Source organism: Eubalaena glacialis, chromosome 18, assembly GCF_028564815.1.
Source record: "Eubalaena glacialis isolate mEubGla1 chromosome 18, mEubGla1.1.hap2.+ XY, whole genome shotgun sequence".
Lineage (NCBI taxonomy): Eukaryota > Metazoa > Chordata > Mammalia > Artiodactyla > Balaenidae > Eubalaena > Eubalaena glacialis.
This window is the reverse complement of record NC_083733.1, coordinates 19,080,408-19,594,007: the sequence shown is the minus strand read 5'-3', so window position 1 is coordinate 19,594,007 and position 513,600 is coordinate 19,080,408. Positions and strand designations below refer to the sequence as shown.

Genomic DNA, 513,600 nt, shown 5'->3' with positions numbered 1-513,600 from the left:
GTCGTGACGGCCCCCTGTTGAGAGGCTTGAAGGGAGAGATGTGAAGTTGGGTATGCTTTGTGCTGAAGGGCAAACTCAAGATTCCAAAAGATGTCCCCCAGGCCAGTGGGAGGATGTAGGCTGATTCTGACAAGAGGGAATTTAGTGCAGGAAGCCTGCATTCTGATTAAAACCCAACTGCAGCAGCATGGGTGGGGTGGGGGCCACAGACAGGCCAGCTGGAGGTGAAGCTCGGAGGCTATGGTCATAGACCCCAAGCCTCTGAGGCAAAGAGGAGCACACCCACTCACAGGACCCACGGGCAGGCTGGAAGCTGCCAGCCACCACCCTCTGACCTCCTCCATGCCTCTCACTACCTCTCTTTCCCAGTGCCTCCTCAAAATATCTTTTTTAAGTGTTAACCATCACCATGTTACCTAAAAACTGATGATATGGCACCTCCTTTGAAGAATGTTCTGGGGGAGTACTTGTTCCCCCTCTCTAGCTATGCTTCTGACTTGGGCATTCAGGGCCCCACGTGCCCACTCCTGCATTCAGACTTCCCACCGCACTTAGAATAGTCCCTGTTGAGTTCAGGGTGCAAATGGGGAGCCCAAATGCAGTTAAGTCTCCTAATACCATCAATTCTTCCTTCTCAGTGTCTCCAGTCCCTTGTTACAGGCCACCATCATCTTGGCAAGAACCTCCTGACTTCCTGCCTCCTGTCTCGCCCTTACAATCTTCTCAATACCAACTACCCCACTGCTTTCTCAAACAGGAAGCCGATCTGATTACACACTCACACACACACCGTCTCCCCTGTATTCTTCGGTGTCTCCCTATTGACCATGGATAATGGTCACAGTACCATGATTGAACAGAGTTGAGATGGGTTGCAGACACGTTGTGGTTTAACCCGTTCAACAGAGTGCCTGTGGCTTACAGAGTCACAAGCATGTGGACCAAGGATGCTCGGTCCAAGCTGGCATCCTCCCTGCCCGCCATGGGACTGGGACTACCCCTAGACCCAGCGCCAGCTCTGGCCTGCCCATGTGCACCTCCCTGGTCCCTTCTGCCTAATTGTCTCCTTCCCTCCCTCCTCTTTTTTCACTGACTTGAGTCTTCCCTTGACCTTCCAGGGTAAGCTTATAGCTTCTTTCTCTGTTTAGGAGGTTGGACTAGACCTTTAATGAGCCTTCCTACCCAGAGATGCTGTCCTCTTTAGTGTCTTGTGTGTGTGTGTGTGTGTGCTGAAAACAGCCTGATTGACTCAAGCAGCCTTAATCACTGTGCTCCTGGGATCTGGCTGGGATGAGGGTACACAGACATGCCTTTGCTGCAGGACATGTCCTGGGGCTTGTGCTGGGGAGAGGCCTCTGGAGTCTCCCACCATGTGGGGAAGAAGCTAGGACCTGCTGGGGGCACATGTAGGGCTTTGGGCCAGGTGTGAGGAAGAAACTGTCTGTCCCTCTGGCGTTTCCTACACATTGTCCCTGGACTGGGCTGCTTCATCCGAGGTGGGGAGGCAAGGGGCCCTTTGGTCTGAGAACTTCAGACAAGGAGGTGAGATCTGGAATTTTTAATCTTGTTGGGTATACAACAAAGACTGTGGCTTGGCTGCTAAAGCTCAGTGCTGGTAGGGGGCTGGGAGGGCTGTGGGGAACAGTACAGGCCTTAGTGTGAGAAGGGGCAGGGCCAGAGGCACAGGGTCTGTTCCTCCCAGCACCAGACCCAGCCCACCTGTGGGCCTGGCCTCTGGACCCAGGCCTGGACAGGAGAGCAGGAGCTGGGATTTCCAGGGGCCTGTGGCAGCGACATGTAGCTGGAAAAGGTTCCTGCTGGGCTGTGGGGCAGACTGGGGCAGGAAGCCCCTTGGGCTGCCCTGATATAGTCCCACCCTTAGTCCTAGAAAAGGGGTTTTTAGCTTGGGGAAGGGGCTCTGGGGCATGTAGCAGAGGGAGGTGGGAGGCACTGAGTCAAACTCCAGGTCAAGAGGCCAGGGCTGGAGCCTCTGGAGGTGACAGAGGCTGAGCCACAGGGCTGGTTACTGACCTGGCCTCAGAGTGTTAGGGTCAGGTCAGCCCCTCCCACGAAGCGGGACTGGACGCAAGTCACCTCAGGCAGTTGGGCTTGGAAGTGCCTGATGGAAGCCATGCTGATGCCAGGACACATGGCCACATCTACCATCCGGAGCTGCTTGCATGCCTGCCCGGTGGAACCCAGCGTTCCGCAGGGAGGCCACCGGGTGAGCGCCTGACCCTGCACGGGGCCCCAGCCCAGCCCCTACACTGTGCAGCACCGGACACACTCACTGCTCCGCGAGCTGACTGCACCTGGACAGGTGGAGGTGCTGCAGCCTCGGCCGGGAGCCGGCTGCCTGGGCCCAGCCCTCGTCGCTGAGGCGGCTGCAGTGACTCAGCACCAAGCGCTCCACGCTGGGGCAGCCTCTGGCCGCAGCCAGCAAGCCCTTGTCTGTGAGTGCTGGCAACAGGCTCAGTGACAGTCGCCTCAGCTGGGGGACCTGGAGCACCTGCGAGGATGGCGGGGGTCGGGTGATGTGGCACTGGAGCCCTTCCAGCTTCCCCCACCCCCAGCCAGAGGAATGGCTACGGGCAGCAGAAGCCAACGAGAAAGGACTTTTTCCAAGCAAAAAGTGGGTTGGCCCCGACCGCTGGCTCCAGCCCCAGGGCCCTCAGCCTATCCACGTCCCCAGCCCCACACCTTGGTCAAACTGGCATCAGTCAGCTTGCTGCAGGCTGTGAGGTCCAAGTCCCGTAGGGTCTGCAGCGTGAGCGGGGCGGGACCTGTGGCCAGGGAGAAGGGTCCTTTTGGGGCTGGAGGCCCGATGCCCAGCTCTCGGGGAGGCTGTGAGAGGAAGCCCCTGCTTCCCAGATTCCTCCTGAGTTTGGCCCTCAGCTGTTCCCAGAGACAGGCACAGGAGGGGCAGGAGGGCAGCTGAGCCCAGGGACCGCCCCACCCACCATGACCTCGAGGGTCCCGCACCTGCAGCCCCTGCAGAGTCTCCTCACTTGGTTGCCCCAAGCCCAGAAGCCCCCGGTCACGGAGCTCCTTGCACCAGGCCAGGCGCGGGACTGACAGGTGGGTGAGGTAGGTGCAGATGGCCTGCACGGTCCGGTTGGTGAGGGGCCATGCAGGAGGATAAGTCTAGCACCCTGAGGCTTGGGCTTAGCGCTGACATCAGGGAGAGCACTGAGGCATCCTAGGAGGGAAGTGGAAGAGGGAGAGGGCAATGGAGAGGTGGCTTGTGCCTGTGTCACCGGGCTTGGCGGGGGTCACTAGGAAGGTCCTGCCCAAGGTTCCAGCCCCACAGGCAACAGGAAGCTGCCACAGGGTCCACGGAAGGAAGCAACAATATTCCTGTGCTGGTGGGTGTTGGAGTGGACCTGGTGGGCTGCAGTGGTGGGACACCAGGAGAAAAGCAAATGCCTAGATTGGCTGGGGCAGGAAGGATGCAGGTGAAAGTTTCTAAGGTGTTCACCCTGCCTGTGCTCCCAGCACCAGTGGTGGACATGTGATTCTCGCTGAGCCAATCAAATATGCTCCCTCTAGGACTGTGAGGTCACAGAGCGGGTAGGGCTGCCACCTGCCAGGAGCAGGAACTAAGGGCAGAAGAGAGGAAGCTGCTTTGTAGAGGGATGCAGAGACATGGGAAGGTGGGGCCCCAGAGAGAGCAGCTGAGAGACGCACAGTGGTGAAGCGGTGAGGATGGAGTAGGGCAGGGGAAGAGAGGCACTCGGAGGAAAAGGCTGAGATGCTTTTCAGGTGGGGAATGCTCTGGGCACAGTGCTAGATTGAAGTAATAATCTGCTAAAGAGAAAGAGACTGACACTGCAGGAAGACAGGGACGCCACCCAGAGGGACAGGGCTGAGCCCTATTGAAGGAACTGGCTTCAGTCAAGAAATGACCCTTCTGCTCCCACGTCACAATGCCTCCCTCGGGCCCTGCCTGAACCATGACTGCTGTGTAACCTTGGTACCCTTCCCCACAGGGCTCGGTTCTGTCACTGCTTTCACCAGCCTTCCTGGCCCCCAGAACACCCACTCTCACTCCCCTCCCCAGACTGCAGTGGTCACCAATCACTTGGCTCATGAGGTATGTGCCACCCTGTGGGCTGGGCCCCCTGGTCTCCTGGACCTCCCTCTACCTGGACCTGCCGTGGGGCTGCGGGGAGGAGTGCTGGCAGCAGCCCTGTCTGTCTAGGCTCCTTTCCTCTTCCCGACTGTGTCCCCAGTTCAGCTCTAACTGCTCCTTGGACACAAACACCGGGCGCCTCTCTGGCGCCACACTCCCAGTTCCCCCAATCCCTGGTCCTGGTGAGGAAGGAAGGAAGGAAGGGGATGGGACGCTCACCTTGAGTGAGGAGCAGTAGGCCAGGCTGAGGGAGGCCAGTGGGTGTGGAGCTCCGCACACCAAGCCCAGGGCCTGGGCCAATTCCCGCCCTCTCACCAGGCAGCACTCGCCCATGTCGAGGCTCTGCAGCTCCCGCAGGCCCCCTAGGGCTGAGCATCTCGCATCCGTCAGCCGCTGCAGCTTCCTCAGGCTCAGGTGCCACAGGCACCGCAGGCCCTGGCTCACAGCCAAGAGTGCCCCATCAGCCAGTTCTGAGCAGCCGCGGAGGTCCAGGGAGGTAAGGCCTGGTTGCTGGTGGCAAAGGGCGGCCACAGCCTCTGTGGAGAGGTCCCGGCAGCTGTGCAGGCTCAGCTCCTGCAGCTGCAGCCCGGCCACCTGGCCCAGGGCCTGCAGGGCCTCGGGTGGCAAGCCAGTGCCACTCAGGCCCAGGGCGTGCAGCCTACCAGCCTGCTCCTTCACGAATTGCAGCAGGTTGCGGAAGGAGAGTTGGGAAGGGGAGGAATCCTGGGGGCCGATGGAGCCCCGGGCTGGGTCTGGCTCGAAGGTGAGGTGGCAGTAGGCCAAGGCGAGGCGCTCCAGGCTGGGGACACAACTGCTGAGCCGGTTGAAGCTGAGATCGGTCAGGTCCTGCAGGCTAGCCAGATTGAGCTCACGGAGGCCGCTCAGTGCCTGCTGGACCCGCTGTGCTGTCTTGGGCTGAGCTAGCAGCATGCCTGATGTGAAGAGGCTGTTGCAGCCACTGAGGTCAAGGAAACGCAGGGCCGGGCAGCCCAGGATCAGGGCCACGAAGGAGGCCTCTGTGGGGCTGCCCCCACCAAGGCACAAGCTCTGCAGGTACAGGCCCAGGTGGTGGGCAACAGACTGCAGCACCTGGTGTGAAGCCGGTGAGCCATCCAGGTTGGTCAGGCTGATGCAGCAGATGCCCCTGAGACCCAGGCTCTTGATGGTCGGAAGGGAGGCAGAGGACACGGGGATGTTGTACCTCACGTTGGCCTACGGGGCAGCAGCGGGCCTGGGGTTAGCCCTCTGGTCTCAAGAGTGTGCTGGCCATCGGGTCTGGGGGCAATTCGCTGGCCAGAATTTGAGAGCAGGTCAGGGAAGGGGTTTTCTACAATGGGGACCCACTGTGGTGTGTGGTGTCATGTGTGCTTGAGGGGGTGCTGATGGGAAGTGGAAGCTGGGAGGATGGGTCACACTGGGGCTCCAAGGGGATGACTACGAGGGGAGGACAGGAAGGTTAGTTACGGATGGGACTGAATGCCTATGGAGGGCCTGGGCCAGAGTGGGGACTTAGCATGCTGAGTACAGGAGGGCTGGGGGGTGACCTGGAGGAGAGCCAGAGAAGCCCCCAGGGAGCAGGAGGACAAAGTATGCTGAACCCCAACTTTTGGGACTTTCAGAAGGTGGCCCTGAGACCCATGGACTCGGCTCCAAATCCAGGGCCTCAGCTTGGCCTTAGCTAAGCAGTCAGCCTCCCCCACTTTCGCGAGAGCATATAAATAGCCCTCAGAACAGCTGAGGGCGGGAAGAAGGTACACAGGTGTCGCTCAGCACAATCCCCCGTGGCCCAGATGCCAGAGATCTGGGGCAGGCAGTGAGGCCGAGGTCCCCTGGTGGCCATATACATTCAGTGTCTCAGCCACATGAATGTTTGCAAAAATGGGTTTTGTGTGTGAGTGAAAACGTGCACACGCACTGGGTGTGGTGTGCGCATGCGTGGGGGCGTGGGTGCGCTCACAAGTGTAGGCCCTTCAGGCTCGAGAGTTCAAGACGTGCTTGTGAGCCCTGGGGTTCATCTTTAGAGGGTCTGTCTTATCTGTCCAGGTAAGGAGGGAGAAGCGTCCCGTTTCTGTGGGCAGGAGCTCATAGGGTGAATTTCAGAGGCAGGGAGGAAGCTGAGTTGGCCCTGCCGTAGAGGAACAGGGGAGCGAGCGCGGGGAGCACACAGTCGGAGTTGGGTGGGGCCGGGAGGCAAGCTCAGGGCTAAGTTGTTGTGGGAAAAAGCTGGCTTGTTTACGAGTTTGGGGAGCCCCCAGTGAGGGAGATGTTTTCGGAGAACCTTCCCTGATCTTGTGCCAGAAGAAGCCAACGGACAGTAGCTACAGGAATGTGTGGAACTGGTCTGTGGGGGGAGGGAGAAGAGGACTTGGCTTCTAAAATCCTAGCCCCATTTCTCTACCCCTGACCAATGCCCAGGTTGCAGGCGAGTGGTACTCAAAGGGTCTTGTTTCACCCCAAAAAACCTGTCCTGTGAGTAACAGCAAGAACAAGCTGACATCCCCTGCTTGTTCCCCACAGAACATCATCAAAAGGGAACCAGAAAGGTAGAAATGACGCCTAATACGCACTCCCCGCAAGATACTTATCAACAGGATTCTCCCAGGAAGACGCGTGGAACTCATTCCCAGGTGTGGAGAATCAGCCTGGCTTCTGCCCCAGAGAGAAGCAGCTGACTATGGCTGTCCTCACGGGAAGGAGGAGTGTACGGTAAGAGGGAGACCAGCGCCCGGCGAATTTCACGGGAATCAGGGTGTCAAACCAGGTTCCCATTTCAGACCCTGTGGTCAGTATGGATGAGAGGAGCTCTCCCCACAGATTCCCCCCGTGGACACTGGGAGACAGTGGGGTAGTGGGGACTCCCGAGGACCTGGGTCCCTCTCTCAGATTTAAGGAGAGCTGGGGAAGATCTCAGTGTGTGAGGTTCGGGAGGGTACCGAAAAGATCAGGGAGAAAAGGTTCTAGAAAGGAAAGGTAAAGCGTGCCTCCAGCCCTTTCAAAGCCCTGCAGTGACGACAGATGAGCCAATCTGATGATGAGTAGAATGAACTGTGGCTGGGGGAGTGCAGAGCGGTGCTGGTTGCCAGGCAGCACCTGCCCCCAAGAGTCACATGCCACCCCCGCAGGCCCCAGCTCCAGCAGCCTCCAGTCTTCCTTTTTTCCCTGTCTTCCTGAGCCCTGGCTGCCAGGAAAGTTCTTCCCTCTCCCAACTGCCTTCCTGTGAACAAGGTAGATGAACAGCCCAGCGTCCAAGTACAGGGCTGGCAGGTGGCAGCAAAAGGTGCCCAATAAAGGGGCGGGGCCTGGCCTAAAGGACTTCCAGCTATGGGGCCAGGGTGAGATTTGAGACTGCCTCCTTGCTCCCCACTGTTTTTCTTGGTGGGGAGGAGGAAGCCTCTAAGCCATCACCGAGGTGGTCTACCTGGGACTCAAATACAGGAGCCCAGGAGCAGCCTGTTAGGGATATTTATCATCTGTGGGGGCAGAGCAGCAGGCTTCTGGGTTCTGGTCCTTGGCCCCAGTGTAGGAAAGTCCCCCTTCCCAGGCCCTAGGAAGATGCTTCTAAAGGCCTAAGGGAGGACTACACAGGTACCTGCTCCAGCTTCAGCCACCCCATCACAGAGGGGCCAACTAGCCCCCTGGGCTCCTCCCTTCCCAATGCCGGCATCTTAAGAGTAAATGCGAAATCATTTGGAAAATGCCCTAAACTTGCTAAAAGCAATACATGTCCCTTGACTGTGAGAGGCCAGGACTCTGTCATAACTACTGAAGTCCTGAGCTGAGATGGCAGGCCTGTGTGCAGACTTGAAAAGCCACCTGACGGAGACGTGGCCCTCCTGTCTGCTGGCACAGGAATCCAAAGTTAACACGCCTGTTTTCCAGAAGGCCTTTGAGAAAATATATGCCCTGCCGCCCAGGGGCTTTGGTCTCCAGAGAGGAGTCAGACCTTGGGGGTCATTTCCAGAGACGTTATAGACGCCTCAGGCAGGAGAAGGCCGCAGGGGGTGGGAGCCGTCCTGAGTTCTTCACAGTGACCAGCCCAGTGGCAGGCAAATAGCACCCCCGCCCCGGTACGGACAGAGCCTGGGTGTATTGTCGGGGTGCTGCCTTTGTCTACCTTCTTATTTGAAAAAAAATGGAATTAAGTGGGGGCAGGTCACGGAGAATAAGAAGTCACCAAATCTAGTATCCTAGCCTGGCCTGGAGCCATATAGGCCCCAGCTTGGCCTTGGTCAGCCAGAATCTTCTGTAGCACCTACTAGCTGGGGCTCTACCTCCTTATCAAGCTGCTGAGCCCTGGGAGACGGTTCCTGCCAACAGGGTTCCACAGATTGGTCTCTGGGACATGGTGTCGGCAGGTTGTCTAGGTATCTGTGGCCTGGCTTCCCAGCACTCCCAGCCCTGGGGGTGGAGTGGGGGACTGAGTTTTGCAGAGGCACCAAACGGGTCTTTGTCAATGTTCTATCTGGAGCTCAGAGTTAGCTGGAGCAGCCCCAGTGCTAAAATGGTAGACTCTACAATCCCAAACTCTGACCCTGGTCTCCTCCTTTTCCTCCCTCCCTTACTCCTATACCAATCTCAGCTTTATCCCCGGGGCCTGATTGCCCACTTGGCTTCTTCTATGCTCTCCTTTGCTGGACTCCAAGAGGCCTCCCCGGGATTACCTCTCCGCAGGGTCCTTGTGGCCCTGCCCGTCATGCTGCTGTCTGTGCCCATTCTCCTTGCCCCCTGCCTGGCCAGGGATGATGAGACCGCTGCCTCCTCTGGGTGTGTGCTGGGGATGCAGAATTCTGCCTGAGGAAGCCATGGCCTCCCCTTGCGCCTGCACTGCCAGCACTGGCCTGCCCGCTCCCACCTCCTCACTGCCTCCCCCTCTCTTCTCACTCCCCTCAGACTTCTCTCCAAGCCCACCATCTTCTCCAGCCCCTGACGCTACTGTAGCTCCCTCCCCTCACTCCAGCCTTCTCAGAGATGACCTGACCATTTCAAAAAGAAACCAAAGCCCCTTAGGTGGGAAGGCCCTCCCTTTTCCCTGTTCATATCCACCAGCCCACCCCTGGCAGGACCCATCCTAACCTCCTTCCCTCTCCTGCTCTTTGGTTCAGGGTGACCCCCTTCTCCCGGCCTACTGAGCCTGTCCCCCACCCTCTCCTCTGAGAACCCTGCCTTTCCACTGCTCCTTCCCCAGAGTCCACAAACACCCCGGAGTCTTAGCAAAGGCCTCCCTTGATTCTGCACCCCCTCTTCTCACCTTTCACCCCCTCCCCTCCACTATCAAGCTTCTTGGAAGCACATGGGCGCCCACACCCACTGTGGCCACCTCTTTACCATGGCTTTGCCCACTTACCCCTCCACCACTGTCCCCACAGAGTCACTCATTCCCAGCAACAGCTCCTCTCTGGCAAGGTTGCCAGCATCTGGGGGCTCCCCTGAAAACTTCCCACAAGTGTCCTCTCTGCCATGCCATGCTGCCTGCTATGGATGGCCAGTCTCCCCCGATGCTCTCTCCCACTTGGGGTTCTGAGACTCTGCCCTCTTGGCTCTCCTACCTTCTAGCCTGCTTTCCATTCAGGGTCACCAAAGAAGAGAAAGACCCAGTCCATAGACCAGTGGGTTCTCCATCATGGGTTCCATTCTAACACGCACGCACGCACGCACGCGCGCGTGCGCTGTTTCCCTCCACGTGCACCCCAGCAGACTTCATCCCATTCCAACTACTTTGTTTTCCACACCTTCCTCCTGAGCACCAGATACTGAGAGCCATGATCTGATGGACCTCTCTCCGGATACAAGGATGCAATATGCCCAAATCTGAGTTTACTGTCTTATTGCCGGTCTCTGGCCCTTCTCCTAAACTCTCAGTGCCCTCTACCAAACCACCTAAGTCAGAAATCTGGGAGTCATCCTAGATGGCTCCCTCACATCCACAAGGATGAAAGTCCTTTCCATTCCATCTCTTTGATACATTGTAATATGTCCCTCTGCTCCCCGCTCATTGCTCTGCCTTAGTTCAGGTGTCCTTATTGTCTGTCAGAAATATATTAAGCAGTTTCCTCCTGATCAGGGTCCAGGCCTCCAGTCTCCCTGGCTCCAGTCTATCCTTGGTGTTGTCACCAGGGTGATCCTTACAAAAGGCAATTGACAACGCTCTTCAGGCCCTTTGATGGTTCCCACTGCACAGCAGGAGACTGAGCTTCCTGACTGGCACTCAAGCCCTTCTATTGTCTCATGCTCCCCTGCCTGGGTTCAGCTGTTTTCTGTTTATATTTGGCAGGGGTGGGGTGGGGTGGGGTGGGGTGGGGTGGGGTGGGGTGGGTGGGTCTGACCCCTCACCTACTCCTACTTGTCTATTTAGCAAGCATTTATTCCTCTCTGGAGATTTAGCCCAAGCATCCCCTTCTCCATGAAGTCTTTTGTGAATCTTCTCTCTGCATCCTTGGTGTGCCTCATAAGATTTTGAGTGCAGCACCCTGCCCCCTCCTTTTGGCTTGTGCTGTCTCCCTCTCACTATCAACTCTGGGTGCTGTGTCAGCCCCAGCCCTGCACGCCTAGGGCCCAGCAGAGTGCTGGGCACAGACAGGCAGCATCACCACCTGAGTGAGTGAGGCCCCTCCCTGTGTCTCTGGTAACTTCCCATCTTCCTCCTGCCATGTGAATATTCCAAACCTCTCTGCTGAGGCCCTGGCCTCCACCTCCTACTTACTCCCCTAAGACAACCTGGCCTCCACAGTCACCACGCAAAGAACCCACCAGCCTTTAAGGAACTGCCTCAACAAACAGCTTCACATTGCCACCCCCCACCCCTTCGCTTCCTCAGGAGAGGTGACATCCTCTCCATCCTACCCAAGACCAAGCCTTGTACTATCCTGAAGCCTGTCTGGCTGCCACCTCAGGTGGTGGCTGCCATTCCTGACCTCTCTCCTCCCTACACTCACCCTCTTCTAGTGACTCCTTCAGCACATAAACACATTAGAGATTTCTCCCAGTTAAAATCCTTTGTTTAGCCCACCTCAACCTCTCATTACAATTCTATTTATTTTCTTCTTTTCATGGGGAAATTTCTTGCAAATGAGGTCATCCTCTACATATCCTTTCTTCTCTCATTCACTCCTCAACCTACCTGGCTTTCTTCCCCAGATGCCAAATGTTACTGAAGCCACTGGTGACCTCCCTGTATGTCAAACATCATGGACACTATCTGTTCTTTATTTCCTGGACTCTTTGTGGGATTTGACACTGTTACTCATCCACTCAACACTTTAGATGCTCTTCACCTTTGACTTGTGTGTCCTCCTCTCGCTGGGATCTCCTCAGCGCCCTCTGTAGGCCCCCCACTCCTCTCCACGCCTTTGGACTGGTGTCCTCTCGGGGGCATTCTCTGTGGCCTGCTCTTCAGGACTCCTCATGCTCTCCCCAGGGGAAGTGACTCAGATCCGTGGCTTAAACGTCCACCTGTTCTTTAATGACACCCACATATATATTTATTACCTAGGCCCTTCTCTTGAATTCCTCTCTCAGAAACCCAGCTGCCAACTGGATCTCACCATTTAGATGTCTTATACTTCAAATTTTCAACAAGTTCAAATCAAATTCCTTTAGACACTAAGCTCAATGACACTGGAGAGATAACTCAACAACAGACCCTACTTAAACACACACATTTAATATGGGACAGAGGAGGCTTCCAACTCATTATACATAAATGGTATTTGGGCTATTTGAAAACTAATCAGTTTAGCTCCTTACCTTAGAGCATAAATCAAAATAAATTACACCAATAAAAAATATAATTAATATAAAAATTCAAACCATAAAACACAAGAAACAATTTTGCTGTGAGCCTAAAACTGATCTAAAAAGTAAGACACAAAATATGAGTATATATTTATCAGATCTCTGAAGAGAGGCAAAGGATCTCTAAAGCAATGGAAGAAATAAGAAAGAAAAGATGTTCAGAATCAACAACCTAGAAATTTAACCTCATAAACACATATCTACAAATCAAATTAAAAGGCAAATATATTAGGAATGTATTTCCATAAATATGTAAAAGGTTAATCTCTTTAATTATAAAAAGTTCATACAAATGGATAAGAAAAACACTAAGACCCCAATAGTTAAATGGACAAGGAACACAAATACACAAAAGAGGGAAATGTAAATGGTCAGCTAATGGGAAAACTGTTCAACCTCAGTGATAATCAAAGAAGTCCAAATTGAAACAAAGAGCTATCATTGCTTGCCCTTCAAGCGAGCACAGATGCCTGCATTCACCTCCTAGTGGGCTGTCTCCCTGCACTCCGACTCGCCCTCTCAGTCCACTCTGCACTGCAGATGTCTGAGACACAAATCACCACATGTCACTCCCCTGCCTAATATTTCTTTAAAGGCCCCACAGTGATAACCAGGAGAAAGTCCCAGCAATGCCACCTGGCACCTCTGTCTTGCTGTCTGACCCCTTTCTAGCCTCATCTCCCACCACTTCTCACACACACACCTAAGTTCCAGTCATAGGGAACCTGTGTGGCCCTTTCCAGACCTATTTCACACTTTGGTGCCTTCACCTGTGCTGATATGAGTTCTGGAAGACCAACCTTCATCCTCATCCTATTCCTTCAGGAAGCCTTCCCTGATGCTGCCAGTCTCCTTCGATGTCCTTCTTCATGTCCCCATGGCACCCTTCATTCCAGTGTCACAGCACCGAGCACACGACATCATGATCACTCACATATTTGTCTTTCTCCTTCACTGGACTATGAGCTTCTCAGGGGAGTTTCATTCATCTGTAGAGCCCCAGCGCTGTACCCAGAGCCAAGTGTGTATGAATAAGTATGCAGGAATGAACGGATGAATGATAAATGAGCAGGGCCATGAGCAAGCTGAAGTGAGACAACTGAGAATGGGCCAGCTGAGGGTGGGTACCTTACCTCCCGAAGGGCATTCTGGGCTGCACAGCACCAAGCCCGACTCACGAGGGAGGCCTCTTTCTGATCTGACAGAGGCAGGAAGCTCAGAATATATGTGAGCATCTGAGGGAAAAAGAATGGGCATTGGGGGCTGTTAGTGCTGGTGGGGGCCTTTGGAACCTTCTCCAGCTGATAGCACAGTAGGTCAGAGGGGACTAGAGCACTGGCTTCTAGTTCATCTTGGATCCTAAGCTTCATGGAGTCTTCACTTCCCCTGTCCAGCTGCCAGGTATCTTTACTGGGAACAAACCTCTCCTGAGCACCACCTGGATGCAGGTTTGCTCTGACTGATAAAAGTCAAACTTCCTGCTCAAGTTGGTAAAAAGAACCTGGGCATTGGGACCAGATAAACCTAGTTTAGATCCTTATTCTCTCAACTGACCTCTCCGAGCCTTATTTTCCTTATCTATAGAAAGACAATTGTAGTGAGATTTAAATGGGTTGTTGTGACAATTAAATAACATGGTAAAGTGTCTTGCATAGGATGTAGAACACAGCAAGTCAGGTGCTCCTTCTCTGATCTTCAGGAAGTTACACTGGGACCGCACTCTTTTCCCATCTTCTTCACTGCCAACTAGGCTACTCAGCTGACTGTTAAGATTCTCAGCAAGAAAATCTTAACAGCCTGGTAGGCTCAGACTCTCACTCCACCTACGCTCTGTGAGGCGGGGGGTGCGTGGGAGTGGAGGCCCTATTAGGGACTGGGGAAGGGAGTTGCCTGTGAGACCAGGAATTATCTGATATTAACTATTCTTTTCTTCTGGAATCTTCCCTCCATGACTTCTGTGACACTGTGTTTTCTAGGGCTCCACTCACCACTCCAACTCCCGTTTCTGGATTCTTCTGTGGCTCCCAGGGTTCAGACCTGGGCCTTTCAATCTGTTTACTTTCTAGGATAATAAATTCATTTGCATGGCTTTAACAGTTACCTCTATAGGAATAACCAGCAATTCAATGTGGACATATTGTTTTATCATTCATGTGCTAGTTTAGTATTGCCAACTCTCCAAAGGATTCTTCATCCAAATGTTTTACCATCACCTTCATCTCAACCTCAGTCCAAAGCAGCCCCTCCTCCCAACTTTCCAGCCCCTGAGCTTCAATGCCAACAGTGCATCTCACCTGATGATCCTGCTAATACTCTGTACTCTTCATGCTCTTCTGTCCCTTGCTCTCAGATATAGGTGTAAAGCACAGGCTTTAGGCCAGGCTAACTTAGACTCATTCAAATCCCAGCTCCACAGATTCCTAGCTGTGTAACCTCAGGCAAGGTACTTGACCTCTCTGAGCCTCAGTTTCCACACCTGTAAAATGGGGATATTAAAAATCTAGATCATAGTCTTATGATGGGGATTAAATTATATATACATAATTTATATATATATATTTAATAGATGTAATATGCTTCACATCTAGTAGGTTGTCCATAAATGGTTCCTGGATTGCTGTTACTAATATTTCTGCCTTTGAAAACTTACCACCTTAGTAGCCCAGATCTTCATCACCCCAGACCTTCATTCCTTCCACAATCTCCCACCTGATCTCCCTGCATCCAGGCTCATCCTTGCTAATCATTCCTCACAATGCAACAAGGTTAATTTTCCTAAAAGACAGCTTTCAGTCTCAGTGCACTCCTGATGAAAACCTTCAGGGTTTCCCAGTCCCCTCAAGAAAAAATCTCTTCTCCTGGCTCAGCACTGCCATGCCTGACTGGACCCCTGATTCCAGAGCTTCCACAATCCAGTCTCCTCACTGTCCTACAAACACAGCATGTCTATTTCCTTATTTCCTTTTGCCTATGTGGACCTTTCCCCCAGCCCACTCTGATCTCTTCTTCCCTTCTCTGATCCCTAGTACACAGAAGGTACTCAGTCAATACTTACTGGATTGCATTAAGTAAGGATGGACAGTCTTTTACCTCTATTTTCACCAAAGGTTTGCTCAAGGAAGGGGTGGGAAGATAAAGCAGATCATTGCTGAGAGGAGAATGACTGGGGAGAACAGCCTCTGGGCCAGGGAGGCTAGGCATGGGGAAGAGAACACTGATGGGGACTGGGACTGATCAAGCCCCTATCCCCAAGGGGAGGCAGGAAAACCTGACTGAGCCGAGGTAAGATAGTGGCCATCCTGTCTTCTGAGGCTCAGCAGTCAATCCAAGGAGCAAAGAGAGGGCAACAAACCTGTCCTCCCTGAGGGGAGGAAGCATGATTCTTTGAGCTGAGAAGCGGGGAGGCCTTTCTAGAGAGACCAGAAGAAGCAGTGATAAGGGTGGAGCGGCCACCCAACGAACCCCATCCCAAGGAGCTACTAGAGATATGATTGGTCATCTCTGAGATCTATGGGGATGGAACAGATATCCTCCGGGGCCAAAGGGGGAAAGGACGCCATCGCAGGGGGCTCACTGGGGTTGGAGCAGTCCTATTTTTGCTAAGGGAAAGGAGCACCATTCCAAGGGCTGATGGGGAAAGGGTGGCCTGTCTCCCTTGGGCTGAGGGAGGGGGTTGCCAGCTCTCAGGGGAAAAGGGATGAAGAGGCCATCCCAAGAGGCCACTGGGGACAAAACTTATCATCTCTCTCTGGATAACAGCGGCAGAGTGGTCTTGCTCCAGGCTAAGAAGAGGGAGCAAACATCCCATGGGGTGAAGGAAGCAGGGACAGCCATCACTAGGGGCCGAGGGAGTGGGGAGCAGGCCTGTCCCCGGTGAGGGAACTCAGAGACCATGCCCGAAGTTGATGGGAGGGGGCAGTCTGTTTTCCAGGGGAAAGGGGCAGCCGTCTCTCGGGGAGGGGAAGGGGCAGCCGTCTCTCGGGGAGGAGGGAATAGAGCGACCATTCCAAGGGGCCAATGGGGATAAGATCGGTTACCCTTCGGGGATGATGGGATGGAGCGGACATCTTCCAGAGCTAAGGGGGAGGGGCGGCCATCTCAAGAGATGCAGGGTAGGCAGAGGCCCTCTCCTCGCTGAGGTGACAGAGCGGCCATCTCTTGGGGCCGATGGGGAAGGAGAGGATGGTCGCCCAAGGTAAGGGGACGGGGTGGCCCAAAGGCGGGGCCGTTACCCATAGCCAGCAGGTCCTTGGATCTCCCGGGCTGGTTGTTTCCGCCAGACGGGCGGGGCCAAGGCGAGCTGTCTGACAGCCGCTCCCCACAGCCTGGGACCCCGAGGGCGGGGCCTGTCCCGAGCGAGGCCTGAGGGCGGCGGCCTCCTCTCACCTCCAGAGGCAGACATTCAGCCATCGCATCCCTGCCGCCTCCGCCCCCGCGCAAGGCTTTCTGGGAAGTGAAGTCCCACCGACTCTGGCGGGCGGAGCTTGGGAAGGAAGTGGATCTCCCACTTCCGTCCCAGTTGCTGACGATTTGGGTCTGCACCGGAAGTGCCTGTGCAGCAGATGTGGTACCTACTGAGTGTTGTTTCGGTCGCTCTTCCATCTTTCCCCGGCTGGGTATTTGCGTCGCACCATGGCGGTAAGGAGGGCGAGTAGGGCGGCGTCCGCAAGGCAAAGCACTCTCGGGACCGGGAGACTGAAAACAGAGGAAGGACATCGAGGGCAGTGGGTCGGCCAGAGGGAGGTGCCATCCGGTGGCTGGACCGTACTAGAGTAAGGTGGGGAGTGGAGAGGCGCAGGAACGTACCAGAGCTGGTGCCGGAGAGGGGTGGGCGTCAGTACCAGACAGTGTCAGGACTAGCTGGAGATCTGAGGGGCTTGAGGCGGGGTAGGCGTTAGCCCAGATCTGGTTTACTCTAGCAGAGGCCGGAGAGAGGCGCCATTCAAGCCCACTCAGGGATCCCCCGTGAAGGGTTTGTCAGCCCCAAACTGGACCTTATCAGAGGATTCAGGAGATACCAGCCTAGTGTTGGATTGTTCCCAGCCCGAGCAGGAGGCGGTCATTGCTGGGTGTGCTGCAAAGATGCTGTCAGCCCTAAGCAGGATGGTTTGGAGGAGGGGTGGACATCCCAAGGATTGTGTTAGGTTTGAGCACCACGGAGACTCGGCTGAGGTGCAGATGGAACTCTGTAGCTAATCGGAATGGTGGGGAGGATAAGGAAGACCCTGGCTGATGAGGGTTCTGACAGCATCTCGTCATCTCTCTGCAGCCCAAGGGCAAAGTGGGCACGAGAGGGAAGAAGCAGATATTTGAGGAGAACAAAGAGACCTTGAAGTTCTACCTGCGAATCATACTGGGGGCCAATGTAAGTGCCTCCCTCCTTGCTTCTGTGCCCACCCAAGGTTCCATAGTCCTCAGCTCTGTTTGGTGGGGTGGAGTGGTGGCAGTGTATGACAGCTAAAGCTCCAGAAGAAAACTCCAACTAAAAATAAATGAGAAAGGATCCTGGCACAGAGAAAGTGCTGAATAGTCAAAACAGAAAACCAAAAACAAAATGAGGGTGTGAGTCTCAGATTGACTGGAGAGCCCTTCCCATCCTAAATACACAGGGGCTTCTTTCCTGGGCTGAAGTGTCGGAGGGGAGTCTGGGTATTCAGGAAGCAGACCTCTTCCCCCAACCGTATAAGAAGCGACTTGTCTTCTTTCATCACCTGGCCTAATATCTTGGTCAGAGTTGAGGGAGGTCCATGGTTTAGTAAGCTTTTTAGATTTTTTTTCCATTAAAAATTTAAAAATTTTTATTATTTATTTATTTTTTAATTTATGGCTGCATTGGGTCCTTGTTGCTGTGCGTGGGCTTTCTCTAGTTGCGGCGAGCGGGGGCTACTCTTCGTTGCGGTGTGCGGACTTCTCATTGCGGTGGCTCCTCTTGTGGAGCACGGGCTCTAGGCTCATGGGCTTCAGTAGTTGTGGTGCATGGGCCTAGTTGCTCCGCAGCATGTGGGATCCTCCCGGACCAGGGATCGAACCAGTGTCACCTGCATTGGCAGGCGGATTCCTAACCACTGCGCCACCAGGGAAGTCCCTAGTAAGCTTTCGATCCCAGCCTGATCCTGTGTCTGCTTACAGGCCATTTACTGTCTTGTCACCCTGGTCTTCTTCTACTCATCTGCTTCATTTTGGGCCTGGGTAAGTGTCCCGCATCCTGGGAAGTGGGTAAGCACATAGGGTCAGTGGCTGGCCTTTGATAACCCCATTCTTGTTCGGCAGATGGCCCTGGGCTTTAGTCTGGCAGTATATGGGGCCAGCTACCACTCTATGAGCTCGATGGCAAGGGCAGCCTTCTCTGAGGATGGGGCCCTGATGGATGGTGGAATGGATCTCAACATGGAGCAGGGCATGGCAGAGTGAGTGTCCCCCGCTGTCAGCCCAGGTGAGCGGTGCCAGGGCTGGGGTGCTGGGGCCCAAGACCCACAGCTACCTGCAACTTGAAGAGGGTGGAAGGGAGTTGAACTAGGGCCCATCTATTGTTTTTGTTCTTATTTTTTATTTAAAAAAAATTTTTTTTTTTTGGCCGTTCTGTGCGGCTTGTGGGATCTTAGTTCCCCGACCAGGGATCGATCCCGGGCCCTCAGCAGTGAAAGCACGGAGGCCTAACCACTGGACCGCCAGGGAATTCCCCGTCTACTATTTTTGGCCCTTGCAGCCTCCCTTCTATCCACAGGCACCTTAAAGATGTGATCCTGCTGACAGCTATTGTGCAGGTGCTCAGCTGCTTCTCCCTCTACATCTGGTCCTTCTGGCTTCTGGTACGTGGGTCGTGGGGCTCCCAGCGAGGAGCTGGGGCATCTACCCCTTCTCTTCTTTCATTTCCTGCACCTGGCTTCAAGCTCCCTTTTCTCTCCTAGGCGCCGGGCAGAGCCCTTTACCTCCTGTGGGTCAATGTACTGGGCCCTTGGTTCACAGCAGACAGTGGCGCCCCAGCGCCAGAGCACAACGAGAAACGGCAGCGCCGACAGGAGCGGCGGCAGATGAAGCGGTTATAGCCACTGACATTGTGGCTACAGGTTTCTGGGCCCTGGGTGGCTCTATCAGGCTGCATGGCCCCCATGCCAGGAGCAATGAGGGCCTAGTCCAAGGGCCAAAGGCAGTCTAAGGTATAGGACTAGTGAATAAATGGCTTACAATGTGGCTAATAGCTGTGTGGGTGATAAAGAGAGAGAAGGCAGGAACAGCCAGTCCTTTGGTATTTTCCTTCTGCTACAGGCTCAGTGTGGTGGGTACTTTGAAAGAAGAAAAAGGCTCTTGGATTGGCTAGGAAAACTTTATTATGTTCCACGTGTCCAGGGAGCTCATACATGCACACGCACACTCACACAGGCACACACAGCTAATACTGCTCACGGCACTGGCCACGGGCACAGAGTGGCCCTCGAGTTGAGAAGAGGCCCAGAATTGTGCTCTGGTCCCTCCTCACCATAGTCTCTTGCACTGCAGACTGGGGCCCAGATAGATAGGTATCGTGGAGGCAGCACCTTCACACTTCCAGGCCAGGACCCTTGCTCAGTCCTAGTGCCTGTACCAGGTCCTCTCCGAGCCCGCTCTTCAACGTCCGTCTCACTGCAAGGACAGAGCAGGGTTGGAGGGGGTTGATGGGGTTAAGGTGGGCAGTGGGTGTGTGGGGAATACTCACAAGACTTGCGGTTGCCACGGGAACGCTTGCGTTCCCGAGCAGCTAAGGCACGAGGACTGCTCTTGGTCACTGACTGCACCAGCAGGTCCATGATCTCATCTGAAGTGTCACTGGGTAAACTGGAGCCTGGAGGTTCTTCTGGGGGTACAGTGCAGGGCCCCACTGCTGTGGGCATGACTGGGGAGCTGCTCTGGACCATGCCTGAGGGAGCCAGATAGATAGGGAGGTGAGGCCAAAGCGGCCCCAGAGCCCACTGCGCCCAGCGGCCGTAGGTCCCACCTCTGCTGCGGCGGCCATGTGTGGTGTCCTCGGGCTTGCTGGCCAGCAGACTCTTCATGCTGGCGTGACTGTCGGCATCACCCTCTCCTGGCCCACTGCTCACAGCCACTGGGATAGATGGGTTGCTGGGGGTTTCCCCAGCCGCCACACCTGAGAACTTCTCTGTCTGGAGAGAGGAAAGGGGTGGGTTGGGAGTAGAGGAAGAAAACCATGGGGGTGGCAGTCAAGACCCGGAAGGGACAACCACCTCGGTGATCATGCGTCCCCGGGTCTTGTTGCGCTCACGGTACGTGGCCCGCTTCTGCTGCTGCTGCAGCACCCGGTCCCGGCAAGTCCGATACTCCAGTGCGAACTCCCGCAGTGTGTGGCAGAACTGCATGACGCGCGCCTCACGGGCTGCCTGCGCTGTGTACCCCAGGTACAGCAGGAAGGCGTGGAACCTAGCCAGGTTGGGGTGGGGAGGAGTGGTGAGTCCTGCTTGGGGTTTGAGGGATGGTGGTGGCGGTCCTGCCTCTCTCTGGCCCACGCCCCCACCTGTTGCAGACGCGGCGGTGCACGACCCTCAGCATGGCAACGCGGCAGGTACAATGGGACAGGAAGTGGGTGAGGCGGGCACGCAGGGCTGGAGCCAGCTCGTGCTTGGACAAGCTCCGCAGGCTCTCTTCGGCTGCCCGGCTTCGGCGCTCCAGCTGCCCCAGGTTCTCAGTCAGCTGCTCAAAGTCCACCTGGAAAAGCAGGGAGTACACATGCTGTCCCCCCACAGAAAGACACCGCCTGAGCTGCCTCTGTGCTGGGCTGACTAGCCTGGGCCCTGAGGACACAGCCGAGATCCGGCCCCTGCCCTCCAAAAGCTCACAGTCTGATGCAAGAGACAGACAAGTCCATTTGATGCAGTGGAGAACGGAGAAGGTTTCTTGGGATAAGTGGCAGCTAAACAGACCTAAAGACAGAGTAGGTGCAGCCATGCCAATAGAAGAAAGAGTTTCTGGCAGAGGACACAGCCCACGTGCATGCCTGTAGCCTAAGCAAGCCCTGGCCCAGCGGCCCACTTAGGGAGAGGGAGAGAAGCAGTGCTCCCTCATGCCACGGCCAGTCTTAGTCAAGCCTCTGGCAGGTGCTGACCTTGGCACAGCGGATCAGGGCAGGAATTTCTGAGTAGAGGTCAGAGGAATCAGGCCGGGTCTGGAGCACCAGGGAGCAGAGATGATGCAGCAGTGACTGTCGGCGCACCGTGTCTTTCACCTCTGACACCTTCTCCAGGTAGCTCAGCTCAAAGCCGCTGCTCTGAAAGGACCCCGTCTGAGCCTGAGCCTGAGCCTGAGCCTGAGCCTGAGCCTGAGCCTGAGCCTGGCTGGCTCCAGAGCCCCGGCCCCCGCCCTCATGTGCTCTCAGCTCACCTGGGAGCCGTTGAGGAAGTTGCCCACAGCCAGCAGGGTGGCCAGGATGCAGTGGAAGGTGGCATTTTGCACCAGCTGTTGCATGCCCACTTTCAGGTCAAACAGTGGCTCTGCAATTTCCTGGTGTGGGAGACCAGGGACTCAGACTACGTGGTCATCATGCTCACCTGTCCCCACTGCCTGTCCCATCCCATGACCCAGGTACCCGCTCCATGCTGTCATAATCCAGCTTGAAGGCCCAGAGTTGTAGGCGGGCAGCCAGGCCCCTGATGGAAGCGAGAGTCATCAGGAAGTTCTCGGCTGGGCCCAGGGGTATGTCAGGATTGGCCAGCTGGGCCTCCTCGATCTTCTGCCGCTCCTCCTCTGTGGGCATCATGGTCAGTAGCTTCTGAGAATGCACCCACCGGCCCACATAGGCCACTCAGTGCTGGCCTGAGGCCTCACGTATTGGTCTTGACTCCTCCCTAGGTCATCTGGGGCAGCCCCAGAGTCTGGGGAAATGCCAAGCCCATGCCCACCACTGGAGGGACAGGAAATGCCCACTGACCAAAGGAGAGGGCCGGACTTGCTGCACCCTTAGCTGGGTATCCCTACCTCAATGCCATCCTTGCTGACAGCAAACTCATCAAAGTTGAGCAGGGCAGCCTTAATGACGTGCACAGGTGGCAGCGTGGTTAGGCCGATGTTGATGGCGTTGCTGCGCTTGGGGTCCAGCACGGTGGTCACTGTGCGGCGGCCCTCACCAGCTTTCTTTGAAATTGGGCGAAGGGCAGTGTAAGATTGGGAAAGGGTCTAACTGGGGCAACAATCTAAGAGGGCACACCAAGGCCCCACTCTGAATGGCTAAATGGTGGGATTACCCCACAGCCAGGGATCTGGGATGTGTAAGGCCTTGGGATGGGCTTAGACACTAGTTAGGGTTGGGCTGAATTCTTATTGAAGGACCTCAGACAAGTCGCTATTCCTTTCTTTGCCTTGGTTTCCCCATGTGGGAAATGAGTGGCAGCCCCAGCAGTTCAGACGCTTGAGCTCTGATTGCCTCCCCTCTCCCCTGGGGTTACCTTGCAGACGAGGGCACGTTTACCTTGGAAGGCAGCACATCCTTGGCACGGGACTCGAACAGGTGTTCTAGCCGGGCTGTATCCACCGAGACAGGCTCTAGTGAGGCCCACAGGGTGGGGCAGGGCCCAAAGTGGCTGCCAGAGCCTCCATGGACCCCAGCCAGCTTTAGCTCCCGCCAGAAGAGTTTTACTGTCTTCCTCTTGGTGGGGAGGGCTAGGCCATCAGGTGCTGAGGGGGGAAGAGCGGCAGCTGGGGGTGGTGGTGGGAAGGGGCTTTTGATGGGTGGGGGGGGTGGGGGCGGAGGAGGTGGGGGGCCTCCTGGGAGCGGGGGCGGCGGGGGCGGGACCCCTTTCCCCGCCTCCACAGACTCCGTGTTCAGCACGTCCTGGTCTTCATCCTCCCCCAGATCTGAGAAGTCCAGGTCCCCAATGCAGAGGCTGGGTATGCTGGTAGGGAGCTCCCGGACGGGCTCAGCCTTGGGGCTTGGTGGGGCCAATGGCTCCTTGGGCTCTGGCTCGAGGCTGTGCTGAGTACGGAGCAGGATTTGAGGGGCAGCGCTCTGGGGTGTTCCAGGTGCAGGGGCTGGTTCTGGGGAGCCCCGTAATTCTTGGGTGTCTAGAAAAAGGGAAACAGCCGTCAGTGTCACGTCCTCTGTGGAGCAACAGGGCAACATGGGTGGATTCTGCCCACCCACCTGCTCACCTGGGTGTCCATCGACATCATCGGGCATGGCTCCAGCCAACGTCTCTGCCTGGCCCTGGGCCAGCACAGCCTGCTTTTCTGTTTCTGCTGCTGCTACATTCTCCAGGAACCGGGCTCTGGGGGGAGGGACTTGTCAGTGAGGGTGTCTGACACACCCCAGCCCAGGGTGGTGCACATGCCTTGCTGGGCCCCTGGGCACTGCCCCTAATTGCAGGCACACACACAGACACACAGGGAACAGTCCATGCGCTGAGCAGACCCAGGACCTGCCCCCCCCCCCCCACAAAGGCCAGCCCCTGTTCAGTCTTCCACATCTGGGGAGGGTCACTACCAACCCAGTATTCCCAGGTCAACATACGGGGGAAAGTTCTACTTAACATCTAACTTGCAACCTTGCTGCTGTTCATGTTCACTGTTCTGATTCTAGACAAGGATCCTTAGAGCAGGGGGAGGGGATAGCTGTCCCAGTGGGCACACCAGGCTGTCCCTCCCTTGGCATGTCTAGCAGCTTCTGAGAGCTATGGCCTATGCCCAGAAAAGGGCCTGGTAAACGAAAGGCACTCAGTTTATGTTGAAGTAATAAAGGTGATCCCATCTCTTTTTTGGCCCCTCCAGCCTCTGTTGGCACTCAGTCTCTGTCCTTCCCTTAGACGGAGGTTGCTCCTCCACCTCCGCACCACACAGCACCCTAGATCCCCTCCCAGCCTTAATCCTGGGCTGAGGACACAGGAGAATCGGCTCCAGGTTGGGAGTCCACATCCTCATCACTGATCAAAGCTGTTAAGGTGTCACTGTTAAAGCACTGGGACCTCTATGACCCCGGTGAACTGTTTCCCAGTGCTTAGTCCTTGGGTAACCGAGGACACATAAGTCTGGGAGAGTCCCCCAGCTCTGGCTGCATCAGGCACATGGAACCCCTGCTGGGGGAAGCAATGCTGAAGCCCTGAGCACATGGCAGGCCTGGCAGGCTGGCCTCTGTACTTACTCCAGCCTGGCCTGCCCAGTAGGGAACTGGGGGACAGATGGGCTCTCACGGGCCCTGGGTAGGGGGGAATGAGAGGAAGAAATGGTAATTGTGGTATGTGCTCCACCCCAAAGCCCAGTTGCTCACACCCACACAGAGCTGGGCAGTGATATCAGGGGTTCCTTCCCAGCCACAGTGGGAAGAGGAGGGAGTGGGGGAGGCATGATGTGAGGAAACTGGAAGTGGAGGGGAGAGACCGACATGACGCAGGACAGGGTGCAGTAAAAGACAAAGACAGAGCAAAACAGGAGAGTCAGAGACAGTGACAGAGAAACAAAGACAGAAGGGGGTAGAGAGACAGATGACATTGACAAAACACGCAGAATGCCAGAAAGAAGAAGAGAAGCCGCAGGAGGAGGAGGTCCAGGCAGAGCCGAACCCCACCCCCCAGCAGTCACTTACCAAACAGGAGCAGTTTGGTGAAGTCTGGAAAGAAAGAAAGAAAGCACGCATTTGGGCAGAGAAGTTTGGGCAGAGGAGGCGGAGGGCCCGTGGAGGGGCGCAGAGTGGAGGGACAGTTGGAGAAAAGACTCCCGGGACAGCTTCTATCTCCCTACTTACTTGTAGATGCTCCTCTCGCAGGAGCTGTCGGGTGAGGGCGTCACGGAGATGGTAGGAAAGAGGCTCAAGGTGGTATGGAGGCCAGAGACAGGGCCCACGGCGCTGGAGGCGGGGCCTGTAGGTGGGGCGGGGCCTATGGCGCTGTAGGTGGGGCCGGTCGGCAAGGCAGGGCTGGCGGAGGAGGAGGTGGAGACTACTGGTGAGGCGGGGCCTGTGGAGCTGGAGGTGTGGCCTGTCAGGAGGCAGGGCTCCTCCTGGCGGATCTACCCCTCCGCCTCCGCCAAGGCAGTTCGTTCTTACCCAGGCTCCGGGGAGCGCACTTCTAGAGATCGGCGGATCCTCTTGCCCTCCTCTGAGGAAGGCTTTCGGCGGGTGATGCGCCGCCCACCTGCGATGGCTTCTTCGATGTCCCCATCCTCCAACCGCAGGGCGCTCTAGGAGAGTTGAGCCCAGATGGGAGCGACTGAGGCCCAAGTAGGTGGGGTGGGGCACTGGAGAACGGCCTCCCTCCCTCCCCTCCTCTCTCCTGCCTTCGGGCCCTGACAGCCCAGCCCGCCAAGCCCACCTCATAGAGCATAAGCTGGGCGCGCAGGTCGACGTCAGTGCCCGCGGTGCCCAAGTGGCGCTGGACCAGTGCCTCCATGCCCTGCTGCTCCAGTGCATCCGTCACGTCATAGAAGGAGTCCTGATCCGGGAGCGCTGCCAGAGTCTGGAGGGTGGGGATAGGACGGCAAGGCTAAAGCTGATGGAGACCAGAAGTCAAGAGCCTGAGGGGCCCAGAATGGCACATGGTTCCCCCTTTGCTCCCCCTATCCCACCTTGTTGATGAGGGTGACAGTGTACACCAGCAACTCGGGGTCAGCGCCATTCTTCTCCTCCAGGATGGACACCAAATTGGCCCATGGAAGAGCACCTGTCACCCAGATAGGGAGCAGTCATATGGGAACAAGTAGGAGAGAGGGCTCTGAGCAATGGAGGAGGGAGGGACAGTTTCTGACCCGTGGTGCTGGCCACAGAGTTGACTGCACGGATGAACAGTGGTGCGTTGCTCTCAGAGTATTCCACAAACACCAGCAGCAGCTTCAGGGCTGTCTTCACCACCAAGCGGGACTGGGGGGAAGGGGTCACCATATATGAGTGGGGCTTGGGCCAGACCTGTGCTGGCTCCTGGTGGGGAGGGGGAAGGGCTCCTGGGGCTGGACCCAGAGAGGAGAGTCTAGGCAGAAAGAGCCATCTCTAGGCCCAGGTACTGAAGTGCCTTTGAGGCTTAGAGGGGCCACAGACCCCCTCCATTCCAGACCACTTTGCAGAAGAGGAAACTGAGGCCCAGAGAGAGGCAGTGGGAAAAGGGTGCATGGCTGGGTGGAGGGCCACTTACCAGGCTGGCACACAGTGTGTACAGCCACTGCACGGTCTCACTATGGGCCACCACCCCCAGCATCCCATCCACAAAAAGCATCAGCTGGCCTAGTGCTGGGGACACAGGGACAAGAAGAGGTCAGTAAGGGGTCACTGAAGGCAGGGGTCATGGGGGAGGGGGTGAGGCTGACCTCGGAGGATATAGCTCTGGTAGTTGTGGTCGGCAGCAGCGCCCACATGGATTAGGCAACTCAGCCCCTCCGAGTGCACGAATTCAGGCACCAGGTCCTTGTCCTCCTGCGGGCACCATGGGGGAGTTTAGTGGGGGGAGGCTCAGCCTGGATGCCCACCCCCAGCCCACCTCCGGGCCTCACCTGGAAGATCTGCTTTAGTGAGAAGAGAGAGCGGCGGAGCTCAGGGCCACTGGAGCCATACAACTTTTCTGCAAGAGGTAGGTGGGCATGGAAACCTCAAGGGGACACACCACAAGCCCCCCACCCCCTTCTACTGGGACGCAACCACAACCCCCCATCAAAGAATCTTCTAGTACTCTTGAACCCCCCACCTCCTCCTCCACTCCCTGACTCTGGGCAAGCCCGACCACAGTCTAGCAGCTGCCCTGGAAGAAGAGGTCAGGATAGGAATGGGAGGAGTCGCACATCCCGTCTCCCATCTGCTCTGTCTGCTGTCCAGCACAGGCCTGAAACAAACTGAGACAACCGGGGCGGGGGTGGGGGAGGAGGGGAGGCGCTGGACGCTGATATCCTCACACACTCACCTAAGATGGCATTGACTCTCAGAGAGAGCTGGGTCCGCAGGATCAGAGTAGGCTTCCGCCCTTTGCTGGAATCAAGTAGCCCAGTCAGCAGCTCCCAGCCCATTCCTCAGGGTCCCTCCACCCACACCAAGGCAGCCAAAACCTGGCCACAGCTCCTTTCTCCCCAGCTGCTTCTCCAAGCCAAAGGGTTGTCCAGATAGGAGGGTTTGAAGAACACAGGCATCTCAGGTATGTAGGAGAGCCCCCACCCCCAACCCAGGCAGCAGGTAACACTGGCCAGGCCTTGGGATTCCCCTGGCACAGTTCCCTGGGGTGGTAGGAGGAGACCCACAGCCCTGGCTAGAGATCAAGTGTCTTGGCTGCTGACACCTGAGCCAGCCCCTCCAGCATGGGGGCAAGGGTGGGAGCCAGCCTAGCGTTCCTGGCCCCATCAGCTCTGACCTGATCTCTTCAAAGAAGCCCTCCAGCATCTCCCGCTGCTCTTCTAGGGACAGCTCAGGGTCCAGGTAGTATCCAGACGGAGACACTTGCAGGGCACAGTCCTCTAGCTGGGGGCAAAGGGAACAGCTGTCAGGGCTGGGGAAGAGGTGGCAGGAGTACATATGGAGACCCCATGACCTCCTACCTCCCACTCAGGGTGCTGGCAGAGGCACACCACAAGGGCCTGCAATGCAGCCATGCATTCCTTCAGCAGTCATTTCTCATGGGCCTACTATGTGCAAAGCCCATGTGGCTCAAAGAGCTTTCTCCTGGCTCATACCTACCCATTCTTTAGGTTTCAGATTAGATAAGGCTTTTTTTTTTTTTGCCACGCCACGCGGCTTGTGGGATCTTAGTTCCCTGACCAGGGATAGAACCCGCACCCTTGGCAGTGAAAGCGTGGAGTCCTAACCACTGGACCGCCAGGGAATTCCCAGATAATGCTTTTTTGGAAAGCCTTCTTGGACTCCTCTAGCCAATGCTATGCAAATCCCTCCAGCCCTTGTGTGTACCCTCCTCTGAGGCCTTACACACAGCATTATCACGTCCTAGACACTAGTCTCCTTCCCCACTAACCGTGTGTTCTCTGGGTTCAGGCACCATGTCTGTCTTGTCCATGCAATATCTGCAGAGCCTATCACAGCACTTAGCACACAGCAAGTGCTCCCTAAATGGTTGTTGAGCTACTGAACATGAATGAGGAAGGGGAATGGAGAGAAAATAGGAGGAAGTTCCTGCTTTCAAGGAAGTTCGCAGCTGTGAACATTCAACACCCAGGGAAAAGTGTTAAGAATGCTGGGAGGTGCAAACCCAGCTGAGAGGGGGACGTGTGTCTCCCCGAGTTAAGATAGTGAGGAGAAGGGCTCCCAGTCCCTCCAAGCCTGAGGGTCTTTGCCCTGCCCCAAGTGGGCTACAGTCACCATGGTCCTAGCTGGACCTCAGAGACCTCCAAGAGGCCTATTAAACACCAGGTTTTAGGGTCTGACTCAGTCAGCCTACAGTGGGTCCCTGGAACCTGCACTGTAACAAGTCAGGTGCTCCACCCATGAGTCTGCTGCCCATGTCTCCCACCCCCCTGAGCTGGCTCCCCACCACCACCACCACCACCACCACCACCAGGATGACTCTTGGCCCCTTGAGAAGTGCCTGTAGAGAAGCCTAGTGAGGTGACTCTGGAGAGTCTGAGGGCAGCACCGTGCCACTCCCTGATGCCTCCACCATGTAGCACAGTGCCAGTGTGCACCGCTCAGCAAAGTTCCCTTGACTTGAGTGGTGGTGCTTCTTGAGAGGCCCAGGGAAAGCCCACCTCTGGAGAGGCAGAGTGTCTTCTGGTCTCCATCTTACTGGGAAAGTCAACCCCAACATTTGTCCTGATGTTCTGTCAGCCTTGCCCTGCTCTGGACCCAGCCCAAGGACTTCCAGCTGCCCTTGGTCCCCTGGCATTAAGGGAGTCCAGCTCCTGCCCCTACCCCTCCTCTGCTTAGTACCCCTGCTCATGCCTGAGAGCCTGAGTTCAGCCTGTAAGGCCCTTTGGTGACACCCACACCTCCCACTCCTTCCCACCCCCCAGGCTCCTGCGTGGGACGTGGAACATAGGACAAACACTCCAGCCTGTTTTCTGTCCCACTTCCTGCTTGGCTGCCTGCCCTCCCTTGGGCAGGCCTGGCCTCTCTCCCCTCCCTGGGAGCAGAGTCATCCTCTCCAGGGCCTACTGGGAATGGGCCCTGAGATAGGGCAGCAAGGCCCCAGGGCTGGGGTCCTTTGTCCAGGGCCAGCTCAGCTGAGGGCAGCCCCACATTCCTCCTGATTCCTCTTCCCACATGGTGACTCAGCAGCCAACCCACCCCACCCCCAGCCAGGCACAGCTACATCTCCTTCTGCCTTGGACTGGAGGACTCTGGGACCCTAGAGAAACATATTTCCCCCGAAGTTACAAACACCCTCAGAGACCCCCCAAATCACACACACATAGAATAGCTCATTCATTCAAATAGTCACGAACCAGGCTGGTTTTAGGTGCTGAGGACATAGCAGGGAACAAGATACTGCCTCTGCCTTCCCTGTCTTCCAACCCCGCTGGGGAGGCAGGCAGGTCTGACTCAGAAAAAGGCCACAAATAAATGTAGAAGCACAACTGCCACGGGTGCTAAGAAAGGGGAGGGGTGGGGTGCTGTAAAGGTAAACACTGGAGGAGTGAGCAGATTCCACCTGGGAGTGGCTTACACATCCAAGAGTACAGTCAGGCAGGGTATATATGTGCTACTGGCCACGCACACGTGAGAAGCACACCCACAGAAAGCTCAGGTCCAGCAAGCTCTCTTCCCCTCCTGCACGCACACTTGCAGGCTCTAATTCCAAGTGAGCTGAGCATGGCCCTCGCCTTCCAGAATACCTGCCTCCATTTGGGGCAGGGTCCTGAAGACTGAATGCTCTACCACCCCCAGCCTCCTCAGATGAGCCCCTTTCCCTCTGTGGTGGTAGCAGTGGCTCCCTAGCCACTTCACCTGTCTTATCCTGCCAGGGCCCCATTTCTGGGGAGGAGGTCCAGAGGTAACAGCCAGCCCAAAGCCTCCAGGACAATGCCCCCCACCCTTAACTGTCTGTCCCGGGTGGAGATGGAGCGGGCAGCAGGGTCAGGCAAGCTCCAAGGAGCGGAGACTTCCTGCCAGCTGGGCGTTGCTTGTCCCTCACACCCCTGGCCCCTTCCTGGAGTCACCCTTCTTTTTTGTTTTAATTTTTAAATTTTATTTATTTTTTATACAGCAGGTTCATATTAGTTACCTATTTTATACATATTAGTGTATATATGTCAATCCCAATCTCCCAATTCATCCCATCACCACCACCCCCTGCCACTTTCCCCCCTTGGTGTCCATACGTTTGTTCTCTACATCTGTGTCTCTATTTCTGCCCTGCAAACCGGTTCATCTGTACCATTTTTCTAGGTTCCACATGTATGCGTTAATATACGATATTTGTTTTTCTCTTTCTGACTTACTTGACTCTGTATGACAGTCTCTAGATCCATCCTGGGTCACCCTTCTGAGCGCCAAACCTCTGGGCTTTGTTTCTCACACCCGGGGGCTGGGCCAGGCTGGCGTAAGCCCAAACACTAGTCCCTGAGGACAGTGCTTGGGGTCAGCACAGGGTCAGTGTAGGCCCACATGTTGGACTCCCTCCTGGCTCTTGTCTTCCACACTTCTCTGATGTTTGTCTTGGGGTGGAGTCTCTCCCTCATTCTTCCCAGGCTCAGCCCCTCGCTTCAGCCTCCAGCCCACTTTTCTCTATTTATTTATTTATATTTATTGAGGTATAGTTGATTTACAATATTGTATAAGTTTCAGTCGTACAACATAGTGATCCACAATTTTTAAAGATTATACTTGGGAATTCCCTGGCGGTCCAGTGGTTAGGACTCCGCGCTTTCACCGCCTGGGCCCGAGTTCTATCCCTGGTCGTCAGGGAACTAGGATCCCACAAGCTGCGCAGCATGGCCAAAAGAAAAAAAAAAAGTTATACTCCATTTAAAAGTGTTATAAAATATTGGCTATATTCCTTGTGCTGGACAATATATCCTTGTAGCTTATTTATTTTATATATAGTAGCTTGTACCTCTTAATCTCCTACCCCTATCTTGCCCCAGCCCACTTTTCTCTTGATTCCTTGGGCTAGGCTTTTCTGGCAGCCCAAACCAACTTGTTACATATGGTTTTACAAGCTTAGGACACCATGGTGCCTACTACCCAATATATACTGCCTACTACCCAAAATATACTGTTATTTTTCATAACAGTATAATTGAGTGAGAATGCCAGGGGCAAGGAAGTTGGAGAAAAGTGCAGAATTACATGCTGAAGGACTCTTATTTTAGGAAATAATTTGTTAACTACCTTTTTCTTCTCCTTTCCTAAAAATGTAAGACCCTGTGTTCTGATGACCCTCCTTCCCTTTTATCTTGGGTCTCCAACTGGACCTTGGCTTCCTGAATGAGATGACATGAATGGGTCTTGAGGAGGGAAGCCCACATTTGTTATGCCTCCTCTGTGTCACACACTGGGCTGCCTGGTTCCTTTGATTCTCCTGATAATCCTTTTACAGGTGAGGAAACCAAGGCTCAGAAATTCTGTGAATTTGCCCCAGGCTGAATGGAACCAGGGCTAACTGACCTAGATCCTGGGCCAATGGACTTTGGAAGTGCTCCAGGGAACCCTGCAGGGGAGGTGGAGTGAGGGCTGGAGACCGCCCCTCAGCTTTCTGAACTGCAAATACCCCAAACTGGTCCTCTTAGTTCCAGCAAGGGAACACAAATGAGCACACACACATCATACACATTGCGGTAACAGTGCGTACTTCTGCCAGGACTAAGTTCGGGTCCCTTACTAGGCTGCAACCCAGAATGAACAGACTGGACATGCTGGCCCCAGGGAAAGATGGGAGGAGACCATGACTCATGCCCACATCACAATCTTCTATAGGCTCCCAAAGAGACCTCCACAACACAAAAGGAAAGGGCTCAGTTCATCACCAGAGCACCCCATCTTACCCTTAAGAATCTTCTGGGACCCCTCCAGTTGGTCCCTGTCCCAGAAGGTCAGGTTCACACTTTAGCCCCTTTGTCACAACTGCTCCTGAGGGATAAACTGAGGCTGGAGTAGGGATGGGCAAGGTCAGGAAACAAGTACCACCCCTGTTCCACTCTAATGTTTAGCAGCAGTTGGGGAAACAAAGTTGCTGGTAATGAACAGATTTCTAGGGCTATCTCTGCTGCTGGGAATAGGGGGCTCATCTGGCCTTTGCATCAGGGTCAGAGCAGTACCCAGGTCCCTCTGCCCAGAGCCAAGGGAGAAAGGAGTCTGTGCTATCCCAGACGTGGCAGGGCCTTTGGATATCAGGGAGGGGCTCGTGAGGCAGGCCCAGAAGGGCAAAGGGTAGCACGGAGAGTGGGACAGGGTAGCAGGGAGGGTGGGACTGGGCAGCTCTGGGTAAAAAAATGAGGCAGGGCCAGAGGGCCAGGTTCTCCCCTGGGGCAGGGGCAGGTCCCTGGGCTCTGGCACAGAGGGGAGACAGATAGTCCTGAGTTTCCCTGGGGACACCACACATGACCCAAGGCACTGCCAGGACACCCCCTATCCCACCCCCAGGGCCAGGAGATGAGTCAGAGGCTGTGGCCAGGAGCTTCCTCCTAGACTGGGAGGAAATGAGCAAGGCCTTTTCAGACCTGAGAGCTCTAAAACATTTAAAAAGGAAGCCCCCAGGGGACTCTACAGGCAAGCCACAGCCCAATGGGGTGTGTGTAGGTGGAGCCACAGAGGGAAAGTGGGCTGGGCCTCTGTACATTCCCAGGGAAGGGGCAGGGTATGGGGGGATGATGGGCGTCAGTGGCCAGAGTGGGAGGCAGAGGTCATTTGGCTGTGAACTGTTCTCCTGCTGGATAACTGTGCAGAGGATGAAACAGTGAGCACAGAACCCCTCCCTCTTATTTTGCTCTACAGCCTGGGATGGGGATGCCTGGGTTTCTGGGCCACCTCTCCCCTCTAGAGGGCTGTGGAGCAGGCCTGAGTCATGTCTGTGCCCCTGGGCCACCCACTTATAGGACTAGGGGAGGGACCAGCTGTTGACATTTCCTACAAGGAGGAGCCCTGCTCCCCCTCCCTCAGCTCTCTGATGTCCCTGCCCCTGCCCTATTCTCAGCCCTTCTTCCTCTGGCCTTCTATTCTGGGGCTGTGGTCACAGTTTATATTTGGGATGAGCACATCACAGTGCATCTGACCATTCCTGGCAGAGCTGCCAGCCCCAGGGAGTCCTGGCTCCAAGCACAGTGGCAACCCAGTGTGCAGGCCCCCATAGTCTGCCTGTGGGGGATATGGCAGTCCCCAGGCACACCAGGTGGGAGTTCTGAAAGTGGCGAGACCAGGAAGGACCGAGTTGGGGGGTACTTAACGCATTATCGTAGCTCTCAGCTAGGGAGCAGAGAACAGAGGGCAGAGCACCTGGTTGAAGGGGTGGTGGTGATGGGTCCCTAAATGAGGGGGAGAGGCAAGGGGTAATTTTGATCCTTTTTCCTGTAGCTGACCTCCCAAACTTGCCCCTAATTGGGAAGAGGGGTGTTAGGGCTAAGTTCTGTCCTCGAGTCGGGGGTGGGAGGAATACTATGTTCTCTGTAGTGCTCCAGGCTTATTTCAGTACTAGGAGTTCCAGGAGCCTGGAGGCAGGAACCTGGCCTCAGTTCAGCACCACTCTCTCCCCAGAGCCCATTGTGAATGGGCGGTGGCCTCTGGCTAGAGGTGCTTCTTTTAGGTCCACTTCAGTTTGTCCCTTTGAACAGGGCAGGACAAGGAGGGGTCGCATCAAAACTCTGGAGAGGGCAATGTGCTGCTATCTTCAATCCTTGTCCTTGAAGCCTGGGCTCTGCTCAGACACGCGCCACTCCCCAGGCCAATAGTCTCAGCACTTCTCCCGCCCGCGCTCGGAGGCGGGGCAGGCCCGCAGCGCTAGGAATGTAAGCTGGGGGCCTGGCGCCTGGGGCACATTCCAGGGGAGACCCCAGGCCCGGGGGGCAAGTTTGCGCAACTCGGCGCCCAGCTAAGCCTGGGATCAGGGGAGGGCACCTCCACCAACTCTCTCTTCTCTTCCTCACCACTTGGCGGGGCACCCCGGGAGGTGATTGTGTGCCTCCCAGAGTTCTGGCCCGGAAACCGGGTGCCTGCGAGTGCGCCGGAAAAGGCTGCCTGCGGGGGGCTGAGCGCAGGGAGCAGGAGGGGAGGTAGGGCGGGCCATCTGGAAAAGGGCCTCTCCCGGCACTGTGCACGAGTCGGTTCTGGGGTGCAGGCAAACGAGGGCAGGCCGGCGGTTTAAAATTAGCCCGGCCCGCTCCCTCCCTTCCAGCTTCACGGCCGGCGGCGGCAGCTGTACGAGACGGTGGGGGCGGTGACTCAAAGGGCTCTTCCACCAGTGCAGCCTCCCGCGCTCGGGGTGTCACGGGCCAGGCCGCTTCCCGGGAACTCCCCTCAGCCCGTGAAGACTCTTCTCCACCGGCACTCCCCAGCCGGGCCTCACCAGGCAGGGACAACACTCCGTCCGGCTGGACCCAATCCAGCCTCCAGACACCTCCAGTGGCCCGCCCCGGGTCCGCCCTCCTCGTGGTCCCGCCCCCACCTGACCTGAAGCAGGTGAAAGCTGGTCTATCCCCAGCTCCGTCTCCTAAGTCCGCTACCGCCCAAACACCCACGCCACCCTATCCAGAGCAGTTAACCAGGCAGACTGGCAGCGAGCGGACCCCGAGCGCCTCCCCAGGTGGGCCTCATTTCGAGGGCCAGCCTGGGTGCCGCAGAGTACAAGCTCCCCCATCCTCCCTTCTTCAGCTTCCCTCAACTTGAGAGGCGTTCCCCACAAGCCGGGCAACGTGTACCTTGGGTCCCCAGCCCAAAACTTTCCCGAGGAGCGCACCCGCTCCAGCCTCTCCTCGAGGGGCTCCCAAAGGCTTTCATGGCGCTGACCCTGAACCCTCGGTCGCCCCCAACCTTTCTCCGGCTCCCCTCACCTTGAGCGGCGCCCCCAGCAGGTGGTGCAGCGCGGGTATCTGCGCGCCCAGGGGCAGCGCCCCGTCCAGGCTGCAGGTGGGGGCCCGGCGCGGCTCCGGGAAGTTGGCACATGCGAAAGGGTCGGTGTCCTCTAGGTACTGCACCCGCACGGTCACCACTGATACCGGCTCCCCGTCCCCGCGGTCTTCCTCGCCGGCCATGGCTCCGCCAGTGGCTCGCTCAGTGCGCCTCCGGGCGGGTCCCGGCCGCGCCGCGGCGTCTACTCAACTAGCTCGCAGTCTGGGCGGGACCGGGCCGGACGCCGAGGAAGAGGGGCGGAGCCAGGCGGAGGCGGGGCGGAGGAAGGGGGTGGAGCTAATAGTAGTCTCCGGAGGCTAGGAGTGGGCAACCGCTGCCGGTGGCGGAGACTGCAGCCAGCCACTCAGAGGGCGTGATCATGGTCCTGTTAGTTCACTGGCTAGTCCGGGGGAAAACCCGAGCTCGCGCGCCCCTCACCCACTTCGAGAGCGCGCGGAGCACGGGGAGGCTTTCTCTGGGCTTGGGGGCGGTGAGGATGCGCTCTCTTTAGGGCAAGGTGGGGTGGAAGTTTCTTCGGATCGTGGCCCGCCAGGTCCCCCTCGGTTTAGGGGCGAGAAGGTCCTGATTCCTTCAGCTGAGGGATGAAGTGGATGGGCTTCCCTCATTTGGAGAAAGCAGGTAGATGGGTCCCTTTCAGTTTAGAGCAAGAAGTGAAAATAGATTACACTCAATTCGAAGGAAGAGGTGGGATCATTTACCTTTAGTTGGAGGAAAAAGAGGGACGGGTGCCCCTAATTCTGGGAAAAGGATGGGATGACTCAGTTTGGCGGCGAGGTAGAACGTTACCCTCAATTTTGGGGAAGAACGGAGATGGGTTGCCCTTCAGCTTGAATGAAAAGTGGAAACGGTCCTTTTCAGTTTGGGGCGAGATAAGCCGAATGTCCCCTCAGGTTTGGGGAAGAGGTTGGGTGGATCCCTCTTAGTTTGAAGGGAATCGATAGACTGGGGTTTCCATAGTTTAGGGAAGAAGATACGTTTCCTTCATTGTCTCATGGAAAAGGTGAGAAGCGTTCACTGTAGTTTAAGGGAAAGGGAGGCTGGCTGTTCCTCGGTTTGGTAAATGAAGAGGAACAGCCTCCTATTCAGCCTGGAATGAGCTGGGCCCCATCTGGGCCTTGGGATTTCTGGGGACGATGGGGACAGTTGTCCCTCACGGCTTTCTAAAAAGGGCCCAGTGCGCGTGCGCAGCTCTGGTCTGGGCGGGGACCCGAAGGGGGCCCCTCCAGTCTGCACCGGGCAGCGCCGGAGCCCGTGGCCTCGGTATCGGGGGCCGGCTGCTGGCCGCGGGCAGCACTCTCGGTGGCGGGGCTGCGCTCCTCCCGCCTGGACCCCGCCTCCCGGCAGACCCCAGTCACTCCAGCGGCTGGCCGTCGCCACCGTCGCCACCGGCTGGTGGAATGCAGAGGTGCCCCTGGAGGGCTGTGGCCGCTCACAGCTCTGAATCCGGGTCGGGGGAGGTTTTGGGAGAGTTTGGGGGAGCGGGCTTGAAGGAATAGGTTGCAGGACTTGGGGAAGGGCTGCACTGGGGAATTTCCAGAGTCGGGACTGGTTTAGAGCGGAGAGGCAGGCGTCCGCACTACGGACGCCCGGGGCAGGGTCTCGGAGTCCGGACCTGGCTTGGGGGTATCGGAGCCGGGATTGGGGGGAGCGGGCCCCACGTGCCTGTGACGCGGGGGCGGCCGGTAGGCGGCGGCGGCGACGGCGACGCGGGGCCGGCGGCCGTGCGGTGCCGGGAGGGCTGCTAGGCAGGCGGCAGGATGCTGCGCGCCGCACTGCTGCTGCTCGGGCTGCCCCTGGCGGGGGCGGGAGCAACCGAAGAGCCCACCCAGGAGCCGGGGTCGCCGGGTGAGCCTCCCCCAGGGTTGGCGCTCTTCCGCTGGCAGTGGCACGAGGTGGAGGCGCCCTACCTGGTAGCCCTCTGGATCCTGGTGGCCAGCCTGGCTAAAATCGGTGAGTGCGTGTGTGCGTGCGCCAGGGCCGGCGGCCGTCATTGGACCCGTCCCCAACCCCTAGTCCCCAGATCCGGGCCGGCTTCTTGCAGAGTGCCCCGACCTAGCTTCCGATTCCACAAATCCAGGCTCTCACATTGTTTCTGCGCCTCCTCTTGTGGATCTCCCTCCTCCCCTTCTCCTCGAGTGGGAGCCCTGAGGATTTGCCTTCTCAAAGGGCTGCCCCAGCTCTCTCCAGCCCCATCCCTAGACTCCTTTGCCCTTTCCTCTCTTCTCCTTGAAGTAAGCTCTTTGATCTGGGCTCTCCTCCACCAATCCCCAGCCTCCTAAAAGCTTCTGTCAGCAGTGAAGACGTGTGGGGACATTGAGGGGATGGTGTTCTCCTGCAAACCCAGGCATCCTGGTCCTGAGGAAGCAGCCTTCCCTGGAGGCCACCGCCAAGTGTCCATTCTCTTGGGATACTAAACTGCCACTTTTCCTCTATTCCCCCTCTGCTCCCCTAAAGGTGCCCCCTTCTTGTGCTTAGCTGCGCCCGCCCCCCCCCCCCCATTCAGGTCTACCTTCTTCCCACCTCAGGATATAAGAAACTTCCATTTATTGGGGCCTTACTCTGTACCGCCTGCACTAGATGCTTTCATACATCCAGTCTCCTTCAGTCTGCACAGTAAAGGTTGTGCTTCAGACTCCTTTCCTTGAATAGAGCTGCTTTTCCTTGCCTCTGCCCCTTCCTCCCCACTTCTGAGCAGCCAGTGGTCCCTCCTCCCACCACAGACCCTCCTCCCTCTCCCTGTTGTGCAGGCTCTGCTGTGGGGGTGACTAATTATAGCTGAGCCGTTGCTACTCACTCCCCATCTATGCAGGCACAGCCTGTACTCCAGTCTCACCAATACAGTCTTCATGTAGGAATCACACAGTCTAGGATTTGCCCCCTTCTCCCCCCAGGGACACAGCTGGGGGTGGGGGCTGGGCAGGAACAGAATAACTCTCCACTCTGCTGTGGCAGCCCATTAATAATGGAAAATGGGGCTTGAAATGCCCTCAGGGAGCCTAGTGCTGTCAGAGAACAGGCTTTTGTGAAGGGTTTTTGCTGGGATTAATACATGCTCTGGAGATAAGGATGGAATAAAGTCCCTGAAGGAGAGGAAAGGGGGACCAAAGGTAGGGATGAGTGTGGGAAGAGCTATGGCTGAGCTCACCTTAGGGCCTGGCAGCAATGAGAGCAAGGTGGGAGGAGCCTCAGATTTTGGAGCCCAGAATTGGGTTTGCTGAGAAGTCTGCCAGTTGGAGTTCCTGTCTTATTTAGGGTTTACAGCAATGACTGTAGTTTCCCCCATAAATCATAGTGCTTTTTCTAGCTTGGATGACATGCCCTATGGAGGTAGAAGAGAGCCTTTTTCTCATCAAACAAAACAAACAAACAAAAAATCCTTGGGATTAGGGGCAGGGGAGATGGGTAGAATGTTCAGAGATACCTTTCCCCAGCTTCATTACCAGGAGATTTTTTTTTTCCTTTTATTCACCAAATATTTATGTAGATCCCACCATGTGCCAGGCACTGTCCTAGGCTCTCTGGGTACAGCTTCCAAAGGGCACTGTCTTAGCATTGGGTCTCACACAGCCTAACACAGAGGCTTCCCTCACTACTCACCGCACTAGGGATTGTCTGGGGAGAGGTGCTCATCTGGTCTCAGGTCCCAAGGGAAAGCCATAACAGTTTATATTAGGAGGCAAAGGTAGGAGTGGCAATAGTGCTAGAAAACCTCCTCTTCTTTCCTAGGGACAGATCTGTTATTATTTTCTCCCAGAGTCATAATGAATTAACACTTGTTGAGATCCTATTATGTGTCTGACATTCTGCTAGGAAAATTCACACTATATCATTTTATCCTCACCCTGTGTGAGCGGTATTTTTCCCCATATTACAGGAGAAGAAATTGAAATTCAGGTAAATTAAATAATTTGCCTGAGATCACACAATTAGGAAGGGATGGAGCCAGAAGAAGAACTGGATCTCTGACTGCTAAACTTAATGCTTTTCAAACTACTGAGTCCTTAGTGAGCCTATATAATGAAAAGCACATTGGGCTAGGAGGTCTACAGTGCTCCTAGGAGGTATGATATGCATTATGGTCTAGCTCGAGAGGCAGGGCACAATAAGATAATAATAGGTAACATTTATAGAGTGCTTATTGTAAACCACTGGGCTAAATGCTTTTGAGTAGACTGTCTTACTTAAACCTCACAACAATCCTATGAGATCATTACTGTTTTTATCCCCATTTTACTGATGAGAAAACTCAAAGTCAAAGAGGTGAAGTTATTTGCTCCAAGGTCACAGAACTAGTAAATGGAAGAGCTAGGCTTTAAACCCAGGCAGCCTGACTCCAGAGGTCCTGATTTTTACAGCTGTGTTATGCATAAAAATATACCTAGTATTTGCTGAGATTCAAATAATGGCAATGGATAAGGGAGATCAGAGAAAGGTGAGGCCCTTCGAGGATTAGAGAGGAGGGGGCATTTCCAGAAGGGGAAAAAGTAAGCAAAGGTCTAGGTTACCATGACAGGAGCACCAAGAAACAGACAACTTTGGCTGCAGTGGGGGATTTGAAGCCCTGGAGGCTGGAGATTCTAGCAGTCCTGGATTTTTCTTCTTCCTTGGTCCCAGTGTCAGGGGTCCCGACCTTGAATAAACTTCTAAGACTGGGAGGTTATAGGCCAGTGTGTGTGTGTGTGTGTGTGTGTGTGTGTGTACATCCCATAAGCTGATAGCTCCTGCCCTCTTCTTGCATTGTAGTGTTTCACTTGTCTCGGAAGGTGACGTCTCTGGTCCCTGAGAGCTGCCTGCTGATTTTGCTGGGACTGGTGCTGGGGGGCATTGTCTTGGCTGTGGCCAAGAAAGCTGAATACCAGCTGGAGCCAGGCACCTTCTTCCTCTTCCTGTTGCCTCCTATCGTGCTGGACTCGGGCTATTTCATGCCTAGCCGGCTGTTCTTTGACAACCTGGGTGCCATCCTCACCTACGCTGTGGTGGGCACACTCTGGAATGCCTTCACGACAGGTGCTGCCCTCTGGGGCCTGCAGCAGGCTGGACTTGTGGGTGAGTGACCTTAAGACCTGGACTGATAGCGGGAGGCTTTGCCAGACTCATCACCCAGCTCCCTTTTCTTCCAGCTCTGAAGATCCTGTGTTGATGAGAGCCATGCCCTGAGAGCTCCATCTTAGGTCCCTCCCAACTGGAGTGTGAGGCAATGCTCCAGATGGGCCTTCAGCCTTCATTTAGGTCCCTGCCAGATGAGTCTGGGCTTCTGCAGATGACAGCTGAGTAGGGGCCTGGCTCCCAGCTGTGTGTGGGCTGCCAAGGCTGGGACTCTGCCGCCTCCTGCCCTGACACCATACTGCCACTTGCCAGCCTGGCTCCCCTGAGGCACAGCTCACCTTTCCTGTGAGGGCTCTGCCCAGGCCACATCAGGGTGGTTTTCTGTTTTTATTATTATTTTTAATAAATACATATTATACATCCACAGAATGCAAGACACTACACTGGGTGTTCTCTCTTTACTCATCCCACTGGCTCTTCATAGCAACCTTGCTGGGGGTATAATTTGTCCCACTTTAATGGATGAGGAAATAGAGGCCCTTAAACTCATTCGATATCAGGTCCAAAGTTAGCAGGAGAGGTCTGTTTTACTGAGGCTCTTTGTCCTGTCCTGCTCCCTTCTTCCTCATTTCCTGGCCCCCAAATCCATTCAACCCTGAATGATGACTCAGACTTCTTCACAGATGCAAGGGGAGGTTTGCAATTTCCACTTGGGGACTCCAACCTGGTTTTGCTAATGGGTCACTGAACTATTTGGGGGCAGGAAGGGAAGGGAGGACATCAGACCATAGTAACAGTAATCCTAATAATAGATAATATCTATTGGTTGCTTACTATGTATTAGGCACTGGCTAAATAAGGAACTTTTTGAGTTTCTTATTGTTCTATTATTATTCTCAATATATACATGTGGAAACTGAGGTTCACAGAGATTACATGGCATGTTCAAGTCCCACCTGTGGTGGGTGCTTCCCATACTATATTCAGCCCTCATGGATGGATAGTCCCTCCCCCTCCTGCTGAGAACTGTGTCGAATTCCTTAGGCTGAGAACCACCGGGGTGGGAGAAAGCACTCTCTTTCGTTCTTCTCCCGAATAAAGCCAGCCAGCAGCCAATTTCCACCTGCTGGTGGTTATTATTACTGTTGCTGCAGTTCTTATTGTCAGTGCCACCTTAGCTTTCCAGGTTACATAGAGCTACCGTAGCCATCTCCTGGGTTGATTTTTGCAGCAGTACTGTTAGGCAGGCATATGAGGAGGCATGGCTTATGAGAAGTCATGTGACAATGACAGTGCCAACATCACAGAGCTGGTAAGTGGCAAAGGCAGGCCTTAGGCTCAAGACCTAAGGTCTCCTGACCTGCAGGCTGATGCTCTCTTCACCATCCCAGGTCCTCTCGGGGCATACTTGTTTTAATAGTGGGGCTGGAGTCTGGGCTTGTCACAGGGACTGCTGTAGGCAATTCAGTACCTCACCATTTGCTGTCCCTCGAAAGCCCCTAGAGTGCAGGCTGGCTTGCTGGACTTCCTGCTGTTCGGGAGCCTCATCTCAGCAGTGGACCCCGTGGCCGTGCTGGCTGTCTTTGAGGAGGTGCACGTCAACGAGACCCTCTTTATCATCGTCTTCGGCGAGTCCCTGCTCAATGATGCAGTTACTGTGGTGAGAGTGCTCGGCTGGCTGCCGTTCCTTGACCCCAGGCTGCCATGCTCTGACCAGGCTCGACTCTTCCCCGGGCCCCCTGGGGAAGAAATATGGTCTCTGCTTTCCCCCTCTCCAAGCAGTCCAAATTGCTGCCTTCCCCCGGCGCTCCTGATGCTCCTCTTCTCGCTTAGGTGCTGTACAAGGTCTGCAACTCTTTTGTGGAGATGGGCTCTGCCAACGTGCAGGCCACTGACTACCTGAAGGGAGTCGGTCAGTATTTCCCCCCTCTTGGCGGGCACTGGAGTTCTGCCTCCCCTGGGTTGCTGAGCCACTGCCCCCCACTGCGTCAGGACAGAGGACGCTGCTCGGGTTGCCTCATTCCCTTCCCTCCTGTATGGAGAAATAGGGCCCTGAGAACCTGAGAAGGAGGGCCTTTCCTGGAATCCTAGCTCTGGGACCCTGACCCCTGGGAAGCACAGTGGGCATCATCCTCCACTCTCTGCCAGGCAGCAGTCTTGTCAGCCCTGGTGGGGTCCGGGCCAGGGGTCATGCTGACAACCCACTCCTCCCCCAGCCTCCTTGTTTGTGGTCAGTCTGGGCGGGGCAGCCGTGGGCTTAGTCTTTGCCTTCCTCCTGGCCCTGACCACACGCTTCACCAAGCGGGTCCGCATCATCGAGCCTCTGCTGGTCTTCCTCCTCGCCTACGCAGCCTACCTTACTGCTGAAATGGCCTCGCTCTCCGCCATTCTTGCGTGAGTCCTGGGGGCCTTGCAGGCAGGCAGCTGGGAGGGGGCACTGGAGATGGTCGCCCCTCACATGGACAGAAGCAGGACCCGGAGGAGTCCATAGGTCTCCCTGAGCCCTTGTGGGAGTGGGAGCTTCAAACTCCCCTGGGGAGATACTAAGCCTCAGGTAACATTCCAGGACCTGCCTCTAGGGCTGTTCTGGGCACCCCAGAACCCAAACTTCCTCTGCTTAAAGTGCTCTCTGGGGTGTAGGCTGAGCTGGAAGTGGACTTTGAGGCCTGGTGCTACTGGCTCTGGTGGCCACAGAACTCTAAAAGGTGCCTCAGACAGTGTGCTAGTCAGAGCATGTTTCTCCCACCTTCCCCCTCCAGAAGGCACCGAGAGGGAAGCCTGGAGATTTGGACCCTTTTATCCCAGGACCACCACTACCTATCCTTGGATGGTCTCCATGCCTCCCTGGGCTTCGGCTCTGAGAATCTGACATCCTGTGATGGGCAACACCCTCTCCTGCGCATGCTCAAACCCCAAAGGCTGTGCTTCCTGTGGCCCCTCCTCACTCGCCCTGACTCTCCATTCCTCTCCCAGGGTGACTATGTGTGGCCTGGGCTGTAAGAAGTACGTGGAGGCCAACATCTCCCATAAGTCCCGCACAGCTGTCAAGTACACAATGAAGACTCTAGCCAGCTGCGCTGAGACCATCATCTTCATGCTGCTTGGCATCTCGGCCGTGGACTCTTCCAAGTGGGCCTGGGACTCTGGGCTGGTGCTGGGCACCCTCTTCTTCATCCTGTTCTTCCGAGCCCTCGGTATTGCCCTCTGCTTTCCCACCCTCCTTCCTGCCCACCCTCCCAGCTCATCTCCCAGTCTGAGTCCACATCCTTGTCAACAATTTCTAAGCCTCCCCTTATTGCTCACCCCTCCCAGCCTGTCAGACCTTAGCCCAGATACTTGGTGCCATCCATGCCCAGTGCCCTCCACTCCTGCTGTACGCGTGCCCTCCAACACCCTGCTCCCACTGGCCTCCCTCCTGCTGTAGGCGTAGTCCTGCAGACGTGGGTGCTGAATCAGTTCCGGCTGGTCCCTCTGGACAAGATTGACCAGGTGGTGATGTCCTATGGGGGCCTGCGGGGGGCTGTGGCCTTCGCTCTCGTCATCCTCCTGGACAGGACCAAGATCCCTGCCAAGGACTACTTTGTAGCCACCACTATTGTGGTGGTCTTCTTCACAGTCATCGTGCAGGTGGGAGCGCCCATGAGGCTGGATGGGGAGAGGGTCTGGCAGGCCCTGGGGGAGGCTTGGAGCCTATGGGAGAGGGGCTCCTCTTCCTCTTGTGGGAGGCAGGGGGGCTTGACTTCCCAGACCTTGAGTGCAGTGAGGTGGGGATACAGAAGCTGAAGCCTAACTATGGGGAGGGAAAGGCAGCAGGGAACTGGACAGGGCTGCGCTCACTGGCTGCCTGTCCGTAGGGCCTGACCATCAAGCCACTGGTCAAGTGGCTGAAGGTGAAGAGGAGTGAGCATCACAAACCCACCCTGAACCAGGAGCTGCATGAGCACGTGGGTACCAGAACCCCATCCCTCCACCTGTCCCTCTCTCCCTTCTCCTATTTTGAGCAGAGTCCTGATCCGGTCCCCCTACCCACCCCCCTTCTAGACTTTTGACCACATTCTGGCTGCAGTGGAGGACGTTGTGGGGCACCATGGCTATCACTACTGGAGGGACAGGTGAGGGAGCTGCCCCGAGGCTCCTTCAGCAGCGGCAGCCTCACCAGCCAGGGCAGCACGGGGGATGTGCACACTTCTGAGGAGGGACACAGTCAGGCTCAGGCTGGGCGACCTCTTCCTGAAGCCCTTCAGGCAGTACTGGTGTCCCAGTACTCTCAGGATAAGACAAGGCTCCCCAGTGAGGCCTGCGCAGCTCTGCCCTGCATGGTCTGGCACCTCCAGACACCAGCCGCATTGTGCTCAGCTGTGTCTTTGACTCTCTGTCTGCCAATGAAATGAACCCTGCTTTAGAAACTCAGAACCCACCATGCTCCCCCGGCCCTGGCCACTGGGACCTGTGCACATGTTGTTCTTTCTACTAGAACATTCCTTTGCCTCCCTCTCACCTACTTGACCTCTATTCATCCTTCAGATCTTACCACAGGCATCAAGTCCTTAGGGAGGTTTCCCTGGCCTCCCTGACTAGGACAAATCCCTATCATACTGTATAATTATCCTTTATAGTTCTTACCATGGTTGTAATTTTACAGTTATATATAATAACTTCATTAACGTCAGGCTTTCCTACAACACTGTCAGTTCCATAAGGGCAGGGACCAGCTTCGAGATTCTCCCTGACTGATGCCCACACCAAGAGACATAGGCCCAGCGCTGGCTGTGCCCCTGCCCTGTCTGAGGAAGGGCCAGCCGCCCAGGCCTTGGGGATGGCACTCAGGACCGGGCCTGGCATCCTCTGTAGGTGGGAGCAGTTTGATAAGAAGTACCTGAGTCAGCTGTTGATGCGGCGGTCAGCCTACCGCATCCGGGACCAGATTTGGGATGTGTACTACAGACTCAACATCCGGGATGCCATCAGCTTCGTGGACCAGGTGGGCCGGCAGACAATGGTGGGTGGGCAGGTGGCCAGCAGGGCAAGGCAGGAAGTGGTGACAAGCAGGCAGGCCCTGAGCAGGCAGTTGGGAATTCCCAGCAGACGCCATAGTCTTGTGAAGTGGCAGCTACAGGAACGAGCCTGGCCTGATGCTGACATGTAGAGTCTAGCAGGCAGTACAGAAAGGTAGGAAACAGCTGGACTCTGGAGTCAGCAGATGTGGTTCAGTTCTTATCATCTCACGCTTGTGACCTTGGGTAAGTCACTTATCCTCTCGGAGCCTCAGTTTCAACTGTAAGAAAGCGCGAGTAAGAGTACCTCTGTCAGAGTTTTGTAGATTCAGTATAAAAAGTGCCTAGCACAGTCCCTGGAACTTCAAAAGAGCAAAGTGTGTTAACCATTGTTATTCTTTTTATTACCCTCTGATTGTCTGGGCCACCTTTCATCTGATTGCCATTTTGACCTCTGACTTGGCCCCTGCAGGGAGGCCACGTCTTGTCCTCCACCGGGCTCACTCTGCCCTCTATGCCCAGCCGCAATTCTGTGGCAGAGACCTCTGTCACCAACCTGCTGTAAGTCCTTGAGCCCCCTTCCCCTTCTTCAAGCTCCTCTCTATTGCGCCCTCTCTCTGAATCCCTTCTGGGGAAGATTTGTGAGCACCTTTGCTTCTGCCCTTCCCCTGGCCTGTGCCTCCTGGCCCGTCCCTAGCACATGTGTCTCCTCCCTCCTGCAGGAGGGAGAGTGGCAGTGGAGCATGTCTGGATCTGCAGGTGATTGACACAGTACGCAGCGGCCGGGACCGTGAGGATGCTGTGATGCACCACCTGCTCTGTGGAGGCCTCTACAAACCTCGCTACAGGGTGAGAGCAGCCAGGGCAGAGTTCTGAGGGGGAGCACTGTCTGGGGAGGCCACGATGGAAGCCTCAAGAGGCAGCTGGCACCAGCTTGTGGAGAGCTATGGATGCCCAGTTGAAAAGTGTGGGCTTCATCTTGTTGGTTATAACCTTTAGTTTTTTAGTTTTTTTTTTTTTTTTTTTTGAGAAAGGTTGGCCTGTTACAAGAACTGTTTAAGAATGTCTTCTCTGGTAGCAGAGGGCAGATCAAACTGGAGGGGGTGAGTTGAGAGGCTGGGAGAGCCAGTTGGGAAGCTGGAGTGAACCACTGCGGATTAGACCTGCGTGGTCAGAAGGGAGAGGAGCACAAAGAACTGTGTGATCAGCCAGGAAGGGGAGAGCAGGAGATACAGAGGGCTTGATGGGGTCACAGACAGAAGCAGGAGTGCTGAGGAAGCCGCCTGCAGGACCACCCTAACCTGGGGGAGGCAGACATCTGTTTTAGGTAATGTGAGTTAGTCCAATGCAGGTCATGAAGCTTTGGGGTCGGAAAGGCCCAACCCATACAGGAAGGAATCTGTTGCAACCCCACAAGGGGGCAGCAAGCCATTACCTTGAACCTTTTTGAAATGAGAAGCCAGCTGTTACCATTCCTGGCAGCTTTAACAGTCAAGGCTGTTTCTACTGCTGAGACAGATTGGTTTCCTTTAATTTTCTCCCACTGCTCCTGATTTGACTCTGCAGCTCTGCAGAGTTAAGTCTGCAAAGGTTTCAAAACAGCTTCCTTCCACACAGGCCTCCTTGCCCTCAGGCCAGCAGCTCCTGTCCTTGGTGTGTCTTCTTTAGTCATTAGAAATGAGGCCCCTTGGAGTTCTCTGGTAGCCTAGTGGTTAGGATTCTGGGCTTTCACTGCCGTGGCCTGGGTTTGGCACAGGGGCTCTTTCACCTTTCTAGTTCTGGAACTTGCCATTCTCTTCCCACAGCCCAGAATCCCTCCAGCTTTGGCTCACCACCCTGAGGCCCCATATTGTTCTTACAGTCAGGCAACCCACCATGTCTTCCTCAGTTAATGACTATTAAACCCTGTCGCAGCCTACCTGTGGGGTTTTTTGTTTGTTTTTTGGTTTTGTTTACTTTTTTCTTATGGAAAATTTCTGTCGTTCACAAAACTAGAGAGAATAACTCATTTAACCACCACTCACCTCCAATAATTTTCAATGCATGGTCAATTCTGTTACATTCTGTCCCCCCCTACGCCCCATCTACACTTTATTATCTTAAAGCAAACTCCAGACATCATATCATCTCTAAATATTTCCACATGTATCTCTAGGTGGCAAGATTCTTTAAAAAAAAAAAAGCCTTAGTACCCTTATCACTTACAACAAATAACAGTGATTCCTTCTCACCTCAAATATCCAGCCAGTGGTCAATAAATACCTTTTTCCAGCTGGTTTGTTCAAGTCAGGATCCAAATAAAGTCCACAGTTTGCATTTAGTAAACATGTCTCTTTATTTTTAAAAAATCTGTGATAGTTTTGTCTTCCTTTTTTTCTCCTTATTATTTACTTACTGAAGAAACTGGATACATTATCTCAGAGAATGTTCCATTTTACAGATTTTGCTGATTGTATTCCAGTGGTGGTGTTTAACATGTTCCTCTACATACTGTATTTCTTGGTAGTTAAATCTGGAGGCCTGGTTGTATTCAGGAACATTCGATAGGTGTGCTATGTATTTCTTATTGTATTACATCAGGAAGTACATAATGACCGACTGTCTGTGGATGTGTGTGTGTAAGATTGGTCAATGGTTCAGTCCAACCAGTTGTGAAGTCAATTAAAAAAACTGGATTAAGATTGTGCTTATCCCTGTTAAATGTCATCTTATTTGATTTAGCCCATCATTCCATTGTTTGGATCCCATGTCTGCCACCAAACATCTCAGATTCACATCATATGAAAATTTGCTAAGTCTGTTAACTTTGTATTCATCAAAATCAACATAAAAATGTTGAAGAGGATAGAGCTGAGGACAGAGCCCTGTGGCATGCTACTAAAGACTTTCCTCCAGACTGACCTTGATCAAGAATTTTTGGGGTATGGTTACTCAACCAGTTCTAAATCCACTTAGTTATGCCAGAACACAATCCATAATTCCTCATGTTCTTCACAGAAATATCATTAGAGAGAGACAGAAGTGTCTAGTATGCAGTTAGAAACATAAGATTATAGTTTAGGAGAGAGACACGGGCTGGAGATAAAGATTTGGAAGCAATCTATATCAGAGGTTTCCTGGCCTGGCTACATCAGAATCTCCCAGGGACCTTGCTAGAATACATATTCCTGGCTTCACCTCCTGGAGAGTCTGATCCTGTAGTGTGCAATGGGATGAGGAATCTGCTCTTAATAAGTCCCCTGAGGGGATTCAAATGTAGCTGGTCTGATGGCTGATGTTTGGGAAACACAGATGTATCCCTGGGCTAGCTGGCGCTGAGAGTGGACACTTTCACTGGAGAGGGCATTTAGAGGGGAGAGGGGGTGCCAAGGACAACACTGAGGAATGCACATGTAAGAAAAGGAAGGGGAGCCAGCGGAGGAGAGAGAAGGAGCCCTTGGAGGGGCAGTAGCAGATGGTGTCTCGGGGGCCTGGGGCAGGAGGGCTGGACATTGCACAGATGTTGCCTAACCAGAGGCCATGGCACTGCTGACCAGGGACAAAGCAGCACACTGAAGCTGCAGGCAAACCCCACTGGAGCTGTATTTTTTTTTTTTTTAGTTTGCATTTCTTTTTTTTTTTTTTTTCTTTTTTTTTCAACATCTTTATTGGAGTATAATTGCTTTATAATGGTGTGTTAGTTTCCACTTTGTAACAAAGTGAATCAGCTATACATATACATGGAGCTGTATTTCTGATAGTCAAGGAATTAATGGGTACTAGGGAAAGTGTCAGAATGTAAGTGTAAAAGTCTGGCAGCAAAAGCGATGCAATGGTATCAATGGAAAGGCCTTTTTCAAGGAGGTAAGGGCAGGAGCACGCTTAAAAGCAGAGGGAGGGGGGCCAGTGTCGAGGGAAGGATTGAAGATGCAGGAAAGTGGAGGACCGGGAGGGAGGAGGGAGCAGAGCAGGGAACTGATGGAGGCAGGGAGTGAGCTAAGCAAAGCGGAGGCCTGGGTTGGGGAGTGATGAGCCCTGTGAAGGAGGTGGGCCCCTGCACGCCCAGGAGAGAAGGGCACCTCTGTGTGAGTGTGTAGAAGAGGGCAGCTGGGAGGAGACTTAAAGGGGGCTCTTAGATCCAGCTCAGGGAAGCAGAAAATATGAGGCAAAGGAAAGGGACCAGACTGGGGATGTGAGGCAGGACAAATGATTGGGAACATGCGGGCAGCACTTTGGAGGGTTACCACTAGGTAATGAAAAGGCCGCTCAGCAGTCAAGGGCAGAGGTGGAGACAGTCTAAGTGAGTGTGTAGTGGGCTTGGTCTTTATGAGAAAGAGTTGGAAAGAGGAGAGATGGGGGTCGTCCTGAATTGGACACCAATTCAGGTATTGTTGGACTGAGAGGGTCGAAGGTATCAAGAGAGATAGTCATGGAAGTTCAAAGTGCAGCCTGAGGAGTCATGGTGGTGGCTGTAGAACTGGCTAGCTGGAGAGTTCCAGCTGGACAGAGTCCTGTGTAGTTAAAAAGAGGCAAATGGGCCAAGCATGTGGACCAGGCTCAGATAAACAGAGGTGCAAAGAAGGAAATGCCCCCCTTGGCCTCACAGGACTGAGGGGACAAGACACAGGGTCCCCTGCCTCTTGTCGCTTCAGATCAGAGAGAACTGAGAGAGGGCAGTAGGGAATACGGAAAGCCAAATTTGAGGGAACAGGTTCTGGGATAAAGGAAAGTTTTTCCCCAGTGAACTGAGCATATAGAGAGTATAGAGTCTGGCTGGGTCCCTACTGTATTTTTTGTTTTGTTTTGTTTTTTCAATCCATGGCTAGTTCTGGCAACAGTGGGCCGGCAGGAGCTATGGTGAACATGGGGCTGTGGCCTGGGGTCCCTGTGGGAGGCCAGGACACCCAGCCTCACGGCAGGGCGGGGCTGTCATTGTCAGTACAAAGCCAGCTGCAGCCGCCACTTCATCTCTGAGGATGCGCAGGAGCGCCAGGACAAGGAGGTCTTCCAGCAGAACATGAAGCGGCGGCTGGAGTCCTTTAAGTCCACCAAGCACAACATCTGCTTCACCAAGAGCAAGCCACGACCCCGCAAGGCCGGCCGCAAGAAGGCATGTGCTTTCTCTGGGACTCCTGTTTGCAGCTGCAGGCTGATGGCACACAGTTTTGAGCTTCCAAGTATTGGAATCCAGCCTAGGGGGACCCCCTAGATGGATAATCCTCAGGGACTTGGGGGCTGCAGCAGCTTGGGTTCCCTTTTGCATCTTCCTGGAGCCCCAGAAGGGGAAGGCAAGGGCTTCAGAAGGAGATCAGCCTCTTGTCCATGTGGTCACCTGCTGGGAGGCAGCAGGACCACCTACCAGAGGTGAAATGGGCAGGAGAAAGGCAGATTCCTTGTTGGGGGGACTCCATGAGCTCCTTATTCAGCCCAGGCTGATGTACTGAGTGTCCTTGCTGGGGCACATCAGACTCCACAACACTTGCCGGGGTTGGTGGGGGGCGGTCAAGGGATGGTAGAACCATTGGGACTGACAGATTCCCTTCCCTGCTGCATCAGGAAGACCTGTCCTCCTGTTGACCCCACCAGACGACAGGGTTGGGGTTTGGGGCCAGGGCCAGAGGCTTAGGGTTTTTTGTTTTTTTGTCCTTAGAAGGATGGCATGGCTAACACGGAGGCTACAAATGGGAAACCTCCTCGAGACCTGGGCTTCCAGGACACAGGCAAGCAAGGAGTGGGGTGGAGTTGAGGATGGGATAGGGAGGGAAAGGGCAGGGGCCCATCAGCCAGAAGCCTGAAGGACCTCCTCTGTACAGCATTCAATACCATAAACTGGGGCTCTTCCCCTCAGGGACTAGACGGGCACACTTGATTTCAAAGCTGAACATGTCTAAGCAGTTATTAGACATCTGTGACATCAGATAGCTAACTACAGGTTACAGGCCCTGAGGACTTGGAGAAGGTGTCATAAAGGGGGAGCTTGGTCTGGGCCTTGAAGGATGGGTGAACCCTGGTGTCCCCGTCTGTAAAACCAGGAGTTTGGATGAGCTGCACACTGATGGGCCTTCCAGCCCTCCAGATGTTTATGCTGCCAGTTGACGATGGGATCTGGGGCTGAGAGATGATGGGGGAGCTGGAAAGTGTGACTTCCCTTATGGCTTCCTCTGAGGACCTGGCTTTCCCTGTTGCCTCCTTCAGCTCTGCAGCCCCACCTCCCTTCCTCTCAAACACACAACTCCGTAGGCCAGTGCTGTAACAGCCACAGGACAAAGCAGGTGTCCCTGCCAACTGTGGGCTCTACCTGGGTGGACAGGGGGTCTGGCTTGGGGTTGTGTGGTACCAAGAGGCAGCTGCTGGTGGCCAACCCCACTCGGCTCTTGTCCCTCTCCAGCTGCTGTGATATTAGCCGTAGAGTCTGAGGAGGAGGAGGACAGTGACAGTTCGGAGACAGAGAAGGAGGACGATGAAGGGATCATCTTTGTGGCTCGGGCTACCAGTGAGGTTCTCCAAGAGGGCAAAGTTTCAGGTAATGGCTTCCTCCCGCCTACCTCCCTCTGGAGCTGTGCAGCTGGCTTCCTCCCCCTTCACTGATGGCCTCTACTCCAGACAATCCCTCTTCCTATTCGCTCATTTATTCACCAACCAGCATTTACTGAGCATCTCCTTTATGTCAGACACCTGACATACATGATCTGATTCAATCCTCACAACAACCAAGATGGGGAAACTGAGCTCAAAGGAATTCTGGACTTGTCCAGAACCAACCAGAATTTGAACCTGACCCACCCGATTCAAAGTCCAAAGCCTTTTTACTGCCGTGCCGCCTCCCTTTACTCTCTGGCGAGAAACACGAGGTGACAAGCAAACCTAACACCAGACTCTGTTGTGACCCGTGAGAGCTCAGCACACCAGCCCTCAGGTACAGACCCGGTGAGGGTGGCAGCCTGACCTGAGAGAGGAGCCTGACTTGGCTCAAGCACCCTAGGTGTCTTTTAAAAAACATATTACAGAAAATTTCAAAATATACAATAGACAGAATAGTAAAATAAACTTCCCATCTATCCACCAGACAGCTTCAATAATTATCTACTCCTAACCAATCTTATTTCATCTATACCCTCACTATGCCCCTCTCTTCACTGGATTCTTTTGAAGCAAATCTCAAATATCATTATCACTTTATCAAAAAATACTTCAGCATGTATCTCTAAAAGATAAGGATTCTTCTTAAAAATATAACCACAATACCATTATCATATCCAAAATCTTTGTTATCAGATATCCAGTTGGTGTTCAAGTTTCCCTGATTGTCTTAATATTTTTTTACAGTAGGTTTGTTCAAATAAAAATCCAGACAAGACCCACCGATGAAATTTGGTTGATAAGTCTCTTTTAATCTACAGCAGTGATTCTTAAGAGGGTAGTGGTGGAGTGATTTTGCCCTCTAGGGGATTGTCTGGAGACATCTTGGGTTGTCACAGCCGGAGGGGGTACCTCTGCAATGAGTGGGTAGAGGCCAGGGATGCTGGTAAACATCCTACAATGCACACGACAGCCCCCCTACAACAAAGTATCTCTTCCAACCTGTCAATAATGTCAAGTTTGAAAAACCCTGATTTATAGGTTCCCCCCACCAATCCTTTTTTTCTTGCATTGTATTTATTGAAATAACCTGGTTATTTGTCCCACAGTCTTTCCTTGTCTGGATTTTGCTGATTGCATCCCCAAAGCATCATTTAATATGTTTCACTGACCCTTATATTTCCCTTAAACCAATAATTAAATCCAGATCAGATTTGGTAAGCATACTTCATAGGTGGTGATGCTGTACCTCCTATTGCATTCATCACACCAGGAAGCATATACCATGTGGTTGTCTCTCTTTTTGTGAAGTTAACATTGATAACAGGCTTTAGCTATTGTTGGCTTGATCCATCCATTATCAAGTTCCCTGTCAACTTTTCATCAGACGGTCTTGGCAGCCATTGGTGATCACTGCCAGATCCAACATTTCATTAGGGGTTGCACAATGGTGATATTCTATGTCTCTTTTTTCATCTGCATTGATTAACAGTAATTCTTCTACCAAAAAAACTTCCCTTCATCAATTACTTAGTTACTTTGAGGTACAGTTCATATAGGGAAGAATAGATAAATGCTTGAATTTTTCATTTTATTTATCAGTTTTCATACCAACAGTTAGTTCCCCAGCATCCTCTAAAGGTGAACACTGAAGTTTTTTGTTTAGTTTTGGTTGTTGTTAAAATTCAATCCAGCATCCCAGGTCTTTCAAGAGAGGTAGTTTTACTTTCAATCGCAGAATTAATACATTTCATAACATACTCAGTCAAGATTTTTGGAGTGCTCAGGACTTTATCAATGAGCAGACACATACTGAGCACCTATCATACGCAAGGCATTGAGCTTGACTTTGGAGAACAAGGGGTGGTAGGTGGCCAGAGGGCTGCTCTTTCCCAGGTTTCCTCTTTCAGAACCTCAGACTTCCCGTAATGCAGCGGCCGGGCCTTCCATGCTGGCTGCCAGCAGTTCTGGGATTCTCAGGTCCCCTGTGCTCTGGCATCCCCCTCGCCGGCACAGCTTTAGCCTGTTGTTAGGTTCGCATGAGCTCACACTCCTGGACTCTGTCCCACCAAAGGGCTGTGGTGGGAACTCAGGCAAGGAGCCCAGTGGCCAAGCCTCAAGATCTTCCTCACCCTGCTGCTGTCTCACCCTGGGATGGGGCTTGGCAGGATGTGGTTTAAGACTAGCACTGCAAGTTGGGTGAGGGCTGATCGTAGATGGGTTTTTTCTTGCCTTGATCCCGCTTTCTCTTGCTTTAGTTATTTTCATTTGTTCAATAGGTATTTGTTGAGCAACTGCTATGTGCCCAGCCCTGTGCTAGGTGCTGGGTATACTATGGGGAGCAAAACCAGCTGTGGTGCTTCCACTCGGCAAGGCATGCATCAAATAATTGCACACATGGATGCTATGTGGCAACTGTGGAATGAACTTATTTACTGAAAGTGTGCTTATACTTGAGAAAGATTCCACTGGATTGGTAATGAGTGCATGTGTACTCTGTCCCCAGGGAGCCTTGAGGTGTGCCCAAGCCCACGCATCATCCCCCCCTCCCCAACCTGTGCAGAGAAGGAGCTGCCCTGGAAGAGTGGGCAGGGGGACCTGGCAGTCTACGTGTCCTCAGAGACCACCAAGATTGTGCCCGTGGACATGCAGACAGGCTGGAACCAGAGCATCTCGTCCCTGGAGAGCCTGGCATCCCCGCCCTGTACCCAGGCCCCAGCTATGACCCGCCTGCCTCCCCGCTCACTGGTCACTGAAGAGCCCCAGGCCCCTCTCAACCTGCCTTCTGATCTACGCCCTAGCTTTGCCTTTCCCCCGAGCCTGGCCAAGGCTGGCCGCTCTCACAGCGAGAGCAGCGCTGACATCCCCCAGCAGCAGGAGCTGCAGCCCCTCATGGGACACGAGGACCACACTCATCTCAGCCCAGGCACCGCCAACTCCCACTGGTGCATCCAGTTCAACAGAGGTGGCCGGCTGTAGCCCAGGGACTCGAGGAGGAGCAGGGGGCCGGAGCCCCTGTGGAAACCTTCCCTGCACAATGGGCAGAGGAGCCCACTCAACCTGATATGGGGTTAGAGGGGCCTGGACTGAAGTAGCAACTGGGCTCCCGTGGGGCAGGTCAGACGGGTTTCCTGGGCTGGTCCTCACAGGGACCTTTTTCACCACCCTCCCTGCTTCTAACTCCTGCCACTTTCCCTTTCAGTAAGGCCCTTACCCTGGCTCAAGACCCAGTCCAGAGCTTCTAGGGGCAAGGTCCAGAGATGCGGGTAGTTGATGCCCCTTCCCCAGAGGGTCCTCATGGGGTGACTCTACGCAGATGTTCTTGCCCCCAAAGCAAGGGCATCATTCCTCAGCTGACACTGGCCTTTCCTGCCCTCCATCTCCTCCCTAGCACCAGCGCAAGGACAGTACCCTGGCAGAAGGCTCCGCGAGGGGCTGGTCCTCAGAGGGTATGGGGTAGGAAGTGCAGCAGGCTTTGCTGCCCTGTTGGGTCAGCTACCCATAATCGATCTGTTTAGGGCAGTGGGAATCTGTCTCCACTCCTTGCTTTATCTCCTTCCCTTTGCTGCCAGTCACTGGGGCAATAGTTCCTCCTTTTCCAGGACTTAGGCCACAGGGCTGGGCCAGGCTTCACAACAGGGCTGCTTCTTAGCCAGGGTTACTCTGGGGGATCTGCTGCTCTGTGTCCAAGTTTGGACCTTTCAGATCCTTGGGTCTGGGTTTTATGAGGAGGGGAGACGATGGCCTCTGGGCTCCCACCCACATTGTCACCTTGTTATTCCTCAAACAGGAAAGGAGCCAGGTATCCCAGGGCCACTGCTCCACTGCTCTGGGGCTGGGATGCCTGGCTGCAGTGGTAAGGGGCTGACTGGGTGGCAGGTGACTTTCCTGGGGTTAGCGCCTGCCCTGTATTTTGTACTTTGAACCTAAGATACATTAAACATCTCTCGGATGGATGTGTGTCCTGTGTCCATGTGTCTGGGGGTTCTGGGGTGTGGGCAGGGGGCAAGAGGGCAGGTGGTGAGGGAGATGGAAAATGCCAATTCCCTGCCCCAGGGCTTCCTGGATAGAGAATGGGGAGGGGGGTCCTGGGGTCCTGGGAAGGACTGTTAGGCCCTATGGCCCTCCCTCCCTCCTCTCCCATTCCTTCCCAATACATCACCTTACAGGATGTCTGCAGTCCGGGGGATTGCTGTATGGGCACAGGGTCACAGAACTGGGAGTCCACAAAATGGGAACAACCTGTAGGAAAAGAGACCCCAGAGGTCAGGTGCCAAGGTGCCCAAAGATGCAGCCACCACACACTGGGACTGGATAAGCCTTCCTTAAACACCTGGAGGGAGGTGTAGGACAAATGAACAGAAGTGTTCTGCACCTGGCGGGTGGGAGGACAATCTCAAGGGAGCTGGTTACCTTGAGTGTTTCCGACACAAATTGGATAGTGTGGGGTCCAGAAACATTTAGGGACAGAAATCCCTGATAACAGCAGACCCAGATTCAATTTCCACTGTGCTGGAGGATTTACAAAAAAAAAAAAATTATCTATCTTTATTGACACCTAACACACACACCATAAAATTCACCCATTTAAAATGTACAGTTCAGTGGTTTTTAACATAGTCACCGAGTTGTGCAACCCTCACCACAGCCTTAGTTTAGAACGTTTTCATCGTCCCCAAAAGAAACTGTACCATCAGCCGTCACTCCTCACCCTCCGCCTAGCCCTAGGTAATCACCATCCTGTTCTTCATCTGTACAGATCTGAAGGACCCAACACACTGCAAAGGTTACAAATTTAGTCAACATTTTTTCTGTGTTATGCCTGGGGAAGGTGTGAAGAGAAGGAAGAGTGACTTTTAGGCTTTGCCCTCACACTGCTTACAGTTGGCAGTGTTAAGGCCTAGCGGTTAGTCCCAGCTCTCACTCACTGGCTATGTTATCTTAGGTATGTCACGTATTCTCTCTGAGCCCCAGTGTCTTCATCTCTAAAATGAGGTAACAATCATACTTACTTCATAAGGTTGCTGTCTGGATTAGATGATGAAATGTAAAAACCTAGTATACAGCCTGGCCCATGGTAAGGGATTATAATGTTTGTCCTCATTGGTGTTACATTACAAGCCAAAGAACATGTGAGGCCTTGAGGAAATCTGGGAGGGCTTTGGGAGGAGCATGAGTGTGTGTGTGTGGAGGGGCTCTGACAACATGGGCAAAATTGCATGGGTGCATTCCAGGTGGGAAGAGCAGCATGAATAAAAGATATCTGGAGCACATGTGGTGAAAAGCAAGGAGCAGCGGGTGATGTGCTGGGGAGAGACCAGCCAGGGACACAAAGGCTTGGGTGGGGTGACCCTGCTGAGTTTTGGAGGTGGCAGAAAGCCAGCCTGGAGAATTATGATCTGGGGAGTGTGGGCAGTGATGCGCATTAGGGAGCTCAAACGTAGCTGGTGCCAGGTGGAGGATGTGTGAAACCCCACGTGGAGGAAGGGTTGGTAGGAGGAAAGGCTAGAAATGGAAGACCTGTTGGGAGGCTCCTCCAGCAGCCCAGGGATGTGAAGGTGCTTGTGCTGAAGAGGGCAGGCAGCCATTCTCAGACCGCAGTATCAGAATCACTGGGAGCTTGTCAAACACAGATTCCTGGGCCTACCCCAAAGGTTCTGACTCAGCAGGTCTATGGGAGCCCAGCAATTTATAATCTTAACCAGGTCTCCAGAGGAAGGTGGCCCAGACACCACATCCTTCAAAAATTACGAGATTAGAAAGGTTTAGAAATAAAATCCCCATCATCAGACAACTGGTGGTGTAGGGGAGGGGGGTGCAGAGGGGCTCCTGGGCCTGGAGCTGGGTAAAAGGAGGGACTTCCAGGCAAATAGGGTTGGTCAGAGATGAGCAGACTGAGGGTAAGAAAGCAGGTGAGCACAGCCGGGAGGAGGCAGGCATCTGGGATGCAGGAGAGCAAGCAAGTCACCACCTGACTAGGCAGGATGGCAGAAGTGGCCTCCAGTGCCTTGAAGGAGGAAGGATTTTGACCTGGGGAGATGGACATGGGCATTCCAGGTATAGGAGACAGTTTGAGACATGACTTGTGATCAGATGAGTTTTCCAGGCCTGTATAAGAGCTGGTAAGGAAGGCTCTAGATGGTCTTGAAGGCCACACTAAGGAGTCTGGAGTTTATTTAGGCCAGAGGTGAGAGAGATCTGAAGGGTTTAGGGTATTTGTCAACTTAACTGTCTGGGGCAGTACTAAAAAGGGTATGCAAGGTTTGGGATGGAATGAGGGCAATGATTGTGGATCTCTTATCACTAGGCCCCTTGAGGCACAGAGCTCCCACTTCATTTTTGGTTGAGTCATGTTGGTAAGAAATGCAAAGCTGAGGGAAGGTTGGGGAAGGGGCAGGGGAGGGAGGCCCATCCCCATTTTATGATCTCAGTGGAAAAGGCTGCTGTGAGTAGATTTTGCTGCCAGGAGAGCCACAGAGATAGGCCCCATGAGTCACTGTTCAGTCCTGCAAGCTCAGCCCACAAAGCCTGCTGTGGTCATTGGCACAGGCTGGCTCCAGGCCCAGCCCCCAGTGTTCCCCACTAGACTCAGTTTGTCCCCGTTTCTATCTGTATCTTTGCCATCCTGGGGCTGTGCATCCTGCAGCTCTTTGCCTCTTCTGTGTCCCTTTCAGACCGAGCCTCTGAACTGTCTCCATTTGTGACTCTGGTTTACATCTGGCTCATAAATGGGGAACCTCAGGAGGACAGGGGTAGTGCGACCAGTCTCAGGCACCCCTCAACATTTATTCCAGGCCCTGTGCTAGGTGCTGGAAGTATAGAAGTGGATAAAACACAGTCTGTCTTCGCAAAGCTTACAGCATACATTCTGTGTGGAGTGAATAAACCAAGGCCTGGTCCTGCCGCTGAATCAGTCTGTCTGCCTGTGCCCGGGGGTGCTGGGGTCAGTTATGGCCTGTGGCTTGAGGTCTCTCTTAGCACTGGAGGGGTACATGTGCCTGCCAGCAGGTCCAACCAGCTCTTAGGGCTCACAGGGGGCCTGGCTGGTGGGTGGGGGTGGGCAGACAGTGGGCAGCACAAGGGGAGGGAGGGAGCTGGAGGCAGTGACTCAGTGGGGCGGCTCTAGGACAGCTGGGGAGGGAGCCAAGGTTGGTCCTGATGCTCGCTGTAGCTAGAGGAGGGTAGGAATGAGAGGGCCTGCTGGGGGTTGGGGATGGAGCAGGACAACTCCAAGGCTCCTCACTCACAGCCAGATCCCCTCATGAAGAAGGCTCCCGGGCAGCTGCTCCGAGAATCTGGACTTGGTGCTGACGTGGCAGCTGCGATGGTGGGGAGGGGAGGATTGCTATTGTTCCCTCTGTGCCTGCTTCTGATGCCCAGGTTCCCTCCTCTGGCAGCCTCCCTGGGCTCATGAAGGAGGTGACTACCTTAGAGCCAGGGAAGCCACTGCACCCACTGCCCTCTCCCCACAAGGAACCAAGGGCCTGAGCATGTTATGGGGCACAGTGTCTTTTTCTGGCCACATAACCTACCTTCTTACAATCTTCCCACAAATTTGGGGGAGTGTCAGGCCAGGCCCACGTGCCCCAAAGGGACTTCACACCTCAGAGCTGGGAGAGACCTCACAGGTCAACTGTCCAAGTGACTTTCACCAGTTCAGGGTCCCCCAGCTGAGGATGAAATGAGGGGCAGGACACGAACACAGCCCAAGAGCTGGCAGCAAGTGGACCTTCAACATACAGGGTCTTTCCTAGTTCTCGGGGCAATCCCAGGAGGAAAGAATGACTTTCTTTTCTTTTTTCTTTCCTTTTTTTTTTTCACAGGTGAGTAAGATGAGGCTCAAAGAGAACCGAGTTGCTGGAGTTCAGTCAGCAGGTAAGTGGAAGAGCAGAGCTGGCCCTCTAGTTCTAGAATCCTGACCTCAGTCTCAGCCTCCTCGGTGGGATTTTGTGGGAGGGGTGTGGGGTTGGGGAGGGAGCGTATATGAAGGAAGTGCAGGAACGCAAGCGCAAGCGAGTGGTGGGTCTGGGACTGGCGGATTGGTGGATTCCGGCAGGTCTGGGTCAGCTCCCACCACAGAGCCCCCTCCCTGCCTCCTCTTTCCCTCTAACCCAAACAGCAGCCCATCATGGGATAATACAACCTGGCTCTTGGTGCCTGGGACTGAGGACTGGAAGGAAGATGGGGTCTGCAACGGAAGGGCCCCTCCCTCCCACCCTCCGTGAAGATACCCCTACTGGCTGCCAGCAGCACCAAGCAGCTGGTCTGGGCTTAGGGAGTCTCTCTTCCTAGGGGCCTCCTGGGCCCCTGGGCCCACACTTTTCTTCTCCCGGCTGACAGGAACGAGTGCTCCTTGTCTTGCTGAGGGAGGCTGTGGTAGGGCTCCCCGCATCCTGCGTGCATTCAAGAGCAGAAGCTCCCCTCTCCCCTCCGCCGCCACCCTGCAAGCCCCTTTCCTCAGCCCCAGGCGGACCCCTTGCTCACTCACCCTCGCGCACCTACGCCGCCTTCCCCAGCGCGGGAGCGCTTCCGGAGCGCTGAGCAGGCGCGGTGGGAAGGCCGTTGGTCGCTGCCCCAACCGGCGAACTGAGAAGCCAAGTCAAAGTCAGCGGGGGCTTGGGCGGCGGCGGGGGGTAGGGCGGTGAAGCTGAGGCGTCCGGGCCCGCGGGGGACGAGGAGGCGGATGGGCCGGAGGCGCTGCGAGAGCCCGCGTTTTCGCGCTTTCCGGCCGGCTCTGGCGGCTGCCGTCGGGCCTGGCGGGGTGGGCTGTGGCTGCGTCCTCCGGCCCCCAGGGGGCGGTGCGGCGCGGCGCCCGGTCCTCTGCCGCGCTCTTTCCCGCCCCCGCGGCCAGGAGGCGGCGCCCGTCAACGCCAGGCGCCGCGCTGTACCCGCCGTCGAGGCGGCGGTGTGGTACGTTCGAGGGCTCTGGCTGCCTGGCCTTCCGGGTTCGGGGTTCCCCTCGGCGCGTACCCCGGGCGTGAGCGCGGCGGGCGGGCGAGCGAGGGAGCGGGAGCGCGAGTGCCCCGGGGCGGGGGATGAGGCCAGGGTCGGCTGGGCCCACGGGAGCGCGAGCACCAGACAGCGCCCCGCCCACCCCGTGAGCGTCCCACCTGCGCAGGCCCGCCTAGCGTGGCGGCAAGTGAGCGTTCGAGCTTGGGGCCTCCCGGCGAAGGCCCACGTGAGCGTGGACCCGCGAGCCGTGAGCTGGAGGGAGAGACACCGGCTCTTCTCCCCGCTTCTCAGGCCTGAACTGCGGCACTGACTGCGCTCCTTGAGCCGGGCACCAAGACTGGCACCAACTACGGCCTAGTGCCTTCTACCTGCATCACCCGCGCAGCCCTACCCGACCATCTTCAACTGTTTCCTGGATGAGCTGAGGCCTCAGTTCACACCGAGGGCTTAGCCCCTCTGCCACTTGCCGGGAGCAGGCCCACCCTTAAGGAAGGGGTGATGGAAGGGCCCCTGGAGGATGGGGATGAGTCCTTAGCCTCCCAGGGCCACGCCACCGACTGGAGGTTTGCTGTGTGCAGTTTCAGAGATGCCTGGGATGAGGGGGAACCTGCTCCCCAGATGCAGAACCCCAATCCTCCGAGCCCACCAGCAGGGGCAGCCCAGGGGGAAGGGCTACAGGGCAGCCCTCTGCCTGGTGAGCTTCAGTCACCTCCAGGACAGAAGGTTGCAGATGGGTCGGGGGATGGCCAGAGGGGCGTATTAGGAGGTTCCTCAGTCCAGTGGGAGGAACCAGCCTCCTCTGGAATGGAGATCCTCCTATGCCCAATGTCCTCCCACCTTAGTCTGGCACAGGATGAGAATGACAGCCAAGGAGGAGGCTTGGCAGGGGACTCAGTTTCAGGCAGGGCAATGCCAATCCGCTTGGACCCTGAAGGGTTGGACAGTGACCCTGTGAACCTCGGAGGTCTTTTATCTGAGACATCGTCAGAGCTACTGGAGGCAGGTAAGGAAGGAAAGTCTTGGAAGGGAGTGAGGGTACCTGGAGGTGGGGAGGCCTCTGACTCTACTCAGGCTAAAGCCCAAGTTCACTTAGGGCTCTCTGGGTAAATGGCCCAATGTAGACCCAAGCCATTTTCCTTCCCAAGACCCCAACGGATCCAGGCTCCTTAAGTCCACTGACTGCGTCCTGGCCCAAGACCTTGCCTGGGAGCTGCTTGCCAGTGGCCTGGCTGCCCTGCCAGGTAACTGGGAGACACTAGAGGCAGAAGAGATGGGGTGACTTGATTGTGCAGGTGTTCACTGCCTTCTCTGCACAGGGACTCGGGATGTAGAAGGCCGGGCAGTGCTGCTTCTGAGTGCCCATAACCCGGCCTGGCTTAACCCCAAGTGCAGCAGCCATGAACTCATCCGCCTCCTGCTCTACCTGCGAAGCATCCCCAGGTTGGGGGGAGGAGGTTGTGGGACAGAACCTGAGCAAGGGGATGGCAGGGTTGTGGAAATAGATACTGAACCAAAGCCTGCTCCTTTAGGCCCAAAGTACAGGCCCTGGGACTGACCGTGTTAGTGGACGCCCGAATTTGTTCCCCAATCTCTTCCCTCTTCTGGGGGCTCAGCCAGCTGCAAGTGAGTACAGGATTATAGCTCTTCTCTTCCCCCCCAACCCTTTTTATAGGGTTGGGAGCAGGGCTGAGCTCAGATTCCTTGCAGGAAGCAGCCCCAGGGTCGGTGCACCAGGTGCTGCTAGTGGGAAAGATGCCTCAGGAGGTGCCTTCAGGGCTGCAGGTAGGGACTGAGCCATTTTGGCCAGGGTGGAGGTGGGGTGCTTCCCCACCAGGCCTGAGTCCACTACACCTTCTTTTTTTGCAGTTAGAGCAGCTGTCCTCTCATCAGAGGCTGCTGACCCACATCTCCACCTCGGGGTTGCCCACTTCACTAGGAGGAGGCCTGCCTTACTGCCACCAGGCCTGGCTGGGCTTCCGGATGGTCAGTGCACTGGGTGGGGCATAGGGTGGGTAGGCAGGCAGTCTGGCCAGCAGAGGAGGCTCCCCTGGGCTGGCTTGAGCAGCGCAGTGGCCTGGGATCCAAGATGCCTGGGACTGGCACTGTGCACTGCCCTGGTCATGCCTGCCTCTGCTCACAGCGTCTGGAAACCCTACTGCAGAGCTGCCAGGTGGTTTGTGCCCTGCTCCAGGGGGCCATTGAGAGCATGAAGGCTGTGCCCCAGCCCATGGAGTCTGGGGTGAGTGTCTCCTTTCAACACCTCCCCGAATGCTCCCTATCTTCTTCCTCTTCTCCCACGCACACCTCCACTGCCTGTTGCCCTTAATCACAGGAAGTCGGTCGGCTGCTGCGGCAGGCACGGGTCCTGATGCAGCATGTGCTAGACTCACCTCGGTTGGCATGGCTACAGTGCCAGGGAGCCTTGGAGCTGGCATGGCTGAAGCAGGAGGTTCCAGAGGTGACCCTGAGCCCAGACTACAGGTAGGTGGAAGCCCAGATCTTTCCCCAGCCCACCATATCCCATGCCAAGGACTCAGTGGCTGGCTCAGAACCAGCCAGGATTGTGGTCCTAGGACAGGGTGGAGCGGAGCTAGGCACTCAGCAGGGGCGCTAAGACATGTACCATGCACCAGGCCTGCAGTGGACGAGGTTGAGGAGCTGTATGGTCGTGTGGATGGATTGCTGCACCAACTGACCCTGCAGAGTAACCAGCGAGTACAAGCACTGGAGTTGGTCCAGATGCTGGAGGCCCAGGAGAGCGAGCTGCACCAGGTGAGAACTATCCGCCCAGGTGGGCGTCACCTCTAATCTCAAGCATCACCCCCACCCCACAGCAGTTCTCCTTTCTTTGTTTGTACTCCTCCAGATTGAAGTGTGGCTACAGCAGGTGGGTTGGCCAGCACTTGAGGAGCCAAGGGAACCCTCATTGGACATGCTGCTTCAGGCCCAAGGCCCTTTTTGGGACCTGGACCAAATTGCCCAGGTGAGTTTAGTTACTTGTTCATTGAGCACGGAGAGAGAGGGGAACGGGTTGGGGGTGGAGGGAAGGTCTTCGCAGAAATGACTGATACGAACATGTAGACATCTATGGAAAAGACCTGGGCTCGCGGGCTGCACTACCAGGCCCCGGCTTGCTGAGCCCAGTCTCTGTCTCCAGGAGCAGGTCAGGCGAGGGGAGAAACTTCTGCAGCCACTGGTTGGCTGGGATGCGGCTGAACTAGGCCCCTCTGGGGCCCGCTTTCTGACCCTGCAAGCCCAGTTGACCGACTTCTGTAGGGCTTTAGCCCAGCGGCGGCAGCGGCTGGCAGATGCTGAGAGGCTGTTGCAGTTCTTCAAGCAGGTGGGTGAGGGGTCCCATCCCTGGCTCCAGGTGGTCAGTGAAGCCAGAGGGGTGGCTGCTCCGCTCTACGACAGCTTGAGCTTTGTTGTATACCTTGCCTGTTTTCTCTTCTTGTTTTCAGTCTGACCCCAAAATCCTACCACTGAGGATGCAGCCTGGGGCCAACATTCTGTGGGGATGGGGGGAGGTAGAGGAGAAGGCTCAGCAGTCTTGGTGGGATCCTTCCTCAATGCCTATCTGGCCTTGGTGTTGCAGGCCTTGACGTGGGCTGAGGAGGGGCAGCGAGTGTTGGCAGAGCTGGAACAGGAACGCCCAGGGGTTGTGCTGCAACGGCTGCAGCTGCATTGGACCAAGCATCCTGACTTGCCTCCTGCCCACTTCCGAAGGATGTGGGCTCTAGCCACAGGGCTGGGATCTGAGGGTATCCGCCAGGAGTGCCGCTGGGCCTGGGCGCGGTGCCAGGACACCTGGCTGGCCCTGGACCAGAAGTTGGAAGCTGCTCTGAAGCCACCACTGACAGGTAGCACAGCTAGCTTGTGTGTCAGCCGGGTGCTGGCTGTACCTGCTACCCCTCCCCTGAGGAAGGCATACAGCCTTGATCGGAATCTGGGACTGAGTCTCAGAGAATCTGCCCACCACTGCCACCATGAGGCCGTTGTGGCTGCCTGCCACAGACCAGAGGCTGGAGTTGGTGCCCAGTCAGGGTCATGCCCCACCATGCCTCCGCCAGGTAGCTCTGAACCCAGGAGTCCCAACAGGTAGGCAGTGAGCAGGGCGGGGAGGGCAGTGTGGCAGGGCAGATGTCTTGGGTCCTGATTCCACCTACCTGGTAGACTCCAGCTGGTGCTGGCGGAGATGGTGGCTACAGAGCGGGAGTATGTCCACGCTCTTGACTACACCATGGAGAACTACTTCCCTGAGCTGGATCGCGCTGATGTGCCCCAGGGCCTCCGTGGCCAGCGCGCCCACCTCTTTGGCAACCTGGAGAAGCTGCGGGACTTCCACCGTCATTTCTTCTTGCGTGAGCTGGAGGCCTGTACCCAGCACCCACCCCGGGTGGCCTATGCCTTCCTGCGCCATGTAAGTCCCACAGGCCGCACAGGCCCTGGCTGATTCTGCCACGTTCAACAGAGAGCTATTGGGCATGTGCTTGGGGTCAGGCCCTATGATGGGTACAGCTATGAGCAGGACCAACTGGTCCCTGTTTTTCAGGGTGCTTTTAGTTTAGCAGAGGAGACATAAAAGTAAAAAAGATAATTCCATATTATAGTTGAGGTTAGGAGGGAAAAAACGGGATAGATAGGTGATTGTGAGTTAGCAGCAAGGCAGAGGTATCCCCTTTAGAGAGAGCAGTTAGAGAGGCCGCTTAGAGGAGCTGATGTTTGAGCTAAGGCCAGAGGGAGGGGCTGCAGTCAGAGCATTCCATCCAGAGGAAAGATCAAGTGCAAAGCCCTGGGCAGGAAAGAGGCCCAGTGGTCAAGGAAGAGAGAAGTCAGTGTAGCATAGCGTAGTGAGCAAGGGAAGGTGTAGTCCGAGGTGAGGTGAGATTAGAGCACTGCCCTCAGAGCTGTGGGAGCAGCAGAGCTGTGGGAGCAGCAGAGCTGTACGCAGGACTTCTTCCCCAGAGGGCCTGAGGGCAAGCCCCTCTCCGCACAGTGCCTCTTGCCAGATCACCCATCATTCAAAGCAGGGCACATTGGCTCTGTGTGGGGAGGCCTCCTTGGGACCTTTAGGCATTTTGGTCCTCCCAAACTGAGAGTGGTTTGGCCCCCTTGGATGCTGGCCCATTTGCACCAGGCCAAGCAGTGTATCTTTGCAGAGGGTGCAGTTTGGGATGTACGCACTCTACAGCAAGAATAAACCATGCTCCGATGCCCTGATGACCAGCTATGGTCACATCTTTTTCAGGGTAGGTGAGCCTGAGACTGTAGTGGGACGGGGGGATGGAGCAAATAACCTGAAGCTCCCTGACGGTCTCTTACGCACCTGGCAGGACAAGCAGCAAGCACTGGGGGACCACTTGGACTTGGCCTCCTATCTGCTGAAGCCCATCCAGCGCATGAGCAAGTACGCACTGCTGCTGCAGGAGCTGGCACGGGCCTGCGGGGGCACCGTGCCAGAGCTGAGTGCCCTGCGGGCTGCCCAGAGCCTCGTGCGCTTCCAGCTGCGACACGGCAATGACTTGCTAGCCATGGATGCCATCCAGGGCTGTGACGTGAGTCATCACAGGCTGTGGTGGGCAGGGGCAGTGGGTGTGAAGGGAGGGGGCAGAAGAGGCTGGGCACCCACTGGGCCCCAACTTGGCAGGTCAACCTCAAGGAACAGGGGCAGTTGGTCCGACAGGATGAGTTCACGGTGCGCTCTGGGCGCCACAAGTCCCTGCGTCGTGTTTTCCTCTTTGAGGAGCTGTTGCTTTTCAGCAAGCCTCGCCGAGGACCCAAAGGCATCGACACATTTGCCTACAAGCGCTCCTTCAAGGTAGGCCCACCCAACCCCTCCCTCTGCCCCCTGCACCCCCAGTGCCTCACTAAGCTCCTTTCCTGGCCACACAGATGGCAGACCTTGGCCTCACTGAGTGCTGTGGGGATAGCAACCTGCGCTTTGAGATCTGGTTTCGCCGTCGCAAGGCCAGGGACACCTTTGTGCTACAAGCTGCCAGCTTGGCCACGAAGCAGGCTTGGACAGCTGACATCTCCCGCCTGCTCTGGAGGCAGGCTGTCCACAACAGGGGTGGGTCCCTGCCCCATTTCACCCCACGCTCCCCTCCTTGGAGAGCTTACATTGTCCCAGAGGGGCCCCAAGGAGGGCCTAGGGACCTGGAAATACTTGGGAGGATGGAAAAGGTCCCTTAGCAGCAGCCAGCGCAGGGGAAAGAACTCCAAAGTCAGGCAGTCCTGCAATCAGTCTCAGACTGTGCACACAGTATTAACGTCTGAGCGTCAGAGGCCTCATCTTTAAAAGGAGAATTATGACACCTCATGGGATTGTTGGGAAAGGCTCAGCGCACAGGACAATCTGCAGGCTATAGGTGTACAGGAGAGACTAATATAAGGGGGAAGAGTGATAAAGGGCTGGGCTCATGTCCAGATGTCCACTCTCCACCCAGAGGTGCGCATGGCTGAGATGGTGTCGTTGGGTGTGGGGAACAAGGCCTTCCAGGACATCGCCCCTAGCAAAGAAGCTATCAACGACCGCACCGTCAACTATATCCTGAAGTGCCAAGGTAGCAGGCAGGCTGCAGGGGGTTGGGGTGAGGAGAGCTGCACAGGCAGCAACATGGACCTCTGTCAGCCCTAGCCTGCGCTCCCCTCAGGACCTTGGCCCAGCTGGGCTCTGGCCTGTCCCAACCTGACCCTCTTTCTCATACAGAAGTTCGCTCTCGGGCCTCCATTGCTGTGGCCCCATTTGACTATGACAGCCCTTACCTGGGGGCCTCAAGCTCCCTTTCTGGAGACCCTGCTTCTTGCTCTGTACTGGGGTCCCTCAACCTGCATCTGTACAGAGACCCAGCTGTTCTGGGCTTCCGCTGGCCCCTGTATTCCACCAGCTTCCCAGAGGAAGCAGTACTGGAGACTGAAGCTGAGCTGGGCAGCCAGCCATCTTTGAGTAGGTCTGGGCTTGGCCAGAGGCAGGAGGGCATGGCTTGGGGTCTGGGCCTCCTCTGCTGACAGCTCACCCAGTCTCCCTTCTTAGCTCCTGAGGACTCAGAGGTCTCCTCCCAGTGCCCGTCAGCCAGTGGCTCCAGTGGCTCAGACAGCAGCTGTGTGTCAGGGCAGGCCCTGGGCAGGGGCCTGGAGGACTTGTCCTATGTGAGTGCTATTTAGCCTTATACCCACCAGCCCTTTCTCAGCCCTGCCTGGGCCTATGGCTGCCTTGCTTTTAGGTGGAAATGGGGGTGGTAGGTCAGAGCCATTCCTCAAAGACCCCACCTGGACCCCGAGCCAGGGAAATACATGTTCATGCCTAGCTTTGCACCACAGGTCTGAGCCTGGGCTTGAAGGTGGGCAGTGGATCCAGGAGTTGCTAGATCCAAGGAACATCACCTCTCTCGGGATCTGCTATGACCAGGCCATGGGTGGCACCTGGGTCGCCTCCAGCCTACATGCACAGCCCTGTCGACTACCCTTTCTGATGTCTGTGTCATTGGAGAGATCAGCAGGGACCTCTCCAGGGGATGCTGGTTGCAGAGCCTAAATGAGCACCCTGATTCTGGGCCCCTGGTCTCATGTCCCCTTTTTCTGTCCCCATCTCCAGCTCCCACCCCAGTTGTTCCCACCCAGAACAGAGGGTGGGTGTTTGTTTCTATGCTGTAGGGTGGTGGGACATCTAGTGACTGGGCTGCCCCACCCCTCAGTAGGAATACAGGTGGGTTCCTAGCCACTGCTTCCCAACCCCTGGTCTCAAAGCCAAGCTCATCCCTGTTGGACTCTTACTCTTGCCTGCCCTGGCTCCCCAGGCCCAGCCCCTTCTTTCCTGGGTCAGTTTGGTTATATTGATTCAAAGCTTTTTGAATAGCTTTCAGTTTAAGATTATTTCACTGGTTGTAAGGTCTTTGGTGTCTCAGAGATGGAGTCCAGACCCTTGACTTGTGATTTATTCTCTGTTTATAATAAAAAATAAACTAACAAACACACCCTTGGATGGGCACACACATTCTGGGGACATCCCCGGTTAAAATGAACCTTGGCGATGGGATGGGGTGTTTGTGGGGCAGCTTCTCTGGGCACCTTAGCCATCTTGTAAATACTTGCTCAGGAGAGAGTAAGAGACAGACCTCGACAGGCCCCTCTGGATGAGCAGGTCCACACAGTGGCCATATTTCCTGGCGAAAGGCAGTGTGAGCTGGAAGGAAAAGGCTGGTCTTATTCCTGACTTCCTGGCTGGGTGCTTACTCTGGCTGTGTGGATGGGGTCCTCCTATCTGGGTGGGGGCAGGGTCAAGGCAAGGCCACCTGATGCTGTTGAGCTCGCTTCTGCCTAAAGGCGTCTCACAGACCTGTGGTTTGGAGTGGCTACCAGGGAACACAACAGAATGAATAGAGGGCCAAAAGTGCATGTTTCCTGCCACTGGTTTTCCACTTTCTAGTCGTAGATGCTGACTTCACTTTCCACTCAATAGACTAGGCATAGGATAGTAACTTGGCACTTTTGTGTTTATAGTGAAAGGTGTTATAGTAATGTACTTGATTACAGAAATGCCAGATTAATGAAAAATTAGCTAAATCTTTTTCACCTACAATGTTAAAATAAAAATGTGAATCCTAAAATTATTTTAAGGAATCAAAAAACAAAAAACCTGAGTCATTCCTTTGCCCTTATTGAACATTTTCCTTTTCTTTGTAAAAACTGCTTTAAAGCAGCTTAAGTGTAAAAGGAATGTACAAAAGTATTGACATCATGGCTGAGTAGGTGAAGTTGGTATCAGTCATTGAAAACATCTATCTGACTCCCAGTAGTTTCTCTGATTTCAGCACCCCAAAACCTTGAGCTCATATGATGTGCTTCCCTGAGTATAGTCAGGGTTGTTAGTGATGAAGGCTAAATTGGTAACATGGGAGGAAAACTACAAAAACCAGCGGCCTGCATACTGCTTTTTGACTACTCTAGACAGGTTAATTTCATCCATTGTTCCTCCCTCCCTGGGACCAGGGACTAGAGGTCTAGTTGCCTGTCTTGCCTTCTGGGCAGCACTGGCCTGGCCCTCATGCAGCAAGACAGTGTCCATCTGAGGCATCTGGAGGGTTGCCATTCCCAGTGGGGTGCAGGTGGCCCTCACCTCCACCCAGCTGTACAGATGTTCCTGGGTGTACCGGTCATCCTTGAAGCCAGTGACGGCCAGCAAGTCCACCACAAACTGCTTGGGGCTGATGTTCAGGGTCTGCCAGAAGAGCCCACAGTCAGGCAGGGCTGGGGGCAGCAGTGTGACACACATTTGCTCCCAGCCCCTCAGAGTGGGATGCAGAGCAGGGGCTTCCCTGGGCCTGCAGGAGCCGCAGAGGTCAGAGGATACTGTCACTTCAAACTGCCTCTTGGCCAAGGCTTGGCCCAGATGCTGCTGCCCTGTCTCCCTGTCCCTGCCCTTCTGTCCCTGACCTCTTCCCCTTACTCCCCTGACCCCATCTTGGCTTGCTTCCTCTTGCCTTGCCTACTTACTGTGGAGGCAAGGGGACAGTGGAGAAGGAACAGGGCCTGAGGCCTATCTCACGTACCCACAGCCGGTTGGCCAGGGAGACCACCTTGGCTGTGATGGCTTTGGGGTCCTTTTGCCTGATGGAATCCAGAATGATGTCAGTCAGGAAGCGGTGACATTTCTGTGCATAAAACATCTCTTCCCAGGACAGAGAGAAACTCAGGAAAGTCACCTCTGTGGAGGAGAGAGCGGATGTGGCCACATCTGCCACGGCTAGAGCCTTAGAGCCAGCCCGGAGTAAGGGAGAGGTGTAGGGCTTCCAAGGGAGACTGTATCCCTGAAGTACCCTGGGTGGGGGCTCAGGCATCTCCGCGAGGAAGTGCAGGGCCAGGCATGACTCCAGAGCCTTACCTCGGGGCTGGGGGCTGGCTGTGGGTAGCATGTGCCTGAGGTTGTCCATCTGTGTGGTATAGATGATGCTGTCCTCAAAGAACATGCAGGAGCCATCACTACCCACCACGGGGGGGTGGGTCACTTTGAGGATGACCCCTGTGCTGTCCACCTCACTGGCCTCAGGCAGAGACTGCTCAGGGGCAGGACTTTCTGTGAAAACAACATGGGGGGAGGGCTCTCCTTAAGCCACCTCAGAGCCCAAGCAGGGAGGAGACCTCTGGCAACAGACCAGTACAGTCAGTCACGAGCCTTTGCCTCCAGCTTCTCAGAAGTGGTACCCTGGGCTGGCAGGGGCATGTTCTGGCTGTCCTCTCTCCATTGCCCTTGAATCACTGCAAGCCAAATCCTGAATTTCAGAACTCCAAGGAACTTTCCAAATCCTCTGTTGAACTAGGACTGGTAGTAAATAGAGCTGATAACAACCCAGCTGGGGACTGGAAATCTTTGTAAAATTATGAGAGGAGCTTTTGTGGGGAGTTGCTGATGCATGCCCACTCTGAAGAATATGCTTGAGGGACTTCCCTGGTGGCACAGTGGTTAAGAATCCGCCTGCCAATGCAGGGGACACAGGTTTGATCCCTGCTCCGGGAAGATCCCACGTGCCGCAGAGCAACTAAGCCCACGTGCCACAACTACTGTGCCTGCGCTCTAGAGCCCTCGAGCCACAACTACTGAAGCCCACGTGCCTAGAGCTCGTGCGCCGCAACAAGAGAGGCCACTGCAATGAGAAGCCCACGCACTGCAACGAAGAGTAGCCCCTGCTCACCACAACTAGAGAAAGCCCGTGCACAGCAACGAAGACCCAACGCAGCCAAAAATAAATAAATAAATAATAAATAAATTTATTAAAAAAAAAAAAGAATCCGCCTGCGCATGCAGGGGACATGGGTTCGATCCCTGTTCGGGAAGATCCCACATGCCGCGGAGCAGCTAAGCCCGTGCGCTACAACTACTGAGCCTGTGCTCTAGAGCCCTCAAGCCACAACTACTGAGCCCGCGTGCTGCAACTCCTGAAGCCCACAGGCCTAGAGCCCATGCTCCGCAACAAGAGAAGCCACCGCAATGAGAAGCCTGCGCACTGCAATTAAGAGTAGCCCCTGGGGCTTCCCTGGTGGCGCAGTGGTTGAGAGTCTGCCTGCCAATGCAGGGGACACGGGTTCGAGCCCTGGTCTGGGAAGATCCCACATGCCGCGGAGCAACTGGGCCCGTGAGCCACAATTACTGAGCCTGCGCTCCGCAACAAGAGAGGCTGCGATAATGAGAGGCCCGCGCACCGCGATGAAGAGTGGCCCCCGCTTGGCGCAACTAGAGAAAGCCCTTGCATAGAAACGAAGACCCAACACAGCCAAAAATAAATAAAATTAAAAAAAAAAAAGAGTAGCCCCTGCTTGCCGCAGCTAGAGAAAGCCTGTGTGCAGCAACGAAGACCAGCACAGCCAAAAATAAAACAAATTAATTAAAAAAAAAAAAAAGAATATGCTTGAGAAACCAACTTGGGGCTCACAGGTGGGCCCAAGAAGACCCCTCCAAGCAGGGCCCAAGCCACTAAAAGGGAAAAAGACAGAATACTGTAGGAAGGACTTTGAAGGAGCAGAGGAAACAGTCCGTCATAGCAGTTCTCAGCTCACTTCCCTGGGCTGCTCCACACTTCCCCACTACACACACACCTGTCTATTCAGCCCGGTCCCCATATACCCTCCTGTCTTCTGGACTTCTCCCCTTGGATGTCCATCAGTACCTCACATGCAATGTGTCCTCTTCCCCAAGTCCTACTCCTTCTCTTGTCCTTCCTACCTCAGTAACCATCCACCCCCTTGCAATCACCCAAACCAGAAACCTGCCCCCTCCTTGGCCTGATACTTTCCTGCTTCTTCCAACTGCCTAACTTGTTTCATCTAGAATGATCTTGGCATTTCTAACACATATCCTCCTGCTGCTGCATTTCCTCTGCCCTGGAACGAACTTTCTAAATGCACACCTGACTGCTTGCTTCCTTGTTTAGAATGCTTCAGTGGCTGTCCACTCCCCTTAGGATCAGAACAAACTGCTAGGTCCTGAACCTGACCCACAAGACCTGTCCTGATTTCCTTATGTCTTCAGCCTTATCTCTTTATCACTTCATGTGAAGCCTGGTCTCCAGCTGCTAGACCCATGACTTGTGTTTCCTCAAGCACCCAAGGCTTCTCCTTCTTTCCCCTGCTGACTCCTCAGCCCCCAACCCTTCTCTGTGCTCCTATCACTTTATAGGCACTTCCTCCCATATGCCTCAAGTAGTTTCTCAAGCCCCCAAGTCATGTCAGTGTGCCTGTCATTTCTGGGCCTTCTGCTTGGCATCAGTGAGTGCAGAGCTCTAGTCCCCCTTAATCACTGACTCGCTCTGTGGTCTTGGCCAAGGTTTGCCTTCTCTGTTGTAAATGAGAATTAGGTCAAGGATGGGACAGGACTCACCTCTCTCCTTTGGCCTCTGCTTGCCCCAGTCCTTCAAGGTGACAGTTCTTTTCATGGGGAAGTATGGCTTAAAGGTTGGCTCTGGCCCCTTGTCTTTGGTTCCAGCTCCAGCCCCTGCCTGTGGGCCTGGGTCCTTCTCTGAGGCTGTGTAATGGCCTTTCCAGGAAGCTGAGGTGCTGGGCTGGGAAACAGCCTCACTTCCTGAGGGGAGCTGCAGGGTGGCTTCCTCCAAGGAGCTGCTCCGGGAGGCTGGCAGTGGCTGGAATTCCCATTGTTTGCAATTGACCATGTCCCATTCCCTTACCAGGGAGATGAGTTTTTGCATGGGGGTGACAGGAGGGTCTTTGCTTTCAGATTTCTGTGTGAGGTTGACTGTGGTGCACTTCTTCTTGGGAGGACTCTCAGGGTGGGCCCCCCAGTGTCTAGGGTTGGCACATAGGCCAGGACAGTGTGAGTATGTGCTGGGATTACCCGCCCTCTTGGCACCTCGGCATAGGGACACCTGGATTGTCCGGAAGTACTGCTCAGCCTCCTCTATCTGGCTGGACCTGGCCAGGGACCCCTTGGCCTTGTTCCGTGGAGTCCTGTCATTGCAGTCTTGGAACTCCATAGGCATGCAAGCTGTGGTCTGGAGAGGGAGGGCACAGCAGCTCTGGGCATGTTGTGCTTCCACATCGAAGCCTTACCCAAGATCTCATAAGCTGGGTCTCTAAGACTTCACTTGCTTACCCAGAACAATCCCATCCCCCACATGGGTCTTACATTTGAGATTTGCTCAGTCTGAGTGGGGGTGGTACCAGCCCAGGGTCCTTTCACACGCCAAAGGGACATATCAGCATCCCAGGCCACAGGCAGCCAGCATTTCCTTGTGTCTCCCTCAAGGTTCAGAAACCAGTCACTGTGCCAGGAGCCACGTAGGCCCGGCTCTTTCATTTTGCCACGCCCCTCAGTAGCGGTCTGCCCTCTGAGCCCTGTGCTGGTGTTCTTTCAGGACAACACCAAACCAAAAAATGCTGGGACTTACTTCTTTGGCATCTCTACTGAACTCCACCAGTGACCCTGGCCCTTCTGTCACCACGTGCAGCCTTCTGATGGGAAAAACTTCTTCATTTCCAGATTCTTTCTCCTGGATCCATGACCTGCAGACTCCAAGAGGGTTTGGTTAGTAAGCAGAAGCTTCCACTAGTCCATCGACCACGTCTGCCCTTTGGCTGGGAGTTAACTCTAGGCAGCAGGGGAGAAGGGGCTTAAAAGGGTTTTGCTTAGGTCCCTGCCCAATCCTGGGCCTGCTCCACCCCCTTAACCCTAAGGAGAACAGGTCCTACTGGGAGGTGAGACTTAGGACAGGATTCCCAAGAGGAATATAAAGGTTCAAACTTTAGAACATGGTGTCAGGAGCAGTTTCCTTACTTGTATGCCTCACATTGGATAAGGGCTTCTGAGAGGGATGGGATGTGGTATTCCTCCACCTCCTGGCAGAGGAGGGGCCATTCCCTGCAAATGACAAGGAGATGTCACACTGGGCATCTGGGGTGGGAGTGTGGGTGGGGTTATAAGCCTCCAGAGCTGCTGCCTTGAACAGCAGTTCACATGTTGGAAATAATATAATCTCCCTGAAGGCTACAAACTCAAATTTCCTTCTTGAAGAGGGATGGGGTTTCATTATATGATTTCCTTCCTTCACTCACTTAAATTCAGATGGTAAAAATAGTTTTCCAAGTCTCAGGAAGTTGAGAATGTGTCGAAACATTTGGCCATCCCCGTGGATCAGGAGGGTCTGTCCATATGTGATCCAGTACACTCTCTGAGGGTTGGACAGCAGTTCTGGATACTGCAAAGGGTTGGACACCAGACTCTTTTTAGTCTGTTAGTCAAAGGGCTACATCCTTATTAAGGGGCAGGTCAGCCTTCTCTTCGTTTTCCTAACCATTCTAGAGCAGTGGCTTTGGGATTTCCATCTCCCTATCTTGTTGGCCATAAGGAGCCATAATGAGGAGCAGAGCATCTAGGGAGAAGCACATCATCTCTGCTTCAAGTTTTGCTGGCTCCTAGACCACTCTCTTGAGGCATCTGGAACCTCACCCTATGTCCTGCTCAGTCCAGGCCCCTCAGACTGGCCTCATCCCTACCCAAACTCCTAAAGGCCTTCCCAGAATGCTGCTCATACAATAAAAGCACTTTGGGCCATGGAGCAGAGGGAAGGTCCTTGTTTTAATCAGGTGCTGAAGGCTGTGTGAGGGTCAGGTGACAGATTCTTCTCAGCCGCAGAAGCCAAAAGGAGAGGAGGGCAGCCTCAGGCCAGCAGTACCTTCAGCAGGGTCTGCAGGGTGGTTGCATACCAGTGGCTTCCAACATAAACTTTGACGATCTGTTGGGGGGAATACACAGTGATTTCTGCCATCCACTCCTCATCTAAGGAAACCAATGAGAGGGAACACATCATGTGGCCAGAAGGGAAATTAGGTAGGGCATTTTGTCTATTACATGTTAAGACACAATATCTTCATCAGTCATATTCTGTTGCCTAGTCTGAGAAGCAGCAGAAATCCCTGACATCAACCTTTTCTGCTCCTCAGGCCTTCCCTGTGGCTCACCATATGGTTTCCTGGGTGTCAAGGTGGGTTTAGAACAGCAGCTTGGAGGGTCAGCTGGTGACTCTGGGTTGGGGGAGGGCCACCAACCCCAAGGGCACTGCTGTTCTTCCCCTGGCCCACCTCTCCCAAGAAAGCTTGGCTGATGTACCTTTCTACCTACCTTGCTAACTGCTTCTGGTTTCTGGCTGGGTGTGAAATTTTCCACATGGCCACTCAGACCGGAGCTAGGAGTCCCTCTGTATGTTTCTGCTTATGGTTTGGCAAATATCATAGAGCCAGCCTCTCATCAAATCACTGTCACTTCTACAGAGACCAAGCCTCGAGGTATGTCTGGAGAATGGGGCTTTATTCTGGGAAGATGAACTCATGACCCTTTTCCTGGGGTGACTAGATTTAGGCTTTGTTCTGTATTAAGAACCAGTTTCTAATGAGCTTTGTAATGAATGAAGGGTATATAAATAGATGATATAACCAAGAGGTATATAATTAGATTGTGAACCTCATGAAGATAGAAACTGGGTCTGTTTTGCTCTCTTCTGTACCTCTAGTGTTATCTACTGTCCTGGTATATGGTGGGTGCTCAAATACGTACTGAATGTTGCTGAATGATAGTAATATAGCATAAATTGATCTAAAACACTTTTTGTTAGGAAACAGTTACAGGCAGCTGGTGAAACAACATTGGCTTTAGACTCAGATTTAAATCCCAGCTTGACCACGATTTAGTAATATAAGCAAGTTACCTCCCTGAGCCTCTGCTTCTTTTGTTAAATGGACCCAGGGATCATTCTTCCCTGGATGGCTGCGAGGACCAAATGGGCATAGCATCGGCTCCCAGAGCCAGAGCAGGCATGCCCTTGGGGTCCCATGTGGCCCCCCAACTGGGTCAGTCTGCACTGCTCAGCCTGGACTACTTGAGGCTACCTGTGGGCTTGGAATGGGGAGGGGTCACCTAACATGAAAGTTTCCTTTTAGGCGAAACCCACAGATGTTAGTCTAGCTTTCCTTTTCTGTTCCATCTACAGTTCCTGGTTCTAGCCAGCCTTATCTTTCCTCTGTGATCCCCTAGACCCTCCTCTGATGTTGAATTCAAACTGAGAAGCTTCTTTATTTACTGAGCACATCCATGGGTGCCAGAGTCCTTGGCTCCAGATGAGTCTTCAGAGCCACTTTCATTGGCTCATAGGTGATGTCCCTCTTGTCCAGGAAGGCACAGAGCTCGTACACTTCAGAAATGGTCTCAGTCAGGGGCAGCCGGCAAGTCCCCAGCCAGTTCCTGCCCAGAGGAAAGGCCTGTCACAGAGAGCCTCAGCACTGCACCCCAAGGGAGTCCAGCCTGTCAACCTTCCATGTCTAGAATGTCTTGCCCTAACACTAACTCAAGCCTGTGGCCACTAACGTCATTTCCTTAACTGGTTTCTGGTGATGTCTCATAGTGGGGTATACTTGGACACATAGGCTCACCCTTTTGGAGCTGAGCTTGACCTATTTCAGCAAAGCCCTCTAAATTGACTAATTGCAAGCCTCCAAGCCCTGTCTCAGGTTCCAGAATCCAGGCCAGGGCCCAGTCACTCCACTTTTGCCCCCATAAATATCTGCCCAAGACATCTCAGTCACTATGTGGCAGCCTGTCACAGTTTGGGAGATTACTGATACCTTGTATGCCCAGGAAACCCCCCACCTCCAAAGGCACTTGTCTTTGCCCTCTGTGCCCTGTGACATCAGGGGTGGGACATCTCTGGGAGAGATGGATGGTGTGGGCCACAAATGACAGTTTTGGGGTAAGACAGTGTTTGGGGTTGGCTGACCCTCTCCCCAGGTGCTCAGGAAAACCCATTTCTATCTTTAGTTTTGGTACCAGTGTATTTTGTGAGCCTAAGAGAGTTGCTCTACTCTGAACCTGTTTACCTTTCTATAAAACAGGATTAGGGGCTTCCCTGGTGGTGCAGTGGTTAAGAATCCACCTGCCAATGCAGGAGACACAGGTTCGAGCCCTGGTCCAGGAAGATCCCACATGCCGCGGAGCAACTAAGCCCATGCATCACAACTACTGAGCCTGTGCTCTAGAGCCCGCGAGCCACAACTACTGAAGCCCGTGCACCACAACTACTGAAGCCAGTGTGCATAGAGCAGGTGCTCTACAACAAGAGAAGCCACCGCAATGAGAAGCCCATGTACTGCAACGAAGAGTAGCCCCCTCTCGCCACAACTAGAGAAAGCCCGTGCACAGCAACGAAGACCCAACACAGCCATAAATAAATAAATAAATAAATTAATTAATTAAATTAATTTAAAAAACAGGATTAGAATCCATGCCCCTGCACTAATGGGAACATTCTGAGCTCATCCCGCAAGGCAGAGGCCAGGTATCACCTCCTCCAGGAAGCCTGCCTTGCCTTGCTTCTTGGGGGGGGGCTCACCCCTGGCTCTGACTTTCTGTGTGTCAGAGAGCCTCCCAAGGGTTGTGGGGAGGACCTTTGAAGGAGGGGGACTATCCAGCACCCTAAGTGTTGTGACTGGCCTGGTCACCTCAGACCTAGCACAGGGCAAGAACCAGAGCAATGGATTACAGAGGATGGAAATATGAAACGGTGTGAGACCTTTGAACCTTGGGAACCTTATACCTTGGCACCAGGCCTCTCCTCTGAGGCCCAAATTTGGTGGTGCTGGTGTGGGTAGTAGGAGTGGCTAAAATGATCAGTTTGTCCCCAAGGACACTACTTTCTCTGGCTCATGGGCAGGGCCCCAGGTTGGTTCCTCGAGAAAGGTAAAGCTCAGCCTGAGTGGGACCAAGCTGTGCTCTGAGGAGGGCCTTACTTAACGTGCTGGAAGAGGACCCCGTTCCCAGTGATGTACAGTCTACTTCCATCCAGAGTGCTCTCGATGCGGAGCTGTCCCAGTGCGGAGTCTGGGTACTTGACAAGCAGACCCAGGGCCATCACGTACAGTGGCTTCACAGACTCTAGGCCTGCTGCACGGCTCCCCTTCCCAGGGCTTGGAGGAGGACAGGAGGTCCGGGAACAGCCACCTGTGCCAGAGAGAAAGGGGTGACTCCTAGATCCCTCATGGTCATAACTGTATTGGAAGCTTTGGGTCTTGCTTCCTACTGCTGCCTTAAATCAGTAACTAAAGAGACTTTGAGGGAGCTTATTTCCTTGCACAGCCAAATCTGGATCTGCTCGAAATCAGTATAGTTCTTCTTATATTCAGTCAGGTTTAGAGGTCAAAACTATTTGTTAAGAGGCGGGGTGGGTATGGGGGTAGATTAATTAGCTGTATCACTAACATTTGAATTTCAGAATACCAGCCATCTGGCCCCAGCCTCTGCAGGAATTTCCCTTAGTTCCAAGCTCTGCTCTAATTATCCATGGGTAAAGAATGACAACCATAGCATAGAACCTAATGTGCATTACAGGCTTCCCGGATTCACAGTCCCTATCACTCTTGGGCAGAATTTTCCCCGGAGACACACTGTGTAGTGTTACTTTCAGGTTGGATATTTGTATTGCGGGCTCATGGGTGAAACCTTGTTCTCCTGCAGTGGGCACAATGCACAGTCTACAGGACCCTGTTCCAGTGGCAACTGTGGGCCAGTCGCAAGCTGCCAGGTGATTTTCATGGGTCATCTCCAACCCTACAAGAGGGGTAGTACTCTCCTCTTATCACAGATGAGAAAACTGTCCTGAGAGGCCAGTTAAGAACCTTGCCCCAAATAGCAAAGCTAGGTGGGGCACAGCTGAGATTTGAGAGCACCTCTACCTCCAAGGCTACGAGAGCTGTTTCCCTCAGTTATGGTGCTTTATAAAAGACAAAAAACATGCTTTGTGTTTGGGGGCTGCTTTATGGCTTACAGAGCCCGTCCACAGGCACGCTTCCCTTCCAACTTCACATAGCTCTTGTGCAGCATGCACCACTCTACTCATCTCTCTGACCCATGTTCTCTGAAGGAACAGAAGTCTTTGGGGGAGAGGTTTGAACTTACACCCTTTGAAGTGGGTTGTAAGATCCCAAGACAGGCTCCTGAGGCCTGCAGCAGGATGCCACTACCCCCAAATAGGATAGGACACCACTTGCCTGGGGAGGAGTCTGGGAGAGCTGGCCTAAAAGTAGGGAAAGCCTGATTCCCATGGAATAAATATCTGGTGACACGCAGGCCAAACTTCACATGTGCAAGACAGTTCTATATATTCTCAGAATGCCAGCTGAGGCCACACTAAGGTAGCTAGCTCCTGCAACATGCACAGTAGCTTCCATAGACATGCAGGATTTGGGAAATGGGATGGTTAAAGGCAAATAAAAAATATGAGGAGCAAATTGGAATGAGGTTGGGCTGGGAACTTGAAGGCCTGGACCAGGGTCAGGAAGTGTCAGGAGCAGGCAGAAACAGGCACAGCAGCCAGGGATTTGAAGTAGGGGGGACAAAGGAACTGGGGGGGTGTGTGGGATAACTGAAGTCCTATGGGGAATTTCCCATGCCCTCCAGCTATGCCTGGAAGAGGAAGGATGGGAGTGGCAGGTAGGGGTTAGTTACAAGTTCCCAGTTGCTTGACACATCCACAAGGAGGGCAGACCTCCCCTGACCTTGGGAAGCCGGGCCTCAGGCCCAACTTCCCTCCCCTGGACACTCTGGCCCGGTTTCCCCACCCAGGCTGGGCTGAGCTGCCTACAGGTCAGTGGCAAGACTGAGCAGACAGAGGGCACACTGGGTTTCAGACTGAAATTTCTCTTCTCAGATTCTAAGTCAGCCAAAACACCCACTTCTCTCACCACCATCCAAAGCCCAAAGTGGTTGTAGGAGGAAAGATGTTTGTTTTTGGCTTTTCTGGCTAAAGCCCAGACTGCCCCAGGATGTCAAGGGGAGGGCAAGGTTCCCCTGGTGACATACCCGTGTTCATTCGGTACAACCTCACAGCTTCACTGAGCTCAGGGATTTCCAGAATTTCCACTTCTGCTTCTAACACATCTATGTTGGAGAAATTATCTGGTAGTAAAATCTTCTGTGAGCGGAGAAAATTCACTTGAAAAACAAAGGGAAACAAAATGGGTTAACAAGGTTATTTCTGATCTAATTGTAGGTCCAGGTTTTGGCAGGTTTTTGGTGCTACAACTTATCCTAGGCGCTCCTTATTCCAAAACAATTTCTAAACATACCTGGTTAGATTAGCTTTCAGTCTGTGGTTTTCAAGGTGAAAAACCCCAAATTACTTTGTTTTCCTGTGTCTGAGTCCGTGGGTGTGGCTTCCCATGGCCTGGCCTGGGGCTCCCAAGCCAGGCCTTCCTGGTGAGCACACTGGCCCTGAGACTTACCCTGTGAGTCTTGACCCAAGAGCAGGTCATTCCAAAAGAGGGAGTTGTCTTGCCGCTTAGAGAGGAAGGGCCTGGCCGAGCCTGGGTTGGCAGGTGGCTCTTGCAGTTTGTCCCTGCCTGGACTGCAGTGTGGGAGGCAGAGATGGAGCCAACGCTACTGTCCTGTGTGAATCAACTTGGAGATTCAGAAGCACATTATAGACAACTTTCCAGGTGACTGTGACTATGAAAGGCTGGGGTTCCAGGCATTTGGTCCCCAGTACAATTTGGGTGTTTCCTGCCCTATTCATATAGGCAGCAGCAGCATCTTGGAATCAGTTCAGTTCACACCCCACCGGAGCCTGTCCTGGTGGAGGAGGGAGGCTCTCTTCTGTCCAGGCTTGAAGATCTCATCCCTCCTTAGGCCACTAGCTCAGGTGGACAATTCTACAATGATTCTGGGGAACCTTTCACCATCCACCCTTTTTCCCTTTTATCCTGAGTTTAGTGGAAGTGAGAGGAGGAAGGGACCATCCTTTGAAACAACCCTATTCCCTCATTTTATGGTGAGAGGAACTGAGGTCTAGAGCCCAGCTGGATACATAAAGGCAGAGAGATAAGTAGTTTGGAGTCCAGCTCAGGGCCTTGCCCTTTACACCGACTCTTGTGGCCCGTGACACCACTGCAGCTAGTTTCCAGTGCCCCTTTACACCCAGGCCATTCCAAAATGAACAGGGAATAAAATAGCCCTGAGGCTAGTGGGAGTCTAATGCTGGGAATCCATTTGCTTCCAGGAAGACTCTGTCATGCTTCCACCAGCTCTGCCCAGGGAAGCTCCTGAGGCCCTAAGCCCCAAGCTGGGCCTCCAAGGGGTGTGGGGTTAGGAGGGGTGGATGGGTCCTATCAGCCTGCCGCCACCTCCCACCCCCCCTCCCCCCACTACCCCTCCCCCAACCCCCCCGGATAGAGCAATCACCAATGAAGCGGAACTCGCTGCACTCGCACTCGATGAGGGCCACGGTCTTAGCCAGCCACAGCAGATTGTCTTCAGTTACCAGGCTTGGATACTTGGCCACTAGGTCTAGGGGCAGGAAGCAGTAGTGCACTTCCTCTTCTGTGTCTAACAGTGGTGTATCCATAAGTCCCAAAGGTGCCTTATCATGTAGGCCTGGAGGAGAACGTGCAGAGGGGCGTCACCACCTCCCAGAGGCCAGGGCTCTCAGAAGTGGGCAGGGCTCTCATTGACCCAGGGGCCCCAGAGGAAGCTGAAGAGATCACCCCAGACATGGTCCCTGCCAGATACCTCCTTCTTCTCACTCACGCTTTTCAGATGTAACCCTAGGTTTGGCAGAAGTGTGGTGGGGAGCAGGGCATGGAAATCTAGTTTTTCTGCAGTGAAGGGCAGTGGGACATGTGAAATTTTGGCTTATATACTCAGTCATTAAATTCATACTGGTTACCTATTTGTTTCTTTTTAATTGATCAAACCAACCACAGATAAAATAGATGACCTACAGATAAAATAGATCCTTTTGACTCTCCCGAAATCTCAAAACCCATCAATAATCATGAATGGCTATTCTGGTGTCCCAGGTAGGTCGATCTATGCTGCAAGGCGCCCACCAGACAGTGATCATTTGGAGACATTCCTTGTGTGGTGGTTAGAGGTGACTTGAAAGTATGGTGGAGTGCCCTGACCAATAGGACGGGGTGGAATGCAGCCCAGCCTTGCCCAAGTGAAACCAGCAGGCAGGGGAATGAACATGGAGAAGGATGTTTAGTTCCAGTGAGTAAGAAGTCATGGAGAGGGCATGTGGCAGGTACAAGCTCAAAGGAGATGACAGGAAGGTAGAGAAATCATCCAGAACTAGTTCAGAAATCAGGGCACTCTCTGGATTGAAGCCACTTCTGTTAGAGTGAGAAGGGAAGCTGGTCTGGGCTTCAGAAAAGGTCAGCCTGTGGTTATACCTGTGAAGGCTGGGCTTTTTATAGGAAATTCTGAGGGTTTGCTGATACACTTCCACGTTCGCCAGTAGTTCAAAGATGCTCTCTCGGCAACAGGTATGTCTGCAGGCCTCACACGTAGATGGTGTTTCCCTTCCTTCAGATTATCTAGAGTCTGTGAGATAAAGAAGATTATTGCTATGAAAATTTTAAACCAAGTAACTATCTACCAATTCTAGGGTAAAATACCATGAAAAATAGCTTGTGACTTACTTTGGTAAACTGTTTTGAAATAGTCACTCACAAAAATGTAAAAATGTAGGTCTATAAGATGATATGCTGATATTCAAAATATCAATGACTATTTCTTTTCTGATTTTGAAACAATTTTTTCTGGATTATAATTTTATGTTGATTGATAGAAATTTATCTTATGCAATCTTAAGAGTAATTTATATTTAATAATTAAAAACTTAAGATTTTATGCTATCATTTCTCCTCAAGAGTTCAGAAACCCTTTTGACCTGTTATAATTGTGATCTGCTTATTGTTTGTGCTCATCCTAATCCTGGAATGTGATTTAAGTAGGGAAATGGAAGTGGCACTGAGCATCACACTTTTCAAAGCACTTTTACCTACATTTGCTCATTTACCCTGACACAGCTCTGTGAGATAGATGTGGTGTTTGCATTCCCACTTTGCTGATGAGACAGTTGCAGTCAAAGGATCTGTGAGTTGCCCAAGCAGTCTTCCAAGTCCAGAGCTTCTCCACTTGAAGGAGCAGGTGACCAGGGGTGGGCAGAGGCTGGAATGGAGCACCCCAGCTAGGTTGGGCTGAAGCCCAGGGTAGAGTCTTCATGCTGCTCACATTCAGGGATCTACCCTTCCTAAAAAGTCCTGCACAGGGCGCAGATTACCATAACATTAAGCCCATTTTTTCTGTCCCTTCCTTAGAAGAAAATAGTATTTTCCCAAGAAATTTTTGGAAATAGCTGGAAAAGTAGTCCTCTAAAGGCACCACATGACCAGTTCTTTCTCTAAGAGCCTCAAAATGGACAGAACACCTCAGATGCAGTATGAAACTAATAAAAGAACCTGCTTAGCTACACAGGTGAAGCTCTTGTGAAGCTGCTCAAGGGAATCCTGAGCTTTGAGAAGAGCCCTCTGGTGGCCATGGCTATAAACTGCACCCTCATAACTGCTTAAGGTCTGTAAAAGGAGAGGACCGGAGCGGGTAATCTTCCCCACTTTGGGTGGCTGATGTATTTGTGGAAGGACTGGACAATGGCAGGGTCATGGGGAGTGCTTTCCTGGAGGCACTGACAATGGAGGAGAACAGTGCATGCGTGAAACAGCAGAAGTGAGTCTGTCATTCATTCATTTGAGAAATACTTGTACAACATCAGGGCCACAGTCAGATACTGTGCCTGGATCCAACAGTTTACATATACTGAGATAAGAGGCAGCATCAGTTATGAAGTTTCAGGACCTCCAGGAACTCTGGGATTTCTTTCGACAGCATTAGAAGGGGACCCAAGCTTTCTTTCTTTTTTTTTTTTTTTTTTGACCCAAGCTTTCTTGTCCCTCTTTGCTCAAGACTGCACACGACTTTAGCTTCTATGTCAAAGTGTAGCCGTTCTCAGGAGGAAAATCAGTGAGAGGTGGATTTCCGTATGAGGGAGTAGTTGGTCTTGGGCAAAGAGGAATAAAAATGAGGTGCCAGGAAGGTTACTGAGAGGCTGGAACAGATTCTGTATCAGTGGGTAGGCAGGATTATTGAGTTAAGGTGAGGGATAATAGCCTGGCAGTATTTGTGCTGTGAAGCAAATAAAGGAAAATGGTGACTGTGCACAGACGGGACAGGACAGGGTCGGGGGGACAGTAGGTAGGGATATATGCTCAGCCACCTGCTTCTCTGCCTTGAATGTGGCTTTGTTTAAGGTGTATGGAGGTTGAGGGAGTGTGTGAGGTGAATTTAGAGCAGTAAACAAGAGCCAGAGAGTGAAGAGCTCTGTCAGCTGGGCTGAGGAGTATATCCCCTGGTTAAGAGAAGCCATTGAAGGATTCAAAGCAGGGACTGTGATTTGAATGATATTCACACCATCTCCACCCAGTCAGCCAGCAAGTCCTAGGACTCCATCTTCTGCTCTTGGCACCACCCCTTCTCTCCTCTCCCTTCCCCCAGTCCTGGTCTCCTTGTCCCCAGGCCCTCTCCACTCAGTGATCTTTCAAACAGGAAAATGAGTCCAAACCACTCCCCATCCTAAAAATCTTCAGTGCTCCCCATTACCTATGGGATCAAGTCCAAATTCTCCTTAGCAGTGCATGTAAGCTCCTTCACAATCAAGGACCAGGAGCAGGGTATACACGAGCAATACAAGGGCCTTGAACTCAGACAGACTGGGGTTTTAATCTTGACTCTGTCACTTAAGAGCTAACATTTACTGCTCAGGCGCTTTTAAACTGAATCCTCCTAATGTCCCCCAACTCACAAAGTAGGCTCTAGTACTATCACTCTCTTTTAGCAAATAGGAAACAAGATCCAGGAAGAGAAAGAGTACTCAGTGCCCCAAGTAAGTGGAGATGCTAGGACTGGAACCCAGGATGATAGAGCCTGTGCTCTTAACCACTTTTCTTAACCAGCTGCCTCCCATTTGTCACTTAACCTCTGCAAGCCTCAGGCTCCTCACATGCAAAGTGGAGACAGTAAAATCTGGAAGATGTTGTAAGGATTAAAGGAAATATTATGTTAATTTCCTTCTTTTTAGTGGTCAAATCTCAAACTACCTTTCCAGCTTCATCTGCCACCATTCTTTCTGTCTCCACCCCAACATCTGTGACATTAACTGCATACAACTCCAAAGACACACCATGTTCAGTGATACCTCCTCAACTTTATGTATGCTGTTCCCTCTTCCCAGAATACCTCTCTCCTCCCTTCCCTGCCTGAAGGGCCTGGAGCCTCCCCCAGCCAGAGTGGTTCATCCTCCCCCTCTGTTCCCACAGACCCCTGCAAACTTTTCTATCTCAGCCTCTTGCTTGGTTTCAGGCCTGTCCGTCCCCCTCTACCGAGGCTCCTGGAAAAAGGACTGGATTGATGCATCCCCAGCTTCTAGTCTAGAGCCTAGTATGTAGTAAGTGCTCAGAACCGCTGTGTTGAATGAAAGAATGCATAAAAATGGAGGGCTGGAGGGCTGAGTCCTCTGGAATGAAAAGCAAAATGAGACATGGGGGAGCCAAAAGGAGCTGGCAGAGAAGCAGACTGCACTCATAAAAACTGAGAAAGATGGTGAGAATCCAAAACCATAGGAAAAGCCAGCACAGGATTACAATGGGCAGAGACCAGAGAGATCAGAGGACAGTGGAGGCAGCAATTCCAACTTGGGAGCTGGAGTCCAGAGGGAAGATCTAATGGGGTGAAGGACAGGGATGAAGGAGGAGATGGAGACAGGATGACAGGAAGAAAGGGCTCAGCTTGGGTCTGATTGGTAATGGATTGAAAGACATTGGGTGAAGTAGCATGAAAAGGAAGTGAAACTAGGGAGAGCTTGCAAGAGACAGCATATCATTCCAAGCCTATCCTAAGCTAACCGAATCACAGGAACCTGAACCTGCCATTTACTTTATCTGCAGATTCAAATCCCGAGATTCTCAGTGGAAGAAATAGTGGTGCCCTTGAACAACTCTAAATCAGCCACTGGGGAGGCGACATGTTGGGGGAGGGAATCCCTACCTGGGAGAACAACCTGTTTGAGGATGGACCTAGAAGCACTATTTGGAGGTGCTCTTTGGTACGCAGGTGTGTCCTTTGGGGCGGGTCAGTAATGAGAGTCCAACTAGCTTGAGAGATGTACTAGTTGAGGGAAGAATGATCTAATTTATAGAAATGAAATATCCATTTCCTGCTACTTCCACTAATGTAAAGTGTAAGCAGTACCATTTTCCCCCAAAAAAGGTGTGTTTGACAAATCTTGAAAAGGAAAAAAAAAAAAACAAACACAAACAAGTAAATCTACGAAGATCGCAATTCCTGCCACTCAAGACATGCTGGAAGCATTAGGCCCAGGAGCCTCAACTAGGTTTTTTTCTAAACTTTCTCAGCCAATCCTTGCTCTGACTTCTAGAAATACAAGGCCTTCTTCTCATGGGGAGCCATTTGGGTGCTGTAAGAATCCATGGGAAGCATCCCTTAACCCCTTCAACATGCTTTGTTGGTCTCAATAACACCTACTTATTTATTTACTGTCTGCCAGTCTCCCCTAATAGATATAACCTCCAAGACCATGAGGACCCTGCCTGTTTTGTTCTCTGCTGTATTTGCAGCACCCACAATAGTGTCTGTGGGATCTCAATATATTTTTGTGGAATGAATGAATGAATGAGTGAAGAGCACTTCAGAGAGCCCATGCTTCCAGCTGTCCTTTGGCTTTGCTGACTGAAGTTGCCACAGAGCATGTGGCTGGTCTTCTGTGGACTTCAATTCCCTTTTTTTCTGCCTGAATATTACTTCTGGTACTTTTACTCTTCATATATTATGACCCAGAAAGTTATTAGAGGGAGGGTTTCTTTAGGGAAATACAGACCTGAATTCAAATGGCTACTTGCTAGCACAAGGATAACTGATGTTGCTTTTGGCCTAGATAATAGTGAAAAAATATGTCAATCAGAGGCAACATAAGACTGATGGCACAGGGGCGAGTGTGTGTGTGTGTGTGTGTGTGTGTGTGTGTGTGTGTGTGTGTACGGTTGCCAAAAGATGGCTGACAAATGCCCTACTGGCAGAGCCTTGGGACTTAACGGAGGTTTTCCAAAGCAGCAGCAGTGCTCAGAGATGCCTTATGCTCTGATGTGGGCTGTTGGAAGGAATGTGATGGTAAGAGAGCTTGGGGAAGATTGCAAATCTCCAACTGCTTTGTAAAGACAAGGAGGGCCAGCACCACTTGGAAGCTCAAAGGAAGCAAGGCCGGTAGAACAAAAGGATATTCAGAACAGCTGCTATCAGCCAAACAAGCTAAATAAGACACACCTATCAGCGTCTCAAACCTGCCCCTCCACTGCCAGCTCCAGCCCCCTCACCCTGAAGTAGATTCAGCCTTCACAGATCATCTTGGGTATATCATTCAATGTTCTCTCAGCAGATATTTATTAAACACCTGTTACACAGGCCCAGTACTGTGAGAGATGCTGGGAATGTGAACATGAAAAGAATACAAGCTAGCGCGGGAGAAAGACATATGAATACATGGTCTCAACAGAATTAGCACTGATCTGAGAGCAGAGAGGCAAAACTCTACCTGGAAATGTCAGGCTAGTCTTCCAGTGGGCCTCATTTAGGCTAAATCTTGAAGGGGAAGCATTCTAGAAAGAGGGAACAGCAAGTGAAAAGGTGCGGAGAGAAAGCATTTAGGGTGCTCAGTGACATGCCTGAACACTGAGGGGTGTGTGTGTGTGTGTGTGTGCGCATATGTGCATGCGTATGTGCCCATGCATGCATGTAGGTGTGTATATGTGTTGGGATATGAGTCAGGACAAGCAGATGGGCTGTCCTGTGAGGAGCCCTGATGCCATGTCAAGGCATTTACACTTGAGCTGTCCACTTACCCATATCAACAGATGAGCTACACTGTTGGGATAAATATCTGCTGTTTACATAATCTTCCTTTACAAGATCACAGTGGTAATCTGTCTTCACATCATGAGTAATAGGAAATGTGAGACTCGTCAGTGGTCTGTTTTCTTAAAAGCATCATTTGTGTGATCAACATAAAAACTCTCTGGCTCCCTTGAGCACAAGGAATGCAGGCGTTTTTGGGTTGCTTGCTGGTAGCCGAACACTCACAGGTGGAACGATTTAAGTTTCCAAACTTAGAAGTCCTCAGAAGGCAGTGAAAAAGGAAACACAAGTAGCATATACTGTCAACATACTAAGTCCTCGGTGGACTTCAAGGGGGCAAGTAAAAGGGAATCAACAGTCTGCCATGAACCTTGAACCCTTGTGAATTACCCTGAAGAAAAATTTCACACTCTGCAGTAGCAGCTATGACTCACAACCAAGCTGATAGCATATGAGAGGCTTGGAGCAGCTTACATTTACACAAAGGGGACTTCCCAAATTACACAGAAGGTCCTAGGAAGCACTGTGACATTAATGTACAGACCTGTAATGACTAGTTTATATCTCCCCTGTGAACAAGATATGACATTCCTAAGCATCCAGGCTCATGGATTTACATACCAACTTTGGTGACTCCAAATTTATGTCTCTAGACCTGACTGCTTCCATGAATTCCACATCTATACATCTGGCTGCCTCCTCCCCATCACCACTTGGATGTTTGACAAGCACCATTTTCTTGCCTCTCAAACTTAATACATTCAAATCCGAACTCCTGATTTTTCCCTCTGAGCCTGCACCTCAGAATCCATCTTTCACCTGATTGCCCAGGATACAAACAGAGGAGTTATCCATTCTCTCTCACTCTACCTCCAATTCATCAGCAAACCCTATCAGTCCTGTCATCAAGACATATCCAGAATTTGAACACTTCTAAATCCACCATTACCACCTTAGGCCAAACCATCACTATCTTTCATTTGAATGCTTCAGGAGCCTCCTAACTTGTCTTCCTGCTCCTCCCATGTCCCAGTAGAGTCTAGGCCAGGGGTCAACAAAATTTTTTCTGTAAAAGGCCAGATAGTAAATATTTTAGGCTTTGAGAATATAGTTCCTGTTGCAACTATTCAACTCTGTATTGTAGCTTGAGAACAGCTATAGACAATATATAAACAAATAAGCTTGGCGTGTTCCAATAAAAGTTTGTTAATGAACACTGAAATTTGAATTTCATATAATTTTTATGTGCCACAAAATATTTTTCTTTTGATTTTTTTCAACCATCTAAAACTGTAAAAGCAATTCTTAGCTCACAGGTTGTACAAAAAAGGTAGTGGGCTGGATTTGGTCCATGGGATGTAAATAGTTTGCTGACTCCAGGTCTAATGTTAAGCCAGAAGTTAATGATGTTTTTATAGCTCTATTGAAATATATTTCATATTATATCTAATGTGAATAAATTTTATATTATATATAAATGATAAAATTTACTCACTTATACAATTCAATGATTTTAAGTATGTTCACAGAGTTGTGCAACCATCATCACAATCTATTTTAACATCATAAAAAGAAACCCTGTACCCATTTACAGTCCACTGCCTATTTTTGCTCACCCTATCCTTCTCACCCCATACCTTGGCCTTAGGCAACCACTAATCTACTTTCTGTCCCTATTAACTTTGTGTATTCTGCACATTTTATATAAATGGAATCATACAGTATATGGTCTTTTGTGTCTGACTTCTTTCACTTAGCATAACATTTCAAAGTTCATCTTTGTTGTTATGTGTATCAGTACTTCATTCCTTTTTATTGACAAATAATAATCCATTGTATGGATATATCATTTTGTTTGTCTATTTATCAGCTGATGAACTTACAGGTTGTTTCCACTTTTTGGCTATTATGAATAATGCTGCTATGAACATTTGTCTACAAGTGTTTGTGTGGACATCCTGTAGGTTTTAATTTCTCTTGGGTATATATGTGGGAGTGGAACTTCTGGGTCATAATGATATGTTTAATTTTTTGAGGACCTGCCAGACTGTTTTCCAAAGAGGTTGCACAAATTTACATTCCAACAGCAGTGTATGAGGGTTCCAGTTTCTCCATATCTTTGCCAACACCTGTTACTGTCTTTTTGATGAGAGGCATTCTAGTGGGTGTGAAGTGGTAACTCATCACGGTTTTGATTTGCATTTCTCTGATGGCTAATGATATTGAGCATTTTTCATGTGCTTATTGCCCATTTGTATATCTTCTTTGGAGAAATGTCTACTCAAATCCTTTGCTCATTTTAAAATTTGATTGTCTTTTTGTTGTTTAGTTGTAAGTGTTCTTTATATATTCTGGATACATGTCCCTTATCAGATGTGTGATTTGCAAATATTTTGTTCCATTCTGTGTGTGGTCTTTTTACTTTCTTTTTTTTTTTAAATAAATTTATTTATTTATATTTTTGGCTGTGTTGGGTCTTCGCTGCTGCGCGCGGGCTTTCTCCAGCTGCAGCGAGCAGGGCCTACTCTTCATTGCAGTGCACGGGCCTCTCATCGCGATGGCTTCTCTTGTTGCGGAGCACGGGCTCCAGGCACGTGGGCTTCAGTAGTCGTGGCACATGGGCTCAGTAGTTGTGGCTCACGGGCTTAGCTGCTCCGCGGCATGTGGGATCTTCCCGGACCAGGGCTCGAACCCGTGTCCCCTGCACTGGCAGGCGGATTCACAACCACTGCGCCACCAGGGAAGCCCTCTTTTTACTTTCTTGATGGTGTCCTTTGAAGCACAAAATTTTTAAATTTTGATGAAATTCAAAATTCATCTATTTTTTCTTTTGTTGCTTGTGCTTTTGATGTTGTACCTGAGAAAACACTGCTTAACCCAAGGTCTAATGATCTTTTAAAATGTTAAATTTGATAATTTTACTTCTTTCTTTAAACATCTCCAAAAGGTACCTATAACATTTAGAATAGATCCTGTGTCTTCAGTGTCACCTGTGAGACTCTGCAAGATCTGGTCCATAGCCTCCTCTGACCTCATCTGTTTTTGGCATCTCCCTACTTTTTTTTTTTTTTTTCCACACCGAATGGCATGTGGAATCTTAGTTCCCCGGCCAGGGATTGAACCCACACCCCCTGCACTGGAAGCGCGGAGTCTTAATCACTAGACCACCAGGGAAGTCCCGGCATCTCCTTACTTCTCATTGCACCTGACAATGGCTGCTGAGTCTGCCTCTTCCAAGTCACTCTAACCTCAGGGCATTTGTGTTTGTTTGTTTGTTTGTTTTTTAAATAAATTAATTTATTTATTTATGGCTGCACTGGGTCTTCGTTGCTGCGCGCAGGCTTTCTTTAGTTGCGTCGAGCGGGGGCTACTCTTCGTTGCGGTGCGCGGGCTTCTCATTGCAGTGGCTTCTCTTGTTGCGGAGCACAGGCTCTAGGTGTGCGGGCTTCAGTAGTTGCAGCACGCAGGCTCAGTATTTGTGGCGCATGGGCTTAGTTGCTCCATGGCATGTGGGATCTTCCTGGACCAGGGCTCGAACCCGTGTCCCCTGCATTGGCAGGCGGATTCTTAACCGCTGCGCCACCAGGGAAGCCGCCATTTGTCTTTGTTGTTCCTTATGCCTCAAAGCTCTTTCCCAGACGTCTGCATGACTTGTCCCTTTTTCATTCGGTCTTCTGCTCAAATGTTGCCTTGTCAATGAGGCCAGCCCTGACCACTCTTTCTAAAGGAGTAGCTGGCCTCAGTCACTTGCTATCTCCTTACCACATACTACACATCAGTACATTACAAAACAAGCAGATTAGATGTAAATGCTTTATTCTTTCAACTAAATTCCAGTACTATGAGGGCAGTGACTGATAGAATAAATAAAAACTATACATACAAAAAGAAAATCATATAAACACATTCTGAAACCCCAAGAAGTTCTAGAATACAGAAATGCCATCCTCCTTCACTATTACACAGGAAACACTGCTCTATTCTTCATAGCACACACCTCTATCTGACCTTGTATGGCTGTATGGTTTATTCCTACATCTCCAGTGCTTGGCCTGTGATTGGTGCTCAATACACAATAAGTGTTACACTTAGAATCAAGACAATAATAGGTATTGAGTGTGTCCTTTGAAGGCCAAAGCTACAGGCCAGGGGGAGGTGGGGTGGGCAGGTGGATGGGGCTGGGGGACGGGAGAGATAAAGGGTAGGGATGTGAGGGGATGAGGAAGGGTAGAGAGCAGAGCAGCAGTGTGAGCTCAGGCACCTGTCCTCCAGAAGATTCCCATCTCATTCTACTTGTTGGCTCCTATATGGCTTTCCAACAAAGTTTACTATATTATAGATAATCCTGTGTAGGATATGCCACCTGTTGCGTGCATGGGAACTTTAGTTAGTGGGAGGCAAAGTCCCATTTTTATTGCTAGGGGCTAAATCTGAAGGACTCTACAGTGAGCAGCACCAACAGGGTAGAACAATTTAGATATGTGTTGTCCAATATGGTAGCCATTAGCCATATATGGCTATTGAGTACTTGAAATGTGATAGTCTGAATCTGAGATGTGCTTTAAGTGTAAAATACACATCAGATTTTGAAGACTTAGTACATATAAAGAATGTAAAATATATTAATTTAAAAATATTGATTACATATTGAAATGACAGTATTTAAATATACTGGGTTAAATAAAATATAATATTAAAATTAATTTCACTTGGTTTTTTTTGATGTGGCTACTAGAAAAATTTAAATTACACACGTGGCTCACATATGTGGTTTATATTATATTTTTATTGGATCATCCTATGTTTTCCTTAAAGCCCATAGGAATAATGCCTGGTAACCACAGTGCTTTCAATAAATACTGGCTGAATGCATTAAGGTGGGCTGCCTGAGAAGGGTCTTTAGACTAGAACTGGCAAACTCCATTTTCTCCAAGCAAAATGTTTGTACACTTAGGTAAGAACCTGAGTATGTGGACAGGCCTTAGGAGTGGGGAAAATGATGGAAACGAGTGAGGCTGTTGATTTGCTTGAGATTGCTGTTGATTCTCCAGCTATATTTACACTCTGCTTCAATGAATAAATACCACTTCAGCTGGGCCAGCCTAAATGTTTATTTAGAGCACCATTTCCAAAACATAAGCACTTGTTTTTTGGTCTGTTTTAGGGAGGCAGATCCATATGATTCCTCAAATACTTCTACTGCTCACACAACTTGGAACTTTGGAATTGGACCAATTCATTGGCTTCTGAGTTGTTACCTCCCATTTAGAAGTTGCTTCCCAAATATATTTTGTTTCAATTTGGGAAGTAAGGACATCAAAGGAATTAAAGGGCTGATAAACTGTAGAATAGGCTTGTGCTCTTTAAAATGGTTCTTCAAAAAATTGCCTTGATCTCTCTGATTTTCTGCAAGTGACTCCCTCCTTTTCCCCACAATATGGTGCTTTGGTATAGAATCATTAGCAATCTTGGGAATTCCCTGGCAGTCCAGTGGTAAGGACTCTGCATTTCCACTGCCAGGGGCCCAGGTTTGATCCCTGGTCGGGGAACAAGCCGCGTGGTGCAACCCCCCCCTAAAAAAAAAAATCAGCAGCCATCTTGACATTCCAGGCTGTTTAAGTGATTTGGAAGCCAATTGTAAGCAATTCTAGTACTCAGTTCCTGGGATAGTTGAACAAATTTTTATTTCGGGTGGGTAACTTTAAAAAAAATAAAAAGAAAAGAATATACAACAACTTGCACTGGAGTATGTTAAGGATTTTGATTTCCAAATGTATAATACCTTTTAAGAGAAAACACTGATTTCGTAAACAGTGTCCATGAAAACATGCATTATGAAATGTTCTCATTCCCATATGACCCAGATATGCATGGTCTACCTCAATTCTCTTCTTTGAGGTGTTGGAGAGGCATAGTTCGTAGTGCACTGAGCTGCACTGTGGCTTGTCAGTCAGTGCTCGTGAAGACAGAATAAACAACATCTTGTCCAGACAGTAGGATTAACAGGGAGCATGGCCAATGGTCCTTCCCAGTCATAATATTTAGTTCTTCCAGGTTAAAAAAAATCATTGTTCAAAAACTAAGAATAAACTAATTAAGATAAACCACAGAAATGATTTCTGTAGTCTGGAGAAAAATTAGGAAAGAAGGTAATGTTCTTCAGTGATACTACGATGGTTTAAAAGTAAAGGTATTTAAAGCTCTTACACCGGGAAAAGAAGTCTTGAAAAACAGAGAAGTGAAGACGAATGAAAGATTCTGCAGTTTGGAGGACATTTTACTTTGCTGTAAGTGAACATTGTGTACCTAACAGGCACAGTGAGAAGTGATGTCCTTTTTTTTTTTTTTTTTTAAATTAATTAATTAATTAATTTTTGGCTGCATTGGGTCTTCGTTGCTGCGCACGGGCTTCCTCTAGTTGCGGCAAGTGGGCTTCTCATTGTGGTGGCTTCTCTTGTTCTGAAGCACGGGCTCTAGGCGCATGGGCTTCAGTAGTTGTGGCACATGGGCTCAGTAGTTGTGGCGCACGGGCTTAGTTGCTCCGCGGCATGTGGGATCTTCCCGGAACAGGGATCGAACCCATGTCCCCTGCATTGGCAGGAGGATTCTTAACCACTGGGCCACCAGGGAAGTCCTGAGAAGTAATGTTCTTGACAAATCTTTTAGATTTTAAATCTCAGACACAGTGTATGTAGCAAATCCTACAATTTCTAGTGTTTCCACCTTTTAAAATTCAACAACAAAAGAAAGAAGAAGCTTAAGCTAGGATTTCCAAGAGTCAAGAACACCCTTTCAGGCCATGGAAAGTCCTATCCTGGGTCTGTGGTGGCTGCTGGCATAGATAAGGCAGAGTCAGGATGAAATCCTTTATTCAGAACATGCATTTCTAGTGTACCGTTTATTACCTTATCTCACTCATCACACTTCCTCATTAAGAGGATCATCTCAGCAACGAATATATAAAAGGACACAACATTTTAGTGATGTAAGGCCTATGTTACTGATCACCACTCCTGGAAGACAAGAGTATCTTACCTGCAGCAAAGGCATCAGCTGCAAACCCAGTGCTTGCTCATAGAGCAAGTTCAGTTCTGCACAACTGGAGAAGGAGAGTTTGGAGGTGTAGAGGTAATAGTGCACATGCCTGAATGTGGAACCATCTCTGTCAATGAACAGCCTCTGGCTTTCCAAAGAGGTCAACGCTGAAGCCTCCTTCCATAACAGGGAGTCTGGGAACTGAGCGAGTTTGCTTCTGGGAACCGAGAAATGCCAGCCCCCGACGTTGAAATGAAACAAATCCTCTGCTGACTCATGAGGCATACCAGGCTCCTCCTAAAGGGGAAATGAAAAGAGATCTATGCAATAAAAGGAAATAAAAAGCATCCATACTGGAAAGGAAGAAGTAAAATTATTTCTATTTGTAGATGATGTGATCTTGCATAAAGAAAATCCTGAGGAATTCACTATTAAGTTATTAGAAATGAGTTCAAGAAGGTTGAAGGGTACAGATCAATATAAAAAATCAACTGTATTTTCATACACTAGCAATGAACAACACAAAAATGAAATTAAGAAAACAATTCCATTCACAATAGTATCAAAAAGAACAAAGTAATTAGGAATAAATTTAACAAAAGAAGTGAAATACTTGTACTCTGAAAACGTCAAAACATAGTTGAAAGAAAATTTAAAACACCTAAATAAATGGAAAAACATCCCATGTTCACGGATCAGAAGACAATATTGTTATGGTAGCAATACTCTTCAAATTGATCTATTGTACAATTGAACACAATCCCTATGAAAATTCCAACTGCTTTTTTTTCTTTTGCAAAAATTGACAAGCTGATGTTAAAATTCATGTGGAAATACAAGGGACCCAGAATAATCAAAACAATCTTGAAAAAGCAGAACGAAATTTGAGGATTCACACTTCACACTTTCAAAACATACTACAAAAACAAACAAAAAAAACAAAACAAAAGCGTACTACAGTAATCTACAGTAATCAAGATGGTGTGCTACTGCATAAGGACAGACATTTGAATAACTGAAACGGAATTAAGAGTCCAGAAATAAACCATTACATTTATGGTTAATTAATTTTGACAAGAGAGCCAAGAAAAGACAATGGGTAAAGAATAGCCTTTTCGGCTTCCCTGGTGGCGCAGCAGTTGAGAATCTGCCTGCCAATGCAGGGGACACGGGTTCGTGCCCCGGTCTGGGAAGATCCCATATGCCACGGAGCAACTAGGCCCGTAAGCCACAACTACTGAGCCTGCGCGTCTGGAGCCTGTGCTCCGCAACAAGAGAGGCCGCGATAGTGAGAGGCCCGCGCACCGCGATGAAGAGAAGAGTGGCCCCCACTTGCTGCAAATGGAGAAAGCCCTCGCACAGAAATGAAGACCCAACACAGCCAAAAATAAATAAGTAAAAAAAAAAAAAAAAAGAATAGCCTTTTCAAAAAATGGTGCTGACTGGACATCCACATGCAGAAAAAAAAAAAAAAAGTTGGATTCCTACCTCACACCATACAAAAAATTAACACCAAATGGATCATAAACCTAAAAATAAGAGCTAAAGATATAAAACCCTTAGAAGAAAACAAAATCTTCATGACCTTGGATTATGCAATGCCTTCTTAGATAAGATACAAAAAGCAAAAGTGAAATAAATAGATAAATAAACAAACCAATAAATAAATAAAACTTCATCAAAAGTAAAAACATTTGTGCTTCAAAAGACATCATCGAGAAAGTAAAAAGACAACCCATATAACGGAACAAATCATCTATCTGATAAAGAATCTGTACTTAGACTATGTAAAAAGAACATTTACTACTCAATAATAGAAAGACAAATAACCAAATTTAAAAGTGGGTTAGGGGCTTCCCTGGTGGCACAGTGGTTGAGAGTCTGCCTGCCAATTCAGGGAACACGGGTTCGAGCCCTGGTCTGGGAAGATCCCACATGCCGCGGAGCAGCTAGGCCCGTGAGCCACAGTTGCTGAGCCTGCGCGTCTGGAGCCTGTGCTCCGCAACGGGAGAGGCCGCGATAGTGAGAGGCCCGCGCGCCGCAATGAAGAGTGGCCCCCGCTCGCCGCAACCAGAGAAAGCCCTCACACAGAAACAAAGACCCAGCACAGCCAAAATAAGTAAATAAATAAATTAATTTATTAAAAAAAAAAAAAGTGCGTTAAGAATCTAAATAGACATTTCTTCAAAGAAGATTCACAAATGGCCAATAGCACATGAAAACATACTTAGCGTCATTAGTCATTAGGGAAATGCAAAGCAAAACTCACAATGAGATACCATTTAACACCCACTAGGATGACCTGAATCAAAATAATAGATAATAACAAGTGTTGACAAAGATTGGAGAAATTAGGAATCTCATACACTGCTGATGGGAGTGTAAAATTGTGCAGTTGCTCTGCAAAACAGTTCAGTGGTTCCTCAAAACATTAAACACAGAGTTCTTACATGGTTCGCAATTCCACTTCCAGATATAAGCGCAAGAGGAATGAAATCCTATGACCAAGCAAAATTTGCAGGCATTCATAGAAGAATTATTTATAATAGCCCAAAAGTAGAAACAACCAAAATGTCCATCAGCTGATGAACTAGTAAACAAACTGTAGTGTATTCATACAATGCAATGCTATTTGTCAATAAAAAGGAATGAAGTACTGATACATGCTAGAACATAGACGAAACCTTGAAACATTATGCAAAGTGAAAGAAGCCAGACGCTAAAGACCACATATTATTCCATCTATATGTAATGTGCAGAATAGGCAAATTTATAGAGAGAGAGAGAATAGATTAGTGGTTGCCTAGGGCTGGGGAGATTGGAGGGGAAATGGAAAATGACTTGTAATACATATGGAATTTCTCTTTGGGATGATGGAAATGTTCTAAAATTGATTGTGGTGATGGCTGCACAGCTCTGTGACCATACTAAAAACCACTGAATAGTACACTTTAAAATAGTAAATTGTACGGTATGTGAATTATATCTTAATAAAGCTCTTTTTGAAAGAGTTATGATGAGGTGCTCCCCACCCCACTGAATATGTCAGGGCTCTCTTGGAATCATACCTGCAGAGACATTACATTATTAAGGCCATGGCAGGATGGCTGAATGCTGTGGGTTCCTTTTTATATATACAAAAGCAGCAAAGATCATTAACCTTCCCCAGTTCATTGTTAAAAGTTGAAGGTTATCTATTCATAAACAAATTGTCCATTTTGCTTCAAGATGACCTAAATTATCAACACTATAGAAAAGCAGAAAGCCATCAAACATACAATCTGTATCAGACTTTAAAAAAAACACTCAAGGAGCACTACTCTTATAAAAAAAATTTAGAGTCGTAAATAGTATGTAACACTTTACCTAAAAAAGAACCATAAAACAATACTGAATTTGTGAAAATAAAGGGAAGCCTCACTAAAATGGAGTCAGGAGGCCAGAAGAGGGAGCTCTCACACACATGCCACTCAAGGTCAATAAAAGATCCAACCAAAGAGACATAACTCAAAGCTCCAGCAGGAGGTGATACTACCTTACTATTGGCCAGCAGGAGGAAGATTTTCTTCTTGCCTGGCACAGCTCAGCCAGTGAGAGACTGTCACAACTCAGCCAATGAAAAGTCACTATACTTCAAACTCCCAGTTTCCTCCAATGGATTTTTTGTTTATAACAGCCCCTCCCAACTTCCCCTTCTCCCTATAAAAGAGTTTCATCTTTTGCTTTACCAGACTTGCATGTGGTTCACCCTGGTTGCATGTCCTGAGTTGCAGTTCTTTACTGCTCCCAAATAAACCTGTTTTGCTGGTAAAAAATAACTGATTGTTTTAGGTTAACAAATTCTAGGTAAACATTATGCATGCTGAAGTGATTGGGGTGCAACGTACCAATATTTGTAACTTATTTTAAAATTTATCTAAAGATAAGATGAATCGATAGAAGGATGGATAGAGGATATGTGATTAAACAATTACAGCAAAATGTTCATTGTAGAATCTAGGTGGTAGGTATATAGTTTCACCGTAAAATTCTTTCAAACTAAATGTTTCAAAATTTGTATTAAAATGTTGGTGGGGGGAAAGAATGTTAAAATAAGAGGTGGTTTCTCAAGGCAGGAAAAGCCCACTTCTCCAACGGAAGTCTGCATCTATTTTGACAGCTGAGTTAGGAAAATAAATGCATGCAACAAAGAAGGGGGTGGGGTTCTCTTCTTATAACAAGCCTTGTTGAAATATTCAGATATAAAGAACAACAATTATACATGGCCCGTTTGAGGCTAGAAGAATTAAAAGGGACATGAAGAGAAAGATTACAAACTGTAATGGTGTCACGACTCACAGAAGCAGAGCTGGAAAAGCCAATCTAGTGAGCTAATCTAAGCTTTTGAGTCCTGGCCTTTCTAAACATAGGTAAGGCTGAACATGACAAGCTGAGGGTAACTAAGGACCCCACCTAGACCAGAAAGCATAAATATGCAAGGACTCTTGATTTTGCTTTCTATTCTCCTTAAAGGTGACAGGCTGGTTGAGAGCTCAGTGAAAGTGTCCCAAGTGTGCATATTTTGGGTGCCAAATAAAACCTGCTCCTTGAACGTGAGCCACAGTTCTGGTCTCAGTTCCTCTTTTCTTATTAAAGATAGGGTATGACAAGAGGTTTTGCCACAGAGTTTGCCTCCTTCTTACAGGTACATGGCCCATCCACAGGTGGGCTCTCAAGAGAAGCCTGCTGGAGGGAGGGTTGGGGTTAAGGATGTGGTTATGCTTTCCAGAGTTTTCTTCCCAAAGACTGCTCAGGAGCTGGTTAGTGCAGAACTACCCCAGCCTGGGAAGAGCCCTCAGTCACAGGCTGGGGGCCTGTAGTACTTGAAGGACAAAAGGCTTCTTGCCAGATTGACTGCACGAAATGGGGCAGCCCCAGCATAGTCATCCCCATCCCATCCCAAAGGGTATCTCTCTTTTCCACACTGAGCCCTCTCTCCCAGAGGAGCTCCTTCCAAATCAGTTTCTAGAACTAGAACTGCCTCATGCTCTAAAGACAGGACCTCAACTCCTCAGAGACAACGTTTCATATCTGGAGCTTCCCATCATGCCTCAGAGAGCTGCCCGCCAACCCAATCCTTCAGATCCCCCCACACCCACCACGGTCACCCTCCCGCCCACCGCCTTGCCTCAGAGACAACATCCCCAAGCACTAGAGATATGAAGACCACTCCGTCAGAAGCACACTCCCACCCTTCAGACCTGGCGTCCCCCACACCCTCAGAGCTATGACACTTCAACTCTCAAAGCAGGTACATTCTTCTGACTCCTCAGAACTAGCCCCCAAACCCTTCAAAGCTGGGGCTATATCCACCCCCTGTGTCCCAGAGTCAGGTTCCTAACCCCACAGCCCTAATCCTCCGCCACATCGCACCCATTCGCTGTTTTAGCGGTTTTGGGGTCCCCGCCAGGGCGGGCTCCATACCATGGTCTAAGGTCCTGAGGCGGGTGGCCAGGAGCGTGACCCGGGCAATAACGGCCCCCGGAAGCGCGGCAACGCGCGGGGCGGGGCCTGGAGGCGTGGGGCGGGGCTTGGAGCGCGCCGGGCGGCCTCGCGGGCGGTGACAGGTGAGCGGCGGAGTGGGGCAGGTGGGCGGGAATGGCGGAGCAGTGGGAGCTGGACGAGGAGGGCATCTGCCGCCTGGGGGCGCTGACCCTGGAGCAACCCGGTAGGGCCAGGCCGGGAGGGCCTGGATCGGGAGCTTGGGGTTAGAGGCTGAGGGGAGAAAACTGAGGGGGAGGCAGAGGAACCTGAGGTAGATGGCGGGGAACGGCGGCGGAGGAGCGGTCTCTGAGGCGGAGGAGGGGTTACTGAAGCGGAAGGGTTACAGTGAAGTAGAGGTGAAGGAACTGAAGTAACCGGGGAGTTTGGGGCGGAGGGCGAGAAATTGAGGGAGAGAAGCCCGAGTCTAAAATGGAGAAGGAGAAACAAGGTTAAGCGGACCCTGAGGCCAGGAACACAGAACTGGACAGTCTGAACTAGTGGAAGGAAAATGAGCCCCAAGAGGGGCATTGGCGGGAGAAGGGAAGCGCTGTGAGAAGGGCTTTTGAGGTCGGGGTGCTATTGAGGAGCCATAAAGGGCGTTAAAGGGCGTTAATTTTGGCAGTTTCGGAAACTAACGACCCGGGAGGGCTTTTCCTGGTTGGGGTGAAATGGGAAAGGATGTTCCTTGATCAGCCCCTCTCTTCGTCCAGTCTTCACCTCAAGAACTTGGCGATTTCTTTGATCCATCTGGATGCGTAGCCTCCTTTTGAGACTCAGAAAGGGGTCTGATGTAAAAGGAATGAATAGCAGCTGATCTCTCGAGGCGTTTAGATCAGTACCTTGACTTCGTCCTAGAGGTAAAACGGGCGGAGTGACTGCTGACCCCACCTCTGACCTGGGGTCTGACTCACACAGCTTGCTTTTTAAGTTTTTAAGGAGTAGAAATGTGGGAAAAGTTATTAGCGTTCCTGATTCAACTTTTAGCCTTCCTAAATTCACTGCATCGTAATGGCAGGCCCTGTGTTAAATGCTTTCACTGCATTATTTAATCCCCATAACAAACCTGTGAAGCAGATGCTGTTACTGTTCCTATTTTACAGTTGAGGAAAATTGGGTTTAGACTCTTGCCCGAAGCCGCACAGCCGTAAGTAATGCAGCCAGGGTTTATTAACCCAGGACTCTGATTCCAGAGCCTGCGCTCTAACCGTAACAAAGTTACCTTTCTTGCTTCCTCTAGTACTTTTTATTTGTGGGATATGCAATAGCTTGGTTTTATTTTATTTAAATTATTTGTGATTTAAAATTTATCAAAATTAATACATGCTGGTAACAGTCAAACACTACATGAGTGAGCAAAGAGGGTATTAATCGGTCCTTCTTCTGGAAATCCCCCACCCCACCCCAAAGATAATGGTTTGGTGTGCATATAGATAGATTGATGTAGATATTTCAGGTTTTTCTTTTCCAAACTATTAATACTTTGAGCTCCCCTAATTTACAAGTTACCTAAGAAAAGCTTCATTGGCTTGACATACTGGTGTACCTTTCTTTTCTTTTTTCCTTTCCTTCTTTCTTTTTTAAAAATTTATTCAACTTGATTTGGGGAGGCACATACCCCTTCCATTTTCCAGCTAGAATAATATGTGGCAGGATTTTTTTTTTTTTTTTTTTTTTGCTTGTTAGCTTGTTTTTATTACATGTGAATAACAAAATTGTGCTCATTGTGACAATTCAAACTATACAAAAGTATCTAAAGTAAAAGAATATTCTTCCCTCTCCTTTTCTGTTGCTTATACAAATATACACACATAGGTATCCTTTTTTATCTTTTTAAGGAATAGAGCATATATACTATTCGGCAATTTGATTTTTTTACTTACCAATAAAACAAGGATACTTTTCTTTCCTCCCTTCCGTCCTCCCTTCCTTCCTTCTTTCTTTCTTTCTTTCTTTCTTTCTATCCTTCCGCCACATGGCTTGCACATCTTCGTTCCCCAACGAGAGATTGAACCCAGGCCCTGGGCAGTGAGAGCGGAGTCCTAACCCCTGGATGGCCAGGGAATTCCCAAAACATGGATACTTTTCAGTTAAATGAATGTGCTGGTATATGCATTCTAAAATTCTTCTGTATAAAATCACAGTGGTCACCTTGGGGGAGAGAGGCTTTTACTTTTATTCTGTACTTTTCTGTACTGTTAGAATTTTCTGGCTGTGTTATAAGCATTACTTTCTTTTTAATATCCAAAGGGATAATCTTGGTGGTACAATTATAGACCTTTTCTATATGTTTCTTTTCTTTGTTATATTTCTCTGTACTAAAAATTTCTAATAAATATTTATCCTTTGTCATGCAGAAAATTTTCATCTTAAGGTAGTCAAGTTTATTTTTCCTTATGATGTGTGATTTTTGTGTTTTATTTATGAAGTTTTCCCCTACACTGATGCAATAGGGTCCTGCGTTTTTTTTTTTCTAAAAATTCTGCAGCTTTGCTTTTCACATTATGTCTAATCTATCCAGGGGCTTCCCTGGTGGCTCAGTGGTTAAGAATCCGCCTGCTCATGCAGGGGACACGGGCCCGAGCCCTGGTCGGGGAAGATCCCACATGCCGCGGAGCAGCTAAGCCCGTGCACCTAGAGCCCGTGCTCCACAACAAGAGAAGCCACCACAATGAGAAGCCCGCGCACCGCAATGAAGGGTAGCCCCCGCTCCCCGCAACTAGAGAAAGCCTGAGCGCAGCAATGAGGACCCAACGCAGCCAAAAAATTAATTAATTAATTAATTAATTAATTATGATCTATTTCGTTTGATATCTGGAAACAATGGATTCCAAATTTTAAAAAAATCTAATCTATTTGGAGTTTATTTTTATATATGATATGTGATATAATATAATTGTATTTTTCTATGCTAATAGCCAGTTTTCCCGGAACCTATTTGTAGTGTTATCTCTGCTATATTCCAAGTCACTTTATAAATGTGGGTCTGTTTCTGGGTTTTCTATTCTGTTCCATTGTTCTGTTTATCTACTCCTGCACCAATATCAGACTTTTGTAATTACCATGGCTTAACAGTAAATCTTTTTTTAAAAATTAATTAATTAATTTACTTATTTTTGGCTGCGTTGGGTCTTCGTTGCTGCGCGCGGGCTTTCTCTAGTTATGGCAAGTGGGGGCTACTCTTCACTGAGGTGGCTTCTCTTGTTGCAGAGCAGGGGCTCCAGAGCACAGGCTCAGTAGCTCTGCGGCATGTGGGATCTTCCCCCACCAGGGCTCGATCCTGTGTACCCTGCATTGCCAGGCAGATTCTTAACCACTGCACCACCAGGGAAGTCCCTAAAATCTTTTTTCAAGATCACATATAAAACCTAAAAATACTTAACAGTAATTTCTTAATATCAAATATCCAATTAGTTTTCTAATTTCCCCACTGTCCTATACATTTTTTCTTTTTTTTTAATTTTTGGAATCAGGATCTATATAAGGTCTATTGCAACTGGTTGATATTTACCTTAAATCTTATTTGATCTACAGGTTCTTCCCATTATTTTTCTTGTATTTTCTATTGTTTTTGAAGAAACTAGTCATGTCCTGAATAATTTCTTACAATCTGGATTTTGCTCACTACATTCCTAAGATGTTTAACATTTACCTCTGTTCCTTGTATTTCCTATGAATTGGTAGTTAGATAAGGCTTGATCACATTCAGGTTTGATTTTTTTTTTTTATTTATTTTTGGCTGCGTTGGGTCTTCGTTGCTGTGCACGGGCTTTCTCTAGTTGTGGTGAGGGGAGGCTACTCTTCATTGAGGTGTGCGGGCTTCTCACTGCAGTGGCCTCTCTTGTTGCGGAGCATGGGCTCTAGGCACGTGGGCTTCAGTAGTTGCAGCACGCGGGCTCAGTTAGTTGTGGCTCGTGGGCTCTAGAGCGCAGGCTCAGTAGTTGTGGTGAACGGGCTTAGTTGCTCCTCGGCATGTGGGATCTTCCAGGACCAGGGATCGAACCCGTGTCCCCTGCACTGGCAGGAGGATTCTTCACCACTGCGCAACCAGGGAAGTCCCTGTTTTTTTGGGTTTTTTTGCAAGACCACTTCATAAGTGATGGTGTATACTTCCATCAGTATATAACATCTGGTGTTCTTTTTGTGATATTATCAGTCATTGAATATGATTGCCTAGGGTCCATTAATTCATTCGGGATTGCAAAATGATAATTTTAAAATTCTTTAATATTTGTTAGTTGTAATACTTATATAAAAAGACATTTCCTCATGCCAACTATTTGGTTATCCTGAGGCACAGTTTGTATAGGAAAGAAAGGATAAATGCTTGATATTTTTCACCTTATTTACCAGTTTTTAGAAAAATGAGTTGTTTTCTTAGCATCCTCCAAAGGTGACCAACGAGGGTTGTTTTGTTTTCTTTTTTTTTTTTAAACCCCACATGTGTTTATTTATTTATTTATTTTTCGCTGTGTTGGGTCTTCGTTTCTGTGCGCAGGCTTTCTCCAGTTGTGGCAAGCGGGGGCCACTGTTCATCGCGGTGCGCGGGCCTCTCACTATCGCGGCCTCTCTTGTTGCGGAGCACAGGCTCCAGCCGCGCAGGCTCAGTAGGTGTGGCTCACGGGCCTAGTTGCTCCGCGGCATGTGGGATCTTCCCAGACCAGGGCTCGAACCCGTGTCGCCTGCATTAGCAGGCAGATTCTCAACCACTGCGCCACCAGGGAAGCCTATGTTTTCTTCATATAATTATAAACTTATTGATTTAAGAACTTGTCCCAAATTTGGTAGTGGGAGATCTTTCATGTTGATTCCTGAGGCCTTTTTTATTTAAGTTTTATTTATTTGAAACTCTTTCATCATTATTATAAATAGGCTTTATTAAAGATTATGAATTCAGTTTCCAAGTGAACTATAAATGGTTTTCTATAAGGGGATTACTTGATGTTTTCATGATTAAAGCATGTTTCTGCCCATTGTGGTTATTGTGGCCCTTATAGTAAAATTGGAAGATTATTCTGTTGTTCTTGACATCTATGATGTGCAGTGTTTGATTTGTTCTCTGATCTATTTGTATTCACTCTCTTTATAACCATTGAAACTGAGTGCATAATCTCTTAAGACCGGTACTTCATATGAATCATAAAAAAAAAATCTGTCCCAATGGCAGTTTATCATTTGATTGATAATTCTAGTTCCCTTTAAAAATGTTAAAATGTCTGCTCTTCAAAATAGACTGCAGTGAAAGGCATGTGAAATGCAGCAGGGCACTGAATGAAGTCATAACTGACCTTAGCTTTTGTCCCATTATAACAAGATTCTCAGTGTATTAGATCATTGCATAGTACAGAGCTACCAATATGGTGCCCTCAAAGTAGGGAAATTTTTTTTTTGCTTTTTTTTTTGAGATATAATTCACATCCTATAACACTTAAAGTATACAATTCAGTGTCACTTAGTACATTGTACAACCATCACCACTGTCTAGTTCCAGAACATTTTCATCAACCCAAAAGGAAACCCCATACCCATTAGGCAGTCAGTCCTCATTTCCAGCTCCACCCGGCCCCTGGCAACCACTAATCTGCTTTCTGTCTCCATGGATTTGCTTGTTCTAGATATTTCATGTAAATGGAATCATACAATATGTGGCCTTTTGTGTCTGGCTTCTTTCTCTTAGCATGATATTATTAAGGTTGATCCATATTTTAGCATAAAGGGTACTTCATCCCTTTTTAAAAATATTTATCATTAACAGACTTTGTTTTTAAAAGCAGTTTTAGGTTTACAGAAAAACTGAGCAGAAGGTGCAAAGAGTTCCCATATACTCTTCCCCGTATAACACCTCCCCCATATCCCCTCCCAGTTTTCCTATTATTAATATCTTGCATTCACGTGGTACATTTGTTATGGTTGTTGAACCAATAATAATACATTATTATTAACTAAAGTCTATAGTTTACATTAGGGTTCACTCTTTGTGTTGTACAGTTCTGTGGGTTTTGACAAATGTATATAGTCATGTGTCCACCATTACAGTATCAACAGAATAGTTTCACTGACCTAAAAATCCCCAGTGCTCCACCTATTCATCCGTCGCTCACCACTGAACCCCTGGAAACCACTGACCTTTTTCCTGTTGCCTTTTTCAGAATGTCATATAGTTGTAATCATACAGTATATAACCCCTGGCAACCACTGATTCTGTAAAAAATTTTTTTTAATCTTTTAATTGAGGTATGATTGACATATAACATTAACTTAGTTTCAGGCGTACAGTATAATGGTTTGATGTTTATATACATTGCAAAATGATCACTGCAATAAGTCTAGGTAACATTTGTCATCTTACATAGTAACAAAATTTTTTTTCTTGCAATGACAACTTTTGAGATCTACTCTTAGCAACTTTCAAATATGTAATACAGTGTTAGTAACTAGTCATCATACTGTACATCACTGATCTTTTTAGTGTTGCCTTTTTCAGAATGTTATACAGTTGGAATTATATGTGTATAACCTTTTCAAACTGACTTCTTTCATTTAGTAATGTGTATTTAAGGCTGCTCCATGTCGTTCCACGGCTTGATCCATAGCTCATTTTATTGCTGAGTAATATTCCACTATGTAAATGTACCATAGTTTGTTTATCCATTTACTTATTGAAGGACATCTTGGTTGCTTCTAAGTTGTGGCAATTAGGGATAAAGCTGCCATAAACATTCACATACAGGTTTCTGTGTGGACATAAACTTTCAACTCACTTGAGCATAATTGCTAGGTCTTATGGTAAAAGCCATGTTTAGCTTTGTAAGAAACTGCCAAACTATCTTCCAAAGTGGAAGATACCTTTGCATTCCACTAACAGTGAATGAGAGTTCCTGTTGCCCCCATGCTATGGTCTGAATATTTGTGTCCTCCCCTCCCAATTCATACATTGAAATTCTAATGCCTAATGTGATGGTACTAAGCGGTAGAGCCTCTGGGAGGTGATTAGGTCATGAACGCCCTCATAAAAGAGATTAATGACCTTATAAAAGAGACCAGAAAATTCCCTTGCCCCCTTCCACCATGTGAGGACACATTGAGAAGTAGGTAGTCTGCAACCTGGAAGAAGGCTTGCACCAGAACCTGACTATGCTGGCACCCTGATCTTGGACTTCCAGTCTCCAGAATTGTGACAAATAAATGTTTGTTGTTTATAAGCCACCCAGTCTGTAGTATTTTGTTATAGCAACCCAAACAGACAAAGACACCCCACATCTTCACCAATATTTGGAGTTGTCAGCGTTTTGGATTTTAACCACTCTAATAAGTGTAGAGTGGTATCTTGTAATTTGCAATTTCCTAATGATTTATGATGTTGAGCATCTTTTCATATGTTTGTTTGCCATCTGTATATCTTCTTTGGTGAGGTGTCTGATCAAATCTTTTGACTAATTTTTTTTAAAAATAGTAATACATTTTTTTTTTTTCTTTTTGGTCTTCGTTGCTGCGTTTGGGCTTTCTCTAGTTGTGGCGAGCGGGGGCTACTCTTCGTTGCGGTGCACGGGCTTCTCATTGCGGTGGGTTCTCTTGTGCGGAGCATGGGCTCTAGGCACATGGACTTCAGTAGTTGTGGCGCATGGGCTTAGCTGCTCCCTGGCATGTGGGATCTTCCCGGACCAGGGCTTGAACCCGTGTCCCCTGCATTGGCAGGCGGATTCTTAACCACTGCGCCAGCAGGGAAGTCCTTGACTAAATTTTTATTATTTTTTAAAATTAATTTATTTTATTTTTGGCTGTGTTGGGTCTTCATTGCTGTGCACGGTCTTTCTCTAGTTGTGGAGAGCGGGAGCTACTCTTCATTGCCGTGCACAGGCTTCTCATTGCGGTGGTTTCTCTTGTTGTGGAGCACAGGCTCTAGGCACGCGGGCTTCAGTAGTTGTGGCACTTGGGCTCAGTAGTTGTGGCTCGCAGGCTCTAGAGCACAGGCTCAGTAGTTGTGGCGCACGGGCTTAGTTGCTCCGCGGCATGTGGAATCTTCCGGACCAGGGCTCGAACTCGTGTCCCCTGCATTGGCAGGAGGATTCTTAACCACTGCGCCACCAGTGAAGTCCTTGACTAAATTTTTAATTGGGTTTTCTTATTTTTGAGCTTTAAGAGTTCTCTGTATATTTTGGATACTAGTCTTTTTTCAGATTTGTGTTTTGCATATATTTTTTCCCACTCTGTGTCTTGTCTTTTCAGTCTCTTAACAGTTTCCCAGTGTCTTTTGCAGAGCAGAAGTTTTAAATTTTAGTAAGTCCCACTTCTCAAGTTTTTCTTTCATGGATCATGCTTTTAGTGTTGTATTAAAAATTTATTGCCAGGACTTCCCTGGCAGTCCAGTGGTTAAGACTCTGTGCTCCCAATGCAGGGGGGGCATGGGTTTGATCCCTGGTCGGGGAACTAAGATCCTGCATGCTGCGCAGCACGGCCAAAAAATAATAATAATAAAAAATAAAAATTTACTGCCAAACCCAAAGTCACCTGGATTTTCTCCTTTGTTATCTTTGAGAAGTCTTACAGTTTTGTGTTTTACATTTAGATCCATTTTGAATTAATTTTTATGAAAGTTATAAGGTCTGTATCTAGATTTCTTTTATTTTCTTTTTGTATGTGGATGTCCAGTTGTTCTAGCACCATTTGTTGAAAGGCTATCCTTTTTCCACTGAATTGACTTTGTCAAAGAGCAATGGACTATACTTGTGTAGGTCTATTTCTGGGCTCTCTATTCTATCTGTTAATCTTTTTTTCTCTTCCAACACCACACTGTCTTGATTATTATAGTTCTAAAGTAAGATTTGAAGTCCAGTAGTATTAGTCCTCTGACTTTGTTTTTCTTCTTCAATGTTGTGTTGGCTCTTCTGGGTCTTTTGCCTTTTACATATAAACTTTAGAATCAGTTTGTTGATATCTACAAAATAACTTGCTGGGACATCATTCCTTTTTATGGGCTGAGTAATATTTTGTTGTATGGATATATACCACATTTTGTTTATCCATTCATCTATTGGTGGCCATTTGAGTTGTTTCTACCATTTGACTATTTTGAATAAAGCTGCTATGAACATGGATGTAGACATATCTGTTAGAGTCCTTGATTTCAATTTTTTTGAATACACATTCAGAAATGGAATTGTTCTACTGTTTATTTGGTTTTTGGATTTTGGGTTTTTTTGCTCTGATCTTCATTTCTGAAATGACCTTTCATTTTATTTTTATTATTTCTTGAATTCTGTCTTCTCCATTTTCAAATCTTCCTTATCTTTCCAGTAATCTTTCTGAATTTTTCTAATTCTAATTTACATTTTTCAGCAATTCTCAAACTTTTTGGTATCAGGATTCCATTACACTCGTAAATATTATTTAGAACTTCAAAGAGCTTTTATTAATGTGGATTATATCTACTTATATTTACCATATTTGAAATTGAAACAGAAAATTTAAAAATGTTTATTTAATTCATTAAAAGGTAACATAACATACCCGTTACATGTTAATGTATATAATGTTTTTTTAATGTCTTAATTGAAGACATCCAGATTCTCATATCTTCTTCTGTGTTAAATATGTTATGATATGTTGTTTTTGTTGAAATATAGATATATTTCATATATATATATACACAGTCATACAGATATATAGTTGGAAAAGGTGGGAGTATTTAAATAGCCTTTTCAGTGAATTTTCTTCTTTGATATGACATGAAAACTGAGCAAATGGTAGTTTCTCAAAGTTTAGTTGTATGTGGAATCTGAAACCATATCAATGAACTTTTTGTACTCTGTTACATTAAAATCCATTGGTAATCTTGCATTTATTTATTTTTATTTTTAATTATTTTAATTTTTGGCTGCGTCGGGTCTTAGTTGCAGCACATGGGATCTTTCCTTGTGGCGCACAGGCTTCTCTCTAATTGCGATGCACAGGCTGCAGAGCGTTTGGCCTCTTAGTTTGCGGCACACGGGCTCTCTAGTTGAGGCACGCGTGCTCAGTAGTTGTCGTGAGGGCTTAGTTGCCCCGTGGCACGTGGGATCCTAGTTCCCCGACCAGGTATCGAACCCGCGTCCCCTGAATTGGAAGGTGGACTCTTAATCACTGGACCACCAGGGAATTCCCCAGGTAATTTTGCATTTAAACAGATCTTTTACCCATGTATGATTTTGTAATAACATCAGGCATCCGTCATTTGAAAAATATTAACTCACTGAGTTATGTCTGTCTTCCAAATACTGACAAATTTCATTTTGTAACATTAAAAAATCATGTTTGTTAGTATCATCACAAATCTCATCAGAGAGATCTTTAGGTTTTGGAATCTATCAAGTTCATGGTGGCAAATACAAGTTTATCAAAATTCTAATTTCAGCTTGGAAGCTCATATGTTATAATTGACAACAGTTGCTGTCACTTGTCTTCCTGAAGTGACAGCCTCACTTTCTTTATTTTCAAGGAAATGTCTGCCAACTATTCAAGTCTGAATAACCATAGTATGTCAGATTTTTCGGGTAAAAATGGTGTTCTAAAAAAAAAAGGGGGGTTAGTTAAGCTGGCATCTCAAAATCCACACAAGTGTTTTCCCTCAAGGCATCCACCATACTTCAGTATTAAGCAGAAGTACTTCATGCGTACTTCCCGTTTAGTCACACAATATAAAAAAGACGTACTCAAGCGTCAAGATTTACTAAAATTAACCATTTTTATTGCTTTTTTGAGGGCATTCTTAAGAGAAAGTGGCTTTTTTTTTTAACTGCAAGCATACAAGGGTGACGAATACAATGACTAAGAATGAAGTTTGATGCCACTGCCCTGACTCATCCTAAGGCCTCAGTAGTTTTTGCTTTTACACAGTATGTGCAAATATCAACACAGCAAAAAGAGCTATTAATGTTCTAATATTATTATGAAAATAATTTTTTAAAATAGTTTTGATTTTGTGGACCCCCTGTACATGTCTCAGGGACCTCCAGGGGTGTAGGGACCATGTTTTGAGAGCTGTTACATTTTGTTATGACGTCTTTTAGCTTTTGAAATTTGTTTTGAAATACTAAGTTAAAATTTTCATTTGTTTTGTGGATGTATCTTTTTGGAGTGCTTTCATTCTTTAAGGATGCTATTCTGCTCTTTTTTCTTTTTTGTTTTAATAACCTCATATAAAATTTAACTGTAAACCTTTTCTGTCTCTTTGTTAAAGTGCATTACGTTTTCTATACTTTTAGATGGGAAGAGTGGGCCAGAATAGCTTTTCTAGTTTCAAGGTTTTGGAGCTCCCTCTTCTGTTGTGTTCACAAAGTACTAAAAACAGGGCTTTAAACTTCTGGAGAACTGCCATCTCTGCTTCCCTCCCTGACTTGTATCTGGACCTTCTCTTTCTTTTGAACCTATTGTCTCTATCCCCTTCAATGTGGATTCTACTCCCACTGATTTCTCTCAGGGATGAGTCTTGCCTTGAAAGGGATCTTCAGTTTCATACTTTTTATAGTTTATAGGTCCTAGACTCCTTCAGTCTGCTCCAGCACCTTAAGAGCTTATTTCAGTGCAATCCCCTGGCAGTCACCTGCAAATGGGATTCTGCAGACACTCCTTCCAGTTTTGGTTGCTGTTCTCATTTTGGCCCACCACACTTGCCAGTGAGCTCCTATTGGCAGTTTTGAGATTCTCCTCTTTTCAGTGCTGTTAGAAGTCTAGTTGACATATATGTATGTATGTACATATGTATGTGTATATATATATTTATATATATATAGTATATATACACATATACCCACATATGTACATACACACACACATATATATTCTTTAAAACACAGTCACACACACACAGACACAGAGTCATACTTTTCCCTCACTTAATGTCTTGGAGATCTTTCCATATGAGCATCTACAAATCTACCTCATTCTTTTTAATGACTGCATAACAATAATTAACATGTATATAGCACCATGTGTCAGGCACTATTCTAAGTTTTGTATACACACACATATATATGTATATATCTTTATATACACACATATATATATTCATTTAATCCCTACAACATCTTGTGAGGTAAGTACTGTTATTATCTCCATTTTACAGATAAGGAAACCGATGCACAGAGAAGTTAAGTGACTTGTACAAGGTCACAGATCTAGTACATTGTCCATCGTATCAATGAACTGCTGCTTAAGCCATCTAGTTCTACTCTTCTCCTGATGGGCTCTTTGACAATTTTCTTTTTCTCCTTTTCCTCCCTCCCTCCCTCCCTCCCTCCCTTCCTTCCTCCTAAAACTTTCCTGTGATTGACATCCTTCTGGTCTACGTTATATATCCTGGCAAAATGTTGTGAATATCATCTATAGGGCTAAATCCTCGCAGTGGGATTGCTGAATTTGTTTGTTTGTTTTGAGAACTTTTGGAGACTTTTACTACATCCTTCAGGGTAATTAGAGAACTCAAGGGTTCTGTAAAACCAAGGCTTGGCGTCACTGCGTAAGACCATATTGATGCTTTTAAAAGTATGATCTGATCTTCTTATGAGCCTTGAATGTAGGATCTTTCACAGATGAGATACGGGAGGAAGGAAGGCCTGTTTTCAGTGACTCTGCTCTTTATCCAAGCAGAGATCATAATATATCTACTGATGATCTCTTTTCAGAACTGGTGGAGTCTCTTTCATTGCAGGGATCTTACGCTGGAAAAATCCATTCCATTGGTGATGCCTTCAGAAATTTTAAAAGTCTCCGATCCTTAGATTTATCAAGAAATTTGATCACTAGCCTGAAGGTAAGTTCTATATTCTATGACCAGTCTGTTTATTTTTTTGATGAGAAGAAATAAAAGATAGATAAATCAGCCTGGGGAATATAGCATCTTCCTTTTAAATGTTTCCAAACTAAATTTTACTATTCACTGTAAAATTCTTTTATGTTTGACATTTTTTTATTATAAAATATTGGGAAAAAATTCCTTTTATACTGAGAGAAAACTATATTAAACTATCACTGCCTAGGGCAATAGTACAATTTTTTTAAAAATTTTTTTAAAAAATTTATTTATGGCTGTGTTGGGTCAATAGTACAATTTTTAATGTGTGTTAAAAAATTATGAGGAGCACTCTTAAAAGTACAGATTCTTGGGAATTCCCTGGTGGTCCAGTAATTAGGACTCTGTGCTTTCATTGCTGAGGGCACGGGTTCAATCCCTGGTCAGGGAACTAAGATTCTACAAGCTATGCGGCATGGCCAAAAAAAAAATAATAATAATAAATAAATATATAATAATAATAATAATAATAAGAGTACAGAGTCTTAGTCCCTATTCCGAGAGAGACTCTAAGTTAATAAATCTGTGGTGGGTCCAGGACATTCCCAGGGGATTCTGATGATGTTGGTGCATGGCCTAAGTTGCTACTGTGAGTTTTTTCTAGGAGGGGGAGGAAATGATGGTCTTGAAAACAAAAATTTCCAGGCCAGGAGATGGTGGAGCAGAGGGCAGTTTAGGAAAGTAGGTGGGAGCATGCTTAAGCAGAAAGTGTGAGGATTAGCAAACACACAGAAAGAGCTCTACAAATATAAACGCCCGCACACACAGAGATGGAAGTTTTATTTTCTTTGCATAGACCCCCAAATGGTATTTCTTCCACTGTTCCCTTTTTGCCCAGCTATGGGGCTGTCTTGATAAAGCCCTTCTGTGCAAGACTGAAGGTGAAAGACTTACAGATTCTATCCAGGATTGGTTAATGATCTGGATTATTCCTCCAGTTTTGCATTTCTTAGGGGAAACTTGTTCAACAACACAAACTAGACCCAATCTCAAGGTCTAAGACTAAGGGCCCCGAAAGAAGAAATCCAAGCTAGATCAAATTTCCAACTAGGATTCTAAAAGCAGAAATTCCAAGTTGAACTAGGTCTTTAGACTCTTTGATAACAGCCCTTTGTATTTGGCCCACAAATTTCAGAAAGTATTAGTACAGAGTTATTTAGGTCTCCTCTTCTCATATGTATTTTTATCTGATTGTTCTTTTCAGACTAAAAAAAAATTGAGTGAACATTGCTGTCATTTGCTTTTGTACTCTCTTTTGTTCCATTTCTGTAAATTGGCTGAAAACTGTTGTGAAGATTAATCAAATTAGCACGTGTAATCAAATATTACATATATAAGACTCCTGTAGTGTTTGGCATATAGGAAGCACTTAATAAATGTTAGTTTTACAAATTTTTTTGCATCTATGATTTATCTGCATGTATTCATCTCTAGCAGCTCTGAATCATTTTGCTTAATTTTCCCAGGGGAGAGATGTTTTGTGTTTAGTTCTAGTGTAGCGTTGGGGAATACATGAATTTATGCCAACTGGGAAACATGAGAGGAGGATAAGAATTGTTCCCTTGACTTTTACAATGAGACATTAAAAGATTACTTGAGCTGGGACATCAGACACATTTAAAGACAGTCCTAATGGTGTACTGCCCTGAGAGTGAGGCCAAAAGCACTGATAAATATTCCCAACCATTGACCTTTTCACAATGTAGAAGTTAGTGGAACTGAAAAAAGCCAGAAAGAAATGCATCCAACTGTAAACAGTGTTCTATTCAGAAATGTTTTGAATATATCTTTGAGTTTTCTAAACTTCCTGCAATTATAAAAAGGTTAATTTTAAATGAGAGGAGAATAAAAACATTATTTTATAAATACATGATGGAAAATAATTTTACCTTTCTGAAATAACTCTCAATGACAGAGTTCCTTTTATGGTAACCATTTTTACTACTAACAGTATGTGATTATACATATATGTACATGTTTTGAAATATTGTCCTGAAATTTAGTGTTGGGCACAAGCACCTAACTAGCCAAATACATGAAAATTAAACAATTATTTTCGATAGTAGGTTTTAGCAAAGGAGAAAAATTGTGGCTTTTCCTCTCCAGTGTCCCAGTTCTGATTGTACTGTTGCTAGAGAAGTGGGGGGAGGGGGCGGGGTTGCTAAGTCCACAGAAATAGAACAGAAGAAGGCAGAACATTTCTACCAAGGAGAACTGACTGATTGGAGGATGGGGAGCTTGTGGGGTGGCAGTAACTCTGAAGGGGGAAACAAGGACAAAAGGGTCTCCAGACTGGTCCAGCAGGGAAGACTTGGAGATCGCATTGTTTTGTTTTGCCATATAGTCCATTCACCCTAAAAGTGAGGTCTTGAGATATAAGAACATATACATACACACTTAATTTTTTTCCCTGCCGTTCTCCCCAGAACCATCTCTCTTTTGCCTCTCTCCCTCCCTCTTTTAAATTGAGGTGCTCCTGGGGTCAGGAGAGTGGTTATAGCAAGGGTGAGAGAAGTGCAAAAGTGACTTGGCTTGGCTACCACTGAGAAGGATTGGATTGGGAGAGTGATGGGGGGCAACAGAAGTAGAGAACTGACAGCAGTTATTTGGATGTCAGAGCTTATAAAGGAGGAAATGTATGATATCTATGAATTATTTAATGTATAGCACATCCAGTACCCATGGGCTGCAGCATTCTTATTCTCAGGCAACTAAATGGGAATTTCAACCCTGCCTTTCTCATAGGTGTCTCAGGTAACTGTTTAAGGATGGAAAGTAATAGTTGTATTTCCATCTTTATCTGTGAGATTCCTAGTGCTTCCCAATGTGCAGTTTCACAATGTAGTCTTTTCCTTGCAGGGCATCCAGTATTTATGTTCACTCCAAGACCTGAATTTATATTATAACAACATTCCTTCATTAGTGGAGGTGTCCCGCCTACAGCCTTTACCCTTCCTCAAAGAACTAGATTTGAGACTCAATCCTGTTGTCAGGAAAGATACAGATTATAGGCTCTTTGCTGTGTACACGCTACAAACTCTGGAGAAACTGGGTGAGACCCTCCTCCCCTGTTCTTTGCCCCAGAATCTTACTTTAAACCAGCTGCCTCCTAACCTTTTGGATGTTGGCCCAGAGTGTGCACTGGCAGGATATATTTGTTTATTAGTCAATATTTATGTAACTCTTTTGTTTTGGCAGGATGTAGGACAAGTCCTTTTATTGTTTATTGAATGACAGTCTATGATTTTATCAGTTACTTCCAGCTTTAGTTTTCTTCAGTTGATGGTTTCACCACCACTTCCTCCCCAACAAAAAGTTTCCAGGTTGAGATTTATTTTTCCAGGTGCCCCAACTTTGTAACTGAATTAGCAACAGAAAATGAATACAACAACTCTTTGGGGCTTAGTTGTCAAGGAACAATAAATATTCCTTTAAATGAGTTAGTCTGTATTTCTTTATAATTTTATTGTTGAGTATACATTTCTTGTTGATATAAACTTCTATGTTACATGCCCCTGGGAAAGTTATTATAGAGGGACTAAGAAAAGTCTTTCAGAAATGGTGTAACTTTCAGCCTTAAGATTAGGCCATTTGGATTGTTTGCTGACCAAGCTGTACTTTGCTGCAGAGGTAGTTACACTTATGTGGCAGTTGTTGCTATGGTGTCCCTGTAGTCTCCCTGAGTTACTAGTGCTCCAGTGACAACATAATAGCATTATTCTGTGACCCATCTCTAACAAAAGATGAGACTGATCTTTAGTTTTTACTCTGTGAATATGCTTTGCTGACCTATTACTGTTTACTCCAAAAAGAAACATGCTCAGACCACGGTTTTTGCCTCTAGATGACCGAGCTGTACGAGAAAGTGAGAGAAAGGCTGCCAAGCTGCATTTTAGTCAGTTGGGTAACAATGAAAATTTTCTTTTAGAGGTGGAAAAAAGGTAAGAAGATTTTTTACAAAAATTTTTTTTAGTTTGGTTCTGGACAGAGAATAGTGAATTCCTGCTTAACTTTCTTCATTTTGCAGCAGAAATCTCTACAAGTTGTAAGAATCCTCAGATCAGAAATGAAAGTATCTATGCAACATTTTGAGATTTGTCTGGGGTGAGAATCTGGCCCTCAGTGGTACATTTCTGCTTTCTTGAACTATTGGGTCTTCTTTGGATATAATCGTTGTACATTCTCTAAAGTTGTTGTTCAAAGTTTATAGATAGGGATATTATGGGATTACTTATCATCCCCATAAATGTATACCAACCCTTTCTTGGTAGAGTTATAAATCAGTACATGGTCTTTTCCCATTGAATTAGGAGGATTACGTTACCATGGGCAGGGTTGTTAGAGATAAATTTGTTGAAGAATGATAAGGGAAGCATTTCTGTACAAAACCAAAAGTAAATGGACCTTTAAGCTCTAAAGTATCTGAATGGTAGATTTTTTTCTATTTCTTATTACCAAAATTCTATCAAAGTAAGGTACCATATCTTCTACCCCAAAACTCATGCTTTTAAAAAAAAGTTGCTTTATTATTTTTGAAAAATAGAAGTTTATTATAAACAATTTAAATAATACCGAAGTACAGGGAAAAAAAGTCAAAATCACCCCATATTTTGCTACCGAGTTAACTACTAGTAATGTTTGGTATACATCCTTCCAGACATCTGTGTACCTCTATACACATGTAGATGTATCTATTAGTACTTTTTTCTGATGGTAAAAGTAATGTGGGTTTATTGTTGAGAATATGGAAAGTAGAGAAAAAAACAAGGAATAAGCCACTCATAATCCCACTACCCAGAAATAAATACTAATTATATTATGGTAAATATCCTCTTAGTCTTAGGTGTATGTATGTGTGTGTGTGTGTGTGTGTGTGTGTGTGTTTTGTGTGTGCATGTTTATATATTATAACAATATATAACATTATATATTATATAATCAATATGTAAGTATAAAATAATAAATATATTACATTTATTTTATAGTAATTTTCTTCCTATACATACCATTTTTAATTTGATAAAATATGAAAATATCCACACAACATTAAATATTCTTCCCCAGAATGTTTTTTATTTGTTTACTTCTTTATTGTCTTTCCCCTCCACTAGACCATAGCTCCATGAGAACAAAGACCTTGCTTGTCTTGTTTACTGCAGTATCCCTAGTGCCTAGAACAATGTCTGGCCCATATAAGGTGCTAAGGAGTAATTTGTTGAATGATGAATGAATGAAGTCAGTGCCTGTTGGCCTGGGATCTTGCTCTTTTCCACTGACTTTGCCTGTCTCTGCTCTGATCCATTATATATTTTATAATGTAATCCTCAGAGAGCAGCCTTAGTTCCCTATTTTTTTAAGCTCCCTTTTTTTTAAAGTCAAGTTTATTGAGGTTAATTTACACAGACTAAAATTCACCCTGCTGTAGAAAGAAATGGAATGTGTCTTAAAAATTATTTGTGTATGTACTTTGTAAATTAATTCCTATTTTATATGCATTGGGGTACCTTGTTTACTATAGAAATCCAAAGATGAGTTAATGTATAACTGAATAAACTTACTAGTGAGGCAAATAATTTTCACCACTATATTTCTGTTTAGTTACCTTATAGTGACTGCAAAAACAGAGGTAAAATGTTGCTCAAGTGCCCGGTATTAACATTAATACTTTATAAGCTCTCCAACCTTGGGTGGAGGTTTTTTTTTAAAGCCTTTCTGAGTCCCAGGTCCCCCAACCTATAAAATGGTGATAATATATTAATAGGAGAGCTTTTATGATTAAATGAAATGGTGGGTGTAAAGTGCCTGGCTTATAGTCTAGGCTGTCTGTACTTACTGTATTTTCCAATCTGTACTTCCCAATCTTACTATACTGCATCAACCAACTGCAAACACTTGCCTTTCTTGTCTCTTTTTCAAACTAATAGCTATAGTTGTCTCCATTATAATTCTTGGTAAAAGAACCTTCTTTTCTGTGTCCTAACTATGAGTTTTTTAATACAAAAGAAAATATTATTATTTTATAATATGAAATACTATTCCCTCAATCACCCAGACCTAAGTTTGTGTCAAGAAAACAGAGTAAGTTCTGAACTTTCTGGCTTTCATGCTTTAAAAGCTGAACTATAGTGTCTTTCTCTCTCATTATTCCCAATGAAAATATGACTTTTTAAAAAATAGCTTTAACTGAAATATTTGTGAAAATAATATGTTCTAGAGCATTTGAAAAAAAAAAATCTGATCACCCTGAAATAATGTTTTCTAAATAGCCTTTACTGGTGCTCTCAGAAGCTTCTTTTGAGTTTTAAATAAATTATTCGATGTGATAGCTCTAGGGAGAAGACAGTGAAAAACTGTGTAGCAAATGAGAGCACTGCATCAAAAGTCAGCACTGATGTTGATAACAGGATTGAAACTGGTAAGTTTTTCCTTTCTGATCACAAAACGATTAAAACATTAGTTGTTTCTGTTTTCATGGCCAATCTTGAGTAGGATGAAGACAAAATAGTTGAGAGATAACACACATTTGAAGAAAGCACAAGATTTACTGGCTTGTATTTTTCCTCTTTTCTTTCACTGCCAGAAGGGCCCTGTTTACTGAGCAGGCCTAAGCCAAAACCCATCAAAGTGCACAAGCTGTACTCAGAGAGTTCAATTTCACTTACATCACTTTATATCATTAGGACATCCTAAAAATTGCATTGCCGATCTCCACAGGATTCACTAACCAGAGACTCAGGACTCATCTGCATCAATGCAGCTCACACCCTTAGCCTTCTGGGCTTCTCCACCTTGAACCTTTGCAGCTACAGAATCTCTTGTGTTTGTGCTATATTCTTGGGGATTGTTGCCCGTACACACTATTGGTAATCCAATGTAAATAAGGTGGTTATGCCACATTAATGGTCATGCCACAGGCTAGGAGAAAGCTTTCCACTGGAGAAATTGCATTCAGTGTGCCCTTATAGATTAATTTGGTACTCATCAGATGACCTTTTAATTGAGAAAACTTTCTTTTATATCAAGGCCTATGTCCCTTTGAAGGGTCTATTGAATTATATACAAACTCTAAAAATTAATCCTTAAAATCTCAACAATAACTAATAGATTGACTATGTAGCTTAGACATTAAGGGTTTTCAGTTTGTAACATACAGTATTTTATTTCCTGACTTCTTATCTATCCATGTAGACTTTAATTGACAAGTTATTTTCACAGTATTTCATGGTAAAATAAACCATAGTGAGGTATGATTTTTATTTTCCTTTCTTGGAAGTCTCAGCACATGTAAGTCATGGACCATGGATTGCTCTACTTCCTCTTAAATAACATTTTTTATATTTCAAAATTGATGAAATTCTATTGTAATAATTTTGGAAAATACTGAAAAGCATGAAGAACAATATTTTAATCACTCAGAACCCTGTCCCCTAAAGAGAATCCCAGTTAATTTGGTATATAGCTTTCCTGGTTTTTTTCTAGGTACAAGCATTTATATATCCATTTCCAGAAAGACAAAGATACACTAAAGCATAGTTTGACTGCCTTTTTTTGTATGAGCTGAGTTAAACTTCATTTATATCATATTACATCATTAGCACACACAGAGTCACTCCATGAATTAAAACGTTTTAAAGTGCACAGTCTTTACTGAGAACAAACTGCTTTACTAGACACAGGGCCCATTTCTAAAGGTTCTTGGAAGCTCCAGCTGTTGCTGGAATTTTTTTTAATGTAAAATTTATTTTGCCATGTTGAAACGTTAAAGAGCTTTGCTTTCCCCTGAAAATTATGTTTGTGCCAGATCCCTGGGGAGTGTTGCCTGTAAGCACTGTTGGTAATCCAATATGACTAAAGTAGTTATACATTAATGGTCGTGCCACAGGCTAGGAGAAAACTTTCTGAAAAATATTTCCCACTAGCTCAATTGTTCAAAACAGTGCTTTCTACCAATCATTTAGGATGGCAGGGAAACTCACTGTCATGGATCCTCATCCTAGTCTCCTAACCACATAATCTTTGACTCTTTCAAAGTTCCCTGTCTCTTTTCCCATACCCCTAAAATAAGCATACCTAGGCTATGCCTTCAGACTCTCTTCTTTCTCTACTCTTTGCCCTATTGATCTCATCTATTTCCACAGCTTGCTTTATTTCCTCCCTGTAGATGACTCTTAAATATGTTGGTCTAGCTTTGACAACTTGTACCAGTGTCTCTGCACCAGTCCCCCATTTCTGTTGACCAACTATTAATGTACACTTGGAATCACCACTGAATAATTTTCCAGCCCCTCAAGCTAAACATGTTTAAAAACCAAATGAACCCCTTTCCTCCAGCCCTAAACAGCTCTTAGGGTTTCATTAGTGTTACCACCACTTTCCCATTACTGAGGCTCAGAACCAGAGCAGGGTTTGATGCTGCCCCTCCCCTAAAGTCCAGCTGAATGTTCATACCTTAGACTATGATTCACAATTAACAAGCCTTCTTTTCCCTTTCCTAATAGTCTCTTAACAGGCATGCCTATCATTTACTGAGTATAGACTCTGGGCCAGGCCCTGTGTATTATCTCATTTAATCCTCACAACAATCTTGAAGGTGGTTATAATTATCCTTGTTTTACACATGAGGAAACTGAGGCCCAAAGAGGTGAAATAACTTGCTCTAATTATGCAGTAAGTGGTAGAGCTGGGATGCAAACTCTAGTCCATCTGTCATCAAAGTCCTCTTAAACATTACACCATGCTGCCTCCCAGTCTCTCCTTTCATTCTCTTAAAACTCAGCTATGATTATTATACTTGCCTGCTCAAAAACTTGCATGACTCCCACTCATCTACTGAATTAAGAGTCCTTAATCTGACCCAAAGGGCTTCTCTAAATGGTGGCTGCAGGTTATCTCTTCAACCTACCCTGAAACCTTATCTCCTGTTTCTCAACTACAATATCCAATGCTTCAATCAAACCAAACCACTCCCTCCTCCTCACATAGTTCTTCCTTTTTCTCTCTTCTGCCCGTGAACTAATGCTGTCCCTTCTGCTTGGAATGCTTGAATCAAAATCCTGGTCTTTCTTTATGACCCAACTCAAAGTCCATTCTTTTTAGTGAAATTTTTTGATTCCTCGACCAAAATTCTTTTCCTTTTTTTGTAAACTCACATAATTTATCTTCTAGAACATATATTCTGGAAGTAGAAAATGCAGCCATTCCCTGAATCACTTGCAACATAATTAGGATAATGAGACAAACATGAAAGAGCTAAGTAACACAATTTCAGGCAGTGCATATGAAAACATCAAATGAATGATACAGATCAGTATTCCTCAAACTCAGGGTTGTGGACTCCTAGTCCAGGGATATATCTTAGAGGTCCATAGGCAGTGTGAGACCCTTTAATTTTGTGCTTTTGTTTGATGCAGTTTTGAAAAATATTTAAAAGATGTAAAAGCAAAAATACTCTTTTGCAGTATTAGTCTGCTATTTAAAAAATAGAATATTTTTTAGAACAGCTTTAGATTCACAGCAAAATTGAACAGAAGTACAGAATTCCCATATACCTCCTGCCTCCACACATGCAAGTCCTCCCCCATTACCAACGTCGGCATCAGAGTGGTGCTTTTGTTAGAACTGATGAATCTACAGTGACACATCATCACCCAAAGTCCTTAGTTTACTTTAGGGTTCATTCTTGGTGTTGTACATTCTATGGATTTGGCAAATGTATAATGACATGTATCTGCCATTTTAGTATCACACAGAATAGTTTCACTGCCCTATACTCTGTGCTCACCTAGCCATCCCTTTCTCGCCTTCTAACCCCTGGCAACCACTGATCTTTTTACCATCTCCATATTTTTTTTAATAGATTTATTTATTTTTATTTATTTATTTTTGGCAGCATTGGGTCTTCGTTTCTGCTCACAGGCTTTCTCTAGTTGTGGCGAGTGGGGGCTACTCTTCATTGCGGTGCGTGGGTTTCTTGTTGTGGTGGCTTCTCTTGTTGCAGAGCACGGGCTCTAGAGTGCAGGCTCGGTTAGTTGTGGCACGTTTTGTTTATCCATTTATTTGTTGATGGACACTTGGGTTGCTCCCATGTTTTAGCTATTGTGAATAATGCTGCTATGAACATGGGTATACAAATATCTCTCAAGACCCTGCTTTCGCTTCTTTGGGGTTTGCACCCAAAAGTGAAATTACTGGATCATATAGTAATTTTATTTTTAATTTTTTTAAGGAACTGCCATACTGTTGTCCATAGCAGCTGTACCATTTTATATTCCCACCAACAGTGCGCAAGAGTTCTGATTTCTCTACATCCTTACCGTTTGTTATTTTCTGTTTTTTTTATAGTAGCCATCCTAATGGGTGTGAGGTGGTATCTTGTATTTTTAATTTGTATTTCCCTAATGATCAGTGATGTTGAGTATTTTTTTGTGTGCTATTTGCCATTTGTATATCTTCGTTTGGAGAAATGTCTATTCAGGTCCTTTGTTATTGAATCAGGTTGTTTGTTTTTTTTTGTTGAGTGTTAGCAGTTCTCTATATATTCTAGCTATTAATCCCTTATCAGATATATGATTTGCGAATATTTTCTCCCATTCTGTGGGTTGCCTTGTTACTCTGTGGATATTGTTTTTAGAGGCACAAAATTTTTAATTTTTTAAAATAAATTTATTTATTTTATTTATTTTTGGCTGCGTTGGGTCTTTGTTGCTGTGTGCGGGCTTTCTCTAGTTGCTGCGAGCAGGGGCTACTCTTCGTAGCAGTGCACGGGCTTCTCGTTGCGGTGGCTTCTCTTGTTGCGGAGCACGGGCTCTAGGCATGCGGGCTTCAGTAGTTGTGGCATGTGGGCTCAGTAGTTGTGGCACGTGGGCTCAGTAGTTGTGGCTCGCGGGCTCTAGAGCGCAGGCTCAGCAGTTGTGGCGCACGGCCTTAGTTGCTCCACGGCATGTGGGATCTTCCTGGACCAGGGCTTGAACCCGTGTGCCCTGCATTGGCAGGCGGATTCTTAACCACTGTGCCACCAGGGAAGCCCCTTAATTTTTCATGATGTTCAATTTGTCTATTTTTTCTTTCGTTGCTTTGCTTTTGGTGTCACATTGCCAAATCCAGTGTCATGAAGCATTTTCCCTATGTTTTCTTCTAAGAGTTTTATAGTTTAAGGTGTTACATTTAGGTCTTTGGTCCATTCTGAGTTAATTTTTGTGTATGTGTTAGGTAAGGGTCCAGCTTCATTCTTTTGCAAGAGGAATGAGGGATGGGTAGCTGCTACTTTGCTAAGAACTGAAATTAAGCAAAATTAACCCTAATTTACCTTCCACATCTTCCCCCAGAAGTTGCAAGTCTTCAATAGACTTCAGAATTCCAAAATAGTTACGACAGAATTCTGCCAGTGCAGTTGTTGCCTAGGTGGGAGACAGATGCAAGATGCTTCTTACTCTGCCATCTTCCCCTGTCTCCACAGTTTTGCCTTTTCCAGAATGTCATATAGTTGGAATCGTACAGTATGTAGCCTTTTCAGATTGGCTTCATCTACTTAGTAATATGCATTGAAGTTTCCTCCATATTTTTTCATGGCTTGGTAGCTACTTTCTTTTTAGTGCTTAATAATATTCCATTATTATTATCTGGAATATTTGTTCATCCATTCACCTACTGAAGAACATCTTGATTGTTCCTAGGTTTTGGCAATTATGAAAAAAGCTGCTATAGACATCTATTTGCAGGTGTTTGTAGGGACATAAGCTTTCAACTCCTTTGGGTAAATACCAAGTGTTTAGTTTTGTAAGAAATTGCCAAACTGTCACCCAATATAATCTGCTTTTTAAAATATCTTTTTATACACTGAGTTTCTTAAATTGAAGTTTCTCAGACTGGATTCATATTCTCAGAGTTTATGAGGATGTTGAGTTTGAGAAACAGTAATGTAGATGGGCATATGTTATAGAGGCTCAGGGTGTGCTAGGAGCAAATGAGGAAAGGTTTTGTGGCAGGTAGAAGTTCATTTCTCCCTCATATAGAGATCCAGATGTTGGCAGTCTAGGGATGTTATTGGGGGTTCTAAGAGGTGAATAAAGGATATAGTGGAGGGCAACTGGCAATCTCTGACACAATGGATGTGAGAGCAATTCAGCGAACAAGTGTATATCTACTGGAAAATCCTGTGTTAGAGGCTAGGCGCATTAGGAAATGACACAACAGTGTCAGATCTTCAGATACTCCCACACCAGAGAGATTTATCATAGCTATTAGGTTACAAGTCAGGCTGAGACATGAGTTCGACTGTGATAGAGATAAAGAACTATGGGGGAGAGGCACTAGCAGTTAGTACTGACTGGGGACCTGGGAAAAGACTTCACAAAAAGGAGACATTTAGGTTGGGCAGTCAAATAGAATTCATTGGACATAGTTGGGCGTTCAGTGCATAGAGAAGTAGAAAAAACAGGTGTGACAGATTAGGAAATTGACTCAGCTTGTGACTGGAGCTAAGGTGCTTGACTAAAGCCAAGTTGCAAAGGGCCTCTTTACTAAACATTTTCATTTTATTCTCTTGAAAATGGGTAGCAAAGGTGTTTTAGATGGTAAGCATGATTAAGTGTGTGACTTAGAGAGATAACTCTAAATTGGAACAGTAGTCCCAATGGGAGATAATAAGGACATGTCCTGACATAGGGCAATAATAGCAGTGTGAATGCAAATGAGGAGGTACAGATTGATTAAATCCTTGAGGATATGAAAAGAAAACTTGGAGATAAAACATTAAGTGTTTTTACCTGCAATGTTTTGCTAGGGAGTCCAAACTCCAAAGAGTTGAATTTTGAATGAAATACATATCAGATATTTAAGGGGGAAAAACACAAGGTTACTTAGGCAGTCTGTTCGTGGTGGGAAAAAACTATAATTTCCTTTCATTATTATCATATCTACAATGGCTATCATATATTAATATATATTATATAGACTATAATATATATTATAATTTATATATACTAATAATATATGATAATATATATCATATATATTATTTCAAAAGTCGGGGATTAAGTTGTCCTCATTGGGGATAAGCAATTTAAGGGAAATGGCAAATCTTTATTTATTTTGGGTTTTTTTGTTTTGTTTTGTTTTAAATATTTATCTATTTATTTATTTGGCTGCGCTGGGTCTTAGTTGCAGCACGCAGGATCTTCATTGCCACGTGCGGGATCTTTAGTTGTGGCATGCGGACTCTTAGTTGCAGCATGGGAATCTAGTTCCCTGACCTGGGATCGAACCTGGGCCCCCTGCATTGGGAGTGTGGAGTCTTAACCACTGGACCACCAGGGAAGTCCCCTTCATTTATTTTGGAGGCTAGTGCTAGACCCATTATTTCTGCTCTCAAAATTTTATCTCAGTGGAATCTAGGGTACAAGATGTTTATTAGAGATCAATATCGAAAGGAAGGGGAGGAAGGAGAGTTGAGCAGAGGGACAGCTCTAGAGCAAGGACTGCCCCTGGGCCCCATTTGGTCACTGCATATGGACTGCCTCTGGAAGGGCATGACATCAGGAGGTAGTTCTCTGTAGCTGAGACACACTCTGAAGAGCAAATCAAGTCCTCCTTGAAAGGGATCTGGGTAGTGCATCTCTGTTTCTACCTCAGATGGGTTGCAAGGTTTTTGGCCAAATGTGTGAAGCAGGGCCTCATCCATCTAAGATTACTGGTAATTGAAGTAGCCAACTATTAGTTCTTTGCCACCAGCATCAGCATTATAAAGCCATTTCTCTGTCATTAAAAATATAAAACAATTTTCAGTGGTAAAATGATAATGAATTATGGTCCTATCACATTGGTTATATGGGTATAAAAACCTGGGCTGGACAACAATGTCATAAATACATTTGCTTTTGGAATTAAGTGTTGGATATATTTTACAGCTGAAGAAAAAGAAGAAAATAAATTGAAGTATAAGACAAGAAAAAAATTATCTCGGAATGCAAATTGTTTCTTTTTCCTGATTTTTCCTGACTGTGGTACATGACATGCTTAGTCATAATGTAGCAGAGCAAGGTGTCAGTTTATCTTTTTCAGGAGTGAGCGTATATCTTGAATATGACACCAAAAGTGTAACAACCAAAGAAAAAATAGTTGAGTCACACTTTATAAAAATTTAAAACTTTTGTGCTTCAAAGGACACTATCAAGAAAGTAAAAAAAGCTGGGGAATTCCCTGGCAGTCCAGTGGTTAGGACTTCGTGCTTCCACTGGAGGGAGCATGGGTTCCAACCCTGGTTGGGGAACTTACAAGATCCCTCATGCCACGCGGTGTGGCCAAAATAATAATAATAATAATTAATTAATTAAAAAAACAAAGAAAGTAAAAAAGCAACCCACAGAATGGGAGACAATATTTGCAAACCATATATCTGACAAGGGTCTAGTATCCATTCTATACAAAAAAACTCTTACAAATCAATAACAAAAAGACAAACAACCCAATTAGAAAATGGGCAAAAGATTGAATAGACATTTCTCTAAAGAAGTTACGCAACTAGCCAACAAGCACATGAAAGATGTTCAACATCACTAGCCATCAGGGAAATGCAAATCAAAACCACAAGGAAGATACCATTTCACACCCACTAGGATGGCTAGAATCAAACGGACAGATAACAAGTGACAGCAAAGATGTGGAGAAATTGGAACCCTCATACATTTCTGGTGGGAAAAGAAAATGGTATATCTTCTTTGGAAAACAATTTAGAAGTTCCTCAAAAAGTTAGAGTTACCATTTGACCCAGCAATTCCGCTCCTAGATATATACCCAAGAGAAATGAAAACATATATCCACACAAAGACTTGTACAGGAATGAAATCAGCATTATCCATAATAGCCAAAAAGTCTATCAACTGATGAATGGAGAAACAAAATAATGGCATATCCATATAAGGCATATTTTTCAGCCTAAAAAGTATTGAAGTACTGATACATGCTACAATGTTTATCTTGAAAGCATCATGCTACTTGACAGAAACCAGATACAAAAGGTCAAACATATTATTCCATCTACATGAAATGTCCAGAATAAGCAAATCCTATTTGATGTTTGCTAGGGGCTGGTGGGGAGGAGAGAATTGAGAGTGACAGTTAATTTGGTTTGTTTTGGGGTGAGGAAAGTGAAGGTGGTGATGGTTGTACAACTTTGTGAATACAGTAAAAATCACTGAATTGTATACTGTAAAAGGGTGACTTATATGGCATGTGCATTATATCTCAATTAAAATAAAGATTCCCCCCACCAAAAAAAGTGATTCTATAGAATTTGATAATTGATTGACATTTGAGATGAGTGAGAGAACATCAAAGAACAAGTTTCTATCTTCAGGGATTGGGTCAATAGTAATGCCAGTATTAAGACCAGGGTTAGGGATGGAGGTGGGGACCATCAGCAGAAGTAGGCCTGGAAGTGAAGATTATGAGTTCGATTTAGAAAATACTTGTGAATTCTCTGGTGGTCCAGTGGTTAGGACTCAGCACTTTCACTGCTGGGCCCGGATTCAATCCGTGGTCGGGGAATTAAGATCCCACAAGACGTGCGGTGTGGCCAAAAAAGAAAAAAAAAAAAAGAAAATACTGACTTTTTAGTTGTCTATAGGGCACTCTTTGGGGGGCAGTTCAAAAAGCTTAAGTCTGGACATGAAACGACAGATCAGAGTTAAGAGATTTAAATTTAGGGTCATCCAGATTTGGGAGATAGCTGACACCAAAGAGAAGGTATGATAGCATTCAGCAAAGAGTTGGACCTTGGGGGATTTGTTTGAACCAAGAGGTAGGTTGAAAGAAAAAGAACCTGTGAATCTAAAAAAGAGCATTAGCAGGGTAGGAGAAAAACCAGGATGGAGCAGGGTCTTGGACACCTGGGAATTTTGTGTTGTTCTGTAGGAAAGGGGTAAGAGGAGCCTTGAACCCAAAGTCACAGCTTACTAACCATTCTAATTTTCTACTAAGAATCAGGTTAAAATCAGCAATTTCTGCTTCACCTAGTTTTGTTTTGTTTTGTTTTGTTTTCCTGTGTTGCTACTGCAAAGGAACCACAGAACATAAACTTTGACAGCTTATATCACTTTGAGAAATACAGTTCTGTCAAGTACAAGGGTGGAAGAACATCTTGTATTGAAGTAGTAGGACATTTCATTCCCAAAAGGCAACTCAGAAATAAGAAGCATTTTAGAGCTCCAAATGGACTGAAGGGCTGGATTTTCAAAAGGCTGGCTTTATTCTCACTCTGTATTCTCAGTTGCCCTGCCTTATAGTAGCTTTCTGTTGCCAGAGCCTGAACATGGGAACTAGCAGAAGAGCACATTGTTTGACTAAGGCCCAGATTTTGGAAACTATCTTAATTCTTATACAATCCTACTAGAGAAAAAAACCTCCCTAAACAAAAACCTCTTATCTTCATCCATGGGTCCCCCAGAAGACCCCAAATCCCAGAATTCTGCAATTAATAAGTATCGATCAAGGATATGCAAAAACTTTTGTACAAGTGTTACAATCTAATAGAAATCCTAACTAACTCTTTTTGAGGTGGCCAGGATAGGATACAGTTTTTGTTTGTTTTTCCTTTCTATTTTTAAAGTTGTTTCTCTAATGATAGGCAAAAAATACTGGGAAACCTAAGGATTTGGCATTCGTTTCTATGAAATAGGTCCTGATTAGTCTTTTTCTTTGAACAAATGAGGAAATCAAGGCAGAAAGAAGCTGGTTTGAAATGATGAAGCTGATTTAAAATGATGAATCACTGCAGACTGTTGATTAAAGCCCTGGAGATGCCTGATGTCAGGAGTCTATTGCCAGCCATCTCCCCCTATAGCTGGAGATTGTTGAATTGGTGTCAGAGTTTATTATATATTCACTTCAGAAGTATGCAAAATATTTGCCTTCTTCTTAATTTCTCTTGAGCATTTCATAATTTATGAAGCCATTTCATATCCATTGTCTTGTTTTAACCTCACCTCAACTCTAAGAGATAGGAAATTTAGATTTTATCATCACTGTTTTACAAGTGGAGAGATTGAGAGAGGTTAAGCAGTTTGTCCAAGTTCACATGGTCTCCAAGTAGTGGCACCAGAACTAACTCTCAATCTTGTGACTTCTCTTCTAGTATCTTTCCATATGACATGTTGCCTTTAAAGTCTGGTCAGTGCTTCATTGTATGCCTTTTCTTTTGACACAGGCTCAAACAAAGGACTTTTTATTCCCTTCCCTAACTGGGAAGTAAAGGATTCCCCAACAAGTACTTCTGTAACCCAGGGCAATGGTATACCAGATCAGAAATTAGACACTTTGCCACTGGGGACACAGGTAATGTACTCACTTTCCTGCTGATCTGTTGACTAGTCAATGATTAATGCTAATAATCCAGTGGACTCTCAATTATTGTGAAGGTCTAAGAGGACTTTTTAAATTTAATTTTTATTGGAGTGTAGTTGATTTACAATGTTGTGTTAGTTTCTGCTGTACAACAAAGTGAATCAGTTATACATATACATATATCCACTCTTTTTTAGGTTCTTTTCCTGTATAGGTCATTACAGAGTATTGAGTAGAGTTCCCTGTGCTATACAGCAGGTTCTTATTAGTTATCTGTTTTATGTATAGTAGTGTGTATATGTCAATCCCAATCTCCCAATTTATCCCTCTCCCCTTCCCCCTTGGTAACCATTAAGTTTGTTTTCTACATCTGTGACTCTAGTTCTGTTTTGTAAATAAGTTCATTTGTATCATTTTTTAAGACTCCACATATAAGCTATATATGATATTGTCTTTCTCTGTCTGACTTAAGAGGACTTTTTTGATGAAGGCATGTTAGACACTTTAAAAGGAAAGCACAAGACAGGATGCAAAGGGCCTTCTCCATTAATTTCAATCTCCCCTTTCCCTCTCCCCCAGTACCTGATCAAATGTAGTATATTTATACATATAACTTCAGCACATTTTATGCCAGGCATTTTGGCACTCAAACAGGGATACAACTGTTACAGGTTTTGTCTGGTTTTCAGTTTTCTCCTCTCTACCTAATGTCTCCATTTCCTGTTACCTGGCTTCTTTACATTTTCTAACTTTGCCTTTTAATTACTGGATCTTAACATCTCAGGGGTAGCTCTCCCAACACTCCCTCTTCAATGAAACATAAAAAAAGAAAAGTTAAGGGGTAAAGATGGCATAGAAGTTGTGGGCAATGAAGAGGTAGAGATCATGCAAGATGAGGGAAGAATGAAAAATAAGTTTTTAAAGAAAAAAATTGGTGGGAGTCCATTACTTATTTATATGAATGAATGTGATGCAGGAAGCAGAATTGACTACTTCATATTCAACTTCTCCTTTTGTCTGCATTTTTATTGATAAATTATGAGCAATAAGTTTGCTGAAAATAGCCAGAAGGAGAAAGAAGAGAAGGAAAGACTGATTAATCCACAATTTGGATAATCAACACTGTACAAAGAAAAAGATAGTAAGATTTCAGGTTGAATTTATAATACCTTCATTTTATAAAAAGACAGATTAACATTTAGTTGGTTTCTTTGTTTTTGGAGATTCTACTTGGGTAATTTAGAAACTATTTCAATTACCATTTTTAAAAAAATTGGTATTCTTTTAAAGGAAATGGAGACAAAGTATACTGTAATCTACAGTTAACATTAAATAGCACTTTTTAGATTAAAAAAACTTTGAAATTACTTCTTGAAGTGTGAGAGAAAAGGAAATTGAATAGCCTGCTATATGTCCTCTTAGTTTAAGAAATAGGAAGTAGGATTTCTTTCTCTGCATAACTACCAAAAAGATGCTGAATACTTGAAGATGATTTTGTAAAAAGCAAACTCTAGAAAGCTTTCTACTTTGTATCAATCCTTGCTTAATTATGCCTTAGATTAATTTTCAGCCTATTAAAAAGTCTCAGTAGCTCCTATGGTTGATACTCAGCTTTACTAGAGGTAAAATAAGTATGGGAGTTCTTTAAGCAGAAATAAGTTGGAAAAGGTGGTACCATCTAACTTCTATGCTGAGTTATCTAAAGCAGGGAAAATACAATATTTCACTGCTTGGTATGTCCTTTACCATCTAAGGATATTTTGTCTTTTCAAGTCATCCCCTTATCCGCTCCAAAGCAACTCTAGAATCGCTTTGTATTGTGACTATTTTAAAACAAGCTTAAATCTTGACCTTTGCTTGAAGATCTTTTTCCCTAGTTTGCAAGGATGGACTTGCTTACTAATAGGAAAGTATTCTGAACCTCCCTGTTCTAGTTAAACTCATGTCTGAATGCCCATTGACTCCCTTCTCCTAAACTTTGAAACTTTTTTTTAGATGCAGGAAGTGGCAAGAAGGGAGATGCCAAGTGAGAATCACCAGGAAGATGGTAAATATTTTGCTTACAGTATTTTTCTCCACACTAGTCAGAGAAATCTAGGTGTGATGGGATTTGGGAGAAGATGGAGATGTCTCAGTCCTTGAATTATTTTCTGCTTTCATAAGGGGCTGCCCTGGATGCTTAGTGACCTGTGAGGTCTTTCAGGTTGAAGAGTGGATATTCTGACTTCCTTTGTTCTTGACTTTTTGTATTGGCTGACTATTGCTTGTTTCTTTTACCTTTCTTGCCTTCTTTTGGATTTATTATGTTTTTATTCATCCATTTTTTTCTTTCTGCTAGTTTACAAGTTATACACTGTTTCTATACTTTTGGTATTATTCCCAAAACTATAATATGTGTCCTTAACTTATTCAACTTTAAAATTAATCCATACCTTAACTCTTCTCTTGGATAATTCAAAGACCTTAAAGTAATTTACTCCTTTTAATCCCTCCTGATTTATGTATTATTATTATGGATTTTAATTCTCTATATTTTTAAAACTCACAAGATACTATTTTTATAAAGTCATTGTTCATTTAAATTTATCCATGTATTTACCACTTTGTTTGTTCTTTTTTTTAATTTTTATTTTCTGGCCGCACCACGTGGCCTGTGGGATCTTAGTTCCCTGACCAGGGATCGAACCTGCACCCCCTGTATTGGAAGCATGGATTCTAAACCACTGGACCGCCAGGGCAGTCCCTTTACTTCTCTTTTTTTTAATCCCAGACTTCCCTTCTGAGATAATTTTCCTCTAGCTTATAGTACATCTTTTAGAATTTTCTTTAGTGTGTGTCTACTGGTGATGAATTCTTTCAGTTTTTGTCTGAAAATGCCCCAATTTCACTATCATTCTTAAAGGGTATTTTGGCTGGGTATAAATTTCTATGTTGGCAGTTATTTCTTTCAAAATATTGAAGGTATTCCACTGTATTCTATCTTTTGTGGTTGCTTTTGAGAAGTCACCTAGAACAGGGGTCCCCCCCACCCCCCATCCCTGGGCCTGCACAGCAGGAGGTGAGCGGCGGGTGAGCGAGCGAAGCTTGATCTACCGCTCCCCATCACTCCCCATCGCTTGCATTACCAGCTGAACCATCGCTCGCATCACTGGCTGAACCATCACTCGCATCACCACCTGAACCATCTCCACACCCCTGACCAGGTCCGTGGAAAAATTGTCTCCCACAAAAACCGGTCCCTGGTGCCAAAAAGGTTGGGGACCACTGAGCTAGAAATTTGTCACTCCTGCAAGAATAATCTGTCTTATTTTTCCTCTGGCTGCTTTTAAGATTTTCCAATTGTCTTTGATTTTCTGCAATTTCACTATGGTGTGTGGACTTCTTTTTGTTTATCTTGTTTGGTATTTATTACACTTGAATTTGTGAATTCTGTCTCATTATTTCTGTAAAGTGCTTCAAAAATTATTTATGTCCCATTTTTTCTATCTTGTCCTTCTGAGACTCTTGATTAAGTAAATGTATGTCCTCTTTCACTTTGTCCTCTTTGTCTCTTATTCTTTTATATTTTTCATCTTTCTTTGGTTTGATCTGCATTCTGGATAACTCCTTCTGACCCATATTTAAATTCACTAACATTCTTTTCAGCTGTGTCTAATCTGTTGTTAAGCTTGTCTTCTGAATTCTTAATCTCCGTAGTTTATTTTCAGTTTTATAAATTCGATTTGCTTCTTTTTCAAATCTGCTGGGTCACTTTTTATAAGCAGAAATTTCCCAGCTGTTTTATATATCTTTAAACATAGTAAAAATAGCCATCTTATAGGCTGCATCTATTAATTCCAATTTTTGTGCATGTTGTCTGGTTTTTCTACTCATTCTCACTTGTGTTGTCTTATTTCCTTTTTTGTTTGTTTGTTTTGGCTACTTGCTGGCTATTGTATTTTAAAAACTATTTGTAGGAATGATTTAAAGTCTTACATGAAGATATTTTTTCCAGATCAGATTTTCATTTGCTTCTACCAGTTGCCTGGGACACTATCAGCCTGGGATCACCTTAATCCAAGCTCAAGGCTTGAGGTTCCCTGGACCACCCAGATGATGCAAACCTGGATTACCAGTGTACAAGGGCTGGTTTATTTCCAGTTTACCTTTACTTTGAAGATTGTATCCTGATTAGGATTCCATCTTAATGTGGGGAGTGGGTGAGGGGGTGGTTTCTCGTACTCCTTACCTTGGCTGGATCCTGAACTTGGACTTCTATACCTTTCACCCTAAAGCTCCTTAGGGTAAAAGTCACTTTAAGTGCTAGACTCACCTATATGAGTTCTTGCTGTTTTGTAGATTTTGGCCTAGAAATTCCTCACTAGCTTATTAGCTCTTTGATGCTTTTAAGAACATATATCATCCCACTTTTTAAATATCTTCAACAGGAGGGATAGTCTGAATTATCTAATCTCATTACTTGTTCTTAGATTCTTTTTCTTACATAAAGATATTGTTCTATAACCTTTCCCCTACTGTATAGACTGGCACTTGGTAAAAATGTTGATAATCTTAAAGGTTCTGTAGAGATAGAAGGTACTTGGTTCCACTTTTTAAAAGTTAATGTGACTAACTCAGGAAGGCCTTCAAGCGTATGAATTTCTGAAAGCCCCAAGGAGCACAAAGACTTCTCTTTTTGTCTGATGCTCTACTTGCCCTACTCTGAGGCTTTTTGGAGATGACAGATACACCTGTTTGAGAGAAATACTTTATAGCTGGATTAGGGATTTTCATAGGTTTTGCATTTCCTGCCATTTAATTGGCTTAGGATAGTGGTTCCCTATGTGTGAACCTAGATCCTCTGGGTAGAGGTTGGGGGTAGGAGTGAGTTTAGCTTTATTGCGAGGAGTCTATGAAATCATAGACCTACCAACTATTGTCTGAATACCTAAGATCACAACTTCTGTCATGTGGGGGTGCACCAAAATAGTAGAAATCGTATATAGAAAACTCTGACACTACAGTTTTAGAAGGAAATTCCTACAGGATTATGTTGACATGAAATTTATCTCCAGAATGTTACAGATTCTTTACTGTCTACACAATGTCCAACATGTTTTGTTTTTCCATGTAGGAATCCTTTTATCACTTTATGCTACCATTTATAAAAATTATAAACCATCTCTTCCTGAGAACTTTTTTTTGGTAGACAGAGGTATATCCAGTGAACAGGGATACCCTAAGAAGAATTCTCATTGTCTTTTGTTTTTTTTCCCCCTTGGTGATGGTTAGAATTCAGACGCTACTCGCCTCATCAATCCACAGTTCGAACCCCAGAGAAGATGGCTAGAGAAGGGTACCGAATATCTTTTTTGGACAACAAGTCTTCAGGTTCTTCTCCAGAAAAGGACTTGATACTAAAACCTGATACTTATCAGCTTACCCATGACGCCTCATTGGGTAAACGCCTGGATGTGGGTGATTCTAGACAGATTCATCCCTATCAGTTACCTTCAGATGCTGGTCTAGAAAATTATGGTAGTCATTATTCTCAAAATCCATCCCTGCATGGAAGTCTTGGTAAAAGGCCTCAGAGAAGCAGGAACTACCGAGAATATAGCACAAAACCTTCAAATAACATGAAGGCCACCACATCCCATTCCTGCGGAGACTTACTGACCTCTCTGTCAAACCCTGACTCCAGCACCGGAAGGCTTTTGAAGCTTAGTTCAGGTAATAGCTTCCTGTTAGTTTATAGACCTCTTTCATAGGCTTGAAGATTGAGGTATAACTGGAAATTTTGGAATTAATATTTCTTAGATTGGGGAATTCCCTGGCGGTCCAGTGGTTAGGACTCTGCGCTTTCACTGCCTAGGGCGCGGGTTCAATCCCTGGTTGGGGAACTAAGATCCTGCAAGCTGAAAATAAATAAATAAATAAATAAAGTCACCAGTGGTCCATAGAGCCTTGAGAAATCTGCAGGGTATGAGTTTAACATGATAGATATATTAGAGAAAATTTATAGAAAATTTATAGAAATGCAGACTTCATAACTATATGTTATTTTAGTTAAATATTGATAGCATCCTGGGACATATTTCTAGTTACATCTAGTCTTCTCTGGCCACAATCACTTCTATTCTGAGTTACTTTTTCAGAAAAAGCTAGTTTAAGGGTAAGAGACCACTCTTCAGTTATTTATTTATTCAACAAAATGTATTGAATACCTACTATGTGCCAGATACTATTCTATCTGCAGATAAAGTAGCAAACAAAAATAAAATTCCATGTATTTTTTTTATTTTGACATAATATAAAAGGTCCCTACTTTCATGGAATTTCTATTTTAAAGAGGGTAAGACAGATGATAAACAAGTTATAAATATATGTCAGGTTATGATAAGTGTTGTGAAGAAAAGTAACATAAGGGTATTAGAGAGTAATATGGAGGAGGTGATGTTTTAGATAGAATGGTCAGGGTAAGCTTCTCAGGTGAGATATCATAAAAGTAGAGACTTGAATGAAGTAAGAGTGTGAGCCATGTGGATAACTGGGGGGAGAAATTTTAGACAGTGGAAATAGTAAGTGCAAAGTTCCTGAGGCTGGAACATGCTTGGCATGTTCCAGGAACAATGAGGAGGCCAGGGCTGCTGCTGCAAATTGAGCTAGGTAAAGAGTATAGATGAAGTCAGATAGCCAGACATTTATTCTGGGTGAGATCAGAAGCTGTTGGAGAGTTTGTAGCAGATGAGTGACATGATCTAACTTAAGAATTACTCTGGCTGCTGAGTTGAGAATAGACAATGGGGAGCAAGGATAGAAGTTTTAAAAATTAACAGATTAGAATCTGGATAAGAGATGTTGGTAGCTTGAACTAGAGAGATAGCAGTGTAGGTGGTGAGAAATAGATTCTGAATATGTTCTGAAGATAACACTCCATGATTTGTTGGTGGATTGAGGATGAAGTGTGAGAGAAAGAAGGTCAAGGATAACTCCCAGGTTTCAAGTCTGAATAACTGGAAGAATGAAGTTACCATTTTACTCAGATGGAAAAGAGTGTGAGGAACAGGTTTTAGGATAGATACCAAGAGTTGGTCTTAGTCAGCTTAAGTTTGAGGTGCCTATTAAAACTTCTCAGAGATGCCAATTTGATAAGTAGACATATTAGTCTGGAGTTCAGGGAAGAAGGTGGGGCTGGGAATTAAGTGTGTGGATGGCATTAAAACAGACTAGATGAGATCTCCCCAAGGGAGTGAATATAGATAGAAAAGATATCTGAAAAGATATCTGAGGACTAATCTGAGTCCTCCAACAATTAGAAATCTCGTAGATGAAGAGAAACCATCATGGAGAGCAAGAAAGAGGCAGCTACTAAGGTAGGAGAAAAACAAAAAGCCAAGAGAGAGTGGTATCCTGGAAGCCAAGTGAAGAATATGTTCCAAGAAGGAGGGAGTGATAAATACAGTGTCAGATGTCCTTAATAGATGTCTTTAACACTTCTGGGACTGAGAAATGATCATGGTATTTGGCAACGCATTAGTGAGCAGCTTCAGGAGATGCGTTGTTAATAAAAGCCTTGTTGAGGTGAGTTCAAGAAAGAATCAAAGGAGAAGCGGTAGAGTTACCAAATATATATGACCCCTTCAAGGAGTTTTGCAGTGAAGGGGAGCAAAGACATGGAAATGTAGCTGGAAGGGGGATGGAATCAAGGAGATCATGGTGGAAATGATCCAGTAGAGGGAAAATTGATGATGCAGGAGAGAAAAGCGACAATTACAAGAAAAAAAATTGGGGAGTGGTCAAGAGGAGATGGAATCCAGTCCACCAGTGGAGAGGTTGGCCTTGGATAGAAGCACAGACAGTTCATCTATTACAAGAAGGAAGGGAGGGAATTTATAGACACAAATACAGGTAGAATTGGTAGATTTAGTGGTTAGATCACATAGATGTTTTCTTAGATTGCCTCTCTTTTGCTCAGAGAAGTAAAGAGATCAGCAACTGAGAGTAAGGAGGGGGGAGAAGGTATTGGAAGTTTGAGGAGAAGAGAGATGTGAAATAGTGATCTCAAAGAATAGAAGAGTAGGACTTCCCTGGTGGTACAGTGGCTAAGACTCCTCGCTCCCAATGCACGGGGCCCAGGTTCGATCCCTGGTCAGGGAACTAGATCCCACATGCCACAACTAAAGATCCTGCATGCTGCAACTAAGACCCAGCACAGCCAAATAAATAAATAAACATTTTAAAAAATGGGAAAAGAATTTGAAAAAGAGTAGATACATGTATATGTAAAACTGAATCATTTTGCTGTACACCTGAAACCAATACAACATTGTTAATCAACTATACTCCAATATAAAATAAAAATTTAAAAAAAAGAATAGAAGAGTAAATTGATTAGAGTAATGTATTAGGGTAGCTGGGCCCAGTTAAGATAGTGGTTATGAATTTAAAGTGAAGATGTTGGAAAGAGATATATGTTGTTTTCCAGTCACTTCCCACTGCTCTGCTGTAGGCTTGGAGTATGTGCACAGTTGGATTTAACCAGAGTTGGGGTTTTGTCAGGTGGAGGGAGAGAGAAAGGGCCCAGAGAGTTGAGGGTATATACTAGGGAGAGATCATTATGACCCTTGGACTCCAGACAGGGTAAGGATGGAAGTAAGACATGAGAGAGTTGAAGAGTAGGTTCATCTCCTGGCCTGTTTCCTTGACAGATCTGTATGCCACAACCCATTTCAACAGCGACCCTGCTCTGCTGGTGAATGTAGAGCAAAAATTATCCACCAGCCTCGGCGATTTAACACCAGCACATGGTTCTTTCCCAAACAACACCATCCTGGGAGACTCTCTGCGGACACTGCTGTTGCCTACTGGGACTTCAGAAAACAGAGAGAGTTTGACCAAGGGGTCATTAAGCCCATTGAGAAGAGGATTCAAACGGAAAGAAAATATCCTTGACACCCTGAATCCAAAACATGGTTTCAGAGATGCTACAGGCAGCGAGGCAAGTGTTGGCTTGTTTGTGCTCGTGCAAAAGCACATCAGGTCCAAGAGCAGAATGGGATTCTGTTTTGGTGGTGGTGGTTCGGATGAAAAGTGGTAGAAATTCAAAGGGATTTTCAGAGGCCAGTGGGTAATACTGCCAGGCCAAAGCCTGTGATCCTTTTGCCCTTGGGAAAGTCATTCCCCTTCTGCAGCATTTCCTCATTTCTGTCACAGGGAGCAGGGTCCCTAATCTACTTCCAGAGCATAAACATGGTGGAGAAGTACTCTGATAATAAGAAGTGGTGGACAGAGTTTACCACAGGAAGGAATGCAGAAGTTGCCAGGGGCTCAGGGTTGGCTGAAGAGTGATCTCTGTAGCATTGATGTTTATAATCTTATCATGTTTACACATTTGCTTTGGCCACAAATCACTAACTTGCTTGGGATCTTTCTTCTAAAAGCATTGCTTTCCTGTCCAGAAATTTAAATTATTCCAATTTTTTTCCAAGATGAATTAGATTATCCAAGGGATTTTTAGCTGAGAGTTGGTTCAGAGAATGAACAACAAATCAAGAACCATTCCCACATATACAATATAATTCATTCCATAAAATTGTAGTATGATAGTTAGTGTTGTTCTTACTTAGTAACTAAGTTTTGTTGCTGCCGTTGCATACATCCCTCCATGGAGAATGCCTTCTTCTCTCCTCTCATCTGTTTGAATATTAATTTTTCTCCAGGCCTTACTTCCATCATGAAGCTTTCTTCTCATTAGTTAAAAGAATTATAGCTCTTGGGGCATTCTCTTCCCTTGAACCCATAATCTTTGTCATACGAATCATTTGTCATTTAATCATTTACTGCCTTGTGAGAAAGCAGGGGATTTGGTCAAAAACAACTATTTCTAGTCACTTATTTTTCAGTTGATGGAAATCTTTTTGCACATTGACATGGGTTTATAAGGGGGTTTTGTTGTTGTTTCGTTGGTTGGTTTTTTTACCCTTCAAATACTTTCTATTCAGTTTTCAAAACTTTGGAGGTGGTTGTAATTTTTGTGCACCAAAGAGGGCAGTCTTGTAATACTTTTTTGACTTTCTGGTCCTTTTTTGTTTTCCATTTTCAGCCACTGATGCCTATTTTTCCAGACAAGAGCACTGGTGTTAATGTATTTAGGGCGAAGGTACAGCAACACTTAGGATATTTGGGTGCTATATTAATAAGACGTATTCTAGGAGATTTTTTCACCTCTATTTCATGTGATAGGATTGTTAAAACAGCAATTAAAATCTCAATGCACTTTTCTGGACTATCTTAAAAAATTCCCATTTCTTTTTTCCTGTTAGATACTATATTTCTTTATATGAAAAGTTATAAAAGAGCTGTTTGAATATAAATATAAAAGAAATACACTGTTCAGTTTCTAGAAAGGTATAAATCAGAAGAGCATTTAAAAAGTTATAAAAAGTAATCCCATATAAAAAAACACACAAAATTAAACCAAACATGAATTTGTGAAAATTTATTTTTGACCAGCTGACTTTAGAATCATAGACAAATTATAAAAATTAATTTTTAAAAAAGCCATGAGGCATGGCTTTTCAGCTTTTAATTTGCTGAAAATTAAAAGTAACAAAATTATTCCAAAGTTCATAAAAAAAATTATCCCCCGCTCTCACCACATTGTGATAAATGAAAGAAAATACATAAAGGCATGTACGTGTTTCTAAGTTGTTCCATGATGCGCACACAGAATTACCAATACATGAAAAACCAATGACAGTAAATATCCATTTTTGACAAGATCCTCTAAAGTGGGCTTGTAGTGTAACCAGTTTTTCTCTGACTTTTCTTCCTAATCAGGCTGTTAACTTCTTAAGGACCTCATCTTTTACTTCTTCATATGTTCACAGTCCTTATGTAGAACTCTCCATGCACGTGATCAGTGTTCAGTACAGATCTGTTGAATAAATGTTTATCCCATTTGTAATGCTTTTCCTTATTAATCATAGGCCACCTGTGTGACTCAAGTCATAGGTATCACTGTCTGGTGTTCTGCTTCACAGTTGTCATATATGACAGCATTATCTAATTAATCATCTATAGTTTTAATATCAAAAGAGCCAAAGATTGAGAAATAATTTGGCTGTTTTTAATATATAACAGCTTTCTTGAATTCCCTTGAGACCCTACAGAAAAGATTTGTAGATTGATCTGTCCAGTAAAATTCCCAATTGTTTTTTATTCATTCAGACATGACTAAATAAATAGACATATACATCATATCTGAATGAATAAACAATTGGGAGTTTCATTGGAGAGCTCTACCTATACATCTATATACATAAGATTCTTACTGAATAAAAAGTATCTTTAGTACTGGGTCCAACAATAACATTTAACATAACATTTAAAATGTTATAAGATATTTATGTTTATTATATATTAATATACTAAATATAAGCTTATGAGTTATAACTTTTATTAAATTACTCCCCATTTTATTTTATGATATATAATACCTTAAAAGATGTTCTGCAGTTTAATCTTTCCATATTACATAACATAATACATTGAGCCATAGACATAGGTGTTAAAACATTTTTTGTTTTCTTCTGAAAATCTCTACAGAAAATTATGATAGAAGATACTGTTACCTTTGAAATTATCCTTGTATATATTATTGTATTTGCCTTGGACATTAATATTCTATTCAAATCCAAACTGAAAGATGAAACCAACTTTCTTTTTTTCTTTTTTCTTTTTTTAATGTTAACACTTTAAATGTCTGGATTTTTACTTCCCTTATTGTGTTAGAATGACAAATGGTTGGGTTTTTTGGTTTTTTTCTTGAGCCTCTCTCTAGTGACCTGGGCAGTTTGCATGGTTTGCCAGGAAACCACAGTCCCCCGATCTCTGCCAGAACATCCCATGTGGCCACTGTCCTCAGACAGCTCCTGGAGCTTGTGGATAAGCACTGGAACGGTTCCGGCTCCCTCCTCCTCAACAAGAAGTTTCTGGGTAAGTGAGTGCATTCTCAGTTCCTGGAGAAAGGCTCAGACCTTGCTTCTGCTTTGTGTTTCTGCTCTATGTTCTGATAAAAGCCACTCAGTCCCCTTAACTTGCAGGGAAAATTGTTCTCATGATCACTTACCAAAATTTCTCAGCCACACAGTGATTGACAAACCTGCATTTTTCTTATAATCTTCTTCTAACCTGTTGTTTGTTTGTTTGTTTGCTTGTTTGTTTGTTTTTGGCTGCACAGAGCAGCTTGCAGGATCTTAGTTCCCCGACCAGGGATTGAACCCCGGGCCCACAGCAGTGAAAGCACCGAGTCCTAACCACTGGACCTCTAGGGAATTCCCTTCCCTGTTTGTATTTATCAGCACTCTTCCCTCGTGTACCAATTGTCTTGTTCCTCCTGTAACTTTTTCTTGACAGTCTTTGAGTGATGAGATATAAAATAGAGCATGGTCATGTTAATGATTACAAAAGGATTTTATGATCCTTGGGAAAGTGCCAACAATAAATACAACAGAAATTGGGTTTGATCATTAGAGTTCTGAGATGCCTGTTGAAATATTCGATTCGAAAAATATGATTCAAAAAACTCCAATGACTAGATGACGTGGACTCTTTTTTAGGGCTTCTTTTTTAGGAAATTGGGGGAAAACGGTTTTGCAAATATTGTCCCCATGTGTTTATTTGTTGTTTAATGGAAGAAGAATTCAAGGAGCTGTTGGTGGTGGTAAAAGTTTAAGTAAGAACTAGAAACTTTAAAGTTGTTTGGGTTTAACTTTTCTTTTTTTCTTTTTTTTTTTTAAATGTCTTTTATTTATTTATTTTTGGCTGCGCTGGGTCTTCGTTGCTGTGCGCAGGCTTTCTCTAGTTGCGGTGAGCGGGTGCTACTCTTCGTTGCGGTGCATGGGCTTCTCATTGCGGTGGCTTCTCTTGTTGCAGAGCACGGGCTCTAGGCACGTGAGCTTCAGTAGTTGTGGCTCGCGGGCTCTAGAGCGCAGGCTCAATAGTTGTGGCGCACGGGCTTCGCTGCTCCGCGGCATGTGGGAACTTCCCGGACCAAGGCTTGAACCCTTGTCCCCTGCATTGGCAGGCGGATTCTTAACCACTGTGCCACCAGGGAAGCCCATAATTTTTTATCTCCATCATGAAACATCTCTTACAGCCACTTACTAAATTCTTGAAAAAAGGAGATATTAGATTACCCTATTTGTCCTACAGAGCTGGTAGTTATTGACTAGGAATTCTGTGCTTTAGCTTTTAAGATTGGCCCGTGTGCCCAACCTGAATTTTTGGCAGGTCCTGCCCGAGATCTGCTTCTGACTTTGGTAGTCCCTGCTCCTTCTCAGCAGTGGTGTCGCTCACATCCTGAAGATACATCAAAAGCCTTCCACAAGAGGGAGATGGAACTGAAGGAGACGGGGCAGCTGGTCCCTAATGACATGGTATGCTGCTCTCGTCTTCTTTTCCTACTCCTCCTTTACTAGAAAAGGATGGGGCAGCAAGACTAGAACATGTCTGTGCCATAAAGAACATCATCACCATGAGCACCTAGATGTTTCTGAACTGAAATATAGAAAAGTCAGTCTGTGCAAATCTGGAACACAAAACTTGCAGGGACAGCTTGGAGATTTTGCAGGGATGACTCCCTAATCCTAGCCCTAATCCAAAAATTCTAAGGAAAGACTTGAAATGGAAAAAGAAAAAAAAAAAAAGGCCCTAGAGTAAAAACATTTAGGACCATGTTCTTGAAGGTTATGGTTTGATTCAGATGAGGGAAGTTAGATGTCTCTGGGATTATCTTTCCTCCCTTCTGATGGAGAGCCCTAAACCAGGGGCCATTCCTAGAGTGTTAGGCTGCTGGCTCTGGAAGGGAAAGAAGGGACTCATATTCTTAGGCTTTTTTTCCCCCCTTTTCTTAACATTAGAGGATTTTCAGGCATCAAGTTTAGTTTCTAGAAACTTTAGATAGGTGACTCAGATGCTGGCCACTTGTCAAAACAACCACTTGTTCTGCAAGAGTAGTGGATAACTCACAGGAAAGATTGCAATTGCATGTGATAAATTTGTTTGCTGCACTTGAGCTATGTTTACCAATGAATTAAAATTCTAGTGAGAAAGAGAGATGCTGACCTCCATTCAGTTTATCACTAAACAGAGGAAAGATTGTTTCAGTTTTCTAAAAGCACTCCTCAGAATTTCAGATTCTTAATGTGTTTGTATTTTGTTTTCTAATCTAAAGGAAAGTTTGAAGCAAAAACTGGTCAGAGTGCTGGAGGAAAACCTCATTTTGTCAGAAAAAATCCAGCAATTGGAGGAAGGTGCTACCACCTCAATTGTGAGTGGGCACCAGTCCCACACTTATGGTAAGTTCAGGAAAGCAATGTGTGGTGCATCCCAAGACAACCGTTTGTTTATAGATGGCCCGTTTAATAAGCTTCGTCATCCAGAGCTCACATGGCTTCCTAAATGGAAACAACCATCTAGCCTCAGAGTTGTAATGCAGGTGACTTGAGTTACCAGAGTAAAAGAGTTTACTCTTTTATCAGTGTAAAGCATTTACAAATGTGTTATTATTGTCATTATTTTTTTCTGATTATAGCAGAAGATCTTGTTCTTTACAGAAAGTTTGAAAAATATAAGGAAAATATAATCTCACTACCCAGAAATAACTACAATTAGTGTTTTTGGTATATTTTCTTTCACCATATGCCTATACATATATTTAACTCAGAATTAAAATTTGTGTCTTGATTTTTAAAAACTAATTTATGTACAACAAAATACACACATTTTAAGTTTGATGAGTTTTGACAGATATATATATTCATTTAACTCCATCCCCATCAAAATACAGAACACTTCTGTACTCTAGAAAGTTTGACCCTTGTGCACTCAGTTCCCGCTACTCTCTACCCTAGGCAATCTGATTTCTACAACCTAATGTTATTAATTTAATAGCACAGGCATTTCCTATAATGTTACATGAATATACCATATTTCTCTATTCAGTCCTCTATATAGTTGTTTTTAATGTTAGCTATTATAAATAAAGCTGCCATTTTTATATTATAAATAATTCTAATTCTAAGAATTTCCAAACATTCGAAAGACCTGAAATAGAAGAAAAGATCCTAGAGTGAAAATGCTTCTCTAAGATTCTCTTTCTTCTCTTCTGATGGAGCTGAGAGTCCTAATATTTATGCTGTGATAAATAATGCAGCTATTAATATCTGTGTATATAAATCTTTGTTTACATGTTAGACTATTTTCCTAGCAGACATTCCCAGAAGTAGAATTAGTGGGTCAAAAGATGTGGACATTTTTGAGGTTTTTGTTACACATTGCCAAATCATTCCCAAGAAAGATGGTTTCAGTTTACACTCATATCGGCAGTAAGTATGTATTTGAATGCCTTTTCATTTCACCCTTGCCAGCACTGGGTATTATATTTTTTTGCCATTATGATAAGTGAATAATAATATCCCATTGAATTCTTGATTTGTACTACTTTATTATTAGTATAGTTTAGGTAGATAAAGTCTACCTCGACTTTAAGCTTCTAGCTAAGCACCCACAAACAAACATTATGGGTATTTGGATTTGAATGAGGAATTTGATTTGGAAATCAGCATTGAATTTCCAGAGTTGAATCTCATCACTATCTGATATTCATAAGCCTGAATAATCAAGACATCATTCTCCACTTACCTGCACTGAAAATAAATAGGTGTTTATTCACTAGATACCTATTTTCTTTTTTTTAAATAAATTTATTTATTTTATTTATTTTTGGCTGCATTGGGTGTCCGTTGCTGCGCGCGGGCTTTTCTCTAGTTGCGGCGAACAGGGGCTACTCTTCATTGCGGTGTGCAGACTTCTCATTGCATTGGCTTCTCATGTTGCGGAGCACGGGCTCTAGGCACGTGGGCTTCAGTAGTTGTGGCTCGCAGGCTCTAGAGCACAGGCTCAGTAGTTGTGGCGCACGGGCTTAGTTGCTCCACGGCATGTGGGATCTTCCCAGACCAGGGCTCGAACCCGTGTCCCCTGCATTGACAGGCGGATTCTTAACCACTGCGCCACCAGGGAAGCCCTAGATACCTATTTTCAATCAGCCATGAGACCCAGTTCTCTATTTTGGATTACTGGTGATAAATACAGCTGTTGCAGCCCTGATTTCCACCTTCCAGAACCTTGCTACTCAAAATGTGAGTCACACATCACAACATTAGCATCACCTGGGAGCTTGTTAGACATATAGAAAATCTGGCCTCACCTCAGACCTACTGAATCAGGATCTGTTTTCTAAAAAGATCCCCAGGTGATCTGTAAGCATATTAAAGTTTAAGTACTGTTCTAGAAGACTGACTTGCTTAGGACCAGAGTTCCTGTGCTTTTACCTACCTTATTATTGCAGGCAGTGGCAACATATTTGGAAAGCTAGATATGAATGCCTTGGCCACAAAGCCAGTTTCTGAAAGCACTCATTGAGCTATTGTCATGTGCCTGACACAGTTCTAGATGTTTTCACATATTCCGTACGGAGTGAAGGACATACATTCCATGAACTAAAATGGATAATACAAGGAGACCAAATATTTGTTGACTGCCTATGCTATGTGAGCACAGATGTCTCACTGACTCCTCATAACAGTGCTACCCGGCAGGGTTACTAGCTGTAGTGAAACTCACAAAAATGAACTAACGTGCAAGATTAAGTGGTTGAATTTTAATTCAGATATGTCTGTTGTGAAACCCTATATTCTTGCCACTATATCTGCTGTCTCCAAGGGAGGGAATGGTGAATTGAGTGTGGAGGTAGGTGCAGTGGGGCCCCCAACTCTTCAAGATGTCTCCCTGATCACTCAAGCTCTGCTCAAAGACTAGCCGCTTGGAATCCTCTCACCCCTGGCTACTGTAACCTTTGTAGATGATCTTCTGCGCAAAAACCAACAGCTGAACATGCAGGTGGCTTGCCTGAACCAGGAGCTTGCCCAGCTGAAAAAGCTGGAGGAGACAGTGGCCCTTCTCCACGAAAGTCAGAGGTAGGACTGGGTCCATCTAGCTGACTTCTGGAAGCAGATATTTACTTTCCTTTATCTCCTTTGTTTTACTTGGCAAGTTAATATCTATATACTTTTCAAATTAACTCTATTCTGTGTGCAAACCACCTGTATCCAGGCCAGTTTGCTCAGGGATCAAAATACTGCTTTCCAGAACATACCAGTTTCTGATTCAGCAGATCTGGGTTGGGAACTGAGAATTTGCATTTCTAGTAAGTTTCCAGGTGATGCTCTTGCTTCTGGCCTGGGGACCACACTTTGAGAACATTAAGATATATATCTTTAGTGATGCTATATTTTAGAGTAACTTGAAATAATTCTTCTGTGTGTTGTTAAACCATCAATTCAATAAATAGGTTCAATTCATTTCATTTTGTTTGATTCATAGGGAATATTTTTATTATTTTGATTTAATCTTGTGTATAATTAATGTAAAACTTACATGGTCCCAAAGTCAGATCCACAAAATCAGATAAATTCAGACAAATCTAGCTTCCTTATCTGTCTCCTCTATCCTTTCCTTCCTTCCCACCAGCCTTCCATTGCAGGTGTGGGTGTGTATTTGTATTCCCCCTCTATTATATAAAAAGAGGCATAATGTTGCTTTAACATTTTATCTAGAAATCATTTCACAGTGGTGTATAGAGTTAGTTCTCACTCCTTTTGATACATGCATAGGACTCCACTGTGTGTGTATTTAATTAGTCCTCTGCTGATGGACATTACAGTATCTTGTTGTTGCAGATAGTGCTGCAGTGAATAACATTGTGCATGCATCTTTTTTGGCGGGGAGGGGCAGTCTCTGATAGCTTCCAACATTACATGGTAATACAGAGTCCAAGAATACAGTCATGACTAGCACCATTAGTTTAATTGCAGAGGCAGGACAGATTAGAAGAAGTAGAAATTAAGATTTGGGGATAGAAATTGGAGGCCTGGTCAGGTGCCAGTCTCCCAGTGCGTCTACTTACTTCATCATGAAAGTGCTTTGGAAAGAACAGAACAATCACTATATAAAATGTGAACTATGTTATTGCTACAGTCAGTCTGGAACATAAACAGAACTGCAATGAATAAATAAACTGTCCGCCTGCTTTTAAAATAACCAAGTCATAAATCAGACAGTTCTTTCTATTTAAAGATGTTACTTCATTTTACATTTATTTTTTTATTTTTATTTATTTATTTTTTACATTTATCTTTAGCAAACATTTCAGGTCAGAATGGCAACTACTTTGCTTTTATGACTTCATGACTGTCTTTTTTCCCCATGCCTCAGATCCCTGGTGGTAACTAATGAGTATCTGCTGCAGCAGCTGACTAAAGAGCAAAAAGGTTATTCTGGGAAAGCACTCCTGCCTCCTGAGAAGAGTCATCATTTGGGGAGATCATCGCCCTTTGGGAAAAGCACGCTGTCTTCCTCCTCACCAGTGGCACATGATACGGGTCAGTATCTAATACAGAGTGTTTCAGACTCTGTCCCAGAGCCTAGTCTATGGAGCTAGCACTGCACACCTTCTTTGCAGCTTCCCTCTCAGCCCCAGGGGGCTCTCAGTGTTATTGCCACTAGTATGGTGGTATTCACTCTCAAGATTAAGAAAAAAATCTTACTTTAATTATACTGTATTGGTCCTTTTTATTTCTTTTTATCTCCTCCCATCAAGTCGTTCTTTCCTTCTGACCACATAAATAGTTGGCACTTAGTCCTAGGCATCATATCACATAGAAACGTTTGGCTGAAAATGTCAAAAAGAAAATAACACTAGACATTTTTCCCAAGTGTCAGTTGAAACTGTGTAGTAGGAAGTTTAAAAAGAACATCCATGGCCAGGTATGTTTTGTGTTAGCAGAAATTTTGGAGAACCTCTATTGATCAGTTCATCAAACGTGTTTTGGGTTTTCTCCCACCATAGTGAAAAGGTGACAAGGTCCGGTGTCTTCCTGGAGCAGCCAACAGTTTGTGTGATGGAGCTCAAAGCTTGCCATTGGTACCAAACAGGCCTAAATAAAAGCCTAGAGAGATCCTGGAAAGACAGACAGAGAGTAGGTAATTCCTACTCTGGAGAATTGGAGAAGGCATCAGTGAGGACTTGTTTGAGTGGAAGCTTGGCAGAATGAGTACAATGGTACCAGGTAGAGGGGGTGCAGAGCCTCCTAGGGCAAGAGTACAGAGTAGGAGAGTCTGGGGCCCCCAGAGGGATCACTGGGCAGGGAAGATGTAGGTCATGGTGCCATGACAGTATATAACTGGGGGACCTGTCCTAGCCTGGGAGGGAGGTGTGATATCAGGAAAATGTCCCCTAAAGAAATGATCTTTCAACCAAGACCTGAAGAATTGAATAGGAGGTCACCAGGCAAAGCATAGGACTGAGGGCAGAGGCAGTGGGGAGAGCTGCAGAGAGAAATAGCATAAGCAAAGGCCATGAAATGGGAAGGAACATGGTTCATTCAGAGAATGGAGGGCCTGAGAGGAGATACACAGGAGCTAGGTTGCATGGCTCCCTAAAGATTTTAGATTGGGAAGGCAGATGGGTAGTATTCAATAGATTTGTGTTTGAGAAGCTTTCTCTATAAGAAGAGTGGATTGACCTCCGGCCATGTGGAGTGGACCAGAGAGGAGCTAGAGAGATGAGAGAGAAGGCTGGTGCAGTCTAGACCAGAGGTGTGGCTTCTGAAAGTTAGCTTTGGGCTCAGCATCTACTTTACATGTCAGTACCTTGTATTTCAGACTGAGGATCAATCTTTTCTTTAATCCTGATTGATTAGGCATCAATGGGAAAAGATAATGCAAGTGGCTCTAGGTATGTCTCTACTTCAAGGTTGCACAAGTAGCTAATGTTGCCAGAGAGCTGTAGAGGGCAAAGGACTGTCAACCTAATGTCATATTGTACTTCTCTTCATCTTCAGGGTCATGTCAGAGAGAGAGACAGGTGGAAAGATTAGACACTTATTTGCTGCCCTGACCTAGGTGCTGTGCAGGGAAGGAGAGCTATTGCTGTAATAATGAGACATGAAGATCACAACTAAGATCACACATCTCTAAGTTATAAATAAAATCTACAGATCTCTCAATTTTACGTAGGTTCCCAAAAGGAGCATGCACAGAGGAGCCATAAGTTTCTTTGAGCTGCATGGCTCTGAGGGAGCTAGAGTCAGCTCGTTTTCTCTGGAAGTGTCAGTAAGAAGAGCCCCCCTCCCCGCTTTCCTGGGCCTGTCTTGGCCCCATTGAGAGGCCTCCAAAGAGCCTAAGCCTTGCCCAGGTAGGGTAGCCTTAGCTAGTAGCCTTACAGCCCTGTGTTGTCATATTTCACCATCCCAGCCCAGTGCACAGGCCAACTTACTGGACAGCCGATGGGGGCTAGGGGAGGTGGGGGCAGGGATAACGGACCTCTTTCTACAACCCAGCCCTCCCTTCCTTCTCCTATGAACATCTGAGAATGCTAGCCCAGAACCTATTCAGGGTACCTCTAAGGAGGAGCAAAGAGCCTGACCCAGACTAAGTCACCTTCCACTCTATTTTCTATTGTCACTGAAAGTGGCTGGTCCTACCCTAGGCCAGGCCCCTCTCTAGGGTTGCTGGCCACTCGTGCAGAGGTCAACTGTGTTTCTGATTTTCGCTGTGTGGCCCTTGGTCAATCCCTTGGGATTGGTGGCATCAAGGGAAGGGCCAAAGAGTTGTTGCCCTATGGGGCTAAGTGGGCTCAACATGGAGTGGGGGAAGACCCCTGAAGCAAGTAGAAAATAAGTGGACAAGAATTCCTCACCCTGGGCCTGGCACTATTAGGAGAAAGAAGGAAACAAGGCTGGGATGGAAAACAGGTCCTCAGGGAAGTTCTCCAAAAGGAGAGGCAGGGCCCCTCTGAGGTTTGGCCTTCCCGCCAGCTATACATAGAGGGTTTTAATGGCTCCATCCCACAGATCCTAACTTCTCTTCCTTGCCCAACTGGCTTTGCTAGCGAGGGTACCCAAAGCTTTCCACCATGAGGAGGCTATGCGGAGATGGAGCAGTGATAACTGAAGGGCTGAAGTGGCATTGTTTGGTCAGTTCCTGCCATGAACCAGATTCGGCTAGACTAAGGGTATTCCTGGCTCCGGGTGGGCCTTGATTTCCCACAGGCTCCATAACCACTTTTAAAGAAGAGGGGGCTTTACCCCTACAAGGTGGAGTTTCGGGACTCGGCCAGTTCTCTCTCTGGGCTCCACTAAGCCACACTGCCAATCATAGGAGGGGCCAAACTGCTGCTCCCATACGCACTGGATGGTAATCTCACCTGCAGCTTAATAGCTTAATAACCTGGACCAGGCCAATTTGCAGGATTTGGGTTTCTCTCCTATTATGCTAATTTAAGTAAGCTTGCAATTTAAACCAATTCCCCAGGGCTGGAGGAAGTATTCCTCTTACTGTATGCTGGTGGGAGAGGTAGAGCTGTCTGAAACTCTTCCCTGAGCAATGCAAGGTCAGCGGAGTCAGGAGGATCCCACAACAGTCAGCCATTAGGCAAGGCTCTGCTGTGACCAGGTGATGATCTCTGCTCTCTAATTCTCACCTCACCCCCCAGCGTCTCTGTTCCAAGCCACACTATCACTCTTTACCCTCGCTCCAAGTGACTTTGGGCTCAAGGGACTCTGGGGCCACCTGGGGCAAGAACATCCTAGAACAGCCCGAGGGAGAGGGAATAAACAGTTGTGCTGCTTTGCTTTGTTATCTGGGTGAAGAAAAAATATTTGTGAATGTGTGCCTTTTAAGCCTTTTCTAGCACTCTTAGGGACTCTGGGCAGTCCCTAAGTTCCATCCAGCCCACTTGTCAGCAGGAGGGAAGGAGAGTTGGCCCCAAAGCCTTAGACTTGGGAATAACTCTGGCCTAACATTGAGAACCTCAGAGGGGAGAAAAGGTTGATCTGAAAGCTCCCAGGAGTTCTCAGGATCAGAGAGAGACCCCCCCCCCGCCCTGCAACCTGGGATGATGAACAGATGGGAGGGAATCAGCAAGAAGAGGCCCCTTCACTGTTGGACACCCTGCTCACCTGTCAAAGGCTGATGTTGGGTGCCAAGTTCTATCGCTGGCCATCCAGCCTCATTTTTGGAAATCAGTGTTGGGGCTTGCTGTGTTAGAAAGAGCCTCGCCAGGGAGGCAAGAGGCATGGTTCTGGCCTCTATTCTGCGGAAGCCCCTTCACTCTCTGGGCCTGAGTTTCCTCAGCTATAAAATTGGGAGTTGAACTGTCTACTGTCTGCTGTCTTGCATTTTCTGATATTCTGAGATGCAGCCCAGCATGACTCACCTTGGTAGCCCTCTGGAGTGGAGGCCTGTCAGCAAGCTTAGAGCTGAGGCCTGGCACTGGGCCCCACCAATGCTTAGCCTAGTCTGAGTTTGCTGTCTCATCGCCCCCCTGCTGTGAAAGCAGAGAGGCCAAGACTGAGGCCCTAATTGCGGGAAGGTAGCCATGATGTCAGAACTCTAGGTCAGGGCTGAGGTAAAAGGCTTTTGATTTCCCTATAGAGCATCCTCATTCAGCCTGGCTCTGTGCTAATGGAAGGGGCCTGGTGTGTGTCTTTTTCTGGGCAGGGCTGCCAGTGGAAGAATCAGCAGAGTGCAACTTGGAAGGGGTTGATGACACTGAGGGGTCGTGGGGTGTGAATGTCATTACCCTTGTTGTCATATACCTGACCAGGCCATATTGGTACAAAAGGTGGCTTTATTGAGGTCCAGGTAAGAATTAGCACTTGGCCAGAGCAGCAGCTTAAATATGAGGCAAGCAGGCAGGGGTTAGCCATGCCCGGGGCTAGGTTGGGGTGGTGAGGCTATAGGCACAGACTCTCCCCAGACAGACAGAAGTCGAGGAGGAAAGAAAAAGGGGAAGGGGATGCAGAGCAGTCTGGGTCAGAGGTCTGGTGGGCTGGCCCCATAGGGCTGGGCAGGAAGCGCTGGGCGGCAGATCCAGCAAGGAGGGGACCGGGCTCTCTTGCTCCACATGCCCCTTAGGCCCAGGCCTGAGCCTCTGGCAGGGGCAGCCGTGCTAGGGGGGGCCTTCCCAGGCCTCACTTCTTCACCTTGGCATCATAGGTACCTGCATTCTTGTAGGCACTCACATAGCCACTGTCATCCAGGATGTCCTGCCGCCCAGCAATGCCCTTGCCCTTGCCGCTCTCATCGAAGCGTTCCTTGTGGGAGCCCGTGTACTTGCTGGTGTCAGTCAGCCGTTCCACAGCACCCCCTGTTTTTGCTTTCTGTTTGGACAGAGTTCCCCCAGGGGTACCTGGTTAGGGAGCCCAGCCCTTCCAACCCCAGCCAAGATTCCCCATACCCCCCTCAGTGGCCAGCCGAGACCATCAGGGCACTTACAGTAACACCCACGTTGGCTGGTTCCTTGCCTGCCACCAGCTGGCAGATGGCATCAAAGGCCTCCTCCTTGCTCTTCCCCTTGAATCGTTTGGGTGCCAGCTCTTCTAGGGCCTTCTTGAACTCCTCATAGTTGATGACCCGGGCAGACTTCCCCCTGCCAGGTATGTGGACACCATGAGTTTTCCCCCTTCTCCACATCCTCCCTGGTTCCAGCCCCCCAATTCCCCTTCTAGGAACATCAGAAGCAGGGAATGCCTGGGGCTCACTTGACTTTGGAGAAGACGATGTCGACATCGGTCCCTGTCACAGCCTTTCCATCAGCCACCTTGCAGTCCTTGCACAGCTTGGCCCAGTTCTTGCCATTCATCTCGTGCCCACTGGCCTTGGGATCACCATGGATGGCAAACTTGCGGAAGCTTTCCTCCAGCCCAGCCACGTCTGTGCTCGCTGCCATGCCACCCTGTTAGGGACCCACCTTGGTCACCTCCTAGCCAAGCTCTCCCCCCCACCCCCCAAGGCACAGAGCATCACTGCCTCTACCTCAAAACCTGCAAGGTTGAAGTTGCAGGCACTTCTGCCACATACCCTCAGAGCTGGAGATGGAGCTGCCTGCAGAAAGGGGCCAGCACTCAATGTCTGACTGGGCCCCAGAGCCGTGAGGAAGAGCCCCGAGAGGAAAGGTCCTGTCACTTAATGCCAGCCTGGCTCAGAGTGGAGTTCAGAAGATGAAATCATGATGCTCGCACCAGGCTGGGAACAGAGTAGCACTGTCCAGAAAAACTGTGAGAGCAGCAGCTGGGGCCGTGGCTTTGTCTGGCCCTGGCACAAGGCCTGCTTGGGTGGAAGTGAGGGTGGCAGAGCGGGCCCCCTCCCTGGGAGTTCCATGCCAGGCTGGGTCAGTACCAGGCCAGGCTGCTGGTTGGGCAGGTATTTAGTGAGGACAGTGTCTCTCTCAGGGTCATGAGGACCCAGCAAGACCCAGCCCAGGCTGAGAAGGGAGCCAGAGCACAGGCAGGGGTGCAGCTGGCCCAGCTGGGACCTTGTTACTATTTGCTGTTAAACAAAAACATGAGGGAAGGGGAACTTGGGGCTGGCCTGGCCACAGTTTGTGAAGCCTGGAGACAGTTGCTAAGGGAGGGTGGTACTGCTTGGAGAATGTTGCTAAGGGCAGGATGGTGTCAGGGCAGCTCAGGGAGAAGCTCCCAGTGCTGCTGGGCTGGGCTGGAGAATGGGCTCACGGGTGGGGCATATCAGCACTCCCAGCACCTGGGGCACAACCGTGGCTTCCTGGCCCCTTTCCAGCCATTGGGGCTGTAACGTCCCAATTTGTGGAGTTTAGGAGGAGCAGGAGATTGAGGGGCTAGCCTGAGTGGGGGTTGTAGAGTTATGAGCCCCTAGAGGCATGATGGCAAGTGAGACTGTGGCCTTGGCCCTGTAATCCTCACACCTACGCTCTGCTCTGCGCTGAAGCACACTTCCCCAATGTCTACACCTTCAGCCCTCTATGGAGGCCTCCTGGCCACACCCTGAGCACCACCACACTAGTCCACACTCTCACAGCTGTGTGCACTTAGCCCTGGCCCTCCATACCCTCGGCCTTAGTCCCACTGACCACAACCCTTAACCTGGTACTCAGACCTCCCTGACCACACCAGCCCTGCAATGAAGTGCCCCTCACACCCCTTACTGCAGTCCCCTGACCACACCCACAGCCCTGGGACTAAGGGCCCAGGCCATTCCCTCAGCATGCACGCCCCACACATATACTAACAGCCCTGTACTGAGGCCCCCCAATAATACCCTCAGCCCTGCACTAAAGGGTCTTCCCCACACTTGCCCACAGCACCCACTGCAGTGCCCGACCACACCCTCAGCTCTGCACTGAAACTCCCTCCATGTAACACAGCCTGGTACTGAGGCCTCCCTGACCACACCCTCAGCCCTGCACTGCAGCCACTTCCATCCATACACGGGAAGCCCTGGGACTGGGTCCCCCGTCCACACACCCACAGGCCTTACTGAGACCCCTAACCAGAGCCTCACAACTCACCCTCTCTCCATACATATGCAGCCCCTGACCACACCCTCAGTTGTGTCCTCAGCAACTATCTTCCACCTCTCCCTTTTATAATAGAGCCTCCAGTGACCACAGCCTGGAGCCTGCCTGCCTGCCTACCCCCCTTCCACTACCACTGGCCTTAACACTGAAAACCCTCCCCGGGTCACCACACTCACCCATCCCTAAATTGCAGTTTCTGGAACTGGGCTCACCCACAGCTCCTACATTGCAGCAACTCGGTGGGTCCAGAATCCCTTTCAAACAGCACTCCCCTTCCCTCTCCCTACACTGCAATCTCCCACCAGCAATCTGAAGGAGACCCGCACTTTGTTCACCAAGGGTAAAGTCTGGGGGAGCTTGAGTGCCACAGGATGCTTGTTCCAGGGGCCTAGCAGGACCCTGCACCTGTGCTCACTCCTGTCTGTGAGAAGATGGATTCTTGGTAATTTCAGGCTGATCAGGTGGTGCCAAGTCACAGGCCCCGGTCCCAGGGGTCTGCAGGCCACGCTCGCTCCCGCTGGGACAGCTGGAGTAATCAATCAGCAAGGAGTTGGGGGTGGGGGTGGAACGTTTGGGCCCAGCGCAGGACCGCTCAGCTCGTGTCCTCAACTCGGTACCATCCAGGGTTGAGACCCCTCCCAGGCCGCTCCCACCCCACCCCCTTCTTATCGTGCAGGATATTGATTAGAGTGGTCGGCGCCGGGGTCTCCTACCGGCTTCTACCTCGTGGCTGCTCCTGCAGTGCACGTTCGATGGACAGAAAGAAGGACGCAAGAATGGACCGATGGACGCAGGAGACTAGGCGGCTCCGCAGCTCTGCTCCCTGCCGGCTCTGGGGCGGGACTGCAGGCCGGGCGGTTCCGCCGTATTATTCCCTTGTTTCTCGGTCTCCATAGAGACGGCGAGTCCCACCCCCGGGGCTGTCTCGGCGGGAGAGTGACCAAGGTCACGCTGGCTCCACCTACCCGACCCCGCCCGCTCCGCGCTCCGCGGGGGCGGAGCTGCTGCGATAGTCTCATCCCGCTGCACCCGGGGCAGCTCTGTGGCTGGGGTGACCAGACCTTTGTATTCTGGACGTCCTCGGATGGCCCGCATCCTGGGCTCCGCCCGAAGTTCAAAGCAGATGCCCGCCTCCAGGGGAGATCCAACTTCCCAGAGCAGCAACCGAAGGCCTTTGGCGGGGGGCGGGGTGGGGGCGTGCAGAGGAGTGGGAAGGTCCCTTCCCTTAGTGACAGTGGGGTCTAGAGCTGGCTCAAGACCACAGCTCTCCAATGAACGTGTGGCATCCCAGGTCACAACTCCGGGTCACTGGGGGCGGGAGGGGACAGTGAACGAATCACGAGTGCCAGCCCCAAAATCCTGGTACACCGACCTCTCTCCCGCGGCCAGGGAAAAGCTCCTGGACTTCCTGGGTCCGCGTCCTCATTTATTCCCACCCCAACCCGGTGTTAGCCTCGCAGTCTCTGCTTCCGCTGCTGCCTCCCGAGCCCAAAGCCTGCTTCCCCTCCTCTCTCCAAGTGCAAACCCTATCTTCAAGAAAAATAACCTCCTCCAGGCAGCTTCCAGGACCTTTCCCAACCAGGAGCCCCGTACCTGAGCTTCTCCATATGACAATCTGGGTGGCCACCCAGCGTACGGGGGGGGGGGGGACCCACCTCACCCTTTGCCCCTAGGCTGACTGGCAATGGTCCGGCTCCAGGAGGGCCCGTGGCCCTTGCCATTAAGAAGGTATGCACAGATGAAATTTTGAAAAAAAAAAAAAAAAAAAAAAGGTATGCACTAACTACGCAAAAGCATAAAAAAGTTTATTGGAGCATCACGGCTGGTGGGGGCTGTTATTGCTGAGTCATGGGGGAGGGGGCCGATCCCGCCGGCCCTTAGGGGCCCCTAAAGTGCACTCAGTGCGGCGGGGGTGGGGGTGTTGCATAGAGAGTCTGTCCCGCCGCTCCTCCGCCATCCCTGCTTCTTGTCCCAGCTAAGCGAGACCGGCTTCCGGGCCGCCCCGAGCACCGGGCTCGCCGCTACTCGGGCTTACGAAAACGGCCGGCGCACGCGCCTGCAGCGCCAGCCGGGGCTTTCTGCCCCTGCCCACGGGGGAGGCCAGACCGGCGCTGCCTAGGCGCGTCTGAGCCACTGGAATCTCATCCATGGACTCGGCTGACGCCGAGTGGTAGGCGCCTGCAGGGCTGGCGTCAGCGGAATCCGACGACGAGCTGGAGCGGCGGCCGGGGGTCCGCGGCCCTATGGGGTCGGAAGGGAACGTGAGACTAGGAGCTGCTACTCACTTAGGGCCCTACCTTTCCCTCCCTCGTAGCTCCCCGAGCAGGATCCGGTCAGGAAGGGGCGCTCACCCGGCAGCCTGGGCAACGGGGGCTCCCGGTCCAAGGTTCTGGAGGTCGGTACCTTATACATGCGCCGCTTCCTTTTTTTCTGCAGAGACAGTGGGAAGCCTGAATACCCCTTCCCCAGACCTCACATCGCCAAAAGACGCGCAGGAGTAGAGAAGGGTAGAGGCTTCTTTCCCATCCCCTTCCACCGGGCAGGGGGCCCAGCACAGTCCCCCCCTACCTGGGGTCGGATCCGGGGGGTCAGAGCGAGAGTCTCTGGGGAGGAGGGCGGTGGAGGCTCCACGTGGCCGCGGGTGGCAAGGAACCGGGAGGGGCTGAAGGGGAAGTGGGAGGATAAATGCTGGATGCTGTTGTTCCTTCAAATCCCACCCTGTTGGAGGTCCTAAAATAAGCCTCCCTTCCTAGCTGGAAAGGGGCATTGATCTGTCCAAGGCCATGATAGCCTGGACCAAGACCTGTGCCTTGGCTTTGGCCTAACCCCTTTCTCCCACCTCAGATGGCCCTGCCATGCCAATGGGAGATGTGAGGTGGCACTTGCCCAGGTTGCACTCACTTGGCATTCACTGAGGCAGGCCTGGCCTGGCCAGGGGGCTCTGGGCGCACATGGCTGAAGGTCCGCATGTAGAACTCCATCTCCTGGGGAAGATGGAGGTGAGGGAGGCTGGGAGGCCAGGTGTGGGTCCAGGGCCTTCTGGGTCCTGGGCCCACTCTGTCTTGGATGCAACACCCCCTTACTGGTTTCTGTGGGAGGTCTGGGCACAGAGGTCTAGGGCTGTCCTCCAGGCTTCCCAGGTATGCTGGGAAAACCCCAATGCAGAATGAGGCTTAAAACACCTGTTTTTGTACCTTACCCCACCCCCACCATTTTCCTCACTTCATTTAGTCAAACTCCACCTCCTCCAGGAAGCCTCCAGCCTCATGTGTCCAATGTACCCAGTCTAGAGCTGTTCTGGCCAAGTTGGGTTGGGGAGAAGAGGGACTCAGAGAGGCCCTCTCCTGCTCCTGGCTCCTCCCAGGGCTCCAGTCTCTGAACCGATTTTTTTCCCTAGTTGGGAGACTGGGCAGTTCACACACCCGGGTGTGCACCCGAGGCTGCGAGGCTACCTGCAGGAATCCATGGTTCCCTCGGAGCTGAGTCCTCAGAGTACCAGACACAATCTCAGCTGCTGGCGGGGAGTGGGGGGGATGAGCGGTCTCCCCAACTTCTACCGGTAAAGGGAAGGCAGTAGGTGGTGGAAAAAACAGCGCCACAGCCCCACCTGGGACCAGGCTTATGGGTGTTCTCTGTCTTGTTTAGTCGCTGATCCTCACAGTGACCATGGGAGTAGCAGACCCAACCCCTGAAAGTGAAGGGGTCTGAAGCCGGGAGGTAGCAGGAGTGGCCTAGGCTCGCACCCCAGCACACAGCAAGCGCCGGGCCACGCCCAAGAGGACTGCAGGTGAGGAAACAAAAGCCAGGAAAAACAGCCTGAGAAGGGAGCCTGGCGGAGGATGTGGGGTGGCTGGGGGTAGGGCACTGGACAGCTGTCGCCGACTAGGCAGTCGTTTCCATGGAGACCCGGGCGTCCTGACTAATGCAGAGACGACACTGTAACAGCAACACCGTCTCTAAAACAAGCCTATGTTTGGGGGCAACGGCTCCAGAGTGGGGCCCCTCCCGCATTCCTGCTCAGGGTGGGGGTGGGGAGGCCGCCTGCAGGACGGCCCTAGCAGATCTGGGGGACAAGCCCAGCCAGTCACCGGCTGGCTACACAGAGGCAGAGAATGAACCCTGGGCAAGCCCTGTGCCCAACACCTGCCCAGGCTGGCCCTTTGGGGAGGAATGTGGAGGTGCCAGCCTGAGCAGAGGAGCCCTGGGAAAGAGGAAGGAGTCAAAGGCCAGTCACAAGGGCTGGGACGCCAAGGGAATCCTTCCCCCACACATTTCCTCTTCACCAGTGTGCACCTAGCACCCCTCCAGGGCCCAGGAGAGAGGGGGCAAAGCCTACCCTGGTGCCCCTGGGTTCTAGAAGTGTAGGGCAGAGGGCAGGGCAGCAGTAGAGGATGGTCTCAGAAGCCTGATGGGCCAGAATGGGACAGGAGCCAGGCCCTAGCCAGCTGGGGAAGTTTGAGGGTGCCACCAGGGTGTCCCCATTCAAATTCCCCTCCCCTCATCAAAGCTGTCCGTACAATCCTCCCTCAGAGACATTCAAAACTTGCACATTCCTGAATGGTACATGGCACCTCTCAGCCTCAGCTCTCCTCTGTACGATGGGACAAACACACCCCTTCTCCCTCTGCCGACGTCTCCCTCAGGTCATTTTCAGATGATATTAAATGCCCTTGCTGCTGGCACATCTGGCCCCAAAGCCTAAGCAGGCAGTAACTACAGAGCAGGGGTCCCGAGCATTCGAGTCTGGGGATCCCAGGGCCAGCCCTGCCTCAGTGGGCACTGGCTGTGAAGCTTAAGAAAGTCTCCTGCCTACCTCTCTGAGCCTCAGTCTCCTCTGTGAAGTGGGGATAGGGATGGTGCCCACTCCCAGGATGGCTGCCACTGTGCTTACATGGGTTCTGTGCCCAGCACCAGGGCAGGTACACAACGGTGTGGCAGTTGCGGGGGGGAGGGGGTCTCTACCAACAGCCATCACTCCCCCAGGCCTACCCAGGCCTGGCAGCCTGGCCCACCCCTGGCGATGAGAACAGGAGAGGTGAGGTCCCAAGCACTCCCCCAATCCACCCACCAGCCTGTGTTTGTGTCCAGTTGCCATGAGGACTTCGGATCCAGAGCTCAGCCTTCCCAACAAGGCCTGCCTGGGCCCCCTGCCTTCCCAGTCCCTGGGGGCTCCAAGGACTGGACCACCCCACCCCCAGCTGCTGACCTCAGGAAGCCAAGGGGCATGGGAATGGGGATAGGCTGATCAACAGCTGGGCTGGCCAGGCCCCGAGCCTGGGCTGGAGGATTCCTGCTTCAGAGTGCAGAGACCTTAACTCTTCCTAGACCCAGCTTGCTTAATCTTTCTTGGCCTCAATATGTTCATCTGCAACATGGGTACGGTAGCATTACCTGCCTCATGGGCTGTTTCAAGATTTAAATGGAGTAATGGGTATAAGGGCTCAGGGTCACAGGTGGAGAGAACTGATGGCTCTATCCTGGTGACCCAGTCCTTGATCCATCCCTCTCTCTTCTCCTGCGGCCACAACCTGCCTGCTTCCAGGCTCCCACATTCTGTGCCCTCCAGCACATGCTTAGAGCCTTTCCCCTGGGGTCAGGGAAACACAGGGCTTCCTCTGGCTGTGGCCACACTTGAGCAAGCAGGCACATGCTTAGTACAGGCTTGCCCTCGCCTCTGCTGCCTCCAGCACCCCCTACCCCAGCTGCTCTTCCAGGCCTGCTTCCCTTTGCCCTGTCTTGTCACTGGCTACTCGCTGCACAGCCCACCACCCCTCCCACACCCCTTCTCCCACTCCCTCAGCCCTCTGGGCCACTTCTATACCTGAATGGGCCGCATCCTGGGGGGACATGACTCAAGCTCCCTGTGGGCCCCCTTCGCCTCCTGGGGCGGACGATGCTGCACGATGTATTCATAGGTGGTGAGCTTGTGCCACACTGAGGGGGTGAAGAGAGGGCTCAGTGCAATGGAAAAGGAACCCTGGAGTTCAGAAGGTGAGGGAGGGTACCCAACCACAGGCTAAAACCATTGTCCCCATATACACTAAGCCATGGAGTGAGACCAGGTCACCATTAGAGAGCCAGCACTAGGAAGGGGCATAGTTTCAAGGCTCTACAGCCCAAACTGGGTAACTTCCAGCTTAGGGACTCCCATCCCATGAAAGGCAGGTGTGGGTGTATATGTGGGGGTAGGGGCAGGGGGCACTTACTGAGATAAATGTGGGGCACTTACTGAGATAAATGTGGAAGCAGAGCAGGTGGCCGAGCAGGGCTGTGGAGAGCAGGCCCAGAAGGATGAGAAGGGCAGCCAGAGCCAGGATGGCAGGAGCCTGGGTCTCCACAGGGGCAGCAGGCAGGAACACGAACCACACATCTGTGTGATTCTTCAAGACTGCAAGGCACAGGCAGACTGTGCTCAGCCAGGGATGTAACCAGTGACCAGAACAGGCCCAGGGTTGGGGGATGGGAGTGAGCCTGGAGCCCACACTGACCTTCAAAGTGGCGGTTGGTACGCAGCCGCATGGGGTTGACAAAGAACTCCACAAAGACATAAGTGGCCACCAGCACGAGGAGCAGGACGCCCAGTAAGGCAGATGCCACACTGTGTAGAAAGAGCCTGGGCCCAGCCGTGGGCAGCTGTCAGCACCCAGGTGCTCCAGCTGGGCAAGGGCCCAGAGCTCAGAAGGGCCGGTGGTTAGGATGGGGAGCTGGGCCTCCGACCCCACAGCCCTGACTCCTCACGAAGCCAAAGCCTTAGGGCAAAGGTGAATATAGGTGGCCACCCCCAACAGGCTCCCCACCTTTCCCTGGGCCAGCAGGAGAAAAGACTCCAAACCTACCCTCATCGCTCTCAGGCGGAAGCCATCGGGAGCATCACCCTCAGACCAGCACACACACTAACGCACACCAGCGCACACGTCCCGCAAGTACCCCTATCATCGCCCCGCCCCATACGCAGGTTCAAGGCCCCTGGCTCGCACAGACACAGGCATCGCCAGGCACCCCTGTGGCCCAGGCCTGGCTCTCACCGGTAGTTCCTCTCGCCCACGCAGTTGTTGAGCCACTTGCAGTGGTGGTCAAAGCCGCACACGCATTTGTTGCAGGCGCTGCAGTGCTTGGAACGAGCACTCCTGCGGTGGGGAGGGGGCACAGCGCGGTTGCGGGATTCTCCCTCCTTTTGCTGCCCGGCCTGGCTGGGGGGTTGCCAGTTCCGCGCCTGGAGCGGGTCACCCACCCGCGCCTAAGCGGAGAGCGGAGCGCGTAAAAGGGGAGCATGCGCGCCCTCTGGCGGGGGACACTGTGGGGCGGGGCACCCGGAGGAAGCAGCGCTTCTGAAGAGGCGGGGTGGGGGCGGGGACGGGAGGTGTACCCAGCGGCGGGAGGAGGAGTAGGCGGCGTTATACTGTCCCGCTCTGGGACAGTGCACCCGGGTGATGGTGGCGTGAAACGAAAACGGAGTTTTCCAAGCAAGGACCCCCTTTGCCCAGCCAGGAGGCAATGCAGGTATGGGGCCAGGGAGCAGACGAGAGCAAGGCTGCTGGACCCAGGGCCTGCGGTGCTCTTCCTGACATCGCCATTTTTTGAGTCCCTGTTTCTCTGCCACACTATGGGAAATTTCCTGGCATTCTTCCAGAAAACCCCAGTCTATCTGGGCTAATCCAAAGGGAGACAAAGGAAGAGGGGTAAGCAGACATCTGGGTGAGCAGTAAGCAGTTCACCGCAGTGGGTCAGGTGAGGTGAGGCTACATTAGGAATGCAAGAGAGTCTCCCTGCCCCAGGGAGGAACCAGGAAAGGCCAAAGGAGAGTGGAAGAATAAATTTCGACCCCCTCCCCCAGAACAGAATGGAGCCCTGGAATATGCAGCAACTGCCAGAGCATCCACTGAGGAACAACGCGCTGACTGGTGTCTAGTGAAAGAAAGGATGGTCTGATGCCGAAGTCCTCAGCATCTTAATGCCGTTGGCTCTTTCTCTGTCCTATGGACAGAACCCCTTCAACAGGCTGCTTGGGGCTTAATATTAAAAGTGTGGAGCTAGCCTTGAACCATACCCCCATCCCTGATCCCCTACCTAAGGCTGGGAGACTGGGATGCTCCAGAGAGGGGCTTAGGGAGGCAGTCTGGACCAGCCAAGGGGGTATGGGCTCTGTACATTCTGACCCCTCAATGTGACCTGGAGTAAGTCACTTGGCCTCTCTGGGCCTCAGATTCCTCGTGCATAAACAAGGATAACAGTATTGGCTTCGGGGCCAGGCAGGCTGGGTTGTGAATCTGGCTGCCCAGTAGCCATATGACCAACCTCAGGCCACTCAGCCTTTCTGAGCATTGGACTCTTCCTCCTCTGTGAAGTGAGAAAGATGTTGCCCACTCTGCAGGGTGGTTGTTCATAAGCACTTAGCACATGGTAAGTAGTCAAGTGTTGCTCCCCTCTCTGCCCATACCTGGGAATGCTGGTGAGAGAAGGGGGGTGGTTACTGGTAGAGTTAGTCATCAGAAGTGTTTGTGGCAGTGCCAATTGTTTCCTACTTTGTTGGAAATGCTATTCCTCATCTTCTGTTTCCAATCACCTTCTCCCTCACCCAGTTCTCTGTCACTCCACTAAGATTCTTGACTGTGTGAAATAAGAGGGTTCTGAGGCTTCAGAATGACTGTAAAGCCTGGGCATGCCCCTGTCTGCCTTCAGCTCCCACTGGCAGTTCCCCGGGCACACTCATCGGCCACACACACCCAGTCCACACACACTCACACATCTACGTCGCACAAGTTGCAGTGCAGGTCTTCAATGACGTGTGCATGTTGGCTGCGGTTGAAGATGGGCAGGGGCCCAGCATAGCTCTTGTCCCGCACATTGGCATCTGCTGGATCGATGGAAACAGCAGTCAGGTGCACCACGAGGTGGCCAGCAAAGATGGCGCCCATGCACTGACCCAGCAGGTTAAAGACTCACTCCACACTGCCGGCTGAGAGCCCCACTTCTGCTTCCTGTGGCCAGAGAACTGCTCTCTACCTCCATGTGACTCCCCAGTGCAGAGACTCTCTGCCTGTGCCACCTCCTACTTGTGCCGCCTCCTACCTGTGCCCCATATGGAAGAGCAGAGGGGCTATCTGGTAATGGAGCTCACAAGCCAGCACTGCCTGCTGCTGCTGAGGAGACCAACTATAGGGCCCTGGCCTCACTAATCCAGGCCTGGCGTAGGCCCTGGCTGATCTTACCTCAGAATCTGACCTGGTTTCTGATTCTAAATGGTGAAATGAGACTGAAAGAGACCATCCTCTAAAGGTTGAAGGACCCAAAATATAAGTTCTAAGCTTGTTTATCTTGCTTTCACAGGAGGTCAGCTCTGAGAAGAAGACATCCTCTCCCAGCAGCCAGGCCAGTTGGAGAATCACTTGCAGACAGGGCCTCATATATCCACTGCCTCCCCAATCTAGAGTCCAGGTACTTGGAGCCCTGGGGCTGAATGTCTGGGACGGCCTAACATGTTCAGGGGCTGGCCAGGGGGCAGCATGGCTAATTCCTGAAACACAGATCTTCCAGGATCTATCTGCTCAGCAGTTGGACCAAATGCTGGACACAGTATGCTGACAACTTACTGCAAAGTAAATGTGTAAAACTTCACTAATAGATTCCACCCAGGCAGCCATCCACCCTCCATCTAGCTATCTATCAATCCATCCATCTATCCTCTTGCTAGCCAAGTAGACATCATCTCTCCATCACTTATCCTCCATCCATCAGCTGTCCAACCTCCTTTTTTTCTTCCTCTTCACAGCAGCCAAATTTTCCTACATGTCTGCAGGAGCCAGGCTCCACCCTAATGTGCTATACCAGAGCTGAAAGAGACAATCCTGTGGCCCATCACAACCTCTCTATCCCTACGGCCCTGGCTGTGCGTCAGGCCGTCACCTCTTGCCTGGGTTATTCCATAGTCTCCTGACTCTGCTTCTCATGTCTGCGTCCCCTTGAGTACCCTTTACTTGGGTAGTGAGCTCTGAAAAGCTTAAACCTAAAGCCTTGACTGCTTAAACTCCTGCAGTGGCTCTCAAGCTAAAGTTTACTCTTCAGCTCAGTGTTCACGGCCCCTTTTCCTCTGGATCCTCTCAAACCTCTCTGGTATCACCAACCACTACTCCTTACCATTCCAGGCTCTCTTCAGACACACTGAATATAGGCAAACATTTAGTTTCCTGCCTGCTCCAACACTTCTTCCCTCCCCCCCCCCACCCCCCTGGTTCATTCATTCAGCTATTTACTGAGGTCTTTCTCTATGCCAGGCACTGAGGGATATGGCAGGAGCAAGACAGACTTGGCCCCTAGCCCCAAGGAGCCTACAGTCTGGCAGGAAACACAGAGGTTAATCAAAGAGTAGGTTGATTGCAATAACGAAAGTTCAGGGGACTATGTGAGTTTGTAACTGGGTGACCTCATCTAGTCTGAAGGGACCTGGAAAGTTTCCCTGAGGAAGTATCATCTCAGCTGAGACTTAGAGAGAAACAGATGACAGGAACGTGGCAGGTAATATAAAGAGGAAAGGGGGCCTGGCTGGGTACTGGGAACAAGCAGAGTCCCAACTAGATGTGTGGTCCCAGCTCAGCTTATTGGTGCCATGCAAGAAAGAGAGCCCATGTCACCAAATTCTGGCTTTTCAGAAGGAACCAGAAATCTGGATTTGTGTCTGGATATATGAGGCATCTCATTTTTAAAATGTTGACAAGGAAATAAATAATTTTTTAAATGTACCTGCCAAAGAAACACTTAAGATATGTCCATTTTGTGTGTTCGTTATCCCTCAATTAAAAAAAAAATCTGTAGGCCAAACTGGCCCATGGGCTGCTAGGTCTTGACTTCTAACTTAGCTGGGTATTGGGGTGGAGAGACAGGCTAGGAGCTTCCAGGCAGAGACCAGTGTTGTTGCAACAGAGAACAACAGAGGAAATAAAATAAGAAGATGCTGGGGAGAGAAGCAGAGTCCAGAATGTGGAGAGCCATGATGATCTTGAACCTTAAGGCAGGAAGAAGCTATTAGAGGGTGTTAAGCTGGGGAGTAACTTTATCATATTTGTTTTTTGAAAGGGCACTCTGGCTGCAGGGATAGAGATGGACTGGCCGTGGTGAGAGCATGTGTGGGGAGACCTGTTTGGAAACGAATGGTCATCTAGGTAAGAGAGGCAGATGGCAGTGGGGAGAAAAGAGGGCAAATACAATAGCTTTTTAGGAGGCAAAATCAACAGGACTTGATGACTGACTGGATATAGGTGATGAAGGAAAGGGGCGGAGCCAAGAGTACCTAGAGAGGCCAGGAAGAGGGAAGGAGGGGAGCTGAGAGCAACAGGTATGCATCTGGGTGGTGATGTTGGTCTACATGGCCCTCCTCCTGCACCCACAGTCTGCTGTATGAATCCCTACCCCCATACTTACCATGTGATGATCTCCAATCTACAAGGCTTTCCTCCAGTTGGAAGCGGAACACCTAGAGCTGGGGCCCTGTTTTACCCATCTTTGCAACCCTAGGGCCCAGGCAAGTTCTAGGTGCAAGGTGAGTGCTTGGTACACACCATTACCCTACCTCATTCTGCAGGGGCCCCTGAGGGAACCTGCAGAAGGAAGGTGGCTTTGATGGGAGGACAGAGAACCATTCAGGCCTGGAAATGGGAGTGCCAAACCAGGTGGTTCTTTGAGCCTCCAGCATTGCCCAAAGCAATAAATATGGGGAGGACAAAACCCTCAAACCATCCCACTGCCTCAGAGTCAGACTGCCTGAGCAGTCCTTCTGGCCTCACAGGGTAGCAATTGTGTGACCTCAGGAAGTCATTTAATCTCTCTGAGCCCCAATTTCTTTTATGAAAGTGGAGAGAACACCTTCCTTACAGATTATTATGAGAGTTGAACAAGATCATCCATGTATAGGGGTTGGCACAGTGCCTGCCACATATAAGTGCTCGATAAATGCTAGTTACTCTTGGTTACTGTTATTTGCTCTGATTCTGCTCACTCCAAACTATGTGGTTATTAACCTGGCTTCCCAGGTACCCTGATGGCAGAAAGCCAGGGAGTCCTGAGTGAGTGGTGTACCCATTCCGGATCATGGGAGGAATGTTCCATGAAGCATTCTACTTAATAGCACTGACTAAGCCCTGTTGGTCACCTCAGAGAAAGTCTAGTTTTCATGTACAAAGTTGATGACTAGGCCCCGGGCCCTAGTGAAGCAGGAAGCCCCTCAGTGACACTGCTGGCATCGGAGACCAACAACCTTCTCTAGAGTCCTTCTCCACCCACCTGCCCTGGCTACCCACCAGCCAAGGGCTCTATGGTTTCCCAAGAGAGCATGCTCACATTCATGGCTCATACGTTCTGGTGCTCACACACACACATCCTTGTGTGCTCCTTGTCCCCTGCCTGGGAAGCAGGCAGGACTCCTCCTGTCAGATAGAGGAGAAGGCTAAGATGCGGAGAGCTGGCAGAAGCTGCTCAGCCTTGTGCAGCTCTGAAAGGGCTGAGTTGAAGGGTGCTGACTCTACGCCTGAGACTTTCAAATTCATCCCTGCTCACTCCTTTAGCTCACCCTAGGCCGCCTTCTCCCAGAGGCCCAAGGAATCATCTCCATGAAGCACACACACCAAGGCACACTCTCATGGGCACCCTCTGGACTGGGGCACGTGGCCACATGCTGCCCCTCAACCGCCCAGACTTGCAGCCACATCCTCTGCTCCTGGGGCCTGTGGTCAGGGCTGGGGCAGTCACATCACTAAGTTCAGGCAAGCTCATGTTTGTCACAATTCCCAGGAGCTTCCAGGGCATATTTATCCCTCCTCTTGTCAATTCAACCTTACCCTAAAAGAGTCTGATTTATAAAATCGATGAGCTCCTAAACAGTCCTGGGTACAGCATAATAATCTCTGTAAATAAAACCATATTTTAAATGTACCAGGAAACTTACCATGTAAAGGAATTCTACCATTATTCTTATTCTTTCCAAAAAGTGAAAAATTATTTCATAAATGGAATAAGGTACTCTCTTTTATCCCTTGTTGAGCTCTGGACACAATTAGCTTAAAGAGAGCTTTAAGGTTCTCTTCTGTAATTGCTCTTGTGGTACCTCAGTTGATGAGGTTCCCATCTGTGTGGGGCTTTCAACGCTCCAAGGTTCGTTAGGCCTGTTCCCTCACCCAATCAGGCAGAGGGGTCAGATGGGGGTTGGAGGCCAGGCAGGTAGGCAACTGGTCCCCCCAGGCAGAGACAGGGCCCATCTGCGCTCTCTGAGGCTCTGGAACCCAGCTTCAGGCCTCGCCCATGTCCCTCCATCCATTGTCCCCACTCTTCTATGTACCAGTCCCACACTTTCCCAAGGATACAGCATAGCCAGCAGGCACCCAGTGGTGAGGCAGGAGGGGAACAAGGACCCCAAAGCCAATCACAGCAAAGAAGAGGTACAGCAGCCAGGCCACAATCTGGAGCGGGTGAGGGGGCCAGCTCCACCCATTCCGGCGGGACCGCTGGCCCTGCAGCTCCGGGGAGTGTCCGCTGGCCTGTGCAGGTGCTGTCCATACATTCTTCTCAGGGGCTGTCTTGTTAGAGGGCTTGTTGCAGATGTTCATCTCCAGAGGGAGAAAAGGTAGAAAGATCATTAGCCTGAGGAGGCCCAGGCTGGAGCCCAGAGCCCCATGCCTGCAGTCAGGTTTCAGCAGGAGGGGCAGGCTAGTATGTGAAGGCATCTCCCAGCTACTTTGCAGGGGAATCCGGGGCCCTAGCATGAGTAGCCTGGCAGTGAGGAAGGATGGCAGTAGAGTGCTAGTCTCAAAGCCCCAGAGCAAGTTCTGGCCCCAGTCCTAGCCAGGACAAGGTAGGAAGGTCCAGGGTTTATTCAGCTCACAGTGTGACTGCCTGTTATTCTGCTCTGTCTCCACAGCCATCAGAGTTAAACCCAATAAGACATGTTCTCATCTGGTAACAATATCAGGCTGAGGCCAGAGCGATGAGAACACATGCTGATTCTGTTAGGATTAGTCACCTCTGTCTTGAGGCCCAAATGCAAGTGTCAGAGAGGGCCCCGTTACACTTTGCTAAGGGAAACAGGGAGTGGAGGTGTTCAAAAGAGGGATCTGGCCTCTGCCCCTCAGCAAGCATGTAATCCCTTTAAGGACTGGGGGGCCCTGAACCATCTCCCCTGTGCCTCAGATAAGCTACCTGGGGCTTCTTGGCTGGAGAGAAGCCAGCACACAAGAGAGGGGAGGAATCCTCATTGGTTCCCTCCAGCAGTGGAAATGACCATGTTTCTCTAAGTAAATGTGGGCCTGGTACAGTGAGAACAAAAAGGTGAGCTGATGCCTTTGACTCACTTGAGGGAGTTCAGGGAAAGACAGGCCTTGGCCAGAGCCAAACCACCAGATGGCAGCACTCTTTACCCCCATCCCACCATCGCTCAGCCCAAGAGCTGACTCGGTGGTCAAAGATACATGCAGGGCAGACGGGTAGGCCTGTCATGACAGGAGAAAGAGCCCAACCCCAGTATCTTCTGGGCCTGAGGTGGGACCAGAGCCTGGGCAGGCAGTGCCTCACTTGGGTAGACAGGCCAATTCGGAGCTCTTGGTGGGAAGGTCAAGAGCTGCAGAAAAAACCCTGGCAGCTGGACTCTCCTTTCAGGAGTCCATGCCTGTTGGCCAGGGAGTCTGACTAAGCCCAAGGGTATGGCAGACCCTGCTCAGCACATCTGCCTTGAACACCTTCCTCACTTCTAAACCCAACAAAATGTGACTTGACCTTCAGAGCCCACTGCAAGCATCACCTCATCCAGGAAGCTTTCCCTGATGCCCCAAGTTAGTCAGGGGGCCCTCACACTCAGTCTTTATTGGGCAAGTCACTTTGCTGTTTGGAACACTTTGCCATCTCCATGTCTGCCCCCCTGTTATGCCAGCTTCCCCTAAGGGCAGCAAAGGTACTGTGATTCATTCACCTATGTTCCCCACATCCCCTCCCCCAAGCACCCAGAACATACCTTGTACATAGTAGGTGCTCAGTAAATGTTTTCTGACTTGAAAACATCTGAAATAAAAGGAAATGTGGGCACGGTAAATGATGAGGAATCCTGACTCAACCAAAGCCATCTAGCCCGTTCTGCCCTGCCTTCAATCTGCACAGTCGCCAGGCACCCGTACCCACCCCACTCACGCCAGCCCCATGGCTGTTACCCTAGCTGCCAGACACTCACGCTCAGCCACTCTGCCCTTCATCCCACCTGAGGCCCAGAGCCTCCTGTAAACCAAACTTGGAGAGTCTGAGTAGCCTCATCCCAAAGCTAAATGGAGTGACCCTAGCTTTCTCCCAGGGACTCCACTGGAATTCTTTGGTCATTTGCTTTGTCTTCAGTAAAAAGCAATGAAAGGTGAAAAAAGAGCCCCAGCTTCGGAGGAAACAGATCTAGGTTCAAGTCCTGGTTCTTCACTTACTAGCTGAGTGGCTTGAGTTTCTTCATCTGAAAAACAGGGGTAGGGATGCCTACCTAGGGCTGTATATAGATCAGCAACACTGTAGGTAAAGCATTGACACATAAATGTTCCCTAAATGATAGACATTATGATTACCCTTAAAATAGCCCTCTGGGGTGTCCTCATCTCTCCAGACTGAGGAGGCTACCGCATCTGATATTCTGTGAGGTTTTATGAGGTTATGCCCAAAGTGATGGGGTTGGTTGAAGTTGCTTTCTTAAGTCAGTAGTCCCAAGGAACACATTGTCATAAGAGCTGGGCCACTGGATTGTCATTCTAAACTTCTCAGCTTTGATCAAAGATGACAAAGGTGATCAAAAAGCTGGCATCACTTTATTTGGAATGTCCCCAGAGGTGCAAATCTTTGTCCTTGATTTTTGGAAACAAAGGTCATCAGGTCAAGCCCAGTGTATACAGTTGAGCTGGGCAGTTCTGCTCAGGAGGACAAATCCCTGTGGCTTCCACATAGGTTCTCCAGTGATATCATCACCAGGGCAACTTCTTTGAAGGGAACCCATTAATTGGGATTCCTAAGTCCTGACTTTCTCTTTGCCATCCTCACACCTGAATAACCCAACACCTTGAGGTAGTTTATAAAGAAAGAAGCAGAGGCACATGGCTGGCTGACAGGCCCCCGCTGCCGGAGTGGGCTGGCAGTGGCCACAGGCACCCCCAGTGCTGCTGCATCCCTGACACCTGAGGCAGGAGGAGTCACCACCTGAGGCCAGGGGCCTACCACAAACAGCCTTAGGGGTTTCTCTGATACCAAACCCCAGTACCCTTGGCCCAGACAGGTACCACTTGTATGAGACCATGGATGAGGGGATGGTGCTGTCGGGTGTAAGTCCCTTGCAGCAGTGGCAGCCTGGTACCATGCCACCTGCAACAACCAACTCTTAACTGATGATATTTTCCCTTGTGGAGTTGGTGGCCACAAATTCTTTTGGCCCAAAAAATTTTGATTAAAAGGGCTTGGAGGTAGGAGAGAATCCAAGATGAGGCTTCAAGCATGGATGGGACCAGGCACTGTCACCAGACCCAGGGACTTCTCTGGCTGTCCTACCCCTCTCAGCACTTCCCTAGGAGACCAGATTAAAAGATGCGTGGTTCTGCTACCAGACAACATGGCCAGCTTGTGCACTCATGCCTTGGCCCAGTCAGTGCTTATTGCGGTCCAGCCCCCTTGTGCATTAAAGACGTAAACACAGATGAGACCATGTTCCTGCCCTCAGGGGCCCAGACAGATTTCAGGGAAGTGGGTGAATGGGTATTCTGGCAGCCCTGCAGGGGCCAGCCATTCAGTATGATAAAACACGGAGTGGGTGGGTTTGGGGTCAGAGAGCAAGATCCACAGAGAGAGAGAGAGAGAGACAGAGACAGAGACAGATGAGCCCTGGGAAGTTGCAGGGTCAGATCCTAGGTTGAAACCAAGTGCCCCTAAAACCAAGTTCCCTTACCAAGATTATGATTAATCTCTCTCTCCAAAACTTTATTCCCTTTCAAGTCACCTCTGACCTCAATCCTGTGCTAACTGAACACTAAACAACCAGAGTCGCATGACTAAAACTGCTGTTGTCGATGACATCATTAATGTACTAAAATTGCTACTATAGATGTCATCATTAATGTACAAACTCAGGTTGTTTCTCCAGGGCAAGATGAGCTAACAGATCCCTGAGCCATGGACCACCTGGCCAAAGAATCATAAACCAGAGACATTCTGACTCCTGAAACTACAATTAAGAAATGTCACAAAAATGTCACAGGACAATGATTAATCCCAGCCTCTTTGTTCTCCTCCCTCCCCCCACCAAAAAAAAAAAAGAAAACTCTAACTCAAAGACCAAGTTGGAGTGGACCTGAGGCATGTCTCCCACTCCCTTTGCTTGGCACCCTGCAATAAACACTGTATTTGCCTTCACCACAGCCTGGTGTCAGCAGATTGGCTTTGCTACGTGTTGGGCAAGCAGATCCGACTTTGGTTCAGTAACAAGGTGATCACAGGAGGCCAGGTGAGTAAGTTTAGGCACTGTTGAAAGAGCCACAGGGAATCACAGAAAGTTTAAACAGGGGAGTTGACATAAAGGTGATGGGTGTTTTAGAAAGCTTTCTAGTCACACTGGGAAGGAGGGCATGAGCAAGAAGCAAAAGGGCATGGGGGTAGGTGACACCACAGCAGGCTGGCCTAGGGAGGGCAGCAGCCTATTGTATTGGGAGGAGTTGGGTGGGAAGTGGGGGTCAAGCCCACAAGCTCCCTGATGCCCTGCTGCATCTTTGGTGGGCTGAGAGGTATGTGGACCTTGACAAAAGATTCTCAAGTACCTTCTGCTGCCACAGAACAAACCACAGAGTTAAGCTGGTGGAGACAGAAAGAAGACAAGAGCAAAGAGGCCCCGTGGAGTGTTAGGCCAAAGGTAGCCACTGCCCTGGTGAGCCAAGGGCCCACCTGGCTTCTGACGCAGGCTGGAGGGCCTGTGCAGGTCCCTCCCTGTCCCAACAAGGGGAAGGCCATTGCTAGGATGACAATAATCTATGTTAACATTGACTTGCTTAAAGTCTAAAATAGCATTTTCCAAATAAGGTTAGGCTACCTTAATTTATATGCCTATTTTTTTTTTTTTAATAATTCTTTATTTATTTATTTTTGGCTGTGTTGGGTCTTCGTTTCTGTGTGAGGGCTTTCTCCAGTTGCGGCAAGTGGGGGCCACTCTTCATTGCGGTGCGCGGGCCTCTCACTATCGCGGCCTCTCTTGTTGCGGAACACAGGCTCCAGACGCGCAGACTCAGTAGTTGTGGCTCACGGGCCTAGTTGCTCCGCGGCATGTGGGATCTTCCCAGACCTGGGCTCGAACCCGTGTCCCCTGCATTGGCAGGCAGATTCTCAACCACTGCGCCACCAGGAAAGCCCTATATGCCTAATTTAAGTGAGGAAAATCTTACCATTTCAGGTTCTCATTATGAACTACAGAATAGTTACCTGACTGGTCCACTTCCCTCTTGCCCACCTCTGCTCTCACCAAAAAAAAATATTTAGGAATGTTGTTCTGAGATTCATGAATAGCATTGTAAAAGAACCAGACTGAGGTGAAAAGTACCAGCCCTGGAGAGGCTGTAGGCATCCCTGCATTTCTGCAAGATGTCTGAGAATTTCAGGAAAGAATCTACTTAAGTACCAGAGGGTTTGTTGGTAGAGGCCACAGAACTGGGAAGGTACAGTGATGGGGTCAGAAGAGAGGTGACAGGGCTGATGTGGGGGCTTGGAGGGCCTGGAGATCTGAGTTACCAACAGGGAGAAACAGGTTGGAGCCAGGGAAGAGGGCTAGGCCTGGAGACATAGCCTGGTTCTGGTCCCTGCGTTGCCACTCACAGATTGAGGAACCTGGTGGGCAAATTTCACAAAGCCATCTCTTTGGATCTCTCCTTTATTTATTTTTCAAAAAGGTTAACTGGAAAGCAATTTGGTAATGTCTACCAAACTTGAGAACACATATACCCTTGAGCCAAGACATTCCATTTCTAGGTATTTATCTTACACATATGCTCATAAAGTGCACAAAGATTCATTGCAGTCTTGTTTGTAATAATAAAGGACAAAAAACAATACAAACAAATATATGGCACATCCACACAGTGGAATGCTATATAACATCAAAAATAATGAGGGATGAAATGACTTTTGATACACAGTTAAGCAGAAAAGCAAGATGTGGGACAGTTGTAGAGTGTGCTACGAGTGAGTGAAAACCAAGGTGGATGGATAGACATCTACGTTCCTATATGCACAGATTCTCTCTGGAAAGAAATGCAAGAAAGCAAACATAGGGATAGCCTGTGAGAAGGTGATCCAGTGGCTGGGGATGAGAGATTTGCTTCTACTATGTACTCCTTGGTGCTGTTTGGATTTTTTTTTTTTTTTTTTTTTTTTTACCATGTGCATGTACTACTTTTGAAAAAAAAAAAGTCAAATAAATAATTGAAGGGTGTCATCTCTTACCCTCCTGGCCCCAGTGGGCTGCCATGTGGACCAAATGTGCTCGTGTGATCTAGAGCCCAGTACTGCACCAGGCAAACAAGGAAATCTTGCCTAACAACCATGCAACAAAAGAGCACTCAGTTTTAGTTCAATGCTTTCTCACTCTCGAAACAAGTTCTGAGTTGTTCAGCTGAAGAGCTCCCTGTGAGCTGTTAGGGCTTTTGTTAAAGCCGGAATCAGACAAGCAGGCAGCACAACAGAGGAGCAGCTGGGCAGGACCTTGTTCCAAATCTCAGCTGAAGGTCAGCTCAGCTCCCCGTGACTCCAGAACCCAAAGGGAAGGTGCATGCCACAGGAAGGTTTCATTCCCAACCATCTTTTCTTTTTGCTAGAGGATTTATGGTTGCTGTGTGTGTGATTTTCTATGGATACTTCAAAACAAGTTTTCTGGTTTTTTCCCAGGATCTACTTTTAAACCCATTTTCACTGAGATTTAACAGATGCCCAATTTAACCATCTAAAGGAGGGGCTGGAAAGAAAATGCTGCATGGTGCACACTGTTTTACAGCACAAAATGTTATTTATAAAAGAACTTTCAAGGGGCAAGTACTTTGTTTATTAGAATTACCCACAGGTGCCAAAGTAGTCTCTGGACTTAAGATTCTGGGAAGTGGCTAGTTTGACTAAGAGATACACATCACAGCAACTCCCAGAAAATAAATTGGAACCTCAAGCCTTTCTCATAGACCTCTCTAGTCATTGGTCTCAGATGTGGCTGGGCTCCTCACATCAACAACACACAGAAGTCTGATGCTAGGGCAGGAAAAGCTTGAAACCTCAGTCATTCCTGAGCTGACATGGTCTGCAGACATTTCCTGTGCCATTCTCTTCCTGAAGCAACCACTGCAAACTATTTGGGATTCAAGTTAAGCCAAGGAAAGAGGACAAGAAGAAGGGAGCAACATGGAGCTGAAACAAGGCCAGTGAGCAGAGGCAAGCATTGTTGATTTTAACCAGGAAATCAACTCCCATGATGGTAGAAGCAAGCCTTGAGGAACACCCACCAAGAAACTGTCATTAAGAACAACTTTGTAAGAAAAAAAAGTAAGAAAAGTAAGAAAAACAAAAGAAAAAAACCTGTCTAATTAAGTACCAATGTTGCCTTTATTGAATCTCATGGTGATTATCTGTTTACAAACCCGTCTCCCACTGTGAACCACCAGTTCCACAAAAAGAGGGACCACCCCTCACCCATCTCTAAATCCAGTTCTCCTTCAAGAAGGGAAGTTAAGCCACTTCTTACCATTTCTGCTGCCATCACCCTAATCCAAGCCCCAGTCATTGCTCCCCTACGGTATTTCAACAGTAACAATAACCATCGCTAGCATTTAGAGGGCATTTATTCTTTGCTAGGCACTGCTTTAAGTGTTTTGATGGAATTCACTTATTAAACCCTCACAACTCTCTGAGGTAGGTCCTATCATTTCAAATTGTTCTCATAGGCCTCTCTAGTCATTGGTCTCAGATGTGGCTGGCCCCTCACTTTCTCTCTCATAAACAACATGCAGAACAATATGCCCCTTTCACAGATGAGGACACTGAGTCTCAGAGAGACTAAGTAAATTCTAGGAGGCACAGCTAGACTGGCAGAACTAGGATGGCCCTCAGCTGACTTCCTGGTGTGCCCTGTCACAATCACACTGCTCACCTCACCAGAGTGAGGTGAGCTTTTCAAAACTTGAAATTCATCAAAACTCCTCAATGGTTTCCTCCTCCTGCTAGGATAAAGTTGAAACCGCCACCGCATCCTTCAAGGCTCCCCTCACGCTTGCTGTTCCTCTGTACCTGCTGCCTCCAGATCTTTGCATTTGCTTTTGCCTCTTCCAGAAACACCGTTTCCCTGATCACAATGCTGGCTCCTTTTCAACCCTCAGCTCTTGGCTTAAAAGTCACATGATAGAGCGGAGCCTCCCTGACCACCTCCCTTCATTTCAGCACCAGAGCATTTAACCCAGCCTGAAATCACTTCAGTTGTGTATCTGGCTCCTGCTCCCCGCAACCCCGCCCCGCCCCTTCTTAACACTGCGGGTTCTGGAGAACCGCGGTGTCCTCTCTGGAGCCCTCCGTGGCCCCGCGCCTGGCAAAAAGCAGACGCTCAATGCAGATCTGTGAACCGGATGAATGCTAGAAGGAAGCCGGGCGCTCTGCCCGGTACCTGGAGCCCAGGCCGCGGGATCCAGGCGCAGAGCTCGGCCGGGCGGCAGCAGCTCTGGCCCCGTGGCTGAGGCCAGGCTTCGAGGAGGGAACTGCAGCGGGGGCTCCTCACCTGCGCGTCGTCGACCGAGCCGATCGGCCTTGCCAAGGTCACTCAGCGGCTCAGCCCCCGCGCCTGGCCGTCCACCCACCCCAGGGCGGCGGCGCTTCAGACTCTCGCAGCGGAGACGGTTCCCGGGACCCGGAGGCGGTGCGCCCCGGATCGGGGCCCCATCCCGGGCCGCGCGGGGGAGGTTAGGCCCGCAAGTCCTCCGGCTCCGGCTCGAGCGGGCTGGCTGTACCGCGGGGCGAGGCTGACACGGGCTGGGCCTCGTCCGGCGCGGGCCCGTTCCCCTGGCAACGGCGCGGGCTACGGCGCCCCACAGCGGCCAAACCGCGCTGCGTCACGTCGCTCCGGCACCCTGGCTCCGGGCGGGGCTCACCAGGGACCCCCTGGCGTCCTAGCCCAACCATTCTCCATTCCTTTCCAACATTTCTTCTCAAAAACCCACTTTCCCCACGCCCAATCCACAGCTTGTCTTCTCGAAATCCTAACTTGTCCCAGAGGTGTTCCCCTCCAGTTTCCCCCCTGAGCCCACCACTCTCAGGGAGACCCCCAGTCAGCCTGCCCACTTTTTAATGCGTATGTGCTGGGCACTGGACATACCATGGGGAACACCCACGAGATCCCTGTCTTTCAGGGAGATTACAGGCTAAGGGGAAGACAGATCTAGAGACAAATAAATACAGTATACATATTGTGGCCCATAATATAAAGTGTGAAGTATAAGAGCTCAAAATATCTCCTTTCTGGGACTTCCCTGGCAGTCCAGTGGTTAGGACTCTGCGCTCTCACTGTCAATGGCCTGGGGTCAATTCCTAGTCGGGTTCAATCCCTGGTCCTGTTCAATCTCTGGTCGGGGAACTAAGGTCCCACAAGACCCGTGGTGCAGCCAAATAATAGTAGTAGTGGTGGTAATAATAATAACATCTTCTTTCTTTATTTCCTTTATTTATAAATTTATTTATTTATTTTTTTGGCTGTGTTGGGTCTTCGTTGCTGTGCGCAGGCTTTCTCTAGTTGCGGTGAGCGGGGGCTACTCTTCGTTGGGGTGTGCGAGCTTCTCATTGTCGTGGCTTCTCTTGTTGTGGAGCATGGGCTCTAGCCGCGTGGGCTTCAGTAGTTGTGGCACGTGGGCTCAGTAGTTGTGGCTTGCGGGCTCTAGAGCGCAGGCTCAGTAGTTGTGGCGCACGGGCTTAGTTGCTCCGCAGCATGTGGGATCTTCCCGGACCAGGGATCGAACCTGTGTCCCCTGCATTGGCAGGTGGATTTTTAACCACTGCGCCACCAAGGAAGCCCTCTTTATTTCCTTGAAATCAAGCATAAATCCTACTGGGAGCTCCCATATTCCAGGCTGATGGGAAATTCAGTCTTGGTCTCTACTAGGCTCCTCTTTACCCAGGTTATTCCAAGGACTCAGGATCTCCTGCAGGAGCAAACACTGTGAGAAGCACTGTCTGGTCATGGGTCCTCTCTGGTACTAAGGCCACAGCCATTGTCCCACCCACAGGACTTTTAGATTTGGGCCTTGTGGGGCCATGCCTGCTGCACCGGGGCTGCCAGGGGACAGGCACTTGCTTCCTCTGTTCCAGGGCCTGCAGACTGTCTTCCCTTTCCCTGCCTGAGGGACCTCCCTGCTGAACTTGGTTTCCCTGAATGCTCCCTCTCCCCTCCACTTGGGGACACTCAGAATGAACCCTCCTATGAGCTCAGGCTTTCTCAAAAGACAGGAAGAGACTTTGTCTTCCACCAGGTGTCCTATCCATATCTCCAAGGCCCTAAAAAGGTGAGCAGCTGGCTGGCTACCTGCTCAGAATGGGCTGGACAGAAAACATCCCTATCACTAAAATTATCAGCCACAAGCATACAACAAAAGCAACATAGCAACTCCTGCTCTGTCATATGCCAATTGTGGGTCCTGTGCAAGTGTCTTTATCTCTCTACCATACAAATTCTTGTTTCCAGGACTGATAAACTCAAACTTGATATGGAATAAATATCAGTGCTACTCTGGCCTCAGAAATACAAGATGACTCCTCAACTCTTATCTGGAATTGTAGAACTTAGGGTCGAAAAGAGATGGTGACCCAGAAATCAAGGTGGAGGGTGAGCCCTTCTATGCCCACAGGGAAGGGAGGGACTGGAGAGTCAAGCCTTCTGGACCCTGGGTCCATCTGCCTCCCAGGCACTTCTAGATGTCCCGTGGGTATCTAAATGCAGCATACCCCTCTATGCCCTCTTCGTCCTTCCCACAACCTGCTCCTCCCTTCAGGCCCTCTGAAGGGCACCACTACCTACCCAGTCTCCTCCTAGTCCTTGCCCAGCTAACCCATACAGTCCCCAAGACCAGGCAGTCTTCCCTCTGAAATACGTCCTGTGTTCATTCTTCCCACCCCACTGTAGCCCAGACCACCAGCATCTTTCTTGCTGACTCTGCAGCAGCGTTCTGTCTGTCTCCCTAACATCAGCCTGCCTGCTTCCAGTGCATTCTCCTCCCAGCTGCCAGGCTTATCATTCCTTCTCTTTATTTGTTAAAGTGGGTGGTAGTCTGAATAACGGCTTCCCAAAGATGTCCATATCCTAATTTCTGGAACCTATGAATATGTTACCTCACATGGCAAAGTGTACTTTGCAGATATGATAAGGATCTTGAGATGGGAGAGATTATCCTGGATTATCCAGGTGAGCTCAGTATAATCACAAGGGCCCTTATAAGAGAGAGTCATGGGAGGGTCAGAGTGGGAGGAGATGTGATGATGAAAGCAGAGGTCAGAGAGATTTGAAGACAGTATACTTCTGGCTTTGAAGATAGAGGAAGAAGCCATGAGCCAACGAATACAGGTGTCCTCTAGAATCTGGAAAAGGTAAGGGAACAGATCCTCCCCTAGAGCCTCCAGAAGGAACCAGTCAGCTGACCCCTTGACATTAGCCCAGTGAGACCCATTTCAAACTTCTGACCTCCAGAACTGCAAGATAATAAATTCATGTTGTTTTAAGCCACTGAATTTGTGGCACTTTGTTGTATCAGCAATAGGAAACTAATACAGTGGGTTTCAAATAGGGTTAAGTATATACATGCATTTATCCAATTAAAGCTATTTCATTTGAAACAAAAATGACTGCCCAGATTCCCTGGATGTCTATCTGAGTGACTTCAGGCCAAGCTCTCTGAAAAGAAGACTCCCTCTGGCCAAATTTGCTTCTTAAAGGCACAGGCAATTTGATGGTGTTCTGAGTCTGTCATCCTGGTGTGGTAACCAATCCAGAACCTGACACGGCCCAGGGCATCACCTACTGAGGAAGGCCACACATTGCTAACACCACCTAATCAGTCTTCTGTTTAAGATACTTCCAGGGCTTCCTTTTGCCTTTAGGATCCATTGAAATGCCAAAGCATGGCTTCCAAAGCCCAGCCCAGCGAGCTCCCGTCCACCTCCTCATCCCCGTCCCCTGATTGGTGCAATTCCTGGAACCCAAGTCTTTCGCTCCCACCCCAGGCTCTTTCCCACAGGGTTCCCTTTACTTTGAGTGTAGTTTCAGCTCCTACTGCCCCCTCTAGCCAGTTTCTATGAAAACATGAGACACATTTTTCTGGGACAGAAGTCATCTCTTAGGGCAGGACTTGTTCCTGCTCAGAGCAGCTGCCCCTGACCAGCAAGGCAGGTCTGCCCAGGGTGAACAGCCCAGGCTGTAGGGACAAAAAAACCCAACTGTGGTTTAAAGAACTTGTGCACATGTGTGTGACAAGGTTCCAAGCTAGCTTACCTGACTCCTAGAGTTGCCAGAAGAGACTCCTAGGCAGCTCCTCCCACCCTGGGCTGGATCCAGCAGCCCATTCTTAATTAGAGCCAATGTATGCCCAGGCTTCCTGGGACTTGTCACTTGTCCCAGGGCATGTCAGTGGTTACCTGTTTCAATCCGAGCTCTGCCAGTCACCAGCTGGGCAAATTCCTTAACCTCTCTAAATCTCAGTTTGCTCCTATGTGAAACAGGGATAACAATAGCTACAGCATAGAGCCATGATGAGGCCTAAAAATGTGGTCCTGCCTATGAAGCACACAGAATGTCCCATTGGTAGTGGACATTGATACGTATAATCTAGACCCTACTTGTCTTTCAATCAGGAAATGATCCTCTCCATTTCATTAACAAATGGAGTTAAATTTTAATTATCAAATTCACCTGGTGGGATACGGTTAGCCACAGCTCTTGCTCTCTGGGTCCATTTTGTCTGGGTCACAGTACACTTTCCAGTGGGCCTTGGATGAGTCAGCCCATCCACTTGGCTTGTCCCCATGGCCACCAGCATCTCTTGCCCTGGCAAACATAGCGCCCTCATGACTGGTCTTTCGCTTCCACTGCAGGCTCCCCATCCCCATCAGTCCGTTCTCCTCACAGCCTGTGGCTGTCTTTAAAAAAAAAAAAAAGGAAAGAAAAAAAGGCAAACTGATTATTTTACTTCTTGCTACAACTCTCAATGACTCTCCCTGCTCCCCGGGGAGCAGTATTTCGATATACCATGAAATTAGAATAAAAACCTCCTCCAAAACCTCCCTTGCCCCCTGGCTCCAGCTGACCTCTGCAGCCTCCTGGCCTCCCTTTCCTTGAAGGACGAGACTCCCTCTTATACTAGGGGCCTTTGCATGTGATGCTTTTGCTACCTGGAACATCACTTCCTCCAGGAAAACTTTCTCTGACCCTCAGAATAGAAGAGGTCACAAGACTCTGCTGTCTAGTTCCTTCTGTCAGTAGTGGCTCCTTGATTGTATAGTGATCTGATTAGGGGCTGTCCTCCAGCCAGACACAGAGACCACAAGGGGAGGAATATTTATCTAACTCACCATGGCTTCCCTAAGCATGGAGCCTGGAACACAGTAAGCACTCAATAGTTGTTTGTTGAATGAACGAAGGAGGGAACAAACAAATGAAAGGATAGAGCTACTTATAGGAATTCTTTTGTGAAGCCTTTTGTAAGATAAATAATACTTGTTGAATCATTTTTGGTGTAAAAATTGACTTTCCTATATTACCGTCCCTTCATCATAGTAAATCTATTATTTCCATGTCCCCTGTAAAGATTTTTTTTATTTGCTACATTCAAGACATTTTCCTTCCATTAATTTTTCCTTGTTAAGTAGTTTTTGTGACCATTTTATGCTTTAAGAAAGAAGTGCCATTTGGTATTTACAATATTCTCTCAGCTTCCTTGGTGAGAAGACTCTGGCAGCTTTCTCACTGTTGACTCTGACCAGTGCAGCTTGGAACGCGATGTCATCCCTCCAGAACTCTCTCAGACCTAGATAAAACTTATTCTGTGTCTCCAGTTAGGAACAAGGTGTTTGGAAACAGCACCTTATGCAACAGAGATGATGCAGGGCCATCCCTCGGAGGCAAATGAAATAAAGATCACGGCGTGTGGAGAATGTATTCACAGTGTCCTAGGAACCAAAGATTTTAAAGCTTCTCTGCCAGTAATTCAGTTTTTATTTTATGTTTCTTGGAAAATGGAAGGCCTGTATTTACCACATGTGTTATCTCAGATGCAGACAGGGGAAAAAAAAAAAAGGTATCCTGCGCTGATAAGGATTTCCATGGCAGCCCGGTCAAAGCTGCCCTCTTTGCAACTGGCCTCCACCTGGCCCTGCACGTGCTCCCCTGGGAGGGGTTTCTCTATTCAGCATGATATCTGTCTTTTTGCTTCCTCATTTCTATGGGGAATGGTACATGCATACAAAGTCATTGACTATTCTTACTTTATTTCAGAAATGTGCAGGGCTGAGGCACCTGAATTTTTCCTCAAATACTTTAAAGCAAACTATGTGGCAGAACCCCTCATGCCTGCTCCCAGAGGAATTTCCTTTGAGTGTTCATATCTCGAAAGCTTATGTAACCTGACACAATTATCTAAAAAGCCTTGGAATCCGAAAGAACAGAGATATGAGCTAGGAATGAAGGTTGGAGCTGGGAAAGAAGTGTTCTCCCAGCCTGGGGACTGGGTCATACTTCACTATGACAATGCACAATTCAACTTCCAAAGAAAAATGTTAACCCCTGGCACTGTGACCAGTGGGTACCCTCGCTTATCTCTCTGAACAAGGAATCTCTTGATGAGGTGCTCGAGGGGCATTACAAAGCCTTAGACCTGGCTGGCGATTAAAAATATTTCTATAACCATCTTGAGCAACTGGTCTTCCCAGGATGAAAGCAAGAGTGGCTTGGGCCCCTTCTAGAAGATAACCCTCTCCACTGACTCAAAGATCAACCCATCCTGAGAGTTGGGGTCTCATGCCAGTTGCTAGCGCTGCAAAGGAGGTATGGAGTGAGCTCTGAAATCCATATTTTCACCAAGTGATTGGTCCAGGTGATTTTGACTCAAGCCCAGCTCAATCCCCAACTCAGGGGAGAGGGAAGGAGATGAGGACAGAAACTGTAAGTGCAGACCTAAAATCAGGACTCCACAGGGAGATGATTTCGGGCCATGTGCCTGAAAGCCCTTGCGCCAAGAAGCTTCTTTCTCCTCTCTTTGTTTTCACTTTTAGAAATCCCAGCCCCACTTGCCATTTGCATACCAGCGGTGAGGGACCTCCAAGGAGAATAGGCACCACTCATAGGTGGTTGGCTTTTCAAGGAATTTGCTGGAGAAAATTGGAGGCAGGGCAGTGAACAAAACCCCCTCCATCTGGTTTCAGTTTATTTGAAAAAACAACACACACAGGCCTCCCCACCAGCAATCAGAAAACAGCCACAGCTCCCCAAGGAGGGTGTTAGCCACAAGGGGTGGGACTGAATTATGTATATGCAAATAAATTAAACCAGCCAGCCAACAGCAACTAATTTTTGTATCTTTTGCAGTTGTTCTGCCAAGAAAAGGCCTGAATCAGGGTGATGGAAGTTGTAAGGAAGCAAGTTTTGGAATTAGTTTTAACAACTTGCCTTAATTCTACCATTGGGAGACATGTTTCTAATCCAGAAGCAAATTTTATTTTATTTTATTTTATTTTTTAAAATTTTTTGGAGCAGAAAAAGTCTTATCACAGGGCCAAGCAAGAAAAATGGGTGGCTCATGCTCAAAAACCCTAAAGTCCCAGAAGCAAATTTTAAAAGGTTGATAGTCTTTCACCTGGGTGTTGCCCACTGAATAATGCCAACCTCCTAGGCTGAAGGCCAGGGGGCAGTGCTGCCTGATGGTTGGGAGCAGGGTGTCTGGACGGCTGAGTGACCTAGGGCATGTCACTGAATCTCTCTGAGTCTGTTTTCTTATGTATAGAATGGTTGTACCTGCTTCATAGGGATAATGTGAGGATAGTAAATAAAATTAAGTATGAGGAAGTCAAACACAAGGACTGGCACACAGCAAGCACATAGTAAATGTGGCAGAGGATTATGAATAACTCAGAGCCTCACTGCAGGACCCAAGAAGACCAGTTTCACCTGGAGTCAGCCAAGCTGTCCCAGCAAGTGTTCTCAGCTGGGGCTTGCCTTTCCCCTGGGGCTGGTCCAGAAAACCCTTTAGAGCAAATTCTCTTAGTGTTTTCCAAACTCGAGGGCCCTAATCCCCAAATACCTGCCTTCAATCCTGGAAGCAAAAGAAAAGTTCAGAGAAGGGTGCTGGACACGGTTTGAAAATGCAAGTGATACTCCTGGCTTCCTGCATTTCCCCATCCCTTCTCCCCAGTAAGCGAAGGGCCTGACTTCCAGGTGCACAGCCTAGAGGAGAGGGATGGGGGACTCAGTTCATGCCCAGTGAGTTGGCAGTCTCCCAGGCTCTTGTGCCACGTGAGCGATGTGCTGGGGACCATGGGCACCCAGCTACCTCTGGGCTCAGCCCTCATATGTCCACAAGCACTTTCGGCTGTTTATCCAAAACAGACCTTTGCTTCTGTCCCTCGTAGGGATGCACCAACAGGACTCCCTGCCTCCCCTCTTTCCTTGTCCCCAAACCCATTTCCTGGCCAACTGGGACAGGGGCCTTATTTGCTCAAGACCATTCCCAGCTCTCCTTTGCCCTCAGAATGAAGTCTAAGAGGGCACATGTGGCAAACTTAGCTCTGCATTAACAGAGCCAGACTTCGGGCTCTGGTACACTTGATTTTGAATCTTGGGGCTGGTCCAAGATTCAAACTTAAGTGAACCTGAGTTTGAGACCTTGAACAATTTTCCTAGCCTCCGGAAGCCTCAGTTTCCTTGAATGTAAAATAGTAATGATGATACCCACTACAAAGGGCTATTGTGAGGCTTCTGCACCCCAACACAGGGCTTGGGACAGAGCAAGAGGTTTGGAGGCCAGTGCATGGAATGAAGATTGAGGATGAGGTAGGAGGGGTCGGCTGCCAGAACTAGGGAAGATGATTAGACCAGTTTTGGACATGCTGAGTGTAAGGGGCCTATAGGTGTCCACGGGAGGCATCTGGGGGCAGCTGGACATGTGGGCCTGGAGTTAAGAGCAAGGCCTTGGCTGGAAAGAAGCGTGGGAGTCGCCAGTATGTGAGTAGGAAGATGAGCTCATGGTGGGGGAGGGACTGAGTATGAGGCTTCCACAGCCAGAGGTTCACCCACAGGGAAGAGAAGCTTGTGAAGGAGGCTGAGAGGGAGAGCCAGAGAGGTAGGAGGAAACCCAGCAGCAGTGGCTTTGCAGGTGCCAAAGGGAGAAAGGGCCTGGGGTACTGAGGAGTTAACTGAAAGCAGAGGTGTATCCATGGTATGTGAGGACTAGGATGTCATTCACTGGTGACCCTGGCGTGGTCAGGAGTGGGAGCTGACTCAGAGCTAGAGTGGGGAGAGGAGAGTGGAGATGGTGACTATAGACAGTTTTTGAGAAATACGGCTGAGAATGGTGGGGGGGAGCATGAGAACAATGCTTGGGGAAAGGGATATAGGATTGAGTGAGAGAAGTTCTTTATTGCGATTACCAGAGGGAGAGGCCAGAGCCGAGCCAGCATGCATGCTGCTGGGAGGGAGCCAGTGGTTAGTTATTACAGCCACGGTGCCCAGCACAGGGCCCGGCATGAAGTAGGAACTCAATAAAAGTACTCCCTGTGAGGACGGGAAGGGACGGGGTCTGGAACTTGGGTGGAGAGATTGGCCATTGGCAGGAAGAGGCTCCCCTCTGCCATTGTGCCAGGAGGGAGGAGTGATGGGGTGCCAGGGGGTAAGCAGAATACAAGGCAGGGCCTCCTTGGGACTCTGCTGCCTCTGAACCTGAAGATGAGCTCGTGGTGGGGGAGGGACTGAGCGTGAGGCTTCCACAGCCTGACCACAGAGGAAGGAAGAGGAGGTGATAAGTGAGTGCTTGGCTCCAGAAACCTGGTGTGGTCAGGGAACAGAACATGAGCTCTTAGAGCCTGCCACTTGGCACGCCCCATCCTGGATTTCTGTTCCTACCATCCTCAGGTCCAGCGGTCACCTTCCCTGTACCCCTTTCAGAGCCATGCCCTCCCCCAAAGGCCAGCAGATGGGGCCAGTGAGCTGCCGGGCTCGGCGGGAACAGACCGGAGCCAGCCTGCCAGCCCCCCACCCCACCCCACCCCCGCCGCCACCTCACGGCCCTCCAGAGCCTGGGGCACGGGGGGTGGGGGGTTTGGCTCACCAGGTTTCTGACTCAGGGGGTGGCGAGGGGTGAGACTAAGGACGAAGGAAAACTATGGGTTGAGGGCTTAGGGGTGGGGTGGCTCAGGGGCTTCGCTCCTTCCGCTTGCCCTTCATTCCTCTGCCCCTGCCAGGCCCTGCCTTATCTGCTGGGGCTCCTACCGTCTGCCCCCACCCCCTTCCCTTCTCTTCCCTGGAGGACCCTGCCAGCCCAGACTCTTGGTTCTGGCAGAGGCTGGTTCTCTGCCCTTGGGCAGGCACAGCCTGGCACCAGGCCTCAGACAGGGCTGGGCCAGCCCCTCCCAGTCATGACTGCCTGAACCACCTTCTTTCCACTTCCAGAATGTCTCCACCTGATGAGAGGAAAGGGGTCAGCTGCTGAGGAGGTCACAGGGTGCTGGTGCATAGATCCTGGGAAGGAGGCCTGACCGCCTAGCCTCCTGGCCGCCTGGCCTAGGAAGTAGGATGAATTTCTGGAGGGGTGGGTTAAATAAAAATGTGACAGATCATCCAGTCCCACGAGACCCAAACCATGCAAGACTAATATTTCTGTCTAAGGTGGCACAGTGTCCCAGAAGCTGAACAGGCAACACCTCCAGCCCATCCTAGCCATCCTATACTCCACAACCAAAGACAATTCCCTACATCCCCTCTCAGCAAGTCTCTCTCCCCATCGTGGGCTTCCCAATGAGTCAGGATCCTTCATGTTTCCTCCCCAGAACAGCGTAAGATCTTGTTTCTCAGACTCTGTTTTCACCTTGCTTTCCCACTTCCACCTCCCTACCCTTTGACTCCTGCTCTGGCAAGCACTGGCACTACCTGTGTGGCCTTGACCTTGAAAGCTGCCTGGGACCCCTCTTCCTCTCCTCTACATCCCCTCTGCAGTCCCAGGGGGAAGCCCTTAATGGTCGGAAGCTGGAGAAACCACAGCCAGACTCTCAGTAGGATAACTAGAGCTGGGAGGGGGGCGTCCCACCAACCCAGGGTCTACAGCTCAGATCAGGAGACCAGGTCAAGGGTGCTGTGTCCACCTCTGAGACTGGGACACAGATTCAGGACAACAGGAGTCAGCAGGTTTTGGAGAGTGAATGTTTCCCTGAGTGTCCAGAGAATGGACCCAAGGGAGTCACTGAAAACACACACAACACACACACACGTACTTACACGCACATACAGGATTATGGCACAGGGAGAGACATGTCATTTGTGTATGGACAAGCTATGGAGCCCACGGACATGAGTGTACACAAATACAGGCATACACAGGCACACAAGGTCATGTACCCAAAGTCAGGCACACACACCCTCCCCAGGCAAGTGCTGCCTCCCTGGGCCAGGGCTAGCTTGTAATCTGTACTTACAGGAGGAGAAATAGGTGGAAGCACAGAAGTGGCTCTGGGAAGGACATGGGTCCTTCACCTTCCCCTTAAGTGGGTCTGACTCCCAGCCCATCCCTGAGACTCCCCCGGCTCATCAGGGGGCCATGCCTGTATGGCAGAGAAGGCTTTGGAGGAAGCATTGCCTTGAAGCCCTGGCACAGAGGCTGAGCATCTAAGATAGAGAATGGGCAACAGGATTGGGAGGGGTCCATGACCTCCGAGGACCTAGTGTGGGCATGGATGAAGCACTGGGCAAGGGTCCATAAGAAGCAGAGACCCCTCTGCCATGGGCTGACCTACTGACCTCACCACAGGACCTGGCAGCAAGGTACTGGCACCAACTCCTAGTGCCTGCAGAGTCTGGCATGGATGCCAAGCACAGGGTGCCAGACACTGGGGTGGGCAAGGTGGGGGGCCATTGGGCCCCGCATCAACACAGAACTTCATACACACAGGCAGGGAAATGCACCCACATGCACTTATTTTATACCCTGGGGAATCCTAAGAGCAGGGCAGGGATCACCCTGTCCTAGAGGCTGCCCTCACTGACTCCCCAGGTGTCCCCATTGGCCTGGCTCTTGGAGTCCCTGGGGTTGGAGGGTGGGCTGGAGTTAATGGGAGGCCTAGATGCTTCCTCAGAACCGCGCCTCCACACACCCGCGCCCACACATATACACTTTTGTGGCAGGAGGAGGTGGGGTTGCTGCATCCCCAGGGCTGGAAAGTGGAAGGAAGGGGGAAGGCGGGGCAGAGACCTTCGCGAACCGGGTCGGTCACCCTCCTCCCCCCAGCCCCCTGCCCCAAATCGGTCGGTGGCCACCGGCAGCTTAGGTGTGAGAGCACGTCAGGGCCTGTGTGCTAGGCACCTGCAGCGGCGCAGGGCGTCGGAGTACGTTACGTGTGCCGGCGTTGGCCGCGGCTGCCTGGTGAGGGCGAGCTGGTTGCCCGCGGTGTTCCGGCAGGCCCGGCGACCGCGGCGGTGCTGTCAGTGTGGGGAACTTGGATGGAGGTTGCGCGTGTCCTCAGGCGTCCCGAGCAAGTGTGACCTGTGGATGTGCTCACCTGGGAGCCGCGGCTCAGCCGCCCAGGGCGCGCGTGTCGGGGCGCAGGAGTGAGCGGATGCGGGGCACTAGGGCTAGACCGACCGGACCTCTCCCGGGCGCGGCGGGTGGCGAAGCTGCTGCTCCTCGAGCAGCAACTTTGGGACTCGGTTCCGGCTTCTTCGAAAGCGGATCTGGCCTCGGGGGCGGGGCAGAGGGCGGGAGGTAGAGGTGGGGGCACCTGCCGGGCACCGGGTGCGAGGAGAGAAGTAAAGGAAAGCCCCGCCCCTTCCCCGCCTCCGCTCCGCCCTCGCCCCCGCCCCCGGGGCTCTTTATAAACTCGGCCCGAGGGCTAACAGAGAAAGCGAGTATCCCTCCCGCCCCTGGCTGGTGTTCTGCACCACCCCGCGCCCCGGCCCCGAGTCCCAATCCCTGCTCTCCAGCCCGGCCCCTGCCCCGCCCCGGCCCAGCCCGGCCCGGCCGCCATGGAGAGCTGGCCCTGGCCGTCGGGCGGCGCCTGGCTGCTTGTGGCGGCCCGTGCGCTGCTGCAGCTGCTGCGCGCGGACCTGCGTCTGGGCCGCCCGCTGCTGGCGGCGCTGGCGCTGCTGGCCGCGCTCGACTGGCTGTGCCAGCGCCTGCTGCCCCCGCTGGCCGCGCTTGCCGTGTTGGCCGCCACCGGCTGGATCGTGTTGTCCCGCCTGGCGCGCCCGCAGCGCCTGCCCGTGGCGACTCGCGCGGTGCTCATCACCGGTGAGTGCGCGGGGCGCGGAGCGCGGGGATTCCAGGTTCGAGGGCGGGACCGGACACTCAGAGGGCTCCCCGTGGGCATGCCAAGGCAAGGCGGGACCCCTAGTCCAGGAGTGGGGGAGTCCCTCTCCCCTGGGTGCAGGGAATCAGCCAAGTAGGAAGAGCAGGGCACCTCCCCAAGTCCGGGTTAACTACCTGTGGCTTCGGGGAGTGTTGGAGGGAAAATGAGGCAGGGAGCGGGCAGGTGCGCAGGGGAAACTTGTAGCTAAGAAAGAAGAAGCCTTCTGGAGTTTGGGGTTTATGCTATGTCCCTGTCCAAGAGAGCAGTCTTCGGACAGAGGACACTGCTCTGAGGGACTTCAGAGGATGGTCACCCTTTGAACTCTGCCTAACATCCCCACATGGGAGGTCCCATCTCCTCTTCCCTGGGATTAGAGGAATAGGCTTAGATGAAGAGTTGGGACCCACAATTGGCTGGGCTCCTTGGAGTCCAGAAAAGCTTGAGGTCATCATGAGGGACAGCTGGGCATTCAGCTGCCTCTCAGATCCCACCATCCAAACCTAAATTGCTGAAGTAGCTGTCCAGAGTCTGCACCCAGCACGCCACCACCATTCCTCCTGGTTCTCTGTGCCCAGGAAGGAGGTGAGGTCTTGGAGAGCTGGGCTCAGGTGCCTCTGGCCACCTGGCTGAGCTCTCTTTGTGTGGAGCAAGGAATAAATCTGTCATCAGAAGGAGGGAAGGAGGAGCTGAGGCCCAGCCTGAAGTGGGGAGGGGGACAAAGGCCAGTGGGCACTGGCTCCATTGTATGGGGGAGGGGCAGCCTGGTCTCTCCCCTAACCCCCATGGCTTTGGACAGGCGCTCAGGGCTCTGCCCTTGCAATGGGCCTGGGCTGGGGGCAGCCACTAGCTGACTGGCTTCTCAGAGACCTCAGTCTAGCAGGGGGCCCTGCGTGATCAGATGGAGCTGGAAGAACTTCCCAGAGGAGGCCATCCTTGAGCTGGGCCTCAGAGGATGGGTGGAGATAGGTGGAGTGTGGAAGGTGTTTTGGATCAGACAAAGGGTGTGGGATAGAAGCTTGAGGCAGGAATGAGCATGGCCTGGGCAGGGGACAGTCAGTAACCAGTCTGGCTGCTGAGATGTGGTGGGATATGAGGTTGTTTCCTTGGAAGGGGCCTTGAATGCCTGGCAAGAAGCCAGAATGTACTGAGGCAGGGTGAAGGTGGCATGAGGGTTTGGGCTTCAGTTAAGATGGTGGAGACAGAGCAGGGCTCAGGCTGGATGGGAGAGACCTTAGTTCAGGGTGGAGTGTGAAGTTTCAAGGGACCCCAGTTTTAGTGGTTTAAGGAAGGAGAGATGACAGACCTCCTGGTATCAAGCAGGGAGCTTCTTCCCCCAGGGATGAGGCAGCTCCCCTCCTGCCCTCTAATTAATGAGTTATCTCAACAGGACCCAGGCCATCTGCAGATACTAGTGACCCAGGCAGTCTTTCCTGGGATCTCACCCCAGGCCTTTGTGCTGCCGCTGTTACATCTCCTAGCCTCGAGCCTGGGAGTGAGGTGAGAGGAGGGATGCCTTTTGTGACTTGGGCTTCCCTCAGCTCTGGTTGCAAAGCCCCGTGAGGGAGGAGGGCAAGAAGACTGCCCAGCCCACCCATGTAAGCATCAAGAGTAGGCCTCCAAGCTTCCCAATGCCCCCAAACTCTGGGGTTTCCTCTCTCACCACTGACTGCAAGACAAGTAGGTGACCAGGCCCTGCCTCACCTGCTAGGAACGCTGTGTCTTGAGGCTGCCAGAGCTGCCACCCACCCCTCCCTGAGAATGCTCCTGAGAACCGCTGGCCAAGGCTACTTGGGGAGCTCAGCCCTGGGGTCAGGGTTTGGGTTGAGTGGCTGGGTGCCTTGTGTGCACAGCTGTGCACTGCTGGGGTCTCATGGGAGTGAGCCCATTGTTGTTCACGGCTCACTGCACGTAGGTTGGAGTTATGTGCAGGTATCCAAATGTGTGTGCAGGTGAGCAAGAGGGTGTGAAAGGCTTGGGTGACTGTGTTGGGACCGCAGAGCTGAGGTTCTGGAAGGCCTCAGTTTCCCTGTGAAGGGCCTGTCTGCTCTGGAAGGGAGCTTAGGCAAGTGGGGACACACACACACACACACACACACACACACACACACACACACACACACACACACACACAAGGGCGCTCACTCCCCTCCCCCAACCAGACTTGCCCAGGAAATACCCCTCAGCTGGGGCTGGCTGATGGGTCCCCAGCCACACAAAGCCCAGCTTGCAGCCCCCTGCCTAGCTTTGTTCTCTGCCTTAACAGAGGGGACGGAGCTGAAATGGGGGGAACTGGTTGTGCAGAACCACTTTGCAGCTTCTGCTCAGCAAGACCACCATGGGGGCAGGCTCCAGAGAGCCTCCTCCTTCACTGCTCCCAGCCCTGGTTGGCCACCCGTGGAGCCGGATTGGAATGGGAACAATCAAGGAAGCAGGGGTTTATCAGACCCACTTGCTGGCTCTACCTGGTGGTTCATCTCTCTACATACCAAAGACGGAAATTAGGCCTCCAAGAGTGGTAACTGACCTCAGGTCACACTTGGTGGGCGTGGGAAGGGATTCTAACGCAGATCTGTTCTTATCTTCATCCATTGTGCCCCTGTCCTGGGGGCAAGCGGTCTGGGGCTCAGAGAATGCTCCAGTGTTGCCACTGATTGGAATTCCAAGGGTGGTGGTCAGGGGTGAAGTGCAGATGGGCCTCCAACTTGCCTAGAGCCAGGAATAATAGTAGAGGGTGTTGAGGCTGGAAAGGAAGGTGGATCTCAGGTTGTACAGGGTCTGGATGATGGGAATAGAGGACTTCGGCTTCATCCTAAGGGCTGTGGGGAACCTTGGAGAGGTTTTCAGCAGCAGAGGGATATTGTCATTTTTGGAAGGATCCCTCTGGCTGCTTCGGTAGAGAATGGATTCAAGGGGGCAAGGTGGGACAGCACTACAAAAGGGGGCTGCTTCAGTGTCCAGGTAAGAGGAAGACGCCTGGGCAAAGGCAGTGAGAAAGGAAGGGAGGCTGTGCAGTAATACTGTGCATGCGAGCTGAGGCCTGATATCGACCAGACAGAAGGACATCAGAGCTGGGACTGGGTCTCAGCTGGGACTGGCTGACCTGCAGTAGAGTCCTGACCTTAATATATGCTGGCTGAGTGACTTTGGGAAGCAACTTAGCATTACTAGGACTCAGTTTCCTCATCTGTAAAGTGGGGATCATAAGCCACGTTTGATGGGGTAGCTATGAGTCGTCAGGGAGATGACAGTTGTGAAAGAGTTGGTACTCAGGTGCTCAGCCAGAGGGGCAAAGCCTGCCAGAGATGGGCTTAGGAAAAGAAGGGAGGGCTGCTGACTGCTGGTACATTGGGTGTCAGAGGCCTGGATCCCATCCAGACCGTGGTGACCCTGGGGTTGTCTCAGGCCGGACTGGGCCACAGTGGGAGTTCACTGGCTTCCCTTCCCTGGCCAGGCTGTGACTCTGGTTTTGGCAAGGCAACGGCCAAGAAGCTGGACACGCTGGGCTTCACAGTGCTGGCCACCGTGTTGGATTTGAATAGCCCTGGTGCCCTAGAGCTGCGCGCCTGCTGTTCTCCTCGTTTAAAGCTGCTACAGATGGACCTGACCAAGCCAGCGGATATTAGCCGCGTGCTGGAGTTCACCAAGGCCCACACCGCCAGCACTGGTCAGTAGGCTCAGCTCCGCCAGGAAAGGGCGCGGCTGGGCAGGTGTGAGGGGGCAGGGATCGGAGGTCTGCTGCCGAGCTGATCCTCAGCTTCCCTCCTGGCTCCATGCCTTCAGGTCTGTGGGGCTTGGTCAACAATGCGGGTCAGAACATCCTCGTGGCAGATGCGGAGCTGTCTCCAGTGTCCACATTCCGCAGCTGCATGGAGGTGAACTTCTTCGGTACACTCGAGATGACCAAGGGCCTCTTGCCACTGCTGCGCCATTCGAGCGGTCGCATTGTGACTGTGAGCAGCCCGGCAGGTGAGGGTCCTCCCACACCGGAGCAGAAAAGGTGCCTCTGCAGGGCGGGGAGAGATGCTGGAGCCCCTGGCCCAGGCTGAGCTGCCCACTCCCAATCCATCCCCAGGAGACATGCCATTTCCGTGCTTGGCTGCCTATGGGACCTCCAAAGCGGCTGTTGCGTTGCTCATGGACACGTTCAGTTGTGAACTTCTGCCCTGGGGTGTCAAGGTCAGCGTCATCCAGCCTGCCTGCTTCAAGACAGGTGAGGTTCAGGGATTTGGGGCTGGGGCCTGTGTGGTGTACTGGGGGAGAGGGGGAAGGTGGGGTGGGTGTGGTCTTGTCTGAAGTGGGGTTGGGTCTGAGGAATGGGCGTGGCTTTGGCTGGGGGCGGGTCTCAGGTTGTGAGTTAGAGAGACCTGGGTCTGGCTTTGGCTTCCCTAACAGACCCCACTCTGACCTTGCCACTCATTCCCCAGAGGCAGTGAAAGACATGGACCAGTGGGAAGAGCGCAAGCGGCAGCTGCTTGCCAACCTGCCCCGAGAGCTGCTGCAGGCCTACGGTGAGGACTACATCGAGCACTTGAACGGACAGTTCCTGCATTGTCTGAGCCAAGCACTGCCAGACCTCAGCCCGGTTGTAGATGCCATCACCGATGCGCTGCTGGCAGCTCAACCACGCCGCCGCTATTACCCAGGCCACGGCCTGGGACTCATGTACTTCATCCACTACTACCTGCCTGAGGGCCTGCGGCGCCGTTTCCTGCAGTCCTTCTTCATCAGTCCCTATGTGCCAAGAGCACTGCGGCCTGGCCAGCCCGGCCTTACCTCTGCCCGGGATGTAGCCCAGGACCCAGGCCCTAAACCGGGCCCTTCCCCCACTGCCCAATGAGCAGTACGTGCATAGAACTGCTCCAGCAGAGGAGATCCCTTATGCTCTTGGTCCTCCCCTGGGCATTCTGACCCCCAGGTCTGCCCCAAAGCCTGGCCTAAAGGACCCCAAACCCACCCACTGCCAATGTCACAGGCCAGGCCTGGTGAGGCTAAGGCTTCCCAGTGAACCTCCGGGCCTCTCAGGCTTCATGAGCCCGAACAGACCCTCCTGGGCACAAGGCTCCACCATGCACCTTGGAGAACCCAGCTGGATGGGGAATTTAGTGCAAGACTCAGCTGTAGCCTTTGACAGGATCCTGCAGACAGTGCCTCTGCAAACTAAGGAGTGACTGGGAAGGTTGGGGACCCCCTCAGGATTACTTCTTGGCACCAGTGCCTCAGTGCTGCGATTTGAAGGGTGAATCCCACTGTTTCTTGACTGGCTCAAGAATTAGGGCCCTGACCACCCACCCCAAGCCCCCCAAGCCACAGGGAGGCTGCATATTCTACTTGCCTGATTGCCACTTTTTGAATAAAGACAAATTTTTATTTCTCCTAGAATGGGGGAGATGCTATGTTCGCCTAGGTGACAGGCTGTGGCTGTGAAACAGACTGGGCACTGCCTGGGGGCCGAGGCTCTGGGCACAGACTCTGGTTTATACCTAACCCCCTTCAACAACCTTGGGCAGATCATTTATCCATAGGTTTCCTCATAGTGAAACGGGGGTAATGACCCCAGCCCAGGGAGTTCTGGGGCTCAACGAAGCAAAGAGGGAGGCCTGGGCGCCCTCTAGAGTCAGGAGCCAGTGCCACGGGCCTGTCAGAGCCTCCAGCAGAGGAAGGGGCTAATCCTCCACTGACTTTCCCCACCCTGAGGAATCTGGCTGCACAGTTGTCAGGGCCAGCCTAGGGCTGCCTGCCACCCGAGGAAGGAAGGTAGAAGGCTTAGGTGGGGGTGGGCTCAGCGAGGGTGGGGCCTGAGGGGAGTTGGGGATCTGGGAGAGGGACTAGGGCCCAAAGGAGACAGAAGACAGCTGGGCTTAGAGAGGGCAGTTTTTATTGTCTCAGAGGGGCAGCGCTACTTCCCCTATTCCCCAAGGACACGCACGCTCTATCCTGCCCCTGCGCCATGGCTCTGGGGGACCCACTGAGGGAAGAGGAGGTTCACGCTGCCCCCAGGGGTTCTCAGGTTAGGGAGGAACACAAAAGTGACCACATGCTTCTCAGACACGTCAGCGGCTGTAAACATAGGGCTGAGGGGGCCTCCTTGCTCTGGAGGTGGGGGGCTTGGTCCATCCTTGGTGGGGGGAGCAGGTGCCCAGCCCCTTTTCAGGCCCAAGAGCAGTCTCAGAGAGGGTCAGGGAAGCTGGGCAGCCACTAGGACAGTGTGCTATCCCCCAGGGCACGTAGGTGAGCCGTGAGCTTTGTCACAGCACACGCAGACACACAGGCGCACACACACACTTGTGGGGAGCCTTGGGCCAGGGTGCTAGAAGATGGGGATGTAGTTGTCGATCTTCGCCCGGTGGCGCTGGGCGATGCACTCCGCAATCCATACAATGTTGCGACACTCCTGCTCCTTGAGCTTCACAAAGGCGTAGAAAACACCAAAGTGGAACTGGTTCAGGAAGGCCAACTTGTTCAGTTTCACCTGCAGACACAGGCAGGAGTGGTGTGCAGGTGGCCATGACCAGAGTCAGGCCTAAGCCACCAACCCCTCCCTACGATGGGCAGGGCCAGCACTCACCTCGTGCTCGAAGAATCGGTCCTCCAGGGTCTTGTCTCCAGGGTTGCTGCCCGCACCCTCGAAGAGCAGCTTGTACTCCTGGCCCAGGGGAGCAGGGGGAAGCATGAGCATGAGGGTGCTGTTGGGTATGGTGTGGGGACGTGGGTGCCAACATGCCCGCCCACCGTTCAATAGCCAGGGCACTCACCGGGTAGTAGTCGGCCACGTTCTTGACCTGCTCGTAGTCGTCAGCCCGAGCCAGCTGGGCCAGGCCCTCAGGGTAGAGCCGCCCGCAGTGCGGAAAGAGCTTGGCACGGTCCTCCTTGGAAAGCTCTGTGCCGAAGGAGTTGATGGTGATGATGAATGCGCGGCGGTCTGCTTCAAACTGTGGGGCCGAAGCACAGGCGAGGAGAGAGGGACGGGGAGGGAGGCAGCAGCCAGTCAGTTGGCAGGGCTTCCCCCAGGCCAGGGATGGGGGACCAGCAGGTGGGAGGGTGGGCAGGCACTCACCTCCAGGATAGGACACATGGCATCGGCTGTGGTCCCACCCAGCAGGGTGCAGAACTTGTAGAAGGACTCCAGGTAGGCCTGTGCAGAGCATGGGGCTTCCTCAGCCCAGGCAGGGAGACTTGAGGGGGTCTGCCAGGCCTCCTCCTCACAGTTCCCTCCTTCCCTCCCCGACCCCTTTCATGCTGAATCCAAACATCATACCCGTGGCCAGGGCAGCCCCCGTGTCAGAGCCCCTGAAACATCCACAGATTTCCGACTGTTAATCAGCCGAGTAGCAGTAGCCTGCTGCCTCTCCCCACCCAGTAGTGACAGAACAACTTCTGGCCCACTGTCTGCTTCATGGTGCGGTGCCCCTCACACCCTCATCCCACGGAGTGCCAGGCTCAGAGAAGGGCTCTGTCTTCCCCCTGCTGCTCTGCCTGCCCTTCCCCCAAATCTCCCCTCCTCCCCTCTCTCCTCAGAAAACCACGTGTCAATGGGCCAGTGAAGGATGGTGACCTCTGAGAGTTCACGGGGATGGCCTGGACTGGGTGCCTTGGCCCCCCTCAGCACCCCACCTTAAAGAGCATCTCCTCCCTCTTCCCATCCCCTAGGTAGTTCCCAGGCATCACGCAGCAGGAACCAAACTGTACTGTCAGCCCAGCTCCTCCTCAGGGATGGTTATTGCCGGCACAGATGTCAGCCCTGCGATGTGATGGCTGGACACACAGGCTGCCGGTGGGAGCAAGCACTTCCTGCCCAGGCAAATTGGATCTGCTGGGCATGAGGAGAAGCCAGGTCAGCCCAGGCCTCAGGTCCCTCCCACGCCTAACTCCTGAAACTAGCTAGGCCCAGGCAGGCTTCCTTCCCTGAACCTCTCCATGTCAAGGAAAGGGGGACAGTCTCATGGCCCCCTGGGGAGCTCCCTCTACTCAGGTGCTCCGGGGTCCCACTTGGTGGCATGGCCACAAGAACTCCAGCTCTACAGGCTAGAGACTATTCTTCTGAGCTGGGGGGTGAGGGCTGGGAGGCAGGGAAAGCTTTCTGTGCCGAGGTCTGCCCTCTAAGGAGCAGAGAACATTCCACCCACCACTTGCTGATGTGGGCCACAGGTTCTACTGACCCAAGAGAGGAGGTGAGATGACACCCAGGAGTCCACGAGCCCAGGCTGAGCCTGGCCAGCAGCACTGGGCAAGCTGGGCTCAGGGGAAGGCCTGAGGTGACCACTGGGGTCACAGGAAACAAAAGTCTAGAACAGGTCAGGGGGAAAGAAGCCTGGAAAGGGAGAGTGGACCCCAGCATAGCAGAGGGCTCGCGTGGTAGCTGCCAATCCTACCATGGATTAGTGGCACTGTTTAGTACCTCTGGGACTGTCCCCAGCCACCTCTTTCCCCGTGGCCAGCCAAGCTGGGTGTGTCCAAATCTCCAGGCCTGCCCCAGTGGGGCCTGCAGTTCCTATCTGTGGGGGAAGCCACCAGCCTTTGCCGAGCTGGACTGATCCTGGAGACGCTGACCCCAGGGTGGTGGAGACAGGTGGCATAGGCCCAGACTCTCTTCAGGAGGCTCAGGAGCTGAAGAAACTGGCAAGACCCCAGAGTCCCAGGTACCAAGGTCACCTTCCCACCCCCGTCCTGCCCCCTGGAGTCTGCCAGCCCATGTCTGCTGCACCAGCTGCCTACAGTTCCCACCTGCTACTGGGGGTCCGCCTAATCTCCCATCTGTGGCCACTGGGCTGGGACATCGCCTGACAGGCGGTCCTGGCACGGCGCCTGCATCATTGGGTCGGTGTTTACAAGCTGGTGCCCGGGCAGCCCTCACCAGTGACTCCAGCTAGAACCAGTCAGGCCCGGTGACGGTGTGGGTGAGGCTGGGGGGACAGCCGCACCCCTCACCCTGCCTCAGGGCAAGGAAGCCGGCAGTGGGCCAGCTGGGCGGGCAACAGCACTGTGGGGGCGGGCGGGGGCTGCGGGCAGCGTGAGCACTGGCACACCTGAGCCGGCTCTCACTGCCTACCCGACCCCCATGGCCCCCCTCACCCCGCCCTCCCCATCTCCCTCTTTCTCTCCCTACTGGCAGGCAAATGAGAGCACTCACTTTGCAGACAAGCTGAGCCGTGCTGCCAGTGTCTAGCAAGTGGCTTCAGGCAACCCACTCTCCTTCTCTAAGTCCTCAGTTTCCTCATCTTACAAATGGGGATACTGATGCCTACCTAGCTCCTAGGGCAGTCCCGAGGAGTAAAGAAGCCAATAATCTTCCTACCTCTAGTCTTGTCCCCTCTAGTCTGTCCTCACATTCTGATGATACTCTGCCCTGTTGGAAACCTTCATTGGCCGACCCTGCCCACAGAATAAAATTCAAACTTCTGGCCTGGCATTCAAGACCCTGGATGACTTGATCCTGTGCCTGCCTTTTTTTCCAGACCTGTCTCCCACTGTCCATCTGGAACCTGCACTTCCACAGCAAACTGCCTGCCGCTTGGCCCATGTTCCACACTTGCTTCTGCATGTGCTGTCCCTCTGCCTACACTACTACAACCTCCAGGTAAGCTCTTCACCTACCTCCAGACCCTCCCTGCACCCTGGCCCAGACCCCCGCAGGGAGACTGGAGGGCCTGCGCTCCGGCTGCCACTGTGTTGGCTACCTAGCTCCAACTAGGACAGGAGAAGAGCCTCACCATGAAGATCCAAGAGACAGATGTTCTCAGGGTTAGGTCAGCAGGGCTGTTGGCCAGTGCTATCTTCAGGCCCCCTTCAGGGCCTGCCCACTACTGACCCATCAGAGGTCCTGGCTTCAGAGGTCCTCACCATGGCCAGGGCCCAGTCTGCCCCAAAAAGCCCTCACTGGTCCCTGGCCGGCCCCCTTCCTTGGCTCTCAGCCCTGCTCCTAACCTCTTTGGGCCAGGGCAGGGCTGACCCAGGAATCCCAAGTCCACTCTATTTCCAGGGGTCACCAGCTTGTCCCACAGCCTGGTGGGAAGCAGAAGGTGGGTGGGGTTGAAGATGATGGGCCACGGCACTGGTTCTAGACCTGGGAACCTGGGGACACAGGGACCTGGCTATGCCTGGCTGGGCTGCTCCCCACACCGTGCTCAGGTGCCTGTCCTTGCTGGTGACAGTCCAGGTGGGGTGAGCCTGAGAGCTATGGCCTGGGTGGTGGCCAGTAACCCCTCCTGGATGCAGGGGGAGTGGCCATTCAGGAGCCCGCTCTGACAGGCCAAGCTGCGGAGCACCAGCCGCTCCTGCTGATTTGATCTGGGTCCAAGGGATGGAGAACCTGTTTCATGAAGTCTTGCACCAGTCACGGGAGCCAGAGAGTGAGCAGATAAGCCCCTGGGAGAGGAGCCTGGAGCAGCTGTGTCCTGTCCCAGCACCCCACATAAATCATCAGCCCACCGTGCCCATGGCCCCGTCCACCTACTTCACCACCACTGGGCCCAGGGGCACTACCTTGTAGAGCGTGTTTCGGATGATCTCGATGTTCATCTCATCAAGGTCCTGCTCTGAGATGCAGTCCTGGAAAAAAGCCGCTGGGGAGGAAAGACGTGGGTATGAGGGGCGGGCGAGTGGACTCGGCCGAAGCAAGAATCGTGCTGATGTTCAACTGCCCCTGCAGGGCACAGAGGACCCCTGCCACAAGGCCCATCTGGCTGGTAATTGGGGGGCACTCAACCTGGTCTGGACTACTGCCTTAGAAGTGGCCGAAGCAATACTCCAGGCCATGTGTACTGACCTGAGCTTCTCCTGCCTTCTTGCTCCTAAAACTGATTTATAAAGGAGGCGGCCAGCCATAACATGATCTAATCGCCTCTGGGGCAGACCCAAGCTCAGATCATGCCAAAGAAAGACTTGCATAAGAGGCTGTGACATCCTCCCTTCTCGAGGGGCAGCTGTGGATTCTGGGCCTGACGCCCACTTCTCTGCATCTCCCAGGAGAGCCTGGGGCCCACATTTGGAAAACCGTCCTTCTCCTTAGAACAAGGAATGAGCATGACAGCTGGGTGAGCATGGAGCAGTGACCCAGGGGGCCACTGGAGGGCTGGGAATTAGAGGCCAAAGCAGGATAGAGCCCCTCGATCCCCAGGGACCCACGGACTCACTGGTCTGTTTCTTCTTTAAAGATGGAGAAACTGAAGAAACCACCAACAGCCCAGAAGTAGCTCAGAGTTATTGTGAGAGATAAGATCTTGTGCAGGTAAGGCCAGCAAGTAGGGCTTAGGCCTCTTAGTGCAGGACCAAGTGCAGCTTAGGGCCCAGTTGTTCAACCCTGGCGGCTTCCTGGAGGTGGTGCCCTGGGGACTAGGACTCTGGCTGTGAGGGCACTAGCTGGCGACAGCCTTAGTGCCTTCTCCCCAGCCGCCCTCCAAGGCAGGCAGGAGCCAGTGCTGCCTAGGCGGGGCCCTGCAGGAAGCCCCCAGTTCCCCTTCCTTCCTTGGCCTCTGACATGAACTCTGCATCCTGCCGGACACTGCCTGACTTGGCCCCTGGGACCTGCTTTGTGGAGGTAAGTGAAGCTCTTTGCTTCCCTCCTCTGCCTCACAGGCAGCAAGCCACTCCAGCCCAGCTTACGGCCATGGTCTGTCAGAGCTCCCAAGACTCCAAGGGACCCGAAACCCTCTCTCCACTCTGCGTGAGCTCAGCCCTCCTCTGCATTCGGAGAAATCAGACAGATTCACAAAGTGAGATGGTCTGAGTCAGGCCCTGGGGCTAGTCGGCCTGGCCCAGCAAAAGCAACAGGAAGGGAGCAAAAGGCAGGGTGAGGAGGAGAGAATGGGAGGCGAAGTGGAAGGGAAGAGAAAGGTAAGCAGCAGTGGCGCGGACCTCGCTTTCTGGCTCAGGGCCGCCCCTGGGGGTCCGAAAACCCCACACGGCGGCACTGACACTGATGCCGCTGCCCGCCACCTCCCTCCTCCGCCAGGGTAGCTCACCCAAGGGCGTGTCCACCAGAATGGCATTGTAGAGCTCGGCGGGCGTCTGCGCGATGTTCACGGCCTCCATCTGCTCAAAGCTGCCTAGTGGGTGGCACTTGGGCACAAGCTCGGCGATAGAGCGCTGGTGCAGTGTGCCCGTGATGAGCAGGATTACGTTGTCAATCATGTAGCTGTAACTGCGGGAGGCACACAGCAGCGCGGCAGCCCTTGAAGTCCTGGCACAGCACCACGCCCCTGCCCCCACCCGGCGCAGGCCACCAGCCCCTCAACGGCAAGCACCACCTCAGGCTCCTCTCCCTGTCCAAGGGTGCCCCCTCCTCCGGCACCAGAAGCACAGGACAGACATGGCCCCTCCCTGGGGTGGGGGGAGAACTCATGCCCCACGAGTGATCAGGAAGCAGGTAGTAACTACCCCCCAGGTGTGAACAGTGTTCTGGCAGGACACGGGAAGCACGCGCACGGAGGTGAGGCGCACGGGCCAGCCTGGGGGATGAAAGAACTGGGAGATGAAAGCATGTTCTGGGAAGAGGGAACAGTGTGTGCAAAGGCCTGGAAGCAATCGCTGAGTGGCGGACGCCTCAAGGAACTGAGCACGGTCAGGGTTGGCAGAAGGAAGGGAACCGGTGCAATGCTGCCAGCAGGCTGGAGCCTAGAGGCGGGTCCTGTGGGCCCGGCTGAGGGTCCTGACTTCGTTTTGAGCACGAGGGACCCATGAGCAGGATATAAGCAAGGAGTACCACAGGCACTCTGGCTGCTGGTGGGGACAGAGGGGGAGATGGCAAGAGGAGGAGAGGCTGAGGAGTGGAGTGGGGAGAAGCTTCTCTAGGGAAAACCAGAGAAAACTCAGAGGGAGGGTCCCTGGAGTAAGGCCCCTGGTCAGTCAGGCTGAGACAAGCAGGCAGACAGCTGCCCTGTGCAGCCCACTCCAAAGACAGGGCACTGCCTCCTCCTTTAGGGCCTGAGGATCCACCCAGGATGGCCTGGAGGAGACCCAGAGACCTGGAAGGAGCCTGGGCTCAGGTCAGTCCCCTCCGGCACAGAAGGCCCGCTCTGGACAGTGCACGGGCAGCAGAGGGGGCTGGAGAGCTGGGGAGGGGTGGGGCTACCCAGCTCAGACTTGGCAACGGGCAAGCTCTGCCTCCACCCTTTGAGACAATGCCACAAAGGGGCTGTGGCCAAGAGTTCTGTGTAGTCACCTGTGTGAGCAATGGGGTGAAGAGGGCGAGAGGGCCCCAGTCAGGCTGCAGGAGCCACAACATTCCTCCAGCTTGTCACCAGTGATGATCTCAGGGCATGAGGCAGCTGGATGAGGCCTGGGGGTTCAGCTCCAAGGCCAGAGTGGGGCTCCCACTGAAGGGTGGGAGCTGGGCTGGAGGCTGCTGCCCTGAATTGGGCACTGAGCACACCCTGGCTGTTGGGTGGGCCAACAGCTGTCCTGTGACAGTATCTTGAGGCTGTCCAAGGTAGGAAGTGGCCCCCAATTCCAAGGGAAGAAAAGTAAGGAGGTGGTGGCCTAGGCCTCAGCTCAGAGGGCTGGCTACTGGGGGAACTCCCACAGGGCCTGCCAGGAAGGCGGCAGGAGGAAGAAACCACAGCTCCTGTCCCCGCCTGACCCCCACCCCCCTGCTTGCTACACACTCCCGCAACTCCCACCCAGCCCAGTGCCCTGCTATGACCTCTGCTCTCTCGGGCCTGGGGCCAGGCAGCTGCCCTCTCTCTGCCCCCAATCCGACTGGGTCAGCCACAGGATGTGTGCTGAGAAGAGACAGGCCTGCCTTCTCAAACTGAGGGCTTCAGGCAGGGCCCGTTCACAGCCGCGAGCCGAGGGGCCCGAACGGCCAGCCTTTTGCCCCCACCTGACAGAGCTGGCAGAGTCGAGGGACCTCAGAGAGATCCCGCCAGAGCTTTGTGCCTTGGTCTCCAGCCCCAGCCTGCATTGTCCCTAACCTGGACAGCACATCCCTCTTGCCCCTGATGCCTCCAGAATCTCACGCACCGCAGGACCCACTATACATCATCTCCCGCAACACTCCACCTGTGTCCCATCCAGCCCCACTCTAGCCATCGTGTTCCCTGAGACAGCCACAAAGTCCCCACCCCCGAACCCGAAGATGCTCGTTCACGCTCTCACCAGACTTTGGGCAGGGACGGGGAGAACGCTGTACCTCTTCGAGCTGTTCTATCCAACTGATCCCACAACCACCAGCATCACCAGCCCCACTGTCAGAGGATATGAGACACAGAGGCTGCAGGCCCCAGGCCCTGTCACATCATAAAGCAGAGGAGCACCGTGTCTCTTGGTCAGTGTCCATGCACCTCCACCCACGTCCAGGTTGCCATGCCTTGACTCTACACTCCCCATCTAGCCTTGCCTTCTCAGAGGAATCTCCACAAGTCAGTTTCCTTTCTCTAAACCTCTCCGCTCCTTGCACCACAGGGTATTCATTTATGTTGGGGACGGGGCTGGTGTCAGGGCCCAAGGAAGGTGCCTTGGCAATCGTCAGGGTCCTGACCCGGCTCGGAGGTGAGCCCTGTGGGAAGACTCCACTGTCTGGCTTTGCTGCTGTCCCTCCAGTGATGTGGAACAGGATGGCTATGATTCACTTTTCAGCCCTGACAGCAGATGTGAGGGCTGGTGATAGCACCCCCTGGCTGCCCCCAGACTCTCCTGCTATAAGTCCTGGCTGGGCACCAAGGGAAATGCTAAGCCAAGTAAAGCTCCCCAGCCCCTTCCAAGGCCCCCTTCTAATCCAGGCTAGGCCAGCTTTGGATGACCCTATGCCAGGCCCAGCGGCTCCCTCCCCCGGGTCAACTGCAAGGTTACTATGGCAGTAGCCCCTGTTTCTCTCCCCTGCCCAGTGAGAGCCAGAATCTCCTTTCCTGGGATGAAAGGAGGCAGGGCATGGCAGAGATGATGCCGGCCCAGCTGTCTGCTTTTCCCCCAAGGTGAAGGCCTTCAGCAGGCAGGGAAATCCTCCTCCTCGTCTGGCTTGAGCTGCTCCCTCCCTGCCCCCAGAAAGCCACTCCACCAGTCCTCCCTTCATTTGGCCTTAATAGGAGAGTGTGAGGTTCCAGCTGGTCAGCATCTCCCTCCAGAGGAAGACAGTTGGGGAGTGGACAGGCATCTGCCCGCCAGGCCAAAGAGGCCCTCTTGGGGTGGGAGTAGGGCAGTCTGTATTGCTCTGCCCTGAGGCCCTCCCTCACCCTGTGCCTTCAAGAGTCAGCTTGGGGGCTTCCCTGGTGGCGCAGTGGTTGGGAGTCTGCCTGCCAATGCAGGGGACACAGGTTCGAGCCCTGGTCTGGGAAGATCCCACATGCCGCGGAGCAACTAAGCCCGTGAGCCACAACTACTGAGCCTGCGCGTCTGGAGCCTGTGCTCCGCAACGGGAGAGGCTGCGATAATGAGAGGCCCGCGCACCGCGATGAAGAGTGGCCCCCGTTCGCCGCAACTGGAGAAAGCCCTCGCACAGAAACGAAGACCCAACACAGCCAAAAATAAATTAATAAATTAATAAATTTAAAAAAAAAAAAAAAGAGTCAGCTTGGGCCGAAAGAAGTCTTGGGATGGGGTTTAGAAAGCCACTTCCTCCAAGAAGTCTTCCCAGCCCCTAGCCAAGTCCTGTCCCTCTGCTGTTCCCTTTGGCGCCACCTGCTGGAGCATGATGGCTTGCTCCCATGGTCTCATCATTTGGCCCCGGGGGCCAGGCTTGGCGCTGGATAGGCCATGATGACTACCCGGCCAGTTGGCCCATCTACAGCTCCCAGCAGAAGCTGCTAGTAACCGTACCTGTGCTCAATCACATCTGGCTCCTACAGAGCACTGTCCAGGTGGAAAGTGAACAGAGATATCAAGCTGTGGCTTCAGCACATTACCTGTCAAGCCTCAGTTTCCCCTCTGCAATTAGGATGACTGAAGTACAGCCCCCAGCAGAGCCAGTGACGCCCTGACCTTCTCCTTATTAAAATCCTGCCCCTCTCCTGAGGTCCAGTTGGGTCCTCCCTGACCCAACCTGAGACCTGAGACCTCTGAGCATCAAAGGGCGCCTGCATGCTCTCCCTCAGGCTCAGGAGAACAGTGTCAGTGCTGGCTCTCCCTCAGGGCCGGAGCCGGGTCGAGCCCAGGACCCAGAAACCACAGCAGGCCTAGCGCCCCAGCCTACAGAGACCCTGCTATCAACTCAGAAACGGTGGTTGTGGACAGTGAAGGCTGGGGGGCCAAAATAGGGAGGCCTAAGGACACCTGACACCTGCTGTGACCCAGCAGAGCCCAAGGTTTGGAAAATGTGACCTGGGGAGAGTGGCAGGTGTGCTGACAGGCCCACTGGGCACTTGAGGCCATTGTCCCAGGACAAAGCTTCTTTCCAGCTGCCCACTCCAGGCTGGTGGCACTGAGGCCCCTGGCACAGTAGAATATGAGACCTCACCTCCCCCAGATGGTGCAGGTCACCGTGCCCGGGCTCTGCCAATGGGTACCTGGGCTTCAGGCAGGTGCTACACACTGGAGACGGCCCCTCCAGGGAGGCTCACTCATCTAAGGACAAGGCCTTTGGGGCCCACCTGGGAATCCCCAGAGACCAAACTCACTTCTCCACAGGCCATTCTCTCCCAGCTTCCCTTCTGGGGCCTAGTCTCTCATAGGACGCCATATGGGATGGCCCAGATCAAAGTCTCCTCTGAAGCTCAGAAAACCCAACAGAGGCTCTACCCCATGTCAGACAGCAAGTGAATGGCTGAGTCTGGAAGGAGCCCTTGGTACAGTGATGTATTACATGTTATCACCATGAAATTGAGCTGAATCATCTCAAAACCACATGACTGATGACAGTCTACTTCAGAGGGACCTCTCTCACTCAGGGCCTGTCTACCACACATGAGGCAGCTGCCTCCACTCTGGCCACCCACTCTGAGTGGCCTCTCGAACCCCATCTGACCCTCGAGTCCTCTCAATGCTGAAGCCCCTGGTTCCATTTGTGGCAGCTGCCCACAGGCCTCCCCAGAAGCTATCTGCACCACCACTGGCACCCATCCTATTGCATCCATAAGTCTCCCTCCCTCCTGGCACTGCGCCTGGCCCAGAGCTGAATACTGGTCATGTGTGTTGGCTCAAGGCTGGCTGGGATCTACAAAAGCACTGGACACTGTTTCTCACACAGGAGGGCAGAGGAGACCTTGCCCAGCTTCTGCTTGCCCACCTGCAATGACAAGGAACTCACTGCCTCCTGCAGAAACCAGTTCCAGCCATCCTGGGGCAGCTCCGAAGGCGACTAAGAGATTCTGAAGTCTGGAGCTAAGATGACCTCTGTGGTGGTCCCAACCTCCGCCCCAGCTGGGCCAGCTCTGTCTGTGGGCAGCACTGGCATTGTTCCCTCAAGTCCCCACACCCAGGATGGGGTATCTAGCTGACGCGTCCATCACCTGGGGATGGCACTCTCCTTTCCGGTAACATCCCTCTGGACATCTCTAGGGTATCTGCCTCCTTCCCCGAGGGTCACAGAGCCAGGGGCTCCGTGCTCCACCTGCTCGGGACATGTATGGTTCCCCCTGCCTTCCCCCAATTCTTCTTTCAAATGCCCTTCCCCTCAGCCAAACAGCCACCTCCTCAGGGAAGCCAGTGGTGAGTCCCTGGCCTGGGGAGGTCCCCTGGACAGGCCCCTGTGGAAGCCTTCACCCCTTTCTGCAACACTCCTTACTCCTGGGATGAGCCAGGGTGGAGGCGGTTACGGAGGTGGCGTGGAGGAGGAAGAGGAGGAGCAGCCGGGGAGGTAGGAGTTAAATCGAAGAGACACCATGAGAGGAAGGAGACTGCTGGAAGGAGGTAAGACGGGTGTGGCTCCTATGTCTGGCTCCTATGCTCCAGGGTCTGGAGACCCTGGCCACATGAAGGTCAGCGGTGACCTTAGCCAGGGCCTTTGGTGGAGTGATGGGATGGCTGGAAGCGGACTGGAGGCTCAGGATGCAGGAGGTGAGAGAACACAGATGGAATGTAGAAGTGCAGGCCGCACAAGATGGGTTTTTAATGGTGTGAGAGATTTGAACTTGTTTAGATGCTGTTGGGAAGAATCTGGAAGGGAAGGGGCTGCACAGACAGGAGTGCAGATGAGTGGCCCTCAGGGTTCAGGGAGTGGGGTGAGGGGACTCAGGACATCGGCAGAAGGACCCAAGAGAAGAGGAGGGTACCTCTGCCATTGGAACGGGGTTGAGGGGCACAGACACAGTGCTGGGAGGTGTACTGGCTTCTACTGTCTCTGTGGAGGAAAAGGTGGGCCATCTACCCAGAGAGAAGGCTGGGGGCAGGCGATGAACGGTGTTTAAGATGGGGAGGTGGTCTTCCCACCCTCGGTGGGGAGCTGCAGGGTGCTGAGTAGGGAGAGCGAGTGGCCAGCTGGGCAGGGACAGGCCAGGCCAGCTGAACTGGTAAGTGTGCATGTCTGGCAGCAGGGAAAATCCACCCAACACTGGCTTCCCCGGCTCTGCTCCCGGCAGCGGAGGTGGGGGAGGGCGCCTCGAGGCTGGAGGCTGCTGGGCTTCCTCCAGGGCTGGGGAGCTGCCAGCCGGGTGGGACCATGAGATGGGCGGCCAAGAGCGCTGCGGATGCTGGCAGAAGAGTGCTTGAATGATGGACCAGGGAACCTCAGCTGGGGAGGGAGGAAAATGAAGACAGAAGGGGTGGCGGGGGAGGAAGCAAGGTCCAGAGCCCTGCTGAGTCCGGAACCCATGTCCCACAAGGGGCTGAGAGTGGGCTGGAAGGCCTGAAGGCTGTGGGTAGAGACGGGGTGCCTGACTCAGCGATTTCAGGGCCGGAGCAGTTCCAGGTGGTGACATGTTCTTGGGCAGCCATCGTGGGGGTGGCTGAAGTGGAGAGCAGAGGAGCAGGTCACTGGAGATGACGAGGTCATGAACGAGCAGCCACAGGCTCAGACAGGCTGACACGTGGCTGCCGAGCTCTTCCTGAGACAGAGCAGGACTGAGGGGATGGGAAGACTGTGAGCCACAATCACCCATGAATGGAAGGGGCGGGGAAGTGACAGCCTGCCACAGGATAGTGCTTGGCTGCTTTAAGCATGCTTGGTGCTTGCAGCCAACCTCCAGCAAACAGCTGGCGGCCATGCAGCCTCAGTCACGCTCAGAGCCCTCTCCAGTTTCATGGCCTGGCAGGCTAAGACCAAGCCTCTGAGGGCACCAAGACAGGCCAGGGGCTGGCAGCACAGGCAGGTGGCCAAGCAGGCAGCAGGATGGATGACATGTGCCCTCTGACCACTGGCATGGGGTCAGTCTCCTCTGGCCAGCCTAGCTAGCAAGGCCAGAACATTCACCAGGAAGCTGAAGGAGCCCTGTGCAAACAAGGTGAAGGCTTGGCTCTGGCAATAAACGCACTGCTTCCTGGTATGTCCTTCAGTTCTGGCCTTGGGGTAAAGGACACCCAGGCCCAGGCTAGGGGTTGACTGACAGATGGGCACTGCAGTATGACCTCCAATGTGGCAGCACGAGACACATGCCATCTCTGGCCTCCTGCCCAGAAGGACCATGTCGGCTGTACCCTGACGGGGGCCAGGGCAGTATGATATGGATCCAGCCAGGACAGCAGGGAGGTCCCCCGGAAGGAGGCTTGTGGCCAGGAGACAGCCTGCTTCCCAGCCTGTGCCCTTCAAGTGTCCCAGCCTGTGGCCTCAACCCAAGGATAGAGCCCTTCTGGTTGCAGCCCCTACTTGAGCAAGTGGATCTCGAGTAAATGGCTGCTCCTGGCTGGGGGTGGGAAGCAGGCCAAGCAGCAGGCATCCAGCCCTGTCGCTGCAAGTATAAGTGTAGGAGGTATGCCAGGTCCCACGGATCTGGGGGTCCCGCCAGCAGGGAAGGGTTAAAGCTAGACAGTACCCAGAAGAGCACCTGGAAAGGCTTCCCCACAACACACACTCACACTCCAGCAGTGCAGAGCATGCTCATGTAAGCCAGCCACCGATGTCTCTGTCCACCACCTGCGCTGGGCAGCCCCCTGGGCCGGGGCCAACTCTTTGTCCACCAGGCCCTGGCTCATGGCTCCTGGGCCATCCTGGCAGAAGGGGCCTCTCTATCTCCGTTTCCACAGGCACACCTGGCGAGCAGAGGCTGTCTCATCCAAGTGCCCTCCCCAGCCTGTAGGTCTCAGGGTCCTTTCCTCTTCTCCAGGAGCTTAGTGGAGGCAGGGTTGCACCCAAGGATTAGACAGTAAGAACGCTGGGCAGCCAAGGGTTGTTAGCATGGGGGCCTGGGCCAGAACTGGGAAAGGCGGCCAGGTGTTCAGCACCCTCTCTGCCTTGCCCCGCTTCTCCCTGAGACCCAGGGCCATGGTCAGAGACGACAGAGGACAGCCTCAGCCCACACAGGGTCACAGGGCCTGAATGGTCCATCCCAAAACCTGACTCTTCAAAGCTCTACCCATCCCCCGACCCCATCATGGGCAGTGGGGGCCTGGTGAGTGTTCAGGGTGAGTGTTATAGGGTGAACGAGGGAAAGGGCTCCTGTCATCCCTGATCCCTGTTGACACCAGGGACGCAGGGAAAGCAGCTTCATCCAGCACTACAGCGTGGGACACTCGGGCCTGCCCACCAGATTCCCAGACAGCAGTGAAGTGGCTGGTGACCCCATTTTATAGGTGGTGGCCTGGGCCCAGCATTGTTGAATGAGCAGCCCAGCCACCCAACCCGGGAGGACCCTGCTGACAGAGGAGCTGCCCCATCCAGTGGGGGGAAAAGGCACTATAGAGAACACTCACGTAATGAAGTCCAGGAAGCTGGCGAGCGGCTCATAGGCATGGTTCCTCATGTGGCGGAACTCCACCACCATCTTCTCCTTGAGCCGGTCATCGATGACGGACACTGTCAGCGGTGATGCCTCATTGGCCAGGAAGTTGCCGTAGTCGGTGCTCTGCAGGTGCAGCTTCAGGTCTGAAACCCAAGGGTGGGGGGTGAGAGCTGGCCGTGCTGAGCCTCCCCAGGACCCCAAGTCCCTGTCCCCACCCCGACTCTGGGTCCCAGACCCTCTCCTGCAGTTGTGCCCTGCTGCTACCCTGACCTCCTGTCCCTGCCTCCACCTCCCTGTTGGCTCAGAGCCTACTCCAGGGCAGTCAGGCCAAAGCCAGGACACTGGGCCCCAGAGTCCAAGTACAAGTAGAACCATTGTTCCCCCAAACGACAAGAAAACCTGGGAAACCCCAACCCAAGGTGCCATTCACAACCCACAGCCTTTGAGGCTCTCCTGCATGGTGGGCTCCAGGATGGCCCTACCTTAAAGCAGAATAAGACATGGGCCCTACCCTCCAGAGCCTCAGGGTTAAAGGAGCAAGCCAACGTACCCCCAGGCAGAAACAATGCATATGAAATGAAGGACATGCCCCAGGCCAAGGGTAAAGTGGAGAGGGCACCAAGATAGGGCTGAGAGGACACTCCAGGCTGGGCCAGGCAAAACGCAGGGACAGGAAAATGCAAAGGAAGCAGCTAGCAGGATGGCATGAGTGAGGAGTGGCCTAAAGGGCAAATGAGCGGTGTGAGGGGGAGATGAGGCTGGGGAGAAAGATGGGCCTTGCCCAAGGAGTGGCTGGAGGCAGGCAAGCCAGGCCCACGGGCTCTCCTGAGCTCTTCAGAGCAGGGGTGAGGGAAAAGGGAGGAGAGGACAGAGCGGAAGGGCCCTGGGGAGGCAGGACAGGTGAGTCCCAGGGGAATCGTGGCAACAACCTGTCTCGCAGCTGTTGCCCGTGCATCCCATCCCCCAGTCTCTTCTCCACCCAGCAGCCAGAGCGATCTTAAAACACCAGGCAGACCCCATCACACATCTGCACATCCTCACCTCAGGGCCTTTCCCTGTCCCCTTGCTTGGAAAGTGATAAGCTCTCCTCAAATGCCCGTCTTCAGAGGCTTCTCCTATAGCCCCACCACTCTGTCCCTTCATTTGTGCCATTTTTCTTTGTAACACATCACATCCCACCTGGCACGGGGCACATAAACCACGATAGCAGGGACTCTGGGTCACTGCAGTATGCTAGAGCCTAGAACACAGTATGTTCTGGTGCATTTTCATGTTCAGTAAGTAACCGTGGAATAAATGGAAGACTGGGAAGAGGGTTGGTGAAGACAGCAGGAGGGTTTGCTCCTGGGCTTTGAAATGGGGGACACTGCGGTAGTGATGGCAGTACCAAGGACAGTGGCTGAGGAGGGACCCATGTGTGCATATGCATGCGAGTGTGGATTAAGGCCCAACAGCGGAGGCTGGCTTCTGCTGACTGAGGAATGCATGCTTTCTGTGCCCTGGAAGGTTGCCCAGAGGATGACAGGAAGGGTGACACCTATGAACATTTCCACAAGCACCGCCCCCCTTGCCCCGGCTTAAGGCCTCCCCGTGTGTCTGTGGACCTGGAGGGCCATGCTATACCGGGCTGCTTAGAGAGGAAGGGCGAGTGGGGCACATCATCGCTCTACAGACTTAGGGGACCCCTGTGGTGCCCCTCCTCCTGTACCCCATCAGGAGGAGAATGCTCCCAGCCCAGAGTCAGGTGTGCCAAAGAAGAGACGGAAGAGTATATGGGAGGGAGGCGTGGAGGGAGGGAGGAAGGGAGGGAGGGGTGCGTGCCATCGGAGTGGCCACTTTCTACCTGCACCCGGGTGGCAGTCAGCACTCCTGTCCTCTGTGGCTCCTGGGCACTCAGAGTGGACTTGAACCTCGTGAGGCCTGCAGGAGGCCTTCATCATCCTCTGCCTTTGCCATCGCTCTACCAGTCACACCTTTTTTCTGGTGGCCACCCAAAAGGGGGACAGAGCTGAGGGCAAGGTGGAGCAGGGAGAAGCCACCAGCCCCCTGCTCTGCCCCGTGGACCCCACTGCCATTTTGCCCGGGAGGTGTGCACACTCCTCCATCCTCACCCCCGGCCGTCTGCTGTGAGCCCTGCCCTGGGTCCATTCTTCCCCCTCCTCACCAGTGTGGCCAAGGCCCACCTACACCTGGAATAAGGCATGGGTAAGAAGGTACTTTGCTCAGTAATGCTCGAGTCGTTGCAGTATTTGATTAACCATTTGGTTGTTACAGAAAAATTCTTAACTCTAATTGAGGGATTTCGCTGTATTAGCATAAGCCTGTATTTCCACCTCTAGTGATGGGTTTTACAAGCTAGCTTTTAATAACCCTGACTCTAGATAAGTGCACAAGTATTTTGTGTTTTTTTTTTAAAGAAACATGGGGGGCTTCCCTGGTGGTGCAGTGGTTAAGAATCCGCCTGCCAATGCAGGGGACACGGGTTCGAGCCCTGGTCTGCGAAGATCCCACATGCCGCGGAGCAACTCGGCCCGTGAGCCACAATTACTGAGCCTGCGCGTCTGGAGCCTGTGCTCGGCAACGAGAGGCCGCGATAGTGAGAGGCCCGCGCACGGCGATGAAGAGTGGCCCCCGCTTGCCACAACTAGCGAAAGCCCTCGCACAGAAACGAAGACCCAACACAGCCATACATACATACATACATAAAAAGAATGTAAGCAGACAAGAATAGCATTAAAACCATAAAAAAATAAAAAAAAATAAAAAAATAAAAATAAAAAAAAAAGAATCCGCCTGCCAATGCAGGGGACACGGGTTCGAGCCCTGGTCCAGGAAGATCCCACATGCTGGGGAGCAACTAAGCCTGTGAGCCACAACTACTGAAGCCCATGCGCCTAGAGCCCGTGCTCCACAACAAGAGAAGCTGCCGCAATGAGAAGCCCACACACTGCAACGAACTGTAGCTCCTGCTCGCCACAACTAGAGAAAACCCGCACGCAGCAACAAAGACCCAATGTAGCCAAAAATTAAAAATAAATAAGTTTATTAAAAAAAGAAACATGGTTTACTTGCACAAAACTGATAAGTTTTGAGAGATCATTAATGCCCTCGAAGTGGTTTTTGTGGGTATGAAACAAATGGTGAGAATATGAATTGGTCCCTCTTATTTTCATACTGAAATTAACTCTACTTAATTTATCAAGTCATATGTCATATGCCCTGCTTTTACATCTTTTATCTATCAGTAAACATTGTGATACTTGAAAAAACTAGTGGGCAGGGAGTTCTGGCCCGGGCAAAGTAGGTGCTCCAATCCCCACTAGGGGAAGCCACAGCGCGGACAGCAGCTGGAAGCCCAGGCCGGGATGTGGTGTTCTGGGTCAGACGGTCTGGCGCAGCAGCTGCCAGCTCAAGCCTGTCCGTTTATCCATCCAGCCACTGCAGCCAGCAAAGAGCCCTTCTCAGGCGGTGACAGGCCACAGCCAGGGCTTGGAAGCCATACCAGATGCACAAGGCAAAAAGCAGGGCAAAACCCAGTCCTCTTGGCAGGGCCCCTCATGCCAGTGGTCCCACTATTCTCTGGGACAGTGAGTTTGGGCCCTGGACCCCAGCCCGGCCTCCTGATTCCTATCCTCCAAAGCATCCAGGGGCCAGGCCTCCCGACACCCCCTCGCCTGGCATCCTTGCACTTGCTGCTGGAAGGCTTCCCCAAGTGCCGTGCCACACCTCCACTAGAGTCGCCCGAGCTCTCCAGTCGCGTGAAACCTCTGTGCCCCAGCCTCACCTGCTCCACGGGGCTGCCCTCCCTGGGCAGGCTCGCTCCCCAAGTCCCCCACCACCAAGCACCCTCTCTCCTCTCCAGCCCCCACCAACTCCATTCAACACCTGGCACTGATGAGGTGGGAGGCAGCATCCCAACACAAGGCGGGAACCAAGACCAACTCTAACTGGAAACAGATGGGCCCTGCTGAATACTTAGCGCCATACCAGGAGCAACCTATGTGCTGGACCCACCAGCCATGCCCATTTCACAGACTCAAAAAAGGGAAATCAGAGGAAACATGAAACGTGTCCAGAGTCCCACAGTCAAGTATAGAGAGGCTGGGGATATAGATCAGACCTGGTGGATTCTCTCCATCCCCAACTCTGGTCTCCTCTCCTCCCCACCCCTTACATTTTTGACCATTCTCCCATGGCCCTTGGCCCAGGATGGGCCTTTCAGATATGGACCCAGCTGCCCAGGCAGACTTTAGTTCCAGAAGAGCTGGCAGGTGGCAGAGAGGTAAGAGGGGCCACGGCAGGCCCCTCCACAGCCTCGGAGGCAACCTGGACGCTCACTGCCCACCTGACAGGGGCCCTAGACTGTCATGATTCACGGATAACCGCTCTGGCATCACTTGTGGTGCCAGCCATTCCTTCAGAAGCTAGTACGTGCGAATAAGAGGGGCAAAGCTGATGGGTGGACTCTCCTTTGCATGCCCCCCACCCCTGGGTCTTAGCATGGGCCTTAAAGCAAACATCCCTGTGTCTTGGCTACTGCGTTCTGCTGACGCTGCATCTGGGGACTTGGCTGCTGGAACACAGATGACCGGGTGGTTTCTGCTAGTGTTTGTCGAATCAGAGCAAACCCGGGAGATTCTACCGAGAATCCTGCCCGAGGCCTGAGGAGTTTTCCTTACCAGGAAACTCATTTTTAAAAGCCCCCAGTGATGACATCAGAGGGCCATTCCAGACCACTTCCCCTGGCCAAGACCCACTTCTCCCTGTGACCCAGGGTGAGGGGACAGCCCACCAGCCAAGAAGGCAACTTGGAGGCAGGCAGGCTAGCCGATCCTTTGGCTCAGACCACACAGGGCTTCTGAACCAGCTCTGACCCTGTTCAAGAAATCTGGCGACCAGGCCCAGTGGCTGGCAGCCCCAAGCCCTTTACACAGTCCTCAGGGCTGGGACAGGCCCATTAGAAACCAGCCCCCTCCCCTCCAGCTTCCTGCTCTCTCCGAGGGATGTGGAGGAGGTGTGACTGGGGATGGGATCAGAGCATAGCAGAAGAGGCCTGGAACTTGTTGAGAGCTTTGTGGGAGACTCGGTCGCCCAGCCCTGGCCCAGCCCCCGAGGGCAGACGAGGACGCCAGGGGCTCTGGGAAGGCAGGGGCTAATTCTGCTCTGTGCCCTGAGCTGGGAAGCCTGAAAGCCTCGGTGACAGCCCGAGAGCCCCAGACGTGACTGGGCTGAGGCGTGAGCAGTGTTCTGGTTAGCACAGATGTGGGGGACTGCTCTGGTCTACCCACAAGCCCAGCTGTCTACCCCAGATCCTCCCATCCATGGCCCAGCATCAGGAATGTCTGGCCAGTCTGGGATCTCTCACAGCAAAAGACTTCCTCAGAGGCTGAGTTCTCATGTCCAAGAAGATGCTGCTGCTGTCAGGAAGTTCTCTCTGCAGTACGACCTAAAGCCCTCCTCAGAGGAAGCCAATCAGCTCAGTTTCCCGTTGCCTGCAGCCTCCCCTGAGGGCCTTGGGCCAGCTCCTCAGGGCCCCTCAACCCCGCCCAGGACCCTCCCAGGCCTCCTCTGCTTCCCAGTGTTGCCTGTCCCAATGTTCTGGTGACTATCCCCCCAACTTCACTTCCCAGGGCCGCTCAGGCCTCCTCACCGCCACGGTGCCCTTTTGCTGGTCTCCTGCCCCACAGCTTGGCTCCCAGCTCCCAAGTCCACTCTCCATACCATCACCAGAGTGTTGTCTTCCAACTCCAACGTGTCGCTGTCACCTTTACCCAGCAGCCCCTGTGGCCCCAGAGCCTGGCCTCCTCCCCCCAGCCTGTGAGGCCCCACACCCTCAGCCCTAGCACTGCCTCGGCCTTAGCCCTTGACTCTCTGCTCTACCGGTGCTATTCTCCGGTTAGGGCGACCTGCCTGTGATCTCTGGCCCAAGCAAGTGCTCCAGGCAAGTCCACAGGGTGCCCGCGAGAGAAGCCCTTGAAGTCCAGGAAACAGGGCTGCTTCCTCAGGCCCAGCCAGAGAGGCTGGTTTGGGAGGGCACACCCCAGCCTGGCAAGTGAGAGCCCTGCCCTCCCTCCTCCACAGGGCACCCCTGTCCACCTTGAGACAGCCTGTGTCGAAGACCATTGCCCTGCTCCAGCAGGATCCAGCTGAGCTCTTCGAAGGCGCCTGGGCAGGTTGTAGTCCAACACCCACCTGGCATGACTGTTCCTCCCAGGGCCATGCCAGACTCAAGGAGGCCCCATAGCTGCCACCTGTCCCTCCACTGCCTGCCAACCCCCTACCCAGGTCTTCTGGGCCAGGACCCCTCACCAGCAAAGCCCAGGCCCCAGCTAGCACCTCTGATTACCACTCTCGCCCCTGATTAGCAGGAGGGCATGAGGACCCCTAGCCTGTCCAACACTCTCTGCTCTCTGAGGGACCAGGCGTGGGCTTGGCAGCCAGCTCCAGCCAGACCTTGAGAGGTGGCAGCTGGGCAACCCTGTCTCCCATCCACTTCCTGAAACCTTTCCCAGATCCTGCCAGCCCTGAAAGTGATCTTTCAGCCCCACCAGGGCTCCCAGGGGCAGGCAGCACACGGCGTCTCCAGTCCCCAAGCCTCTGCAGCAAGGGCCCCAGGGAGGCAGGGAGGGAGGGTCTTGGCCCAGGCCAGGGATTGGTCTTACGCTGCCCCATGGGCCCAGCAGGCACAGGGGCAGCCCTGGCACAGTACACTAGGCGGGGCGGCCCCCTGCTCTAGACTCACCCATAGCCTCATGGCCCACGGAGGGGCCTTGCTGGCCAGCTGGCCACGGCACAGTGTGAGAGGACAGTGTGTTCCCAGACTTCACTTCTGCTTTTCCAGAGGTCACTCAACGATGCTCTCCTGGGGAGCTCAGGGGTTTTCAGGAATTGAGGCCCGCTGAGTGAAACCAGATGTGCAAATATGCTCCCTAGAGCCTAGCGTGCCCATCCTGCCACTCCCTGCGAGGGTGGTGGAGCCCTGGAGCCTGTTCTACCACTTCGCTGGGCCCAGGTGAAGGGACTGCTTTGAAGGGACTGGACCTGGGCTCTACCTCCAGTGCTTGTTCTGCCCTAAGGGCTCCCTAATGCTGCAACTTCCAGGGGCTCAAAGCAGGGAAACTCAGACAAATGGACAGATGTGGACAGACGGCCAGGCTGGTGGCCCAATGGAGCCATAACCACCCCCCTCAGCAAATGGACTGTGTTTGAGTCTCCTCCCCAGGCTCTGGGGGTGGGGAGACCTCTTTTCTTCAGATCAGCTCCAAAGCAGATGTGTGCACTGGCTGGCTGGCTCTACAGGGTCAGAGCACCACATCTGGAACTCCCAGCGTGGGAGCCACAGCATGGAAACCATTAACCCTGGGTTTACCTGGGGGCTGCAGCACAGACTAAGCATCCTCCTCACCCCCAGGCCTCTACCAGGGCCCATCACAGGCTCCCTGTAGACCTCATATAACTGACTAGCCCTGGGTTCCAACTCTTCCTATCAAATACCAGCTCTTCCTCCCCTCCCTCAGGTGTCGCCTGGCATTCCCCATCCAGAGCCTTGGCATTGCCCCCACCCCAAATTGAGGTGTCCATGGCCTCTTGCTAGCCCAGGACAAGGTCCATGCACAGCCACAGCCCCTCTCTGAAGCCCCATTTTGCCAGGTCACTGGTTTCAGGACACAGCTCCTTAGGTGGTTTAGTGGGACAAGGAAGAGAGACCCTGGGCTTTGGGACCACAGTGACCTGAGTTCAAATCTTGTCCCACAGCTTGGCCCTGAGCAGCTGGTGGAATCTCTTGGACCCAGGCTCCTGGCCAGTCACCTGGTGAAAGGCCCTGCAGTGCCAGCCTCCGAGGGTAGACACTGAACAGAGACAGTGCTATACAGAGAAAACTGAGCATGGCACAGCACACCCAGAGCTCCACAGAGAGGATCCCACCCAGAGCTCCCCAACGGAGAGGCTCAGTCCCAGTCAGGTGGTCTGTGTTCTGACTCCAGGCTGTTGCTCAGGCCGTCCCACTCAGCGCTCCACAGGGTGCCCCTGCCCTTCCTTCCCATGGTCCCGACCCTTCCCCAGGGCTCTGGTGTGTCCTCTCCCCAGGGGCCCTTGTGCAGCACGGGCACACACACGCACAGGCCACACTCTGCTATCTCCTGGGGAAGGACAAACAAAGTGGGCTCAAAATCTGGGACCCCTGTCCCTAAGCCCATGTCTCACCTCACCTATGAGCAGGATCATACAGAGCTTTGGGCAGCCCGACCCCAAGGACCCGGACAGAGGCTAGGACCCAACTCTGCACCACCCACCACATGGTGAGCTATTGCCCTGCCGTCCTCGGGAGCAGGCGGGAGCTGGTGCAGCCAAGGGCAGCTGTTGCTCCGTGGGAAGCCCCCAGGCTGGCGGGCCAGCAGTCTCGGGAAGAACCTGGAGGCTACTGCTGGCACGGCCACATGCAAGTTACTGGGTTTCAGTTGGCATGAGGCAGAGATCCTGAAGGAAAAGGACAGCGAGTTCTCCTTCCTAGGTCCCTAGGCTGGCATTTTGTTTCATACCGGAGGCCTTTCAGTGAGGTGCGGCATTTGCAGAAGGGGGATGGGGCCGATTTGTAGAAGTGGCCCGGATGACACCAGGTCAGTGACACCAGCCACCAGCATATCAGAATCAGAGATTTGATAAGCGGGAGTGTCACTCCCCTTGTCTAGGAGGCAGCAGGATGTCTGCTGTCTAGGTGGCAGCAAGGTTCACCACCCTTCTCCTTGCTCCGAGACAGGTGGCAGGTGGTGACAGAGCACATGTAATTACCCTCAGGAACACCTCGTCCCTGCAGCTGGGAGAATGAAAGCATCACTCACAGCCCACGAGGAAGACAACCCATCCGACAGTCAGGAGGGTGCCAGGCAGGTGACAGTCCCACGTGCCAAAGGGAGGGGCAGAACTGGTTACTGCTGCACCCAGGGCAAGTTCCAAGAAGCTCTCCTCTGACTGAGTGGAGATCCGCCTGGATAGCCCCTCACCAGGACGTCCGCACCCAGGTCTCCATGGAACTGGCATGTCCCAGGAGACACGGGGCTTGCAGGGCAGCTTCCCTTGTTGCCCTCCACAGCCCAGACTGAGAATCAAGCGAGCCAGCCTCGCCCTGGGAGGCAGGGCCCACACCTCTGCTGCTGCCCTGTACTTTGACCCTGAACAAGCTCTCTCTTCTCCAGGCTTACCACCACAGTTACAGTGCATGCAGGCTGGAGTGGACCTGGGGCTGCGAGCGAAGAGCTTCTTTTCACTTTCCCAAAGATGTATGTTTGCCTGGGTGTTGAATGAGAAGAGGTGAAGTGGCCCTGCGCGGCTAGGTGCCAGGCAGCCCAGGAAAGGCCAGCTGTGGCAGGGAGCTTCTCAAAAGCTGGCTCATGCCCATGTCTGGCTCCTGGGTCCACTGGCCCACACCGCCTGAGCAATCCTCTCTGCCCTTGATGCTTGGCTTCTGTTCTACATGCATAGTCCTTTGGAGGAAGGACCCTAAGATAAGATGGAGCTCACTTCAACTAGGGGAAAGCAGTTTTAGGGTCCCAGGGGCTGCTGTTCCTGTGAAATTAAGCCAGGTCAGGCTGGATCCTGGTTGCAGCATCTTGCCGGCTCCACGGTACCTAGAGTCCAAGCTATGGAAATACTCACTGTGCTCAGACCTAGGCCCTATGGATGGGCTCTCAGGATCAGGCCTCATTTGGGGCTGCGAGCCATGCTGTTCTCAGCACGAAGCCTCCTTCCCTGCAGCTCACAGAAACAAGACCAAGCAACCCGGGCCAGGAGCAGAGTTGATCCTTTCCATACTCATGCCCAGCAGACCCAAGAGGCCTGGGCCAGGCAGGAAGTGGCAGGAACAGCAGCATCCAAGCTGGTCCTGTCCAGGACCCCTGACCCCCTCACCCACCCTGCTCAAGGGGCTGACAGGAAACACACAGGGGAAGCAGTGACACACCAGACTGAGTGTGATCAGCACTCAGGCTGGCCCTGGGAGAGAGGTGGTCGCCTTCTCCGGGAATCTCATAGCACTCCACTTTCCCCAGGCCTTGCCACACGGCATCTCGCTTGGAGTCTAAAGTGTTGAAGGTGGGGGAAATGGGTGAGCTACGACCCATGACTGGCATCCTCGGGCCCTGTGTGCCAGGTCATGGGTCGCAGCTCACCTGTATTCCTCAGCTCCCAACCCTTAATTCCCACGCTAGATACCATGTGGCAAGCCCTGGGGGAATGGCAAGGGCCCCAGAATCAGGGTCTCTTTCACCTGAGCACCCCATCCCGAGTTGGGGGCCGGGCACAAAGAGGCATAGTCCAGGCAGCCTTCAGTGAACAAATGAAGGAAAGAATCAAAAAATGTACAGTGACTGGACAGGAGGAGCAAGACAGGTGTCAGGAGACCATAAGCAAGGCCTTGGGCCTCACCTGGACCCAATTTCCCAGGTAAAATAAGAGGGTTGGATAAGGTTACTTCCAGGGGCCTGGCCAACTCTGACACTCTCTACCCTGATCAGGCCTGGATCTCACTGACTCTGTGCGACCCCAGCCCCTGAGGGCCACGCAGGGGCTCAGGGTGAGGCCAGAGGCCTGGGTATCCAGGAAGCAGCCCTGGCAGAGCTCAGAGCAGGTGCCGGGGAGGCCCGGGGCTGTGGAGCAGTGGCAAGCAGGAAAAGCTGAGTTGCAGCAGCAAAGACACCACAGATGACTCCTTGGAGGGGAAAGCCCCATCCGCCAGCCAAACACGAAGCCTCGGCTGAGGTCAAAGCCTGAAAATCACTGCCTGAGTGGCCAAGGGGGGACAAGGTCTGGCCCAGGGCCAGGCCAGAGTTGGCCAGGAAAGCAGTGCCCGGCACCCAGTCAGGGCTGTTCCTCCACGCATCCCTTTCCCCGCCACAGGTCTCCCTGCCACCCCTCAGGACCACCCACACTCACACGGGGGCAGCCCCACCCCAGCCCCTTGAGCTGCAGGGTGCTGAGTGCAGATGGGCAGAGCAGGTGTCAGGCCCAGCCTACTAAATGGCCCTTCAGGGCCTTGATTTTCCTGCCTCTAAAAGAAGAGGAAGGCCAATATTCCCACACAGGATAGTTTTTTGTTTATTTTTTTTTAATCAACTAAGGAGTTGGTGTTGGATGAGGCAGGGAGGCCAATGGAAAGACCCCTCCAAATCGGGGTGCAGGGTGGAGAGTTGTCAATTACCTGATAACATGACTGTATGTACCTATACTCTAGAGAGTCTGGGGTGCCTGATTTGGGCCTCTCCCAGAGTCACCCTACACAAATGTACCTGTATGTGCCACATGCACCCCTACATGTCCCCCAAAGTGCTGAAGAAGGCTGGAGGAGAGGAGTCCATCCTGAGGATGAATTTCCCGTCTCCTGGAGGGACCAGAGTAGCAGGACCAAAGTGGAGGCCACCTGGGGAAGGATGGTGCTTCTGGGAGCCTAGGAAGCGTGGCCCTGACTCCTGGGCAGCCTCAAGCTCCTACTTGGAGCCCCCAAGACCCTTGGTTCATAGCTAGCACACTGTGCTGAAGCTGAAGCTGCCGCTCCGACTCTGAGGACTGCCAGCATGACCCAGGTGGAAGTAAACAAGGACAGCTTGGTGGTCAAGGCTGGAGCAGCCTACACTGGGCACAAGGTGGACAGCATCGGGGAATTCTCCCTGGCCTTCCCCTTCCTAACCCAGGAAGCTGGGGCACAGGGAGGTGAGGGTGGGAAGAGATGGACAGACAGGAGACACTGAGCCACGAGCCCTACTTAATCTGGTAAGGCCAACTGGGGCTTGGGTAAAGGAAGTAGGGCCCAGGGCAGAGTCCCAAGGGACAGCAGCTAAAGGCAGGTGCTGCACAGAGAAGCACAAGAGATGCACCAGTGGGTCCAGCCACACCCCCTTCCCTGGCTCTCAGGCAGCGGAATGGTCCTGTTCCACCACCTTGTGGCCAAAGGGAGGATGGCACTGTCAACAGCCAGAGGCTCTGCTCTGGCTCCGCGCGATTTAATAACAGCCTCAGACTCCTGGTCCGCATCTCCCGCAGCCGTTGATCCCTGAGGGAATAGGCTGCAGGCACCTGCAGAGCCATGGAGAAATGTGTCACAAAGAACAAGAATAGGACTGAGGTGGACGTGAGTCGGGAAAGCCAGAATGGAGACAAGGCGAGCATGAGTCTGATCATGAGGGACTGGTCTGTCTTGCATCAGTGAAGCAAGGGGCCTTCTGAGGGCAAAACTGAAGAGGTTACAGAGGAAGCCTGGTCATCCTCAGCTCTCTACACCCTTGTCCTCCAATTCGGCCAGACGCTCCCAAATCTCCAAATCCCTTTATCCAGCTCTCTAACCCCTGTCTCTAATGCTTAATGCTGTATCAAAAAAAAAAAAAAAAAAAGTGCTTAATAACCTAGAAACAGGACAATCTACAACATGGTGCACCCCTCCAGGACGGGGGCCTCAGCTTCCCCTCCCCCATACCCCACACCCTAGCCCCCTGCCAGTACCAATAAAGACCTGCCGCTCATCCAATCATACAAATATCCATTGAGCATTCACTCTGGCTAGGCATGTGCTGTTGAGTCCTAACAACGTGCAAGTGATTTCTGTTTCATTTTACAGGTGGGCAAACTAGCTTCAAGGCATTAAATCACATGCATAGTGTCACACAGTTGGCCAGAAAGGGAGCCACGGTCTGCCTGATGCCTGGCCTCACACACAACTCAAGAAAGGTCCTGGTGACCCAGAGAGGCCCTAGGGTCCTGACTCTGAGCAGGCAGAGGTGATTTACAAGAGAGACCATTACATCACGTCCTCACACCTGTTCATCCTTAACGCTGACCCTTCCAACAAGCTGGAGTGCATCTAACAGCTGAACCCAAAGCACAAGAACAGCTACAAGTAAGAAAAGGGTTCTAGGGTGCTGTAGCAGGCGCTCTGACCACAGGGGGCCAGGGACAAACTACTGGAGGCAGACCTGGGCCCTCAGGGACAGTGGTTTGGTGTCATCTCGTTTCAAGTCTAACAGCACTAATTCGGGAGAAAGTCTGCTATGTTTAGTGTGTGCCACTGTAAAAGCAAGAAAGTGAGACTAATACATTCCAGAACGGGTTTATGCAAAATGTTTAAAATTTGGATCTTTCCCTCTTTTCCATCCAGAAACCCTGGGCACCCAGAAAGCCTCATCTTCAAGGGTCCTGGATGGCTGACATTTGCCTGTGCTGAGGTCACCTCAAAAGGTCCTAAGCACAGGTTCAGACACTGGCTCCACCTCAGAAACCAGGCCCAAGAAATCAGGGAGTAAATCCAAGGACAAGTGTGTTAACACCCACCAGAGCAACTTCTGACATGAACTCTGGGGCAGGGCTTATGAAACGGGGGTTATCAGTTCCTGTATGGACTATCTTGACCATAAACAGCTTCCCAGATAAAACCAGGCCAAAGTATATACTAGTGCAAGATGTAATCAGTGAAGGGAAAGCAAGAAGTAGGGGTGGGGAAGAGGCGACAAGGGAAAGAGAGAAAAATAGGCAGGTGAGAGGTGAGCTGCACGTGGACAGGGGCTTTGGGGCTCTAGTCTGAGTGACATGAAGTGTCTGGCCCTGGCCCTCATGCATCCCCTGGACACTGAGTCTTCTGGTGTAAAGAGAAGGGGCTTGATGGGGGCTCCCTAAGGCTCAGACCAGCCCTACAATGCTGTGAACGAAAATCTGGAAGAACACCCCAGGGTCACCAGCAGGGGTCTTGCCTTGGATGGCAGATGGGTGTAAGTACCTTCTCTTTGCTCGCCTGTATGTTCAAATTTCCTTTATTTTACATATCTTTAGCGGATGTTTTAAGTTATAAAACATTTGTTCACTACGACACATTTGAACAATGGAAGGTACATAAAATTTAAAACTGACATATTCCCCCTCCCAGCCTTTCCAATCCCTCTCTGCAGAGGCTGCCACTCTAGACTTGTTGTCTATGCTTCCAAACATGTTTCCATGTGCACGTTACCTGGCATTCTACTAAAATGGGACTATATTACACGCAACACTTTGCAATTTCTCACCTAGCAAGATATTTCTAAATCAGTCTTCATGGAACGTCACACTTTTGAGCACTGGAATAGTATTCCACTGTTAAGCACAGACCATGATTTATTTAACCAAAACCTGTCAATGGCTACTCCGCTGGTTCTAACAGGTTGCAGTTACCAACAGGGCTGGTGTGAACACCTCTGTATGCGCCATCCTGTGCTAATTTAGGGGATATGATCCTGTAAGTGGGTATATAGGGCCACACAGCACATATACATGCAATGTTTAAACAAGGCAGTAAAAACTTGTCCCCCAAGGATCTACACCAAGTCACCCTTCCACCAACTCTATTTTTGGAATTTTTTTTCAAGTTTTGTTTAGTTAAAAAGGAGACCAAAAAAGAAAAAAAGAAAAGAAACCACCATGCCCAGTCACGCAGGAGGCACAGCAGGGATCTGGAGGGGAATCCCTGGCTGTGGCTCTCCCTGCTCTGCTCGCCAAATTAGGCTCCATGCCAGGTATCCTCCTCAGGCCACGCTTATGTCCACTTGGCCTGCCATTAAGGCTGCTCTCCAGCCTCCTGGCAGGACCTGTGGGCAGGACTAGGCTTCCAAGGGAGGCTTGCCCTGGTTGCAAGCCAACAGACGGCCGGGCCGGGCGTGGGCTGAGCTGCCGGCCACCAGTGTGCTGATGACTTCCAGATTGGTATCTTTAGTGCTACTTCCCCTGAGCACCAGATCCGCACAGCCGCCTCCCTCAGACACTCTGACCCAGCACTTCTGAGACACAACACCTCGTCCTCCACCACCCTGTCCATGCCCCAAACCTTCTCCTCCTCCGGTGGTCCCCATCTCAGAAGCAGTTCCAGCACCCACCCAGACATTTGAGGTCAAAATCCTAACTTCTAACCCCTCTCACCACCATACGTAAGGCAGACTGGCCCAATCTTATCAGTCTCATGCCCTAAGCTGGTCTCTGACCCAGTCCCTCTTCTGCCCACGTGCCACTCCTGCCCCAGCTGAGCCCCGTTCTCTCACTCGGAGAGCTGGAATAGCACCTGCCTCTAGCCTGGTTCCTCCTAAACCCAACCTCCTGAGCCCCACATCAAGTTTCATATCACACCACCAACACTCGTCCCCTTCACAATTCCCCCCTCCTTCATCTACTGACAGATCAAATCCAAGCTGGCTCATGGCAGCAAGACCTCCTTCCTGCCTACCCCTCGCCTCCACCCCTGCTCTGGGGCCTCATCCTCTTGCAGCAGCAGCCAGCTGGAGAGGAACAGTCAAGTCACCACCAGCGATCCATGCCAGCGCATCAATCATTGGGTGCTGGGGGTAGGGGGGAGATGTCTCTTCACACAGCAATGCCACTGCCCAGGGCAGTCGGGACAACATGGGCCATCAAACACTGAGGGGAAAACTTCAGGTGTGTGTGGGCCAAGGCTCTCACAGCTCAGAGACTCAATGTAGTCGTTCCCTTCGGTCCAAGTGCAAACCCTCTCCATGTGTACACCCTTCCCCCAATGCCTCCCAAGCGCCTCTCTCGTGTTTGTGGTCACTGGATTGTCAGAACCCTGTCCTCTCTTCCTCTGGATCACATCTGACTCTGAGGAATTCTGGACCAAGCTAAGCTTGTCTTGCTGTCTAAGCTGTGGTCACGCAGTTTCACCAAATCGATATATTCTCCTCTGACAAACAAAATGGAACAAAGTGTTTCCAGGCAAGAACATAAACTCTTAAGCAAGACATTTCCCACACACAGACCTTGACCTAACTGAAGAATCTCTCTCTCTCTCTCTTTTTTTAAACACAACTCTCATCCCTCCTAAGCCATGTATCTTTCCAAGGCACCCAAGGCCTTCGATGAACCAGCCCAATGCGCCTATCCACCCTCAGCCCTGCACACCGCTGACACATGCTCTACTCTCTCTTCCCAGTTCCCAAAGCTCTCCTGATATTCTATGCAGTTTCACATTTCTGAGACTGCTAATGCCATTCCTTCTTCCCCCCTCCTTGACCTGGCTAATTTTTTGTGTGTGACAATTTCACTGAGATATAATTCATGTATCATACAATTTTCCCATTTAAAATGTACAATTCAATGGTTTTTAGTATATTCAGAGTTGTGCAACCATCATCACAATTTTAGAACATTTTCATTACCCCAAAAAGAAGCCCTGTACCCTTTAACTGCTACTCCTCACATGCTCCCACTGCCCCAAAGTGTACCCTGTGACTACTGGACATTCAATGCTGTTTTGATGTCCACCAGTCTGCCCATTAGGCACACCTGCCCCCAAGCAAGGCCTGTGTGACATGTTTTCATTACCCACTCGAGGCCCAGCATGGGTGCCTGCCTCCCAGGAGTGACAGGAAGGAATGACCACAGTGGGAGCAGCTGGCTTCCCTGACTGCTCTCTCGGCTCCAGGCCCTGTGCTTACACGTCACTAACATTTCAGAGTGATCTTATTAATACTCTCATTGTGGGTTTCCCTGGTGGCATAGTGGTTGAGAATCCGCCTACCAATGCAGGGGACACAGGTTCGAGCCCTGGTCCGGGAGGATCCCACATGCCGCAGAGCAACAAAGCCCTCGTGCCACAACTACTGCGCCTGCACTCTAGAGCCCATGAGCCCCAACTACTGAAGCCTGTGCGTCTGGAGCCTGTGCTCCGCAACAAGAGAAGCCCCCACAATGAGAAGCCCGCGCACCTCAACGAAGAGTAGCCCCTGCTCGCTGCAACTAGAGAAAGCCCGCACGCAGCAATGAAGACCCAACGCAGCCATAAATTAATTAATTAATTAATTTTTAAAAATACTCTCATTGTGCAGTTGAGGATAAACCACTTGCCCAGGGTCACAAAGCCAGTAACAGGCTGAGCAGGGATTCATCAGTGAGTTGAGTTCATTGGTGAGCTCCACTCTGTCTGTATGTTGTCTCTGCCCATCCACTCCATGCACTGCCGTCAGCTTCTAGCCCTGCTCTCCTCTGTTCTCATTAAGGTCACCAATGACCTCTGAAGGGCAAAACCAAATGGAGAGCTGTCTGACTTTATTTCAATCTCTTGGTCATGTTTGTCAGTCACCACCCCCTTCTTTTTCTCTCTTGGGGCTACCAACCTCTCAGGGGATGCCTTTGGTCTTTCTGGCAGGACCATCTTTTGCCCCATCCTTGCTTAATGGAAGCCCTATTGGGGGGAGGGTCTCATCTAGGGCCTCTACTCTTCTGATTCTATGCTCTCTCTTGGGGTCAGTGGCCACACTTCTACCCTGATTCCCCAAGCTCAGACCTCACACCTGAGCAGCAAAAACAGTCTCCACATCTTCACTCAGATGGCTCACAGATCCCTCAATCCCATCTTCTCACTCTTTCTCCAACCTGTTCCTTCCACAGTCCACTATCATTTCACTCGCCACCTACACAGTTGCCTAAGCCAGAGAGGAGACATCAGCCTTGACTCTTCCTTCTTCCTCAGCCTCCTTATCCAACCCTCAAATCCTATCAACTCCTCTTCCTATAATTCCCCCTCACAATGCTCCCTACCAATGCCTGAAGACAGGCTGCCATCATCTTCTCTGCCTTGGATTACTTATAAGACTCTGCAGACTGTTCTTCCCACCTTCAGTGTGGCCCCGACCCCCAAAACACTTTTCAAACTGCAGGTACATTCTGAAGTACAAGTCCAGTAGTTTTACCCTCCCATCCCCTGCATTCAGGACAAAGCCCTTCCTGTGGTTTTTGCAATCCTTCAAAGCTGATCTCTTTCCAGCCACATTCCTGGTCACACTACAATTAGTGCTGAATAACAAACTGTGCCACTAATAACTAATTAGTGCCACTCCTGGAGACACCATCTATGTTTGCATCTGCAGTTTGATGTGACTGGTGATTTCGCCAAGGCCAGCCTGGAGTCTCACTTTCCTCTTCCTATATGAGACTGTGTCTTGTGAAATAGTGTTGAAATGCAGAAGGAAATGTTGTAATGAACAAAAGACAAGTGATTCAGGACAGAGAGGGATACAGTGTTCTGAAAGACAACCAGCATATCACACATGTGAGCTCTTCAACCATGGTCCCTGAGCATCTAACTCACTGGCTGAGGAAAACAATCACTCGGGACCACCTAACTCACATGGAAGTTGAGAAGATCACAGGGTTCCTCCTCCTGAATGCTAAGCATACTTCTTTACAAGAGGAAGGATATGTACTGAATGGTCCAAGTGTCAGGGAGAGCCCCCATTCCAAATTAGGAACAGGCATCTGGTACCCATCAGCTGAGTTACAGCTGCATAATCCAGCAAGCCATAGGCTTCTCTGTATTTTCCAAGTTGCTAAGTAAGAAGGGAGCTAATTCATAGAAAAATCCTAGAAATAATGACCAACTCAGCAACAGTGAGAAACCCCTGGACTCAGATTATGGTCTCTAAATATCATTTTCCTATAAAAAGAATCAGGTCCCCTAAGAGAAACGATGACTCTAGGTCTGGGTCAACAAATGTACAAGATAACATTAGAATACACTGTCATCTCAGTAGTAAGGAAGGCTACAGGGTTATGTCAAAAAACTTATACAACAGGCAGCCTATTGTACAAGCTCCCAGTGGCCAAAGGACAATTTGAGCACTGATAAAGTTAAAAGACTGAAGCACAACAAATATATTAAAATCCATAAGTGTGTTATGATACCAAACAAACAAAAAGAACAAACAAACCTCATTCGTCATCTTTGGAGGATGTTGGAAAACGAACTCATTATTTTGGAAGCTAGTAAATATGGGAAAGAATTAAGCATTTATCCTGCCTCTCCTATACAGACTGTATTTCAGGGTAACCAAGTAGTTGATTACTGGCAATTTCCAGGTATAGAAGTATTCAAGCTAGCAATTGCAGAAGGAAACATAAAATTAAAATATCACCATTTTGCAACCCCTAATGAAATAATGGTTCTAGGCAATAAATATCAATGGTTCCTATGTCATAAAAAGGGAAATAACTAAAGAGAAACAATTCTCAATAGAAGTACAAATGACATCTATTAAATATTCTTTTAAAAAAAAATGGAACCAGAATCTAATTAGGTCTTTAGATCTAACTATCAATTTACAGGAAAAACAAGGGACAGAGGAACACGTTAAAACTATACAGGAGGGATATAATCAGCAAAGTTGAGATGGAAGGAAAATCTATAAATTAAATGACCCAGCTTCTTCAGTAAATAAAAGGAAAAGTGAGACAGAAAACCTATATACTAAAAGACTTCTGATAGCATCAATCAATTGAAATATATGGATCATAATTGGACCCCGCTTGAAACAAATTGTATCAAAAAATCATTTGAGACAATCAGACAAATCTAAACACGAAATGGATATTTGATGACATCAAAAACTATTGTTTCTTTTAAAGGAGAACTAATCGGATTGTGGTTATGTTAAAAAAAAAAAAAATCATGATCTTTTTTAGGAACACCAAAATATTTACAGCTGAAGTGATACGCTGTCTGGGATTTACTTCAAAATAATTTGAGAGTGGGGGGATAAATGCAGCTATTATTGAAACAAGATTGATAACAACAAAAGTTGATCATTGTTGTAATTAGGTGATTATTATTTATAGGTTCGTTATACTATTCCCTCTAATTTGTATATGTTTAATGATTTCCATAATAAATAGTTTTTAAGAGAAAAGAAGAAAGGGGAAATTCTGCAGGGCAGGGCCAGAGTCTCACTCATACCTGTATTCCCAACAGCCAGTCAGACAAATTAATAATAATGCTTTTAGGCTGAAGCCAAGGTCAAAGCTAAGGGTTCAAGCTCAGAACTATGGTAATACCTGAAATACCTGCCTGGCTCTCTTATGAGGCACAGAAGCTGGCATACAGTAGGCCTTCAGGAAGTGTTTTTTGAATGAGCAAATGAAGACTTGAACATCGAATTAGCACGACATATGTTCCTCATGATCTGAAATACATTCACTTAGTCACATCCGACCACCTCAAATTCAGCAGGCCTCCATGGAAGGTGATGCTCCCTGCCACCACTCTCTCTGCCTCCACACCCAGTGCTGAGGGGCCAGGGGCTTCCTCCCCTGGGCTCAGCCTGATGTTTTTAAACCAAGGGTCTGGGTTCCGAGCAGATGTGTGCTCTTGTCCCCCGCACCCTACCACCCAGGACTCCTTTTGGTCCCTCTGATTGGCCCAACTATTTCTCCTTGGCATGCTGGTCGCTCTGCCCGAAATGCACCCCACCCCACCCCACCCCATCCCTGGCCTAGCTCTCTGCACAGCTGGCTCCTCATTGTCCACACCTCAGCTCGAATATCCTTCCTCAGCAAGGCCTGAACCAGCCACACTCTCTACAGAAAGTTCCCCTCTGATTCTCTATCATTTCTCCACTGTCCCTTTCACAGGCAACACCCTTAATATGCAATTATATATTTCCTTTGCTTTAAAATAACAGTAACTGCAGCTAGCACACTGACTCAGTACTTACCATGTGCCAAGTTCATGCTAAGTGTTTTACAGGGATTATCTTGTTTAGCTTTCACAACCACCCCATCAGTAAAGATACGTATCATTTTATTTATTATTTCCATTTTACAGATGATGAAACTCAGGACAGAGCAGTTACATGGCCACAGAGCCGTGCAGTAGTAAGCCCACATTTGTAACTGCTATGCTACACTGATCTCTTAATGTCTTCTGGCCCCACTGACCTCCACCCCCAGACTATGAGGGTCAAGGGAACATCATTCAACAAAGTACCTCAGACCCTACTGCTGTGCCTGGCATAAAAGAGGTGCTTTACAAGTATATGTGGAATGAATGAAAACATTCAAAGTAATCCTGTATGATTTCTCTTTGTGTATCTCTGACCCACCTCCTCTTCCCCACAAGTCCCTAGCACAGGACCCAGCTTCCAGAAGGTACTCAACACATCCAGAAACACTCAGAGCTGAAAAGAGCTTTTGTGGCCACCTAGCTCTGTCCCCTCAGTTCACCAAGGGGTAGGACCTTCTCCTACCTCTGAGAAGAGACAATCAAGCAAGATGGACAATGGAGGATACATGGACTTCAGCGGTCCTAAGAGGCTGAGTTCTAGCAAAAGAGGTCAGCAGCAGATGCCCTGATGGAGTAGAAGCCAAGGAGGAAGGCTAGGGTGTGGTGGAGGGTCTATATGTACTTGCTGTACCTTGCAGAACAAATAAACACCCTCCAGCCAATGTCCTGAGCCTTCTGGAAACTGTCCCACTTCTAAAACATGTTCTTTGGAAACCTCATCATCTCAGGACACACCTACAGATTTCATAGGGACCACAGGCTTCCTTGGTCTCTCCTTCCCACCTCCCTCCCCTCGCCCCTCTCTCTTTCCCTTTTCCCTGGAGATAAAGAGGCAAAAACACCCAGCAACAAAGGGCTGGAGATCAGGCCTCTGGGGTGACCTTCAGGAGCAGAGAAGGCCTTTCTGTAGAGGACAAGTGGAGTTTCTGGTCACTCCTTCCTGCCTCTGGTTATCTCCAGCCCCTGAAAGTCCAGAGCATCTCCAGCCTAGAGTCCCAAGAATCTCAAACTCTGTGTTGACAGACTTCTAGGAAATCAGCACAAACAAACACAAGAGCTGCAACTGGATGGAGGGAGACAACATTCTAGCCTAGCATGGCCACAAAGGGATTCTAAGATGGGATGGTACTGGGTCTGGGCCTTAAAGGGTGGGAATCACTGGGTTTCACGGGAGTAAGAAGGAAGCAGAGGAAATGGCTAGTGCAAATAATACTGAAACGAGCTAACATTTACCTAGCGCTTATTCTGTGCTTGGTGCTGAGCTAAGTGTTTTACACATAATAACTTGTTGACATCTCTCAACCTTGTGAGATAGGTGCTGTTAATGTGTCAGATGAAGAACCCAAGACCCAGAGGCGTTAAATAACTTGTCTAAGGTGATTCAGTAATTGGTGCAGCTGGGATTCAAAGTCAGATTTGAAAGTTCAAAGTCCACCACACAATGTGCACCAAAAGCTGGGGGATGGCTTGCATGAGGGAAAGGAATATGTGTGAAAGAGCGAGGGACTCCCACTAAAGGGCTGGATGGTGATCCACAAGGGGACCATGTGTGAGCAGTGCTGTAGGAAGAATGGCTTAACATGTTTATGGGGGATGATGGAGGGTCTGCTGGGAAGATGGGAACCCCATGCCCCCAGAAGCTCTACAGGGGTGGGGTAGGAGGGCAGGAGTGAGGAAAGCCTAGAAGAGAAACAAGTTTACCAAATGCCAGTTGGTAATCAATGGTGTCCACACTCAGATTTAAGCAAATAAAGATCTCCCTCCAGTCCCAATCAGTCCACAAAACTCCCATTAAATACCACTGTGTGCCAAGCCCTGCCCTGTGCAGCCTCCCTCTGTTTCTCCTCTGTTTGCCACAGTGAGGACAATGAGGTTGCTGGCAAGTTCCTACAACCCAGCACCCTAAAGTGCTCTCCTCTCCTTCCCCACCTCCACTCTCATAAGGGAGGTGAAAGACTTTTCTTGCACATTTATGTTAAAACCATCATGTCCACAATTGTATTTGAACTGCAGTAAGTTTTAAAAGTTAAAAGTATTTATTTTCACATTACGGGTCCAATTTGCAAGGTACATAACTGTTTTTTTAACTGAGCTCACTTTTAACCTCAGGAAGTTTATGATGAGAAAATTTTCTCCAGAAGGTAAATCATCTGGCCATCTTCCCCCTCCAGCTACCAACCAGGAGGCTAGCAGTACCTCTGTTCGAGGATATCACCTGGAGGTCAGGGATGGGAACTCACAGCCCAGCCACTGTGCCCTTCACTACCACCTGGGGGGCGGGGGTGGGTAGGGGGAGGAGGAAGAGAAGACTGGAATCAGGGAAGTCTCTAATTCCGTAAATCTGATGCTGTGCCTCACGGAGTCAATTCCACTTTGGAGCTGTGTGTCCTGAGAAGAAAGTGGAACTCAGCTTCTCACCATTCTTGTGCTAGAAAACCCTGTCTGAACAGGCACCCTGTTCAGAAGGTGGGAATTATTGTCAAATACAGGTGTATGAACTTCCCGACTTTCAGGGCTCTCCCAAACACTGCCTTCAGAAGACCGCTCAGCCAGTGGATCGGCGATGGGAGGAAACTCTCGCTAAGCTGGCTCAGCAATTCCCCAGAAAGGCTCACTCCGCAGGCCAACGTGAAGACACAATGAGCCCAAAGCCCTTGGTGTATGTGCTGGGAGGGAAAGCCGGGGACTTTTCCGCTTAGCTTCCCTAAGCGTTGCCACGAGACAGCTCTCTGGCTACGTCAGGGTAAAGAGACTTGTATGAGAACATCTCACACCAGCTAACCACTCCCGAGAGATCCTCTCTTCCAAACTACATGGCGAGCAGAACGGGGAAGAAGTGGCCCCCAGCAGAGGCGAACCACTGCGGTTCTTAAAGCCTTGTTTGCGTTTGGGCCCCCACGGAGCCGCAAATGGAGGTATATTTCCTTCCGGCGCACCCGCCATTAGCCCCCGGATTCCCAGCAGGCCTCTCAGGCCCGGATCCGGTTCCCCGACCTCTCAGGCCCTTCGAGAACCCCCAGCTTCCGCTCCCAGACCTCAGAACCTTCAGGCCCGCGCCGGCCTCCCTGCCGGCCTTTCGAGGCCCCGCAGCCCGGCCCCGCGGCTCACCCTCGAGCGTCTCGCACTGCACCAGGTTGAGGTAGTCCGCCTGGCTGAGCACCCCGGCCTTCAGGCCGCGCACCAGTCCCTCCAAGTAGCCATTGTCCACGTTGAAGTAAAGCTCCGGGAAGAACGACATGGTTACGGCGGGGGCGGCTGGACCGGAGGACCCGGACCTGCCGGCACGCAGCACAACTCCAAGATCAGCTGACGCGGCGCCCACAGCGGGCTGTCAAGCGCATCAGGTGACGCGCAAGCGGCCCACGTGACCACAACGGGGCGGGGTTCTGAGCGGCGCCCGGCTTCCGGGTGGTTTCTCGCGGAACGGTTGCGCAGGTGTGGGCTGGGGACCGCCCACTGGCGCCTGCGCGCTGAGGAGAGGAGGGCCTCCTGCTCCCTGGCGGGAGCGGCTTGGAGTGTCCAAGGCCGACCGCGTGGTGGCGCCCGTGGCCGCAGGGATTCGATTGGGCCTTCACTCTAGATTTCCCGAGTCTGGTGCACGTGGTGCTGTGGCGGCCAGAGGAGTAAAGATGGGAGTGGGCGGCGCTTCTTATGCTTGGAAATATTCCAGACTGTTGAGTCAGCCTTCCCCTGAGAGGAACTGAGGTCCGGTGAGGGGCAGGCTTCGCTGCGGGTCACGCGTCGAGTTAACCGCAAGCAGGCCCTGAAGCCTAATGTTTTGTTAGCCTGCTGGGAGCTGCAACTCCTATGCTGCATTGCGCCCTCCCTTCCCCGCATTTATTATATTATATAAGATTCTCAAGGGTAGGAGCGCGGCCCTCCTCTGCTTCTCCCAACGGCGCCTGGCACTCTAAGAGCACGCATGTAAGTGACTCATGATGGGATAGCGCAGGCCCTGGGGTAGGGATGTGTGTGTGGTGTCTTGGCTTGAGGCACCTTCGCCCCTGCCATGACCTCCCCCCTCCGACGGTCACGTTCGAAATAACGCCACAACCCTGGGGTTGGTCCCATCCTTTATTGTCGCTCCCCTGCCCAAGCCCCGACCCCGACGTCGGCCGACTAGGTGCGGCTGCAGGGGTTCGTGGCAGTACCCAGCTTGCGGCAGTAGCAGAAGGCGTTGAAGAAACGGCAGTAGCACGTGGCACATGGGTCGCAGCATGGTACCTGGTGTCCCAGACAGGACTCGTGCAGCCTTACGCAGCGACGCGGGGAGCGCGGCTTGCGTCCTTCCGGATGTAGCACCTGCAGGGGTTGGGGAACATGGGCCTTCAGCGGCAGCTTCAGGGACCTGCCCCAATCAAGGCGGGACGGCAGTGGAGCATGGGGAGGGATGGTCTGCAGTGTCACCCCAAGTGAGAGGGTCACCGAAGTGGAGCTAGAGGTTGATGCCTGATCCCCCCACCCAGAGATTGTGGCCTCAGCCCTTTTCCTGAGCAGTTACCTCTGCCAAGGCCTTGGCCTCTGCCTCCTGCAGCAGAGCCTCTTCCACCTGTTCTGCCGTTGTCCTCTTCAGCGGGGGCTGCAGGCCCAGGCCTGGGACAGATGATGTGAGGGCAGAAACCCCCCATGCACAAGACACCCACCTCCCAGGCCTGGGATTGGGAAGGGGGAAAGAGGGCTCATACCAGGCAGAATAGTTTGTGGCCAGAGAGTGTCCAGGCCCCACCCATCCCCACCCCTGCCCACACTGACCTTGGAGCTCTGGGAACAAGGCTTGGTCGGGCCTTCCAATGCCCTCCAGGGGAGCCAAGCCCATCTGGGCCCCCTGCATGGCGGGCATTGCCAGCAGCAGGGCACAACTCAGCAGCACTGCGGTCAGCATGGCCTGGCTCAGCAGGAAGACCCACCACTTAGTCCCTCTTCATCCTTAGAACACCCTCTAGGTGCCCTATCCCAGATAGAAGACCCCTAGAGAGTAGGAGTCTCTGCCCAATCTGAGGACTTACCTCTGCTTGCTGGATCCTTGCCCCAAGAGTTCCTGGCCACCCCATGCCCTCGGTTTATATGGCAGGGTCTAATGAAGGGCCCACACGTGACTGCTCCCTGCAGCCAGGGCATGAGGGGCCCCCGCAGAGGGTGGGGGCACAATTCAGGCCTCTCTCACTGGAACCTGGGCTCTATTAGAGAGGTACCCATCTCCAATTTGGAGTGAGGTCTCCAGGAGCCAATCAAAGTTTGGGAACAAGATAGGGTGCCCAGGGCCCCCACATTTCTGCAGGACAGGGACCTGGGGAATGGGGATGGGTAGGCTGGAGCCATTAGCAATAACAAGGAAGGCGGCCCTGAACACTTAATTTAATTTGTGGCCCCGGAGATGCTCATTCAGACCCTACGCATGGCATGTTCCCTTTGCTTCCAGGAACCTGGGTCAAGGGCATTGGAGGGGGTGATGGGCCAGTGACCAGAGCGGGGTGGAGTTGGGGTGCAGACCTAGACCCTGGGTTTTTGAGGGGAGAGAGGGGAGGGGAGAAGCCCACTTAGCCAAAAGCAGGCCCTCTGCCTCCATCTCTGGCCCTACCTCTCCTCTCCCTTCTTCCTCCAGGCTTCTCCAAGACCCCAGCCCTGCTCCTGCCCCCGCACCCTTTTCTGCCTGGGGTTCCTGGAAGCCAAGGTGGCCGAACGGACTGTTCCCTGGGTGGGCGAGGAGCTTCAGAGTAAAAAGCTTTCAGGCCGCCTGCCTCATTAGTGCTAATGGCTGCTCCTTTCCGCCCTGCGTTGTCAGGCCTGTGCCCACGCCTGGTCTCATCAGCACGGGGCAGATGTGAGGACTGCCCTTTCATAGAGATGGTGGGACACACAGGACCCCACCTGCCCCAGCCTTCCCTCACCGGCCCCCCCAAGGGCACTTTATTACACACTTGCCACTTGGGGAAGGGAATGCAGGCTGAGTCAGCTTCCAGGACTCAATATACAAACAGCTGGCCCAAGACAGCAGGAGGAGGATGTAGAGGCTGTTTGGGCTATTCTGACCAGGGCGAGGCCTGAGGAAGTCCTTCCAGAAAGCAGTTGGAAACCATAGGTTATCATCTGGCAGCTTCTGGCCTGACATCAACACAGCAATTGGTCTTGGAGAGAGAGTTGCCTGGAGAGGGGCGCTCTGCAGAGGGTGAGCCTGTGGCAGTCGTCTTCCACAGATGGGCATTGATGTCTGTTCTGGGATCAGACTGGCATTGGACTCGCTTGTGGTTGGCCCAGGGTAACAGTCCTAGGAGCTCAGAGGGTCACCTACTATGGCCCAGGGGAGGAGCAGGGGAGTGAGGGAAAGCCCCTCTGGGGAGGTGGTCCATGGATAATCCAGCAAAGGGCCAGTCCCCATTTCTCCCCCTGGAATGGTGCTGGCTGTTTTGGTGACTCTGTCACAAAGCAGACCTGGTGTCAAGGCCTCCCTGGCAACTGACATTAACCATTCTTTCCCAGAAGCCATAGCTGGGCTCAGTGGCCCACCCCAGGGGTTTCTTTTCTTATAGTGGTGCAGGGTGAAGGTATCAGGCACCCAGGTGTGCCCCCATCTTGGTTGGGCCACATGGAGTTCAGGAAGGGTAATACATCAAATGTACCCGAGACATTTTCCCCAAATCTTTATGCCCTGGCCCCATCCTTGGAGGTTTGGCTGAAGAGACGGTGGTGAGGAGCAGGGACTGCGTGAGTATTTTGGCAGGGTACCCCAGGTGAGGTGAGGCAGGGGCTCTGAGCACCTGGCTGAGCCTGGTCAGCACTCATGCTAAGAACAGCTCTTCATCTTGGAGCGGGGGTGCTCCTGCCAGCTAGGCCCTTGGTGTCTTTGCTCACCTACAGATCAGTGGCTGTCTTCACTTGGGTGTGTGGACACAGGTGTATTGGCCCCATCCATGGACAGCAGGGGCTGCCAAGGTCCCTGGTCGGATCCAGTGGGGAAGACAGTCAAGAAAACCAACAATCAAAACACAGTGGAACAGTGGGACTTCCCTGGTGGTCCAGGGAAGGCTCTGCGCTTCCACTGCAGGGGGCATGGGTTCCATCCCTGGTCAGGGAACTAAGATCCCGCATCCTGCGCATCGTGGCCAAAAAAACAAAAAGAAAAAAAACACAGTGGAATGACCAAAGAAATATTGGCTATTTGATGACATTAAGGAATAACTGTTAACTTTTTTAGTTGTGATAATGCTATTGTAGTCATGATTTTTTTTTTAAAAAGGATTCTTTTAGAGAAAAATGATATATTTACTGATAAAATTGTATGAAGTATGGTATTTGCCTCAAAATAATCTGAAGTAGGGGGGATAGCAGGAGGTGATATAGATGAAACAAAATTTTTCATGAGCTGGTAATTGTTGAAGCTGGGTGGTGGGTACATGGGCTTCGTTATCCTAATACTGCTACTTTTGTATATGTTTGAAATTTTCCATGATAAAATATTTGTTTATGCCCTTTCCCACCCCACCCTCCATCGGCCCTCAGCTCAGTTTCACCCAGCCGCCCTCCCATCACCACTGAATTGGCCCAAAACACAGCCTATGGGTTTCTTGTTATAACTCTGTATCTCTATCTATATGTCTATCTATGAATTGATCTGTAGATCAATTTTAAATCTGTATTTAAAGTTAATTTTCCATTGGTTTATCAGATTTTATTAATCTTTGCCAATAATCAGTCTTTGGCTTGATTTACCAAATTTTGTTACAATTAAGTTTCTGCCTTCCCATCATTTTCTGTTTTCCTAGCATTTGTTGATCCTTATGTTTATCTTTCTTCCCTTTTTTTTAAAATAAATTTATTTATTTATTTTTGGCTGCGTTGGGTCTTCATTGCTGCCTGCGGGCTTTCTCTAGTTGAGGTGAGCGGGGGCTACTTCTTGTTGCGGTGCGTGGGCTTCTCATTGTGGTGGCTTCTCTTGTTGCGGAGCACGGGCTTCGTAGTTGTGGCTCGCAGGCTCTAGAGCACAGGCTCAGTAGTTGTGGCGCACGGGCTTAGTTGCTCCACGGCATGTGGGATCTTCCTGGACTAGGGATTGAACCCGTGTCCCCTGCATTGGCAGGCGGATTCTTAACCACTGCACCACCAGAGAAGTCCCTATCTTTCTTCCTGATGAACACAGTTGCCTACACCTAGTAGTCTATAAAAGGCTCCTCAGGAGCCCTTTCCATTTGCTGAGTACAAACACTGCGTGAGTGATTTTTCGGGTCTGGAACTGGCCTGATGTTCGCAGGACAATGCTTTTTGGCAGAAAGACTTTCAGAAATCTGTGACATGTTCTGGGTGGAGGATTTGGCAGACCTGGGAGGATGCAAAGCCTACTTCGTGAGGCTGAGGATGGACCCCAAACATAGGGACCCTGACTTCAAGGAGGAGAAGGGGGAGAGTGTGGATGCTCTGTGCCAAAGATCAAGTGTGGGGACAAGGAGGGATGCTTGATCCCTACCCCTCCTCCTCTTTTTCCTCCAGCAAGGTAGTTCTCACCCAAGGGTGCTGTTCCTGCTTTGTCCCACAGGGGGCAGCAGAGCACCCACTGGCTCTCCTAATCCAGCTTCATTCTTATTTTAAAAAAACATATTTTTATTTAAATTTATTTATTTATTTTTGGCAGCATTGGGTCTTCGTTGCTGCGCGCGGGCTTTTCTCTAGTTGCAGCGAGCGGGGGCTGCTCTTCATTGCGGTGCTCAGGCTTCTCATTGCAGTGGCTTCTCTTGTTGCGGAGCATGGGCTCTAGGCACGTGGGCTTCAGTAGTTGTGGCACGCGGGCTCAGTAGCTGTGGCTTGAGGGCTCTAGAGCGCAGGCTCAGTAGTTGTGGTGCACGGGCTTAGCTGCTCCGCGGCATGTGGGATCTTCCCGGACCAGGGCTCGAACCTGTGTCTCCTGCATTGGCAGGTGGATTCTTAACCACTGTGCCACGAGGGAAGCCCCAGCTTCATTCTGATAGGTGGATCCCCACCCAGCACGCTGTCCCTGGCCCCATGGTTCATCTGTAGGACTTCCAAAAGCCAGAGGTTGCTTGGAGAGGTGCGGCCCCCTCATTCATCCAGGGAGGGGAGCAGGATGGAAAGGGGTTATTCCAGGCTGGTGTATATATACATATATATATATATTTTTGACTGAATATAGTTGACTCAAAATGTTGTGTTAGCTTCTGGTGTACAGCAAAGTGATTCAGTTATACATATATATGTTCTTTTTCATATTATTTTCCATTATGGTTCATTACAGGATATTGAATATAGTTCCCTGTGCTATACAATAGGACCTTGTTGTTTATCCATTCTATGTATAGTAGTTTGCATCTGCTAGTCCCAACCTCCCAATCAACCCTCCCCCCCCCCCCCCCGCCTTGGCAACTACAAGTCTGTTCTCTATGTCTGGGAGTCTGTTTTTGTTTCATAGATAAGTTCATTTGTGTCATATTTTAGATTCCACATATAAGCGATATCATATAGTATTTGTCTTTCTCTTTCTGACTTACTTTGCTTAGTATGATAATCTCTGGGTCCATCCATGTAGCTGCAAATGGCATTACTTCATTCTTTTCATGGCTGAGTAATATTCCATTGTGTATATAGGTAGATAGATAGATAGATAGATAGATATAGATATAGATATAGATATACACACCACATCTTTATCCATTCATCTGTCAATGGACATTTAGGTTGTTTCCATGTCTTGATTATTGTGAATAGTGCTGCTATGAACATAGGGGCGCTTATATCTTTTCGAATTATAGTTTTGTCCAGATATATGCCCAGGAGTGGGATTGCCGGATCACATGGCAACTCTATTTTTAGTTTTTTGAGGAACCTCCATACTGTTCTCCATAGTAGCTACACCAATTTACTTTCCCACCAACAGTGTAGGAGGGTTCCCTTTTCTCCACACCCTCTCCAGCATTTGTTATTTGCAGACTTTTTTTTTTTAATATATTTATTTATTTTATTTATTTATTTTTGGCTGTGTTGGGTCTTCGTTGCTGTGCGCGGGCTTTCTCTAGTTGCAGCGAGCGGGGGCTACTCTTCGTTGTGGTGCACGGGCTTCAGTAGTTGTGGCACGCAGGCTCAGTAGTTGTGGCCCACGGGATCTAGAGCGCAGGCTCAGTAGTTGTGGCACACGGGCTTAGTTGCTCCGCGGCATGTGGGATCTTCCCGGACCAGGACTTGAACCTGTGTCCCCTGCATTGGCAGGAGGATTCTTAACCACTGCGCCGCCAGGGAAGTCCCTGCAGACTTTTTAATGATGGCCATTCTGACCAGTGTGACCTTTACCTGCTACAAGTTTACCCAATGCCCCAGTGGGTAAACTTGGGTACCTCATTGTAGTTTTGATTTGCATTTCTCTAATTATTAGCAATGTTGAGCATCTTTTCATGTGCATATTGGCCACCTGTATGTCTTCTTGGGAGAAAAGTCTAGTTAGGTCTTCCAGGCTGGTGTCTCTTAAGCCCTCAGCTGGAGGGGGTCCCACTGTGATCAGGACCCCCTAGGTGGGAGAGTCATGTTTGTTGCATGAATGCCAGTGCTTGCCGTTCTCCCATTCATTCGAGAACTATTTGAGCACATGCTGCATGACCAGCACTATGCAAAGGGGTCTATACTTCAAGGCTTGGTCAGAGGCCGTGGTGACCTGAAGCTCCTGATTTCTGGGGTCAGCCAGGCTTCATGGGCTTGCCTGTTGCCAATGAAAGTGTAGGCTGGGGTCAAGCCAGGGAGAGCAGAGCATGGTGCAGGGCCAGCTGGTGGATGGAACAGCCCTTCCCCTGACTGTAAGGGGGCTCATGCCCAGAGACACTCCTTCCCCCTTGGGCCTTGCTCTAACTCCCTCTTCCTCTCCCCCCACAGGCCTCCCCTTCAGTGCTGGTAATGGGCCCTTTATTGGGGTCCCCAGAACATTTGAGCTGTGGCTGGAGTGCTCAGATGAAATTTCACAAAAAGGACAGGGAAAACAAATAGGCCCAGCCAATCTGGCTCATAGGATGTGACTTGCAGTTTGGATGCATGGGCCCCTCCAAGATGGCAAAGGCCATCCTAAACACCAACTTCAACCCATTCTAAAGACATCTACAACCCCCAGTGTCCAAATCTTCAGACATCCAGAGAGGTAACCAGTCCCTCCTCCTGCCTGCCAGGTCCTACTTTTCTAGGTGAAATCTTCAGTTTCTGGAGGTGTTGCAGGATCCTACCTTCTGCCACAGGTTATCCGTGCCCTTAATATGTCCAAAGCACGACATCAGCACCCACACTCACAGGAAACCCACCAAAGTGGTGCAGAGCTTGTTCCGTTCCAAGTGATAAGAGGACTCTTGAGTATAACAGAATTTCTGGGGAGTGAAATTGAGTCCCCAGCAACCCTCCACAGAGGCATGGCACTGTTGGGCCAGGGAGAGGCACTCGGGATGTCCCCTAAATTGTTTCTAATCCATCCCCATAGAATGGAGCAACCTGACTCCGTGAGGACGTTCAGTGGCTCAGCTGGGGCCCCAGGAACAAAGGTGTTTGCACAACAAGAACCACTGGACTGTCTGGAAATGATTCTCAACCTAGAAACTGCTCTTCCTGCTAAAGACCCAGGAGTTCTCAACCTGCTCATCCCTGCCACTCATGTTCTGTGCAAGTAAGAAGAGAGGCTACAGGAACTCTGGACATAGGCAAAAAGGTACAGCCTAGGACTTCCCTGGTGGCACAGTGGTTAAGAATCCGCCTGCCAATGCAGGGGACACGGGTTCGAGCCCTGGTCCGGGAAGATCCCACATGCCGTGGAGCAACTAAACCCATGCACCACAACTACTGAGCCTGCGCTCTAGAGCCCACGAGCCACAACTACTGAGACCACGTGCCACAACTACTGAAGCCCATGCGCCTAGAGCCCGTGCTCTGCAACAAGAGAAGCCACCGCAATGAGAAGCCCGCACACTACAGCGAAGAGTAGCCCCCGCTCACCGCAACTAGAGAAAGCCCGCGCACAGCAACGAAGACCCAACGCAGCCAAATAAATAAATAAAAAGATACAGCCTAGGGTAATGGGCACAGAGGTGAGACAAGACGGTACCTGGCTTGACAGGTTCAAGGTGAGCTTAAGGTCAGCTCAAGAAAGGAGAGAGAGCTGCAGCTGCTCCCAGAGTTCTCTGGACTCACTCCTTTCTGTTTTTACCCCTCCTCATCTCCTATGCCTCCAGCTACAAAGAAGGTCTAGGAGGTGGAGGTATGGGAGCTGGGAGGGGAATGAGTCCTGTGGGGGAGCCGTCATCTGGGGGTGTTGGATGGAAAGGATAACCTTCCAGCTTAAACCAGTCCCCCTGGGCACAGTTGTCACCCAAGCACCAAGCCTTTGCCCAGTATGGGAGAAAGAGCTCATAGGGTGGCCCCTGCCAGCAACCCCACTTTTGCCCCTGTAGGCCCTGCATAAACTATCTCCACAAAGCCCTGGGTAGCAGTCCTCCTCCCCAACTCTAACCAAAGCCAGACTTTGTGTCAGGATCTGTCATAGAGGCAAGTTTTCCTCCCTGCCTCATCCCTTTACCTGCTACAAGTTTACCTAATACCCCATAGCAAGACTCCCAGTCCACATGTTTAACTCTCAGTAGAACATGGAACTAAACATTATCATCCCTGTTTTACAGATCAGAAAGCTTTAAGTGACTTAGCTTTGGTTACTCAGCTAAAAAGGTGTTGGCCTGCTTTCCCTCCTTCCTCGCACGGCCCAGGGTATGTTTTAGAGCTGGAGAAGAGGCGTGGTTGTTGTGTGTGTGGGGGGGCACGTGTGCGTGCGCCTCTGGGACAGGGCTCAGCCCTAAAGTGTCTCCCCACACACACCTCCTGCCTGTGGGAATCTTTCACCCACCCACAGAGCTCCCAGGGGTACAAAGGCAAAAGTAAGCAGCTGCTCCAGTGGGCTCAGTTGGCTGGTAGAGCTGTGCTGAGTGTCTTTATGCTCGTGGCCGTATTTCTAAGTAGCCCATGAATCAAAGGAGAAGTCACAAAGGAAACTAGAAATGTTTCAAACTGAATGATAATGAAATACATCAAAACTTATGGGATGCAGCTAAAGCAATGCATGTTTAAGTGGATATATTAGAAAAGAAAAATGTTTGAAAATTAATTACATAAGATTCTTCAAGTGGGGTGAAAACATTTTCAATAAACAGGGTGGGAGCAAGTGCCTATCTATTTTACCTGTACTTTGCAGCCTTCACAAAAATTAATTTGAGGTGGCTCATCAACATAATTGTGAAGGCAAAACAAAGATTCTAGAAAAAAAAATATCTTCATAACCTTGGAGTAGGTAAAGATTTCTTAAATAAGACAAAGTGCTATCAAAGATTGATAAATTAGACTTCATTAAAACTAAGAACTTGGACTTCCCTGGTGGCGCAGTGGTTAAGAATCCACCTGCCAATGCAGGGGACACGGGTTCGACCCCTGGTCCGGAAAGATCCCGCATGCAGCGGAGCAGCTAAGCCCGTGCGCTACAACTACTGAAGCCCATGCTACCTAGAGCCTGTGCGCCGCAACTACTGAGCCTGCACACCTAGAGCCCGTGCTCCGCAACAAGAGAAGCCACCGCAATGAGAAGCCTGCGCACCACAACGAAGAGTAGCCCCTGCTCGCCGCAACTAGAGAAAGCCTGCACGCAGCAACGAAGACCCAATGCAGCCAAATAAATAAATAAATAAATAAAATTTTAAAAAAAACAAAACTAAGAACTTCTGGGAATTCCCTGGCGGTCCAGTGGTTAGGACTCAGTGCTCTCACTGCTGGGGCCCCAGGTTCCATCCCTTGGTGGGGGAACTAAGATCCTACAAGCTGCAGGGCCAAAAAAACCCAAAACAAACAACTTCTAGTCATTAATTAAAGATAATTAAAGTGAAAAGATAAGCCACAAACTGGGAAAAGAACATTACAATGTATAGACAAAAAATGACTCATGCAGAATTCCACAGTCATTAAGGAAAAAGGACTTGAACAGACCCTTCACAAAAAAGGATTTCCCAATGGCCAATAAACGTGTGGAAAGGTGCTCAACATCACTAGAGAAATTTAATTCATAGAGAAATGTGAGTTAAAACCACAATGAGATACTACTATACACTGACTAGAATGACTAAAAGATTGACAATACCAAGTGTTGGCGAGGATATGAAGTAACTAGAACCGGTAAGAGGTAAAAAGAAAACTGTGGGGACTTACCTGGTGGCGCAATGGCTAAGAATCCGCCTGCCAATGCAGGGGACACAGGTTCAAGCCCTGGTCCGGGAAGATCCCACATGCTGTGGAGCAGCTAAGCCCGTGCGCCACAACTACTGAGCTTGCGCTCTAGAGCCCGTGCTCTGCAACAAGAGAAGCCACCACAATGAGAAGCCTGCCTGCCGCAACGAAGAGTAGCCCCCGTTCACCGCAACTAGAGAAAGCCCGTGCGCAGCGATGAAGACCCAACGTAGCCAAAAATAAATAAATTTATATATTAAAAAAAAAACCGTGGTACAGCACAGGGAATATAGCCAATATTTTATAATAACTTTATTTTTTTTAATATTTATTTATTTTTTGGCTGTGTCATGTCTTAGTTGCGGCATGTTGACTCTTAGCTGCGGCATGTGAGATCTAGTTCCCCAACCAGGGATCGAACCCGGGCCCCCTGCATTGGGAGCGTGTAGTCCTTCTCACTGGACCACTAGAGAAGTCCCTATAATAACTTTAAATGGAGTATATTCTGTAAAAGTATTGAATCACCATGTTGTATACATGAAACTAATACAACATTGTAAATCAACTATACTTTAATTTTTAAAAATGTCCTATAAGCCACTCCCGACCTGTGGGAATATAAACCTCCTGTGACAAGTACTAAACTCTTGATAAATATGTTATTATAGGTTGCAAGTTGAGTTTTCTGAGCATGCAGATAGCTACTGGGAAGGCTTAGTAGGGCATGCGTGGATACTAATTCCCCTAGCCAGTGTTGCTGGTCTGTGTTGTATAGTATTATCTATCAATACATGTATACGTTTACAGGATACCATTAGAATTCACTGTATCTCCAACCTTTCAATTAATGTACTTTGGTTAGTAGTGATCTTAATACCTTAATTCAAAAGGAATCAGCAGAATCACTGTTGGGTAACTATAACTCCAACACCAAACTTTCTCAAGCATTCTGTTAAAAAATCTCAGAGGGAGAGGATGCTGTACATGCTTTTGCTTTTATTTAATCAGGATTGAGGAAATTATACCTTTTAATTAAGCTAAATTGGTAGTTTAAAATTCTGTATTAAATTTATTTGTTAACCATAAACTATATTATGAAATAGAGTCAATATTTTGTTTCATATTTAATGGCATTTGTTAGGATTTAATATTTATAAAATCTCACCTGATACAAATTATTTTTCTGCCTGCACTCTTCAGAAAAAATTGTGAAAGCTACAATATCAGTAATCTCTTCTTGTTAAGATTATCTTCACTTAATTCTGCATTAAAATGTGTTTACTAAGGGCAGAGAGCATGAAAAAATAAAACTGTGGTGTTTACTATAACTACTACGCCTGACCTTCCACCCAGCAAGTTTACTCTTTGGTACAAACCCAAGAGGAGTGGGTGCAATGCCTAATAAAAGATATGTGTATAGAATGTTCTTAGCAACTTTATTCATGACAGCTAAAAACTAGAAACAATCCAAATATCCATCAACAGGAAAATGGATAAATAATGGTGTATTCATACAGCTGGAAACTGCACAGCTATAAAAAGTTAATGAACTGCTATACACAACAACACGGACGAATCTCACAGACGTAAAGTTGAACAAAAGGTACAAGCCACAGAAGAGTGAATATGGTATGATTCCATTTACATGACGTTCAAAACCAGACAAAACTGTAATAAATGGTGATGGAGCTCTGAATAGTGGTTAACTCTGGGGGCATTATTGACTGAGTGAGGGGAATTGGGAAGACTTCTGCAGTGCTGGAAATGTTTTTTTATTTTATTTTATTTTATTTTTAAAGATTTTTTTTGATGTGGCCCATTTTTAAAGTCTTTATTGAACTTGTTACAATATTGATTCTGTTTTTTTTTATGTTTTGGTTTTTTGGCTGTGAGGCATGTGGGATCTTAGCTCCCTGACCAGGGATCGAACCCGCACCCCCTGCATTGGAAGGCGAAGTCTTAACCACTGCACTGCCAGGGAAGTCCCTGGAAATGTTTTTTTTTTTTTAGAGATTCGAGTTTTTAATTTTTATTTATTTATTTATTTTTGGCTGTGTTGGGTCTTCGTTTCTGTGCGAAGGCTTTCTCTAGTTGCGGCAAGCAGGGGCCACTCTTCATCGCGGTGCGCGGGCCTCTCACTATCGTGGCCTCTCTTGTTGCGGAGCACAGGCTCCAGACGCGCAGGCTCAGTAATTGTGGCACACGGGCTCAGCTGCTCCGTGGCACGTGGGATCTTCCCAGACCAGGGCTCGAACCCGTGTCCCCTGCATTAGCAGGCAGATTCTCAACCACTGCGCCACCAGGGAAGCCCCTGGAAATGTTTTATATCTTGAATGTTTTATATCTGGGTGGTGGTCACACGAGTTTCCTTTTCACTGTGGGTTCTTCCCTGACTTTGGACTTTGACATGATTCTTATTCGTACTTGAACCTCTCTCATTGCACCTCTCCTCAAATCAACTCATGTCGTTTGAAGAGTTCTTCAGACCACAGACCAAAAATCACCCCTTGGAGATGGTGGCAGTGGGTGCCAGGAGAAGAAGGGTACCTATTGTCTGGGTCAGTGGCATTGAAAATGGTCGTTTCCCCAGCTTGCTATCATTATATGTGTTTGTCTTGTCTCTTGTGACACTTGTTTTCTTCCCTGTCCTTGGGGGGGTGTCTTCAAGCTGTTGACTTCTGGGATTTGCAGATTTCACAATGTGATCCTACTTATTTTTTTGTCTGTAGGTTATTTCTCCAGGGGAAAAGACAGTAATTTCCTAAAATCCATATGAATGTAAAGAAAAGCAGTTTGTTACTGGTTGTTGGTGGGTTTTTTTTATAGGGCAAAATAAAAATAGTAAAAAGAAAAAAATGGTATCAATGAGATGACAGCAGTTGTAATGAACAGAAAGCTTGATTCAAACTGTCTTAAATTATAAACATAATTTATTGGCTCATCTAATTGAACAGTCCAGAAATAGCGCTGGTTTCAGATGAAGTTTGATACAATGCCTTTTGATTTTATAAGGAGTTGATGTGGCAGACACAGCCGGTTGCCTTCCTAATACCTATTCCCCCGTCCTCCAAAAAAGAAGGCCACTTTTGTTTGGGGAAGTGCCTAGTTAAACAGAGTAACTTTCTCAGATTCCCTAAGAGTTCATGGTGTCCCTGGGATACATTGTGACCCACAAGACTTACGTTGAGGGCTTCTGGGAAAGTTGCTTCTCTGGCAGAGGTGTCTCCCTTTTCTGCTTCTTTTCCCTTCAACTTCCTGCTGAGAATGTGAGTATAATGCTTAGAGCTGTAGCAGCCAACTTGTGACCTTAAGGCAATGAGGCAACAACCTTGAGAATGGACTAGCTTGCTAAAGATGGTAGACAAGGGAAGCAGAGCATGCCTCCGTGACATTGTAAAGCAGTTGCACCAACCCTGGTCTGCCCACCTCCTGATATCTTATTGCATGAGACAAACATGAAACAAATATTTGTTTAAGCTACTGTTAGGTTTTTCTCTTACTTGAGACTAACCACATTCCCAACTGATATCTTCAATTTCTTTACATCTCTTGTGTACATCTTTTGTGGTAAATGCTTCATTCTAAGGCTTGTTTCCCTTTGTAGACACAAACTGGCTTCCAGCAGCCTCAGAAGCCTCCTGCTTCCTCGCTTGCATCCTACAGGAGAGAGTCATCTTTATCCTAGAATTCCCTGGTCCTGGTTCTGAAAATCCTGCTGGCATCTACTGCTGGCGTCTGTGGCTGGAGAACTCACGGTGAGTTCCTCTGATCTGGGCAGGGCCTGATGGTCCTCCCTTGACCCTAGCTGAGCCCTTACAGACCCTGAGCATCCCTAAGATCAGCCTGTGAGTGACAAATGTCCTGACCTCCAGAGGCCTTGCCTCATCTGTGGCTGGAGGTAGAGTATCACATGGGACAGCACCTTCTGCCAAGGTCAGGGCCAAAAATCTGCCCTTGTGAGCCAGGTTTGGCTTTTGGCTTGGGCAGGTGTTGACTCTGGGCAAATTGCCAGCCCAGAAAAGAATGATTTTGGGTGTGAGATCTCATTCTTCCTCAGCACAGCCTTGAAAGCATGTGCTCAGGGTGTTTTGTTGCTAAGATAGCAGTTGGGCTGTGTTCGAGTGGTCCAGAGAAAGCTTAAACTGCAGAGGGTCTGGGTATCATAACAGTCTTGTCTGAGGTCACAAAGTTTGTAAGTGGTGGAGCTGAGAGTCAAACTGAGAAGTGTGACACTCCACCGAAACCCCTCGCAATCAACCATGATGCTAAGACACAATGACACTTAGGGTCATATATATATATATATATATATATTTTTTTTTTTTAAACTCGACTTTTTTAAAAAATATTTATTTATTTATTTTGGCTGTGCCAGGTCTTAGTTGCGGCACGTGGGATCTTCTTTTTTTTTCTTAGTTGTGGCATGCGGACTTCTTAGTTGCAGCATGCGAACTCTTAGTTGTGACAAGCAGGATCTAGTTCTCCAACCAGGGATCAAACCCAGGCCCCCTACATTGGGAGCGTGGAGACTTACCCACTGGACCACCTGGGAAGTCCCTATATGTATTTTCAACACAGACCTCCTTTGATTGTATTATAAGTACACAGGAATATTCTGCAGTTCCACAAAGAAATGTGCTTTCTCCCATTTTCCCTGAAGCGCATGACTCTTTGACCTCTCTTTTATTGTTATACTTATTTTGGAGATATGAGTACAGAGAAGTAGTTCTAAACTTCAGCATTGGCAATGGTTCAGGAGTAAGACTAAAAGCCACACGCAGACTCAATACTGGGGAGGTGTGGGGTGTGCTTGGCCTGAAAGGGGAAGCCATTGACACCAGGTGGAGATGCAGCGCCAGTGTTGCCAGAGCTTCAGATGTTTCAAGAAAAGCCAGAAAACTGAATTTTTATATGTTGCTTCAATGCTGGCTCAAAAAAGCATTGTGCAGGTTCTCAAGTTCTCACTTCCAGTGTAATGGGAGAGAATTTCTGTCCTGGCAGTGGTTCTAGCCTGAAGTGCTGTGAGAACAGCAGTCAAGATTTCCTTCTTCCTGCACTACTGGTAGGAGGAAGGAAATACCACCTGGAGGAGGTGGTATTGGTATTTAAAGAGGGTTCCTAAAGGTGGATGGAGCGTTCTGAAAGGAAGAAGGTAGGGAGTGACCTCAGTACAGCTTTTGCCCAGTTGTTCATCACAGGAATGCTACTGGGCCCTGCAGTTTCCAGCATCACAACCCCCTGTCCCCCACTTGTCCACACCCTCAGCTTCTTGGTTCCAGCCTCGAGGGGTTCAGCCCACGTCTGCCCTTCACTTTTCTTCTTCCTGGGAACCAAGGAACAGCTGACGAGGCCCAAGGTGTCCTCCCATGGCTTCCCAGCAAACTGGGCTGGGGCCTGCTCCCTGGGGTTGGCAAAGGGAACCACTAGCTCTTGGGGCCTTCCCCTTGAACTCAGAAGGTAAGGCAGCAGAAAGAAGGGAGGAGGGCCTGAGGATTCCCCACTGGGTGAGAGTCACCCTCCCCAGGCCATGCCTACTTTTCAGAAAGGGTAAGCCAACTAGGCTGGCTGCCTGGACCCCATACTTAGGTGGGCGAGGTGTGGGGGGCAGCTACCTTCTATCTTGTGAACTACATCATCATCCAATTTCAGCATCATAAATAGCACAGCAACCTCATCTTATGGGCCCCCTGATGTGATGCAATAATCACCAATATAATATTCTTACCAAAATTGTTTAACGTGAATCTAATCTTGAGGAAGCAGTCAGGTAAATCCAGAATATGGTGCTAACAGGGAACTATATCCAATCTCCTGGGATAAACCATAATGGAAAAGAATATTAAAAAAAAGAATGTGTATATGTATGTAAAACTGAGTCACTTTGCTGTACAGCAGAGATTGGCACAGCACTGTAAATCAACTACACTTCAATAAAAAAGATAATAATAAAATATGGAAACAGAATGAGGTGCTAAAACTGGCCTGAACTCTTACAAAAAGTAATCAGACAAAAAGGCTGAGTATGGGGTAGAGAATACTCTTCTATATTAAAAGAGACTAAAAAGACCTAACAACCAAACATGTGAACCTTGCCTCCTGAACTGAAATAAAAACGCTGTAAAGGCATTCTTGAGACCAGTAGGGATGACACGACTGAATGGCTGCTTATTTCCTTGGATGTCATGTGGCGCTCTAATGGTGTAGAGTTGGGTCTCTCAGCGTGAACACTTTGGAGACAGATAATTCTCTTTTCTGGGACTTTAGCAGCATTTCTGGCCCCTGCCCGCTAGGTGTCAGGAGCACCGCACCCGTTCAGGTGCAACAAGCTGAAAAGTCAGAGATGGTTTAGAATTAGCAATGAAGGTTGCATCACATCATGAATTTACTAAAGAAGCACCTTAAAATGGTTAAATGGTGAATTTTATGATACGTGAATTTTTTCTCACGTGAATTTTTTCTCAATAAAAAATGTCTCCGTTTGACATTGTCAAATAATCCCTGGGGGACAAAATCACCCCAGCTGAAACCACCGGTGCAGAGTACACTGCTGGGTGGGAAGGTTGGTGGGAGGGAGCGGGGCAGGAGAGGGAATGCAGGCCGAAGGATTGGGGAGGGAAATGTCTTGTTTGTAACTTACTTTCAAAGAGCAATTGTGGTAAAATGTTAACCATTAGTGACACTAGGTGACAGGTGTGTGGGTTGTTCATTTGACTATTCTGTCAGCTTTCTATAGACTAATTTTTTTTCAAAACCAAAAGAAAAGAATTCAATTTGAAATTTTCTGTTTACAACATCCCAGCGGACCCATGACAGGTGCCAACTGTGCAGCCTCCCTTCAGGTACCGTTACCGTAAGTGCCTACATTGGTTGAGTTGCTCACATTCTTCTTGCTCCGAGGGAAGACTCTTTCCTTATCTCGCACACCTCTCTCTCCTCTCTCTCTCTGTCTCGCTCCCTTGCTCCCTTTCTCTGTCCCTCCTGCCCTATGTCACTCTAAGACTCCCTGAATATTTTGGCCTGTGCTGCACACTATGGAGAGAAAAGCATCCTATGAACCGTCATACACTCAGACTGGTGCTGATGATACGCTCTGTCAGTTCCTTTGTGGGGAGTATTCTCTCCTGTGGTAGCTTTAAAACACGGTCACAAAACTCTTTAGCGCTTGTTCATTTAGAGACAGGTGTCTATGACCCCTCTCCTTGAATATGGACTCTGCAACTACTTAACCAATAAAATATGGTGGAAGTGACACTGTACTAGTTTCCAGATCCAGGCCTTAGAAAACTAGCATCTGCCATTTTCTGTCTCCTTTGAGATACTGCTCTTGGAACTCAGCTGTCACGCTGTGAGGAAGCCCAAGCCACCCTGTGGAGAGGCACATGTGGAGAGAAGCAGCATACAGCACCAACTTGAAAGCCATGTGAGTGAGTTATCTTGGAAGTGGATTCTCCTGGCCCAGCTGTGTGTGTTAGGGGTTAGGGGTGCGGGGTGCAGAGCTGAGCTGTGCCTGCTGAGCTCTGCTCATTTTGTAGATTCGTGAGCAAACTTCATGGTTGCTGTGTTTCTAAGTCACTAATCTTTGGAGTGGTTTGTTTGCAGTGATAGATAACTGATGCATCCCCTACTGGGGGGAAGGGCTTGAAAGGCAGGAAGTGGGCCAGCCCTCTAGCCCCATAGCTAGGACCTAGGTCAGCACTTGTTCCTTCAACAAGTATTTATTGAGTAGTCACCAAGTGCTAGACACTATACCAGGGATTGAGGAGTTAGCAGTGAATGAGGTGGACCTACGCTGCCTGGGGGGCACAGCTCAGGCACAGTAATGAGACAACTATAGCCTCAGCTTGAGAAAGGGGGAGGGAGAACTGTCTTCCTGTGGGGGAGTATTTCTAAGCTGAGACCTGACTCAGGAAAAGGAGTCACCCATGCAGAGAAGCAGAGAAAGGGCAGATGGAACACCATGTGCCAGTTCTGGGTAAGGTTGCCAGATTTGGCAAATAAAAAAAAAAAAAATTAACACCCAGTTAAATTTGAACTTCAGTTAAACAATGAATACTTTTTTAGTATATACATATACCCCGTGCAATATTGAGGACATTCTTTTTTTTTTTTCCCCCTAGCTTATGTATTTATTTATTTATTTTTATATTTATTTTTGACTGTGTTGGGTCTTCGTTTCTGTGCGAGGGCTTTCTCTAGTTGTGGCAAGCGGGGGCCACTCTTCATCGCAGTGCGTGGGCCTCTCACTATCGTGACCTCTCTTGTTGCGGAGCACAGGCTCCAGACGCGCAGGCTCAGTAGTTGTGGCTCACGGGCCTAGTTGCTCCGCGGCATGTGGGATCTTCCCAGACCAGGGCTCGAACCCGAGTCTCCTGCATTAGCAGGCAGATTCTCAACCACTACACCACCAGGGAAGCCCCGGGGACATTCTTATACTAAAAAGTTATTCATTATTTATTTGAAATTCAAGTTTAATTGGGAGTCCTGTATTTTATCTGGCAACCCTAGTTCTAGGGCAAAAAAAAGAGAGAGGAGAAAAAAAACCTCTTGATTTCAAGGGACCGTTCAGGAAGCTGGATGTAGCACACAGACAAACAAGGCCTGGCATGAGGGGTAAAGCTGAGCAGGAACAAGGTCAGAAAAGGTCAGCTTGGGACTTCCCTGGTGGCGCAATGGTTAAGAATCCACCTGCCAATGCAGGGGACACAGGTTCAAGCCCTGGTCCGGGAAGATCCCACATGCCATGGAGCAACTAAACCCGTGCGCCACAACTACTGAGCCTGCGCTCTAGAGCCTGCGAGCTACAACTACTGAGCCCGCCTGCCACAACTACTGAAGCCCGCGTGCCTAGAGCCCATGCTCTGCAACAAAGAGAAGCCAACACAATGAGAAGCCCGCGCACCGCATCGAAGAGTAGCCCCCGCTCGCCGCAACTAGAGAAAGCCTCTGTGCAGCAATGAAAACCCAACACAGGGCTTCCCTGGTGGCGCAGTGGTTGAGAATCTGCCTGCCAATGCAGGGGACACGGGTTCGAGCCCTGGTCTGGGAAGATCCCACATGCCGCGGAGCAACTAGGCCCGTGAGCCACAACTACTGAGCCTGCGCCTCTGGAGCCTGTGCTCCGCAACAAGAGAGGCCGCGACAGTGAGAGGCCCGCGCACTGCGATGAAGAGTGGCCCCTGCTCGCCGCAACTAGAGAAAGCCCTCGCACAGAAACGGAGACCCAACACAGCCAAAAATAAATAGATAAATAAGTAAATAAAATTAAATTTAAAAAATTTTAAAAAAGAAAGAAAACCCAATGCAGCCATAAATAAATAAATAATTTTTAAAAATAAAGAAAAGGTCAGCTTGCCAAGGTCCATTTTGAGTTTCACCCTGAAGCAGTGGGGAGCCATGGGAGGGTTTGGAGCAGGGGAGTGACAGTTAGTTTTGTGTTTTAGATATTCCGGGCTCCCATGTGAGAGGGATGGGAGCCTCTAGGCAGGGAAACCAGGAGGAGTCTCTTGCCCTGCAGTGCTCATACTCTGCATTGTTACCACAAAGCCATGAGAATGTTGCTGGACTAATCCCCCACTTTATATTTTTCTTTTCTACAATGTAAGTGTTTTAAGCTATAAATTTCTCCCTAATCACTGCCTCAGTATATCCCACAAGTTTTGATATGTTTAGTTTTTATTATCACTTCATTCAGAATATTTTCTAATTTCCCTTGAAATGTCTCCTCTGACCTATGGATTCTTTACGTGTGTTGTATGATTTCCAAATATTTGAGATTTTTCTGTGAATCTCATCGTTATTCATTTTCATTTCCTTCCACTGTGGTCATAGAACATACTTGGCACATTCTTTGAATTTTATGAATATCGTTTGATGGGTGAACATATGGTCTATCATGGTGAAGGTAGCACGTTTGCTGGAAAAGAAAGTGAACGCTGCAGCTGTTGAGTTTAGTGTTCATAAATGTCCATTACAGTCAGGGTAGTTGACAATGTTCTTCTGTTCTTCTATGTATTTCCTTATTATTTAGTCGAGTTATTTTATTCTTTGATGTGTGGGGTATAAAAGTCTTCAGTGATTATTATAGATTCGTCTAGTTCTTCCCTTTTCTGTCAGTTTTTTTCTTCAAATATTTTGAAGCTCTGTTACTACATATACACACATGTATGATTATTATGACTTTCCAGTGAATGATTTTATCCATATGGATTTCCCTGTTTAGCTTGGATAACACCCATTCTCTTGAAGTCCACCACGTCTGATATGACTATTGCCACTGCAGCTTTCCTAGGCTCACTGTCAGCTTGGCATATCTTTATCCATTCTTTACTTTCACCTTATTTATGTCTTTATATTTAAAGTGAGCATAATTATAGACAGCATATAGTTGGGTCTTACTTTTCTGTTCATCGGAGAATCTCTGCCCTTGACTTGGCATTGTAGTACATTTACATCTAATTATTACTCATATTATTGATATGGTTGATTTAGTTCCATGATTTTACTATTCACTTTCTGTTTTTCCACTGTTTTTGTGCCTCTGTTCCTGTTTGGGTTTTGGAGGTAGAATACAAAATTCTCTTGTATTCTCACTGTTCCATTTATCAGGTGATGTGTAAGGTTGCTAATTTCTAGTGATTTCTAGAACAAGAGTGGACTCTGCAGCAGGTCCAGGCTACAGTATGAGCAGTCCTGCCGCTTATGTCAAACAATCAGATAGATTCCAGAGAAAGATGCTGTGGGGAGCCTTGGGCAAGCCCCAACAGGAGAGTCACAGGGACTCTCTTCTACAACATTAGAAGAGAAATTGCTGACCTTGGTTATTGACTGAGTTCATGACTGTGGGTCATCATGTGACCATGTGGCTAGACCTGCTCGTCATGAACTGGGTGCTGGCCAACGCACAAAATCATTAGGTTGGCCAGGCCAAGCAGCGAGTCCATCATTAATTAGATGCTGTATATCCCAGATCAAGCTTAGGCAGATCCAAATAGTATAAGTAATCTCTATCAACAGGTGGCTCAAACACCAATGTCGCCTAACACTGTTGCACTGATGCCTCTCGCTCATCTCACACCCACGCATCAGGTGGGATACCCAGCAAACGGCTAATAGAGGGAGAAAGCCCAAGCTTGGTTCAAGGACGTGTTGTTTTGGTGTGAAAGAAACAAACTGAAAATTAACTGCTCTTGCATTGCACCCCCAGCTGTGGGGGGAAATCTTCCCAGTGGAGAAAAGTTTGAGCAGTGCACCTAGACAGAGGTGAAAGCAGGACCTGCTTCACAGGCCTGAGAGCTGTTTAGTCACACAGGGCAACCTGCACGAAAGGGTCCCACACTTGTTTAATGCCCTGCTGTCGCCACCTTGAAATTCATAATCTTTCTGAACAAGGTGCTCTACATGTTTATTTTGCACTGAATCCCATAAAATATGTCCTGAGTAAAAGGTTCCAAGACCAGTGTAGAATAGCAGAATAGGGGACCCACAGTAGATAAGACTACCTTGACTGGTATGTGCCATGATATCCAAGTGTGTGTGTGTGTGTGTGTGTGTGTATGTGCATACAGCCGTATGGTACTTATTAGGTCCTCAAAAATGATGACTATTGTTACTCTATGTTATTGATGATGACTATGAGGATGATAAGAGTTATTGGACTCTTCCAGCATCGTTTTTCAAACTTTGTTTAACCCTGGTTAATTCACTGTCCACAAGCCATCCTTCTGTTTTGTTGCACTGAAAGGAAAACAATGAAAAAATGCAAAGCATTTTTTATTCAAGCAGTGCCTTTGATAACTCTCAGGAATTTAACACAAATACATACCTAGCCTTTCAAACACCCACTAAGATTTTTGGACACCCTCATTCAACCCCCATCCAACCAGTTGCATCAGCGGTCCCTAAAATTCCACCCCACACCCCTCCCAGCTGCCACAGATTCTCTCAGAATTCACATGGACCGGCACCCACACTCACCCAGGTCATCTGGGTGAGTGTGGGTGATGTCTGTACAATTCCCCACCAGTTCAATGTGAAAACTCCTGCCAGGGACAGCTGATGTGCAAGCTGCAAACCCTATCATTTTCACTTGAAAATTTTTATCACAAATTAGAAATTATGCATGTGTGTGATTTCTAGTGCCTATGAAGGATGAGAAGGCTTGGCATCTTGAAAGGGCATTAGATACATTCCTATAGTGTTCTAGATTTCCAGGGAGAGCCAGAGGTTGTGATTATGTGGAAGCTTAGCAAGGAAACAAAGGTGATTCTCTGCCGTTGTGGAGTCTGGAGGTTGGGGATCTGAAAACTCTGAAAGCTCTGAAAACGCCTTAAGGTGAGGCCCTGGGGATACAAGCGCCCTGGTTTAAGGAGGGCTGCCTATGTCAAGGGGAAAACCAGCAATTCCACCGCCTCTCGTGATACAACAAATATGGGGTTTTAGATTTTAAAAAGCCAGGGCCAAGAGAGGATGGGGATGAAGCATGGTGTCACCCGCTCCTTTCACATTTTCTGCAAGAAAGAAACCCTTGTGGAGACTCCTGGCTCAGTAAATGAGTCACTGGCTTTATAAGCCAAGAGAGATTGGAAAGCAGATTCCAGGAAACAAGCAAGGAGGAAGCTTGGGGAAGGTTTTCAGCTTTAGTGTGAAACTGTCAAGTCTCTATGCTCTTGTGGGAACTCAAGGAGAAAAACAACAGTGAGAAAGACTAGAGAAATAGCAAGGGACCAGACAGGGCTCAAGTGAGAGCCTGGGCATTTGGGCAATTTGGAATGACTGATGGAACCAACTCTGCAAATTATCCAGGCAGTTTCAGAGAGGGAGAAAATACCCCAGTGTTCCAAGGCCTACAGTCATTCCTTATCCAACAGTTGATATTTATGAGCATCCATCAAGTTCCTGTGCTGGGCACTGGGCGTAGAGTAGTCAATGAGGCACCGTGGTCCCTGGTCCTACAGAACTCACAGCCGTTGAGCAAGTCATCATACTTGTGCCAAGTGACAAGGAGGAAGGTTCAGGGGTATGAGCCACTGTGGGAATCCTAGAAGACTTCTTGACACCTAGGGTAGGATTGTCTAGACACACCAAAGGTCAGGCTAAATTTCAGGCAGAGGCCTGGATCAGAGAGAGCAGGGCTCCTTGGAAGAAATGAATGGTGAGCAGTTTGGGGGACAGAAGCACAAGAAAAGACTGGATGAATCCTTTCACTTCTCTCATTTTGGGTTATTTGTTTGCTTAGCAAATTTAGGGAGGTGCATCTCCTAAGTGGCAGGCAGTCTATTTGGCACTTACTGTTTATTTACAGAACAATTCAATTCACCAGTGTTTACTGAGTTCCTTGAGCAAGTGAGCTGGGCCCAGCCACGGAGCAGGCAGAGGGCAAAGCAAGAGCGCAGGCCCAGAGGTGGGACCCCACAAAGAAGTCTCAGGGAAGAGCCAGGAGTCCCTTGGGGGCCGGAGTGGGATGAGGGAGCTGAGGCCTGAGGGAACACCAAGCTGATGTTCAGACTCCAGCCTGGTGGGGAGCAGAATGAGTCCTGGAGAGATCCTTGCCCTGAGAAGCCGAGGCCAGGTGGGGGAGGTCTCCCCTCAGCACATTCTCTTCTGTGTGACGCTGGAGATAATTAACCCAGGGGCCCTAACAGCTGCCACCACCCCCTTCAGGAATCCAAGTCCTCCCTGCATGACTTCTAGGCCACACTCCCGCTGCACAGCTCTGTGGGAGAAAGGAGTCTCATTAAACACTTTGATCAGATGTGCTGGCCTGGAGTCACCAGTCTGCTTTCTGGGACAGCCTCCGCCAGCTCTCTGGGCTCCCAAGAGCCCGGGCTGATGGCTGCCTTCCCCCCAGGCCAGGGGCCTGCCAACTCTCTGCTGGTCAAAGTCCTTCGGGCCCTCAAGGAGCCTTACTCAACTCACAATGGCATCTGGGGGAGCAGGGGAGCCCTGGGAGGGAAGGTAAGAGTCTTGGTTCCCATCCCAGCCTGGCTGCCGGTTCACTGGCCTCAGGCATGGCCTTGCTCTCTCTGCAACTTGATGACTTTTGAGATCTAGGACCTCTGAATCTGAGAACCAGGCACAGGGTCAGGTGACTCGACCTAGAGCTAGTCTTGGTGTGGGATCCCTGGAGAGGAGCAGGTGGCCCTTTAGGGAGGGGAGGCAGACAAGGGCTGTGATGTGAGAAGCACAGGGCATTGTGAGAATGAAGAGGTTGCTGACCTGGCCTGGGGTCCAGAGAGGTATCCCAGAGGAAGTGGTGTCTGAGCTGAGACCTAAAGGGTGGGCAGGAGTTACCAGGTTGAAGGAAACAGAAAAAAGATGCACAGAACAGCCTGTGCAAAGATATGGAGGCGTGGGAAAGCAGGATGTATTCACAGAACAAAGAAGTTCAGTCTGGCTGAGCTAGGACCTCATGGGGAGGAACTGGCCAGAGATGAAGGGCCAGCAGGGAAGTGAGAAGGGACAGGGTTCAATATGCAGAAGCCATCAAGCGGCTCTGTAGAGAATGGACCAGGTCGGGTGAAACCAAGAACACTAGGAGGCCAGAAAGGAGGTGCAGATGGTGCCCTGGCCAAGGGGCAGAGAGGATGGGGCAACTTGATGGCCAAAGAGGTGTCAGGGGAAAGGCCACCCAGACTAACCTGAGAACCTGGGAGGGAGAGCAGTTCTGAGGAGAAGAGACGGGGTCGACTTTATACAGTGAGTTTGGGATGCCCAAGGGTCATCTTAAGTGGGGAAATGGCACAAGAGATGGGGAGTGAAGACTCAAGGCATCACTGTGGGAACAGAAACAAGGCCCTGGAAGCTGTCAGGATGGCCTGGAGAAAAGAATCAAGGATGAGGGAAGGGGACCCAGCACCCTGAGGAGCCCACAGAGGGGCATGAAGAGCTATAGCCAGAGAAGCAGCTAGAAATCCAAGAGGAGCAGTCACAGAAGCCAGAGGGAGTTTCAGAAGAGGGGGAAGATCATCCGTGTTCAACACACGTGGATCAGGTCAAAGGCGGAGAGGACTGAAAAGTGGAGAGTCAGGGAACTTTTACAAAAAGGCTCAAGTCTGGAGGAGGTTTTAATGGTGGTGGTGGCCTTCCCTGTGACCATGATATGCAACCAGGTCTGAGTGTGAGCAGGACCGCTGCATAGGGCTGAAGAGCTTGTGCACTGCACAGTCCAGTGACTATCCATTCACGAAAATGTGGCTTGGGGTAAGTGGGCACCTCCTGGAGTTTGGAGGTATTTTGTGAAGCCTGTTACTGCAGTGTGGAGACTTCCCACGTGGTGGCGCCAAAGACCAAGACTGTCTTGGGCTTGGCTGGGGCAGGGGTCAGTTTGAAGATCGTTAGCCTCCAGGTCATTATCCCATGTGTGGAGGGTATTGCCAGATGCCCAGTGACTAGGCCCTTCCCCACCTCGACACCCTCCACATCTCTGTCAGAACAGTTCTCGTAGCGGTAGGAACTCAGAAATAAACTACACACCACACACTGTAGCCTTTGCCAGGGGGCCTGGCCTGAAAGAGTCCCAGGCAAGCAACTCATCCCAGGATCTGGGAGAGGCACGGATGTCCCTCCCGCTTGTTCCTTAGGAGAAGGGAGTCTCAGGAAGGAAGGAAGAACGCCTGGCCCAGCCAGAGAGACACAGTCACCCCACCCCAGCAAGGCCCTCCTCACAGGTCCCCCTGGAGGCCAAAGCTGGATCAGCGAGGACAATGGCAGAGATAGCCCCACCTGGGGGAGAGTCCCCAGGGAAGTCACCTGTCGAGCCTGGTGACTCCGGACTAGAAGCTTAAACCCACCTGGTGCAGGGGCGGGCCTGGTAATGCCTGAATACATAATGGCCATGTATTTGAAAACGATGATACGTTTATTAAAAACCATTCTTTATATAAGTAAATACAAAGAAGAAAAGAAAGCCACGTGAAATTATGCCCAGAGATGATGGCCGCTGCTGGAAGAGGCCTCCTGACAGCTCTCCAGGGCAATGGATACAGGTTTGACCTGGGGAGACTCCTGCTACAGGAGAATGGGTGGCTGTTCTGGTGCTTTCCCCCAGTCCTCTGTGTCTATTGTGTTGAGCACCTTTCCCTATTCAGAGATATAAAACCCTCACTCCCTACTCTGCCTGACCTGACTCCACCACCTCTCAGACGTTACCTTCTTTCCCTCTATCCTAGCCCACGTGACTCAAATACAGCAAGGTCATTCCCACCTCCAAGCTGTTGCCCCAGCTGTTCCCCCTGCCTGGAATACAGTGGTCCCTCGGTACCCGCTGGGGATTGGTTCCAGGACCCCCTCACGGATACCAAAATCTGTGGATGCTCAAGTCCCTGTATCAAATAACGTAGTACAGTCAGCCCCCATGGATACAGAGAGTCGACTGTACTCTTTCACTGTATCATTTTGTGACTGTTTCCTTCTTGTCATTCAGGTCTTGGCTCCAAAGTTACTGTCTCAAAGAGGCCTACCCTGTCCACCCTGACTAAAGTAGCACCTTAGCCCCATCGCTCCAAATCGCATCACCCTGGTTTGTTTTCTCCACAGCTTTTCCTTCTCTCTGAGGTCATCTTACGGATATGTGAGCTTGATTATTGTCTGTTTCCTTGGGCTGGAGTGTGAACTCCTTGAGAACAGAGACCTTGCCTATCTGGTCTGCATCTGTGTCCCCAGCATCCAGAATGATGCCAGGCACATAGTAGATGCTCAATCCATGCCCCACGTCCATTTTCAGTGGCTAGGGGTTATCTCAGGGCACACATGAACCTCCTTCACCCTCTGTATCACACTGATGGTCACCAGGACTGTGCCATCCCTTTATCTCTGATTGAACAAGCCAGCAATCAGTATCCTTAGACACAGAACTTTTCTTGCCTGGATACCTCTTCCTTTGGGATAAATTTCTTTCCTTTTTTAAAAAATATTTATTTATTTATTTGGCTGCATGGGGTCTTAGTTGCGGCACACGGGCTCCTCAGCTGTGGCATGCATGTGGGATCTAGTTCCCCGACCAGGGACCGAACCCAGGCCCCCTGCATTGGGAGCACAAGAGTTTATCCACTGTGCCACCAGGAAAGTCCCTGGGATAAATTTCTTTTTCTTTTTTTTTCTTTTTATTTATTTATCTTTTTTTTTTTAATTTATTTATTTGTTTTTATTTTTGGCTGTGTTGGGTCTTCGTTGCTGTGCGCGGGCTTTCTCTAGTTGCGGTGAGCGGGGGCTACTCTTCACTGCAGTGCACGGACTTCTCATTGTCGTGGCTTCTCTTGTTGCAGAGCACGGGCTCTAAGTGCACGGGCTTCAGTAGTTGTGGTACGCGGGCTCAGTTGTTGTGGCTCGTGGGCTCTAGAGCACAGGCTCAGTAGTTGTGGCGCATGGGCTTAGTTGCTCCACGGCATGTGGGATCTTCCTGGACCAGGGCTCGAACCCGTGTCCCCTGCATTGGCAGGCAGATTCTTAACCACTGCACCACCAGGGAAGCCCTAAATTTCTTGAAGTGGAACTTCAGGGTGAAAAGGAGGGTTTGCACTTGACATCCTGATATATACTGAAAAAACTACTCTTAAATACTCAAACCACTTCCCATTCTCTACAAAGCATCCACTTACACATCGTGTTCATCACTGCCAATCTCAGGGGTCAAAAAAAAGTCTCTTGTTTACATTTGCATTGTGTTGATTATTAATGAGACAGAGTACCCCTTAAAAGTGCAATTTTAGTGAGTGAATGGATGAGTGCAGTTAAAGCATCAGAAAAGAGAAGTGGCTACAGGAACCGCAAGGTGAGAGTGCTAAAGCCAAGACTTAAACGTGGGCAGCATCCCTGGCCCTTGCCCTTTGACACACACATTGGGCAGTAGGGGCCAGGCTGGGACTGGAGGTGGGCGGAGGTGGTGGCAGGTCCAGGCACACCCACAGACCCACACTTAGCCCCCTTCAAGACTGCATCTGCTCCCACCACCCACTGAAGTGCCCTAGCGGAGCATAGTGCCCTGGTCCCTCTCGCATTTGATCTCTTGGTGAGCCAGTTGACCATCATCGCCTCCAAAAGCTGTCTCTAGCCTAGATCCCTCTTTCCTCTACCCACATGTCCACCTGCCTTCTGGACACCTCCTTCTGGATGGATAGTACCCAGACCCTTCAGATGCCACCTGCTCAAATTGACCATATCACCTTCCCCTAACCTGATCCTCCAGGCCTCCCCACATCACTGAAAAACACCCATCACCCAGGCCCAAAAGTCTGGCATGATCTGGGATGCCTGCCTCTCTAGACCTCACATCCCATCAGTCACCCAGCCGTCCATTTTGCCTCCTGAACATCTCTTGAATGTCTCCATCTCTACTGCCTCAACTCTGGCGCAGGCCACCATGACCTTGGCAGGGAAATGATAGCAGCCTCCTTGCTGCCTCTACCTGCCCCCTCCAAGCACTGCCTGAATGACCTTTGCAAAGCACAGATATGGCCACAGAATTCCCCAGCTTAAAGCCCAGGCTCCCCATCACCCTCCATGCTCCTTAGCCAGTCCCCAAAGCCCCTCATGGCTGACCTCATCCCCAACACATACACAATTCTCCCACCACATTAAGCTTCTGCTCCCCGCCAGCAAAGGAGGCTGCTCCTCCCTCCTGTACCTTGAACTCTGCTGTGCTCTCTGCCACAGATGCTCCTCTAAAGACCCACCCCCTGCCTGCCTAGGGAGCCTCAACAACTTGCCCCATTCCTACAAAGCCCTTCCTAACCAGCACACACCTTCTCTCACACACATAAATGTGCACACAGACACAGTCACAGTCACGCATTCACACTGGTGACATAAGAGGTGTAGAGACTCAGGGATGACCTGCCCTAATTGACAGTGAGTCCCCAAGCACAGGGACTGGGTGGCCTCACCTCTGTCCACCCTTCTGGAACCCCCAGGGCCGAGCACACACCAGGCTCCACGAAAGCTTGCTGAATATCTGGCAAATGAATGAATGAATGTGTACATCCTATCTGAGGCATGTGAGCACAGGCGCAGTAAGGGGCAGACTTTATTCTGTCCCGTCACAGGAAACTGGGGGGTGACGTTGCACACCAGAGAGCTGTAGCCATGGGGGCTGTGGGGTGGGGTGAGGGAAGCTTCTGTTTTTCTGTGTTTTGGGACTCGAACTGCGTTACTTTCAAAAGTGGAACTAGCTGCACCATATGTGAGGAACTGGAGTTCACTATGGTTCTCACCACCCTCTGCCATCTATTAGAGGGATTTTTTTTCTCAGGCCAGAGCCCATCCCTTCAGGAATGTGAACTGCTCGAAGGTAGAAATGGTGATGATTCGGTGCTCTGCCCTAGCTCCCAGCTAGCACCAGCAGAGCGTATACTCAGACAGAGCCAAACTAATTAGGATTCGGTGAGCTGAATTGGAGCTCAGATGCTGCCCCTTCCTCTGACCATGGAAAGGCCCTGCCTTCCCTGAGCCTCAGGTGGTGCCTCTGTGAAATGGGTGTCAGCTGTGTCCTTCCTCCCCTGGCTCACTGGTTGCTGTGGAGAGGCCTGGTAGGCCTCTAGCACCCCGTGATCCTCGGAGGCTGTCACTCCCTCAAGGCCCCTGAACAGGGGGAGAGGGCTCAGGTGTCCCATCTGCTCACTGCAGCCCCATCCATGCCTGGCCCTGATGGATAAAGGATGGGGAACCAGGAGTGGTCACAGACAAGGACAATAGGCAGTGATGGGTACTCAGAAGGGGTGAGTGGGAAGCCAGAGGACACAGGTTTCTTGGAGGAGGTGACATTTGAGCTGTTTTCCAAGTGGATAAGGGAGAGGAGCATCCCAGGCAGAAGGGAGGCTGGGAGAAGAGACAGAGGCCAGAGAGTAGGGACCATGTCCAGGGATCCGCAGGGAGGCTGGTGTAGTGGAAACAGAGCAGGAGGGGCTGGCAGGACAGGTGGGAGATGAGGAGGTGAGGTCATCTAAGGCCAGATCTCCTGGGTCTTGGAGGCCTCACTACAGAGTCTGGACTTACCCTGAGGGCATTGGGGAACCAATATGACCTGACTTATGATTTAAAAGATCACTTGAGGGAATTCCCTGGTGGTCCAGTGGTTAGGACTCCATGCTTCCACTGCAGGGGGCCCAGGTTTGATCCCTGGTTGGAGAGCTAAGATCCCACAGGCCACAAGATGTGGCCAAAAAACCCCAAAAAGATCACTCGAGCTGTTGGATGGACAACAACTGTAGGGTACAAAGGAGGCGGCAGGGAGGCCAGAAAAGATGGTGGCCCAGACCCGGGTACCAGCTGTGACAATGCAGAGATGTGGCCAGACACTGGACAGAGAGACTGATTGACTGTGATGAGCAAGGGCGTTATCTATTAGAATTGGGAATTTTCTGGAAGCGGAATTCCAGAATTCCAGGCCAAGAAAGAGTTCCTCGGACAGTACCCTGGTGAGTCCCCACAATCACCGCTGCCTCATCAGAGTCTCAAGCAATGGCACAGGGACAACTCTGTGCCACTGCCACCCCAGGGCCCAGCATGCTGCCCAGCCCTGAATGGTCAGTGGGTGTTTGTTGAGTGAATTAATAAACAACAGAGTTCTAATAGTGGGAGGTGAGGTGCAGGGAGGGAACGAATCTGAAACATGTTAAGGAGGTAGAATCTACAGGACTAGGAGGCTGAATTAAGGTGGGGGTAGAGAGGGGGACGTCCAGGGTTCATGCATTTACTCATTCATTCAATCTCTCATTCGATAAATATTTCTTGAATTCCTACTATGAGCCAGGGACAGTGGTGATGAGGACATCTGTGGCCCCTGCCCCCACAGAGCTTAGAGACTCACAGTGAGGCAGGCTTAGGCGCGTGAGCACACATGGGCACACATGCTACCTGGTGGTGATGGGTGACATGAAGGCATGAGTCCACAGGACATGGGGACAGAGAGTACCAAGGAGAGGCTGTCTTCAGAGAAGGTGGTCAGAGGATGCCTTGCTGAGGAGATGACTTTCCAGGTGGGCAGGGGCCAATTGGTGCCAGTTTTGAGAGCTCCAGAGAGGCCCAGCCTCACTCAGGTGGGAGCCTAGGTGGACAGTGGTGCTTTGCAGAGATGAGAACAAAGGAAGAAGAGTCCCTCTGGGGAAGGTCATGAGATCTGGTGGGTCATCCAGGGCCTCTGGAACAGGAGAGGGCTCTGGGCACAGGGGAAGGCTCAGGATGTTCAGCAGTGGACGGATGAAGTCCTGAGACTGGATGATATTTTAGGGTGGGGGGAAACAGAAAGAAGAACCCAGTCTCTGGAAGCAATCCCCAGGTCTACTGACTACAGAAAAGGGGGTGCTGCAAAGGAAGGCAAAGAGGAGGGGCTGGAGAGGGGGAGAACTGGGAGAGGGTGAGGTGTGTCTCTGGTAAGAGCTGGCGAGGGAGAGGATGTCAGTGCCCCTTGCTGCCTCTAAAGGTGACAGACTACAGAGTGAACCCTGAAGGGTGGGGTTGGAGAGGACCGGTGTTGTCTTATTGATGGGAAGGGTGGGGGAGTGGAGCTGGCCCTTTTACCCCAGTGTGAGGTCAGCTATCAGCTCCACCGTAACCCACTCCAGGGGAGAGCCAGTATTCTAGCCCCCTTATTGGAAAGGACTGGGTTCTGGCCCCCTTGGAAAACATGTACCCAGACCTTGCCAGGGTCCTCACCCATGCTTCCAGAGAAAGGCCTGAGACTCCGCAGATGCCAGTACCCAGTGAGTGGTGACTGCGTGGCCTGGCTAAGAGCTCAGACTTACCGGTGCCAGATGGTGGCAGGAAGGACAGCCTGCCCCCACAGCAGGGAAACTGAGGCCGGCGGACGGGCAGGGCTCAGGGGCAGCGTCCAGACCCAGAAGGTGTCTGATGAGTAGCCTTCAGGCCTTCCTGTTCCCCTCTCTGAAACTGGCCCTGATCCTTTCCTCCAACCAACTCAACCCAGCAGTGGCCCCTCCAGGACCTGTTTCACATATGGGGGCCTGAAAGGTGTCTAGAGCCCACGGAATTCAAGGAGGGAGCAGGCAGGCGAGGCTCTCCGGTGCACCCGGTTTTGGGGTCTGCATGGGAAAGAATGGTTCCTTCCTGCCTTTGCTAATGGTTCTCCGAAAGTCGCCCTATTCCCGCATATGTATCCGGATCCCGAGCGCTGAGAACTCCCACCGCCCGCGTGTCGTCCAGGGTTCCCCCCCCGCCCCGCGCCCCGTCCCGTCCCGTCCCGTCCCGTCTCGCCCCGCCCCGCCTCGCCTCGCCCCGCCCCGCCCCGTCAAGCTGGTGGACGCCGCCAGCCACCGGCCTGGCCCGTTAGCCGAGAGGGCGGAGCGAGCCGTGGGCGCCTCCAGGGGTGCGGGAGCCGCGGGAGCGCAGGGGGTGGGGCCCAGCTGGCCAGGGGAGGAGCGGGGCGTCTGGGCTGCAGGCGGCGGAGCAGAGGGAGGGGCGGGCAGCAGCGGCGGCGACCGCGGCAGCTGCGGCGCGACCTAGCCGGGCAGCGACCAGTGCACGGAGAGCGCGAAGTCCGCGCAGCCCAGCGCAGCCATGTGAGTGTCCCCGCCGTTTCCGGGGGCCGCGGGCAGGGCGGGGGTCGGGCGCGGCGGTTCTGGTGCCTCCCCCGCCTGGGGAGTCCCGGATCTGCTGCCCCGGCTGAGGCCCTGTCCCGTATCGCCCCATCCCCGGGACCCAGGCCTCGCGGTGTCGTTCCTCCCCTCCTCTCGGGCGCGGAGGACGCCCACAAAAGCCGCCGCCTCTGGGCCTGCCGCACCCGGCGCTGCCTCCTTCCCTCCCACGGCAAGGCCCAGGCGGCCTGTGCCCCGGGGCTCTGGGGTGGGCCAGGCCTGAGGGTGGGCCCTTGGCGCCAGCCTGGGCCCTGGCACGGACGCTCACCGGGAGCCCCACTGCCCTCGCCGTAGGAGAGACTGAGCTGGGAATGGGGAGAGGGCGACGAGGGGTGCAGGCCCGCCTCCGAGATGAACTAATCTCTCTGGCCCCACCGGCTGGCCTAAGCCGCTTTGGGCCCCGACCCGAGGTGGCCGATCCGGCTTCGGGCTGGGCTCTTCGTGCTAAATCTGGCGCGGCCCAGGCCGGAGAGGATAGCCCCGGCGCCGTGGGGGAACAGACCCTGTACCTGGAAATGAGAGGCTGGTGTGGAAACTCTGCAAGCAGCCAGGCCTGGGCAGCCTGCAGAACCGGTTTGGGGAAGGGGCTGCTCACCAGGGCTAGGGGTCTGGGTAAGCCGGGGTTCAGCACCCTCTGTTCTCCTCTCCCCGTTAGGCCTGAGTCCAGCCTCCAAGACTGACGCATCTCAGCCAGTTCTGGGTTGCTTCTAATATGTGTCCAGGCTGGCTGGCCGAGCACCTACTGTGTGCAGTCCAGTGTAACAATAACGGTGGGCCATCTGTGGGGCTTGCCCTGGGCCTGCATCGCTCAGTGCCGGCACAGCCTTCTGAGGAGGGTTACCAGATGATCTGGCAAATGCAGAAACTGGCCCAGAGAGGTTAAGTAATATTCTGAAGGTCACACAGCTGGTTTGGAGGGAGGTGGGAATTAGACCCAGATCTGAATTCTTGCCACTGCACTATCCGCTTCCCCGGCATGGAGGGTAGCGGCGGGGATGGGTGGGCGGGGAGAGAGATGAGAACTGGAGAGTGAGGTACAAAACCTCACTGTCAAAAACAATAAACAAACAAAAACAACCCAACAAAAAAAACCTCTCTGTCCTGCGTCCTGTGGGGCAGCAGCTGCAGAGGGGTACCTGGAAATGGGGGGGGGAATGAGGGGAGCACACAGGGCGCTGGGCTGGGTCCTCTCCCGGTGGAAAAGCTGGCGGGGAGGACGCGGCTGAGTCACTGCGGGCCCCTCGCTGCAGCTCGGACTAGCGCCTCTGCCAGGCCCGGCCCGGGGGAGGCCACAAGGCTTCCAGTGCGCCGCCGTCCGGGAATGTGACCAGCTGACCAGGGAGGGGGCCGGCAGGAAGTGAGGCCACCCGGCCGCCTCCGCCCGGTTCCGGGGTGGGGGGTCCCAGGCCGCACCGCGCCCCCCTCCCTCCCTGCTCCCGCAGCTGCAGCATGACGTCAGCAGCCGGGTTTGGGGCAGTTGCTATGGAGACAGGGGCAGGCTCAGGAGGGACCCCATTCTTCCTTGAAGCCGCCCCTTGCCCGGGTTATTTTTAGCGTCTGTTTACCTCAGTCCTGGGCGGCCCTGCGGTGGGGCGGGGCTGGACCGGAGACTCCCGGGAAAGCGGCTGGCCTGGCATACCACTGAGCTGGGCAGCACAGGTGGCGGGACCTCCTGACCCACACAAGTGCACCAGTTTTGGCGTGTAGAGGGTATTAGAGGCCGCGGGATCTGGGGCCACGCAAGCGGGCAGAGTTCCATTCCTAGCTGCCCCGAGCTGGCTATGCTGCAGGCCGCATCACCCTTGAGACCTGGGTTCTTTCCCATGTCCAGAACAGACTTCAGGGCTGCCATAAGTCCAGATAATCCCCTGGCTCTTATCAGCCAGCCTCTCCCCCCCCCCCATTTGAGGTGGCCCCTCTCCCTTTGCTCAAGAGGTTCAGCTCTTTCCCTTCCCCCACCCCCAGCAGGGGAGATCTTGCCTATTCACCCTCTGGAATTGTCACTTAGATTGATATTCTGATGGTCATTTGGACCAACAGTTATACATCCTGGTCCCTGTGGCAGAAGCCCAGAGAAAGAAAATTGATGGGACAGTCAGCCTACTCTGAGTCCAGCCCACCTACTCAGTTCCAGAATCCCAGGGAACCCCCACCCTGCCCCATTCTCAGAGGGCAGAACCCCACCTGCTGATACAATCAGAAAGTAAGGAAGGGAAAAGGAAATTGTCTATGAGGTAGAGGAGTTGGGGTAGATAGAGACTTGAAATCTACCCCTCTAGCAGCTCAGGATCTACCTGTATCTGGGCAACCCAGTTCAATCAGCCCCCAACTCATAATCAGCTCCTGCCTTCCTTCATTGCTTTGGTGCAGGGTGCAGAGGGTACAGCAGTGAGCAAAGCAGACAGGCCTCAGCCCCCAGAGTTCACAATCTGGTTGGAAGACAGACCCTAAAGGGGAACTGACAACTGAGTTATGTGGCCTCAGGGATCAGTGAGAGAGGAAACTATGAGGCACCTTAAAGGGGGACCCAATCCAAGGCAGGCTTCTTGGAGGAAGAAGTAGTAGGGTAAGACTTGAAAAAAGAGAGGGAGCTGGTCAGGCTGAGAGTAGTGGGAAGAGGATATAGGATCAATGAGAGCTGCTGCTTAAATGCTGAAGAGCCTTACAGGCATGGAGAGAATTCACAGTATCTGGAACAGAACGATCATGGGGGGAACAGAGGACTGTGAGGGGAGGAGGAAGGTATATGAGGGAAGGGACAGAGCCTGAAGGTCTTGTGGGTCATGTTAGAGAGTCTGGACTTTATCCTTGGGGTAGAGGAATGCCCATGGATGTTTCACAAGAGTTAGAATAGAGGGAAGTTAAAGATTTAGAGTCCTGAGGTTTGAATCCTGGCCCTACCACTTAACAGCTGTGTAATCTTGGGCAGATTAATAATTGTTAATAACATCAGTTAACATTTGTTGTGTGTTTACAGTGAGGTACTGTGTCCATCCCAACTTCTGTACTCCACATACAATTCTCCCTTCCCCGAACACTCCCAGTAGAGGAAGTATCTCATTTCATCCTCCCAACAGCCCTGTGAGATAGTTGTTATTATTATTGTTGTTATCCTCATTTAACAGATGGATATCTGCAGCCCCAAAAGGTTAAGAAATGTCTCGCCCAAAGTCACACAGCCAGTTAGCCTCAGGTTTCTCATCTGTGAAGTGGGGCTAATAGGACACACCCCATAGGTTTGTTGCCAGAATTAAATGAGATGATGTTTGTTAATTAAGCACAGTGCCTGGCATAGAAAGCACTTGATAAAGGACAGTTTTTAGCATTGTCAGGTGACTGGAATTTCCAGAGGGGCAATGCTGTTATTGAATAGATCATTGTGGGTTAGCACGGAGACAGGGAACCCAATAGGAAGCTGCTGTAGGGTTCTAGGTGAGAATTGGTGATGGCTTGGCCTTGAGTTCTAGCTATGGGGGTGGAGGTGAGGGGGCAGATTCCAGAGACGGCAGGAGTGGGTGGCTGAGTAGATGTGGGGGTAACAGAGGCTGAGGGATCCACGATGATTCCTAGTTTCTGTCTTGAACAACTGGATAAATAGATGGTGGGGCTGTCGTGGAGAGGTTAAGACTGGGGAGAGTCAGGTTTGAGGAGGAAAGTGGTGACTTTAGTTTGGGGACTTCAAACTTAGCACATCCCTAATAACCCACTCCACATTGTCACTCAGCTTCCAGGAGGTATCAAGCAGGCAGCTGGATAAACAGGCCTGGTGCTCAGATGAACGGTTTGGGCAAGGAAGAGATATGGAAGCTGGCAACATTTAGATGGCATTAAGCTGTGGGAGATGTACCCAGCCCATGAGTGGGGAGGATGAGGCCCATTCGGGGATGGGGAGAAAGACAGATCCTCTGGGAAAATAAGATGTGCAGCCAGAGAGATAGGTGGAAAGCCAGAGGCATGTTGCCTCTTGAAATCCAAGACAAGGAAAGGCTCAAGGAAGAGAAAGAGAACTACACAGTGAAAAGCTTTGCTGAGATCAAGCACCATAAGGACCAAACATTGGACACTGGATTCAGCAATGGGGAAGTCACTGGTGACCTTGTCCCAACCAGTCAGGGGAGTACTGGGTACAGAAGCTGGACCAGGATAGGAAGAAGAGTGGGTGGGTTTGGAGAGGAAATGGAGGTAGACACCTCTTCAAGAAACTTGGCTCTAAAAGAGCCAAATAGGGTGAGGGGTAGGGTAGCTAGAAAGAGACTGGGAGTCCACAGAGGGGTCATTTCTTTTTGTAGTTATTTATTTAAAGTTAACTTTATACTGAAATATAATATTCACACAGAAAGGGTACATGTCCTAAGTGTACAGCTCACAAGACATTTTCACAAAGGAACACACCCATATAGGATCAGGAAATAGAACCCAGATTAGGAAACAGAACATAATCAGTACCCTGTCAGCCCCCTTGTGCTCCCTTCCAGTCACTACTCCCCAGGGGTAGTGTCACTACTATTAATAGTCACTACTATTCTGACTTCTATCACCATAGATTAAGTTTAACTGTTTTTGAACTTTATATCAAGGAACTCAAACATATATCCTCTCTTGTGGTCTTCCTTTTTTCACTCAACATTATGTCTGTAGGATTCATCCATATCGTTGCATGTGGTTGTATATTGTTCATTCTTTTTGTTGTATAGCATTCCATTATCTACTGATGGGCATTTGGATAGTTTCCAGGGTTGTTTTCATCTTTTATGTGGGAGTGACTTGAGCTTGTTTGAGGCTTGTGGAGAAAGTTTGAAACACTCATCTTCCATGGGAAGGGAGAGAGATGGCTAAGGTCACACATGAGGATTTCCCGCATGGGAAACAAAAGCCTGGCTGAGGTTGAGATTTGCTCTTTTCCAGCCCAGCTGCTGTGCCAAGACCTCTGGCAGCTCCCGCCAGCCTGTGCACAGGTGCAGAGAAGGCAGGGGGTTGGGTTGCCCAGGGTTGGTTTCTGCCAGGTAAGAGAGAAGCCCAGGGTGCTGGGGATATTGGTAGCAGGCGAGCAAGCTGGAGTGGTGGCTGCAGATCCAGGCTGGGGAGAAGGGTGTGCAAGGAAGGTAGGGAAGAGAAGGTAGGAGGGAACTGGCAGAGAGAAAGAAAGCAGAGGCGGATTTTGAGCTCTGTGCAGGGCGATGTCTGTGCAATTCCGGCTGTTATCTCCAGAGACTTGCGTAGGGTTGTCACTTAGTAAATAGTTGAATAAATGAGCTGAGGGCTCAAGAGGTCACAGGTAGAAGGCAGGTGAGGTGGGGGTGATGGAGATGTGGTTCTGATTTAGGAAAGGGGCATTCCAGAGCCAGGTGATGAGACTGGGGTGTTCTCATGGAGGGTGGCTGCAGGGAGCAGAGAGGCCAGTGTTGGGTGGGCAATCCATGGGAATGCATAGCTGCCAGCATAGGGTGCACAGCACCCAGTCTTCAAGGAGGGAGGGGGAGATAGCATTTCTCAAACTAGGATCCTTGGACATCTTGCATCTGAATCTGTAGGGGGGTGGTGGGCTGGTTGGAAATGCAGACCCCTGGGCCCACCCCAGCCTCTTGGGGAAAAAGTAAGCCCAGTGCAGCAGAATTGAGCATCAAGGAGCAAGAGTTTTTATGGGGTGGAGGAGCACCCAGCCCATCTGAGAGGATGAGATGCTCAATGGACCCTGAGTATGGTGGCCTTTATCCAGGCTAGAGTTGGATAGGGATAGTCAATGAAGAGATACGGGGGGCAGGAAAGAGCCAACACCAAGGGGATTCAGCCCATGTGAGGTGGGGGCCAGAAGGAAGGGGCCTCTGCCCTAGGATGCAGCTTCTGCCAGAGAGAAGGGCCTGATTGGGCAATGGGACCGGATCCTCTACCCTGTGGCCTGGGGGTAGAGAGGGTGTCCAGACTGAGCATCCCCTCTGAGGGTGGAGGGATGGGGGTGGTGCATGGTGCTATGGGACTCTCTGCACCCAGCTGCTTCTCTTCCTTCTCTCGGCGGCAACACATAATATGGGGTTGATCCAGTCCCCCACTTTTAGCTCCTTCTCAGCCTCCAAACCCCCTCATGCTCAGTGCTTCTCTGCCGTCCTTTGGCACAGTCCCTCCACTCAGCACCCCCAGCCCTTCCTTCCACTCTCTCAGCCCCTGCTCTCTAGCCTTCACACACTCAGAACCCCAACTCTCAGCCCTCTGTGTCCAGCTCTCCCTCAGCACCCCTCAACAGCCACTCTATGAGGCCCCTGTGCTAACTGCACCCAATTCAGCCCCACCCGGTGTCCTCACTCTGTTTATCCCTCCATATTCACCGCCGCCCTCGACTCCCTTTACCCACACTCCTGACCCAGCCGAGAAGACCCCCATAAGTCCCCTGCCTGAGGGGAACCTCCAGTCACCCCTCCCAGAGGCTGGGAGGGGGGCCAAGGGCCCGGTGCCCCCGTGGTCCGGCCGGTCCCGCCCCATCCTGGCGGGCTGAGTCAGGCGGCAGGAACTGGGCGGGGGGCGGCGCCGGGAGGAGCTGAAGCAGGAGCCAGAGTCGCTGGGAGCGAGCGCGGAGCCCAGCCCGGCCGGTACCGAGTGGCCCTGGGCCGGCGGGGACACGGGGGGCAAGCGCGGGGCTTGGAGGGCTGTCCCGGACCTACCATGAACTCCAAGAAGAGAGGTAGGACCTGGTCCGGGGCTGCGGAGGCTCCGGGGCTGGTCCCAGGGGGCTGCGGGCCGCGTTCTGGGGGCCTGGGGCGCGTGTTTCGCCGGAGCGGTGTGGGGGTCTGCGGAGGATCTCTTCCTGCTAAGGTCACGGGCGAAGGCTGCTGTCTGTGACTCAGTTTCCCGTTTGGAGTCTCAGGAAAGTGGAGGGGGCGGGGCACTTCTCGGCACTGCCCCCCACCCTGGGAATCCCCCGGCTCTGGGCATCGGGAGGGCTCTGGTGTCTGGGCGCCTCGGAGCGGGTGGGGGCTGGAGGGGAGCAGCTTCCGCGGGGCGGGCCGGTGTGGGGAACCCAACCTGCACAGGCCGGGCCTGCCAGGCAGCTCCGCTGGGCTCAAAGCACGCACCCCGCCCCGCCCCGTGACCTCCTGCGGCCTCTTGGGGTGTGGGCGTGGGAGCTCCTGGTCCACTTGGGGGGAGGAGGTCAGGGCAGGGCTGGGGAGCCCGCCCCACCCCCGGGTAAACAGGCGCTTCCGCACATTCTTCGCGCGCCCCTCCCCTTTCCTGCCCCTTCCCAGCCCGGGGAGGGTCCCAGTGCGACCCCCCTTCCTGCCCCGCGCGGCAGGCGGAGCCTGCACCTCTGCAGGAAGTGGGGGCGTAGCCGAGGCCACGCTGAGTCCGACACCGAGTCACCCGCGGCCGCCCTGTCATAAGCACCAGGGCCGCTGGGGTTCGGACTCCAGCCTCAGGCCGTGGCCGGCAGGACTGAGATACAGAGTCTGGGCCGCGGAGGGGGGGCTTCAAGGGCCTGATTGGCGCTGGACACCCGCCCTCGCCACCCCCAGGGAGCCCCGCGCGGACTCGTTCCATGATGTCCCTGTCGGTGCGGCCGCAGCGCCGCCTGCTCAGCGCACGGGTCAGTAGGAGCCAGTCCTTCGCAGGCGTCCTCGGCAGCCAGGAGCGGGGGCCCAGGTACGCGGCAGAGGGGGGCTAATGGGGTCAAGAGAGTCTGACCGGGTTGGAGTGTGCAAGTGAGGGTTTGGGGGATGACTTCTTGCCCCTTCCTGAGTGCAGTCTCTTCTTCAGGAGCTTCCCAGCCTTCAGTCCCCTGGGGCCCCCACGGAAGCCCCCAGCGCTCTCCCGAGTGTCCAAGATGTTTTCAGTGGCGCACCCGGCCCCCAAGGTCCCGCAGCCTGAGCGGCTGGACCTGGTGTACACGGCACTCAAGCGAGGCCTGACGTAAGCAGTGCCCTCCCAATGCCTTGTCCCATGATCCCTCCCTAAGTCCTCATTCCCTTTCTGCTAGTAGGAACCTTCCCCAGCCTCACACCCTCTCCTCACTGCCTGTTCCCTGGGCAGGTAGAAGCTGGAGAGGTAAGATAACTCTTGTGGTCACCCCTTTCCCCAGGGCCTATTTGGAAGTGCACCAGCAGGAGCAGGAGAAACTCCAAAGACAGATAAGGGAGTCCAAGAGGAATTCCCGCCTGGTAAGTGAAGGGTTCGCATCCCGTATGCCCAGGATTAATATGCCCTTTGCTCTTGTGGTGTGGGGGGCTGGGCAGCACCAGCCCTGGGTGACATCAGAGCTGTTTTCTGGGGTGACTTAGTCCAGGTGTGACTAGAAAAGTGGGTATCAGGAAAGGCTGGGGAGTTTCTCTCCTCAGCTTTCCCAGGCTGCACGTACTTTCTGCCTGGGACCCAGTGCCTGTCCCTGGGAGGTTCCAGTGGGTTGGGTCAAACCCCACAGACATGGACAGCAGAAGATTATGTTGTAGTGGTACTGAGGGAGAGCCATGGTTCTTCCTGGGGAACAGGTCAGGGCTTCCCAGAGGAAGAAACATTTCTGCTGGGTCTTGAAGCATGAACAGGAGTTCCCTGGTAGAGGGAACCATGCATGAGGAGGCACAGAGCTCTCTTCCTAGGGGTTGTAGAAAAGGCAGTGGGCCAGGGGAGGGATCCCATGGAAGAGGTGGGGAGAAGAGTACTAGAGGGGTCTTGGGGACCAAATCTATGACACCAGCAAAGACCAGGCACGTGGGAAGGTAGGTCAGTCCCTGCTTTGACTGGAATGGCTGTGGACCGTGGTGTGAGAGGGAGGAAGGCTGTGATGAAAAGGAGCTAGGTAGGTCTGGGTGAGCAACTGCCCCTGCTGGAGTACTTCCCCTACCTCCTAATGCCCCCCTCATCTCTACCCGCAGGGCTTCCTGTATGACTTGGACAAGGTGAGTGTATAGAGAACGGTGTTGGAAGAGGTTGGCTCAGGGGGCGGTAAAGGGCCCTGGGCCTTAGGCTTCTCCTAACGCACCTCTCCCCCAGCAAGTCAAGTCCATTGAACGCTTCCTACGACGGCTGGAGTTCCACGCCAGCAAGGTACTTGTGCAGCGTGCGTGTGTGCTTGCAGCGTGGGGTGGGGGATTGGGTATCACGGGGAGATGGGATGATGCTAGGCCCTGGGTGAGCAACCCCAGTAGTGAGTCTCAATCCCCCCTCTGCCACCCCACTCATCTGCCCAGATCGACGAGCTGTATGAGGCATACTGTGTCCAGCGGCGTCTCCGGGATGGCGCCTACAACATGGTCCGTGCCTACAGCACCGGCTCCCCAGGGAGCCGTGAGGCCCGGGACAGCCTGGCCGAGGCTACTCGGGGGCATCGGGAGTACACAGAGGTGAGGGATGTGTGCCAGTGAGGCAGAGGCACAGAGTGTGGCAGAGCTGGTGAGAGGGGACTGGTTCTTGACCTCCTCCTGTCCCTGCCCATCCCCCTCAGAGCATGTGCCTGCTGGAGAGCGAGCTGGAAGCACAGCTGGGAGAGTTCCATCTCCGGATGAAAGGTACCAAGTGGTGAGGCCGACTGGTGGCGGGGAGAGGGAGGTGTGTGCCTGAGACCCCTGGACCCCGCTCATCTCCTTCTCCCCCACTCCCAGGGCTGGCCGGCTTCGCCAGGTTATGTGTGGGCGATCAGTATGAGGTAGGAGGATGGGCAGGGAAGGGCTGGGATGGCAGGGTCGCAACACCAAGGGCTGCTTCATCCTGCCTCTTCCCCTAGATCTTCATGAAATATGGGCGTCAGCGCTGGAAACTACGGGGCCGCATAGAGGGTAGTGGAAAGCAGGTGTGGGACAGTGAGGAAACCGTCTTTCTTCCTCTGCTTACGGAGTTCCTGTCCATCAAGGTGATGTCTCTGCCCAGAACCATAGGACACCAAGATCCTGTGACTCTATGACCCTGTGAACCCCTTATGATCCTCATGACCCTGAGACCCTTACCCCTGTGACCCGCATCTGGTTCCATGGCCCTGTGAATGTGTGACCCCTTGACCTTCATGACCCTGTGATTTCCTTGTGACCTCCTGACCTTGTGAATATATGACCCCTGAACTCTCATGAGGCTGTGACTCCCACGACCTCGATGACTACAAATTTAGACCCCTGTGGTCCCCGTGCTCCCAGGCTGCTTCGAGCCTCCATGGCCCCATTACCCTGAGAACTCCATTCCCTGTAACTTCCTCATGGCCCGATGACCCTGTGACTGTCACATAACCTCTATGCAAATTCAGACCTCTGATCTCCCACAATCTCATGACCCCTACACCCTTGTGACCCCACCATGCATTCTTGGCTACAGGTGACAGAACTGAAGGGCCTGGCCAACCATGTGGTTGTAGGCAGCGTCTCCTGTGAGACCAAGGATCTGTTCGCCGCCCTGCCCCAGGTTGTAGCTGTGGACATTAATGACCTTGGCACCATCAAGCTCAGCCTGGAAGTCACGTGGAGGTTGGTGGGGCTGAGGGGCTTGGAGACGGGGCTGGGGCTTGATGTTAGCACCTGCTAACAGCTTCTTCCCTCTCCAGTCCCTTCGACAAGGATGACCAGCCCTCAGCCGCTTCTACTGTCAACAAGGCCTCCACAGTCACCAAGCGCTTCTCCACCTACAGCCAGAGCCCACCAGACACGCCCTCACTTCGGGAGCAGGCCTTCTATGTGAGTCACATCCCGGGCTCAGCCCCTCACCCAGGGGTTTGCTGGGGGTGGTCCTGAGATGTCCTTTTCTCTCTCCTAGAATATGCTGAGGCGGCAGGAGGAGCTGGAGAATGGGACAGCGTGGTCCCTGTCATCCGAATCTTCCGATGACTCCTCTAGCCCACAGCTCTCAGGCACTGCGCGCCACTCCTCAGCCCCCAGGCCCCTGGTGCAGCAGCCTGAGCCTCTGCCCATCCAGGTTGCCTTCCGTAGGGCTGAGACCTCCACTTCTGGGACCGTGGACGAGGAGAGGGCCATGGCCCCAGCCCTGGCCAATGGGCATGCCCCCTACAGCCGGACTCTGAGCCATATCAGTGAGGCCAGTGTGGATGCTGCCCTGGCTGAGGCTTCAGTGGAGGCTGCAGGCCTAGAAAGTCTAGTCCGGGGACCCAGCCCACCTGCACCCCCAGATCCCACACATGGGGAGCACCCTAGTCCTGTCCTTTCTGCCCTGGACCCTGGCCATTCTGCCACAAGCCCCACTCTCAGTACAACAGGCCCCACCCACACATCTACAGACCCTGCCCCCTCTGCACACCTAGACTCAGTTAACAAGAGCATAAATTCTAGCTCTCCTGAATTGCCAGACCCCACTCACACCACTACAAGCTCCACCTCTAGTGCCGTAAGCCCTACCCATAGTGCTCCAAGCCTCACTCACACTTCCACAAGTTCTACCCACAAGACTGTGGTCTCTACCGTCACTATTACAGGCCCTACCCCCAGTACCACAGGACCAGTCCAGACCACCACAAGTCCCACCCACAAGCCAATGCTTTCTACCCTCACTCCTGCAGCTCCTGCCCCCAATACTACAGGCCCAGTCCAGACCACCACAAGCCTCAGCCACACTGTCACACACCTGACACACACTGTCACAAGCCCCACCAGCAAGCACATGATCTCTACCCTCTCTACTGCAGGCCCTACCCCCAGTACCACAGACCCAGCCCAGACTACCACAAGCCCCACCCACACTACCACTAGCACCACCCACACTACTGCAAGCCCTACCCATACCACAATAAGCCCCGCCCATACCATAATAAGCCCCGCCCACACTACTGCAAGCTCTACCTACACCACCACAAGCAGTACCCACACTACTGCAACCCCTACTCACACAGCCAGGATTTCAACTCACACCGCTACACCCAATGCTAAGGACCCAGTCCAGATCACCATGAGTCCTACCCATTCTGTCACAAGTCCCACCCTTATAACTGTAAGCCCTTCCACTTTTCTAGACCTTGCCACGCTCTCCAACCCCTCTGCAAACACAGACCCTCCCCTCCCAGGCATCGACCCCCTGTCCTGTAGCTATGCAGCCTCCACTTCCTGCACTCAGGCAGACCCCATAGCCCTCTGCACCTCCCACCCAAGTCCTACCTGTTCCAGTTGGGAACCACTCACAAGCCCTTCCCCAAAACTCCCAGAAGCCATCCATCAGAGCCCAAGTCCCCCTCCCTCACCCCTAGCCCCTGTGCCTCAGCATTCAGACCCTAGAGTGGCCAGGGCTGCCCAGGCCCCAGTTCCAGGGGCAGCTGGAGGTGCTGGGGACAGGAAACTGGAAGAGGCACTGGGGGCCCTAATGGCTGCCCTGGATGACTATCGTGGCCAGTTTCCTGAGCTGCAGGGCCTGGAGCAGGAGGTGACCCGGCTGGAGAGTCTGCTTATGGTGAGGAGGGCTGGGCTGGTTTGCGGCAGCGCAGGGAGGGCAGCCAGGCAGGGGCCACAGCTCTGACGCCCTTCACAACCCCAGCAGAGACAAGGCCTGACTCGCAGCCGGACCTCCAGTCTTAGCATCACTGTGGAGCATGCCCTGGAGAGCTTCAGCTTCCTCAATGAAGATGAAGATAATGACAGTCCTGGGGACAGGTGAGAGAGGCTAGGAGCGGGGGAAGAGGGAAGGTGAGTAGCAGGTGAAGGAGAAAGACGAGAAAGGGGAACAGGTGAGGTGAGGCCAGGGGGAGCATGTAAAGAGAGCAGTAAGATGGGTGGTGGGCTCGAGGGAGGTGGGTGGGAGGGGATGGACTTGCTGGCGGGTACATCTGTGTTCACCCTTCCCATGTACCCCTCGTGTGTCCTTGTTGCTCATGTTTTCAATCCCATCTGTATCCCCAGTGCTTCTGGTCACCTTCCTCCTCATCCCTGCAGTGTCTGCCTCCTCCGTCGGTCCCCACCAGCTCCTGAGCCTCCAGCTCCTCCTCTCTTCCTTGGCCTCACCTTGAACCTACCCTGTGAACGAGCCTTTACTGTGCCTCCCCATGCATCCTGTGCCCCCCAGCATCAACCCCCTCTGTCTGGACCCCAGCTTTCCCAGAGACCCTGGCCCCTTGGCTCTTTGTCCCAGAGTGGCCTTTGCCGATTCCCAGTTGAAGGTCATGCCCGGCCCCGCCTCCCTCCGCTGCTGCCCAGGTTATGGCCCCGTGCCCTGCGCCCCTTGGGCCGCAACCCCTTGCAGTCCACATTGCGTAGACCATCCCGCCTGCAACCCTACTCCCGCCCATCCAAGCCCCGGCGGCCCCAGAGGTCCCAGCAGTCCTAGCTGGAGGTAGCCCTGGGCAGACAGGCTCTGGAGACCCCTGCTACCACCTGCTGGTCCCAGCCCTTTCCTCTTTCTGGAAGTCCTCCGTGAACTTACCCATTGTCTGTTGTTTGTGCCTGATGTGTTCTTCTGTTCTGGGATGGGGGGAACTTAATAAAAATACTCTGGTGACCAGATGATGATGTGTGCTCCTGGGGCGGTTGACCCCATTTTTCTCTCAGGCCCCCAAACAGCCCGGAGCCTGGGGCTGAGGACAGCCTCGACTCACCTAGTGCCCGACCCCTCAGCACGGAGTGTCCAGCTCTGGACACTGCCTTGGTCCAGCACCTGTACCACTGCAGCCGCCTCCTGCTGGTGAGGCTAGTGGTATTTCCCCACCCTTCCCTTGTAGCCCCTTCCCCCAGGGAGCCCTACACTTCAATCCTGGCCCTCCACACCTCCTCTGAGTTCCACTCCCCAATGTCCCAGGGCCTGGCTCTTGCTGAATGGAACACCTCCCACACTCTGGCTCCCCCAAGTCTCTCCCGATGCATGCAGGGACTTGTAGTCCCTGGTCTCCACCCTCTCTAAGCTCTGTCTTGAGGTCTGAGCTACTTGGCCACCCCTATTCTCCAGAAACTGGGCACATTTGGGCCCCTGCGCTGCCAGGAGGCATGGGCCCTGGAGCGGCTACTGCGGGAGGCCCGAGTGCTCGAAGCAGTATGTGAGCTTAGCAGGCGATGGGAAATCCCTGCCACCTCTGCCCAGGAAGGTAAAAGCTGTGTGGGCTCTGGCTCGTGTCTGCCCCAAAGTTCCTCCCTTGCCTTATCCCACCTACGCGCCTGTCTCCCCACCGGCCCGTTCTGTTGCTGACAGTTTCCTGCACCTCCTCACAGTGGTGCAGTTCTCGGCCTCCCGGCCCGGCTTCCTGACCTTCTGGGACCAATGTACAGAGGGACTCAGCCCCTTCATCTGCCCTGTGGAGCGGGTGCTCCTCACCTTCTGCAATCAGTACAGCGCCCGTCTCTCCCTGCGCCAGCCAGGCTTAGCCGAGGCTGGTGAGTGGGCTGCCTACCTGCCCCCTCTGCTCTCCTTTCTCAGATCCCCAGTGATGGGACCTCAGGGAAAACCAGGTCAGCCCACAGAGACATGCTGAGATGAGCGCTGGGAAGAAACATCGAAGGCTCATGCCTCAGCACAAAAGGGCCCAGATTGGACCCTTTTGTGCTGGGTCCCTGGACCTGCGCATGGGGTGGGAGCACTCTTCCCTCTAAGGACCCAGGTCCATCCACACTCTGAGACCTGCGGCACTGCCTCCCACAGTGTGTGTCAAGTTCCTGGAGGATGCCCTGGGGCAGAAGCTGCCCCGGAGGCCCCAGTCAGGCCCTGGAGAGCAGCTCACCGTCTTCCAGTTCTGGAGTTACGTCGAAGCCTTGGACAGCTCCTCCATGGAGGCCTATGTGACCGAGACTGCCGAGGAGGGTGAGGCAGTAGCCCTGGTCACAAAGTGGCCCGATGCTATGGGTGGGTCTGAAGGTGTGAATTCAGGACCTGAAGGTACAAAAGAACCCACCCTGGGAGGCTCTTTGCCCTGCCAGCTTGTTCCAACTGACACCCCCCTGCCCGGCTTCCTTCTTTCAGTGTTACTGGTGCGGAATCTGAACTCAGATGACCAGGCTGTTGTGCTGAAAGCCCTGAGGTTGGCACCTGAGGGGCGGCTTCGAAGTGATGGGCTCCGGGCCCTCAGCTCCCTGCTTGTCCATGGCAACAACAAGGTCATGGCTGCTGTCAGCACTCAGCTCCGGAGCCTGTCACTGGGCCCTGCCTTCCGGGAAAGGGTAAGAGTCGGGCAGGGCTCCCTGAGGGCAAAGGCTGGGGTCCCAGGCTCCCAGTGTCTGGCTAAGTCTGCCCTCCCACCCTTAACCAGGCCCTACTCTGCTTCCTGGACCAGCTCGAGGATGAGGATGTGCAGACGAGAGTGGCTGGCTGCTTGGCCCTGGGCTGCATCAAGGTGACCCCTTTCTCTCCCCTCCCAGCTCCCCAAGCCCTGGGTCCTGAGCCCTTCTCACCTGCTCCACTGGGCCCACCTCAATGCTCTCTCCCCCGGTAGGCTCCTGAAGGCATTGAGCCCCTGGTGTACCTGTGCCAAACGGACACAGAAGCCGTGAGGGAAGCAGCTCGGCAGAGTCTGCAGCAATGCGGTGAGACTGGGGAATGGGAGATATGGGTCAAGTTGAGTTCTATGACATTTTGGCTGCTGGGAATAGGGGTGAGATGGGGTCAGGGGTGGGAGGGCCAGGGCGGGGCTAGGGCCTCTCCTGACCCCATCTTTATCCATTACAGGGGAAGAGGGACAGTCTGCCCATCGACGGCTGGAGGAGTCACTGGATGCCCTACCCCGCATCTTCGGGCCCGGCAGCATGGCCAGCACGGCATTTTAAACTCCCCACCCACCAGCCCCCAGTGCCCCTTCCCCCCACTTTCAGGGCTTACCAGGCACTGGCAGGGAGGGTGAGGGCTGGCTCCAGACACTCCTCCCTCACAGATTCCTATCAATGAAAATCTAATATATTCTCCTTTTGTCCTCGGGGTGGGTAGAGTCAGTGCCGCAGTCAAGTGCCTCCCAGCCTCGGCTCAGCACACTTGCCATAGATCGGTGTCCCGGGCCTGGCCGTCCTGCCTCTGCCCTGCCACGTCCCTTGGTTTTGTATTTTATTTACAGAGTTTTACAGAAAATAAAAAAGCAAAATGCCTTTCCTACATAGCCTGGACTGGTGCACTACTGACCTTCTGCTCCAGCACACTCTGGCTGTGGCCCTGACAGTAGTGTGTCCACACTCCAACTGTGACAATGCCATGTGCTTTTGCCCTGGAAATCCAGATGGAAGAGAGCCCAGAGGCTGGAACTGGGCTTGGAAAAGAGGGCAGAGGAAGAGGGTGGTGGAGTGTTGCTGAGGAGGCCCGGCCTGCAGGTGGGTGTACCCTGGGCCTGGAAGCTGTGGGCCTAGACTGGAGCCAAACTGTGGAGTTGGCCTAGAGAAGGCCCAAAGGGTGCCAGTCCTGGGAGTGGCTCCCTAGCCGCCAGCTCACTTGGCCAGGAGGCAAAGAGGAAGCAGGCAGGAAAAGGTGTGGTGGTGGCTGGAGCTTCTGGCCACCAGGGGGCAGCAGAACCCCGTCAGGGAATGCCAGGCTTCTGGGTCTTCGCCTCAGCCCAGGCAGCTTCCTACAGAAGGCGCTGAGCACGAGGAGCTCCTCGAGCACTGGGTAGTTGAGAGGAGATTCTTGCAGAGGCGAAGAGCTGGGGCCTGGGAGGCAGGAGACCCGGATGGCTGCCCTGTGACTCTAAACAGAAAGTCCCTCCTCTCCCTGAGCCACCTCCTCTCTGTAATAACAAACCTGACTAAACCCTGTGACCTCCCCACAGCTGGTAGACTTGTGCTGCTTCAGGAAAGAGGGCTCCAGGGAGAGGGCTCACGTGAGTTTATTAACCCCAGAAAGTTAAGTGTTCAATGGGAGGAACCTGAGGGTAGGGGGGGACTTCAGCATGGCAGGCCTGTTCTAGGGAGGGCCCGAGGGAGGCCCACACTCAAGGCTGGAGAAACAGGTCTTCCACCCTTCCCCTCTCCCTCCAGAGACATATCAATGGAGACAGTGCAAGGGCAGGGCCTTCCCCACTCCCTGAGCCCACTCTGGCGTCCCAGTACCTGTGGCTGTAGCACAGCAGCGTGACACCCTGGGGGGAGTCTGTCCCTGCACTCAGGTAGAGCCAATGAGATGCCAACAGTCCCCCCTGGGGGGTGACCCAGATCCCCAGAGAGCCCTGCCCCCCTGTGTTTTAGAGCTGTGTATGAAGAGGTTTGGCCGGGCCCTTAACCACCTGCTGGGGAAGCCAAGCTGAGCAGAAAAAAAAACGGTAACAGGAAGGAGCACAGGAAACACCTGTGTGTGGATGCAGGTGGCTCATTCCAGTTGGGTGGGGGCAGGCTGACAGCCCTCAGCGCATCGGCACAGCGCGGTGCTCCCTCTGTGACTGTGACGGGTGGCATGGGAGGGATAGTGTAGCTCAGTTTTGGGGTGGTCGGCTGGAGTGGTAGGGGAGGGGAAGGCAAACAAACGATAGAGACCAAGCCAGCACCCAAAGCCGGCCACAGCCTGGGCCTGCCGCAGGGGCCCCTGCATCAGGGTTGCAGTCCCAGAACCACCCCTAGGAGGCCCTCAGGCCTGAGGCCCCACAAGAGGTCCCCTAGTAGGGCAGGACTGTCCACTGACATCCAAAGCGTGGCCTGTGTGGCGGGGAAAGAGGAAGTGAACACTGGCTGACCAGGTCCTGCGAAAGTGCAGGCGGGGGTGACTGGACTGGCACAAGCTCATGGCTTAACCCACAGGAGGAGACGGGGCCTGGGCAAGAAGTGTAGGATGGGAAAATGTCCCAGCCAGGGGTCAACCGGGACTGTCATTGGAAGTCTGAGTGGCTCTACATCTCTGCATTCCAATTCTGGGAAGGGATAAGGTACCTACCTCTGTCCTCTACAAGGAGAGTCCTGAATCCCGAGCCTCGTATTCAGCTCTAGGTGAAGGTGGATATGAAGGTCAGAGTGGGCAGGAGCTAGAATTAGGGCACTGTGAGGTACAGCTGAAGGACTGTCAAGGCCAAGACAAAAAGAGCCTCGGGCCTTTGCCCCACTAACCCTACCCAGCTCAGAGCAGTGTGAACCAACCCCAGGACAGCCACTCAACCCCTCTCCATCAGTGACTTGAAGTCAGGCTGGATGGCCTCCTATACCCTGGCTCAGGCCCATGTCTGTGAGATGGTGGGGGGCAGGGAGAGCCCTTGTCCTCCCTCCTGTACACCCTGCCCTCCCCCAACACACATAGCCTCACATAGGTCTTCCCACAGGGCAAAGCTCCTCCCAGCACACCTCCCATCTCCTACCCCGCTGTCACACAGGTTTGGGGAGGCACTCACTCCCACGACTCTGGACAATTGAGAGCCTGCTGCCTCCAGTGATGGGAGGTTGATGACACCATCGGGAGTCAAATGCACCAGAGCAGGGAAAGCCTGTCCCCAGCTGTCCTGTGGAGCCTGTGCCAGCCTCTTGAGGGGACAGAAGGAAGTGGGCCTCCAAGTTCTGTGACACACTGAGAAGCACCCCATCAATCAAGTCCATCAAGGCCACAGCCATGCCTTGGCCACCATCGTTGGGGGTCTCCCCAGAAGAAACTAATAAGCATGCACTGCAAAAAAAGGGACCAGGCTGAGGTAGTCCAGAATACAATTTATTATGTTGGTGGTCCCTGGAGGCTCCCCCGACTCCCCTCTTTTCCTTTTGCCCTCTTCTAACCTTACCTTTCCTCCAGTCTCCCACTCTTCTTCCTCATGTATTCCACGCTGCAGAGAACCAAAAAAAAGAAGAAAAAAAAAAAAAAAGCATGTTGGTAAATGCAAAGAAGCAGATGGGTTGGCACGTGGGAAGAGAACTGCTTCTTTGTCTCGCCTACAGAGCGGGGGTGACTTCCTTGTGTGCTCCTGCCTGGTGTGTGGGTACAATCTGCTGAACCCTAGGCATATGACATGCTCCCCCCAACCCCAAACAGCCCTGGAGTGCCCTATTTAGGCCATCCATCACCCATGGACAGAAGGCTCTTGGCTTGGCTGCCAGACCTGGCTCTTCTGGGCCTACATAATACCGAAGGGTGAGCTTGGGAAGGACTCCCGGGCCTATACAAACAGCTCAGGAAGAACATCTATCATTTGGAAAAGAAGACTGTCATTGACCTGCGAGAAGGGGCCTCTTGTTTCAGAAGGCTGCAATGGGGTGTGCAATGGGGTCACAGTTTAAGTTTAATGTCAATGGTCACGTCTCACTTATCTCTGAAGACACCCAGGGCATATGGATCTTCAATAAGTACTGACTTGGAGCAGCTGAATAAGCAGATGAATTGCCATGCTAACACCAACGTTTCTAGCTATTTCCTCTGAATCTCCTTACAACTTTCTCCTCCACCTCCTCCTCAGGCATCCTCTTATAAACATCACTCCACAGGATTCCATTCTAGGCCCTTTTCTCCTCTCTTTTGAAACGCACTCCCTGAACCACCTCATCCATTTCTCTGGCTTCCATCTATATGCTGAGGCTGTATGCCAGTGATTCACACGGCTCTCTCACCTCCCGACCCCCATATCCAACTGCTGACTGGACACCTTTTGAACAGCATTCTCAAAATCAAACTTATCTCAAAACCTGTTTCTCCTCCAGAACTTCTGGAGAAAGTACTCAGGTACTCAGGCCACACAACTGGGCCTTACCCTTGACTCTTTCCCTGTCCCCTCTTCCAGCCATCAGAATCTTCTCAATTAAATGCCCTAAATATTTCTAAATTCTGTCTGCTTCTCTTTATCCCCATTGGCACCACTCAGTTTCAGGACATATTGACCTGTCTCCCAAACAATAAAACTGCCCCCTCACAGGCTCCCTGCCTCTGATCTTGCCCTTCTTCCGTCCATTCTCCATGGTGCAAAGTGATTTCTAAAAACATAAACCCACCACTACAGTTTCTCTTTCTCTTAGGGAAAATTCCAGCTCCCTCAACCTGGCTCACGAAGGCTTTTAAGTGTGTTCCTCTCTCCAGCCTCACTTCTGCCACCTAACTTCTCAGTCTGCACTGGACCTCACCAAACCACCCGCAGGGCTTGCTTGCCCCTCTGTGGTACACTCTTCCCACTCCTCATCTTGCCTTGCTAATGCCTGGTTACCTGATAGGCTTCAACCTAGACATCACAAATTTCTTCAGGAAGCTTCCCTTCCACTGGGCTCCTGTCACAGAAGCATGCATTTCCCCTAGTACAGTACTAGGGGAATCACACCCCATTGCAATTGCTCATTTACTTTGTACCCTCCAATATATACATCCACAAGTATTTTCTGACTAGTCTACTAGGTAACAGGTACCACCCAAGTCTGCAAAAGATGATTGGTGCCTTGCTTGTAGAGCTCGGTCCAAGTGTTTTGTTTTGTTTTTAAACAGCTTTATTGAGATTTAGTCCACGTACCATGCAATTCACCCATTTAAAATGTACAATTCAGTAGTGGCTTTTAGTGTATTTACAGAGTTGTGCAATCATCACAATCAATTTTAGAGATTTCATCAACCCCAAAAGAAACTTGGCACTCCTTAGGTATTATCCCTGGGAACTCTACATCCCCTTCCCTTTCCCGGCCCCCAGCCCCCGAGGCAACCACTAATCTACTGTAACCACAGATCCTATAGATTTGTCTATTCTGACATTTCTTTTTTTTTTTTTTTTTTGGCCGCACCACGCAGCATGTGGGATCTTAGTTCCCCGACCGGGGATCGAACCCGCACCCCCTGCAGTGGAAGTGTGGACTCTTAACCACTGGACCGCCAGGGAAGTCCCTGGATGTTTCTTATAAATGAAATCAGGTTAGGTCTTTCCAACTTACCCGATTGTAAGATTCACCTGAGAACTTCCGTGGAGATTCAAATTCAGAGACCAGGGAATCTGTATTTTAAACACGTGCTCCAGGCAGTTCTCTATTTAATCAGGCTGCATCTGCCTTTACTGTCCCCAGCAAAAGTGGGTCAAGAAATAGCTTTTGATGAATACTGCTAAAACTTAACACGATCTGAAAACATTTTGAACATGAAAGGACAGTGTATGTTTAATGCAGAAAAAGCCTGGATACTCAAAATACCCCCCGGAGTCCCCCATGAAACATAGCTCTTTAGAACGCACTTTTACTGGGACTTCCCTGGTAGTGCAGTGGTTAAGAATCCGCCTGCCAATGCAGGGGACACGGTTCGAGCCCTTGTCAAGGAAGATCCCACATGCTGTGGAGCAACTAAGCCCGTGCGCCATAACTACTGAGCCTGTGCTCTAGAGTCCGCGTGACACAACTACTGAAGCCCGCGCGCCTACAGCCCGTGCTCCGCAGCAAGAGAAGCCACCGCGATGAGAAGCCCACACACCGCAACAGAGAGTAGCCCCGCTCGCTGCAACTAGAGAAAGCCCGTGCGCAGCAACGAAGACCCAATGCAGCCAAAATATAAATAAATTAATTAATTATTTTAAAAATGCACTTTTACCACGGGGATCTCAAATAAGGAATGGAATGGAAGCCTGAGCAGGGGACAATATAGGGAGGGAGAACTGAGATCAGACCAGTGGAGGCGGCAAGCAAGTTGCATCCACAGGGGCCAGAGGGGGCAGTTAGAAAGGGGCTTGTGGAGTGGCTGACGAGTTTGGGATTTACCCCCAGGACACTGGGGAGTCATCCATGGGCTTGAAGCAGGGGAATTTTGTGATCACATCTGTGCTTTGGAAAGGTCGCTTTGGCAGTTGTGTGGAGGGAGGAAGCGGGGAGCAGTGAGGAGTCTGCTGCTGTGGTCAAAGTGACGGTGCCCGAGCCAGGATGGAGGCAGTGGACACAGAGAGGAGGTTAGAGCGAAGAGATGTTCTGAAGGTAGAATGGACAGGATTTGGAGATTGATGGGATGTGGGAGATGAGAAAATGAAGCTCAGGTTTCTGGCCTGTGTGGTGGATGGGTTGTGGCATCTTTCACTGAAAAGGGGGAGCCCTAGAGAAGCAAATTGGGAAGAGAGTGACAAGGCTCATAAGGGTGGCCTGGGAGCCATCCAGGAGGAAGTGTCCAGAAAGAAGCTAGATACGTAGATCTGGGCAAGAAAAGAAGGGTGTAGGCTAGAGGCAGAACTTTGAGAGTCCTCCTTGCTTTACTGATATCCAGTGACCAATCTGTTCCTCCCACACATGCAGCCCATGCCTTTTACTTGCTTCTCCATCCTTGACTTTTACCTACTAATGCTCATGAGGTTTAGTGTCTCCAGACTAATATAAGACAAAACATAAGGCCCTTGAGGACTAGGGACATCATCTCTCTCCAGTATTACCCTAGCCTTGAGCATAGACCTGGGCATCGAGCAGTTATTCAGGTTACAGATTAATAAGTCATGATTCCAAATACCTCTGCTATCTGCTTTCCAAATGGCTGGAATTTCCCCCGTTAAAGCCCTTCCTGGGACTTCCCAGGCAGTCCAATGGTTAAGACTCCGCGCTTCCAATGCAGGGGGCGCAGGTTCAATCCTTTGTCAGAGAACTAAGATCCTACATGCTGCATGGTGCACACCCCCAAAATAAAATAAATAATAAAATAAAATAAAATTATGTTTTAAAACAACCTCTTCCTTTGGGTTAAGGCAATAGTGTCCAACTTGCATTAGAGGGCAGACACCTTTTTACCCTTAAACAAATCACATAAAATTCGGAGAAGGGGGAGAAAATGAGGGAGCAGAGAGGCCCAGAGCCTGCCTGATAGACCTCCCTTCCTCTTCCCCCTCCCAAGCAGCCCCTGAGCTAAAGCATCATGTCCAGAGGATCCCTATAAAAATGGAAATGCTACCGAACAGTGAGAAGCCCTGAGCAGCCAGTGAAAGAACAGGAAGAGAGAGGGTGGGGCTGGAAGATCTGAGTACTCATTCTGGTTTTGCCAAGTTACTGGACGACTCTGAGCAAGTCACTTCATTTCTAGAGCTTAGGACAAAACTGTGGCTGGCTCTTCAAAAAGAACTGTGAACATCAGTTGAAAGGGCAGGCATGAAGGTGTTTTGCAAAGTGAAAAGTGTAAAGATTAGATGGAGTATTTAAGGGTGATCAATGCATACCTGAAAAATGCAGGTAAGAGCACAGAGAACAAAAGTGACCTACTTCTCAAATGTGAGATGTAGGCCCAGGCAAAGTCCTTCTTTAGACTTTAGAGAGCAGTAGTTTGAGCTGAGAGGTAAAAAATAAACAGGGTTTTTACAGGGGTCTGAAGAAAGCAGACATCAATAAGGAAAAAAATTCCTGTGGTCTGGGTAGGAGATGATGTAGAAGGGCAGGTCTTTAAAATTTAGGAGAAAGTGGTTGGCCTTGGCAGCTGACATTGAAAGCTTTCCAAACATCTTATAAGGTTTAGTATCACTACACCCTAGTTCAAAAGTATGGGATGACTTGCTGTCCCTCCAACACTCTTCTACCCTTTTATGTCCTTGATTATGGCTCTTCACCTTACACACCTTTGCCTTGTTAATGCCTTCTGATCCTTTAACACCCAGTTGAAATGAGATACTCCTGGGGAATGATTTGCTCCTTTATCTATGAGTTCATTTCTTCTCATTATAACAATTAATGCATTAATTGTTTTTTGGTTTTGTTTTCTAAATTTTGAGTTTAAGGGCAGGAAACACATCTTGGGTCATCTTTGTATCCCCAGTGCCTAGAAAGGGAGCTGAACACAGCTGGTACTCAATAAATCTTTGCTGAATTGGAATATATCTCACACATGTCCTCAACAGACACAGAGAAATGGGAGTGTTCAGGTGTAGCTTCAGGTCTTACCCCCAAAGTGGGCAGGAAGAGTCTTGCCCATTGTTACTTAGAAAATCAGCACATTTCTCCTCCATTTGTTGATTCTCTTGCTTAATGAGTTCCAAAAAACACATAAATGATCAAGATTATTGCAAGCTTTACCTGGGGGCAATAGTGGGAGCTAAGGAAGATGTTGGAAATAGAATTGTTCTCCTGAGAATTACAGCACAAAGTACACTTTTCTTAGAAAGAATGGCTTCCAGGCCAAGGAACGCTTAGTCAGTAAGTAATTCTATTAATTAATCTAGAAAGACCATGTCCATCAGAAGGTAGATTTGGGAGTGAGGGTAGGTTACTAAGACGCATAAAAATAAAAGAAATAATAATGATCGTTTACATTTATTATATGATTACTGGTGCCTAGAACTATGCCTAAAGTTTTACTTGCATTTTCTCATTCAGTCCTTAGTAAAGTACAATTATCATCCCATCTTATGGAGAAGAAACCTGCAGTTGAGTTGTTACTAATTCACCCAAGATCACACAGCTAATAAGGAGCCAAGACAAGATTCAAATGCCAGACAATCTGACTCCAGCATCAGAGAGGATGATATTAAACACTTAAGTTATATAAATTACATCTCAACCTAATGAACTGCTTACCAAAGCTTTCTAGTAATATGGCTTCCCAGGAGGCTCTCCTATAGGGACAGAATATGCCTTTTGCCAGCATGTGAGCACCAGTCCACTTCCCAGTTAGTCACTTGGCTTATCCATCAAGCTCCTGTGCACCTGATGAGTCCCTAAGGAAGGAATCCACTCTCGAGGCTGAGGGCCAGATCCTAGAACGTGGTGACTTCACCAATACTATGTGGTAAGCTGACAGCCTTCTGCTGATAATGCCCTGAACTCCTGTGGACTACAAACCTGAGATAGTCCATGGGAAGAACACTTCCTTAAATCACTTGGTGCTTTTAAGTCACCACAGTTCTCGTTGGTGACGCAGTCTGGGATAGTACTGCAGGGAACAAACCTGTCCTTATTTTTATCATCCCAACTGTTCCACAGGCTCTCATCATATTACTTTTCCTTCTCACCTTGTTTCTGTCCAGCATGAAACAGCCTATCCTGTTGGTTTGGCTTTCCGTTTCTTGGTCTTTGGGGCCAATTTCATGAAGTAGGACACATCACCATTTCCTGCAAGAAGAAAACATTTCCTTTTGTTCCTTCCTAGTGATCCTCAGCGTTCTCTCAGCCATGTAAGAGCAGCATATGGGAATCTTTGTCTTCAGAGAGCCCGCTCCAAGGCCACTTGGACCCCATTCCTGGCTTCTAACTGATGCCTCAGAGGTCATATAGTTGTAATTATAGTTGATATAATATAAATATAGTAGTTGTCTTAGTCCATTCAGGCTGCTATAACAAAATACCACTGACTAGGTGGCTTATAAACAGCAGATGTTTACTGTTCACAGTTCTGGAGGCTGGAAAATCTGAGGTCAAGGCACCAACATGGTCATATTCTGGTGAAGGCCCTTTTCCTGGTTCATAGCTGTGCCTTCTTGCCATGTCCTCACATGGTGGAAGGGGCTAGGATCTCTATGAAACTTCTTTTATAAGGCACTAGCCCCATTTATGAGGGTTCCGCCCTCAGGACTTAAGCACCTCCCAAAGGCCCCACTTACTAATACCATCACATCTAGCATTAGGATTTCAACATATGAATTTTGGGGAGGACACAAATATTCAGACCTTAGCAGTTGTAAATATAATTGTAAATACAGTTGAGGGTTTTTGCCATCTAAATACATTGCCTTGGACTTCCTTGGTGGTCCAGTGGGTAAGACTCTGCGCTCCCAATGCACGGGACCCGGATTCCATCCCTGGTTGGGGAACTAGATCCTGTATGCATGCCACAACTAAGAGTCCGCATGCCGCAACTAAAAAAGATCCTGCATGCCGCAACTAAGACTGGGCGCAGCCAAACTAAATAAATCAATCAATAAATACATTGCCTTATATTTATCCACATGAATGCTTTAGAGGTGTGGAGAAAAGGGAACCCTCTTGCACTGTTCATGGGAATGTAAATTGATACAGCCACTATGGAGAACAGTATGGAGTTTCCTTAAAGAACTAAAAATAGAATTACCATATGACCCAGCAATCCCACTACTGGGCATATACCCAGAGAAAACCATAATTCAAAAAGACACATGCATCCCAATGTTCATTGCAGCACTATTTACAATAGCCAGGTCATGGAAGCAACCTAAATGCCCATCGACAGATGAATGGATAAAGAAGATGTGGTACATAGATACAATGGAATATTACTCAGCCATAAAAAGGAACGAAATTGGGTCATTTGTAGAGACGTGGATGGATCTAGAGACTGTCACACAGAGTGAAGTAAGTCAGAAAGAGAAAACAAATATCGTATATTAACGCATATATGTGGAACCTAGAAAATGGTACAGATGAACCAGTTTGCCGAGCAGAAATGGAGACACAGAAGTAGAGAAAAAACATATGGACACCAAGGGGGGAAAGCGGGTGGGGCGGGAGGTTGTGGGGTGATGAAGTAGGAGATTGGGATTGACATGTATACACTGATGTGGATAAAATGGATGACTAATAAGAAAAATAAATAAATAAATAAACATAAAAAAAGAAGACATTCTTTTTTTAAAAAATAAATTTATGTATTTATTTATTTTTATTTTTGGCTGCGTCGGGCCTTTGTTGCTGCACGCGGGCTTCCTCTAGTTGTCGCGAGCGGGGGCTACTCTTCATTGCGGTGCGTGGGCTTCTTATTGCGGTGGCTTCTCTTTGTTGAGGAGCACGGGCTCTAGGTGTGCCGGCTTCAGTAGTTGTGGCTCACGGGCTCTAGAGCGCAGGCTCAGTAGTTGTGGCGCACGAGCTTAGCTGCTCCGCGGCATGTAGGATCTTCCCGGACCAAGGCTTAAACCCATGTCCCTGCATTGGCAGGCAGATTCTTAACCACTGCGCCACCAGGGACGTTCTAGAAGACACTCTTGAAGCTTAAAGATAAGATGGTTTGAGGCAAGGTCTTAGAGAAAGCGAATTAGTCAGATTATTAAAGATACCAGAAAGAAAAGAAGCTAAGCATTAAAGTGTAAGTCAGCTTTGTTTCCAGTACATAGTTCCTAAGTATACCAGGAGCTGTTTGGAGTGGAGGGCTGAAAAAAATGCAAAATGCAAATATTCCAGAGGTGTCTGGTAATTTTTCTCTAAGTTTGCCTTTTCTTTATGCTTGAGTCCTCAGGTGTTCATAAGAGACTACTGGAATAACTTGGTTTCTAGAAAAAGGGGTCACATGTAAATTTTCCAGATACTTCACACATTTCTGGAATAGTAAATAATCACATAAGGCAAGTACCTATTACTAGAAATCAGAAAACTTGGGTGTTGGTGCTGAGAAACCAAATTATCCCTTTTCTTCATGTCTGTACCCAAGCAGCTGAATGTTGCTTAGAGAAAAACCGCATACTGGGCCACCTGGTTTAACTTTAAACTCATGATCACAAACTTCAAATGGGTACCCGATACCACCAAGGCAGTCCCACTAGGAAAACTGCAAGCTTGCTTTCTCTCTCCCCTGCATTTGCACTCATCTTCACCCTTGTTACCCTAATTTCCACAGTGGAAGCATCCTGTTCCTATCCAAGGTCAATCCTCCCAGTTTCCTTATATCCTCCCATGAATTTCACCCTGATTTAAGTCAAGCAAGGGAATTCCCTGGCAGTCCAGTGGTTAAGCTCTTTCACTCCTGTGGGCGTGGGTTCGATCCCTGGTCAGGGAACTAAGGTCCTGCAAGCCCTGTGGCGCAGCAAAAAAAAAAAAAAAAAGTCAAGCAAGGCTTCGCTTTCCTGTATCACTCCCAATGACAAATAAACATGCTCTAGAACCCTTTCATCTTTTAAAACATGCTCTAGAATTCTTTCATCCTCCCTTAACCCCATATCCTTCCACATTTATCCCTGAATTTCTTTGCTCCCTTCGCAGCTAAGCTTCTCTCATGTTGCCTATGTGTGCTGTCTCTATTTCCTCACTTTCCTGTTCACTCTTCAACCCATTCTAGTCAGGTCCACACCTCTGATTTACCAGCATGAATCAAGCCAAAGTCACCAATGATAATCTCATCTTCCAAGGTGACCAATTCAATATAGCCATGTCTCTGGCCCAAGTTTACCTCTCAGCAGCACTAAACACAGTTGACCATTCCCCTCCTACCTGAACCCTTCTCTGCCCTTGGATTCCAAATTCAACACTCTGTGGATTTCCTTCTGTCTTCCTGGCTGTTCCTTCTCAGTCTCCTTCTCCATTACCCTATCTCTAAATGCTGGAGTGCCTAGGATTTGGCCTTGGAACTTCTCTTCACTCTTTCCTCCAAGTCAGAGGTCTTATCAACTGACAGCCCCCACGTGCGGCTTAATCAGCTCATGCAGTTTTAAAACATCTGACTTAGTTGCCAACACTTGGAGATTTTACACAAAAAAACCCCCCAGATTTCCTTTAAAAAGAAAAAAACAAAATATCTGTCAACATTGGGCTAACATTCTCCTAATGGAACAATCAGCTCAATGGAGCAGAAGCTGCCCACTTGATGGGTCCGTTTGTTCTCCGTGATCTAAGGTAAGGGAGTTGAGAATACAGTCCTGAGTTAGATTCCCATAAGTATCAAAGACTGTCCTCCCTGAGCCACCAGAACATCGTCCAGTCAGTCTTCAGGGAATTTTACTGCTGGTTGGGTAGAGTCCGCAGGTGCATCTCAGGGAGGGGGAGGGGCGACCGCACTGTGAGGGGCTGAAGGACCCCGTCCACAGAGAGCTTAACAGCTCTCGGGCAAAAACAAGAAATGTAGGTTTTAAAATACACAATTACGCCGCTCCAAATACATAAAGTCCTTTTGGCAAAAGACTGCTATGATCGTGTAAAAGCATCAAGTCTGGCCTTCTTCTGGCCTCTCCGGGCTGAGATGGCCTGGGCACACCAGAAAGCCCTCGCCCTCTTCTCTCACACCCGGTATTAGGAGGCCCTCTTGTAGGGCGGAGAGATCCCCCAAAACCGCTGGGCAAGGACAGCCCTGCTCGCCGTGGCTCGCAGGCGCTGGATTGTTTCTGAGGAGCCGGGAGTGAGAAGGGACCCGCCCGGCCTTACCCGGTGGCGGGCTGCGGTGCGGCGCTCGGGGGGCGGGTCCGGCCCTGGTAGGGCGGAGACTGGGGCGGGGCCCCAGGCGGGGCCCCACCCAAGAACCGCCTCAGCCCCACCGCCTAGACCCGCGCGCGCTTCCTCCAAACACCCTCCCCCCCACCCCCTCCCTTACGGATTCAGAGCGGGTGACTGCAGCTAAGGAACCAGGTCAACCGGGCCGGGATCCTGGACCGCCCAGAGGCGACTGCCTCCGCCCAGGAAGCCCCACCCAGCGGGAGCCCGGACGTCGGGCTCCCTAAGAACCCACGCGCGACCGGTCGAGGGCGCGTGCGGCGTGACGCGACCCGCAGCGCGTCCCGTGACGCCATCGCGCCCGCTTTTGAAAGTTGGCGCCCGGGGCCGCCTCCCATGCTGCCCTGCGCCAACCCCTCCCCTCACCTTTCCTCCCCCGCCCTCCACTCGTCGCCCGACCGGCCCCCCCACCCGTCCCTTCCCTTATCAGCACCCGCGGCCCCGGCAGCGCCGACGCAGGCGCACTGCACCGCGCCGCCGCCATTTTGTGTCCGAGTCTGTGGAGCGATTAAACCGTGCGCGGAGCTGCTTCTTTGGCGGCAGCGGCGGCGGCGGTAGCCGGTGCGGGTGCGCGGAGCTGGCTGGGGACGCCGGGTGGCCGGAGCGGTGGAGCGGCGGCGGAGCGAGCGCTGCGGGGGGTGTGGCGCGGAGGTAAGGGGGCCCCGGGTGGAGGAGGTTTCGCGGGCCGCCTCTAGGTGTCACGATGGGGCCGCTCCGGTCGGCGCTGGCTGTAGCCCGGCGCCAGCGCCGCCGCCGGGGGGTGTTTGTCTCCCTCTACCGTCCCTGCTGCGGCGCGGCCGCCGCCATTGCCCGTCGCCGCCGCGGCCCGGCCGCCCCCCCCCCTCCGCCCGCTCGCCCGCCCGCCCGGTCGCTCGCTAGGCCTCCCTCCTACGGCGCGCTAGGCCTCCGGCGGTGGCAGCGACAGAGGCCCGCGCGCTGGCGACTCCATTTTCCTTCCTTTGTCTCTGCCCTCGAGGCCGGCTCTTGGCCCGACCGATCACCCGGCCGCGGCCCGCCCTCTGCCCTCCGCCCCTCCCGCCATGGGTGGCCTCAGCCGAGAGGCGATCTCCGCTCCCCGGCTTCCGCGCCCGCCTCGCTCAAGTGTCGACACCCAGCCACCGCGCGCGCAGCCAGGTCTCCATGCAGTATGGGTGTCGGGCCCTTGCTGACGCCTCTCGGGCTGCCCATCCTCCAGCCTGCCCAGTCCCGGAACCTACCCTGCGGCCTTGCGAGCGTCCTCCGCCGCCCGGCTGCTCCGCGGTCGCTCCCAGTCCGCGCGTCGCCGCCGCTGGTCTCCGTCTCCACCGAGTGGCGCAGGCGGCGCTGCTGCGGCTGCGAGTAGAGGGACCCCAGAGCTGCCGAGAGCTCCCTCTGCAAGGCTGGCTGAGCTGCTCGCGCCTCGACGCCGCCTGAGCGGGCGGGGGGACGCGCGCTCGCCGCCCCCGCCGGGCCCCGCTGCGCCCCCAAACTAGCGCCCGGGCTCCTCGCCCGATCCGACCGGTGCGGCCCCCCCACGGTGGGCGGAAAGGACACGAGTTCCACAAGTTTTTCTCGAGCCAGGGTCGGATTCCCCTTGCAGTGATAGGAGCCTGACTTTGTGCGCTAAGAGATCTCAAAGGGATCAAAACTTAATTTCATTCTGATCTCAAGTGACGTGACAAATTCCTGAATTCGGGATTATGGGCTGGCTAAATTGGTTCAGGCAACTCTTGAGTTTCCGTCTCGCTTTAAAACGTCCTGACGCTAACTTACTACAGTGTTTAGTACCTGATGCTTTTAGGGTTCGGGGAAGGCAGTTTTGCCCCGGGATTGTGCAACCCGATCTAAAGCGCCAGTAGGGCAGAATGAATTTATTCTTGACTCCACTGGTAATTTGCCCATATGCTGAAATATGAGGGATGATGTTGTAATTGAATCCTGGGTCACTAGTTGCAGTTGGTTTATAAATATCTACGCGTAATGTAACCACTTTTTAGTAGCTGACTTCCTGCAGCCCTGAGTTCAGCAATAAGTAAACATTCGCATATGTAGCGTCTTCCTGCTTTCTTTGAGTTTAGATCAAATAGGAAAGTTAAAATTCCAGGTCCCCTTTAGGTGGCAAAAGAAGTTAAACAGGGAATGTATGTTAAATTTATTCTGTCCTTAAGTTATCTTGCATCATTAAAAAGCTTCCTGTCGAATTGCCAGTTTTTTCTTTTCCCTCAAATATTCTAGTACCTTAATACAACATCGTGCAGCACTTGATGTATCAACTGGGGTTGCTTTGGAGAGAGGAAAGTCTTGATTAAATAGCGGGGCGGGGAGGGGGAGTGGGGAGGCTATGTTAAGTTTATGAGGAAATTAAAACAGCCTGGTGCTAAGCAAAATTGACCGGTCTAATGTGTGTAATCTCAATCTGTAGAATTCTGCAGCAAATGCCTCCATAGGGGAGTATTTTCAACATTACTTTTTTGAACCCTACAAAAATGTTCTTTCTCCCTCTCCTCCATAATAAAGTTGCCCTAAGTAACTAAATGCAGTAGTGTTGATGGAGTGTCAGGTTTGAGAATAGAACCACGCTTAATTGTCTAATATATTGGTCCGTTTGTGTAATTTTTGGCATTCTTGTAATTTTCAGTTTTACTTTCCTTTTGAAATTGTGGATGGCAGGTGGCATGTTTTACTTATTAAAGTAAGGTCCACACGGGTTAAAATCCAGCGGGTCTGTAGTTGAGTCAGGAGGAAAGCTTGTTTTCCCGGTAGCACTGTGCTCCATAGACCATGTTTTGCTTCTTGATTTCAATTGTGCCATGTACAGCCATCAGCTTCTTGGTCTTACACATCGTTTATGTCTTTTTTTTTTTTTTTAAATACTCTATGTATGTATGTATGTGTATATGTATGGCTGTGTTGGGTCTTCCTTGCTGTGCGTGGGCTTTCTCTAGTTGTCGCGACCGAGGGCTACTCTTCGTTGCGGTGCGCAGGCTTCTTCTCATTGTGGTGGCTTCTCTTGTTGCGGAGCACAGGTTCTAGGTGTGTGGGCTCAGTAGTTGTGACACATGGGCTTAGTTGCTCCATGGCATGTGGGATCTTTCTGGACCAGAGCTCGAACCCGTGTCCCCTGCATTGGCAGGTGGACTCCTAACCACCGCGCCACCAGGGAAGTCCCGTTTATGTCGTTTTAATGGTATAGATCTTGTCCACAGAGTTGCTGTCCTTTAAGATTTCCTGTATGCCAGGATTCATACTTTGTTTGTTTGTTTGTTTTGGCTGCGCCGTGCACCATGCGGGATCTTAGTTTCCTGACCAGAGATAGAACCCAGAGATCTAACCCGTGCCCCCTGCATTGGGAGTGCAGAGTCTTTTTTTTTTTTTTTTTTTTTAAAGAGTCTTAACCACTGGACCGCCAGGGAAGTCCCCTTTGTTTTTATTGGAAAACTAAGTTTACAGAGAGAATAAATTGAGGACATAAGGTTACCCAAGGAAACTTAAATCGCTAGTATGAGGAAGATTACAACAGGAATGTTTACCTACCTAGGAAAATATTGCTTGTTTAAGAGTAGCTGGTAAACATAGGGAAATACTGCTTATTTAAGAGTAGCTGTAGGGCTTCCCTGGTGGCGCAGTGGTTGAGAGTCTGCCTGCCAATGCAGGGGACACGGGTTCGAGCCCTGGTCTGGGAAGATCCCACATGCCGTGGAGCAACTGGGCCCGTGAGCCACAACTACTGAGCCTGTGCGTCTGGAGCTTGTGCTCCGCAACAAGAGAGGCCGCGACAGTGAGAGGCCCGCGCACCGCGATGAAGAGTGGCCCCCACTTGCCACAACTAGAGAAAGCCCACGCACAGAAACGAAGACCCAACACAGCCAAAAATAAATAAATAAGTAAATAATAAAAAAAAAAAAAAAAGTAGCTGTAAAAGTTATCTTTAGGGATCCATTCAACCAACTTAAAATTTAGGAGCTATAAAAGTTATCCTTAATATGCATTCAAATTCTAAGAGCTTTAGGATTTTGCTTTAAAGGACATAGAAAAAAGGAGGGCACCCACCAAGGACTTCTCTGAGTGGCTTGGGGAGTTCCTTGGGAGTGGCAGAAGCCACCTGTGGCTGACTAGGGCCCTGAGGCAGAGTCTTGCAGAGTGGTGCCTGCTGTCAGAATGTTCCTCTAGAGGCTGGTTTTTTGCTTCAGGGATGCTACTGGCATCAAATTCACTCTACATTAACTACTTTATAGGCTCTATTTCATTTTTTTAAACCAGAAACCTAGTTGACCATCTGTCTAACTTTTTTACCTATCTTGATTTCAGATGACTAGAGGCTTTTTTGCCAAAAATTAGGTTCCTCTTCAAACAAGTAGGATTTGTCATAACTTAATGCTTTGAGAAAGAGTATACAGGTTTAGAAAGAACAATAATGGCAAGTAATGTATAACTTTGAAGACCATGGTTCACAATTAAATGTGTAGATTTGGTATACCATATTTGTTTTTTTTAAACATCCCCAGACTTTCTCTAGTTGTTGTCTTCAGATCTTCCCTGGCAGTACCTTTGTGCATTTTCTCAGTGTTTAGTATTTGAATGCAAAGATGTGGCATTGCGTATAGACTGCTAACATATACCTCAAGAATAGTGATTTTTCCACACTTGATCTTATTTTTAGTCACCCATCAATTTTCAGGGGCGTAAAATTTCATTCCTTTTTACGCATATTAGTGACAATATATGAACTCCAATACAAAAGTGTTTTGTGGACTAAATGCACTAATTCTCTTCTTAGGTTACAGAGAAGACTTTTCTTTAGCTTCATCTGGTAAAGTATTATATCAGTTTAGTTTTGTGGGCTTTAGTTATGAGATGGGTTCCCTCTTAATTGTACCTAATATGCCAACTTCTTTGGAAATGCGTAAATTTAGCTCTTTCATTTCATTTGGGAGTCCCCCCCCCCCCCCCCGCCAGGGAGTTAAGTACAACTCTACCATTGCCTGAAGCTTGACAGTCCATTTATTTGTATTTTAGGGAGAGAATTGTCAAGTAACAATATGACCTAACAGTATTTTATTATTTGTCTGAAAAGAGATATTTCATTGCTGTGCTTCTAGGATTTTCAAAGGTCAGTAGTGAAAGCTCCCCCCATAGTTATCTTTTTTTTTTTTTTAAGAAAGTAAATCTTTTTTTTTTTTTAATTTATTTATGGCTGTGTTGGGTCTTCGTTTCTGTGCGAGGGCTTTCTCTGGTTGTGGCAAGCGGGGGCCACTCTTCATCTCGGTGCGCGGGCCTCTCACTATCGCGGCCTCTCTTGTTGCGGAGCACAGGCTCCAGACGCGCAGGCTCAGTAATTGTGGCTCACGGGCCCAGCTGCTCCGCGGCACGTGGGATCTTCCCAGACCAGGGCTCGAACCTGTGTCCCCTGAATTGGCAGGCAGATTCTCAACCACTGCGCCACCAGGGAAGCCCCGTAGTTATCTTATTACGGGAAAAATACAGTCTTTACTTGTGGTTTAAACTAACTTAATCAGTAAAACCACTACTTGCTGAAGATAAGGAAATAAACTGTTAAAGGAGTATTACTGCATCTATAAGAATTAATTTTTTGGTAGTTTAACTGTATTTACATTATTTGGTTGCAAAGTCACAATGGGGTGCTATTTTGATGATCAGAAATCTTTAGTTCTTTATATATTTAGCAAATGTTTAAAAAAATAAGTGAAGGTTTTATTATTGACTTGATAGACATTTACAGCATGTCAATTAGTAATGTGACGTTTTAGCAAGTATATTGTTTCCCAATTTTATTAGTCTTCCTTTTGCCCTCATTTTGCTTTTCACACGGTATCTGCATTTGTGTGTGTTTGGTGTTCATAAAATGATTTGTGCTTCTATTTTAGAATGATCACAGACCTGGGGCCAAAGAACAAGATGCAGTAGTGGACAGATTGCTGACCAGAGGCTTGAGAGCTGAGTTCTGTCTTCCCTGCTCAAACTGACTTTGCAGCCACGGAGAGGTAAATGCTGTTTCCATTTCTTGGTCTTAAAAATAAGAGTAATAAGACCTTCCTGGGGTTGGAGGATTTGCTGGATCATTCTTGGGTATAGGAGATACAGGACAGTGGGTGATTGAGGGCATACAAGCTTTATATTCAGGCAGTACTCCATTTGAAACTCTGTGTGCACTGTTGTATACTAGCTGGGTGACACTGGGCAAATTACTTAACCTTTCTACTCCTACAGTCCTTATTTGTGAGAATAATACCAATTAAAGAGACTATGCTCGGAGTTGATGAGAATGTGTATAAAGCATCAAGTACCATTCTGAGTATGTACATAGAAAGACACAAGGATATGGTGGCTGCTTTTCTGTAGAAACCCAAAATACATTCCAAATGTACATTCCATTCAACCCAAATATACATTCCAAAATGTATATTTTGACTCTTGGCAAATGACCTCAAAAGTCCATGGCTTGTGGCAATTTGTAATTTTGATGAGGAACAGATGGAATCCTATTATTGGGGAAGCTGGTATCCTAGATAAAAATTGTCTCACTTAATTTGATTTAACCTAGCTGATAACCCATGTTTGCTTCGTAGTGTTACAGTCATTATAAATAATTTTTTAAAAAACATTTGAAAGGGTCACTTAAAATTTACTTTAGCCTACAATTTCTGCTATGAAATATAATGAACAGTATAGGGAACTTGAAACAGGCCTCTCATAAATGTCAGAGTCTACTAGGCTTTGGGATTTCATTAACAATAAAGTAGGGTTCTAGGTGTGAAAATTATCTCTTCTCAGGCTACCAGGAAAAACATCTTTCTTATCCCCTTCTAGGGGATAAGAATAATGTGAAAATAGTTTAATTGCACTTGTGTAATGGCGAAAAGGAGTGTAAAAGTGAGGGTTACAAATGCTGAGATTAGATAAGCTTATATGAATGAATCATCTAAATGACTATTAAGATTTTTCTTACAAGCTGTGCCTGGACAAATAGAGAGGAGGAAGGGAACAGGAGTGAAAGCTCTTCTCTTCTTCAACTCTCTGTTTTCCAAGTGGGCAGCTTGGTACCTCGATAGATATAAAGGACAAGATGTATGTGCTAGTATTCTGTCGCTCCGGAAATAACTTGTGCCCTGCAGGTTCTTTTAATGTTGACACGCAGTGCATACTAATGAGCTGCTGAAAAGAGAAACAATACTGATTTGAAAAGCTATTGAGAAAACTAGCCTTAAGAGTTTGGGGAATGGGGTTGTAAGAACATTTTGGTCACTTTTAAGTGTTATGACTAGTTTAATTGTTTAGATCCCTTGTTCTCAAACTGGGATATGAATACCCTTAGGGTACAAAGTGGTATGATTCCGGGGTACTTGACGCCACAAGATAAACATGACCCATCTTCTTGGAGCTTCAATTGTGCTCACTGAGGGGGCGGTGAGTTAAGTAATTTAACTGGTAAGTAATTACAAATTTTTTTACATTAAAGCAAATATATATTTTAGGAGAAGAATGTGAACTCTATGACTGTCTAAGATAACACAGGTCTTCAACAAAATAGGGTATGAGTGCTTGGGAGTGGGAAGCCCTATTTGTATAGGTACTACAGTGCAAACATTTGAGAAGCAGTACTTTTGAGCTATGTAACAGCTCTACCATCCAGCTCCTTACTTTGTCCCCTGTAGTATCTACTGTGGACTATAGAAGTTAAATTGTATTAAATGGAGCTTGTTTGCTTGTATGCATGTTCCTACACATGCCCAACATGCACAAGAGCTCTGTGCAGATTGGTAGACAGTTCTAGATGGCTGGACCAAGTCATCAAGACCATTCCAATGATATAAGAATTATAATTTAAAAGAAAAGCAGCAGCAGTGAGCAAAATCAGGTCTAAAACTGTAAATTCTATAAAACAGAATTTTGAAAACAAATGTCACATTAACTCGAGCATAATTAACAATTTATACTGGTTTTTGTACCCGCCCCCCCGCCCCCATTCACGTTAGTCAGAGTCATAATAAAATGGCTAAATCCTAAGCTATAGACCTTATGACTCCTAAAATAATTATTTGAAAGCATCTATTCTTAACTGTTTTGTGTGTTTTACAATCTCTAAGTATTGTTACTAGAGTATTGCTCTTAATGTATATGGCACTTAAGAATTACATTTTCTGTATTGATAATGCCTGCTCTTTGAATACAGGTTTTATATTTGAACCTAACTGGTTCTAGATATACTGAAGTGTGACTTTCTCTGAAATGATGTAAATTGGATCAACTCAGATACTTAGATGTGCTCTAAATACCTGCAATATTTATTTATTGAGTACTTGTAATGTGCTCATTCCATCCTTTGAACACTTGCCTTTCTACTTTGTGCCAGGGAGTGCATTAGGTACTGGGGATTTCAAGATGAGTAAGAAAAGGTTCCTTTTCCTGAGGGTCTTAAGTAGAGTATGGGGCAAGAGATCTATAAATAAGTGTTGTCAGTGCTCTGATAAAACTGTGTTCAGGGTGCAGGGAGGATGGTCAGTTACAGAAGTTAGTGAAAGGTGTTGGGAAAGGCTTTCTGGAGGAGAGACCCTGATCTAGGTGTATCAGGAAATACAAAAGAAGCATAAAATTAGATTTTAATCTTACTAGGGCACCAAGGCTTAGCCAGCGTGCAGCTTGATAGCTGTGGCAAGTTCATTAAGGGTGACTTCCTTGTCCCTTCCTTCCCATTTGTAAAATGACATATCTATTCTATTGGAGGCTTATGACAGTTAAATGTAGTATCGTTAGGGGGAAATATATACAGTTGGCCCTTGAACAATGTGGGCTTGAACTGCTTGGTCCACTTATACACAGATTTTTTTTTTTCCCCATAGTAAATACTACGGTACTAGTAAATACTAAGGTACTACATCCCACAGTTGGCTGAATCCACTAATGAGGGTATGGTGTATATGGAGGGCTGACTATAAATTAAACTTGGATTTTAAACTACATGGAAGTTCAGCTCTCCCCTAAACCCCATGTTCTTTGAGAGTCAGCTATATGTTTGTAACTAACTGTAATGTGCTACATAGGGGTAAAGCGATGATCTTTACACTTTAGCAATAGTTGGTCATTGTATATATTTTGCATTAAATCGAATAGTGATGACCACCAGAGAGTACACAAGTTAAGTGAACTTAAGTGGGACTTATCAGGAAATTAATCAGAAAATATATTGAGCAGTAGACAAACGGATAAGTAAACAGGATCAAATCCCATGTTGGGAGTGATGTTTGACAACCACTAAAAAAAAAAGCTGATTGGGAAGACTATTAACCAGCAAAATGCTTATGAGAAGTTGTGTTTTTTTTGTTTTTTTGTTTTTTTGTTTTGTTTTTTAATATAGTACATGGTGGGGGGAGGGGTAGGCAGAGAATTGGATGAAGGCAGTCAAAAGATACAAACTTCCATTTATAAGATACATAAGTACTTATACATAAGATACATAAGTACTTATGTATAAGATACATAAGCACTTAGGGTGCTTATATGTGCAAGGTGATAAGTGTAATTAACACTGCTGTATGTTACATATGAAAGTTAAGAGTAAATCCTAAGAGTCTCATCATGGAGAAAAATATTTTTTTCTATTTCTTTAATTTTATATTTGTATGAAAGTTTACCACACTAAACTTACTGTGGTAAATATTTCATGACGTATGTAAGTCAAATCATACGCTGTACACCTTGAACTTATACAGTGCTATACATCAATTATATCTAAGTAAAACTGGAAGAAAAAAATTAAAATATGGTACAAAAAATTGTTATGGAAGAAAAGTAAAGAAAAACTCAAACAGTAATAACCTGGCATATAGCAAGAGCTTGTTTGAATGAATGAATGCCAAGGAAAAAAAGACTAAATGGATAGGCATCAAAATACTAGTCAAAACAAAATAAACTAGTAGTGTGAGGGTGGTTAGGTTTGGGGTGACTTTTTTTGGTTTTCTGTAGTTTTATAACATAGTTATTTTATAATGCAAATAGGTTTTTTTTCTTAGAATTATCAAAATTTGGGAGTAACAATATGCAACAATAGAGGACTAATTAAATTATGATACACCTGTTTACAGACAGTCCTCTGTATCTGCAGATTCAACCAACTTCGATAAAGAGGGACCATTATACTGTGCCATTTTATACATAAGGGACTTGAGCATCCACAGATTTGGGTATCTGGCCAGACTGGGAGGTGTCCTGGAACCAATTTCCTGTGGATACCCAGGGACAACTGTAATAGAATGTCATGCAACCATTTTATTACGTCTAGAAATATATTGAAATGGAGAGGGATTTGAGACATGCTACATAAAGAAAGCAGATTATCAAATAGTATGCACAATATGATTTCGTGTGAGAGTAAATACGTGTATATATGGGGAGGGGACTGTGGATATAAACCAGCATGTTTATGTAAAATGTATAAGTTCACATTCTTGCTTATCAGAGTTTTCTCCTATTACCTGTATTGTATAATTTTTAAAGGGCAAAAGGAATACAATACAATAGGAAGTAGTACTGAAGCTTTCCAGTAAGTATAAAGAAATAATAAAAGTATTTTTGCCTAGTAAAGCTAGGCTCGAGAGCCTTGCGGGAACAGTTGCAAAAGTGCAGGCAGGTGGAGGGCACTGGCAGCCATGTATCTGCCCAAGTGTTAGAGGGAATTGAGGTTGCAGTGGCAATTCTTAAAACTTTCCTTACTTAAATTTGGTCTTAAACTTTTTTTGTATCATTCGAGTAATGTTTAGTTTCATTCTTTGGTAGAGTCTAACAATTGTAGAATTATACTAGAACCTAACGAACCTTTTACTTTTTTCCCTAGAGGTAAACACTATTAATAGTTTGGTGTGTTTCCTTTCGGTTTTTTCCTCCACTTTTGTAAATGGGCATGTACATATGGTACAGTTTTTAAAACAACATGTAATTGTGCAAGTATTCTGTGACTACCACATTCAATACAAGGACATGAAAGGAAATATTTCAAACAGTACAAAATGATAATAGTGAAAAGTAATAACTTTCTCCTGCCTCTCATCCCTCAGTTTTCTTCCTCAGAGGTAATAAATATTACCAATTTTTCATATATCCTTCCAGAGAAAATTCTACATATATATAAACATGTGTTTATGTATCTTTTTTTTAAAAAACACAAATGGTAGCATACTATACACATTGTTCTGGACATTTGAGTTGTTTTCGATCTTTTGCTGTTAGAGAAAGATGCTACAATAATTATCCTTCTTGCGTACAGCTCTTTGGGCACATGTACTAGTGTATCTGTAGGATAAATTCATAAAAGTTGAACTGCTTATATATTCCTAGAAGAGGGAGTGGCATGTACAAAGGCCCAGAGGCAAGAGAAAAGAAACCTAGGATGTTCTGGATACTGAAAGCAACGACTAGAGCAGAGTGGATGAGGCTGGTTGCAGATCTGCTGATAGGGCCTTGAAGGACCCTGTAGGCCCGGTGAAAGGGTTTAGACTTCAGCCTAAGAGTTTTAGCATGGGAGGTTTCAGAAGGGAAGTCTCCTTGCTGATAATGAATTTATATTTTAGAAATCTGTGGCCACTGTGTAAAAAATGGGTGGTAATGGAGCAAGAGGGAAAGCAGGGAAACTAGTCAGGAGGCCATCGCACTTGGCCAGGCAAGATATAATGTCGGCCTGACTTAAGGTAGGGGATCTCAACAGAATTGCTGTTTGTCTAGTTTTGTTGTATTTTTTGTTTTGTTTTGTTAAACTAAGCTGGAATCCTATCCTGTGTCCTCTTTTGTAACCTTTTTTCATGTTATATGTTATGAACATTTTCCTTGTTAGATACCCTATGTTACCTCAGATTACTGGAACATACTTCCTTATTGCTGAATGTTAAGCTTTCTAACCTATTCCTTGTTGTTGGCCTTAGCTGTTTGCCTCTAATACTTCATGTCTCTTCTTATTCTCCATGGTTTGAATTATTTCTAAAGTAAGAGTAAATTGACTTTGAATGAGAGCCAAGTTAATTGTAAATTTGAGTGCATAGACTTTTATCTATTCAGAATCCTATCAAGTATATAGCTATAGCTCTAAGCATTTTTCACACTGAAATTAAATCCTGTGTTTCTTGTTTTGAAAGAGGTAGGTGATACACTAGCTTCCCCAACAAGGAACGAGGAAATAGAGTCCTAAAATGTCCTAGATGGGTGAGGGCTTTTGAAGAAAAGAGCAGATAGATATCTTGATGCTTTGTGTGCAGTGTGGGGGGGGGGGGAATTATACCCTGGCTTAGAGCAGCCTTTCTAGTTTAAAACATACCCTAATGGAGGGGGGAAGAGCCACTGTATCTTTTTTTTTTTTTTTGGCTGCTTTGGGTCTTAGTTGCAGCACGCGGGATCTTCATTGCGGCACGTGGGCTTCTGTCTAGTTCCAGAGCATGGGCTCAGTAGTGTGGCACATGGGCTTAGTTGCCCCGAAGCACGTGGCATCTTAGTTCCCCGACCAGGGATCAAACCCGCGTTCCCTGCATTAGAAGGCGGATTCTCTTTTTTTTTTTTTTTAATTAATTAATTAATTTAATTTTTGGCTGCGTTGGGTCTTTGTTGTTGCGCGTGGGCTTTCTCTAGTTGAGGTGAGCGGGGGCTACACTTTGTTGCGGAGCATGGGCTCTAGGCGCGCGGGCTTCAGTAGTTGTGGCTTGCGGGCTCAGTTGTTGAGGCTCACAGGCTCTAGAGCGCAGGCTCAGTAGTTGTGGCGCACGGGCTTCGTTGCTCCGCGGCATGTGGGACCTTCCTGGACCAGAGCTCAAACCCATGTCCCCTGCATTGGCAGGCGGATTCTTAACCACTGCGCCACTAGGGAAGCCCCCAGCCTACTACTTTTTAGATAAACTCTGGTATTACAAAACTCTGGCATAGCATAGTCACTGTCACAAATTGTTAGGTGTGTGCAAGATACTATACATTCACAGAAGTATGGTACAGAACTATAATAATAGAGGACACCCTAATTGTTTTTAGTATTTCTTGTGTTCTGTTTTATTTGTATCTTACAGCTTTCTACTTCTGTTTAAAATTTTTTTGTTGTAGGTATATGTTGAGACTATAAAATAGTAGTGACTTGGTTTCCTGTTGGGAATAAATTTTATTATATAATACATTTTTTTCTTTCTGGCTCCTTGGCGGACAAGGCCTTTGATTCTTCTTTTGTCTTGTTTTTTGAGTATTTGTAAATATATAAATTTCCCCCCAACTTCTTGATTAAGCTTTTGTCTATTTTTTTTTTTTTTTAACATCTTTATTGGAGTATAATTGCTTTACAATGGTGTGTTAGTTTCTGCTTTATAACAAAGTGAATCAGTTATATATATACATATGTTACCATATCTCTTCCCTCTTGTGTCTCCCTCCCCCACCCTCCCTATCCCGCCCCTCTAGGTGGTCATAAAGCACGGAGCTGATCTCCCTGTGCTGTGGCTGCTTCCCACTAGCTATCTATTTTACATTTTATATTTCTTTTTTTCCTCTATTTGTTTCCATATTTCTCAGGAGTAACCAAGTTGACAGATTACTTGTTTTTATAACCTAGTATTAGTTCAAAGTAGCATTTTGTTTCTTTTATTGTTTAAACTTCTCTGTGTTCCTATGCGTGTATAGCCTTTTTCTGTTTTTCAGATTTCTTTATTCTGTTAAACAACACTTTAACTATTATTCATATTTTACGCTGTACTATTTACTCACTAAGGATGTCTCTCTGTATTTTTTTCATATTAACTGTTTCTTGATCTTTATTCAAAGGCAGTATATTGCCACTTATTATTGCTATTACTATGCTTTTGGTACAGACATTGTTTAAGCTGTTGACTTCTGATTTAACCTTGACCTTATAGGAGACCCCATTTACCAAATAAAGTGGTCTTGTTTCTACAAAGTAGCCTTCAGGAGTGAGTACTGGGTTATAGAGACCCTGGAGCAGTGGCCACATGGTCACTGACACACGCTGTAAAACCATGAATTCACTCCGTTATGTGTGTCCATTTCTCTTTTTCTTTCCCCCTTTTTCCTTTTGTTGTATGTTGAGCTTGTCCATACCATCTAGAGAGATCTTTTGATATTGATGCTACCCACAATAGAGGTGAAATTTTAGAACTTCCTTCTTTTTTTTTTTTTTTAAATGCTGTTTTGTTTTGGTTTGGTTTTTTTTTTTTTTAATTAATTAATTTATTTATTATTTTTGGCTGTGTTGGGTCTTCGTTTCTGTGCGAGGGCTTTCTCCAGTTGCGGCGAGCGGGGGCCGCTCTTCATTGCGATGCGCGGGCCTCTCACTGTCGCGGCCTCTCGTTGCGGAGCACAGGCTCCAGACGTGCAGGCTCAGTAGTTGTGGCTCACGGGCCTAGTTGCTCCGCGGCATGTGGGATCTTCCCAGACCAGGGCTCGAACCCGTGTCCCCTGCATTGGCAGGCAGACTCTTAACCACTGCGCCACCAGGGAAGCCCAGAACTTCCTTCTTGAGTCATACATTCCATTATTTGCTTATATGGGAATCATATTAGTTTTGAGATAAGGCTTTTTTTTTTATTTTTCCAAATAAATAAACAAAATGATTCTTTGTTGTAAAGAAGGAACCAAAAATTCTAATAGTAGAAAACTACGGGTATTTGAGTGGTTTTGATTTATGTTGACTTGCATTTAGGGTGCATAACTGTTGTGTTCTATCAATAAGTCAGTCACTTCAAAGCCATAGTCAGCAGGCATTCTATATCAGAATTACCTTGGGACCTTTTGAAATAAGGGCTGTCCCACCCCAGACCTACTGAATCAGAATCTCTGGGATCTGTGCATTTTAAAGCTCACCAGGTGATTTTGACACCAACCAGGTTTGGGAACCACTGCTCAGGTAGAACCTGCCCCCAATCCATAGATGTGCTGTGTATTTTACACTGTATGTGTGTAATTTATTCCTTTTTATAACATAGTTATTTATTCAAGGTGATACTTGCTGTACATCCCCAACCTTTCTCATGTTCTCAGTGATGAAACACTGTAGGAGCACTCTAAAGACAGTCTTAACTCTGAGCTGCTTTCAGGATTATGGGCCTGGAGCAGGGCAAGGAGGGACCTGGTGGTCTCTGACATAGTCACCCTTGGGAGAACAAGGAGAAATGAGGCATTAGGTTGCTGTATGCCAGGAAAAGTGTCATTCAGGGTGTAGAAAGCAGAGAGGGATAGCTCGTGCCTGGGAGGCAGCCTCCGATCCATACTGTGGCACTAGGTTGCTGACTGCCAGATAAGCGTTGTCTTCTGTTTCACATATAAATGTCCAATAAGTGAAATAAACAGGGTACCCTTAATGAGGGCCTAGAACATGACCTCTGAAATCAGGTCACGATAATAAATGAGGTGGTTTAATACAGTTCCACTTGATTTTTTTTGCACAAAGTTTGTCTAATTCCATACATATTTAAGTTTTTCCACTTACTGTTTCCTCTGCTAGAATGTTCCTCTCTACTGTAGTTCGCCTGTCAAGGTCTATTTTATCCTTTAAGATCCACCTTTAGCAATTCCTCTCGTTAAAGCCCTCTTTCACCAGCTTAAGCTATCCTTTTTGCCAGGGTGGTGGGAAGTATGTGTTAACCTCTGTTATAGCACACACTATATAGCTCTTGTTTGTTCTCTTTGTCTCCCTGTCAGCTGAGGAGATGTCTGAGAACCAAGCCCTGTGCAGTTAGGACTTTTTTTTCCAAGTAATTAAAAGGGAAATTCATTTCTGTGTACCCAGCATCAGGTGCCTTTTGATAAAAGGATTATTATTGGTTTAGCACTTATTATTCTTTGTAGCAAAAGAACTCTTTCACCTCCTATGATTGTTTCACCATATTGTTGAATTAATATTGTTGCAATTACAAATATTTTATTAGTATGTATGTATTTCCTTATTTCCTAGATTCAAAGCTCTCCATAAATAGATTTTTTCAAGTAGCTGTTAGAATCATTGTTTTGCTTTGACTGCACCTTTTAATATTAACAAATGGGGAGAAGGTGGGTTAAAAACTGGGGTGCTCTTAACCTTTTTTACTTAAAAGAGATACAATTTTATTTCCCTTTTAATTACTTCTCCCTCCTCCCCCAAATGCCCCATCTGTTCTTATTAAAGTTAATGGCACACAACAGGGAAGAGAAAGGTGCACATGTGACTGAGTAGGTGAGTGCTACTTTAGATAAAGGCTGCTTCCGCTTCCAGTCACCCTGAAGTAAATGGTCGCTAATGTTTTTCTGCTTCTCAGACTGAGTCATCCTTTCCACTCAGCTCCTCCCCATTCTTTATGATAGTCTGCAACTTTCCTGGTACTCAGTATTAATCAGCATGATACTTTGCTTTGAGTTATCTTAAGTTCTCAGATAAGATGATGATGTATATATTTTCAGGAATAGTAGAGTAAAATGGTTATTTTATTTGACTTTTTAAACCTAATTTTTGTTCCAAAAGGGTAAATAATTTTTGTTATTTTTGGTTAGTGTTCTGCATCTAATAAAAGTCAGCTTTTCCTTTCATTCTCAGGAGAAACTGGTTACTTATTTGTAATTCCTTTTTTTTTCCCTTGTCCTAATGGCGCTTAGTATCCTCTGCAGTCAGAATACTGGACTAGGTTTTTCAGTCTCCTGGGTAAAAACATTCTTCTAATTTAAAGATGTAGAAAAGAGAAAGCTACAAGGTGTCTCCTCTCTTCTCTGCCTTCTAATGATGTCTGATGTTTTGTATTGAGCAGTCTGAAGGCAAGTTGTTAGGTGACCTCCATGTTAGGCTATTTCAGAATTGCTGTGGCTTATGGAATCTCAGTGGGGAGTTGGGGCTGCTGTTTCTTGCCAAGAGTGTAGACAGTCTTCTGATCTGCTCCAGGAAATAAGTTGGGGTTTTAGCTATCTGTTGTCCCGGTAGAGAACAACAATAATGTATTAGGGCTTCCCTGGTGGCGCAGTGGTTGAGAGTCTGCCTGCTAATGCGGGGGACACGGGTTCGAGCCGTGGTCTGGGAAGATCCCACATGCCACGGAGCAACTAAGCCCGTGAGCCACAACTACTGAGCCTGCGCATCTGGAGCCTGTGCTCCGCAACAAGAGAGGCCGCGATAGTGAGAGGCCCGCGCACCGCGATGAAGAGTGGCCCCCGCTTGCCGCCACTAGAGAAAGCCCTTGCACAGAAACGAAGACCCAACACAGCCAAAAATAAAAAAAAAAAAAGTGTATTAAACAAAAAGTTTTGGTGATTTTATTTATAAAGCAGACTTCTGGAAATTGTCCTTCTCTACTGTCTTATTCTCAATACACATGTGTTATTCTTAGTACACATATATTTTATAATAACCAGTGTCCCCAAATGACTAAACTCTGAACTAGTGAGTATGAAAGGTTATTTTGGTTGTTTTCCTTTGAGAAATAACCTGACACATTTGCTATCTAGCCACATAATCAGGTGATAAATTACTAAGTCTTAACATCTTCAAAAATTAGTGTATTCACAATTAGCTTTTATTTTTGTGGCAGGATTTTTAAAATCTTAAACCTATACTTGTGTTGTTAAGACTTATTATTTTCTATTTGAGAAATGATACAAACATAGCAATAAAGGATATAAATTCATATAGTTAAGCTTCCACGTAGCATACAAACAAGGTTTTGTTTTTCCATGTTCTCTTCCTGCTTTTGTCATGTGCAGGAACCATTTATACATGTTTCATATGACAGTGACACCAGTATTGAATGTCTGCTGCTTACCTAACACTGTTTTTGTGTTCATTGCTGTAGAGTATTCAGAAGTAAAAGGCATAGTTCCTGCCCTTAATGAGCTAATAGTCTATTAGGGGAAAAGACAGATACATAGAACAGTATATTACAGACAAAATAACAAAAATGAAACAAATAAATTAGAGTTCAGTCTGCATTGGTCAAGGTTGAGAAGACTTTGAGTAGGGGATAACTTGACCTGGCGGGGACAAGACAGTAGGCTCTTGTGTGGGAGATACCCCAAAGGTGAGGTTGGATGGGTCGAAAGGATGGTAAAAAATCATACAGAACTCTGGGATCGAAGCCAAAGAGTTCAGAGTTGATTGAGTAACCCTCAATCCTCATGAGTTTTTCTGCCGCATTTCAGGAAGATTTAGTCTGGCAGCAATATGCTGGACAGACTTACTATAGTAAGATAGACCAGCCTGGGAGGCTGTTTTGTTCCTTTTTGGCTCTTTTTCTCTTTCATTCCTGGATTTGAGCAGTCACCAGATTCTGTCAACTGGTTGCTACCTTCATTCTGCAGATAATTGGTAGTTTATCAGAGAAGTCATTTTTGTGGGGAAAATTTATCTAAGGTTTGTGATTAGAATTCTAAGAAACAGAAAGGTCATATGTTAAGCTAACGTGTTCATTGCCTTCTGGGGTGACCTATAAGGATATAGAGGAGCACAGTAGCCAGGCTCTGCCTGCATTGTTTTATTTAATCTTTATGACAGCCAGTGAAATGGATACGGTTATTATCTTTGTTTTGTAGGAAAGGGTACTGAGGCACAGAAGGGTAGCATGTCTCACTCCAGGCCACACTGCTAGTAAGTAGAAGAACCAGAATTGGAATGCAGGTCTCTGGTTGGAAAGCCTAAGCTCTTAATGACTATTCCATTCTGTTTCTCCTCTTGCCCCACCCCCTTTTTTTTTAGCTATGAAACAAGCATTTTCCTCATATAAGGATTATATTAAAACATGATTTTTAATATCTGCATAGTATTCTGTTTCGTGGATGTATCATCATTTACCAAATTTAACTATTCCCCTGTGGTTGTACTTTTAGGTTGTTTATAATTATTCACTCTGATTAATAATGTCCTTATAATCTTCGTGTTCATCTCTGATTATTTCTTTTTTTTTAATTTATTTATTTTTTTAATATTTAGTTTTGGCTGCGTTGGGTCTTCGTTGCTGCGCACGGGCTTTCTCTAGTTGTGGTGAGCGGGGACTACTCTTTGTTGCGGTGCGTGAACTTCTCATTGCAGTGGCTTCTCTTGTTGCGGAGCACGGGCTCTAAGCATGCGGGCTTCAGTAGTTGTGGCACGCGGGCTCAGTAGTTGTAGCTCGCGGGCTTTAAGAGCGCAGGCTCAGTAGTTGTGGCACATGGACTTACTTGATCCGTGACATGTGGGATCTTCCCGGCCAGGGCTCGAACCCGTGTCTCTTGCATTGGCAGGCGGATTCTTAGCCACTGAGCCACCAGGGAAGTCCTTTGATTATTTCTGGGCATAAAGTCTGAAGTGGAATTACTGGATCACAGTAATTTGAATATTTAAAAAATTCTTGATTCATATCACCAGTTACCTTGCTGTTTTTTGGGGATTTTTTCATTGAAGTATAGTTTACCTACAACATTACATTAGTTTCAGGTGTACAACATAGTGATTCGATTTTTTTTTAGATTGCACACCATACAAAGTTAATATTTTTTATTCTCTGTAACATTTATTTTATAACTGGTAGTTTGTACCTCTAGTCCCCTTCACCTTTTTTGCCCATCCCCCCCAACTCACCTCCTCTCTGGCAACCACTAGATTGTTCTCTGTATCTGTGAGTTACCTCGCTCATTTCACTGCACCTTGACCAACATTGGGAGTTATCCTTTAAAACAGCGTTAACAGTTTAATAGAGGTAAAATGCTGTCACATTATTTTAATTTGTATTCCTCTTAATGTTTAGGAGATTTGGTTGTTTTTTTTTTTTTTTTCTTATTCATCTGCCATTTGTATTTCTTTGAATGATCTACTTGTGTCCTTTTCCCAGCTTTCTCTTTTGGTATTTGTCTTTTTCTTATAAAATTTACAATTACTGGGGACTTCCCTGGTGGCACAGTGGTTAAGAATCCGCCTGCCAATACGGGGGACATGGGTTCAAGCCCTGGTCCGGGAAGATCCCACATGCCGCGGAGCAGCTAAGCCCGTGCGCCACAACTACTGAGCCTGCGCTCCAGAACCCTCGAGCCACAACTACTGAGCCCAGGCACCACAACTACTGAAACCCGCACGCCTAGAGCTGGTGCTCCGCAGCAAGAGAAGCCACTGCAATGAGAAGCCCACACACCGCAACGAAGAGTAGTCCCCGCTCGCCTCAACTAGAGGAAAAGCCTGTGTGCAGCAATGAAGAACCAATGCAGCTGAAAATAAAATAAAGAAAATAAAGAAATTTTTAAAAAAAATTTACAATTACTTATATAATAAGGATATTAGTATTAATCCTTTGTCATAATATGTTGCAAATATATTTTCTTGTTGGCCATTTTATTCAACATGTTTTTGTTTTTACAAAAAAAATTATTTTTACTTTAAGGTGGTCAAAATTTCAACAGTTTCCTCTAGGCTCTTCTGTTATTTAGAAATCTAAACACAAAGCCTTCCTTATTCTGAGATCAGAAGGTCACTCACCTATATCTTATTTCAAGTTTGGTGTTTGGATTTGTCTTTTTTTGTGTGTGTGTGGCCGTGTGGCTTGTGGGATCCCAGTTCCCTGACCAGAGATTGAACCTGGGCCCTTGGCAGTGACAGCGTGGAGTCCTAACCACTGGACCACCTGGGAACTCCCATGTCTTTTTTGTGTTTTTGTTAACGTCTCTCCTTATCTCTGACAACAGAATATATTCCAGATGGATTAAAGCTATAACTCATTGTTTTCCAAGTATTTATAGTTTTTCTGGTACCTTTTTTTTTTTTTTTTTAATTTATGGCTGTGTTGGGTCTTCGTTTCTGTGCAAGGGCTTTCTCTAGTTGTGGCAAGCGGGGGCCACTCTTCATCGCGGTGCGCGGACCTCTCACCATCGTGGCCACTCTTCATCACGGTGCGCGGACCTCTCACCATCGTGGCCTCTCTTGTTGCGGAGCACAGGCTCCAGACGCGCAGGCTCAGCAATTGTGGCTCACGGGCCTAGTCGCTCCGCGGCATGTGGGATCTTCCCAGACCAGGGCTCGAACCCGTGTCCCCTTCATTCGCAGGCAGATTCTCAACCACTGCGCCACCAGGGAAGCCCTTTCTGGTACCTTTTATCAAATAATCCTCTTTCCCCCACTAATTTTATTTTATTTTTTTTGTTTTTTTGTTTTTTTATTTTTGGCTGTGTTGGGTCGTCGTTGCTGTGCATGGGCTTTCTCTAGTTGCGGTGAGTGGGGCTACTCTCTTCGTTGCAGTGTGCGGGCTTCCCATTGTCTTGGCTTCTCTTGTGGAGCACGGACTCCAGGCACGCGGGCTTCAGTAATTGTGGCATACGGGCTCAGTAGTTGTGGCTTGTGGGCTCTTGAGCACAGGCTCAGTAGTTGCGGCGCACGGGCTTAGTTGCTCTGCGGCATGTGGGATCTTCCCGGGCCAGGGCTCGAACCTGTATCCCCTGCATTGGCAGGTGGATTCTTAACCACTGCGCCACCAGGGAAGAGCTCCCCCACTAATTTTAAACTGACAACTTTTTATATGCTAGGAGTTTTTTCTGGATTCTCTGTTTACATTGGCTGGCTGTGATAGTGACAGTACTATACTGTATTACTTATTGTGGCTTTATACTATGTTAATATTTGGAAATAAAAAATGGCCTTCTGGGGACTTCCTTGGTGGTGCAGTGGTTAAAGAATCCGCCTGCCAATGCAGGCAGCGCTGGTTCGAGCCCTGGTCCAGGAAGATCCCACATGCCGTGGAGCAACTAAGCCCGTGCCCCACAACAAGAGAAGCCACCGCAATGAGAAGCCCGCGCACCGCAACGAAGAGTAGCCCCAGCTCGCTGCAACTAGAGAAAGCCAGCACACAGCAACGAAGACCCAATGCGGCCAAAAAAAAAAAAAAGTAGCGTTCATTTTTCAGAAATTTTATTGCTATCCTCAATATCTTGTTTATTTTTCAGAGATTTTGAAGATTAAATGAACTAGAAATAATTAACATCTTTACAATGTTTGGCCTTTCTCATCATGGATATAGATAGTAGTGTCCCTATTTAGTGAGGTCTTTTATGCCTCCTGGAAGAGTTTTGTGATCTTCAAATAGGTCTTCAAATTTTGAATTGAGGTTATGTTAAAGATTGTTACAACTTTGTATTTCTATGTTTTTCTGTATTTTCTATTAAATATATATGTGTATACAATTTCAAGTTTATTTATAGCTCATCTTGTTCCACAAAGAATTTGAAGAAATGTATAGAAAATACAAATGGTAAATGATATAAAGTCAAAACCCCAGAAAATACAAATTAGAATAAAAGGTTACTACATAGTTTGAGAGGAAAAAGATTTATTAGGGTGTGGCCAGCTAAAGTAATGGTAACATGATCCTGTTACATAGGTCTCACAATGAAAGAAAAAAATTCCTTAGTTGAAGCAAAGCTTTTCTAAGCATGTAACTCCAAATGAAATTTCTCCCATGTATACTTTAGTGTAAGCCAAGGGCATAATGCTAAAACAAAACTTGGTGAAAGCAAGTTCTGTAGGGGATAAGACCATGTGACCCAAGTATACCCAGCTTTCTGATGGTCTGGCATAGTTCTGGGATAAAGCCTAGAATAGGATGCTGAATTCCACAGAGAGGTCAAGTCAGATAAGGACAGAAAAGTCTCCTTTGGATTTACCAATTAAGGGCCATTGCTGGCTTCAGAGCAGTTCAGTAGAGTATTGGGGAACAGAAACCAGACTGGTGAACTGAGGCATGGAAGAGAAGTAAAGGTATAGAGACAGCTAGTGTGAGGTTGAGTGTGGGGGAATACGGAGATGGCAGATGCTAAATTGTCAAGAGGGGTTAAGGGGAGTTTTAAGATAAAAAGATTTGAGCAATATAGAGCTGACAGGCAGGAGGGGGAGGGCTGATCCAGCAGGTTCCCCTAGGATTCAGTCCAGGCTGGTGGTGTAGGAGCATAGGCAGACCTCAGGGGCCTTGACCTCGCGGGCCTTTGCATTAGAGTCTGGGCCTGTGTATCCTCCCACTCAACCAGTCAGCATGTGTTTTTTTCACAGTGAGAGAATAGTGGTGAGCAAGGGCAGGGTGGTGCTCAAATACCAGTTTCCTCTCTTCCAGCTCCCTCACCCCCATGTGCCAGTTTCACTCTGCCTCAGTCTGAGGGAACCTCCTCCTGCCCCATCTTCTACCCATAAGTTGATAGAATGATTTTTTAAAAAGTGTTCCTAAGCTTCAGTTTTTCACCAAGATGGTAGAGAATACAGGAAGGATCTGGTCTTCAGAGTTCCATTTTTTGTGTGCTACTGCAGCCCAGAGGACTAACCCATGTGCCAAGCTCATTTGGTTGGATTAGGGATTAGAATCTAGGTTTCTTTCTTTTCTTTTTTTTTTTTAAGCTGCACCTCGCAGCTTGCGGGATTTTAGTTGCCCTACCAGGGATCGAATCCAGGCCACAGCAGTGAAAGCGCTGAGTCCTAACCACTGGACCGCTAGGAAATTCCCCAGGTTTCTTTATTCCTTATCCAATGCCATTGAGTTGAAGGTGACAGCCAAACACTCACATGAGAGAGATCCTTTAGGCAGTGAAACTGGGGGATTGCGCTTGTGGATTTGGGTGGAGACAGCTGAAGTAAAAAGGCTAGTGAACGGAATGGCTACGGAGAAGGGAACAGAGCCTGGATGTGCTCAGAGCGGCTGGTGGAGGAGCTCTCAGAGACAGGGGAAGCCAAGGGAGAAGAAAGGCTGATGAAGGAGGAGTATGAGTTTCATACTGTTATATGCCAAAGAAACTGAGTTTGAGGATGAGGGGGAGGCCTTTGGGTTGGCTGGTGTGGTTCCTGGTGAATGGTGCTTGTAGACCAAGCACAGGGACCACAGAGGGCTAGATAGGGCAAGGACAGGTTCTTAAGATAAGAGCAGAGCCATATACACGATCTCATCTATATTTAAAAATACATATCTATAAGAGGAAAAAAACTCAGAAAACAGCACCAAAGTATACTAGGTGATTATCTTTAGGTATAGGAATTGCGAACAACTTTTTAAAAAAATTTTATATGTGCTTCATTTTTCAGACTTCTATAAATAGGCTAGTATGCTTTAATAATCTGAAAATGTTGTGTCCAGAAGTTAATGTAAAAACCCGTTTTTAATGGCGTTGGTCCACAAAAAGATTTGACAAAACCTAGAAAGCATGCCTGACTCAAGCAAGGAGAGAGGCAAAGAACATGAGAGACTCAAGAGAAACTGAGTGGAAAGCAGGACACACAGCTGAGTCCATAGAGGGAGGAAAGGGATGGATCAGAACCGCTAATGGGGTGACACAGCTAGGAGAGTACAGGCCCCAGGGAGTGAGGAGAGCGACCTGGTCCAGGCTGTTAAGTTTGTTACTGATTCATAGACTCCTTTTCCTTGGAGGAAGTTAAGTAGAAGGATCCACTGTTGGAAGGGATGCACTGCTGGCAGGGATTTCCAAGCAGTATGTGGGCCAGGCTGGTGGCTTGCTACTTTGTGTCTGATTTTTCTTTGTGAAAATAGAACCTACTGCTTTAAGACCCTGAATAGATGCTGATGTTCATGGACCTTATGCCATGTGTTTTTTCACAGTGAGAGAACACTCTTGTCAGCTCAACTCGCTGGCAGCACAGTTGGTTTCAATTTGTACTCCTTTGTACCAATTCTTTTTCACCTGGTTTATAATTCTGTAACCTCTTTTAGGTTGTACTTGGTTATTAAAAGCAGTTTCTAATATTTTAAGTTCTCAAATTCATGGCAGAGACAACATGGATTTTTCTGTGTTCTTCACATTGTTGTGTGCTACAAAATCTCACAGAGCTCAGAGATTAAATGTTTTTCCTCCACTGTTTTTTTTTTTTTTTTTAATTTATTTTGGTTGCACCAGGTCTTAGTTTTGGCAGGCGGGCTACTTAGTTGAGGCTCTCAGACTCCTCAGTTGTGGCTCACGGGCTCCTGAGTTGTGGCGTGCGAACTCTTAGTTGCAGCATGCATGTGGGATCTAGTTCCCTGACCAGGGATCGAACCCACATCCCCTGCATTGGAAGGCGGATTCTTAACCACTGCGCCACCAGGGAGGTCCCTCTACCGGTTTTATTATTGAGGATATCTCAATAGCCTGGGATTATGTAGTGATTCTGTGGCAGGGCTAGCATTAGCATTTACAGCTTGTGAATTTTTTGTTCTTTGTCCTTTGATACTTTTCCAAGAATGTTTCCAAGGTGGATGGGGCTTTTTCTCTGTTCCTAACTCCAACATTGAAGTTATCATCTTTGCTGGGGTACTAATGTCAGAGACCTTCATGGCCTGGAAAATGCTTTTTAAAAAAATGTGAGAAGAGTAATGGTATAAAGTAGTACATCGCAAACTTTAATATATGATACCACTTAGGGATCTATTAAATTGCAAATTCTGATTCTGTGGGTCAAGGGTGGAGCCTGAAGTTCTGTGTTTCTAACAAGTTCCAAGGTTAAGCCAATGCTGCTGGTCCTCAGATCATACTTTGAATAACAGAGGTATAAACCGTGCTGTCCAATACTGTAGCCCTTAACCACATGTGGCTGTTGAGAACTTACAGTGTGACTAGTTCAGATTGAGGTGTACTATAAAATATATACCAGATTTCAGAGGCTTATGAAGAAAGAATATACAATATCTCAATTTTTTATATTGATTTCATCTTGAATTGATAATATTTTGGACATATTGGGTTAAATAAAATAGATTGCTAAAATTAATTTCACCTGTTTCTTTTTAAACATGGCTACTGGAAATTTTTATTTTTATTTATTTATTTTTTTAAATTTGTCTTTATTTTTGGCTGTGTTGGGTCTTTGTTGCTGCTTACAGGCTTTCTCTAGTTGTGTCGAGCAGGGGCTACTCTCCATTGTGGTGCGTGGGCTTCTCATTGCAGTGGTTTCTCTTGTTGCGGAACGCGGGCTCTAGGCGCGTGGGCTTCAGTAGTTGTGGCACGCGGGCTCAGTAGTTGTGGTGCACGGGCTTAGTTGCTCCACAGCATGTGGGATCTTCCCAGACCAGGGATCAAACGCGTGTCCCCTGCATTGGCAGGCGGATTCTTAACCACTGTGCTACCAGGGAAGTCCCTGGAAATTTTTTAATGGTACATATGTGGCTCACTTTTGTGGCTTCCATTATATTTCTATTGGATAGTGCCAGTATAGAACATTCCTGTCCCGAGAATAAACCATCTGAACAGTATTGGTTATATAAAAGTAATTATAGTTACGATCATGGCTCAAGTAGTCTTTCGTGATCAGAAATATAAATAAGATCTTATAAAAATGCTAGCACATTGATGCTCAGACATTTTTTATTTACAGGCAAATTATAAAGCACTTCACAAATGTCCCTTGACCCTCATGTTCTGTGGTAACATTTTGTTATATTTGTCCTCACTGTTAATGGAACAGATAGTAAGAGATCTTTGCATTGAGCATTGTATCAATAGTATACTCTTGGTTGTTGAGAATAAGGGACTAATGAAAGCAGGTAATGGCAGAACAAATCAGGACAACCCAACAACCCACAAGGTTTTCCATTAGCCTTGGTTTTTGTTCCATGCAGATGGTGAGGTTTACTGAATCTGTCCAAATATGTAGGTTGCTTCAAGCCTGGCTTTTGCCCTCAAAGAGCTTTAACAAGCCAACTGGGGAAATGGATCATTTTGAGAAAAATTTTAAGTGCATAATAGTGTGGTTGTTTTATCAGCAGACACATTCAGGGAAAAGTAATGGCTAAAGACCAACAAGTCATGAATCTGAATAGGTTATCTGGGATCAGATACTGAGGGGCTTTGAAAGCCAGAGGGTGTTATATGTATCATGCATCTTTCCCTTTTGCAAAAATACGGATACACCTTGTTGAAGAAATCAAGCACTATTCTTTATGAACCAAGTAAATCTTAATTTCCCCTGCTCAGAAAGCATATGTGGGACTTCCCTGGTGGCACAGTGGTTAAGAATCCCCCTGCCAGTGCAGGCGACATGGGTTCGAGCCCTGGTCTGGGAAGATCCCACATGCCGCGGAGCAGCTAAGCCCGTGCACCACAACTACTGAAGCCCGCATGCCTAGAGCCCGTGCTCTGCAACAAGAGAAGCCACCGCAATGAGAAGCCTGTGCACCGCAATGAAGAGTAGCCTCCACTCGCTGCAACTAGAGAAAAGCCCACACGCAGCAACGAAGACCCAGTGCGGCCAAAAATAAAATAAATAAAATTTTAAAAAGGAAAGAAAGCAAGCATATATGATTTCCCATTGACAGCCAAATGAGTATAGTCTTTTTTTTTTTTTGGCTGTGTTGGGCCCTGGTTTCTGTGCGAGGGCTTTCTCTAGTTGCGGCAAGTGGGGGCCACTCTTCATCGCGGTGCGCGGGCCTCTCACTATCGCGGCCTCTCTTGTTGCAGAGAGCAGGCTCCAGACGCGCAGGCTCAGTAGTTGTGGCTCACGGGCCTAGTTGCTCCGCGGCATGTGGGATCTTCCCAGACCAGGGCTCGAACCCGTGTTCCCTGCATTGGTAGGCAGATTCTCAACCACTGCGCCACCAGGGAAGCCCTTTTTTTTTTTTTTTTTTTTTTTTTTCTTCTTTAAAGTGGTGATTATGTCTCTGGGCTGCTTCAACTTAATTAATTTATTTTTGGCTGTGTTGGGTCTTCGTTTCTGTGCGAGGGCTTTCTTTAGTTGTGGCAAGCGGGGGCCACTCTTCATCGCGGTGCGCGGGCCTCTCACTATCGCGGCCTCTCTTGTTGCGGAGAGCAGGCTCCAGACGCGCAGGCTCAGTAGTTGTGGCTCACGGGCCCAGTTGCTCCGCGGCATGTGGGATCCTCCCGGACCAGGGCTCGAACCCGTGTCCCCTGCATTGGCAGGCAGATTCTCAACCACTGCGCCACCAGGGAAGCCCGAGTATAGTCTTAATATTTTGTCATTCAAGACCGTCCAATCTATGGCCACAACCAGTACATCTTTCTCCTATCTCCTTATACCCTTTCCTCTCTCCTGTGCTTTTTAAGTCTTTTATTCTTTAACTCTTTTATTCTTTCTCATAACCAATTCCGTCATATATTTTTTCTACGTAGGGACCCCCTCCCCTGCAAAATTTGTGTGTGTGCACATACACCATGCTGTCTTTAAATATCCTGCCCATCTTGATCTCACACCTGGTTATGTAGGGTTCTCCAAACCTACCACTTTTACCTTGAGCCATTGTACCTATTCTGTCTTTTTTGTTAGACAGTAACTCCTAGAATGCAGGACCAGGCCTGCATAGTCTTAGTCTTTGTACTGCTTTACAGGTGGTCCTGACTTAGGGAGCCTTCTCTGACTGCTAGTATGGATAGTGTTAAGGTACCTGAATTGAAGAAACGTGTCTCTAATAGAAGTAGCAAAAGCTTTGTTTGAGACGAGGGCAAGAATACACAACACTTTAAATTTTAATTTTGAATTAACCTTTTATATATTTGTCAGTTTTGTTAAGTCAGATTATTGATATGAATTAAATAATTGATCAGACTCATTTTATTCTTAGGTATCTGGGTACTCTCAGCACTCACAAGACATAAGAGCCAGAAACTGTGAATCAGAAAAAAACGGATTTTTTTTTCCTGTTTTCTATTATATATTCAGTTAGCGTTTATTGTGTTCTTACCAACCTGGGCATAGTGCTCAAGAGTAAAAACTACTTGTTTTCATGGTCTCTGTCCTCAAGGAACTCATGGTCTTATAGACAAGAGAGATACATGAATGTCAAGTTGATGGTATGAGACAGGAGGTAGCGGTGTGTGTAACTACAAGCAGGACCATTGGAGTCTGGATCCAAGTTCTGATTTTGACTCCAAAAAAAACTCTGGTGGCTTGTTTTCTAAGGGAGAATTTAGCTAAAAACAGTGAGGTCCTCTGCCAGATATAAGAAATGTGTAAGATTTAAACCAGTTTTGTGAATAACTCTTTAATATCAAATATCCAGTCAGAGTTGAATCTCATTGTCTTGTGGCTTTTTTTTTTTTTTTTAATAAATTTATTTCTTTATTTTTGGCTGCGTTGGGTCTTCATTGCTACGAGCGGGGGCTACTCTTTGTTGTGGTGCGCGGGCTTCTTGTTGCGGAGCACAGGCTCTAGAGCGTAGGCTCAGTAGTTGTGGCGCACGGGCTTAGTTGCTCCGTTGCATGTGGGATCTTCCCGGACCAGGGCTTGAACCCATGTCCCCTGCATTGGCAGGCGGACTCTTAACCACTGTGCCACCAGGGAAGTCCCTTTTTAAAAAAAAAAAAAAAAAAGATTTAATTTTATTTATTTTTGGCTGTGTTGGATCTTTTTTTGACTGTGTTGCTGCGTGCGAGCTTTCTCTAGTTGTGGTGAGCGGGGGCTACTCTTCGTTGTGGTGCGCAGGCTTCTCCTTGCGGTGGCTTCTGTTATGGCTCTAAGCGCATGGGCTTCAGTAGCTGTGGCACGCGGGCTCTAGAGCACAGGCTCAGTAGTTGTGGTGCACGGGCTTAGTTGCTCCGCGGCATGTGGGATCTTCCCAGACCAGGGATCAAACCTGTGTCCCCTGCATTGGCAGGTGGATTCTTATGCACTGTGCCACCAGGGAAGTCCTCGTGGCATTTTTTTAAACCATTTGTTGGTTTGAATCAGAATCCAGACAAGATCCATACACTGTGATTGCTGTATCTCTTAGGCCTCTTTTGTCTGTATCAGAGTTTCTCAACCTCTGCACTGTTGACATTTGGGGACCAATAATTCTTTGTTGTGGAGGACTGACCTGTGCATAGCAGGATGTTTAGTAACATCTCTGGCCTCTGCCAGAGCATCTACAAGATACTGGTAGCACACCTGCCGCAGTAGTGACAACCAGAAACGTGTCCAGGCCTTGCCAGATGTCTCTTGGAGGCATAGTCACCCCAGGTTGAGAACCACTGATCTGTAGGTTCTCCCTCTACCCTTCCCATTTTTTTTTCTCCTGGTGATTTATTTGCAGAAGAAACTGGGTAGTTATTCCTGCAGTTTCCTTCAGTCTGAATTTAATGAATTTCATCCCTGTAGTGTAATTTAATATCATCTGTCACCAGTTTCCTGTTAATTGGTAGTTGGATCTAGAGGCTTGATTCGTTTCAGATTTTTTTGTTTTGTTTGACAAGACTGCTTCATAGGTGGTATTCCATTCTTCCATCAGGAGGTAAATAATATCTGTTGTGTCTTTTTGTAATATTAACAACCACTGGTGCCTAATTCATTCATCAGGGGTCTTTTTTGTTTAAAATGTATATGTTTTCAATTAGACAAATTTTATTTTATATAATAATCTGTGTTCTCCCTTAATAAAGGAAGGGGAAATGGAAGGTGAGGCGGTTGAAGCCATTGTGGAAGAGTCTGAAACTTTCATTAAAGGAAAGGAGAGAAAGACTTACCAGAGACGCCGGGAAGGGGGCCAAGAAGAGGACGCTTGCCACCTACCCCAGAACCAGACTGATGGGGGTGAGGTGGTCCAGGATGTCAATAGCAGTGTACAGATGGTAATGATGGAACAGCTGGATCCTACCCTTCTTCAGATGAAGACTGAAGTAATGGAGGGTGCAGTTGCTCCAGAAGCAGAGGCTGCTGTAGACGATACCCAGATTATAACCTTGCAGGTTGTAAATATGGAGGAACAGCCTATAAACATAGGAGAGCTTCAGCTTGTGCAAGTACCCGTTCCCGTGACTGTACCTGTTGCTACCACTTCAGTAGAAGAACTTCAGGGGGCTTATGAGAATGAAGTGTCTAAAGAGGGCCTTGCAGAAAGTGAACCCATGATATGTCACACCTTACCTTTGCCTGAAGGGTTTCAAGTGGTAAAAGTGGGGGCCAATGGAGAGGTGGAGACGCTAGAGCAAGGGGAACTTCCGCCTCAGGAAGATCCTAGTTGGCAAAAGGACCCAGACTATCAACCACCCGCCAAAAAAACAAAGAAAACCAAAAAGAGCAAACTGCGTTACACGGAGGAGGGCAAAGATGTGGATGTCTCTGTGTACGATTTTGAGGAAGAGCAGCAGGAGGGTCTGCTGTCAGAGGTTAACGCAGAGAAAGTGGTTGGTAACATGAAGCCTCCAAAACCAACAAAAATTAAAAAGAAAGGTAAAATGAGTTTATCCATTATACTCTCATAAAACCTTTTTGGGATAAAGCACATAACACAGTGTCTATGCAGGTTATTTTACATTAAATGGATTTATTTTAAAGATTGTGATGTGGGCACCAGTCTTTTTAAGCCAGTCTAAAAGAAGTTTTTCCAGGTTGAGTACTTTTTAAGTCCTGAAGAGAAAGAAGTAAATCTATTAGTGGCATGAGATAATTATAACTCAATGTGACTTAGTTGGCTTTAGCTATAAAAGGCTAATGAAATATATTTGTGGAAGTTTAAGATTAGGATTAATCTTAACACTTTGAAACCCTGCAACAAGTAAGTGTTTTATTTTGTACATAGGTGTAAAGAAGACATTCCAGTGTGAGCTTTGCAGTTACACATGTCCACGGCGTTCAAATTTGGATCGGCACATGAAAAGTCACACTGATGAGAGACCACACAAGTGCCATCTCTGTGGCAGGGCATTCAGGACAGTCACCCTTCTGAGGAATCACCTTAACACACACACAGGTGGGTGCTGGTTAAGAATGTTGGGGGCTACAGCATAGCAAAGGTTTAAACTTGGGTTTTAAATATCATCTAAGCTGATTCCAGTGGGAATAAGAGTGGGAAGATTTTTTTGTTCTTTCTTATGGTACCCTCTTTGTGATCTTGATTTATTGTAAGCAGATGGACTTAGTTATAGGCAAATGTAAAGAAAGTTTAGTGGAAAATAATCTAAATTTTATAAGGATGGTGATTCAGAAAAAGATTTTCTCTGGTAGTTAACCTATAATATTTCCCAAAGGTATCACCACTGTGTTGCTAAGGTTTTAACAACAATGACAAAAACTAACCCCCCCTAAATTCCCAGGCGGTAATTGCCAGGCACTATGAGGAAGAACATTAGAAATAGAAGTGAAATCCTACCTTTGTAAAAACTATGGTTTCTGGTTGTTTTACCTCAAAGAAGATAATTCATAATCCCAGAATGGAAAATTTAAGTCACCATTCCAGCAATTCAAACATTTATTCATTCATGGTTCACACATACTTAATACTCTAATATTAGCTTCATGTTGGCTGTGGTCAGGTTCTGGGGTCACTAAAGAGGAGAGACTATGGGCTAAAGCTCTCTTTAGACTCTCTTCTGGGCTCTTTATACTTTCGGTGTTGGCATTTGGCTGCAAGTGCTAATAGAAACTTCTTTCACCTAGTTCTTCATGCAGAATAGCTTTCCTCTATCCAGATTCTCCACCTCGTTTCATATGATGATTCTTGTTTTTTATTTGATGTGCTGGTTGTCTGATGAATGTGATCAAGTAGGGACTGGCCAATGAGCAGTATGCTGTGCATTAGTATATTTGCTAATGTGACTTGGTCACTTTTCACCAACTACCTAGTTTCTACCCAGACACTTGATAATAATATGTTTTATTTGGTAGTTTGAAACCCTAGGGAAAGGGCATATGACTAGATGAAAGCAGCTGGCCCCACTATAGGACTTGCCAGAACGGGAGTGCCTTGATGTGGGCACTGCATGTCATGGTCTAGTCCTCAGCTTTGGAAATAAGAAATTCAGTCTGTCTGGTTATTCAGGAATGATTTGGCAGGACTAATTCATACTAACCAAACCCTCAAGAGTCAGATTCATATCAGAAAATCAGTTTATGCCGAGGAATATACCTTTTTATTTTCTAGATGCAGTCATATTGCATCCTATGTCAGGATGCTGTAGCAATTGAAGGGTGACTTGGTGAGCCATGGACCTTGAGCAGAGGGACATAGGCAGTCATGTGGGTCAACCCGATGAAAACTTCTGTCCCACAGCAGTGTCCACTTCTTTCCTAATTGCCATGCTTATGTCTACCAGAGGCAAGCCTCTTTCTCTCCCCTAAATAATACTAGGTAAACATTGGAAATTCTTTGTTTTCAACTTACCTCGTCCTAATAGAAATGGATGTTGCTTTCCTTCTCTTGTTAGTCGTTGTTTTACTTAACCTATTTGTACCACCAGACTATACATTTTTCATAGATAAGAACTCTATCCTTCACTCTTAATCCTCAGTGGTACTAAAGAAGCAAATTGAGCAAATGAACATTCTTTGGAATTTTCTAGTTACTATCATATCCAATCACATTTCCCTCTCCAGTGTTTTCTCAATCTCTGGGAGAATCATTTCTGCAGATGGCTGGACCCATTCATTACATTGTGACTCTTCTTAATTCCATTCTCAAAAATAGCCTTCCTTTGATTTTGGTGTTTGAGATTACCTTGCTATTCACCCCTTACCCACAGCCCACAATTACAGATAGTCCCTAGTTTCTAAATAATAACCTATGAAGGTAGCACTGTGTTCTACTGTCAGCTTTATCTCCTCATTATCATTATTACCTGGGCATGATATTTTCAGTGCAGTGTTCAGAATATAAAGTGGCTAGAGAAGATCTACTAAAGTAATGTTATGTTATGGGGCTACTATGGGAAGACATATTAAAAACGGTAAGATTATCTCAGTGAAAGAAAAAACAAAACAAGAAATATAGAGGGTATATTATTAGTTCATAAAAATATTTAAATATTCCATGATTTGACTTTCAGATCACAGAATATTAGATATTGATGTTTGAAAATGATCTGTTTAAATCACATAACATACAAGGCAATATTACTTTATAAAGCCTTTGATAAATCTCTAGAATACCTTATCAAACCAAATTTATATAGAAAACATGTTATTATATTTGTATTTTTTTTAAAGAAAAAGTGGGTCAGTATGGACAGCCCAGTGGCCCTATATGTATAATCATAATAACAGTAAGATTTGATGTGCAAAAGGATCTTGAGTCAAATAACTATTAATTCTGTGGCCTGTACTTGATAAAAATTGAGGTTTAAAGATGTTGTATATTTTTTAGAAGGGTTGAAACAGAATGGTGTTTCTGTTAACCTTTAATCCATAGTGACCAGAATATTCACAAAATAGGGATAAAAAATATTTTGTATTCAAAGGCAGCATACTCAAATGGATAATTAAGAGAAACTAAATGTTTGGCATGTGTTTCTAATATTTTGGGGTTAGTGTTGTAAAGTCAGCTGGGCTCACCCATAGCTTTTGGAGCTACTCTCAGGGAGGGTTGATGAGATGACCAGGGTCCAACCTCATGTAGCAGTTGTGTCACACATTGAACTCTGTAATTAACTGTGCCCTTGATCTTGTCTTTCTGTTATACCCTCCTTTCTCTAGGTACTCGTCCTCACAAGTGCCCAGACTGCGACATGGCCTTTGTGACTAGTGGAGAATTGGTGCGGCATCGTCGTTACAAACACACCCATGAGAAGCCATTTAAGTGTTCCATGTGCGATTACGCCAGTGTAGAAGTGAGTATTCAGCTCCTTGTTGGTTCCTCTCTGAAGAAGATCATGATTCCAGTATGAACTGTCCTCATACTGACTTAATACAAGATAGAAAATCTTGCTAGATTACTGCACTCCCACTCTCCCTCCCCACCACCAAAAAAAAAAAAAACTGTAATGAGTGTGAAAGGTTTTCCCATTAAAAAAAGAGCACTAACGGGACTTCCCTGGTGGCGCGGTGGATAAGGCTCAGCGCTCCCAGTGCAGGGGGCCCAGGTTTGATCCCTGGTCAGGGAACTAGATCCCACATGCATGCCGCAACTAAGACCCGCAACCAAAAAAAAAACAAAAACAAAAAGGAGCAGTAGGGACGTCCCTGGTGGCACAGTGGTTAAGAACCTGCCTGCCAATGCAGGGGACACAGGTTCGAGCCCTGGTTCAGGAAGACCCCACCACAACCCCACATGCCTCGGAGCAACTATGCCCATGCACCACAACTACTGAGCCTGCGCTTTAGAGCCCACACGCCACAACTATTGAAGCCTGCGAACTCTAGAGCCCACGTGCTGCAATTACTGAGCCCGTGTGCTGCAACTACTGAAGCCCACGCATGTAGAGCCCGTGCTCTGCAATAAGAGAAGCCACCGCAATGAGAAGCCCGCGCACCACAACGAAGAGTAACCCCCGCTTGCCACAATTAGAGAAAGCCCACGTGCAGCAACGAAGACCCAACGCAGCCAAAATATAATTAATTAATTTTTAAAAAATCATCTAAAAAAAAAGAGCACTAATCCACATATTATTACAGGCAAGTGCTACCAAACTTCAAAGAAAAGAGTAACTATACCAAGAGCACTTCAAAATGGAAGATTTTAGGGACTTCCCTAGTGCTCCAGTGGCTAAGATTCTGTGCTCCCAATGCAGGGGGCCCGGGCTCCATCCCTAGTGAGGGAACTAGATCCCACATGCCTCAACTAAAAGATCCCGCATGCTGCAACTAAAAGATCCTTCGTGCCACAATGAAGGTCCTATGTGCTGCAACTAAGATCCTACGTGCTGCAACTAAGGCCCAGCAGCTAGCTAGCTAACTAGCTTGCTTGCTTGCTTGGTTGCTTTCTTTCTTTATATGTATGTGTGTGTGTGTGTGTGTGTGTGTGTGTGTATATATATATATCACCTTTATTATTTGAGGCTACCCTGTTACCAAAACTGGATAAGGATACTTCCAAAAAGAAAACTGTTCTGTTTCTCACAGAAAAGCCAAAATTCTAAGTGAATTAACAAACCAAATTTGGTACTAGATTTTAAAATAAGTGATTACTAAATAGAATGTATCTAAAATGCAAGAATAATTCAGCATTAGGATATAATTGGTGTATACTACACTGAGAGATTAAAGAAAAACCATATCATTTCTATAGATTATTGAAAAATCATAAAATTTAATACTTATTACCGTTTAGAGTTCTAGCAAGTCAAGAGTAGAAAAAAATATCTTTAGGGACTTCCCTGGTGGCGCAGTGGTTAAGAATCTGCCTGCCAATGCAGGGATCACTGGTTCAAGCCCTGGTCCGGGGAGATCCCACATGCCGTGGAGCAGCTAAGGCCGCACACCGCAACAAAGAGCAGCCCCTGCTCGCCGCAACTAGAGAAAGCCCGCGCAGCAACGAAGACCCAATGCAGCCAAAAAAAAAAAAAAAAATTTATTATAAGGAGTATATACTGGAAATCCATAGTAAACCCAGCCTAATTAACTCTGAAACACTGGAAGTATTCCCAGTAAACTTTGGAACAAGATTTCCATTCCTACTGTTACCATTTCAACATTGTATTGGAAATCCTAGCTAGTAGTATAAAATAATAAATGAATTATAAATGGAAAGACAAAGCTGTCATGTCTTGCAGACATATTTGCTTACATAGAAAATTCAAGAGTATTGGCTGAAAAACCTAAAGCAGTAAGAGTTCATTTGGGTGGTCAGATCCAAGATAAATACAAAAGAATCAGTGACTTATTTTATACAATATCAATAGTAGGAAACAGGTTCAAACCCTAACAGCAATAAAATGACCTAGGGATAAACTGAACAGCAAAAAACATCTGATACCTACCTGTAAGAAGAAAACGTCTCAAAATTTTCCAAAGGACATAAATAAATACACATTTCAGGTTGATTCTAAATTTCAACTGGAAGAGTAAATATGAATGACTAAGAAAATTTTGGAAAACCAATGAGGGGCTTGGGCTTCCCTGGTGGCTCAGTGGTTAAGAATCCGCCTGCCAATGCAGGGGACACGGGTTTGAGCCCTGGTCCGGGGAGATCCCACATGCCATGGAGCAACTAAGCCCACGCGCCACAACTACTGAGCCTGCACTCTAGAGCCTGTGAGCCACAACTACTGAGCCCATGTGCCACAACTACTGAAACCTGCGCGCATAGAGCCCGTGCTCCACAAGAGAAGCCACCACAATGAGAAGTCTGCACACCGCAACGAAGAGTAGCCCCCACTCGCCCCAACTAGAGAAAGCCCGCACGCAGCAATGAAGACCCAACGCAGCCATAAATGAATAAATTTTAAAAAACAAAAAAAAGAATGAGGGGCTTGTGCTATCGGCTGTTTGAAAACTATATGGTAAATGAAGACAGTGTGATATTGGAGCAGGAATAAACAAATAGTCTGTTGAAAAAGAATAGATCCGGGCTTCCCTGGTGGCGCAGGGGTTGGGAGTCTGCCTGCTGATGCGGGGGACATGGGTTCGAGCCCTGGTCTGGGAGGATCCCGCATGCCGCGGAGCAGCTAGGCCTGTGAGCCACAACTACTGAGCCTGCGCGTCTGGAGCCTGTGCTCCGCAACAAGAGAGGCCGCGATAGTGAGAGGCCCGCGCACCGCGATGAAGAGTGGCCCCCGCTTGCCGCAACTGGGGAGAGCCCTCGCACAGAAACGAAGACCCAACACAGCCATAAATAAATAAATGAATGAATGAATGAATAAATAAATAAATAAATAAATAATCCCTGTGTATATAGGAATTTAATATATGGTAAATAGGCAAGTTTTGGAAAGAGAATTATTCAGTAATGCTGTTGGGACCATTCTTTAGCCTTACAGTGTGTGGAATTTTACTATATAGCACTTAGAAGTACAGGGAGATTTTAATGTAAAAATTGGAACACTTTTTAAAATTTTCAAAGGAAACATTAGTGTTCAAAACACTTCTTAGAGTCAAGTTTGAAAGTCACTGTTTTGTTGGAAAGATATTTAATAAAAGATGAAAAGCATAAGTCCATAGTGAGGAAGGTGAGAGGCCCCTGGCGCCTGGCCTGTCAGGGAAGTGCTGATGATAGGAAGAGAGACTTAAGGGAATTAAAATGCATTTATTAACTTGGATTCAAAATTTGTTAGAAAATTGATCCATAAATAAGCATGGATTATTTTAAAACTATTATGGAAGATTTCAAACATATATAGAAGTAGACAGACTAGTATAATACACCCCCATGTACCTATCACCCAGCCTAACAGTTAATAATAGCCCATCTTGACTCATCTATGCCCCTATCCATTTTACCCTTTTCCCTTGGATTATGATAGGGATTTGAGAGGCAACAGTTACAAATAATGAGGAGGAAGAAATACTATCTTTTAGACTTCTTCTGTATTATGAACTGCAGTGTCCAAAAAATAAGCTTTTGTGCCTGACCCACAGTATTCATGTCACAGTCTATGTTAACGAAAGTTTAAGAGGTTCGGTTGCTTTTGTGTTTCAGGTCAGCAAATTAAAACGTCACATTCGCTCTCACACTGGAGAGCGTCCTTTCCAGTGCAGCTTATGCAGTTATGCCAGCAGGGACACATACAAGCTGAAAAGGCACATGAGAACCCATTCAGGTAGGACTTCTCCCTTCCTCGTATTAATGAACCGCTTTTTAGTGGATCCCGTGGGACCCTGTGAACCACCACATGCCCCTATTAGTTACCCAAATGGAAGCTGGCATGAGAGTAGTATATAATTGACAAATGCTTCTCTGGCACATCTTTGGAATTCATTGCTCTGAATATACATTGGAGAATGGAAAGTTTTCACTGTTAGAAGAAGTCTGGGTAGGTTACGTAAGTAACCCAACTCGTCAGTTTTCCAAAGTACTCTCTTTTCCTAAAAAGAAAATCTTGCAGGTCCTCCTGTCATCCCGTCTGCTTTCCCCCAAAGGTAAGTACTACTGTAGGAACTACTCTTACTAAAATGTGAAGGACTCCGTGGCAGAGCTGGGCAAAGCAGAGGTGGTGGCCACAGTTTGGGACTTCTTTTCCATCTCTAAAGATAGGCATGAGCCAGGCAGTGGGCCTGAGCCTCATCCTTCCTAAATTAAGAACTGTAGATTCTCTGTGGATTAGCACATCTGCCACCTGGATTACGCTCCAATTATATGATAGTATTCAGTTATTTCATCTAAGTTCATTTTGTATTTCCTTTTAAGGGGAAAAACCTTATGAATGTTATATTTGTCATGCACGGTTTACCCAAAGTGGTACCATGAAGATGCACATTTTACAGAAGCACACAGAAAATGTGGCCAAATTTCACTGTCCCCACTGTGACACTGTCATAGCCCGAAAAAGTGATTTGGGTAAGTAAATTAACTAGTGGCAAATGAAAAATATATTTTGACAAATTTGTGAAAATAATGGAGATCACAAATTAACTTCTTTCATGTAAGTTTTGTGAATGTGAATGGCCTGCTGTTTAATAAAAGTCAGTGCTTAGATGCTAGTGATACTTTCTTCTCTCTCCTTTCTCTTACTGAAGCTAAGCTACAAGATTCTTTCCTGACTATAGCTCATCTATAAATTAATGGCAGCTGTAATGAGAGAAAACAGTATAATTAAAGCCCCCAAATAGGGAAGTGACATAGTATGATTCGAACTAAGGTCAGTTCACTTCAGGTTCTTTTCACAATATTTGTACTTCCTCTAGGTAATGGGACTGTTTTATTGGTTTGGTGATAGCTATATTTCTGTGCGTAATTAAGCTAGAGTTTATATAGAGGCAGAGTTTGGTGGTAGAAATTTTAGTATGACCCATATTCTTTTTTTTTTTAAATAAATTTATTTATTTATCTATTTATTCATTTATTTATGGCTGCGTTGCGTCTTCGTTGCTGCGTGCAGGCTTTTTCTAGTTGCAGCGAGCGGGGGCTACTCTTTGTTGTGTGTGGGCTCCTAATTGCAGTGGCCTCTCTTGTTGCGGAGCACAGGCTCTAGGCATGCGGGCTTCAGTAGTTGTGGCATGCAGACTCAGTAGTTGTGGCTTGTGGGCTCTAGAGCACAGGCTCAGTAGTTGTGGCTCGTGGGCTTAGTTGCTCTGCGGCATGTGGGATCTTCCCGGACCAGGGCTCGAACCATGTCCCCTGCATTGGCATGCATGCAGATTCTTAACCACTGCACCACCAGGGAAGTCCCATACTATGACCCATATTCTTAAAGATAAGGTCATCTGGATTTATCCCTTTGTTTTTATTATTTAAAAGAGGTAAAAATATTGCCCCAGTCTGTTCTCTATCCAAAATGCATTGCTCCCTGAATAATAATAATAATATAAACTTAGGTAAATTGTACTTTACAGGTTGTCTTTTACTTTTGTTTTACTTCTTTACTCATTTGATCTTCACAACTACCATATGAAGTCATCAAGGTATATTCTAGCTTTATAGATGATGAACAGGTGTCTTGACCAAAGCTACACAACACAGCTTATGAGTGGCAAAGCTGGACTTGAATCCTCTCGAACCCTCTAGAGCTGTTTCTCACACAGTGGAGTACATAAATACCCAGGTCATATCAGGAGCATACTGAGCCACAGCATAAATTTGGCCTGTCTTTCTGCAGCATTGGTTATACTCAGAAGGTTTTGAGTAAAGTTATACAACTGAGCTGGCGTCTTAAGAAACATTTTTACGTTAATATGACTATATTGAACAAACTGTAGACTGACTAACGTTTTTAAGATGAAACTGTGAGCTTGAAGTAGAGGACTTTGGGCTCCACATAAGATCCAGTGGGTCATGTGTTCATCCTACTCTGCTCTTGAAAGGACTTTGTTAGAAAAACTTAAGAGGTACTGTCCTCAGGTAAATGAAAGAGTTTTACTGTTCTCACTGTATAGAAACTAAAACCTAAACCAGTAATATCTCATGGCAGTGTGTGAGCTGTTAGGCCACTGTTTGAATTATTCACATTTTTTTTTAAGTTATTCACTTTCATGATGCAAATAAAAACCTTGAGTGTTTTATACTTGCATGATACCTCTTAGACCCTGCATAACGAGCTCTTTATGAGGCACTTAATTGCCTAGGAGCTGTCAAATAATAGTTATCTCCCAAAACTATTCCCAAACAAGTTTGTGTTCCCCAAAGCAGGTCTGATTTCACACTAATATCCAATAATTAAGATTCATCACTTTGGGACACAGGAAAGCATGGAGAATCTTGACAGACCTACCAGAGTCAAGATTCACCTTCAAATACTTAACTGCTCTAAGTCTTTTTTTTTTTTTTTTTAACTGATGTATAAGAATAATTCCTACCTTACAGAATCATTATTGTAAGTATTTAATAAGAATGTATGAAAGAAAATCTTTAACTATTAAGTCTCTATCTGAGGACCAGAAGGGGAAAGTTGAGGCCTAAAAATTATTTGGAATAATATATTTGTGTATAAAAGGCCTTCATATAGTGAACATGTGTAGAGAGTTAAAAGTGAGCCATTCCTTTCCCTTATCTTACTTCCATTCCCCAGAATAGGCCCTCTTTAAGTGTGATGTGATATTACCTTGTTTGAGCAGATTGGTAGCACCATAAATTCATGATCCCAAATGCAGCTGGGCTCCTGAGTAATCCAGCTGTTTGTCCTCATCAGTTGTGCTCCCATTCTCCTCAGTGAGTTTGTCCATGCATTCATTCATTCCACAAATGTTCGGGTGCCTGCAATGTGGGAGGTTCCATGACAGAGTAGGATAAATCATTGTTAACTTTCTTTAAACCTCTAATCTTCCTTCCCTTTTCTCTTTGCCTCCCTGGTCTCAGTATGTAACCTCTTTTCCTACTTCACAAAAAAATAAAGGCAACAGGTTGAAACTTCACATTTCCTGTTATCAGATGTGTAAACCTACCTGCATTCATCCTCTTTCCCCATCTGCTACTAGAGAGTTTGTGTCACTCTTCTTGTCTGTGGCCTGTCCCTTTGCCCTGATCCCACTCTCCTGTGTTCTTGGCAGCCTTTACGTGGTCAGGTATCGCATCTTTACCTTCGTTTTCATGTTCTCACTCCTTAATCTTTTGCCTCAACTCTAAATGTGCTTACATCTCTCTTGTCTTTTTTTAAAAAAAAGTCTTTCCCTTCTAGGTTTAACTCTTATTTCCTTCCTAGCCAATGCTCATGAGTTATATCCCTCACAGTCCTCTCTTCCTCAGCTTCTAGTTTCCTTCCCATCTGGCTTATACCCATCACTCTATAAAGTGACTCTGACTAAGATCACCAATGACCCCACATTGCAGAATGTAGGGAACGTTCAACTCCCCATCTGCCTTGATCTCTTAGCATCATTCTTCATAGCAGGCTGCACCCTTCTGCTTAAAACAGTCTTCCTTTGGCTTTCATGGCACTACATCCTGTTGGTTTTCTTCTGATTTCTCTGACTGTTCCTTCTCAACCTTCTCTTGTTTTAATCCTTTTTCCTCTCACTGGCCTTAACTGTTAGGTTTCTTAAGGCATGACCCATACTCTTTTTCTTTCTTTGCCTTAGTGATTTCATCAGTTCTCTTGGTCTCACTCAAATCCTACTCCAAATCTGTCCTTTGATTTAGGCTTATGTGACCATCTATTCCTTGCCATCCCTATCCCTACTTGATACCGTTGACATTTCAACTTCAACATGTCCAAAACTGAAGGTCTAAAACACCTTTACCCCCTCGCCCCAAAGGTAAACACAGCTTGGGCTTCAGCCCTGTCCCACTATTCCTTGTCTCAGTAAATGGCCCCACCATCTGCTCAGTTTTCCAAGCCAGAAACCTGGAGGTCATTCATGATACCCACCTTTCTCTTCCTCACTCTCTGGCCAGTCACTCAATCCTGTTGATTCAACTTCTTAGGTCTCTCATCAGTTCTTCTCCTTCCCTCTGTACCCACTGCCATCTCCTTTATCCAAACCACCACCTTCTTTCACCTATCCAGTTTCAACGTCTCCACTAGTCTCCCCATGTCTGTTACTCCTTTTATTCATTTTCTGTATAGCAGCCAGAGTAATTATTTTAAGAAGCAGAAAGAAATGTATTCTTAACTCTTTGAAATGCTTGTTTGTGTTTTCACAAGATGGACTGCGCTTTGTATTTTGCTTTCAGGTGTCCACTTGCGAAAGCAGCATTCCTACATTGAGCAGGGCAAGAAATGCCGATACTGCGATGCTGTATTTCATGAGCGCTATGCCCTCATCCAGCACCAGAAGTCACACAAGAACGAGAAGCGCTTTAAGTGTGATCAGTGTGATTACGCTTGCAGACAGGTAGAGCCCTTCATAGTTAGAAAACGGTTGATGTCCCATTAGTGTTAGGTTTTATCAGAGGGTTTTTATATACCTTGTATGGTGACTATTTTTAAGGATAATATTTTCAAACTGTGGTTTGTGAGATTGTCACCAAAGGTCCTGCTTCTCGATTGTATCATGTCTGGTTCCAACTGACAGTTTTATTCAGTCACACCTTCCCCCACCCTCCACCCCCTCCAGGCAGACTGCTGCTGGCTTTTCTCAAAACCATGGGAAGTAAGTCCAGGACTTGAGAGAAGGGAAGAATCTGGTCCTGGGGCCTGATGCTTGGGAGTGATGTACAGAAGCAGCCCAGCAGGAGTGAGCGTATCTGTGCTAGGATTTTGGGAAGCAGTTTTGTACCCCAGTATGGTTAACTTTATCCTCTCAATAAGCAGTTTTGAGCCTAGACCCTTGGGAGAGAAAGGTCTTGTCAGCTACGCGCACACAGATGGTGGCTGGGGTAGCAGCCCTAGGACAGGCTCTGAGACCTTCCCCCACCCCACTTTCTTTCAGGAGAGGCACATGATCATGCATAAGCGCACCCACACCGGGGAGAAGCCTTATGCCTGCAGCCACTGCGACAAGACCTTCCGCCAGAAACAGCTCCTTGACATGCACTTCAAACGCTATCATGACCCCAACTTTGTCCCCGCGGCCTTCGTCTGTTCTAAGTGTGGGAAAACATTTACACGCCGGGTAAGAGTCAGAACTTTACTTCCTGTCTTACAGTTCTTGATACCACGTTCTTGAGCTTCCACTGCAAAGCAGGGCAGTTTTTTCCACTGAGGTTATAAATATAGAGATGCACTGTCATTTGGAAAAGGGTCAGTCATCCCCACCTCAAGGTTTTCTGTCCATGTGTGAACCCTTCCACTGATGAGGAACTCAGTATATTTTTATTTATTTATTTGGCTGCACCGGGTCTTAGTTGTGGCCTGCAGGATCTTTGTTGCAGCATGTGGGCTCTTTAGGTGCATCATGTGAACTCTTAGTTGTGGCATGTGGGATCTAGTTCCCTGACCAGGGATCGAACCCAGGCCCCCTGTGTTGGGAGTGTGGAATCTTAGCCACTGGACCACCAGGGAAGTCCCGGGAACTTAGTACTTTTTTTTAACAGTTCTGTCCTGGATCTTCACTTAGGGCCATGTTTGTCAGGTCTGCACAGGACAGGGAGGTTGGTCTGATTCTCCCCTACTCAGAGGACCCAACCTCATCTTCTGAGCAACTCTCCTCTCTTGCCCACCCTTGTCTCTCTCCCCGCCCCCTCCAGATGGAGACCATTTCCTCTGAATGGGGAGAGTATGTTCAGGACACATTTAGCAGTTACTAGAACATTGAGACTTAATAGGATTTCCTGCTGCCCCCCTGGTGGTTTTTTTAATTAAACTAAAAGAGAACTTCCAATTTTATTCTTATCTTTTTTAGTAATGTTTTCAAAGAGGGTTTTGTTCCTTTTGTTAGAATACCATGGCGAGACATGCTGATAATTGTGCTGGTCCAGATGGTGTAGAAGGGGAAAATGGAGGAGAAACGAAGAAGAGTAAACGTGGAAGGAAAAGAAAGATGCGCTCTAAAAAGGAAGACTCCTCTGACAGTGGTAAGTAACTTGTTTCTTGAGTTAGTTACACATGGCAGGTTTTGGTGCAGAGTGTCCAGTGTATTTACGTATGGACATGCTGGGATACAGAGATAGGCCAGTCTCTCATACTTCCTTTAAACCTCGAATCTTCCTGATGTGTGTATATATTTACAACAGCAGTTAGTTTATTCCTGGAGCAAATTTTCTTTTTTTTTTTTCTTTTTTTTTTTCTCATGGCATTCCATTGCTTGATAAGATATTATATGTTATGTTCAGTTAAAGCTGAAGCAAAATTAATATCTTTACTCAATTTACTCAGATTAGTGATATTCTAAGGCCAGCAGAGTTTCTTTTCTATGTTCATAGCTTTTACATTTAGGAAGCTGGTCTAGATTTGAGCAGTGAATCTAATGGACATGAAGAAGGTTGCTTAAGCATCCTGACCAACTTCTGGTTTGACTGCCTGTGTCAGCCTAGCCTTGAGATGTGTTGATCAAATCCATGAAGGTCAGCCTTTCTCTTCCTACCTTAATCTCTCCATTTATAATTTAAAACTTTGCCTATTTTCCTACCATTGATGTTCTTTGGGGTGTTAGTCATGAAATCCAGACAGAAAGTATATGCGTTGTGGTGCTAGACTCATGAAGGGGGTGGCAAACAAGGGTGTTGGTAATGTAGGAGTCACGTTTGATTATACTAACTTATTCCATAGTGTTAGGTTTTATAATGTGGATACTTGGGCTACTGGCAGCCAGTTAAGAAGTCATATCTGTGACTTAAAGATTTAAGGTTTTTGTGGAAAAGGATGTAGAGGGGTTTTGTTTTGGAGAATGCACTTATAGATGATGCCTAATGTATTTCTAAGGAGTTCTCATTTTGTCTTCTGCATTGCTTGTCAGTAGAAATAGCGGGGAAGGAAATGAAATTTCTGAAAACGTATTAAAGAACTTATGTTACTTTATTGGTTTTATTATAAAATTTGTTCATGAAAGTACTAGGTTTTTAATACTTAAATCTATAACAAAGTCCCTTTTGTTTTTTATCTTAATAAAGCCTTCACTTTTCTATTCAGAACTTTAACTATTTCTGGGAGAATATTCATCTAAGCATAACAGTAGTTTATATTTTGCTGCCTTTTTTAGTAGAAAAGCTATTTTAAGCAATATCTTCACTCGGTTTTAAGTGAATGCCTCTTTTAAAATGTCACTTTGCTTAATTTTTATAAAAGCGCATCACTCTCTACTGAGAATTTTGTGGGATCCCTTTGTTTGGCTAAGAAATTGAGTGGACTGTTGGGAGGTGCCAAGGAATGTCAGAGGGCCTCAAGTACCAGCAGAGATCCACAGATAACCTTGAGCTTCAGGATACCTGTAGTTGCTCTTCGTTGCAGAGCCTCCTACTGCCACAGACATCGTCCCATACCCTTTTTTCTCATGGTTCTTCCCTGTTCATTTCTGTGGTTAATCTCCCAACAAAACCAGCTCTACTCTGTAATTGTACTTTACCAGAAGCATCTTTCACCTGCAGAGTTTATTGACGGTTCCTAATAGGTTTCTACAGTTCCTCCCTTTGTCTTCTGCACTGCTGGTTTGTACAGCACAGTGTTTAGTTTTGGACCTCATACCTAGTGTCTCTTTATCCCAGAATTTCTGGGCTGGTGAAGGCCACACAGTCATATTTGTTCCCTCCCAGAAGTTCTGCCTGTTGGCCATCGGCAAAAATTGACCAGCAGAGTCTACTGCTTTTTTCAAGGCTTTTTGCCAAAATCTCTCCCAGCCAATAAGCCTTTGACCCTATTAACCTTCTTTGTGTGCTTTTTCCCCCAATTCTGACTGAATTTGTTTAATTTTCTAGGCATTGGGCCAACTTAGGCAATAGGGGGCTTGAATAAGTTCAGCAGGAAAGCGTGTCGTCCTTGACACTCTGCCACGTACCAGTACGTTCCCCACATTTTCACTTAGGATTTCAGTCACTTGGCAAATAAGGCATTTTGTCCTGAAGATCAGGCATTTACCCACAGACTTCTAAATTTAAACATTTGGTGCTAGAGAAAGAGAATGTGCTTGTAACCTGCATTTCTTGGAGGAAGGCAGACGGGGTACATTTTGTGCCTTGGCAATGGGGGAGGGGTAGCAAGAACTCTTTGGTTGCCTATAGGTGTGGGCGGCAGAATAGCCCCAAACTGTGGTTAGTTGTGCCTTACAAATCATTAGCTTCTCTCTATTTCTATAAAATGAGGGTAATATCTTTTATTTAATGAAGCCTAAATGGAATAATGGAGAATTTTTAAACTGTGATGTACAGTGTAAAAATCAACTGTGATTATGTAGTAGAATGTAAGTTACAGAGCACGATTACAGGCATTATCTCAATCCTTGTGATCCTTGGGAGTGCTTTAGAGACTACACAAGGAAACTGAGGTTCAGTGTGGTCATGGTCCCAGGTCACACACTTAGGAGATCTGAGACTCAAAACCATATTATCAGGCTCCTCGTCAGTGTTCTTTCTATAGTAGTTCCCTCTCCTTTTATGTGATAATGGCATTCGGGAGAAGGTAAGGGAGTTAAGAATGACCTGTTGGGTTTGGAACAGCTGGGAATTAAATTAAATCCCAAAACCTGGCCTTATGCTTTTCGTAGTAAATAGGACCTCACGGTGCTTCAAGAACTTCATACACACAGACACGCATGCACACATTCCACCACTCTTCAGGGGTCCATCTCAGTCTTAGTGTCCTGCTTTATCCTTGTGTAGTAGGTAGAGGGAACATTTGTTTCATTTTCAACTTAGAACACCATTTGTGGGGTTTTTTTTATATAACTGGCATACTGTGGAGTTGCCTCTAAGAATTCAAAACTCAATATTCTGATATCTAAAGCTGATAGAAAAAAGTAATATCCAGTCCACATAAAATATGAATAGTATTTACGTTGATTTGCTTATTCTGCATCAATACCAGTTTACTCTGTTAACACTGATAACAAAAATTCCAGTGAAAGCATTTTTTAAATGGGCTTTTAACGATGAAAATAAATACGTAACTAGACTTCACAGAATATGTGATTATTTGTGTGTTATTTTTTCTTCCACCACTCTTCTCCTTGCCCCACTACCTCTTCTTCCTGATTTCATGAGAAGAAAATGCTGAGCCAGACCTGGATGACAATGAGGATGAGGAGGAGCCTGCCGTGGAGATTGAACCCGAGCCAGAGCCTCAGCCTGTGACCCCAGCCCCACCACCTGCCAAGAAGCGGAGAGGACGCCCCCCTGGCAGAACCAACCAGCCCAAACAGACCCAGCGTAAGTTGACTATCTCAGCACAGTAGGCTGGCGTCCTCTCCTAACACGTGGGGAAGCCAGACAGGTCCTTATTCTTTGGGTAGATGGGAACTGAGCCATGAGAACAAATTAAGGTCACACTGGGAACAAACTCTCAGGAAGCGATTTTTTGGTTTTTACTGAGGAACATCTCTAGAGGCCTGTTAGGTTTCAGCAAGAGAAAGTCCAGAGTAGAAGGGTACTTATGTTCTACAAGGTGGGTACTGTTAATGTGGGAGGGTTTTACAAAACAACCAGAGTCATAGTCAGCTGGCAAAATTGATGTGGTAATGAATGTAAAACAGCCAAATTTTAAAAGATAGAGGGAAAAAGCAATTTCTGAGCTGACACTGACCCTCCTAAGAAATCCAGGCCTGTGGATTCTATTGGTGGCCTCCTGGTTTATGAGAGGACACAGAGGAGGTGTCCGCCCTCCACGTCACACCACGTAGCAGTCCTATACTGGACGTGGCCCTTGTGACAGCAGGCTCTGCAGGGTCTCAGGTCTCTGTTCTATTCATGAATCTCCTAAAAGCTGGCAAGTGTTTTTCTTTCTTTAACAAATACACGGTTTCATCTATTTTTTTAATATGCTCCCTGAGCCCCATGTCCAGATGTCTTATTGCAGAGGGGTGGTTGACTCTAAAGATCCCGGGAACTATTTTGCCTATACACATTTGAGTGAGTGAACTGGCGGGAGGGCCCTGGGTGTTGGGAGAACTTCAGACTCAAAAATGTCAGGTTCTTTGCTATAGGTGAGTCGTCTCTAAAACGGACCTACATCCCACGCTCTGTGAAGTATTCCTAGTCCCGCACCATCTGCATTTTTTGCCTGTCTCACACACACTATTATGAAGCCCAAATTTATGACATAAAGGAAAACTAAGTTTTTTAATATGTAATTTGGGAGGCATATGAAGAGGAGTGTCAACATTTTGTTCTTTGATAGTATCTAGAGTAGTGGGGCTTCGTGTATGGCCGCACTTTAGGTTATTAGGTCTTTTTGATTGACTTTCTCTGTATCGAATCTAAGGCTTTCCTGTGTTGCTGACATTCATTTAGTGTCGCGTCTGAAAAGACCCTTGCAATCCTTGGGGGCTTTAATGGAGCATTTGTTTTGTTCACGCTCTTCTTTGCCAGCAACAGCCATTATTCAGGTCGAAGACCAGAATACAGGTGCAATTGAGAACATTATAGTTGAAGTCAAAAAAGAGCCAGACGCAGAGCCCGCGGAGGGGGAGGAAGAGGAGCCCCAGCCAGCCGCCACAGACGCCCCCAACGGAGACCTCACGCCCGAGATGATCCTCAGCATGATGGACCGGTGATGGCGGGGCCTCGCTCGTTGCCAGGACTGCTCTGGGCTGTGTTTAAACGGCCCGCATCTTAATTTTTCTCCCTTCTTTCTTCTTTTGGCTTTGGGAAAAGCATCATTTTACCAAACATACTGAGAACTAAAACTTCAAGGATGATGTTAGAAAAATGTGATTTAACTAGAACTTGCTGTTTGATGTTAGCAAATCATGGAATGTTCTGAGTCCCTGAGGGTTTACTGTGAAGTGCTGAGGACAGTGTTGACGCCTAACTGGTTTTCTTAGATGGAAACAGAGACATTGAACCCTCTCTCTTGCTATGGTAAACCACTCCAGAAACCACCACTGGGTTTCCCAGAGTTCTATGGTCTTCTTCCCAGGAGAGTTTTTAATTGTAAATGCAGACTTGGGAAGGACTTAGACTTTTAAACTGGTTTTTGCTTTTGCTTTGCCCTGACTCTCTTTGCTTGGAGTCAGCTGCACACCAGTAGTATGGCATGCTACGATTGGTTTCTGTCCTGAAGACTTTGCCTCTTTCTTGGCAAAGTTTCTGGTATGGTCAAGCTTGTAAATAACTTTTTTTACATTTTAATCTTTTCCATTAATTAAGAGGTTGAAAAGAAGTGCAGTGTAAGAAAACCCAGCATTTTAATTACTTGCAAATTAAGTTTCCACAGACTGTAGTATGTAAATGTTGACAAGGAATTGGATCACAGTCATGTAGCAGAATGGCACCCAGACTGCTGCCCGCTAGTGACGGACACCCACATGGAAGATCATGATTTTCCAGCCCATGGAGCCAGCATTTGAACCTTGTACAATTAACTTTGTTATGATTTCCCATCTACATTTTCTTTGTTTGTAGCTGAGTTTTGTGTTTTATAAATCCTCTGTTAAAGCAGAAGGGTGATTATGAGTGGGTCACAGCAGCTCTTAAAAGCTGGGCCAGAAAATTTCACTAGGTCAGTAATTTAAACTTTGGATCTTCAAAAAATAATGTGAAGCAAAACCAACTAAAAAGTGATTCTTGCACATGAACTGTCACACGTTTAAAATGTGTTTTTTAGAGAGCCTCAGTCTTGCTGATTTCAAACACTTTTTTCTTCTGTGTATTGCTTTTAAGAGAGCCATCAGTTAGCTATCAGACTCTAGGTTGATGCATTTTGTACTTAGCTGTACTGTGTGATATTTTTCATTATTTTAGGACGCCAACATGAGACCTGTAATAAAATATGTAATGGGGTTGAAAGCTGGGGAGGAGGATCTACTGCTGTACAGCTAATAAATCATAACGGATTAACAAGTGCTCCAAACACTCCGACTTGTGTGATTCCTGCCTAACGAGGGGCCCAGAGGGGTCTATGTGCGTAGCCTCAGGCAGTGCAGGCCTCCTCGCCTTTCAGACGCAAGCTATGTTTCCAGGATGACCGCTTCCTCTCTAGCAAATGAGAGAGATGATCTTGGCAGGTGATGGAATATTGAGTGCATCCTGCTGCAAGTTTCAGTGCCCCAAAAGTGGTATGTGAGTAGAGAGGTGAGTGTATACAGCTGCCAGCCCCATGATCCAACTGAAGAGCCGGTTGCCTGTGGTAGAGCAGGTGGGCTACAGAGCTTAGAGGAGAAGGGGCTGATGGGAATCTTTGGCCTCGAGATCTCAGCTCAAGGAGAGCTGGGATCAAAATACATCGAGCTCTGCCAAGTGCAGGGGAACAGAGAGAAGCTGGGCCCAGTCTGCCCTAGAGAAGTTCATTTGAAGGAGACATGTGCCACCACCAGGCTGTGGGGTGAGAGTCCTAGATAGCACAGCTGCTTGTTAGCACCTAGGAAGCAGGATGGAAAGGGAGTGTGTTAGGAAGTTTATGCATTAGTGAAATACCTTCTTGCTGCTGTTGGCCATTTCTGGGTAGATTCCTTTGGCAAGCCCCTTTTCCGTGAAAGCTTTGGCCACTAGTTACAGGTTTTTTGGTTTTTTGTTTGGTTTTTAAAAATTTTTTTTTTATTGAAGTATTTACAGTGTGTTAATTACTGCTGTACAGTGATGTTGATTAAGTTATATATACATTCTTTTTTTTTTAACACTACTTTCCATTATGGTTTGTCATAGGATTTTTTATTTTAATTTTTATTTATTTGGTTGCACCGGGTCTGTAGTTGTGGCAGGCGGGCTCCTTAGTTGTGGCATGCGAACTCTCTGTTGCAGCATGCAAGTGGGATCTAGTTCCCAGACCAGGGATCAAACCTGGGCCCCCTGCATTGGGAGCACAGAGTCTTATCCACTGCACTGCCAGGGAAGACCCCTGTCATAGGATATTAAATATAGTTCTCTGTGTTATACAGTAGGACCTTGTTGTTTATCCATTCTATACATAAAAGCTTACATCAGCTAACCTCAACCTCCCACTCCATCCCTCCCCCATCCCCCCTCCCACTTGGCAACCACCACCACCAGTCTGTTCTCTATGTCCGTGATTCTGTTTCTGTTTCATAGATAAGTGCATTCGTGTCATATTTTAGATTCCACATATAAGTGATATATGGTATTTGTCTTTCTGACCTACTTAGTATGATAATCTCTAGTTGCATCCATGTTGCTGCAAATGGCATTATTTCGTTCTTTTTTATGGCTGAGTAGTATTCCACTGTATATACGTACCACATCTTATTTATCCATTCATCTGTCGATGGACATTTAGGTGGTTTCCTTGTCTCGGCTGTTGCAAATAGTGCTGCTGTGAACATAGGGGTGCGTGTATCTTTTTGAATTATGGTTTAGTTTTCTGAGGAACCTCCATACTGTTTTCCATAGTGGCTGCACCAACTTACATTCCCATCAACAGTGTAGGAGGGTTCCCTTTTCTCCACACCCTCTCCAGCATGTTATTTGTAGACTTTATAATGATGGCCATTCTGACTGGTGTGAGGTGGTACCTCATTGTAGTTTTGGTTTGCATATCTCTAATAATTAGTGATGTTGATCATCTTTTCATGTGCACATGGTCATCTGTGTTTCTTCTTTGGAGAAATGTCTATTTAGGTCTTCTGCCCATTTTTAGATTCGGTTGTTTGTTTTTCTTTGTTGAGTTGTATGAACTGTTCGTATATTTTGGAAATTAAGCCCTTGTCTTTCACATCATTTGCAGGTATTTTCTCCCATTCCATAGGTTGTCTGTTCGGTTTTTTTACGGTTTCCTTTGCTATGCAAAAGCTTGTAAGTTTGATTAAGTCCCATTTGTTTATTTTTGTTTTTATTTCTATTGCCTTGGGAGACTGACCTAAGAACATTGGTACGATTTGTGTCAGAGAATGTTTTGCCTGTGTTCCCTTCTAGGAGTTTTATGGTGTCATGTCTTATGTTTAAGTCTTTAAGCCATTTGAGTTTATTTTTGTGTATGGCGAGAGAGTGTGTTCTGACTTCACTGATTTACATGCAGCTGTCCAACTTTCCCAGCACCACTTGCTGAAGAGACTGTCTTTTTCCCATTATATATTCTTGCCTCCTTTGTCAAAGATTAATTGAAGGTTTGGGTTTATTTCTGGGCTCTCTACTCTGTTCCATTGATCCATATGTCTGTTTTTATGCCAATTTTGATTACTATAGCTTTGTAGTATTGTCTGAAGTCTTGGAGGGTTACGCCTCCTGCCTTGTTCTTTTTCTTCAGGATCGCTTTGGCAATTCTGGGTCTTTTATGGTTCCACATGAATTTTAGGATTATTTGTTCTAGTTCTGTGAAAAATATCATGGGTAACTTGATAGGGGTCTCATTAAAACTGTAGATTGCTTTGGGTAGTATGGCCATTTTAACATTATTAATTCTTCCAATCCAAGAGCATGGGGTATCTTTCCATTTCTTTGAATCATCTTCAGTTTCCTTTATTAATGTTTTATAGTTCTCAGCCTGTAAGTCTTTCACCTCCTTGGTGAGATTTATTCCTAAGTATTTTATTTTTTGGATTGCGATTTTTTTTTTTTTTAAATTTATTTTTATTTTTTGGCTGTGTTGGGTCTTCGTTTCTATGCAAGGGCTTTCTCCAGTTGCGGCGAGCGGGGGCCACTCTCCATCGCGGTGCGCGTGCCTCTCACTGTCACGGCCTCTCTTGTTGCGGAGCACAGGCTCCAGACACGCAGGCTCAGCAGTTGTGGCTCACGGGCCCAGTTGCTCCGCAGCATGTGGGATCTTCCCAGACCAGGGCTCGAACCTGTGTCCCCTGCATTGGCAGGGAGATTCTCAACCACTGCGCCAGCAGGGAAGCCCGTATTGCGATTTTAAAAGGTATTTTTTTTTTTTACATTCCCTTTGTGATATTTCCTTGTTGGTGTAAAGAAGTGTAACCAGTATGTTAATCTTGTATCTTGCTACCTTGCTGAATTCATTTATCGGTTCTGGTAGTTTTTGTGTGGAGTCTTTAGGGGTTTCTATATATAGTATATCATCTGCATATAATGACAGTTTTACCTCTTCCCTTCCAATTTGGATACTTTTTTTTTAAATTTACTTTTGGCTGCGTTGGGTCTTCGTTGCTGCGCACAGGCTTTCTCTAGTTGAGGCAAGTGGGGGCTACTCCTTGTTGCAGTGCGTGGGCTTCTCGTTAGGCGCGTGGGCTTCAGTAGTTGTAGTACACGGGCTCAGTAGTTGTGGCATGCGGGCTTAGCTGCTCCGTGGCATGTGGGATCTTCCCGGACCAGGGCTCGAACCCATGTCCCCTGCGTGGGCAGGCGGCTTCTTTTAACCACTGCACCACCAGGGAAGTCCCCCAATTTGGATACCTTTTATTTCTTTTTCTTGTTTGCTATGGCTAGGACTTCCAATTCTGTGTTGAATAGAAGAGGTGAGAGTGGGCATCCTTGTCTTCTTCCAGATTTTAGTGGGAAAGCTTTCAGCTTTTCACCATTGAGTATTATATTGGCTGTGGGTTTGTCATAAATAGCTTTTATTATCTCGAGATAATTATAGGGTTTTTTCTTTTTTTAAATTTTATTTATTTATTTATTTATGGCTGCGTTGGGTCCTTGTTTCTGTGCGAGGGCTTTCTCTCTAGTTGCGGCAAGCGGGGGCCACTCTTCATCGCGGTGCGCGGGCCTCTCACTATCGCGGCCTCTCTTGTTGCGGGGCACAGGCTCCAGACGCGCAGGCTCAGCAATTGTGGCTCACGGGCCTAGTTGCTACGCGGCATGTGGGATCCTCCCAGACCAGGGCCCGAACCCGTGTCCCCCTGCATTTGCAGGCAGACTCTCAACCACTGCGCCACCAGGGAAGCCCCAATTATAGGGTTTTTTAACCAGAATTCCAACTTACCAGTTTTCAGTGAAAAGTAAGTAACAGTGGACAAGCTGTGTGAAGGCTTCGGCTGGTTTGTGGTGTCCATGCAGTCGGGTCTCCCAGAAAAATCGGTATCATCAGGGGCCTTGGGACTGTGAACCAGGCAATCAGCAACTTGGACTGAATGTTAGTGGCCCGAGGCTGTCAGGGCATTTGGTCTCTATCCCAGGCATGGGCTAACCCCCACTGCCACCAGGAACCAGAGCACCCCCTACCAGAGTTGTTTCAGTGGCCACATAGCTTTTTAAAATTTTTAAGTATAGGGTATTCCCTGGTGGTCCAGTGGTTGGGACTCTGCGCTTCCACTGCAGGGGGCCCGGGTTCAATCCCTGGTCGGGGAACTGGGATCCTGCAAGCCACACAGCCGCCCCACCCCCCACCCCCCAAAACAATTTTTTTTAAGTATAATAGAAAATCTCTTCATAGAACAGCAAGCAGTTTATCTTCAGCATAACTTTTCTGTTCTAATTGTATATATTCAAATTGTTTACAAGTAGGTTGGTTTTGGTTGGGGAGGGGGCAAGAAAAGTGACATTGTGATGCAGCTAAGGCCGGAAGGAGATTCCTCCATTGGCATAGCCCCATGATACATCCTGTGTGACTCCATTAAATGTGAAACCTTCACACTCTTACTCCACACGGGAGAACTTTTGACGGGAGCCTCATGGCAGTCCTGGGAGCTGCAGCCTGGCCTGTCACCCTGTGCTAATGGAGCAGGCGGGGCTTATTCCTCATTATGAGCTTTTAGCATTTCCTGAGCGCCCACGGAGTGTCATGCTGTCTAGAACACAGAGACAGTCTTGAACAAGTTGAAGGCCGCTCTCCCTCTCATGAGTCACTCACTTGTGGGAGCTGAGTCCCACGTGTTCACTTGGTCTCTGATAGCAGTTATGCTTGTTTTGTCACCGCCATCCTGACGGCCAGCAGTTACGGAGATGTGTGGCTAGCCTGGCACCCCGTCCTAATCTCCAGGCTGATCCTGGTTTCCTCCTCCGCAGCCCCCTGCTTGTCCTCACAGCACTCACTAGACGGGCTGATGCCACCAGTGCAGCTGTTGGTCTCAAGACGCCCTCCACCTGGGAGCAGCTCGAACCCTTTGGCACTTATTCCCTCTTGTGTTTCTCATTCTTGTCATTCGAAACAAAAATCCCAGTGAGGGGGGTTTTCTATCCTTCTGTTCTGGAGTCTTAAGGTTGCCATGGTAAGACTTGGCAAATACAAGTGTTCCCTGAGTTCCAGGCCCTGTTGTGAGCACCTCTCTAAACATTTAATCCTTACACTTCAAGGTAAGTTAATAGCTCCAGCTTACAAAACAGGAACTGGATGCCCAGAAAGATTAAGTGACTTACTCAGTGTCAAACAGCCAGTAAGAGGTGGAGTCAGGACTTGAATTCAGGCAGTGTGCCTTCAGAACCTTCATTCTTGGCCACTTGGCCATACTGTGTGTGAGAGCTGCTGAGCTCGCACCCTAGAAGCAGTTGGTGGGTTCTGTGTGGTCTCTTGTGAGAGTCTTAACCTGAACTCTCTCTCAAGTCGGGAGGCAGCAGAGCAGGACATCCTCTCGCCTCTGTTGGCAGGAACTCAGCACCCTCTCCGGCTGAGTCCTGCCCTGTCAGCCCTGGGCTATCACACCTGGGCCTGCTGCTTTAGGGAAGGGGGCTTCCTCCAAGTTGTTACTATTCAGTTTCTACTTTGTCCTAATCTATGGTGGACCTCAGCAAAGGGAGATGAGATTTTGTGGGGGATGGTGGTAGTCAGATGACTGGAAAATGCTCCCACTGTCTCCAGGCCTCAAGGTGAGGAGAGGTAGCTGGAGATGGGAAAGAAACCAAGAGACTCTGCCCAGTGTCTCTCACCTCCTCTCAGGTTGTTTCACTTCTGCCTGGCTGAGCTGTGGGCAGGGCAGAGGGCTGTTCCTTATCTCATAGAGTTTAATTAGACTAATGGAAGAAAAAAATTGAATCCCCTCCTGTGAACCCTCCAGAATCTAGGTCCCTGGTCTTTTTTTTTTTTTTTAATATTTATTTTATTTATTTATTTGGTTGCACCGGGTCTTAGTTGCAGCAGGTGCATGTTGAGGCACGCACGTGGGATCTAGTTCCCTGACCAGGGGTCGCACCCGGGCCCGCTGCATTGGGAGCACAGAGTCTTAACCACTGCACCACCAGGGAAGTCCCTAGGTCCCTGATCTTTTATAGGGTATCATGCATCCCATGACCTGATGGCCTCCTAGGCCTCTCTCCTAGTGGTTCCCCCCTCCCCAAACTCTCTCCAGCTCAGGGAGAATGCAGACATGAGAGGACCCCCCCCCCCACATACATTGCCTTTGCTCATGAGTCACTCCACCCCTCCCTGCAGCCCTTGGGGCTGGCTGCCCCCTGATGGTACACCCCCATCTTCTGGCCCTGACCCAGCTTGAACTTGATGAAAGCTAAGGAACCTCTGCCGCAGAGAAGGGCGTGGGGGCCCATCTGGTGTTTTTTCCACCCTGTCAACAGTTTGTGACTCTCCGACGGGGTGAGGGACTCCAGGTTAGAAGCAACAGATAGGGTTCTCCAGGTTTAGGAGGGATCCGATGCTCCTTTCTGAACAGACGCCCCTTGCGTCCTGCGTGCTGTCCACCTTCCCCGCTGGGCTTTGGAGGGGACGGACCGAGGCGGGCCGCAGAGATCCCCGAGCGGGCAGCGCCCCCTGGTGCTCGCGGCGGGGATATGGCGCGGGGTGGAAGTAGTGGGGTAGGAACCGATAGAGGCACGCGATACGCGAGACCCTCCCGGCCACACCTCTCCCTTCCCTCCCCAGGTCTGCCCTAACGGAGTAGCTCCTGAGCGACGGCGCGGGCGGGCAGCTGGGATCTGCCCCCCTCCTACACCGTCGTACCCGCGCGACTTCTCCCAGCCCGCGGAGGCCGGGCAGGGAGGAGCCGGGCCGGGGGCGGCCTGGCAGGAAGCGGCGCTTACCTTCCGCTGCAGGAGGAGCAGGTGGCTGCAGTGCGCGCCCAGGCCCCAGGCTTCCTGTGCTCGCCCGCCGCTACCGTTTCTCTTCGGAGCTCCTTGGGCCACCCGGCCGCCGTGCCGGCCGCATGGCCCAGACCCCCGACGGCATATCCTGCGAGCTGCGAGGTAAGCGCTGGCCCTTGTCGCCTTCTTGGCTGGGAGGAAGCAGAGCAGCCCCAGAAAGCAGAGGCCCACCCAGCGCCTCGTGGCACCGGGCAAGCGGTTCCCTCTGCTCCTCGGGAGGGCTTGGCGGCCCAAATCCACTCCACTCCTTCCTCGCTGGCCCACAGATGAGCCCAGGCCCCCTATCCCGGTACAGACCGTGAGCATGAATTGACCTCCATGGGAGGACCAGTTGCCCAGCAGGCTGCCCTTCCACAGGCGAGATCACCAGGTTCCTGTGGCCCAAGGAGGCAGAGCTGCTGCTGAAAACCTGGCTGCCAGAGCGGGAGGGTGCTGAGCAAGGTCATGTCCTGGTATGGCGGGGGCAGAGGCTGGGAGGGCCACTGGGGCCCCAGCAGAAAGAGGCTCTTGCCCTGCCCAGGGTGTCAGACACTCTCTCCCCTCAGGCACTGCTCCGATGGAGAGCCTACCTGCTCCACACCTGCCTTCCCCTGAGGGTGAGTCCCAGGGCCCAGCTGCCACCCCTTTGCCCTCCAGCAGCTTCCTTGATGAGGGCTGCATCTGTGGTGGTGTCCTTGCGGGCTCTGCCCTTCCAACAGCACTGGGCTCCCGGCAGTAGGCAGGACTGGAGTGTAGTCAGGTCCAGCTCTGAGATCCAGGCTGCACAAAGGACTGGGCTCCCAAGAGGGTGGGGCTTGGGCCTTGGTCGAGGCTGACCCAGGCGCTCCGCAGGTGGACTGCACGTTCAGCTACCTGGAGGTCCAGGCCATGGCGCTGCAGGAGACACCCCCTCAGGTGAGACCCCTAGTGCCCCACCAGGGCCTGCAGTCTGGTCTTCCCCTCCCCCCAACCTGCCCCACACTTGGAGCCCAGCCCCTGCCCCACCCACCCACCCTAGGTCACCTTTGAGCTGGAGTCCCTACCTGAACTGGTCCTGGAATTTCCTGGTGTGGCTGCCCTGGAACAGCTGGCCCAGCACATCGCTGCTGCCATCAGGAAGGTCTTCCCTTGCTCAACCCTTGGGTGAGGCCCAGCAACTGAGGGGGCTGGGGGTGAAGGAAGGCAGCGAGGGGTGCTCTGGATGGCACAGTGGGTGACCTCACTCCCAGGGCCTAGAAGTCCCTTGCCCCCTTCTCCATGTCCCTCCTCAGGAAGCTATTCCGGAGGCCCACGCCCCCCTCCATGCTGGCTCGGCTGGAGAGAAGCAGCCCCTCAGAGGCCACCTCGCCCAGCAGCCCCTGTGGTAAGGGCCAAGGTGGGGCCGCACAGGGCTTCCAGCCTACCCCCTCCTGCATCCTGACCCCTGGATTTGGAGGTCTCACAAACTGAACAGAGCCACTCAAGGCACAGCCGCTACCCAGCTTTGGGCTGATCTTTCTCCATCTCTGACCTTTTGTCTCTCTCTTTCCCCCACCCCTGCCTCATCACACCACTGGCACCAACACAGGTGGCTTTTCGGAGACATATGAGGCTCTGTGTGACTACAATGGCTTCCCTTTCCGAGAGGAGATTCAGTGGGTGAGAGTAGGGCCCTCTCTGGGGGCTCTGGAGACATCTGATCCCCCATGTGCTTTGAATCCCTCCCTACGCCTTGTGTCCCAAGTAAGTTGGAGGTACTTTCTTCCCACCCAGGATGTGGACACTATCTACCATCGTCAGGGCTGCCGCCATTTCAGCCTAGGCGACTTCAGCCATCTGGGAAGTCGGTGAGTGGCCTGCAAGGTCTGTGAAGAGAGGAAGATCCCATGACCCACATTCCTGGGCCTTAGCCTCTCCATGGAGGGGGGATGCTAGGCCTAGGATCTGGCTGGAGGGCCCTGAGCTCTGCCCCTGCCCTTTCTTCCATCCAGGGACCTGGCCTTGAGTGTGGCCGCCCTGTCTTACAACCTGTGGTTCCGGTGCCTCTCCTGCGTGGACATGAAGCTGGTGAGAGCATAGGGGTGGGGGTGGGGGGGGGGCGTGGCCGGGGGGCCAGGGTGCAGCCCACTGAGCGCCCCCCACCTTCTGGTTCTCAGAGCCTTGAGGTCTTGGAACAGATTCTGCACATGATGAGTCAGTCATCCCACCTGGAGGAGCTGGTGCTGGAGACCTGTGGCCTGAGGGGGTAGGGGGGACAGGGTAGGGATTGGGGAGGGGAGTCTGGGCGCTTGGGATGGAGAGACTAGTGGCCTGGGGAGGAGTTGGGAATCCAGGGTCAGAGCCTCACACCTGGTGTCTGGTCCCCAGAGACTTCGTCCGGCGACTGGCCCAGGCCCTGGCAGGGCACACGAGTTCCGGGTTGCGGGAGCTCAGCCTGGCGGGGAACGTGCTGGATGACCGAGGTACGGCTGAGCCTGGGGAACCCGGGGGCTGGCGCTGGAGGAGGTGAGACCCATATGGCTGCCCCCATCCCCCAGGCGTGGCTGCACTCAGCAGACACCTAGAGCATCATCCTGGAGCCCTGAGGAGACTCACCCTAGCGCAGACTGGGTTGACTCCGCGAGGTAGGCGGGCTGAGGGTGGCTGGGGGAGGTGGAGCTGGGAGGTGGGGCAGCCTGATTGTGAGCCCCCTCCTCCACCACCAGGAATGAGGGCTCTGGGCCGGGCGCTGGCTTCCAATGCAGCCTTTGACTCTGCCCTAACCCACTTGGACCTTTCCGGGAATCCCGGGGCACTGGGGGCCTCGGAGGACAATGGGGTGAGTGGCCATCCTTAGGGCGGTGATTGGGGGCGCCGCCGGCAGTGGAGTGTCAGGAAGCTTTTGGTGGGGTGATCCCTGACTCACTCCCTCCCATCTCCATCATCCCACCAGGGCCTCTATAGTTTCCTGAGCCGTCCTAATGTTCTGACGTTCCTGAATCTCGCAGGCACTGACACCGCCCTGGACACTGTGAGGGGGTGGTCAGTGGGGGGGATGATTTGTCGGGCTGGCCGGGCCTAAGGCCCAAGGGTCGACTGGAGGGCAGGGCGGGAAGGGGCTCAGTCCCCCGGCCAGTGTAGCCCACACGCTCCTCCCGCAGCTCTTCGCCTCGCTGTCCCGCGGCTGCTGCGCCAGCCTCACCCACCTCGACGCTTCGAGGAACGTGTTCTCCCGCACGTAAGGGGGGCGGGGCGGGGCGGGGGTGGGACTCTGCCGGGAGCCGCCTCCCCGCGCCAGGAAGTCCACTGCTCCCGTTCCCCCGCCCCAGGAAGTCCAGGGCTGCGCCTGACGCGCTGCAGCTCTTCCTCAGCCGCGCCGGGACGCTTCGGCACCTGTGCCTGGCGGGCTGCAAGCTGCCGCCGGACGCGCTCAGGTCAGTGTCCCTGCCCACGGCTAGGCCCCCGTCTGTGCGGCCACCACCCAGGCCTGGCCTCCAGCACCTCACCCCGCTCGTATCGCACCCATGACCCTCCTGGCATCCTGGCCCTTCCTTCTTGCTATTCGCGCTCTAGGGCCCCTGTTCCCAGCTCCCGCCACCCCCTGTGACATTCCCTCCCAGGGCGCTTTTGGAAGGCCTTGCGCTCAACACGCACATGGACGACCTGCACCTGGACCTCAGCGCTTGTGAGGTGAGCGCCCGCCCCGGAGACGAGAGCGGGCAGTGGACCCACACGTCGGCTGTGGGGCTGGGGCTGTGAGGCGGAAGCGCTGGGCCGTTGCGGGCCTGATCCTCCCCACCTGTGGCCTGTTGGCCTGAGCGCGTTCCACCTTCCACCTTCAGCTGCGCTCCGCCGGCGCTCAGGTGATTCAAGACTTAGTGTGCGACGCTGGCGCAGTGAGCTCCCTGGATCTGGCGGATAATGGTGAGGCCGCCCAGAAACCCATCCTCCCACCATCCACCAAATTCCCACCCCTCCCACTCCCGCAGCCTCGCCTTGTGCCTGACCTGAGCCACCCCCAGGCTTCGGCTCAGACATGGTGACTCTGGTGCTGGCCATCGGGAGGAGTCGGTCCCTGCGACACGTGGCGCTTGGAAGGAACTTCAATGTCCGGTGCAAGTGAGCCCCCATCTCACTCCTGGGCCTCCCAACAGCACCCCACCACCCGGGTCTCCCGCCAACCGCTGCCCCTGCCCACAGGGAGACCCTGGACGACGTCCTGCACCGGATTGTTCAGCTCATGCAGGATGACGACTGTGTGAGTTCGCGGAACCATGCGGGATCCTCAGGCAATGGACCCCTGTGACCCCTCCTACTCCTGCTCCCTGACCTGCCTTGCTTGCTGACCCCTGACTCCAACCACAAATGGCTTTCTCTTAACCCCAGCCCCTGCAGTCTCTGTCCGTGGCTGAGTCGCGACTGAAACTGGGCGCCAGCGTCCTGCTCCGGGCCCTGGGCGCCAATCCTAACCTGACAGCCCTGGATATCAGCGGCAACGCCATGGGGGACACCGGCGCCAAGATGCTGGCCAAGGCGCTTCGGGTCAACACGAGGCTCCGGTGGGCGGGGTCAGAGGGGTGGGACCAATGGGGGAGGAGGGCGTGTATGGAGGGGCTTACTGGGCTAAGGGGCAGAGCTGAACGAAGCGGAGCAAGTGGAGCGCAGGGGTGCTCCAGACGAATGGAAAGGCAAGCGGGGTTGGGTGGGGCCTTGCAGAGCTCCACCCCCGACTGAACCCTGGCCCGGCCCAGGTCTGTGGTCTGGGACCGGAACCACACGTCTGCTGTGGGCCTGCTGGACGTGGCACAGGCCCTGGAGCAGAACCGCAGCCTGAAGGCCATGCCTCTGCCACTGAACGATGTGGCCCAGGCGCAGCGCAGCCGCCCTGAACTGACAGCACGTGCCGTGCACCAGGTGGGGGTTCCCTCTGTTCCCCGCCCTCCTCTGTGCCTTGGCCCCACCCCCCACCACTTCTCAATATCTCTTGTGCCCAGATCCAAGCCTGTCTCCTGCGGAACAACCGCGCAGACCATGCTTCTACTGACTGCACCTCCCGCTCGAAGCCACTAGGTCTGGGGTCAGACCCCTCCGAACAGGTCAGAATCCCCTCCCTCGACGTTGAGCACACACAGAAGGTAGGGGATGGGGAGAGCTGTGGCAGCTGAGATCCTCCGTAAGTCTGAGGCTCTGACTTTCCTGGGGCCATGGTGCCTGAATCCTGCTGTCCCAGACAAGTCCCTTTCCTTGATCTGCAGAGGAGCCAAAGGATCTTGAAATAGTTCCCCCAAATAACACTTCTAGTTGCTTTTTTAAAGCATTTTTTTTCCTTTTTTTAAATTTTGAACTAATTTTAAACTTACAGAAAAATTACAAGACTAGCACACAGAACTTTTTTTGTCCTGAGCTATTTAAGAGTATGTTGCCAGCAATATGCCCTGTCACCTATGCAAATACTTTACGGTGTGTATTTCCTACAAACCTTTTATTTTTATTTTTATTTTTTTATTTTCTGGCTGCTCTGCACAGCTTGCGGGATCTTAGTTCCCGGACCAGGGATTGACCCCGGGCCTGCTGCAGTGGAAGTGTGGAGTCCTAACCACTGGACTGCAGGGAATTCCCTTAAAGCATTTAAATAGGCTCCCCTGTTAAAGACAGGAGGTATTTTAAAATTTTCAGTCATTTCTCTCCACCCCCAACTGTAGCCCCACCTGTGACTTCCCATTCACGGGGCTTCCCTTCCCCCTCCACTGACCTTTGTTGTGGCCAAACCCAGTGACCCTTTTTCTGGCTTCATCTCCCTCCAGTACCTTGTCTTGGTGAGATGTTCCCTATCCATCCATTCCCAATTCCCACTTCTCTCCCAAGCTCCAGAGCCCAGGCATCATGACCCAGACATCCTGCAGGGGCTTCACATTCTGTGTCTTCAAGTGATCTCATCATCTCCCACATCTCTCTCTTCTCTCTACCCTGGAGCCCAGTCTCGCTGGTGCCCACACCCACCAAGTGCTGTGGACAGAGCTTCAGTCCATGTCTCTCTTGGCCACACCGAAGCCCCCACAGACCTCCTTGGTTCTGCCTCTTGACTGATTCTCTCAAACACACCACTCTTTACTCCCACCCCAACTATCCTTTTCTCCCCCTGGTCCTTCCTCCATGGCTCCTCACTCCCATTTCTCTTCATCCCTCAATCTGTCCTCTAGCTGGATGATGAACAGACTGAGCTTCTAAAACACTGACATGACTAACAGCTCTTTTCCTTCCTATTCTGGACACTTAGGAAGTATATATAAAGTCCCTACAATGAACTAAAGGAGACATTGCTCTCCCTCCTTGAACAGATAGGGTCCCTAAGTGGCTGTCCTGATGGTATCGGTTTCAGGACCTCACTCACCCTGTTGGAGACCTTGGGAAGGAGGCAGTCAGGGGATGGGGAGGGGACCAGGCTGAGACTGATTCCTCTTGCCTTCCAGGAAGTGAATGAACTGTGTCAGTCGGTGCAGGAACACGTGGAGTTGCTGGGCTGTGGGGCTGGGCCCCAGGGTGAAGCTGCTGTGCACCAGGCCGAGGATGCCATCCAAAATGCCAACTTCTCTCTCAGTGTGAGCACCCCCTCCCACTACGAGGACCCTTCCCCTCTTAGGTGTCAATTTGCAACTCCGTTTCCTCCTTGGCCTCCAGATTCTCCCCATTCTACATGAGGCTGGGAGCTCCCCAAGCCACCAATGGCAGCTGCGGCAGAAGCTGGAGGGCCTCCTGGGACAGGTGGGCGAGGTCTGCCGCCGGGACATTCAGGTGAGATAGTGCCCTTGCCCCAGCCCCACCTCCATATTCAGGCTTGACCCCCATCCATAGGCTTGCCTGTGATATCCCCTGAGTCAATGTTCTGTGAGGGTTGGAGCCTCAAGCCAATTGGTCTGGGCCCCAGCCACACCCTCACCGTGCTCTGACCTTTGCCCAGGACTTCACTCAGACCACACTAGACACCACAAGGAGCCTCTGCCCACAGATGCTGCAGGGACCCAGGTGGAGGGAGCAGCTAGAGGGGGTCCTGGGAGGCTCAAGGGGTCTCCCAGAGCTGCTCCCAGAGTACCTGCTGCAAGATGCCTTCACGAGGCTCAGGTAGGCTGGGTAGGGCTGGGCTGGGCTGGGTAGAGACAGCACACTAACCCTTGCCCTCTGTTGCCGTCAGGGACATGCGCCTGTCAGTCACAGGGACCTTGGCAGAGAGCATTGTGGCTCAGGCTGTGGCAGGTCTGAGTGCAGCCCGGGATCGGCTGGTGAGCAGGAACTGCGTGCTTACACACACACACACACACACATACATACATACACATACACACACACACACACATATACACACACACACACACACACACACACACACACACACTCTGACGTGGCCACTGCCTTGCAGGGGTTCTGTAATGTCTTCTGGGGTCAGATAGCCCAGGGGTATTTCAGGGTTCCCTTTGCACTGATATGACTATGGCTGAGGCCCTGCCTGTCCATCTTTGGGGTGCCTGGTATTGCAGGTGGAGAGTCTGGCTCAACAGGCAACAGAGGCAATGCCCCCTGTCATACCGGCACTAGATGGAGGCGAGCCCAGCCCCCTTGGGCCTGGGGAATTGGAAGGTCTTTTCTTCCCTGAGGAGGAGAAGGAAAAGGAGAATGAAGAGGAGCAGAAGGTAGGTGGTCCTAGAACTCTGGGCCTAGAACCCTAGATCTTCCCATCTTGTTCTGGAGTGTGGAAGGAGGGGAGGCAGCTCCCCGCCACCCCAGGCTGAGTTTGTGTCTTCCCCACCAGGATGACAGTCCTCCACAGAAGTGGCCTGAATCCAACCGCTGTCTTCACCTGGTCCCCTCCACTCACAGTAAGTCAGGGCCTGGGGGAAGAGAGCTACTCAGGTTGGGCTGAAGTTCCATTAGACCTGGACACCTGGACACATACATTCACCCCTGTCCCGGGAACTCCCTGACCCTTGAGTGGGCTGGGCCAGGACCCCCGTGCAACGTGCAAAGTTGGGGTCCGCTGTGGTCAGTTAGCACAGGGTGGGACCTGAGCAGACCAGGGCCGGGACACAGTCTCCTCTCACCTCGTTACCTCCCCGCCCCCCCACCCCTTCCCTAGCCCCAGGATGCGCATGCTTGGCGGCGCCGCGCGCCGCTCGGGGCCGCGCTCAGCACCACGGACAGCGGCGGCGGGGGAGGGGCGGGTGGGGGGCGGGCAGCGTAGCTGGGCCCCTCCCCGCGCCCTGGGCGGGTCCCCCGCCGCCCTAGCGTCGCCGCCGCCACCTCCCTGAGCTTGGCGCTCGGTGCTCTTCTGGTGCTCTCCCCTCAGGTGCTGCTGAGGAACCAGAGCCGGAGCCCGAGCTGGCGGCTCCGGGGGAAGATGCAGAGCCGCAGGCGGGGCCATCCGCTCGTGGCTCTCCGAGCCCCGCCGCCCCTGGGCCCCCGGCCGGCCCGTTGCCTCGCATGGACCTGCCACCCGCCGGGCAGCCCCTGCGCCATCCGACCCGGGCCCGGCCGCGGCCACGGCGCCAGCACCACCACCGCCCACCGCCGGGGGGCCCCCAGGTGAGCGCCCTACCCCCACTCCAGAGCTCGTGGAATTGGGGGTCGCGAGTGGCCTGTTCGCGCCTTACGGGTGATGGCCGGCAGGGAGGTGGGTGCCCAAGACCACCTGGTCATACTGCCGAGTTCTGGCTTCTTCCTGGCCAACCCCCCCACCCCATGCTCATGCGGGGTCACGAGTGTGTGGATTTCGTTGAGGGAGCGCTTGGGTGTAGGACTCTGCCTCAGGTTGGCTGCTGCATGGGTAGATGTGTGAGAGGGGGTGTCTGTCTTATCCTCCCTCTCCCGGGGTTAATGAAAGATGCTGGGCCCCTGGCTGTGGGGACAGTCCTGCGTTTACTGCACGTCCGGTGCGGGTGTATGTGTGGGCTGGGTACTGGCGCGGGCAGTGGGCACGGGGCCAGAGGCGGGGAGGAGCCGGCTTGAGGCCCCCCCAGAGGGTCTGACGCAGCAGCAGGCGCCGCTGAGCCGGCAGCAGGCTGGGTGGGGTGGGGTGGAAGGTACTGCAGGGAACTGTTTGGAGCAGAGGGGGTGGCAAGTGGGAACGTGTGACCCAGCGGGTGCGTGGGCTCTAGCCCGCTGGTGACCAGGTGGTTCAGGGTGTTTAGGATACTCTGTGGGACAAGCATGGGTGTGAACTGGGTATGTCCAGGGCCAACTACAGGCGAGGGGGGTACGTGAAACCAGCATCTCCGCCCACCAGCTGGGCAGTGGGAGAGCTTGTGTCAGCAGCCCTATAGGGTCACTGCAGCTCCCAAGTCCTGGAGTTGCCCAGAGCCTGCCGTTGGACAAGGAAGGTGGAGAGCAGTCACAGTTGCACTCAGCCCGGAGCCTTAACCCTGTGGTGTTCTTCAGGTGCCCCCGGCCCTGCCGCAGGAAGGGAATGGTCTCAGTGCCCGTGTGGACGAGGGCGTGGAGGAATTCTTCTCCAAAAGGCTGATCCATCAGGATCGCCTGTGAGTAAGGGGCAATTGCAAGGGGTGGGAGAGGGTAGAATGCTCCATGGGCCTTCCCACTTACTGCTGGCTGTCCCCACAGCTGGGCCCCCGAGGAGGACCCGGCAGCCGAGGGGGGTACCACCCCTGTCCCCCGTACACTTCGAAAGAAGCTGGGCACTCTCTTTGCCTTCAAGAAGCCTCGTTCAACACGTGGGTCACGGCCTGATCTAGAGACCAGCCCTGGGGCAGCTCCCCGCTCTCGAAAAACCACACTTGGGGACTTGCTTCGGCCACCAGCCCGTCCTGGCCGTGGTGAGGAGGCTGGTGGGGCTGAAGGGGGCACCAGCAGCCCCGACCCCACCCGCAGGAGTCGGCCTCGATACACTCGGGAAAGCAAGGCCTACTCCATGATACTGCTACCTGCAGAGGAGGAGGAGACAACATTGGGTGCCAGACCTGACAAGGTAAGGCCTGGTGACAGGGAGCGAAGGCTCTGCAGGAACAGTGAGGGCAGTGGGCTCTCTCCCGACTTGGGTATCTCTGTTCCCAGCAGCAGCCCCTGGAGCGGGGAGACACAGAGCTGGCCCCAACCTTTGAACAGCGAGTACAAGTGATGCTGCAGAGGATCGGCGTGAGCAGAGGCAGCGGGAGTGCCGAAGGCAAGAGGAAGCAAGTGAGCTGGGAAGGGACACATGTGGGAAGTCAGGAGGCAGGTGACACGTAGCTCGTTTTATGTGGGTGATTTATGTGACCAGGAGGAGACTCATGACACACAGACAGGTCTGTCGATTCTTTCCCTCCCCACAAAAGTCATCAGAGTCAACCTTTCTTCTCTCTTGGCTTCTACCCTGACCCAGGCCACTGATACCTCCTCCTTGAAGCGGATGGTCCTTTCTCTGCAGATCTAACAGAAATCTGGCTTTGCCATCTGCATTTGAAATAGCAAATCCTCCAGGGGCTTCCTCTCAAGACATTGCCCTGACTCCTAATCCTGCCTCAAGGCCCAGTGGGGTCTCAGCCCTCGTCACTGCTTTCACCTCACTGCTTTCAACCCCGGTTCATCTCAGAGCCTCTACACAGATTCCTCTGTCTGGAACTCCTCTCTGCCCCACTTCCAGCCTCTCATCCCCACCCATGGGCTACACCAGGTCCCTCTTCATCCATCCCTGTATTTCCCTGTGGGCCTTCCCTGACTCTCTTCCATGGCCACCCTGCTGATGCCACTCTCTGATCACAGTTCCTAATAAGAACCACCACCCTACGGACTATCCCTTTAATAACTTCAGGAAAATAAGAAACACAAATGAAGTGAAACTCAGCTTGAATTTAGAAACATTAAGGTATAGAAAGTGAATCACAGAATTAAAAAATTACTGTGTGTGTCTGTGCTTGCATATGCTTGTGTGTGTTAACTGTCCACCATCACAGACTGAGCTCCAAGAGGACCAGGACTGGGTTTGCCATGTTCTTGCCCAGCCCACGGTGGGCATTTAGTGGCAGTTATAACAAGAATGAATAAAAGAACAAGGCTAGCACGAGGGTGGGACAGGATCAAGCTTGACTTCCCTATTTCCTACAGAGCAAAGACGGAGAGATCAAGAAGGCTGGCTCAGATGGTAAGTGGGACCCTGGGCTACGGCAGTACATTTTTGGGGAGGAGGAGATAGTCCCCAAGGGGTTTGCTCTCCCTGGCAGAAGAGTGGGAATAGCCATGTTTTTCTTCCCCTCACTAAGCCTAAGCCCCCAGCCCTGCCTTTGCAGGTGACATTATGGACAGTTCCACAGAGGCCCCTCCCATCTCGATCAAGTCCCGCACCCACTCTGTGTCTGCTGGTGAGTGAGGGCCACTATGTTGGGGGTCATGCAGGGACAGGCTGGAGGGGATCAGACCATTGGTCAGGTTCACCTCCGATGCCTGGCCCAGGTCTTGGCTGACACCTTTCTCCCTGCAGACCCTTCATGCAGACCTGGTCCAGGGGGCCAGGGGCCTGAGTCTGCCACCTGGAAGACACTAGGGCAGCAGCTGAATGCAGAGCTCAGGGGCCGTGGTTGGGGTCAACAGGATGGTCCAGGCCCCCCCTCCCCTTGTCCCAGCCCAAGCCCCCGAAGAGCCAGCCCCTCCCCAGACAGCCTGGGCCTCCCAGAGGATTCCTGCTTAGGCTCCAGGAATGAAGGTAAGCAGGTACCCTAGCCCCCACCCAATACTGGGCTAGGGCCTGGAGGAGTCCCTGCTGGGAACTCAGCTCCTCTGGGGACTCTGAAGGTGGGAGGCAAGGGCTGGAGCGGGGGCAGCTGTTGGGACCATACCCTGATACCCTGGCCTCCCCCAGATGGCCAGCTGAGGCCGAGGCCTCTCTTGGCGGGGCGACGAGCAGTGTCTGTGCATGAGGACCAGCTCCAGGCCCCTGTTGGTGAGGGGAGACACCTCCATGTGTGCTTGAGTGCAGGAGGAGATGGGGGAGGGTGGGCTCCCTTCGAGGCTCTGGTCCTCGGAGGGGGCCACCAGTGGCGTGAGGGGTTGAGAAATCAGGGAGCCAGAGGCCAGGAGCAAGGGTCTGCGAAGCCCTTCCTACTAGCCCTGGCTCTACCTCCACAAGAGCAACCTCTGCCAGGGGTGGGAGGATGCCGGGGAAGGGGGAGGCTCTGAAGGCAAGTGTGCGTGGGGGTCGAGGACAGGCAGCAAGCCCTTAGCAACCCTCCCCAAGTCTTTCTGTATCCCTCAGAACGGCCCCTGCGGCTGCAGCGCTCCCCTGTCCTCAAGCGCAGGCCAAAGCTTGAGACACCTCCATCTCCAAGCATAGGTAAAGGGGGCTGGAGCCAGTTGGGTGGGCGGCAGGACTGCTCAGTTGACAGTCCTGACCCTTTCTCTCTCCTCCTCTCCCTGTGCAGGATCTGGCCTCGGAGCCGAGCCTCTACCCCCACAGTCTACAGAGCCCTCGGGCCCTGAGCGGAGCCCACCATCCCCAGCCACAGACCAAAGAGGCAGCGGCCCCAACCCCTGACCTTCTCCTTTCCTGCCGCATGAGATTATTTTATTAAAAAACTTAAAGGAAGCTGGTGTGGAGCCCTGTTTGTTTATCCACCCCCAGGCACGGACCTGTGCACGCATCCTCCCACGTGCTCACTTGACCCCTCACACCTGGGTTAGTTCAGCCTCCGGCTGTGGCTCCATCAGAAAGTGCAAGGCCCAGGCCACAAGCTGGGGAGGGAGCCTGGGAAGAGAACCATGGTTGTAGGCCAATGGAGACTGGGACAGGTAACCAAGAGACTGGGGGCACCCCCAGGCACTCACCTGGCAGCTTGGACCTGGGCACACAGGGAGGGGCAGGGTGGCTCGTACTCATATTGGAAGGCAGAACCGTCAAGATGCCTCTTTTGGGGGTCCTGAAGCGGGGGGTATGGTGTCTGGAGAGGGGCCAAAAAGGCCCCTAACCTCATCCAAGGCTACCCCCAGCCCAGCCCCATTCTACCCTCCAGTTGTAAGGGGTGCTATGCTCACCCAGACAGGGCTGGACTCCAGGGTTCCCTTGGTGGTTCTTGTCCTTGGAGAGTGCTGCCAGGTCTTGGGGGGTAACCCTAGCTCCTTGAACTCCAGACTAGGTCTCTGGGCCATGGTTACATGGGCCTGGTGTAGACTGGGGACATGGCCAAGGGGTGACAGACTTGGGGTGCAGCTCAGGGGTGGGGAGTTGGGTACATGGCTGGGGTGTGGGGAACTGGGGGGCAGGGGGCCATGGGCTGAGCAGATGGCTGACAGGGGCTGGGAGGTGCCCTTCTGCGCTGGGTCTGGAGCAGCCAAGGGCAAGGCAGGCAGAAGGCTGATACTGGCACCACTCTCCTCTGACAGCATGTGGCTGGGTAGGGCAGGGGTTCCTGAGGAGGAAGCGGACTCACCATGGGCACAGACCTCTCAGCTCAGACTAGCTGAATGACCTGTGAACATAGGCCTGCAGGAACTGTGTTCACCCCCCCCACCCAGCTGTGCACCCTTTCACAGCATCCTGTGTAGCCCAGGCATCTAAATGATAGACAGCACCAAGAACATGGGGCCTGAACACCAGCTTACCTGAGGAACTGGGTGAGGAAGGAGGAGAGGAGATGAGAGTCAGCGATAGGTCCTGTAGAGCCGGGTGTGGTGGGGGTAGCTCAGGGCCTGGCGGTCAGGGGAGGCTTATCAGCACGGAGGGCACTGGGCACGCAGGCACTCCCCTCTTGACCTCTCCAGTCCTCCTTACCCTGTGCCCTCTGACCTGGGCCCAGAGAGCTCAGGATTTGCTGGTCATTCTCAGAGATGTGCAGCCATAGGCTGGGAACAGAGTACACAGCTTCTCCCTGTAGGATGAGAACATTCAGTTTGGCCCTTGCCCAACTCCCCACTCCGACATGTCCCAAGAGAAGCCCCAGACTGACCGTGGCTCTGCAGCGTGAGGCCGCCCAGCGGGTGAGGGGGGGTGCTGTGCAAGGGCCTGCCAGCATCAGACAGCTCTCAGCCAGGCTCACTAGCGCCCCCCGATGCTCCTGGTCCTCCTCTACCTCATCCAGAAGTTGGGACAGTGAAAGGCCTAGGGACAGAGGACCGGGGGATGGGCTGAAGCTCAAAGAAGAGGAACGGGAGTGGAGGGGGGGAGAAGGGCTTATTAAGGAAGCAGGGGGGTGATGGCTGGAGAGATCACTCTACAGGGAGTTAGGGCAACTGGCCAACCCCTATAAGTACCTGCACTGGGGGAGGTGGACTCTGAAAGGTGCTCCCTAGAGAAACAGAGAACAAGCCTGAGGAAAAATCCTGAAGCCTATCTGATAACACAGATTTGCCATTCCCTGACCGAACCACACCTGACCCAAGAGCCCAACCCCAAACTCACTCCAAGCAGTCATAGAGCTTTTTCCGCACATCCGGGTCCTGGTTGCTGGGAAAGAGAAGTAGTAGGCAGTCAATGTAACTAGGAGCCCAAGGCCTACGCCAACGCCAGCCAGGCCTGGGTGGGGAGTACAGCTGGAGGGTGGAGGCATCACTTACCAACCAGTCACCCGTTCCCGGGGCTGCTCCGTGGGCAGCAGGCTGAAGCGGTCCACCTGGAGGTAGAACTCCGCGGGCTGGAGGAGTGAGTTCAGGGACCGGGTCTCAGGAGTTGTCAGGAAGTCGGGCCCAGTAACCCACCCAAGCCAGCCTCACCACTCACCGCGCCTCCCTCGGCGACTTGGACGCGGACCCCGCAGTTCTGCAGTAACAGCAGCCGGCCTTCTGCCCCTCGAAAGCCGAACTCCTTCTCCTCCCTGCAGCGAGCGCGATCCTCACTAACGCGCTTGCCTGAACACTGCCCCGCCCGCCTGGGACCCGCCCGCCTGAAACCCGCCCACTTCGGGCTCAAGGCTCGTGCTCTCCCACCGGATTCCAATCTTCCCAGGCTCCGCGGAGCCTCTCTCACCAGTCCGAGGCGTTCAGAGCCTCCCGCGTCACCAAGCATCGGATACTGTGGGTCCCGTCGGACACAAGTAGCGTGGCCCCTTCAGACGTGTCAGGAGCGCGGGACGGGCCCGGGGCCTCGGCCTCCTGCAGTACCTGACGGCGACGACCTGCGTCAAACCCCCCGCCCGGGGCCCAGCACTGGTCTCCGGGCCCTGAGAAGCGGGTGGGGACTCACCTTGAGCAGCTGCCCCGCCCGCGGGCTTGAGAGTGCCTCTGACCCTAGAACCAGCTCTCGAATCCAAGGCCGCAGGACCAGACTCCCCAAGCCTGCCATTCCCGCCGCGGTAGCCAGCCGAGCACCTCTGGCCCGCGTTTTCCGCGGGCGCCGCGGCCCCGCCCCTCCTCGGAAGAGGAAACGTACGGCGGCTGGGCGGGACCTGAGGTCGAGGTCCCGCCCATGAGCGTGCCCGCGCGTGCGCACGAGCGCGTCCTAGTCGGGAACTTGTCTGCAGACCCGTGTTGGTTCAACTGTATACTGTCCTGCTTACTCTTCCCCGAGCATCTCTCCCAAGCAGCGGCCGGGCGTTTGCGCCGTTCTTCAAGACTCCTGTGGCACTGGGCAGGAAGGGGCCAAGGGCTGGCTCCGATGGAGTGGGAGGGATCTGGGGCCTGAGGCTGCAGCCAAGGGTGGTCCGAGTGGGTGGCTCAAAGCCACTTCAACGCCTGTGACCCCAAGGAGTTAAGCAATTATTTGTTGTGACTCAGTTTCCTCATCTACAAAATGCGCAGTCTTGTTAGGCCAGTGGAAATAACAGTACATAGCATTCACGTAACAGTACATAGCATTCACGCTTCCCTAGTGGCGCAGTGGTTAAGAATCCGCCTGCCAATGCAGGGGACACGGGTTCGAACCCTGGTCCGGGATCCTACATGCCGCTGAGCAACTAAGCCTGTGCGCCACAACTACTGAGCCTGCGCTCTAGAGCCCGTGAGCCACAACTACTGAGCCCGCGTGCCACAACCACTGAAGCCCGCACGTCTAGAGCCCGTGCTCCACAACAAGAGAAGCCACCGCAATGGGAAGCCTGCCCACTGCGACGAAAGAGTAGCCCCCGCTTGCGGCAACTAGAGAAAACCCGCGCCCAGCAACGAAGACCCAACACAGCCAAAAAAAATTAATTTTTAAAAAGATTAACATGATAAATTTTAAGAAAGTACACAGCATTCAACAAATACTTCCCTCTCTCTCCCCTCGGATTGGCCAAGCCCCTCCCCCAGATTCCCGGGGCGCGGGGACCGTAGCGTAATGACGTAGGAGGGCGCAAAGATTCTCCCACCCTTATCTCCGTTTCCTAGGAAACGTGGACTCCGCGTTCAACTCCCCGTCGCTGCCCCCTTGACGTCACGGTCCGGACAGGAGGGCGGGGCGAGTGCTACCGCCAGGGGCGGGGCGGCGCGGGCCGGCCGGGCTGTGCACCTGCGCCTCGGCGGTCCGCCTGGGGCATCATCCCCGGCCCGCCTGGCCCCGCCATGGCCAGGCCGCAGAGGACTCCGGCACGCAGTCCCGACAGCATCGTCGAGGTGAAGAGCAAAGTAAGGGCCCCTCCAGCCCCGGCTCCGGCCTCGGCCCTAGGCGCTTCCAATTCCCTCATTCTCCCCTTCCTGGCTCCTTGGTCCCCACCACCTTTTTCTCTCCTCCATCCTCCACGTCCCATTCTCCGGCTTTTCTTCTCGCTTTCCCCCATCCATCCTCCTTCCTTCTACTGCCGGCCTCAAGAGTCCCTCTGTGGCCTGGGTACCTGGAGGGCGGGGAGAAGACCTTGGACAGCGTCCCTTGTACTGGGTGCAAGGCTGCAGCTGTTGTGAAGCCCCCCTGTCTTTCTCACCCCTGCCACCTTCGGAACTGTGGTGAGAAAGGGCACGGACTCCATCCTAACCCCTCCCCGCCCCCCCCCCACCCCGGCCTCCAGTTTGATGCCGAGTTCCGACGCTTCGCGCTGCCCCGCGCTTCGGTGAGCGGCTTCCAAGAGTTCTCTCGGTTGCTGCGTGCGGTACACCAGATCCCGGGCCTGGACGTGCTGCTTGGCTATACGGATGCTCACGGCAACCTACTGCCCCTCACCAACGACGACAGCCTGCACCGGGCCCTGGCCAGTGGGCCCCCGCCGCTGCGCCTGCTAGTGCAGAAGCGGGGTGAGGAGGATGGGGTACAGTGGGCAGCCTCTGTGGGGTAGGGTGACAGGGCAAGTCTACAAGGGTTAGTCCATGCCCAGTGTGCCCAGGCTTCACTCTCTGCAGTCCCTGCCCTTGGCCTGACCTCCAAGTGGCAGGAAATAGCTACAGTGCCCCCTTCCTCAGGGCTTGGCCTGATAGAAAAGGGCCCAAATGGGAAAGCAGGGTCTCTGATCTCAGCATCCCCCTCTCCTGCAGCAGAAGCTGATTCCAGTGGCCTGGCCTTTGCCTCCAACTCTCTGCAGCGGCGCAAGAAAGGGCTCCTACTTCGGCCAGTGGCACCCCTGCGCACGCGGCCACCCCTGCTAATCAGCCTGCCACAAGATTTCCGCCAGGTTTCTTCAGTCATAGATGTGGACCTACTGCCTGAGACCCACCGACGGGTGCGGCTGCATAAGCATGGTTCCGACCGCCCCCTGGGTTTCTACATCCGAGATGGCATGAGTGTGCGCGTAGCTCCCCAGGGCCTGGAACGGGTTCCAGGCATCTTCATCTCCCGCCTGGTACGAGGGGGCCTGGCTGAGAGTACAGGGCTGCTGGCAGTCAGTGATGAGATCCTCGAGGTCAATGGCATTGAGGTAGCTGGGAAGACCTTGGACCAAGTGACGGACATGATGGTCGCGAACAGCCACAACCTCATTGTCACTGTCAAGCCAGCTAATCAGCGCAATAATGTGGTGCGTGGGGCATCTGGGCGTCTGACAGGGCCTCCTTCTGCTGGGCCTGGGCCTGCTGAGCCTGATAGCGACGATGACAGCAGTGATCTGATCATTGAGAACCGCGAGCCTCCCTGTTCCAATGGGCTGTCTCAGGGGCCTCCATGCTGGGACCTGCGCCCAAGCCGCCTACTTCCTGATGCCCGCAGCTCTCTGCCCTCCCTGGATGATCAGGAGCAGGCCAGCTCTGGCTGGGGGAGTAGCATTCAAGGAGATGGTAGTGGCTTCAGCCTCTGACAGGCAAAGATGCAGCCCCTTGCCCTTCCAGGCAGCTGGGACATGGCAGGGACTTCCCCAGTGGGGTTTTTTAGCTTGCTCATGGGGCCCTCTCAGTCTGGGGAACATTAAAGGTTTTCTACAAATGCAGTTATGGTCCTTCTGTTTCCCAGCCCTAGCCTCCTCCTTGATCCCACAATCTTGCCTTCTGGCCTGGACATGAGGCAGGAGTGGAGGAGTGATAAGGGCAGCAGAGAAACCTTCCTGTAGTCAAGCAGCAGGAGGGACACCAGGCTTGGCATTTCTAGGGTAAGAAAGGCTCTTATGGAAACAAACCCCACTGTGTACAAAAGGTTTAATTTTGACAAAGGGTTAAGAGGCTGGGATGGCCCTTCCACAGCCACCAGTGACTGGGAAGAGTGCTCTGGGGATACTGCCCATCCCACTGCTCCTGTCTTCGAACTCCACTCTATGATGGGGCCCAGTCCTGCCCTTTACCACCATGTAGCAATCCTCAGTGAGACCCCTGACTCTATCCCCATAAAAGGGCTCAGGCATCCATCTTCACAAAGACCTTGGGGCAGGAAAAGATCTTGATGGCCTCCTCTACCTGCACCAGCTTCCGGTCCAGCTCAGCACGATGGCTCTGGGCTCTCAGTGAATCTGCCCCAGCAGGCAGCAGCACCAGCTCACGCAGCAGCTGGCTCTGGCCTACAGGGGCCCCAGGAACAGTAAGTGCTGGGCAGGGGTGCCTGGTCCCCAGTGGGTTCCCCATCCAGCTCCCTTTGGCCACATACTCACTCTGGAGCAGATTGCTCAGTGTCTCCAGCCGCTGGTTCTCAGGCATGCAAGTGTGGCCAGGGGGCATGGCCGGGTCCGGCTGGCTGTGCTGACGGGCCTCAGCCTCCTGCCGCCACAGATCCCTGCGCTCCAACAAGCTGCGATGCAACAGACTCAGGACTGATGATCCCAGGGCAGATGTTGGCTCCCACCCACCATAAGCGTCCCTTACCCTGGATGTTGGGCAGTAGGACCTACTAATGGGGCACGTGACCCTTCTGTGTGGCGTTGTAGTGCTCCTGGGCCTGCCGTTGCTGCTCCAGCACCTGTGCCAGGACTTGCAGCGAGCGAGAATGCCGCCGGGGGGCCCTCTTGGCAGTGCGAGCATTGTGGGTAATGAAGTCCACACTTGGGCCTGGGCCCTGCAGGACATGGCAAGCATGATGAAGTAGACAGCACTGTGTTGTGCCCCTGAACCTCCCCAGGATCCCTGCCCTACCTCCCAGCCCTCACACATCCTCTCACCTTAGCATTGGGACCTGGTGGGGTTAGCTGAGGACTGGGGACACGGGGTGGTGGGAACCCAGGGCCGCAACGGGAATGTGCCCGCAGGAAGTGGGCAGGCTCTGTCCCAGAGGCAGGGCCGGGCTCCTGTAGGCCAAGGCATAGCAGAGGGATCAGTCAGGCTGAGGTCAGGGTCTCAAGCCATAAGACCAAGCCTCTGGCCCTCCTGCCTTTCAGGATCTTTCTCTATCACCAGTCCTCTGGGCCTGGCCTCCTTCGTCTTGAAGGAGCACTTCTCCTCATCAGCATTTAAACATGTGTGTTTCTCACATCTTTAAGAAAACAAATACCCCTCCTTCTATCTCAGTCCTGGCTTCAGCCACCATTTCTTTTTTTCTTTCCTTCCTAGCCAAGATTTCTGGCTCTGTCCCCACCAAGGTCACCAACAACTGGTCTCCAAGCCCTCAAATCCAGGGTCACTTCCCTGGTCTCATCGTCCTCAGCCAGATCCTCAATAACTCCTGGGTCTCACTCCTGACATCCACACCTGATTCTCCATCTGCTTGCTGGACCCATTCCCACTCCCTGCGAGTCCCACAAATGCTTCTGATTCAACACATCCACATATGACCTTATTGTCTTTTCTCTCAATCCTGCCTCTCCGTCTCAGACCCGTGGATAGAGAAGTGGTGCCACTATCTACCCAAGACAGAATCCTACCACCATACATACCCCTGCCCCTGCCCTTCCCATTGTCCTCAGAAATAAACGTAAGAAGTGGATTATGTGGCCCTTTATGATGTGGGTACAGGTGACTTCTTGGCCTAACCTCACGCTCTTCTTCCCTCACAGTGAATTGAAAACAGCATCCCCACTGCCCACACTCCCTCTGGTCTTAGGACTTCTATCCGTGAGGTTCCATCTCTATAGAATGTTCTCCTCCATCCTCCCCTGGCCTAATTCCTACTTGCCCCTCAGAATCACCCAGCCATCATCACTTCTGAGAAAGCCCCCAGCCCCACTCTGCAGCAGAACCAGCTATCTCTTAGTCCCCTGTTACCTTAGTTCCCTGCGGTTTTCCTCCCTCCTCATAACTCAGATCAGAGTACAATTGCCAAAAAGATGGGCAATACTTCTGGCTGCCTGAGGCAGGTACCTGCAGCTGGGCCTTGACATGGGACTCCACTTTGTCATACTTGGGTGAGCGCCACAGAGCCTTCAGGGGCCTGGACTGGTCCTGCTCCCGGCTGTGCTCCTGCTCACGGAAGCGCCTCTGGATCTCCCTGATCCGCCTCAGGTTCTCCTTCTCATGGTCTTTAGGGTCCTTCCCTGGGGAAAAGATGTTGCCAGGCTCTGCCCTACATACAGCCCATGCAATCCAACTCACAACAGTGAACACACAGGCCCACGCCCTGCCTCCCACAGAAAGATCTCCCTGACATCTCCATCTAAGTCCACCTCGTCACCTTGTTCCCTTCCTCACACAGTAATTATCTTCTTCTATTCCTGATGATTTTCTACATTTTTTATTGCGAAGTATACCATTAATCATCTTGCATATCATATTCACCACTTCACTTGTTTATTGTCTCTCATCTTGATTCGATGATGCTCTTCTCCAACCTTGTTTTCCTAGCACCTATAGGGCCTGGCACACAGTAGACACTCAACAAACAACCTTTCATTGATGCATGAATTCATGAAGCTGAGCTATGGGTTTTCTGGGGGATACCTCATCTAGTCCTCTCCTGCGAGGAAGAGGAGAGGACTTTTATAGTTGGGGAAACTAACACTCAGAGAGGTAAAGCCTGAGCCTTCCTCAGGGAAGGAGAAGCAGCTGCTTTTGATCTCAGCTTTGACTTCAGACTCGCCTCGTCCCTTCTGTCCAGAACTTACTCTTGGGAGAGGCCCCTGGGCCTAGGGAGATACCCCCGAGCTGCAGCAGCACGCCACCCACGCCGCGCCGGCCACGCTCCAGGATTTCTCGGGCTCCGGGACCGATGCGGGGGCCGCGGGGAGGGGTGGCGTCTAGGTCGGGGTCCGGAGTCAGCAGGCCCAACTTCATTGCGTTTCCCTCAAGGCGCCCTTGGGCTGAGAGAAGAGATGGGGCGGAGCGCGGAGTTCAGTGGTGGAGCTGGGCCCGACCCTTGCTCTGGCTTCGCCAGGGTGAGGCACCCCACAACTCACCCGAGGCCGGCCGCCGGTAGTAGTCAGGACAGAGCGTAGGGTCTGGGGGGATGGGCCCCGAGATGCGGGACGGACCCTCGCACATGCCGCCGTCGTCCTTCTGCAACAGTGCACCGAGGCCTGCCGGGCTATGCATCTCCGGCCCCGAACCCCCTTCCTCAACCCAGTACCTCCTCCCTGGACCCGGGCCCTGACCCTAGCTGTGCCGCCCTGCCTGCGTTCCCGGCCCTCGCCCCGCCTCCCGACCCTGGCCTGCGCTCGCCACCTCCGCTCTCAACCCACTTCTCTGCTCCGTTGGCAGCCCCTCACCCGGGCAGGGGACTCACCCGAGCAGTTTCACCGCCCACTGCCGCCACCCGACCTCTTTGCTGTTGCCAGGTAACAATGATTTCCGTCCCTAAGGTCAGGGGCCAATGCCCCTGGCGCAAAGCCTTCTGGGGCTTGTAGTTCCAGCTGAGGGTGGGGCCAGACCGGCTGCCAGTTGCCCTTCGCAACCCGGCCCTTCTCCGGGGTCAGCTCACGGTCTACCAGTCTAGGGTCCGCCCTCCACCTCCCACCCCCCACGTCCCCCAAGCAACCGTCGAGGATGCGCTGATCCTCCGCAGCCATGGCCTCAGCAGGGGCTGAGAAGCGGCCAGCGACCCAAGAGGGAACAGCCTTGGGGCAGTCACAGCTTACGGAGGTGCCTGGTGGCCATGCGCAGAATTCTGAGGTGACCATTAGGCTGTCTGGCCTTCAAACAGTTGGCCACAGAGCTTTAGGAGACCAGCTTCTGTGCAATGACCCCCTAACTGCCAGGACAGGCTCCACAGGCTGGGAGGGGCATGGGCTGGTGCCCTTCATCCATATTTGGTATCTAATGGCTGATCCCTGTATCCTTTGCCTGGCCATGGTGACCAGTTATCTATGTGTCACCTCTAGTGTCCAGTTATGGGAGATCAGTGCCTGGTGCCAGCCCATGAGGCCTGCCAAACCCAGGGTGAAGACAAGTGTCCAACAGGACCAGTCTCAGAGCCAAAGATCCAGGAGGAAAGACTCAAGCTGGAGGAAGAGAGGCACAAGCCAGAGGTGCAGGCACTAGAGGAGAGAGGCCCCAGGCCTATGGCCTCCATTGTGAGGACCAGTCATGGTCTGAAGAGGAAGCCGGTCAAGTGAGGGGGCTTTCAGAGGGAAGAAGCTGAAGGGCTGGGGAGGTGGAATGGGGGTGGATTCTGTAGGATTCCTAAATCGGGCATTCCTGCAGTGTACATACTTATCCCCTGCCACCACCATCACTCCTCCCCTCTTCTGTCCCTCAAGAGCTCTGATGTAGGGAACATCCAGAAAGGGAGTCTCAAAGCCTTGTAAGTGACTGAACTCATGAGCTCTTGGCCCCTGTCCAGCCCCGGGCCTCACTGACCAGGAAAGGGACAAGAATCTGGGCCTGGGGTGGTAGGCAGACAGGGCTATTCCCTAGGACAGGGCACAGGAGCCAAGGCTGGAGGCTGGCTCCTCAGGCCTTCTTGTCCCCTAGCCTCCCAGGACCTAGCCACCAAGCCCATCCTAGGGCTGAAGCTGAGGTGCCACAGGGGATGCCGCTGCAGAGGGAGGAGCGGGAGAGTAGCCAGAGTGAGCCCTCACCGTCTGCCAAACAGCACAAAAAAGCCAAGAAGCGCAAGAGTGTGGGAACCCCAGTGCTCCCTGTGGTGGCCAGCACAGTGTCTGCGCCCTCAGAGACCTTAGGACTGGAGCGTGAGTGGCATTCCCCGGGCCTTCCCTTTATCCCCCGCCTGCTGGACCCCTGACATGGCACAGCTTGGCGCTCCAGCCCCTGCCCTGCCCCGGGTCCTTGCAGGAAAGGCCCAGCGCCTGCGGCCCCTGTACCAGTACATCAACTATTGCAACCCTGAGCTGAACCAGGCAGGGGAGGGGGACAGGGAGGCCGAGGCTGAGGTGAAGCCTGAGTCGGAGCTGGCCCTCGTCCCCGAGGAGACAGGTGTGGAGCAACTGCAGGCCTTGCTGCCCACGGCAGGTGAGCTGGGCTCAGGCCTCACTTTGCCCTGCCCCAATATGTTCATGACCCCCACCTACACTCTGGTTCCCCTGGGAGAGGAAGCTGGCAAGGAGCCTGGGGGTTTGCCCAGCCTGGGGGTCAGCGGTTGCCTCAAGGCTGAGATGGACAAGTCAACTCAGGTGGACATCAACAAGATGCTAAGTGTCTGCGCTGCCCCACTTGTACCCCCACTCTCTCCTCAGTACAAGTGACTGTCCTGCCCCACTGGGGGCTCCCCTTCTCCCAAGCCTGAACCAGAGCAGCAGTCTATGGCCCTAGGCACTCAGGTGGAAGAGGGGATTCTGGCCCTGCCCCTACTTGGGACCTTGGGTTTGCTAAAAATAAACGTTTTTCCTTTTCTCAGACTGTGATTCCCCAAATAAGATGCCTGAAGAGGGAGCGGCCGGGAAGAAGGGTGGAGGATTCCCCAGTACAGTGAACTGGATTGCCCAAGAACTTGACAGAAATATAGATTCCTGGGCACTACCCCAGACCTAATTGAATCAGAATCTGCAGGGGCGGGGCCTGGTTCTGTGCATTTAAAACCTCCTCAGATGAACCTGAAGGTCAGACAAGATAACAGTGGGGATGGAAAGGCGGGTGGTAAGGAGGAACTTGGGGAAGAGAAAGGAAAAGGACTGTCAGATCGTGGGAAGCGGGTGCTTCGCCTTGCTCCCTGTCTCCCAGGGAAGGGGCCTGCATTGATCTGACCTTGAGGGGACCAACACTTGGAATCCTCCCTCTGAGGTGGCAGAGTTCATTTGCCTGTCCCAAGAGGGGCAGCTCTCACAGCTGGACCAGACTTTGCCCCCAGAGTGGCCCCAGGTGATAGAGGAATTGGTGCCCTTTTCTGGCAGGCAAGGGGTGGTGGTGGAGGTGAATGTTCTCTTTGGACCCCTGTGGCTGAGCCACTGGATGACTGCGGCATCTCATCCTCAGGGGTCTCTGGGAAGAGGGGGCCAGTGCTGGCCATTTTGGAGAGCCCCCATCCTGCTGCCTCCTGGTCCTCTTGCATGTCCCTCAGACATCGTAAACACAGGGAATTCCAGATTAAATGGATTTCTCCTCCCTCCAACCTGCTTTTCCTCCTGTTTCTCATCTACACAATTGTTCAAGCCAAAATCCTGATATCACCCCAGACCCCATCCTATTCTTTGCTCATTGACTCCTGCCAGCTAATCAGGCATCAAGGCAGGTGAATCTACCCTCTCAGACAGAGAATCTCTCGGACACCCCAGTCAGCACCCTTGCCTGGGACACTGTCATCTCCAGGTGAGAGCTCACTAGTCTCCCTGCCAGTGGGCCCTTGCCCCACCAACCCACCCAATGATTCTGCTACACACACTCCTGAACCCCTGATGGTGTTGCCCCGCCTCTAGCACCCTGCTCCTCTTACCCCAGCTACCGTAAAACTTTTTAGTGGCTTCCTGTAATTCCCTTACCAACTACACCTTTTCTTACCTTCCCTCTCTGCCTGTGGGGCTTCCCCTGCCTAAAATGCCTTTATTTCTTCACCCTCAACCTGGCTAGTATACATGTACGCTTGAGGACTCACGGCGCCTTTCTTCCTGCTGAGCCAGGCAGCACCCAGTGCTGTACTGCCCTGCATTGTAGCATCTACACGCTACTATCACTGTGGGTTATATAACTATTTCGGGGACTAGACTGTGAACTCCCCAAGGGCATGTGTCATTGCACCGCATCCACCTAACAGAGGGGCCCCATGAAAGGCACCAAGATAAGGAGACCAAGGTGGGGAGCCGAGGAAGCTGCAGAGAGGGACAGGTTAGGATCTGAAAGGCTGAGGCCATCCAAAGTCCAGGACCATATGGGGGGGCCCTGGAATAATGGCCTGGCCATCCAGGAAGGGAGGGGGTGGGCAGGCCCAGATGGAGGAAGTAGGAAGAAAATGGGCATAATCCCAGGCTGTTCCCTCCTTTAGGGGTCACTTGGATGCTCACTGGCCCCATGGCAAGGCCTCAGGGCAAGCCGTGGGGTCAGGACATTTATTCTTTTTGCCCACACTTCTCCCTGGGCAGTGACTTGACTGAGCTTCTACAGGGACCATGCAGACTGAAATGTTGTCCATAGGGATGAGCACGAATTCTCCAGGAATTTTAAAGGTAGAGGGCTCTTCAAGATAACTGAGTTTGATCTCCTGACTTTATGGCTGAGGAAGCAGAGGCCTGCAAAGGAGTGGCCTTGCATGAGACCACACCCTGGGGCCCAGGGAGGGCCTGCCCTTTCCTGAGCCCTGAAGATCTCTGAACCTGGGGGCTCTCCGGCTAAGGCCTGACCCAAGAAGGCTGAGCATCTGCTTTCTCTGTGTGGTCTCCAGGGCTGGAGGTGTCGGCCAGGCCAGCACTGATAAGGAAGATCTGTTCCTATCTCTTCACAGGTGACGTAGGAAATACTCAGTAACCACAGAAGAATCAGTCTGTTTCCCGGGCGCTTATTCACTTGACAGGCTTGTCTAAGCAGGGTGGGTGATAGTAGCCACAGAAAGGAACAAGACACCACTACCGCTCCTAGAAGCTCACTCTAAGTGTACAATGCTGAGGCAGCATAATTCAAGGAGACGCGATACGGAAGGGCTGAGGACCAAAGCTGTGGCGCCACAGGTGGTGGTGGTGACTGCCACTTTGCCTGCAGGAGTGAAGAGGCAGCTCTCCAGCTGCTTCCTGAAGGAGAGAGTTGGGTGGCCTTCCAGTCAGAGGACATGCCAGGGATGAAGCCTCACTAGTGTGGAAGATGTCAGCCCCATGTAGGAGGGCCATTTAGCACGGCTGAAGCAGAGGCCTGGCTATCAGACCAGGCTGGGTGAGCCTGGGAGGGATAAGGAGGGGTGTAGGCAACGAGGGATCTTGGCCTGACATTTTGGAGAGGTTGCTTGGGCATTAGCGTGAATGGCCGAATAAGGAAGGGAAAGACTGGGGATAGGGAGGCGAGGAGGCTGCTGCCATTGTCTGGGTGAGTGCGAGTCCTAGATTTGGTTGGGGGTTGGAAAATAAGCAACAGGTATTCTGGAAGTTCTCTTCTGCTTGCTGTAACAGAGAGGAAAAGCTAACTGCATTTTCATTGGCTTGGAAAAACTTTATTTTGACCCAAGGAAGATCCTGAGATTTGGGAAACAGGTCCTGGGAGGTGATGCTGACTTCCTCCAGGAGGGGGAGCTGCAGGACAAGCCTGGAACCAGTTGACTCTGTCACCTCTGGGAACCAGAACCCTGCTGGCTTCCTTGGGAACAGGCATCTGGGCCACTTCACGGTACCTCTCCTCCCCGGCACCAATCCAAGAGACACATGATGGTAAAGATGTCTGAGGGATGGCCATGGACCTAGGTTCTGCAGAGTACCAACAGAGGACCTGGGTCCTCAAGAGTAGCTCTGCCCTAAGCCCATGTACAGTCGGCCCCAGGACTTGGTCGGAATCCATCTTTGTAAACCAGAGGTTTTGTTGCAGAGTCCTATAAAACCTAAGTGCCACTGTGGGTCAATAACATGGCCCTTTCTTAAGTAAGAGCATCTGAGTCGGATGCAATGGATGCATGTGCTTGCTTTCTTGGTCAACACCCAAATTTAGGGGGGATCTCAACATCCTATTAACACACAGAAGGATGACCTGGAGCTGAGCCGGAAGGGGGCAGCTTCTCCTTCTTCACCTCTACCAGCATCCTGCCTGGTGGGGTTCTCTCTACAGTCCACCTACTAGTTCAGGCCAAGCTGAGATTCCTGCTGTAGAGAGGAATGTAACCTGGATGAGGACCCGAGCGGGGAGGGGCAATGCCTGGGCACTCAAGAGTCTGAGATGCCACAAGCACTAAGGAAGGAGTAGTTCAGGGTCAGGCTCTGTAGTCAGAGGACCCTGACCAGGCTCCTAGCTCTGTCACTTATAACTTACAGGAGGCAAGTAACTTTGCCCCTCTCTGCTCTGAATAACGGGAATATTAATAGTAGTACCTCGTAGAGTGGTTTGGATGTGAAACGGAATAATACACGTGAACCGTCTATCCCGGGGACCCCAGCATGCAATAAGTAGACCCCAACACTAGCCACTGTTATTTTATCTCACAAAGACAAGGTCTGAAACCAGGACAATACAGGAAAATAGGCCTGGTGACTCCTATAAAGGGTGCCAGGAGGAAGAGGGAGCCCTCTCTGAGCCTTTCTCTTTCTGGTGAGGAGTCCATAGCAGGCCAGAAAAGAGGGAAGATTAGAGAAGGGGAAAGTTTGGTCCAGGCTTAATTCTGGCAGAGGAAACAAAGGAGTAGATGTGTCCTTTCCCACCGTCCTGCCCCACCTGCCCCTGACTGACAGGGTTAAAAGCCTCTTCCTGTGGGGAGAACAGGGTAGTAAAAGCAGAGCTGGAGACTGGTTGGCTAGGCCAGGCAGTGCTCGGCTACACCCCGGCTACAGTGCTTCCGAGGGGCAGCGCCTTCCTCCAGTTCACCCCGTCTAGCCTCCCTGGGGCCACTCCTCACCCCTCCTCTCCCAGGGCTCCTCTGGAGCCAACCCCTTGGTTTCAAGAACAGAACCCTTCCTGACCTCCAGCCCCGGGAGACCTCAAACTCTCCCACTGTCTCCCCTTAAACATCAGGCCTGATTGGCCCCCTGAAGTCTTAAGTCCTGTTTGCTGAGGAAAGACTTCTTGGAGGGCTCCTGAGGGATTCAGCTGCAAGGGAATAAGCCAGGAGATGAGGGCAGACAGTGGTAGGAGCCTGTGTGTCCCGCTAGATAGTGATGGATCCAGAGCAGGTCAGGGCTGCCATGGAGCCATGAGGAAAGAGAAAAATAGAAACAAATCTACAACAATCAACAAGCCTTTCATTATTAAAGAAACCCAATCTACCAAACAAACAACCAACAACCACATGTCATAGTGTCAGACTTTCTGATTTATTAACATTTATCAGATGTCCCAGAGCTCTCCCCTGTCTCCTCTCTGCCAACTCAGGGGCCCTCTGCCCTAGGTCAACAGCCCCTGAGAGCTCATCTACTACAGAACTCCTCCTCCCTGCCAGGGAAGGGGCAGCCTGGAGGCCGGAAGGGCTTGGTCACATGGGAGAGAGGGCAGGTGCAGATCCCTGAGGGATGACTTCCTGCCCTCACCATTCCTGAGATGCCCCAGCCCAGGACGGGCATGGAAACAAGGCCTCTTGTCATTTCTCCTCAGGCCTGAGGAATCAAGCCAAGCTGGCTCCTTGCTGTGCTTTCTCATCCAGTTAAGACCGCAAATAGGCCGATGAAGCCCCCAAGTCAAGCCTTTGCTGGAACTGCTCACACACTGGGGGCAGCTCCGCCCTGTGCAGTGTGCCGGCCCTCTCAGCCATGGCAATAGGAACGGCACCGCCCCACCAGTCTGAGGAGTAAATGAGCACTGGAGGGGGCGTTCTCCTGGGGCCACCTTCGGATTCACCCGAATTCAACTCTGCCCAAGTTGACCTATCAAATGAAAGACACTGTGCTATAACCAAGCCCTCCCATCACAGCTCCTCCCTCGCCCTTTGCCCCGTGGCAGGGAGCCCACGTGCAGGCTCACAGGTTATTCCGCTGGAGCGCCTCGCACAGGTTCTGGTTGGCGTCGGGCTCCTCCGTCAGCACCTCCACAGCCTCCCACTCCCCGGATCGGCTCGACCGTTTGATGGCATCCACCACGCTCTGCATGTAGAGCCCATCCTCGAATGAGGCGGCCATGGAGACGGGGGTGTGGTCCCATGTGCGGCGGTCCCCCTGCCCCTGGAAGGACTGGCGCAGGGCCTGCACCATGTAGACCATGCCCTTCAGGTAAAGCAGCGGGACATCCTGGGGCCCCTGCTCAGGGAGCCCCGTGCCCACAGCCAGCGAGTCCCTCAGCAGCAGCTCCTCTTGTGTGGCAGAGTTCTTCTGCCCGTAGAGGTCAGCTCCCCGGGCAACAAGGCGTCCCGCAGAGCCCACCACCATGACCTCGTGCACAAAGGCGCCTGGCATGTTGAAGTTGAGTGTTACTGTGCTGCACACACCCCCGCCCATGAGCATCTGGAAGAAACAGAAGTCATCGCTGGTGACATGCCGGATGCCACGGATGGCTGCATTCTGCCTCACAAAGGTCTTGAGCAGCCCATGTACCTTCTCAGCTTTCTGGCCAGTCAGGTGGGTCAGCAGGTCCACAATGTAGGTGCCCATGGTGTGCAGGCCCCCACCGCCCATGAGCTCGTCACAGATCCACCCGTAGTTGGGGCTGAGCAGGCTGCCCGAGTAGACGCGGGCATCACAGATCATCACTGCACCCACGTAGTGCTCGGCAATCAGCTGCTTCATGCGCACGAAGGCAGGCAGGAAGCGCAGCACGTTCCCCACCAGGCTCATCAGCTGCGGGTAGTAGCGCGAGGCTGTCACCATCCGGAAGGCATCCACCGAGGTTGCTGCCTTCTCACAAACCACATTCTTCCCAATGCCTGAGAATAAAACACAGCGGGAAATCTCAAAGTTCCAAGGGGTTTACACTGGGAAAAGAAAACCCATTTCTGGAAGGCAGATGACTCAGGAAAGCCGTCTCTGAGACCAGGTGGTGACCTGGGACAAGAGGAAAGGTGATCAGCTTGGATGAAAATGGTACCCAGTGACTGGGACTAGAGAAAGAGTAATGGGCTCGAGAAAGAGAAGCAAGTTCTTAAAGGAAAAATGAAAGGAGTAGAGGCAGAAGGTGCAAACCAGGAGTGGGCGGTGAAGAGACGTGGTACAAGGTTAATTTCATGTGTCAACTTGGTTAGGTTATGGTGCCCCCCAAATACTAGTCTAGACACTGCTAGGAAGATACCTTTAGATCTGATTAACATTTAAACCAGTAGACTTTGAGTAGAGCAGATTACCCTCCATAATGTGGGTAGGCCTCAACTCATCAGATGAAGGCCTTGAGAAAAAAGACTGAAGTTCCCTGAAGAGAAAGGAATTCTGCCTCCAGACTGCCTTCAGACTCAAGTCTGCAACATCACCTCTTGCTGGAATTCAGATTTGCTCTGCAGATTTCAGATCTGTCAGCTCCTAAAATAGCATGAATCAATTTTTAGAAAATAAATCTCTACCTCCCTCTCTCACTCAATATACATCCTCCTGGTTCTGTTTATCTAGAGAACACTGCCTAATACAAGTGGGCTGGAGAGGTGGACATGCTTCTTGGACATGCTTATGTACCTTTATGCATTTATTAGATCATCAGCTTGGGGTAAGAAAATCAAATCTATATTCTAGGGGATGAGCTTAGCACTCTCAGTTGTAACTGCAGAAAGGGCTCTAAGATTCCTCGCAGATTGTCCTCTGAAAACACTGGTTCAACAAGTTAGTGTAGTCATAAGGCCTGAAAATGCTTGGCTCCAGTAGGAGGGGAAAGGGAGAGAAAACATCCTTTCTGTCTCATGCCTGTTCTGAGTACATCGCAGCTGGAATGCACCCAGAGAGCAAAACAAAGCTAGACAAAGCCCTGAAGAGAGAGACCAAGAGGACTGAGCAGCTCCCACACGAGGAAAAGGAAAGGATCAACACTCCTCCACATCACGAGATGAAAGCTCATGAGGGTACGAACAGCCACAAGACACCAACTCCTGGAGTATTCCTGTGAGCTTGGGATGGTTCAAGCAGAAGAAAGTCTTATGCTAATATCTTCAACAGAAAACTTACAAAGCCCAAGAAGTCGTATGGACTGGACACACACAGGTTTTGGGGTACAGCAAGCTAGGGAAGGGTGAAGACATCCAGTTATTCCATTACTCATTCCACAGACACTGCCCTTGGGGTGCAACTCAAATCCCACTACCTCAATTCACCCACGAAGTCATGGGTTTCTTGAGGGAACAAGCTCAAGGGTCTGGTACAGATGGCAGAATAAGGGAAGACTTCATGGGGGAGTGCCGCCAGGGTTATCTTTAAGGAAGCAGATGTTCCAGGGAGCATAAGGGGGAAAGGACACCCAGGCAGGAAACTGCATGTGCAAAGGCACTGAGGAAAGGGCTGGGATTCCTAAAGTCCTGAGTGCACACCAGGAAACAGGTTGGAGAGTTTACACAGGGTCTATAAGAAATGTAGGAAATTGGATAGATAGTTGGTAGCATCACTCACAAAGACATCCAAGGTGGTGGGGTAGGTTTGGGGTTGGAATCCCAAACTGAGCTCTTGATACTCCCTTCCCTGAGTTTTCTCCATCTCAGTCAATGGCGATTCCATTCTCCCTGTTTCTCAAGCCAAAATCACGGATGTCACTCTCACATCCATCCCACTTTCAATCATCAGTAAATCCTGTTGGCTTAGCTTTCAAACTACATCCAGGATCTCACCAGTTCCTACTACCACCACTGCCACCTTCCTCATCCAAGTCACCACACTTTTTCGCCTGGATTATTGCAATGGTAACTTAACTGGTCTCCCTCAGTCTTTTTTTTTTTTTAATAAATTAATTTTTTAAATTTATTTATTTTTGGCTGCGTTGGGTCTTTGTTGCTGTGCATGGGCTTTCTCCAGTTGCGGCGAGCAGGGGCTACTCTTTGTTGCGGTGCGCGGGCTTCTCATGGTGGTGGCTTCTCTTGTTGCGGAGCACGGGCTCTAGGCACACAGGCTTCAGTAGTTGTGGCTCGCGGGCTCTAGAGCGCAGGCTCAGTAGTTGTGGCGCATGGGCTTAGTTGCTCCGCGGCATGTGGGATCTTCCGGGACCAGGGCTCGAACCCATGTCCCCTGCACTGGTAGGCGGATTCTTTACCGCTGCACCACCAGGGAAGTCCGGCTTCTTCTTCTTTTTTTAATTTTTATTTAATTTTTTATTTTAATAAATAAAAAATATTTATTTATTAATTTAGGATGCGCTGGGTCCCAGTTGTGCACACGGGATCCTCGTTGCGGCCTGCAGGATCTTTTTTTTTAGTTGCAGCATGCGGACTTCTTAGTTGCAGCATGTGGACTTCTTAGTTGCAGCATGTGAACTCTTAGTTGTGGCATGCAGGATCTAGTTCCCTAACCAGGGGTTGAACCCGGGCCCCCCGCGATGCGAGCGCGGAGTCCCACCCACTGGACCACCAGGGAAGTCCCTGGGTGTAGCTTCTTCTGATGGACTTGGATTCTGTTCACACAGGCTCAGGAGGGGAACTTGTCTGGCCACCTTGCAACAGAAACAATGGGGCCCCAGGACAGCTGACTGCTCAGAAAGGGCCACTTATTGGTGCCAAACTCGAGCTTTGGAGCCACTTTGGGATTCAAATTCTGGTTCTCTCGCTTGGTTGCTGCATGACCTGGGACATTTCTAAACCTCTCTGGGCTTTGGTTTAGTACACTGCAAAAGGAGAGTCACATCTACCATGCAGGGTAGAACAGTAAGTCAAATGAGGCAGTATATGTAAAGTGCTCAGCCCAGCACAGCTCTGTCAACGGTACATTTTATAACCATCACCATGGGAGAGACCCAGCAGATGTCATAAATACAGGAAAAAAAGGGTCCACTGTGACTCATATTTTAAGACTCACACAGAAGCTACATTTTCCAGGCCAATAATATCAGTGTTCAATATTTTTAAAATTTAATTTTTAAAAAGAAGTTTAAAGATCAACATGAACATAGATGAGTTTTCTTATTCTATGTGCTGTTTATCAGGCCTCTCATAGAGTTAGGCCCAGACCAGTCCTTGGGAAGCTCACATCCTGACAAAGCCCACAGGAGATAATCTGGTGCCTTTGGCCAATCCTTCCAAGCTCCCCTCACTTCCTACCCTCTCCCCTGCCACCCTGACCCTCAAGAACCCCACACAGCATTTGCCATCTGCACACATGGGATTCTCGGGCATGAACTCCCAGTGTTACGAAGCTCAGTGCTGCGGCAAGGAGGAACACATGTAGATCAGTAGCCTATGACCTAATTCAATCTCTTCACTTTACAAAACTCTTGAAATCTCCTGCTCTTCTCTAAACAGTAACGAAATCTTTACAACAGGTACTGGCAGGACAACAGGAGAATGGCTAGCCAAGCGTTACATGCCCAAGGCGGGGAGCAGTGTGGAAAGGGCAGGGGGCCAAGGTAAGGGGAGAGGCCCTTGAACAGGGGTCCAGAGCTGGAGGGAGGCCCTGCAGGGAGAGTAGCCCCTAACTGCTATCACTATCTGCTCTTGGAGTGTCTCCAATGCTTCCCCACACTTGTGGGATTTTAGGATTAGGGACAGGAGAATCACAATACTGGGTGAGAATTTGGCCACTTGGCTGAAGCTCTGGCCAACCCAGAGGTTTCCTGCTACAACTATGCACAGCAGGGGTTGGGGTGGACACTGCAACGTGGGGAGGAGAGGAGATGGGCTGGGAGGAAAAGGACTCCTGTGGCTGCTGAGAGTTTGGTGGTGATAAAACTAGAGTAAGTAATATCTACTTCATGCCACGAGAGGTCAGGGAAGGGGAAGAGGCCTTCCTTCTTGAGCCTGAACAGTAAGAGAGCTTTTGAACTTGGGACCCAGTAGTATTATTAGTGTGGGAGCTAAAGGCCATCCTGAGTTAAACCAGGCTCCTGCAGGCCAGCTGCACGGGTCCTGTACCTTTAGGAAGACTGGTGTTGCCTTGAAAGACATGTTTATTTAAGTTTATCTAGCTTTCCTGTTAGGAAATCAAGGAGATATTAGAGAAGCTGAAAACCACTTTTGTCTCCAGGGAATGGGGAAAGCATGGATGCCGAGTGCCATTAGCTCAGATCTTCTGGAGGCTGAACAAGTTCCAGACTGCAAGCCTCTCTCCAGCTCATGCTCCCCAGACGACCTATGAGTAAAGTGCCCTGAGAAGCTGCCCCAAACCACCTCTTTGTTCCTTAGTAACGCACCACAGGTTCACAGCTCTGGGACAACACTGCTGTTTCCCTCTCTAGAGGTGTGGGACTAGACAAATGATTTCAAACAGCAAGGAAGAGAAGCAGCCCCAGAAAAAGCACCACTTTTATGTTTTACAAAATCCATGGATTCTGCCTTTTTTTTTTTTTTTTAACAAAGAATGTTCTGCTACTTAGAAAAGTAAGTTTGAAAGCCACCAGACAGAATCACTGCTGCCCACAGCCCAGTCTCTCCTGGGTCACAAGCCCCTGTCGGCTCCCTGAGTCACACCAGCAGACTGGGCTTGCACAGGTAGAATTTGTGAACACTTCCATTCAACCAGTGTGCCAGGCCCTGTGCTAAGCTCAGAGGATACAACATCAGGCATGATCTCTACTTTCAGACAACTTACAGTTTAGTGGGAGAGAAAGCCATTAATCAAATTATCCTATGAATACACGTAGAACTGCACTTGTGATAAATGCAATGAAGATGATATTAATGTTAATATGAAAGATATAGCAGGGACCTGATCTGGACTGGGGGTCAGGGAAGGCATCCCAAGGGACTGGTGTTCTTGGGATTAAATGATCTGGGTCAGGCTGCTTGAGGAATGATCCCTTGTTATCTTAAGAGCCCATGGGGAAAGGATTGGCAAACCCAGCATTTTTCTAATGAAGCACACAAGTGCCAAGAACTGGGCACAGAAACTTACCTTTTAGTGACAGATTTAAGAAAACATTCAACTATGGCAAAAATGGTGGGGCACTTTGTACATTAAAATTTTTCTGAACCACTTCTAAATTGAGAAATAAAACATTAGAGTCCCTCCCTCTCCTTTAAGGAATTCATGGGAAAGCCACAAGGATGAAATCTGAGGTGGAAAAAAATGAAAAGTCAAACAAAAGTAGAAAATAAGACCCTGAGAAAACCGTAATTCAAAAAGACACATGCACCCCAATGTTCATTGCAGCACTATTTACAATAGCCAGGACATGGAAACAACCTAAGTGTCCATCGACAGATGAATGGATAGAGAAGATGTGGTACATATACACAATGGAATATTACTCAGCCATAATAAGGAACGAAATAGGGTCATTTGTAGAGATGTGGATGGACCTAGACTGTCATACAGTGTGAAGTAAGTCAGAAAGAGAAAACCAAATATTGCATATTAATGCATACATGTGGAATCTAGAAAAATGGTACAGATGAACCTATTTGCAGCACAGGAACAGAGATGCATACATAAAGAACAGATGTGTGGACACAGTGGGGGAAGGGAGAGGGTGGGATAAATTGGGAGATTAGGTTTGACATAAATACACTACCATGTGTAAACCAGATAGCTAGTGGGAACCTGTGGTATAGCACAGGGAGCTCAGCTCGGTGCTCTGTGATGAGCTAGATGGGTGGGATGGGGGGTGGGAGGGAGGTCCAAGAAGGAGCTCCTTCCAGAGCTTTACATTACAGGAGGAAAGAATGGGTCCTGCTTTTGAGGCATTAATTTAAGTACAGTCCTCCAGGGACTTCCCTGGTGGCGCAGTGGTTAAGAATCTGCCTGCCAATGCAGGGGACACGGGTTCGAGCCCTGGCCCAGGAAGATCCCACATGTCACAGAGCAACTAAGCCTGTGCGCCACAACTACTGAGCCTGTGCTCTAGAGTCCACGAGCCACAACTACTGAGCCCGTGTGCTGCAACTACTGAAGCCCACACACCTAGAGCCCATGCTCCGCAACAAGAGAAGCCACCACAATGAGAAGACCACGCACCATAACTAGAGAAAGCCTGCGCGCAGCAACGAAGACCCAACGTTGCCATAAATAAATAAATAAATTTATATTTATAAAGAGATATATATATAGTCCTCCAACCTACAGAAAAGTGTTCCACATTTGAGATGACTTAGAATGCTTAGTTTCATTTCTAAGCTACATTCAACTCAGTGAACACTTACCTAACGAACATCCAGAGGAGACGCCTACCATTTATTTTTGATGTGAATTTAAGTTAAACAAATCTGCTCTTCCATGTGGGACAACAGGAAAGGCTGGCTTTCCCTTGTAACGTGATGCCAGTGTCCTTCTTGGTCAGTACTCGGAGGCAGTCATATATCATGCTGAAAAGGCTGAATGATACCTTCATTTCACAGGGGCCCACACAGGTTGAGAGGGACAGAAATAGGGTCAAAAGTGGGGTCTGATGTCAAGGTCAGTTTGGTGCTCTGCCTACAGCAGTTCATGCACTCACACCAAGTCATTTGGGAAAACTGGAGGAGTTCTCATGGCCTCTTCCATATAAGTTAAAATTAAGTCAGAATTCTCACTAAAAAAAAAAAAAAAAGAAAGCAAGCACACAGGGAGTCAACTTCATGGTCACAACAGGCTCAGCGACTCCTTTGAGGCCTAAGTGGGCAGTGCCTGAGGGCAGGTCCAGCTGACAAGGGCTCTCCCAGCCCAACCAAATTGGCACTGTGGTCGTGTACCTGCAAGAACAGACCAAGGACCCTCATTCATACCCTCCTCCTTCCTGACAACAGAGATGTGGAGAAAAGGCTGATGGCCTTACTTCACTGAGGGCTGGGATACAAGACCCCAGAAGCTTCTGGTCATCCCTGTCCTTCCTGTTTATATTAAATGGCCCAAAGTCCAATGTTTTCCTGTACCAGGAAAACAGCAGGCTTGGGCCCAAAGAACTCTGGGGTTTCCTCTTTCTCCTTACACAGCTCAGAAATGGCCTCTGTGGGGACCCTAAAGTTCAAGAAGGCGACCAGAGCCTCTAGAATTCTGCCTCTGCGGGGACCCTAAAGTTCAAGAAGGCGACCAGAGCCTCTAGAACTCTGCCTCTGCACACACCTGGCCTCACCAACCTGCAATCATGCCACAAGGAACGGTGAGAAGTCAAGTGACCATGGTAGCTTGATTCCCTTGAACCAGCCCTCTGTTAAAGTGTTGGCTTAAGTCTACTTCTAAACCCAATCTGGGAGTATTATCTGCCCTAAAAATCTAGGGCCAGTGAATAGCTCCAATGTCACACATCCTCAGAGAGAGCTCTCTGGAAAAGACAAACCATCTATAATTTTTGGTCAAAACTTACATGCCCTAAATCAACAACCAGACAGACTGCTATTCCTGCTCACTTCAATGAACACTTATCCTCTCCAACCCATTGGGCTAGAGGTGACAGACACCCTCTTATTCTCAGACTACGGGACAGACAAGCAGCAGAGCCTTGGACCCTCCACCATGCTAGTGGCCAGGAGTGGCGGTCAGCCTCACGGCATATCAGTTCCTGGACCCACAGATCTCTGACTGCATCAGACAGACACCTGGCTCCCATCACCTTATATAAAACAATTACTCTGTCAATCAATTATATGCTACCTGAATTGTTACTTGTCTTTTCTCATTTACCTTGCAATGTGTGTTACTTCTAGTCTCTTCAACTGGACTGTGAAATATGAAAGCAGAGACAGCTCCAATCCAACACTGCTCTGAATGTCAAGAATGACATCAGGACAGTGCCTAGCACACAGGAGACATTTTTTAAAAAACTGCTGGATGAATGTTTACTGGTTTGTTTTCCTATTAAATTAGATTCTGATTCCTATATAAGACAAAGAGAATAGTTTTTCTACAGTTGACAGGAAAGAGAAGCCCAACAGGAACTGCAGGAGAACAGCTCACCAAGCCATGCCCAGCCAAGGGCAGGAGGTGGCTGAGCAAACTATTTCCGGAGGGAGCAGAGATGTGAGCAGGCTGATCTGTGGATCCTGCCAGGGAAACTCAGCGCTGTCAGAGAGCCGTCCCACCCTCTGGCATACAAAATTGCAAAGCTTGGTGGGAAGGGTGTGTGCTCAATCTAGTCAAGGACTGACAAAATATGAGAAATGGCAGCCTTGATACACATCCTCTTCTCCTTTCTGTGGTGCTGCGTGCCACAGAAATGGAAGAACAAATGCATCAATCACAGCCGATTCCCCAGTGCCCAGGTCTTTGAACTCTGACTTCACAGAGGCAAACTTTACAATGCCTGAAATGTAATAATCTCTAGCCCCTGTGACAGGCCAACTCGAAAGACATTTGCTTAATTTTTGCTCAGGGATTTACTTATGGGAGGTGGGGAACGCTGCATGTCTCCCAGCCACTGGAGCATTTCCTCCCCCAGCCATAAGGCCTCCCAACGTGCCCTCCCTCGGCACTGCTTCAGGGATGAGTGCTGTCCCAGATCCAGGCCCAAGAAGGACCACCCAGGCCCAGAGGAGAGCAGTGACACTCAAGGACCACCGAGAGGGAGGCGCAATCTGCCCTTGCTATGGCCTGACTGTCCGTACCTAGAGCCTTCACAGATATCTGTCGGGTAAGCGGAGGGGGGATGTTGATGCACACCAGATCCACGTCTTGATGCAGCAAGACGTCATCGGTCCGGCTGGTGTAGAAGGTGATGTTCATCTCCTCGGCAAGCTGCTTCGCCTCCTCCTCAGTCTTCCCCCACAGGGCCTCCACCGTGAACCCTTCTGCCCGCAGCAGCGGGACCAGAACCCGGGCAGAGCTGCCAGTCCCAAACACGCCCACTCCGGGAAGCATCTTCATGCTGGCTTCTCCATTCACCAACTCATCTCCTCACAAGAGTCTCCAGCATGAGTACGACCATCCCACAGTCCTGGTCACACATGGCTCCTGGAACAGCAAGCAGGACACTGGCTGTTAGTGGAGGGCACACGCAGCTGAGGCTACTTTCTGGGCTGATTCGGAAGCAGCAAGTTCTCTGCCACAAAAGACAAATGAAATACTGCTCCAAAGTGAAACGCTGCAGAAGCTTCTCCCATGGAGACTTAAGGATATTAGCAATATCTATGTACTAGGAGGAGGAAAGATGAAAAATGAGTAAAGCTAGGTTCAAATTTCTGTTCTGTTACTTAATTTTCAGTGTGACTCTGGTCAAACCATTTAACCTCTAGGGCCTTAAATTGTACAAGTTCATGATTCTATGATATTATATTACACAAAGAAAAAGAAGAAAAAGAAGAGTGTTATTATATTACAGTAAAAGACGAAAGAGAACTACTTAGGTGTTATACACGTTATAATTTAAAAGTTAATGGTAGCAAGCATAGGAAAATGTTCACTAGAAACCAAAAATACCAAAAAAAAATTCCAACTACCAAACTGGCAGCAGCAGCAGCAATAACAAGGATATTTAGAATGAAATTTTTTAAAAAAATGTATTTGTTTTATTTATTTTTGGCTGCATTGGATCTTCATTGCAGTGCGCGGGCTTCTCATTGTGGGGCTCGGTAGTTGTGGCGCATGGGCTTAGTTGCTCCGCGGCATGTGGGATCTTCCTGGACCAGGGATCGAACCCGCGTCTGCTGCATTCGCAGGCGGATTCTTAACCACTGCGCCACCAGGGAAGCCCAGAATGAAATTTTTTATATAAAAATATCCATGCTAACGTTGACTAAGATAGTGAAAAATTTGGAAATGAGATAGATGTTCAATAACAGTAGTGGGTTAGATTAATAACACTACGGAGCCACTGAAAATCATGAGTAGAAGGCCCTCAGTGACCTGAAAGACATCACCATGTATTCACTGAAAAGGCAGAAAACAATATGTGAAGCATAACAATTTTATTTAAAACAAAACCAAAAAAAGCACAAAAGGTGTATGTATGTATGAGAATATACAAGGATATCTCTATCAATAACCATACTCCATACAGAGGACATAACAGAAGACCTGAATTTAATAATTATTACTCAAATTGTTGGGATTGTGGATGATTTTTGTTTTCTGAACTTTGCCAAATTTTCTACAATGAATGTTTCTTACTTATTATGGAGCTTTTCCTTCTGATCACAAGGGTTTATAAAATGAAATAAAGAACGAGACCAAACAAAAGTCTGCTTGGAAACCACAGTGAGATTTAGGTGTGTGCAGGGTATCAGGTTTCTCCACACAGCACTCCCTCAGCTAAACAAGTGGTCCCCATTCTAGCTGTGTATACGGTCACTGGTGACCCCAGACCCACTGAATCAGACTGTGGGGATGAGGCTATGTCACCATCACTTTCTTTTTCATTTGGTTCTTATTTTATTGTGGTAAAATACACATAAAATTTACTATCTTAACCATTTTTAAGTGTACAGTTCGTGGTATTACGTACATTCATACCGTTGTGTAACCATCACCATCATCTACTTCCAAAACTCTTTTCACATTGCAAAATTGAAACTCTGTCCCCGTTAAACAATAACTTCTCATTTCAACCCCTCCCCCCAGCCCCTGGCAACCACCATGTCTCTATGAATCTGACTACTGTAGGTACCTTATATAAGTGGAATCTTATAGCATTTGTCCTTTTGTGACTGGCTTATTTCACTTAGCATGTCCTCAAGGTTCATCCATGGTGTAGCTTATGTCAGAATTTCCTCCCTTTTTGAGGTTGAATAATATTCCATTGTATGTATATACTACATTTTGCTTATGCGTTCATTTGTACATGAACACCTGGATAGCTTCCACATCTTAGCTACTATGAATAATGCTGTTATGAACATGGGTGTACAAATACTTCTTCCAGACTCTGCTTCCAATTCTTTTGGGTATATACCCAGAGGTGGAATTGCTGGATCATACGGTAAATCTGTTTTTAATTTTTTGAGGAACTGCCATACTGTTTTCCACAGGTCCTGTACCATTTTATTTAGTTATTATTATTTTTAAATTATTTATTTATTTATTTAGGCCAAGCCACGCAGCTTGTGGGATCTTAGTTCTGCGACCAGGGATTGAACCCGGGCCCACAGCAGTGAAAGTGCCAAGTCCTAACCACTAGACCACCAGGGAACTCCCAAGGTCCTGTACCATTTTAAATAATAATTTTACAAACACCTTACAGTCCCTTAGTCTACCAATTATCTTTTAAAAAAATCTACTTTCTGCAAATCACAATTTTTATTATTATTATTATTATTTTTTTTAAATTAATTAATTAATTTATTTATTTTTGGCTGTGTTGGGTCTTCGTTTCTGTGCGAGGGCTTTCTCTCTAGTTGCGGCAAGTGGGGGCCACTCTTCATCACAGCGCGCGGGCCTCTCACCATCGCGGCCTCTCCAGCCGCGGAGCACAGGCTCCAGACGCGCAGGCTCAGCAGTTGTGGCTCACGGGCCTAGCTGCTCCGCGGCATGTGGGATCCTTCCAGACCAGGGCTCGAACCCGTGTCCCCTGCATCGGCAGGCAGACTCTCAACCACTGCGCCACCAGGGAAGCCCCAAATCACAATTTTTAAAAAGTTGTATCCAAATGTTGGATATCCAAATGCTGTTCTACTTTCATCCATGTACCATTGCTTCACTTGCATCTCCTCACAGATCAGTCAACCTATTTGTCAGTTTAATGGAGACATGGCATTCCTTTTGCAAATCCCTAATAATTAACTACCTCCTTCCCCAACTGTGAGCACTAGCGACATATACATCTCTTCCTTCCCCATCCATGACATCCTCCCACCTTTCTGGTCATTTCTGAGCACTACTTTCAGGCTCCCCTGCTCTTATCCTCAGCTCCTTCAATGTTGAGCTTCTTGAGGTTGTCAGAGGTGTTCTCTTCTCTTCTTGCTCCACATATTCTTTGTACTACTCATGTCCCAGGCTTTAATTAGTATACCAGTGACTTCCAAATCTGCAGCACAAGCCCCGCTTTCTCTCCAGAGCCTCACACCCATATATTCTAAGCTCCACAAAACCCACACGACCAAACCTGAACAGAAGCAGTGAAGTAAGATGGTGAGAACACACAAAGTGAAGGCATCCAGGACATCTGGGATCAAATTCTGGCCTCACCACTTCCTAGCTGAATGCAATGTTTTTCATGGGAAAAGCAGGTCTAATGCTGTTTAGCTCCTGGGGTTTTTTGAAGATTAAATGAGGTCCGGTTGTAAGTGCCCAGTAAAGTGTCTAGTATACAGTCAGCATTTAATAATTATCATAAACCTTCCCTCAAACATTTTCTTCCTGTATTCTCTGTCTCTTGGTATGTCACCATCATCAACTCGGTTCCTCAACTCAGAAAGCTGGCCAGCATTGCAATCTCTTTATTCCCTTACCTGTACAGGTAACTCATCACCAAGTCTTGTTGATCCTCCCTCTTTATTATGTCTTAAATCCACCCCTTCTTTGATATCCCCTCTGCCACTGCCCTAGTCTAGCCCCCAGCACCACTCACCTGGATGACTGCAACAACCTTCTACTTGATCTCTCTTGCTTCCATTCTTTCCTTCCTTCATCCATTCCTCACATTGCGAAGAGATCTTTCTAAAATGCAAACGGAATCACATCACTCCCTTCCTTTTTAAACATTTCAGTGACTTCTCATTGGACTCAGTATGAAGTCCAGATCTATAGTATGACTTACAAGGCCCTGCAAGATCCAGAAATCTCAAGACAGGTCTAGCTTTGTGTAGGGTCACTTTCAAGGGTTATCTCCAAAAGAGATGAGTTTCAAAACACATACCTAGATAACCTAGTAAGAAGAACACTCTGTGAAATTACTAGCTATAAACCAGTTAAAAGTTGGGGAGATAGTTACTCAAGATGAAAACAATGGCTTCAGAGTAACAGATGATGAGTGTATTTTTTCTTTCTGGGAGAATTAAACAGTGGGGAACAGTTTTTTATTGAGCCCCTTTTAGATCATATTAACATATAAATTTGTACATGATTGTTCACAGGAGAATTAATCATAATAGTCAAAAAGTAGAAACAACCCAAATGTCCATCAACTGCTGAATCGGTAAACAAAATCTGGTATAACCATACAAAGTAGTACTATTCAGCCACAACAAGTAATGAAGTACTGATACAAGCTACAACACAGATGAACCTTGAAAACATTATGCTAAGTGAAAGAAGCTAGTCACAGAAGGCCACATATTATATGATTCCATTTATATAAAATGTTCAGAACAGGCAAATCCGTGGAGACAGAAGGTAAATTAGGGGATGGGGGAAAGGAAGGAATTGGGAGGTACAGTAAAGTAAGATGTTCTCACCATCTTACTTTATTGCTTCTGTTCAGGTTTGGTCATGTGGGTTTTGTGGAGCTTAGAATATACGGGTGTGAAGCTCTGGAGAGAAAGCTGGGCTTGTGCTGCAGATTTGGAAGTCACTGGTATACTAATTAACTTTATTCTTCTACATTTGGTTATTTAGTTGTTCCAGCCCCATTTGTTGAAGAGACTATTCTTTCCCCCAGAATGACCTTGGCACCTTTACTGAAAATCAGTTGATCATAAACGTATGGGTTTATTTATGGACTCTCAATTTTATTCCATTGGTCTATACATCTGTCCTGAACTTACAGTAAGTTCTGAAATCAGTAAATGTGAGTCTTCTAACTTTGTTCTTTTTAAATATTATTTTGGCTATTATGGGACCCTTGTATTTTCCTATAAATTTTAGGATCAGTTTGTCAATCTGGGATTTTGATAGAGATTGCTTCGAATCTGTAGATCAATTTGGGGACTGTTGTCACCTTAACAATATTGTTTTCTGATTCATGAACATGGGATGTCTAATTTCTTTCAACAATGTTTTGTAGTTTTTAGAGTATAAGTTACGTACTTTTATGTTAAATTTATTTCTAAGTATTTTATTTTATGCTATAGTAAATGGAATTGTTTTCTTAATTTCATTTTCAGATCCAGCTTCTCTTTTGCTTCTACCGTAGATACAGTTGTACTGTGCGAAGTATACATCTCTGTTAGGGGTTGGTTTGCCCGTATAGCCCACAGTACAGCATCCTACAGTACTGCTTGATCCTACCTGAAGGACACCTGTGCCTTTGTGAACCACGGACATAAGCATGACTTGAGCTGCCTCTAACTCCAGACCCCTGTCAGCTTCCTGCCTCCTCCTGTCTCTACTCTCTGGGCTGTGGAGCTTGGCTTGTTCCCTGCACTCTACCATTTCTACCATTGGGTTCTAGCTTAACCATCTTTCTTTCTTTTCTTTTTTTCTTTTTTTTTGGCCATGCCACGTAGCATGTGGGATCTTAGTTCCCCAACCGGGGATTGAACCCGCGCTCCCTGCATTGGAAGCGCAGTCTTAACCACTGGACTGCCAGGGAAGTCCCATCTTTCTTTCTGATGGTGAATAATGTCCGTGGCCTCTCAGCCACCTCTCTTTCCTCTTTGCTGATAATTCTCTTGCCCTTACAGGATTCCCTTCTAGTTAGAAAACAGGTCAGTCACATACTATCTTCTATAATTTTCATGTCCTGAACTCCCTTTAGCTATTTTGGTCACTTTCTGCATTTACAGGTTTTTGGGGGGTTACTTACAAGTCATGGATATTCTGGGAGCTTGAGAGTGTAAAATTTGTAGCACTACACAGTAAGATTCTGCTTAAGCTTTGTGGGTCATTCATTAAAACAGCTCTAAGGGTCAGGCGAGTAAGACATAGCCACCATAAGCAAGGATGTCCGTGTCCTCTCTAAATTCCTGCCCAGGGCACACTTCTTCCTCTCTCACACCTCATTCCTTCATGCTCTAATTATATTTGGGTGTATATTTGCACTGGTGGCTTAAAACAACAGAATGGATTAGAAGAAATTTTAATAACCTCTGTTTCACTGACAGTGACTCAAAGGGCAGCTTCATCAACACCCATAAATAAAGGGGCAAGAGCTGGCCTCTGAGGAAGCCAGATGGCATGAAGCTAGGCAAGCTTGACTAGGTATTTCCTGCTCCAGTAGACAGAACTGGTTTTCCTCATTTATTTCAGTGATTACCCTTTCTCACCCCTAACATGTCCTATTGCTTGCCCCCAATATCCTTGTACATACCTTTCATGTGCCTCCAAAGATCTCCACAAACCCAGTCCTGCCTAGCTCACATGCATTCCAATCAGCATATGCTGGTCAGGAATGAAGGGGGAAAAGTGCCTTGACAGGACTGACTACATATAGTTTGACAAGGCTATAGGTTATGGGGAAGGTAGCACTGAGGTTAGAAGCATGGAATCTGCAGCCAACCTTGCCTGGGCTCAAATCCTGGCTCCACCACTGACCAACTAGGTAACGTCAGGTAAGTTTCTTAATCATTCTGTGCCTCTGTTTCCTCATCTGTAAAATGGGGTTAACTGTATGTACCTCATAGAGGAGTTAAGGATTAAATGAGTTAATATTCATGAGCGTTTAAAACAGGGCCTGGCCCCATAGTAAGTCACTACATGGATCTTTTTTTTTTTTTTTTTTAAGCTATGTATGACTGCCTTAGATATCTCCTCTTCGAAAGCTGTGTAGGACTATGAAGATAATATTCTAAGCTAATATGCAGTGAGTGCAATAGGCCAGGCAGTGTTTAGTGTAATGTATAATATATCCCTTCAAGTCTACGCAATTCTGTCTTACAGATGAGGAAAGCAGAAGCTTAGAGTCGCTAGGTAACTCTTCCAGGGTTCCACAGCTGGTTTTGTGTAACACACCTGCCACAACTAGCTGTGAAACCTGGAGCAGGTTACTGAGCTTCTCCGAGCCTCCATAAAAACAGAGGCTTGTATGTGTGGAACAACTCTTCTTTCATCCTTAGCGATGAGTGTGAGCCAGGAAAGTTCATTCTGCTCCCTGGCTTGGTGACTGCTTGCCTCAGCTCCACCACTCAAACCAATATTTGCTCTGTTCATACATCACACCTTTATTGAGGGCCCCAACAGGGAGACTGTAGGAGATAAAAAGATGAAAAGACACAGTCTTAACTTTGGGAGCAAGTAGTCAGAAAGGGAGTAGGGGCCAGAGCTGGTGGCACAAGTGCTAATCTAAGGAGTTTGGACTTTGATTGGTGGGTGTGCTCGGTACTTCTGCTCTGTCCCACTTTTGCCACCTGATGCCCTCTCTGCTCTGCTCTGTCCCCCACGAATCAGAAGGTCAGTCTCTAAGAACTATATCACATGGGCTTCAGGCCCTCTGGCTTCCATCTGGGTCCAGCCAATCTCAGGAGGAGATCAGAGCACAGGAAGAAAGGTTACAGTATTCATTCTCTGCCTCTCTCCCTACCAGCATGTGGCTCTGGCAGGAGCTGTGATCCTTGACCAAGGTCAGTGTCTACAGAGGACCCCTCTCCCATAGCCACAGATTTTGCTGGGTTCCAGTACCTCTCCCTTCCCCCACTGTGCCTCAGGTGGTAACAGTATCAGCTATAGCCAGTCCCTACCAGTCCCTCGGTGGGCCACCATCCCTTGTAGGTTTCCCTTACCGCACTCACCATTGTAAATAATCTCTCCATTAAAGGCTTTTCAATAACCCTCTGAATGTGCTGGCTGTGTCCTGCCTGGACCCTAACTAATACAGTAAACAAAGAGAAGCACTGAATTTTTTTTTTTTTTAAATTTCATGTAGGTGGAATAGAGTTCAGGAGACACTAGACACAGAGAACCAGTTAAGATATAAAATAAGAGATAGGGAGGGTCTGATGGAGGGAATGAAGTGGAGCAGACAGCTATCAATAGGACCTGGGATTATGAGGGGAGAGGGAAAAGCCAAAAATGGCACCAAACTATAGACCAACATCTCTCTCATAAACATAGGCACAAAATCCTCAACAAAGTAGCAAACTGAATCCAGCAATGTGTTAAAAGGACAATGCACGATGACCAAGAGAATGTAAGGCTGGTTCAATATTCTAAAATCAATTACTATAATTCAACATATCAAGTCATGAAATTAGTTATTAAATTGCATTAATTAGAAATGCAAATTAAAACTTATTTATTACAACTACACACCTATTGGAATGTGTGAAATTCAGAAAATCTGATATCAAAAACTGGCGAGGGGCTTCCCTGGTGGCGCAGTGGTTGAGAATCTGCCTGCCAATGCAGGGGACACGGGTTCGAGCCCTGGTCTGGGAAGATCCCACATGCCGCGGAGCAACTGGGCCCGTGAGCCACAATTACTGAGTCTGCGCGTCTGGAGCCTGTGCTCCACAACAAGAGAGGCCGCTTTAGTGAGAGGCCCGCGCACCGCGATGAAGAGTGGCCCCCACCTGCCACAACTAGAGAAAGCCCTCGCACAGAAACAAAGACCCAACACAGCCATAAATAAATAAATTAAAGAAAAACAAAAAAAAAAAACTGGCGAGGATATAAAGCAGCTGTTCGTTGTTAGTGAAAATGAAAAATGGTACAGCCACTTTGGAAAACAGTTTGTCGTCTTTTAAAGTTAAATATACACAGCATACAACCTAGCAATCCCACTTCCAGCTATTAACCAAGAGAAATGAAAACTTATGTTCACACAAAAACCCATATGTGAAGGCTTACTTTATAATGTCTAATGTTGGCTTTATTTGTAACTCCCAAAACTTGGAACCAACACTAATGTCCTTCAACTGGTGAGTGGATCAACAAACGGTAGTATATTAATGTAATGGAATACTACTCGGCAATAAAAAAAGAACTACTAATACACGCCACGACATGGATGAATCTCAAATGTATTATATGCTAGATGAAAGATGCTAGACTCCAAAGGCTCCATACTGTGTGATTCCATTTATATCACATAATAAAAAAGGCAAATTATAGGGGCAGAATAATAGATCAGTGGTTCCCAAGGGTTGGGGTCAGGGGCCTGAGGAGACTACAAAATGCCACAAGGGAATTTTGGGGGTGGGGAATGGTGAAGGAACTGTTCTATATCTTGACTATGGTGGTGGTTATATGACTATATGCATTTGTCAAAACTCATAGAACTGTACACTAAAAATGGTCAATTTTACTGGTATGTAAATTATATTAAAAAAAATGTGACCCCCTAAAAAATGATACTGAAGTTCTAAGCCTGGGAAGTTGTAGTATCATTAAGAGAAACAGGGAAGCCATGAGGCCTGACAGTTGAGACACGTGCCAAAACTGGGATTTGTGGATTCTGTTCTTCCCAGACTGGCTAAATATCATCTTATCTTCTGTATGTCTAGTCCATGGAGCCACAGCTTCTGCAAAACCACAGGACGAGACCCACTCCCCATCACAGAGGTGGGCCAAATCCAATATGATACCTGTTTTTTGTTTTTTTAAATTTATTATTTGTTTATTTATGGCTGGGTCGGGCCTTAGTTGCAGTGTGAGGGCTCTGTAGTTGTGGCGTGCAGGCTCCAGGGTGTGTGGGCTCTGTAGTTGTGGCACTCGGGTTCCAGAGCGCCTGGGCTCTGTAGTTTGCAGCACATGGGCTCTAGTTGAGGCACGCGAGCTCGGTAGTTGTGCTGCACGGGCTTAGTTGCCCCGCGGCATGTGGGATCTTAGTTCCCAGGGACTGAGCCTGCATCCCCTGCATTGTAAGGCAGATTCTTTACTGCTGGACCACCAGGGAAGTCCCTGTTTTTGTAAATAAAGTTTTACTGGAACACAGTTACACCCATTCCTTTATCTATGGCTGCTTTTGTGCTACGACAGCAAAGTAGCTGCAACAGAGACCATATGGTCCACAAAGCCTGAAATATTTACCATCTGGCCCTTTACAGAAAAGGGTTGCTGATCCCTGCCCTATCCCAGGGGTTATGAGGCCAGGAGCTCCAAGTGACAGCGTATAGTCATGAAGGTAGCCAGGATTATGATAAAAAGAACACCCTACCTCACTGTGTGTGTGAAGAGTCACAGGTTCTGGGAACTCTGGTGTTAGTGCATAACTTCAGAGAGGTCACTCATTCATTAGGCAGTTTAAGTAGGGGTCACACCCCGGGCAGAAGGTGCCTATGAATCCTTTTCTACCAACAATTGTTTATAATGTTGGGGGTTTCAGCGTGCTGAGCTAAAACCTATATTTCCCAGCCTCCCTTGCAAACAGGTGTGTCTAGGAAGACAAATAATACAAGGTACAGTTTGGTAGAGTTTCTGGAAACGTTCTTTAAAGATAGGGCAACCCCGGGACTTCCCTAGTGGTCCAGTGGTTAAAACTCCACACTCACAATGCAGGGGGTCCAGGTTTGATCCCTGGTCAGGGAACTAGATCCCGCATGCTGCAACTAAGAACCCACATGCTGCAACTAAGAACCCACATGCCGCAACTAAAAAAAGAGCCTGGGGGACTTTCCTGGTGGCGCAGTGGTTAAGAACCCGCCTGCCAATGCAGGGGACATGGGTTTGAGCCCTGGTCCAGGAAGATCCCAATGCCGTGGAGCAACTAAGCCCGTGCGCCACAACTACTGAGCCTGCACTCTAGAGCCTGTGAGCCACAACTACTGAGCCCGTGTGCCACAACTACTGAAGCCCATGCGCCTAGAGCCCATGCTCCACAACAAGAGAAGCCACCGCAAAGAGAAGCCCGTGCACCGCAACAAAGAGTAGCCCCTGCTCACCGCAACTAGAGAAAGCCCACGTACAGCAACAAAGACTCAACACAGCCAAAAACAAGTAAATAAATAAATTTAAAAAATAAAAAATAAAAAATAAAAATTTAAAAAGAGCCTGGGGCTTCCCTGGTGGCACAGTGGTTGGGAATCCACCTGCCAGTGCAGGGGACACGGGTTCGAGCCCTGGTCTGGGAGGATCTCACATGTCACAGAGCAACTGGGCCCGTGCACCACAACTGCTGAGCCTGCGCACCACAGCTGCTGAAGCCTGCGCGCCTAGAACTTGTGCTCTGAAACAAGGAGGGGCCGCCGCAGTGAGAAGCCCGCGCACCACAGCGAGGAGTGGCCCCCGCTTGCTGCAACTAGAGAAAGCCCGTGCACAGCAACGAAGACCCAACGCAGTCAAAAATAAAATAAAATAAATAAATTTATAAAAATAAATAAATAAAAATTAAAAAAGAGCCTGCATGTTGCAACTAAAGATCCTGCATGCTGCAACAAAGATCCCACGTGCCGCAACTAAGACCCGGCACAGCCGAAATAAATTAAAAAGACGGCAATCTCAGTTGTCGGGCGTATTCCCCCCCCACCTCCCCCTTCATTCTGCCTGAAATGCAGACTCTATGGTTCGAGTTGCCACAGACATCTGACCACCAGGAGGCAATCTGAGGATGGAACACAATTTCCTGCAGATATTGGCACTGAGATGGTGAATCAGATGTCATCCACGCCCTTAAGGAACTCCATTTCATCAACAAGACAGGCAGGTAAACACATTTGTTATACGGTATGACAGGTAGAGCAACAGGAACCTGTGTGTGGCACAGAGAAGAGCACCATTAACTACATGGGCCCCAGGTGGTGTGCAAGCAGGAAAGGCTTCCTGGAGATGATGTAACAGGTCTGAGTTGGTCAGAAAGGCTGGTCATAGAGCCTCTCCAACACATCCAATGGCAAGGCCCTCCTTTTACTGGTGGTCCGCTTCTGTTCTTCTGGGGCCACTTTAGCCAGAAAGTTCTACTTTAGATTGACTTGAAGTCTACCCTCATTTAACTTCCATCCCATTGGTCTTACTTCTACACTGTGGAACAACCTGTGATGTTCCTAATGAAACTCTCATATTTCCTCTATGTTTCCTAGGTTGTTTGCAGATGGCCACAATAATTCCCTTCCTTGTTTTCATGCCTTGGGTAGTCAATCACTTCGCACAGTGACTCTGTACTTAGCCATGTCACTTGCTCTGGCCAATGGGACATTAGCAACATGACACAAGAGGTTTGAAAAGTACTTGTGCATTAAGGCTTGCTCTGTGGCTACTCCTGGGATCTCTGGAGCCATCACCATGTGAACAAGCCCAGGCCATCCTAATGGATCATAAGAAACATGTGACCAAGTCATCCCCTCTGCTCCAGCTGACAATGAGTCAATTGCCAGTTGACTGAGATCATTTCAGGCTATCCAGTTCTAGCTGAGCTTACCCAGACCAGAACCACCACCCAGGTTGCCCTAAGAACCATGAGAAATAATAAATGTTTGTCTTAAGGTACTGAATTTTGAGGTTTGTTATACCACAAAAGCTAACTGATACACTCCTTTACAGACCGAACTCCCTTAATTCCCTCAGACCTTCCTCACGTTCTCTATCCTGCTGGCTAAGGCTGCTCTGGTTTGTCCATTGTCTAGATTGTCAATATGCCCCTGAAATGCAGCCCCCAGAACTGAACACCATATCCTGAGCATATTCTGGCCTTCTTCCCTGTACATTACACTCCTGTTGCTTCCATTCATTTTAGAATTTAGACAGCCATGTCATCCTGACACATGGTAGGATTTTGCACATGTCCTAATATTCTGTACTTGCATAGTTAGGTTTTCAAAAATTTTAATTGGGGTAAAATACATATACATCAAATTTACCATCTTAACCATTTAAAAATGTACAGTTCAGTGGCATTCAGTACATTCACATTGTTGTACAACCATCACCACCACCCATCCATAGAACTCTTTTCACCCTGCAAAACTAAAACTCTATATCCATTAAATGATAACTCCCCACTCCCCCTCCCCCCAGCCCCTGGTAACCACCGTTCTACTTTCTGTCTATATGGGTCTGACTACCCTAGGTACCTCATATTAAGTGTAACCATATTATACTTGTGCTTTTGTGACTGGTTTATTTCACTTAGCACAATGTCCTCAAGGCTCACCCATGTTGTAGCATATGTCAGAATTTCCTTCCTTTTTAAAGCTGGATAATATTCCACTGCATGTACATACCACATTTTGTTTATCCATTCATCTGTCAGTAGACACTTGGGTAGCTTCCACATTTTAGCTACTGTGAACAATGCTGCTATGAACATGGGTGTACAAATGACAGGTTTTAAAAAAATAAATTTATTTACTTATTTACTTACTTACTTACTTATTTATTTATTTATTTATGGCTGCACTGGGTCTTCGTTGCTGCGCGTGAGCTTTCTTTTTAGTTGCAGCGAGCGGGGGCTACTCTTCATTGCAGTGTGCAGGCCTCTCACTGCGGTGGCTTCTCTTGTTGCGGAGCATGGGCTCTAGGCGCGCGGGCTTCAGTAGCTGTGGCACGCAGTCTCAGTAGTTGTGGCTCGCGGGCTCTAGAGCACAGGCTCAGTAGTTGTGGTGCACGGCCTTAGTTGCTCCGCAGCATGTGGGATCTTCCCGGGCCAGGGCTTGAACCCTGCATTGGCAGGCAGATTCTTAACTACTGCGCCACCAGGGAAGCCCTCAGGGTTTTTTTCAAGTGTCATTACTTGTTCTGGAATTTTGTCTTCCTGATGCTATTAGAATCATCAAGCTATTCAGAAGCTTACAGATGGATGGAGCCGGGGTGGTTCCATCCAAGCTATTAAAAAATCTATAATACTTTGCCTTGTAACTATATATTTTTAAGTTACAAATTATGCTTTCTACTTTTCAGTGCCAGGCTTCAAAAAGAGCCATTAGGGATTTCTACAAAGTTACTGCCTTGTAATAGTATCTTTACCCTGCAAGCCACATAAATGCAGTCAACTGATTTTCAGCCAAAGTATTAATTCAATGGGGAAAGAATACTCTTTTTAAAAAATGGTGTTGTGGGCTTCCCTGGTGGCGCAGCGGTTAAGAATCCACCTGCCAATGCAGGGGACACGGGTTCGAGCCCTGGTCAGGAAAGATCTCACATGCCGCGGAGCAACTAAGCCCGTGAGCCACAACTACTGCACCTGCCCTCTGGAGCCTGCGAGCCACAACTACGGAAGCCTATGCGCCTCGAGTCTGTGCTCCGCAACAAGAGACACCACTGCAATGAGAAGCCCGCACACCGCAACAAAGAGTAGCCCCCGCTCACCGCAACGAAGAGTAGCCCCCGCTCACCGCAACTAAAGAAAGCCCACGTGCAGCAATGAAGACCCAACACAGCCAAAAATAAATAAACTAATTAATTTTTTAAAAAATGGTGTTGGAACAATTAGATTTCCATATGGCAAACAAAAAACCTGACCCTTCCTTTCTCACTGTGTACACAATAATTAATTCAAAATGAATCAAAGACCTAAATGTAAAAGCCAGAACCATAAAGCTTCTAGAAAAACATATCAGAGAACATTTTCAAGGCCATGGAATAGGTAAAGATTTCTTGGACAGGACACAAAAAGCATTAACCCATTGATAAACTGGATTTCAAAATTTTAAAGAATTTCTGCTCACTAAAAGACTCCACTAAAAAAATAAACAGGTAAGCCACAGATTAGCAAAAAATATTTGCCAAACATATATGTAACAAAGGACTTGTATGCAGAAGAAATCCTACAAATCAACGATGAAAAAATGAACAACTTGATTTTTTTTAACTGTCAAAGGACTTTGATCGCTTCACACCAAAGATACAGGAAAAGCCAATAAGCACATGAAAAGGCACTCCATATCATTAGTTATCAGGGATATGCAAACTAAAACCACGCTGGCTGAGATACTCAAGATACTCGCTAGAATGGCAAAGAAAAAAAAGAAAAAGACTGACAATCCCAAACTTTGGAGAGGATATGGAGCAAACAGAACTCTCATACATTGTTGGTGGCAGTGTAAAATAGTACAGTCACTTTGGAAAACTGACATTTTCTTATAAAGTTAAACATATATCAACTCAATGACACAGCAACTCCACTCGTAGATATTTACCCAAGAAAATGAAAACATACGTCCACAAAAAACTTAGACAAAATGTTCTCAGCAGTCCTAATTCATCTTAGCCCCAAATTGGAAATAAACCCAAATGTTTATGAATAGGAGATGAGATAAACAAATTATGGTATAGGCATACAATGGAATACAGAAAAGCAGTAAAAATGAATGAACTACTAATATATGCAACAACATGTGTGAATCTTAAAAATATTATGTTGAGTGAAAGATGCTAGGCACACACACCAAAAAAACCCCCCATACTGTAGGATTCCATTTATTTGAGGTACAGGAACAGGCAAACCTTACTTATTAGTGACAGTAGTCAGAAGTGGTAGCGTGGTGGTTGGCAGGTTGGGGTGTGGGGCAGGGAGGTGTGGAACCAACTAGAAAGGGGCACCAGGAAACGAATGATGGTGGAAATACTCTATATCTTGTGTTGCATTGTGGTTACATGGGGATATATTTGTCACAACTCATCAAACTGAATACTTAGCATCTGTGCATTTAATTGTATGTAAATTATACCTCAATTTTTAACCACCATAAGTTGTGTCTGAGGGTATAGAACAACCTACTTGCACCTTGCGGATTTACATCTATAATCAAATTAAATGGACATGTGTGAATTAAAAGTCTCTTTCCTTTAAGACAAAACAAAAACCGTGTAAGCATACTTTTGGTACCAATACAGTTGGCCCTCCGTATCTACGCATCCTCAGATTCAACCAACCATGGATCTAAGATATTAAAAAAAAAAGAAAATACCAGAATGTTCCAAAACATAAAACTAGAATTTGCTGCACACCAGTGACTATTTACATAGTTTTACACTGTATTAACAACTATTTACATAGCATTTACATTGTATTAGGTATTATAAGTAATCTAGAGATGATATAAAGCATACGAGAGGATGTATGTTATATGCCATTTTATATAAGGGACTGAAGCATGCGCGGATTTTGGTATCCATAGGGGTCCTGGAACCACCTACCCCCCCCCGCCCCCCCCCCACCCCCCCCGCACACACACAGATACCGAGGGATGACTGTATGGAGACAATGGCTGAAGCCAAGCTAAGGCCAATGATCTACTAAGTCTCGGCACTTGCTGAGGATCTGAAGATGGCACTTTTCCCTAGCCAACATCACACTGGATGAGCTGCTGAGCTGTGGGTGTTAGGCAAGTCCTCACCACTCACAAACAACTCATACTAAGGAAGTGAGGGTTCAGAAAGTTCTTCTCCGGCATCGCTGTAGGCAGGTGAAGCTAATGAAGGCCTTAAGTGAGAAATAATGTGTAACAGTTTTTGGTTGTAGCTGTACAGGTTGGGCAATAAGGTTAGCACGCCACAAAGGCGGCTAGCTCAGCTCCCAGCCCCCCACACCCCAGAACCAGCCCACAGCTGGAACTCCCCAGCAGCAGCCGCCTTTGAGAGCTGTGCACCCTTACGGCACCCCTCCTCAGACTTCGCCGCAGACCTCTGGCCCCTCAGACACATTCCAAGGGGCCAGTATCAAGGGGCTTGTTTGGGAATTAGATTTTTCTGAGGATGAATTTTTTCAGTAATTCTATCTTAATATAAAATATGCTAAAATAGGGGCTTCCCTGGTGGCACAGTGGTTGAGAATCTGCCTGCCGATGCAGGGGACATGGGTTCGAGCCCTGGTCTGGGAAGATCCCACATGCCGCGGAGCAACTGGGCCCGTGAGCCACAACTACTGAGCCTGCACGTCTGGAGTCTGCGCTCCGCAACAAGAGAGGCCGCGATAGTGAGAGGCCCGTGCACCGCGATGAAGAGTGGCCCCAGCTCGCCGCAACTAGAGAAAGCCCTCACACAGAAATGAAGACCCAACACAGCCAAAAATAAATAAATAAATTTATTTAAAAAAAAAAAAAAAAAAAAGCTAAAATAAAGCACTGTGGCCAGTGATGAGGCCAGGACCCTAGTTATTGAGTTGGGCCCTCAATAAATCTTCCTGTCTTCCTTCCTTCCTTCCTTCCTCCCTTCCTCCCTTCCTCCCTCCCTCCCTCCTTTCTTATTTATTTATTTATCGTGCCACGTGGTTTGCAGGATCTTAGTTCTCCAACCAGGGACTGAACCCGCGCCCTCCGTGTTGAAAGCACAGAGTCCTAACCACTGGACCACCAGGGAATTCCCCAATCTTTTTTTTTTTTTTTTTTTAATTAATTTATTTTTATTTTTGGCTGCGTTGGGTCTTTGTTGCTGCGCATGGGCTTTCTCTAGTTGTAGTGAGCGGGGGCTACTCTTCGTCGCAGTACATGGGCTTCTCATTGCGGTGGCTTCTCTTGTTGCGGAGCACGGGCTCCAGGCGCGCGGGCTTCAGTAGTTGTGGCACGCGGGCTCAGTAGTTGTGGCTCGTGGGCTCTAGAGCACAGGCTCAGTAGTTGTGGCACACGGGCTTAGCTGCTCTGCGGCATGTGGGATCTTCCCAGACCAGGGCTCGAACCTGTGTCTCCTGCATTGGTAGGCAGATTCTGAACCACTGTGCCACCAGGGAAGTCCCCCAATTTATTTTTAAAACAGATTGTGACATTAGCTGTGTTTCCTCCTACCTCTCTGGCCATTTCTCTGCTAGTTTCTCCTGATAATGACTGTGGTAACCATTGCTTCTGGCTCATGACTGATGATCCTATTCGGTCTCTTGGCTTTAAATACTATCTATTATCTGACGACTCCCAAAGTTATCAGCCAGGTCCTCTTCCTTGAGCTCCAGGATAGTATAAACAACTGCCTATCTGATGTACATTTCGACTTGGTGTCCAGAACTAAACTCCTGATGTTTCTCCCCACCAAACTCTCTCTTCCCACAATGGCTTCATCTCAGGAACTGGTAACACAAATTTTCTAACTGTTCAAATCAAAACCTTGGAGTAGTCCTTGATCCTTCTTCTTCTTTCACACTTCTCACCTGATCCATAAAAAAAAGTTTTGCTGGCTCTCTACCTTCAAAACACATCCTGTATCCAAGCACTTCCTACTACTCTACTGCCACCACCTTAGTTCAAGTCACTATCACCTCTCCCCAGTGCTACTACGACAGCCCACCTGGTCTCCCAGATTCTACCCTGCCCCTTCCCATGCTGCACCCCCAATCTATTGTCAACACAGCGCTGAGAGTGACGCAATTAAAATGTAAGTCAGATCAAGCCACTCCCCTGCCCAAAGGCGCCACAAGCTTCCCATCTCTCTTAGAATAAAAGCCAAGGTTCTTCCCCTGACCTACAAAAGGCCCTACATGATCTGTCTGCACCCTATCCTCTTTCTGACCTTATACCCAATTTCTCTTCCCCTTGCTCTCTCTGCTCCAGCCACAGTGGTTCACTGCTGTATGTATCTCAAACATACCAGGTATGTCTCTGTCTCAGGGCCTTTGTGCTGGCAGTTCCCTCTACTGTACAGATGATATCAATTTGGCTTACTCACTCCCTCACTTCCTTCAGGTCTCTATTCGAAAGCTGTCTTATCAGAAACAGGTTTATCTTCCCATTGTTGGTCTCATCCTACCACCCCTGCTAGAACGCATGCTCCTTGAGGAAAGGGAATTTTTTGTCTGTTTTGTTCACTGCTATACCCCCAAGTTCCTAGAACAAGGCCTGATATGTAGTGGGTGCTCAGTAAATATTTGCTGAAAAAAATGAAAGATTTCAGACCTTGCTCCTGCATAGTTAATCAATAAACCAAGACGTATATACTGAACTCATCAAAACTGTAAATAATTCTGTATGATCTTGGGATATGTTCACAAATGTAATAAAGAGAGTACTTACGTTGTTAATTAAATAGTTTGGGGCAGAATCTGGTTTAATAGTTTAGGAAAGAAAGCATCCTATAACAGAATAGCTCTGTCTGCCAATTGGGATTAGGAAAATGAGCTGATGCTCTCAGTCTTAAGCTACAACTTGACCAGTCAAGAGGGGCCCTCACCCAGAACTGTCTCTCCAACTACCACCACTCCTCTACATGACATGACTCAAGCTTATCAGTTAGCTCAGACCCCTTGTAGTCAAGTTTCCTCTCTCTAACAGAGAAGCACACTGTAAACCAAGCCTTGGGACTTCCCCAATGGCGCAGTGGTTAAGAATCCGCCTGCCAGTGCAGGGGACACGGGTTTGAGCCCTGGTCCGGGAAGATCCCACATGCCGTGGAGCAACTAAGTCCGTGCACCACAACTACTGAGCCCGAGCTCTAGAGCCCGTGAACCACAACTACTGAAGCCCGCGCACCTAGAGCCCATGCTCCGAAACAAGAGAAGCCACCGCAAAGAGAAGCCCGCGCACTGCAATGAAGAGTAGCCCCCACTTGCCGCAACTAGAGAAAGCCCGCGCGCAGCAACGAAGACCCAACACAGCCATAAATAAATACATAAATAAGTAAGTAAGTAAATAAATAAATAATCAATCAAGGCTTGCAGGACCACAGTGACCCAGCACTTAGGGGCTACGTTCAGTCAAATGCCAACAGACAATCGTGAAGGGAAAGTAAGTGATAGTGGACTCAAACAAGTGATAGTGATTCAAACCTAACCAGTTCCTAAGGAACCGCTCTGGCTGCAGTGGAGCCGTCCTGCCCCCACAGCCAGTCCATCCCTACAACCCATCAATTGGACATCTTAAGGCCCCTTGAATTCATCCACTGCTCTGGTTCCCTGAACAGACATCCAGCGGGTCTCCTGGACCTGACCACTTCCTTCCCCAGCCTCTAAGTGACCCTAAGATAAAGCCCAAATTCCTTCATGGGCTCTCCCCAGTGTGGGTTGGGCCTTTCCCCATCTCTCCACCTTAGCATTTTCCCCTTTACACTGCACTCAGCATGCTAGCAGCTACCAAATCTCTCTCTTTCAGTCCTGCTCTGAGACTCTGGTCCAAACTGTTTGCTCTGCCTGAAACAATCTTTTCTTTTTCTTATTTCCTCAGGATAACTCCTCAGATCTGTTAGGTCTCCAGTTAAACACCACTTCTTCAGAGAAGCTGTGCCTGAGCTTTGGCTTTCACAGCGCCCGTCACACTTCATTGGGATCTGTCATGATGTCAAGAGGTTGCCTGTCTCACACTTTGCTGTCACCAGGACAGAGCAGTGTCTGAAGCTGAGTAGGTGCTGCTAAGCAATGATTGAGGAATGAGCATACAAATGAATAAGTACTAGAACAGATGAATCAAGAAGTCAGGTCAAAACAAAGCCTTCGTGGTAGCTGCACTGACTAGAAGGCAACAGTTTTTCCTGCTCAAGTTCTTCTTTTCCTTCCTATTTTTTTTTTTTTTTTAAGATTTAATTTTATTTATTTTTGGCTGCGTTGGGTCTTTGTTGCTGCGCGCCAGCTTTCTCTAGTTGCGGCGAGCGGGGGCTACTCTTCGTTGCGGTGCACAGGCTTCTCCTTGCGGTGGCTTCTCTTGTTGAGGAGCACGGGCTCTAGAAGTGCTGGCCTCAGTAGTTGCGGCACACGGGCTCAGTGGTTGTGGCATGCAGGCTTAGCTGCTCCATGGCATGTGGGACCTTCCCAGACCAAGGATCGAACCTGTGTCCCCTGCATTGGCAGGCGAATTCTTATCCACTGTGCCACCAGGGAAGTCTCTCCTTCCTATTTTAAATAAAATATGTTCTAAAATCTTGAAGAATATAAGCTTCTTTGTTGTTTTTTTTTTTTGGCCACGCCACAGGGCTTGCGGGATCTTAGTTCCCTAACCAGGGATTGAACCCAAGCCCTGGCAGTGAAAGTGCCGAGTCCTAACCACTGGACCACCAGCGAATTTCCTGAATATAAGCTTCTCTGAATGATGCTCCAGAACTGATACGTGGAACATCACCATAGGAGGGGGGTGCCATGACGTAACATCCAGTTGCAAAGGGATCTATAACATAAGAGCATAATTCTTGAGCATGGTAAAGGAGATAAAATTAAAATGTAAAGGTCAATTTTAAGCTCAATCCTCATTTTGCAAAACCCAGGAAACTGGTGGGGAAATAAGTAGCCTTCCATGGGGCCTTCAACATCAGTCATGTACCAAGAACTAATTAGGAAGGTATGTCTAACTGTCCCCCAGCCCTCCTTTTGGCCTCCCAACACCTGGAATTGAGCCACTGTGGTAGACAGGCTGTCACTGCGTGGATAGCAGAGCTGGACCCAAGAGGGAAGACAACCACACCTCATCACCCGAGCCTGAGCAGAAACCAGGGGAAGTATGCAGCTTGAGTTCTGAACTGCATGTTCATAGCAGAGGGACTACCTGCAGTTCAGTTAGAGCTCTCCATGAACCAGCTTGTACTTATAGTCTGAAAGGGTAGCACTGCTTTCTGCAGGACTGCTTTCAGATAAATGTGAAAGTGTTTCTTTACCTACATGTATGTTTCCATTGAAAAATAAAAGCCAAACAAAACAAACAGGTATTGAGTTTTACACAGGAGTTATGACAAATACTTTGGTCCCTGGGTTTCAACGATCCAAAGGCTCTGTGGGAAGGTTTAGCTTTTCTATGATTTGTTTGTTTATTTTAAGTGTCTTACACTGACTCAATGACATAGAGATCGCTGCCTTCTCACTGACAGCAAAAACACAAACAGGACCAAGGAAAGAAATGCTATTCCCCCATTTCTACAAGCTGACACGGAGGTAAACCGTTAGGCAGCCACCAGAGAGCAGGAGAGCACACCCAGCCCTAGCCAAAGATGCCAGTTCCCCATCTCTGCACTCCCCTCCACACAGTGTCCTAGGAGGGACACTAATGAAAGGCCTAATGACCTGTCTAATGAGGTGTAACTACCTAATGTACAAAAGGGTCAGCTAAATTGGGTCATAAAGGAGAAGTAAATTTAACACCCACAGAGGTATCTGGATAATTATTAGATCTGAAAGTTAGTTTCAGCTGATGATTACAGTAAGAAAAAGTACTTATCTACCAGCTGTATTAATTCTTTATTGCTTTTGAAAGTCTGGCAATAACAAGAAGATTATTTTTTCAAAGATTGCCTTAACAATGAGTTCTAGACTGACATCAACCTGAAAATTCCATCCTCAGCCCTACTCTCTCACAGAGCAATTTTATCTAATCCTTCAACTTCACTCTGACCTCCATGAAAACGTTCTTAACTGGTTCTATACTTCTAAGTGTCTACTGGAAATCCCACCTGAGAGACCTACCAGCTTCTCCCAACCCAAAATCATCTTTCCTCTCCTTCTCCTGTGCTCCCTCACCCCACTTAATGGTACAATATCCAGTCACCAGAGTTCTTTCCTCATTCGTTCCCTAATATTTGTAAGGGCAACAATGAGTCAGGCATTATGCCAGAAGGTGGGGCACAGAGCAGTGATCCAGACAGGTCAGGTTCCTGGAGCTTAGTCTCCACTTCTTGCTACACCCACCGCTGAATACCAAGGAATAATTTGACAGAGGAACACAATGAGTGGCAGGCATGTGACAAAGACTCTGCCTTTGCTGAGGTAAAGTACACTTGGCTGTGATGCATGTGAAGTAGCCAACCCTAGAGTGAGGTGTATTACATACTTTGGTTTTACCTGTAATCCCAAGAAGAGGATGAGTTTTTAATTATAATAATAAAACATTTTTCAATGTGCAAACCTAATTTACTACGGTTTTCTTTGTGTTTTCCACCTTCTACATGGATACAAGCATCCTGTCGCTGTGAAAATGGCTATTTCTATGGCAGCGAGAGACACTTTAGAGAATTACCTATCTGCCTTCCTTCAGATTTTGGGTGTAGGACATTCTTAGGGCACCCCAGAACACAACAACCCTGACCGGTGTTCTCTAACTCTGTTATATGGCCTCTGGTCACCAGGAAGGTTGAGTAGTTCTCCAGTGACTGGACATGCCTGGTGCCCTTCACAAACATCTCCACTTGTATGCGGAAAACTGCTCACCAACTAGGCCATGATCATGTTCAGCTGTGTTAAACCTGAGACGTAAAATAATCTAATCTCAGGACAGTCTTTGCCATACCACCCCCTTTTTCCTGTTTTCCTTTTGGTTAATGTGTAATGAAGGAGGCCGGTTATAAAATACAGGATGTATATGGGATAGGCCCACCTGAAAATAGCCATTCATTTTAGTATTTTAGAATTTTCTGAGTATTGTTTAAATGACGCTCAATGTTTTACCTCACTATTGAGACTCTAAGCTCTTTCAGGACCAAGACTGTATTAAGGAGATAACAGGTCCCTGAAACTTAACACTTCAAGGTATTTGGTAACACTCCTATAATAATTTGGAAATTACTTGAAGGCATTTAAATGTTCTTTGGACAACAATCTTAGCATATCAGGAATATTAAGCAGTGAAGGAAGGAGAAAGAAAGACAATAATTTTAAAAGAATAACCACTATGATCAGGAGCAAGCCTTCCGCTGGGGGAACCAAAACAGCCATTTAAGCACAATGATTTAGTTTCGAAAATAAGATCAGATAAGAAATACTATGTTCAATCATTTCCCCCATTGCTTCAAAAAGCAAGCTATGTCCCCTTAGCACCTGGCACAGGAATATGAGTGCAAAAGGCTGAAAAGTAACAGGAAGTACAGCTGATCTCTCTACCATCCCCCATTTCCCTGACAATGAGAGGATGCCTGGATGACAAATACACATCTCAAAGGCTCCCAGAGCCACCCCCAGAGAGGCCCCTCTGAGATGATAACCATTTCCTAGCAGGAACCACCACCGAGCTGCAGAAACCATTAACCATGTACATCCTAAAACGTGCTTTGAGATGCTGTAACACAAAACCATCCATCAACAAGCACCAAAAGAGACCCTAAGGGTCAAAACTATTCATCAACGAGCACCAAAAGAAATAGCAGTCTTAGAAAGCAGCATAAGATCTGTACAGTCACCTTTCAAATACATGCATGTAAATTCATTATCCTAGGTAACTGCACTACTGTTTGGTTCATGACACCTGAGTTAGGAAACATCAGTGCCGCCCCGTCCCTGCCACCGTTCTCCCTCCACCACTTTTAATACAGTCAGAGAGCAAGAAGGGGTGAAGGCTCGCAGAGAGAAAACAAGTTCAGTATCATTCTTTACACAAGCAAGAAACTTTCAGGAGGGGTTTGTTGGTTTGTTTGTTTTAATATTTACTCATTATAGAAAATTACTATGTGTTCTTTTTATGTTCCTTTTTGCTAAGTTTTTACAAAAAACTTTTGTAAGTTTTAGCAAAAACTTTTGCTTAGCTTTTTGGTAAGATGTACTTGTAATCAAACTGTATTCACAACTTTGTATCCTCATTTTTTTTCACTTACTATTTTGACATAAGCATTTTTCATGTTGTCACAGACAGTTTTTAAGGGTTACGTGGTATTTTACTGACTACATGAACCAGCTTTTCCTTTCTCTAGTGTTAGGCACCTATGTCATCTTCCAATTTCCTGTTATAACCATTATACAGGTTAAGAAATTATGGCCCAGAAATTACATGATTTGCCTAACATTATCATTCTAAGCAAAATATAATCGTGAAAGTAACTAATAAAGATTTTGAGGTTGTAAAGTGATATGGTAAATCTCAAAACCAAGTAGAAGCGTTTCCGGTTGTATTTTGGGATTATCTATTCTCATGAGAAATTGAGAGCTGACAGTTTGAGAGGAGCAGAGTTATCCCAGGCCAGAAAGGAAGACTGCGCTCAGTACTTAGTTCCCATTCCTCAAAGCTTTCGTTCCTAATCTTTCATAGTAGAAGACAGATAGGAACCGTTACAGAAGCAGCTTCTGGGAATGGCTCTGAGAGGTGGTGGGGAGACTGAGGTATCCCCACAGCAATTCCGGGCAATCCTGGATCCCAAAGAGTGTGGCATTTTGTCACTGGCAACCTTGAAAACTGACAGTACCTAGGACAAAGGCACTACTTGCAATTCCCCTTCTAAGAGCAGGAACTAAAGAACACGTGTTAAGGGTAGGGTTTGAGTGTATTTAAGTACTGCAGGAACATTCACCTCTTCCTTCTTAATGTTTAATCCTATTTTCTAAGTGTTCATTCCCATCATCATGAAAAAGAAATATTTACTCCATTTCTCATTTCCTTTGTCTGGGTTTAAAGACATGGTACTTTAATGAGCTCATTCCTGACCTAACGGCTAATTCATAAGTGAATGTTAGTGTGCTGGGAAGTCTTACTGTTTTCATGTTTTTCTCAGTATCTTTTATCATTCTGATTTTCACGAGCCCAAACTTATTTCAACTATCTTTCATTCCCCACTCTTAAAAACACCTGACATCTAAATTTTCAAGTAATTTGGACTTTTAGGCTGTCCTGAAGTTTACTAATACAAAGCTGCTTTTATTTGTATATAAGAAAAATAATGTCCTATTACTATACTGTAAACGAATTCTCAAATACAGCAAAATAACCAATTTTTTTCTAGACACTGTCCAATTCTAATAGTGGATTTATCCTAGAATTGGACCTCCTATTATAAAAACACACAAGTGACTTGTTAGGCATCAGAAGGGCTCTTCTGCTTCTAAGTGAGTGGTCGCTGATTCCTGTGTTTTCCGAACACCAACTCTGTATTACAACTTCCTACATGAGATCACACTGTGTCTCCATTTTATTTCTCCTCTTATTGTATAACTAGAAAAGCAGTTCAGTGAAAGTAAATCCTGCTAGCATTACTGATTTATCTGGTAAGTTGGCCTGTTAAATACTGTTGATTACTTTACTACAGGCCAGGTTTGATAACTGCCCTCAGCTGTCCCAGAAAATGGAATGGATGTTAAGTAATTATTTGTCAAAGGTTTCATTGCCATAGCAATGAAGAAACACTTTGAGAGTGTGCACATCTTTCTCCTCTGAAAACAAGTGTCTTTCTGATTAGAGGGGCTAAAATAATGCACACAAATCCATGGGGCACACTCACCACATTTAAGCATTATCTCCTCCAAATGCTCATTCAAGGAAGTATTTGCACTGACATTCAAAGCACCCTCCCACCCCCTATCCAGTGCCACAGATGGTAATTGCTCCCTTCCATCTACTTTGATTTTGGCCTACTTGTCTGTCTTCTATCTGGGCCAACGCTAAAGTAATGAGGGTTTCTACACAGAATACAATAATTTTCATAAAGCTTTTCTGACAGGATTTGGTTAACAGTGCCAACGTTCCCCCACAGATTACTATCCTTCTGATAATACCCCATTGTCTCTTGAGGTAGTTATACAAATATTTCCAGAGATGGAAGAAAAGTCAATAAAATGCAAAGCCGCAATAGCCATAGTTATGGACAAAGGAAGAACAAAGCTTTCTTCCTTAAACTAATTTGACCTATTAACATTATCATACTTTCAATGCATCTTCTCTTATCACTCTGAGGGGTAAAAAAAAAAAAAACAAAAAAAACCCCTGCGGCAAAGTCAAATACACAGTGAAAATTAGTTTTATCAAGCTAGCAACAAACTGACTTCGATGATTAGAATCAGGGACCACCTTTTAAAAATCACACACTTCTTTTCCCCATATTACAAACATTTATGTCTTTTGGGGGAGTACTTTTTTTTTTCATTGCTAATCCTACTACTAATGGGTTCTAGTATTACTATAGAAATCACATATTTGAATTTTCCCAACAAATAAAAATAACAGATCCGATCCAGACCAATCATTCCATAGGAAAGGTATAGAACAACCAGGTGGTAAGAGAAAGTCTCTCACAATAGAATCTTTAGCTGTAAAATGGTGGGGGTCGGGTGGGTGTCTACCAATAGAACTGTCTGCTGAAAATTTTCAACTCTTGGTACAGATAAATTCTCTAAACTCCTAGTCCAAAAGCAGTAACTTTTCACATTTTCTGTAAAATGGATGGCCTTAAAACTCTTGTTCCCTGGTGTAGCTTTTCAGAATGAAATGAGTTTCCTTATCAAGAATGTATCTAGGGGCTTCCCTGGTGGCGCAGTGGTTGAGAACCCGCCTGCCAATGCAGGGGACACGGGTTAGATCCCTGGTCCGGGAAGATCCCACATGCCGCCGAGCAACTAAGCCCGTGCGCCACAACTACTGAGCCTGAGCTCTAGAGCCCACGAGCCACAACTACTGAGCCCGCGTGCCACAACTACTGAAGCCTGTGCGCCGTGCTCCGCAACGAGAAGCCACCGCAATGAGAAGCCCGCCTACCACAACGAAGAGGAGCCCCTGCTCTCTGCAACTAGAGAAAGCCCGCGCCCAGCTACGAAGACCCAACGGCAGCCAAAAATAAATAAATAAGAATGTTATCTAGATTCCCTGACTACCATCTTCTCCATATCTCTCCACATCACAATAATGCATTAAGTGTCTTTTCTAATTTAAACAGTTGTTCCGTTCAACTGAAGGTCACAGACTCAGGGGTCTTCCTTCTGAGACCTTTGTGCCCCATAGCTTACAAAGGTCCTCTGCGCCCTGTGCGACCAGTTTCTGGATACTAAAAGCCACCTACTTCCTTCCTCGTGTGTATTGCCCTCAGCATGACACTGTGGGAACAATGAACATAAATAAGGTTTATAACCTTCCTTGGTGTCTATCCAAGGCAGTTTTAAACTTTTCTACTCCTGTCTTGTTCTTTAGATGCTGCTGTAAACTCTTCACACCACCATTCACAAGTCCTGATCTCCCGGCCCCCTCTTCCTCCCTCACCATTCATCTGATAATGCCTTGAGAATACTTCACCTCACCTTTTGTCTTCGCAAGTCCATCTGTTTCCTTCTTGAGCTTCAAAGGTAGGCCAGGCCCAGGGAGATCTGGCCAGTGGACACTCCGGGACTGGCAGAGCCACCGCACCTTCTGGAGTGTCCCTTCTCCCACCTGCCACCTGAACGCTCTTTTCTTAAAGATTTATCCCCCAAAAGTACCATCTCACTCTGAAAGACGATGGACCAGCTACCCCACAAGCCCTTTGTCTGAGGTTCCCATACCTCACATTCTTATCCACAAAGCGTCGGTCCTCACACAGGTAGGGGGTTCTGCTCGGCACAGGGCGGGGGAGCCTAGGTTTTCGCGTCCAGTAAAGGGATGGGTTATGGCCGAGGTCCTTCCAGGAGTCAAAATTCTAAAATTCTACGACCAAACTTGCAGGTCCTATTTCTGAGGCGGGAGGACGAACTCTGGGGCGACCCCCGAACTCCGAGCCCGCGCTGGCTGTTAGAACGGCCCCCTCCAGCCCCAGCTCTGCGTATCCCCGCCTCCGACCTCGGGCGCCGGGCCGCGGAGGAGGCCCGGCAGGCGCCCGCTCGCCGCCGCGCCATGCCCTTCTTCATCCTCACCCGCCGTCGCCAGCCGCCTCTCACCTGGCAAGCTGGCATGCCCCGCCCTGCGCCGCACCGGAGACCAAGGGTCTGGACGGGTCTCGGCGGCCACCAGCCCTCCTTGAGGGAGGCTGGCGGGGTCGCACGGGCCTCGGAATCTAGCGCGCCGCCACCGGGAACGCGCCGCCTGGTTTCTAAGGAACCGGGGTCTGGAAAGGGAGGGGCGGGACGGCGGGAGGTCTGCGCATGCTCCCTGACGGGGGTGGACCAGCGCAGGGAGGGGCCGCGGCCGAGAGCTGCGCATGCTCGCTGGTTGGGGGCGGAGGTTAAGCAGTCTGGCTGGAACCCCTGGTCATTCGTTTCCGGCGGTGGAGGCAGCAGACGGAGAGGTTTCCCAGCCTAGGCTTCTTTCCGGTCCGTCGCCCGGCAGCAAGAGCGAGGAGGTTCTAAGTAGTGTGGTGGGCGTTGGTTGTCCCAGAAAAAAGGAAGGTCTGCTGCTGGATAACGATGTATCTTTGCAGAACGACAGTTCTCTCGAATTCGCCGGACTTCGCGGCTTTCTGACTCCTAATGACTCGCTTTTTCGTGCCTGTCTGGGGTCCACTTCTGGATGTTCTTTGGTTGTTCCTTACATGTCAGTGCTTTTCAAGACTGTGACCTCAGTCCTCCTGATCTCTTTACTGGAACCTATTTCCCCCCAAATAAATACCACTTTGTAACGGGACTACCCTTTGTTTCACCAAACTGTCCGCTAGAGCAGCGAAATAAACCTGTAAGCCTTAGTGTAAAACAGGCTATGTTGGAAATGTGTCTGGAGGGAAATGAATTTACTGTGGCTTTACTTATAGAACCAGGACATTTGTGCTTAATCTAATACTCCACTCTTCCCTCTACACTAGTTTTCCCCTGAGAGTCCTGTAAAATGCCCCCTGAGGGAAGCATTCTGTAGTAATTAAGTTTGGAAAATGCTGGGTTAAGCTACACATCTTAACACAGGATTTTTAGAGCTTTCAATTAGTGGGTGATGTTCACTGTGAGCATCCATGACAGTTTTCATTATTTACTGGGTCACAGAACCCTTTTCCAGTTCCAGGAAACATGTCTCTCTGAGATAGATTTATATGCTCTCCAGCAAACCTCCTCACTCCAGTGACTTTTAGCCACCACCCATTCCCTTCTGTTCCCTGTATTATCTTGTGGATAATATATCCCTATATTATCCATCCTTTCACCCCAACAAAAAGCCTGCAGTTGCCTTGTCTCTTGCTACCCCGATCTCCCTCACATCCGGTCACTCATCCTGTGGTGCTAACATCCCCTAAATATTTCTCAAACCTGCCTTCTTGTGTTTGGCCTTGTCCTTCTAGATGGTTTCTTTGCTTCTAGTCTTGTCTCCAGGTGGACAGCAGCATAATCTATTTTATGCCTCCTCTGCATAAAACCCTGGTGCCTTGGGAGCAGAGGAGGCAGCTTGAGGCAGGAGCAGGCCAGTCACACTAGGGGGCATCCTCATGGAGGCAGGGTGGTCATATGTACTGTGTCCCTAGGTGCCAAGCCCTGCCCTATGCATGCTGTAATCCCTCTGTCACCATAGGGAAGCAGGATTAACATGTTAAGAATGGGGAAAATGAAGCTGACAAAGGTTAATTTTCTGGGGTCACCCAAACTGGGATTTTGAGCATGAGCTCTTTTTCCTCAGACTGAAAGGAAGCTAACCTTAATACCCCTCAGAAGAGTTCTGACCAGTGTTTGGAGCGAGCGTATTTAGAATGCATTAAAATCTTACTTTGAGGAGAAGAGGTCCTATGGCCCACCTTTTTGTATTTGCTACTTTTTCTTTGTCTCAGATGAAAGCTGTTTCGCGGGAGAGAATCAAAGCTTTAAGTATCTATGCTCTTTGGGGTCTTGCAAAAGTCTTGAGAATCCTTGAGACACCAGGAGCCTAGGCACTCGACAAGTAGACTGGGAAGGGGCCAAGCCCTCCAGGATGGCTGTGCCACACTAAGGGTGCCAATCCCAGTAAGACTCACAACAGAGACCAGACACTCGTGACTACTCATGGATGTGTATTTTAATAAAAATAATTCTGTCAAAATACAACAGGAGTTTTTTTCATCTCTCAAGTACAATTTAATAGGATGTTTTGTGTTAGAATTCTCTCTAAACCCTCCCACACCCACAAGTTTCATGCTAATGCCAAGTATCAACTTGCGAGGACAAAGGCAGAACCAGTGTGCACAATGTGGAGGACGTCTGTGTCGGCTGTAGTTACTAATGGAGGAAAACCCAATGCAAAGAGGCAGCGCCTGAGGCAGCCAGAGTCCACAATCTGGCCACAGGTCCGTGTGCACGGGGCTGGTGGTCAAGTAGGGCTCTCCTGCCCAGCTGCCACACAGTGTGCATACCTGAGTTGTGAGCGACCAAAGGAACTTTCAGCTCTGACAGGTCTCTGCCTCATCTTCTTTGTGCTTGCTTAAGGGGTAGGAAGGTGCTGGGAGGCTGGGCAGTCCCCGCTTCTCCATCTCTTGGTGTCCCTGTTGTGCCGGCCGACACCCAGCCACAGACCCATGTAGGTGAGGAATAGGGGTTCTGGCTTTCTTTGCGTGTCCGCCAGTTTCTGCTCTGGAAGGAGCGACCATTTGGTGAAGCAAGAGGAAAAGGTAAGTAGGGAAGGCTGCTCCCCCAGGGCTGAACAACCCAACAGAGCCAGGTCTTCTTCCTGCCTCCTTGGTTCAAGTTCAGCTCTTCACTGGGACTCCTCCCAGGTGCCTTCCCCACTCTCGGCTCCCGGAAGCAGGCTGGCAGGACTGGGTGTGCATAAGGGGCTCCTCGGGCTGGCAGGCAGGCCTGGACTATCAGCAAGACAGTGGGCTCAAGCAGCTTGAGTTTGGTCCTCTCCACGGCTTGTGGGGCAAAGGCTTATGTCCCAAAGGTATGCTGTCCAACTGGGACAGAAAGCCCCTCTGGAGAGGAACAGAGTAAACAACTTGGACTCAGCTGAAACAGTGAGATAAGGCACAGAAAATGGGGAGGTGGCCATGGGTACTGAGTGTGAGGCAGGCGGACACCCAACCCCAAGCAGCACACAGCTGTCCTGAGCCCTCCTGGGCCGCTCAGCCGCTCTACAACCCAAGCCCAGGCACCCATCCCCACCCCTGATACACCCCTGAAGGTACCAGCTGCGCAGACACTGCTGGAGGCCTCATCAGCCTAACCCCTCACCCGCCATTCAGCTTTAGGACTAAACAGTGTTGTCCAATCCTCAGGGATGAGGTTAGTCCCAGTTCTGCCCTAATTTGTTGTGTGACTTTGGCCAAGTCACTTAATCTCCTGGGCCTGTTTCCTTATCTATAAAAGGAGAGGATTGTTGGAGTAGATGTTCTCTGAACTTCATTCCAGTTGCAAAAGCCTCTGGTTTTAATTCCCAATCCTGCTTGCTTCTGACCATTTTAAGAGCCTGATGTTTCCAACTTCCTGGTTTGGGAGCTAGGCATCCCCAGGTTTGCACAGGATGAATTTCCTTTACAGACAGGACAACACCTCCCTGATGGGTTGCGGTCTCTGGGATGCCAGCTGGGGCCCTAGTAGGGACCAAGAAAAAAGCAGCAGCCTACAGGATCATGTCCCAGGGCAGAATTCTGGGAGAGCACAGGGCCACTGGGCCCATCACCAGCAGTTAGTCCAACTCAATCATTTCTCTTGTTGTCCAGCTGTAGGCCCAGCGAGTCCTGGTGGGCACTGAATATCTCAGGCCACACCAACCATTCCTGAATCCACTGATGGAGAGCAGGAGCTTGGCCAGCCCAGATCCAGGCAGGGACTGGAAGCTCGACTTCTGACCCTGCCCCTTTGCAGGGGCTGCCTGGGCACTCCCTCCCACTGTGAGGCCGATGGGGAAATCCCAGCCCATCCTGGTGCTCCTCTGGGAGGCCTCTTCCCTTTCTTCCTCCTGGGCAGTCTGTCCTCTCCACAGATGGCCGGCCTAAGTCCTGGCAGCATCGTAACCCTTCCTCTCCTGATTCCCTGATGGCAGTACCAGGACTGTTTTTGACCCACTAGCTGTGAGGATCCGTCTGACATGGACGGTGGGACATTTGTAAAGCCCGTGAGGTCCTTTCCTCTGGCCAGCAAATATTCTTAACAGTCTTTCCTAAGAGTGGCCGGGGCCAAACTGCAAAGGAGCTGCCTGGCACAGCTACAGTGAGGCCTGGCCTAGGGGGTCAAGGGTTCCATCCACTCCAGCGACTGGCAGCCCAAAAATCTGTCTCCACAAGGTCCTGGCTTTTCAACAGAAAGCATCAATTCCATCAGAGCTGTGCAGAGACGGTGAAGATCCAGGCAGGAAGAAGGCAGCCCCTGTATTCAAGGGCCTCTGTCCTGGGTATGGAGACTTCCTCCCCGCAGCCTGATACTCAGCAGCTCTCGGGTCAAAGGCAGGTAATTTCCAGGCAATCAATTTAGAGTAAATGAATTATTTGGCCATCTTAACAACAAAGGTAGGCAGGATGTTGAAAAGGGAAGAGAGAGAGAGGCAAGGCAGGCAGTGAGAGGCAGGGTAGAATGGTAGATAGCGTGCTAGCCAAGGACCCTCTAACTCCCTTGCTCTGCTGTGTAGCCCCGGGCCAATTCATCTCTTCTTTGGACCCTTGGCCCTGCAGTTCTCTGCTCAGTTCAGCTCTCAGGGGCCTAGGCACCCACACCTCTCAGATGCTGCAAACCAGCTTAGCCTGACCTGCCCACTATGTGGCCCCCAAAGCCTACTGGGCTTCCCTAGGCTGCAGCTGGGCCTGTGGCTCAACAAAGGGGAAGCCTGAAATAAACGAATCACTTGGCTGAGGTGACAGAGATGATTCTTTTTTAATGAGTTGGACTCAAAAACATATGGTGTCTGGACAGCTTCACCCAAGAGGTGCTGGACCACTAACACTACGATAAATACTGTGTCTTTTTTTAATATATATATTTATATATATATATATATAATCTCATTTTTTTTTACTTATGAAAATAATAAGCTATCACCAACTTGGATAGGCTTCACCACTAAATTAGCAGAAACCAGCTCAGCACAAACTCTCCAGAGATAAATACTGGTGGCTCAGTCAGGAGGGGGAAAAAAAAAGATTAAAAAACCCCAACCTCTCCTCAAAACAAACCCCTTCTTTCAAAATAGAAGTAACCAGACAATACTGTGTCATAGGCCGCTGCACATGAAAGGGGGGAGAGAGAGAGAGACTGAGGGTGGGAGAAAAAGAAAGGAAGGAAGGGAAGGAGGGAAGGAAGGAAAGGAACGGGGGAGGCCAGGCAGGAGGAGTGGACTCTGCCCATGGCTTCCAGGTCCCTGCACCAGGTGCCGATGGAGGGCAGGGCTGCTCCAGCCCTGGGGCCGAGGGAGGGCCAGGTGGGGCCAGACAGTGTGGTCAGCTAGTGCAAGTAGTCGTCGACTCTGGCAAAGGAGCAAGATCCCAGGCCCGCTCGGGCCATGAGCCGTAGACATTCAGATGCCTGGCCCAAGGCGAGCATCAGAGTGGGCTGCTTTGGCAGGTTCTGAGACTCTGTGGAGAAGAGACAAGGCCTGGTCACTACCCTGCTCAGGGCTAAGCCCAGGTCAAAGTTCCCTTGGGAGCAGAAGGTTGGGGGAGTGGACAGAATCTCTTGGAACAGAGCGTTCACGTGTCTCTGTGTGAGTGTGTCCCAGCCATCAGGCCATGGCCCTGCCTGTGAATCTCAGCTTTCTTTAGAGCACTGAGCTAGCCAAGGCCCAGGGTCATGGTCTAGGGCCCATCATGATCTAGCCAGCCAACTCAGTTGGGCAGAGGGAGGTCAGGGTTTAGGTTCAGCTATGGGAGCCCAAGAGTCCTATGGGTCACCAGAGAGCCTCTGGGCAGAGCTCACTGCCCAGATTTGGATAAACATCAGCAATTTCTAGGGAGAGGTGAAGGGGCCAACCTAGGTACTCATAGGCCAGCTTCTGTTTTTGTTAGATCCACTTACCTAAAATGGCGCTGTTGAGGGCAGCGCATACAGGCTCCCTCTGGATGGGGTCAAGCTGCTGGCCAACTGGGCAGCTCCAGGGGTCTGAGTACGCAAGCAGGCTAAAGGCATCCTAAAGGACAGGGCATTCTTGAGAGGATTGTGGCACACACCACGCACCCCCTCCTCCATGGCTCCAGGGGGATACAGGGCCCTGCGTGATGCCCACGGAGAGCACAACATACCCCAACTGAAGGGTCAGGTAGGGCTGTGTCCTCCCCAGAACCTAGAGAGGGTGGGGTGTACCCTGAATGTCCTGTTCCCCACTGTAGACTTGACTAGAGCCCGCTCTGTCCTGTTGCTGCTGCCTGCCCCCAGTGCCCTCCCACAGTCACCCTGCCCCACCACCAAATGGGGGCCCATTCTGTATGAGGGCCTGGCTTGTTCTGTACCTGCAGCATCTCCGTGTGGGCCAAATTCTTGCCGTATTCCCGGCCCAGCTGCTCACTCAGTGCCTGCAACTCACGGCCAAACAGGATAATCCTTTCTGTGGCCGCCTGATTGCCCCCGCAGAGCTGCCGCCGAGGATGCCCATCATCTGCACCCAGAGCCCAGCAGGGAACACATCAGGAGGGATAAAGAGAGAAAGGGAGGACTAGGGTGGGGACCCCAAAGAGAACACGACAAGAAGGACCTTGGCTGGGGGTAGGGTGGGGTGGTGCAGCTTCTGCTAGAGGCAAGTGAGGGCGGAGAGGAGCAGGTGGGCCATCCAGAGCTGAGCTCTTCTTCGTCCACCTAGCCCATGGTCTAGGAGTCAGACAGGACTCAAAGCTTGCCCTCTTCCCACCCTCTGCAAGATGCAAGGGTGTTCATAAGGTGTCTGCTCTCACCAACTCCCTCCAGCCACAAACGCTGGGAACTTGTTCTGGGCAGCAGGCTGAGGCCTTCCCACCTCAAGCGCCGATTCATGATTGGCTAAGGAGGCAGTGGACCAGATCTGGATAGAGCTTCTCAAGCCACCAAAGCCTGCCCATCCCAACCCCCACAGAGGGGAGAGGGCACCGGGACTGAGCAATGCCGCCTGTGGAACACCATGCGGGGGCATGGCCTTACCCATGCTGGACTCATCCGTCTGCAGGTCCTCATGCTTGTAGGCACCATTGACAATGCGTGTGGACATGCTCTCCAGCACACCATTGGGGTAATGTTCTGCCTCCATCTCCATCTCACTGTCGCTGCGGAGAAGGGTTGAGGTGGGAGTTAGCAAAGGGGATGTGACTGGAGCAGCCTGGTTGGGCCTCCATTTAGGTTTTAGCCGCAGTATGCAGTGGGTAAACTGAGGTCCCCAAAGGGCAGGAAGGACAGCTCCCAGGCTTCCCAGGCTCTAATACTTGGGCCCTACTATGACACCAGCCATCCCAGAGGCTTGTTACCTCACTCCCACTCTGGTCCCCACGCTGCCTCCGTGACCGTCCCCACCCTGGCCCTCCTCTGAGTTGGTACACCCCTTCTATACACCCCCTGACCCCCAATGACCAGGGCAGGTAAGTCCTGATAGGCATCTCTGGGAGCCAAACCCACGTCGGCCCTGTGGCATGCTGGAGGGCTACTGAAAGCCACCTACAGTCTGCAACCTAAAAACCCTGCCTGCCCAACCTGGCTGACCACAAGCTAAGCCCAGTAAAAGCTCCTTTAGTATAGACCCTGGGGGTTCTGAGAGGCCTGGTATCCTTGGAGGCAACCACATTCTCAGTGTCAGCGCCTCTGGAGAAAGACAGGGCCAAGGAAAGTGGCAGCTGAATCAAGAGTTGGACCAGAAGCTGGAGCCAATGCCAGGCCTGGTGGGTCAGCGGCTACTATTCCAGGCACAGACCTGGGATGGAGGTGGGGGGTAAAGGGCAGGGTGGCGCTCAAAGGACAGGCTGCAGTGGGCGCAGAGCAGAAGGCAGGAGGAAGAAGCAGAGCAGAACAGGCACCTGGTCTCCTGGTTACTGGTACTGCTGTGGGGCTGGGACTTGGTGGAATCTGTTGAGTTGGACTCGGAGTAATTGACTGAGGATGGAGATGAGGAGGATGAGGATGACGACGAGGAAGAGGAGGAGCTGGGCGGAGGGTATTTACTGTGGTTCTGTTTGCTCTTGGTGGAAGCGACACCATTGCTGCAGCTGGGACTATCTGCTCCTAAAAGCCGGGGGACAGTCAGAAGAGGAGGGGCAGCTTGCCATCAAGCAGGGCCCCAGGAATAACTACAGTGATCCCATTTCCCTTCCCCCAATCCAGCAGCAAGCCCTGAGCCCATCCCAGGGAAGGGTGTATGGGTGGCCTTGCTTCTCCACACCAGTTCTTCCCAGAGCCCTCTGGAGAGTGGCTGACCTGTGTTGTGCATGTGGGAACTAGTGGGGCCGTGTCGGGGGCTGAGGCTTGGGGAGCCAGGGTAGCTGTCCTGGGACTTGGGGCTTCGGGAGCTCAAGCTGCGGACCTCACTGTCAGTCCCATTCACCATCTCCACAAACTGCCGGCACCTGCAGAAGGAGCAGAGCAGCAACGCTCTGGGCTTGGTCCGGGTTGTGTATGCCCACCACCAGCTGGGCTGTGGGGGACCTGACGGTGCCCCAAACCTACTTGAGCATGAAGAGCAGGTTGGGGTTGTGCTCCAGCAGCCCTGGGTAGAAGCGCTGTGTGGTCTCAATGGCCTCACCCACACGGCCCTCCAGCACCAGCTTCTGGATCTCTGTAGAGAGCAAGAATGCGGCAGTGAGCGAGGGGCCGCAGACCTTCCTCACAGCCACACGTCTACACACTGCCAGCCCCAAGCACGGACCAGCTGACAGTCAGGTGGGCTGGCTCAGAGTGGCAAGCCCACTGAGATGCTCACAGAAGAGGCTGAAGAAACAACCTGGCCATCCAGCCCCACCATAGATCCTGGTTTCTGTCAAGTGTCAGGTAGTCCTCAAAGAATAAGAGGGGAAAATGGAGGGGGGCGCTCTTAGCCCAGAGGCAGCAGGTTGAGTTTGGAGGCCTGCTCCTATGGAGTACAGGTTGCCAGGGACCCGGGCGGGGGAAGAGGTCCTGGCTGTGGGAGCATAATCTAGGGATGGGCACCCGGGCAGCTTCGTGGCCTGAGAGGCTCCTCTTCAGACAGACTTCTCTCCTCAGGCTTCACAGGGGGTTGGCAATGGGAGCTCATGGATTCTGGGCCAGGGCCCACGTCTCGGTGGTCTTCAGGGGCTGAGGCACGCCCCCTGAAGAGAGAGGAGGTCATCCTCCTCACACTGGCAGCTCTGACGTTGACACCTCTCAGGCCGTCGGCATCGCGCTCTTGCCCTGGGGCCTGGTGCGTCTTGCTGGGAGCGACTTCTGGGTAGATCCCAAGTCTGGGATCCCTTTCCGACTGTCTGGCTGGGCGTGGCTTCTCTGGGAGACACAGACACATGCACATACACAGAGACGACAGGCTCAGAGTGACGCAAGCAGGCACACACAGACACACGTGTCCACACACACCTACTCTCCCTCACTCTCCTCTCCTCTTCCTATCTCCTTTCTGGGCTGTTTCCTCTTTCCCAGCACCCTCCTTCCACAAAAGAGCCCCAAATACGCAGTATGCAGGCTAGTATGAACACCAGGAAAGCTTCCTTTGGCTCCTTCTTTGTCTGTCTGCAAAGCCCAGGACCAGAGGTGGGAAGCAGAGAGAGGTCTACCACAGTGGCCACGGAGCATCAGCCTTCCCCATGTCTGACTGCTTCAGTCCCCTCTCTGCCCAGGGGCAGGCAGAACTACTAAGGTTGAGTAAATGGTGGCAAAGGCAGGGCACTGAACTGGTAAGATGCAAACACACTCTTTCTAGAAGACCGTGAACAGGAGGCTGAGTGGAACCAGGATGCAGGAGAAAGGAAAAAAGCATGGAGGAAGATCCAGCCATACCAGGCCCCAGCCTGCGCCAGGCCACCAGAGTATGCATTAGGGAGGCTGCACCGAGACATTCCCATGCTGCTGGACTGTCCTTCTGGACAGTGTGGCCTTGAAAGAGGGACAGAAGAAGGGCCTGGGGCTGGGCTGTGGGCTGGTCTTCTGGTGAGGACCTGAGCTGAACAGACTCCTGACAGGTTACCCAAGGCTGCCATGAGCCAGAGAGCAGAATTAGGGACAGGTGAGAGAGAGAGGGAGAGGGGAGAGGAGAATCAACCTTACTTTGTCTGTTCTTTATGGACGCTTGTTCTTCCTGAATCGGGGTTTCAGTCATTCGGGCAAAAGCCGTGGCCGTGGCACAATACCCATGATGCACCAGGTAAGATGAGACCATGCTAGAAAAAAGGAAACGCTCAAGGTGACACTTAAGAACTGCATTTCTCACCAACCCCCTGATGGGACAGACTATCTCCCTGTTAGGTTTTCCCTGAACATATCTTAAAGGTGCAACCTCCACAGAATAACAAAGAGACTGAAACAAAATGAAAACATCCCCCAGTGCTCATGCAGTCAGGCGGGAGAGGGGCAGGTCACATCTGTCCTCACAGCTTGGAGGAGTGGCTGCAGTTTCTCTGGGATATGCTGCCCACAGGCGGGCAAGTATGATAACAAAAGTACATACAGAGGCACATACCATCTCCTTATAGAAGCGGCTGCCTCCTGTGACCTGCAGCAAACCCAGAGACTGCCGAGAGTCTCTATGAGGGCTTCCTGGATGGGCAGCCAGCCAAGCAGTCTGGCAGCTGCCCAGTGATGATGCATGCCATGTGCGTACCTTCTACAGACACAGGAGCTCCTCTGCAGGTGCCCCACGCGCCCGGCAGAAGCATTCCAGCTCAGGTGAACCTGGCCCTCAGGAGTGTTGGCTCTAGACGGTGATGGGGAGCTAACCCACGACCCAAGTTACTCCACGATACACAACAAATTAAGGGCCCAAGAAGCCAAGGTTTCAGGCAGTAACATGGCCAACAGGAACACAATCTTTGGGAGATGGCCCTGAGAAGCCTGATGCCCAGAAACCATTTAATCCCACCCAAAGCTGACTAAGCAGCAGCACACGTAGAGTTCTCATATCTGATGTGTACAAAAGTGAATACCTTGGTGTGTGCATATGTCAATGTCATTATTATAACTGCCAAACACGAATGTCTGAAGGGCTGTCATGTGGAAGGCACAGAAGTTCAGCTGTGTGTTCCCTCATGTTTTAAGGGGTAAATGAGATGATCCATATAAAGTGCCTAGCAAAGCAAGAAGTCAATATATACAACCTCTTATTACGAAATTATGTATTTATAACATTAATTATGAATAAGAATTATAATATTTATATTATTATAAACACAAGGGCAAAAATTCTTGATAAAACATGGTTCAGATGCGCCCATATGCACGTCAGAGGCCACTAAAATGTACAGTCCCTTTGACTCAGTAATTCCACTTCTTGCAAGGACACCCAGAAAATAATCTTAAATATGGAAAACTCTTTATGTACAAAAGGGTGACCTACACAAGCAAGAGAGAGGAAATAACCTGAACCTACCACCAAGGGAAGCCAGCCAAGGGGCTTGTGGCAAATGTGTCTGCGAGATAATACAGCCATTAACAATGTCCATAAAGCGAAGTTATATGAAATCACAGATATGAGTTATATGCAGGTCTCAGCAAATACTACATATGAACACACACAGGCACACAGATACATACATGTAAACAAATACACCCACGTGCTGAGCCCAGGCCCTGTCAACTGAGAGTATTAGTCCCTCCCCCACACAGCTGGGGCAGCTCCACTTCTCCCCTTGCCTGTCCCAGCAAGCCTGCTATGGGGACTGGCACCGTGCTGGCCCTCCAAGGAAGGGCTTCTTATAAGTTCTGGGGGCTGGGGACAAGATGTAGTAGTGCTGCTATTCCTGAGAAGGGTCTGGCCACCTAGCCCCTGCCTCAGCCCTCCCATGGGGCCTGCCTCAATATCAATCCCTAAAGAAAGGAAGGCTACACAAAGAACCCAGTGTGCACCCCACCCCCACCCGCTGGACTCTGGTACCCCGGTGTCTGCAGGGCAATGACCAGAGCTAGTAGAAGCCCAGCCCTTCTCTGCCCACCCCTGGGAGCCAAGCTAACAAACTAACCCACCTCCTGGCAGAGTGGGTACAGGTCATTGCCTCACTCAGGCCTGCAGCTGTCAACTGGAAGAGAGAACCATATCTGGCCTCCCTTGGGATTCTCATCAAGACTGTCTCCCAGGAGAGGCTGGGAATTAATCAGCCAAGAGCCAGCTAGGTCCTAGGGAGGACCCTCTTCACACCACCACTGCCACAGATGCAAGGGACTTAGCTGGATCTGACCCTGAGAGGTGACCTTAGACCAGAGTCATGGCATGACAGACACTCCCTATGATGGAAAAAAAAAGTGCACAGAGGAAGATACCACAGGGCGTACTAGCACATCCTCTGCAAAATGACCTGGGGAAGGAAAACAGCCCTGCTGGTGATATTACATACAGGGCCTTCCGATCCAGTTGAGGGGGCAAAGGTTTAACTAGGAGCAGCTCTGGAGAACTGAACTAAGAGAGGAGCAGGAGAGCAGCAGGCAGAGTCATCCTGGGAGTGCTTTCCAGAAGGAATGCTACCCACTAAAGTTCACAAGAGCAGCTTGTTGCAGTACAGGGGCCTACAGGAGAGTGAGGCCCCTGGGATGGGGCAGGGCTGGGTAAGGGCGGGAGCGGGGCACTCACTTCTGCAGCACCGCCTGCCACTCGCCAAGCCGGGCACTGATGGGGAAGCAGTGGACAGTGCCCTGGACCTTGGCACGCCACTCCCGCATGTAGTCCTCAATGTCAAACAGGAAGGGCTGCTGCCCAAAGTTGGCGTCCACAATCTCCCCAGGTGTCTGCAGGCCTACGGTGGGGTAGAGGTTGGCCTGAGGAGGAGAATGAAATGTCAGTTGGGCCCTGAGGGCAATGGGGCAGCAGGGCCTCGCCTCATCTCACCTCTAGCACAGAGGGGAAGGCGCTGGCTCCTGCAGGCCGTTGCTTTGGCTTTGAGAGAATTGCAGCATGGCTGGGGGAGGCAGGGCTAAGCCACATTCTGCCCACCTCCCTAGCAGAGACACTATTCCCCAAAGTTTGAGGGGAGAAAGCAAAAGAAAAGCAAGCCAGGCTCAACATGGAGTCTCTTGCCCTGCATCAGAGGCTGTAGTGTTCCCAAAGCCCAAGGCCCCCCTTCGGGACTCAGCCAGGGCACAGAGAGGCAGGCTGGGCTCCACAACCCTGCAGGCATGCCCGTGAAGATCTGCTGCAGGGGTGGATGATGGCTCCTCTCAGAAAGATCCAGGACCAAGGATCCCTTTGCCACAAAAAAGGGGGGTATATAAGGGGGCAGGAAGGGATGCGGGGAGAGAGGAAAGGAGGGGAGGAAGAGGAGAGTATGGTCAAATGACCAAGGGGGTTAGGTGGTATGGACCCCCTGACACTGGAAAAGGGTAAAGAAAGGCTGCTGCCCTTCCTGTCTGAGGCTCACTAAGAGGAGGATCTTCTGGCCAGTGAGGTTTGGGCATGTCCCTCTGGGTGTAGGGCTCCCCACTTCCCATCTATCCCCTGCCTTGACCAGCTTTTGCCAGGTCGCTCCCTCACTCCATGCCTCCTATGGCTCCCACTGCTACAGCCCAATGTCTCACCAGCCTCCTCCTCATTGTCCCCGGGTCCCCAGTCTTCTCTTCCACCTTCCATCCTCAGACCACGTATCATTCCTGACTACCACGTGCTGGTACTGCACACTGGGTTCAGCCTTTCTAGCACTTGGCACAGAGTGCCATCACATCCACGTCTGGGTGTTTCATGTCATACCTCCACCACTAGACTCTTCCCCACTCAGGGTCAGAATTCTCCTCCTGTGTCTGTTCTCTTTCTTTGCTTAGGACCACAGCCCCTCTCTGGGGACTCCAGGTTGGAGGGAAGGATTTTGATACATAGACAGAGGTTCTAGCAGGATCCTGTGTGTTGCAGTCTGGGCTTCAGAAGGCCCCTCAGATCACAGGGGCATTTCCTATTCCTAGAGCATCACAGGGGAGCCCAGAATCCCTAAGCAGCCCCCAGAGTCAGCAAACCTTTCCTCCTTCCAGACCCCAGCCAGGGCACACAGAGCCAGGCCAGGATCCCAGCATTCTGGGTGGAGGCCCTGCATGTGACAAGGCCTGTGATGACTCACGACAAAGAAGGACTGGAGTGCAGGAGGTGGGATGAGCCCTGAACGAAGCCAGCAGGAAACCTCACCCTTTTCTAAGAGGAGAAAACCCCATAAATCTCACCTCTCTGGCCCAGGAGTACCCTGCACAGTAGCAGGTTCAGTCCCCTAGGGTACTGGCTTTCCTCAGGGATCTTTGATGGGTATGCACAGGGACCTGGCTCCCTAACAGTTCAGGAACAATTTTCTATACTTTGCACACAGGTCCACTGGTTATAAGCCACACAGAACTGGTTCAGACCAGCTGAGCCATGGACCTACCTCATCTCTGCCCACACCGTCCCCCACCTCCTAGCTGCCTTTGGAAATGCCACAAATCTCTGTCACCTGCTAAGAGTCATGGAGGAAGACCAGGCCTTGTTGCTGGAGAGAGAAGAAGGCTGGCAGGTACCGCCTACTGGTACCTTCAAGCTGACGACACAGCACACATCCCTGGCTGGGGAAAGGGCAGGACTCCACACCCTGCACTTGCAGGTAACACCATGCCCTTTCCCAGTTGGCCCCCGGGGCCAGAGCAGGAGACCCAATAGTAGTACTTACCGGGAGGTCTGTGAAGGCTATACCTGTGGAGGGAAAGGAACAGTCATCAGGCCACCTGGTTTCCCATGTCTCTGTGGGCCCCGCAAGGGTCCGTCACAATGGCTGGGGGAGGAGCTGGTCACCACATCTCCCCTATGGTGAAGGACAAGCACTAGCCAGGGCTTGGTAGGTTTATTTTTTATTTTACTTTATTTTATTTATATTTTTAATAAATTTATTTATTTATTTATTTTTGGCTGCTTTGGGTCTTCGTTGCTGTGTGCGTGGGCTTTCTCTAGTTGCGGCGAGTGGGGGCTACTCTTTGTTGCGGTGCGCGGGCTTCTCATTGTGGTGGCTTCTCTTGTTGTGAGCTCTAGGCACGCAGGCTTCAGTACTTGTGGCACACGGGCTCAGTAGTTGTGGCTTGTGAGCTCTAGAGCGCAGGCTCAGTAGTTGTGGCGCACGGGCTTAATTGCACCACAGCATGTGGGATCTTCCCGGATCAGGGCTCGAACCCATGTCCCCTGCATTGGCCAGCGGATTCTTAACCACTGCGTTACCAGGGAAGTCCCGCCTGGTAGGTTTACACCCTGGCGTTCCCTTTGCTGAGTCGCTTGGCCAGAAGTGAAGTCAGATATTTGGGTATTTGTCCACAGCATTTCTACCCTCTCAGGGAAAACCTGCTAGGAAGGACTAAACCCAAATGATCCACCGTGAGACCTCTCTAGGCCTGATTGTTCTCTTGATCCAACATGTATTTATGGAGACCTCCTGTGTATGCCAGGCCCTTTTCCATCCATTACCTCATCTGATCCTCATACCAACTATGGGTAGCAGGCTTTCTTACCCCCATTTTACAGATGTGGAAAGTAAGCCTCAGAGGTTAAATGATTTGCCAGCAGTCATAAAACCAGCAGAAACTAGTGGGACTGGACTCATTCCTAGTCTGATGCTCCAACATCATCTCTAAGCTGACAGAGCAGTGGAGACAGAGAGGGCGGCAGCTGCCCATCTTCAGCCCATACTTGCCCAGAGTCCCCAGAGATTCCGAGTTGACAAAGCCCAAGTTAACAGTGGCCTGTGTACCCTCTGAACTCTCCTGCCAAGAGAAGAGGCTGTGTTTCTAGGGACCTTAGTCCTGAATCAGAAGTGAGGGTAGAAGGGATAGGGACCCTAAATATAGGAAGAGCCCTGAGCAGGAGAGGGGCCTCAGCATATCTACCAGAGCATTCATATTTTGCAGATTGAGAAATGACTCAAGGCCCAAGGACACTCTCCCAAGGGCTCATAGCCTTCCCATTTTTTAAAATTCTTATATCTTCTAGAAGCTCCTAAGTTTTTGGCCTGAGAGGTTTTCAAACCACTGACTAGAGGTCCCTGTCTACTCCCTCAACTCCACCCCAAAAAGAAACCGAAACCCAGCAAGACTGAAGAACAGGTGAGGGTCTGATGATAGGTCTCCCAGTAAACCTGGGGCCAGAATCCTGACAGCAGCCAAGTGAGCATCCCATGTTCTTCCTCTGTGCTGGGCACTGGAATCATGTCTTACAAGGAAGCATTTAATCCTCAGAACAACCCTGGAAGGTGTATACTGTCTCTGACACTAGTTTACATATGAAAAAACCAAGGCACAGAGAAACTGTTTACATTCTTTACTGGGCTATTTTGCTCCTCAGTGAAAGAAGTTCAGAAACCCATGACCTTCCTGCCTGAGGCAACTCCTGAGCCCCACATGCAGAGTCAGCAGTCACAGAACTAGCAGGATGGAATCTGGAAGCCCCTCCATGTCCACCCACCAGGTCTGCATGGGAGCTGCCCCCATGCATCTCAGTGTGGCCAGGCTACTGCTGCTGTACTCCCAGGCTCATGAAGAGGCCCACAGAACCCTGGAAGAAAGCGGAGTCCAGGCTCCATCAATTATCTGCAGTGTGACCTTTGGCAAGCTACCCAACCTCTCTGAGCCCATCTGAAAAAAGGGGGTAACAATATACCCAACACCTCAAGAAGGAAGGAGAAACAGATTCTCTATGAAAGCTGCTTCATAAACTGTGAGGTCTAGGTACAAGTTGGCTACAGTTGCGCCACAGGGCGAGACAACTGCCACATTTCTGCCCAGGGGATGACCTACCCAGGCTTGCCTAGCTCTACTCACAATGGCACTCAGGAAGGACAAGGCCTTGAGGTGCTTCCAGGAGGATGAGGAAAGAGGCTACTCCACCCCCTATTGCACTGAACAAGGGCAACACTGCTCCCTGTAGCCCTGTAGGTCTCTGGGAGCCTCCACAAACACATTGTGATGGCAAGATCTGAGATGGCCCACGGGAAGATCTGAGAAGGTCCAGGCAAAGATCCAGGATGCAAATAGGACATTTAAACCTGCTGCTAAGAAGTACCCTGAGCCAAAAAGACATAGCTCAGGGGTCACTGAGGCTGAGGGTATAAACAGCCTGTATAAAAATTACTCTGGGGACTTCCCTGGGTGTTCAGTGGTTAAGAATCCGCGCTTCAGGGCTTCCCTGGTGGCACAGTGGTTAACAGTCCGCCTGCCAATTCAGGAGACACGGGTTCGAGCCCTGGTCTGGGAGGATCCCACGTGCCGTGGAGCAACTAAGCCCAGGCGCCCTAGAGCCCGTGTTCTGCAACGGGGGAGGCCACCGCAATGAGAGGCCCATGCACCGCAGCGAAGAGTGGCCCCTGCTCGCCACAGCTAGAGAGTTCCCGCACGCAGCAACGAGGACCCAACGCAGCCATAAATAAATAAATAAATAAATAAATAAATTTATTAAAAAAAAAGAAAAAGAATCCGCGCTTCCACTGCAGGAGGTGCGGGTTCGATCCCTGGTGGGAAAGCCAAGATCCCACATGCTGTGCAATGCAGCCAAAAAAAAAATTACTCTGAAAGCTCATGGACCACTTGTGGGTGAGACGTCAGTCTCCAGTCTCCATTCACTCAGTGTTCATTTGTTCTCCCGTCAAGTATTTGCTGAGACCTCCCAGGAGCTAGGCCCTATGACAGGCAATAGGGAACCAGCTGTAAGCCTGGCCCTAAAAGTGCTGCAAACTCCAGCAAGAGAGATGGCGTGCAACTAGTAATTACACAGACAACTGACCAATGACACATAGGGTGAGTGCTGTGACAGAGGAAAATGGAGCAAATAAAAGGAGCGGGGTGGCCAGAGGCAGGAAACATCACTCTGCTTCTCTAAAGAGAGAAATGTTCTGAGGTTAGAGAGCAATGATTGGCTCACTGATCCTGCGTGAGATTCTGAAGTGCATTATATTGATAAGCTGGCTTGTGAAAAGGAAACAAGGTCATTAGAAGATTCACCAAGTGGTCTATCACTTTCATTGACTTTCCATCAAATTTCGTGATCTAGAAAATGCAGAGGATAGGTCATATCCATTTCTTAGTAAGGTCTCAGTAGTATCCTTGTGGAAAGACAGAAAAACACAAGATTCAATTAACATAATGAAGTGATTCTTAAATGGCTGGTGTCTACATGGACAAGCTGTAGGCTGAAGGGCTCAAATCCAGCCTTGTCCTCTTCCAATATTTTTATCAATATCTTGATGAAAACACAAATAAACATGTTTATCAAAATTTAGGTTAATACAATGCTGAAGAGGATACCAAATATTCGAGATAGAAAAAGCAAGACCAAAGAAGATCGTGACAGGCTAGAAAAATAGATAATATAGGCCTAAAGGAAGTTTTATTACAAGATGTGTGAGGTCTTCCATGGGGTCTATATAAACACGTACTAGGGGGGACTTCCCAGGTGGTGCAGTGGTTAAGAATCTGCCTGCCAATGCAGGGGACATGGGTTCGAGCCCTGGTCCGGGAAGATCCCACACGCAGAGCAACTAAGCCCGTGCACCACAACTACTGAGCCTGTGTGCCTAGAGCCCGTGCTCCGCAATAAGAGAAGCCACTGCAATGAGAAGCCCGCGCACCACGATGAAGAGTAGCCCCCACTCACTGAAACTAGAGAAAGCCCGCTCGAAGCAACGAAGACCCAACGCAGCCAAAAATAAATTAATTAATTAAAAAAAACCAAAACAAAACAAAAAAAACATGTACTAGGGAGAGGAGTTTTTATTTTTTATTTTTCTATTTTTTTTGGTCATGCCGCGCGGCATGTGGGATCTTGGTTCCCCAACCAGGTATCAAACCCGTGCCCCCTGCAGTGGAAAGTGCGGAGTCTTAACCACTGGACTGCCTGGGAAGTCCTGGGAGATGAGTTTTTAAAAACAGTGTGAGGGGGCTTCCCTGGTGGCACAGTGGTTAAGAATCTGCCTGCCAATGCAGGGGACACAGGTTCAAGCCCTGGTCCGGGAAGATCCCACGTGCCGCGGAGCAACTAAGCCCGCGCACCACAACTACTGAGCCCAAGCTCTAGAGCCCACGAGCTACAACTACTGAGCCCACGTCCCACAACTACTGAGCCCACGCACCACAACTACTGAAGCCCATGCGCCTAGAGCCCATGCTCCGCAGCAAAAGCAGCCACCTCAATGAGAAGCCTGCGCACCGCAAGAAAGAGTAGACCCCGCTCGCCACAACTAGAGAAAGCCCACGTGCAGCAACGAAGACCCAACGCGGCCTAAATAAATAAACAAATAAATAAAATAAAAACAGTGTGAGGGTCTGGGCTGACATTAAGGTGGCCATGAGCTCCTTAGGGACCTAGGGATCTGACTGACAAAGAGCTTAGGGCCCAGAGGCGGGAGGTGCAGGTGCAGAAGGGACAGCAGATATGCCCCAAATCTTATGTCCCACAGCAGGTGCCATGCTCTGAGCAAAGTGTGGACAAGCTGAAGAGATGTAAGGAGGGCAAGTATTCAGAGCAGACGGGCAGAACTGGGCCTGGCTCAGAGGGGCAAGTGAAACAGGGCTTGGGTAAGGACTGATAGCCCATAACAGTGGCCCCTGGGACTCTGACAGCAGAAAAGTTAAGAGGCAGGAAACAGCTGGAGTCAGAGAACAGAGTGGGGAATGAGGAGTCATCTTGAGACCTTGGCCTTGCCCTCCAGCAGCTAGCTCCTCACAGGCTGGATACCAGCAACTGCAGCTAGGTGGCCATGGATTTCAGGGGAGAGTTTTTCTGGATGTGCACCTGGGTCAGCTCTGCATCGTCTGTGCTATGCTCTTGGCTGCCCATTCTAGGCTGTGGCATCTGACTGCCCTGTTGAGGAATGCTGGCTCCTGCTCGCTCAGCCCCAGCCGCAAGTAAACCCCATTTCCACTCAGGTCCCCTGATTTTGCCCGGGCTCATCTCCTGGAGAAGCCACAGAGGGATGTGGGGAGTGGCAGCCACCTTTTGACTGCCCCGCAAACCAGGGGAAGTGAGCCTCCTACAAGTTGGGTTCAAAGTAAAATGCCCAACTCCCTTTCCTGGCAAGGCCTGTGGTCAACCTGGCTGATAGGGTTCTGCCAGATTAGAGACCTCTGCAAACCCAGGCAGGCAGGCCCAGCAGTTAGGTACCACCTCAGGGCCACTTTGGCCATGGGTTCCACTCACTCGAGGGCCAAATAGCAGTCAGCCCTACTAGGGCAAGGTGTCAGAATAGCCAAAGTTCCTCTCTCTCTTAGTTTCTAATCCTAAATTCCTAAATGTGTACAGGACTACTCTTCAAGGTATCCTCCAGAGTTCTCAAGACCTTCCAAGGACTGCTGCTTTTCCTGGGTTTCTGATCCTAGTTGACAGCACAACTAATCCAGCCACTTTACCATGTTCCCTTCTTTCCAGTGCACCCCATCTATCACTAAGCCCCGCTGCGGCACCCCTAGGCCTTTGCAGGCCTGTTCTCCACTGCCTGCACCCATCACCACGGCCACGGCTCATGCCACCTGCCTCTTCCTCAGCCCTTACTCCAATCAGTCCCTCCTTCTCAGTTTAACCAAAGGGACTTTTTCAATATAACTCTGTCCAGGTTGCTGTCTATTAACCACAAACAGGCCAGAAGAGACCTGACCCCATCTGACTCCAGCCTGTTTACCTCCTGTACTAGAGCAGCCCTCACTGTTGCTCCATAGCAACCAGTGCCCTGCAGAAGGGCCAGAGAAAGTCTGGGCCCAGGAGACAGGCATACAAATCACTACCACTGTCAAGTAGGTACTAGGGCCCCTCAAACTTCTCATTGACCCTAAACCTCGCTCCAACGAGTGTCACACAGGCCAGGAGCATGACCACGACATTGCTGCTCTCTCAGCACTGACCCAGGCTCGATAAATGCTGCTGAATTGGATGGATTAACAAAGGGACCACTTCTATACCCTCCGTTCCCCTTGCAGGGCTCTGATGCTAGGAAATGGCTGCAGTTGCCCTGAGCTCAGCAGAGGATCTACAACAGTGCTTTGGCTTCAAAGCCTCTCACCAACCAAAGTGGCTCCACAGGGCAGACCCTCCAAGGTCCCCTATGTACCCACCAAGGCTGTGGCCATTCTTGGTGTAGAAGCAAGTGCCATTGATGAGGTTGACGCAGCAGCCAATCACGTCTCCTGTAGTGAATGTGGGACCATAGGGCTGGCCAGTCCCCGAGGAACAGAAGGAATGCCCATCATCACCATGGTAACCATAGGAATGTTTATCCCAACCTGTGGGGGAAAAGAGAGCAAGAGCTGAGGTGAGGTACTTGAGAAAAAAACAAGACAGTCACAGAAGCCCACCCAGGTCTGAGCTCCTCTCCCTAGCCTGCTACTACCTCACCAGCACTCCTGGCCTCTCACAGAGCCAGCTGTGGGCAGGGTCTGGCTATGCTAAATGAGCAGTGAGTTCAGCAAGTCACTGCCCTGAGGAGTTGAGGCAGCCCTACTGAAGAAGGAGCCCAAGCTGTGGTTGATAGGAACCAAAACCATGAGTGCCCTGAAAGGGACTTATCAGAGGGCCATGAAACAAGGAGGTAGTTGGGGAAAGCCTCATGAAGGAGAAGAGGCTTGAACTGAACTCTGAGGTGTATCATGGTTGTTGTTTTTCTTTTTTTAAATTTATTTATCTTATTTATTTATTTCTGGCTGCACTGGGTCTTCGTTGCTGCGTGCGGGCTTTCTCTCGTTGCGGCGAGTGGGGGCTACTCTACATTGAGCTGCGCAGGCTTCTCATTGCGGTGGCTTCTCTTGTTGAGGAGCAATGGGCTCTCGGCGCATGGACTTCAGTAGTTGTGGCGTGCGGGTTCAGCAGTTGTGGCTCGTGGGCTCTAGAGCACAGGCTCAGTAGTGGTGGCGCACGGGCTTAGCTGCTCCGTGGTATGTGGGATCTTCCTGGACCAGGGATTGAACCCATGTCCCCTGCATTGGTAGGCGGATTCTTAACCACTGCACCACCAGGGAAGCCCCTGATGGCTTCTCTTTGTTGTGGAGCACGGGCTCTAGGTGTGCGGGCTTCAGTAGTTGGGGCACGCAGGCTCAGTAGTTGTGGCTCATGGGCTCTAGAGCGCAGGCTCAGTAGTTGTGGCACACGGGCTTAGTTGCTCCACAGCATGTGGGATCTTCCCAGACCAGGGCTCGAACCCGTGTCCCCTGCACTGGCAGGCGGATTCCTAATCACTGTGCCACCAGGGAAGTCCCATGGTTGTTGTTCTTTTAATGTTTTTTTTAACTTAAGTATAATTTACATGTAATAAGAGTCTTCCTTTTTAATTGATAGTTCAACAAGTTTTAACAAATGTTACCACCATCACGATCAAGATATAGAACATTTCCATCACTCCAAAAAGTTTCCCCTCATGCCTCTTTGCAGTCAATTCCACTCCACGCACCCCCAAGTCTTTGGCAACACTGATCTGATTTGTTCCTATGGTTCTGCCTTTTACAGAATGTCATATAAATGGAATCACAGAATATGGAGTTTCTTGTGTCTGGCATCTTTCACTTAGCATAATGCGTTTGAGACTCATCCACATTGTTAGGTGTACCAGTATTTTGCTTCTTTTATTGCTGAGTAGTACTCCATTGTATGGACATACCACAGTTTGTCCGTTCCCTAGTTGATGACATATAGTTGTTTCTAATTTTTTGCTATTATGAATAAAGCCAATAAATATTTGTATATAGGTCTTTGTGCAGACATATGTTTTCATTTCTCTTAACTAAATACTAAGAAGTGGTACTGCCAGGTCACAAGGTAAGTATATCTTTTACTTGATAACAAACTGCCAAACTGTTTTCCAAAGTAGCTGTACTGTTTTGCATTCCCACCAGCAATGTATGAGTTCACAATCTCACCAGCACTTGTTACTGTCAGTTGTTCTGGTTTTCTCTTCTTCTCTTAGACATTTTAGTAGGTATGTAGGGGCTTTAATTTGCATTTCCCCAATGTCCAAGGATGTTGAGCATCTTTTCATATACTTATTTACCATCAGTTTATTAGAAAATTATTGAATTGTCTATTCAAATTTTTAACCCATTTTAAATAAAAATCAGGTTGTATATCTTACTGAGCTATAAGGTTATAGATATATTTTGGATACAAAATGTGTTTTACAAATATTTTCTCCCAGTCTGTGGCTTGTCTTTTTCATTTTCTTAACAGTATCTCTCAAAGGCCTGCTGGGATTTTTTTTTCTTTATCATTTTTTTAATTATTTTTTTTTATTGGTGTATAGTTGATTTCCTGCTGGGATTTTGATTGGGATTGTGTTGAATCTACAGATCAATTTGGAGAGAATAGATAGCTTAATAATATTGATTATTCAAATCCATGAACATGGTATACCTCTCCATTTATTTAGGTCTTCTTTAATTTCTCTCAACAGATTTTTAACAAATTTATTTCTAAGTATTTCACTTTCAATGTTATTATATATATATTTTTAATAATAATATTGAACTTTTAAAAATTTATTTATTTTATTTATGTATTTTTGGCTGTGTTGGGTCTTCATTGCTGCATGCAGCTAGTTGTGGAGAGCGGGGCTACTCTTTGTTGCTGTGCGTGGGCTTCTCATTGCAGTGGCTTCTCTTGCTGCAGAGCACGGGCTCTAGGTGAACAGGCTTCAGTAGTTGTGGCACGTGGGCTCAGTAGTTGTGGCTCACGGGCTTAGTTGCTCCGTGGCATGTGGGATCTTTCCGGACCAGGACTCGAACCCATGTCCCCTGCATTGGCAGATGGATTCTCAACCACTGCACCACCAGGGAAGCCCTTATTATATTATTTAAAATTTTATTTTCTAATTGTTTCTTGGTATTATATCAAAATATAATTGATTTTGGGGGTGGGAGGATGGGGTCAAGGTTTCTTTCTGGAGTGATAAAAATGTTCTAAAATTAGATTATGGGGCTAAAATTAGATTATGCTCCGTGCTGCGGAGCAACTAGGCCCGTGCACCACAACTACTGAGCCTGCGCTCTAGAGCCCGTGAGCCACAACCACTGAGCCTGTGCCACAACTACTGAAGCCCGCGCGCCTGGAGCCTGTGCTCCGCAACAAGAGAAGCCACTGCAGTGAGAAGCCCACGCACCACAACGAGGAGTGGCCCCCACTTGCCGCAACTGAGGAGGGCTGCGCACAGCAACGGAGAACAAAAGCAGCCAAAATAAATAAAATAAATTTATTAAAAAAAAAAAGAGTACAGAAAGTGGGGCATCCTTGAGGGTCAAAGAATAGGTTCTATTTTTTAAAAATAAATAAATAAATAAATAAAATTAGATTATGATAATGGTTGCACAACTCTGTAAACATGTTAAAAACCACTGAACTGTACACTTTAAAAGAGTAGATTTTATGGTATGTAAATTTTATCTCAATAAAGCTATTAAACACACACGTATTTGAGTTTTTATTTATTCATCTGGTATCCTGCATCCTTGTCAAACTCACCAATTAGTTCTGGTAGCTTTTGTGAAGATTACAGTGCCCACTGGGAAAGGGTTCCTAAGCAAGAAGCCCCACTTCCCACATACAAAGAACATATGTGCAATTCAGAGAAAGCCAGAAGCACAAGACTTCAGGCCAGAGGCCTGAGTTCTCGGCATGGAGTCTCCCAAGATGGGCTATTCTGCTACAGTGCCCTGCAGCTGCTAGAAACCCAAACTTCTGCTCCAGTGGCCTGGGATGCCAGGGATGGCGGTGGGGCTCTCTCAATGCTGCTTGACCAGCACAGCCTTCCCTAAAGCCAAGTCCACTGCTTACCACCTCCTGAGGCCATGTGGCTGTGGGGGAAGACTGTCCAACAAAGCCACTGCCCATTCTAGCCGTCCCCAAAGAATCCTTGTAGACAGACTGCTTGCTGTTCCTATGGTTCCTCTCAGAACTATGTCCACAGCTGCTGACAGATGCTCACTGGCTCCTCCCTTTGGCCAGTGCGTCAGGGTTTGCCAATGCTTGCCCCTTGAAGATTTCCGTAACATTCTTTGGTCCTCCCCTAGCATACTGCTCACATCCTTGATCAATTCCGGTTCCTGCTGAGCCTCTCCAATCACCAGTCACTGTTCCTGGGACTGTCCCTGTCTCACTCACCGCTTCCTAACCCTTCCCCCAACCCCCACCATCAGAAGTCTGAGAGGTGACACAGGTGTGTGCATATACATGTATGTGTGTTTGTGTGTGGTGACTAGTTCCAGCCCACTTCTTTATCACACAAGGATGATCCTGTGTGACAGACCTTTTATGCAGATTTTACTGTCTAGAAGGTAGAAGACACACACTGGAAGGTTTTCTTTTTTTTTTTTTTTTTTTTAGCTTTCTCCAATTGAAGCAGTAGGTACTTTTTTTTTTTTTTTGAAGCAGTAGGTACTCTTAAAAAACTAATACAAATGTGGCCATTTGATTTATTAAAGCTAGAGAAATCTTCCGGAAGAATTGTTTCCAACTTGGTCAGTGACTCAAGGATATCTGGGAGCTATTTTTGTCTCAGTGTATGAGAGCTGCTCAATAATGATCACCAAAACAACAGATGCTTACATTTTCAAAGACCTAAAATAAAAATTAAAGTATTTTTGAATACTTTTCTTCAAAAATAAACTATACAATTATTTTGACAAACCTACCATAGAATTTTTGGATTTTTAACTCAAGCTACTCAAGCTATAAATATGGATTTAAAATTTTTAAAAACTAAAGAACTCAATAAAAAACCAAAATATTTATTTAGAGTCAATTCAGGATTCACCATCACCTCAGTTTGGCTGAAAAATAGATACATTTTCCTGTTTTGTTTTGTTTTTCTTCAATTTCCAAATGATTTATCAATTATATAGATTTGCCCAGAGGAAGAAAATTCATAGTCCCTGTGACACACTGAATAAGGCCTCCCAAAGATGTCCAGGTCCTAATCTCTAGAACCTGTGAAATATGCTACCTTGCATGGTAATAAAGATTTTGCAGAAGTGATTAAGTCAAGGCTCTTGAAATGGGGAGATTATCCTGGATTATCTGGGGGCAGGGAGGGTAGGATAATGCAATTACAGGGGTACTTGTAAGAGAGAGGCAGAAGAGTCAAGTCAGAAAAGGTGATGTGATGGTGGAAGCAGAGAAAGAATGGAAGATGCTATTACACTGCTGGCTTTGAAGATGGACGATGGGGGCCATAAATCAAGGAATGTAGGTGGACTATAGAAGCTAAAAAGGGCAAGGAAATGGATTCTCCCCAAGAGTCTCCAGAAAGACTACTACCCTGCTGACACCTTGATTTTAGGACTTCTGTCCTCCAGAACTGTAAAATGATTATTTTAAGCCACTACTATTGTTACAGCAGCAATAGGAAACTAATACAGTCCACTATGGCTATAGAAGAAGTTTCTGAGCATCTGGAATGATCAGTGCAGAGACGCAACACCTCAGCTACTTGTCTCTTGCTCGTCAAAGTGCTATGAAGTTAAAAGCTTTTCAAAGAAAATCACAGAGCTATAATGTATCTTCAATTGAAGCTATCATTTCATAGCCAATATTTTTTCCAAACACAATTAAGAGCCTGTGTGTGTGTATAAGGGTGTATATGTATGTGTTTGAAAGGTAGCTTGGGTTAAAAACAGAATGTTATTATACAGCTCATTTAGTAACAGTGGCTGCAGCAGCAGCAGCAGCAGGTTGGTTTAAGACCTCTGTGCTGGACTTCCCTGGTGGCACAGTGGTTAAGAATCCGCCTGCCAATGCAGGGGACATGGGTTTGAGCCCTGGTCCGGGAAGATCCCACATGCCGTGGAGCAGCTGAGCCTGTGCGCTACCACAATGAGAAGCCCGACGGTAGCAACGAAGACCCAATGCAGACAAAAATAAGTAAATAAAATGAATAAATTAAAAAAAAAAAAAAAAAGACCTCTGTGCTACTTTCCCATCCTCTGGAAAGAACATGCATCATCCAACTGTTATCAATTAGTTAATAAAGGCCTACTCCATGGAGTTGACAAAGTGAGGGTGATGGGTGGTGTGAAAGGAGCAGAGAAGACATTAATATATAAGTAAATCAATAAGCAAACAAGAAAACACCTGGTAGAGGAAATGTGCTCTGAAGAAAACAAAGCCAGATGATAGCCTGGAAGTGGGACTGGGGATGAGGACTGACCAGGATGGAGTAGTCAAGTTAGTCCTCGCTGAGGGCTGACCCCTGAGCAGAGGTCTGCTTGATGAGAGAATCAGAAGGAAGAACTTTTGGGGTAAAGGGAATGAGCTCAGCATGTCTGAGAAACAGAGCCAGTGGGGCTGGAGCTGAGTGAGACTTAGGAAAGACTGGGAGCAGAGGCGACAGGGTTTGCTGGATGTGGGCACTGCTAGTATGAGGGGAAGTAAGGATGACTCCCAGGTTTTTGTCCGGGCAAATGGGTGGATGGTGCTATCATTTACTAAGAGACAGGGAAGATGGGCAGAAGGAAGAGATCTTTAGGACACGTTAAGTTTGAGATGTCTTATTAGACATCTAAGCAGTTGGGTGGCAATACGAGGCAGGTGAGATGACTGTGGCTCATCCCAGATGTGACAGGGCTGCCATGGGAACACTCACTAAACAAACAGTGGTGTGGACAGAAAACTTAAAATGAAGTCACTGGAGGATTTTCCTATGTGTTGTCCTCATACAATGGCTTTCTGTTTTTCCTCTGGGAGAAAAATTCAGGCTAGTCAAGGACTAGAAAGGGCAGAACAAACACAAGAGAAAGGCACCCGAAGCCCAAAATAGATGAGGACATGTTAAAGGGCACAAAGTTACTCTAAATGGATTCAGTTACCCCGCCCTCAATGAACCTTCTCCCCAGGGCTTGAGAAGCTGTATAGCAGACAGAAGCTGGTACTACCACAGCCATTCTTAAGGAATCGGGCAGACAGAAAAAGAACTACAAGGCCAAGGCCTAACTGCTGTTGCACATTCTGCAGTGAGTCTGTTTTTTGTTGTCAGTCTCAGGCTAAGGAGGGGGGTTTGGCCGCTGTTAGAAAGAAACACTGTAGTCCTGGGTGCCAGGGTAGCCAGTGTGACCTGAAGGGCCCCTGCAGTCTGGTCCTGGACATAGCACTGTCTCTCCAAGATGGTAGGCCCTGGGCAGTCACTCACCTCCTCAAACCTTGGTTCCCTTCTCTACAAAATGAAAGGGGAGCAATCAGACATCATTGTCAAAGGGCCCTAGGTGTCTACTTGTAAGAAACACTCCAAGACTCCAAACCAGTCAGTAAGTATGGTAATCCCCATCTGAGGGCTGAGGAAGCTGAGGCACTGAGAGGCTCCACAAAGGCCTGTGGTCCTGCAGATTACAATCTCAGAAGCTTGGGTCTCCTATCTTCTTTTTTTTTTGGCCAGGCCACGTGGCTTGTGGGATCTTTAGTTCCCCGACCGGGGATGAAACCCGCATCCCCTGCAGTGGAAGCGCAGAGTCTTAACCACTGGACCGCCAGGGAAGTCGCCGGGTCTCCTATCTTCTGAGGAACATTCAAGTAAGCTCCAAGCAGGTATCCATGAGGGTGAAGACAAAACCTCCTCCTTCCTGGGGTGGCCCCAACCAATTGTAGGGAAGAGGAAGATGCTTTAAAGGTAGAACAGCATGAGCTCCTCAAGACTGGGCTCCATCAGAACAAACTTCAGGTAACCCCTACAAGGTTTCTGGACCCTAGGCTTGGTCACCTGACCAATACTACTCCCTGTAGGTAACTGGCTGGGTTCCATCAACTTTTGAGAAGGAACTGGGCACAAGTCCCCCAGGGCTGCAAGAACAAACAGCAGGAAAGGGGAACAAGGAGTGCCAGGATTTGTCTGCTAGCTCCCCTTCACTGGGGGATAGCACTCCTTTTCTTAAGAAGTAGCTCCTTCCCTGTGCCAACCCTGTGGCTTCGGTGGGGAATGCTAATTCTAGTTAGCCTCCTCCCTGACCCAAGCTGGACCAGTAAGAGATCTTCCCGGAATTTTTGTACAAGGGAGCTGGGAGGAGAGCGGGTCTCAAAGCTCTGTGCTGTCATTGTTCCAACTTCATGTAGAAAGCCAGTTTGACAGACTAAAGCTAATAAACAGAAAGCAGAGACAAAAGACAGGGACAGAGACAGAAAGAAAAGTCCCAGACAGCATTTGAGTCCCTAAGACTTCGCTCCTCTGCTTGCCCTGAGGTCTGGCTGACCGAGTTGGTTAGAGATGGGATTCTCTACCTTGAAGCAACCAAAGTTCTCTGACTAAAGGGGCCACATCCAAGCATCTTTTTCTTTACCTTGCATAACACGTGGCCCACAGTAGGTGCTCAAGAAATGTACGTTGAAATGAAAAGGGAAATGGGTCAAGGGCTGGCAGGAAGCCTGAAGTACAAGACACTGGGGTCAGACCATGCTGACACACCACCCATGGGCAATCCTGGGCTTGACTGTGAGTTTTGTTATCGTGATTTTTCTTTTCAAGCAAAGTAAAGCAGTTAGAGCAATCTGCCTGCATCATGCCCCCTTTTATACAGACTAATAGCGAAGCCACTTCCGGGCCTTTGAAAGAGGCTGCAGACCTGGCTCTATCCCTGGGAAAGTCATTTAACTTCTCTGGTCTCAGTTTCCTCATCTATGAAACAGGGCAGGTGATGCAAATATCCCTGCCAGCTCTAGAAGAATCGATGGTTCTTAGCTCTCCTTCTCATTAAGAGTCTAGCAACTATGGTCTTTCCCGTACCTCTGCCTGGGTAAGTCTCCCCTCCAGCCCTACCACCCTCAGCTTCAGGACAGGACCTCCTCCAACCCCCTATTCCTGCCCTGGAGTCAAAGTCAGCAACTTTCTAAGCGTGAGCCCTGGCAGGATAAGCAGTCACCCATCCCTGGATGGGCCTGGTGTGAAGCTGGGGTGATGTGCCTAGGAATTAGAGTTATCACCCTCACCACAGGGCCAGAGCCAGCTGTCTCAGAGGACAGTGGGATGTGAGGGCCAGAAGAAAACGAGGGGGCTCAGCTGCCCTGCACAGCTATCAGGCCCTGTAGGGAGACAGGTCCAGGTGGCTCTGGGTCAAAGGATGGCTGGTGCTGCACGATAGGGACAACACTGTGACAGAGAGTGCCACCCAACTAACCATTCTTCCCTCTCCAAAGAGAATAAGCCCTGTCACTCTCAGAGAGAATGGATGGATAGCCAGCCTGGTGCCCACATAGAAAAGCCTATCCCTGCCACATCAGACACCTATCAGACGCCAGTGACACAAGGAGAAGCCACGCCAGGAGGCTTCAGGCCAGGAGGCCCCAAGTGCCCAGTTCAGATGCTCTGGCACCACCCACTTCCCCCTCCATCATCACTCAGACGGGAACTCCCAATCACAGAAGTATGGGGGTGGCTGAGGAAATGGCTCATCATCTTGGCACTCCCAGATGCCATCCCTGGTTACAGTGTCCTCAAGGTGGGAAACTCTGTATAGGGGTGCCAGGGACTCCAGCATGATTGCTCCAAGAGTTGCCCCATGCCACTCCCATCTGGCAGGACACGTCAAGGGCCTCAGTCCCAGGGGAACTAGGAATGGAGAGGACTCCTACTTCTGAGTAGAAAGATTTCCACATCATCAGCGCATTAGCACAGAAACCTGGAAGGGGGCTGGTGCTGTGCCTGTCCACTAGGTTCCAGTCCTGGCCCGCAACTGACCAGCACACAGGGTCCAGCTCAGGCCTCACAAACTACCCTAAGCTCTGGTCCCCATGCCACCACATCAGCCATCTCTCCCCAAGGAATGGATCCTGATCATCACTGGACTTTGGGATCAGAAGGACTTGGGTTTGAATCTCAATTCTGTCACTTCTTAGCCCTCTGAGTTCCCTTGGCTGAACTCTTTCAGGGTTGGTGGGAAGATTAAATGAGAATGGACATGGAACACCAGCCTACAGGAGGCACTCCCTGGCAAGTTTCCCTGGCCTCTCTGTCTCTAACACCAGCTCCATGGTCAAGCCTGGGCACTTCAGACTTCCTGCTCCTTTCTTTCCTGAGGGAGCGAGTGGGGTGGAGCTGGCTTTCCTAACTAACAGCCCACCAACGGCAGCCCTAGGCCTGTTCCACTCTTACTTGTCCCCAGTTTCCTGGGGAGGTCACCTGGCCCTCGGAGCAGTCGGCAGAGTTCAACAGCCATGTCATTCATGGGGCTGGCTATGGAGGGAAGGCACTGGGCTGGCTCAGCCAGGGTGCTTCCTAAACCTGGGGTTGCTGTGGAGAGAGCACATATGTCATAGGAGACCTCATGGCAGGGCTGCTTCTCAAGGATGCACTCACTCAGAGTCACCACTCCCTGGAAATCCATCAGACAAATGTTTTCCCCATAACCTCAAATATCTTAAAAAATCTGATAGGACCCACAGCCTGGAGCAGCTCGACAATGGATAATGGGAAAGCAAAAGAGATTCTCTCATTCAGCAAACTCCGTGTGGTGGCATCAGGAAGTCCCGTCATAGTACTCACAAGACTGTTACCCCAAGTTCTAGGAACCTTGGGACCAAGGAACAGGACCAACATAAGCCTAAGGTGATGCTTCTGGCAGCTCCAGGCCAAAGGGGCCAGGGGTGCCCTGGAGGGTCTTCTTTTTATGGTAGTTCAACATGAAAGCCAAGGCAAAGAGGGCAGGAGAAAAAGGCTATCTCTGCAGATAGCTGTGACACCAGGTAGAGCCTGCCCTCATAGGGGCACCCAGGCCCTACACTGCGACAGATGTCAGCCTGAAGCCATGGGCAGGGTGAGGGACTGTACAGCCAGCACCTGCATATAAAGGGGGCTTCTACAGGTCATATTCCTCCCCAACCCTGACAGAAATAGATACCTGATTGCCAGGAGAGGCCCAGGGACATCCAGGGTGGGTTTTGTTGGGTCTGGCTAAGACATGGCTCAAGTGGCATCTGGCACATTTGGCAGGGCTACCTGCCAATGCCTCAGGCTCCCAGAGGACAGGCTGGGTCTGTCATCCATGCTGAATCAGGCTAAGGAAAGGGGTGAACTGTCCCACTAAACTGAGGTACAACCTCAGCTCCCAGGCCTTGGTATCTTTCCTCTGGGATTGGGTTTGGCTTGTCCTTATTTCCACTAAGCTCCTTTCGAACTTCTGGGGAAAGTTAGTGGACAGATGACCCCTGGTAATGTAGGAGCCTGTGACTTTCTGCACATACTGCCAGATCCTGAGAAACGGGCATGCATAAAACCCTTCCCAAAAGAAGGCCCAGCGTGGTAGTCCAGTATTTCCAGGACGCCTAGATACAGACTCCCTCAAGGAGGCAACAAGAGGTTGAGCAGTAACTGGTCCCCACTCAGCTCCACCCTCATGTGGCCCCAGCCTCCAGCCACACCAGACGACACTTGATAATCTCTGTTTTCAGAGACTGACAAACTCAGGTTTCAGAACTGGCTCTTCTGCTGTCGATGAAACCTCTTATCTCAAAGGACTTAACTTAACCTGAAAAACACAGCCTTAAATCCAAAAATTTTACCCCTGTGCTACAGAGAGGTAGGAGCTGGTATCTGGAAGAAGAAAAGAGGATACTGTAGACAAGAAATCCTTAGGCCCAGGAATAATAACTTACTTGTTATCTTAGCTGCCTCATTTCAAAAGGCTGCCAAGGAGCCCTGATACACTGTGGTAATACAGCTCTCCCTGTGGGTAAGAAAGGCCCATGGAAAAGGACCACGGGCTTAACTGGCCACAGGGCCAAGGGCACTGCTGGCCCAGAGAGGAGCAGCAGGGAAACAGAGGGCCTCTTACATGAAACAAGCTCCACAGTAGGGACTGGGGAGGGTCCTGTGGCACAAACCATTAACCCCCATGTGAACCACCAGGAGTTTTGACCAGCTACCTGGCCCTTGGGCCCAACTACCAAACCACCCTCTGCCTGGACTGCCCAGTAGAACCTGCTGCCAGAGCTACAAGGCCTCTGGGTTTCTATCCCTCCACTTCCACCCAGTCATTTCCCAAGGACATTTCAGAGAAAGAACAGAATGAGAAAGGCAACAAGGGGTTGGGCAGCACCAAGCTCATAAACCCCAACCTATCTTCCCACAGCCCTGGTCCTGGGCAGCTGTTCCAGTGGCTTCAGGGAATCTCCTGGCTGCCCCCCTTTTCCAGGGAGGGCTGCCTCAAGGTACCTTATAGGCGTGAACTCAGGACCATCACCAGTCAGCTTCTTCCCTTCACCAGCCTCAGGGAGTACTCACTTGGGAGGCTTGTACAGTGCCTACAATCAAGCCAGGGTTGCTGAGGCCTATTCCCAGGCACACTGCCGGGATTAGGAGGAGGTACACCCAGACGCCCAGTGGCGCCCTGATGATTCAACCCACTCAGCTGGAGAGAAGCACGACTTCCCTCACGGAGGGACTGAGCAGCCCCACGGCAGACCCCTGTGAAGCAACGTAGATCCTAGGGTGAAAGATGCTCCAAAGAGAGGTGGTGGTCAATGATGAATACGAAGGGGGCTCATCAGCTGTGGGGAACAAGGGTCTCAGCCCACACGGAGTGGGACAGAAGCAGTCCCCATTTGGTGGGTACAGACAAACAGCACTTCCAGACTACTGGAAACCCACTTACGTGCCAGTAATCGCTAAGACATCTGCTGCACAAAGCCACCTGCTATTGGTATTTGCTCTGAGCAGACATCTTATTCTGCATATCCTTAGGAGGATAGAGAGGAAGGATATCCAACACTCAGTTATTTATCGCCACACCGACAGGAGCTAGCCTCTGCCCTCATGAACCTGGCATGGACCCTCAGTGCTCTGCCCTGATCTCTGCTATCTGCTGTTCCTTTCCCATGGCACACGCAGATATGAAATATCAGCTGTTTGCAGAATGTGTCCCACCCAGTAGAAGCAGGACCCAGCCACAGGGATTAGGACACAAACACTCCCATGGGTGTGCTCCTAATAGCCCACTCTGTTAGGAAGGTAACAGTCTTAATAAGGTCAGCTCCAGGGAGAGGAAAAGATGCTCACTTGATCATGAGCATCATGTGGAACGAAAGCAGACAGTCGCCCTGCCACCCCTCTTTGCCCTACCACTATACCCTCCCCTCTCACCCCCACTGAGGCCCAGCTGCCAGGTGCCATTTGCTTCAGAAGATATGCCCCCCCATCCCCAATCCCCAGCTGTGGTTCTTCCAGCTGCTTCTTTTCCAACAGTTCAAGGAAAGGATGCCTCAATGGGCCTGGGTTCTCCTTTGAGGGGTTGTAGTAATTAAGGTAATAGATGCTACCCAAGAGAACACCTGCCTCCTCCAAGGAAATGGCAAGGAGGAAACTATCATCTGTCCAGCTCTGATGCGGATGAGGCCGCCTATCAACACGGCCTGAGTCTCCCTGGCTCTGTCTGACATACAAGACACAGAAGGAAGATCTGTTCTATCCTTGCCCCTTCAAAGCACCCGAGCTTGGGAGAAGCCCAAATCCCCCATATCCACACCCCGACTTTCTTCCTGCTTCTCCAATCCAGGGATGCCAGCCCATGCGGTTTGCTGCCAGCTCAACAACTGAAGGGTGGGGCTGCAGGTACACTCACCTGCCTGCAGATCATCCTTCCTGGCTGCAAAGCCATTTAGCCAAGGGTTCTGACATTCTTATTTTGGGCCACACCTGTTCCTTGGTTCATACTTAAGGAGGCCAAAAACACTTTATAAAAGATAAACATCAACACTTCCACATCTTCCAACAGAAACCTCTGACCATGCAAGCTACGACATGCCCATATGTTCCCGGGAAAAACTGAGCACACGGCCTCATACGAGAAGCACTCCCTGTTACCACCTGCTCCCAGGGCCAAGTGAGACCCCTGGCATGGCTACCCTCTACTCCTGACAGCCCTAAAGGCAAAGATGTGCTTGCTGAGCTAGTACAGGAAAACCTATAAGAAAACACTCAAAAAATCAACATCCTGACTTTGGTTGCTATTCCATCTTCGTCCTCCAGAATTCACCTCCAGCTAATGTACTAAACATGTCTACTCAAATACAGAAAACACAGCACTGGAGAGAAAATGTAGTTCAGATTACACCTAACTCCACTCTGATACACAAACACCCATAAAAGAACTTTAAATGTATAGGTTCTTTCTTCCTCAGGTAGGAAAAAAAAAAAAAAACCTTCCTGGGGACTTCCCTGGTGGCACAGTGATTAAGAATTCGCCTGCCAATGCAGGCGACACGGGTTCAATTCCTGGTCCGGGAAGATCCCACATGCCGTGGAACAACTAAGCCCATGTGTCACAACTACTGAGCCTGAGCTCTAGAACCCACGTGCCACAACTACTGAGCCCACATGCCACAATTACTGAAGTCCACGCGCCTAGAGCCGGTGCTCCGCAACAAGAGAAGCCACCACAATGAGAAGCCCGCGCACCGCAACGAAGAGTAGCCCCCACCCGTCACAACTACAGAAAGCCCACACGCAGCAATGAAGACCCGACGCAGCCAAAAATAAATAAATATATACATACATACATACATTTATTAAAAAAAAAAACCTTTCTCAATAACAACATAAGCTAAAATTTGGGTACCCCTTTTTTGTATCAGGCACTATTCTAAGCACTTGATCCCCATACCCATCCCATATATGAGTTAGGTACTAGTATCGCATCCATTTTACACATGGGGAAACTGAGCCCCAGAGCAGTTAAGTAACTTGCTCTAGGTAACACAGCTGCCAGGTTGCAAATACAGTGTGGCTCCAGAGTCCATGTTCTTGGCCACTGAGCTACACTGCTCGAGAAGCCAACCACAGCCCAAGGGGTCTTTCCTCACACGAGCAAAAGTGAGCCAGTAGCTGGTTCAACAACACTGAGCCCCGACATACAGAAAAGGGGAGACAGTGACTCCTCCTACAGAATGAAGGTAGTGGCAGAGCCCCCATGCACAATCAGTGCCACAATAGGGCAGTGCAGGGAGGCTGAGCTCCAAATGAAGGCTTCTAGCCCAAGGCAGGTTGCAGGCCAGGGGGACCTGACTCGGCACTGGTTCCAAAACACACTTGGCTTACTGAAGCTACTTCACTGAGGCAAAGCACAGGGAAATGCAGGAATGGCCTGCTCCCATAGCCCAAGGGCATCTGTGCTCACTCTGGGAGAGCTGCTATAAAAAGATGTGGTCCAGCCCCAAGAAGTTCACAACCGAGCAAGGATACAGTTGGGTAAATGTGAAAGAATCACATGGGGCAGGGTGGCAAGTGTCATCAGAGACATGATCAGGGCTGAAGGGGTCAGGCAAGACTGCACGAGGGGTCACAAGCAAGAAGGACACTTCCAGGGCAAGAAGGACATCTGTCAAGGGGCAGAGCAGGAAATGTCTGCAGGATGTTTGGGGTCCCACACAGACATGCTGGTGTGCAGCATGTGTGGAGGGCAGAGGTGGCAGAAAAGGCTGAGCAGGGCCCACAGCACCTGTGTCCTGTGGGCAGAGGGGTCAGAGGTCCAAAGCAGGCAAGGGGCAGAGTGTACAAAGGGAATGGAGAGCAGAGGCCTGAGGTAAAGAGATTAATCAGGAGGCCATGGAAATAGCCCAATGGAGAAGCTGTAGAGGCTGGAGGCCCAATGGAGTAGGGATAGAGAAGGGGGCCAAATTAAAGAGATGCTTGGGAAGCAGCAGAACCATGGGATGAGAGAAAGGGAGGGCATGACAGTTACTCTGAGGTCTCCCACTTATGGGCCAAGGCGGACAGTGGCTGTCAACAGAGACAGGGAACACACGAGGATCTGGTTTTTGCAGGAAGGTAACCTCATTTTGGGGCAAGCGGGTTCACTGTCTATTGGACCTTAAGCAAAACACTGGGGTTTCTGGAGGCATGATCTGCTCAAAGACAGAGTGGAGACAGAGGAGTAAGTTCTGTGCTCTTGCCTGGAGGGCTCTTCAGCTGCCCCTTAACTGCACTTACAGGGCCTGGCAAAGCACAATCAACCATTCATAGGCAACAGAGAGTCTGCTGAGTTCCTCAAGGAAGGTGAGAACTGCCTCCACTACCTCCATACCCACTTCACCCAGCAACTTTAAGTTCTAATCAAGCCACAACTACTGAGCCCGCGTGCTGCAACTACTGAAGCCCGCGCACTTAGAGCCCGTGCTCCACAACAAGAGAAGCCACTGCGATGAGAAGCCTGCGCACCGCAACGAAGAGCAGCCCCCGCTTGCTGCAACTAGAGGAAGCTTGCATGCCACAACTAAAGATCCCGCATGCCACAACAAAGATCCCACACATGGCAACGAAGATCTCACGTGCCTCAACTAAGACCTGGCTCAGCCAAATAAATAAATAAATAAATAAAATTTTAAAAAATTAACTCAAAATGGATCAAAAACCTAAATAGAAGAGTAAAATGGGAATTCCCTGGCAGTCCAGTGGTTAGGACTCCCCACTTCCACTGCACGGGGAACAGGTTCGATTCCTGATCAGGAAACTAAGATCCCACATGCCATGTGGTGTGGCCAAAAAAAAAAAAAAAAGAGTAAAATTATGAACCTCTTAGAAGAAAACATATTTAAAATTCACGACCTTGGATTTGGCAAAGGATTCTTAGATATGATACCAAAAGCATGAGCAACAAAAGAAAGAAATAGATAAACTGGACTTCATCAAAATTAAAAACTTTTGTGCTTCAAAAGATATCAAGAAAAGACAACCTGGGACTTCCCTGGCAGTCCAGTGGTTAAGAATCTGCGCTTCCACTGCAGGGGGCACGGGTTCGATCCCTGGTTGAGGAACTAAGATCCCACATGCCTCAGTGTGGCCGAAAAAAATAAATAAATAAAAGAAAAGAAAAGACAACCTAATACACACACACACACACACACACACACACACACACACAAAATGGAATACTACTCAGCCATAAAAAACAACGAAATAATGCCATTTGCAGCAACATGGATGGACCTAGAGATTATCATACTAAGTGAAGTCAGAAAAAGAAAGACAAATACCATATGATACCATGTATATGTGAAATCTAAAATATGATACAAATGAATTTATTTACAAAACAGAAACAGAGTCACAGACATAAAGAACAAACTTACGGTTACCAAAGGGGAAAGGGGGGGTAAGGGGAGGGATAAATTAGGACTTTGGGATTAGCAGATACAAACTACTATATATAAAATAGATAAACAACAAGGTCCTACTATATAGCACAGGGAACTATATTCAATAGCCTAAAATAAACCATAATAGAAAAGATATGAAAAAAGAAAAAAAAAGTCAACCTAAAGAATAGGGGATGGTGGTGTGATGAATTGGGCGATTGGGATTGACATGTATACAACTGATAACTAATAAGAACCTGCTGTATAAAAAAATTTAAAAATTATTAAAAAAAAAGAATAGGGGAAAAGATTTGCAAATCATATAACTGACAAGAAACTTGTATCCTGAACATATAAAGAACTCTTACAACTCAATAATAAAAAGATAAATAACCCAATTTAAAAATAGGCAAGCCACGCAGCATGACCAAAAAAAAAAAAGCAGAAGATATTAATAGACATTTCTCCAAGGAAGATAGACAAATGGTCAATAAGCACATGAAAAGAGGCTTGATATTATTAGTCATCAGGGAAATGAAATGAAAACCACAATGAAATACCACTTCACACCCACTAGGATGACTATAATCAAAAAGTCAGATAATAACAAGTGTTGGCAAAGATATGGAGAAATCAACCCTCATACACTGCTAGTGGGAATGTAAAATGGGGCAGCCACTATGGAAAACAGTCTGGCAGTTCCTCAAATGACTAAACAGTGTTACCATATGACCGAGCATTTCTACTCCTAGGTATACAGTCAAGAGAAATGAAAACACATGTCTACAAAAAAACTTGTACACAAATGTTTATAGCAGCATCAATCGTAACAGCCAAAAGGTGGAAACAATCCAAATGACCATCAACAGATGCATGGATAAGCAAAATGTGATATATCCATACAAAAGAATAATATTCTGCCATAAGAAGGAATGAAGCTCTGAAACATGCTACAGCATAGACGAACCTCGAAAACATTATGCTAACTGAAAGAAGCCAGTCACAAAGGGCCACATATTATATGACTCTACTGATATGAAATCTCCAGAATAGGAAAATCCGTGGAGACAGAAAGTAGATTAGTGGTTCCAGGGGCTAGAAGAAGGGAAAGTCCAGGAATGACTATTAATGGGTATGGAGTTTTTCTCTAGGATGATGAAAATAATCTGGAATTAGACTGTAGTGATGGTAGCACAACTTTGTAACTATATTAAAACCACGGAATTGTACACTTTAAAGGAGTGAATTTTATGGTATGTTAATTATATCTCAATTTTAAAATATGTATGAAACGGACTTACTTCCCTAGTGGTCCAGTGGGTAAGACTCCACGCTCCCAATGCAGGGGGCCTGGGTTCGATCCCTGGTCGGGTAACTAGATCCTGCATGCATGTCGCAACTAAGAGTCTGCATGCCGCAACTAAGAAGGCTGCATGCCACATCGAAGATCCCATGTGCTGCAACTAACAACCGGCGCACCCAAAATAAATAAATAAATAAATAAATAAATAAATAAATATTTAAAAAAAAGAAAGCAACAGATTGATAACAGTGATTGTTCTTTTTTTAATAAATAACAAAATGGATTCAATTAATCTAAAAGATCAGTCACAAAGATGCTTTTAGGTTTCAGTAATATTAATATAGTCATTTTCCTATACATTAAGAGAACCAGATGGCCAAAGCAGAATATACTAAAAGCAATGCCACAAGAAAAAGCTGCTACTTGAACAAGCTAACAAGAGAGGAAGAGGACACCAAAAAATGTCCTCCCCAAAAGACCAACTGGCCCTGATGGATTCACTGATAAATTAATCTACCACCTCCTGAAGTTCCCTGACATGCCTGAGCTCTCACAGTTCCTACTACCCAGGAGCCCCAGCCCAGCCTTGACCCCTTCTAGAAGGCCTCTTTTAAACTAGTTCACTCCTGAACTAGCAAATATGATCACATCTTGCCTCTGCTGAAAACACTCCTGAAACTCAGCCATAAAAAAGAACAAAATAATGCCGTTTGCAGCAACATGAGTGAACCTAGAGACTGTCATACTGAGTGAAGTAAGTCAGACACAGAAAGACAAATATATGATATCACTTATATGTGGAATCTAAAAAAAAGGGTACAAATGAACTTATTTACAAAACGGAAGTAGAGTCACGGATGTAGAAAACAAACTTATGGTTACCAGGGGATATGGCGGGGGAGGGATAAATTGGAAGATTGGAACTGACATATACACACTACTATATATAAAATAGATAACTAATAAGAATCTGCTGTATAGCACAGGGAACTCTACTCAATAGTCTGTAATGGTCTATATGGGAAAAGAATCTTAAAAAAAAAAAAAAAGAGAGGCTATATGTGCATGTATAACTGATTTACTTTGCTGTACACCTGAAACTAACACCACATTGTAAATCAACTATACTTCAATAAAAATTAAAAACAACAAACACTCCTGCAGTTCCCACTGCTTATATATACAGAAGTCCAGGCCCCTTGCCATAGTACACAAGACTCTTCCCTCAACTGGTTCATCCTGACTGTTCCCAGGAAGCCATCCCATCACAGCAGACAACTTATGGATCCACTCTCAGGCCCTATAGTATCACTGCCCAAAACCATCGGGCAAACTCCTATTTGCCCCTAAATGCCAGGCTGAAACACCACTTCACAGTGCTGTGGTGCAGTAACCACCCCTACAGCTACCCTCCACTAAATACACCTGTATCTATAAAGGAGATACATCAACCCTCAAACATCTCATCTGGAGTTAACACCAAAGTCTCAAATTCTAGACACAGCTAAGGTCACTACCATCACTCCCCTCCCACCAACCATACATCCAAACAGTCCAAATAGCTTTCACCTCAACCAATGACCTCTTAGAAATCAGAAGCAACTGGCAGAAAGGCTTTAGCTGTTATCATCCTCCACCTCTCACCTCACTACCAAAATACATGCAAGTAGTTTCAGGTCTAACTGTTTATGAATGATGATACTTTTGGTTTTGGAGAATGTTATGCTCATCATACACACACACATGCGTGCACGTGCGCGCACACACACACGCACACACACACACAAAGTGACCCCAGGAAATGGAAAGCACCAAAGGGGATCCTGATCTTCCAAACCCAGTGCTGGGAGGAACAGTGGCAGGCCCCCCCCCCCCATCATTCCTGAGAGGAGTGTCTCACCACTATCCCTACATCTGTCCTGTGCTAGGTCTGTGCAGCCATTCAACCAGCCCTGTATCCGGGAAAGCCAGAGGCATCCACCATTCCTAGGGAGAATCCCTATCTAGATGTAACCTGATTCCTACTTTCCACCTTAAGGAATAATCAGGGAGATGATCAGATATGGCAGGAAGGAAAACCCGCAGGAGCTGGCAGGCAGAGTGAAAATGAAGACAGGTACAATATCCACAGAACACTGAGGCTCCTTTCTCTTGCCCAAAGAGAGATGCACCAGTGAGGATGTAAAAAAGGTGCTAGCTTTCCTGATGTGTTAGTGCAGGAACTAACACCTTATCCACTGTCCCCAAGCCCCTTCTCCCTACAGGGCCACCCCCTGTGCCCAGGCAGGGTCCGACTTCACAACAATGTTACATTAACAATGTCAAAGCACAAGACCCGCAGCTCACCTCTAAGCAGCCCAGAGGAGTCAAAAGACCCATCTTAAGACCAAGGCAAACAGACTAAGACAGCTCCACATGGCTCTATCTCAAACAGTTTCAGGTCAATTTAGGCAGACCTTGAACTCCTCCTACCTCACCTGCTCCACACCATGGATCCCAAACCCAGTGGCCAGGCGAAAACGATTCTTACTAAAGAAGGATGAGTGTGTGGAACTCAGAATATCATGCACATGGTAAAAGACTGCATTCCAAGACCAGCTAAAAGACAGGCATGAGGGCTTTTTGATGCAGGGGCATTTGCTTTTGGTTATTTTATTTTAATTTTATTTATATTTTTAAAACAGGTAATATATTCACAAGAAAGAAAATGTGAAAGCTTCAAAAGTGAAAAATTTCCTTCCCAGTCCTATCCCCAGCCACCCTGTCCCAAGGGACAGCCAATATTACAAGTTTTTCTTAGCTTTCCAAAGATATTCTATGCGTGTACAAGCAGATACGGATATATTCATTTTCCCTCATTTTTTTTAACATTTGGTAGCATAATGTATATTGTTCTATGCCTTATATTTTTCACTTAGTGATACATCCCAGAGATTACTCCAAAACAGTACTTGAAGAGCCGCCTCATTTTTTTCATGGCTGCATAGTATTCTTTTACATAGATTAACAAAAATTCATTTAACCAATGTTCAGAGTTGCTTAAAGTGCCACCCAATAACAGATTATAGTAGTTACTTTTGTATAACGAACCTATAAAAGCCTCTTTTCTCTGCCACCAAAGCCGTGCAAAAGTTCAAAGAGCACATTTACTGCAAAAAAAAGATTTAGGAATCAGTTTACCTTTGATGGGAAATTATTTTTCTAAGCTCCCTGTTCACAAAGAGACAGAGCTATGAACACTGTAGATCTAGTCAGCTAAGGCCAAGGCTTGAATAACAAAGATCACAGCTGCACGCTACACAAAGAGGCCAAACATGCCACACACATTCTGATTAATAACTAAAGGACAGTTTTTGCTCAGATCAAAGCCAAATTTTTTTTAAAAGTCAGGTTCCTGGCAATTAGTTGAATCCTGAGCAGGTCTAGATTTCAAGTACTTGAAATTAGTCAATGACAAAAAAACCTGATTGATATTAAACATAGATTGGGAAAGACATACGGTTTAAGTGCTATTCGCTCTTTGGAAAAAGCCAGCTGCCTTCTCTGTGTCAGAGGCCAAAAAGTAGAGAGGGCCCGGGCAAAAACACAAGGACTTTTCCTGCCTCCGTGACAGTGTCAGGACAGCTTGCACCGTGCCACTTACACCACTCAAGGGACAAATGGACTTAGGACCATATTCTAGAACCCACCAGCTTCTGGTAGAGGCTTTTGTCCCCTCAACTGCGCCTAGCCCAGGACTGGGCATGAACTGCTGGGCAGAAAACAGCTGAAAGGGTGCCTGGGTGGTAGAGGAGGCCCACCTGCAGGGTCCAGAGCCTTCCACAAATCTGAGGTTGCTGACTGTAAATCTAAGTCTCACGCGCATCCTCCTGTTTATTAAGAAACTGCCTCAACTGTCTTCCACATGGAGGTCACTTAAAGACTTTGGTCATTAACATGGTAAAGTAAAAAAGGAACCAACGCTGGTGGCAGCCTTCCTCTCCATATATGCCAGAGTCCCATGCTGGTAAGCAAAGGCCAATAGCAGTGAGGGCTACTGAGGTGTATTCCCACTGGGAGCAAGCTCAGGTCACTTGGTTTTGACTGTAAACAGTTCAAATTCCATGAAGGACAATCACTTGCCAATTAATTTTTGGAATGGAAGCCCACACCAGCCCGGCCCAATGGCCACCTTTCAGGATCCTCCACCCAATGGCCTGGCTTAGCAAGTAGGCAGCCAGCAAACAAAGTCCTCTCCAGCTTGTTGGCTGCCACCATGACTCCCATCACAGAATGGATCAAGAGAGCAGAAAAATGTTCTCTTAGCCAATGACTCACCAGGAAGTCTGTTCATGTTGACGCCTTGAGCTGAGAGTCCTATTCCCATGTACCTTTGAAAAAGCATACATATAAAAATTCTGGTTAGCAAATGATTATGCATCTCCCTTCTCAAATATTTCTTGGTAAAAGACAGAAAAACAGGAAAAGCAATGAATGTAGAGACTCTTTTAACAAACTAGTGGTTCTTGGAGAACCTTTACATTTTGATTTTCTAATGGAAATCTCTCAATGCCTTAAGCAGCTGGAGAAACAGGAGGTAGTGTCTGTAACCAGGAACCACTGGCTTCAGTTTCAGAGGAAAGTTTCCTGGAGTCACTGCTTCCAGTCTCTTGGTTTCTGGCTCCAGCTAAGGTGGCGGAATCTACTCCCAAGAAGTGCCTAAAGTAACTAGTTCAATCCTAGGTAGTGTTTGGCAGAATAATGCAAGATCAAGCCCAAAGGGACAAGTCACTCTTCAGCAAAGACCAAAACATGGAAGAAGTAAAGCCAGCTGGATCCATATAGGATCGTAAAGACCCCTCACACAGGGCTTCTTCTCTGGGGTCTCCAAATTCATTACCCTTGCCCTATACATTCACCACTGGCCTCCTCAGTCATCCAAAGCTGAAGGTGGTGGTGTGTGAGGCCCCAGAGACCCACCCCGTACCCTTCCCACCCAGGTACCTAAACAATTTAGGCAGCTACAGCCAGGTGGGACCCATGCTGGGCAACTCTGTCAAAGATATCTCAGTGGCACTCATGAGAGGGCAGGTCAGAAAAGGAAATGAACAGGGTTTTTTTCGTCTAAATATTTGTAGTGTACAAAGAAACAGTGAGGTATTTCCCCAAGAACTTAGAAATAAGAGAAACAAGTCACCACTATCTAAGTGTAAAATAGTAGAAACGCACACATGATGCCTGAATTAACCACATACGAGCATCAAGAGGTAGTTGAGAAGCTCACAATATTGAAAACACCAACCAAGACGGCTAAGGGGTAACTTTACGGTTGCATTAACAATGTGAATAAGGACTTCCCTCGTGGCGCAGTGGTTAAGAATCCGCCTGCCAATGCAGGGGACACGGGTTCGATCCCTGGTCCGGGAAGATCCCACATGCTGCGGAGCATCTAAGCCCATGTGCCACAACTACTGAGCCTGCGCTCTAGAGCCCACACGCTGCAACTACTGAAGCCCGCGCGTTCTAGGGCTGTGTGCCACAACTACTGAGCCCGCGTGTTGCAACTACTGAAGCCCACGCGCCTAGAGCCTGTGCTTCGCAACAAGAGAAGCCACCGCAATGAGAAGCCCGTGCACGGCAAAGAAGAGTAGCCCCCGCTCGCCGCAACTAGAGAAAGCCCATGTGCAGCAACGAAGACCCAATGCAGCCAAAAATAAATAAATAAGTAAATAAAAACAATGTGAATGAGCTTAATGCCACTGAACTGTTCACTTAAAAATAGTTAAAATGATAAAATTTATGTGATGTATATTTTACCACAATAAAAAATGTTTTTTTAAAAAAGCTATTACAGGGGGTTGCCTTATTTTGACCATTTCCAAGCAGCTTACATTTACATTCTAATTGTTCCCTGTTGTAATTCTGCAAGAAACCATTTTACATACATTTCCCCACCTTGGGCCATTCTTTTTCTCTCCTGGCATGTTCCATGCACCTTATGTACCTGTTTCCTAACACTACCAGAGCCCCCACAACGTGGTGCTCCTGAAGCTGCGAGCCTTCCACCTGCAGCAAATGCCCCTTTGCCCTTCTCTGGCCAGCTGCACCACTGGGTGTTGGAGAGCAGGGAGGAAGGCTCTGACCCACCCATTTTCCCCTGAAACCAGCTACCCCCCATCTTGCTGGGCAGGACCCAGGAAAAGACAGCGATCAACACAGGGCGTCGGGCCGAATAACTGGCCTGCAGGGGTTAGGGGAAAGGGGAGGGAAGGGAAAGGAGAAAAGGGAAAGGAACAGCACTTCAAAGAATGACTCCCATGGTTCAAAAGACTCTCAAACTGCCTGCTACCTCCTGTCAGGAGGGGACCTTCAAGGACCATCAGGAGCAGAAGCTGTGTAAGCCTGCTGGCAGGATTCCCATTAGACTAAAACCTGCACATTTGCCCAGAAAAACAGCAGCCCAAATAATCAGCTTCCTTACTTTACGTGGAAGATGCTGCCAAAAGTTGGTCTCCATTCCCTTTACACCACGGCTGACCAAGCAGCAAATTACCCCAACTGCCTCGAAGTCATCAATCAACATATGCAAATGCAACATAGCCAGGAGTTTTCCTGACTTGGATGCCAGGCCACTTATCCTGCCCTGTTTAGAGGGGCCTGGCCTCTGCCCAACACCACATGTGATCCCATCCCTGGCATACAGGTTCCCTGACACTAAGATGAGGGCTTGTGTTTGAAGCACATGTGCTTCCTGGGTGACCCCCAACTGCTTAAGGTTACTGCAAATAGGGGAGGTCAAGGGTCATCCAGGAAGAGTATGCTTGGCCACCAGCAACAGAGCTCTGGTTCCACAACTTCCCATGGGAACAGGGAACTACTAAGGCACATGCACTCAAACACAAGTTGCTTATGTCTCTCCACAGGGGAAATCTCTTCCACCTCCAGCAGCTAGCCTTCAACACCTCCCTATAGACTCTGCCCCACAGGTGGGACAGTTTTTACCAGTGGATGGCCTGGGAGCCTCTGTACAAACCCCAGGGCCAACTTGAGAACCTGAGTAGATAAGCTAAGGGTAGAGCACACAGAGGAGAGCAATACCCACACTTGGATGTCATGCCCCCGTGAGTGTCAATGACACAGGGAGCAGCCCCACAGAAGCCTAAGTTGCATGTTCATATGAGGTCAAGCTAAGTCAGTGTTCAAAGGGAATGAGTCCCAATTTTTCAAACACTGGGTGATATTAAGTCTTTTCCAAAAGTATGATGTTCTAAAATTACAAAAAGATGCAGCCTTCCAGCAAGCCTTCATACACTTAAAAACTGTTAACCAACCAGTCTAAGATCAGCAAAGAGTGGAAAAAAAACTATAAGGACACTGTGAATATACTAAAAAAACAGTGAGTCGTACACTATGAGTGAATTATATGGTATATTCAATTACTTCTCAAAAACACTTAACAGGGCTTCCCTAGTGGCTCAGTGGTTAAGAATCTGCCTGCCAATACAGGGGACACAGGTTCGAGCCCTGGTCTGGGAAGATCCCAGATGACGCAGAGCAACTAAACCCGTGCGCTACAACTACTGAGCCTGAGCTCTAGAGCCCGCCAGCCACAATTACTGAAGTCTGTGCTCCTAGAGCCCGTGCTCCGTAACAAGAGAAGCCACCACAATGAGAAGCCCGCACACCGCAACAAAGAGTAGTCCCCACTCACAGCAACTAAAGAAAGCCTGCGTGCAGCAATGAAGACCCAACGCAGCCAAAAATAAATAAATAAATAAATAAATTTATTTTTAAAAAAAAAACACTTAACAAACTAGGCATAAAAGGAAACTATCTCAACATAATAAAAGGCCTTATATGAGAAACCCACAGCTAACATCATATCCAATGGTGAAAGAATGAGAACTTTTCCTCTAAAATCAGGAACAGGACAAAGATGTTTGCTTTCGCCACTTCTATTCAACAGAGTATTAGAAATTCTAGCCAAAGCAAGTAGACAAGAAAAAGAAATAAAAGGTATCCAAATTGGAAAGGAGTAGGTAAAACTATCTCTGTTCACAGATGACATGATACTATGTGTAGAAATCCTATATTCCACAAAAAACTGTTAGTACTAACAAACAAATTCAGCAAAGTCACAGGATACAAAATCAACACACAAAAAGCAGTCATGTTTCAACATAAACACTGAACAATCGAAAAAAGAAATCAAGAAAATAATTCCATTCACAATAGCATCAAAAAGAATAAAATACTTAGGAATTAACTTTACCAAGAAGGCAAAAAGCTTGTACACTAAAAACTAAAATGTTGCTGAAATTTTAGAAGACAGAAATAGGAAATTCCCTGGCAATCCAGTGGTTAGGACCCAGGGCTTTCACTGTTGGGGCCCGGGGTTCGATCCCTGGTCAGGGAACTAAGAACCAGCAAGCCATGTGGCACAGCCAATCAATCAATCAATCAATCAATCAATCAATAAAATTTTATAAATAAATAAATAAATTTTAAAAAAGACACAGGGACTTCCCTGGTGGTCCAGTGGCTAAGACTCCACGCTCCCAATGCAGGGGGCCTGGGTTCAGTCCGTGGTCAGGGAACTAGATCCCACATGCTGCAAATAAGACCCGGCACAGCCAAATAAATAAATAAAATATTTAAATAAATAAGTAAAAAGAAACAAATAAATGGAAAGACATCTGTGTTCATGGATTGGAAGACAATATTGTTAAGATGTCAATACTACCCAAAGCAATATACAGAATCAACGCCATCCATTTGGGAAAAGAAAAGTTGGGGACTTCCCTGGTGGTGTAGTAGTTAAGAATCCGCCTGCCAATTCAGGGGACACAGGTTCGATCCCTGGTCCGGGAAGATCCCACATGCTGCAGAGCAACTAAGCCCATACGCCACAACCACTGAGCCTGTGCTCTGGAGCCCACGAGCCACAACTACTGAGCCCACGCACCACAACTACTGAAGCCCACGCAACTAGAGCCCATGTTCTGCAATAAGAGAAGCCACCGTAATGAGAAGCCCGTGTACCACAACGAAGAGTAGGCCCCACTCGCCGCAACTAGAGAAAGCCCACGCACAGCAACAAAGACCTAATGCAGCCAAAAAAACAAATAAAAATAAAATAAAATTAAGAACCCAGAAATAAACTCTCCTATATGTGGTCAACTGATTTCAATAAAGATGCCAAGACGATTCGATGGGAAAGTGATAGTCTTTTCAACAAATGGGACATCAGGATATCCAAACAGATACACAACTGGTGCTGGGACAACTGGATATCCACATGCAGAAGAATGAAGTTGGGGCTTCCCTGGTGGCGCAGTGGTTAAGAATGCGCCTGCCAAAGCAGGCGACACGGGTTCGAGCCCTAGTCCGGGAATATCCCACTTGCCGCAGAGCAACTAAGCCCATGCGCCACAACTAACCCTGCACTCTAGAGCCCACGGGCCACAACTACTGAATCCTGCGCACCTAGAGCCCGTGCTCCACAACAAGAGAAACCACCGCAATGAGAAGCCTGTGCACTGCAACGAAGAGTAGCCCCCGTTCGCCACAACTAGAGAAAGCCCTCGCACAGCAACGAAGACCCAACGCAGCCAAAAATAAATAAATTTATTAAAAAAAACAACAAAAAAAGAATGAAGTTGGACCCTTACCATACACCATATGCAAAATTAACTCAGAATGGATCAAAGACCTAAATGTAAAACCTAAAACTATAAAACTCTTTGAAGAAAACAGAGGAGAAAAGCTTTATGACATTGGAATTGGCAATGATTTCCTGGATTCTTTGGACACCCAAAGCACAGGCAACAAAAGAAAAAATAAACTGGACTACATCTAACTTTTTGTACATCAAAGGACTGTCAACACAGTGAAAAACAACCAAAGAAATGGGAAAAATATTTGCAAATAATATACCTGATAAGGGTTTAATAACCAGGATATATAAAGAACTCTTACAATCAAAAACAAAAAAACAAGCAACTCTATTAAAAATGGGCAACGGACTTGAATAAACAAGAGATACACATGGCCAATCACCACATGAAAAGACGCTCAGCATCACTAATTATTAGGAAATACACATCAAAACCACAATGAGATACCATTTCACACCCTTTAGTATGGTTATTATCAAAAAACCAGAAAATAACAAGTATTAGTGAGGATGTAGAGAAACTGAAACCCATGTGTATTAATGGTGCAGCCACTGTGGAAAACAGTATGGCAGTTAATTATATGGTAATTCAAACACAGAATTACCATAAGATCCAACAATTCCACTTCTGGGCATATACCCAAAAGAATTGAAAGCAGAATTCTAACAGATAATCTGGACACCCAAATTCATAGTGGCTTTATTCACAATCAGCTAAAGGTGTATTAAAAAGAAATAACAAGACCAAAATGGAGTCATCTGCCCCTAGGACAGCAAACCAAGACTTCACTGCACATCAACTATACCTCAATTAAAAAAAAAAATTAGGGCTTCCCTGGTGGCGCAGTGGTTAAGAATCCCCCTGCCAACGCAGGGGACACGGGTTCGAGCCCTGGTCTGGGAAGATTCCCACAGGCCGCAGAGCAACTAAGCCCGTGTGCCACAACTACTGAGCCTGCGCTCTAGAGCCCGCAAGCCACAACTACTGAAGCCTGTGCACCTAGAGCCCGTGCTGCGCAACAATAGAAGCCACGACAATGAGAAGCCCACACACTGCAACGAAGAGTAAGTAGCCCCCGCTCACCGCAACTAGAGAAAGTCCGCGCACAGCAACGAAGACCCAACACAGCCATAAATTAATTAATTAATTAATTTAAAAAAAATTAATTGCGCTTTGAACCTCTCTCAGGAATGTGACCTTTAAACAATCAATCTGAAATTTCCTGATTAGCACTAGTGAGGTAATCTGCATGATAAAACCCCACCATTCCCTTCCTGCAAAAGATGTCCTGCCTAAAACAATCCTTCCTTTTCTTTTGCTAATAACTTCCTTGCCCCACCCTCCTTCTGCCGATAAAAACCTTTCATTTTGTACAACCCCTTGGAAGGAGTATCTCTCTACTTGCTAGATGGGATGCTGCCCAATTCATGAACCGTTGAATAAAGCCAATTAAATCTTCAAATTCACTCAGTTGTATTTTTGTTTTTTAACGGGTAGAAAGTGTCTATTGATGAGTGGATAAACAGAATATGGTATTTACACACAATGGAATGTTATACAGCCTTAAAAAGGAAAGAAATTCGGACATATGCTACAACATGGATGAACCTTGAGGACACTATGCTAAATGAAATAAAATTCATAAAGACAGAAAGAACGGTGGTTGCCAGGGTCTAGGGGGAGGGGAGAATAGGGAGTTATTGTTTAATGGGTACAGAGTTTCAGTTCGGCAAGACGAAAAAAGTTCTGGAGACAGATGATGGTGATGGTTATACAACGTTAATGTACTTAAAGCCATTGAACTGTACACTTAAGAATGATTAAAATGGTAAATTTTATGTTATGTATTTATATTTTACCACAATAAAATAAATGAACACATATCAGAACAACTGTTTAAAAAAAAAAAGGTTCAAGCCCACTATCACCAATTATAACATTTGTTATTACATAAAGTATTTTCCTCTCTTCAAGCTTGGTCATTTAGGGTCCAGGGAGATAATATCTTTACCTGCCTTTTCCAAAGTGTCATCTCTAGCCAAAAACCCAGCATGTGAATATGAGTTTATTTGGTTCTGATACCTCCCAAAGATCAATCCCTCAACCCAAACATACAAGCACAAGAGATGGAGCCTAAGTCTGCAGGCTCCAACCCTACGTCTCATGCCACAGTGGGGAGAACAGATGCTGTGTCTGCTGCCCACCTCAGGATGCAGGGGCTATGGGCTGGAGCCCCCAGCCCTCAGAGGAAAAGCAAGAGTCAGTGCAGTGCTGGGCACATAATGGACATTCAACAAACGCCTAGGGTTCATCCATTCACAGGCTGGTAAAGAATTTTATCACCAAAGTCACAGGCTCTCTCTCCCAGCCACATTTCAATGGGAACCTCAGCTTCTAGCTGGTATGAGGTCATGACAGAGCTATGTGACAGATAAGTGAGCTCTGAACTCAGCCACAACATCCCCAGTACTATTCTCCCCTCTCGCTGACATTGGACTTCAGCACTGTGAAATTAAATGACTTAAAACCACAGAGCTAGTGACATAACAGGCACAAGGGAAGTTCACATCTCCATCTACTCACAAAAAATCTAGGTAAGACCTGAGGTTTCCTCTCAATCACCAATGAGGGGACTTCCCTGGTGGCACAGTGGTTAAGAATCCGCCTGCCAATGCAGAGGACATGGGTTCGAGCCCTGGTCCAGGAAGATCCCACATGCCGCGGAGCAACTAAGCCTATGCTCCACAACTACTGAGCCTGCGCTCTGGAGTCCGCGAGCCACAACTACTGAAGCCCACGTGCCTAGAGCCTGTGCTCCACAGCAAAAGAAGCCACCGCAATGAGAAACCCATGCACCGCAACGAAGAAGAGCCCCCACTCGCCGCAACTAGAGAAAGCCCGTGGGCAGCAACGAAGACCCAACACATCCAAAAATAAATACATAAATAAATAAATTTATTAAAAAGAAAAATCACCAATGAGTAACACGTGTAGTGCCTTGCCAGGTCCTGGACTGATGCGGTCCCAGCTCTCCGATAGGCTGCCATGAATGAGGCAAAACAATAAGGAAAAAAAACCCAAACCCAAGTATGTTCACCTTTGGATCTAAGAAGCAGGAAGAATGACGTTAAGAAGTCACCCTGACACTGCCTCTCCTCCGTTGATCTCTGGTGGCACTTGAAAATGAATGGGTTGTTTGCTGCTGTTGGGTCCTTGCTAAAGTTGTAAAAACAGGTGTGATAAATGTCTCTTCATAGAGGCCTCTGTAGTCACCCATTCCACAAAGATCCTCTGTGCCTACTACAGCGCTGGGGACACAAGGGTGGATTCCCTGCCCTGGAACAGTTTCCAGTGCCAAGTCAGGGGTGGGCCAGAGAATCAGGGTGCAATGAGTGGGGGGTTCCCAGAGGAAGCGAAGGCTGAGCCAAGACCTAGTAAAGGAGATGAGGGGAAAAAAAAAAAAAAGGAGCTTGTTCCACATAGAAGCAACAGAATGTGCTGAGGCGTAGAGGCAAGAAAGCAGCCCCGTGGTCAAGGAAGTGAGAGGAGTTCAGTGTGGCTGGGTCACAGCTTGGGCAGACCTAAAAAGAGCCAAAGCTGGAGCCGGAAACAAGCTATTCACACACAGCCTGCATGCTAGCTTAAGGAGTTTGAACTTCAGGGGAGGTCAATGGGAAGCTGCAGAAAGGGTTTAGAAAGGGCGCAACTGATCAAACATCTGATATTTGAAAAATGGATTGAAGAGGCAAAACTAGAGGCTACCAAAATCATCCCAGTGGAAGATGACAAGGCTGGACAAGGACAGAAACAGTGGGATGGCAAGACGTGGAGAGAGCCAAGTGTTCTTTAGAATACGGTGAACTTACTGGGTGGGGGAGGAGCTGCCCAGGACACATCCCAACACAACCAGTCACCAAAGAAAGGGCAATTCTGAGACGTACCTGGAAAGTTTGGAGCCTAAGTGCCTGTCAGTAGCAGCCTTGCTCCAGCTCTGCTCCAAGCCTTTACACTGTGCACAAACAGCTGAACAGGAAACATACCTGTATCAGAGCAAATATATCGGACAAACCCAGATTCAAATCGCCTCTTCACCATGTGCCCAAGGGCACATCACTTGGCCTGTCAGAGTCTGCTTCCTCAGCGATCACCATGAATCCAGAGAGCCCTCAGGGCAGCCACTGAAATGAGTGGACAACCCCACTGTCCTCTAGTTCATGCACTGGAGGCTCTTCTAGTATTGGAATCTGGTAAAGGAAAGTAGGCCATCCTTGAAGGCCTGGATCTTGGGACATCTAAAAACAAATGCCTGTTTACATGGGACTGCCAAGGAGAAAGAAGGTGAACATTTGCTTCCTTCTTGGTAATGGGTCAGGCAATGCTAGGAACACTAACAGACACAGGCTGACACGGTCTCCTGGGAGGGACGCAACAAGGGCTCTCACTCCCCAAGCTGGCGACAGGCACAGACAGAGCTTAGTTCCCCACACTTCACATCTCCGCTAGGGCTTTCTTTTCAAGTAGCAGGATATATCTGAGAAGCTTGGGGGAACAGTTATTTACTCCATAAAATGACTGAAAGCAAGGTAAACCCATCTGATTTACTCCTTTCTTCTAATATGGTAGCAAAATAGAAAATAGCGTTTGTCGGAGAGGTGAAACAGCCAGTAAGTGTAGAGGGACAACAGATGAGCTCTCATGGCAGAGAGGCCATGAGTCGGCCTCTAACTTCTCAGTCTCTACTCTTCACCGCAAAAACCACAACATGGGCTAGAAGAGTGACTCCGCCTCTCTGTCAGGCTCCAGAGAGAAGAGGGCTGGGGCAGGATCTCCCAGAGAGCAGGAGAGAAGAGCAGCAGCAGTGGCCCTCAGCTGACCACACAGCCAGGTCCACCCTGAGGCAGCAGGTCCAAACTGGGGCCCTGGAAAATGACCAGCCTTGAGAATGGACTGGTCGTTTCTGGGGCCCCTGCTGCCCTCCACCCGCCTCTGCTGACTCTCCCACAAAAGCAACAGTCCGCTGAAACCACTGCAGTCACGCAGAGAGTTGCGAGCATGTTCCAATCAGCTTACATTCTTCTTTTTTCTCTTTAGTTTTCCATATTTTCTACAATTAACATAAATTACTTTGATAATCATAGAAAAATCATTTTCAAGAGCCAGCTGATGGCTGCATACTGAGGAGGTTGCTGGCTCTCACCCATCAGACTCTCCCTGGATTGTCCCAGGGCAACATTTCAATGCCAGAGAGACACAATGGGGGACCTGGGCTTCATGGTCAGCTCCTCAGTATACTCACTTCCCTGAGCCTTGACAGGAGGGCAGAATCTGCATCAGAAGAGCACACCTTCAGAAACAGCAAGAAATGGTCAAAATCCATGCTCAGTAGAGGAGCTGGGGCTCCTGGTTCATCCCAAGCATAACCCAGAGGAGACCCTCAGGAGACCCCCCTGAAGTGACACAGCCTCAGCACAGCTCTAATTGACTGGAGAGTCTTCCATGACCCAGGCAGGCCTGGGGGTAGACAGAGGACAGGACCTTAGAAAGCAGGCCTCTGGACTCTCACACCCTTCGAAGATGTACAGCAAGGCCTGGAGGGAGGAGACCACCCCTTTGCTGTAATCCCCCACCTGGTCCTCAGAGATAGTTTGGAGCGCTCCACGCAAGGAACCTCTTTGGCAACAAGTCTGACATTCCCTTCCTGCCTCCTGAAGAGAAGCACCTGAAGAGTTTTAAAGTGACAGGGACACTTTGCGGCAGGGCTCCAGAGACAACATCCCAGACTCTGAAGCCTGGTCTCAGACACTGCAGCCTAACTCAGGACTGTGGGTCTTTGATTTCACCCCACATCTCAGGTTCCCTATCAGAAGAAGAGAGGCTGGACTAAACGGGCTCCTAAGCGCCTTCCCAGCTCTGGCCTAGAGACTTCGGTTCTTGGCAGAATAATGTCTGGGTACTGTTGCAAATGTGCTGTACCCAGTTTCAAGCCCAAGATGGGGCAGACCCTGGAACAGCAATCAAAAAGTCATCAAGAAGACATCAAAAGAAAAGGAAATTATAGATCAATATACCTTCTGAAGAGAGATGCACAAATTCTCAACAAAACTATAGCAAACCAAATTCAACAACATTAAAAGGATTAATATCACGACCAAGTGAGATTTATGCCAGGAAATCAAGGGCAATTTAACATAAGAAAATCAATCAAGGCACTTCCCTGGTGGTGCAGTGGTTAAGAATCCGCCCGCCAATGCAGGGGACGTGGGTTCGAGCCCTGGTCCAAGAAGATCCCACGTGCTGTGGAGCAACTTAAGCCCATGCGCCACAACTACTGAGCCTGTGCTCTAGGGCCCGCAAGCCACAACTATTGAAGGCCACGTGCCCTAGAGCCCACACATCGCAACTACTGAGCCCATGCGTCACAACTACTGAAGCCAGTGTGCTCTAGGGCCCGCGTACCACAACTACTGAGCCCGTGTGCTGCAACTACTGAAGCCTGCGTGCCTAGAGCCCGTGCTACGCAACAAGAGAAGCCACTGTAATGAGAAACCCACATACTGCAACGAAGAGTAGCCCCCGCTCACTGCAACTAGAGAAAGCCCACACGTAGCAATGAAGACCCAATGCAGCCAAAAGAAAAAATAAAGAAAATCAATCAATATAATAAACCACATTAACAGAAAGAAGGAAAAAGAAAACCACATGATCATCTCAACTGACAGAAAAAGCATTTGAAAAATCCAGCATCCCTTCATGATAAAAACACTCAGAAAACTAGGAACAAAAGGGAACTTCCTCAACATGATAAAGGGCATTTATGAAAAACTCACAGCCAACATACCCAATGGTGAAAGATTGAAAGCTTTTACCCTAAGATGAGGAACAATACAAGGATGTCCACCTTGCACCACTGCTATTCAACACTGTACTGGAAGTTCTACTCAGACCGATTAGACAAGAAAAAGAAATAAAAGGCATAAAAATTGGAAAGGAATAAGTAAAACTATCTCTATTTGCAGATGACATGATCCTATATCTAGAAAATCCTATATATAGAAAGTCCCAAACAATACACAGAAAGCTTACTAGACCTAATAAACTAGCTAATAAATAGCAAAGTTGCAGGATGCAAAATCAACACACAAAAAGCAGTTTCAATATACTAACACTGAACAGTCAAAGGAGAAAATTAAGAAAACAATTCCATTTACAATAGCATCAAAACAAACAAACAAACAAACAAAAAAACCCTTAGGAATAAATTTAACCAAGGAGATGAAAGGTTTGTATACAAAAAATTATAAAACATTGCTAAAAGAAATTAAAGAAGACAAAAATAAATGGAAAGACATCCCATGTTCATGGACTGGAAAGCTTAATATTGTTAAGATGGAGAGTATTGTTAATATACTCTAAATTGATTTACAGATTCAACACAATCCCTACCAAAATTCCAACAGTCTTTTTTGTAGAAATGGAAAAGTCAGTCCTCAAAATCCATATGGACTTGCAAGGGATCCCAAGTAGCTAAAACAATCTTGAAGAAAGAACAAAGTTAAAGGATTCATACTTCCCAATTTCAAAACTTACTACAAAACTACAGTAATCAAAACAGTGTGGTACTGGCATAGGTAGACATATAGACTAGTGGAATAGAATTAAAAGCCCAGAAATAAATTTATACGGCTGAATTACTTTCAACAAGAATGCTAAGTCCATTCAATGGGTAAAGAATAGTCTCTTCAACAATTGGTGCTGGGACAACTGGATTTCTACTTCATACCTTATATAAAAATTAACTCAAAATGGATCAATGATCATAATGCAAGAGCTAAAACCATAAAACTCTTAGAAGATAACATAGGGGAAAAGATTCATGACATTGGTTTAGGCCATGGATTCTTAGATATGATACCAAAAGCATGAGCACCGAAAGAAAAAAATAGATGAACTGGACTTCATCAAAATTAAAACTTTTATGCATCAAAGGTCATTATCAAGAAAGTGAAAAGAGGGAATTCCCTGGTGGTACAGTGGTTAGGACTCCGTACTCCCACCGCAGGGGGCACGGGTTCGATCCCTGGTCAGGGAACTGAGAATCCACAAGCTGCCCAGCGAGGCAAAAAAAAAAAAAAAAAAAAAAAAAAAGTGAAAAGACAACCTAGAGAATGGGAGAAAATATTTCCAATTCATATATCCTATAAGGATCTACTATTCAAAATATATACAGAATTCCTACAACTCAACAACAAAAAGACAACTCAATTATAAAATAGCCAAAGGACTTGAATAGACATTTGTATCGCCAAAGAAGATATACAAATGGCCAATAAATACATGAAAAGATGCTCAACATTACTAGTCATTAGGAACTGCAAACCAAAACCAAAATGAGATACTAATTCACACCTAGGATGAGGAAGGAAGGGAGGGAGGAAGAAAGAAGGAAATAAGTTGTTGGTGAAGATGTAGAGAAATTAGAAACGTCACACATTGCTGGTGGGGATATAAAATTGTATAGCTGCTTTGGAAAATCGTTTGGTGATTCCTCAAAAAGTTAAACATGGAACAATCAAGCAATTCTTTTTTTTTTTTGGTCATACTATGGGGCTTGTAGGATCCTAGTTCCCTGACCAGGGATCTAACCTGGGCCCCCTGCAGTGGAAGCACAGAGCCCCAACCACTGGACCACCAGGGAATGCCAATCAAGCAATTCTTAAGTGTACATTCAAAAGAACTGAAAAGACGGTCACTTCCCTGGTGGCGCAGTGGTTAAGAATCTGCCTGCCAGTGCAGGGGACACGGGTTCAAACCCTGGTCCGGGAAGATCCCACATGCCACGGAGCAACTAAGCCCGCGTGCCCCAACTACTGAAGCCCGCGCACCTAGAGCCCGTGCTCCGCAGCAAGAGAAGCCACCGCAATTAGAAGCCCGCGCACCGCAACGAAGAGCAGCCCCCGCTCACCACAACTAGAGAAAGCCCGTGCACAGCAACAGAGACCCAACGCAGCCAAAAATAAATAATAAATTTATTTTTTTTAAATGGCTAAAATGGTACGTTTTATGTTATATTTATTTTATCATACACACACACACACACACACACACACACACACACACAGTGTCACCAAAAACACCCCTATGGCCCTGCAGGCCAGCATTAGCCTCATCTGGCTTTTCCGGACAAGACAAGTAAGGCTTGGCAGAGCTCAGTGGAAAGCATCAGAGTATCCTGGCCTCATGTCAGGGCCAGAAGAAAGAAGTCCCTCACCATAAGCACACAGCAGATGACAAGAGTGAAGAACACAGAACTAACTCTTTTTACTTTTCATCAATTTCTCCTTAGAGGGAAGGTGGATTTTATGGACTGGCAAGCCCGTAGACACTTTTAACAAATGTTACCAATGACTATGGGACCTGAACTTTTTTTTTTTTGGCCGTGCCACAAGGCTTGCGGGATCTTAGTTCCCCAACCAGGGATCCAACCCAGGCCCTGGCAGTGAAAGTGCCAAGTCCTAACCACTGGACCACCAGGGAATTGCCTGAACATTTTTAATTTAAGCTCCATCAACTGAATGTCTCCAGGCCCACAGAGCTCTGGTAGGAAGTGACAAAGAGGAGAGAAGAGACAAGCTCCTCAGCCTCAGGGCTGAGATGGCTCTCGGGGGCTGCAGGAAGGTAAGCTCTGCCGTCAAGCCTCTCAGGTCAAAGGGCCAGTCACCACTGCCCCGTCCCCTGCCTCAGACCCCCCAAGGAGCTACTGGAATCTCATCGGACAGTTTCCTCTTAACATCTAACACGTTAAGCCGCAGCTCGCAAGGCTGGCAATCTTGTCTCTGTCAGAACCTGCCCCAGATAAGAAATCAACAGCCTCCACAACAGAGGGGATCTCTGGGGTCGTGGTTACAAAACGGTCCCTGGGAGACATTTCAGGAGAAACACCAACTGACATTTAGCTCTGAAACGAGGGCTAATATTTGATGCTGGGGATTTTACTTCCTGGTCTGACGGGCCTGCTTAAAGCCACAGTCCTTCATGACACCAGCTACTGTGTACAAGCTGCTCCTCTAGCAACCACACCCCAACCCTGCCCCTCTACCAGGAAGCCACCCAGTCACCCACTGAGCCCAATTCTGTGCAGGCCCCCCCAACTGAGAGGAAGAGTATTACATGAACGGACCCAACCCGGTACCATCCAAGAAAGAGCAAGCCTGAAGGCAAAGGGACCATGAGACAGGATATGCTTGCAGGGAGGAAGGTGGTTCTGAATGTGTGTCTGGAGACTCTCATGCATACACTACCACTAGCACCATCAAAACACCCGGAGAGTCCACAAGACAGGAAGGGGTGGAACAGCCCCCATGGGTGGCCCTAGGCAGGTTATTCACAACCCTGCATTCTGGCTCCTTCCCTAAAGAATCTCCTGGGAAATTCAAGTACCAAGCCTTGAAAATTTCCAGAGCTTACCACATTCCAAAACCAAAGACACTGCCCTTAACTAGAGGGTATAACCAACTGGCACCCCACCTTAATGTGAGAGGGTTCCCACCAGACCCCACATCCCATAAGCTTTGGACCCTAACCTCTCTGGCCCTGTGTAATTATAAAGGTGGAGCAGAGCTCAGTGTGGACACAGCAAATGCTCTTAGGTACTCAGATATTACCCTTAACTCTCTAGTTACAGGTGTTCATCCAGAAACTGGCCTTGAGTTTGCTGGTTTGTAACTTAGCATCTTTCATTATTCTCAGCACGGGGTCTTACTCAAGTAACCTACCATTACATGGAAACTAAGTCCTAATGATTTTGAAAGCATCAAATTCCATGTAATAAACCCCTTCCTGCTTAAAATATCTGGACTCGTTTCTGTTTTCTGCACTAGTCTCAAATGATATAACATACATAATGGCAATAACCTGGATTTGTTTAAACCTGCATCTCTCTGTCCCTTCTGCTATCTATTGATATTTTTAAAATGTACACCATGTCAGGTGTTACAAGAGCGAATGTATTCCTTTACAGTTTAAAAAAAAATTATAGGTAAAATAAAAATACATTTTGGTTAAAAAAAAAAGGCAAAGCAAATGTAACTACCAATAAACTCCTCGCACAACAGTTGATATTAAAACAGAGCATTCTATAAAATAGCCCATGCCAATTTCAGACACATGGTTTTGTAGACCAGGTTATAACCAGTTCTGCTCAGCAAACCATCCCCTCTACTTCTTTCCTCTTGGTTCAGCTCTGCCTCGGCAATGTCCTCTAGAAGAGACAAGCTGAGCCCTTGGACCATCTGGGCACAACTGCCCTTCTCCTCTCTCCACCTCTTCTCATCTTAAATTGTCTCTGCCCTGAGGACCAGTAGGTTTTGTCTCATGATGCAACTCTGACAAAAAGACAGCAGCTGCCTGGTGCATTGTGCAGTGAGAAAACATCTGGGGCTCTGTCTGGACAAGAACGAATGCTGCTATCAATCCGTAACATTTGCCATGCAAGCTGAGTGGACAATGGGGGTATTTGAGCCTTGACACTTGTCATCCATAACTTAAACTTCCCTGAATCCCAGGCCATCTCTAAGGTCCAAGAGGTAGGAGAGGAAGAGAGTGTACAAGGAATGCTAAGACTTACCCCTCCCCCACTTCCCTACACAGTCCAGAGCATCTTTCACTGGCCCCTTCATGGCAGGGGGCTGGGTCCTGTTCCAGCACCAAGTCTCCTTGTCTCACTTCTAGCAAGAGTCACAACCTCACAATTCAATTACAACAGAACACCAAGGATCCTAGAGCTAGAAAGACATTTTATGTGGATTTTAAACAAAATTTCTAGGGAGGCAGAGGAACATCCTTGCATTTAGACACGGTGTCATCCACCCCTCTCCTAGTGATCAATCCCTTCCTTCTAACCTCTGACCACCCACTCTGGGCCCTTGATTCCCTCCCAATGGTCCCAGAATAGGATGGCACACAGTGCCTGCCATGCAGAGCTGCTGAGACCATCCTCCTGTGCTCCACTCTGATGAGCTCCTTGCTTCCCCTCTAACAGGGAATCTCCCTTACCTGGTGACTCATCTAGGGAAAAGACCAGGGAATTCCCTGGCGGTCCAGTGGTTAGGACTCTGCGCTTCCACCGCAGGGGGCCCGGGTTCGATCCCTGGTCGGAGAACTAAGATCCCGCAAGCTGCACGGTGCGGCCCCCAAAAAGAAAAGAAAAGACCAAACATTCCCGAGAACAAAAAATAAAGGGGGTGGGGTGGGGGAGGGGTAGGCGTGAAGTGAATTTTAGGAATTTCTCTAGAGGCTGATCCTTGACCAAGGAAGTCCCCATTTATGAAGAAAGAAGCCACACTCCTCACTCTCACCTCGAAGTTGGAGCCTGGGTGGTGACATACAGTGGGCAGGGAGGTCTCAGGGAAGCCCAGATGTGCTCAGGGCAGGAACAGGTCTTACCAGAAAAGAGGATGCCATGTGGACTCCAGCCCTCTCACTCTAGGCCAGAGCTGCACCTCAGTACACCCACCCAACTAGACCTGGGCTTTAACCCCCAATATAGGTAAGCAATACAACACTCCAAGCTGCTCCAGAGCCCCAATACACCACATCTCCAGAAACAGTGCAATGTGTTACTATGGAGAGATGCAGCCCAAAGCTCAGCATCTGCCCCTGAGGCCATGAGCACTGGGGGGGATGTCGGTGAGAACAGGGCACAATCACTGTTTGTACCTGCCTTGGGCAAAGACAGCACCTACTTCTCAGAGCTGGCAGGACAAGGCCTTCTCCAGGTCCACAGATGAGCACCAAATCTCTCAACAGCACTGTACAATGCACAGAGACTGGAGTGGGGGTCCCAGGGTGAGAGGCCAGCCACAGGCTGTCTCTAGACTGGAGGGCCTGCGCTCAAGTAGCTCTGCAAACCAGAAACATGGCAGGTGAGATCTTAATTGGGTGAGTGGATCTCTGAGTCTCCATGGAAAATCATGGACAATGTTGTCTTTCAGATGGGACTTAACAAAACCAGAGTACCAGAGAATACCAGCCACACACAGAGACCTTTCACCTCTGAGAAGCCACTCTGGCTACCAGTCTTCAACATCCTACCTATGTATCCCACCATACAGGAGAAAGGCCAACCAAGAGAGAAAAAAGACAAATGCTGTAGGAAAGCCATGCCCAGAGTCAAGGACCTAAAGTCACTGGCCCGGGGCTTCCCTGGTGGCGCAGTGGTTAAGAATCCGCCTGCCAATGCAGGGGACACAGGTTCGAGCCCTGGTCTGGGAAGATTCCACATGCCGCGGAGCAACGAAGCCCGTGTGCCACAACTACTGAGCCTGCGCTCTAGAGCTCGCGAGCCACAACTACTGAAGCCCACGCGCCTAGAGCCCGTGCTCTGCAACAAGAGAAGCCCGTGCAATGCAACAAAGAGTAGCCCCTGCTCGCCACAACTAGAGAAAGCCCACACGCAGCAACGAAGACCCAACGCAGCCAATGAATGAATGAATGAATGAATGGGTAAATAAATAAATAAATAAATAATAAATTCTTTTTAAAAAATAAATAAATAAAGCCACTGGCCCGCACCGGACAGGAATCTCAGCCAGAGGGGCCTGGCTGAACCAAACCAGCAGAGTTTCTTCTCCCCTATCCACTCTCAAAAGTGCAGGCAGGAGACTTCCCTGGTGGTCCAGTGGTTGAGACTCCGTGCTCCCAATGCAGGGGGCCTGGGTTCGATCCCTGGTCAGGGAACTGGATCTCACATGCCACTACTAAAGATCCCGCATGCCGCAATTGAGACCCCAAGCAGCCAAATAAATAAATAAATAAATAAATGTCAAAAGCGCAGGCTGATCCAAAGTCCTCGTATATTGCTACTGCCCTCAGGATAAGCCCAAGCTCTCTGGCCAAAGCACATAAGGTAATTCTGACCTGGCCCCTGCCTACCTCATGCTCTGTGTTCCACGTCTTTGATGCACTGTTCCTTTCGTCTCAAGCATCGCTTCTCACTTTGTCCATCTGGAACCCTCCAACCTATCCTTCCAGATTCAGCATCATCACCTCTTATATGAAGCTTTCCCCAGACTCTCAGGTACAGGAGGAAGTCCAACCCCTGGGCCACCCCTGGGTACAGCACACACCATGGATGGGCTTTTTCTACAACAGCCTATGAGGTCATATGCACAGGCCTATCTGCCTCCTCTCTAGATAGGCCTCAGGCCTGTGTTCCTGGGGCCCAGGTCTGGGCCTGGGACAAAACAATGGGTGCCTCGTTGTCATGTGGAGAATTAATGGATGAGCACATTACTGCCTGGCCAAAGGAAGCTGGCTGCAAGTGAAAGGAAAGGCAGACTGGCTGTGGCCAAAGGGCCACAAGGCCTGGGCCTGAGCACCAGATGCAGAGGAGAGGAGAGCGCCCGCATCCCACCCCCGCAGCTCCATCCAGTGCTCTAGCCCAGGCTTGCTGTTCTTGGGTAGAGCCACTCATCACATGTCAGGAGGCCACAACCGCCGCCGCCGCTGGGATGATGTTACAGTCTATTTTGAGGGTCACACTGGAGCATCTGTCAGCCTAGTCAGCCACACCCTCCATGTGTCATCACTAAGAGCTGGAGACACCCAAAGGTCCATGAACTCTGCCTGAGCATGTCACTTCCCCAGGGACCCTCAGTTTCAGGGCCTCCTTGGCTTCCTAACAAGATCAACCCAGATGCCCTTATCTCCTGGCACCAGTGGCAGGGCTCTGATGTCTCCTCACCCCACCAGATCTGCTCCTGGGGTTCCCAGCTCTGGTGACTCGGCAAATGCAGCTGAAGCCCATCAGTCTGAGCCTGGCTTTTAGCTCAAACATAACCCCTCCTTCTCCAGCTCTCCCTTATATTTGAGGAGTGCCCAGAAAGCCCAGCACCCAGATGTCAAGCCAGTTACCAACCAGGCTCATTTTAGGCCCAACAGGTCTCACCTGCTGAGAAACTCCTACTCATCCCTCAAAACCATGCCCAGGCTCTGCCTCCTCTTGTAGAGAGCCTTTCAGTGGACTCTCTACGGAATAGGCCAGAGGCTCTCTGAGGACAAGGCTGGCCTGTGCAGGCTTTACTGTTGTTCTCCCTGTACCTAGTATACACCTGGCACATAGAAGGTATGAATCAGTATAACCCTTGAAATGAAACCTTTCTAATTAGACAAGCTTAGTGTGTTCTGCTACAAAAGACATCATCAGAACAAAGGCCTTTCTGGAAAACAATGACACTGACAACTGGGTTCATAAACACCTTTTACAAAGGAGGCCTGTACTCAAATCTACAGAAAAACAAGTTTACAGATTCAATGGGATGGTAAGTCAATCAAGCCCAGTCCAGAGCACGCCACACTTCTCTGGGCCCACTCAGCACTAAACACCTTTCAGGTTTGTCCCCTAAGAACACTGTGATCCCCTAAGAATCCAACTGGACATTCCCTCACTCTACCCAGGGGAGGAATGCAACAGGGAAAGGCAGCAGCAGCGTGGACACACGTGTCTGGGATCAGGTGAGGGCATCTGACAAGTTAGGCTACTCCACTGCACACCCTAAGACCCGCAGCCAGGGCAGGTCACCAAACATCCCAGGGGCTCAGGGCTCACCCACAAAACAGGTACATCATCATCTGCTCCAGCCACTTTCCAGAGATGCCATGAGGATGGAACTAGATAATACAGGAAAGCTACATAACCGGTTAACACCTGGGTCATGGACCAAACACCTTCAACACTGACAGGAAACAGGAAACAAGCTGATCATTGTCTGCCCTGGAACTGCCCTTGGCCTCCTGAAAACCACACCTGGCCCATCTGGCTATATCTTAGCCATGAGAAGGCTTTCAGGGATTCCATAAAGAGGCCATAGGTGACATTCACACACCTTTCCTCTGACAGTGGTCAACTGAAGCAGGCCACCACAAGCATACATGACCTGGGACCTTTCTAAAACTGAGATTTCCAGTTCAGCTTAACAGCTATATTTACCTCATCTAAAAATGCTGGGAAAGTTGGGAAAAGATGCTCAACTTTCTTTGGATTTGCAGGCAATACCTACAGTAAGGCAATCTAACAAGATACAGGGCCTTTTCCAGCAAGATCCACTTATAACTGAAATGTTAAAAGCCAGGTGAAGGAACCCAGGTCTCCACATTTAAACTGAAATGTAGAGACCTTCTGAAAAACTGTTCTCGTCTTTTATTAGCTCGCTGTCATCTACGATTAAGGACTCTAGAGAAAATAATCCATTTTCCTCCCTACAAGTTTAGGAAATGCCCCTCCATTTCTTTGGCAATATGAGACTGCTGCACCAACATTTCAGTCTATACTGTAACTATTTTTGCAGTGTTTGTTTTGTTTTAAGAGGCCGTTCTCATTCACACTAGTTCAAGCACATTAAATACATGCGCTTTTATCAGATGGTGGAAACGGAAAATAGAAGATTTAAAGCCCTCCAATAATATAAACTTCCTACCTGTAAATGCACTACATGGGGATAAAAGTAAAAGATGCAATAGCTTGTCACGATCATAACTTCAGAATCATAGAGTTCTGGGATTACAGGTAGCTTAGATGCTGGCCTAGCTCCCCACAGTACAGACAAGGAGATCAAAGCCCCATGACCTACCCACAACCACAGAGCCCTGCCCGGCACAGATGTTACAACTTCACTGAGGAAGCAGGCAAAGCTCTAATTCCAGCAGTCTTGCCCCCAGCAGAGCCCCTTGGCCAGGCATTTTGCAGGTACCACAAGAGGAACAGTCCCTAGGAGAGAGGAAGTATTCTGAATGCTCAAGAACACACGTCAGGGGGCTTCCCTGGTGGCGGAGTGGTTGAGAGTCTGCCTGCCGATGCAGGGGACACGGGTTCGAGCCCTGGTCTGGGAGGATCCCACATGCCGCGGAGCAACTGGGCCCGTGAGCCACAACTACTGAGCCTGCGCGTCTGGAGCCTGTGCTCCGCAACGAGAGGCCGCGACAGTGAGAGGCCCGCGCACCGCGATGAAGAGTGGTCCACGCTTGCCGCAACTAGAGAAAGCCCTCGCACAGAAACGAAGACCCAACACAGCCAAAAATAAATAAATAAATTTAAAAAAAAAAAAAGAACACACATCAGGGTTGGAAGGAAGGTCGTTGGTGGGGTTCGCAAACTACCCACACCAGACCTAAGGTCTGATGAGGAAAACCTTTCCAAAGCAGCTAAAATCATGTTATTTCATAACTTAAACACCTGCTTTGTGACAATAGCCAGAAAAAAAGGGAGACTAGGAGAAGAAAAGGAAGAAAAATGAAAAATCTCCCCTCTGATTCCCTGTATCTGCTTAGATCACCCTAAAATAGGGAGCCTCCCTAATGCTGACTTTAATGAGGACCTTCCTAAAGCTGATCCAACTGGTGTTCAAGTCTCTGGACTGAAAAACAAGTTTATGAGTAGCAAGCTCATCTGATTCTGACCATGTGCATGCTGTTTACCCTAAGATGACAGACCAGTGGCTGCCACAGCTTTGATGAATGCTGCAAAGACTCTACTATCCCTTTGAAGTCTACAGGGGCCTCTACCATGACTAAATGCCATAAAAAGGAACCTTGAATACAGTAAGAGTGTGAAAGGAGGGAAGTCACAAACACCACACAACAGTGGGGGAACTCCATTCTGGACGCTGATTTGTTAATGTAAACTTGTTATTTGTTTCCCTGACCTGTTGATGTATCTCATTACACTATCACTAAAGAGAAGCCCCTCCTCTACAAAATGTACCTATTTGTCATCAAAAGCTGCTGCTTAGACCAGGCCATGCCCACAGCCAGGTAACAGAGGTATCCGCTATTCAACCCTCTGCAGCCCAGACCAATGCAGCTCAGCAGCTCACACCAGTCACAGGTGTCAACCAGGAGACCTCAAACTCTGACCACAGGGAACAGTTCAGTGTTGGGGGAAAGAACGTGGTCAGGAGGGGCTTACCCATCTCTTCCTTTGCTGACAATCTTCACCTCAAAGTAATAAATGCCACAGGCAGCAGGTATGGGGTGGGTGGCACGCACTGAGGCTGCATCTTTGTGATTTTTGCCATGACCTAATAGAAGAGGGCAAGGAAGAAATTTCAGCAGAAGGAAATGCAAATAGAAGCCTCATTCTTCTCTGCTCCATGGCAACTTCACCCCTCCATGGCCAGAGGAAGCCCTTGCATAGTCCAAGGAATAATTACAAAACAACTGAGCAAACACATAAACCTCCCACCTTTGGCTCACCTCCTCCTGAGAATAGCAGCTCTGCCTGAGACACTGCCATTCAAACCACAGGAGGGTACATGCAATGTGGGTGCATATGTGAGAGATTCCCTAGTGCTGCTGGCAGACTCTCCAGGACACAGGCAGCCCACTTGGAAGACTAGGGGAGGAAGAGGCAGCCCTGGAAGACGCCCCCACAACTTTAGCACAGAACCCTAGGCCTTGTCTGGGATGTCTGGCAGGTGAGCAAGCTCAGGGGCCTCTGGCTAATGGAGTGGATGTGACCACCCCTTTCTTCACTTATGAAACTAAGCAGTGGTGAAGGGCCTAGCTCGAGTCAGAGGTACCCCAAAACAAGCAGGAAGGCCCTGAGAAGAATGTCCAGCCCAGCACTGGGTTTGGACACCTGCTGTGGTTCTCCTGATATCAGATGTCTCAGGGCAGAGCAGACTAGGCAGTCAATCCTTGGCCTGGTCAGCCCCACCACCCTAGACACCCCGCAGGAACTAAGGCCCAAGCCGGAGCACTCGATCTGGGGAAGGGACGTGATGGAGCACGGGCTGGGCAGCACACCCACCCCGCAGACGCTCTGGCCTTCTCCCCCTGCAACCAAACAGGTCAATACCTTTGTAGTGGACGCGGAGGTTGCCCTGGGAGAGGCCGATGTAGTTGTACTTGTCCTTGGGGCTCCAGGAGCGCGGCAGCGGCGTCTCGTGCTGGTTGACCGCGGGATACAGGCGCTGCAGGCGCCGGCTCAGTTCCTGCTCCCCTGCGGACGGCAGCCCGCATCCAGTGCCCCCGCCGGAGGAGTCTCCAACCTGCAGGTTCCCAGCTCCCGAGTCCGCCGTCGCCGCCGCCATCTTGGAAGGAGCTGCTATTGTGTCACTGGGGGCGGGGAAAAGCGGGACCAGATCCGCCTCTTTCAGCCAATGGCCAGCGAGCCAACCTGGGCCGCAGGGAAACCGAGTCCCAGTCCGGCACCTCTCCTTCGACACCACCACGCCTCGCCACATTTTGGACTCCATTTCCCACAATGCAGAGCTCCCCAGGGGCGGACCAGCTTGGGCTCGTAAGGATCTCTGGGAGATGTAGTACAAACCCTCTCGGCCATAAGCCTGCTCGGCTGAGACACTGGGACACCGAAAACTACAGTTCCCGCTGGCAACGCGGCTCCGGCCTCTCCGTTCACCTCCCTCCCCCATGGCCTCTGTTTATCTCCCTGCCTCTGTTCTGGTCGCCAGGGTCATATCCGCTATAGTGACTGACTCTGAGGAGACCCTGTTCCCGGTTCGAGTCCACCTTTGCTACTTGGCCTTCCTCCCGGCCCGCGGGTGCGGGGCTCGGAGGCGTGGCACAATCCTGACCCCGTCCCCTCCGCTGGGCTGCTGGGACCTGGTCGCCATGGCTACGGGCTGTAAACTACCACAGCTTCCCAGGCCACGAGTGCTGGCTGCCCGGCTGCCCTAGGGTCATGGACTCCCCGAAGCCGCAGTGCCCCAGCTTCGCGACCACGTCGAGGTAGGCGCTGGCCGGGCTGAGGGCGGAGAGGAGGCCTTGAGTACTTCCAGAAAAAGAAATGGTACCTGATTCGGACCTCTGCACCTCCTGTCTCTGTCCATTGGTTTGGGGCTCCAGCCCCACAGGATCAGTGGTGCAGAAACAGTTAGAATCTCAGATGACTTGTCAGCCCAGGAAGGTCGTTACATTCTAGTAAAAGGGCAGGAGCACTTTATCATTAGTAATAGCCAGCTTTTTCGTATTGAGCGTGTATTATGTGCCAAGTGCTCTATACACCATATTTAACCCTCACAACAACTCTATGAGGTAGTAATATCACTATTTTACAAATAAAGAAATAGAATCCTGAAGAGATCATGTGTCTTACACATGTTTATAAGTGATGGAGCTAGTATTTGAACCCAGCCATGTGAGACCCGAACCTGAGATCTTAGCCACAAGGATAAACAACCTCTTCACCCACTGACTTATGACAAAGAAGCATCTCTAAGCAGCCCAAGAACATCCCATGGCCTCAAGGTAGCTCCTGCCTGTATTCAGGGGTGCAGCATCTGGACACTGCAAATATGATAACAAGCTCTGTTAGCCAGGAAAGCCACAAAGTATACATATTAAAACAAAAATTTTGGCTAAATACCTTTCTAGCTCTGAGAGCTAAGAGAAGGCCCTTAAGTTCTGGGCCTCTGTTTCCATATCTCAAACATGGGAATGACACAGCCCACCTTAAACTGTTGGGAAAATTTAGGCAGCATATATGAAGCTCTCATGACAGCTCTTGCACATAATAGGCATTCAGTAAGTGTTTAATGAATGTACTTTCTTGCATCTACTCATTCCTAATGCAAAAAACCTGATCTCACCTAAACTCTAATCCCCCATGGTCAGCTGCCTTGACAGAGAAAGCCTAGAAAAGTCAAGAAATTAAATGCTGCCTTGACAGAGAAAGCCGAGAAAAGTCACAAAATGAATCACAAAAACCAGACAGCAGGCTTGAGAAAGAGTGTTGTTACCCAACACACGAATGATTTAGGAAACTGCAATCGTGTTTGAAAGGGATATGAAACAGACTCAGAAAGAGAATCCCCATGTATTTTAAGAAGGAAGCACAATGTAATTGCTGATGCTGAATTTGGTGACAGTACAAAACATCATTCCTGCCCATATTCTTCATTCACCAGTGTTTAGTAGTGTATAGTATATTGGGCCAAGCTCACTGCTTCCCTTAGAGGAATAGTGTAGGTGTCCTCCTCCAGCTGCCCTTAGAGCAGGGCCAGGATGATGAAGCATAGGCCAGACCTTAGCACTACACAAATGTCAGCAGGACCCTCTAAAAGGGACTTTGAGGGAATTCCCTGGTGGTCCAGTGGTTAGGACACTGCACTCTCACTGCCGAGGGCCCGGGTTCAATCCCTGCTCGGGGAACTAAGATCCTGCAAGCCACACAGTGTAGCCAAAAAAATAAATAAAGGGACCTTTGAATTGTGCATTTTCCTGCGGCAGGTTTCTCCTCCCCATTGGCTTTCTCCTTTCAGCCTCACATCCCTGGCACAGTAGATTTGTGGATGGAACTCAGTAGCTTGACTTCACTCAATACCAGGACTTACCCCTGTCAAACCCACTGCTTGCCATTAGTTAAATAAATGAGTTTTCTCCACCTTTGAAGTAGAAATACAGATAATCTATTTTCCATTCCTCTCTGAGAATTGGTGTAAAATATTTAATATAATACTAAAGAAGCATCCTAAGCTTTTTGGATAAGTGTATAGACTCTACCAGGTGTTTTTAAATTTATTTATTTTATTTATTTATTTTTGGCTGCTTTGGGTCTTCATCGCTGCACGCGGGCTTTCTCTAGTTGCGGCGAGCGGGGGCTACTCTTCGTTGCGGTGCACAGGCTTCTCATTGCAGTGGCTGCTCTTGTTGCGGAGCACGGGCTCTAGGCGTGCGGGCTTCAGTAGTTGCAGCATGTGGGCTCAGTAGTTGTGGCTCATGGGCTTCAGTAGTTGCAGCCTACGGGCTCAGTAGTTGTGGCTCACGGGCTCTAGAGCGCAGGCTCAGTAGTTGTGGCGCACAGGCTTAGTTGCTCCACGGCATGCGGGATCTTCCTGGGCCAGGGCTCGAACCTGTGTCCCTGCATTGGCAGGTGGATTCTTAACCACTGCGCCACCAGGGAAGCCCCAGGTGTTTTTAAAATTAACATTTGCGAATCTGTTTTTGACTACTGTCTCCCTTGGCATTCAAAACTAACATGTTACCGGCCGCTCTCGCCTTTGAGATGGCCCACACTCTGTCTGTGGAGTGTGTTTCTCTCCAAATAAATCCACCTCTTACCTATCACTTTGTCTCTCACTGAGTTCTTTCTGAAAAAACAAACAAAAAACAAAAAAAAACTAACATGTTACCTACTGAGATTTTCCATCTGGCAACTTCTCAGGATTTGTAGAGTTCCCCATAGTTTTCTTGCTTACCTTGCCCCATGTGGTAGTTTCAGCAGGAGCAAGAAGAACAGAGTTTAGAAAATTGACTGGTCTTGACAGGAAGGTATGATTTAACCCAGTGAGCAGATGGGTTGATCTGCTGCATCCTGTCTCAAACCCATAAACATCTGAGCAAAAGCCTTTCCTTTTCTACACCGGCTGCGTATTCTACATGGTTTGCTCACACTTGTTCAGTTTAGAGACAATAGAGAACTGGAGTTTGGGGTGTCACTGCTCCATGAAGTAGGACTGAAGAACCCTGCAGGACAGGGTTTCCCAACTGGGTTCACGTCACTGCTCTCAACTTCCCTGGAGTTTGGGTAATCCTTGTCTCAGTTTTATGGACAAAGACACTGAGGTTCAAGAGGTTAAACAGCATACCCAAGGTCACCAGCTAGCAAGGGGAATGAAGACACAAGTCTATCTGGCGGCATAAATCCCTCCCACCCGCCACCACCATGGATTACTGGGATCACTTCTTCCTTTTGTTCCACCTAAGTCTGACTGCCCACAGGCAGCCCTCCCTCTAGACCCCCAAATGCCTTCCTAGCTTGAGCAATGATGGCTCTCCCCAAGAGGCCTAGGAGTTAAAAGTGGATCCTTATGATCCACTTTTCCCACATCCTGCTGTCACAGTTAATATCTCTGCAGCTCCTTGCAGTTTACAGGTTATTTTTTTTAATTAATTAATTTTTAATTTTTTAATTTTTTGGCTGCATTGGGTCTTCGTTGCTGCGTGCTGGCTTCTTCTAGTTGTGGCGAGCGGGGGCTACTCTTCATTGAGGTGTGCAGGCTTCTCATTGCAGTGGCTTCTCTTGTTTCAGAGCACAGGCTCTAGGCATGCGGGCTTCAGTAGTTGTGGCTCGTGGGCTCTAGAGCGCAGGCTCAGTAGTTGTGGCGCATGGACTTAGTAGCTCTGCGGCATGTGGGATCTTCCTGTACCAGGGCTCGAACCCGTGTCCCCTGCATTGGAAGGCGGATTCTTAACCACTGCGCCACCGGGGAAGTCCCTACAGGTTATTTTTGCATATCTCTTTCACTCTTATTTAAACTTCACAACAACATTGTGAGATAGAAAATGCAAGAACTGTCTCCACCTCCTTGTGAGGAAACTGGGCTGAAAGAAGTTAAATGACTTGCCCAAGGGGATCCCTATTGGAAACACAGATGTCAGCCTCTGGGCCCTATCAGCCAGTAAGTAGAGGCTCAAGACTCCCACCCTGGCTCTTGGACCCCAGACCCTGTACTTCTTGTCCTATAGCACCTGCTTTTGGTATCACACCCCCAGAATGTGGCTGTCACATTCATGGAACTGTCATCACAGCCACAGCTAAACACTGAAGGGAAGTATAGGCCTGCAGGGTTCTCTGGGTTCATGGTGAGGGTGTCCTGCCACTGCAGGAGTTGGTGAGACTCTAGTGATGAGGAGAAGGTTTCTGGGAATGTGGGAAAATGGTTTGGGCCCCGAGCCAGGAGCTTGTTGGCAGCACCTCTGGGAATCTGGAGGCAGCACTTGGAAGACCCAGAGCCTGGCTCTGAGGGGAAAGGAAGCCATGTCTTGTGGCTCTGGGAAGAGTGGAAGTGTACTCCCCACTCAAGGCTCTGTCACCCACCACTTCCTTCTCCTTCTCTGTGCAGAGCACACTTGCGACCTTTAGGAGTGATCGTAGATGATTCCTTCCTCACAGAAGCCAAGAATACCCAGAAACGCAAGCTTTCTCAGAAACGGAAGACGCTGCTGGTTAGTGGCCGTGTCCTGTTGGAACCCTCAATTTTGATCCCCAGATCCTTTCTGCCTCCCTCTCTGCAACCCAAAAGCACCACCCACCTGAAACATGCCCCACCAAGCGGCTTCTCCCCAGTTAGGGGAGTGTGGCTCAGAGGCCAGGCCCAGCAGGCTCTGGGGTGGGAGCGTGCACACTTGCTGCACCTCACCGGAAAAGCCTTCCCAGACCTCCCCGAGCAGAGAGGGACTCAGCTCCTGCCCACAGATAACCTTCCCCTGCAACTCAGCATTCTGGAGTGGACCTCATTTCTTCATCCAGCCTGCCATGAGCCAGGCATTGTGCTGGGTGCTGGGATGGTCCCACCAGATCTGTCAAGGTCCTTCAGAGCTATGACTATATCTTTTTGTCTTTACGGCCACAGTGCCTGATGTGGTACTTGAGTGGCTGGCATATGTGCACCATAATTGCTGTATGTATGTGAAGACAGTAGTAAAGGATGTTTCTCCATTGCGCTGTTGCTCTGCACTGGAAGTAGAGACTCTTTACCCGCCTCATGACAGGTTCTCCCTCCATTCATGTTCTTTAAAATTTTTATATAAAAATGAATGCTGGGGAATTCCCTGGCGGTCCAGTGGTTAGGACTCCACACTTCCACTACAGGGGGCACAGGTTCCATCCCCGGTCTGGGAGCTAAGATCCTACATTCCTGCATGCCACGTGGCGTGGCAAAAAAAAAAAAAAGAATATTCTTCCCTCAAATTAAAAAAAAATACTGTGTTATTAAGATTTGGGGCTTTTGTTGATATGATCATAAGATTGTTATTACTATTTAACAAGCAAACAGCCATTGTCCAAATCTTACAGGTGAAAAAACACATCTGAGCAAATTTATAACTCCAGCTCACAGTGGAGAACTGTGGGCTGTGGTGGTTTTCTTTGTGGGAGTGTGTCTTGTCTGGAGGATCTGGGGACACATGAGCTGTACACTTTGTGAGGCTAGGGACTTCAAGCATGGGAACCCTGACATCAGGGAGGGAAAGGGGTAGTGTGGACTCTAAGCGGAGACCAAGCGCAGCCACAGTCCCGAAAGATCCGATTACTTGGGGCGCCTGCTCCCCATCCCCCTCAGCTGCCACCTACTCAGTGAACCTGGGGCCAGGCTCTTTCACTCCCTTTCTTCTGCGCGGCGGCAGTGACACTGTTCTCAACCACCAGAGGACGCTGTTGCCTCCTGCCGCCCCCGACCCCCGGGGCCGCCCTTCCCGTTTTCACCTGCAGGGGGAAGCAGAGAGCACGGAGCTCCCGGGAACGCCGCCTTCCAACCACCCGCTTGCGGAGGCCTTACCAGCTGTTAACAACCAGGACAAGAAAGCAGCATATGCCCAGCAATCAAAATAGGGTGACTTTTTCTCTTTACAGAAACGGCAGACAGAGCACGAAGATGGGCCTTTTTTATTTTTTAAGTCTCCCCAAATAAGCTAAATTAAGCTTTATTTCTATGACTAAACTGGTTTTGTCTGCTCAGGAAATTTTCAAGGCTAGTCTCCCTTTGTTTTTGTTCTTGTTTTTTGTTTGTTTGTTTGTTTTTAACTGAAGTCTGGTTAATTTACAATGTTGTCTTAGTTTTAAGTGTACAGAAAAGTAATTCAGCTTTACATATATAATATATATATTCTTTTTCAGGTTCTTTTCCATTATAGGTTATTACAAGATACTGAATATAGTTCCCTGTGCTATACAGTAGGTCCTTGTTGTTTAGCAGTTTTATATATAGTAGTGTGTATATGTTAATCCCAAACTCCTAATTTATCTCCCCCACACCCACCCCTCTATCCCCTTAGGTAACCATAAGTTTGTTTTCTGTGCCTGTGAGTCTATTTATGTTTTGTAAATAAGTTCATTTGTATCATTTTTTTAGATTCCACATATAAGTGATATTATATGATATTTGTCTTTCTCTGTCTGACTTACTTCATTAATATGATAATCTCTAGGTCCATCCGTGTTGCTGCAAATGGCATTATTGCATTCTTTTTTATGGCTGAGTAGTATTCCATTGTATATACATACCACATCTTCTTTAGCCATTCATCTGTTGATCAACACTCAGGTTGCTTCCATGTCTTGGCTATTGTAAATAGTGCTGCTATGAACATTGGGGTGCATGTAACTTTTCGAATTACAGTTTTCTCTGGAAATATGCCCAGGAGCAGGATCATATGGTAAATCTATTTTTAGTTTTTTAAAAAAACCTCCATACTGTTCTCCACAGTGGCTGCACCAATTTACATTCCCACCAACAGTGTAGGAGGGTTCCTTTTTCTCCACACCCTCTCCAGCATTTATTATTTGTAGACTTTTTAATCATGGCCATTCTGACTGGTGTGAGGTGATACCTCATTGTAGTTTTGATTTGCATTTCTCTAATAATTAACGATATTGAGCATCTTTTCATGTGCCTGTTGGCCTGGCCTCTTGAAAATGTGAAAAACTTACCATTAACTGACCAGGGTTAGGTGCTTCTTTGACAACTTCCCAGGTGTCTTCCAGGGTTACTTTGTCCTTTTATAAAAATCACATCAATTTTAATAGTCTTTCAAAAAAACTTTTTCTGTCTTGATTTTTAAGTTTGGCTTCTCATGTTTCCAGTTTATCTATTTCTACTTTTATTTCCTATGTTTAAAATTTTTATTATGATATTTTTTTCCTTTTCAGGCAACCACAGGCTGAAGGCTTTCTTTCCTAATAGTGAAAGGATTTTATTTTATTTTATTTTTTTACATCTTTATTGTAGTGTAATTGCTTTACAATGTTGTGTTAGTTTCTGCTGTATAACAAAGTGAATCAGCTATATGTATACAAATATCCCCATATCCTCTCCCTCTTGCACATCCCTCCCACCTTCCCTATCCGACCCCTCTAGGTGGTCACAAAGCACTGAGCTGATTTCCCTGTGCCATGCAGCTGCTTCCCACTAGCTAGCTATTTTATATTTGGTAGTGTACATATGTTAATACTACTCTCTCACTTCGTCCCAGCTTACCCTTCCCCCCTCCCCGTGTCCTCAAGTCCATTCTCTATGTCTGCGTCTTTATTCCTGTCCTGCCCCTAGGTTCATCAGAACGATTTATTTATTTATTGGCTGCGTTGGGTCTTCATTGCTGCGCGCGGGCTTTCTCTAGTTGTGGCGAGTGGGGGCTACTCCTTGTTGCGGTGCGCAGGCTTCTCATTGCGGTGGCTTCTCTTGTTGCGGAGCACGGGCTCTAGGTGTGCGGGCTTCAGTAGTTGTGGCTCACGGGCTCTAGAGCGCAGGCTCAGTAGTTGTGGCGCACGGGCTTAGTTGCTCCGCGGCACTGGGATCTTCCTGGACCAGGGCTCGAACCCGTGTCCCCTGCATTGGCAGGCGTATTCTTAACTACTGCACCACCAGGGAAGCCCCAACCATTTTTTTTTAGATAGTGAAAGGATTTTAAGCAATTAAATACTTGTGAGTGCTTTTCTGATCATATCCCAAACATTTTGAACATGTAATTTCTATAACATGTTGTATTTTTACTTTAAGTAATAAATGGGTCGGGAAAAATATTAATTTATTTTTAAATTTCTGTAAATGGTTAAGTGTTTCAGAGGTATGTTTATATTATCATTTCTTATTTCATTGTATTATATCAGGAAATGCAAGGTATACAGTTTCTCATTTAAAAGTGTGTTAACACCTTATCTGTGGTCTACGATTAGTTTTTTGTATATATTAAAAGATTGTCCTTCTTTATTTCCGTTTAATGTATGTATAAATCTACTGACTTGTCATTATCAACTGTATTACTCTTAGTATTTGTCTTTTACCCTTCTCTGCTTGATGTAGCTTATTTTGATAGGAGGGCTTTAAACTCTTTACAATTCTGTTTCATCATCTCTCTTTCCTCCCCTCTGTTTTTATCTATTCAACAAATATTTGTTGATTCCGACTGTGTGCCAGGCACTGTGGATACAGTGGTAAACAAGACAGACAAAGTCTGTGTTTCTGAGAGAAGATGGGGGTGTGATGATGGGAAAGTGTGGGCGTTGGGATTGGGAAGAGTATCAGGGAGAACCCCCGAGATGCTAAGGTTGAATAGTCAAACTGGAGCATTCTTGACCCAGGGAAAGCATGTGTGAACATATACACCCAATAAGTAGCGTTTTCGTTTTTATTTTGCCTTGCATCCAGCTAAATTATTGTGCTCCCTTAAATATTTATTCCACAATATTTGCTGAGTGCTGCTTAAGACTATGAAGAGTGTTAACACAACATTGTAAATCAACTATACTTCAATTAGGAAAAAAAAAAAAGACTATGAAGAGTGTGAAGTATGATGCCATCAGTTCTGGAAGTACAGAGATAGGTCAACCTAGACCCTTGCAAGAGGCTGGAGTCCTTCCTGGGACCTAGCAACAAGGCTTACTATGTACTTTCCAAAATATTTAGGGAAAGGATGAATGATTCAAGATTGAGAAAAAATAGGTAGAACTAATAGAATGCAAAGAAGAGCCCAAGGAGACAGTGGCATTTTCCACATTAAGAGGGTCAGGAGCCAGTTACCATTAGCCTGGAAGGACTCCTAGAACCTGGATGTGTGGGACATGGGTGGTAGGCCTAGTCTCTCTCCATCTCAGAAGAACCTGGAAGCTGGGCTCAGGGCCTTCCACAGAGGAGGTTTTAATACTGAATTCAATAATTCAATGTTCTTTTAGATTTCAAAGTAACTTATGTGCATTGTAGAAAATTTTGAAAAATACACGATTACAGACACAAAAGCACCCATGGGCCTATCATTGGAGAATAATTACTGATAACCTTTTGGATTATTTCCTCCATCTTTTCTGGGTTTTCATCTTACCTGGTTGTGCTTATTCTCTAATTTCAGGCTTTACTTAACCCTTAGAGATATAGTGCATGTTAAGCCTCTTTGTAAACATTTCATGCCTGTATAAGAATCTTCTGTTTTTAGACAGGAGTTTTCTGATTTTTTCATAGTCACAAGTAAGTCTTTGAGGACTGCCCTTAGGCATGAAGCTGCCGCTTCATCTCTGTCCCCTCTGCACTGGCCAGCCCAGACCTCAGCCTCAGCCAGCCTACCCTCCTTGGGCATTGGCCCCTGTTCATAGCCCTTCAAAACTCCTGCTGTTTCCCTGAGGTATTGGTGCTACCCAGGCAGTCTTTGTGCACCCCCCCCCACCTCCCCTGACACATCACTCTCTTCCAGAGTGACCTCAGCTCCTCCCATGAAGTCACTCAAGCTTTACTGAAATCACTGACATCATCACTTCTTCCTCTAAGAGGACCAGCCTCCCCTGGCACCCTCCAGTCAGGGCCCCCACACTCCTGTGACCTGCATCGGCTTCAGTTACTACCTGCTTATCAGTTCACTTGTCGTCCCACTTCTATCATACCCCCAGCTTCCTTCATGTCCCAGAACCCAGCAGGGGCTGGCATGTGCTATGGACCCAGAAATGTTTGATGAACAAATGAATGACTGAATGGATGAACCCTAGAAGTAGGCTTCACTGGGTAAGAGAGTCATTTTTTTCTCTCATGTTTTGAGTATTTCATAAAAAGTTTAAAAAACAAGCTCATAAATACTACTACCCCCTACCCCTGCTCAAGGTTCAAAATGAGATCCCACTGCTTCAGGGCCCTACCATCTCTCCCCTCCCCCTCCCCCAGGGGGTAGAGCCTAGTCTCCTCCCGGGGTCCACAGGTCACCCTGCTGCATCTCTGCAGTCCTGCCTGAGAGTCCAGGCTTGAGGCTGGGCCTGCCCTCCCCTGTCTCTCTTTAGCTGGACTGTGCTGTGGGGGCAAGAGATGGTCCCAGTAAGTACTCATATCTGTTTTCATAGCACAGGTATTCAATACTCACTGACAAACCTACAGAAGAGAAGAAGAACTCCTAGAAGGTGCCTGAGTCTGTATAAACCACCCTCTATTCTTTCTTGTTGCATTCTCACATCAATACAATGCAATGGGGAGCACAACCATTCCCATTTTACAGATGCAGAGACTGAGGCTCAGACTGTGGTCACATAACCAATAAGGGGGATCTAGGGTTTAATCTAATCCCTCTCTAAGGACCACAGTCTTAATTATGAACCATATTAAGAGATGTTGTGGGGGGGGAACCCAGGAGTGGAGGAGGAGCCTGGAGAGGAACATCAGGAAGGGGAGCAATATTGTCATGGTAACCCCACCTGTCCCTTCTTATAGTCCTGTCCGTTCTCCATCGGTGGCCACCTGTCCCCAAGGCCCACATACCTCAGTGACCAGACCATTCTGCATAATCGAAAGCCCTGTTCAGATGACTACCGGAAGCGAGTAGGGTAAGCCAGGGTTAGCCTGATGGTGGACGGACTGGGCCCAGAAACAGTGCAGGGGTGTTGCTGCCCCAGACCCAGGGCACAAGGGCCTGGTGGGGTGTCCATCACATTTCAGTCCACCACTCCCTGCAGTAGCTGGCAGCAGCAGCCCCTGGGCACTACCAAGCCAAGGTACCTAGAGCAACTAGAGAACTACCTACGCAAGGAGCTCCTCCTGCTGGACCTGGGTACAGATTCTGCCCAGGAGCTAAGGCTGCAGGTCAGAGCCACAGAATAACTGGGGGGAGGGCAGGGGCAGGGCCAGGAAGAAACCTTACTCACCAGGACTAGGCACTTCATTCAGGCAAGACCAGCCTTTCCCAGCTCTTTTGGGTTCCCCTTCCTGGTAAAAGAAACGTGTTCTCTGACAAAGCCAGTGAGCAGGCAAGTCTACCACCATGGAACCAAAACTCTCCTGAGGGTTGGGTTTCTTTACCTGAGTCAGGTGGCCTGAATGCTGTCTCCAGTCCCTTCTGTGATCCCCAGCACCCACCTTGGGTCATTGGGTATCAGTGAATGGAGCCTAAATCCTGGCAGTTGGGCAAGCAGGGGTCATACAATGTCTACCAGCCCAGTAACAACAGCCCCAAGTTTGAGGAACTTAGCCAGATACAGAGAGAAATCTAGATGTAACCTAGATTCTGATGCATATTAGGGAAGGAATCACCAAATCCCTCCTCAAACGGAAATGATGACGGGGAATCCCTCACTTCTGACTTAGTCACTGACAGCAGCATTTGCTGAGCACTGTCTGTGTGCCAGGCTCTGGGTGGGGCCTTAGATATGGTCTCACAAGCTAAAGGAACCTCACCAACAAAGAAGCAGAAGCTCAGAGAAGGCATCCGGCTATGTAGTAGTGGAGCTAGGATTCAAACTCAGGGCTGGTTCGGGAGCCTGTGCTCATTCCAGTACACAATGTTGCCTCCAAAAGCTTCCTGTGTGTCCGAGTGGGACAGGAAACCACACCTCTACTTAGAGGCTAGAGCCTTAGACCTTCTCCTGCCCCCACAGTGCTGTAAGATGGGGAGGGGTACTGTTAAGAGGCCAGCTGAAGCACAGTGCATGGAGGAGGCTGGCTGCCTGGAGAGCCAGAGAGGGGGCTCAGGTAGAGAGGGGGAGGTCCTGACCCAGGTCGTCTGCCAGGTCTCAGAGACAGCACCAGGAGAGGTTTCCAGAGAGCAGCTGAGAGAGATGGAGCTGCCCCTCAGCTCCCTGACTGTGAGAGACCCCGGTGGTGCCTGTGGCATTTATTTGAATGTGAGTCGCCTGGCAGCTTCATGCTAGAACACTTCTAAGCCAAGCAAAGAAAAACTTAGGTTCCACTGAGGGTGGCAGCTATAGGCCAGGAGGTGACAGTTTCCCTTTTCTTGCCAGCCTTACAGAGAGATCTTTGAATTTTTCATAGAGGACTTCAAAACATACAAGCCATTGCTATCCTCCATCAAGAATGCATATGAGGTGATGCTGGGTAAGACTGCAGCCTCCCTGCCTGGGCCCAGCCTGGAAGAGGCAGAGAGGATCCTACTCTGACCTTCTGGGTTCTGCAGCAGGGCTGGGGCAGCTACAAACTGGGCCTTGAGGTCACCAAGCCCCCCTTAGCCTTTTTATCACTGTCATGTGATAGGGCACCCCAGGGCAACTGACTACCTCCCATTCTTGGGAAGCATGGTGGGGCAGTATCTGTGGGAAATAGAGCATCTTTTCTATTGACAGTGAAGCCCAGAAGGGAGGGTGTACCCCTGGGAAGTGAGGGGGCTTCCCTCACCAGGCTCAGGAGGTGCTGGGCATGGTGCAGCTGCAGGACTAAAGGCCATATGGGGAAAGGGCATAGGTGAGACCCTGGTCCTCATCGGGACTCTGCCCCTGGTTTAAAAGCAAGTGCAGGAAGGACTTAAGCAGGAGCTATGCTTTGAACAGGCATGTATAGACTCCTCGAGTTTGCAAGGGACATAGCCACTCACTGTGACCTCAGGATCAGTGTCTCCTGGTTGTTTGTCCTCCATGGCCCCAAAGGGACTCTCCTACCTGTCCCTGCTTAGCCCACCAGAGGGAGAAGATTCGGGCTCTGGAGCCCCTGAAGGCGAAGCTTGTCACTGTGAACGAGGACTGCAACGAGAGGATCCTGGCCTTGAGGGCTAAGGAGAGATATGAAATCTCCATGCTGAAGAAAGAGAAGATGAATTTGCTAAAACTCATTGATAAGAAGAATGAGGAGAAGATCTCATTGCAGAGTGAGGTGAAAGGGAGTAATGTGGTGACCAACTCCCTGAATCCCTCCCACCCCAACCCCAGGGGTGACCTTGAGGCCTTCAGCCCTGGGGTGACCCCCTAGCTCTCTCCACCCTTCTGCCTGGAATGACATACAGAACCACCACCTCCCCCCCCATACCCCTCTCTCCACATGCTGCCCTCCTCCTCAGCTCAGCACTGGCTTGGTATGGCCCCAAATGCCAGCAGAGTCCCGCTCCTTGGCTGCCAGATTTTCTCCACAGGAGGAAGCTTCGGCACTTTGCTGGATTCTCAGGAATGACCAGTCTCCTCCTCCTTCTACCTTTCTTGTTCTCTTCCCAACAGGTGACCAAATTGAGGAAGAACTTGGCTGAGGAGTATCTGCGCTACCTCAGCGAGCGAGATGCCCGTAAGATCCTTATTGCAGACCTGAATGAGCTACGGTACCAGCGGGAAGACATGTCACTAGCCCAATCCCCAGGTAAGCCCGAGGTGAGTTTCTCTCCCCTGAAGAGGCGCTGGAGAGGAGTCTGGCTCTCACCACTCCCATTCATTCAACTCTGCTATTATCTGCTCATTCACGATGGGAGATGTTCCTGCTGCCACCTGGGTCTGTGGATCTTCTGAGCTGGCCTGAGAATCATAGACTTGTTGTTTAAGAAGGAAACAATCACTGGCAGCTGAGGCAGCCTAGACTCCCTAAGGGCAGGACAGGCCTGATACTCCACATCCTGGGTTTCTCTATTTAAGCTCAAAGCCCTATGCTGGTAGCACTGTGGAAAGACTCAGGGGTTCCCAAGCTGGGACAGCAGGAAGACCTGGGACATGCCCCAAGGGACACTCAACCCTGCCCTGGGCTACAGGCCCCAGAGGCAGGGTGACATGAGCTGGCGGGCCCCCTGGCAGGTGTCTGGGGGGAAGACCCCGTGAAGTTAACAATGGCTCTGAAGATGGCCCGGCAAGACCTGACCCGCACGCAGATGGAACTCAACACCATGAAGGCCAACTTTGGTGACGTGGTGCCCAGAAGGGACTTTGAAATGCAGGAGAAGACCCTCAAGGATCTGCAGGAGCAGGTGCTGGTGGGCAGGCAGGGTAGGGAAGGGCCATGCAGGTGAGTAGCAAGGACCAATCACCCTGCCCACAGCTGGACAGCCTGAGAGACGACTATGAAGAGGTCCGCAAGGAGCACGAGATGCTGCTGCAGTTGCACATGAGCACGCTGAAGGAGCGGGACCAGTTCTACTCTGAGCTGCAGGAGATCCAGCGCACCTCCACACCACGGCCAGACTGGTCCAAGTGTGAAGGTAATGCTGGCCATGGGAGCCCTAGGGACTGCTCAAGTGCGTGGTCTGGACTCCAGCTCCCTCTCCCCATCCGCAGATGTGGTGGCTGGAGGACGAGATCGCTGGCAAATGCTGGCCGAGGGCAAGAACAGCGACCAGCTGGTGGATGTGCTCCTGGAGGAGATTGGCGAGGGGCTGCTCCGGGAGAAAGACTTCTTCCCTGGTCTGGTAGGGGAGTCCCTGGGCTCAGGAGGCTTGGGGCCAGAGTCAGAATGGCCAGGCGTTGCTGCTGAGAAGACTTGAGGTTCTGGGGGAACTATCTGGGGCTCTGCCCTGCTTGCTGGTGGGGCTACAGAGGGGCCCAGAGATAAGCTGACATGGTTCCATACAGGGTTATGGGGAATCCATCCCCCCTTTCCTTCGATTTGATGGCGTTGTGGAGAACAAGAAGCCAACCAAGAAGGATGTGGTAAACCTCCTCAAGGATGCCTGGAAGGAACGTATCACTGAGGAGCAGGTCAGATCTCTCCAGCCATTTTGGCCTGGTGTGGTGCCTGAGTCCTCTGGTGCATGGGGGGGTGGGGGGTGTCCCTCAAGGTGCTAGGGAACAGGGAGAAGGGCCAACCGACTGTGGGGCAGGCTGACCAAGCAGTCTTCCCCCTACCCTGCAGAAAGAGAAGTTCCCAGATTTCTTCTTCAATTTCCTGGAGCGTCGCTTTGGGCCTGGTGATGCCATGGCCTGGGCTTACACCATTTTTGAATATACCAAGCTCTTCCACTCCAATGAGGTCATGAGTCAGTTCTATGCAGTCTTGATGGGAAAGGTAAGCTTGGGCCTGGCCCTCCACCCTTTGTCCCCGGCATAGGCCAGCTCTGTCCCCACCCCTCTAGGAAACAGCAAGATGGTCAATGCTTCCCCCCTAGAGGAAAGAGAGTGTGTACATCAAGCAGAAGGAGACAATAGCACAGCTGCTGAAGGAGATGACCAATGCTGACAGCCAGAACGAGGGGCTACTAACCATGGAGCAGTTAAGGTGAGAGACCAGTTGGCCACCCCAAATTTCAGCCCCGCATGACCTCTGGCCAAGCTCCTAGCTGTGCAGGGGGAAGGGGAGCCTGGTGGGAAAAGGCCAGAGACTCAGTGCATGCTGCCCTTTTGAGCACTAGTGGGGCTGGCAGAGGGGTGCGGGGAGATGGGTAGGCAGGCCTCAGCCAGGCCTGTCAGCCCTCGTGTCTCCCTACAGCACTGCCCTCAAGAGTACCTTCCCCTTCAAGAAGGACGAGAGAATTCAGGAGTTGATGGAGGCAGGGGGCTGGCATCCCAGCAGCAGCAATGCAGACTTGCTCAACTACTGCGTATTATTTATGGAGGTGGGTTGGGGCCCAGGAACTTGCCCAGTCCTGCCCTAGCCTCTGCTGGACCCTAGCCCGTGTGCCCTCACCCTGCCTTGTGGCCCCTTCCCAGGACGAGGAGGGCCAGAGCGTGCCCTTTGTGCAAAAGCTGTGGGAGCAGTACATGGATGAAAAGGATGAATACTTACAGGAGTTAAAGCAGGAGCTGGACCTGGAACTGTGAGTGACCCTGGGGACCTCAGGCTCACTTAGTCATAGGCAAGTCCTACAGGCTGGGCCACAGAGTAGCACCTCAAGCCTCAGGTCTCCCTATGCACCGAGCTTGCTGCTGGGCACTACATACTGCTCAAGCCTGGGAGAGGGCATCTTGGGGTCTGGGGTATATGGTCAAGAGGACGGTCAAGGTCTATCTCTCTCTCTCTTTGTGGGGGCAGCCATGATGAGGTGACCCTACCCAAGGTACGTGAGGCCTTGATGAACATTGATCCCAGCCTGGACAAGCAGACCCTCAACAGCTATTTGAGCCAGGCCTTCCAGCTCCCCATGACAGAACTGCCAGAAGAGGGCGAGGAAAAGGAAGAGGGCATTGTGATAAGGCTCCAGACTGCACTGGAACAGCTTCAGATGAGTGATGTTAGGCGTATGGGGCCCCGAGAGCAGGAACCTGCAAGCTGAGGCCACTGTGGGCAGCCTGAGTGCTCCTGTGCTGCTAACCTCTGACTGTTGTTATAAAATTGTTTGTCTGAACCCATGCTATTCTCTAGGTTATGCTGGGGAGTCAAGGGAAGGGTGGTTGGTCCCTGCTTGGCTGGTCCCAGAACATGCACCAAAACACAGCATATTCTGTTTGTGACATTTTATTGATGCTGGGGGGCAGGGAGGAAACCTTGAAGTGTATGTGGGGCCAAGGGGCCCCAGGTAGGGACAGGGCAGGTGTTGAGGCCTGGCCACTACTGGGCAGGGAAGACAGTGTTGCCACTGAATGCACAAGGGATGAGCTGCTGTCGGTACTCCAGGGGCAGGTGCCGCTCCACGAGCACATGCAGGGAGACTTGGTCAGTGACCAGGCCCTGCCTGCAGCAGAGGAAGATAGAGAATGAGAGAATCAGTGCCAGCACTCCCACACCCAGCACCTCCCTGCTTCCATCCACTTACCTTCGCATCAGCAGCTCCAGGTCCTCTGGCCTCACAGTCTTGCGGCCAGCATGAGCAGCAAATACCTCCAGGTCGTCACAAAGATGCTGGAAATACTTGTCCAGGCTGCCAAGAGAGTAGGGGTAAAACAGACTGTTCATGATCTGAGGGGCTCCTCTCCCCACCCCAAGTGTCAAGGACTCACCACTTCTCCACCATCTCCACAGCCTTCTTCTCCATGGGCATCTTAGCATAGAAGCTAAAGAGTTTCGCATAGTGGTTCAGTCCAATCTTGTAGGGATCTTGACGGGGTCTGGAGCCAGGGATTCGGGGCTTGGGAGAAAGCCCGGCCGACAGAGGCTCCGGAGGCTCTGAAGGTAACCTGGGGGCAAGGAGTGAACAGAGTTAGCTGAACTGCTGCTACCTAAAGAGCCCGCTAATCAAAGATAAGTCTTGCTGGCTCCTGCCAAGACTGGGGCCCTTGTGCTCCTTGGCCAGGCTGGACCAACAGCTCCAACCATTTCTGGGGGGCAGTGGGGACAGGGGGCTATGTAGAGGCCTGGTCTTTCCCTGGGGCCCCAACCCTCCACAATCTGGGCACAATGTCCCAGTCTAGCCTCATCATACAAACCAGTACTTGCTCAGGCCCATGATCTTCAGGCTTTGGCATGGACATTCCCCCTACTCAGCCCACTGCTGCCTGTCCCATTCTGCTAATCCTCCTCCAGGAAGCCTTCTCTGACTGCATACTAACCTAGGCACTTCCCCCTGTCCAGGCTCCTCTAAGCCCCTGCAAGCAGGCACCAGGGTGACAGATGTGCTCTGAGTGGGCCCCATCCAGCCCACCTTAGGGTGCTCTCCTGGGTAATCATCTTACATACCTAAAGGAAGAGTGATAAGAGTGATAACTCTGTGGTACCCAATGCCAACCTCAGTACCTGCCCCCTTCCAAGAGGCCCATGTGGAACAGGGTTGTGGGATCTTACACTGCAGTGCTAGGCGGTGGAGCTGTCTCAAGAAACTGAAGTCGCCTGGCCCGAAGGAACTCTGGGGTGCTGGAGGCCAACTCTGGACTTGCTGCAGAGGAAGGGCAGGGTTACAGAGGGCACAGGCCTGACCATCTCACTCAACCCTGAAGGCCCACAGCCTCCTTATCCTATTCCTCGAGGGCTCCATCTAGCTCCAGCCAAGCAAGGGGCCCTTCAGAGTTTCCCTGGCCCAAGACCACCTGTGCCCAGAAACACAAGCCAGGTAAGCCCCTCCTCCAAGGCCAGGGACACAGCTGTCACCCACCCACCCCCTGATCCCTGCACTGGGCCCCTTACCTGTTCTACCAGAGGTGTCTTCATCCCCTGAAGATCCTTCTGGCTCCTTGGCCTCGACAGCCCCCCAGGATCCCTCTGCTTCGGTCACTTCTATGTGTCCTTCAGGCTCTTCAGCTCTGGCGGATCCTTGTGCTTCTGCTGCCTTCTCCACTTCCCTCAAGCTTTCTTCCATTCTTTCCTCTGCCTCCTCACCTACTCCATTCTGTAAGGGCTCTACTCCATCTTCTCCAGAGATATTACTGCTGATGTTCGGAAAGCCCATAGCAAGGACACCAACCTCCTCCACCTTTCCTGCCAGAAGCTGGGCTGGTTTCCCAGCACCTGAATCAAGGGGAGAGAATACAGGCTAGAAAAGCAGTAGGCCAGGGCTGTAGCTCTGAGAAAGGTAAAGATGGAGTAGTAAAACCCAGCCTAGCCCATCAAGGAGGGAAGAGGGCCAGAGGCAGCCCCAGGGTACTGGTTTGGAATCTCCTGGCCCAACACTGACTCTGCTCTTGGATGGAGGGATCAACAGCCCTCCAAAGGGACTCGGGGGTGAGGGGGTACACATACGGGCCTGAGGAGGAAAAAACACCAATGCCAATTCTTGCTTAAGCTAGGCTTGGCTCCAGGTTGCGTGCCCCACATACTCACCGTTGTTCTGCAGCCCAAGCCCACTGCTCCATGTCCTGCGACTGGCAGCCCTCTCCACATCTTTAGCCCCAGAGTGAGAGGGGCAAGGCAGGGAGTGGTGCACACTGGGGGAACGGCCAACCAAGGGCTGGGAGAAGGGCTGGGTGTCCTCCAACACTGTGTCTGTTGGCAGAGTAGCAACAGGGGTTTTGAGGCTCTCATCTGGAGATCAAGGTCCAGTTGGCACTCAGTATTTTGCACGCCCACCTGATGCTCTGCTACCCAGTCACCAGGGCCTGGGTAGTGGACCCACAAGCCTGCCCAAGTGGCCCTCAGAGAGAGAAGACTAAGTCTACTCTAAGCCTAATCTCCCTTCCACAGCTCTCCTTGCTTACCTTCCTGCTCCTTAGCCTGGCATTCCCAGGCTCCATAGGTTGCCCCACCCAATCTGCTCACCCATGCCTCCACTTCTCATTCAGGTCCCTCTGCCTGAAACCCTTCTCTTATCCTGGTGAACTTGACTTGTCTTTTGGAATCAGGCTCCCAGGTCAGCTCTGACTGAACAGCTGATCCTGAAACCTAGCCCCTTTCAACCTCCCAATAAGCTCCAGCCACCATATCACACCCCTTTCCTACCCTCAATCCTGTAGCTCTTCAAGGATATGGGGTCCTGGAAGATACTGAGGGACTAAGACTGGACCCCAGCAAGACAAGAGGCAATTTGCAGAAAGAAAGCAGAAAGTCCTCGTAGACCTACTGGCCAGGCTTGCTCACTGTTCTTGACTCAAAGGAGAGAGGAGCAACCTTGGTCTCAGCAGCACCTCCCATCAATCATGGGGGGAAAGCTTTCCCCACAGGCCAGAAGACGGAAATCTCAACCTTACCTGGAGGAGCCAAGGCCAGGGAAGTATCTCGCAGATCCTGCAAAAGTGTACCCACATCTACAGCTCGGTGTGTAGGAGGTCTGCGGGCCAAACCAGGCCTCTTCACTGATTGTGGCTGCAGAGGTGTGGCGAAGGTCAAGTTGAGGGAGCTGACGGGAGGGACAAGGCACAAAGGAAAATCAGGTACCTGAGGTCCAACCCCCCTCCCCCACCCCAGGAGTCCCCCAGCTGCCCCAGTGCTCTCATCTCTTAGAACCCAGCCACCATGCTGTGAGCATGGAGCAGTTAAGGCCAGATTGCATTCTAGTCAGCACCCCCTTCCCCAAGCCTCTCCTCCACCAACTCCCAGAACAGGCAACAGCACCTGGTGAGGGAAGAGGCATCAGCATTCCCATGAGGCTCTGCAAGAGGATGTAAAAAGAAACCATAATAAGTTACCCAGGCCTCTCTCAGGCCTCCTCAGTCTCTCCAGAGGACAGAGAGGGTGGCCACAGGTGTTGTCCAGGACCTCACCTTGGGAGGGAGGCAGTCCCAAGTCCACTCCTTGCTGAAACACTGACAACCTCAGTCTCTGCTTCCTTCTGCCAAGAGCCAGCAGACCTGGAGCCAGGGTTGTGGGGGGCTCGAGTTCAGGAAGCTGCAGCTCCAGGCTACAAGGATGGAGCTTTTCTCAGACAAGCCAGGACACCCAACTCCGGCTCTTAGAGCCCCAAGAGGCTCCCTGACTAGTAATGCCCAGCAGCCTAGCCCAAGGAGGGAATTTACTGCACCTGCCCCGACCGCTTTCCCGTCTGGAAGCCAGGACCACCTGCGGTGCCGGCACTGGCTTCACCACTGACTCTGGCATTAGGATGGAAGATTCCGGGGCTGTAGAAATAGCAAGGAGAGAGTGGAGCTGGCAGGGCAGGCTGCCCTAAATGAGAGATACCACAGGGCTGGTGCCTGATTCTCACTGCAGGCCAGTCCTCACTCACCAGTTAGTAAGATGTTCTTCAGCAGAGTCCGGGGTGTCTGTTCCTCCAGGTGTCCACTGGCTTGAACATGGGCCAATCTGTCAATAGACTTTGGGTAAAAGCATCAAGCAATCAGTTTGTTCCTTTGCCTTGACAGTCCCTCAAGGTGGGCTCCAGAGCAGAGCTATAACTCAAGAGCCCCCTGAAGGCAACCAGAACCCTGTAGTGATCAGTGGGTAGGGCACTTACCCTGGCTCTATGAGAACAACGCCTGGCAGTCATCTTTGTTTGGCTCCTCAGCCTCCTAGAGGAAGGTGTTTGAAGCAGGGCTCTCTGGACACTGTGTAAAGAGCAGCAACTGTGAGAATTATGTAGGGAGGGTGAACTAGAGACGGGTCTTCGTCAGGGATCTTGGCTGAAGTCCTTTACCCTTAGGGACAGGGACCAGAAACCACTTGCCCTCCCACAGCCCTATTCCCAGTTCTATGTCAACAGGGTTGTGGATGAAAGGGAGCCCGAGGGGTATGGTAAGAGAGAAGGAATATGATGACCCAGCCAGAGAGAAGGGCTGAGTAAGGCTTCACAGAAGTGACTATGGCAGAAGTAGGGGTTAACCACACAGATAAGAGAAACAACTGGAAAAGTATCCATTCTAGACACTAAAACAATCCAAGGATATTTCAATATTTTTAAACCTTTTAAGTACTAGTCAGGGTCTGACAGCAACCTCCACATGGGTCACTCCAGCCCTACTCTCTCCAATCCAATCCCCTCTCAGATTCCAGAACCACATAAATGTTCCTCTGGCACAACTCCCACCTCATCACTCATAGGTCTAAAACCTATAATGAATGGCTTCCCATTGTCTATAAAGGAACTGCACTGCCCCAGGAAGTCAGCAGATGCCATCTTCCACCCTCTCTGCACCAAGAGCTCACCACAGCCCTCTCCCACTGACACTCCCACCACGTCAGGCCAAATTCGCTGCTCCCTAGCAAAGCACCTTTCCAGTTCCTGCCTCCTGACTGCTACCCAGGCTATGCTCTGCAACTCCTTTCCCATCTTTCAGCTGGGAACCGCTTGGGAGACAGTTCGGGGCAGATGCCTGGACATACTCTGGAAAAAACTGGCCTAGAGAACATAGCAGAGGTCCAGATTCTGGGCACCTATCCTTCGCTTCCAGAAGCGGACCCCCAAGGACGCCTGCATAATTGAGCTCTGAGGTCCCGAGCGGCCTGGAGTTTCAGGGGTGGGCGCACAAACAGCTGACCCGAGCCCAGCGAGGAGAAAGGAGCCTGTTCTCAGAGCCCTGGACTCTGCTCCTCTCCGAGACTCAGTTTCCGTCTCCAAACAGGGGCAGCTCTGGACCCCATCGCCCACTCCCTCTGGTTGCTCTTGTGTTGGGGCAGCGCCCTCACATACTCAGTCCGAGCACTCCGGGGTCGCCGCGGGGTGCGCGGATCCGCTGTATCCAGCACGCGCCGTAGCAGCGTGCGCGTCGTAGGCTCGCTGTCCCGGCTGTAGCTGTCCGCCATCGCCTCAGCAGCCAGCCCTCCCAGCCGCTTCGGTAGCTACGATCGCCGGCTTCCCGCCGCCACATTTAAGCCAACTCTCGCGATGCTGCTGAATTTAGGTAAACTCTCGCGAGGCTGCCGCACAGCCCCACGGGAATTGCAGTTCTAGTCCTGCCGCAGGCTTCGCCCGGTGTGTACAGTGGTGGTAGCAAACGGGTTTTGCGGGCATCCTTACCTTGAGCCTGGGCAAATATGTGCAGCCAGTCGAAGCCTCGGTTTCCTCACCTGTAAGATGAGGGTGATAACCACCTAATAAGAGTGTGTGTGTG

At 49.4% G+C, this 513,600-nt stretch overlaps 24 protein-coding genes, 2 long non-coding RNA genes and 1 other non-coding gene across 57 annotated transcripts; 11 read left to right on the top strand and 16 right to left on the bottom strand.

Annotated features, from left to right (window-relative positions):
• Positions 1-2,037: 2,037 nt before the first annotated feature.
• LOC133078421 (leucine-rich repeat-containing protein 29-like) lies at positions 2,038-4,721 on the bottom strand. Its single transcript, XM_061173446.1, is given in 6 exon segments — positions 2,038-2,206; positions 2,292-2,509; positions 2,701-2,844; positions 2,983-3,123; positions 3,125-3,199; positions 4,352-4,721. Coding segments are annotated over 6 exon segments (861 nt in total). The 5' UTR covers positions 4,466-4,721.
• LOC133077624 (F-box/LRR-repeat protein 2-like) lies at positions 4,495-13,371 on the bottom strand. The gene is made up of 3 exons (XM_061172428.1): positions 13,057-13,371; positions 4,577-5,290; positions 4,495-4,500 (listed from the first exon to the last, which is right to left on the bottom strand). The coding sequence occupies exons 1-3, from the start codon at positions 13,291-13,293 to the stop codon at positions 4,495-4,497; spliced, it is 957 nt and encodes a 318-aa protein (XP_061028411.1). The 5' UTR covers positions 13,294-13,371.
• Positions 13,372-16,453: 3,082 nt separating this feature from the next.
• On the top strand, positions 16,454-19,114 carry TMEM208 (transmembrane protein 208). Its single transcript, XM_061174323.1, has 6 exons — positions 16,454-16,561; positions 17,193-17,288; positions 18,053-18,112; positions 18,194-18,330; positions 18,648-18,732; positions 18,832-19,114. Exons 1-6 carry the CDS (start codon positions 16,556-16,558, stop codon positions 18,967-18,969), a joined length of 522 nt encoding a protein of 173 aa, XP_061030306.1. The 5' UTR covers positions 16,454-16,555; the 3' UTR covers positions 18,970-19,114.
• Positions 19,115-19,240: 126 nt separating this feature from the next.
• FHOD1 (formin homology 2 domain containing 1) lies at positions 19,241-35,085 on the bottom strand. Of its 4 annotated transcripts, none has more exons than XM_061174320.1 (22): positions 34,799-35,085; positions 27,220-27,326; positions 26,779-26,843; positions 26,375-26,442; positions 26,192-26,297; positions 26,020-26,114; positions 25,640-25,751; positions 25,460-25,554; positions 25,207-25,350; positions 24,942-25,075; positions 24,642-24,860; positions 23,057-23,172; positions 22,377-22,969; positions 21,887-22,042; positions 21,498-21,680; positions 21,293-21,412; positions 21,018-21,179; positions 20,430-20,620; positions 20,143-20,335; positions 19,896-20,061; positions 19,617-19,817; positions 19,241-19,543 (listed from the first exon to the last, which is right to left on the bottom strand). In XM_061174320.1, exons 1-22 carry the CDS (start codon positions 34,997-34,999, stop codon positions 19,461-19,463), a joined length of 3,510 nt encoding a protein of 1,169 aa, XP_061030303.1. In that variant the 5' UTR covers positions 35,000-35,085; the 3' UTR covers positions 19,241-19,460. The 4 variants fall into 4 exon arrangements, 3 of the variants coding, with proteins under 3 accessions (XP_061030303.1, XP_061030304.1, XP_061030305.1); XM_061174321.1 differs by having other exon boundaries at positions 24,642-24,812; XM_061174322.1 differs by lacking the exon at positions 34,799-35,085 and adding an exon at positions 31,802-31,884.
• A 366-nt stretch (positions 35,086-35,451) lies between these two features.
• On the top strand, positions 35,452-54,533 carry SLC9A5 (solute carrier family 9 member A5). 4 transcript variants are annotated; one of them, XM_061172632.1, is made up of 16 exons: positions 35,452-35,877; positions 39,641-39,923; positions 41,420-41,583; positions 41,757-41,835; positions 42,140-42,317; positions 42,897-43,117; positions 43,348-43,550; positions 43,778-43,867; positions 43,965-44,035; positions 44,775-44,904; positions 45,390-45,478; positions 45,640-45,766; positions 49,836-50,006; positions 50,547-50,616; positions 51,285-51,419; positions 53,982-54,533. In XM_061172632.1, exons 1-16 carry the CDS (start codon positions 35,869-35,871, stop codon positions 54,452-54,454), a joined length of 2,493 nt encoding a protein of 830 aa, XP_061028615.1. In that variant the 5' UTR covers positions 35,452-35,868; the 3' UTR covers positions 54,455-54,533. The 4 variants fall into 4 exon arrangements, with proteins under 4 accessions (XP_061028615.1, XP_061028613.1, XP_061028612.1 ...); XM_061172630.1 differs by lacking the exon at positions 35,452-35,877 and adding an exon at positions 36,635-36,827 and having other exon boundaries at positions 39,621-39,923; positions 49,881-50,006; XM_061172629.1 differs by lacking the exon at positions 35,452-35,877 and adding an exon at positions 36,635-36,827 and having other exon boundaries at positions 39,621-39,923.
• Positions 54,534-60,721: 6,188 nt separating this feature from the next.
• PLEKHG4 (pleckstrin homology and RhoGEF domain containing G4) lies at positions 60,722-68,073 on the top strand. Its single transcript, XM_061173140.1, has 21 exons — positions 60,722-61,430; positions 61,573-61,668; positions 61,744-61,867; positions 61,957-62,050; positions 62,135-62,209; positions 62,294-62,410; positions 62,568-62,666; positions 62,760-62,908; positions 63,061-63,199; positions 63,294-63,410; positions 63,585-63,767; positions 64,023-64,525; positions 64,601-64,847; positions 65,587-65,676; positions 65,761-65,982; positions 66,075-66,245; positions 66,320-66,497; positions 66,874-66,990; positions 67,137-67,373; positions 67,461-67,576; positions 67,748-68,073. Exons 1-21 carry the CDS (start codon positions 60,926-60,928, stop codon positions 67,751-67,753), a joined length of 3,585 nt encoding a protein of 1,194 aa, XP_061029123.1. The 5' UTR covers positions 60,722-60,925; the 3' UTR covers positions 67,754-68,073.
• A 302-nt stretch (positions 68,074-68,375) lies between these two features.
• Positions 68,376-100,783, bottom strand: KCTD19 (potassium channel tetramerization domain containing 19). Its single transcript, XM_061173228.1, has 16 exons — positions 100,734-100,783; positions 95,271-95,567; positions 82,646-82,796; positions 81,654-81,845; positions 80,277-80,408; positions 78,209-78,419; positions 76,507-76,667; positions 75,106-75,209; positions 74,486-74,628; positions 74,208-74,291; positions 73,822-73,936; positions 72,798-73,425; positions 70,308-70,499; positions 69,976-70,130; positions 69,543-69,644; positions 68,376-68,609 (listed from the first exon to the last, which is right to left on the bottom strand). The coding sequence occupies exons 1-16, from the start codon at positions 100,734-100,736 to the stop codon at positions 68,496-68,498; spliced, it is 2,784 nt and encodes a 927-aa protein (XP_061029211.1). The 5' UTR covers positions 100,737-100,783; the 3' UTR covers positions 68,376-68,495.
• Positions 100,784-100,898: 115 nt separating this feature from the next.
• Positions 100,899-149,561, top strand: LRRC36 (leucine rich repeat containing 36). Its single transcript, XM_061172873.1, has 14 exons — positions 100,899-100,977; positions 113,450-113,577; positions 116,476-116,668; positions 117,461-117,557; positions 119,943-120,031; positions 130,817-130,944; positions 132,949-133,000; positions 136,225-136,665; positions 139,644-139,933; positions 142,767-142,932; positions 144,229-144,374; positions 145,172-145,295; positions 147,860-147,974; positions 149,272-149,561. The coding sequence occupies exons 1-14, from the start codon at positions 100,908-100,910 to the stop codon at positions 149,495-149,497; spliced, it is 2,265 nt and encodes a 754-aa protein (XP_061028856.1). The 5' UTR covers positions 100,899-100,907; the 3' UTR covers positions 149,498-149,561.
• A 4,118-nt stretch (positions 149,562-153,679) lies between these two features.
• TPPP3 (tubulin polymerization promoting protein family member 3) lies at positions 153,680-157,379 on the bottom strand. Of its 5 annotated transcripts, none has more exons than XM_061173116.1 (5): positions 157,108-157,295; positions 154,921-155,085; positions 154,602-154,795; positions 154,336-154,489; positions 153,680-154,220 (listed from the first exon to the last, which is right to left on the bottom strand). In XM_061173116.1, the coding sequence occupies exons 3-5, from the start codon at positions 154,787-154,789 to the stop codon at positions 154,032-154,034; spliced, it is 531 nt and encodes a 176-aa protein (XP_061029099.1). In that variant the 5' UTR covers positions 154,790-154,795; positions 154,921-155,085; positions 157,108-157,295; the 3' UTR covers positions 153,680-154,031. The 5 variants fall into 5 exon arrangements, with proteins under 5 accessions (XP_061029099.1, XP_061029100.1, XP_061029101.1 ...); XM_061173117.1 differs by having other exon boundaries at positions 154,921-154,975; XM_061173118.1 differs by lacking the exons at positions 154,921-155,085; positions 157,108-157,295 and adding an exon at positions 157,360-157,379.
• Positions 157,380-158,182: 803 nt separating this feature from the next.
• On the bottom strand, positions 158,183-178,471 carry ZDHHC1 (zinc finger DHHC-type containing 1). Of its 2 annotated transcripts, XM_061174573.1 has the most exons (12): positions 178,173-178,471; positions 171,384-171,430; positions 169,744-169,986; positions 165,137-165,312; positions 163,420-163,521; positions 162,883-163,007; positions 162,624-162,782; positions 162,216-162,328; positions 159,296-159,378; positions 158,963-159,056; positions 158,746-158,824; positions 158,183-158,635 (listed from the first exon to the last, which is right to left on the bottom strand). In XM_061174573.1, exons 2-12 carry the CDS (start codon positions 171,390-171,392, stop codon positions 158,370-158,372), a joined length of 1,449 nt encoding a protein of 482 aa, XP_061030556.1. In that variant the 5' UTR covers positions 171,393-171,430; positions 178,173-178,471; the 3' UTR covers positions 158,183-158,369. The 2 variants fall into 2 exon arrangements, with proteins under 2 accessions (XP_061030556.1, XP_061030557.1); XM_061174574.1 differs by lacking the exon at positions 165,137-165,312 and having other exon boundaries at positions 169,719-169,986.
• Positions 178,472-179,093: 622 nt separating this feature from the next.
• On the bottom strand, positions 179,094-190,374 carry LOC133078603 (uncharacterized). Its single transcript, XR_009697910.1, has 3 exons — positions 190,187-190,374; positions 182,343-182,569; positions 179,094-179,586 (listed from the first exon to the last, which is right to left on the bottom strand). It is a non-coding gene; the product is annotated as an uncharacterized LOC133078603 (long non-coding RNA).
• Positions 190,375-190,519: 145 nt separating this feature from the next.
• Positions 190,520-196,351, top strand: HSD11B2 (hydroxysteroid 11-beta dehydrogenase 2). The gene is made up of 5 exons (XM_061173430.1): positions 190,520-190,914; positions 194,424-194,636; positions 194,753-194,938; positions 195,045-195,182; positions 195,397-196,351. The coding sequence occupies exons 1-5, from the start codon at positions 190,650-190,652 to the stop codon at positions 195,807-195,809; spliced, it is 1,215 nt and encodes a 404-aa protein (XP_061029413.1). The 5' UTR covers positions 190,520-190,649; the 3' UTR covers positions 195,810-196,351.
• Positions 196,352-196,830: 479 nt separating this feature from the next.
• Positions 196,831-235,632, bottom strand: ATP6V0D1 (ATPase H+ transporting V0 subunit d1). Its single transcript, XM_061173431.1, has 8 exons — positions 235,388-235,632; positions 211,682-211,853; positions 202,930-203,108; positions 201,452-201,531; positions 198,027-198,104; positions 197,725-197,901; positions 197,538-197,615; positions 196,831-197,441 (listed from the first exon to the last, which is right to left on the bottom strand). Exons 1-8 carry the CDS (start codon positions 235,515-235,517, stop codon positions 197,280-197,282), a joined length of 1,056 nt encoding a protein of 351 aa, XP_061029414.1. The 5' UTR covers positions 235,518-235,632; the 3' UTR covers positions 196,831-197,279.
• A 766-nt stretch (positions 235,633-236,398) lies between these two features.
• On the bottom strand, positions 236,399-237,161 carry AGRP (agouti related neuropeptide). The gene is made up of 3 exons (XM_061173682.1): positions 237,032-237,161; positions 236,781-236,872; positions 236,399-236,581 (listed from the first exon to the last, which is right to left on the bottom strand). The coding sequence occupies exons 1-3, from the start codon at positions 237,159-237,161 to the stop codon at positions 236,399-236,401; spliced, it is 405 nt and encodes a 134-aa protein (XP_061029665.1).
• A 23,095-nt stretch (positions 237,162-260,256) lies between these two features.
• RIPOR1 (RHO family interacting cell polarization regulator 1) lies at positions 260,257-285,051 on the top strand. Of its 5 annotated transcripts, none has more exons than XM_061173181.1 (22): positions 260,257-260,458; positions 276,591-276,717; positions 276,832-276,984; positions 277,154-277,232; positions 277,944-277,967; positions 278,062-278,115; positions 278,259-278,411; positions 278,513-278,576; positions 278,670-278,713; positions 278,792-278,917; positions 279,370-279,518; positions 279,596-279,725; positions 279,805-281,442; positions 281,527-281,642; positions 282,534-282,666; positions 282,928-283,063; positions 283,188-283,349; positions 283,615-283,773; positions 283,933-284,129; positions 284,219-284,302; positions 284,402-284,492; positions 284,635-285,051. In XM_061173181.1, exons 2-22 carry the CDS (start codon positions 276,614-276,616, stop codon positions 284,730-284,732), a joined length of 3,894 nt encoding a protein of 1,297 aa, XP_061029164.1. In that variant the 5' UTR covers positions 260,257-260,458; positions 276,591-276,613; the 3' UTR covers positions 284,733-285,051. The 5 variants fall into 5 exon arrangements, with proteins under 5 accessions (XP_061029164.1, XP_061029165.1, XP_061029166.1 ...); XM_061173182.1 differs by lacking the exon at positions 260,257-260,458 and adding an exon at positions 268,884-269,013; XM_061173180.1 differs by lacking the exon at positions 260,257-260,458 and adding an exon at positions 275,507-275,761 and having other exon boundaries at positions 281,530-281,642.
• Positions 285,052-287,555: 2,504 nt separating this feature from the next.
• Positions 287,556-299,586, bottom strand: LOC133078223 (uncharacterized). Its single transcript, XR_009697850.1, has 3 exons — positions 299,144-299,586; positions 293,774-293,873; positions 287,556-287,680 (listed from the first exon to the last, which is right to left on the bottom strand). It is a non-coding gene; the product is annotated as an uncharacterized LOC133078223 (long non-coding RNA).
• On the top strand, positions 298,319-348,440 carry CTCF (CCCTC-binding factor). 3 transcript variants are annotated; one of them, XM_061173186.1, is made up of 13 exons: positions 298,319-298,577; positions 303,791-303,907; positions 305,239-305,351; positions 328,203-328,992; positions 329,342-329,512; positions 332,230-332,363; positions 336,110-336,230; positions 336,818-336,967; positions 340,736-340,896; positions 341,434-341,616; positions 342,382-342,517; positions 345,638-345,799; positions 346,964-348,440. In XM_061173186.1, the coding sequence occupies exons 4-13, from the start codon at positions 328,212-328,214 to the stop codon at positions 347,140-347,142; spliced, it is 2,178 nt and encodes a 725-aa protein (XP_061029169.1). In that variant the 5' UTR covers positions 298,319-298,577; positions 303,791-303,907; positions 305,239-305,351; positions 328,203-328,211; the 3' UTR covers positions 347,143-348,440. The 3 variants fall into 3 exon arrangements, with proteins under 3 accessions (XP_061029169.1, XP_061029167.1, XP_061029168.1); XM_061173184.1 differs by having other exon boundaries at positions 298,321-298,577; positions 346,958-348,440; XM_061173185.1 differs by lacking the exon at positions 305,239-305,351 and having other exon boundaries at positions 298,321-298,577; positions 346,958-348,440.
• Positions 348,441-355,457: 7,017 nt separating this feature from the next.
• On the top strand, positions 355,458-367,956 carry CARMIL2 (capping protein regulator and myosin 1 linker 2). The gene is given in 39 exon segments (XM_061172312.1): positions 355,458-355,567; positions 355,823-355,917; positions 356,011-356,061; positions 356,297-356,359; positions 356,463-356,587; positions 356,716-356,807; positions 357,012-357,082; positions 357,197-357,270; positions 357,415-357,490; positions 357,580-357,668; positions 357,791-357,885; positions 357,961-358,047; positions 358,129-358,241; positions 358,356-358,514; positions 358,516-358,640; positions 358,732-358,836; positions 359,023-359,092; positions 359,245-359,326; positions 359,425-359,521; positions 359,603-359,660; positions 359,789-359,961; positions 360,154-360,316; positions 360,397-360,498; positions 361,873-362,001; positions 362,081-362,194; positions 362,361-362,521; positions 362,592-362,679; positions 362,935-363,087; positions 363,207-363,273; positions 363,741-363,976; positions 364,829-364,929; positions 365,012-365,375; positions 365,462-365,584; positions 366,491-366,527; positions 366,673-366,744; positions 366,864-367,085; positions 367,242-367,322; positions 367,635-367,712; positions 367,801-367,956. Coding segments are annotated over 39 exon segments (4,344 nt in total). The 5' UTR covers positions 355,458-355,527; the 3' UTR covers positions 367,914-367,956.
• On the bottom strand, positions 367,111-370,763 carry ACD (ACD shelterin complex subunit and telomerase recruitment factor). Of its 3 annotated transcripts, XM_061172313.1 has the most exons (13): positions 370,554-370,739; positions 370,338-370,471; positions 370,092-370,185; positions 369,929-370,005; positions 369,774-369,818; positions 369,626-369,660; positions 369,322-369,473; positions 369,147-369,243; positions 368,978-369,064; positions 368,411-368,784; positions 368,204-368,295; positions 368,009-368,123; positions 367,111-367,316 (listed from the first exon to the last, which is right to left on the bottom strand). In XM_061172313.1, the coding sequence occupies exons 1-12, from the start codon at positions 370,650-370,652 to the stop codon at positions 368,045-368,047; spliced, it is 1,365 nt and encodes a 454-aa protein (XP_061028296.1). In that variant the 5' UTR covers positions 370,653-370,739; the 3' UTR covers positions 367,111-367,316; positions 368,009-368,044. The 3 variants fall into 3 exon arrangements, with proteins under 3 accessions (XP_061028296.1, XP_061028298.1, XP_061028297.1); XM_061172315.1 differs by lacking the exon at positions 367,111-367,316 and having other exon boundaries at positions 367,922-368,123; positions 370,554-370,763; XM_061172314.1 differs by lacking the exon at positions 367,111-367,316 and having other exon boundaries at positions 367,922-368,123; positions 369,162-369,243.
• A 991-nt stretch (positions 370,764-371,754) lies between these two features.
• PARD6A (par-6 family cell polarity regulator alpha) lies at positions 371,755-373,517 on the top strand. 2 transcript variants are annotated; one of them, XM_061172317.1, is made up of 3 exons: positions 371,755-371,911; positions 372,289-372,511; positions 372,752-373,517. In XM_061172317.1, exons 1-3 carry the CDS (start codon positions 371,849-371,851, stop codon positions 373,501-373,503), a joined length of 1,038 nt encoding a protein of 345 aa, XP_061028300.1. In that variant the 5' UTR covers positions 371,755-371,848; the 3' UTR covers positions 373,504-373,517. The 2 variants fall into 2 exon arrangements, with proteins under 2 accessions (XP_061028300.1, XP_061028299.1); XM_061172316.1 differs by having other exon boundaries at positions 372,749-373,517.
• Positions 373,518-373,819: 302 nt separating this feature from the next.
• ENKD1 (enkurin domain containing 1) lies at positions 373,820-377,342 on the bottom strand. Of its 4 annotated transcripts, none has more exons than XM_061173237.1 (8): positions 377,280-377,342; positions 376,954-377,053; positions 376,663-376,857; positions 375,923-376,095; positions 374,788-374,913; positions 374,521-374,684; positions 374,284-374,420; positions 373,820-374,193 (listed from the first exon to the last, which is right to left on the bottom strand). In XM_061173237.1, exons 2-8 carry the CDS (start codon positions 377,036-377,038, stop codon positions 374,033-374,035), a joined length of 1,041 nt encoding a protein of 346 aa, XP_061029220.1. In that variant the 5' UTR covers positions 377,039-377,053; positions 377,280-377,342; the 3' UTR covers positions 373,820-374,032. The 4 variants fall into 4 exon arrangements, with proteins under 4 accessions (XP_061029220.1, XP_061029221.1, XP_061029222.1 ...); XM_061173238.1 differs by having other exon boundaries at positions 376,954-377,073; positions 377,280-377,296; XM_061173239.1 differs by lacking the exon at positions 376,954-377,053 and having other exon boundaries at positions 377,280-377,318.
• A 218-nt stretch (positions 377,343-377,560) lies between these two features.
• C18H16orf86 (chromosome 18 C16orf86 homolog) lies at positions 377,561-379,197 on the top strand. The gene is made up of 4 exons (XM_061173971.1): positions 377,561-377,665; positions 377,875-378,104; positions 378,437-378,684; positions 378,788-379,197. The coding sequence occupies exons 1-4, from the start codon at positions 377,561-377,563 to the stop codon at positions 379,195-379,197; spliced, it is 993 nt and encodes a 330-aa protein (XP_061029954.1).
• A 4,664-nt stretch (positions 379,198-383,861) lies between these two features.
• On the bottom strand, positions 383,862-422,785 carry GFOD2 (Gfo/Idh/MocA-like oxidoreductase domain containing 2). Of its 5 annotated transcripts, XM_061172871.1 has the most exons (6): positions 422,624-422,785; positions 398,018-398,106; positions 394,122-394,467; positions 385,090-385,418; positions 384,524-384,999; positions 383,862-384,426 (listed from the first exon to the last, which is right to left on the bottom strand). In XM_061172871.1, the coding sequence occupies exons 3-6, from the start codon at positions 394,378-394,380 to the stop codon at positions 384,207-384,209; spliced, it is 1,284 nt and encodes a 427-aa protein (XP_061028854.1). In that variant the 5' UTR covers positions 394,381-394,467; positions 398,018-398,106; positions 422,624-422,785; the 3' UTR covers positions 383,862-384,206. The 5 variants fall into 5 exon arrangements, with proteins under 5 accessions (XP_061028854.1, XP_061028850.1, XP_061028852.1 ...); XM_061172867.1 differs by having other exon boundaries at positions 384,524-385,418; XM_061172869.1 differs by lacking the exon at positions 422,624-422,785 and adding an exon at positions 422,252-422,617 and having other exon boundaries at positions 384,524-385,418.
• TRNAA-CGC (transfer RNA alanine (anticodon CGC)) lies at positions 387,957-388,029 on the bottom strand. Its single transcript has one exon. It is a non-coding gene; the product is annotated as a tRNA-Ala (tRNA).
• Positions 422,786-424,674: 1,889 nt separating the features above from the next.
• RANBP10 (RAN binding protein 10) lies at positions 424,675-490,753 on the bottom strand. 2 transcript variants are annotated; one of them, XM_061172862.1, is made up of 14 exons: positions 490,492-490,753; positions 489,601-489,712; positions 466,303-466,355; positions 443,714-443,881; positions 437,305-437,327; positions 435,258-435,442; positions 432,746-432,858; positions 431,177-431,285; positions 430,928-431,076; positions 430,531-430,735; positions 429,668-429,789; positions 429,007-429,152; positions 428,576-428,687; positions 424,675-428,136 (listed from the first exon to the last, which is right to left on the bottom strand). In XM_061172862.1, the coding sequence occupies exons 1-14, from the start codon at positions 490,724-490,726 to the stop codon at positions 428,006-428,008; spliced, it is 1,863 nt and encodes a 620-aa protein (XP_061028845.1). In that variant the 5' UTR covers positions 490,727-490,753; the 3' UTR covers positions 424,675-428,005. The 2 variants fall into 2 exon arrangements, with proteins under 2 accessions (XP_061028845.1, XP_061028846.1); XM_061172863.1 differs by lacking the exons at positions 466,303-466,355; positions 489,601-489,712; positions 490,492-490,753 and having other exon boundaries at positions 435,258-435,420; positions 443,714-443,829.
• Positions 490,754-491,131: 378 nt separating this feature from the next.
• TSNAXIP1 (translin associated factor X interacting protein 1) lies at positions 491,132-507,591 on the top strand. Of its 3 annotated transcripts, XM_061173174.1 has the most exons (16): positions 491,132-491,384; positions 495,500-495,602; positions 501,833-501,945; positions 502,075-502,201; positions 503,356-503,449; positions 504,021-504,217; positions 504,556-504,691; positions 505,117-505,286; positions 505,358-505,517; positions 505,594-505,724; positions 505,888-506,013; positions 506,168-506,320; positions 506,421-506,530; positions 506,741-506,867; positions 506,962-507,068; positions 507,284-507,591. In XM_061173174.1, the coding sequence occupies exons 1-16, from the start codon at positions 491,338-491,340 to the stop codon at positions 507,522-507,524; spliced, it is 2,142 nt and encodes a 713-aa protein (XP_061029157.1). In that variant the 5' UTR covers positions 491,132-491,337; the 3' UTR covers positions 507,525-507,591. The 3 variants fall into 3 exon arrangements, with proteins under 3 accessions (XP_061029157.1, XP_061029155.1, XP_061029156.1); XM_061173172.1 differs by lacking the exons at positions 491,132-491,384; positions 502,075-502,201 and having other exon boundaries at positions 495,522-495,602; XM_061173173.1 differs by lacking the exons at positions 491,132-491,384; positions 495,500-495,602; positions 501,833-501,945; ... (1 more) ...; positions 503,356-503,449; positions 504,021-504,217 and having other exon boundaries at positions 504,672-504,702.
• Positions 507,592-507,705: 114 nt separating this feature from the next.
• On the bottom strand, positions 507,706-513,315 carry CENPT (centromere protein T). The gene is made up of 13 exons (XM_061173297.1): positions 513,180-513,315; positions 512,007-512,097; positions 511,779-511,866; positions 511,575-511,671; positions 511,318-511,454; positions 511,169-511,205; positions 510,805-510,953; positions 509,942-510,103; positions 509,309-509,629; positions 508,970-509,060; positions 508,189-508,365; positions 508,005-508,109; positions 507,706-507,923 (listed from the first exon to the last, which is right to left on the bottom strand). The coding sequence occupies exons 1-13, from the start codon at positions 513,290-513,292 to the stop codon at positions 507,800-507,802; spliced, it is 1,692 nt and encodes a 563-aa protein (XP_061029280.1). The 5' UTR covers positions 513,293-513,315; the 3' UTR covers positions 507,706-507,799.
• Between the last annotated feature and the right edge of the window lie 285 nt (positions 513,316-513,600).

Excerpts from the sequence above, each read along its gene's own strand:
- LOC133077624 (XM_061172428.1), bottom strand. The coding sequence starts at position 13,293 with ATGAAGCTTAGGATCCAAGATGAACTAGAAGCCAGTGCTCTAGTCCCC. Across the intron at positions 5,291-13,056 it reads CCCAGAATGCCCTTCGGGAG|AGCCTGGGTCTCAGGGGCAT; the intron begins GTAAGGTACCCA and ends CCGACCATCAAG.
- TMEM208 (XM_061174323.1), top strand. Across the intron at positions 18,113-18,193 it reads CTGCTTCATTTTGGGCCTGG|ATGGCCCTGGGCTTTAGTCT; the intron begins GTAAGTGTCCCG and ends CTTGTTCGGCAG. Across the intron at positions 18,331-18,647 it reads ATGGAGCAGGGCATGGCAGA|GCACCTTAAAGATGTGATCC; the intron begins GTGAGTGTCCCC and ends TTCTATCCACAG.
- FHOD1 (XM_061174320.1), bottom strand. The coding sequence starts at position 34,999 with ATGGCCGGCGAGGAAGACCGCGGGGACGGGGAGCCGGTATCAGTGGTG. Across the intron at positions 26,443-26,778 it reads GAGAGTCAATGCCATCTTAG|AAAAGTTGTATGGCTCCAGT; the intron begins GTGAGTGTGTGA and ends TACCTCTTGCAG. Across the intron at positions 25,076-25,206 it reads CCCAGCTTATGCTCTATGAG|AGCGCCCTGCGGTTGGAGGA; the intron begins GTGGGCTTGGCG and ends CAACTCTCCTAG.
- SLC9A5 (XM_061172629.1), top strand. The coding sequence starts at position 36,635 with ATGCTGCGCGCCGCACTGCTGCTGCTCGGGCTGCCCCTGGCGGGGGCG. Across the intron at positions 43,118-43,347 it reads CCTGTTCTTCCGAGCCCTCG|GCGTAGTCCTGCAGACGTGG; the intron begins GTATTGCCCTCT and ends CTCCTGCTGTAG. Across the intron at positions 45,479-45,639 it reads ACCTCTGTCACCAACCTGCT|GAGGGAGAGTGGCAGTGGAG; the intron begins GTAAGTCCTTGA and ends TCCCTCCTGCAG.
- PLEKHG4 (XM_061173140.1), top strand. The coding sequence starts at position 60,926 with ATGGAAGGGCCCCTGGAGGATGGGGATGAGTCCTTAGCCTCCCAGGGC. Across the intron at positions 61,431-61,572 it reads GTCAGAGCTACTGGAGGCAG|ACCCCAACGGATCCAGGCTC; the intron begins GTAAGGAAGGAA and ends TTCCTTCCCAAG. Across the intron at positions 65,983-66,074 it reads ATGCCATCCAGGGCTGTGAC|GTCAACCTCAAGGAACAGGG; the intron begins GTGAGTCATCAC and ends CCAACTTGGCAG.
- KCTD19 (XM_061173228.1), bottom strand. Across the intron at positions 73,937-74,207 it reads ATCCAATGTGAGGCATACAA|GTCATGGATCCAGGAGAAAG; the intron begins GTAAGGAAACTG and ends TGGAGTCTGCAG. Across the intron at positions 70,500-72,797 it reads GCAGAGGCCAAAGGAGAGAG|AAAGTCCTGCCCCTGAGCAG; the intron begins GTGAGTCCTGTC and ends TTGTTTTCACAG.
- LRRC36 (XM_061172873.1), top strand. The coding sequence starts at position 100,908 with ATGGCGGAGCAGTGGGAGCTGGACGAGGAGGGCATCTGCCGCCTGGGG. Across the intron at positions 117,558-119,942 it reads CTTTTAGAGGTGGAAAAAAG|CTCTAGGGAGAAGACAGTGA; the intron begins GTAAGAAGATTT and ends TCGATGTGATAG. Across the intron at positions 147,975-149,271 it reads CTTCTCCACGAAAGTCAGAG|ATCCCTGGTGGTAACTAATG; the intron begins GTAGGACTGGGT and ends CCCATGCCTCAG.
- TPPP3 (XM_061173118.1), bottom strand. The coding sequence starts at position 154,789 with ATGGCAGCGAGCACAGACGTGGCTGGGCTGGAGGAAAGCTTCCGCAAG. Across the intron at positions 154,490-154,601 it reads ATCGTCTTCTCCAAAGTCAA|GGGGAAGTCTGCCCGGGTCA; the intron begins GTGAGCCCCAGG and ends CATACCTGGCAG. Across the intron at positions 154,221-154,335 it reads CAGCCAACGTGGGTGTTACT|AAAGCAAAAACAGGGGGTGC; the intron begins GTAAGTGCCCTG and ends CTGTCCAAACAG.
- ZDHHC1 (XM_061174573.1), bottom strand. Across the intron at positions 158,825-158,962 it reads CCCCCCGGATCCGACCCCAG|AAAAAAAGGAAGCGGCGCAT; the intron begins GTAGGGGGGGAC and ends CTGTCTCTGCAG. Across the intron at positions 158,636-158,745 it reads CCCGTTGCCCAGGCTGCCGG|GGCCGCGGACCCCCGGCCGC; the intron begins GTGAGCGCCCCT and ends CCGACCCCATAG.
- HSD11B2 (XM_061173430.1), top strand. The coding sequence starts at position 190,650 with ATGGAGAGCTGGCCCTGGCCGTCGGGCGGCGCCTGGCTGCTTGTGGCG. Across the intron at positions 190,915-194,423 it reads TCGCGCGGTGCTCATCACCG|GCTGTGACTCTGGTTTTGGC; the intron begins GTGAGTGCGCGG and ends TTCCCTGGCCAG. Across the intron at positions 194,637-194,752 it reads GGCCCACACCGCCAGCACTG|GTCTGTGGGGCTTGGTCAAC; the intron begins GTCAGTAGGCTC and ends CCATGCCTTCAG.
- ATP6V0D1 (XM_061173431.1), bottom strand. The coding sequence starts at position 235,517 with ATGTCGTTCTTCCCGGAGCTTTACTTCAACGTGGACAATGGCTACTTG. Across the intron at positions 197,902-198,026 it reads CCATGTGTCCTATCCTGGAG|TTTGAAGCAGACCGCCGCGC; the intron begins GTGAGTGCCTGC and ends TCGGCCCCACAG. Across the intron at positions 197,442-197,537 it reads ACCGATTCTTCGAGCACGAG|GTGAAACTGAACAAGTTGGC; the intron begins GTGAGTGCTGGC and ends CTGTGTCTGCAG.
- AGRP (XM_061173682.1), bottom strand. The coding sequence starts at position 237,161 with ATGCTGACCGCAGTGCTGCTGAGTTGTGCCCTGCTGCTGGCAATGCCC. Across the intron at positions 236,873-237,031 it reads CTTGTTCCCAGAGCTCCAAG|GCCTGGGCCTGCAGCCCCCG; the intron begins GTCAGTGTGGGC and ends CATCTGTCCCAG. Across the intron at positions 236,582-236,780 it reads AGGCCAAGGCCTTGGCAGAG|GTGCTACATCCGGAAGGACG; the intron begins GTAACTGCTCAG and ends CAACCCCTGCAG.
- RIPOR1 (XM_061173179.1), top strand. Across the intron at positions 284,130-284,218 it reads GCCCTGCCTTCCGGGAAAGG|GCCCTACTCTGCTTCCTGGA; the intron begins GTAAGAGTCGGG and ends ACCCTTAACCAG. Across the intron at positions 284,303-284,401 it reads TGGCCCTGGGCTGCATCAAG|GCTCCTGAAGGCATTGAGCC; the intron begins GTGACCCCTTTC and ends CTCCCCCGGTAG.
- CTCF (XM_061173185.1), top strand. The coding sequence starts at position 328,212 with ATGGAAGGTGAGGCGGTTGAAGCCATTGTGGAAGAGTCTGAAACTTTC. Across the intron at positions 336,231-336,817 it reads GCACATGAGAACCCATTCAG|GGGAAAAACCTTATGAATGT; the intron begins GTAGGACTTCTC and ends TTTCCTTTTAAG. Across the intron at positions 336,968-340,735 it reads AGCCCGAAAAAGTGATTTGG|GTGTCCACTTGCGAAAGCAG; the intron begins GTAAGTAAATTA and ends TTTTGCTTTCAG.
- ACD (XM_061172315.1), bottom strand. The coding sequence starts at position 370,652 with ATGGCAGGCTTGGGGAGTCTGGTCCTGCGGCCTTGGATTCGAGAGCTG. Across the intron at positions 369,244-369,321 it reads CCTCACGCTGCAGAGCCACG|GGAGAAGCTGTGTACTCTGT; the intron begins GTCAGTCTGGGG and ends CTCATCCTACAG. Across the intron at positions 368,785-368,977 it reads TTCCTCACCCAGTTCCTCAG|GAACCCCTGCCCTACCCAGC; the intron begins GTAAGCTGGTGT and ends CTTCCTCCTCAG.
- PARD6A (XM_061172316.1), top strand. The coding sequence starts at position 371,849 with ATGGCCAGGCCGCAGAGGACTCCGGCACGCAGTCCCGACAGCATCGTC. Across the intron at positions 371,912-372,288 it reads TCGTCGAGGTGAAGAGCAAA|TTTGATGCCGAGTTCCGACG; the intron begins GTAAGGGCCCCT and ends CCCGGCCTCCAG. Across the intron at positions 372,512-372,748 it reads CCTGCTAGTGCAGAAGCGGG|CAGAAGCTGATTCCAGTGGC; the intron begins GTGAGGAGGATG and ends CCTCTCCTGCAG.
- ENKD1 (XM_061173236.1), bottom strand. The coding sequence starts at position 377,089 with ATGCATAGCCCGGCAGGCCTCGGTGCACTGTTGCAGAAGGACGACGGC. Across the intron at positions 376,858-376,953 it reads CTACCGGCGGCCGGCCTCGG|CCCAAGGGCGCCTTGAGGGA; the intron begins GTGAGTTGTGGG and ends CTCTTCTCTCAG. Across the intron at positions 374,194-374,283 it reads ACTGAGCAATCTGCTCCAGA|GCCAGAGCCAGCTGCTGCGT; the intron begins GTGAGTATGTGG and ends GGGCCCCTGTAG.
- C18H16orf86 (XM_061173971.1), top strand. The coding sequence starts at position 377,561 with ATGGCCTCAGCAGGGGCTGAGAAGCGGCCAGCGACCCAAGAGGGAACA. Across the intron at positions 377,666-377,874 it reads GCCATGCGCAGAATTCTGAG|TGTCCAGTTATGGGAGATCA; the intron begins GTGACCATTAGG and ends TGTCACCTCTAG. Across the intron at positions 378,105-378,436 it reads CTGAAGAGGAAGCCGGTCAA|GCTGGCTCCTCAGGCCTTCT; the intron begins GTGAGGGGGCTT and ends CCAAGGCTGGAG.
- GFOD2 (XM_061172867.1), bottom strand. The coding sequence starts at position 394,380 with ATGAAGATGCTTCCCGGAGTGGGCGTGTTTGGGACTGGCAGCTCTGCC. Across the intron at positions 385,419-394,121 it reads GATATCTGTGAAGGCTCTAG|GCATTGGGAAGAATGTGGTT; the intron begins GTACGGACAGTC and ends TTTTATTCTCAG. Across the intron at positions 384,427-384,523 it reads GCGCTCCAGCGGAATAACCT|GTCAACTTGGGCAGAGTTGA; the intron begins GTGAGCCTGCAC and ends TTCATTTGATAG.
- RANBP10 (XM_061172862.1), bottom strand. The coding sequence starts at position 490,726 with ATGGCGGCGGCGACGGCGGACTCGGGAGCTGGGAACCTGCAGGTTGGA. Across the intron at positions 430,736-430,927 it reads TTCCCACATGCACAACACAG|GAGCAGATAGTCCCAGCTGC; the intron begins GTCAGCCACTCT and ends CCCGGCTTTTAG. Across the intron at positions 428,137-428,575 it reads CCTCAACAGCGCCATTTTAG|AGTCTCAGAACCTGCCAAAG; the intron begins GTAAGTGGATCT and ends TCTTCTCCACAG.
- TSNAXIP1 (XM_061173174.1), top strand. The coding sequence starts at position 491,338 with ATGGACTCCCCGAAGCCGCAGTGCCCCAGCTTCGCGACCACGTCGAG. Across the intron at positions 506,531-506,740 it reads CTAACCATGGAGCAGTTAAG|CACTGCCCTCAAGAGTACCT; the intron begins GTGAGAGACCAG and ends GTCTCCCTACAG. Across the intron at positions 506,868-506,961 it reads ACTGCGTATTATTTATGGAG|GACGAGGAGGGCCAGAGCGT; the intron begins GTGGGTTGGGGC and ends GCCCCTTCCCAG.
- CENPT (XM_061173297.1), bottom strand. The coding sequence starts at position 513,292 with ATGGCGGACAGCTACAGCCGGGACAGCGAGCCTACGACGCGCACGCTG. Across the intron at positions 511,455-511,574 it reads CGGGAAAGCGGTCGGGGCAG|CCTGGAGCTGCAGCTTCCTG; the intron begins GTGCAGTAAATT and ends CCATCCTTGTAG. Across the intron at positions 510,104-510,804 it reads CCTGGCCTTGGCTCCTCCAG|ACACAGTGTTGGAGGACACC; the intron begins GTAAGGTTGAGA and ends CTCTGCCAACAG.